Source organism: Zonotrichia leucophrys, chromosome 9 (assembly GCF_028769735.1).
Source record: "Zonotrichia leucophrys gambelii isolate GWCS_2022_RI chromosome 9, RI_Zleu_2.0, whole genome shotgun sequence".
NCBI classification, from domain to species: domain Eukaryota; kingdom Metazoa; phylum Chordata; class Aves; order Passeriformes; family Passerellidae; genus Zonotrichia; species Zonotrichia leucophrys.
The window spans coordinates 13,956,427-14,531,073 of NC_088179.1; the positions used below are offsets into that span (position 1 = coordinate 13,956,427).

At 44.6% G+C, this 574,647-nt stretch overlaps 5 protein-coding genes and 2 long non-coding RNA genes across 23 annotated transcripts; 3 read left to right on the top strand and 4 right to left on the bottom strand.

Annotated features, from left to right (window-relative positions):
* The first annotated feature begins 6,738 nt into the window (after positions 1–6,738).
* FGF12 (fibroblast growth factor 12) lies at positions 6,739–225,461 on the top strand. Of its 4 annotated transcripts, XM_064720753.1 has the most exons (6): positions 6,739–6,833; positions 6,942–7,082; positions 148,594–148,704; positions 155,538–155,641; positions 216,093–216,291; positions 224,937–225,461. In XM_064720753.1, exons 2-6 carry the CDS (start codon positions 7,070–7,072, stop codon positions 225,053–225,055), a joined length of 546 nt encoding a protein of 181 aa, XP_064576823.1. In that variant the 5' UTR covers positions 6,739–6,833; positions 6,942–7,069; the 3' UTR covers positions 225,056–225,461. The 4 variants fall into 4 exon arrangements, with proteins under 4 accessions (XP_064576823.1, XP_064576821.1, XP_064576820.1 ...); XM_064720751.1 differs by lacking the exons at positions 6,739–6,833; positions 6,942–7,082 and adding an exon at positions 86,632–86,767; XM_064720750.1 differs by lacking the exons at positions 6,739–6,833; positions 6,942–7,082 and adding an exon at positions 126,533–127,466.
* A 71-nt stretch (positions 225,462–225,532) lies between these two features.
* On the bottom strand, positions 225,533–365,999 carry LOC135451493 (uncharacterized). 6 transcript variants are annotated; one of them, XR_010441342.1, is made up of 8 exons: positions 365,889–365,999; positions 365,155–365,362; positions 240,332–240,457; positions 238,902–238,968; positions 236,444–236,578; positions 232,915–233,089; positions 232,451–232,590; positions 228,917–229,491 (listed from the first exon to the last, which is right to left on the bottom strand). It is a non-coding gene; the product is annotated as an uncharacterized LOC135451493 (long non-coding RNA). The 6 variants fall into 6 exon arrangements; XR_010441343.1 differs by lacking the exons at positions 365,155–365,362; positions 365,889–365,999 and adding exons at positions 250,928–251,017; positions 349,951–350,312 and having other exon boundaries at positions 229,116–229,491; XR_010441344.1 differs by lacking the exons at positions 365,155–365,362; positions 365,889–365,999 and adding exons at positions 250,928–251,017; positions 328,602–329,062 and having other exon boundaries at positions 229,116–229,491.
* A 3,352-nt stretch (positions 366,000–369,351) lies between these two features.
* LOC135451936 (uncharacterized) lies at positions 369,352–378,261 on the bottom strand. The gene is made up of 3 exons (XR_010441485.1): positions 378,015–378,261; positions 371,065–371,305; positions 369,352–369,475 (listed from the first exon to the last, which is right to left on the bottom strand). It is a non-coding gene; the product is annotated as an uncharacterized LOC135451936 (long non-coding RNA).
* Positions 378,262–381,414: 3,153 nt separating this feature from the next.
* CCDC50 (coiled-coil domain containing 50) lies at positions 381,415–424,222 on the bottom strand. Its single transcript, XM_064720773.1, has 11 exons — positions 424,033–424,222; positions 406,276–406,338; positions 404,819–404,948; positions 400,269–400,359; positions 397,480–397,588; positions 391,751–391,857; positions 391,117–391,161; positions 390,479–390,583; positions 389,475–389,554; positions 388,389–388,480; positions 381,415–387,396 (listed from the first exon to the last, which is right to left on the bottom strand). Exons 1-11 carry the CDS (start codon positions 424,079–424,081, stop codon positions 387,377–387,379), a joined length of 891 nt encoding a protein of 296 aa, XP_064576843.1. The 5' UTR covers positions 424,082–424,222; the 3' UTR covers positions 381,415–387,376.
* Positions 424,223–434,297: 10,075 nt separating this feature from the next.
* On the top strand, positions 434,298–443,149 carry UTS2B (urotensin 2B). Its single transcript, XM_064721151.1, has 5 exons — positions 434,298–434,448; positions 436,610–436,711; positions 439,991–440,028; positions 440,753–440,846; positions 442,513–443,149. Exons 1-5 carry the CDS (start codon positions 434,325–434,327, stop codon positions 442,536–442,538), a joined length of 384 nt encoding a protein of 127 aa, XP_064577221.1. The 5' UTR covers positions 434,298–434,324; the 3' UTR covers positions 442,539–443,149.
* Positions 443,150–445,143: 1,994 nt separating this feature from the next.
* On the bottom strand, positions 445,144–520,741 carry OSTN (osteocrin). Of its 9 annotated transcripts, none has more exons than XM_064720953.1 (7): positions 520,565–520,646; positions 455,283–455,483; positions 454,509–454,607; positions 451,598–451,815; positions 450,784–450,821; positions 447,794–447,890; positions 445,144–447,516 (listed from the first exon to the last, which is right to left on the bottom strand). In XM_064720953.1, the coding sequence occupies exons 2-6, from the start codon at positions 455,409–455,411 to the stop codon at positions 447,832–447,834; spliced, it is 543 nt and encodes a 180-aa protein (XP_064577023.1). In that variant the 5' UTR covers positions 455,412–455,483; positions 520,565–520,646; the 3' UTR covers positions 445,144–447,516; positions 447,794–447,831. The 9 variants fall into 9 exon arrangements, with proteins under 9 accessions (XP_064577023.1, XP_064577025.1, XP_064577029.1 ...); XM_064720955.1 differs by lacking the exon at positions 455,283–455,483 and adding an exon at positions 496,999–497,090 and having other exon boundaries at positions 445,173–447,516; positions 520,565–520,741; XM_064720959.1 differs by lacking the exon at positions 455,283–455,483 and having other exon boundaries at positions 445,175–447,516; positions 520,565–520,741.
* Positions 520,742–523,396: 2,655 nt separating this feature from the next.
* On the top strand, positions 523,397–530,715 carry GMNC (geminin coiled-coil domain containing). Its single transcript, XM_064721430.1, has 5 exons — positions 523,397–523,727; positions 525,742–526,077; positions 526,170–526,255; positions 527,638–527,754; positions 529,114–530,715. Exons 1-5 carry the CDS (start codon positions 523,397–523,399, stop codon positions 529,756–529,758), a joined length of 1,515 nt encoding a protein of 504 aa, XP_064577500.1. The 3' UTR covers positions 529,759–530,715.
* Positions 530,716–574,647: the final 43,932 nt, after the last annotated feature.

The following is a 574,647-nucleotide window of genomic DNA, read 5'->3' on the forward strand; positions in this document are numbered from 1 at the left end:
CCCATGAGCTCAGTCTTGCTTCATCATTGCTGAAAGGCCTGCAACAGAGCAGAGATGGGAAACAGCTGTAGAGTGAACAAAATTGAAGTAACTTGCTGGCTACACTGAGTGCAATTCCAGATTGTTTCTTGAGTCTCCACTATTTTCTACATTTATATTTAGCTGTTACTTTGAAAATGCTGCTGCAATGTCTAGAAAGAGGAGAGTTGTACTCACTTGCTGAGCTCCCTCTAAGCAGCCATGCTTTGCAAGGCTTGGGTTAAAGGCGTGAGGTTTGATTGTGCAGATGGGAGGGCAGCTGAACCCCCCAGTGAAGAGCTTCCCTCCTAAGGACTCTTCTTGCCATTCTCTCAGGTGACAGCGAGTTCAGTTAGGATTGCCCTCTGCTTTTGTCATTTTCCCTTCTTCACTTGCCTTTGCCTTTTCGATTGTACATCTCGCTTTTATTTGAATTTCATTTCTCACTATTTGTGATGACATGGGCCAAGAGGAGTTTAAGCTCTGAACTGGCCCAGCCAAAAGGCTGTCAGTGGTGCTGGTATCAAGCAGTGCTTATCTGTCTCCTGTATTTGAACAAACTGAGTTTCAGCCTGAAATATCACAGACGTCCAAGTCCCTGAGGCATGGAAAAGCTGCACTATGAATATACTGATGATAATAGTCCTGGCTCTGCGGGTTTTATTGCATTTATTTTCTAACATTCTGGAAAACATAAATGAACAGGGTAAACACAGGCAAATGGAAGATGTTGGAGCTGGATAGGAGATGACTCTGTGCTCAAGGCTCTGTTGTCCCCTACATCAGGGTCACTGGAGCAGTCTGGCATATGCTTAGGATTTTGGGGTTGTCAGTTGGATTTGAATAGCCATCTTAGGGGATATCTCAGGACTGTGGTGTCTGAGGGCAGAGATCCTTGTTCTAGAAATGGCTCTTATCGGGTAGGAATAAGGCAAAGAAATTGCTTTCTGGGCCTTGGCCGAGGTCAGCTTGCTGTGATTTCTTGAAATAGCAGATAAAGAATGTGACTGCTACTCAGCTGATGGCTGTAGAATAGCGATGAGCTAATAGATTTATTTTTTTTAATTGTAGGAAATAGACAAATAGGATTTTAAGGTGAATAGTCTATTGTCTGCAGGCATTCAAGCACCTGGCTCTTAGCAGGGCTGAGCTGACAGCAGGGAGCTCTTTCCTGCCTCTGCCCTGTAAAGTTTTTTATCCTGCATAAATTCCAAATGCAGGTAATTACCTTTTCCAATCAAGTCAAAAAGGGACTAGAGCTTAAGGAGCTCCATTCAGCGGTTAATTTTCACATTTTATCTACTTACATGAAAGTCTTAAGCTTTTATAATGGTATAACAACCTGACTTCAGACACCTTCCTCCCTGTCCCCATCTGGTTGAGGATCTGACCAAGTATTTACTATACTGAGTAACCAGAAACCTGCAGTGGGGCTCAGAGGGTCTGAGAGTTAGCCCTGAAAACACAAAGCATTTTGCCGCAAGGACTGAGAACAACATCCGCCTTCTATAGGTTTTGCTGAGCTTGGGGTGCTCAATATCTCACAGAAAACTAAAATTGGGAGTTGAGCTGTCTACCATTAAAATCAACACCAATACTCTCGTTAGCGTAAATGGTTATATGCAGATGTTTATGAAGAATAGTAGCAGAAGAAAGCTGGTGCTCAGAAGGAACTTCCTGGGTCAGTAACAGGATGGATCCCCCATCTAGGATTGTCTTCCACACTAATTTTTGACTTTGTTGCAAGTAATTGCAAAACCTCTCCCTTGTTTTGGTACTTTTGGGACATTAGTGTTTTTCCTTTATTAATAAAATACTGACTGATTAATCTCAAGAACATTTAATCAATAATTTTATGTAATTAAACTCTGAGCTAGCTCAAAGGTTGTGGTTTTGGTCTTTATTTCACACTGAAGCTCCTAACGCACTACTTCTGCTTCTAGCAACTACTTGGGTGATGTAAGGAGGTGATGTAGTAATAATTTGTGTTTTGTTCATAATCAGAACTTATGTACATCATTCTCACGGTGACGGATTAAGGTTTGTAAAAATGATTTTGTATTTTACTCTACCTATATTATTAAAGACTTATGGTCTCTGTTTACTCCTCTTTCCCTCCCCACTGTGTTCCTTGCTTTCTCAGTAGTGTTAGAGGTCCTTCCTGCTGCTGCTGTGTCATGGCCTACTTTCTTGGAACCTGCTGCTCTGGCTTGTGCTTATCTGAGCCCAGCTCATGGCACGTGGACATCTTCTGAGCATGGTGTGGTACAGAGCTGATTTCTCTTTCTGTCCTTAAGGAATCTGCTGGCTAGTGATGGTAGCTAGCTAACAATGCCCATTGGTAGCTTTGGATAGATGCTTCAGAGGTCAAAAAAAAGGACTTTAAGAAGCACTTAGCTGATTCTTGCTTGCCATTGCAGCTGGCTTTGAGGTCAGACCCACTCTGAATATCCAGGTTTGTAGTTACTTCTCCCTCTTGGCCAGAGCTCAGGGTAGTTCCTTTTTGATTGAGCTGTCCATTTCCTTTAAGAAACATGGTCTTTAAACCTTGTTTAGGAGAAGTGATACTCTGTTGCCTGCAGTGAAAGCAGCTCTGTCTGGCTGGGAATTGTTACTTGGGTGCTGAAGTTGGTTTCTGGGCAGTTTGGAAACAGGCTGAAACATTGGTACCTCAATTTGCACTCTCTTGAAATGAAAGCAAAGCTGACTTGTGGCTGCTTTTGTGCAGAGCTTGCTATAGAAGCCAGTGGGTCACCTGGCCCTTGAGACTGTGCCTTTTTGCCTTTGTTTCCATTTGGATGGTCATCCCCAGAAACTGGCACTGGGCAGGTGATATCCCCCCAGTGGCAATCTGCTCCCTCCTGGCACTTCCAGCCCCATGCAGAAGTAGCCCATGGCAGCATGTGTGGCTATCTGCACATTTTGCAGGCTGGCTGGTGTCTCTGCCCCTGGGAATGGAGGTTCCCTCTTAGAGAAGGAGGCTCTGTGCCAGGGCAGCAGATGGGCAGGAGCAGCAGCAGCTGGGACACCATGCATGATCATCATGTGGACTTACAATCTGCAGCAATGCCAAAATGGCCACTTGTCCTTCTCCTGTCTGTGGTCAGGGCTGTTTCTAAGCTGGCAGCTTATGGAAAGGTGCAAGGGCAGGCAGTGAGCATCCACCATCAAGGTGGGGAGCAGCAGGCTCCTCAAGGGCTGTAGGGCCAGGGAACTTTTCTGTTTCTCTCTGGAGCAGCCAAGCTGAGCCTTTGCTGCTCCCTCTCACCTGTACAGGCTGAGCTCTTTGTGAGCCTTGCCTCCAGCAGTAGGACCTTGCATGTCCTGCCATCCCTGGGAACAGGGGACAGCTCTCTGGTCTTCAGAGTGGGTCAGTCTGGTGGAGAGGGCAGGTCTTCAGCAGCACAGGCTGAGCAAGAGCCCTGCTGATCAAACAGTAATACAGGTGGCCATGAAGAAACCCTGTGTCTGCAGCCCCACAAAAACCACTCAGAACTAAGATCAAGAAGGAGTAACTCTGCCTTTCCCAAATAGCCATGTCCTTGCCATGACACGGGTCAAGGACATGCTGAGGTGTTTTGGGAGAGCAGGGTCTGCACAAGGTGGTTTTTGCTTGGATTGAGCCACTTTGTTGGTTGTACTGTGATTTCAGGTTACTCCCAAAGCTGAGCATGTGAGGGAAGCAGCCCTGGCAGCCCTGTGGGCTCCATACAGCACAGCAGAGCTTCAAAGGTGGTTCTTCCATCTTGGCTGAGGGGTGTGAGTAGTAAAGATTCCAGGTTCAGCACATCTGCACCTCCTGAGTGCTGCAATGCATTCTCCTGCTGTGGTTTGGGGAAGAGCTTGATGCACTACTGAGATGCCATTAATGTGTGTGGTGTTATTTGATGCTTGATACTTGCAAAGCCAGAGTAGGATCAGACTTTCCTGAGGGACTAAAGGAGAAACAGTGATCTAACTTGAGCTGGTCCAGCTTGCTTGAAACTTTAATACAGGATGTACTTTAATGTAGAATAGAGCACAGGCAATATCATATTTCTCTCTACTGATAAGTAATTTGAAAGATGACCTGTAAATGGCAAGGGAGGGAAAATATTCACTGGATTTATTCCTTTGAATTTGCTTCTTTGCATTGAGGAGGGAAGCCTTGAAGGAGCAAAGGGAGGGACTTCTCTCTTCAAGCTGGCTTTTTAAGAATGCGCATCTTAAGGCCTTGTGATGGTTTTGTGATTTGGAAGAGAAATTGTGATGTCCCAGATGTGACCCAGAAAGCCCTGATAAACTGTGATTGAAAATTGAATGTGTGAATTAGAGGATTTGGATGTTCTGTTTGGATGTTCTATGTTTCTACCCTCTGTTACCTCAAAGGAAGAAATGCTTCACATCTCAAAAACAAAATGTTAATTTTGCCTTGCTCTGCAAAAGCAAGATCTCTGAACAGCTAATTAATGTCCCCCTCCTTTGACAAGACCTCCAAAAAAACCCCGAACCTCAACCTGCCTTTGCCAGTGGGGAACACATTATGGCTGATCCTGTCAGGACACTGGAAAAATACATTTCCTACATTAGGGAAACTTGGTTTTCATATTCTGCTGACAAGCAGTGGGGCTCAGCTTGATGCCTTCAGCTAGGAGCTGTTGCCCAGCTTTCTCAGTGAAGCTGAGTTATTGATGGCTGTTAGCTTTCCAGGGATTGCACAGCCTTGAAATGAGGCTCTTGGTTCACTGGTCCAGTGCCTGCTATTACAAGTGGTGCCTCAGACTGTGCTCTTGGTAAACAGCTTGGCTGCACCTTAAAAGTTAGGGTATTTCTGTGCCTAAAAAAAAAAAAAAGTTAGGGTATTTCTGTGCCTATCTGTTGAAAGTTGTTATTGAACTTGGATGCCAGGAACTTTAATGTCCTTTGAGATTTTGCCTGATGTTTAATCTGTGGGAGTTGATAATTTGAATCCAAGAGTTATAAAAAACCGGCTGAGGAGTTGTGGAGCACTCTCGTGTATAATCTGATTGTATTTTGAAATGTTAGTGAGAACTAACAGACCTTGAATGAGTCATTGTTTCATTGCTTTTCAGAAAAAGCACACAGATTGACCCTGGAAATGTAGTTGAGTGAGTTTGGCATTGATGGTGGGTAAAGACACAGCAACAGGGAAATAGGATCCCACATCAGTCAAAGAAAGAATTGATGATTTGACTAGAAGGTCAAAGTAAATGTCTGTTGCATCTTCAGTTTCTAAGTCTGTTTCATCAGTTCTCTACAGCACAGTTTGACTCACAGCTTGCCTACAGTACCTGACTATTCAGTCCTGAGATGAAAAACCCTAATGTCATTCTTAATAGTGTAGGACCTAATAAATGGATAGGAGCCAGTTAAAATGTGGATTTTATGTGCTGGGTCTTCATCCTGGGCGGTTTCTAACTTAAGTGCCCTGGCACCTTGTGGGGTGGCAGCTGAGATTGGAGCAGGTACTGCTCTGAACTGCCTGGGAATGATGTGTGCAGTGTTCACCTCCATAACCAAACTCAGGGTATGGCTTTGGGATGTGAATGCCCCTAGGTAGTGTCCTCAGGATGTTTTGCAGTAGCTCAGAATGAGAGACCATGTAATTAGAGTGTTTTGCCAGTCCTAGGTAAGAAGGGAAGATCTGAACACCCGGATGTAAACAGGAACAGTAAAAGAGAGGAGTTACTGTTCCTGTATTTAGAAACTTAGATCGTGCTGGAGCCATCTATCCTCTATTCGTGTAGCTCCCAGGATGCCATGAGCTGCTTTTTCAGTAGCACAAATCATAAACGCAGAACTGGGTTTTACCATCCCCATTGCACAAAAGTTTAAAATCTGAAAAAAAACTTAAGAGGTAATTCCACGGACAAAGTGGAACATCCATGGTAACAGGAAAGAACTCTTTGTTCTCCAAAAAAGAGTGACTTGATCCTGGTATCAATGTTTTATCAACTTATTAGCAGGGGACTGCTTATTTTATTAATGAGTTGGAGGATGAGTGAAATGCAGGAATGAAATCCAGTGGCTGGATGCAAAGGTGGAAAAGCATAAACTAGCCAAGAGGTGGACGTTTTATGAATCAGCATAATTAATCTTGAAACAACACATCCAGGGAAGGCCTGAACATGAGTCCGGGCATCTTCCGAGAGCTCCTCTCCGAGTCCGCAGGTGTGCGGGCTCAGCGTGGCGCAGGATCAGGGAGGCTGGGGGCGAGCGCAGCGCTCTCCCCGACCCGCCTGTGTGGGAGTTGTGGTCTGGGGTTTTGCGGGGCACCTGCGGGACCGGCCGCGCTCCTGCAGCAGCGGGGCTGCGGGCGCACGGCTGCGGGGGCCCGGCCCGGCCCGGGAGCTCTGCCGGCGTGCCGGTGCCCGCGCTGAGCACCGAGCTCGGAGCCGCTGTGTGTGCGCGACCGGTGCCGGTTCCCCGAGCTCGGAGCCGCTGTGTGTGCGCGGCCGGTGCCGGTTCCCCGAGCTCGGAGCCGCTGTGTATCGCGGCCGGTGCCGGTTCCCCGAGCTCGGAGCCGCTGTGTATCGCGGCCGGTGCCGGTTCCCCGAGCTCGGAGCCGCTGTGTGTGCGCGGCCGCTGCCGGTTCCCCGAGCCCGGAGCCGCTGTGCGTGCGCGGCCGGGGCCGGTTCCCACAGCCGCTGTGTGTGCGCGGCGCGGATCCCGCAGCCGGGCCCGGCGGTGCCGCGGTGCGGGGGCGGGGCGCGGGCCGCGGGCGGGGCGCGCATGCGGGCGGTGCCAGGCAGCGCGGCGGGCCGCGGAGCCACTCGCCCCCGCAGCACCGCTCGGCCAGGGACAGCTCCCGCCAGGTAACGCGCTCCCCCCGCGCCCAGCCCCGCTCCGCTCCGCTCCCCGCGGGGCCGGGGGGGCCCGGCCGCTCACGCCGTGCCCCCCGCCGCTTGCTTACTTGCTTGCAGCTCCGGGGCTGTGACAGCGCCGTCCCCACCGCGGAGCGAGGCAGAGGCGGCCGGCTCTGCCCGCCGGGCTCTCGGCTGAGGAGGGTGCGCGTCTTCCCGCAACTTGCCGGCGCTCGCAAGGCTCCGCGATGGAAGGGAAAGGTGGGTCGGGCGCGGGGGGGCGGCGGCGGAAGGACCGCAGTGGCCGGGCTGGTGCGGGGCCGGGCGGCCGAGGCTGCCGCTGTGCTGGGGACATTGCAGCACCCGCGGGGAGCGTCCCTGCCGAGCCGCGGGCTGCTCGGCCCGCTGCCCACGGAGTGAGGGGAGAGGTGCTGGTTCTGTAAATTTATTTTCCTTTAGGGCGAGACGGATGTTAGTTAGTGATTTGTTTTCTTAATGCTAAGGATTTGCATAATAAATATGAGGTCTGTCCCATGATTTTTAGCCAGTCAGCAATGGGGAGGTTTTTAACAGATGAAAAGCATTTTATGATTAGAATGGGTTTAAAAACAATAAATCTCATTTTTCTTTTTTTCTTAAACGAGATCAGGGCTATAGAGCTCTGCCCTCGTTACATTGCATATTTAATACATCAGAACATCCTGACAGATTGGAAGAAATGCAACGAGTATTGTGCTATTGAACTGTCCACCCTGGAAAGAGGAGATAATTAAATCTTGCCTGGCTAGCTTGCGTGTTTGCATACGGAGATATCTCATCCACGTATATCCCTTCAGGTTGAGCATATGCATTTTGTTCCCATACATAGCTGTGTGGTCCTGCACAGTTATTTACCTATCCATCTCTACAATTGCACTGGAAATCACACATTCAACTGGTACGTGAACTCAAAGCCTGTACGTGTTAATTGCCAGTGAAGTACTGATGGTAAGTCAGTGCATGCAGAGGAAAGGCGAGTTGCCATTCCCACCCAACATAGCTGCCAGCTGTCCTGTACAACACAGATCTGTGAGCAGTTTAATTGATAGTGATCAGGGCAGTGGGGCAATATGGACTATATTAATTCAAGGAAAATTATGGTAGACTTGTATAACACAATACTACATACCTTCCAGGGAGACGAGCAAGCTATATTTAAACTTGGGGTTTATTTTTGTAACTATCTTGTCAATCAGGGCTATAGTTCTCCTGTGTGGGAATATCTGATTATATGCTGATTAAGGAAGGAAGCTATTTCAATCATAAGGAGGCAGTATGCCCTATAAAGTACAGTTTCTTGTGGGCAGTGATCAATAAACATACCAGGGCTTGGGGAACACGTAAGTACCTCTTAAGAAGGCGTATCTGCGAAGACTTTACTTAAATTAAAAAGCTCACAGCAGTCATGCTAGCGCTACAGAGATTTTTTGTACTCTCCATGCTGTTTTCACAGTTAACCTGAGATGGCCACCTTTGCCTTTTGAATGTCCTGTTGGTACTTGCCTTGATGAGAAACAAATGGACTGTGACTTGAGTATAACACACTGCGTGCCTTGTCATGCACTACAGGGGCAGGGAAAAGGCTCTCCGTGGAACTTCGGATGGAGCTCGTGTAGCTGGAGCAGTTGTGCAGGGAGCAGGAAGGAAACATCTGCAATGAAACAAGGATCCAGGTAGCTGGTGGCTAAAGCACCTCCAGAAGGAGAGTTGCCCAACTCTTATCCTGTGTTATGCTGCAGTTGCTGCCTGAACTGGCAGTGAGTGTCTGCTGAGGCAGGTTTTGGGGCTGCTGGTACTGGTGTTTATGGGCTCTGCAGCAGCCCATGTTTCTGGGTACTTGGCTGTGGTGGGGTAGTGGGATTGAAGCATGCCCAAGAGTCAATACTCATTTTGATGCAAAAAAATTCTGAGCAATTTGCTGTTACTAGAGATTTTCCTCCATGGGGTAGGGGAAGGGAACAAATACTGAGTTTCCTCTATGTAAAAAGAAGGACTGTTGAGAGCAAACCCAGCAGAAATCAAGGTACTGAAATGAGATGGGTCCAAAGCAGGGTTGACCATAAAGGAAATACACAGGGAACTTTGGCATCTCAATGAATAAATGAGAAGGCAAAGGAAGCCTTCTCACGGCAGGGCTCCAGTTGTGCTGGCACTGAAGTAGTTTTTGTGACTTGGGTAGTGCTGGAGTGGCACAAGAAGGCCTGCGGTGCACGGGATCACAGAGCAGTTTTGTGTAGGTGTACAGTGAGGCACAATGCAGGACATCCCCCCGGAGGAAAGCTATGAGCCAGACTCAACTCTTCACATCTTCAGCTTTTGAGGCTAATCCTGGATGGATTTGCAGCTGCATAGCCTGACTATGCACTGGTTCACATTTTGTTTTCATTACTAACCAGGCCTCTGCATTGCCAGTCCTCTGTTAGGAGATTGTTGCTTGCAGATGATGCTTCTCCAAAGTCATCTCTTGCTTTTTAAATGATTCCTCCTGCAGCCTTTCTCCCACCTCTCCAGTCTTCCTCAGTGCAAATCTCAGAACATCTCCAACTCAGTGTTGTGCAGATACTGAGGAAGAGTGTGTGCTATATTAAGCAACATAAAGTCTGTTTAAGAAAACCTGCCGTCTGGTCCCTGAATTCAGCTATCCCTGATGAAGGCTGTGGACATTTCTGCACAGGATCTGCCATCAGTAGAACTTGGTTGTCTGAATATGGCTGGGGCTGGTGCTTTGCAAAGCCTGCAGTCTGCAGTAAAAAATGGGCTAAAGAACCATCTCTGGCACTGCTTAGAGCAGCCATAACTGATTTCACTGGTTGGGCTTACTCATGAGAATGAGGGGAGAAAGATATATCCTAGTTTTTGTGCAGTGGGATGTGGGACTAAGAACTTTACTGTTGGGAATGTAGCAGTAAGAGTACAAGCCAAGAGGGCTCTGTTGAGGTTTGAGGAGGTGGTGCAGCCTGCCTGTGCCATCTTCCAGCAGACACAGCTGGCTAGAGCCAAACATCTCTATCTCCTCACCATGCCTAAAAGATAAATAACACTCTATGGAGCTGCAAAGTTACCAACACATCTTGGTGATCTAAAAGTAGCATTTGGCCTCATCTAACTTAGAGCTTCTCTGACTCTGTTCTGCACATTCACTGTCTGCAAACCTTTTGCAGAAGTAAGGAGCTTAAAAGTTGTAGCTGTTCCCAGAGCTCATTAGGCAGTGGGGGATGCAGGGCACCGTGGGTGAGAGCTCTGTTTTGCATCTGCTACCTGATCCCTGTTCTCTGAATCTCGCCACTACAGCAGTTCCTGTGGGCTGCAGCAGTAAGCGATACCACATCAGGCATCCCAGGAGCTGGGCTTTGCCAAAGCTAACAATAGTTAATGTGGAGGTTAAAGAATACTTGGTCACTTGCCAGATTCTTCAGTCACAGTTAGAAAGATGCTTAGCAGAGGAAGGAACGTCATGCAGTGATGTTCAGAATCAGAGGCTGGAAAAGGAATCAGCCAAACAAGAGTCAAGCTCCACGGTGTGGAATGGATCCCTAGGCTTCTGGATGGAGTGGAGAGGGACTGCAGGCTGGCCTTGCTGCAGGGAGAGCTCCTCTCTTCTAAAGGTGCAGTATGCTTTTCTGTACTCCTGAAAATACAGAAATCACATTCTCCCTCACTGCTAGAAGACCCAGATTACTACTTTTATCTTGCTTGAGGTGGGGACTGGGGTCTTGATGTGTCAATGTTGTATGGGGGGCAGGGCCAGGCTGCCAGTCTGAACCTTCTTTAGAGGCTCAGCCAGTTCTTGGTGCTCTCTGCTATCCCTGGAAGTCAGTGCTGGTACTGGTGGCTCTGGGGTGGCTGGGCAGGCTGCCTTCAGCACAGGATGCTGTTAGCTAGGAAATACAGCAGGACTTGCTCTTGTCAGCTGGTCTATGGGGACAGCAAAATTAAAGCATGTAGCTGAGATGTGGAGATGCTCTTGTCAGCCCCCTGAGCCATGGTCCTGCCTTGCTGGAGAGACATTCTCCATGCAGTAGGTCTGCTCACAGGACCCCCATCCTCATGCTCAGGGGGCTGTGTGGGGGAAGCAGGGAACCTGTTCTTCCAGCTCTCTTCTGCTCAGGGTCCCAAAGCAGCAGGGCTTTGAGGAGATGTCTGCAGAGGACATCTCTGCAGTGTGACTGTCCTAGGCAGATGCTGCCACAGTAGTGTTACCTGAGTCATGTTCTCTTCCCAGTGACAAAGCTGGGAGCAGGATTTTTGCTTTGTAGACAAGCCACAATGCTGCTGTTCATAGATATGGGATGTTCAGGCCTGTAAGTGGAAGGCCTTAAGCAGTAAGATCCCATTTACTCAGGGCACAGGGTTCCCCTTCCTGGCACTGGCAGACTGGTCTGAGCTCTTTGCATTGTGCTGTCTTGTGGATATGAGAATGGGGAGAGTGGTTTGATCCATCTTGTCCCACCAGAGGTGCTCTGAAGCCTCCTTGGCCAGCCCCAGCATTGTGGGCCTGCTTCCTCTGTGCAGCTGCCTGCATGCTATGCCTGTAAAGGACAGAATCTTCACCTTGAAGAACTTGTGATCAAAACCCAACAAGAGCCAGTGAATGTTAGGATTGAAGACAGACTTTGTGGACAAGGTGAGAGAGGGTGGCAAGTGAGAACATGCAGTTCTGGAGGTTACTGTGCACTGTTCCCACCTCTGTGGCTTTCTTCAACAATCAAAGGAAAGATCTTAAAGATCCAAGACATAGTTCATGTCCTGAAGCTGTCTGAGATGCTCACGTCAAACTGTACCCCATAATACACCTTCCTGACCTGCCCTGTGTTTGTTGGAGGTGAGTCTGCAGCACATACTGTCACACATGTGTTGGAGTAGTGCAGATTGCTTTGGAAAGTCTGGGTCCCACGGGACACCTTAGGTGCTTATTTGCAATGCAAACAAAACAGTGGGACTGCTACTTTTGTTACAGAACTGTTTTCTTTTTTGGGGAGTGCTTGCATGTCTGTCAAGATGGTCAGAGGCTCCTCTGAGCAGTGCATTTTGCACAGAGGAGGCAGCTCCATGTTCTCAGCCTTTGCAGTGATGTTCTGTGTGAGATCCAGGACATGTCACTGAGGCCAGCAGTTCTCAAACTGGCTGCTTGAAGGTTGACACAGGGAAGCATATTTGGGGAGGTAAATAAATGGCCTGTTCTTTTTTTGCTTGCTCCCCCATGCCCCAGGCTGTGCATTTCAATGTAGGTACCAGCTTTCTGTATAGCAGGGGAGCACTTTGATCGTCTGACCTTATCACCTTATCCCTGAGGCTGGAGTGGGGTGCTGTGAGAGACTGCTTTGGTGCTGTGCTTCAAACTCCACCAAAAGAGGAGGGGAATGTCAGGCACTAAGTTAGCACTGCGGTCTTGCTTTTCTTTAATGCATTTCAGAAAGGGAGAGAAATGTCTTTTCCAATTGCTTTAGAAATCAACACAAACATGACTGTCCTGAGAGCGCTCAAAGAGAAGAGCTTGGGTTGCTGTGTGGCTCTGGCAAAATGAACCAACCTTGCCTATTTGCTGCCACCTAGAAGAGGTTAATACCTTTATTAACCATCATTTGATAGCTGCTGAAATACTATGGGTGGGCAACTGCACCTTCTGAATGAGAAGGGTGATCCAAGCCAATCTGATGTTGAGGGAAGTAGATGTGGTACCCCAGGGAGCATCTGAGCTCTAACAGGCCTCTAACATGCTCTAGCAGGTAATGGGCAGGAAAAGTGGCCATGCTCATAGTCCTCCATACCAACAAACCCACCAGGTTACTAAACAAAGGTGGGAGGAGGACCCTATTAATCTTATAAAAATTAGTTCAGGACTTGGTCATCAGGCTTTTATGAAAACCCTTCAACCCTTTTACACAATCTACATGGGAACTGTGGATGTTGTTTTTAGACTGAATGAAATGCGAGAGTAATTGAAAGTAATTTTTTTAATGCATTCAGTTGTTCTGACATACCATTTATACCCAGAGTGGCTGGAGGCGTAATCTGTGGATACTTTGAGTAATGACCTGCGTACAGCTGTTTCATCCCTAGGTCACATGGGGTCCAGAAATTTTTAAAAAATGTGATTATTTTTGTAAGTTTTTTTTTTTGAGACTTAGCTTACCAGAAGATTTTTCTTATTTGCTCTTATCTTTCCCTCTCTATCTACTCAGCTATTCAAATCTTGTCTGAATTGCACTCATTTTTTAATGTGCCATAAAACTTGATATGCAAGAGCTAGTTATTTAGGAAGAATTGCAGAAACTATTTTAGTCTGTGTGTTTTGACCTATAAATGAGGTAACATTATTAATTTTTACATGCAAATCATGGTGTTTATTAGCATGGTAAAAGGCAATTTGACAATGAAAAATATTCCTGATGGATATAGTAATTAATGCTTTCACTCAAATTGCAAAGCCTTTAATAATGCTGTTATGCTTAAAATGATCGAAGAAAAAGTTGACTATTTTCCTGTCAGTGATGCAAGGAGGTTTCCTTTTAATATAACTCCTGTATCCCTGCCTTTTCAAAGAGTTCTTTATAGTCAATAAGACTGCAAATCACCAGGCTAATTCATTGAGTTTCTTCTCCCAGGTCTCGGGTTTGGATGAACCTTATGATTCGATACTTCTGTGGGGATGCACATTGAGAGCTCTGGCTTTTCTGCTCAGATTGAATTAAGGCATTTCTGGTGTCGTCATGTTTCAGTAGGGATCTTGTGGCTGGAGATGATGGCTGCTCCACGAGTGCTCCTGCGGCGCGCGCGGCCGAGGGAGGCTGTGTGTGCATCAGGATGTGCACTTGGAGAGGAGAACTAAGGCGTTTCTGCTTGCTATTTTTAATAGCATGTGCAAAGCAAGAAATCAGGGAAGCATGGAACAGCATTTCTAATTTGAAAAGCTGTGGTTTTTTTTTTTCCTTGAGCTGTGCTTCTTCCTTCTGTGTTTCATCCCCCCCGCTGGAGGCTGGCTTAAGGCTGGCTTAATCTGCCATCAGCTTTCAATAGGTAAGGTTAATTTGCTGAATGTAGCTACTTGGATTTTCTTCACAAATCCTCCAGAAGTGCTGCATTTCTTATTGGTATAATGAGGGAAAGTTGCCTTCCTTCTAAGTCACTGGGAATGTATTATTGATGTAAAAACACTTTCCTGGCATTTAATGCTATTTCCAAAAGAGGCTGACAAGCAGGAAGGCCTCCTCATGTTGACTGAGGCCCATCTGGTCACTGAGAGTTGTATGCAATGCTTACTCCAATGCAAAGTGCTATCATTGGTTATTTTTCTCTCCAAGTCCAGGTAGGCAAGTTTGTTGGTAGGATAGGTGTACTTGAGTGTTGTGATTCCACTATGCAAGCAGCTGTGGAACTGGAGGCCGCCCTGAGGGATCTTCAGTTGATGTTGGTCTCTAACAAGACCCAACTGAGGAGCTTAAACTCTCTGGTTCCAGATTCTGGACCTCACCCCTTCCTCCTCTCACTGGCACTCTGATCTCTACTTCTCATTTCTGTGTTTATCATTACTTGGGGCATTGAGAAACAGAATCCAGAGGTGGTGGTGGTTGTTTGGCTGTGATGTGATTTGGGGTGGAGTGGAATTACAGGGGTCTGTGCAGCTTGAAAGATCAAACCTGTATGAAATTGAGCAGGGTGAAATAAAGTTCTTCTTTGAAGGACAGCCCTCAGAGCTTCATCCTTTATTGATGCGTAGTTCTGAATATATATTTTGGAACACTTCAGTGAGTATGACACTTGTCACAAATATTTTGCAGCAATGGCTTTAGAAAGATCAGAAACAAACACCAACATATTCCACATAGGCAGAATTATCATTCCATCATAGATATTATTTTAAGATTCACTTTAGTTTTCTGAGTTTTTTCAAGGAGAGCACATAGAGTATTCATTCTCTACTTGAGAATCTTTGCACACACTGCTTGCCATGATGCAGAAATGCTCATTTCTCTGGCCCTTTAGAGTGGCTCTGAAGTCAGTCTTATACATGCTAGTGGCTCTACCATACTGTAAGTGACAGGGGAACAGCAGTAATGCCAAAATGAGGAAAAATGTGGAATCCAGCACCTTCAGTAAATGGAGGGGAAAAAAAGTTAATTATACATGAAGGGAGACTTGGATTTCCTAATTTGATACTAACAAGCCATTGCAGCATAACTGGGCAGACAGTAGAATAAGCTTCCTCAGCAAGACCTGCTTTTTATAATATTTCCAGCTTATTTGATCTCTTTGAAAGCTGAATCTGAGCTTTTGAGATATTTTCTGGCCTTGAATTCACATTCCCTTTTAGTATTGACCAACGCTCCTGGTATTCTGAGACTGCCTGTTAACTGGTGCCATACATTATCAAATAATTGCATTGACAAAGTCATCTGTTAATTTTTAAACTTCTTATTCCTATCAGTGTGCCCCAGTGGAGAAATATCATACTGCAAATTATAACCATTTTGTTGCAATATGAGAAGTGCTGGGGGAGTCAGCAGAGAAGTTTAAAAATTATTGTCCTGAGTCTCCTCTTCCAGTCAAGATTTTAAATGAAGTACGTGGAGCTGTTCTTGATTTGCAGTGGTGAGATAAATGCCTCATTTGGTCAGTAGGCAAAGGCCAGGTCTCTAATGCCTTACTGAACTGAAAACAAAGGAAATAATACTGATGATATGGTGTGAGACCTATTTAACTGCCTTTAGACCTTGACTATTAACTGTTGAAGAAGTAGCAAAGGCTTGAAGAAGTAATTTTATGTTGGTTCAAGGGGATGGTAAACTAGCAAACATTTGTGGCTTATTTACCTTTTACTTTCTTCCAGCCACTTTGAAGGCAATTTCCTTTATTGGTACAAATTACATAGCCTTGAGGCATTTGTGTTAGCAGGTGCTATTAAAATTGCTATGTGGGATCACTGAAGGGGTATTGGGGATAGTTAAAGGTGGTACAGAGATTTTATCATCAGAAGGCATGAAAAGATACTTTATTATTAGAAATCTACAGTTCTTATGGAAACAATAGTGGACCTGAGACCTGATTGCCCTTTAGCAATCTTCTCTCACACTGTTGGTGAACTATGAACTACACTCTGGAGAACCATATCTATAAACAATGGTTACAGAAAGAGAGATAATTGTTTGAATTCTTTTTCTCTAAGTTTCTTCACAGCTTCCCAGGATTTTCCTGCAAGAACCATGTCTCTTTCTGTTCAGAGCATAAGTCATTACTACAATGTGGTATCTTCAAAAGTCAGATTATCCACCCCATCTTAAAAATGACTATGAATTACACTACAACAAGTGGTTCTGTGCTGAGACATGTCTCTGCCATTGCTACTAAACATAGTGCTGGATATCTAGATTTACCTGTCAGTTTTATTTGCGTGATTCATCTCTCAGTAACATGCATTGCAGGCTCTCAGACCTAAATGGTGCTTTTAGTGCATTCCCCTCTCAAAAAATATCCACATCCAGGAACAGCAAGACTTTGTGGGGTGTTTTTTGTTTGTTTCTTTAAAAAAGGGAAAATAAAGGCACTAGGGATGAATTTCTCCCCTCCTTTGATTAGAAGGTTCCCAGAAATAGTGAGGAAAAGCCTGACATACTAAAGCATACAGCCGTGGGCAGTATACAGAGACAAAGAACAGAGTGTGTTTAAAATCTTAATTATTTATAGTAAGAAAATACTGGTTTTGGTTAAATTGTACCTTCTGTGGCACCGCCCTGAGGTTGATGACAGCAGATATGAGTGCAGAATTTAGCCTCATGCTCTGCTGTCTGTGAAATTGAGACCAGGACATTGAGGCTGATGCTGAGCTTTGCATTCAGGGGAATCTTCTAGTGCAAGCAGTGCTCTGTGCTAGTCAGCCAGACAGTGGGGATTTTTGGGTGGATGGCCCATTACAGACATACTGCTGTATGCATGAAAACACAGGCAGGTCCTTTTTTATTTAAAGATTTTCAGGAGCAGTGAATCCAGAAGAGTCTCGCTGACTCTCAGCACTGTTAAAGCTGGCATCGCCACCACTGAAATGCATTTATGCTTGTGTGAAGCATGAGTTTATGCTCCATAATCTCAAAGGCAGGGCTGCTCTTGTATTCCTGAAGTTAGCTTTATTACCCAGAAGCTGCATGGTGATTTGGTAATCCAAACCAAACAGAGCATGTTCTGACTGTGGCTCCAGCTGATTTTGAAAGTAGCTGTGGTGGGCAATTGGCTTGGAGAAAATTGGGATTGTGTAGGTAGATATCTCCCATCTCAGCCCCTCCGGTACCTTCAGGTCAGTTCTGTCAGTGTCCTAGCAAAGCTGAAGGCAGGACATCTTGGGCTGTTGTCTGTCTGTCAGAAACACTGAAGTTTAGCATCTACCTCTTTTCCCTTCTGTTTGCAATGGAGCTGCCTAAAAATCAGATCTATTTTGCAGGAAATCCAATTTTCTGACATTTCTCTGCTGAGCTGGATGGGACCCAATAGTTCCCTTACCATCCAGGCCAGTCAGGGGTTTCCTGGACTCTGCACTTTCTGATGGATCTTGCCTTAGAGTCACAAGAGTTTGTCAGCACCTGTGGTAATATAAACAGCACAAATGACATTGAACTCATGTTTGTAAGCTCAACAATTTTACTGTACACTGTTTTTGGAAGGAGGTATCACAATAGGCAACTCTTACAGCTTTCTCAGGGATTGGGGATTTCGTGGGATGCTTTTAAGTCCTTTCCAGGTGGAGGTACATATGGACCATAAAGCTTTATCACTGTTTTTAGCTTTTGTACTGTTTCCCTAATCAACTTTACACATCTTCTAGCTGTATGGAGCTTAAGTTGTTGGGAAAAATGGTTGTTTCCAGGTTTTCATTTCATTTTCCTTTGTAAAGAAGACACAGTGCTATTTGCCAGAAAGGAAAGGTACATCATCAGACAAGCCTGTGTATTCTTCTCTTCAAAAATACTGAATTTCATTTCTAAATAACATGTTAGTTTGAAGTTGTTTTGAAATTATTTCCTTGGGGGAAAATATTATTAATTACTGTTATTAATGCTATTAACAAACAATAATGGGTTATTGAAAGCTTTAAAACTAACTTTTTCCTTAGGGTTTCCCAGAACAGTTCAACAGAACTGATCTCTAAATTGCAAGTGTTACAATTGACTGTATCACATATTTCTGTGCAGAAGGTCCCAGCTGCAAATGTTCTGCCCATTGTTTGCCAATGGTTATTGCCTCAAATGTCATGCAAGGCCATGGGAAATAGTTTAGATCCATGAAGATGTGACCTCATCTGGATAGATTATCTTTTAGCTTTACCAAAAAAGCACCATTCAAACCACATTGGTTTATGAACTAGGTGGCTTTCCCCCCATGTCCCAGAACAGCTCCAGCTGGCACTGGTGGCTATGGACTCCAAATATTTATAGTGGTGCTGCTTGGTCCCAGAAATGGTGACCAAGGTGGCCATCAGCCAATGGCTGCTGAATGCCCTGAGTGTAATGAGTTGAAAATCTCATGTACCTCCTTGAGGGGAAAATACAATCAGCTTGTCTCTAATTATGACCCCAGTTAATGATAGAGCAATCCAGAAATATCACAGCATGGGCAGTGAACTCAGTGAACTTACTTGATATAAGACAAACCTGGATGGGTCTGATATTGGATCCTTATTTTTTGCTGAAAGACATATTGGACTGTCAGTTCTGTTCCTGGAAGGGCTAATTACAGCTACATAAGGCAATAAATCAGCTCCTTCTCCTCTGGAAAAGAAACCCCTTGGCTCTCAGCTCAACCCATGCTGGCAAAAAAGTGTGGGGATGGAGAGCCAGAGTTTTACACAGCTGTGCCAAGTTCAATACACCAGTTTTTAAATCACTTGGGTTTAGCCACTTATGTCTGTATTCCATAAAGAAAGAATGGTTAGAATTCCATAAAGAACTCTGGTTAGTGGAGTTACTGTGCATGGAGACTGACTTTGGCTCTGGATTTAGTCTGAGGCTGTCTGGACAGTACGTGTTGATGAGTGCACTGGGGTTGAGGTCTTTATTTTCTTATGTAGGAGTAACATGAGAAACCCAGCATGGCTTTAGTGTGAGATCAGTGCTGATCTGAGACCTTTCCTGGGCAGCGTTTACAATTTGGGAATGGCTGGATCCAGCTCTTGATGTTGTGTTGTTGGCCAGAGAGCTCAGGGAGCTTTGGGAAAATCATCTTTACGGTCATAAGGAAGAGGATAGTACAGAGCAGCAGGACTCCTGGGTTATATCCTGCCTCTGAATTGTAAAAATTGTTGAAATTGCTTTTAAATCTTCTGTGCTGCTCAGTGGAATGAAGATTGGTGCATAATGCAGCCCTGAAACCAGGGCACTGATGTTTTGTTTTCTCCTGCTAATCCGAAAGGTTTTGAGCCATTATACTACTAAAGCACATGTTCACCCCCAGCCTAGTGGGGTGATGTGAGCTTCCCGCTGCACCTTTTTCTGAAGTTCATAGCTCACAGCTGTCTCTGAAACATCTCAGATGAGTTTAAACTGGAGAGATGCATCCCATGCTGGCTGCGATCATGACTAGCAAAGTTGAAGTTTACCAGTTATTTCTTGGAGGATGAATCCCAATAGCTTTTCACCACTTCAGCAACAAGCAGAGAGCAGTGTTCAGTGACTGTGGGTAAGATCATAGTGTTGGGCCTAGAGGCATTGCAGTAGGGCTGCAGCAGCCTACATGGTGGTTGAAGATTGTAGAAGGAGCTGTTTTAGACAGGGACACGAGGAAACCTCTGTTCTATTTGTTTGGGTTATTTTTTGGGTTTTTTTGGTTTGTTTTTTCTTTTCCAGGTGATCACTATTGTACCATCTTGTATTGTGTGGAGTTTTTTCTTAGCTGTTATCAAGGGCTGTATGTTTAGGCAGTCCCCTGATGTGGGTCTCATGGGGTGGTAATGTCCCTGCTGTGCCTCAGCCCTAATCCTGTCCCCAGTAAAGATGGTGATGCAGAGGCACTAGGAAAACATCGGGTCTGAGAAGTGTTCCTGTAAGTTTGCTGTGTTCTCTAGGCTGATCTGGGCTCTCACTGAAGGACAACCTTATGGAAACACAGATGAAGGGACAGAAGTAGCAGTCCTCATAGTTGTCCCATTTCTGCTACAATTGCTAATCACCTGGCATTTCATAACATCTTTTTCTCCTCCTGTGCTGTCAGCTCCAATACTTGCTGTACAATCTTGTAGTCATTGGGATGGCAGAAGATTGCAGTCCCATAATTGTGTTATAGCTGGTTTGCTGTGAGCCTGGCAGATGAAAATTCCCTTGACTGGTAAATGAAATTAGGAGTGCATGTGACCAAACGCTGAGTGCGTCACGTTTTGTCCTCTCCACGTTTTGTCCTGCATGTGTAACATTTCCATTAACCAGGACTGAAGGACTTGTTCAGTTGTTTGCACCATTTTTCAGGGCACACTAGACTTTTGTGCAAAAGATACTGTTAATATTTTCCTACTAGAAAGAGCCGATTGGTAGGCTCTTCCTGGTGGAACTGAAATCCTTGGGGTAAGGAGGAGCTCTTCTTACATAAAACATTTAATACTTTAAAATATCTGAGAATTTTTATAGAGCTATGAAAATATTATAGATTGTGGATATAATCACTCTTAATTTTAAAATCTACATGTTTTATGAAATTATTATAGTGACCATATTTTAAGTTTTAAATAGTGTAGTTGGTTTGGCTTAATAATCTGTAAAGGTTCCATGCACAGTAAATCTAATTTTTCATGCAGAAAAAGATCTTCCAAGACAAATATTTGAAGTAATAGAAAAGTTAACATAGAGAAATGATGTGGAAGAACATTATTCTTTGGGTAATTGTTTCCTTTCTTTTTCTTATGGCTCTTTGCTGGAGGTAAATACCCAGGGCTCTCTGTGGCTCTGTGTGCTTCTAACAGGTGGCTATTTTTAATCACCTTTCTATGAAGGAAGGGGAAGAAGAGTTGTGCTGTCTTGATTTTGAGGTGTCTCAGGTACTAGTTGGCTGTTTCTGTGGGTGATGGGTGTATTTGGGACTGTTCAGAGAGGTCAGTGAGTCAATCTCACCAAACCCTGACAGGGGCACACCACTCACAGTTACATAAAAGTGTAAAATGGCCATTGAGAGGCCCAAATCAATAAGCACCTGTATCAGTGGGTGCTTTTCCTGTATTTGTCTTGTCATGTTCCCTTTGACTTTCGCAGTCACCCCTGTCCTGGCACTCCCACCTGTGCCTGCAATAGAACTGGCACATCTCAAGTCAACATCTCAGGCTCTTATGCATTTTATGCTGCTGGTGCTTAAGTCAAGGTGCTGTAATGCTCCCTACCTGATCCTGTCTGTTTGAATAATGTTGCTATTTCACCAATACAGGGTAGAAACCAAAGAACCCAAAATATTTTTCTGAAAATGGTCCATTTTGTTCTGTTGCAAAGCTGGGTCAGGGAGAAGCAATGACAGCTCCTTATGGTGGTGGTGGTGCTCACCATGTAACTGGAAATAAAATAGGAATATTTGCAAAGGCCAAGTTTTTCAGCTCTGGTAGAGACTTGAATAACTTTTGAAATACCTATTTCCTAAAAAGTTCAAATATTTCAATACTAGCAGTTGTTCAGACTAAGGAAAGATGGAATGGGGAATTTGTGGTACTTGAAACCATTTCATCAGTATGGAATTGCTTTGTTTTGTTTCTTCTGTTTAAGCCTAGATCAGCATCTCAAGGATGTTCAGGTGACACATGTTCATGTGAAATTTCATGTTTTGCCAAAGGAGCCAAAACTTCATTCTCATAGGTTTCAATGTTTTTCCTAATGCCACATGGCTTCTGGAGCTGAGCCTGGCAGCTGGACTCCATTCTTCCCTCCTCTCAAATCAGCCTGCCTGGTGAAATGCCAGCCTTTGTGACATGCAACACTAAATTGTTGCATAGCTCTTTGCATTTGTGGATATCAGTGCTATAAAAAGGAAACCAAAAGCTTTATCAGTGTTGCAAAGGAAAATGAGGAACAGAGTAGAGCCACTTACTCAAGGTCACCCTTGAAAGTGCCAGGAAAAGTCTCATTCCAGCACAGTTAGGAGTAAAACACTTTTCCACGATGCTCTGAGCTAGAACATCAGAAAATTCATATCTCTAATGAACGACAGGGAGACTCCTTAGTGCAATGTGAAAGATGTAGTTCTCCAGGGACTTTCCTATAATAAGAGAATGAGGGTGTGAACCACAAGTTTGAAGCAGTGTGTTAGTAGGGAAAGGTAGCTGAACTTATTAAAAATATTCAGCTATTTTTGGGTTAGTTGAAGAGGGCAGAACATTTTTATTTGTATGATACTTCACTGCAGTCACCCTGATGAGATGGTCTCTTCGTTGGAAAATGCAGAGTTGTTCTTGCATAATTGGTGGGGTGGGGTAGAAATCCAAAAGACAATTCTCAAGAGTAGTAATAAAGAAAGTCAGGGGGCTTGTTGACAAAGCACCTGTGGCCCTGGTTCATATGCAGATGGCCTGAGTGAGGATATTATTGCCTTCCTTTGGCATAAAGAAATGGAGCAGCAGTAAGTCAGCACAGTAATTATGCTTGCTTTTAGCACATATGATTCCTGGATTTAGGGGTTTTAAGGAAATGTGATGTTTTCTGCTATTTACTCACATGTAAATATCTCAGTGGATATACAGAGATTAAAGGATGTGGATTTTAGTCTTAAGTGAAGGTTTTTTGGAGTTCAGAGAAAGCTAGATCTCTAGGGTGTTCACTTTCTTTTTCTACCTGCCTGCATCCTGAGCATTCCCATAGGAGTACTGTGGTCCTTATAAATTGGAGTTCAGTGCCTGCAGGGGTTTTGATTTTCCTCCAAGCACAAGGCTCCCTGAAGGAGTAACACAGACTCAGAAGAGGGCTGCTCTGAGGACAGAGCAATGCCTTTGCTCGGGCTGGCAAGCATGGAGGCTGTGCTTTTGGAGGCATGGCCCGGCCTTCAAAGATAGACAGCCTTTGAACTGCAACTTCAAAAACAAGTTACCTGCTGGAAAATCAGGGAGTACAGGGAAATGGTTACATCATGCAGATTTAAAGGTGTTTTTTGCCAGAGGCGGATGTGACCTGCTCAGAGACTGAGAGGTGAGTACACATTCATTAAGGTGTGCCTTTCAGTTATAGGGCCTTGGATCCTAAGATATTAGTAGAAATGAAAATATGCAGAAGTATCTATGTGTAGGTGATACTCCTGCCTGTTATGGAAAAGGAGATATCAAATCACAGTGTTTATTTCTGTAGCCTACACATAAGGATACTTTGTGAAAAGATAATAGAGCTTTGCCGGTCCCCAGTTATTATGAAGTGTAATTCATTTGAAAGCCTACACTTAATTTAGAAAATAACAGATATATCAGGGCAGATTCAGTTTTTGCTTTTACTCTGAATTGAAACTGTTCACTATCAGTGGTTCAGTGTCTCATGGTTGATTGCTCTGTATGGAAGATGGATATTTCTCAAAGATCTATGCACAGTGTTCACAACATCAGCTGCTGTCTAATCTCTGCTCAGATAGTATTGAAAAGCAACAAACAAATACTAAGACACTTCTCAAAACCTGAAGGAAAAGGCTCAAGATAAGAACTGCTTTATAGTGTGTGCTTTCTTCAAAAAGCATTGTATCCGTATGAAATGATTTCCTAGATTTGTGTAGATCTGTGCTGCTGGCTAGTTATCTTCAGTGCTTTTACCTGGGTGACAGGCTACTTCTTGTATAAGCCAAAAAACCCTGGTTTTGTTAAATTCCATCTAGAAACCAGTCAGAAGCTTGGGGCAGACATGAGAATGTTATTGTAGCACATTCCTGCATGGGCTGTAGGTTGTCAGGACCATGGACAGAGTGTCAGTTTAAACCCTGGATACTTTCTTCATGGTGGTGTCTTAAAGGCAAAGGGTTGAGGTCCAGCGTGAGTGTGGGCAGTGGTCCTTGCTCCATGGGGGCAGCAGAAAAGCAAGTTTATTTTGAGCTACAAACTGAGCTACTGCACAGCCAGCACAGAGCTCCTGCTGCTGCAAAACCAGTCATGCAACTGTGCAACCTCACTTTTATTCTGGGTTTTTCCCAGCCCAGGGTCTCATGGCACAGTGGGCTGTGTGGGCTGCCCTGGAGGTATTGCCCTGTCCCAGCTCCCCATTGCTCGTGGCAGTGCCTGGTCAGGAGCCCCTGAGCAGAGGTTGGGCTGTGCAGGTGGGGCTGGGATGCTGGCCTGGTTTTGGAGTTGTTCTCCCTCCTGGCTGTGCGGGAGCTGCATGTAGGGCTGTGCTGGCAGGGTTTGCCTTCTCCCAGGTCTGCAGTCCTGGTGGGACAAACCTGCTGCACAGAGCTGAGAGAGAAAAGCTATCAAAGTGTCAGCTCTGTGACATGTGCTGTGGGACAGCAGTCTGCTCCCACTGCTGCCTTGCCCTGTGCCAGCACTACTTCTGGAAAGCTGTTTAACCATGTAGACATTGACTTTATATCTGGCCCTGTGTGAATGACAGAACAGTGTGCCAGCACTCCAAGTCACTGGGCACCAGCCTTACTGAGTAATTTGCCTTTGCACTTCATTCTTGGTTTTGGAGAGGAAACACTATATATAGCTATTTATAGATTAGCCAGGCCTTTTCTGAAGCTCAACCAACAAGACATTAATGGATGTTTCTGTCATCAAGAAATTCCTTCCTCTGTTGGTTACTTGGGTTTATTGATTTATTTTGAACTATACTTATTAGCATATTACACAGAAGGATTATATTGAAAAGTATCTGGTAGATCTAGATTTCCTTTCCTTTCAGTCTCTGCATAGTTACTTGAGAAAACAGGTGACAACCCAAACCTTCACTGCTTTGTAGGCCATCAGGGATGCCCATAACAGGGATGTACAGTGGGATGCAGACACAGACACTTGGTATCCTTATCTGTCCAGTGCAGGATGGTTTCTTCCAATTCTATCTTTATCAAAGTGTGGGGACAACCAGAGATGGATGTTTGAGAGACCTGCAAATCACTGACCAAAGCCAAGCTGAGCTGAGGGCTGTGGTCAGTAGAAGGGACATTTCCTTTTGCTGAGCCTCTGCAGCCCCTCAGAGCAGCAGTGCCTTGTGTGAGTGTGGCTTTTTCCTTCCTATCCCTGCCTAAGAGAGGAGAAGGAATCACCTGATGCACCTGAGTGTCCCAAGGCATTCCCAGCGAGCTGCTGTTAAAATGCACTTGGTTTGAATGAAGAGAAGAGGGGTCAAATTTGGTTGTAAGGAGCACAAATTACTGCAATTTTATTGCAGGGATTTAGGGTGAGAAGGTCAAGCAGGTGAGCTCACAAGTCATTGCAGTTGATGGACAAATTAAAAACCCCCAAGCATTTGATGCTGTGCAGTTTGAGCACTCATGAGCTGCTCTTGGGTGCCTTTGGCCAGCAGAGTTTTACTGGAGAGAGAACATCATCAGATCCTTGCCCTGAGCTTGAACTGCCCATAAAATTTGTACATCTTGGATCCTCCTTGGGTGCCTCAGAAGAGCTAAATGAATAATGTACAACCTTGAGGAGAGTAGCACTAATTGTTTAGGAATAACCCTTGCTAAGGCAAATATATTTTAAGTGGAGTCTCAAATGTTGCCTCAGCAAGCAGTTTGCCTAAGACACCCTGATGGGCAGGTGCTGAGCTCCAGCAATTCCTCTGTGTGGTTTTCACAAGATTGCTTAGGTCTGCTAAAATATGCAATATGGTGTGGTCAAAGAAATTACAAAATCATTGTTTGTCCTACAGAATATGGATCTGTGAAAGCCTATTTTCCAGCTAGGCACTTTGGAGAAGTTTTAATGTGCAGTTCTAAGCACTGCCTTGGCATTGTATGTGTGTTTGTGTTTTTGCCCCCCACCGAGTCTCATTTGCCAAACAAATTAGTGTCCCACAGGTGACTCTTTAGAAAGTGAAGTCATCCTTGAGTGGTCAATACCAGCCAAATCTGCCCTGAAATAGGAAAAAAAAATGCCTTCCTTCTTGGATGTTTCTGAGTTGCTTCTCCTCAGGCCTTTTGTGCTCTTCTGAAAAGTCCTAGAGACTTGGATACAGCATTACTGATGGTGACGGCTTGTTTCTTGTCAGAAGAAGGGAAAATAATTTTTTAATTGATTTGTTAATTCCAGATCAGGGTCAAACACTGTGGAAAAGTAATGGGCTTAGGTTGATCTGATTCCATACTGGATAAGTATGGATAAGTGTCTCTATTCTAGCATTATTGGCTCTGGTACCCCTGTGCTCTGCAGTGGGGCAGTGGCTTGGGGGAATGAAACCGGAGTTTCAGGCTGGGAGTGTGTGTGGACAATGCCCATTGCTGGGGGAGCACATGGTGCCTGCCCTGGAGGAAGGTCATGAGCTTCAGGCAGGCAGGCTTTGGCAGCACAGGGTTCACAGGTTTGCAAGGTGTTGGTAGAGTTTGATTATCAGGTACAGGTGTTGCTAAGCCTGAGCTGCTGTGATGTCAGGACAGGCAGTAGCTGTAGAGAGAAATATCAGGGGGATGGGGAAAGGTGATCAACTCATTCCCTGGTCTGAACTCCCAAAATAACCCTGAAATCTATTTTATTCCGCTCTGAAAGAATAATTTCCTTGCCTGGGAATTAACATAGCTGTGATGCTATTCTAGCACCATAAATGGGATTGAGAATGTGATGTTCCCTGCCCTGGAGAGTCACTGCCTCAGAAATGTGCTGGGGCTCTGCAGTTGTCACTTGCACATTGTGTCAGCATCCTCAGCCTCATCAGCGTTTCAGTTTGAAGCAGCATGGGCTTTTGATCGTAAACCATTTTACTTTTGGGACAGCATGAAGGAAACTGTGTTATGCTTTGCTGAGGGAAGGGGAAGGAGGGGTCTGTGCCTTTCTGTGTGTATTTTTGCAGCACACTGAGCCAAAACCTTCTAATTTAATGGGACAGATTTGCAAATTCACACCTGCAGAGTTTGCCTTCACAGGGTTTTCATGCACAAGCTTTTTATTTGTGCCCCAAGAGTAGCCTGCACCTGCTTCATCTCGCCTGTGAGACCAGCAGCTCTGATCTATTGACAGTTCACTCTCTCTGGTAATAAAGAAATGCCTCATCCTGCAGCATGGACCCCCTTTCGAGGGTAGTAAGGCTCTCCCAGGTGAGCAAGGGCCACAAACACAGCCCTGCCCATCTGTGCTGCAGACACTGCCCCAGCACAAGTGCAGAGGAACATGGATGACACTGCTGCTGTCTAAGCCTGCAGATCTCCAGGCTGTCAAGGAAGTTGTTTGGTTGTTTTTTTGTGCTGGTGCCTGCATGTAAAACATCAAGGAGCTGTTCTACACAGCTGCCCAGAAGTCTGGCCTTGTTTCTGCTGCTTCCTAACAGTGGTTCATGCATTGCATTTCTTTGCCTGAGATGAGTAGCTCAGGCTCCCATAACCATGGAAACCTGGTTTGTCTTCCCTAATAGCTTCAGCTGAGCTCAACATCTGTCTGCCTGGGAGAAGGCAGGCTGCAAGCTACAGGTTAGCTGTGCACACCTCTGGGGTTGCTAAAAAACCCTTGAGCACCTCCAGCAGCACCCTGGTGCACCAGGATGAGGCAACAATGCTGAGATAATGCTTGAGGGGCTTAGAAAAGATATGCTAGGCAGGAGGGGGAAACAGGGAGTGAAAGAAGGCTCTTCTGAGGCAGGAAGGTGTTAGGAAGCTGCCTAAGAAGATACTGCATTATGGTTGTCTTGCTCTGTGTGTGTTGGCTTGACATGCTGGGCGTGTGGAGCATTCTGTTGTGACTTTTAAGCTTTAAAAAAGCCATTTTCCATTTTAAGTTAGAAACCCTTTAAACAGCTTGCTTGTAGCAGAGAAGGAAATCTGGGTATAAGCTCATGAGCATAAAATAAGCTTTGAGATGGGGTAAGTGCCTCTCTGTGGTAACAGCAGGGTTCTATGCAGCTTTTCACTTAGTTATTGGAAGAATGGTTGTTGATAAATGTCTCATAGCTCTAACTTGCTGCTGGCAGTGTTGCTGGGCTTGTTAACATGGGGGAAAGTGGGGAGGAGTGTTTTTAAAAAAAGCTTAAAAAATAATTCAAGAGGGTTCATTCTGCTGCATTTCTGTATGGATGCACATAAATTTCCCATGGGCTGCAGTTTAAACTTGGAAGCACAGTTGCAGCCCTGAACTTCAGGCTTCCAGGAGCAGCCCTGATGGTTGCCAGCTTCTCAGAAAAGTCATTGTGGGAGCTGCCAAAGCTCCTTTCCTGATGTGCTGATCCTGTGTCTTTGTTAAATTAGCAGCAGGCCTGGTGCAAGCTTTTGGAAGTGTGTGGAGAAGTTGTGCCCACACCAGGGAGGTGCTTGGTGCAGGGACCTGTGCCAGGATGCTCTGTAAGCTGGAGCCAGAAGCAGAAATAGAAGTAACATTGTCCACTGGCAAGTCACAACCTCAGTGTGTCCATCTGTGAAAGGGAGGTCATAATGTTTCACTGTGGATGCCTTAAGGCTCAGTTAGTGTTTATGAAATGTTCTGAGCTTTGGGATGGTGCCTGCTGCAGAGGGCACCTACCATGGTCCCCAGTTGTCTGTGTTGACACAGCACACACATAAAAACACTGGCATCTTCCTAGTGCATAGAACAAAGGTGCTGGAATTTCTCTCAAGAAAAAAACAGACACTTCTAAACCAAACATTTAATATTAATCTGACAGTTATCACCTGCGGGTGTTGCAGAATGAAAAAGAAAATACCTGGTAATACCTAGTAAAATTCTGTGTTGAGATTAGTGCCTGAACAATAAAAGCTGTTTGGGAAATTCTTAATATATATTCTTTATATATTCTTAATATATATTATATATATTATTTATATATTTTTTCTGAATATATATATTTTCTGAATATATGTATTCTGAATATATATGTTCTTCATATAGCTATTGATGTTTTGCATCTAAGCACAGAGCCCTCACACTTTCTCTGTGGACATGACGAGCATAAATGCCTGCTTTCTCCATAGCAGCCTGGCAGGAGGGTTTTCATGCCAGTTGCTGCAGTGTTGGAAGCCTGGGCCAGATCAGGGAGCCAGTTCTCCCAGGTCCCCTCTCAGTGGGGACTCTGGCCAGCACAGCCGTGCAAGATGCAGCCTGGCAATAACAATATGCTTCACAGAAACTGTTCTTGGAATTCTGGCTCCTTGGGCGTTTGGTGAGCAGGGAATCAAATGCTGGTCTCTTGTCTGCTAAATCCAAGTTAAGATCTTGGGAATTATCTTGTGTTTCTGCAGCTATGTATACAGCAACTGCTGCAGGTTATGTTACTGGCAGTTTAAATTGAGTATTCTTTTTCCTCTACTGCTTTTTCTTGGTAATAGATGCTTTTCTACTGCTTATTTAGACAGAGAGGAATGGTCTGGATACCTGGATAACCCATCTGTTCAGAGTACTGGTCTCTGTTGCTAACCTCGACCTGAGAAACCTTTTCCTCAAGTAAATTTAATCAAGATTGCTTCTCCTAATTAAGCTTCAATTAAAATGCATTTATGACCAAAAGACTTCTTTAAGAGCTACCTGGGAGCACCTTTTACCCCTTGGAGCAACTGGGAGCCAGCAGTTCCACATGCTGTCTGTGTCAAAAGGCAGAAGTGCACCAGAAGTACACTGAGCTGCTTCAGTACTGTTGGCTGGTACCATGAATTGGTCCAGGTGTGCAGTTTTGTATTATTAGGGTTTTCTCTGGTAGTACCCTGCAGCAGCTCTCTATGGCCGGTGACTATGGACAAGAACATACACACTCTGCATTTTTATGTTTGTGTCTACACAGAAGTAGAAGAAATACCCATGCTTATTAACTACAACAGCAGCTGTTTATCACACTCTGTGTGCCACTGATAGAAGTGGTGATGGCAAATGTTACCTGAACTCTGATAGCAAATTTGGTTAGTTAGAGCTACACTGCAAATACTGGGTTTTGGCTTTTTTCTAAGTCACTTCTAAAGTTACACAGGTAAATTCAAAGGTAATCTCTCTATCAGCACTTCAGAACTGAGAGTGCAGCTCCAACAACATTCAGTTGATCTAGCATAGACATTGTGGGGGTGTGAGAAATAACCTGACTTGGAAGCAGAAACAAAGTTGGACCTTCAGAAAATAACTGTTCTGTCTATACTTGAGAGCTGGACAATGATTTTGAGTTGGGTCTCAACAATGGAGATGGAAAAATGAATGGGAGTGTATTTATGGTGAACAAGTTGGCATCAGGAGCTGGGCTGGTTATTCTTGTGCACTCATTGATTTGAAGTTGCCAGGGGTGACTTTGGTTTGCTGGGGGTAGTGATAGCTGCTGATTCTGTCTGCTGAATTACATTTTCCTGGTGACCTGTTTCTTGCCAACCCAAGTCTATTTTTGGATCAAATGGTGAATGAATGACTACTGTTTGGACTGTTTGTGGAGCTGAGCACCCAAAATGAATGTTGATGCAGAAGTGACAAATCATCCCGTGGCTGCTGAGAAGAATATCTGATGATGACTGCAGCTGTGGTGCAGCTCCACTTACTGTTTACTTTTCTGCATCAGTAAGATAGGTCTACACAGAAATTACAGCCAAGGGCCATGTTCAGCAGGTAGGCAGCTAGTCAGGGAAGGAGAAAAAGCTGCTGGAAGGGTTTCAGGACATGGTGGTAATAGTCTTGTCTGTCCATTTGTTTGCTCTGACCCTTGGTCATGTTTTGTCCCTTTGCCATACTTTTGATGTGCAGTCAGGTTGTTTTATTTACCTGTTAAAATGCAAACACTTGACAAGAGCTGTCTCTTTTGTGTGTCTGTGTCTGATACCTGGTGCTTTCAGTCCAGGTTCCAGTCATCCCTTCAGGGCATTCCTGCTGAAAAGGACTGAGTAGCAGTTATGGTCCATAAAGAAGCTGAATGTGACCATCTAGGGAAATTTTTCTCCTTTCAGGGAATATGTCTTTAGAGAGTTCAAAATGGTTTATATGTTTCTGCAGTCGAATAACGAGCTCTTTAAAGCTGAGGGAAATCTGGAGGTGGTGGTTTGGTTTTATTGATGCATGAAATAGGGAGCATAGAAAACAGTGGGGGAAACTTCAACACCTTTAACTTCCAGAAGTGCTGCAAGCTCAGGACTCTTCATGCCTGTAGGCTGAGGCCAGGCAGAGGTGGCTGTGGCTCATTCAAAGCAGCTGGCAGCAGAAGTGGTTTGTAAAGCTCTGCACGTGGCCCAGCTCCTCCTTGCAGATGTGCAGCCTCCCTTCAGTGCCTCAGAGCTGCAGCACAGCATTACACTGTGGCAGCCTCACAGCCTGGACTCACTGGTCAGTATTTCTGACTGTCTTGAGTGACTGCCTCCTAAATGTCACTGAGAGCTTCTGGTGTAGTTACAGGTGCTAAAGCACGAGTGTCACATCTGGGCCCCGTGCAGAGGGAGGTAAACTTGGTGCGGTCCACACTGGAGGGTGAGGACTGCAGAGAGCTAAGCAAGCATTAACTTTGTTCGGGAGAAGGTGGTGCTGATCTCAGGGTAATGAGATCAAAACACAGCTTTGCTTCAATATGGTCAAGCCAGACACACTGTGCTGTGCTTTGTGTGCAGCAGGTTAAAACCAATTACTGCAGCAGCTTCTCTTGGACTCCCAGGCTGAGAAGTGACTATGGCTTGGCTTCTGGTGTGTCATGGTATGGCCTGTCAGAGCAGCATGTGTGCAGGAATTACTGTGTCATCATGCTGTGTAAAAGGAGCATCTCTGGTTTAGCAGGAGCCCTTTAGCTGGATTCAGGATCTAGGTTTTCAAATGATGATGTAATCTTGATTCCAAAAAAACCAGGGACAGACAGCTTGGCTGGTACAACACACATAGAGAAAAGGGAAGGAGCTTCTCTGCTCTTGCTGTTCCCCCTGGTTGGGAGCTCAGCTGGGCCTGAGGCTGTGCCTTTCCCAGGAGGGAGATGCCCCTGATGGGCTCCTTGCCACTGCAGGGGCGTGTGGCTGCTGGCTCTGGCAGCGTGGCAAGGTTGCATGTGCTGAGCAGATGCAAAAACTGCTTGTCTGAGCAGAGGGAGCCAGGGAGGGGACCAAATGGATCTGAGCTGTCATGCCAAATTTTTGGCTGTTCTCAGGTTTGAATTGCAGAGATCTTTTTTTTAAGGAACAAGTCTAATGCAGCCTGTTTTTAGAAGTATTATGGCTGTCCCAATGGGATTACTTCTGGCATAACATTCTTCCCTGGGTGTGAAAATGTACATTGAAAAGCTGGCAAGGTATGGGCAGGAATTTTTTGGTGGTTGGGAACTGTAGTGCCTCTTTGAAGAAATGAAGTTCACAATGCTTTGAAAGGTAACAGATTTGATAAATGATTGCACACTCTTTTAAATGCATTTAGAAGCCATATGAAGAGTCTCAAAGTCTCAATTTAAGGCATCCTCAATCACCAATCATTTCTGGAAAGTAAGTAATGTTTTATTTCTTTAGGAGTGCATTCAGAGCTAGAGCTATGTAACTGAATCTGGAAAAGAGTCTAATAAAAATCTCTATCACTCCCTCCCCAAATTCAAAAAAGACAGAAAAGCATCTCTAATTAAAAACTTAAAAGGTTTCTTGGCTGGCTGACTGCTTGTGTGTTCTTTCAAATAATACATTATTTTCATCTTCTTTTCTGAAAGATCTCTCACTGAATGCTCTGAGTGCCTCCCTTGCTTTATGCTCCAAGATTCTTGATATAGGAGAGCCAAACCCTCATTTTCTTGTTTGAGTAGGCTTCTCCAGCAGCTGAAGTTAATAAAAGTGAAGATGATGTAAACCTAAGCCCATAGAGCCTCCACAGCTGGATAGAAGCTTTGAGTCTGTGAATTCTGCAGTCTGTTTTGACCATGTGTTTTTAGCTTCTAGTGGTTCACAGCACAAGGCAAAGCAGGCACTGCCAGCCCTGGGTTTGCGTGGTTGGTGTGGAGGGCTCTGCTCAGAGCAGCACCCTGAGGTGACAAGCATCCCTTGCAGGAAGGTCTCTCCTGCTCTGTGCAGCCCTGTGGGATGTGATAAGGGGTTGCTGACCTGCTTGGGGACTGGGGTCAGTAGCAGGTGGGGTGGGCTCCTCACTGCAGCTCTGCCCATCATTTAATTTCTTCAACTCTGTCCCTAATTTAATTTTTTCAGCTCAGGCTGGGACTAGGAGTTGATCTTTTTCCCCCTCTATACTGGAGTAAGAATTGGCTCCAGCTGATCCAGCACAGCTTTCCTTGCCCATGGAGAGCTGAGGGTTGTGCTGTTTCAGATGACTAAAGGCTCACATGGACTGACTGCAGAAGCCAGAGCTCATGTGAGCATCTAGTGATGATGCTCCAGTTTTGTTTCCAGTTATTTATGTCTGCTCGTGCCTTGGAAATTTCTTTGTGGGTCTCAGCTACTATGGAGCCCTATCAAGGAGACAGGTTTAAGTCTAAAAATTCAAGGGCTCTAGAGACTGAAATCAACCTCTAAGGGGAAATGCAGTTTTCCTCAGCTTAAAATAACTTTGTAATGTCCTTTACTCTCCAAGGTCTCTTTCAAGGCTCTGCCTGGGTTTGATTTTTGACTTGTGCGGAGTCAGGCTCCTGTGAGAAAGGAGGGCCAGGAAATTCAGAAAAGGCAGTTGGGGAGGAGAAGGAAGGGGGAAATGCTGATAAGGGTGACGAACAGTTTCACCTTCAGGAGTGATGAACTGTGGGAGAGTTGGCTGCATTGAGGGTCTGGCACAGCTTCAGCACATGCACGTGGGGATGGATCAGCTGAGAGAAATGACTGCATTTATTCAATGAATTTACATGAGGTGCCTGCCTTGCCAGAAAGGGATGGGCTCCCACCCCCTCCAAAACATCAGTGGCTCCATGCAGGAGCAAGGAGTGGAGCAGCAGGCTCAGCAGAGGGACAGGGCTGGGAGTTTTTCAGCAGAGCCTTTGCTGTGAAGGCTTCTTCATGATGCACCTACATTCAGAAAGGAGTTCAACTGTGCCCTGGGCTGTGGCTCTTATGAACTGAATTACTAAATAGTTAATTAATAAATGGTTGCACACTGCCAGCCTGCTGCTGGTTGTTCTACAGGCTGCTTTTGCCTCTAGACAAACTCTCAACCCTTCTCATCCAGGCCCTCATTCCTAAAAATCCACCAGCAGCTTTTTGTACTTCTGGTTTGAGGTATTAGGTTCTGTTCTGTAGTTGTTTCCCTTAAAATGAGTGCCTGAATGGTATTTGTAGGGCAGGAAACACTGATTTGTACTTAAATGTAAGGGACAGAAAAGGAGGAATAAATTTGTACCGAAAGGTTGGAGCTGCAAATGCTTTCTTAGAATGTGGTGAGAGAACTGGGGCCTAATGTGGGGAGTCCAAGGCCCCTCATGCATCCTTAGGGCTTCTCAGAGTGTAGAACACTGCAGTGCAAGCCCTGAGGATACAAACCTCTGTCACCCAGGAGTCAAGGAGCTTCTTAAGAAAAATGAGGAGCCTAAATTACCAGAGAGGTGATGGACTGCCCACCCATGGATGTGTTCAAGATCAGGCTGGATGGGGTTCTGAGTAACCTGGTCTAGAGGAAGGTGTTGCTTGGAACATCTTCCCCTGAACTAGAGGATCTTTAAGGTCCCTTACAACACAGGCACTTCTATAATTCTACTTATTCCTCAGCACTGCTGGGTTATTAACAAAGTGACTGTTGAATAGGCTGCCCAGGCCTGTGGCTGGGGTGTTTTTATACAAAAGGCTCTTCTCAGTAAAACCTATGGAACCAGCAGCAGCTGGGGTCCTGCAGCTGATGCTCTGCTCCCTCAGCTTCCAGAGCCAAAGAACATTTGAAAGAACGGCACATCCCCCAGTCCTTCTAAAAACAACCCACAGTAAGCAATGAATATTTAATTTTAAAACGGGATTAAGTGGGGATTGGATACTTCACTTTATGCCTGTTATAGCTGTTACCTTACTGCATCGGTGCTGCAGGATGTGACCTGGGCTGAAGGTTCATGGACTCCAGGCTCCATGGGAATGTGCCTGTTCTATCCCAAACAGCCACATTGTGGGAGATGCTGAGGGCTGAGGTACTGTGATAAATACCAGCTTGATGTGGGAATGTTAGCCAGCTCATGGTACAGCAGAGAAGCTTCAGTCTTAAAACTTTAATTCCTGATAGATGCCAGAATGACAGAGCCTGTCCCTGGTGCACGTCACAGTCCCTACCTTGGAGTGATGCTCCTGCTCAAGGGGCCTCAAGGGACACAGAGGGCTGCTCATGGAGATTCTGTGCTGTAAAATTCCCTGGCTGCTCTGAATTAATTCTTTTTTAGCTAGAAAGCTGCCTCTGAGTAGGGGTGGAAAAAAATCATGCCATCATGTTTTTAATGTGTGATTGAAAATCCATGACAGCTTTTACTGTCCTGCATTCAGCCTTACTGACAGGTATCCATACTGGTAATACTGCCAACATCAGCTTTAACTGGCTATCCATCATAAACATACCTTGGTTTGGGCCTGAGTTTGTGCATTACCTCTTGTTAGACCAGATTTGCTAAAGGACAGAGCTCTTTGATCGAATTTCTGTTCCTTACGTAGATACTTGCAAACTGTGATCAGATTGTCCTATTAACCTTCTCCCTTCATTAAGGAGAACAGATGGTGCTTCTGGAGCCTTTCTCTAAGCTGCCCTTTTGGTCCTTTAATCATCCTCTTGGAGGTTCTTTACACTGGATTCAGTTTTTTCAATATTCCTCTTGACTTGCATGCATTAAAACTTACTATAATTTTGACAGAGCTAATCCCACATGCTGGTTTATTTTTTAGTTTGAGCATCCCACATCCAAAGCTCTCTGAGCTTCCCTTGAGCAGAGGACCATTCCAGCACAGTGTGCTCAGCTTCCCTAACTGCCTGTTGACCATGAGGTTCCTGCCAAAATCAATGAATGGCTTCACAGGAGGCTGCCCCATTGTTTGTGTTCTCTGTGTGTGGGTGGCACTACTGGAGTCTCTGCTGTGTTCCTTGGTGGAGGTTATTTAGCCATGTGGATCTGTTGTTCCCTTCTCAGCTATTTAGCTTTCCTCCAATGTTTGCCATCCTTAGGCTTGATAAGTAATGATTTCAGATTCCCTTCCACTCATTTACACCACAGAGCCAAGGAACAGCCTCTGCCAAGTCCTCAATAGGAACATGCATGTGTACCTGTGACTCTTCAGTGCCCACTGCGTGAAATGATTTTCATCCATTAATACATGTCATATTATTTCCTCATCTCCATCAAATAATAGTGTAGCATGAAGCTAAATGCTGTATGGACAGTCCACAATGTCATTTTATTGACTAAAACCATGTTGAAGTGTATTTTATACTTTTAAAAAATCTATAACACTAGGTACTCTGCGTTCTGGAGAATTTCCAATTTATACAGATTAATTTTATCACACTCATTTATTGGAGATCATTCTTAGGATTGTCTATTTAATTCTTAAAATACTTGGCACATCAGTGTGTTTTTTCCCAGCTACTGTGACTTCCATGTACCCAACATATTTAAAATTTATATCAATAATAGAGTGTTTCAGGATGTTCTTTTAAAACTGTGGTGCAAGTCATCCAAACCTGCTGAATTTAGGTTCTGTTTAATTAGCTGCACTTTCAGATTCTGCTTAGTTGGTAGTAGAATAAGGAGTGTGGAAGTGATGATGTAACACATGCAGGCACCACTTAACTGCTGCCACTCTGCAATGAAAAGCATTAAAAATATCTTATAATTTTTTTGACCCCTACCATGTGGAACTGATTGAAACAGCAGTGGAATAATCTTCAATTGCCTTAAACTCCACCCATAGGGTTCTTAATTTTTCTAGCTAAATTTACCTCTGAGCCTTCCTTTATTAAACTTGCAGTTGCTGGTTTTTGGTCCCTTGTCATCACCTTTCCCTTTCTCCAGGGTGATGTGTGTTTAATCCTGTGCTTCCAAGTGGCTGATTGTTGGACACAGCAGTTTTGAATTAGTGCATTGTCATCTGGGTGGTTGTGATAATGCTTGGAGGGCATTTCAGTGGCAGCCATGTGGGACCTCCAGGTTTTCTATGCTGAAATCCCCTGCAGTATCTCAGCTTTTATTCTCTATCCATTCCTGATGATTGTTGAAGAACAAGAGTAAAATCTCAGCTTTATCTTTTATCTGAGCTATCATTGACTCAAGGAGAGTTGTTCCGTTTCTTCTGTATTTGCCATTCAGAAATACATTGAAGCCATTTATGGCACTTCTGAGGAGTGGAGCAATGAGCAATTCTGGCTTCTCTAGTGTGTTGTAGTCTTCTGCTGCCTAGACAGATGAAACCAATTAATTTTAACCATATGAGAGACAGAGGAAACAATTCTGAGGTTTATTTACTTCAACTGTTTTCTTTGGGAATCTATGATTTGCTGTTGATTTCCAGTGAGAAACCCTAAAAAAAACCTTTTCTGTACTTAATTGTACATCAGACTCTAACAGTTGGTGGAACATCATTGCACAAAGTGGATGTTCTCTGTGCCCCACAGGGTTCCCTGGTGCAGCACTTGTTAGCTGAGAAAGATAAGATAAATATGTTTGAAAAAGAGCTGTGTTACCTTCCAGTGAATTGCTCAGATGTGGCTGTATGCAGTGAAGCACTATTAGGCCCTTGGGATATTTGCCAGCAAGATTCAGAAGCCGTAAAGTTTTCCTCTTGTCCTGGATCAGGTAGGACAGCAGGCTGTTCTGTTGTCTTGCCATCCCAAAGAACACTCCATGCAAGGTTTGAAAGCTGTTAGTGCAGAGGGCTTGTGGGGATGAAAATTCCTCCCAAGTACATGCATTATGAAAGCACCATGCATAGTTAATAGATGAAGACAGATTTCACAAGGACAAAATAGTGCATTATTCCTAAAATATATGTAGCTCACCTGTATGCACAAGTCAGTGCTGTGCATAGTGAGAAAATCAGCTAATCCACAGCATCTGAGTGCAGAGCATTGGGGCAGGGGAGCAAACACAAAGCAACTCAGGCGTGCTCAGCTTGCTTTCACTGAAAGATGAAATTATTCAAGTTGTTTTGTGTTGGACTTGAATTTAGGGCTTCCTTAGCTTGGTGTAAACAGGGTTCCTTGTTTGTCTTGTGCCTCGTTTGTCTTATTCTTTAAACAGTGAAGGAATTGTTTGATGATTTGTGTGGCACTCAATTAGTGGGATTTTTATAACTGGAATCAGCTGATTTGTAGAAACAAATAAAGAAAATATTTTTAAAAGGCTTCCTTTGTGAAAACCACGTCTAAGCGTTATGGATGACCTTGATATCGAAACAACAGACACATCACACAGCTTCTAAGTTAGCCTTTCTGAAATCTCATCCATACTCTACCTTTGAAGCAGTTCTTATAAGGATTATCTCCTCTACCCTCAGCTTCTATCCTCCATAATTGAAAGTTTATACAGCAGCCATGTGATTTCAATATGGGCTGCTGGCAAATGTGACTTCTTTAATTCTCTCCCTGTGCCGCGATGTGATGGGAATGACAATGGGAGTCGTACACTTGATAACTGCAAATACTGTTAATGTTGGCAGACAAAACAAGTGTTCAAAATTGTATGGGTTTTTTTTCCCCTTTTAATTTTGACCCTCCCATCTCAATTGGGCTGAATTGAGATGTGATGAACTCAAATCTACCAGCTTGGTGATGCAGAACATTCTCTGTAAGTCAATGTCCCACATCGGGCAGGTCTGTTAGCTCTGTATTATTGGTATGTTCTGTATTATTGGCTAGCCTGTATTATAGGTGTGTCTGCCTTCTGCACTCAGCTGTAATGTAGCTTTTAGTCACTAAAAACACACAGAATGCAACACCACATATGAAATATGAGGTGCACTCACAAGTCAGAACCCTTGAGAGCAGCTGCAGGTGTTGCCAAGCACACACTGTACCTGCAAGAGGGAAGATGTCCTTTGGAAAACACAGGTTGTGGGTGGTAAGGAACTGATGCTTTAAATTGTAGTTTTGTGCAGATGGCAATAACAAACAGCATTTTTACCCTTTTGCTTTATAGTGTTTTTTCCTGTGCTGTATGTCTGCTTCATCTGAATGTACCCCAAATTTCCAAAGCAGCAGCTGGAGAGGGCAGCCTCAATTGTCCAGCTGGCCATGAGCTGGAGATACTGAGCCTCTATTAATTAGAGCAGTGTGGCAGGATCTTTTCATTCCCTGAATAGTGGCATGCATAGTAGTATGCTGCTGGAAAATTTTCTTCTACCAAAGACACATCTATATGCTTTAAACTTAATGTAGCAAGCCCAAGACTTTAAAGATGCCTCAGAGGTCTCATTTGTTATTGCAGATGGTGCCTCTGCTGTGTGATGATTTATGAGAGATGGCTCCTGTCTGCTTTAGAGAAAGTACTCTGTGCCCATAAGCAAGTCTCTGTGACACCCTGTTGGCAGTGGGGTGTGAATTCATTGCAGGGGAGATGTTATTTGAGTCACCTCAGAAGTGACTTATGGTAAACGATCCAGGTTGCCTTCAAGAGCTGTGTTTTAGCTATGCGTAATGTTCAAGGCTTGAGATCAGATTTTTTGGGACATTTCCTGCTGGAGCAGGATGGAGGCTGAGTGTTGTGTACAAGACATGGTCAGGAGCTGGTCAGACACAGTTGACACTGGGGTTCTGCCTGTCTTCAGCAGGAAGCTGGAGGGTTTGTTCCTGGGGTTCAGTTCCAAAGCCACTGTGTGCTTGATGTCACAAAGCCACCCAGCACTGAGGAACTGTTGTTGCCAGAGCATTCTTGGCTCTGAGGATGTCGATCCTGTCAGCAGAGCAGGTGACTTTGGGTGATGCAGGTTTGTAATCCCCCAGACAGAGTGGGTGTCTCTGAGCATCACCAGGCTCTCGCTGCAGGCCTGTGCTGACTGTGGCCAGAACCTTCACTCCCACATCTCCTCTGTGCTTCTAAATCCTTGATAGTGCAGGTGGCTTTGGAGATGAGATCCTGGCCTGAGATTGTTGGGGGAAATGGCTCAGGAAGGAAATTCCCCTGAGATACCCTGCAAGGGCTGTGAGCTCTCCTGTGGGGATGATGCGGTGGTGGTACATCCATCCCGGGGCAGCTGTACTTGTCAAAGCAGCAGTGAATGGGATTAGTGAACACTGAGCTCCCTGAGTGTTATCAAAGCACAGAATCCTTGGTTCAGGAAACACTAAAAAGTGTAAAATCATCAGTGAATGTAAAATTATGTGGCGTGTACCTAGATCCCCCTCTCTCTCTCTGCCAATACCCTGTAGAAACAGGGTACTGATCTGTACAGGCCATCTTTATGCTGAGAATGGAGAAATCGAAACAAACTGGAGCTGTTTGTGACAGTTCACGTTTCATGTTAAATTTTATGTTCCTCATGTGCTAAACATTAAATCAAATACCATGATGCCAACAATGTATTTTTATTTTAAGCATTTTAATATCTCAGCTGTTTCTTTGCTGTTCTCTCTTGTTCAGAAAGACAGTTCTTGGCATGAAAGATAAAATGTATTTGTTTTCACTGTTAATGAACATCATTGACAGGACAATGTATCAGTGCAGCAATATGCCAAGTCTGCTGAGGCCACTTCAGGAAGGTGGTGCTGCAGACCAGGCACGAGGTTCTCATGGGTCTGTTGTTTTCTGCTGTCCACCTCAGAGAAAATTAATTGCAGAACATGGGAACTTTTTCACATGCTGCATATGCTGTGAGCAGAGATGAATGGAAAAGGATTTTGAAAATACCTGAGTCCTCATTTTGGAAAAGGTAGAAAAATGATCTATTCATCCCTGGTGGGATTCTGCCAGTGTGGAGTAAATCACAAGACAGATTTGTTGTCCTTACAGTGTTATCTTTCTGTAACAGCACAAACTTGCTTATTTGGTGGATAGAAAAGGTTTTACAGCTTAGTTATTAAAGAAGTGAGAACCCATCTGGCTGCACTATGAAAGAGATGTGCTAATGTGATTTCAGTGTGAAATGGTCCCAGACACTGTCCTCCTTGAAAAGCTTTTAATGTTTGGAAATAGTTTCTAGTTTTAGAATTTTGGAGGAAAAAGTGATTTGATTTTTTTTCCCCACTTAGCTTTTCCTTTCTTTTTTTTTTTTCACTTTACATTTGAACTAGAATGTAGGAGAAATTAAACTGTTTTGCTTTAGTTGACAAAGACAAAACTTTCCCTTCTGTTTTGTAATAGATTTTTTTTGTTTGTAATAATTATATTCATTTATTTTTGTCTCCAGGCTAAGAATATTTTCCTGTCCTCATCCCTGTAGTTGAGCATAGGTCTTGGAGTCTGTCTCTTGTGTTTTTCAGCTTTTTCCACGTGAGCAGGCTTTAGCATCAATAGGGCTTTTTTCCACCAAGCTACTTTGATCTACAACACAATTAATGATATCCAGGGCTCACTTCCCTCTAAACTGGAGCATCTCTCTTCACAGGAAAGAATCTAAAGAATTACTTGTAGCAAGGAAGTAAATTCAGCGTGGAGTTGCACATCTGATTTCAGCTATGAAAACTGTTCTCATAGCTAAAGGGAATATACTTTGTTCTTAAAAACAATTACTTCAATTATTTTTGCTATGCTGCACTCTGCTGATGGCATGTGTGGCCACTGGGAATTACTTAAAATATGTAAGTTCTTAATATCAGCTCAGAAAGAAAGCTATGTCAGCTGGAAAAAAAAATTATTGTAATGTAAAAAATTAGATTATTTTTTCCATCTGACCTTGCCTCTATTTAGTTATCTCAGATTTTGATGTTGAATTTACAGATTAATAATTGTAGCTGCTTGAGCAAAGTCAGGGCAGAGAACAATTACAACTGTAAACAAATCCCTCTTCAACTCTGCCTTTTCCTCATTTGGAGTGCAGTGTCTACAGCAGAGCTGTAACTGTGCATACAATTACTCACTTTCCTAATAACTCTGGGAAAACTAATTACTTTTTCAGAGCCATTTGTAGCCAAAGGAGGGTTTTCTGCTGCTGGTGCAGCCGAGGGTCTGGGTTTATCCTGCAACATCGTTATGTTCCTTCACCATGTAGCAGCAGCAGTTCAGAGCCTGGTTAGGGCCACAAAGGGTTTTTCAGGCTGGTTTTGTTAAGTCTGTGCTGGGCTTTACTCAGTGCTTGTTTAACCGGCTCTGTGTCCCTAGTTCAGTGCTTTGCCTGGCTCTGGTGCATCCCCAGGCAGGCTCTTGGGGCTGTGTAGGGCACATCTGGCTGTGCCTGGGTGGCTCCAGCTGTGGTCAGTCACTGCTGCAGGGGCTCAGCTTTGCTTTGGTCCCTCACAGGTAACCTTTAGAGCTTGGAGTCAGAGATGCTGCAGTGCCTGGGGCTGTGTCAGAGCTGTAAAGGTCAGGGCCACCTGCCCCCCAGCAGCTGTGGCATGTGACTGCAGGTGTGGCTCCCTTGCAGTGTGCCTTCAGAGCACACTCTGTTCTTGGAAACCAGACCTGAAACTGGCTGTGCCTTCAGGGGTTTGTAGTGGAACAGCCTGTTATAGCTTAACTACCTGAATTTTGGACTTGGAAAGACTCTTAATCATCTCATAAATCTAATCAGTGCTGTAATTTTTGGAAAACTCGGGATTCAGCTTGGAGTTGAAGCCAAGTGTTCTTGGAGAAGATCTAAATCTGTTGGAGAAGGTGGATCCTTGAGCTAGGAGTGTGATATAGAACAGACACCTGTCCTCACTGCTGCTGACAGAACTGAAGAACTGGTGTCCATGCTAAGCAGGTTTTATTTTGCATCTGTAGGTTTGATGGTGCTTTTAACCCAGAGCAGTGCTCACCAGATCAAAAAGATGATTAGAAGATTAAATGTTTAATTATTGTCTCATTAGATATACGGACCTGCTGTACAGAGCCTCCCTGTCCTGCCTCTGAAGTTGTTTCTAAAGCTTAAACCTTTGAATGTAGGGGTTTTCTGTCTACTCTAAGGCATTTTTTAGGATTAAAGACAAACTGATTTGCCTGTAATTTGTAGCCCAGCTCTCTGTTTGATGCTAGTGGAGTTTGAGAGCTGACTTAGTGCTCTGTCCAAGTGAGAATGAACCCCTCTCTGGGAAAGGGGAGTTCTCATGAGTCTTTCATGCCTCCCTCACTTCATCTCTGCCTGGATTTCCATGACTGTGAAATGACTGATAAACTGTGGAGCTGTGAAGGTGCAAATAACTGCAGTGCTCTGGGAACCTTTCCTGTGAAGTGGTAGTGAGAAGCAGTTTTATGGCTATTGCTCCTTTTGTGCTTTGTGCACACCAGCCACAATCACCATGACACCACAGGTAGCTGCAGTGCTTCTATAATTAGCTGATGGCATGGGGAGCAGTGGTGAGTAAACTTTCCTTGGGAATACACCAGCTACTTACCCAATCATGTACTGGAAAGGGCCCTTTGAGTCACAACTAGCACTATTTCAAATGTTCTGTATGTGAAAGGAATTAGGTTTTCTAATCTAGTGTTACAGCCAACTAACTGCCTCACTAAGAGAGCAGAAGGGCATTAAAGTGCTGAATTTAAAGCAGCATTTAAAAATATTTTTGACTAATAAATCATTCCAGGAGCTGGATTTTGCCATATGCCCATGTTCCTGTTCCCACCAGCAGCCTGTTTGATCTCACATGTGGTTTTGCACCGTGTCATATCCTGTCACAAAGTTCTCCCTTCTCCCTACCCAGTCCTATCACTGACTTCAGTGTTGCTCCATTCAAGTGTGAATGACTCAACATGGAGGAAGTCTGGGAGATGGGGACAGAGCCTGAGCAGAAGGATCCTCCCTCTCTTCTCCCCACTGCCAGCCAAGCCATCAGAGGAGATAAATCCATTTTTCTTTCCCTCCTATTTGCTGTGAGTTTTCCTGGAGTGTTTCATAGGCTGAGCACTGCCTGCATCTCACCTTGTGCTGTTGGCTGTGTGGGGTTTTGGGGCAGTAGAAATAACCAAGCTGGGAGGCTGGAGGGAGGCTGGTGGTTCATGGGGCTGCAAAGGTGATGTCAGCCCTGAGCATCCCAGCTCTGTGCTCCTTGGGGCCTGGAGGCCTCCCCACAGCCCTGTCCTGACCGAAATGGGCTCTAGGCAGGGCAGCAGGAGATGAGCCAGCCCCCTGACTGAGGGTCTGAGGGCAGAAGTGAGTGTGGGATTTGATGGGAAATCACAGAAGTGCTCACAGGGCAGTTAGTGTGGCAACTTGCACGCAAAAATACCTTAATATTCATTTTGGTCTGCTTCAAAAGTTGTATCAGGATATCTTCTGTAATGAAACATGGAGATTGAATTCCATCTCTGTAAGGAGCTGTTCAGTTCTGAGGTACCTGTTTCTGTAGCTTCCACAAGCCCCAGCAAAGGCAGGAGTGTGGGATGCAGGAGAGGTCCTTGTGTTGACAAGCTGGTGAAACACTTGAGTAAACACTTGTTCCTTTGTATGGTCCAGGGGAATCTCTAATTTAAATGCTGGTGGCTGCAGAAAAGATGCTAATGAAGCAAACCTAGCAGCCTCATTTACCCACATGAAATCACTATCAGTGGATAACTCGTTCTCCTGGAAAACACAATAATAGTAATGTAGTATACAGAACACAATGCTGCCCTCTAATAAGTCTGACAGGCAGATTGCAGTGTATATTTAGACTGTATTAGCCAGCCAGAGATTGCAAATGCTTTCATGTGCAGACCCTTGCTACTCAACTCCTGCTCTTTGCTGGTTGAGCTAACCTAATTAAAGAAAGATGAACTATAGCTGAGAAGTCTGGAAAAGCTAAAAGCAGGCTTTCTAAACAAAATAAGCCTCCAAAATGGACAGCTTTCAGTACTTTTTGCAGAAATGAAAGTTTATTTGTTGTTCTTTGGGAATGGATATGGATATGATGCTACATTTTGTTCAGTGTCTTGGGTTCATCAATATGTACCTTTTTTTCCACACTATAAGCACTCATAAAGACCTGCATTACCTGGCTCTTCTGCTCTTACAATGTGAAGTGACAGTTCTGTCGAGACAAAAATCATTTAGTGGTGCATGATATATGGCCTGCAGCCGCGGAGCAGCAGCACTTCTGGTGTTTGTTTAAAGGTTTAGAGCTCATTGTGGCTGAAGTGTGCAGTGCCTGAGGGCTGCCTGCATACCCTCCTTAGAGCCTGTGAGCTGTGCAGGGCTCTCCTGCTTCTCCCTGGATGTGCGTGCGAAGCGCTGCCCCTCTGCTCTGGCTGCCACAGCACAGCTGTGTCCGTGGGGGCCGCAGTGGGAATGGCTCCCACCTCAGGGCTGGAGTGCTGCTTGGGATCTGCTGAGTAAATGTGGCAGGGCTTTTGTGAGGGGGGTGTTGCAGTAGAACAGCTGCCAGGTGCTGTGGAGCTGTATTTAAAGGGTGCCAGTGGGTCTGAAGGCCTTACAGCTGTGGGAGGTAAGTTCCACAGGACATCCTCTGCTCCCCACAGCTCCATAGGGATCAGATATAGGTGGGTTTGGGGTCTGTGCATTGAATTGCTCAGCAAAGTGGATCAGTCTACTGGTGAAAGATGGTCATGGTCTCACTGGTGTACCCACATACCTAGAGTCCTTCCCATGTCCTATGCTATTCCATGGGTTGGAACAGAATCCAAAAATCCCAATTTCATCTATTTTTACGAAGACAGCTTGTTTCTTTCTGGGATATCTTCTTCTGAAGAGCAGATTAGCTTTCTGAAGCAGTGAACTTGTGCATTTGTCTCTCCAAACTGCAAACACTGAATGTAGCCAGGACTGGCCTGATCTGTGCTCATCTGGGTTAAACCATTGCAGAGAGACTTGGGCAGTCTCAGGCTCCCTCCTGGACTGTCTGAATTTAACTTGAGTAGCCTGTTCTTATCTTCCTAATGGTGAAAATTGGCCCAGAGTAAGAAAACTTTATCTGTGCATGTAATGTAGAGGCAGTATCTGCCTTGAAGTAGGAATGTAGGAGCTGCAGTGCTCAGCCTGTTCCCTCTGCTGCCGGAGTTTGGAGGATGCGTTTGGCGTTCGAAGAAATACTGGCACACTGTGCTGTTGAACGCTGGCCCACTTCAGCTGCTGATGGAAAGATAAAATACATTTTGCTCTTGGCTGGCTCCCTTGCTTGCTGATGCTAATAACATCACGAGCTAAGCATTTCAAGGGTCATCTTGAGAGAAGCAGAGACCTGAATCCCCCTGGTCACACCGTCCTGATGTTGTTGCCATTTCAGGGAAACGTTGTTGGGTCAGAGATCAGTGTTTGCACGTCAGCACAGTGGGTGCCAGGTGACTCCAAGGGCTGCTCTGCAATTGGAGTCATGATCCAAAGCAGGATGGTGGTGATTCACGTGACTGGCAGGTTTCTCCATGCCCACCTTTTAATTTTTGCACTTTTACAAAGGTCAGACTGAAGACCTGCAGGACTGCAGCTTTCACAACCACCTTTATAAGGTACAAGGCTGAGGAATACCTGGTCATGTATGTACATCTTTATTGTCCTCTAGGAAGTTTTCTAATCTCTTCAACATTTTGTAGCACCCCAGGGAACTTTTCTGTCTCTGCCAATTAATTTGCTGTGGTTATTTCAATTTTGTTCACAACCTGCTCAACAAAAACTCCTTAAAGCTAGACTCTTCACATCGAGAGAGGAAAAGCACAGAGTTGGTCTGGATCACAAGTAACAGTAGGAGACATAATGCTTAGCCATAAAAATTGCATACATGCTTATAAGCTGATGCATTGAAAATGCAAGTGCTTCCTCAGCTGCCTGCCACTATGAATTTTAAAGATGATAGAAATAAACTTTAATTTGTTCATTAGTGTGAAAATCAAACAACTGCAAAGCCAGCTTTTATTATACCTCACTCAAAAGGGTTTTATGACAACTACTTAATGTCAGTTATTTTTTGATCAGTCATTGTCCCAGACAGTCATCACTTTCCTTTCTTCTAGATTGATAGTGGGAATTTATGCTTTTGGCACCTGATTATGGAGACTTTGGTTTTGCCTGGACACCCCAGTAAGCTGGAAGAGGAGGGGAAAGTACGTGGTGTCACCAGTCACTAGTTCTAAAAGCATTTAATTGTGAAATGAACATGCAGAGTACTGTTTAAGTATTCCACTGGAGATGTCCACTGTCTCCCTTTTTCCCACAAAAGGAGAGAAGGATTTTCCAGGATTATGATTTCCATGTGTATGCTGCTTCAGTGCAGGGCTTGGCAGGTAGTGGAGGGCTGCTGTGCAGTGCTCTGGCTTAACTCAGGGAGGCTGTGCCATCTCCCCTGCTCAAGGTGTCAGGCAAGCTTTGACTCATGGATGTTAATTAACCCCAAATCGTTTTTCAGCCTCTACTGTGGAATTTTTCTTTCTCAGCACTTAGGCTTCTGCATGAAATTGGCTTATTTATCCCACATTCCCCCAGAGTGGAGAACTGTAATTCTCTAAGCACCAAATGTCTCTTTCTTCCTCTACACAAGACTTTCTTTTTATTGGCCTGCTGCTGCAGATCTGTTATTAGCTACAGAAGGGATGTTTGCAGTAGTGTTTTCTACCTGGGGAGGTTGCAGGAGGTGCAGGGTGGCAGCAGCTCAGCCCGTCCATAAGCAGACACCCTATTGCCAGCCCTGCCCCTGTTTGTGCTCCATCTCCTGGCAGCTTTCTCTAAGGGGGCTGCATAATTGCTCTGCTGGAGGTATTTTCATTAATAATGGAATTTAACTTTTTAATGTGCCATTAACTAGATTTCCCTCCCTTAGGCTGATATTAGCTGTGGTGGTTTATGGGGCTTTTCATGTGCACACAGATGGAATTGTGTGCACAATTTGGAGCTGTCACTCAGGGTGATGGGTCCCAGGGCTGTCAGTGGAATTTGCCAGCTGACCTGAGGTGAGGCACTTGGATCTGTGAATGTGAATTTTTCAGGAAGACTTCATGTTACTGAACTTGAAAGTGCTGGAGGCTGCTCTGGGAAAGGGAGGATGTCCTCTGCCTCAGTTTTCTCTTGAAATTTTAGTCTAGCTGATAAAATAACTCTGATTACCTGGAGCTTTGATGCTTCAAGCAATTTAAAATGGTGCTGCCTCTGTTGAGGATTCACTGCCATACAAACATCAGGAAACTCATGGGCCCTCAAGAAAGATGGCTTGATAAAGCTTCCCCTTGCAGATGTGAGGATGCCCAGAGAATCCAGGGGGACTTCATGTCCCTTCCTGGGAGAGTCACAATAGGGGCTGTCCATGTCCCATCTTAGCTGCTTGGCACAATCCCATGAGGAACTTGGTGTTCTCTTGCAGAGCTGAAAGCCAAGTCAGATATACTTATCTGGAAAGGAATTTTGACTGGTTTCAGATCGCTATATTTATTAAAATCTTTTTTTCTTCTCCTGGTTATAAATTAAAGCAGTGCTTTCAAAAATCTTTAATTGGGGCTGTAACAAGGCTCATCATATCTGGCAATGATGAATAAAGGGTTTGACTGGAGCATATGTTAATGCACAGAGAACAATGACGCTTTAAATAAACGTCCCCAAAGTGCCATATTTGGCAGTGGCTGCAGGAAATCTGTAGTAAATGATGCAGTGCTGCTGTTGTGCTAGTGAAGGGACCACAGCAGTTTCTGGCTGGTTCAAGGATTTCATTCTGCTGAGCTGTGTGGCCAACAAACTGCAGTGAATGTCTTGCAAGGAGGTTTTCCAAAGCAGCCCCTGGTCTGAACTGTGTAAGAGGTTTGTTGTCACTCCCTCTGCAAAAGGCTGTGAGAATGCAAGGCACCTCCAGCACCAGATGCAGGGACTTTGGGGTTTTGGGGGGTCAGTGCGTTCAAAATATGGGCTGGAATTTGATTATTTATTTAAGGTTTCTAGACTGCATGTAGTCAGAGCGCTGAGTGTCTATTTCTGGAATACAGATCTCTCTGCCTCTGTTACAAGATGCCATCTACCAAAAGGTGGCCCTGCATGTTTATTTGCATTTGTGCTATGTAGCCTAAATCACTTGGATGTAAGAGCAAAGTGCCATTTGCTCTAAGACACAGCTTTTGCACTGGCCTGGTGTTTGTATCTCAAGCAGAGCTATTTAAGCATAATATAAGCTACTTTCTTTTGCAAAATTGATATTTTTCCTCTTTTGCTCTTATGCTTACTGCCTTAGCGTGTAACTGAAACAGAAAAGCGCCTCTTATTTATCACTTGCAAGGGTTTTAGTGGTGGCAGTATGATGTCCCTGGAAAGGCACATATTAAAAAGCTTGGGGGGGTTGTAAGCTTTCTGATTAGTAAGAGATTTATTTCTCATCTGTGGGCACAAAATTCCTGTTACACATCAATTCATTAAGCAGATTAAATAAAGCCAAGTTGATTGTGAGCATAGTGGTGTTTTCACATGGAACAAGAAGGGATGCACAGGCAATTAATTTATCATATATTAGGCAGTAAAGTTCAGCTCAACCCTTATGCCTCCTACCATTGCTTTCATTTTAAGGGACAAAAAGCCAAATCTGAAAGCACAGGTGAAATCTGTAACCCTGTGTTTCCAGAAAGGAGGTTAATGCAGAGGACAGGGCAGCACAAGGTAGAGAATAGGGCTGATTGAAGGTTCTGCTCCAAGAGGCTGCAGCCACCTTGCAGGCTTCCCAGGAATGCATCTGGAAGCTGAGCAAGGTGAGGGGAAGGAGAGGGAAGCACTCATATGGTTGGGGTTCAGTGTTTGCAGTCAGTTCTGCTGTTCCAGAAGGATTCCATAAATGTTTGCACCTGACCCAGGCTGGTGCTGGGCTGGCCACGGGCACTGCAGCAGCTCCAGCACCCCATGGCATGTGGGACAGCATGTCGCTGGATGTTGCAGCTGGGCCAAGGTCCCATCCTCCTGGGGAAATGAACCGTGCAAGCTGCCTGCCTGGCTTAAACCCAGCCTGCCCAGAGCCTGGGATATAGGCAGGTTTTTCACCAGACCCTGCAGGGCCAGCCGTGTTTTCCAAGCAAGCATCTCCAAGCCCTGTGGCAGGAGCAAAAAGCATGGCAATGTTTTTTTCTCTCTGACAAAGCAGGGCTGCTGCAGATGTCACAGAGAAGATCAGTGTTAGCTTGTAGCAACACCCTTGTCACAGCTAGGAGTGGACTAGGGAAAGCTGAGTGGGAGAATGATCTGCATGCCTGTGCCAGGACGATCTTTTGCTTAAAAGATTCAGGAGACTTTTTAGCTGGAATGGCTACAGATATGAACTTGGAGTTATGGAAGCAATTTGTACAATTGCCCTAAAGAGCTGTGGCTGAGAGTAATGGGGATGTAAGATATTGTGAATAATAGAAAGAAAGAAACCCCATTAAATAAAAAACAACAACAATCCGCCAGAACCCCTCTCCAAGGAAAATAAAAGACCCTGGCTACTAGAGGGTTTCCAAACCTTTGCTGGTTGTTTTTGCACTGTGTTTCCTGTTGTTCCATGTTCTGGGAGGGCTTAGTAAATCAGCACAATGCTGAAGGTCTGGCTGATGGGTCAGATTTTCCTGGACCTACTAAGTCAGGCCAGAAGTCCTGTCAGTTGTGACAAACCTTGCTAGGTGTGAACTAAGCCTCCCAAAAAGGGGTTTTGGGGATTGTGGTGCCACTGATCTGCACCTGGGGAGCCTGCCCAGGGCAGAGTTTGGGCTCCTCTGGCAGAGCTGTGCAGACACCAGGGAGACAGAGGTGCTCTTACTGACAATGATCTAGAAAAAGAGAGTTGTTTTCCTCTTTTCTGAAAATAGATATTGCCTGAATAAACTCCCAGTTCTTTAAAGAACACCTGACAACCAGCCTGGCTTTTACAGCACGCTGGAATTCAATGCTGAGTGAAGGCTTAGTTCACTTTCAGTGGTTGCTTTCTCATTAGGATTGTGCTAGGGAAATGCACTGTCAGTTCAGCAGGGAGGGAAATTAGACTAATCCTTTGGGGATTTTCTTGTTCTTACTCCAGATATTGCTTCATTAATGAAACAGAGGAAAATAGGGGATTTCAGGCTTTTTTTCTTCACCAAAAAAAAGTGATAAAATGAGCTTGTAACAACTTTTAACTTTGAATGAAGAATTAACCAAAATATTTGTTAAATAGTTTAAAATTTTTTATCACTGTGGGAAAGGTAACAAGGATGGATCTACACTAAGACCAGAATCCTGAGCTGGAAAATCACCTTAAGACAAACCCTATTTGCTGCCCAAGTTACACCTTCCAACCCACCAAGGCTACTTACACAGCAGAAACATGAATTTGTGTTTGTCCTCGCCCACCCAGTCACCGCTCATCTGTAGGTATGACATCTGCTCCCAGTCACTGGAAGCCAAAATCTCTGCTTTTCCTCATGCTGTTTCTGTCACGTAGCTCTAAGCAGGCTTCACTGCAGATTAACATGTTTAAAAGCTTTTCCTGTAAATTATCTTCAGCTGTATTAATTGACAAGTTCTTTAGTTCTTGCTAGTGTTTCACTGAGCCTGAGCTGCCTAAGAGGGAAATAAATGTCACTGCCTTCTCTAGGACAGCAGGACTTTGTGAGCTTGCAGTTGAACTGAGACATCCCTTGGGATTGCCTTACAGGCAGAAAAAGTCCTGCAGACTGCATATTAAACTTCCTATTTTTAACTTTATGTCAGGTTTAGAGAGCATAGCAAGACAACCCGATTTTCCCCTGAGGATTCAAGCAGAAATATCACTGTCATTTCAGTTCATTTCTTGGGGATAATTAATTACCGCTGGGGACAACTAATCGTTTTAAGGAATTTTTTTTTTTTTTCTTGAGAAGGGCAGGAACAAAAATAGGGTAAAAGTTTCTGGCTGACCCCACATTAGGCCAAGCCAAGGCACACAATATACAAAATATAGTAATTATTTGCAGCCCTGAGCCCTGGAGATTCAGAGCAGGTTTGGTGGAATTTGGGTTCCTTGGTCCTGTCCTTGATGGGTGAAACCACAACTCAGTTGACATGGACAGTTTGTTCAGTAGTGATTCTTGATTTCACTGTGGAGAAAGCTCTGCCTGTGGCAAGGGCCAGAAGGGCTCAAAACTATATAAATGAGTTGTTCATTGGGCTGCTTGGGCAGTTGAGGATGAAAGGGCCTTGAGGCTTTCTGGCTTTCTTTTCTATCAGGGTAGCACCACAAGCCCATCCAGGAGGAGGTGTGACAGCCACTGAAAATCTTTTGCTGTGGGTGTGATGGCTCAGGACTTGAAGATCTCAGAGTGCTTAAACCTCTCTGATACCAGCTGCTGCTCTCCTCCCTATCATCCCATCTCATACTGATTGCTGGATGCTCTCTGTATTGCAGAGCCAGCCTCCTAAGGACATGGTAAAAAAGGAGCTTGATATGAGCTGCCTTTTGCCAAGTTCAGCTGTGTTCCCTCTGTGGTCCTGGCAGGCCTCATTGCTCTGATAAGCATATCCACAACTTCATGAAAAACAAGGTGATTCTCCTTCCAGGACTCTCAGGCATGTCACAGGTTTACAGACCCTGTCCCTTCCCCACACCATCCCTGAATGTATCTTGACAAAAGCATCTTTCTGCTCATGCTGCTGGTACCAGTTTGCAGGCTTGTGGTGGCAGAATCATTATACTCTGATGGTGGTTTTGAGCCCTGACAATCCTCCTAAATGTCACATGTGGACTTTAGCTCATGCTGGCAGAGCAGGGGCACACTGAACCAGAGGGAGCGCATGTTCTCGGCTTCAGCCTTTTCCTGTGATCTCAGGACCACCTGCTCAGGTCCTGATGCTGTTGGGCATCAGCAAAGTTTTCTCCCTGTTGTTCTTTCAGATATCTACCAGTTTTTAAATATGCTTGCCATTGCTTCTGTACTGACTGCTAGGGAAGTTTGGAAAAATTGTCTGAAGGAGGAGAAGCAAGAGTCCATTCCTAATGCAGCAAAAGAGACTTTTATGTTTCAAGAAGTAAAAGAAGAAACAGATGAAAGGTTTTCCTGAACTCTGGTAACTCTAGCTCTCCAGCAGGATGTTAGAAGGCATCTATTTTCTTGTTTAATTGTTGCATTTTATGAGTCCATAAAAACCACAAATGCATTTAGAGTTTCTCAAGCTCTGTTGCACAAAACCCTGTAACCACCAGAGGCAGAGCAGTGGCAGGTGTTGGGGGACTGTTGCTGAGACAATCCTTTCCTGCCAGTACAGGTGGCCAGCACCAGCCCTGCTGGTGTGCCTGGGGATGAGGAAGGGGGAAGATAGACAGACACATTTAGTGTGCCCAAAGAGGCCCGTCAGGGTCAGATACTGCCCTTGAGTCATCATGGTGCATATCCTAGGCAATCTCACTGGCTTAATGGAGGATTTACTCAAGGGTGATGTAAACCCAGACTTTCTTCTTCATTGCATATCCATTTTCTCTGACCTACTTGTTCTTACAGCATCAAGAGCTATGGTGTGTACACAGGACAGTGGGGAAAAGAAAAGGGTCGGTGAAGCTAATTGTATAAAGACTTGTTTTGTAAAGTAATATTGTAATTATGTAATGTTTAGATAACTGGCCCAGTTGAGGATGGGTGTGATCCAGCACTGCATGTGCAGCCTTTCAGTGCATGGCTGAACCATCATACTGTGAGCTCATCCCAGGGCTCCTGCTGAGGAAAAACATCATGCCCCTCAAGTGGGAGAAACCAGGTACTGCTGGTGCTTACGCAAAAGGCTTATTATGCCATGGTTGCTTCTCTTTTTCTCCTTAGGCCATGGTGTAAGTGTTAATGTAAAGCCACGAATCTCTCAATGTGTTTGATATTGTGACTTCCATAGATATGTACAGGGCAATTATATGGATTGATTTCCAATAAACAGACACTTCAGAGCAAAGTGGAACATATTCTGGTAATGTCATATCAAGAATGTTTTATAAATAAGTCATAGCTGTGATACGTGGTGTGAGAGTATCTTATGAATAAGTTAGACTGCCTGGGGTCAAGCATGCTTTCTTTTGGTCATTGTAAATGTGACAGAAAACAGTTTTCTACCTATACTGTAACTTGCCTAGGGAAGTGGGACAGACTGGATGGTGGGAAGAAACATAAGCTAATGGTAGAAAAACCAAATAATGTTGCGTGGACACTTTTCCAGAAAAATCGCTCTAGACAGAATAAGTGATACTTTAATTTCTCAGCACAAATCCCAAATACACTTCTTGCTTGGTTTACTCTGTCCCCACTTAACCTGGCTTTGTCCCAGTCTGGCTTCTCTGAAGCAGAGTCATGATGGAGTAACCCCGAGGTTTTAAATATTCAGCCCCTTGTGCAGCAAGCTCATCTGCAATGGATATTTGGGATTTTGAGATCCAGGCATTTGGAATCGTTTCCCAAGGAAGTACAGAGAATAATCCTAGAATGAAAGTGTGTCTCCAAGTGGAAGATCCCTTATTCTGCAGGCACTTAGGTAGCAAATATGACCATATGTGCACCTAGCCTTTGGTCATGTACCATCCACCTGGTGTCCTCTCCTGCCTGGGAGTTCTTGCTGGACTCAAGTGGTGCTTTAGAATCTGACCTGAGTTGGAGGTGAAATGCTCCATGGGCAGGGACAGTGTCATGGCTGGGTCTTTGCTTCATTCTTGCAGCAAGAGGCTGTTGCAGGTGTTTTTGCTGCAGATGAGTTCCTCAGTCGTGGCTGCTTTGCTGCTGGCTGCCTGAATTTTGTCCAGAGTCTGCAAATACTGCCAACAGATGCAGTAGCTATTTTTTTTTTCCCCTGCATAGGATTGAGGACAGCAGAGCTTTTACATAAGTCGGGTTTATTCCTGCATGCATGCAAGTCCCCAATGCTGGCTTGTATTTGCAGGTGGTTCTAGCCCTCTGTTAAACGAATTCATGAGTTCCTTGTTCTTATTTCTGTCAAACTTGTGCTGAGCTGATTAAGCATTTAGCAAGAGTAAATCTCTAAGAAACATTAATTGAGAGCAGCTGTTATTATCATGAGAGAAACATCAATGTGAATCTTCCCTCAAGGTATTTGTATTTCAAAACCAAGAGAAAATGTTTAGACAGTGGCTGGGCCATAGGGGGGAAAAGGAAACACATTTATAAAGAGGAGTCTGATTAAAATCCCCCTCCAGCTTCCCAACCTGCCATTATGCCAGCCAAGGAGGGGCAAAAACTTCCCTGGCCAGCTGCCCTTTCTTCTTCCACTTGCTGAAAACCTCATTGTACACCATGTTCATGAACTTCAAGTGCCCTCTTAAAATCCATATCCTGCTGGGAACCTGCTTTGAAGCCATCTTGTGCTGATCAAACCTTGCTTATTTCTAGGTTATGTGTATTCTTGGCCATATTTATCTGCACTGGGCTCCAGTGCTGTCCTATAAATACCTCGGGGAGGATGATATTCCCTCTTGCATTCTTCTTTGCTGGGTTTAAGTGGGCCAAGCTGCTTTAGTCTCTGTTGTGCAGAGCTCTGCTTGCAGCTGACCCTGCTCTGCTCCTGCTCCAGATGGGCTCTATCTCACCCCAATGCTGCAATGCAAGAAAGCCACTTCTTTAAATATAAAAGTCTTTCAGGTTGATAGGCTTAAAGATCAACATCTTGTCTGGCATAAGGCTGGAGTCTGCAACTTCAGCATTTGGACTTAAATAGTTTTTCATTTTTCACACATTTTTAAAAAATTGCAGTATACACAGTAAACAGATGATGCTCAGCAGGGCACTGCATAAGCGGCTTTCTGTTGTGTATTGCTCTTGGTGATGGATGAAATTAGGCTTCAAGAGTTACTGGCAACCCTTTCCCAGATCTGTAGCTGGGGATGTTTTTTGGTGATTTCATTTTCAACTCTTGCGCCATCACTTCTTGAAGTGCTTGTTTAGCTCTGCCAACCTTCACAGAGGCTGAGGAATGTAGGAACACTTGGATCCAAACACCTTAAAGGGTTTATGAAGTTCAGATCCAGCTATGAGTCTGGCAAGTGCCAACTAATGGAAGCTGTCACAGTAGCTGACATTTATGGTTGGTTTTGTCCATTATCTCCCTGGCCGTGTCCAAGGGCCAGTGCCTCACCAGACCTCTCACAAAGCAGCCACAGCTCAACGGCTCTGTAGGAAAAGTGCCTTCCCAACCTCCAATATTTGGCTTATTCCCTAAAGCAGGAGTGTTATTTTTCATAAAATGTGTCAGCCAGTACCTTTGGATGTTTTTTCTTATAAATAGATGATCCTTTGTGGATTCATGCCAGTCTCTTCCAATATAAGGCACTATTACACTGAGTTTCAAAGGTTGTTATAGCTGAATGGTGCAAGGAGAAAATAGAGTGAATTTTGGAAATGCTGTGATCCAGTTATAAGTCAGACTTCTTTAAATTTACGAATTTTTATTGAAAAACATAGTTGCACATAGTATTGTGCAACACATTCAATGAAGGCTGAGATTTTTGTAATATGACTTTTTCTTTGGTCGTTTAATATACAACCAGAATTACATGAATTTATTAAGGCTCATGTTAATATCCTTAGTTCCACTTTTTTACTGAACCTTAAATTAGGCTTAAATAATTTGCTAGGAACATGGGAGTTAAATGATTTCTGATACTTGTGTGGAATGAGTGAATGTGAACGAAGAGCAGAGCAGCAGTTTTGAGGTGACTGCTTTCCCAAGCTGGAGTAAGCATGCTGTTAATTAACATTTTGCAATGCTTTGAAAATGTAAATTGCTCCAGGAATGTTAAGTATCATTATTATGGCAGGCTTGAAAAGTAATAGCTTAATCTATGAAATTGAGTCCATTCTTTAGAATTACAAGTGGGACCATGATGTGGCTGCTAGAATAGCAAACTCCAATTAGGGACATTTGGTTCAGCTCTTGGGGCTTTTTGTGAGGTCTGTCTGAGGTCAGCGTGTGGCTGTTTACTGCTCACTGTGAGTGACCTGCAGGAAGGATAAGGCAGATGAGGACAGGTCTCTGATGGAGAGCCAGGAGTTGCTCAGAGAATTAGCACAAGGAGCTGTATGAAGAGTGTTACTTGCAAAATCAGGATTTGGACACAGAGAGCTGAGAGGGTGGCCTGTTTATGGGAAGCAGAAAGTATGCAAAGGCACAGAGGGCTCTGCTTCACCTGACTTCACTCACTCACCAGTCAGGTGAGGCAGAGCCCTCAGGACTTGAGCTGAGGACTTGTTCCCATCCCTTGTGCCCGTGGTAGGGCAGTGATGCTGCTGCCCCAGCAGCCGAGTCCAGCCCAGGGAGCTCCGTGCTGGGAACTGAGCACAGCAAATGCTGTCTGTGGGAGAGCAGGCACAGAAATCTGGAGAAGTAGGAAGGTGAATATGTTTTCTCCAAAATTAGCACTGGTGAGATCTCTTGTAAAATACCTGAGGCAGTTTCTGATACCTGTAATTAGAAAAAGGATACTGGGGGGAAAAACATACCAGAGATAAGTCAGAGAATTGCATGTGAATGATCATAAGGCATGACATATAATGAGAAGCTGCAGCAATTTGATTAATTGAAGACTGGTTTGGTCTGTCTGCTATCTAGATGGAGAATAGTTTGTAATGTACTGCAAGATCCAGTGGTTGAAATGAAAGGTGGGCACATTCTGACCAGAAATAAAATGAGATTTAACTGTGCACCTAATTAGCCATGGGAACTGTGTCTGATGCTGAGGATTATGGTGACCTGTTCATCTCTAGAAATGTTAAATTGAAGTTTGAATGCTTTTCTACTCCAGCTTTCATCAAAATTGATTCAGGACTATGTCTTGGTCTCTGTGTAAGGTACAAGACCCAAACAGATAGCAACAGTGGCTTTATTAATTCACTGTTTTGGGCAGGTTTAATGGGGGATGTTGTAATTTTAAGTGCTATCAGTGAAGTCGAAGCTCTAGGGGTTGTTCAAAGGCAAAATTATGACTGAAATTGCCAGGGTCAAGGTTTCTCTGATGCTGACTTTTAAGAATGTTGAATCCTCCAAAGTCTCTTCATTTCAACTGGAGTTTGCTCAGCAGCTGTGAAAATACAGCAGTCAGCTGGAAAAATGAGTGTCTCCAGAACTGGAGGTCAAGAAGAACTGTGCCTTCAAACCCACATCTACAAATTTTGCCTTACCCTTGCTGTGAGGGCAAGTTTATATTCCTGTGAAATGAGAGTTCATGTTGACCATTGTCTCCTAAGGACACTTGTGTGACCTCATGAGCTTTTGGAACAAGTCTCACAGGAGGGTGGCTGCATTGTGCCCATCCCCTGGCACTGCTGGCATCTGACGCTGCCAGTGCTGTCTGACAGAGCGCTGCTGAACTGACCTGCTCTCTACTCAGGGAGCACCAGGACCGTCTTGCAAAAAGGAAAAAAACCCAAACAGTCAGGATCTGGTGTGTGTTGGCTGTGAATGCTTTTGTGTAAAAACCTGAGGAGAGGATGTGTGCCTGCTGCATCCGAGCACTGCTCCGAGCTGGGCAGAGCAGGACTCTGAACATGCAGTGCTGCAGGAGGAGACTCAAGCATCACTTCTTCCTATTTTCTTGGAATCTTTTTGTTTGATTGATTTTTTTTTTTTTTTGCTTGTTGTGGCTTTTTGTATGTGTGTGCTTTTGTTGTTCTGCAGTGTTTTGTTTAAAATGTCAGCTCTAAGCTCTGTTTTAAACAGCAATTCCACTGAAACAGTTTAGTTTGAATGAGCTAGTGTTTGGCAACAGGGGCATTTTTACCGAAGTGAGTCTTGGTAACAGCAGAATGGTCCCTGGTCAAGGGGGAGACCCTTTGGAGTCTGCAGCCCCTGACAGGGAGATGGTTTGAGGCAGGCCAGCTGTGTAGGGATGGGAAGGTGTTCCTTGCTTTAGTATGCATGTTCCCAGTGTACAGTGAGAGGATAAAGGGGATTTGTGTTCTTGAGGTTCTTCTGGTTTGCCTGAACTCACCTCTCTCATCAGGGTGTTTGCTACGTGAGGGACAGGGCTGTGAGTGCTCTCTGCTGTGGTGCAGCAGACAAAGAGTGAGTTGTCACCAGAAGGTGACAGTATCGAAATGAGACCCCGTGTGCACAAAGCACTTTTATTTGCATACAAACTGCCTAACCCGGTATTAATGGATACATCTTGCATATATGGGAACCTAAGCATGACCAGTCACTCCAAATGCACAGGCATCAAAATTTGACCTATTCAAAGTCACACGTTGAAGCAGGAAGCAAAAGCCAAGAATAGATTCAGGGTCCTGAACTTCCCCAACCTCTAGAATGGGAGCCAAATTTCATCTCTCACTTGTAATTATGGTCAAAGCCTGAGCTGGAAATGAGAAGCACTGATTTCTGTTTCTGCTCTGCAGTAAATTTACTGTGTGACCTTGGAGGAGAATGTGTCCTTCTGTGTCTCAGTTTACCTCCCACTAATGGCAACAATTACACAGTAAGCTTTAATGGACTCTGTTGCTGCATCTGCTGAACTTAATGGCTCTCCTTGCAGTGGGAGGAAGACCAGATGCACTGTTTGAAGTGTCTGGATGAAGGGAGGTTGCAGAAGGGAGACAGATATTATTTGTTTTAACATATGGGCCCAGGTACAAGCCACATATGCTCAAGAGTGGATGGCTCACATGGACAGTCAGGGATCAAAATTCAGCTGCAGCACAGCAGCTGCCTTGACCCTCCTTGAACTGCTGCTCTGTGTGTGTGGTCTCACCTGCTCCAGGTGCTGCTGGAGCACATGGAGGAAGGTGGGAGTAGGGGAGTGGAATTTATAAGAAATCCAAGACCCAAATTCATCAAAAATTCACTGAGGTGAGTGCTACACCTTGATGCTATGTGTGATTGAGCAAATATAGTATGTGGAGAGCTTCTGGCTGAGCAAGGCTCTGTCCTGTGCCTTGTTTCCCCCATGCATTCCTCCAAGCTAGCTGTTTTTAAAGTATGCAGAAACTACTTGCAAAGATAAAGCTGAATACTGACTCACCATGGACCATAATGCTGAGCTCGAGGAGTTATCAGTCCCAGCACCATGGAAATGAGTGTAGCACCTCTGGCTGCTCTGCATTGCCTCCTGTGCATTGCAGTGGTCTGGCTGGCTCTTCTGGAAACGTAAGCTAATGTTGCAAAGTTTATCTGATGTGTTTTGTGGTAACTGGTGTCACCAAGTGGAGTATTTCTGGCAAGTGGAATCGTGTTTCTCTATTCTGTTAGTAGATTAGGTCTAAGCACTACTATCAGCTTACACCTTTTGTGCTGATTCTTTGTTTCCTAGGCCAAGGGGTAATAAATCACCATCTGATCTGCTGACCAACCAAAAGTCTGTTCAAGTAAATTATCCCACAAAGGCTATTGCTGTACATTTTACTTTTCAGTTTTTCTAAACCTGATTAAGTAGTCCATGTTTTGGAGTATTGAGGTTGGTTAGGTCTCAGTGCATTAATACCTCCCTCACTTCTAGCAATGGGGTCTCTAGAGCCTTCGCTTATTGATGAATTGTTGGAGTCCATGCTCAGCAGGGGACTGTGGTGCCTGACAGAGACATGCAGCTACATCCAAACCTGTGCTACTGCTCAGGTTTGTCAGAAACTGAAATAGATTCCATTGATTTCACCAGGTGCATAATTGCATGCTGAAGACATCCTTCATCGCAAAAAGCTTATGCTTTGGAGAGGGCAGAGGGAGGTTTAAGCCTCCAAAGTTCCTGTGTCAGGGAGCTGTTAATGTGTTCCACTCCTCCTATCCAGGAGGAAGGACAGGATTGTTCCTTTGCCATTATGAGGCTTCACACATTCTCATACACCCTCACCACCACTTTTTTTAAATTCTAAAATGATTTTCTCATAAAATTGCCCTTGATCTCCAGCCTTGAGACACTGATGCATATTTATAACCTGTCCTCTGTACTTTCTTCTCCCTTGACTTAACCAAATCCCAGTCCTTGCCTGAGTAAGGTGGGGATACAAAGCACAAGCTGCAGCCTGAGTGGGGTTGAGGACTGGAAGGACTCTCTTGCTCTGCTTTTACTCTGTTCTACTTTGAGCTCCAGATGTATAAAGGGGCACCTTTTTGCTGCCTGCTAATGAAGACATTCAGTGGGATGAAACCTGTTCTTATTCAAATCCCTCCAGCTCCAGGACACCTGGCTGTCACTGCACAGCTATCTGAGGTCCTCTGTGAGCAAACAGTGCATGGCAAAGTCCCCCAACAGAGGGGGCCTGCCTCCATATTCTTTCTAGAGGTGTACTCATAAGAGACTGCAGAGCAGAGGCCAACTCTCAGCCAGTGTTGCCTGTCATAGCTCCATCATCCCCTGGTTCAGTTGCCCTTACAAAGGGCTCATGCTCACAAACCTGGGGTTTGTCAGACAGCTCCCAGTGTCTGGATCACACTGGGGAAATTGCAATCATGCACCCCCAGTCAGTGAGCAAAGCCTGCACAGTGTCTGAGGCTCGGGCAGTGGCAGTGAGGGTGCTGACAGCCTCACAGCTTCCTCTGAAAAGGTCCCTCTTCTCCCTGAGAAGCAGAGCACAAAGCAGGACAGCATCTCAATACCAAGCCCTGGGTTATAATTCAGCAATTTCTGCACCATAATCCCAGGGGCTACAAAAACTGCCTTGGGTTGGTGGGAGGCTGTTAGGAAGAGCTGTAAAAGCATGTTTTACACTCTGCCCTTGGATGACAAATCCATATTCTGAGGGTAGTGAACATTTGTATTCAGATGATTTCCTAAGCTCTGGTGTTGAATGCTGTGGAAGTAAGTGATTGCTGTTGTTTTTTCAGGCAGAGATGAAGTGCAGGGTGGTCTACCGAGCTTCTTGCTGAAAGCTGCTCTTAGATATGTGTCTATTGTGTTCTTTTGCTTGTTCTGCTTCTATAGAGACAGTCAGAGCATTCTGCTTTCTTTCACCTGCTGTTGGTGCAAGACAAAACCCGATTCTCTGCACAGGTCTCAGTGAAAGGCCTGGTTATGATTTGGCAGGTGGATTTATGCATGATGGTCTTTGTAAATAATTCTGGTATCTACTAGATGTGAAGCAAATTCACACAGAGAAACACTGCCTGCCTTCAAGAGTGTCTGGGTTTTGAGGTTTTTCTGGTGGTGTTTTTTGCTGCTATTCATTTTGGTTTTTTTCACTGCAAAACAGGGCTTTGCTGTGGCTTGGACAGGGCAAGCCTTTTTCTCTTCTGTCTGACCTGTCCATGTCAGAGCCTTGGCTTCTTCTCTTGTGGGGATGAAAGGAAAATGTCCCTCATGAGCTGTGCTGAAGAGCTGTCAGCCAGGAGTAGCTGTATGGGTGTTCTCTGCTCTGCATCTTTGCATTGTGGTGGTGCTTCAGTGGGGCTTCTCAGGAGGTACTGAAAGGGCAGGGTGGCCTCTGAAGGCATGGAGGGCTCTGCATGGTGGGATTCATTCTTCAGCACAACACACCTTTTGATGGTGCAGGGGGAGTTCAGGGCCGGTGCTGAATGGGACACTCCAGCTGGTGCCAGGGAGCAGCTGTGGAGTGCTGGCTGAGCACACTTAGGGCCATCCCACTGAGTTCACCAGCTGTGCCAGTTAAGTGCTGGCTGCACGCTTCATCTGGAGCCACAGCCTTCTGGAAGCCACAGAAGTGATCATCTCCACTGGGAAGGCAATTTCTGAGCTGCTCCTGTGGAGCAGGTGTGAACTGTGTAGAAGTGGGGTCATCTTTAGTTAAGTGCCCTCAGCATCAATCAGCTCCCAATATTTCATCTCACTTCCCTGGTGCCTTTGGAGGCATCCAACATCCATCAGATAAAGCAGTCTCCAGATGGCCCCAGCATATGGCCCATGTCTCGGAATAGCTGAAATCTAAATGCTTGCCTCCTTGGGAAGCTGCAGCCCCTTGCTGAGTCTCAGCATCCAAGGGAGATGCCTGCTGCTTTAATCAATGTGTGTTCCATTTTTTTTTTTCTGCTTTGTCATAGTCATAATAATAAGCAAGTCTCGCTTCAGCATCCCTGGCTGCAAGAGCCTTTCTGTGCTTGCAATACTAAATGCGTGTCGGTCTCTTTCTTTCCTCTTGTCTTCTCCCTCCTCTCTAGGACCTACTGATCTTCTGAATCCTCACAGCACTAATTACTCTCCTCTTCCCTCCTGCTACTGCTGCTCTTCCTGCCTTCCTTCTTCTAATCTCTTATTTGTATAAATCACCAAGGGTGAAGGCAGAGTAAATATCAATAAAGCAATTCAAGCCACTCATGATGTTTCTAAGGGCTGCCCAAGGGGAATGGCAATTAGTGGCGGCTGTTATTGGTCTGTCCCACTTCACACCCAAGTTTGTCTCAGTCTGTCGTCTCTTCATTCCTTTGTCCTCACTCTGCTAAGCATTGTGAAATGGCAAACTAATTCCTGAGCCTCCTGGGATAGGCCTCCAAATGTGTACTCCTTTATAATAATATTCTGTCTGATTTGATGCTGTAGTCCTACTGTGTCTAGGAGTACTACCACCCTAAGTACTGGGAATTGGGCTGCACCCAAGGAAAAGTAGTATTGAGTCTATAATGACCATTTTCCTTGTCCCTGTTGAAATCTGTTTGGAGGGAGAGTCCCCAGAGGAAGACACACTTTTGTAACTCCTGCTCCCTATGAAAGCAACAAGTCTTTAAAAAGTAATTCTAAAAAATAGATTAAATTATTGAAGTTGGATGGAAAAAAGTCTCTGCACAAGAACTTCAGATGGATCTCTTCCACTAATTCAGTAAATATATCAGGAAAAATGTGCCTTTAAAAGTAGCACATGTGACTGAATACGTCACATATCACTGCATTTAGGGTAAGTAAGTAGTTATGAGATAATATTACTGCATTTAGGGTATGTAAGTAGTTATGATTTGTGCATATTTGCTTTGTGTGCAGAAGTATTTGGTCAAGACTTTCCTAAATCAAAACTGCAGTTAAGATGCCCATTGAAAATGGGCCCATCTCTGCCAATCCAAGCCCTGAAGAGTTGTTTGTGCTGCAGTAGATCTCTGTCAATCCAAGGTCCATAAACTTTATGAAGTTTACCTTGTGAGTGATGTAACTCTGTGTTGCAGATGTCAGAGGCTGAACAACCTGGGACTTGTACCCTGGTCCCCTAATAGCCTCAGCATGCTGAGCTCTGCACGGGTTTGTTGTTGCAGGGCTGAATTCACACACCCTCCAGATGCTGATACTGCCCCTCCAGTGGTGCAATCTGCTGGGATGAGATCTGGCCTTGTGTACTCATCTGTGTAATCTGTGGCTCAGTTAATTTAGCCTGTGGCATCCATTTAGAAGCCCATTGCTTTTTATCTGGCTTGATGGTAGTTCTCTGCCCTGTGTTTGAAATCAAGGCAGCTGCTCCCTAGACTGCACCTGAGATTTTAAAGGTTTTGAAAGTGGAGAGCAGAATGAGATTCTGCAATGTGAGGAGTTACTGATACTTTGGTTTATCTTTAATTTTCCATGGAACTTGATGCTTTTTGGAGCCCCAAAGTCAAGGAAAACCATCTCACTTATTCTAGTCCAGGCTGCACAGAGATGTGGGTTGAAAGTCCTGGTGCTTCATGTTCCACCACTGTGACACCAGACTGTCAGAGATGATGTGAAGCCTTTGTCTGGGCTATCTTTTGGGGTCAGACCTTGCCTTCTTGTACCTGTTTGCTGGTGCTTGTCCTCTCTGCTACAGCTGCTAGCAGGGACTCCTGTTAACACCCACTGCTCTGGTTGATTTAGTCAGATATATCCAGTTTACGTTACCTAAGTCACCATATATGTGTTACCTAAGTCACCGCTATATGGTAGCATATAGCAGCAGCTATATAGCATCATATAGCATATATATATATGCTATATATAGCAGCACCATATAGCAGCAGCTTCCCAGCATGACCCTAGAGCTGTCCCCATCTCACCTTCTCCCTTCCCCAGAGGTGCCAATACATGCGTGAGTGCTGTGGAGTGAGCAGTTCCCTTGTGTGCAGATGGCAGCCTATTCATGTCTCTTGTAAATTATTTACAATTCTTGATAATTATGTGCAGGAAGTATTGTGTCAGTGTTGGGATTACATTAAGGAATTTAGTCTTGAAGTTACAAAAGAGTTCATTATGAGAAAAAGGGCAGGGCAGCCTCCTCCTTGGCTGTGTGGGGCACAGAGCATTGGTGGGGCAGCAGCTGAAACAGGCCAGGAAAGTGTCTGCAGTGTCTCTGCATCCCCAGTCCCATGGTCTTCCTCTGCCTAAATCCTTGCTCACTTCCCTCTGCTGCTCCCAAAATCCCCGTCCCTTCCATTTCCCCCCTCCCCTGGCACCCCAGTCACCTGTCCCTACCCCACGCCTCACTGCCTGCAGCAGAGCTGCTCAAATAGATCCCTTGCCATGTGCTGTGGTCCTCAGTGAGCAATGGGAATTGCAGGGAGCACCATCAGCCTGGAGCCTTCGCTGCACCCCAGCACAGCAGTTCCAGCTCTTTGTCACCAAGGGCAGATGCCTTTATAATTGCTGCTGATAATGGCTGTAAGACACGTCCTCTACAAGATGTGAGGGGGTACTTAGCAGAAGGAGAGAAAACTCTTCCAAACCATATGGTGGTATCAGCACTTGTTTGATGCCAAGCTTGGCTCTTGGTTAAATTGGGATCCCACTTTGCATGCCTACGTCTGCTGAAGGAAAAAAGTTTGAGTTGGGGCCATGCAATGATTAACTTTTTTCATGTTTATTTCCATGCTTTCTTTCTACATGTAAAGCATACAGCTTAAAAAAAAAACAACTCTAGGTGTAATATTTTGGACTGTGGCATTGTACTAAGATGAGTCAATCCTGTCTCCAGTGAGAAGGAAGAAAATCTCTGTGGCTGTCATGCTCTATCACCTTTGCTAATTGCTTTGAACATACATTTCTGAAGATGCCCTCTCTATTGTCTCACACACCAAATGATTTATACTGTGCTTTGAAGACCACCAAGGGAGGTCTTCAAAGGGAGTACACCACATCTCTGGAAGGCACTCAGGAAGGTTTCAAGGGTGGCAAGCTCCTTATTTCTGTGGTTATTCTCTGTGCATTTATTGGTATGTTGATGGGTACAAATAAAAGCTTGTGGTTTTTCATTGAGACCTTGTTTGGTCTGCTTGGGAAGATGATGCATTATGAAAGAGCAACCTTTTTTCTTTTAAGTTCACCCTTGAATAAGAAAATACAAGAAAATTGTTGCTTGTACAAAGAGATATTGAAAAGAAAAAACTGTTCTGGAAAACCTCCTGAAGTAAAACTGGAACCTAGGGAAAAGGAGGGGTGGGAGGTGTGAAGGGAATTTTAACACAGTTTGTTCATGTAGATGTAGGGTCTGGGATTGTGAATACAGGAGGTGTTTTCTGTGGATGCTCTGGGTCAGTTTTATGCTCACCATGTGGTTTGCCAGACTGGCTTAGTGGCTTGGGTGGTCAGAGGTTTAACTGTAAGTCACATTTCAAGTGATGCAGAGCCTTGTGCCTGTGTTTGAGACTGTGCTGAACTGTATGGATGTAGCCGGTGTGTTTTGTCCCCAGAATTTTGATTTAAGTATTTTTCTATCCTACTTTCTCTTTAAAATGCTCATTTACAAAGCTTCATATCACAGTTTTTACCAGTTCGAAAGTTATAATTAAATCAGCCAGAAAAAGAAGAGACTGAACACTCAGCATATCTGAGATGGGATCAATTTAAGACAAAAAGGTTTTTAATGCATTGGAAGAGCTTTGGGTGTCATCTGTCTCAGTCTGTGCCTTCCCCACTGCCTGATGTGAATGCACTTGGAGCTGCTGTTGAAAGCACACTCACAGCATGATGTTATTGTGGAACCTGGAGTCTGCACACTAAACTCGACAGATAGAATTGTGAATTGGATTTTTTTCCTTCTGATGTTTTATATCTTCATTAAAAACTAGAATCATACCTAATATCCCCAAATAGCAAATGTGTGAATCAGAAGCTTATAGATACGGCATTTTGAGGATGCTGCATTTCTTATGCAGCATTTAATCTGAAATACCATAAGAAAATCCTGTATTATCTTCTCTCAGAATTTGCAAGCAGAGCTTTGAACAGAAATAGAGTTTTAGTAGAGGCAAGTATCAGTTCTCCAGGTAATCTGATCAATCCTTTCCTGTTACACCACATGCTCTGCAAATGCTTTTTTCTCACAGAGTTTTTCATAGTGGGAAATGTGAACATTTTTCTCTACCCAGCCAAACTACTGCACTTCTTCCAAGCTGGTGGGGAGGAACCCAGGCCCAATGGCATATTTTTGTAGGGAATGGCATAATGAAACAAGGATTGTGAAGTCCTTAGCACTTCACTGGTTAGCCTGACACAAGGCTTTTAGCAGGAGCACAAGTGTATGCTGGCAAAATGGCTTCAGTTGTGTGTTGACTGACTGAAGGCAAAAGCAGGCCTGTCCAGAAAGACTTCATGGTGAAGTTCAGTTGCCAAGCACCGATGTTTGGTGCCATTTCACTCTCCCCAAGAAATGTAGGATGTTAATGTGGGCAGACGGAGCACCAGTGCAAGCAGGGCTAGTACAGCTTGCAGACCAACATGAGTGAAACCTGAGTCTAAGACTGGGTATTAAGTTAGTGATAAGAATTTTACTTGGAGAATCTTTATTAGTGCAGTGATGCGAAGGTGCAAGGGCTATAATAGTTGTAAAGGCTCTGTTCTTGCTGTGTATTTTGGGACTTTTCTGGCTGGGTAACTTCCATTATGATGAGATCTTAGAAGTTTCAAAGGAGAGGACTCCCAAAGAGCTCACAGTGCCAATCTCTGCCGTGTGATTTGTCCACAGCTACTGGTCCACATGGACAGAGCTGTGCTCCATTACAGGCCTTAGCTCAGTGTGCCACTGTTTGCAGGACAAGACAAAAGGTGTATAGGACAGGTATGGTGTTGTGAAAGAGTGCTGTGTGTTGTATTGCTTCTGGTATTTTTCTTTACTAAGGCTTGTTCTAAACCCTCTTTGTCGAAAATCCTGCTGTCTGAGTCACCCAGGCAGGCTCCATGAGAACACGATCTAACCACCGTTAGCAGACTTTTGCTTTTATTATCCTTTGGTCCAGATTTCATCTAGCTCTCACTAATTCAGATCTGAATATGAATGCCTTTGTCTTCCCACAGCACTTCTGTGCAACTTCTGTCATGCAAACTTAAGTTTAACTCTTCTCTTTCTGTTGATTTGACCATCTTTCTATCCTTACTATTGATTATCCACTTTTACCCTGCAAGAACTAAAAAGACTAGGAAAAACAGACTTCTAAGGGTGGATGTTTCTTGAGTGAGAAACCATGGATAGCTTTTGTCATGATATTTTTTTTTGTTTGTTTATTGGGACGTTGTCAGTATCTCTTGTCTCATGTCTCTGTGCCCCCAGAAAGCCGGTCCAATCTTGTTCTGTAAAATTGCCAGTCAGTTGTGCAACAACACATGCTCCATCTTCTATAGAAAGGGAGAGTTTTGCCAAGAAAGGGCATCTGCTGGGCAAGGAGGACTTATTAATGTAAAAGCACCTTCTGGCCTCTGTCCCTGCCTTCAGGGCTTGATGCAATGTCCTGAAGAAGTCAGGAGCAGCAAGGCTGGAAAAGGGCTTGGGACCTCCTAGCTGGCTTTCTTGTTCCCTGAGCAAAATGTTTGTCATGCTGCTTTCCATCTCTATGGTAATTGTGTGTTTGTGCAGACATGTCAGAATGGGGAAGGTCGTTACCTTAACTGCATTCAGTCATTACATAAAAGACTGTCAATGAAAACTAATGAAATTAAAACTACTGAGGAGTTTTAATTACGCCCTGACGTGACGATATTGTCCTGGCCTTGCACACCTCTGTGGGTGTATTTCTGAAGGAGGTGGCTTTTGTTGCTCCAAGCAGATGACTCCTCTCAAGAAGTTGTTCTCTCCATCAAGGTGACATTCTGGAATGAAAGTGTGACACGTCACTGAGGAGGAGAAGTGCCTAACAAGGAACTGCGACTTCAGTCTGATGTTTCCCCATATTGCCAGTCTTTTGCAAAGGGAAATGTTTGTGATTCTCCAGGGTTTCCTGTCGCATCACTCCTAATAACCATCCTTTTAATCGTGAAGAGAAGTTGTATCCATGTAACAGCTGTACCTTCAAACAGAGAAAGGGCCTGTTTTAGCTCCTTGTCTTGTCCCAGGATGTCTCAGACTGCAGGTCAAGGAGAACTTGGTTGAATGATCTGTAATAACAGATTAATTTATATTAAATGTCCAGACATATTGGACAGATGAGGAATCTCAAATTGAGATACCCATGCTCTGACTACCCTATCAAGGATGCTCAATGCTTCCAAAATATGTTGTCCCTTTGAGGTCTCCTGACCCCAGCTCCAAGAGAATGAAAACACATTTATATATTGGGTACTTTCTTTAGGAAGGTCTGTAAACTGATCTTGCCCAGACTGTGCTCTTGTGCTGAGTGTCTGCTGCTTCACATTTGTAATTCAAGCAGAGGCTGTAATGGCGGAGTGAGCTGCTGGGCTGGATTTAAAGGATGCCACAGATTTTTCGTAGCACTACAAGAGGGCGATGCTTCTGGCATATTTAGCTTTGGTGTCTTTTTTGAAGAGCCTGTGAACAAAGGTGTTTGCTGTTGGTGGGGCAGGACTGATAATCAAGTGCTCTACAGAGGCAGAAGCTTTTCCCAGAACTGGAAGTCTGCAAGAACCTTTCCTCTACCTCCCATTGCTTCCTGACAATGTGGCTGGTCCTCAGGTCTGGCACAGCACCTGTGTAGAGCAAGTGGGATAGTGGCATTAGGAGTAAAATTTGTGGAAAATGTATTTAGTGACTTTCACCTGTCTGTTATAGGGACTGAAAGCAGCTGCTCTGAACAGATACAACTTAATCAGTGCTAAATGTCAGCTGCACTGCAGTGTTAACCTACTAGGTAAGATATCCCTGTAATAATTAAATAGGATAGATCAGGATAGGTTAATTTGTTGTACCTTTTAGCAATGGGCACATATCGAAGACACTGTCTTTTAGGGGCTGGAGGATTTCTTTGCACTTAGGTCTAAGTGAACGGAAAATTTCATCTCTGCAAGTGCAGCTGGATGAATAATTTGTAGTGAATAATATATCTCAAGACTTTCACTGCATTTGGGATTGACAGAAAACACATCAAAATTTTAATTATTGGGAATGATTTGCTGAAATATTCCGGAGTTATTTTTGGTTCCTGCAGACTGTGCATGGAAAAGTTAGCCATTTAAAATCCAGACTCTTGTCCCCCTACCTCCTCCCCTGTGCTACTGTCTAGTCTCCTTTCCCCATATAAGCTTCCCAGAGCAGGGCAGCAGGACTCCCTGCATCCTGGCTTGAGACTTAACACACAGGAACCCTGAAATAATAACAAAAAAAGTTATTTGAAGTCTTCCTACTCTTACAGTCAGCAGAGGGCATGAGGGAGATCAGGATGAGGTTGATTTATTGGCTTCTTCAGGTGCTTGTGGAGCTGAGGGCTTTCCCTGTGACTGGGGTGGGAATCTGCAGAGTGGAGAATGGACACATTTGGAGAGGCAAGGAATGCATTATGAAAATATTATGTCTCTTCCTCTCCTTTTAACAGCTTTGAAACAATCAAAACCTCAGGACTGGCCATCAGCAATTCAGTGTTATCTGAACACTGTACTAGCAAGGATGTTGGGGTAATCCAGACTCCTAATGTGGGGAGCTACTGGTGTAACCAGTTTTCTGAAACTGCTGGAAACAGCTTTTTGCCCTCCTGACTCTCTTCCCTCCTCTTGCCCCACCAAGGGTGGTACCCCACTGCTGAACCATAGGCCATTCCCACAGGACACGGCTTGCTGCCCACTACTGCAGGGGAGAGCTGGCTGGGGAGGGATGCACACTGTGAAGAAAAAAGGGAGAAACAAGCTTCTTTCAGGGAGAAGGGTAGGAATAATTGAAATATAAATTTTCCTTCTCATCTGCGAAGAAAGCAAGGTAGCAATTGAAATTGGAATGGCTAGGCATGAATAAAATTGTAATTTTCCTGAATAACTGAAATAGCAACCAGAAAGTGAGGAGGGAGAAGCAGGTACAGATCAGGCTGCTTTGCCTGGGCCTCTGTCAGCTCTCTCTAAAATGCTTTGCTACCCTCTGGTGGCTTCCTGAGGATCTGTGCAGTCTCGTTTCCGTTCCTTGAACAGTCCCCTGCCAAGTTTCTGAGCTGCATTGAGGAATCCAGATCTGCTGATGGAGGTTTATATTTTCTCTGATTCCAAAGCAGCAGTACAATAATAATGAAACAGCAGTTTTGGGGTTTTTTGGTTGGATTTCTAGTTTGAGTTTAGTGTTGGGTTTTTTTCCTGTATGTGTGCACTCTCTTTTGGTCTGCAGTTATAATGACAAAGGTTGCTTGACTGGAATGTTCAAATGAAAGAATAATAGCTTTGTAGCTCGGTTGTCTGTGTAGTGGGGAGTTCAGAGTTTGGGAGTGACATAGGTTTTGTAGTCCTGCAGAATGCAAACCTTGTCCTCTATTACCTGCAAAGGACATGAGTACCAGTGGAATCAGTAACAGCCTACATCCCATGATCTCCAGGAGTTCAGAACAGATCCTGCTCAGCGTGATGCAGGGGCAATGTTCAAACCTCCATCATCCTTCACTGTGCATTCATCAGTCAGTAGCTTCTTGTTTCTTCCCTTTCCCATTTTCCCTGTTCTTTAATTGATTTTCCATTTGACTTCATAGCACAGAAGCTGTAGGTAGGGATTTAAAGGGCAGTGGTTTGACAGATTTTACAAGAAACTCCTCCCAGGTATTAATTCCTGGGTTATGGGGTCAGAGAGGCTCTTGTGATCTTTGTCTGACCTCCTGTGGAGTGCAGGTCACAGACTGCCCTCAATTGACTCCTGCTTGAAGTGCAGTGCTGAATAAAGAAAACATCATCCCCTCTTGCTTTGAAATTTTCCATGATGGAAGACTCACCTTGTTAAATTGTTCCAATGCTTTATCACCTTCAACATTAAATACTTCTGAACTTTGCTTTGTTTAGTTTCAGCTTCCAGCTTTGGGCTTTTTTTTTTTCTTGTTGCTTTGTGCATTTGGGAAGCCATGTGTTGCCAGAACTCTGTCCCATGCAGGACTCGTGGTCTTGACAGAGTTGCCAACCAGGTGAGCTCTGAAAGGTACCTTGGTTGTAAGAAGTAAAAAGTTGTTAATGTTATTGACTGGGTAGGTGTGGGGTGGGATGTGAAATCACAAACTCATCACCCAGAATGAAAAAAGCAATACAAGGGCATGATGTGTATGTGCTTTTCCCCAGTGTACTGCACTGGGTGTTTCTAGTGTTTACATACTTAACGCAAACACTTAAGAATGATTTATGCAGGTTTTCAAATGAGATCTTATAGAAAAAGTCTTGCAGAGGTTTAGTTTTACGGGAAATTTCTTGAATTACAAAAACATTTGTTGTTTTGAGTGTGTGTTTTTGTAAATTAGCTGTGCTGAGGTCCTTGGGGACATAGGCTGCTATGTTCAGCACAACAATTTCTGTTAGCTTCTTACCCTGTTCCAATTTATGATACATTTTATAAGCAGCTCCATCTATCTCACAGCTTGGCAGAGGCTTGCAGTGGAGAGCAGCCAGTGCCTTTTGTGCTGGATTAGCCTGAGGGAGAGTATGACCACAAGCCTGGTGGGCAGTAAGCCCAGCTATAAGGCCACCTTAAAGCAAAACAGCTTCTTGTGGTTCAGGCAGAGGACACGGATGTGGTAGATTTGGGTTACTTCAACCACAGAATGTGCTGCGACAGCAGATAACCAAACTTTTTCTGTGGCTTGACCTCCATCAAGCACAACTTGCTGTTTTTAAAGCCTCTGGACACCCCACAGGAGATGGTGGGAAGTCAGAGGTGTGGGACAGGCTTTTAGGTTTCAGAGCCTTGCCTCTTCTTGGCAGGCCAGCACATGGCACCTAGAGTCCTCAGTGCAAAGCCTCTTGTAATACAGCTCCTTCCAGGCCTTGTGGGCTGCTTGTGTGAGGCTCTGGGAGCTGCTTATTGCAGTCCTGCTGCAATATCCGTGCCTGTGAAGTGGGGACAGAAATGCCAACCTCAGCGTCTGTGCCAAGGCGGGCTGTGAGGGTTTGTGAACGTACACAGCTGCTGTGGGAACAGCTCTGCTGCTGATATTCAGCACACCCATCTATCTTCTGGCATTGATGCTTTCTAAACTAAAGAAGTGTTTTGAGCTGATGCCAGTAGTCATGGGTATGTCTTACAAGATCTTTTGCAGCCAGATGCAAACTTGTCTGGGCTGTGTTTTGGGCTGGCTGGACTCAGTCTGCTTCAAGACTGCAGGCTGTGTAATTACACAGCTGGGGTGTCTGAGCTGATAAATCCAGCCTCCCAGCAGACCTTAGTGGCCAAGTGTGATGCTTTGCTGACATGGCTACAAGGCTTTGGGCTGGAGACAGTTTACATCCCTCCCTCTCAGGGAAACTTGTCACTTGACAATAAAAGAGTGTGAACACCTCTGAAAAGAAAGCATGTGCCCCAGCCTCTGAAAGCTCTGAACCCCCTTCCCAGGAACACTAAGGGGATGGAATGGAGTATGAAACTGAGAATGCTTCAACTGAAGTGTTTTACACTTTAAAATCACTTTTCTTTTCAATGTCCATCTTGATCTTGTCAGACCACAGCTACTTCTGGAGGAAGACAAGATGCAGACTGACAGACTCTAAATCAGGCAGTAAGGGAGGTCACAAGGTATGAATGTGAGCACCTCTGCAGAGGGGACTCCAAACTGCTGCATTCCCCCTGATACAGCCTCTCTGTGTAGTGACAGGAGATGATTTTCCTGCAGGAAATCATGAGTATTTCAGGAAATCAGTGTTTCTGGCAGCTCAGCAAGAAAGCACTTTGCAAGCTGAGGATGAGGGTATATCTGTGATCATTGGGACTTCCTGAAAGCTGTTTCTTCCCCAGCTGCCTGTATAAGAGGGAATCAGTAATGGAGGTGTGAAAAAGTAGAGACAGAAGTAATGAATCACCAACCACTCCAAAAGGATAGGGAAAGAGACAAAAGGAGAAGAGCTCTCCAAGTCCTTAAAAAACAGTCTTTCCCATCAGCTTTAGAAACAAAACTGGCAATGGTTAGGAAAGAACAATCCCATCTACAAAATTCACCAGTGGGGTTTGGCTTCTTAGTACTGAGGGGAAAAATGCACTTTGCAAGCTAGATTCCTCCCTGTTTTCCAGGGCACTGCACCCTCTGGCTGCAAGTGCATCAGACAACTTTCCCAAAAAGGCACTTTGGGGATGTAGCCTACATCTCTGGAAGGAATTGAATGGGGAGTGTGTCTCTGCTAATGAAAGCTGCAGCCAGAAATAAGAGTTCTGGAGATTGAAAACTAGGTTAAAAGCAGCCAGCAACGGAAAGCAGCTGAAGATGGAGTGGGTTAAAGAGCTCTTGAGCATTAGACAGTGGATGGTTTAGCTTCACTCCCAGCTCCTGGGTAATGCAGTCCTGGCAGATTGACAGGGCTTCTGGGGTGAGCTGTCACAAGATGCTGCAGCTTGTTGGTTTTTTCCCCTTAGATTTTTTAGTTGAATTCTCCCACTTAACATACACTACACTGACCCCTACTGCTGCCTGTAGTCAAGAACCCATTTCAGTACAACCATGAAACTATGGGAAAGTATTGCCTGTAGTCCTAAAAACAGATAGTATCATTTATAACCCTTAAGTATGCAGAATGTTTGCTGCTAAACTCCACATCACCAAAGAGGAAAGCTTCTGTAAACCCTTGTGATGCTTAAATTGTGAGTGAAGTCCTTGTGTAAAGAATAAGAATCAGCCAAAGCCTTCAGAATAAACCTGTGCTCTGGGGAGGCATGCTGACCAGTTGGGCCTCTCACATGGCAAAACTGCTGTACTGCAGCACATGCAGAAACAGCATCCTTGTGCTCCTGCTTGGTCCCAGCCGCCAGGAATCTCCCCTATTTTTCAGGAGTACTTGTGGGGTAGGAAAATCCTGACAGCAGTAAGAATATGAAAGGATATTCAAGGCTACTGCCCTTAGGAAAATGGATGGCAGCTTCTCTGTCTTCTGTAATGCCTTGTCATGTGTTAAGAACCTCATACTGGTCTGCACACAGCATTTCGTGTCTGTGTTAACTATCCTGACCCTGGGCTGAACCATCACCTTCTTTATATTTGAGTTCTGTTTTCAGCAGGATTTTTCTGGTGTGTAAAATCTTAGCAGGGACATTAGGATGTTACAAAGAGATGGTGAGGAAATAAGAAACTTGTAACATGAAATAAAAGGAAGTTTGAAAAGTTGGAATATTAGATGTAAATAGCAGGGTCTCAGTGAAGTGCAGTGCAAACACAGCTGCTGTGTGGCAGGATGGCCAAGAGCCCATTTCCATCAATCCTAATTTGTGTAAAAACCCATAAGGAAAATGATAATTGGCCTCAGCAGGCAACTTTCATGAAACCTTCCTTGGTGAGAGTGCCACTGTGGAAGAAAAATTATGGGGTACCAAAGACATGGCCCAACAGCTTCTACAAGGTGAGTATCTAACTAGTAAAGCAAGTTGTGGAAGAGCAGAACAATACTTTAAAATGAGATTATCCAAGCACTCTGCCTGCATCCCTGACAGACCAGAGCAAGCTTTCCCCTATGAGCTGTTGCCCAGGAGTTGCTCTGTCTCACTTTTAGCTGCTCTGACTATGCCACAGTCTGGAGCAGATGTCAGCTCCAAGGTTGCACCTGATTGTTAATTTACTTTGTGTTAATGTAGCCCATTACCAGATGCTTGCCCCAATGCTGTACAAGTAAAGCTGTTGTCTGTTCTAGCTCATCAAAAGCACTGCAAATTTTACCTGGAGACTGGGGCTGCCAGGTGTTCTGTGCTCATTGAGAATTGGGCTGGATAAATGGGCAGAGAGACAGTCCAGGTGCCCTGCCTGAGCCCAGGGGAGCTCTGCCAAGGGGCAGGGTGGTGAGTGTGGAGGTGCCCAAGCACCAGGAGGGATCCCTGGCTCTCCCTGTGAGTGATGCCTGCTCCTCTGCAGGGACAGTCTGACCCATGGCCATGCTGTGTCCAGTGCACATCCATGGGCTCTGGCAGCAAAGCTCTTCTCCCCAGCTGCAGATTTAGTGATGCCTCGGGTCTGGGGAAAGGCTCTGAGTTACTGCAGCTGTGTGGAGAGGCAGGAGTTCCACTTAAGCACTCTTTCAGAAGTTATCTTTGACCATCTGTCCTCTGAGAGCATCATCCTGAGACAGATCCTTCTGCCTGCTTGCCTTCGTGCTGCTGGCTGCTGACATGAATCACCTTGGGCATTTGTGGCCTTGCCTGACAGCTCCTGCTGTACCCAGGGGGTGACTGAGGGAGCAGGCTGAGGAGCCAGGCTCTTCTGTGCCCTGCCTTGCTCTCACTGCTACTGCTGCAGTTCTGGGAGTGAAGTGTACAAAAATTGGGAGCGTTTTGGTATCAGACTCTCCTCCTTCCTGCAACACTGCACACTAAGGCATACAGCTCTGCAGAGCTGAGCCAGAGTGCCTTTGTGCACTGCTGAGTGGTGCTGGATTCCTTATGGCTTAATTATGGCTTGACACTGAGCACGGGGGAATGAAAAATAGATGATGTGGCTGTGACACTTGCTGTAACTCAGCAGGGAAAAGGAAAAGACACCACCTTGGGAGCCCCCCTTCCTATTCCTCACAGCTTCCAGTGTCGTGTGCTGCTCACAGAGTGCCTGGCACTGACCTCAGGAGCTCTGGGGCTCTGCTGTCATGAAAAGCAAATAGCTAAACTTGTGTTTTACAACCAGCTGCTCCTGTGAGACTTAAGCAAGGACAAGTTGGGGCTGTGACAGAGGGAAGCAGCAGGAGGTCCCATGGAGTTGGGTCTGTTTTTCCTCAGAAAGCAGCCATTGCTTGCCTTTCCCTTGTGCAGAACCTCCAATCCTGACCCAAGGACCTTCTGGAGACAGGCACTGATTGCTCTATAGCAGGAAAATGTTGAGCTGTCATTCCCTGGTTCTGAGTCATCCTGCTAAATCTGTGCACAGCAGCTGGCTGAGAAGGGGAGTGGGAGATGGAAAATCCCCTTTGGGATCAGGATAACAGTCAAGGAACCAAAGTGATGGAGAAAAATAAGTCAAGCCTCTGAGTGTAAGGATTTGGATGTGGGGCTGGCCTTGAAGATATCTAGATAGAGCAAATGGAATCCTCACTGCTGGGATGTAACATCTAAGGAGGGTTTATGTGAAACTGAATGCTGCATAGTTGAGGTTGCCTCTGTGTTGGGGCTTTAAGCAAATGCCAGCTGAAAGGAAATAGTTTTGTCAGTGGTCTGAGGATGTGGATGCATGACACATGAGAACTGGCTCAGAACAGCTGTGCTTTAATTGGACATTTTTCCCCATTGTAACTTCTGTTTCCCTGCTGAGTTGCAGGATGCAGCTTGTTGGGAGTGGAAAGTGGTGGCTGTGGTTCCACTCACTTGTGAGCCCCCTGTACCTGGTAGGATCCTTTGTGCAGGGACAGAAATGGTGTGTGGGGCTAAGGCAGCACTGGGGACTTAGGACAACTCAAGCCTGCAGTTGTGGTTTTTAATTCTGCAGAGGCCTTCTCATTTGAGGGAAATTCCCAAAATTTATTGCTGCCATTGGGTGACACTGTTTAGATAATGTCTGTGACTGTCCCAGTGTAAACAGGCAGAGGGCTAATGCAGGTCTGGCTGGAGGTCAAACATGTCCTGTAGCAGAGCCAGTGCAGTGGCTCTGCCAACAGCCTGGCACACAGCACGCTGTGGTGACTTTTCTCAAGTAGCTGGAAAAGGCATCCTGGCCACATGCCATTCACAAGCTAAGGTGAGAATTAGAAAAGGTGTGTTTTAGTGACTCATAAATAGCTCAGCACATGCTGACGGAGCAGCAGCTCAGCTTTATGATTTCAGCTTTGCATCCCTAAAGTGCCTGTCAGAAAAAAAATAAAGTACCAGTGCCTGAAATGCATGGGCTAAATTCAGACCTCCTGGAGTAGTATCAGTTATAGCAGATCAGAATCTAGCCCCATCTCTCTAACATTATTGGAAAATCCTCTGCACCCACCCTTGTCTCCTTTAACCCTTCCTCGGTCCATTCTGTGGTTGCATTTACAGCTTTAGCTTGTGCTGAGCTGCATTTTGTGCTGTGCCAGGTCCATCTCATGTGCCATGTGTGGGGTGTGGTCCAGGTTTTAAACTATGCCTGTGGGAAGTAGACAATCAGTGCAGTGCTTCACCTTCAAGGCCTCTGGTAATGCCTGATAAAGAATTGCCTAGTTGATTTATCTGCTCACACACAAAAGCATTTTCCTCCTGTATTTTACTCCTCTTTTGAAATTCCACCCATTGGTCATCCATCTTTTGTGATTTCCTCTTTCTTGCTGTGCTCCACAGCAATAATCACATAAATAGTGCTTCATCTTTGACTTTGAATGCTTCTTATTCCTCCCTGATTTGCCAGATTATGCATGTTTTGGAATGGGATTTGCTAGAATCTTTATTCCATCTTAAGTGAAATATCTTCAGCTGCTGAGGAAAGCAGGATTTTTATGTTCTTATAGGGGAGCAGAGTTCTCCAGAGGCTGATAATCACTCTGAGCTGCCTGTGGGCTGGCAGTGCTGTGTTTTCAGCAAAAGCAGGGTAAGGCCATTACTGAGTATGTCACATGTCAGCAATGATTCCTGTCCCTGGGAGCCAGCCATGTTACCTGTCACTGGTGTGGTTATTGCAAACTGGTGCTGCTAACTTTTAGAAGATTTGGGGCCTTTCTTAAATCCCTGAGCCATTATGTATGAATGGTAACTTGGCATATTTTGACTTCCTGGTTCTAATGGCTGCAGAGAAAAGCTAACAATAGAAACCTTTAAAGATGCTGGACCATGAGTCAAATGCAAAAAAAGAACCTAAAATATGTTACTCAGGTTTGGGTTTTCTCTTACAGCAGAGGTAGAGAAAGTGGTTCTGCCTTGTAGCTGGCACGGTCTGAGCTTGGTCATACCAACTGCCTTCACCATTTGTCCTGAAACTATAAACAGAGAAAAAACCTTCTCTATCCCATGAACCTGGTGTGTGGTATGTGGATATCCATGTGCAGGGGGCTGCAGAGCAGAGGGGACTCTTGGGCTAATGGGGAACAAGTCAAGTTCTCTCTGTTCACAACGCTGTCAGCCAAACATTCCTGGTATTCCTCATTGTCTGACTTTGTTTGAGAATCTTACAGAAATGTTTTATTTTTATGAGATCAAGGACTTTCCTTGCAATTTTATTTTCATAATATTGCTAAAGTACTTCGGCAAAGTTGAGACACTTTAGAAAAATGTCATTTTAAGGAAAATAACATGTTAATTTTTTTTTTCAACTTCCCCAAAGTAATAGTGTACTCTTAGAAAGAGACAGATTTTTTTTTTTTTGTTAGCTCTCTTGCATTATGGTGAGGACTACATGATATGAGTCTCAGAAAAGGAAATTTTCAAGACAAGAATTTTTAAGTTCACCTGGAAAAAAAATGTACCCAGTAGGAAGTCCTGTCCTAACAACCCAGGATTTCAAGGGTGGCTCTTATAAAGGTCTTGTAAATCCCATCTTCAGATCTCTTGAAACATTAATTTTCCTTTACCTACATAAACTTTTTATAACTGTGCTGTAATATTATTATTTAATACCTAGCTTTTGTAATTTTCTTCCTTTCAGAACCAGCAGGTACAAGTCTGTGTATAGGTCTGATAAAGGGCCGTAGTTGTGCTACACTGCAGGCACTGCATATTGCGTTTTCCAGAATAGTGGTCTTTCCAAAGAAATCTGTTTCAGATGTGTTTCTGAGCACTCTTCAGCCATGGTGGTCACTTAATGAGTGAGGATCTGATCTGTGTTGTCCTGATAGTGGCTTTTCTGTCATTGGAGCGGCTGTGAATTGGAGCAGAAAGCATTTCTTGTACCATCATTCCCAAGGCAGGCAGTTAGGCAAGTACTTGCTTGTCTTGATGAGGCTGTGCCACATGTGTTATGTTAGCATACCAGAATAAATACACTTCAGGTCTAGACAACAGTAAAAGGCTCTGTAAGTGTCACTGGAAGTAGGCAGATGGGGAGGCTCGTGCTTCCACAGCTGCTGCTCCCAACCTCAGATGCCCTCTGGAACATTAGGAGTGAGTTTGCTGGAGGGGAAGGGGAGATGGCTTTTTGCATGGTTGGTCTATTGTACTTTTACCCTTAGAAAATCCCCTTTAATAAGCCTGACAACTTTTCCTTGTGAGGTGGATGGATTGGTTGCACTCCTAGATGAGGAAGCAGCCTGCCAGTTGTTCATGTTTCACGCAGGGAGCTGGGGGTAAAGCCAAGAGCACATCTTGAATTTGGAAGCTGCACCCATTCCAGCTCTGGCTGTGCCTCGGTGGCTGCCTGCTGAAAGCAGAGGGGCCAAGGTGCTGTCACTGGGCAGGGCCCAGGAGCTCTGCTGGCCAGCAGGCTGGATTGCTGCCCACCCCAAACCCTGGCTCAACTGTGATCTGCTGCCCCCACAACTTGGGTCATGCCTCAAGCAAAGCCATCATTACCTACTGTGGATTAATAACCTCAATTACTGGAGCCCTGTGGGTCAGATCTTCCTGTGCTGGCTGCATTACAGCCCTTTAATCTGCTTTCCTCTCTCATAACCTCTGAGCCTGGAGGGATTGGCAGGCAGGGGAGATCTTCTGCCTTCCAGCATGTTTTCCCTTGGAAGGGCTGCAGATGTGGAACAGCAACCACAGCTGGCAGGGGACTTGAACCCAACAGAGAGTTGCACCTAGAAGGTGCTTCTGCAGCTCTCGGGTTCAAAGGACAAATGTGGCAACATCTGGAGGTTTGCCATGAACTACATCTGCAAAAAATCACAGCAGCCATCCTGTGGGGCTTGGTCATCTGGGTAAGGGGCTGCATGCCTCTTGTGGGGAGGAACATCCCCCCAGATTCCTTAATGTTCCCTGAGCAGCTGGGGAAAGGTGAGACACAAGTCTGGATTTCTGAGATGCCTCTTCACTGGTGTTTTCCCTGAAGAACAAAAGGGCAGGTCTCATCAGTGGGGAAATTGCCAGTGAAGAGGGACTGAGCTGTGCAATCTTGGCCATGCTCTTAAATGATCTTGAAGAGTGAGAGGATGAAGAAGAGACAAAATCTTTGAAGTAAGAGAAACAGAAATGGACATAAAGGAGCTGCAGAAGGAACATCTGATATGGAGCATCTGCTGAACTAACAACAGTAGAAACTGGGGAGGAGTGCAGGGTAATGCATCCATTGATGAAACCCAAACATATGGGGGGGTGTATCTATAAATATTTTATATATATTTATATATATATATATATAAGGGCAAGGGGTGCTACTAGGGTCCTTTTCACACATTTCCTCACTGGAGAAAGACCACAGAGAAAGTGAATCTCTCCAGAAGTGCTAGCTCAGCAGATGCAAGCAGAAATTATTGGAAAAGGTACAGCAAGCAAATAGGAGCTATCAACCTGCTGAGCTAGAAATCCCTGGAGCACTTGCACCTTGAGTACTGTGTGCAGCTCCAGTTATCCTGTCTCAGAAAAGATGTGATAGAACTAGAAAGGCACAGGAAACAATGACAAGTTCAGTGGAGCGTGAAGAGTAGCTGCTGCCCAGGGAATGATGGAACAGATTATGCATTTTCAGGTGCCTTCAGAAATGAAACAATTGAAGAAGGAAATACGACAGAGGTGTATAAAACCATGACTGTTATGGAGAACATAAAATTACTATTTCACAATATAATCTTATAATGCTCACCTTAGAAGTTAATTTAATCATTTAAATGATTAAATGGAGCTATAGAGAAGGAGTTTTAAACTAATAAAAGCTTTTTCCTGCCACATGATTAACCTCCATGGAACTCCTTTCCAAAAGATGGTTAGGAGGCCAATGGTATTACTGGTTTCCAAAAATGAGTATAAAAAGTAGTTGGGGAGAAATCCATCCAGGGTTCTTAAAAACACATTGTGAGACATCCTGTAGATGAGGGCATCTGCTGGCCAGTGGCAGTGGGTGGAAAGAACAGTGTCTGGCTACCTTACTTTTTCCAGAGTATCTGTTCTGTGCTGCTCATACTACTGCCAAAATGTTTGGAGATGCCCTAGAAGTTCAGGTTCTGAGGAAGTGTCACTTTACTGAAAAATATTCAGAATAACCACTTCTCCCTAATTCAGACTGGAGACACAAAACCTTCTTTACATGTAATATTAGATTTCTTCTTAATGTCAGGAAATTCAGCTCCTGAGTGCTCATTACTATAAGCTCTTTATGTGTCTGAGGATAAACCTATTAAATGATCAAGGCTATGGGACATCTTTTCTTTTGCTCTGGAACCTGCTCTGGTGAGCTCAGAAAGGGCTGAGATTTTACCAAGCCAGTCTCTCCAGCAAGACCTGGAGTTGGTGGTTTCTGTTCACTCTTGCTCAGAAAAGCAAATAAGAAATTAATCTTTCTTGTCTGATGTACGAAATCAAGCTTTTTTATTTTTGCACCTTTTATTTGCTCTCAGAAGGTGTGTGGTATACTTTATCCATGGTAGAGTTTTCAGAAGAATCTTTCTTTGCCTTAGTGCAGTTTTATCCTGATCGGGAAGAGGCTAATTCTCTCATTAAATCACCAGAATGAGGGCTGACAGGTGATTCCCTACTTGTCCACAAATTTCTTATGTGACCTTCAGCAAACCTCTCACCTTTGTGCTGCAGTTCCCACTGTCACTGGTGTGATTGTGCTGTGCTTTGGTGGAGCTGGGTGCAGTAGGAGCTGTATGTGGCTGTTATGTCCCTTGCCAGCTTCATCAAGAAGGGGAAAAGGGTAAGCAGAAACAGCCAGAGAGCACAGTGGTGACAGTGGTTTGCACTGAAAAGGGCTTGGCCTGTTTTGGTAGATTTTGCTCTTGCAAGGAGATGTGTTGTGGAGTGGTTCTCTGCCACCGCTGAAGAATATGCAGCCAGTGATCACATATCAGACCCATGGAGTGAGCTTGGAGAAATGAGCACCAAGTGCCAGGAGTTTTGTAGATTTACAGAGAGAGGGACAAGGTGCAAGCTCTGCGTCAGCACCAGCTTGAACAAAGCTCTTAAGGTTAATGGGCCCTTTCTCATCATATCCGCCTGTGTTTGGCCAAAAAATGCAACAAGGGCAGAGACTTGCAGCAAAACCCAAACCAACCAACCAGAAATAACACACCTGCACAAGCTGTTTGTCTGTGCACCCAACACAATGTCCAAAGAACTACCACTCAGTATGGGTGACAACAAAACAGCATAGACCCAGCACCCTGAAAGATTATTACTGCCTGTGTTTGAACACAAAGAAATTAGCTTTCCAGCTACTCTCTTCTTGGAGCTTCTGTAGATTTTCTTTCTTTTTTGGCTTTTGTAACAGGTGAACTCACACACATTATGCTATTTTAATACCTAGCAAAGAGCCTTGTCGGCTAAATCACCTTATTTTTCTCTGATCAGAGTGTGCAGTACATTCCTCTTTTTAGCAGAAGGTATTAATTTAAATTCCATAATCCTAAACATATTCTCGTTTCTGTTCAGTGCTTCAGAAGGCCAATGGCATTTTAATTTAATAAGGGAGAAACACACATGACACTGTGTTCCCTGTAAATGTCTTCTGACCTCAATAAGGCTTTCACAGCTTTCTTTGTGTTCCAGCAAATGCAATCTCTGCTTTTATTCAAGCTCACTATCATTTCTAATACCTGTGTTCCACCAGTGGCTAAAAATTTAAATATCTCTAGCATTTTCACAGTAACTTTTGAGATGTTATTAGCATTATTATTTAGTAGTGTGAGCTCATCAATGGAGCCATAGTGAGATTTATGCACCACTGTGTCCCATTGAAGTATTGTTTGGGTACATGCTGTCTCTCTGCACTGAAGTAAATTTTATTTTGGTTTACCTTGTTTTCAGATTTAAATGAGTTAACACATCTAGCAATGTCTCGATTTATGTCAGCTCCATTTATCTTTTCAAATTCTTTAAGCTTTGTTTACTGGGCTAAGATTTACCTAATTGGATACATGATATTACTGAGTATTTTGTAGCATGTAAACTCTTGAGTCATATGCATCACAGTTCTTTCTTTACCATTTTTATGCTTCCATTTTGCTGTCTAAACTTACTTAAATCTACTCAGTTGGAAAGAGCACGTGCTTGTTGCAGTCCTTACGGCCCTTCTTTGGAAATGTCAGGTAATATTCATTCTTTTCACTGGTTTGAGTCTGCCCTCTTTTTCTCTAATGTGACTCAGGAACTGACCCCTTAGAATGTGCCCACAAAGGCTGGATTATCAGCCTTGCTGCAAGGTGATGGAAACTCCCCAAAGAAACGGGGATTATTTTATTAGTGGGTTTTATGGGTTATTTTGAGTAGATTTTCCAGGAACAGCTGTGTTTAGTTTAATGAACAGAGGTCTCAAAATTCAGCTACCTGTTGCATTTTCACTTTTTATTCTAACAAACATCTGTATCATGTCCAAGGTACTTGCCCTTGCATGTTAATGAGCTAAATCTGCCCATTTCTATGCTAGGTTGATACATATAACATCTAAGTGCAACTCTTCCCTCTTAACTAGTGCTGCACTTCAGTCCTGGCCTCCCTAAATGAGAGCCCCTCACTTACAGCTCCATGTTGGCTGCTAAGCAAGGAGGGCACCTTGACTTTGGATCTCACTGTACTGTACTTGATCAGCCAGATCCAGAATTGTTCTCATCTCAAACATGCTGCTGAAGCATTTGCAGAAAGAGGACTATTATTTGTTTATGCTATTACTGAAGTACTGGAGAACCACCAGTTCTGTTTTAGGGCTTCAGGGTGCACGCTCCTTCTGGCCTTGTTCCAGCAGGGCTGTAGGCTGGTTCTCTGGTGATCAGGTGTAGCAGAGGACTGAAGGACAACTCTGGGAGAAGGGTGAGGTAGCCACTGTAGTCTCAGTTTGGTATGTGCCCTGACATGGCACCATAGCCTTTCATGATGGGTGTGGAGCAGGGATTGCTGAGGAGTGTGATGGAGCAATGATCCTGGGTAACTGGGGACATGGGGAAGGGCAGTTTCATTCAGCTTTTTGCTATGACTTGGTGCATGTGCAAGGTCCTGTCTAAAATAGCTTATAAATTAAGACAGAGTGATGATTTTTCAGCCTAAGTCACAGCAGATAACAAAAACTGAGTTTAACATGAATCCCAGGGATATTAGTAACATCTTCCATCCTTTTAACAGTCCTCAACTGTATGCTACTGGCTTTGCTTCCAGATAAGTGCTGGTTTTTAGCATATGAAGTAGAGTTGACTGGAAAAAATAAGAGCTACCATTTCATGAAATGTTTAGCATTTTAATTGGTTTTTTTTCCCCCCTTTATATTCAAGAGCAAATCTGAAAACTGTGGAGTATTTATTGAGGGCATGAAAGACTCCAGATGCTCTCAAAAATATTTGTTTTGCCACACATGCTTGATAGATTCTCACCCCTAAACAGCATCTCTTTTGTTACACCTGGGTTATGTGCCTCAGTACTCTGATCTAGATGTTAACATCTAAGTGTGTATCCCCACTCTCATACCACTTAAGTGCTGGCCAGAAGCTTGTTATATCCTAGAGTGCATTCTCTGGAAAATATTCATCCCGTGAGTTGGTCAGACACACCAGGTCTGGTGTGTCTGGTCACTTCTTCCAGGTATTAAGGGAAACAAAAGCAGAGCAGGTTTTGGAAGATGGTGTGTGAGTAGGTAACCCTGCTTGAGCACAAGGTAATTCAGTTAAAAATTCACCCTTCTGCTGGGATCCTATTTGTCCCAGAGGGAGCTGCTTTTTAGTGCACTATTAGAGTTCATTCAGGTGAAAGAGTTATTTTGAACCACTTTTGTATGTGGTAGTACTGTTTTGTCGAAGGAGTTTTTCTGTGCTCCTGTTCTTTCTAGCCTTATGCTGTGGATTTTGTGTAATTTCATGAATTGGAGACAGTTCTGGTTAATTTCCCATCCTTGCATGTGAAATATGTGCCCTACCTTTCTTTGTGCAGCGCCAACATTGAGACTTGAGTCTGCAGCGCTGTAACAGCGACAGTTTAAAAACGGGTAAAAGAGAAGGTACCTTGAGTTTCAATGGAGCGCTGTTCGCAGGAGGCTGGTGCCTTGGGGCAGGTGGGAAGACGGAGGCTTCTTCGTTTATAGCGTGCTCATCAGGGAGCCCTCCCGTCTGGGCACTGGCACCCAGCGGTGATTTGATACCAGAGGTGTCTCTTCTTCCCGGCCCCGTTGCCGGCCCGCAGTTCGAGCCCCGGGAGCCCCGGCAGGGCCGCGCTCGGTGCCGTCTGTAGCTGGGGCACCGCGGGCACCAGCCCTGCCAGGCCCCGCACGGCGGCCCCGGCGCTGCTGGGGCGGGCGGCGGGGCTGTCTCCTCCCTTTCTCCCTTCCTCCCTCCCCGCCGGGACTCGCAGAACTCGAGCACGGCGGGACCGGTACCCGGTGTCAGGGGGAAAGCGGCACAGCCCCCGCCGGAGGAGCAGAACGGCCGAGCCCCGGCGGCGGTGGGGTCCCGGCGGCCCGGCCCGGCCCGGCCCGGCGGGGGCTGTGCCGGCAGGGGGCAGGGCTGGGAGCCGGCCGCGCGTGTTTCTAGGGCTTGACGTCCTTCCAGCCAGCCCGCCCCGCTTCCCGGCACGGCCGGCCCTCCGCCGGCGGACAAGTCCCGAGAAGTGGCGGCGGGGTCCCCCTCCCTCCCCCGGGCGCGGCGGGGCCGCGGCGATGGGCCGGGAAGTTTGGCGGCGAGGGGGCCCGACGCCCCGCCGCTGAGAGCCGGCCGCTCCGGGGCCGGTCCCTTTTCCGAGGAGCGGGAGGGCGCCACAAAGTGAAATCCATGAGGATTCTCGGGCTTCTCCTGGAGAAAGGCTCGCATATGCTGCAGTGTCTCTGTGGAAGGCGCCTGAGATCCAGCCACAGCCCAGGTGGGGAGCGCGCGTCCTTGTCCCCGCCGCCCTCGCCTCCCCGCCCGGGCGCCGCTCGGCCCGGGCTGGCCCCGTTTCCTCGCCGCCCTCACTCCCTCCCTCCTTCCCCTGCGCCTCCGTCTCGCCGGCGCCGCGCACAGGTGGCCGGGATGGGCCGGGCGCTGTCCGCGGTGCTGACCCCGCCGTGCATCCCCGCACCGAGTACCCTTAATTCGGCATCCCCACGCCCGGCTCCCCTCCGCATCCCCGCCCGCTGATTCCCAACCCGGCCCCTCTCTACCCGAGGCCTGGCCCCCACCCCACCCTGTGCCTAACCCCGCCTGGAGCCCCCACCCACTCAGAGCCCCCACGTGTGGCCTTTGTCCTCACAGAGATTCCTGCCTCACACATGACCCTCATTTTTGTTCCCCATCCTACGTGCAGCCCACTCAGGTCCTTTTTCTTAATATGGGACCCCTGTATTTTTCATCTCACCTGAAACCCCCAACTGTGATTTCTGTTACCACCTGGCCAATATGGGGATAACCCTCCCCAGAGTGCCAGTGGCCCCAAACAACTCTAGGGTTGGCCCCTGAGTGAGAGCTCTCAACACTTTGTGCTGCTGGTAGTAGTAATGTCGCAGTGGTTTTCTGGTGGAGAGTGCTGAATGAGTTTTTGAATGGCAGTGTACTTACAGGCAAAGAGAAATCCCTGCCTGCTCCTGATGGGGGGCCTGAGGAAATTCCCAACTCCTCTCTCAGCTCCTAGACTGTTGGGGAGCGAGCATTTCTCTAGGATGGGAAGAAAGTGCAGTGGGGTGAATTTCTGAACAATATTTGTGATCCTAAACACTTCCCCTGAGCACTTCTTGAAGAGGGGAATGAGTGCATGAGTGCCTTGGTTTGGTGTGGTACTACCCCTGCGTTTTAGGATGTCTTGTTGAAGCTTTTAAAGTGGTGTTTCTACAATTTCCTCAGTGCTACACGTTTCTTCCATGAATCTGAATTTCCCTCTCTAGAACACTGGGTAAATGCTTCTGAAGTGAAATCCTGTGTTATTGTTGTTATTATTAACGTCTATAGAAACTATTAATTGGATGTTTATGAGGGCATCTCTTAGAGTATTCTTTCCTAATGCGTGTTTCGGGTTTTTTTGTGAAATCTTGGTCCTAGAAGAGAAAAATGTCCATGCCTCTAGTGCAAATGCTTGGTGTTCTCTTGAAGAGAAAGGCAGTTCTTAGGGGACCACTGTTGCTGAGGTAGCCTGGATTCCCTTATGGCCTTGCTAAGGAAAAGCTGTTAATGGTTATAGGCACCCGTTTATGCCTCAGTAGCCTCTTCCCTCCCATGACACTCTTGTGTGCAAGTTGCTGTCTATGACAAGCTCATGGCAACAGGGGAATCTTTGGGAGAGAACACTGGACTCCCTTCAAAGCACGTTCTGCCCTGCTTTGAAGAACAATATGAATAATAAGTAGAATAAATTGTGGCTGCATGTGGAAGCCGTATGCACACTAGTCTCTTTCCAGTAAAAAACTACAGTGGAGTTTTCACTGTAGTGCTATGTGTGAATGTTTGGTTTGTGTCTTTTGGAAGAGCAGTAAAGAGAACAATAAGCTACTGGTAAAAGTGGGGTGTGCTCAGGCCATGGGGGATGCTAGGCTGTAACTCTAGAGAGCTAGAAGTCAATGATAGTGTCCTAATAGTTTCCTGGCTGAGCTGGTTTGGCTTTACAGGTGGATCCTATACTGGAGTGTGTTTGATGCATATATGGTGCTTGAATCTTTTCTTACGTTCCCTGTTCTAAGGAACGATACTGAACATCGAGTAGTCTTTGTATTTCCTGATGATGTGCTGTAAGGAGACAGACTATGGGAATGATTTCCTATTGTAATCTCCAACTGAGCTTATTTTCCAGGTACTAGCCCCATGCCACCATGAGCCTGACAACTCCAGATGGGGTCTGTTGCTTTGAATCAGCATGCTAAAATACATTCCCTCTCCTTGGCTGAACTTCTTCATTTTCTGTTAAGGTTGGGGATTACGTTCTTGAAAAATGCACAATGAAAAGGAAAATTTCCACTTATAAAAGAGTCAGTGTGGGGTGGGCCTGCTGGGGGATAAATCTCCTTGCTAACTTTTTCAAAAGCTGAGCATGCCCCAGGAGACAGGTGTATGGTCTGGCAACAACCCTAAAGGTGTGTGCTGTGCCCAGTGTGGCATTGTGGGGCCAAGCCAGTCAGAGATGTAAGCCAGCCAAAGGATTATAAAATTATGCGAGTGGAAGGACTGTGGAAACATTGACTACAACAGTGGTGGCACAGAATGTTGTGAACTACCTCCGTGTCCTTGATCCTCTGATCTGAAGTTATTCTGATGGATTGACCAAGCCTTTTGCCCTCCTCATATCTGTGTTTTCTTTAATGCAAACAGCTCATAAGGATGTAAGCACACGTTTAAAGTCAGATTCATATTTGTGTGTTGTGCTGACTCAGAGCCTTAGACCACTCCTGATCCTGACAGAAGCTAATGCATGACACTTCAAAGGGAAACAGTGAAATATTGAAGGTAGTTGTATAGTACTGTACAGCTCTATTGTGATGTTAGCAAAAACATTAGCAAGATTTCTTTATTGCTATGCAAAGACCTCTCACCTCTTTACTTTAGCTAACTCTAGCCTGTTGTTTTCTTATGCTCCACTTCCAAGGTGTGCGCATCTTGTCTTAACGGCAGGCTGGGGTTGTTTGAACAGCACCTTGCAAAATGGGGCTTAATCGGTCTCCAGGCAATCACAAAAGTGCAAGTAATTCTTAGTAATGCAGAGTAAGAGATTTATCCTCTTCCTTTCTTTACAAGTATTTTAGCACAACAACATCCTGTATCATCCTTCACGTGCTTCACTTGTTATCTTAGTTTCAGACTTTGCAAGCTGACTGATTGTATTGCATGGGCAGAGGTATTTCCTGTTCAGTGGTGCAACCACAGTTAATTTTGTTAAGTGTTTTTTCCTTTGATTTTTTTTCTCTGCTAACATTCTTTTCCCCTTTGCTTAGCAGATGTGGTTTGCCAGTCCAGATTGGTTTTTTTTGCTTTTGGCTTCCTAGCCAAAAGTATGAAACAGATAGCTACTACACTGTTAAGTTCAAGGTAAACCTTAAATAACGTCTGCATTGTTGTTGTAGCCATGAATAGAGTTGAGAAAAACTATTTTTGCTGATCTGTACCTGGTTTGCAGCCACTTTGATGTAAAAGGCCCTGTACCCATAGACTGCATAATAGCAACATGGAGAATTCTGCTAGTGAGTGTGTTTTAGTCTTCCTCCATAAGGATTTCTTACTTGGCTCTATGAGTGGTTCTGTCGCTTGCCTGTCCTCCCCTTGGCTCTGGCCAGACTCTCCTGTGGGATGCATCATTGCTAAAACCACAGATACTTGTCACATCAACCAGCAACAGCATTCAGCATCAGTGCATTTTCAGCTTTATTTTCAGTAGTAGAGTTGTATCTAGAGACTGATCTATTCTCAAACATTCACAAGAGTACTTCTCAGTTTAAGTCCCTATTTTGCAAATTGATGCCTTCAGTACAAATTAAGCTCGTATTGAAAATAAATCCTGAACTTGGCTTCCATGGGAGTCTCACACTGGTGAAATTTGGAGATGCTCCTGGAAATATACTGATTGATGCTGGCTTTATGGCAAATTAAAATGATGTCTGGCACAGTAGGTCTTCATATTTCTCCAGGCATCACAACAATAAGTTTGATATTTGGGGCAACAGGAACAAGCATTCTGTCTAGGTAGGCAGGGTCAGGCTGTGCCTCTGCCATTAATCAGCCAGTCAGTTGCTGCCCATATAAATCTTTGCATTTTCCCTGAGACTATTTAGGGCACTGTCATAATGAGTCTGCATGTGCAAGACATCTTCAGATGCAAATGGAATCACACACATAGGAGGTACAATTGCATATTCAAGAATAGCATTTGGCTTATGAGCAGAACAGGCACTCCTTTGTTTGCTTGTGCAGTCATCTGTGCATCCATCTACATTTTATTTACATACACTAGTTCTTGAAAATTTTCCCACTGCTCTTTATTCAAGTAAACAGTAAGTTACAGTGTGCAGCAAATATTGCACAGTTCAGCTTCAAATTACTGCAAGCAGCAGCTCTGTGTATGTAAGTGACAGATAGTGGAACCTACAGAACCTGCGTTCAGGGAGCACAGAGAGGCTTTGATCTGTGGCAGCTCAGAGTGTGGATGTGCAGTGCTGCTGGGAGATGGGAGCAGTGGCTTAGTGGGGCTGAGCTGGAGCTGGGAGTGGGTCACAAGGCTGAGAAGCACTGGGATCTGGCTGGGGGTCATCAGTACATTTTCCTTCCCACACCAGGTGTGCTGCCTGCCATTCTCTGCCACTGTTATGGTACATATTTTGTTCGGGCTCCTTCTTCCTGTTTTGTGTTTTTGGAAAAGTAACACTTGCTGACCAGTGGAAGTTAAGTAGCTGTGCTGTTCTGGGATAGTGCCTTTTGTTGACACTCATATGCTAGTGGAGGGAATATCTTTGTCTGATTTAGTTTAATTCACCTGGGAAATGAATTAAACAAAACTCTGAAAACTCTTTTTTAATATAACAGGAGCACTCCTCTGGGGTATTATTCAAGAATAGCTATAGCATTTTAAATCCACGCTTTCCTTTATTCTGAAGTAACCCTCTCATGCAGACATTGGCTAAGCATCTCTCCTGGAAGTCCACAGTGCTTGTGCATCTTTTTAAAAAAATCTGTTCTAGAAATGATGAATTTTTTAGCATTTTTATTTGGTGAAATTACTTGGTTTCTATCATGCAAAAATTCCAGAGATGCAAATGATAATGAACTTAGTTATACGCATATAACTTTTTTAAGTGCTTGTAGCCAGTTCTCTGTAGTTATGCAAAGGAAAGTCTTTGATATTATGCAGGATTTTATTTTTCAGTTTGCAATAAAGTATTTCATAAATCTTCAAAAGAAATGCAGGTCCAGGAACTCCCTGGGTGTAAAGTGGCTTAGCAATGCAGAGCTGTCAGCCAGATGTCTGAGGTTACAGAGCAGGGCATCTGGAATTGCTGGATCTTAACTCAGTGCTCTGAGTGTTGAAACTTGTCTGGGTCCTACCAGAGCATCACTGATACTGAGTCATATCTGAAAAATGTTTTACTTTCTCCGAATGAGGAAATACAAGCAAAATAAGAGTAATTTGAATTTTCTTATGTACCTGTAATGAGGATGATGAACAGTACTTTGAAGCAGAGGTTGGCTGGTTTGTGGCACTTCTCACCTAAAGGTTTGCATGGTTTTGCAAAGGAATAAAGCTTCACTTCCTTCGTTTCCCAATCTCAGCCGAGAAAAGAGTAAGAGGTGTCTGAAGTATACAATTGCAATGCATTATAAACTGAAATATTTATGGGAAATGTTAGCTAACAATATAATGAATTTTTTTTTCAGCTTTTCCATTTGTTTTCCTGAATGACTGTGTGTATAAAATTCTGTGTTGTGGTTTTTCCACTTGAAGTGTAACTAAAGAATGCAGGGTCAAAGGGAGATATTTAAAGTTGACTTTCAGAGCAGATGCTTTCAGCTTAAGAGCTGTGTGACCGTTGTTAGGTTGTGTCCATCGAAGACCAAGGAGCATTTCCGGAGACAGGTCTCAGCTCACTGAACCATCTGAGTGCAAATTTAACTCTATTCGTGCACCTAGTCCCAGCCAGAACCATTACTGAACCATTAGATTAGTGGTATGTATCATCCCTAAAATTCTTCTTGTTTGCCCTGTCCACAGAGCATTGACAGTAGGCTTGTTTTCTTCTGCTTAGCAGAAGATCCCTCTGGAGGTATTTCACAGCCATCAGTTCCCAGATGGAAAGCCCTGTTCATTAAAGAAATTGAGATCTTCCTGCTTTGTTTGTGAGAGCGATCTACTTCTGGCTCACTGAACTTTGTCTCAAAACCAAGCCACTTGTCTTCCCATAGCCCTTTCTGCTGCTTTCCAGAAGTAACCTGTTTAATTTTTTACCAAACTGATGCTAGTTTTAAATTTTTTAGTCCAGGTTGTACATTTATCATCAAAAGTTCAGCATGGTCTGAAAACTAGATGAGATTTCTTGTAGAATATATATTTTTTTTCAGTTGTAAAAGACCTCTAAGATTGAGTACAACTGTTAACCCAGCACTGCCCAATCCACTAAGTAGCACATCTGCATGTCTTAAATACCTCAAGGGATGGTGACTCCACCACTTCCCTGGGCAGCCTTTTCTAATGCTTAGCAACCTTTCAGTGAAGAAATTTTTCCTAATATACAATGTAAAGCTCCCCTGATGCAATTTGAGGCCATTTCCTCTTGTCCTGTCACTTGTTACTTAAAGAGACTGACCCTTACCTTGCCACAGGCTTTGGTCAGGGAGTTGTAGAGAGCAATAAGGTCCCCTCTGATTCTCCCTTTCTCCAGGTTAAACACTCCCAGTTCCATCAGGCACTCCTCACAGGACTTGTTCTCTAGACTTTTCCCCAACTCCGTTCTGGAGCTGGACGGATCACCTCAGTGTCTTTCTTGAAGTTAGGGGCCCAAAACTGGATACAGGAATTGAGCTGTGGCCTCATAAGATGCTTGTAGTGGATAACAGATGCAATGGTAGTGTGCAAAGCTTTCATTTGTCTGAATAAATGTTTGATTAATAGGCCTTTAAATAATTCTTCTTCGCCTTGGAGGAAAAGAGATGTGTAATGTTTAATAATAAAAAATAGTGTTTCTTCCCATAGCCTGAAATGGCATGGAAGGAGGTAATCATGTTTTGTATGGCAAAGCATTTTTCTAAATGGCATGTTTATGCCTTTCTAGCATGGTGGCTGCAATTGGCTGCTGGGCCGATTTGCATGCGCTAAATTGCAGTCCTGGTGATGTGAAAACAACCCAGCAAAGCCAATCTCAGCTGGGAGCATGGAAGCTGCTGCTAAATTTGTGATGAGCCACCCCCAGGCCCAGCGTGAGTCATTATCATTGTTTTGTTTTCCAGAAGTTGGTACCAAATGCTTCCAGGATCCAAAGCATGGATTATCTCTGGAATTGTATTTGTTCCCTCAAAGCTTTGTTTGTTCCAGATAAGAGGAAAGAATAGGAAAGAAATCTGTTTAAAAAAAATGAAATAATTGTTTCCTTATTAGTGTTCTCTTCCTGCTTTTAATGTGCACTCACAGCCATTTGTTCACTTGCAAACCCACTTGTGCATGGCCCAGCAGTTGCTGCTCAGTCCTAATCAGTTTGCTTTGTGCTGCCAAGGCAATGTGGGGGCTACAGTAAATACAGTAGCATGAGGCAACTTGACTGAAGTCATTGTTTGGCTCTGGCAGAGCTGAGATGGGGAGTTTCTGCTGTCCCTTCTTCTATTTGCCTTGCTGGTTTCTCAATGAGTGTTTTTATGAAGCCATAGCTGTGTGTGGGACCAACTGGGGCATCCATTTGCTGTAGGTCAGGAGTCTTTGGTCTGAGGAGTGCACTGGCCTGATCTGATCCCCAGGATCTTACACCTGATGCCCACTTGCTGCAGTTGCTGGTCCTTGGGGAGATAGGACAAGGTGTTGAGAGAACTAAAGCCCCTGCCCTGTGCTGTGATTGTGACAAACAGTACATTTGTTCCCAAATTCTAGCCCTTGTTTCAGGCTGTCTTCTGAAACAGACTTCTTTGTGCCATGGACTATGCAAGTGTACCTGCAGGGACTGTGGGTGGGATGCAGAGGAAATGCTGAGTCCTGCAGAGGAAAGGTCCAGGAGTAGGAAAATGCATGTGTGTGGGCATACAGAAGCATATAGAAGTGATTAAAATTCAAAACTTCAACATACAGTGGGTGGAAAAGACATGGACACAGTGGGAGGCCTACATGAGCATGGCAGTGGAATAAGGAGCTGAGAGCACTGAAAAAGAGGAACGGACAAAGGGGAGCTTCTAGTGAAACTGGTTTTAAAATGTAGTTAAACATGCTGTGCTTGCTTTGTGGACAGAAGTACCCAATCTGGTGTTCCCTCCTCTGCATGACTGATTTTCAGGGTGGGGAAGTCTGCTGGGAGGATCCAAAATACGTCTGGAGGGAGGGGCAGGCAAAGCAGTCTTCCTTATGAGGCTGAGGGTGAAGCTGCACACACTTGCACAGAGCATTCAAACTGGAAAAGCACAAGGATCAAAAGTGTCCATTACACTCCACAGTGCTCAAGCTTTTCTGATTTTGCTATGTCTACGGAGAACCTGGAATGGTATTGCAACATCCTCCATGATGCAAGTTCCTTCTCAAGCTCTGGATTTCCTCTTTTGTTGCAATGTGACATGAAAACAAAACCGAAGCAAATAATAATTCTACTTCTGGTGGGACTGGACAACCAACACGCTGCCACTGCTTTTCTGAGTTCCTGTGACTTAGTGTTGCCATTGTTTATCCTCTTCTGTGGCTTTTTGGTGGTGGAGAGAGGGACATGTGAGCCTATATTGAATCGCAGCAGTGAAAATCAAGCACAGACCCCTTTCCTGTGTCCCAGTGTGTGGTGCTCCCCTTGCTCTCAGTTCTGTGTGCCCAAGCCCTTTATTTCCCTGCTGCTTCAGTTTAGCAATAGCATAGGTATATCCTGGGTGGTGTATTTGTGAGGCTGGAGGGAGTCTTAGATGGTGTTTTTGAAAGGCTGACTTCCCCAGGTATTTATGCTCAGTGCAAGCAGGGTATAATCTGTTAAATATTCAGCTGGTTGATCAGACAAATATGTATATAATTATTCACATATGGCTTAATGTTCTGTGGCTGTGCTTGGGTGTTCCTCTCTAATAACTCTAATTTACCTTTAATGGACAAGACAAAGAAACCTGGTTTGCTTTTTCCTCCGTTTCTGCATTTGCTGGAGTTTCTCTGATGAATCCTTTACTGTGCTCACCCTTAACCTGAAGAGGCAGTTGTGGGAATATAAATCATGCTCCCAAATGCTTGCAGGCTGCTCAGCAATGAAATGCACTTTCCCTGCCCTGTCTTCCCTGCTAAATGGCTGACACACACCTTAAAGCATCTTGCTGGAGATCTGTTTCTGCCCTGCAGCTCGTTTACAGCACCTTGGCTGAGAAGGTGATGCAGCTGTGTTTTAGGGTTGGTTTGGGGCTTTGTTTTTGAGGTTAGGAAAGGTTAGAGTTAGAACAATGAAATTTGTTCAGATGGTGTGTGAATCATGAGTAAGGAGGACAATTAAATGGGAGCATGTCCTTTTCTGAGGAAACACTTTAGTGAATGAATTTCACACTTGTTTGGCATTTTTGGCAAGTGGTGGGTCTTGCTGAGAGTGCTCCCATGAGAGTTTCTCTCCTACTCATCCACAGCTCATGCCCTTTGGGTCGATACTTCTCTGTCTAACATGCTGTTTGGCCGGGAATGCTCCCACATCCCAGAGAAGGTCAGGCAATGCATGTTCTAAATGATAGTCGGCTAAGTATAAAAATCCAAACCAGAGGCTTTTCTTTCTTAGTAGTGCGAAAAAAACTAACTCTGAACTGGCAGAAAGATCCAGGCAGGCACACTGCTTTGTGAAAGAGCCATGGGTACCTCTTGGGGACTGTGCTAAGGGCTCTCCTGCCATAAGGCTGTGTCTACTCAATGGGAAGAGTTTGTTGCTTATGTGCATGGCCACTGAAGAAAAGTGTTTCAATAAGAAAGTCAGATTTTGATAAGGGACTGGCAGGGTGTAGAAAGAGGAATGCAGAGCCCTGAAGTGTTCTGGGAAGATACTTATGGGTCTAATTTCCACCCAGAGCAGGGACCAAGGACTTGTAAATCCTGCTCACTCAGCCCAAAGACATCACTTCTCTTTCTCTCCTGTCACCCTGTTCACTTGTGTGACCTCCAGACTCACTGCAAGCCTCAGACTCAATAGATTTTCCCTGATGCTTCTTTGCTCCTAGTCTGTAGAAGGGGAGGACAGCACAGTGCTGAGGAGGAGAGAAAGTCATCGAATCTCTATTATTTATGGGAGTATTGTTCATTTGGCTGGTAAAATGCTGCTGGGATTAAGTGTTAGAGGAATGATGGGCTTGTTACTCAGTGAGCACATGTTGCCCCACTAACTGCCAAAGGACAGTCGTCTGTTTTAGCACTTCTGTAATCGCTTGTTAAGCTTTGAGACTAAGAGCCAATATGTCTTACTCCCTACTTCATCTCTGCTTTATCCACAATGGTGTTGTGTTATAGAGGCAGATCTTCACTGGGTTTAGTGTAGCCTGGAAAGAATTGTTTGGAAAAAAATGAGAGAAACCTCTGAAAAAGTCACCAATAGAAAGATAAAAAGAAGTAGCATCAATTAACAGAAAAATACAAGAGCAATTAATCTGGGCCAGAATAAAGTGTCCATCTAGTTCAATAGCCTTCCTCCATCCACGTCAAACAGGAAAGAGTAAGAAAATATGATCTGTCCCCCAAATGCTCTCCCAGCTGCTAGCTATTTTCAGCTTAGAAAATTATCTGAGTCAGACGTGGTTCAATGTACGTAAGAGTTCTCAGTGGATGTTTCTTTTCTGTACTTGACCAGTCTCCCCTTGAGTTCACGTATATTTTTAGCATCACAGTGTCCTGTGAAAAGGATTTCCCCAGACCTGTTACATGAGGAAGCCTGTCTTTTCCTTTGTTTTGAACTTGATTCCTGCTTGGGTTAATGCTTTCCAGAGACCAGTACTGAATGAGATAGCGAATGACAGACCCCATCCTCCTCTCGTGCTGCTTGTGTTCCCAGAGACCACAAGCATACTCCTGCTAAGCTGTTTCTCACAGTTTGAAGTGTCTTGGATCTTATTGCTGCCTCTCTCTAAACCATTCCCAGTTCTAATAAATGCTTGTTGCAGTGAGAGCAGCACAGCATCACATGCTTGCCTCAACTAAGGCATTGCTTTTCTTTATGCCCAAGGGTTCAAAACCAATGGGGTCAGTTCAGCTGGAGAGACAGCAGTTGTCATGTGGGGTACAGAAAGGAAAGCAGGCTGGTGAGTAGGCTGTTATGGCCAAATGATGAGTTCTGTAGCTGTCAGTCCCTACAAGCTTGTGATCAAAGTGGCATCTCAAGCTGTGGGTGGACACAGCCTCGGTGAGCCGTGTCAGGAGATCAGGATGGCCGTGCCGGAAGCTCCGTGTGTGACGAAGCGTGGGGGATCACCTTGAGACACGACTTCAGCTCGGGGATGCTTTGAGTTCCCTCCTGCCTGGTGAGCTGTGCTGGCAGCTGGCTGCCCATGGACCAGAGCAAGAGAGGGGGAGCTGGTTCCACTCTGATATGAGAGGCTGCCCCTCATATCCAGAAGAGAAAAACCAGGATACCTAGGGTGGAACTGAGCTCCTTTCGTAGCATATCCAGATTTGGAAGGGACCCACAAGGACCATAGAAATCCAACTCCTGTTTTAGTATGTATCTACCCCATTGATTGTGTTGGCAAGATCTCCACCAAATGTAGGGGAAGCCAGGGAGAGTTGCTCAGTCTGACATTTAGACTGTGGGTCCCTGCACATAACTCCACCCTGAGTTCCACCACACCTTCCTCTGCCTTATTGCCTGTTTGTAGTGTGGAGACAGTGCTGCCTTCTTTGCAAAGTACCTGTGAAAACAGAGGGACTCTGAGTCTCAAAGCTGTTTAATATTACTTTGTCTGTACACTGGAACTGGAGAAAGGGGGTAGGATTTTAGGTATTTAAGAGAAAATGCACCATGAGAATTTTAGAGTACAATTGAAATTCCTCATTTGTGCTTTAAGAGGCATTTGAGACTTCCAGCCATTCAGTAAGCTCCCATTAAAAGGACATGCATTACAAATTTCTCATGTAAAAGTATTTAATGTTCAGTAGGAGTGCAGCTTGCCAGGGAGAATATGCTGGCTGCCTATTAAGAGAAACAGATGAAGGCAATTGCTTTCTAAGGGTTAAGTATGACCTGGTAAGCCAAGGCCTTCAGCGTTAGCAAGTGCCAGCCAGCAGCTGGAATAGCTCAGTGATGGATAACAAGTGCCCTGTCCTTCCATTCCTTCAAAGAGAGCCTTGCTCAGTGAAGGTTTCTAATGCTGAATCAGCAACAGCACTGGCTCTCTAAAGGGCTCAGAGTTAACAGTTAACAGCTTCTTCACACTAAAGGTTAATGGTGGTATTTCAGGAGGTAGATTTCAGAGGAAAAAGGTTTTTTCACTGTTGTTTGGGGTTTGCTTATCCTCTCTATATTACCTGCAGCAGTGTGCTAATGCATGGGCAAAGTGGGCTGTGACCTCAATCAGCTAGTTAATTTTAAGCCCGTGCTTAAGTGATTTGCTAAAACTGTGCTTATTCAGAGAAAGAAAGCTGATTGTGTTTTCATTGCTCAAGCTAGGTGAATTATAGCATCTAAGTGATTTTAATGATGAAGGAGCATATTATGCTTTGAAACAATTATTTACGTTCCCATGAAGAACATTAGTATCAGTCAGTATGTCTGATGATTGATGGCCATGCTCATTCTTGCTAATAACCCTCTCAAAGCTATTTGAAATACTGTATTGTGCACTTACATTTTTATCTCTGTAATTTTAAGATGAGCAGAGCTTATTAAACCAAAGTATTTTTATGTCTTGTGTCAATAGAAAATGTTCTTTTAAATGTTCAGAAGGAATTGGTTACAGAAATATGGGAGAGGGAAGAGATTGTTTTCCTTTCGTGTTCAGTACATTCTTCATCCTTTTGCTTTTTGATGACTAAACTGTTCTGTATTTGCAATTGAAAACTGTTGATTGGAAATTCTTGTGAGACTAACATAAATGGGGCTTGATTTTGAAAAATACATTCATGATCGTTTGCCTAATTTGTGTGTGCAATTAGTGTGATTGCCACTGGAAATGGCCATCTGAGAACAGACTGTTGGAGACTTAGATCTTTTTCTGATCTGTTTTCTCTCTCTCCTCCTTAAGGTGCCAACTGCTATGATGTCTAAATATTACCCATGGAAGTTTAATTTGGTAATATGTTTATTGATATCCTTTCATCTCTTACCTCTCCACTTTCAGGTGTTGTTAAAAGGCTGAGAATGATTATTCCCTTCTGCTTCCTTCTCAAGTCCACTTGACACAACGTAGAAGAGGTTCTTTCATCTAAGTTGTTGATCTTGCAATTCAGAGAATCAGATCTCACTGGCAACTCTAAAGACTCTAACATGGCCATAGTAATATTTAAGTAGTTTCCAGATGTGCACTAAAGATTACAACTCTCATCTGTTAGGTCTCTTGCTCCCTCCTGAGGAAACTTGTGCTCACAAGGGACATTTATTGGTGACAAGGTGGAATTGTTTTATTTTGCTTTGTTTTAAACATGTGATGAATTAAAAATGTAAGATAGATGAGTCGCTAGAGTATTCCCTTCAGTGAAGCTGTGAAACTTGGTTCAGTTTAGGGATTTGAAGGGCATGTCACCTCAAGACATCTTTGAGCTGACTTGGAGTCCTTTTTGTAGGAGCATGCTATCAAGGTTGTAGTTCCTTAATGGTTTCATTGATGGGTAAGAGAAGGGAATGAGCTTGTGACCCCAACCTCTGGGAGCAGTACTCTTACTGCCTCCCATTGCTGGTGCTGGGGATTAAACCAGTGGGAAATTACCCTGTTCTTATTGGTATTTTAAAAATTAATTGCTTTTAATCAAACCAGCCTTACTCGAGTCATTGTGGCTACACAAGTGCTGCTGTTGTAGGGAGGGAATCAGCAAGAAAGGTGTAGCCTGAGGCAAGGAGAGGAATGGGTGGAATTGCCCCTGTTTGCAGCTACTCCCACGTACCTGGGTTTGAAGCAATGGGCACAGCCCCACTGCTGGTGACATTCACATTGCATTCATTGCTCCTGAAATGTTCTCCATCCTGAGGTACAGCTAAGTCAGATCTAAAGATTAGGTGTACCTTCCAGTCTGGGGTGTGACTCAGCCCTACAGCTGCAGAGGTGGGAGAGCTGTGGCAGTGTACAGAAGACAAATATCCCCAGGCTCATTAACGATGGGATGGAGAGCACATACTGCCTGATTGCTTATTGCCTGTGGCCTTTCATTAAGGGTAAACTCAATTTGCCCAGTATTGACAGCTGCCTGGCGGAAGGGTCATGCTATGTGACAGGCACTGAACTGCCAAGAACAAGCACCCAGATACAACAATATGTCAGGAATGATACAGGCAGTTTATTTTGTTCTTTTCTCCTGTGCTCTATCTTCTTGTTGAGAAGAAGCAATTTCTAGGGATGAGACATTAAATATGTCAATCCTGCCTTGTCTGCTAGCTAGGAAATGCTGGAAAGTTAATGAATTTAAGTGGGGAAGATGGTTTTTGATTGTACTTGCTTGTTCCTGGCTTGGGTTGAGACTCATTTAATTAAAGGAGTGTAGTGTCCTTTCCAAAAAGGCCCCCAAGCCAATCAAAACCTTTGGGTTTTTTCCTGCCCAGTCCTCCTGATCCTTCCCAAAGCACAAACATTTATTGTGCTGTGAGGGAGAACTTTAGAAAGGAACAAGCAGACCATGTTTTGCCAGGGAGCATCAGTTTCTGCTGGCCCTAGCACTGCTCTTCCCCTGCTCTGTCCAACCAAAAGCCCTCTCCATTAGCACAGCTCGCTCAAGCATCTTCCCTCCTCATTCTGAGAGCTGCTCCAGCCCCTTCTAAACATATAATTATAGGCATGAAAAAAATAAATTTGTTCTTATTCAGCACCTGATAAAATGGTGACTCAGACATTTTCAGTTTCCATTGGAAATGCACGTTCTTGCGCATTCGGAGTGCTCACAGCACACAGCCTGAATCTTAAAGGGAACTCTGTCTGCCCCCTGGAAGGGCAAAATAGTTACAAATGCAGGATGCCAAGTGAAGGCTCTCACAAGTAGCTTCATTTGTCCACATGGTGAAGCAAACCAAGGTCACTTATCTGTCTCTGCTCTTTCCCCTGCAGTGTAGTAATCCCAGCAAAACCCCAACCTACACCCAGCAGTGGGCTATGGAGACCTGGCCAGCCTGGCAGCCTGGAGCTTTCTGGCCGCTGGGACTGCATGATCAACCTGACATTTGAGACAAATGGTGGAGTAAAGGTACTTGGTCAGGTTTAGGATGGCCCTTGTGAAAAGGGTGACGACACTCTGTTCCTAAAATAAACATGTTTCTGTGCTGTGTCGGGAGATGGCTCATACACAGGCTGGAAGGAAGCAAGATACTTGCTGAAAGGCATAAATCTTTCTAACCACCTTCAGTAGTTATTTTTAAGCTCAGGGCATGCAGTGCTATGAATCCCATCCCATTAGGGCTGGAAAAATGTTAGTCAGGAAGATGGGTGCTCTGGAGCATGAGAGCCCTCTTCCTCCGGCCCACATGACCTGTGCCTTTCAAAGAAAACTCCTGGGCTGTGACAAGACTGAAAGCATGTTTGATTTTAGTTTAAAGTGAATTCATTAAATAGCGTTTTATTGTATTCTTCCAGAGCAGCCAGAGTTGTAGGAGAAATATTTATATGGAACAGCTGCTGAGTTAAGTCAGAAGTACAAATATATTTTTTTGCCTTTGCTTCTACCTGAAGGTCCCTGAGGACTTGATTCAATGATTCCTATGGGTCCCTTCCAACTCAAAATACTCTACAATTCTATGACTTTGTTGTAATCAATTATTTCTTATACTACTTATGAACATGGCTTTTTTTTTTTGTTTTGTTTTCATATAGTTCAGGAAACAAATGCAAATGAGGCAAAATACAAGTCCATGAGTGCTTCTCCTTTATTTTGTGGCCAACCTATGTCCAAACTCACCATGGCCTGGCAGCTTTTCATAGGAATATACTGGACCAAACCCAAACTAGTGTCTAGTCCCTCTTTCTCCAAGCATTTACGCTTGCATCAACTGCTGATGTAGCTTGGTAAACAGGACCCCTCATGGGAAGGACTGTAACATCTCTGAACATGAGCCAAAATCCTTTAATCATAAAGAGATAATCCACTAAATAATTTGAGCCCAGCAGTCTGCAGGACATGGGGGCTGTTTTCTGGCTTTGCTCCCAAAGATTCAAAAAGTTCTTCAGAAATGGCTGCCCTAGTGCATGATGCAGCAGGGAGAGCTGGGAGAAGACAACATTTTGTTTTGGGTTTGGTTTTTTTCCCCATGACAACATAACTTCCTAAATGAAAAAAAAAGGTTCAGCATTTTAGTGTGTTTGGGAAAAGGTGACATTTCTTCTGAAAAAAAAGAATGATCTTTCCATCGGGTATTTTTTACACCTAATTCTCCTCTGGCAAAATGTGGGTGCATTTTTACTGACGGAAAAAAGTCTTTCCCTAATTGTTTGAGGTGTAGGAGCAGTGGTGCTTTACAAATTGCACTCTGTCAGGAAATGGATGGTAGGTGAGTATGCATGTGTTTGTTCCTGTGTTCCCAGTGCCTGGGGTGAGCTCTCTCTGGCTGTGTCATAAGCCTGGTAGCATGAGCAGAAAGGCCTCCCCAGCTTGGGCAGGGGTGGGATATGTTTTCGAAAGACAGGAGTGCAGGATATCTGTTGAGTGGGACAGTCCTTTGAGTAGCACACAGAACAGAGGAGAGGTTTGTCAGTGCCCCAAAAGCAGGACATTCGTCAGACCCTCAGCTCTTGGTGACTGTCTGGAGTCCTTTGAACCACTGACAAGGGACTGATAATGGGAGAAGAGACCTGGGATGGTGCTGTGGTGGGGTAGGAACTCCCCTGACCCTGAGTGGGCCTATTACGAGAGCAGGGCATGTTTGTTGCCTGAGGACTTTTTGGCCCCTTGTGGTTACAAGAGACTTTGCTGTTGCCCCATCAGTTGTGGTGGTTGCACCTCTCTCTGTTTAAGTCTTGTTGCATTATGCTGCTTTGGGTGACCATAGGTCAGCAGTGACAGCCTCCCTGGAGTCTCAGACACTCAGACCTGGCAAGTCCCTCACACTGCAGAGCTTGGAGCTCCAGCTTAGGGCTCTGTGTCACCTCTGTCTCCTCCTTGGCTGAGTCACCTTTGTGAGTAACATCTAGCAGTGATGCTGCCTCTTGGAGTGGGCTTTAGCAATCACTGGACTGGTACCTCTCCCTGCCTTTGTTATAGTAGTAGTCTTCTTTTTTTCCCTTTAGGATGTTTGTAGTGAACCTGAGGATTTGAAGAGCAGAGATTTGCATATTTTCTTTAATCTAGCTAGGTCCAGCAGCAGTAACAGTGTTGGTATGTTCGTCACATAAGGACATACTTAGAGCAGCCAGTGTGCAGGGATAAATGATTCTGCAGTTCAAGCATTTTGGGGTTTTTTTCTGCTATTTTTGTCATTCAAAATAAATGGATCATAGTTAGATGTGCCTGCCAATAGCTCAGATATACCTTCAGTTAGGTTCAGTAACGTTCCATCTCAGACCATACCCCGTGGGACTTTGCAGGTAAACTTACATGCCATAAGAAACACAAGGATTACTCCTGTCTTGGACTATAGTTAGTATTCTTCCAGTTAATGTGATCATTCCTAGAATAGAAAAATTTTGAGCACCCAGCTATTTTCAGCCAAGCCGCTGACGTGCCCAGCCTCTACCACTTGAAGGGAATGTCAGATATTTTCACATGACAGAAAAGCGTGGCCAAATTCTGTTCTATAAAATATTCTTAACTTTGGGGTTACTGTTTCTTTACTGGATTTCAATTTCTATTTATTCTTGAAAATTGCAAAAGATACATATCCAAATCTGCTAGATAGTTTTACAAATTACAGCCTAGTTTAGATGCATGTGTAGGCCTTTTCCTTTAATGATAACCCTCAGCTAGCTTGAAAATTAGTGATACAGACTGACAGATACACCTGGAGGCATCCACAGCCTTAAAATACCAGCCCATGTTTTCTACCTTTTATTTACTTGTTGTTTTTTGTTTGTACTGTAATATTCATGGAGTGAAACAAAATAAGGAACTGAAAAGAGCATTTTTATGTAATTTTGTGATCCCTGTTAAAGTGCTTTGTGTGTTTATCAGAATGAATCACTTGTGCAAAATTCTGTGTTCTTTTTGCTTTTCCTGACACTGAAATGTCTACATACCAGAGTAGGGAATGAAAGCACATACAATATGGGGAGCAGAGATGCAGGTGGGGAGTGTTTGCAGTGAATTCCTGTGATGATCAGGAAAGAGACGCCCATGAAGCCAGCTTTGAAGAATGTCCTGTGACAGCCAGGCTGAACTGGAATGTGTCCTGGTATATTTCCATAGCGAAACAGAAAATCCTGCAGCGAGGCAGTCGATCGAACGCTGCCGGCTGCTCGCTCAGCCCATGCAGGAGCAGCCTCCTCACCTCCCGCCAGCAAACGGGGTCTGAGCAGGGTGGCAGCAGCCATGGCTTTAAAACATTCCTTGCCATATGTCACAGTGCTACCTGAGCTCGCCAGCCTGACCTGCAACACAAACTAAACCCGTGTCCAAAAGATGTGTGCCAGGCAGAGCACGTGTTCCTTTTCTCTCTGCTCTCCAGAATAGTCACTGCGCTTTTTTTCCTCTGTAGTTTGCAGCTTTTCATCACCTGCAAGTCACTGGTGTTTTCTGAAGTCTAGAAATTGGAAGAGAAATGCACCATTCACCTTCTGACTGCTGTCTGTGCTGTGTCTGCCAGCACCATGCAGGTCCCCCGTGGGCATTAAGGCCAATGCCACCCACATCATTACCCAGCTGGGAGACAGCTGCTGGCAGGGACAGCCACTCTCTGTGGAAGCAGGGAAAGACTGAGGCTTTTCACAGAGTGCACAGATGCTTTCCACGAACATATGCTTAATTAAGAGGCAAACTCACCACCTGCTCTGCAGCGTGGGTATCCAGGCTCCTTTCAGGCAGGTATTTGCTTTGCTGTGTGCTTATGCTTTTACAGGGGTCTGGAAGTGCTTTTGGTAGTGTTTGTGCAGCTGTGCCTGAAACCCCAGGCGTCAGGTGCTGTTAGCATGCAGAGCTGCCAGCTTCATTAAGGTAATTGTGCCCAAGGCCTTTCCTTCCTTCTCCTGGTTTAATGAGGAGCCACAGCATCCCCTCAATGCTTCCAGTGGCTGCAGGGAGCTGCACGTGGGTGGGAACTGGAGTGGCTTTGCCCTCTGCCCCTACAGCCTCTGGGGCTGCTGCCAGCACTGGGCAGGGAAGGTGAGCTCCTGAAGGCAGATTTTGCTGCTTAAATTAGTGCCTTTTTTTAAAAAAAAAAACACAAAGAAATTCATTGCTCCTGTTAGAACACTTGCTTCTGCTAGAATGTTGCACAGGTTTGGAGCCCCTCGTGAGCCCTTGCCTAAGCCTCAGCCTCTGAGTCTGCAGCCAAATCCCCAGCAGAGCTGGCAGCGCTGCAGCAGCCCGGGCAGGGATAAATGGGCCATGCACTCTGCAGCCTTGGTGGCAGGGACAGATTAACCCTCTTTTGCAGAACCAGTGCAGTGATGGCATCTGGTGGGTGGCTGAGAGTCTCCTCTCCCTGGGATGCCCTGAAAATGGGCGTGTGGCTCAGCACAAATAACTGTGATGAAACAGAAGTCAATATATCTGCCAAACTCAGCCTGTTTTCTTTCTTTGTACTGTTCTCTCCTTACCCATCTCAAAAATGCCTTTTCCACAGGTAAATGCATTTTCTGTGTCTAGCTTGTGCTGCATATGGCATCTTCTGTGAAAATGAACATTTCTTCTGCAGCATTTTGAGGCTTCTGTGTCCCAAAAGGAGATAATGCACAGGGATTTCAACCTGCAGCCACAGAATCACTACCAAAGGAGCATGTGCAAAAATGCAAAATGCACATCTGTGCTCCAATCACGGAGCCATGTTCTTGGGCCCAGCAGGTTTTCAGCCTTTTCATTCATTAAAGATGATTCAGGATGAGGACAATTAATTATTCACTAAGAGTCATTTTGAATTTTCACTGGCTGCAAGGAAGTGCCTGTGGGACAGCAGGAGAACAAACACGGCAGTGAGAGAGGGGCTTGCTCCATGCTGGAGCAGGGGGTCAGAGCCCCCCAAGAGCCCGTCAGAGTGGCAGCTCCTGCCAGGCCAGGTACCCCACTCACCATGGAGGAGGCAGCACAGGGGGGAGCTGGAGCACTGTGCCAACCTGCCATGAGCTCACAGAGGCAAGGAGCACACGGCATGAACCTCCAGGGACCCCCAGAGCCTGCCTGGGTTGCTGCACTGTGTTGCAAAAAGCTGTGCTGGACCCATGTTTTTCCAGCTGTGCAGACACACAGATGAACCAGGGGTTTATTGCTCTGCAGGACACGTTTTTCCCTGCTGTGAGACAGAAATCATCAGCTCAGGTATTGTAAGGTGAGAGGAGGAGCAGGAGCTCAGAGCCAAGTTGTATTTATGATGGTGATAAAGATACTGCTGTGGTTCCTACCTGAATGAGTGCTAGGAGGGCTGGTTTGAGCTGTGCCTGTATTCCTGCTGCTGAGGTGGTACTGGCACAGGGGGCCATGCCCAGCTGCAGGCTGGGTGCCGGGGCTGTCACTGGTCCCTGGTGAGTGCACAGGAGCTCACAGCACTGGGGCTGCCAGCTCCAGACACAGCAGCAGCAGCAGAAGTGTGAGTGGGGGTTGGCTTGCGGCTGGCAGCCCCTCTGTAAGCCTGAGGTGATTGCCCAGATTTCAATGTGAGTAGGAACAGCATTTGCACCTCTTGCTTTTGGTGGGGTATCATGTGCCTGAGCCAGGGTCCAGCTCCAGCCAAAAGTGGCTGAACTTCATGTTGTTCACACTGGTGTAACAGGCATTGGCTGGGAATGCTTTGTAATTAGTACCAAGAAAATGGGAAGAACCTTCTAAAATGCAGCCATGCCATAGAAAGCTTTTTCTTCTCCTAGCATAAGTAACAAGGTGGAACACTAGAAGTGTTCTTTTTGAGTCTTTTTATCCAAATGGAGTTAATCTTATACCTGTGCTGTGCCTGGGGCTGTGCTCCAGATACATAGGAGGCTGTTCTGACACCTTGTTTAAAACAAAACCTACTGGAGCAATTGCCAAGAGAAGAGCTTGGTGTTGGCCCACCGAGACTTTGCAGCATCCTGTGTGTACTTATTATTTGCTGTGATCAATGGCACTGCAAAGGCTGTTCCCAGGGTAGGAAATGCCTTATTGTATAAACAGGCTATACTGGGAAGGAAAATAGTACCCAGGAGAGAAAGCAGTGATGCATTAGAAGTAATGGGCTCTATCAGTGTGATTTTGTTGGGCAAGGTAACCTGAAAGATTTATTTAAATAGGGCAGAGATATGAGTGACTGCTACATTTTCACTTTGTAATGCATTTGCCAGTCAGAGAGCAGATAGCAGTAAAGGCATTGCTTTTTACAACACAAGTTCATTTAAACTGAGGCTCTGCAGAACTTGTTCTGTGGTGAGCTAAAGCAATACCCAACGCCTTTCTCTAAGTAGGAAAAGTGAGTATTCAGACAGGAATAGCTGAATTTGTGAGGTTTTTTTCTGTTCATTTTCTGCAAGTTTTAAAGATCATCTTTAAATACTGAAGAAACTAATACTGAATATATCTGTTTCCTGAGGGGGGGGGAAAAAAAAAGAACAACTTCAGAGATTTTCACCTGTGATATATTCTCCGTTTTTGCTGTGGGGTCAGGATGTGGGACCAAGGGAACCATGGAAATTTCCTTTTCCTAGGCAAGCAGCTAGCCAGTACAGCAAAACCCATTTTATTCTCTTAAAATGGAATACAGTGCTTGACATAAATGCTGTGGTGGAATGCTGTATGCAGCCTCTTTCCTACGTTAATTTCCTATTTTATAGGAGAAATTACAAATGTCGGGCTTGCATGACTGGCAGAGCGAGAACTGCTCAAGGCAACATAAACAGCTATGAATAACAGATCCAGGAGTAGACAAATGAACACAACTTGCTTGCAGACAAATGAACAAGCAGTACAGCTAAGGCCAAGCTAGTTAGCTAATGTTTTTCTTTGTAATCTGTGCACCTACATTACCCTGCAAGTGGTTATATCCAGAGCTGATGTGTTAGTACATTGGTGTGATTGGTGTCCCTTACAGCTTGGCAGTGTATGCAGAGATGCTCCCCAGGTTTTGCTGGATGTATATTCAGGCTGCTGAAGTGCAGAACCCAAGCTTCCCCTCTCTCTTCTTTGTATAGGATGACTGTGCTAAAACAGATGGGAAAGGGGAAAAAGCTGCCCCTTGTAAATATTGTGTGTGAAAAAACTGAAGGTCCAGGTGTAGGTAGCTGCCTCCTGCTTCTGAGTGAGTTCTGGCTTGCAGTGACCAGGACTAGGCAGGAGGGGAAGGCAGTGTGTAAGGAGTGGAAAGAAGCACTGAACCCCTTTGTTCTCTCTCATTCCATGTAGACCAAGGCCAAGGTGTTTAATGATGCCCACTCCAAGGCTGTGGCCAGTTTCTGCTTGGCTGCCTCTGGCTGCTCCAAAGGCCCCATCTCTTTCCTTTGCAGTCTGTCCCCTGGCCAGTGTGGCGGGCACACTGCAGGGTGCTGCTCTGAGCTGTTACACAGGTGATTTGTTGTGCCTGTTGCTGGTTGCATTTTCAGCAGGGAGTGAAGGTGACCTTAACGTGCACTCAGATTTTTGAGATCTGTAAAGCAGAGTAAGATATGTGTAAGCAAGTGGGCATTTCCAGTGTCAACTATAGACCTTTGCATTTATCAGCAAGCAGTTCTAGCACTTGGATTTGCTAGGTACAGAGCACAAAGGCTGCATGGTGCAAAGGGGAAAGGCAGTTTAACGCTGGGAGAACAACATATCTGGGGGTTTGTGCAGTGCCAAAAAGTTTGGAGGGAAGGAATGAGATTTGTCACACTTAGGCCAAAACTCCAACAGAAAAAAAATACACTAGGTTTTTAACTTGTTGAAAAGACTTAGAATAAAGCTTTGTGGATAAAAGAACAGGCGGGCTTTTGACTTGCGGAGAAATAAATTTTCTCTCTTTTCATTTGTTCCAAGTTTTTTTAAACTAGCACTGTAAATTATCACAAATGCAATGGACTGGTCAAACCACATAAACCACATGTAGATGTCTTTTTTTTTTTTTTAATCTGGAGATGATGAAACAGATACTTTCATTGACCTGTCACCTGCAGCACAGGGCACCTGCACTTCTGTGGCAGAGCTTGTGACATGGAGGGGAAAGCCCTGCAAAGAACAACGCAGAGCTGTCACATTTCACTGGGAGCAAGCGGTGCCCCGGCTGGAAAGCCCTTGCCTTTGGGAAGGGTTTGGGCACGGATGGGTGCGGGCCCGGGCCGGTGCCGGCCGCAGACGGGAGGCAGGCCGGGCTGCTGTGAGCGTGTCCCTGGGCGCCAGGTGGCACTACTGCCGCGGGGACAGCCAGGGCGCTGCTGTGGGGAGAGACAGAGCGCTGCCGCGGGGAGAGACAGAGCGCTGCTGTGGGGACAGCCAGAGCGCTGCCGGGGGCACACGGCGCTGCCGCGGGGACAGCCAGAGCGCTGCCGTGGGGACAGACAGAGCGCTGCTGTGGGGACAGACAGAGCGCTGCCGCTGCGCCTGCGGGGACAGCCAGCCAGGCGCTGCTGTGGGGACAGCAGGGCGCTTGGCAGTGCGCTACGCTGCCGAGAGTCCTACAGACAGGGCGCTGCCGCGGGGACGCTGCCGCCTGCGGAGCGCTGGGCTCTGGCAGTGCCCTACGCTGCCAAACCCCTCCGCCCCTCCTCTCCGAGCGCTGAGTATCCTTCTCCTTTCACCCGTTTCTAGGCCAGTATTTTCCAAGTGTGAGCCGAAATTATGTATTTAAAATTTCTGTTGAGCAGAGAGCCCCACCCTGCAGCCCGAGCAGTTGTCGCTGTTTTGTCGCACGGAGGCGTCTGAGGCTGCGGATCTGCGGGTAGGAGCTGGTCCGGCCCCCTGCCTCTAAACGCTGGTGTTCGGAGGAGCATCTCGGACTGCCGGCAGCTGCATTTCTCTCCAGCTGAGCCTGTAGCAGGTCCCGGCCCCGGTACAATCCCCCGGGGCAGCTTTGGTGCAGCCGGCAGCCCCAGCTCTCTGCCCTGCCGGCAACAGAGGGGTGCCCGGCTCAACACAAGGGGAGCGTTCCCACTGTGCCTTCTGAGACTGGTGTGTGCGGAAGTCCTGGGTTATTAATGCAGGCCTTTTCAGGTCCTTGTAAAAAAAATTAATCTGTGTTTATACTCTAAGGTTTGAGTTTTCATTCTTTTCCTTCTCTTTTCCTTCCCCCCTTTTGTCACTCTTTTGCCCTCTTCACCCTTGTTCTTTCCCCTTTATTTCTTCCCCCTTCCCCTCATATTTCTTCTTTTCCTTCCTATATTTTTTCTTCTTTTTCCATTCCTTTTTCCTCCTTTTTTTCCCTTTTTCTTCCTTTTTCCTTCCCTTTTTCCCCCTTTTTTTCTCCCTTTTCCCTCCTTTCCCCCTTTTTTCCCTTTATTCCCTTTTTCCCCCTTTCCCCCCATTTTTCCCCCTTTTTTTCTTCCCTTTTTCTTCCCTTTTCCTCTTTGCATCTCCCTTTTTTTCTTCTTTCCTTTTATATATTTTCCTTTCCGCACTTACCTTTCTTTAATTTCCTTTTTTTTTTTTTTCTTTTCTTTTCTTTTTTACCCCATTTTTCCCGCTCCCTCTCCTCTGGAGGCAGGGTTCGGTGCCGGTGCGGTGCCCGCGGTGAGCGCGCTGCTCGGGCACCGCTGGGCGGCGCTGCCGCTCCGCCGCCGCCGGCCCGTGCCGGGAGCGCCTGCCCGGGGCTCGCCTTGGCTGCTCGGGGATCGGGACCCGGGGGGCGAGCGCTCGCAGGCCTTCAAAGTGAAAAGGAAATACAGAAAGGGAGGCGGACCGGCGCTAAAGAAAGGCCTAGGTTAAGATAAGAGTCGGTAGCGGTGTCCTTCCCATGTAAATTCAGGGGTGCACTCCCAGTCTGGACTGATTTATGTAGGCAGTGAATTTTATCCTAATTTTCTGAAATCCCTGTGTATTTGGTTGAGAACCTCCTGTGTCTCTTGAGTTCATGTTCCTGCATAGGGTATCACTAACTGTGGCTCAAGGTGGATGGCCACCCCTACAGGGACTGCATTGTAACTTGATGAAAAGAAACTCAAACTTGGTTTTTTCTCTCATTTCGTTGATGATTCTTGTATTGTGTCTCAGTTTCAGCAGCAGTTCTGGTCTGGTCACCTTGTGTGGCAGTGCTCTCCCTTTCCAGTTCCCATACTTGGCTGCTGTCCCCCTCTGCTGTGTGTCAGTCTGGGAATCCTTGTGCCCTGGGACTGTTCACCTTCATTATAACAGGGATTAATTGAGTCTCTTCCAATCCCAGTTGTAAGTACCTCATCCAAACTATTTCACAAATATGCAAAAATAAAAAAAATAGGCTTGTTCTAATCCACAGGCCCTTGGAAACAAAACAGGGAAAGCTTTGGCCTGGGTGCAGCAGTGACCAGCGTGCCCTCAAACAAAAATCAGTGTTGGATTTAAAGGCAAAATGAGGTATTTTCCCAATTTTAGAACCACCCCCCTTCCCCCAAAAATAAATTAATAGCCTTTACCTTTTTCCAAGTCGTTATCTAACTGCACTTCCAATTTTTCCATGAGAGACATATTCCAAGATATTTTGTAATTCCCCCACCCCCAAAAAGAGGGGAGAGTTTGCAACCTTCTGAGGTTTCCTCAAGACTAATTATTCAATGTTTAAATAGGAAAGAAACAAGATTAATTTAAATTAAAATAGTTATGTGACCCCAATATTGTTTTCCATTTTTAAAAATTCATTGAAGGAAAAGAGGAAACGTGGTGCAATACTGTATTTTACTATTTTTCACTCTACTCACAGGCATAAAAAAAGCCTGGAAATTTTCTGAAATTGCGTGCTCTGAGAGCTGTAATCCCATAACCCTGTGAGGCGCAGTCACTCTAGTCATGCTGCTGTAGCTGGATTCCTCACTTATTTACTCAGGATGGAAAAGGATCTGAGTGGGAAACATCCTTGTGAAGCCCTGATGTTTCCCCAGACCAGGATGGAGGCTGCAGGACTAATCCCTGTTTTGCACACTGGAAAGACAGGGCTTCTGTGATGCCTCTGAGTCTCTTACCAGTGAAAATGGCTTTGTTGGCGCAGCCCTGGGGAAGTGTGGGCTTGGCTGGGATTACTGGGTCCCCACTGCTTGCCTGGTGGCACCTCCATCTCCCCTGCCTCTGCTGCTGAGCTCATGGTTCTGGGGGCAGAAGGATTGTGAGTTTGAAAAACAAAGTCCTGGTGAAGCAAGGTGGCAACCTTGTCATTTGTTGCAGTGCAAATACAGGGATCCTGTTAGTGTGCTGGAAGAGCTGCTGAGATGGGTGACAGTGGTGGGGGACCAAGGCTGCTCTGCAGCAGCTGTGCCCAGCTTCCTCTGTATGCCTCATAGGGCTGCTGGGCTCTCTGCTCGAGCTGTGGAGAAGCTGAGCTGCAAGCAGAGGGGATGCTGGCAGAGGTGTCAGCTGAAGAGTGTTGGTCCGTTCTGAAAGGGGAGCCCTTCCTGACAGCTCCATCTGTGCAAGCATGGGAAAAGCTGGGACCCCTCCATCAGCACCTCTAGCCTGCACTCCCTGAAAAATCCCACCGTGAAATCCATCTGCCCCTCAGGGACGTGTTTTTGAGCTTTCCCTTGGGGGAGGCTCACAAAAGCAGTATCATCACCCTGATTTCATGGATGGAAGCAGTGTGGGGAGGAGGGCATGCACCTGTGTCACTCCATGGTTTGGTGGCAGGCAAAGAGAAGTTGGTCAGGCTGGTGCTTTCTCTTGGCATTGAGGGTGATCTGCAGTGTTTGTGTCTCAAATGCTTCAGTGCTGTGCTTGTGAATCAAGCAGAAAGGCTGCTTTAAAAGCAGGCAGTCTAGTTTTAGAGCTGGCATAATCACAATTCCTACGCCACTAGGAGCAGGGGGGAGGAGCAGATAAAAATCAGAAAATTAGAATTTTTTTACAATAAAAGCCAAAGTGCTAGAAGCCAAAACTGTCATTGTAATGTGAGCTCTTTTTTGATAGTGTCCTATTACATCGTGTAAGAGGTTGAACACGCGTACAAATATCTTGGTTGGTAATTATCTGATTTGTGATATGTAGCTAATGTGAATTTGTTGTTCTGTGCATTATGCAGCAGCAATTCATTTCTGAGCAACATTAACTGGCACTATGGCAGTTCAGTGCAGAAATTACAGGCATAAACATATGTTTCACTTGGGCTGAGTAGTGGCTAAGTCGAGACACCAGCCATCCTGGTCAGGGGAGATGTGGGGTGAAGAGCTGAGGGTACATCTGTTCCTAACTCACCCTGGCAACAGAATCCTTGTCTCCCAGATGATTTTGGGTATCCTCAAATTACCCAGCAAGCAGAAATGATCTGTGCAGGCAGATGTAGGTACCAGCTGGCCAGGGGACCCCACAAGTGGGAGCTGACATCTTCCCTATTCTGGAATGAGTTTGTGGAGAGTGGTGTCTCTGCAGGCTGCACCAATCAATAGCAAAGATCTGCAGGAGTGGCTTTCAAATTAGATAAGCTTTGGAGCTGATGTCTGAATGATGGTAACAATATAAACACTTAACTGAATGCACTCCTGTCACTGCATCACTAACTACTCTTAGATAAGACCATTTGTATTTTATGGGATCTTATTTGCTTTCGCTTTATTTAATGACACCGTTAAATAAAAACACTCAATAATTGTTGTTGCTTACTTCAATTCATCAATTAAATGTGCAAGGCTATTAGTATAGATATATTTTAAGATGGGTCAATGAGCAAAGGTTAAATAAAACACCCTACAGAATGTACATCAAATGTCTCCCCATTCTTAGAGTATGAAAAAGATATTTTTTGAAAGACTGAAAGTATTAGTGCTACAGATCAGAGAAAGGGTGTCTAGGCTCATGTTATTGCAGGCTGTATCACATAATTTTTTCACAAATGTGTACAAAAAGCCTCCTTGGAACAGAAGGAGCAGAATGAGATGTGCCCACTGGTCCTGTTGGAAGTGTCTTACTCCTCTGATTGCTAGAAACCATGTCTAATTTCTAGTCTAAATTTATTCTTGGCCAGTTTCTACTCATTTCCTCTTGTGCCAGCATTGCCCTTCAGCTTATCTGTCCTCTGACTGGTGTTATTTATGCCCTGTTTACATTTCTTTCTGCCTGGGCAATGAAGATCTGTGAAACATGTGCATTCTGCTTTAGTTTGTAGGCAGTTTCATTTTCTTAATTGCCCTAGTGCCAGGGTTTCAAACAGCACAAGGGAGCATCCTTTGTTTTGAAAAGAAAAGCTTTCATTGAAGCTGGACAATATTGTGGGCATATTTCCTGTTTGACCAAGGCTTTATGAATTCTCTATATTTTTCTCAATTTTTATTTTCCCCATAAAATTGCAAAGCTGTGGGTCAAATTTAAGCTGACAGAGTCCATATTAAATGACTAAAAAATAAAAAAGACTTTTCAGACCCTACATTGTGCCAGGAGTCAAGGAAGAAAACAGAGAATTGCAATAAATGCTGGAGCTATCCATGTGCAAATAATAATAAGGCTGGGAGTAGCATGTATCCTTTTCTAGAACAAATGCCTGGTGTCTGCCTCCTTATGTAAACTGTTTTTGGCAAGATGAACTTTGCAGGAGTCAGTCTGGCATGTTTAACTGGGGTGAGAGCTGGTGCCTGCTGCACAGGGTTTTCTTGCACTCCCCACACGGAGCATTGGTAGTGTAAGGGGTGGATGGTGGAGCCTATGGGGAGATCCCTGGAGCATCAGTGAGATCTGGAAGTTTGTTCCATTTATGTAGACTTTGATAATCCCAGCTCACGTTCTCTTTGGCTCATGACAGCTAAGGCTTGCTGATGAATAAGCAAGGACCTCAAAGTTATTGAAGGTAATGAAGTGTCCATGAATTATGCTCTTTCACAAGGACATGTTTGTGTTGCATATGCTCCTTTTACTGGTACTGTCTTCAGGCTTCTTTATCTGCATCTGTAATGAGGAGACAGACACTGCCCTGGTAGCTACAGATCTACACACTTAATTTCCTAAGTGCCCGACTTCATCAGTGCAGACTTGAAAGGAGCTCTGAGTCACTGCCCTGTCAAATCAGTTTTTTCATCTGAGGGCACCTTCTTGCACCCCACATTTTATAGCATTTGAGGTGGGCTGAGGTGGGTATTAGAGGTACTAGAAGTATCTGATTTAGTATCTGAGTTTCTAGAAGTATCTACTGTAATGGACTGAAGAAATAATAGATTTGTTTCTTAACTCTGAGAAGGGAACATGTATTATTGGCATTCTTTAGCAAATAGAAGGGTTCCCAAAGCCAAGCAAATGAGTGACAAAGCTTGCATCAGGCTTATGAAATGAGTTAGGGGAGAGAGAGCATCCTTGCAACCAGATTAGAACTACCCTGCCCCTAAGTCAAGCATAAGTCAACCCTCCTCCAGCCTGGAACTGCCCAGCATGTTTTGCTTCCCTTCCTTTGTATGGGGAGGTTGCCCAGGAACACCGAGCCTCTGAAGCTGAAATAGAGCCTGTGGAAGATAGAAACACCAGTGGGGCTTAACTCTGCAGAAGAAGAGCTACCTCAGGAACTAGGCAGTTGCATGAAAATAATTTTGTGTCTCCTTTTCCCTGGTGCAGAAAATCTGAAACTATGAGAATATTATTAGGATTTTAGCTTCTTTGCTGCTCTGGCCCTCTTTCAAGACCGAAGGATGCTTTTTGGGCAGAAAATCCCAACATGCCTCTGCAGCTCATGGATAGCTGGTCATCTCTCCATGGAGTGCTGAGGATCTCTGTTGCCATATTGCTACCTGTACCCAGCACAAAGCCATCTTGTCCTTAATTACTGACAAAAATGTCTCTTAGAAGCCTCCCAATAATTACTCAAGTACCCACTTAAGTGGCTTTTAATTCAGGCTCCTCACCCCCACACGTGTGCATTTTCCAATTGCCAAGCACAGCTAGTCTTATGTATAAGCATCTGCCAAAAGGAAATGCTGATACCCTGCCCCCTGGTTTATACTACCTTGCATGAGCTTCAGTGAACCCATAGCAGCTCAGGAGATGGTCTTTCCAACAGGCTAGAGGAGGAGCATTTAATCATAATGAAAGATGAAAGCTCTTGTTGTGAGTTACGTACCTCTGACAACACTTGGCAGTTCTACAGCATCTCTTGTTGGACTGCTGCTGGCTCCTTTGCCAGCTCCTCGTTACTGGAGGCTGCCCCTTTCCCCTGCTCTGGGGCAGGAGTGCCCGTGGGCTCCTGTAAAAGCTCTGGGGGCAGCTGGCAAGAATGAGCCATAGACAATGTGCTGGGTGCCACAGCAGGCAGCTGACACTGCCCATAGGGTGGTGGGAGGGCAGCATTTCCAACTTTGCAGCCTTCTTTGTGGGAACAGAAAGGGAAGCTCAGGGGATCCTGTCCTCATCCTGTAGGACCCAGCAGCATTCAACAGGGGATGCTTTAGATCATGGCTGTGTGGGTAAGCAGGGTCTGTGCCTGTTTCTCCATGACTCACAGAAGACATTGCTCTTTCTGCTTAATTCCACTGTTTACTGGGGTAGTCTCCAGACACCAGGTCCAATCAGTGACCTGATTGTAGCAGGCTCCAGCAACCCTTTAGTGGAATATTTTTCCTGTTTCTGATGGAGACCAAAGGGACACTAACTCTGTCCCTGAACTGAGAAAAGGATTGTGAATGTGAAGTGAGAGGGCAGGCAAGCACATGGCCAGAGAGGAAGATCAGAATTCCTTGTACAAGAATTCCTTGTCCAAGATGGAAGCTGTAGAGAGGTCATGAATAAAGGATGCAAGGAAAAGGAGTTGTCCATGTCCAAAAGCTCTTCTTGCAAACTCCTAGGAGAGCCATAGAAAGTGGTCGGAACAGCTATTGCATCTTCTGCTTTAGGCATTTCAGGAGTTCAGCAGTCTGAGAGCAGAAAAGGCAGGAACTGTAATTCATGTCAGAGAGACACATGTGAGTGGTACAGGCTGGGAGGCTGTGATGGATGCAACAAGAAGGAGTAGCCAAACAATCAGTAGAGGTGCTTTTTTCCCTTGAAAAATGCCATTTTGTCAACACTGTGCAAGGGAGAAAGGAAATAGTCATTTCAGAAGAGCGTGTTGTGCAAGGGTTTCAGTGCCAAGTTTCATTCCACTGCTCTGCCTGCTGCAAAAGCACAGACTTGGTCAGAACAGTGGTGAGATTTCTACATCAGTGTGCTTTCCTCTCTTCTGGCATCTCATAGTAAGCTCCAAAAAGTCTCATTTTCATTTCATGTGGGGAAGAAACACAACAACACAATTTTCTGCAGAGTAGATTTCTGTTATCTTAGCTCTAATACTGACCAATGCTGGGTGAGTGTCAGAAGCCAGGCAGAAAGGACCAGTTGTCATTATGAGTCTGGTCTCCACCATGACTCAAATCAGGACTGCACCAAGCAAGCCCACTAAGTCCTGGGTGACAGGCATAATCTATAGGGCAAGAAACTTGTAGCTGAGTGGGATTTGGACTAGATGTTGGAGTAGCCTTTTTCAGCTGATGGTGGTAGAGCTGCATTCCTAAGGGAGCTGTGGGATTTACAGTGCTGCAGGTGCCTGATCAGAGATCAGACCATCGGACAAGCCTTGTCAGTGATGATGGAGGTACTGCTGGCTCAGTACATGGGTGACTTCTCCAGGGTCCTTTGTACCCTGTGCCCTGTGAGATCAACTCATCTATTTTTGAAAGAGGTTGGCTCTTAGGGTGAAATGATAGCAAATCCATCACAGCTCTTGCCATGTTGTTCTCTTGATGGATTACCTTTGATATTAACAACAAACATGAGCCTTGCCTTGACTTACTGCCTCCAGATTTCACTCTGACTTTGCTGGATGGAGACAGTCCCTCCTTTCAAAAATGTTCTTACTGAGAGGTGAGAGATTTATCAGTCAGGGCTAACTTTTCTCTGTCATTTACTTGGATATCGAGGCTCTCAACCATTTATCTTTTGTGGCCACATTTTCAGCAACACCAAACTATTGGTGGCCATGGTATTAACAGGCTAAATACAGGCAAGTACCAAGAGTGTGTTCAAGAGTGGCCCCATGTAGAATCTCTGTGGATGTGCTATTACTGCAACCAAGAGACCAAACTGCTCATGTCTTTCACTATATCCATATTCTTTGTAGTCCTCAGACCATCTTTGTTCTGCCACTTCTGAAGTATGGTAACTGGACTTCATGACTTGTGATACTGGTATTTGCTACACTGGTACAAATGTTTTTGTACAAATTTGGTAAAATGAGCATTGTTCATTTTTCTCCCTATTGCTCCATCCATGTACGCATAGGCTTGGGCTCTCCTAGCTGCAGTTCTGTGCAGAAGGCTCCTCTTAGCTGTATCTCTCTCATGGTTCCCAATTCCCAGAGTCACTGCTTTCTGAGGAAAAAAATTGCCCAGTCGTGAAGTAATACAGACTGCACAATTTATCCCCAGAGATTTGATCTGTCTGTGTTAAAAGGAAACTTGTTTCTATGAACTCGGTTTCCGTGTCAGTTCAGTTTATTCTCTTCACCAGACTTACTGCGATCATTAATTACTACTGCATTAGGCTTTGTATCCTTGGCAAACTTGGATTTCCTTCCAGACCACTGATATCTTTATTGGTGTCTGGATTGCAGCAGCTCTCAGAGTCCAGGGAAAGAGGGCATGGGATTTCATTTTGCTGGAGAGATAGAGGAGTTGATTTATTGCTGGAGAGGGAAATAAATTACAATGCAAATAGCAAGAGGTGTGCTTGTAAGACAGGGGTCTGTGGGGGAAGCAATGCATTCACCCAGATCCTTTTTACCCTGCACTTTAGGTCATCAGGGGATAAGGGAGTCTTCAAACCTTGTCCTAGCTGCATGACAGCTGTAATCTCACATTTACTTTTAGTGTTGAATATGCTCTTGCAGTATGCAGGAGAAATAAGCAGGTTTTGTTAAATAAGATGCAATCTGAATGCATGTAACTTCAGAGGCATCCTTAGGGCAAGATTAATGTCCCAGCACTCCTGGACTGCAGAGCTGGATGGCAGTGGGAGTACCGGGTCTTGCCAGAGCTGCTGCTTTTCTTTTGAGCTCTCCAGACTGGAAGGCTGCTTTGCTGAGTGGCAGAGCAGTGGGCTGCCCCAGTGAAGCATTGCTGACCCGACCCAGCAGGATTTGAGACTGGACCTAGCTCAGGCTGCAAATCCTGGCCTTGTGGATTTGGAGGCTGGATGAAGGGACGAGCAAAGTTTGGGTTTAGGGAACTTTGCCTGGCTTCTTTAGGTCTGTCAGAATCCATTATGTGCAGATAGACAGATCTACAGGTCTGGAGGAAGTTTGATATTTCTCTTGGCAGCTTCTGGCCCTTCCTCCCCCTCTTGACCTATGTCAGTGCTACAAAGGTACAATAAGGAGGTGGATCTTCAGTCTCCAAGCCTTGACCTGCTGTGGAGCAGATGGTCCCACAGCCCTGCTGGAGGAGCATGATAGGGGTTTCACTCTCCCTTCCTCCTTTTTATCATTCTCAATCACATAATCGGGTTGGTTTGCCTCAGCCAAGATCTAATCAGGAAGGATCTCTTTGACTTTCAGCAAAGTCAGCTTGATGGAAACTTTAAATTGAAAGGCTTTTCCTGACACACTTGAAAATGGTTTTGGTTGAAATTGGTGTCTGGCTGCATGGTTGCAACATGAGGAGTTTTCCTTCCTCCCAGGGAAAGGGAGAAGTTTGGGCAGCCTCTCAGACCTCCTGAGCCCAGGGGCTTGGGGGCCCTGGGATGGAGCTGCACTGTGAGGTTTCACTCCCCTCTCTACCCAGACCACACCTTCATGCAGGTGACATGTAAATCCAGTCACAACCATGTTCAGTGTCCATGGGATCTGGGCATCTCTGGCATTATTGAAACTGTAGGACAAAATGGGCTACAGGTTGTCATCAACTAGGATGAACAGAGGACAGTGGGGATGGCTGACCTCTCCTAGGGAGAAGAGTGGGAATTGTCTGTTCCTAAAAGCACCTCTATCCTGAGGTGGGGACTGAGTCTCTGCTCTAGACAGAGGAGCATGATGTGTGTGTTTATTCAGCCTCAGGCTCACAAGTGGGGTTGTTCATTGGTGGCTATTCCACCTATTTCATGTCAAGCTTCTGCTCTGCATTGAAAGCACAAGGGATGTGGTCTTTTTCTAACACGCTGTGAATGCAGATGCAAGACCTGGAGTGAAATCTCAAGTCCACGCTTTACTTTCTTCTTCTGGGCTCCTGTGGCTTAAGGCTATTTGACAGGTAGGCATAGGTGAAAAATCCCTAAAGAAGTGGAATGAGGGAGTTGCTGGGTGTTGGGAGAACCCCAGTGAGGAAGAGGAGGTAGAGGGAAGAAGAAAGGAAGAGAGGCAGCTGTCTGTCCTGTCTTTTAAATTCTCCAGTACAGGCAAGAAGATACTTGAGTTTTCTTTCCAGATGTGTAGGTGGGTGTTTCTAAGCCCGGGGCAGCTGCTTGTCTGTGTGCCACTGGCTCAGCAAGGGTGGGCTCCTGGCTCTGCCTTGCACAGGGTGACCTGCAAGCAGAGTGTCCATCCTTTCATTATTCCTTGATGGGAGATCCTTCAGCAAGGCCTCGTTCCTGCACTGCCCTTCTGACTGAAGTGCTGTGCGGGAGCTGTCACTGGGCAGGTGTTTGCAGGCCCTTTCTCTTGGACTCCTGCCACTTAGGAAGCCACAACTCAAGTGTATCACTGCAAGGACAGCAGCTTTTCATGTCCTGATCCCATTGGGGAAGGCAATGTTAGAATGGTTGATGAACAGGACTGTTGGGCTGAGGTGATAAAAACGGATTTGTGATGAGCCCACCTTGAACAAGCCCCAGCTCTGGCTCTGGCATGTGGGACAGGCACTGACCTGTCTGCAGCGTGGTCTCTGTATGTGGGAACAGTTTGAGATGTTCCCTGCTCCTTTTCAGGCTTCATTTCAGGGAAATGATCCCAGCAGATGTTTCCAGAACCCTGGAGACAAAAGTCTATTCATCCATACAGGAGGCTTCTTAAAGAAAAATGCTTCACAACACTTTCATTTCTGGACAGCCACAGTTCCCTTCAGTGAGGTGAAGCTTTCTTGTGTTGCCCTGCCTGCATCTCATATAGGCAACCAGTCAACAAGGAGCAATAAAAGCTTCTGCTAAGTAGAAAACCTTCTCTTAAAAGGGGGAAAAAAAAGTGAAATTATAACATCCTAGTACAATTATTTATTTTTCTGACTGCAGTTGGTTTTGTTGTATTGGTACTGCTTGTGGCCTGCTTTTTGCAGTAGTGGTTTCATTCTGCAGCGTGCCAGCTGTGTACCTGCCCCTCGCTTTAACACCTAGACACGCCCAACTTCTCCCCAGGCTGGAGCTGGATTGAAAGACACCAGCTAAACTAATAAATACTTCTTGTGATGAGTTGCAAATTTTGTTTAATTGAATCTTTGAAGGAAAAAAAGGGAGTGAAGGGCCCATTAAATGAATTATTTCAATATAGCAATCAGGTGACGCAGGCTTTTTTGTGTTTATTAAAAGGCCAAGTCAGCTCTAAGCTCAGCTGTGCGAGAACAGCCCAGAAAGCCGGCCAGTTCTTGTACTCTGCTGCTGTTTAAGGGCCAGATCTCTCTCCCTGAATAGCATATTTAAAGTGGCCATGTGAATTCTTATTAGGCATCCAAACATAGATACAAACTCATGCATTGTAAACAGAATTACCCTGCACAGAAACGGAGCAAAATGCAGCAAGGTCTTGTCTTTTCTTTATCAGGTTACCCAGGCATGTTTTTTTTTCAAAAAGTCCGCCCACGCAGAGAGACTGGGGAATGCCAGAGCTGCATGAATTTTAATTATGCTAGACATGAAACAAGGGGCTACCTTATAAAGAATAAAGTTAATAAAACATGGATATGGGCTTAATTCTGCTTAATAAGCAGCCCTGGCAATGCACATTTTAGATGTAATTTACACAGCGTGGAAATTTGGTACAATTCTTAAGAGGTGTCTGCATGCAGACTTTCAAACTCAACAGTGCTTTCCTATTGGAAGAGATTTGTTGCTATGCTGCTGTAAAATGGTGAATTAGGCCATTCATAATTATTGGCCAGAGATGGGAGTCTTTCTTTTTTTCCCATTCAACTACAGCAACATGCACACACATTTTAAAGCGGTATTAAATGTAAATCTCTTCCTTAATTTTCATGTATGCATTTTCAGTAGCTCTGCAGATAAAATAGCAAAAGAAACTCTGCATATGTTTGTATCTGTAGTTAGCTCTATATGCACAGAATTAGTAAAGCAGAGATATGCCTAATGACTGAATCTACAGAACACAGCCCATGGCTTTTGAAGGCTCTATGAAAAATAAACAGGATATTCTGTTAGCAACCCTGCGGGAATTATTGCACTTCACTAAGGAAAGATGCCAATAACCTCCGTTTTGACCTAGATAGATCATTCTGTTTAGGAAGGTAAGGGAATGCAATTCTAGATCTCTTCTCTGCTCAAGTCACCAAAGCCCTGACATTCGGCCAGGCCTTCATTTTAAACCTCAGCACTAAGGACAGAAGAGTTTATTTATCAAGAGGGTGAAACCTCAAAAATTGTAGTGTCTTGAAATATTGATATTGGTCATGCAGAGGCTCTTGTATGTCTGCGGTGGGGATATTTAGTGAGCACAGTAGTCTGACCCTTTGCCTGTTCCTTTGTGCCAGACAGGGTCTTTCTCCACAAACTGCAGGGGGAGCATTGACATGTCTCTCCAATGTCATCAAAACAGTCTGTCTTGGTTATTTGATGAATTGGTGCTACTCTTGCATTCTGTTTTTCATATGGTGCACTGTGCAGCTTTGCAGACTGGCACTGAAGTGAGGAGGAAGCCCAGAGAGAAGGAGCATGCCAGAAAAATTGTCATAATAACTATATAATATAGATATTATTTTACATAAAGATATGTTTTAAAATTGTGTTCCTTAAGGAAAAATGCCATATTGGCCCAGTTTGCTCAAACAATTCAGCTTCCATTGGTAGTAATGAGGAAGGCCTGTGAATCTCACAGGGGCTAGTTGGTTTGAAACAGTGTAGGCTTCACAACCCTCAAAGAGGAATAGCTGATACGGATGAAAATGGAAGATGTTTTGAGCCCTCTTTACCCAAATGGAAGTTGAAGGACAGAACCTTCACTGTTAGAGATGAAAGCACATGGAGGCTTTTCTGTTTCACCTGGCAGCCCACCAGAGGTAATGTTTCACTGGTGAGAATGCCAGTGCAGGAGCATGATGAGACTGGCCTTCCATTCTCCAGCTCAAGAGCACTCTGGGTTTCCTTGGTGTTTCTAAAAGCTTGGACTCTTCAGAAAGTCTTGTGAAGCTGGGGCATGATTTGACCCGTGCAGATGTACATGTCAGTAATGTCACCAGAGCTCATGGCACTGTGCCCGTGCTCAGAACCAAGCCCTGTGGACTCCTTGGCCATCTGTAGATAAAGGCAGACCTGCATGTTGGCAAATGCAACACAACATTCAGTTTCACAAGCTTTGGCTTAATTTTATTCAGTCACTGCAGAAGCAGGAAAGACCTGGGAGAAGCCTTTCTTCCTACGAGTTGCAGCAACTCTCTTTGCAGATCCACAAATCATCAGGGAAAAAATACTGTGACCGACTTTATCACTGATTAGGATCATTTTTAAGTGCAGAGCTGCTGCTCTGAGTTTACAGCTACACAACAAAACAAATTAGTTGCACATCAAAATAACTGGAACTTATCTAATGTGAGGTGGATAAACTGGCATTTTTTCACCAAACTTGAAGACTAGAGGCAAAAAAAGTATCTTTATATATAGATGAAAAATCTCTTTCTTGAGAAGATATGAAGATATGCTCACATCCTTTGAAGATGAAGCTTTGGATAATTCACTGGCATTTCAGATAGTGATTCTCTGATTGCAAACAGCTTTCTTTAGGCCATGCCTGTACCTTGTACTGCAATAATTCTTTGATGTCTAGTGAAATAATCCGATAGAGAAAATTAAAATCTGAAGCATTTTAGCTACAGGAAAGGGAAGAAAAATCTTTATTGATTGGGATGGTGAAATCTGCTCAAAAGAAGTTGGCAGTAGTTAAAAAGAGATCAACAGCCTGGAGAACCTGATTCCACCTTGTTTTGATATGCATAGAGAGTAAGAGTAAAAATCAGGAAGTAATGCCAGAGTTTAGTTAATCATTATGGACATAGTGAGTGGTTGTTTCAGTTGTCTTTTCCTCCCAATACATTAAAATAATTTAGAGCTGAAGTCTAGAGGTGAAGAATTCAGAAAATTTTTAGAACTTAGAAGTGAAGTAGTTAAAAAGATTATTTTGCTAAATCTGGTAATTCCTAGGTGTGTTACCAACTGGTCTAAAATGCTCTTGTCAGCTGCAAACATGCACCACCCGTACACCTTCAGAGCTGGCTTAATCCTGTTCTGCCTTTGTTACTCGCCAAAGTGTAGCAGTGTCTTCTCTTCCCAGCCGAGATCCCCTCTCCCTCCACCCTGTGCTCTCCCCTCGGGGTCTTGCTCAGTAACCTGGCAGCTGCCATCGCTACCTGTTATTTGAACCTGAAATCCGGAGAGCACCGTCCTTGTGCAGCAGCAGTTACTTCTCTGGATAACCAGAGATGTATCTCCAGGTTTTTTCGGTGCGGTTTTGCGGCTGGAGATGTGCGGGAGCCGGCCCAGCACCTGCTGATAGCGGTGTGCGGTGGGACCGCTGTGGCGGGGGCAGCCCAGCAGTGCCCACCGCCGCTGGAGCCGCCCGCAGGCTCCTCAACCGAGGCACCGGCCCCGGGCAGGGCAGCCCTCGGGATGCCGGGGTTGTCCCTTCTCTCTGCTTCCACGGAGAGGCAGGGAGAGCCACGGACACGCTCGGCTGCCGAGGCTGGGCGCTCGGGCATCGAGATCAGCGAGCAAGGAGGCAGCCGGGGTGGCTGCACGAGTGGCAGGCGGCTCCGCCGGGGGGCTGCGGTCCCGGGGAAGCCCGGCTGCCGGCGGGGGCGGCTGGTCTGCCCGGGCGGAGGGGCAGAGCCGCCGCGGAGCTGCAATCGCCTCGCTTTGCCTGCGCGATATTTCTCATCCAAACCTCGATCACGTAGGATTGCGTAGAAGAGGGCGAGCGGGAGCAGCTGCAATTCTCTCTGAGCCCGGAGCCCGGCTCCTGCCCGGCCGCCGCGGGGCTGCGGGGCTCCCCGCCGCCTTGGCAACAGCCCTGCGCAGCGTGGGCGTCCGGGGGGGCTTCCCCGGCCCCTCCCTCCCCTCTCCTCCCCCTCCTCTCCTCGCCTCCCCCCTCCCGGCTCGGGCAGGAGGATGCAGGCGGGAAGCGGGCGCGGCTCGGCTCCTCCTCGCCCCGCCGCCGTCGGGCGGCACCGCGGAGCATCCTGAGCCCCGCACGGAGCGGCAGCAGTGGCAGCCGCACCCCCCCGCCCTTCTCCTCCTCCACCTCCTCCCCGCCTTGCATCGCTCCTCCCGCCGCCGTCCCCGCCGCGGCAGCCGGGCCCGGGGCCGCCCCGGTGCCGAGTGCTCGGCGGCCGCCCGGTCGGCCGGACGATGTGGGTTGCTGCCGTCGGGGAGAGCCGGTGCCGGGGCAGAGGCGGCGAGCAGGGCAGGAGAAGCTGCGCCAGCCATGGCGCTGTGAGCCCGGGGCGCCGAGCTGCGGCGATGTGAGCCCGCACTCGCGGCCGGGTGTTTCTTTTTTTTTTTTTTTTTTTTTTTTTTTTTTTTTTTTTAAGAATTTGATTTTTTCGCCTTGTTTTTAATTTGTTTGTTGGCCTGCTGCTTTTTCCCGTGGCTGCTTTTTCCTTCCCCTCCCGCCCTCTCTGAGAGCAGAGTGGGTAGGGGGGGAGAGGAGAAAGAGGAGGAGTGCGAACAGAAATGCAGCGCGGCTCTCCCTGAGCCCGGCCGCGGAGCCGCGTCCATGTGCGCGCCCTGCCGCGCAGCGCCTCGGAGCCACCGCGCCGGGGCTGGGGCTGCCCGCGGCCCGAGGGGTCTCTGACTCATCCCACAGCCCCTCGCCGGAGGGCGGCCGGAGGGAGGAAGCGCCGCCGCCTGCGCCCGGGCGGAGCGGAGCGGCACCGCGCCGCAGGGACCCGCGGATCCTCCGCGCCCCCCTCTCCTTTGGACACAGCGGACCTTCGCCAGCGGGGCGGCCGCTCCCGGATCTACGCGGCGCTACCAGCCCGGCCGGGGGTCTCGCCGACGGCCGCCCGCGCCGGGATTTGCGCTCCCCGGGGACAGACCCATGGGCGGCGGGCTCCGGCGTCCAGCCATGGTTGTTAGCCCGGGCGCCCTGCTCCGCCTGGCCGGCTGAGCCCTCCCCGGCGCCGGGACTCGGGGCTGCAGCGCGTTCCGCGGGTCGTTCCCGTGCCCGGTCCCCGCGGGGCGCGGCGGCGGCTCGGCCCCAGCGCGCCCGGGCGGCGCACCCCGGAGCGGAGCGGCGCGGGGGGCCCATGAGCGGCGATGGCAGCGGCTATCGCCAGCTCGCTCATCCGGCAGAAGCGGCAAGCGAGGGAGTCCAACAGCGACCGGGTGTCCGCCTCCAAGCGCCGCTCCAGCCCCAGCAAGGACGGGCGCTCCCTCTGCGAGAGGCATGTCCTGGGGGTCTTCAGCAAAGTGCGCTTCTGCAGCGGCAGGAAAAGGCCGGTGAGGAGGAGACCGGGTGAGTACGGCGGGTCGGGGCCGTGGGAAGCCGCTTGGCGGGGAGGGCAGCCCCGCACCCGCCGGGATGGCTGCCCCGGGGCGCTCCGGCACCGCCTGGGACGAGGCTTGCTCCGAGCTGAACTTTGGCCTGGGTCCTGGCACATCTCCTCCCCGCTCTGATGGGATGGGTGGGCAGTGACCTGCTGCCAGCGTCCCTTCACGACTGTCCGAAGTGTGAGCACAGAGGGTCCTCTGGCAAGAGTGGCCCAGCGGTTTCGTCTGTCGAAGCTTCACCCAGAATTGTATTTTTCCACTTCCTCGTAGATAAGTTTTTTAAATAATCTCTCATTTTTGCATGGAGACAAGGAAATCGATAAACTGAGGATCAGTTAAAATTGTGGCCATTTGATTAAATCCATCAAGTGCTACTTCAAGAGCTGAGTTGTACAGGGAATTTCATTAGCTTAGAAAGCTTTCTTGATGGCAGCTGCACGACGGTTACACCTGATATGGAGTTTGTGAGGACCTAGAAATGCTCTTTAGGCTAGTCCTTTTAGTCCTGTTTCTTTTTATACTTTTATCCTTGTGTGTGCTTAGTCTTGGTTCCTTGTGAAGAACTTCACCCTAGTATACACCCTAGTGCTCACATTCTCACGATGAAGTCCCACCACCCACAGTTTCAGTTCTGAGCCTTGCTTTGGGCTCTCAGCTGTCCTTGGTAGGCGTGAGAAATCAGCACCTGACTAGAATAGGCCCTCCATAATTTCTGAGTGGAATTATGATTTATGTCTTGCTTTATTTTTTTTACTGCTATAAGTCACCATAAAGGTAAGAAAGCAGAGATTGGTTTGAGAAGATGTGGTGAAGATGTAGTTTTCTCAGATATTCTTCAGTATAATGGTTAAAAAAGGGGGATACTCATTCACTTAGCCATTCAGGATGTACCATTAACCTGTGTAACCCTCCTGTGTTTTCCATAAACATTAGTGTTATGTTTATTTATCAGTCTCTTCATGAAGCCCCTTCTCCACAGCTGAGGTCTGTTGGTAATGACTCTCCACCCAGGCGTTGGAGGTAGCTAAGGCTGCTGTTCTTGGCTATAGACTGATGTACATGACCTGGACTCATCTGAGCAAGGGAAGGAAATGGGACAAAGCCTCTCACCATAGAAGGCCACTTCTGTCAGCACTGTTGTCAAACAAAGGGGAAAGAATATTTACTCTGGATTGCTGTCAGTGCTCGAGATTCACAGGCTGTGAGGCAGGGACCATACTTGGTTACAGGAATGTTTGAAGACTCAATGCATGGGTTAGGCTGTACAAACCCATTTCTGTAATGGTCTGCTTTAAAGCAGGTATCACAAGAGGCTGTAAAATACTTAAAATATAGCATGACTCAAAGGGGAAAAGTTGCCTATCATTTTTTCCCTTACTCAAGTTCTGATGAGTGGTGGCTTGCTGGACTATCCTATATATTAGTTAATCTGGGAGCCAAGACCAGAACACAGCTCTTGCCCAAAAAATGTTGGCATTTTGTCTCGGGAATCACTCTTTGCAGGATCAAGAATGGGAACTGGGAGTCTTACTGATGTAATTTTTTATATTCCTCTTTTCTCTCCATCTTAATCTTCTATTAAGTGCAGTCTTGTAAGGATTGAAAGGGCTGGGAAGTGTAGATCTGTTAGCTAGATTTCAAGATGTTTTGTCTCATGAAAGTTTTAGTGACTTCCAGCAGGATATGGTTGGGAAGGCTTTTTATTGGTCCTACCCCAGTGCTCCCAGTTACACAGGTCCAATTCTGCTTCCTTGGACTCAGTAAATGCCTGTGAATAATCAATGGATTTTAAGAATTCCCTCAACTTTCATGGCCTTTCATGCTGAGGAACTTTTCTGATACCTTACAGGCAAGAGTGATTTTAGGAAATCTTTTTATTGACTTAGAAGGAGGATCAGCACTTCTCAGTCTTGTAAAAATAGAGCTGCTCAATCTTCAGAGCTGTCAGTCAATTGCTTGTAACCAGTACTGTATTCATCTTATAAAATCAAACAACTAGAGGAATTAAGTTGCTATGAAAAAAAAAATCTGAAGTGTGGTTTCCTAGGCTATGGACTGGGTCTTCTTTGGTTCCCTGCATCCGTCTTCTAACTGGGGATTCATTTCAGTGATACGTTGTATTCCTGGTCTGGGGCACTCAGGAGGCACCATGCTATAGAGAGTCTGCTGCTGCCATTGTTTATTCAGGGGAGTGTACTGTGCCCCCAGATAACGTGCTCATTTCAGAATACAGGTTCTGCACAGAAAATGACATGCAAATGAATTGAAAGTGGTTTGAAGAAATGTGCATACATTGTGCAGTGACCCACAACCCTAGTGATTATGTGTACTTAATGATATGCTGCTTCAGTTGTTTGCAAGTCACTGAAGGGAATGAGAGGAACACCCCTGTTCAAGAGGTACAGTTGTATTTGGTGATGATACAGTGCCAGGGGATCTCTCCTTACCTTTTTAAACATGACCTTGTCCTATGACTATGGGGAGTAACTGTCAAAATACTTCGAATTTACAGAGTGGTTTTAATCTATTGCACTCAACAAGCTCTACCAAATGGAGAGGATTCCTCCCATGTTACAGAAGGTGAGACCAACTCCAGCTATGGAGCAGTTACCTGACACAGAGACGTAATTCCCAGTGCTGGGACCAGCAAGCCACACTTTGGGTCCTGCTGCCACTGAGCTCAGGATGCAGCAGTGGTGGAGCTGCAGCTTGCACGTTACACAGATACAGCTCCAGTGGAGGTTCATGTTCCCTTTGCTCTTTGCTTCTGCAAAGTAACTGTGTGAGCTTACATTGATTAAGTAAGCTGTTTAATACATGTTTTAATATGCAAACAGTGCTGTAACTAAAATATTCAGTAAAGACGTGGGTGAGCAAAGTTGCTTGGCACCTTGTGCTCCACTTTCCACCTGTGTGAAGTGAGAGTGACATACTCCTGCTCTTGTATAGGAAGGTAGAATTTGCACCCTGGAGCAGCTGAGTCTCGCATACTGGACATGAGTCGTCGGAGGTTTTGGCAAGCTATGGGGAACCAGATCCATGCAGGGATATCTTGTGTAATCAAAGCTATCTGCTCCTGGGGAAAACAGACTGCAGAAACATCTCATTTGTTGGTTCCAATAGGAACTGTGTTGTAAAATGAGAACTAATTTTGTCTGTCTTTTCAATGGGCAAAGGCAGCTGTCTCACATGCACACTGTGTACTTTTAGAGCTCTTGGATGTATTTTGCTCCAAGATGACTTACTAGTTTAAGATGGGCCAAATGAGGACACTGAGTGTTGTGGACTAAACTGAACATTTGGACACATGGGCTTAATCCCATTATTGTGAGTTAATACAGGTCATTTGCTGCAATTGTGCATCTATAAATTATATATTTTGCTCTGAACCATAGTGACTTGATAGAGGATTCGAAAGAAATTATTGTATGGCATGGCTTGTCAGTGTAGGTTCAAGAGGTGGATTCTTCCTCAGGGACTGATGGATCCAAGAGTTGAGTGCAGGAGATGAGACAAGGAGCTCTCTCCAAATGACTTCCCTGCCAACAAAGAGTTGAACCAAGTACTTTCATCCCCTTTGTGTCTGAATTAAAGCATCCAAGCGTGTCCCTCCTTCAGCCTGTTTTATAGCAGTCTGAAAAGCCTGGGCTGGTGGGTTCAGCTTGTTTGTGAAAGCTGTCACTGTTGCTTCACCAGCCATCTTCTCAGGCAGAGCTCACCCCAGAGGTGGCCTTCCATCATGCCATGGCCGCTGAACAGCAAAGCTGAGCAGTTTGGCAGCCTTGCACCAAGGGAAACAGGCTAGAGCATCAGGCACAATGTCTGTGGGGATTGCTAGAAATTTCATCCAAGTGAAGCCCACTGAAAGGGTGTTATTATTTGGGGAAATCATGTTTGAATGGTTTGGGTCAGGTGATACCACGCACTGTGTAGCATTGTCTCAGTCCTCTCAGATGTTGCTTTTATAGGTGAGTTACCAGCTCAGAATGCAGAGCTCATTCTCAAACAGGTTTTTCACCCCAGGGAAAAAAAAAAAAAAGTTTTTTAAATTCCCTTTTTTCCCTGTCTGGTACATATTTTGTGCTCTTTCAGGGGAAGATACTTTTCCTTAAGGATATATAAAGACTTCTTCCAAAGTGAAGGAAATGGCTTGCATATAGGAAAAAAGCAGTAACTTAAACCATGTTTTCCATTTGCTGTATTTCTCATTTTGAATAATAAATAGTGATTTGGAACTTAAAATATATGAATGTAGATATTTTTGCAGCAGTATAAGTAAAATATAAGGGCAACTTTAGTTGAAGGACATAGAAGGACTTTGTTCATTCAGAGATTCATTTAAAGCATTTGAGAAGTCTGTCATCTGCAAGCTGTTAAATTCCCTGACTTAAATCCTAAAGTCCTTTCTGATTTCATGCAGGGTGAAAATGATGATTGAAGCTCAGGGTAAAAACCACCCTTTTAGCTCATAGTCCTTGCCTGCTTTTGTGGAGTAGTGCATCTCAGAGCAGCTGTAATACCTGCCCAACCTGTGGGATTTGTCCACTTTGTTGCCACTGTCTGAATGCTGGCTGCATTACCCAGGGCATAGCTGCTCTCTGCAGGAGAGAATTCCACCTGGATCCCAGCCCTTCTCTGTGTGTCCATGCATGTCTGGGTGTGTGCCCAGCCAAGTGGGGTCCATCACATTCTTCTGCCTGCTCCTCTGCAGAATTTGGTGCTGTGTTCTCTATAAAAGAAGTGGCTGACAGGAATGGAAATGGCTGCAAATGTGACATCACCTGGACAGCAAGAGCTCCTAGAAGTCCTAGCTGAGATGAGGGCATGGATGGCAAGTCTCCAGGCAGACATGAGCCTGGATAACACCAAGGGGAAGGGCACAACACTGAGGGCATGCATCCTCCTTGGTGGGGCAGTGCTGTCAGCTCCTTCTGCACCACCCATGCTAATGAATGCCAACATAACCAGGAGGGAGGAAGAGGCTCCCTGCTGCCGATGACGGCTCAGCTTGGCTGATGGGTTTCATTTTACCCAGCTGATGCCCGGGGGTGGTATCACACACATTTGTCACTTGCAGATGTGGTGGTGTCACGGTGCATGGCTGTGCTCCGTGTCAGATAGCAGCTCTGAGCTCTCAGTGCCTAAAGTCTGGGGGAGAGCTGCAGGTTCCTGGCTTTCTCCAGAGCATGGAAAACTCAGCTGCCAGCCTGCATCCCAGCACAGCTTATGGGTGAGCATGTCAGTCACTAAGCCGCATCGGACTAGTTCTGGACTGAGTATGCTTGATGCCAAGAAAATCCATGGAAGTTATCCAAGCTCTGAGAGGGATGGATATCTTCTGTCCCCATGGCCTCAGGGGTAGCTGTGCTTGTGAGAGCAGTGGAAATTGTTAGCCAGCAGAGGCTCACCATTAGATCAATACAAATGATTGATTCTTCCGTCACCGGCCAAATGGGAGAGTCAGGGCAAAAAGTGGTTTGTGAGTGATTATTTCCCTTCACCATAAAAGATCCATATAAATCAATTTATTGTTGACTGATACAACTGTTGGGGTTTTTTGGGGGGGGGGATAAATGGTGCAATTTCATTTAGAAGATTCTGATATGATTCCGTCTTTAACTTTCAGGTAGTCTAAATGAAATGTTCATTTGAAATATAAACCCAAAAACTTGAGTTCCAAAAAAATACCAACATGGAGACAAGTTTTTCTTTCTTCCTTACTTGCTTTGTTGAATTCAACACAAATTTAGAATGATTCCAGTAGACCAGTTACTTCATATTTTAACAGATAAATTACCTTTTAACCAGAACAATCATCAGCTTGACTTGGGCAGTGAGGAGAGCAGAGCTGCCATGGGAGCTGATGAGGCTGTCTGAGAGACAAACATAATCAGGAGTCTCACTGTGGTGGGGAGCAAGTGCAAATGCAGTTGGGCTTATCGCTTTCCTTCCTTCCCCTCCCCAAAAAGGACTACCATGAACCACAGTGGCCAGGTAGGTGTTTGTTTCATCCCCATTTGTCTCATTTGATCTATCCTTCTGAACAGTCATATGCATATTGCTTCTGAGATTTTTCTGCTCCTGCACAGTGATTTGTTATTAAAATTAAAGGAAGAATTTTGTCAAGCAAAACATGTAAGAGATTGATATCCCTTTCATATTTGCAAGCTCCATGGCTTGGCAGAAGGTGACCAAGAACACAGACAAGAACAGGTCAGAGAAAGCAGCTCCAAAGAACTAATTTTTAAATAAAGACTAATCATTGAATGCAGATACGTTTCTGTATGTTCTGTCATAGTGTCATTGCCATGACTGCATTATTATTGTCTTGATCTTGGAAATGTTTTGAGAAGTGACCTGTACTGAAGTAATCTTCTCTGTGCCTGGGCTGTACTTGCTGCAGTCTGTTGGGGAGCAACCCTTTTGTACTCTGTTCTCCTGTTTAGTATGTGGCTCATCTCTATTCCCCAGCTAACACAAGATTTTCCATGTTTATGTATTATCCTTTCTGAGCATGGAGTAAGCTACTACACCTATTTTATCTTCGCCCTCTTCTGACATGTAGCAGAATCCTGAAATAACTCAGCCTTTCCAGAGCCTGGTTTTACTTTGCATCTCTCTTAGAAGCTGTAGGAGAACCATGGATGCACTCATGGGTGCCTCTCTTCCAGCTTGCAGGAACTGGGGTTTTGTGCTTTGAGGGAGTCAGTGCGGAGACTGAGTTTGTGCAGCATGGTCACAGGGCTGTAGGGCTGCAGCTTCTTAACAGTACCTCTGAAAATAGCAGCTACAACACATTTCTAAAATGGTAAAGCAGAAGGCATCTTTCTTGAGAGCTGTGGAACACGACTGTGGGATTCACTGTTCAGGCAGACCACTCACTTTGGTTTTCCAGCCCCCACGCTGCAGCTCAGACAAGTAACTGTGCTCGTTCCCAGCACTGAAATGAGGCTTTCTGACACTCTGATGGAGCTTATGTGGCTGCTGAGAAAATGCACCTGGATGCAAGCTGGCACTTCTCAAACACCTCTTCTGTCCTGTGTTCATTCCAGAATGCCCTGGCTAAAGGTGACAGAGACACAAGGCCACAAACCTGGAGGCAGGGTGGTGACCTGAGTCCTGAGCCATTCCAGTCTTCTGGGAGGAGCTATGGCTGGTTGCTGGTATGATGAGGCTCCGTGCAGCACCTCTGGGCATTTCTGCTCTCTGCCCTTTCCCTGTGGAGTGCGCTGCACCAGGAGATGAAAGTTAATGCTGGAAGCAGCAGCATCACAGAAGGGGTCTGTGCAGCTGTGTTGCTGCATCTGCTCTGTGGCTTTGGGTTTGTCATGAGGAGCTGACTGTTCCTCTGTGCTGGGGTATCCACTGAGGAGATGCTGCTTGGGCTTCTGCAGCTTTAGGCAGAGCTCTAAGTTTGGAAGACTGTTGAGCTCTTGTGCTCAATAGCAAGCGGGAGGTAGCAGTAGCAGCTCCTCTTGTCTTGGCAGCATGTGCACCTGTTGTACCTGAAGTTTTGTGTGGGAGGTGGAATTTTGTGCAATCCCATCTGACTTGCATCAGTGCCCCCTCCTCCTTCAGTTTTACCAAGCACAAAAACAAACTCGATTTCCAATGATGCTCGACTGGCCCTGCTGTGTTCCTGAAGAGGAACCTTAGCTGTGGACCTCTGGCACTTCACTGGCCAGAAGGTGGGCAGCTGTGGTAAAAGGAGAGGAGCAGGTCAGCTGTCACCTGCCTGTCTTCCCCATCTTTCTTCCTGGGACCTTTTCAGCACAATAGTTCTTGTTTGAAGTGTGCACCTTCAGTGATAGATGTCAGAAAATGGCTGGTTGCCTCTCATGGAGAGGGCTGTACATGAGGGTGAAGATCCAGGGCTAGGTACAGCCACTGCAGTGGTGGAGAGCATCCCACATCCTCTTACATCCCACATTCTCTCACATCCCACAGCAGCATCTGTGGAGTGCTCTGTGCACTCCTGTCTCACCTTCCCTCCAGCAGCCTGCTCTGTTAAGGGCATGTGTTACATCCAGTGGACAGCTTCATGCTGTGAACTGGCAAAATAACCACAGAGAGGCAATGTAATTCTGTTACTTGTGCCTCTTCTCCAGCTGAAACCTGATTGCAGTTTTGATAAAGATAAAACCCCCCTCAAATGTTCCTTTCTTGAGATACTTAAGCATTTTGGATTGGAATGAAGGAAGAAAAGAGAGGTCCTGGGGTTAATAGAACATGCTCACTTAATTGATATTTATCTAGAATAGCATCGTTGGCTGTCTCCTCCCTTGTTGGCTGCACAGATAGTTTCTTTGCTTAGCGGTTGCCACCCATGTTTCCTCAGCTGCCAAATAAATACATTTCATTCATCCCCCAAAGCAAAACTGTTTGCAAAAGGTCAAGTGGATGGGTCTGCTGCAAATGAGGCCAGGCTGCAAAAAGCCATTCCACATTTTCCAGAACATTGAGAAGCAGTAGAAATTAGCAAAAAGACAGCTGGTTTTGGCTTCCAGCACCCAGCTTAGGGTTGGGTGCTGAAGGGTTCCCTGGGGTCTTGGGAGCCCCTGGGCTGCAGGAGATGCAGGGATCAGATGCTGGCGGGTGAGGGGCCTGGACCATCCACCTGCCCTGTAGCTGGTGGTTTTCTGGCACAGCTCCTGTAACTGGAGCTGGGGTGAGTCACTGGCTGCCTCCGGTATCGATCTGCAGCCATCCCTGCGCTCATTCTGTGGTGATCAGCATCACACTCTGGCAGGGATTGTCTGTTACTGGGCTAAAAGGGCTGGCAGAGCGTGGGGTGTAACCAGTAATTCTGTGCTGGCCTTCACAGTCAGGTGTGCTGCTCATCAGTATGGGCTCTGCCTGCTGGCAGCCACACAGCATCAGTACTGAAACATTTCTAAACGTTTCTTTTGGCTTTCATTTCATTTCATTCCGTGCCACTCCTACCCTCCTTGCTTCCATAAAGATTTCTTCTTCTATTTTCCTTCCTGTTTCTTCTTCTACTCTACTTTCTATTAAATAAATTCTAAGATTTTAGAGCCTCAGCTCCATAGCAGCTCTCGAATGTTTAGCAAGCACCAAGTGAAGTTTTAGAGGTTTCTGAGCACTCCTGAGCAGCTGGGGGAGCAGGAGCTTTGTTCAGAAACCTGTTGGAGAGGCAGATTTTCTGTTTTCCCTCCATCTGCACTCTGTCATCCTCAGCACATGCATCCCTGGGGAGGGAGCTCACTGATTTCAGCTCTCTTCTGAGATGGCAGTTGGGTGGCAGGTGAACCTGCCTGTCTCACTGGAATCCTGAGAGCTGCTTGATACCAAAAATGAGGTGTTTGTGCTGAGACATGAGCAATAAAACATCATCGTTATTTAAAACAGAGCTTTAGATTGAACAAAGTGGATGATCACTTTCTCACACCTGGAGCGTTTTCATTAGTTTGAAGGAAACCTTTGGCTCTAATGGAAAATTAAAATCATTATGCAGATTAAAAAAGGTATATTTTCACAAAGCAAAAGGAAAGAACTTCAAGTCATACGGTGGAATTTTGGCCATTTTTAGCATGATCTTGCTCTTTGAAGTATAATGTTTCAGAATGGCATAAGCAGCACATTTTCATTATGCATTTGGGTGTTGTATAAGATTTGTTGAAATTTATAATGGTTTTGAGTAAAAAATGCTTCCAGAGTGCTACAGAAATGCTTAAACTGCACTAGTGCAGTGAGCAAAAAATATTCTTGTAATACAGCTCGACTGATTCAAGCTTTAATTTCTTCCACATCACAGGCTCATTACCTGTTAAAGGAGTTTCACGTGCTCATCCCATTGGAAAATGCTGTAAGATTGCTTGAGGAATGCTGTAGCAAAAGAGGATGTTATCACTTAGCACTATTTAAAGCTTGCAGAATGACACTGGGACCCAGATTTTTCCCTGAGTTGTTATCCAGTGATTATCCAGGGCTATAGGGGGATAGAATATCAGAAAATAAAGATAGTGTAGAAAGTAATCTTACCCCTAAGGAATTGCAGCTGGGCCAATTATCAAAGATTAGGAACAGCCTGGCTTTAACAGGCCACAGCTGTGACCAATGAGAAAGAGAGTGCTATAAAAGAGTGGGGTGGCTGGGTGAGAAGGGAACTGGAGTCAGTGGCTGCTTTGTGAGGAAGAAAGAGTCAGTGCTCTGAGGAGTTGCCCATGAGAAATCCCAAGGAGTTATGCAACTTTTGTGGTAAGGAGACAACAGTATGGAACCCCTACAATAAGATGACAACATAGGGCACTTCTGTGAGCTGGTGTTGGTAGGACCAGGTACCTTCCCCAAGACTGATAGGATCTGGAGTGATTGATTTCTCCTCACTGCTTGTTGGTAGTATGTTCTGTCCATTTTCTGTTTTAATGATTTTACTATTCTAGGCATTCAGAGCAGAGTGGAATTTTTATGTGGTTGTTTCCATAGTATGTTTTGTTCATGTGAGGGACTTCTTGGTGTTTCTGCAATATTTCAGTCCTGCTGGATTGATGGGGGAAGTGGAAAGATTTAGCATCTGAGAACAGCATAAATCCCAGCACTGCGGTAGGCCTGAACAGCAGGGATGGTGTCTGCCCTGCTCATGAGCACTGTTAGTGATGAGGTGCCTTGCATGGGGCACCTCAAGGTGAGCAGAGGTGGAGACTCTATTGTGGAGTCTCTCAAAAACTCAGAGTACAGAATGTGCTGATGCCACCAAGTCATGGTCACCCAGCAGCAGGGCTGAAAGGGACCATCACTGTTGAGTAGTCCAGCTTCAGTCCTGCACTGATTCCAGATGTGCCTTCTTTAGAAGGATGTTCTTAAACTTGTTTCTTGTATCCTCCCACAGAGAAAATTCTGGGTAGAATGTCCTAATATCCAAACCACATCTCTGTAGGAACCAGGAAGAAATCTGATAAACAGCGACCAAGTTTTAAATTGCATTTTGGAGTCAAGAGAACAAAATAAAATCTTTCTAACTGTACACATGGCAGAGCACTGCCACAACATTCCCCAGGATTTCTGATCCGTCAAACAAGTTCTTAGGATGGGTCTGACATGCAGCTCTGTAGGAACCCTTCTCTCTGGGAAGCTGCAGGCCAAGAGGTGCTGCAATAATGGCAAAGAGGACATTGCTGCTTTTCAGTCTCTCCTCCTGTCAGTTCGAGGCAGCAAAGCAAGCAGCTTCTGCAGACATCCTCCAGGCTCTCTTTTCCACCTCTGTTAGCATAACATATGTGGGAATATACCCCTTCTTCTCTGCTATGAGCTTTAGGCTCAGTCATCCTGAAAGCTGTGCAGTGTGGGTGTTCCCATTTGTTAAATCCTCACGCAGCTCCTGAGCTCCCGTTGCTGGCATGGGGAAAATCAGCATTTTACTCCCCATGTTTCCCCTTTGTGGGTGTTGGCTCAGGAGCTGGCACAGCCCATGGGGCCAGGGAGAACCATGCTTGGTTGGTTCCTGAGAGACATCTGCACCCAGATGAAATGTGCTCGGTGGCTGTGGGCTCACACATAATATTTATGCTATCCTCCGTTTCACTCTCGGTGAATATGCTGTAATTTTGGCTAATTACACAATATGTCAAGAATAATTGCAGGGTGTTCCTCAAAATAAATAATACATTTTGTATGCTCTGCTATCCATACTTATGAGCAGGCTTTAACCTTCAGTAGCCAAGGCATTGACTGTGCTGGAAAATGACAGCTTAGGAGCTGTAGCTACAACTTATTTTGCATTAAATTTCTAATTTTTTTAATTCCTTTACCTGAAAAAGCTTATCCTGCATAAATTCTGGAACAGCACTACATCTCTTCTGTATGCCTTTTGTTCCTGCCTGGCTTTGGTTTTATTATCAGAGCTGTAGTCAATACAGGTGTAGAAAATTGCTCTTGAAAGGGAAATGTTTTGAAATTTTGTTTGCTGCTAAAACACACTGGATCAACAAAGCAACATAAAACGCATCCTGGGGGAGGCAAAGACAAACGTGGCAGTGAACTGTATGAAGAATTGGGTTTTTTTAGTTCTGTGGTCAAAGAAAAGAAGTTTCTGGGGAGAAGAGGATTCAGACTCAATGCAGTATTTCATTGTACTTAAAATGAAACTTCAGGTTTAATCTCTGGCTCTGTTAACATTTTTTTGTTACATTTCCAAAGAAAATATGATGTCCAAAGAAAAAAAAAAGAAAAATTGCACTCTTTTCAGACCTCTTTTTTTTTTCTGTTAGTGAGATGGAGTTTGTATGTAGCTTTATCTACTCTTATTCTGAACTTTTCAGCAAAATATTCAGCTAGAGAGTTTTACTCAGAAGTAGTCAGCAATTCTGTGCCAAAATACCTCGTGGCAGGTGGGCCATCAGTTCTCATCCACTTTTTGTCCCACTGTTTCACCTGCAGTGATCTTTTGGTTCCTCTTTGGCCCTGCAGTGCTGTGATGGCTGTTTTGTCCTTGGTGTTTGTGCAGAGTGGGTAGCTCATGTGTCATGTACATTAGTTTGGTGTTTGCCTTCTGGGAAAACTCATCCACAACTTCATACCTCATTATCCTTGAGCTGTTGACCTTAGCTGGCTGTCACATGGGATCCAGATCTTGGAGAGTGGGTGAGCTGCAGGGTGACTTCTTTACTTTCTAACATCCATAGGCTGTCCTAAGACCATCCACCGAGATGTAGCAGTGATTCCATGTGGCACCCCCCACTTTTCAATGCTTTATATGACTAATTTCTCTGCCCCTTACCTCAGACTTGTAGTAACAACCCTGTAAAGCTGATTCCTGGATATGGGAGGTCTGCATAAATGCCATGGATGTGCAATCACATCATTTCCACCTACTCTACAAGTAAGAAATAAGGCTTCCCTGGAGGGACTCATCTTGGTTAGAGCAAAGCAGGCATCGTGGAGGGGTGCAGGCAGACAGCTGTGCTCCATGCTGGAGAGATAATTACTATTCCTTCTGGCAGGCTCCAGCTCGGGAAAGGAAATCACTTCTATGGATGCTCGTTTTGCCTACAAGGTGCCATTCTGCTCTAGTGACTCAGTGATGGTGACAGGAGGCAATTGCACTGATGGTGCTGTCATCAGCTTGAGCCCATCATCCCTCTGAGTTAGGGAAATGTCATTTTTGGAAGCATGTCCTTCAAACAGAGAGGCCATCCCTGCCAGCACAGCCCCTTATTACATGTAATGCATCCTGGAAACACCAGTTGTTTCTCTGTAGTTATTAGCCCTGGGTGGAGATTTGCACTTGAGGTGAGTAAATACACGAGTGAACCATGCAACCCTGTTGTCCCAGAGCCATCTTCTTCTCCAGATGAATGCTTTGTAATTGGAGGGTGACACTGTCCCTGTAATCATGTTAAACTGAAGCTGGGTATGGCCTTTGTTCTGCATCATTGGGAAAGGAAGTGGGATTGACTGTTTGATGCCCCCATAACCATGGACCTTGTGAGCAAATCTTGGTGTTGGTAAGTCTGTTTCCATCTCTCCATCCTACTCACAGGCTCAGTGATGTGCCATTGTGTTAAGCCAAATGGCTGCATCTAAACTAAAGGGGTTCATGACAGCTTTGCATGGTGGAGCTGGATGCCTGGCTTTGCTACAGAGCTCCCTCACGTTTGGGCAGCTGTTACCCACCATGACTGAACCTGTGTGCAGATAACATGAAGAGACATCCAGATAAACACAAATGCTCCCCTGTGTCGCTCACTTCCCTTGGCTCTGCAGTTCTTTTGCCCTCTCCCTGCCTGTTACTCAGGATGCTACAGGCAGCACTGCCCAGGCCATGCTGGCCACCTGCTTGTACGCTTCCTCAAGGAATACATGTCCTTCAGCTCCAAGCAATTTTGGTGAGTTTAGTGACAGAAACTGGAAAGTACTGTGACACTGGGAAATAAATGTCTTGCCTCTGCCTGTGCACTTCTGTGTACTGAGTGACTCCTGAGGGAGCTGAAGACGCTCAGCACTTTGCAGCAGGATTTCCCACCTCCGCACCTGCATGACACAGTTGGAGTGTCCTCCAGGATCCCGCGTGTGGCTCACGATGCTCGACCTGCTCTGTGCGTGACTCGCTGCAGGTGCAGCCACAGCCAGCCGTGTGCAGCATCTGCTGAGCACTTACAGCCACAGTCACTGCGTGGCAGAGCTGGTCAGGGTGTTTGGCCAGAGGAAACACCCTGGGTCTTCAAGGGCAGTAGCTCCTTTCACAGCTGCAAGTGGTGTTATTCCTGAGCTTCCCAGTTTGGGTGGATTCAGTGAATCATTGTAGTGAGTTGAGCTATTAAACTTCTGTCGATAGTGATGCACTTAATTTGAGACAGTCAAATTACTTCATCTTAACTCCCTGGAGAATTTGGCAGCTCCTGGCTGGGAAAACAACCCCAACATTTATCTCCCTCAGCTTTTCATCCCCGAGTTCTGTGCCTGTCACCATAGTAATCTGCATGGAGCTTGCTGATTCTCGTGCCGATTTATTACAAGCCTTTATTAATACTGTACTTCTGAAGGAGGGATTTTGGTGCCCTTCTCTGTCTACAAAATTTGTGTTTGCAAAATTTGGCTTATCGAGTATTCTGGAACCCATCCTTTTTAGGGAAGGGAAACTGCGGTTTCTGCAGTGGCACTTAAAATGCGGAGTTAATCTAAGTAAATTAGGAGCAGTTTATGCTCTGACTTGCATGCTGGGCTTGGTGTGCTAAGGATTTGAGTGCTGGTTAGGTGAGTCATAAATCAGCCTCCCATTATGACAGCTGCAGCCTGAATGGGGGAAAATAAGAATAATGGAATGTGTAAATTCCAGGCTAAAATGTTTAATTGCAATAAACAAATGTTTGAAGAACATTTAGGTGAAATATGCTCCTGAGATGTATTACATTTCCCGTGTTTGCAGTCACATCCTCAGCAAAACTGTTGCACAGGCACAGAAGGGAGTCAGCAGCGTGCTGAGGTGGTTCTGAGGAGAGCTGGAGATGCTTTCTCCCTCCCCAGACCAATGTCCTTAGGAGGTGCCAGAGGGACTGTTCTGGGAGCCTGCTGCTGGCATCTCTCACAGCCTTGCTGTGCTCAGACCAGACACAGGCACTGAGCTGCAGTGAAAGAGAGCAAACAAATGGGCAAGTCTCCTGTGGAAATTCTGCAGTAGGTGCCTTCCTTGTACCTTATTGCAGGTTGCTGGATAGAAGATCGCTGCTTCCCATCCGAGCTTGCAGAGTCATCTGTTGTTTGACAGCTCGTTGTGCAGAGAGCAGTAACCTCATGAGCTTCAGAATTTATGCCATAACCCACACTGAGTACCACTGGCACCCAGCACAGTAACTTCTGAAATAGATTTAGAAGCAGTTCTGCACCAGTAACCTCAAGTGGAGGCTTGCCTGCCAACCAAGAGCATTGCTGTGCATTGCAAGAATCCTTGGAGCCAGTGGCTCAAATCCCTCAAAGGTCACTAAGCCCTTCATCTTTTTGAAGAGTTCGTTGAAAAGTGGCTCCTCCGAGTTCTGTGCCATTGACTTGGAGAATTCAGATTGAGGTGACTTCTATGAGTGTGGTTGAGTTCTTTGATAATTCCCAGCCCAAGGCAGAGTGGGAACTGCCTTGCTGCAGCCTCAGGTCATTGTGTTGCTGTAAGAAGGGGCATTCTGAGAGTTGAGAGAAAGGAGACCATATCAGACTGACTTCCATAGTGGAGTTGCACCTGGAAGTCAGTTTTGTGCCCTGTTCTTTGCTGCTTCAGAGCAGGGTTTGGAGCAAACTGAGCTACCCTGCAGTGATGAAAAGAGAGTAGGGGTTCTCCCCTGGCATTTAGTGCTGCTGCTTTGCTGATGGAAATAAGCAGGAGTTGGTGCCTTCAGTGAAGCTTTGCTAAATGCTGCATTGATGCATAACCTCATAGCTCCTCCCTGCTTTAGGGGATTTATTTTACTTCTATGTTCTCCATTTTCCATTTAAGGGGTGAGTTCCTTATTTACCTTAAATAGGAGAGCTAAATGAAAAGGTCATTAAAGAGTAATGTTTCTGTCAGTGCTCTTGCTCTTTTCCCCATAGCACACAGCAGATATCTTCAGCAATGCTTGCAGTTTCAGGGTGAGGGACATGACTGTGCAGAGTGGCTGATTTAACCAGGATCCTCTGGCCCTCAGTGAGCATGCCCCTGGAGATAAACAAAAGTGCATGTGAGCACCCTGCAACTATCATGTCCTTGGCAAGCCCCGGGAGGATGGAGATCACTGTGTAGCTGCATAATAAGGCAGGAAGCACAGCAGCTCATGGTGAACTGAGATGACTTTAAGGCTCAGCAGCAGGACAGCAGAAGTGAATAATGGCAGCATCACATTACCATTTAAGTAGAGACAGGAAGATTAGCAGTCAGATCATGATTTAGTTGGCCTCAGCTGTGCCAGAGGGCTCAGAAAGTTAACAGCAGGGCAGGCAGAAGTGGTGAGTTTCGCTTGTGGAAAGGGTGACCAAGCAAGATGCCCTTCAGGGGATGTTCAGTGAGTTGGCAGTGGATGACTGCTCTAAGAAGGGGCATTAGGTGACAACTGTGTCTTCACTGAAGGTAAAGTGCCCAGTCTGATAGATGCTACACACTAGGAGAGTTACGGCTTAGCTCTTGCTCCTTGTTTTTGTTCTGTTCTGCACTCTCATCTCCCCATTGTGGTGCTTCCTGAGCATGATCTTCCCTTGCATCCTCCAGAATTGCCACACTGGAAGGAATTTATCTTACTGCATCTGCATGAAGAGAGTCCACCAAGCTTTCTCCAGTACTCTCCAGCCCTCAACAGCTGTATATGAGCAGCTAGAGCAAGATCTTTAAAGTAAACATCCTGAAGTATAGTAGTATTGCTTATAAAGTGGGGATAAAAAAATCCCTTTGCATATTGCATGGGAAACCTGGTAGCATGGGGTCTTGCACTGGGAGTAGGAGCTGCATGGAAATCTCTTCTGTTCAGTCAGTAGTTTGGGATTAAGGCAGCAAGAACATCTTTCCTAAATCCATTCTGAAGTGCTTGACTTTGTGTTTAGGGAGACACTAAGTTGGTGCTGAAGTCTTGTCCATGTTAGTTCAGTTCCATTTCTGAGGGAAAGCTGCTTCTGTAGCAGAAGGGAAGTGCACATGGAGGAGCCTGAGGGGCAGGAATAGGTTTATCCCAAGTGTGTTCTGCAGTATTGCACCTTTAAAAGCAAGAGGATTTGAGTCTCATTTGCTTTACAAGGCTGAGGCTAGACAGTAGGTTTGTTTTGTGATAAATTCTAAGAATTATAGAAAAAAAAATGCTCACAGCAGAATTTTTGCTTATCTGTGCTGCATTTTTTCCCTTTATTTTACTATTTGATTCTATCTCTTATTGAATATAGCCTGGAGCAGTACCATTGAGGGAAATACAGACAAAAGTATAGAGGTTGTGGGGTTTTTTTGTATTTTTCCCCCCTGGTACTCCAATAAGCGCTGTCAATAATATCTGCCGGAAACGGTGGTTCTCTTTATTACAAACCTGGAAAGCTCTCAGTCTGTTTCATTGTCTTTCTGTTCTGACTTACCAGGGTGTCTCAGCATCCTTAATTGACAAGGAGACTTAGTGGCTTTGTGGGGTTTTTTTCTAGAAACTGAAGTTTTCAGAACAAATGCTGCAGCATAAGGGTTAGCAGTGCTGGAAGACTGATAGAATTGCTCTGTAGATGGAAAGAAGTGATGTTAAAATATATGATATGCCAAAAGTAGGTCTCTTAAAAGTCACATGCAGCATTTTACCTCTGGGCTAGCAGCAAAATTCCCTGTGATGATACAATGTTCTCTTCTGGTAATAGTTCCACACTGAGAGGGGAAGATGAGTAAGTCCTTGCTCCTTGTTAAAAGTTGTCTTCACCTAAAATTTTGTCTGTAGGCCTCCAGCCACACAGTTTACTGTATGAATGGCAAATCCCAGCACCTCACCTTATGCCCAGACATAAGACAAGAGGTTCCCTGGTGGGAAGCAGCTACTCCAGCAGCTGTTGTCACCTGTGCACCTGTTTGTGTTTGAGCTGCTTCCTTTGCAGGCACTGGAGAGAGACTGGTGGTTTTGGGACCCTTTGGACCTGGCCTGGGCAGCCTGTGGGGGTTTGGGGATGCAAAGAGAGATCAGTTCAGGTGGAGAGAGGGCTGTACTGTGTGAGACAAATCACCCATTGCTCGGCCCTCCTTGTGTTTGAGGAGAGAACTCGGTGCTGGCTGTGCACCTCCCTGGCTGCTTCTGTGTTTAGTTCAGGTTGCTAAAAGTACCTGAAAGTGCAGCTTCTCTGCTGTAGAAGGAGACCCAAGGAAATGAAAAAACCAGGGAAGGAGAAGACCTGTGTGTCTCCAAAAGGCCCTCTGATACTTCCATGTCTGGAAGAGGCATTTTTTTGCTACAGGCTGTCCTAAATGAGTGTGGGCAGGGATGTTCCTGCAGAAGAGGATCTGTGCAGTGAGGAGAGACAGGAGCTCTACTGCATTCAGACTTTGTTAGGAACAAGAGAAATGCGGTTTTGTGTATGGCTGAGAACTCTCTGCTTCACTCCCTTTGAGTTTTACTTTTGAGTTTGGGTGTGAGCCTCAAAGTTCAGCAAAACCAGGTCATGTAACACAAAATTTCCCCTCCACCTTGTCCCTAGGTAGGCAATGACTCAGAAACAGCTGGCTTTATAAAGAGGGCAGTTGATAAAGCTGACCAGGTGTCTGTTAGGTCAGTAAGAGAAAGGAATCTGAAAGGGTTTATCCTGTATTTGCTATGGTGATACAGCCTTCTGGTCAAGTGTTTGCATCTATAGAAAGGATGCAAGGAAGCATCAGGGCATCTTGGGTGCTATTCTGATAAACTCTGAAAATGTCATAAGTTATTAATAACAAGCAGATTTGGTTGGTTTTTTACATGGTAGGCTGTTTAGTAGAAGTGGAAGAGATTTTCCTGTTCCAAAATTATTTGCATGGTTGAAATATAGTTTGCATCTCTAAGAAGGAGGAAAAGGTGCTATTCTAATTCTATTCTGTAGCTAAGTCATCGTCCAAAGAAAAGAGATAAGGTCAGGGTTGTTCTCTCCCTGCTCCTCTTCAGAGAGCTTTAAGACAAGACCTCCCCACTTCTCCAGCACACAGAAAACCTCAGACTGCAGGAGTATCTTCTAAATCTCTCCTTCTGGGAGCTCTTTCATTTCATGCAAAGTACTTCAACATTAAAATTTAACCAGTGAGTAAAATTAAGGCTAAGATTCATTCAGGGACTCAAATGTAGGTGTCTCATATCAAAGAGTGCCTATTAGTGCCTTTACTATTGTGGTATTAGATAAAAGGGAGGAAGGGGACAGACTTCAGGAGGATGATGCAGGCATCTGTGCCTGAGAATGCAGCTTTTCATTTCCTCTAGCTTTGATGTGCTTTTCTAACGAAAAGCAAGTTAAATCAAGCTTCTACATTCACCAAAATAGGTAATTCATTTAGGTAAGAATGAGCTAAGTGTTTTGCTCGGTGTCATTTTGACATATGTTGGCTTGACCAACACTAACTAGCTCTTAGTAGATGACCAGTACAATTGTACTTATTTACTGTCCAGCATTGAGAGTTGCTGGGAGGAAGCCTGACTGCAGCCTACCGTGCTCACTGCGCTGAAATCACTTCTTTTTTAAAGCAGCACAGAAACCATCTGATCTGATTTATTCAGTGGCTTTTGGAGCTGTGAGAAAGTACCTGACTCTCCCCTGGCTAGGGTAGGCATTGCTGAAACTGAAATCCTTTGCACCTGCAGCCTGTCTTTGTGTGAGATGCCTGCTGCTGTGAGTGCAGAGAGCAGGGTGAGGGTTCCCCAAAGGGGAGTCGTGCAGGGATGCAGCGGGAGCGGGGCTTGGGATGGGAACATCAACACACAACGTGACCACAGTTATGTAACAACCATGGCTTATTAAACAGCCTCACCAGAGGCATGAAAGGTAGGAGCCTGACGAGATTTTGATATGCTACGCTGGATTCTTTCCTGTCCATTGAGCCAGCAATAATTGGGGCCTATTTATTTACTTTTGGAGGGTGGTCACATAAAACCACAAAGTCCTGTCACACGAGGAGGATCTCCTCCATGCAGTGAGTGTGTCTGCTCACACACAATCAGCTCACTTGTGTTCTAGCAGCAATGCCTGTGACAAATTTTTAAACTTGCATGATTACAATTGAATGTTTTTGACCACAGAGTTTGTGTTGGATTGGTAGGGTGACAAGGAGACAGGTGGTAAAGCTGCATACCTCTGCCATGAGAAGTTCAAGCTGGTTTTGCTTTTGTTCATGTTTTCCTTTTATCCTTCAGCAGGAAGGTATAAAATGTTGTAGAGGCAATGGGGAAGAGTCAGCCAGGGCATGGCTGGCTCATGATACACAGGGGCTGGGAAAGGTCCCTGTTGGAGACAAAGATTCTAATCTGCCAGAGTGTGTGGCACATGTTTTAGGAGGGAGACAACATGCAGGATTTTAAAACAGAGGTGGTCTGAGGTGCCCATAAATGCTTCAGAGGTCAGTTTTGGAAATGTTTTGTGTCTGTCCCTTTCCGAATTTTTCTCCCCAAATCCCACAGAGTTGCACTCGCATGCAGCCCTGATTCAGCACTCAGTTGCTCTGGGTTTGCACCACTGTAATACCAGTGATTTTAGTAGCTTTTCATTGGCATAAAACTGGCACTGCATGATAATGACTCAAGCATACAAAAAGCAAGGTGGTTGGCTTCAGAAGCAGAATAAAAACAATGGACACATTCTTTGCAACAGTGCGAGCAAATACTCTTCTGAACAAGTGGCATATTCTAAATACATCAACTGTCTAAATACTTCCATTTGGTAGGTAACTTACAGAGATTTGATGTTCCATAATCTGTTTCTACTGCACCAAGTATGCATTTCATTTTACCTGCTCATCTGATCTCAATTGTATTTGCCTGTCTCTGTATTATATGTGAATATTTTACAGCCATGCTTGAAAGGAATCACTGAAAGCAGTCTTAACTGCTAAGTACTTCTGCATTTATTCAGGGCTTATTGGGGGACAAGCAAATTGGGTCTTGTGCTACTCAGTATATCTGGTAATAATTATTATTTTTATTTTGCAGAACCCCAGCTGAAAGGAATTGTGACAAGGTTATTCAGCCAGCAGGAATACTTCCTGCAGATGCACCCAGATGGTACAATTGATGGGACCAAGGACGAAAACAGTGACTACAGTAAGAAAAATTAGCCTGTTTTGCAACCCAATTACAATCAAATGCATCACCTAGTGGGTCTCACTTGTGCAACTTCATTTTTGAAAAGATCAAATTAGGAGGAAGGCAGCTGTTTTCTGCATATTTTTTTCTCTCTATCCGTCCCCTTTAAATCTTGCCAGTATCATATCATATGTTTCCTCTCCGATCTTCTTCCCTCCTGCCCCGATTCTGTAACTGCCATCTGGGTGGGGTGGAGAATAAAACCCATGATTTGAATTGCTGCCAGAAGAGAAAGGAGATTATATTTATACACATGCCACGTGGTAAAGGATACGGGGAATTCTCTCTCCAAGGAGAAGAGGAGAAAATCGTTTTCACTATTTTAGCCTCAAAAATTCAGCAAGCATCAGGAATTTCTAGGCTGGAGAAAAGCAGCTGTTCACTGAAGTCTCGTGCTTTGAGGCTGGTGTAAGGGCTGAGGGTATCAAATGACCTTGTCAAACGAGGTCATCTTCCAAAACCCTGTTCAAAAGGATTGGGTTTGTGCTGGACAACAAAGGGCGGCAGAGCCACACAGTTTAAATGCTGTGGCCATGTGCAGGAGCCATTCTGGTTTAAATGCATGCAAAGCAGGAGTCAGTTTTCCTTTTGAAGAGGAAGTTTTGTCAATGCCAAAGCTCTTCAAAAGGTTTAAAAGGGTGTAGAATATTTTCTGCAGCATCCCTGCATTTCATAGGCATCAGAGTGCTGTCCCTGAGTGGGCAGTTAAGCTCAGATCCTTGCTGCCAGAAATTGCATCAACAGGGTAGGATTCAAGTCATGCTTTTTATTATCTGTGTTGGTTTGGAGCTCCCTGTGCCACTGCTTAAGGGGTATTTAACCTGACCAGCTTGGAATTTGGCTTCCCAGTCATTATTAGAGGTGAACAAATGTTAATCTGTGTGGTAGGGGTGATGGAAGCAAACTTCATGTACTTTGTGAAAGGAGGAGCCTGCTTGATTTGCAGGCAGGTTTTGGTCTAATTCAAAGAAGCTCCTGGCTGGATTGACGGTGGCAGAATAGAACAGAATAGGAAGGCAAGGCCTAGGCTGCAGGTGAGGAGTATCTGTAGGGGTGCAGCACTGACATTCTGCTGTGGAAGTGCACTTGGACAGGGGTGCAGGGTGGCTGCAGCCCCACATCCCTGGTGTGTACCCCATCCCCAGGAAGCTGCAGGGTGCTGTAGCAGGAGCATGCTGTGTTCTGGGGCTACCCTGCTCAGGGCTGGGGGTCCATACAGGAGAGAGGAGCTGTGGGAAGATTGTGACTGAAATTGCAGGTGGCTCACAAAGCCCCTGTGGAATGACCCAACAGGCTGCATCCACCAGAAACATGGCCTGTATCAAATGCAAATGTCAGGTTTTGGTCCTTTTTTCATACACTCATATTGAACAAATTAAATATTGCAGATTGCAGTAAGACCATTTCTGATTTATGTGTGGAGCAGGAGAATCTGTGGACTTAGACACACACACATGTCTATGCTCAGGGACTCCTTCAAAAGAGTCTGGCCTTGAAATAATCTCAGACCAACACATGGGGTGAGTTCAGAGGGCTGTATTAGCTGCTTTTTCTTAAAGGAAGAAGACCTGGGGTGTTCTTAAACTGCAGAAAATCCCACTGGAGGCCTATTTGTCAAAAATACGGGAAGATATGCTAGAGATGACAGAGATTCATTGCCCTCATCTATCATGGAGGACTGAACAACAAAGTAATGGGCTTAAATGGGAGCAGGGATGAATTAAGGTAAACAGCAGAGAAATGTAAGAGCAGTTCTGCAATATTTCAGAGTGACAGGGGAGATGAGGGAAGCTGCTGCACTCTCAGTGGTTGCTGGGGAACCACCTGAGTTCCTGTGGCTGAGGTTGGGCCCCCATTGCCCAAAGAGCTGTGATTTATTTATCCCCCCAGAAATGTCAGAGAGGAGTTTGGCCAGGTGCTGAGTACTTGAGAGCTGCTTCCACCCAGTGTTCTTAACTGGAAATAGATGGGCTGAGTACAGTTCTAGAGTGTAAATTTATCTGGTGAGATGGCAGCCCTGCCTCGGCAGCTTGGTGGGACAGGAGGCATCTCACTGAAGTGTGCCAAGCCACTGGCTCCAAGTCAGGGACTGTGCTGGAAAGTTTAGGCAAGTTTTTGAGAGAAGATCGAAGCCAAAGAATTCCCCATCTTCTGATCTCAGGGGATCTCAAAAGAGGGAAAGAATCCAACCTGATAATATTTGGCTTCTGAAAATGAAATTAGGACTGTGCTTTATTAAATTTTACATAGCATTTTGCCACATGGTCTCATCAATAAATCCTCAGTGTGAATGAACATCTTAGAATATATAAAGCTTCCAGTTACAGCTTCAAAACGAAATCACATTTTGCACTTTGGAAGTGCCAAAATAAAACTGATTTCCTTTTTTCTTTTCTCTTCCTCCAAAAAAATCTCCAATTTTGACCAGAAGAATGTCGAAAGTTACTTGTCTAAGTGAACAGCTTACAGATTTGCTTCACTGCAGTTTTCTGTTTTGAAGTGCTTCTGCAGAAGATTCCTGACCAGCCAGTCAGAAGTGTGTGCAAGAGCAGAACTCATCCAAGACTAGATAAACAATATTTTCCCATCCCTGAAGAGCAGTTGGTTAACTTGCATCCACGGCAGGGAAGGGCACTCTACAGGGCCACAGGAGGATCCTTCCCACCCTAGATGACCATCTATTCTCCACACAAAAGTCATCTTAGCACAGTTAAACAGATGGTGAACACAGTGTTCCATACATTGCTTTGTGTTCTGTATCCCCACACTGATTATTCAAATTAGCATTGTGAAAGAATGCATAATTTTCATGGAATACATTAGGTTGGTTTACTCTGACAAAATAAATGTTTAAAATGAGACACGCCATGTCCCTCAGATACATCTGATGGAATTAAAAGTTCTAATAAAAACCCTATTATTTATGCTAGAGGAACTGCTAATATTTAAGCAATTTTAAAATTAATTATCTGTTGCCCATTTAATGTATGTTCTTGAAGCTGATGGCATTTATTTTCCACCTCCTCTCACTTAAAGAAAAAAAAACCCAGAAGCCAAATTCTAATGGCATTTGAATGGGCAGCCAGCCAGCTTCCCAGGAGCCAGCACTTGGGACATCTGTTCCTTCTGCCATGCTGTTAGAGACATGCAGTCTCAGTGTAAGCAAGGGGGCACATTCCCTGGCTACTGCCATTGGCATATGTGAAGAGTTCTCTTCCCACTGGAGTGCATTTTCATGGTGGATGGCCCCTGTTTGTGCTCCTCCTGTGATGTATGAGCCCCGTTTTGGGGCAGTACCTTTTCCTTCCAGCTCCAGTGATCTCAAATGGCCTTTCAGGGCTCACTGCTGCTGTCAGTGCTTGCATTGTTACTGATCTTCCTGGGCTGAGCAGGAAAATACCCCTTCATAAGAGCAAGTGGACTTCCCTGTCTGCCCACACAATCCTGCTGAACATCTGAAATGTTTTGGCAAATGGATAGTAGAGAAAGGACAGGTGAACTGGACTGACCAGGTGGGAACAGCCCAGCATATCTAGGATATTTTTTGGGGCTTTCCATCCAGAAATACCAAAAGGTTAAAGAGGCTTTTATTCCAGCATCCCACTTGGGTTATCTTCAGCTGTACAGTGCCTTGCTGAGTTCTTTCAAAAAGTTCTAGCAATGAGCTATTCCATAACCTCTCATAACCTCTCAAATTCCAGTGCTGCACTCTCTTCCTTGTAGAGAGGATTTTCTTCATATCCAGTCTTCATTTCTATTTGAGGCTTTTGTCTAGTGCCTCTTGTCCTTTCATAGTGTTCCTCTGAGAAGAATCCTTGCCTTCTTTGAGTTAAGAAAATGCAGTTCACTCTGTTTCTTCTTTCATTATGTGTTGCATCAGAGCCTCTTGATCATCTCAGCATCCTTCCTCACTCCCCTCAGGACCTTAATCCTCACCACCTCATGCACTGAGGCTGCTCTGGCCCATTGCATCCTCCATCAGTTCTTTGTTATTCACTGCAGAACAAATGTCTTGCTCAAGAGCAAATCACCTGTTATAAATTACTTTAGCTCCTCTGACTTTCTGCTGTTTAAAGCTGAGCATAGGGAGCACACCTTGTGTATGGCAGGTCTTGCCTCACTCTTCCACTTCTGTAGACAACTTAGACCCATAGGGAATAATGCATTCAGAATTTAGCTTATAAATTACCATAACATAATAGTGACAATATACTCATGTATTTAGGACTGGAGTGTGCTGGAAGTACTAGGGTCAGATATAAATACCACTGGTTGAAGATGGTAAGGTATAATGAAAAAAAAGGGGAACGAATATTCAACATTTTCAAGTTTTTTCCCTTTAGACCATGAAGTAAAAGAGCACGTTCCTTCCATGAAGCTGCAGATGGCATAGAATATGTGCCATTTGCAGAAGAGAAACAGTTTTAAAAGCATTTTTTAAATTTTCTGTTTCTCACATCAACACACCCAGTGTGCAGTTCTATTCTACCATAGCTAGTCCTTTTTCCCATTTTCAAATCTGCTGTTTCAAATCAATTTTTTTTTTTTGAGACAAAAAATGAGGCATCTTGCTTTTGAGGTTGATTGAGGGGTTTCCGTCCATTTTTGCATTCTTACTTTTAAGCTTATATGCTTTTAAATCTGTTCAAAATATGAAATATTATTTGGAAGCATGATAGTAAAAGGCATCAACTTCTGCAAAGGTGTTTCTAGATTTGAGTGCAGACATTGCTCTGGGAATTTACCCAAACTACTGGGGTTTTTTTAAATAGAGGAAGATAATTGCTTCCTGAAACTTCTTTTGGCTGCCAGTTACCTCTGTCAGTGTTGTGGCCTTATGCTTGCCTGCCCACTTGCTCCCCTGCATTAGAGGAGGAGATGCTCTGCCATGGGTGCAGCAGGGTCCCAGGGGCTTTGGGAACTGGCCATGGTCCTCCTGCTGTAGCACAGCACAATAGGGTTGTTCCTCTGCATGTAGAGGTGGAAAGAGGTTTGGAAACACGTGGGTGCTTCCAAGTGGAACTTCTCAACCACTAATTCTGGGTGTTATCACCTTGCTGCCTAATGAATGCTTTGAATGGTCTGTCACAAGTTTCCTATGCAAGACAAATTGGCTGTAGGAAATGAATGATGATGCCCATTTTGTTTCATTATTAGCATTAATATGCTCCATTTTTCAGTAGGAGGAAGAAATAGGGAAGGGGAATTGCTTATAGACTTGTTAATTGCACAAGGTTTTAGACCTTCATGGTAGGGAGAAGGGGATAGGCAACACTTTTAATGCTGAGTAGTTACTCTGGGATGCGTTTGCCTTTTCTATGGACAGTACCAAAGTAGCGCTGTGCTTGACTCCAGTTATTCACAGACCAATACCCAGCCTGGACTGCACTTTCCATATACATCTATTGACATTCTCCCCCAAAACACACATACAGACACTGGATTTGGTAAAACTTCAACGCATGCTTTGATGTTTTATGGAATATGGTGCATAAAAGCACAACAAGAGACTGAGATGAGGGGTTTTTCACTAGACTTGAGGTGTCTCCATTTTAGGCAGTTCATTGAAGGGAGTCATCCAGTCTTCCTTGGCAATTAAGTGAAGAAAAAATCGTATTCATGTGCACTGGAATTTATTGATCCTCTTTTGGAGGCAACCCTGAAACCAGCACAGCCAAGAAATCTGATAGATGTCCTGAGCAAAGTGGCATTGCATATTCTTATTTCAGGACTGTTGTGTAGGAAGAGACCTTGAGTGAAGTATTTCCACTGTGTTTGTGCTTATTTTTCTGCCTGACCCTGTGCCCATCTTTCCCTATCTTCAGCTTCCTGGGATGAGTTCTAATTAGCTCTTTGTAAGCTGAAGCACAAGGGATCCTGCAACATCTAAATACTCTTGTCCTATAAAGCTCACTAGAAACAAAGCCATGCTAATGCTTCAGTGCTCAGTCTATCAGTGCTGATAATAGTCTCCTCTTTGAGCCCATGCTGTTAGAAATGCAGCAAAAGCCTGACAGCACATTAATGTATATACTCATGGGGAGAGTCTTTCAATGAGATACAGGGTCTGCTGGGTGGGAATCGAGCAATAAAGTAATTAACTGAGAGGAAGTGGTTGCAATGCTTTAATCAATAAGACTGCTGTAAAACTGAATAATGGAAGATCTTGTCCTCTTCTGTCCTCTCCAGTGCTGGTCCTGAATGGGGAGCAGTGCTGATGTCCCAGAGTGAAGCACTATCTCTTCTTGAGTTTCTTCATTGCCTTGACAGCCCAGGAACACGCGGGCAAACACACAGTCAAGTTAATTTGCATTCTTCTGGCCATAGTGGCTGTCTGTATACTCTTTTAGCATATGGCAAATGCAGGAAAGTGTGACTAGGCTTAAATGTGTTTCAGAGGGAGCTAAACTGAGTTGTGGTGTTGCATTTGCCACAGGCAAAGTCTGTCTATGTGCAGTTGCCCTGGCTCAGCTGGCCCTCAGAAAGCCATCGTGATGCTCTTGCTTGGGAGCACGGATGAGCCCTTGGCATTGCAAAGGCAGTGATCAGACAGACTGATGGGCGTGTTAAGGCATTTGGGAGGCAGCCAAACTCAGTACTTTTAAAAATTTCCTTTCACCATCAGCTCCATGGCTGCAGTTCTTCCCTGTAGCTGGAAGCAGGATGCTTGATCCTAGTGCAGTCACTTTTGTGAAGAGGCAGGAGTGGGGTGGGCTGGCCCTGGGGCAAAATCAGCAGTGGCCATGTAGGGTGACATGTCCATAACGTTTGTTTTTCTTTTTCTTCCACAGCCCTTTTCAATCTAATTCCTGTGGGTCTTCGCGTGGTGGCAATCCAAGGGGTGAAGGCAGGTCTGTACGTTGCCATGAACGCTGAGGGATATCTCTACAGCTCAGTGAGTACTTTGCACTGTTGGGCTCCTGGAGTTTTGTAGGTGGGAGGAAGCAGACTGCGCTGGGACTTCAGCTTTTGCTGAAAACAGTCACGTATCAGCAAACCTTTAAAAGCAGCAGCGGGGGGAGCTGCTGCAAGGCCATGCAATAGTCACTTAATAGTGTCTCCATGGAGATTCATGGCAGTATTTCCTGACCTGTGAAGATACATTTTCAGTTCCTTTAAGTATGTACTTAATGTAGGTCACGTTGTTGAGGCGTTTGTATAGAGTTGGCTGGTCATACTCTGATTTCTCATTTGTGAAATGGCATGGACTCACTGGGATTGCTTCTGAATTGCACGCAGATAATTGATCATAGGTGGTACCCCAATGGGTCATACTCTGCTTTTGACTTCAGTGTAAATCCACAGCAATACCCTGACTCTCTTAAAAGGGTTCTGGACTGTTCTGTTGGCAGAAATTCCCTGTATTTGTGTGGTCTTTTTAATGCACATAAAAGATCAGTGCGGCAATTTTTGCCGACTAATTCCCTTACAACTTTCTTAGATGGCATGAAAGGGCATGAGGTTATTCGTAAGATTCTCATTTAAAGTAAGTAATTGATTTTCACAGTGAATAATTGATTCGGTGATTTATTAAATATGGCAACCCTTTGCCAGAATTTTTATGCTTCAAATAACTTTGTTCTAGTTCTACATAGTAAAAAGGGATAGTTAATAATACACTTCTCATTTCTGTAGTTATGATAGCTTTACAGTGCATAGCCAGATTCTAATCTCATCTGCCTTTGTGTAAATTTACAGTGCAGTGATTCTGCTCTTGTCTGGGCACTTTTGCTTCAGAAGTGTTGAATGTGACGATGGGACCACTGAAAGGACAGAAGTTTGGGTTGCTCTATGCAATTTTTCCTAACTTTTACCTTCCATCTTTGGTCAGTTTTATACTGGTCACATGATTGAGATTTCCCCTTTTCCCTTGGGCTGTGACAAGGCTCTGTCTCCCCAGCAGCTCAGGATAGGAAGCAGAGGAGGTGTTAGTATGCCTGGCGAGGTAGGTCTCAAAACTGGCTGCTTGTCAAGAAGAGACAGAGAGATCAGTCTGGATCTCTGTGCATGCCAGACGCTTCCTGTTCTTTCATAGCCCAGTAAACATAATTGACTGCTTCTAAATAAATTAAATTGGTTTACTAACAATGAAAACTTCCTCTCTCTGTAAAGCTATCAGAGTCCTAAAGGTAATACCGAGCACAGTGTGGTACTGCATTATTGCGTGTGTGTCCTTCTGGGCACATTGTCAGTGGCTCAGGACTGATGCTTTGCCCTGTTTTTGCTGTGCAGAACACAGTTCTGGCCCAATGCTGAGACTCTTTGTACCATCAGTATCCTGTAAATGAGGATTGCAGGAAATCAGAGTGTGTCATAGGGCCACAGCACCACAGCCAGCTAACAGGGTCCTCTTGGGCCAATGAGTGGTCATCGTTTTCTGAATAAGTAGTGCAGGGAGGGAAAGGTGTGGGTCTTGGGAAAAGGAAATAGAGAGTTGAAAAAATGATGTTTGACAGCTGAGAGACTAAAGGAGATGCAGAGAAAAATCTTCTCTCTCTAGTAATAGTCAGACACGATATAAAGGGTGGGAGGGACACACCAAGAGGTGGTAGACAGCAGGGAGGACCGTGCTGTCCAGGAAACACATCTGTTAGTCATTTCAAGTATCCTGAAAGGCACCAGATCACACATGTATTCAAATGAGGGAGATTTAATGGGCCTGCTTATTTCCAACAAGTGTGCCTGTCTTGAGCAGGAAGGTTAATCAGGGAAGGCTGATGGGGAAGGATGCACTGTGATGGCCGGTGGTTAATGAAGTGAACCTCATTACATGCCACAACTTGATGGCATTGAGCTCTGTCTGAGCTAATAAGAGTGAAACTGTTCATTTTATCAATGTGATCCAAGGTTTCTGTTTGCAGTAAATGTGTGATGCTCTACTCCAGGGTGATGGACCTTTTTGGATAATTTCCTTGTGATGACTGGTGGCTCTGTCTTTGTCTTACAGCAGTAAATCAATTAATTCACTGTGCTAGGGAGCAAACCCCAAAGCAAGAAAATAGAAAATTTGGGGATAAAGTGTGTTAGGAGCAGGGAGTATGGGGTCAAGCTCATTGTAAAGGACAAGGGATGAGATCAGGATGCCATGAAAGAAGATATGTCTGAAAACAGCTCAGCCTGTTTAGGCAGTCTCTTTGGGATGCTCCAGGTTTCCTTGTGGGGTGAGGATCCCCAGGCCATGCTGCCTGGACCTCATTGCTGACCACACCAAGGGGACACTTTGTCCCTGGTCATTGCTTAGCAGACCCTAAACTACAGCTTTGTTCTCTCTGTGTGTGTATCTTGTTTTTTTCACTAGCCTTTTTTGGGGGATTTCTGAAAAAAATGGGTCAACATTCCCCACAGATACTGTTCACTCACATGAGCCAATTGAGAAATGAATTGCTTGGCTGCCTTCCATGCTGCGTGGAAGCTCTGTAAGGACTTCTTAGAACACCCTCAAGTCCAGGACTAGTTTCAAATAAAATTGTCCAGGGTAATGTTTTTTTTCTGCTTGCTTGTTTGGTTTTGGTTTGGGTTGGGGTCTTTTCGCTCCTCTTGAACCCAGACTGATGCTGCAACTGAACACATAATCACTGTGGGTTTGTTTTGGTTTTGTTTTGTGGGGTTTTTAGTGATGTTTAATCTCTGTGTGACAGCTGAGGTCTTGGCTGGCATCCTCTGCCCCGGATCCAACCAGAGGCTGTTATCAGCCTGGTCTTAAGGATGGCTTGTGCCAGCTCCTTCTGAGTTTAGGCCAATGGGCTCTTGAATGAATGGGCATAGAATAACCAGCTCCTGGAAAAAGTCTTCCTTGTGTTGATTAGCACAAAAGTAGGGCTGAGCAGAGTCCTCTAAAGCCAAATGTGGTGAGACAGCATTTCCTAGAAACTTGCAAGACCTTCTGATGGCTTGGCCACATCGCTGCCTTCAGTAATGAGTTTCCTCATCCCTGCCTCATCTGTTCAGGCAGGGATAGTGTCAGGCTGGGTTGAAGCCAACCATATACTCCTAGCCAGCTTTAGAGGCCTAAATTTATTGGATGCTAAACCTTCTTTGTTTGGGAAGCAGCTGTTTGGGACTTGTGCATTGCTTACTCACACTGATACCTGATTTAGTTTCCCCCAGATGAGGTTATTGCTATCTCTGAGGTCGACATGGGAATTAGGTGATAAGCAGACAAGAAAATCATGCTTTAGTTGGAGGTATCCTGATTTGCAGAAAGTAGGATGCAAGCCAGTGTCTGCATAGCAAGCTTGGGGAGTCATTGGTGTGTTCAGTTTGGATTTCCTGGAATGTACAGCAGGTGTAAATTCCCTGAGGGTGCACAAAGGTTTCAATCAGCACCTGTTCTGGGGAGGGGCTTGACTCTCCTGAAGAACCACTGTTAGCATTTGAAGCCAAAGTAAAATTGCACAGAATGAATGAAGGGCAGTGGGTATAATTTACAGTGCCTCAGCACTTGGGAAGAATCTGAGACCAGGGGCTGAATGTTGTACAGGATTCAGAAACATGGAATAGAGATCTGCCCTGCTCCTGTGAGTTTAGAGAATAATCCTAACAGGAGAAAACTCAGAACATGCTCCCCTGTCTGTCTGGAGTTAATAGTTTCACCACGAAATTAATTTCCACTCCTGTGTAACTTTGTGAAGTTTCCTCCCTTGGTTCCCAGCTTTCCCTCTGTTATTCTCTACACAGGGGCATGGGAAAGGGAGTGCTTGTGTAGTATTTTGCCTGGGAGGCAAACTTGGTTTTCCTGGAGCAGATCTTCACCATGGGGCTGTAGAGTCTCCACAGGTCCACCCAATCACTCCAAGTACACTGGAAGTGCATCTCTCAATATGATGATATCTATAATTCAGTGGCATTGCAGCTGGGATTGGTTTTGCCCCAAGTGCAGAACACTTCTCTTCTAAAAAGTATTGCTCTCACATATTCCTTTTTGTTTAACTTGGAGTTTTAATTATTTTGGAAATGGCAAATTGTGATACATAATTTATTGGGAAGATGTAGAAAACCCTAGCAGAGATAGAGAATACAGAGGAAAAAAAAAATGGGTCACTTACAGGAGCTCACTGTGGTTTTTCAGTATAAACCTATGAGTTTGAAATGCTGAAATTAGAGCCTGAATCACTTCAAAGATTCCTGCTAATAAGGGAATGATTATGCACAATAAAAAAAAAACCTCTAAGCAGCATTGAGAAAACCCCAGTCATGCTAAAAGCTCAATGTGTCTTTGCATTTTCTTTTCCTCTCCTTTTTTTCTGCTTTATCGTTTTGCATAATAAACATGTCTTGAATAATAATGAACAAGCATCTGGGGAAGTATGTATATTAACTGTATTTTTAATCTGCTTGCAATGCTGTAACTATTTTGCTACAACTCCTCTAGGGTTGCTGCACTCCTGTTTACATCACTCCAAGGTCAGGGGCTGGAATCAATAATGCTGCATTCTCTCCCCTAATAGACTTGGGGTGTTAAACCTACTCCTGCCAATGCCATTTCTTTAATTCCTGTTTGATCTCCAGTGGTGCTAGTTGATTTGGTCAGAAGTACAGAGAGGGCAGGCAGGTATCCTGGATGTTTTTGCAAACCTTGTAAGAAAGCACACTTGTTGGGGGCATTCCCTAGTTTACAGGGCTCATTAGGAAGCCGGGGCGGGGGGGAGAGAAATGTCTCAAAGCCAAGGCACATCATGAGACCAATGTAATGTGCCTTTAATTTCTCTCCAGAGTACCCACTCTTCTTCACTGGCTGTTTAAAGGGGCTCACTGAATGACGGCATTAACTGGGAGATAAAAAGCTCCTCCTGTCCCCTGAATTTTTCATAAATATGGGAACAAAATGAAATTCAAAGAAGCAGCAGTCCTGAGAAGAGCCAGCCCCTGGGAACAGATTCCTGCCCTGCATCGAATGTTCCTAAAATACAGCTCCTGGCAGGCACCCTGGCCATGCCATCCTTGTAGCATGGAAACTTGTAAACACAGTTCTCATTAATAAAGTGGGCCCTTTTCCCCTGGTGAGATGCTGCCATCAATGTTGTTCAGCTTGTCATGTGGAAGAGAGCAGCATGGGGCATCTCTGTGGCTCTTTGGGGGCAGGTTTCTCATCTGACATCCTGCTGAGTGGCTGTCTTCCCTGAACTTCCCAGCACAGCACTGTGGTACAGCTCCCAGAGGGAGAAATGGGGCTTTGCACCTTGAATTCACATCTGGAATGAGTTAGATCAGACTTTGCTGTTCAAGCAAGAGACCCTCAGAGGAAAAAATAAGTAACTGCAGGGCCTAATCCTGCTTTCCTAGCTGCTGTTGCCTTGTCTTATACGATAGTAATACAAATTATTAACTTCAGTAAAAATATTCTTCTCTTAGCCTTAGTTGCACAGGATATTTAGGAAAATGCAATGGTCTACCTAACACCAGCTGAGGAGCAGGGATGGGCCATTCCCCTTGTGAGCAGTGGTCTGTCAGTGTTGGAATGAATTATGATCTTTTTGTTGAAATTTCATTTTGGAAGAAGACTAGGGGGAAATGCTCCAGAGGTGCTGACTCATATCATTTTGATACTTCCCCAAAGAAACATTACAGATTCCCATTTTGAAAGAACTTTAGAGTGGTTTATATTGCCTTATCATTCCTAATAAAATCAGAACACAGTGTTTAGATTTTGGTGGAGCATTTTGATCCCACATGATTCCCTTGAAATGTAGAGGGAGGGTAAAACACCATCAGGGAGGGGTTGCTGCAAATTGAAGGGAAGGCAAGAGTAGAAACTAGAAATGAGCCACTGGAGGCTGGCATCTCTTGCACAGTGTTTGTTTTGCTGATTTCCTTGAGGTCAGACAGGCAAAGCCTTTGGAGCAGGTGCAGAGCAGCAGTAGTGTTGCATAGAGCTTACCTGTTTTTGTCCTGTGTGTTGTGTGTGATCAGTTAATCACTGTAGGGGAAATGATGAGGTTAAAGCAGAGCAGCCAATGGCAATGCAATGTCTGAGTTGGATTTTGGAAGAAAACTCTAACACATGTCTAGACTGAGGATAGGACAGTATGCAGTGAAGCCCCTGTTTAGCAGAAATTATGTGCAGGTGGAGCACTTATCCCAGCAGGCAAAACCCAAAAGACCACTGTCAAAATGTCCTTCTGGAGAGGTATTTACAGCAGAAGTCCCTTTTGTTGCCGTTCTTTTGCTAGCTGGGGGATGCAGGACTGGCTGGTAACTGAGCTCCTTCCTCCACTACCTGGCTAATATTTGGCTTTTCCTAAAACTCTCTGGCCTGCTTTGCTTGTTTTTAATGCCATTTATCCGGTGTCTATTTTGACAATAAATTATTATCAAATAATTTGTCTATTATCTGTTTTCCAGAAGTGAAACCTAGACAAAACTCCAGGATATCCTGGGTTACAGTAAGACTATCATTAACATTTTATTTTGTAGTGGAGGGAGGACAAATATTGTCCTTCCCGAGCCCAGGACACTGATATGAAAAGAAGCAAGGAAAGTTTTGAGTGAGGATGTGTTTGACTGAGGTCAGGTGTGTGTTAATGAAATGATTTGGATCTCCTTTCTAATAATACCAAAGTCAAATACAGAATGGATGAAACTAGGAAATGGTGTGCCTTTTCCAAACAGTGACTAACAGTCCTGGAGGTGAAAGCAGAAGAGAGGCTAAAAAATCCAAGGAAAAACTTTACTAAGTGTGTGCATGTAATTATAACAGTGACCCAAGTGACAGAAAACTTCAGAAATGGGGAACATTGAATTGAAATGGTGTTTTCCAAGGAAAAGGAAGAGAGACTAAGTCCCTGGACTATTTCAAGACAGACTGGCTGAAACAGTGGGGAATGTAGGGTACTGTAGCAGAAAGGCCTGGATGGGAACCTGAACTATCCCTGCTTTGCTGTCAAAGGGTAATGTCCTGACTAAGCAGCTGCAAAACAAAAATAGTTTTTGAGGTCTCTGGATCACTGGAACTCAGTTCAGGTACTAGAGACTTTTGTTCCCATGGATCCCAAGATACAGGGCTGGCTTCTGGCACAGGAACCTCCTGAGGTTGTTGAAGTAGACGTGCACAGCAGGAGTTAGGAACCTGGCCTGAAACGTGTGTGTGCAATTCAGTGAAGTGCTAGAATTGCCCCTTGGTGCTTTTGTGAATCTGTGTTCCCTGGTCACCCCTGTGGCAGAGACATAGGCTGTGGGGAACACCAGCCTCCTCCAAATGCTTCTTCTGGCATCTTTCTGAATGAGACACTCCATGCTGCATGAAAACTCCATATCTACCCATCTTCTCTTGCAGTGCATGCATCCTTGGAAGGGATGCATGGGCTGGGAGGGGTCTGTGTGTGCTGCGGTCCCTGCTGCCAGGTGTTGTGAGGTGCTGTGTGTTGACAGTGTGCTGGGCTCTGCAGAGGCACAGGATGGCCAGCGGGGCTGTGCCAGGAGCTGTGAGCTGTCTGCAGGCAGGGAGGAGCTCAGGGGCACCTTGCCAGCAGCATTGCCCAGAGGCAGCCTGGCAGCAGAGCAGGCAGGCAGGACACACACAGCTCTGTGTCTGCCCCAGGGCCTCCTGAGCCTCGCCTGCTCCCTGCATCTGGCCTCATGGCTCTGAGGTGTGCCAGGGCAGCACTGCAAGGCTGTGTCCTGTGCATGCTGGCCCTGGGACAGGGCTTGGAGGGCACAGCCTGCAGCAGAGGCAGAGCCTGTCCTGCTCACCCTTCACAGCCACTGCCACAGGGACTGACTTCTGTAAAAAAAATGCCCAACCCTCCTGGGAGACTAAAAATGTCAGCCTCAAGGGGAAATGGCTGAGTGTGTCAGATCTGCTGGTTGTTTATTTCTAGGGCATTTAATTGTATTAGTCAACTTGTAAATTTTGAATGAATTCATATCTGCTGTAACATTTGGGGGTTTTTCCATAGTGTTTGTTTTTTGCCTCTGGAATGGTTCTAGGTTGGGACCCACATAGTTTTGAGATTATGCTGTCCAACACCATGGGGACAGGCACATTCACAGATCCTTGGTTCTTCAGGGCAGAAAGATGACACAAAACAAAATTATTACAATAGAGGCTTTGCTTCACCCTGGGCCTTCTACAGAGCAAGTCAGTTTAGCAATCACTCCAAACCCGCTGCAACCAGTTAGTTTAACCAACATTCTGCAGAGCAGATTGTTTCACACATTAACTTTAATGTGAGCTCAAACACACACAAAGCTCCTTCATTCCCCCTGCTGGTCCTTGTCCTGCCCTGGAAGTTGTGACAGTGCAGGGTATTGAGCAGGGAACTGCATGTGCTTGCCAATTGCTGTCTGTGCTGTCAGGAGTTCTCATCAGCCCGTGGGCTCAGGACCCCTTCAGAGAAGTGTCTGGTGACCCAGTGACCATGGCTGATGGCCACCAGCCCCACACAGTGGTGCAATGCAGGAGGGAGCAGAGGATGTAATCATACAGATGCAGGATTATGAGAAATTTGGGATTTTGAGAATTCCAGTACTAAAGTCATGGCCTCTTCTGCATCATGAATAGGAGGAGAAAATCCTCACTTCACTGGAGGCTGAGCCCAGACACGATGATTCAGAGCAGAGTGTGGACTTGCAGCTTGGTCCTTCTTTACCAAACTGAAATGAAACACTCTCTGCTGCACCAGCAGTTGTTTTTAGGCTGCTTGCAGAAGTGGAGAACCAAGTAATCATAGTTGGACTGGTACCCATTAGGCCCTTTATGGTGTATCATCACCTTTCTGCCTGCAATTAGGTTACATGCTTAATCTTTCGTGACTAATTTCATTTGCTTGCAGCAGTTTTGCTGTTCTTTAGTTACACTTCCCAGCAGCTTCTGCTGCTCACCTTAGTTCTGTCATCCTCTCTCCTGTTCCTTTACCACTTCTTACTCTCACATTACTGTGTTTTGGACAACGTACCCAAACCAGCAGATTTATCTTAGCAGATGCAAACTATGTACTCTTAAGCTTGTGGCCTTCTCCACAACTTTTGCTTGATTGACAAAAGGAACCTTCATCACTGCTGATGAACTAAGGATTGCATACTTTGTTGTGTGGAGGTTTCTACTCTTCTGTGGAAAACCCTGACAAGCCCTGAAATGTTTAAATGATATTAAATTAATCATTCCTCTGTGAAATCAATAAATCCCTCACACACATGCGTAAGTCACAGGTTAATGTGGTGTTTAAAGGTCTCAGCCACTGAGAAGGCAGTAAGGAGACTATGAGGGTGCCCTGCCACCTCCCAACATACTGATGGTATCTGAGGTGCAGAGGAACTGTGCTTTTGGAGCAGTGGTAGCCTTTCATGCAGCTCTTCCCTCTAAGTTAGGGGACGGCAGAAAGCTGAAAGTATTTTGGTATTCACAATGTGCTCCCTGATCCTCCAAATACATACCTATGCACCAGCCCCATGCTAAAAGCTTTCTGAAACATGAACAACCTCTTGACATAAATTAGACATGGCGCAATGATGGTAAGTCTTTGTCTCCTCACCACTTTCCTTCTGAGAAGACCAAAGGATTTCCTTCTCTTTATAAGACACTTTCTCGGTCAGCTGCTGAAGGCTGTGCATCAAATGCATTATTGATAACAGCCCTTGGAAGCTGCATGCACACCTTACGGACTCCCAGCTGCTCTCTGGAACACTGCAGAGGAACAAATGCAGCTGGGCAAAGATTATCTGCTTCTTTCTAAAACCCCCTGAGATAGAAATCAGTATGGATCTCCTGCACAGCCTTTTCTCTCCCACCAGTAAATCATTGTAAGCATGAAGTAGAAGAGAAGAAAATAGAAACTCAGGATTTTGAACAAGGTTGAGTGAGGAGGCACCAAAAAAGATAATGTCCAACTTTGTAGACACGTGCAGAGTGAGATGAGAAGAGAGATTTAGCTTAATTTTGCTATTCCCTCAAGCACAGTGGCTGTGCTGGGCTGTTGCTTTCCACAGCAGGAATCTGAAGCAAGCAGGGGTTGAGAAGGGCAGTTCTTGGTATTCCTGCTCAAAGTTCAAAGCCCATGCCCTCATGACCAGACATGCTTTTAAAGTGACTTTCTACTTCTGGTGGCTTGAGTCCCCACATTGTTCCATATTGCTCTTAGTTGATTCATGTGCACTGCAGGGAGGTTCCCCTTTTCCTCCCAAGGCTGGATAACTGCTGCTGGTGGAGCTGGGGCAGCTGATGGGTTTTGAGCATTGGATGATACTTGGTGCCAAGGAGAACCATCACCCTGTGCAACTGGTGCCTGCTGTCTGTTCCTGCAGCCCAGTCCTCTGCACTGTGTCTATTCCCATGCCAGTTAGGGGGCTGCACAGAGCCCCTTCCTTCCCAGCAGGGCAGGGCACACTGCTGGAAGCAGGACCTTTGCCAGGGATCCAGCCAGCTCAGGAAGAGAGTGCTGTGCACATGTACAAGTGGTTTTATAATGTTGGTTGTTGCCCTCCTAGTTCTCAGGAGAAAAGGTCTCACAGCTGTTACACTGGCTTGTCCAAAGCAACTTCTGTCTTCTTGCACCTCTTCCTACTGCTCTGGGCATTTTGGCTGGACAAAGTACTTCTTGATTCTCCTGACATGCTGCAGAAGCTGTGGCTATGCTGTCCTTAGAGAGACCCTGTGTCTTTTTTTACCTCCTGCTTATCTGTCTTCATAGAGGCTCACCACAATCTTGTCCACAGGAAATGTCTGTGGATGTCCTGTCGGTTTCTTGTGGGCTCTCCCATGCTCTCTGATAATTTCCCACTCAAACTGGGAAACTTCATCATGTAGCTAAGGAAACTGAGTGTAGAGGAGTGATGTGTTAAGCCCAAGGTCATGTGTGGAGACTGGATTAGGCCTTCTGTTTTCCCTGATCCTAGTACTTTGCCTTAATCACAAGCTTTCTTTTGTATCACTGTGATCATTTAGGGAACCGGTGCATCGACAGCAGCACAACTTGTTTGTGTACTATCTCGTGTCTGAGAAAATCAGTTTGCTTTCAAAGCTGTGCACTGTGTAGGCTGGGATTGCTTTTCCCTCTGTCTTCCCATTGCATTTCTTTTCTGGCTCCTCAGCATTTATGTCCCTAGCAATCATCATTGAGGATAATGGGAGCAGGCAAAAGAACCACAGGAGAGTCGTGCTTTGCCAGCCATCTTCCCTTGCACATCTTAATACCATATGTCAAGTGCAGTTGCTCAGGGCTCCACAGATATCTCTTTTTCAGCCACCCGAGGAGCTGGGGCTGTTTACAGTGTCAGCTTCACAAGATGGCAGGTGGAGAATTAGAAGCTGCTCCTGAGAAGCTCAGGATTGCAGCAGTGCTCTGAAAAGAAGCCCTTAGTAATTGCTGGTGCCCCCAGGAGCTGAACAGCTGGGTCTTGCAAGAAAAGTGTTTGCAGTAACAAAAACAGGCATGGGTTTTCAGATAGCTTCAAGCCCTGCTTTCAGAGGTATTGAGCACCCAGTGCATACCCTTGCTCTCACTGAGATGAAGGTAAGGGTGGCCCTTGTGGGTGCATTAAACTCAGTGTCCACCCCCAGTAAGTGCCACTCACAGTGACAGCTGGAAGAAACCAGTAACAGAAACAGTAGCAGAGTGAGCTCTCTGACCACTGAGAAAACATTTTGGACTGTGCAGGAAAACTTGGTTTTTCAGAGCTAGGTTGAGTTCTAAATACCATCCAGGTGGATTGCTGGGCAGCCCTGTCTGGAATTCACAGAGCTTTAGCAGTGCTTTACAGTGCTGGTATAGTGCCATGCACTGTGTCATCCCCTCTCCAGGGCATCTCGTGCCATCCAGGCATGACCAGAGATTTAATGAGAGCTGTGGGGCAGCTCTAAACTGGTGGTTTTGCTTGGAGCTGGGTGGCACCCAACAGAAAATTCTATTCCATAGGGTTTTTTCAGTGGTGGAAGCATGGCTGTAAAGCATCACATATCAAGGCAATCAATAGTGAAAGGATAAGTACAATTTCTGTATTGAAGGATGTATTTTAGTGTCTTCTGTCACTACCACTGGGTCATACCTGAAGCAAGCCAACTGGTATTCATGGTATTCATTATTTAACTGAGATGAGTGTATTTATTCCAGCATCCCTGAGGCTCCTGCTCCGCCTTTGGGTAATGTCCAGTGGATGGGTGCATGCTCAGGTCACTGCATGTGTGGAAGACCAACTCCTTTTGGAGGTGCTGGAGTATGAATTTTCTGTGAATATTCTTTGTTAATAGTGATTGATGATTTTGGTGAAAAAATGGTAATTTATTACAAATAGTGCCTGGCTTGGAAACTGGAAATTATCATGTCTTTCTGGGATGTGATAGCAAGGCCAATGCCTGTCTATCAGAAAGCTCAAAGTGTTTGCTAGAAACAGGAGAGAATTATCCACCTTTTACACAAGAAAGGAGAGGTGTAGAAAAGGGAAGGGTGCCTGTTGGCCACTCTTATCTTTGGTTTGTAACTCCTTAGTGGCAAAGCACCCAGGCTCCCATAGCCTCAGCTTCTTGCATGACACAGACCAATTTCAAGTAGTTTGTAAAATATTTCTGCATCCCCATAGAAGCCTTTCCCTCTGGATTCCGAGTGTGAATGTCTCAAACTTCCACTGTCCAACAATCTCTGTTTTTGTAAGGAGCTCTGAGAGACAATTTATTACAGGTTTAGCAGAGTATTTTATAGTTTCTTGCATCTCCAGGAGTTTTGTGCAAAGAAGGTCTTTGTAAAAGTTTATTATTCAAATTTGGAAGGATGGAAGGAAATCAATTTCCTTCTTCAAAACTGCATTTTTTCACTACTCCATTTGCTTATCACTCTGCCTTGCCAGGATTATTCTAATCAGATTTCACATACAAAAAAATAATAATATAAAAATAATTCTCCTCTTTCAAGTCTTTGTGAGGCTTAAGTAAATTAAGACATTGATCAGATTCTGCTCACTGTTGAAGCTGTGAATACCATGGAGGGTACCTGTTGTGGCTGGGGATTGTGTCTGATGCGTTTTTTTATCTTCAGAGGGAAGCCCAGAAGGAAGGACTGAAATCAGACTCGTCCCTGGGGGTTACTTGGTTAAACCTGTGTTTCAGGTGTCAGCTGGGATGTGGACCTGCAGGGCACACGGCCACAGTCCAACCCAGAGGGGACAAATGTCAGAGGAGGGATGCCTGTGGGGCTGCAGGAAGCTGCTCCAGCAAGCAGGGCTGCCAGGCTGTGCTTTGCCACCACCTCGTGCACTGAGCTGCTGCAAGGGGAGCCCAGGGTCCAAATTGCTGGGGTGGTTTTGCAAGTCTGTCCTCAGCCTAATGCACCAAAATGCCAGCCTGTAGCAAGGCCAGCACAACTTCTCTGCATGCAGCTTATTTCTGATTTGGCTGCTGTTTGGAAACCCTATTTGCTGTTCATGTCAAGACTGATAGCACTCCTATGGGTGCTGCGACCTTGAGCATCCTTTCATTCTTCCTCAAAAAGCTCATTATGAGCTCCTAAATTGTCATCAGGGATTTGCCATGAGCTAAAATGAAAGTGTCTTTCTGTAAATACTGCCACAATGAAGTATGTTCACCTCTCAGCATGAGGTCTGGGCTTGTGGGCTTGATGGACAAAGGCCACTCTGATACTGATTCTGGCCCCTTGTATGACAATCTGTGTTCTTATTGAGTTTGACAAAGAATAACTCCATATTCCATAGATCTATAGGAACCTTCTTGATAGTGGCTAAAAGGTGTGGGTGGATGTTCATACTCAGCCCAGAAGACAATTTACAGGCTCCTGACAGCAGTAGGGTTTTTTTGAAGTCCCAAGCACACAAAGCTGGGTAGTATTATTTAGTAATAAAACGAGCCTGCAGTCAACATTTTTTAAAAAATGTTGTGTCTCTCTTTGCAGATGGGAGTTTTGTACTTAAGGGTGCCCTTAGGACAATTTGTAGGGTTCAGCTCCCCGCTCTCACAGAAGTGCCTTGCCTTGACTTGATGATTCAGTTCAGTTGTCTAAACCTGGACATTCCTCTCTCTGCAATGTGCCAGCATCCCCTGCTTGCCTTCTACAAGACCATGGATCTCCCTTGGGACCCGTGTCCTACCTGCCAGCCCTGTGCATGTCTTGCATGGCCCAGGACATCTTAGATGGCACTGGAAGCCTGTGCTGAGGTAACTATATCGAGCCCTTAATCTCTGTGCCTCAGCTGCTCCTCTCTGTGGTGGAGATAAGATTCCTTTCTTGCTCCCATGGAGACAGAGAGGAGATAAGCATGCTGGTGATTGACAGGCACTGGATGCTGTGGTAAGGGCACTGTGCAAGAGCTTGAGTAGATAAGACAGTGACTACATGACAGCATGAGGTTTTTTCACATTGTTCTTTACCTCAGAAGATTTTCTCCTTCACGTGTCCTTTTCCTATCAGGTTGTTAGTGCTCTGAAAGAGATGAGCTCACATGAGTCTCTCACACCTGAAGATTGCATTGACATTGCTCCAAACCTAGCTAGGTTTCTCTCTGAGTTCAGCCATCCTGTCCCTATTTGACCTCTTTTCCCCACATTGCTCAACTAAAGAAGTGTTCCAATACCTCAGCAGTGTTTGGAGGCAGCTTCTATTCCAGATAGCTCTATTGTTCATTAAAAGAAATGGCAAAAAGAATCTCTTGATTTTCATGTTTGTCAAGTTGGAATGATGCAGGGAAATAAGGAAATCACTGTCTGACTTCAAAATGGAATAAATTGGCCTGACACCACCTGAAAGAATGAGCCCAGAAGCTAGATACCGTCTTTTTCAGCTAAATCACTGTTCTCACACCTAGTTACTTCATTACGAGTGGTGCTGTATATACTTGCAGCTCCCTGTGGTTTCAGTGGGATTTCAAAGTAATCACCAGCCCTGCAGTTCTTTCCCCTTTTATTAAAAGACTTCAAAAGCTCAGTTTTGTGCTCATCATGTAGGACTCTCTTTCTTGTCGTTTGTTTGGAGACTGCCCGAAAGAAATTTTCTATAGCCAGGAGATGTTTTCAAGGTTTTCTCTAAAGGTACTGAGTACTGGAAGTCTCTAGAACATAAGAGACCAAGATAGTCAATCTATAAGACCCCACTGAAATCTGTGGCAGGATATGAGCTCATCTCCATCCTAGGGTCTTCCCTGGGAAAGATCAAACCATTATCCTCTCCAGCAGAGGACTGCCATGCTCAGCAGGGGTGGTGGGTGTGTTGAGGGCAGCAGGAGGAGGCTGTGTGCTCTGCAACAAAAGCTTCAGCCACACAGTCCTCAAAGGAGCCTGTACATCTTTCCAAAGACCCTACAAGAGAGTCTGCAGCATGCACTTCTTAGGTCATTATGTCCTTTTATTTATCTTCACTTTCACAGTGTCCCCTTTCTTTGTGCCTGCAGTCATCAATCATATCTTCAAATACTTGGGCATAATCTGCTCACAGTAGTGTCACATCAAGTTGTAAAATACTTTATGGTTAACAGTTTCGCAGTTTCTGTGAACATCGATGTAACTATCAATGATGGACTTTCCCTCCTGCAACTCTTGAATCTTGAGTCGTTGGAACCTGCATGAAGTGAGCATAAGCTAACAGGCATTCTGAGTGTTTTAAAGTTGGTGGCCTTGTGTAGATTCTCCGTTCACTTTTATTCTTTGGGTTTTTTACTGAAAATGCTCCTAAGAGAAGGCTGCAGTGGCTGTTGCTGTATTTCCATGCATTGCTACCACTGGGAGCCAGGAGCTGTTCATATTCATCTCGTGCAAGCTGGTTATCTCTGGGCCTTATACAGTAACTAAGTCATAAGGGACACAAGCATATCCTCAATTCAACAGGAAATCTTGTATCTGTGGTTACTCCTCTGGTCAAGTTCTTGGCTGAACTGAGGAAGTGTTTTTCTTCAGAAGATCCTGGGAGACTAGCTTTTGATCTAGACCTCAGGGCACCTCTTGTGCTCTGCAAAACTTGGCAGCATCCATGTGGTGAAAATATCCCTCCCTGCATCTTTCTAACTCATCTCTCTGTAGGAGCCATCTGTCTGTCTAATCTTCCCAGGGCTAACGGATGGCTGTGCTTAAGAGTTTGACCATCCAAATAGAGTCCTCGAGTGATGGAGCCAATGATGCAATGATTGCTGGGGCATGGTGAGCTCTGTGCAGCCTGCCTACAGCTGCTTCCCTGCTTTCATTCCACCACTCAGATCTGCAGTGTAATTTTTAAAACTGCCATCACAGATGACCCTAGTCTTGTGGTTCCAATGCAAATATTGACCACATTTCCCTTCCAAAATGTTTGGAGGAAAGAAGGAGAAATAGCTCAGAGAACTACATTGTCATCTGAACAAAGCTAAATCCACATTGAGTAGGACAAAGACAATTTCCACACTCAGAATGTGTAATTGCATAGCAAGTGCAGTGTGCATGCTTGGTAGGTAAATTGTAACTCTGAGCTGTCATAACAAAAATGTTGAGGGCAAAAACCAGATTTACATATTTGAAGAAGTGGGCTTACATATGACTCTTGCCCATTCAGATAAATCAGTAATCTATTAATGTATTAGCTTAATACATGACGGACACAATAGCCTTGACTTCTCAAATATTCACATTCAGAGAAAAATAAAGATTTTAAAGCAATTCTTTTCAATAAATAGGGGGATTAATCACAAATCCAATAAAAATTGCAGTTTTTGCTTCCCCTTCTACAGTCTTTTATGGTTTGAAAGCATCTGAAATGATGCTATTTCCTGATTAGATACCTTTTTAAAATTTCCTACTAGTCGTTTTCATGGGTTTGGGGTTTTTTTGTGTTTCTTTGCTGTTTTTTCTGTAATAAAAGCCAATGAATAGTTCTTTAGTGTGTGACAGCAGAATCAGCAGAAAGTAACTGTCCAAATTGCAAAAGAGGACTTATTTAACCTGGTTTGTAGATTACAGTGAATAAATGAGAAGGGGAAATGCATTTCTGGATGTTTTCAGCCTTCAGCAATTCAATGACCATGCCCTTTTCAACCTCAGCTAAATGAAATATACACTCCTAATGAAGTTCTGACATTCAATTATTTTCATGTTTTCATCTTTTTTCTTTTTTGTTTTTTTTTTTAAGATCACCTTCATTGCCCAGACAAATGGCACCTCTGTAGCTTTGTCGGTCTGTCCCTTTTCTGCTGAGGATATCCCATCACCTTTAGTGTTGGAATACCTGCAGATGTATTTGAGAAAGCAGTTGCAAGATGGAAAGTGTGACTGAACCCTCCTGTTCTGTGGAAAACAAGCTGTGAGGCCCCTGTCAAAATTGGTTGAGTCATTTTTACCTAGAGCAGTATTTTAATGAAGCGATTGAGCCAGGACTGGAGGGTTTTCATCCATCCTGTAGGAGGATGGTGTATTCTGAGTGACTGCTTGTCCTCTCACAGCAGTTTGGAAGGGACCTGCAAAGTTTCATGTGATGTGACAGAGCAGAGCAAACAGGGAACTAATGAGGTGTAGGCACATAGTGGAGCAAAGCAGGTCCTGGAGACAGTGAAAGTGTCATAAAGGTTGTGTGCAGACAAGAGAGAAAAGGAGATGAGCTCAAGCATCAAGATGAGACCTTGGATGCACAGCCTCACTGAGAAGTCTCAGTGGAGGGTGAACCTCGCTGTCCGAGATTCTCTGACATTTTCCAAGAGAGTATTAGAAAGTTTAAAACAGAGAAAAAGTATATTCTTCACATAATATGTAATGGCTGTAAAGGATACCACAGATTGCTGGAGATTCAGGGCTGCCAGCAGTGTTCTTAAACTTTGCACCAGTATAGCCAGTACTGATCTCTACCAGCAACAAAATACTCATCTAGGTGGGCCCCTGGCAGAAGGAAACCTATGTTCAAGAGGGTCTAGGAGCAGTGGGGTAGAAAAGGTCTTTGGAAGACCTGAGAATTTACTTTGAATCATGGTGAAAAGTCATTGCTCTCCTGCTTTAGCTATTGAACTTCTTTCCTACCTCATCATGTTTCATACAGATTTTTCTCTCAATGGCACGTGTCCTGGGGGCATTAGCCCAGTGGCCTAGGAAACAATGGGGCAAACTTTATGGGCATAGCTGGATTTTTCAGCTGGCTCCAGGTCTGGAGGCAGTGGGCACAAAATTAAACACAGGAGATTCTGTCTGAACACCAGAAAATGTTATTTTACTGTGAGTGTGGCTGAGCACAGGCACAGGCTGCTCAGGGAGGTTGTGGAGTTTCCCTCCTTGGAGGGATTTCCTCCCTTTTTTATTCCTGGCATCCCTGGTATATATTAGTGGTCTCTGCAGATGTCTCTGGAGATGGTTTGGAAGACTCAGCTGAAGTGGCTTCCTGGCTCTGGAAGGTAGGGGACCACGGAGTAGAATAAAGCCATCCAAAGTCTTCAGATGTCTTTAAAGTACAAATGCAAATGTGTTGCCGAGATCAGACCTGGGGAAAGAAGTGCAGCAGCAGAGCAACCTGCTACAATAAGCTCGTGCATAAATATTCCAGCAGAAGGGTTCAGAGCCATCTGCAAAGACTACTAAAACTTAGCAGGGAAGCCAGAAATCAAAAAGAGAGTTAATAATCAGTGCTCAGTGTCTCAGGAGCATACGGGCCTCTTTCCGCATTATGTTACATGAATGTCTTTTGTATTGCAGTATCAGCCTTTAGGTGGAAAAAAGAGGGAGGCACAGCGATTTTAAAAAAACACTCAGATATAGACTGCAGCTATTAACTTGCTCGAAGTCCTGGTTGTTTTGAAGGAACAATATGGTTGCCATTAAAAAACAACAATAAAAAAATCTCCTGTCCCCGAAAATTTTGCATGCTTGCATTTGTGTTAATAGTTTCCTTTGTGAGAAGTAGGAGGAAAGTGACAGGAAGGACAGAGAAGACTTGGGCATGAGAAAGTGGGTTGTGGAAGAGATTCATTATGTCATGCAAAACCTATCACCTCCACGTCCAGATTCCTCTCTGTCCAACTCAATACCACCCTAATAAATCTCCACCTCTTGGCTGATGTCTGCATCCAGGACATGTTATCAGTCACTGCTGACAAGGACTATTAGTCATTATTGCCAGGATAGGAACTCAGTCTGAACAGACTGAATGGCAGAGAAACCACTTTCTTTGTGCTAGGAAATGTTTGCTGCCAGGGGTGTGGTCTGGGAGTTGGTACAGCTCCTGCTGCCCAGCACAGTCCATGCAGAATTCCCATTTCTTGGACAATACTCACTGTGTTAATGAGTAACATGTCCCTTTGTGCATTGCTTCCCTTGGTGTGCACCAGCCCTCCTCCCAGGCACTCCAGAAGCTCTGAGATGATCTTGCAATCATGCATAATAAAAGTGTTGCCACTTAATTTGCACTCTTGTTTCAGAAGGAGGTGATAACATTCCCGATGATCTGCCTTTAAAGGGAGCTCATTTCTTGATCTTTCTCAGTGAGAAGGGAGAGAGATTGTCTTGTTCATTTGGAAACTGCAGTGTTAATTAAAAGGTTTCCAGAAACCATCTGTGAGTTTTTGTTACAATTTGAGGTTTGTTCCCACTTGTTCCCATAGTTGGAGGGGAGCAGGGGTCACAGGCTGAGGGTTTGCAATTGTTTAACTTCTATGTATAGACCTGTGACCACATACAGAGCAAAATTTATTAAATGCAGTAGTGCTGTCTCCCTGGTTTTCCTCTGACAGGTTCCCCCAGTCACCCAAGTTCTCTGTATGGCTGTTGCCTCTCATTTTGTATCTGACATTTTTGCAACTGTGAGTTTTTTCAGCAGAATTCCTCCAGACGTGCTGTCATGGATTGTTCCAAGCCACAATCCAACAGGACAGAAGGTGCCTGAGTTAGCTTCAGCAGTGAAATTATACAGCAGAAGGCATTATTAAAAGTGGGTCTTTTGTCCAATAAATCCTCCTTTATGACTCAGGAATTGGAAGGAATTCAGAGAAGGGCAACAGAAACAGTTCTGGGGCTGAGGATTGAGTTAGAGGGGATATGTTGAGAGGAAAAGGTGTTGGCATTTGTTAAGGGAGAAAATTGAGCATGTAATATGCTGTATTGGCTAAGAAGGGGGATGTTTTCAGGAAACCTGCAAAACGCTGCAGATTACATAGGAAGTTCCACCTTGGTGATGGAAGTGCACTGGTTCAGGGACTTTAGCTGGAAAATGGAGCTTCCCAGGTGTGTAGTGAATGTAAATACAGGTAGGTGATGGAAATCACTGTCCTTGCACTGCTAGGGATGTGTCCCTCTGACCTGGCCCATAACCAAGGTGGGAAGACAGGGCTTAGTAGTACCCTCTCTTTTGGTACCCCTGTAAAAAAGACATTTTTGCTGTGACAGAAGAAAAAGCCCTCTCATTTGCAAAGAACAAGTAATTTGGAAGCTGGAGAAAGCTTTTATTATCCACCCAGTGTGTGTTAATTAACTGTCTGTCTCACAAATTAACTATTAGTAGAAGGTGCTTAAGTGAAATGCCCTGAAGCTTCTTAAGCATCTTCTCTGGAAAAAGATGTTGGGATTTGCTGTAAAGTCCAGTCACAGATCTGATGAGAGCCTGCAGCAATCCTGCAAGAAGAATGCTGGCAGCATTTCCATCCTAGCTCCATTCTCTGATCTCTTGGCAGCTTTTCATTTCAGCAATGACAGTATTCTTTTAACCCAGCTTTTTTACCTGTTGGCTTTTCCTGGAAGCACTATCTCTGCTTTGTGCTGCATGTATTCTAGTCTGCTGGATTTTGGATTAATTGTAGATGTCTAAGACAGGTGCATCTGATCTTAAAATCTACTAGATAAAGGAGCCTGTAGATGAGCCATGTTTATGTTTTCCCAGTTCATTAAAGGAACAGCATGTGCTGCATTCCTGACTTTTGACACGTGGGACATTGTGGGAGGGAGGGGAATGTGGTTGTTTTCCTTTTGCTGTGTTTGTGGCTGGAGGTCGAGAGCATCTCCTTGTGCCTGCTCTGTGCGCAGGCTCTGTGCCCTCCCTTTATTAGGGTTTTTAACTCTCCCCCTCAGTTGCTGTCTGTTACTTGCCTCCTGTGCCACTTTTCTTGGGAAAGCATCATGATGCTTGAGGCAGCAGTGACTGCTCTGTGAACACCCCCTGCTCCTCTTTGGGGGACAGGGCTTCTCTGTTTAGGGCTCAAGGGAGCCTGAAAAAAGCAGCAGGGATGTGCACAAGGACTTGTCCCAGCCTGTCAGCAGCCCATCAGCACAGATGCAGCAGTGTGTTTCAGGCTGATGCCTCAGCACCTCCTTCCTTCATCTCCCTGGGAAGGCAGAACGGACAAGCCCAGCTCTATTTTCACCAGGGAGAAGTGAGAATTACTCACTGCAGCTCTGGGTGAGGCAGTCTGAATCTCTGTGGCGTGATGGGAGTGGGCTGTGCAGAACATGGGGGAGAAGGGGATGCTGGATTGCTTTGCTCCAGCACCAGTGCCCTGCCATGGAGCTGGAATCCTCACCCTGAGCCTCAGAGCAGCTTTCCAGCAGCAGGAGCACACGGGCTTTGGTTTTGGTCTGTCCTGGGGTGGGCACCTCTCCCTCTGCTCCTGGCAATGCTGTTCCATTCCCAGTTTTAGCAGCCAAAGGTACCAGAAACACTTCTGCATACAGAACTTTGCTAGGGCATAACAGCTTGCATGATTTAATTTTTTTAATTGGAATTAACTGGGAAAATAATTCCCCCTTTCAGCAGGAATAAGCAGGATACAGCCTGTCAGAATTTTTTCAAATGAGCTCTGCTGAAGGCAGAGGTGCAGAGATATGTAGTCAGCCTGCTTTAATGAGATTTGGCTGTAATTTTGTGATGAAATTATTCTAGGTTAAACTCAATCACACACAAAAAAAGTGTTTCATTGTATTACGGCATATTTGAGACCCACAAATCTCAGTCCCATTATTGGTGAGATAAAAACTATCAGAAATTATGTCATTTTGAAAGATTTTCATTTTCTGAATAGATGTTGGAGAACAAATGCTGCTCATAATGCTGGGCAAAGATTTACCAGAATGTGATAATTCAAGGATTTCTTTCCCAAATAGTTATTGAACTAAGAAAAAGCAGTGCAGATTTGCAAACTATTGAGATTATTATAGAAGTCTTAGACATAGAAAGTGACCTTCAGCTGAGAGACCGTGAGTTGTTTCAATTTAAATTAGATGGAAGGCTAAACATTCAACTGTAACTAAGATTTATTATTTTATAAAAGTGAAGAAAACTGGTTTTAAAGGCAAACTAGGCTGTAAAACTCTGGGCTTGAATACAAAAGTGGCCTGGATTTTTTTTTTTCTTTGTGAAAGAGGTAAAAAGCTGTAAAATTAATATACTAGACCTAGGAAAAGTCTGCTAGGGAAGGTATTTAGTCTAAGAGATTTTTTCAAAAAATCAACAGCCCATAATAGTAGCAGTGATAATAATAATATAAAACAACCCAGAAAAACCCACAAAGATAAAAAATGAAATATTTGCAGGCAGGAAGTCTATAAAAATGCAAAATGTGATTCAGTGAGGAAAGGTATTGCTCTTTGATCAGAAAGCATAGGGGAGAAATGAGAATTACCAATATGGAGAGGAGTGAGATGACCATCAAAAAAAAAAAAAGTGAGATAAAAAAGAGCAAAGAAAGGAGAACAATTAGTAGAATGCTGTTTAGCCACTGGTATATAAAGAGAAGGAATGGTGCTCTTCATCACTTAATCTGTTGCCAGAGAGGATGGAGACAGTGAGTGTTTAGGAAGCAGAATGAAGCAATTGCATCTTAGTAGGAAATGGTGCCCCAGACTGCTGAAGGATGTGACATCCTAAATCATGAGTCTGTTGACACACAGACATCTGCTTATTTTATGAAGGCTATGTGGAAAAATCCTTCATACTGGGGAATATGGGAAATTTTCTTTAAAAATGAGCAAAATAAACATTGTGGACATGAAGAGGTTCATTCTTTTGGCTTCAGTGTAATCTAGAAAGGGAAGAATAGTTTCAAACGATGGAGATAATGAGATACAATGTAACCTGAGTGTAATAAAGGTAGATTGTGCAGATTATTCTGCTACTGGTCTCCTAGACGGGGAATGCAGTAAATCTGATTTGTCTGGATTTCAGTGAGCATTTTCTGTCATGCCACACGTGTTACTGGTGCAGTTGGGAAGGGCAGGATTAGCAGAAGAGAGGAGTGCAAAGGGAGGGAGGGAGGATCCCTGCAGTGGAGCTGACAACAGGTTGTGCTGCAGGGTGAGCCTGTCCTGGCTGCAAAGCTGCTGGAGTTTGACCGAGGGAAGCACGTGGAAAGCCAGGTCTGGGAGATGCTGTCACTGCAGTGGGCAGCTGGAGCATTGTGTAGGAAACACTGGAGTAATTCTGAGGGGCTGGAGTTGGTGAAGCATCAGTGACACAAGAAGCTGTTGTGTTATATAAATATTAAAGAATTTGGCCTAGTAATAAGAATTTGCAGTCTTAAGTTTGCTGTAAAACTGTGAACCACTAAGGGAATGCAACGCAGAAAATGCCAAATAACCACACAAGTTGTAACAGGCACGGATCAGCCGTAGAGAGTTGAACACATACTGAAATGCTAAAAGAATCACCACAGACGCTGTCTTATTTGTGTGTGAATTAGTTTTATTAAAAAAAAGTTGAGCAGAGCAAGCTCAGAGAGTCTTTTCATTTGATCTGCTTTCAACTTATTTGTTTAGTCCCCAGCAAAATGCAAGATGAAAATGCATTATAATTACTGTATAAATTACCACGAGGGGGTAAATACCAGCAGTGTTTATGCTGAAGGCCAGAGCTGGCACAAGAACAAATGGTCACTGCCTGGCAGTGAATCCAATCCAATAACTCATTTAAAAGTGAAACTTGATGAACTTGTGAAAGAAATGATGAGATATTGCCAGGAACAGGGCAGTGGTGAATTTGGAGGGTACTTTCCCTCTAGTAATTTACCTCTGTCTTAGAACAGTCATTTTTTATTGCCAAAAGTCCAGTTATGGTGAGATTGGTTTTTAAATGGAAGTAATTTATTAATGACATTGAGAGAAGCAAATTATAAATGACCAAAACCCTGTAAGTATTCCCTTGGAAAATTGCAGAAGTGTTTATAAATGTGCCTCTGTAGGATGCTGCCTGTGAATTAGAACAGGCAAAAGCAAGGAAATTATAAACCATGGATCATGGTGCTACCAAAAGCCACTGCAGTGGAAGCCTCTGTAAATGGCTGAAGTTGTTTTCCTGTGGTTAAACACATTTCTCATTAAGTGGCTTTCTCCAGCCATGCCCTGGCTGCGTCCTGGACACACCTGGGTGCCCAGTGAGTGCCCTTTGTGCCCATGGCACACCTTTGCCAAGAGCAGTCCTTCATTTTCCCCAAAGCTAAATGTAGTTAATCACCTGCTCATCTCTTTGCATCTTCTGTGGCTCCCTCACTCTTTGCTGAGAAATGCAGATGTTTATGATGTTTTTGTCTCACTTGTGGCTTGGTGATTAATATTCTGCAAGTTGCTGAGCTTATGGGTACCGATTTCCTGCTCTACTTACTGTACTTAAGTCAGCTTGGTTTGTTTTTCTTCCTCTTGCTAATATATCCACCTGGTGAGTTAATTGTGTAGGAAAAGAGCCAGGGAAGACAGAAAATGCAGAAAACATGATGTCGAGCTCAGCTGGGAGTATTCTGCAGTTCATTGCCATGTTATGAGTGTGTAAGGGGTTGGATGGCAGAATTTGCTGTGATTTGATCCCTAGGTAAGGTCCTGAATTGTGAGCAGGAGTGATGGGCTCTGTCCTGGCTTGCTTTTATGGGTGGGCAAACAATGTCTGGATTTTGGAATTCCTCCCCAGAAGCTTGTGTAAGGGCTCACTGTCATTCTTGAAGGTGAATAGATATTAATTTTAAAGGTATGCCACTCTCGTCTTCGATATCTGTTGCTGTTCTGTGAATTGATGAGAATTCACACTGCATTTCTTATTTTACCTGACATGGAAAAAGATTTTACAAGGCTAGATTAAAACCAAAATCTTGAGGAGAAGCATATGAGACTGTTCCCCTACTTGCTGGGTTGCTCATCAGGATAAGGTAGATCCTTGTTTACTGAGAGCATCCAGACTTGCATCTCCAAGCAGATCCTGTGAAACAGCAGAGTTTGGGACCTGGTACTTAGGTTGCATGCTTCCACTTTATGTAAATAAATATCCAGTGGATCGTGAGTTGGAACAAGTCCCCAGGACCACCAGGCAGAAAGAAGGGTGTATTGGGATGGGGTTGTTTGGGTGTCTCCTGGGGAAAGTGCTCAAATTCACGGAAAGCATCAGTGGTCCATGGAGTAAGGGAGACAGTGGTATTTCCTTCCAGCACAGCCCTGGCTGCCCACTGGTCTGATGTCTTGTCCTTAGGAGTCTGTACTAATTCTTCCTTCAGTTTACTCTCTGAAATTGATTAATCTTAGTCTCCTTTTATTGATCAGTGCCCATTCAGTCCCAGATTGCCTCCTGCCTTCTTCCTTTTCTCACATTTCCTTTTGTCTCTCTGGTTGGTGGTCCAACTTTCTCTCATTTGTATTCAAATTGGCCAACTCATCCATTTTGTCAGGATCCAGCAGAGAAGATAGATGAAAAGAAATCTCTCTGCTGTCAATTCAAAGCAGTCCTGGCACAGCCTGTAACCATCCAGAGTTGAAATTGCCAGGAATTTGTTCACTGGAATGCATTCAGTTTGGACAGAATCAGTAGGAAATAACAGCTCTTGAACTATAGCACATCTCCCCTGTACTCATGTGTGAACTGCTCATTTTCACAGATCATCAGCTTAGCTAAAGCTTGGGTGAATATTCTTTACTCTGAAGAATGAGGAATGTTTCTGCAGGAAAACTTCACCAGAATTAACATATTTTTCTTATATTTTTCCCATAAATGTCTGAGCTGTCATCACTGAAAGTTTCCAGGTGAATTCATCTTGAAATAGTTGAAATTATCAGTTTAATGGTTAAAACTTGGCAAAGTTAGAAGCGTGTGAAAACAGTGTTATCACGGGATTTGTCAGACAACCTTAATAATAGTTTCACCGACAACAGCAAAATTCAGTAATGCAATGTAATTCTGAGGCATCAGCACTGCACAGATGAGCACCATTAGATAAATGGGACCTAAGAGAGTGCAGAACACCAGGAGTACCCTGGTACTTAATGCCCTGGGTCTGCTCTGTATTCAGAGGTGTCTGAAGGTAATCACAGAGTGGAAAGCAGCTCCCAGGATGTGTGTGCAGCAAAACCCGAGCTGTGTGCAGGTAGTCCCAGCACTGTCACACCTCAGCCTCGTCGCCTGGCCCACTCTTCCACCTCCCAGCTCGGATTTGAGCAAAATTTGTGGCAGTGCCAAACTGATGGATCACCATCCCATTTTCTAAAATGTCCTCCCTGACAGCATAGGCTGTGCCAGCAAATCTAACTGAGCACATCCAGGATAGCAACTTCAGGCCATTTATCAAGTCCATCTAAGGCTTGCAAGATAGAATTTCTCACTTTCTCACAGTGATGGTGCCAGGAATAAAAGAAATCCATCCCCAGCAGGTATCCTCCTGCATACCTGTGTCCTCTTCTCAAGTGTAGTGACCCAATCAGTCCTGGAGCCCATATGTCAGTTTAGCCTATCCTTGCTCAATAGATGGAAGAGAAAGTGTGGGACAAAACAAGTTTATCCCTCCTAGTCATGTGCAACCTTCCTTGCTCAGTTTCTTGACAGTTTATTAAGTTGCCTTTGTTCTGCCTTGATATAGGAAATAATGACTTAATATGAGTTTTGGTGTTCCAATAGGATCTGTGTGAAAATGTGACAGTGGAAGAAGGGCAAGGCTGTAGCAAAAAGAAGGGACTGTGAGTTTTCAGCGTTTGAGGAGCAGTCTAAGGCTGTAGGGAGAATGTTTCAGGCTCTTCTGCAAATCCATCTTCAGCTTACAAGCTGGAGTAAGAAAGAGCTATGGACTCCTTATCACAAGATACTATGAAAATGATTTGAGCTTTAAGGCATTCAGTAACTGCTAGAGATCAGGATGAGACCTAATATAGGGTATTTCCCCATTTCCAATTACTGTCAAGAGACCTTGGTCCTGGCCTGCTCCCATATTTTCTAAAACTTTCTGCAAGAAGGAGATTCCATGAGTCATCCTGGTCATGGTGATAAGCTGAACTAAGGCTGCACAAAAGTGTTGGAAGTGCTTTGCTGTGACAGTAGCTCATGACTTGCTTCTTGCCACAGGGACCTAGTGTTGCAGTGGGGTAACATCAGTGGGAAAAGCAGAGCTGTTTCCACTCACTTTGCTCATTAAATGGGCTGAGGTGTGCAGGGCATTTTGGGGAGCTCAGCCTGGGCTCTCCTTCCTTCTTGGTCTCCACTTTGGGAACATCGCTGCCAAGACAACCAGACAGCTTCTGCATATGTCTGATAGTTTGGGCAGGCAGTTGTCATGGTTATGATTGCTGCATAGGAACCAAAATAGATGTATAGAAAGATGGTGATGGAAGCTGGCACATATCCTGTCTTTTCTGTACATGAGCTGATAGGATGTGGCATGGAGGAACCACCTGTGCCCTGGCTCCCTCCTGCTCCCTCAGAGTCAGGACCAGCCATGCATTTGGCCTTCCCTGCTGCAGGTGGCAAAAGGAGCCAAGCTGTCTGAAAAAGGCAAAGTGAAGTTTTGCTGGGGGAAAAAAATAGACAAGTGAAGATGTTAATTTGTGAGAAGAAGCTCGTTTCTTGAGTTTTAGATTACAGGGTATGAAAAATCTCAGTGTCTGAGAGTGTCAAGCTTTCTCTCTCCTTATTTCTTTTTTCCCTCTTGAAGGGAAATATCAACCCAAGGGAAATATCAACCCATAACACTGTCTTTCATCCTCTAAAACTGATTGTCAAAGGCTAATTTTTTTTAGCAATATCTTTTTTACTGCTTCTCATCATCACAAAACTCTTCATTGGGTCTTGCTGTACAAATGCATCAAAACTGAATGGCATGGCAAGTTCCACTGAAGAACAGTGAGCTATTCCTCTATGGATGTCTGCTTCTGATGGCCAGCTGAGCACAGAGGGGAAGCAGAATTCTTCCTTTGCTCCTGATGCAAGGATCCATCGGGCCCTTGGAGAAACCAGCCCAGCCTGTGCAGCTGCACTGCCTTGTGAATCTCAGTCACACGGAGAGCTACAAGGCAGAGTGGTTTATCTGTGCAGCAGGCAGGTGAGCAGCAGATTTTGCCTAAGTCCATTTTCTGCTCTGGGTTTGCAGTCGGCCTAGAGGGCAAGGGAAGTCAGAAGACACAAAAGAAAAACATTGGTAGGAGGTGGTGGAGAGCTTTAATCAAAGATGTTGCAGGGTTCTGGACAGAGCTTTGGTCAAACTCTGCAGCCAGGTCCTCACAGGATCCCGAGCCACAGAATTTTGGTTGAATTCAGGCTGCCAGCATCAGGGCCTGCATTAATATACTTCCTTTTACTGCCTTTCCTCTGCCCTCTTTCTACTACAGAACCTAAAGCTACCTGGACTCTGTTTGTAACACATGGGATGAAGGGTGAAAGCAGAGGGGTTATTCTGAATGCTTTTTAGCCCAGATCTCCGTTTTGAAAGCCTCTTATGGCAGGGTTTTAAATTGGTTTAGGGACAGAGCCTGAGTGTGATAAGATGTTAGTTAACACGGTGGGATAATCAAGTCACTTTGATTTCTCCCCAGGCGAACCTCTCTGCAGTCTATTAAAATGAAATATGATGCCACTGCTGTTTCCCTCAGCTGTAGTCAAGGAGATATTTGTTTTAATTCAGTACAAGATTGCCCCACAGGCTCCGATTTCTACTATCCATATTGATGTTTGTAATTTATTGCCCTTTTACAATACACACTAAAAGGATGTTGTATTTGCCAGACTGGCTTTTGAGAACTTTATCTCCGAATCATTCTGTATAGGATACACTGAAATTGTTCTCTCTGTCGTTAATGTTCTGTGTCATACAATATTAACACAGGCTCCATTCGTTTTACAGGCAGCCTTGGGTTTAGTAAGGGACACAAACAGAATACAGCATATTCACAGAATATAATTCTGTTGTGCTGGGTATGATGAAAACAGATGCCCTGTTGTCCCAGCTTGCATAAATGTTCAACATGCTTCTGCTCAGCTGGCACTTCAACTGCAAATGGCCTGAGTGACCACACCATAGATGAAAGTATGTGTTCCTGTCATGTTCCATCCAGCAGGGATGCATTTCAGTGTGTAATTTATGAGGAATGTTGGGACAAAAGATGCTGCAAAAGTGCAAGAGCCTGTTTCAAGTTCTCAGTTTAAGCAGGCCCATGAGAAGTGAAACAATCTGAAGGTTACAGGCACCAGTGCTGTGGAAGCTGTGCTCAGGGCAAGCCACAGGTCTGAGGAGTGGTGCAGGCAGCTACTTCAACACTTTTATCTAATACATTTTCTAGTTGGCAAATCTGAGTTTCACAGAACCAGATTTTTTCAAAGGGAGAATGACAAATTGATGAGATGTTACAATATTTCAATTAGATGAAGTGAAACAAAGTTTTCATTTTGACATTGATATGTCATAACATTATGATTTGATTGAAAATGTCCTTTCTGCTATGACAGATTCCACTTTCATTTCTCCCCTTCCTGATTTCTTTTTGACTGCTTAATACATCAATATCTCACCCTGCTTTGAACTGAGAACATTCCAGACATTTCCAGAAGAAGAAACTTTTCCTAGCAAGGCAGTTGGTTCAGTCCCATTGTCTTGTGTCTTGATAGTTTAGCATTCACCATCTCTTTGGATCCAAAGAATTACTGCAACTAAATCTTGTGCAACATTTTATATTTCTTAAGGCTGAAGAGAAAGGTGAAAGAAAGGTAGAAGCAAAATTTTTGGATGGAAAAGAGCTGCTAAACTAATTTAGATCATACTGTTTTGAGATGTGGCTGAGGATTTATAGTTGGATCTCATTGTACCTCCGTTTGTTTGAGATACTTTAGTGAAGCATTTGAAGCATAAAACTCCTTCATCTTTTCTATCCATCACCTCTTCCTCTTGCTGGACTGAAAGGCTTGGCTTATTAGAAAAATACAATAAAAGACTAAGGAGATTTTAATTACTTCATTTACATATAGAGAATTAGTCTAAAATCAATTTTAGGCTGTCAGTAAAGAAAACTAGCTCAGTGGGTTTTTTCTGGGTTTTCATGTCAAGGAAATGTAAAGTTTAAACAATGCAGTTTGGAATGCTCTTTGGGATTACTTTCCTCTTCTTCCCTTAGCTACTCATCCTTGGCTATTTCAAGACTTTTTTTTTCCCCCCATGAAAACTGGAGAATAAAGAGAACATCCTATATTTTCATTGTACTTGTGGCAAAAAGATAGCCAGTTGTATCTGCAGATCCAGTTGTCAGATGGTATTAGGAAGGGACAGTGTTGTGCACTGAGACTCTAAAGTCAAGGCTGAGATAGAAACACTGAAAAACAAAAACATGTTGACTGTTCTGGAGGAACAATGTCATCTTCCCTAGTTATGGCCACTACTGGTGCCTAGAGAGGCAAATAGACACATCCTGAAGTCTGGCCTCAATAAACTGGAGCTGTTAATCTTTCATCTCCCTGTGAGCAGTACCTGGTGTAAATTACCAAGCAGAGCATCACTGAAGTGGCACACGATTTCTAGATGTTATTTATTATTTGAAATTGCCTTTCTTTACTGCAGAAGCTGTTGCAATAGACTTTTCTCTCTTTAACATGGGGCTCCCTTTCCCTCCAAGGTTAAACCAAGTGGCAGAGTGAAGTGCTGTCCCAGCAGCAGGACACTTGCCAGGTCCTGAGGTGGTGGGCTGGCCATGCCTTTGGCACACTGCAGGTGTTGGCAAGGGTCTCCACCACCCCACCAGTCCCTCTTGCTTAGCCTGAAGGGCAGCCAGCTCCCCTCCCTGCCTTGGGGCAGGATAAACTGTAGGTTGGGTCCTGAGTCTCTTTGTACATGTGTATAATGCCATACATGTTAATGCCACTGCCCAAATAACAGCAGATTTCCTGTAATTTTCATAAAGGTCTCAGGAGACATTTTACTACTCCTGATGTCCCCAGAATTAGTGCCAGTGATTGCTCCTTTGGGATGGGACTTGTACTTGCTCCCTGCATTGCCATCTTAGCAGCCCCTCTGGGTGCTCTATTCCTTCTCATCCACTGCTAGCCTAGAATCCCAGTTCTCCATTAAAACTACTTTCCTATTTAAAATACAAGATTAAATAGAAGTCATAAAGAGCCTAGAACTCCCACTTGGTGAAAATGAGAGTTATATAAAACATTCAAGTGAATAGACAAAATGGAAGAGAAAAAAGGTTTGATGACCTCAGATGGGTAAAAGAAGTTTGGATCATCAGTGATTCAGTTCTCGTCCTGAGGCTTGATCCAGTCCTTGGATTTAGAGTCTCCTTGTTAAAGGAGACATTCAGAGCACAAGGAGTGTATCAGACTGCTATGGACTTTTGGATGAAGAGGTGTGAAGAGCTTGTTTTACTTAGTATGTGGGAAAATCTTACCCCAAATGATCTTAGTAGGGACCCGCTACCTGTCCTGGTTGTGTCTCTGCTCTGTGCTGTACCTGACTCCACTTGCCCTTCACCCCATCTCTGTCCCCCAGCACAGTCAGTGGGGCCTCCTGTGGAACCACTGTGGCTTTTGCACTTGGGTCAGATGGGAAGGGCCCTTCTGCTTCTCCCTTCGGTGTGAGCTCCACTTGCACTTCTGAGAGATGGAAATTCACATTTCACAGGGTCATCCTTCAACACCCCCCAAAACTGGAGCAGCTGGTTTGCACACATCCATCTGTACTCAGCTCATGCTCCTGGATTTGAAATGTAAGGGGAAGTGAGCAGACAGGAGTGAAACGTGAGTTCTTGGAGAATGTAAAGGCTGTTTAAAGAGTTGCTGTTCCATTATAGTGATGGTGATCAAGTGTTAACTGGGATAGATGCTTTGATTCTGCAGAGGTGCTGCTATACAGAATTTGTACAGTTCTCCTTTGTAGTATGTGAATGTGGACTCCCCATACACTGAACCCTGAGATTTCTGCAGCATTTTGGCCCAGGTGTGTAACACCTGTTTTTGCAGGTCTCTCTTGAAGCCACCCCTAAAATTCTGGCAATTTGATATACACAATGTTGTTTTAGATTCATCACACATTGCAGGAACATCTTCCAGTCGTAATACACTCTGGCTAGTTTTAAATTGTCCAAGCTTAAAGGCATAAAAAAACCAAAAACTTTTTAAATATAAAGATATTTATTTAATTGTATGTCAAGAAAAATAATTTTTCATCCTGCCTTTTCCCCTCATACATAATAAAGGTCAGCAAAACAGAACAGTATCTCTTTTCATGGCTGATTCATCACTGACATGGACATTGTTCCTCTTCCTGCCCAGGGAGGAGATAGCTCAGCCTTTGATCTTCAGAGTGACTGGGGATGGAAAAGCCCTCAGAAGTCCATAATCTCTCTTATTTTTAGCCCTGTGTGCATTGTCAGAAGGGTCCTGCAGGTTTTTCTGTACCAGGCTGCCTGTTAAGCTTGGTTGAAGGTCATGATTTCTGTCCCATTTCTCCTAGAGGCCTTTCTGCTCTGTGGTGGATCTACACCTATCTGCATACAGGTGTTGGTGTTCCCTGCCAGGGTGAAACTTGGCGTGAGTGAAGTCTTCAAGAATGATAGCCACAAATCTAAGAAAAGCCAGCTGGTTCCCCTTGCCATCTGACCTGTGGTGGATGGAGGCTGTGGATTACCCACCACAGTGGTTTAACTGGGCAGAAATGAGTAAGGAGTGTGTCTCAGAGTGGGGAATGCAGACATAATGTGCTTTGATCTCATCTCTAATGAGGCAGCAGTGTCCCAGAAACAAATGGTGGGTTAGGGTACACATCATGTTCTTCATGTCTGCTTTTCAAGATTACAAATAACTATGTCATTGACTTTTATTAAATACAGAATATCCGCTTAGAGTCTTACAAAATGTTTCTGTAAAAGATGAAACTTAAAGGACATAATAGAAGATGCCAAAAGCCACAATAACAGTGTTAATTTTATGACTACAGAGGATAGAAATGAGACATCACGTTCAAACTTTGCATAAAGAAACAATATTTTTATATAAATGCAAACCAAAGCTCAGAACATTCTGACTGAATATTATTTAGTGGCTCTTGTTCTTTCCCAAACAGGATGTTCCAAACACAGACAGATCCTTTATCTAGAAAAATACATCCGCCTCTTCTGTTCATAAAATACACAATTTCTCAGTCACCATTCACATGCATTCTATATTACATTGATTTCCTTGTCTGTGTTGATGAAAATGGTTCCATTCAGGCTGTATTTGACAGGAGAAACAAGGACAGGCATATGCAAGTGAACAGAACTGAGTTCATAAAGCAAGCCATAATCCACACTAACACCCAGAATTTTGTAGAAGTGCAGCTCAACTATGTGTATGTGGACTAACATAATACCAAGAATTTTCGTAATTAAACCAATGACAACCTCCTGTTGTTACCATATTTATTAATCCCTAATAAAATATAGCTGAATGTATCCAGACACTGCAAACATTTTTATGAATTGTGAATTAATTAACTCTCAACCTACCCTATATTGCTGAAGGGAAATGATTACTTCATCTGTTCTATATCACATATGTTTTGAGTCCTGGTCTTCTGAGTGTCAGTGGGTAGGTAACCATTCCTTATTTGCTGGTGACAGGTTTGTAATAGAACATGAAAGGGTAAGTAAAGCTGGGAAAAGCCTCTTAATAGGTACTGCCAGCAGCTGTTTGCTAAGTGGAAAAAAAATAAGGAAAAGTAACCAAAAATATAATCTCAATTAACAGTCTGTGTTGAGAAGGAGCTGTGTGATACATTAGGACAATCCTTTGGGACTGATTTCCAGTTACTCTCATGGTCAGGACCGTTTTTATCTCCCGTGTTTCTCTCCTCATCTTCCAGGCAGTAGGTCAGATTAGGTTTTTGCCCAGAGCATCTCCATGGTCCCCTCCCTGTGTGGGGTTGTCCTGCCTGTCTTGTGGAGCTGATTTCCAGACTTCAAATAGCAATGTGATAAGGGGTGGCAGGAAAATCATTCTGGTCCGTGGAGCTCTTGGTGTCACATAAACATGAGAGTTTGGGGACAGCTGATGAGATTGGGGTGGCCAGTCTCTGCTGCAGAACACAAACCTGGCAGAGCATGGAGCCCCAGACCCACACCACAGACATCCCATCAGAACCCTGCACAATGCACAGATATTTTTATTTTCATGAAGCACTTCTCAATGGTAGAAGTTCCTTTTAAGCTTTAGAAATTTTTTAGGTTATGCTACGCTTTGCTTACTTGTAATTCTTTAGATTCACCAAGGAACTGTTTGAGAACATGAGGTGTGAATGTACTGTGGAGGTCCCCAAGTCAGACACAAATCCTCCTTTCTCAGGCAGGGCTGGCTGTAGCCAGGATGGGGACAGGAGGGCGGGTGCTCAGTCACAGAGAATGCACTTCAGGCCTTCCCAGGTATAACCTCCCTCCTTGGCAAGTTAATCCATCCTGGCTGCTTCCAACCTGGAGAGCACATCTGGGGACCTGCCCTTGGCCTGTCCTCAAGTGCTGGTGGAAAGGCTGCAGAGGAATAGAGAACCTTCCTTGCACAGCCCCTGTGCGACTCAGGGAAGGCCAGAGGGGGAAGAGTTGAAGGCACTGTGAATAAACACAGTGCCCTGCTAGTATGTGTAGGTGTTTTCCAGGGAGGATTTTGGAAGATTTCTCATGGGAGATATCCAGCCACCTGTGTAGGCTGTGATTCTGAAACCCTTCCTATTAGCCTTCAGATGGGAGAGATCACAGCCAGTTCATTTGATGTTAGAATCAAATGAAACTATATTTAATAACGCAGATTCAGGGAGTGTTGCAGGGCCCCTTCTGCTGCTGCTGCCTCTGGGTTTGTTGTCAAGGTTGTTTAACAACCTTGACAAATGTTCTTAATAAGTGACAGGCTGCCTTGGCAGGGTTTCCATGCACATCAAACGTGCTGCTCGAGGTTAATCCAGCCGTCCCACTCCTGCTCGGGAGAACCTCCCAGACACAGCCTCATGGATCAGGGCTGCCTTGCAGGGGGGATATCCAAATGGAGCCATGTCACAGTCCTGTGGACACAAATGGCAGGGTCTGATGGAGTGGTAACATTTCTTCCCTTTTTTGTTGTTTTTTTGTCCTTCAGCTGCAACATGTCAGGGCAGACGTGCCAGTGTCATTTTCCATCCTTGATCAGTGTGTGACATTTTTTATGATGGCCCTTTATAGGCCACATTATCTTCCCTTCTATTACTTAAAAGTCTATTACCTTTTTATGCATCGGTTCAATCTCCTTTTCTGCAATGAACTGCATTGTGGTAGGACATGGAGGTTCAAAAATGCTACGGCTGTGGATTTGGCTTCCCCAGGAGGTGAATTGATTCAGTGACTTTTTATTTAATCCAGTCTTTAAATTTTGAGGCTACAGAGGTAATTTTCATTGAGGCAAGTTACACCTTTAATGCCTTGGTGGGAGCACTTGCACACTCTCTGAAGCAGCTTGTGCTGCTCTGAGAGGGGAGGTTTTATTGGAAACCCCCTTGGTCATATCTGATGTGGCAACTCAGTAATGTATAGTAAAAGAACTTGCATGCAAAAAATAACCTGTATCTGGACTTGTCTATATCCAGTACAGATATTAACTGGGAATCCCTGTTGGCAAATAAAAATGGGGAAATACAGTCTGAAGAAGTCCTTGATGGTTTTGACAGTTTGTGCCCTTTTAGACATGAAAAGGATTTTCTGATCTGTCAGGATCAATACTGAGCTGAGCTCTGCACGACTGGTTGCACCATCTTTCATTAGCACAGCTCCCAGTGGAAGTGATTTGAAATGATCATGTCACTAGATTTTTGAAATTGTTTTTCCCTTTCTCCCATGCCCTTGATTCAGTAATCAATATCCTCTTGATCTCAACAGAACCCAAATATTAGTTGCAGATAATGATAAAAACCATCAAAAGCTCAAAGAGCATGCTTTTCCTTCTGTTCTGCCCAGACAGCCAGTGCCTGGCACCAGGCACTGCTGGCCCAGCTGAAGCCTCAGGTTGGAGGAAGGTGAGGAGCAGGATCCCTGCTCTCCTCTCTGACTGCAGGGCCCTCAGCTTGCAGCCATCTTAGGTTTATTGGTATAATTCATCTACTGCTTAAGTCTGCAAGACTTCTTTTGAACAGAGCCATTGTAATATGTTTGCCTGTGCAAATACATGTTTTAGCACATTTAAAAAGGGAAAATTTTAGTGGCTGAAGTTGTTTTGATCAACTAATTGGATTTACAGCCTTTGTGGCTAATAGGTAGCTCACTGTGTGAGCACCATGTAGCCCCTGTATGTGTTTCCCTGACTTCCACAGAGCCTGTCCACTTGCATGCCAGGCATAGTTCCTGTTGCAGTCTCAAAATGAGGATTTAGCAGCCGTAGCAGAGAAGCAGTGAGGATTCCTGTTACTGAGAATTAAATTACTTTCCAGAATAAGCTGTGGTGAAATGATCCCCAGCACCCTGTGAGGCAGTGGCATGCATAATTAAAAACCAAACTACTCGTGGCAAGTAAATGAACAGAGCTTGTCTTGTCAGCTTCCTCTTTTGTCTTTTTATTTTTTGTTACTGTATATCAGTCTTTGCTTTGGAGTTCACAAAACTCAGTCATTTGTGGTGCCTCTCTCATCATTAGTATGGCAAACGCAGCCAGAATCAGCTTTCTTGTGTTAGTAAAAAACCAAAGCACAGCAACTACCAGACTGGGTCAACTCCCAGTATTCCCATCTCATCCCGTAGCTTGTCCATTCAGAGGAGACAAAAAAATACTCTCCAGCAGATAGGATTGAGGTAATTGCTGACCCTTCCCTTTTGTGTGTTGTTGAATTTTGCTCTCTGTGGCATTCCCTGTCCCAGTTTCCTCAGCTGTTTGCACTGGATGCCTGGTTGTTTACTGCCAGGCTATTTTCTGGAGTCAACAATCTGATTCCAGTGAGGTTGTTGGGGTAGTGACAGCTCTCCAGGAGGCAGAAAAGAGGAGAGAGCAAGACAGGTGTGGTTTCTTTCAATCCTTGTGCAGTCCTCCAAAACTATCCTGGCAGGCCTTGTATCCTCTTAAATCCCTGATCTCTAACCCAGGGCAGGCAGTGCTTGATCCCGTGCTCTACAGCCATCCCCCCCGGGCTTCACCGTGACACTCAGGTTATTTCAAGGACTGTGACCTGAAGAAACACACAGCTAATTGTGACGGTGTGACAGAGCCACAGGAGCACCTTTCGCAGCCCAGGAGAGGGGGCCAGGGGCTCTGCAGGCTCAGCATCCTGACTTTGCTACAGCAATTTGGACACGGGTCCATCTACAGACCTGGATGGATGGGCACAGGAGCATCCTGCCTGTTGCATGGGCTTGAAACTCACCCAGACTCCTCTTACGCAGCTCTCAAGAGCAAGGTCTCTCTCTGCTGTCTCCAGTCATTCTGCTTGCCACCTGTGCCTTCAGCCCTGGAAAAATGTGAAACTTGAGCCAAGGAGAGAAAAAAAATGCATATAGAGGAATCTTAGGTGATGAGTGGGGAAGAATCCAAATTTCTCATCAGTCTAGCATGTCCCCTAAAATTGCTCAGAATCTCACAGAAATTTTTCTTATCCTGAAAATCAATAGAAGCTAATTAAGTAGAGGTGAGAAAGGGTCCTTGCTGATAAGCCAAATAAGCTTTTGGCTCCTTCCATTTACCTGCCAGGCTCATTAACAAAATCTGAACTTGTTCCAACGACCTGCTTGCTGCTTCCCCTCGGGGCTTGCCCTTCCTCCCAGCTCTCATAGCCCACCTCTGTCAAACAGAGCACTTTGAGCAAATCACTTAGCTAGGCAGCTTTCAAACCTTCTCTCAAAGGAGAGCTGAATTGGGAAGATTTAAGTGAAGATGGGTTAGAAAAAAATAAGAGAAAGCAAGGATACAAAGGGTCTATTCCAAAGGGAAATAGCAGCAGCTGAAGAGCAGAGGAAAAAAAGCACTGTATAAAGAATTAGCTGCATGAAAGTCTATCCAATTTTTATAGACTTACTCTGATTTTTCCACATTCTGGTTAGCATTATTAACTGCCTAAACCTGTATTTCTGAACAGAAGGGAGTTATATATCTGAAAAGCATGTAAGTGGGGAAAACGTGGCCTTAGGCTCTCTTGGACCCACTGCATCTATGCAGTGACTGCTGTCAGGGTGCAGGGTGATGATGCTTCTTCCAGGACTGTGGTCTTGCATTAGTAAAGCATGGGAGATGCTGCAGCATTTCATTTCAAACCTGCCTTCTGAGCCAGAGCAGCTGTCTGACCTACAGGCCAGAGTGAAGGAATGGGGATGCCATGACCTGTGGGATCAGTGAACCTTGAGAGAATTCTCCACAAGGAACTCCCACCCCTGGATGAAGGGGGGCTAGATTAACTTAACATAAGGTGGGTGGGCACATAATCAAAGAAGTTGCTCTGCACAGAAGTGTGTTGCAGTTAAATGGGGGACAGACTCTGAGGAGTCTTGAGCAGTTTGTGTTGAGTTTGATTTAAGCCAACATTTTCATTAATGGTGTATGCGATAGGAGACTGTACTCCTAGAAAAAATATGTGGTTTGTGCCAAATTGGGATTCACTTTGAAGGATATAACCTGAATTAAAGTATCATCTTGATATATTGGAGAAGTACTCAAAATCAATAGAGCAAAATTCAGTAAAGAGGAGTTTCTTAGGAGTTACAGTTTAGAAAGAAGACTTGAGTGCACAGATAAAGCATGAAAAATATGGAAGGCAGCAACACTGCAGGAAAGAAACAGGAACTTACAGCAAATTGAACATGAGTCAAGATTGCTTGGGAATCTTTTTATAAAAAAGTGCTTTTCGGTCTGGCTCTGAATGGATGTCATTGTTATTCTGCTTCTCATGTGAAAGCCTGGAGCCAGTTCTGGGTACTGTACTTGGAAAAATGAAAGGAAAGCTTGAAAAAAAAAAGAAAAGAAGGCTAGAAGGAAAATAATATTGTTTAGAGGCAAAAAATATTAAATACTGGGAAGGATGGAGTGCATTTACTTTGATTTTTTTATAGAAGAGAGAAGGTTACATGTGGCACAGAGGCATCAAGACCATGTCAGGCAAGTATCTATAAGTGTTGGGTTTGGTATGGATGCTGCTACCTCAGAGCAGATCAAGAGATTTGAGGTCTCTAGAGATACTCCTGGCGCTGAAGTCAGTGATTTATATGACAGCAGTATTTCCACATTAAAATGATGCTTGACTGCTTGAGTGTCTTCTAAGCAAAGACATTTGGAATGGTATTCCATCCTCATCTTGTGCATCTGCAGTCAGTGAATTAATTTCTATATATACATAGCAGGCTGTAGGCGCAGGCACGTCACTGACCTGGGATGGCAGGCTGTAGGCACTCTGTGTATTTTAATTCTGTTCAATTCCTCTTCTTCCACTTTTTGAGACCTGTTTGATTACCAATGGCATTACAAGTCATTGAGCACTGTTAATAACCCCAGTTAATCACAGCAGCACATCTCCCCTTGAAAGAGTTCAAATGGTGAGAGTGAGCACAGCCAAGTTTAATGTCTCCACTGCAGAGATGATGTGCTCCCAGCTCTTACTGCAGGGCCATCAGGACCAGGCAAAAAGAGAGCTGCAAATATTTAGTGCTTCTGTGAGCTGGCTCTCCTGGAGTCTCACTGGTTTCTCAGATGAGGCTGAAGATTTTCCTATGGTTTGGGCCAGGATAATAATTACAGTCCAGTTTTGCACACAGAAATTTGTTTGCTGTATGTTTTTTGTTGCATTAGAGCTCAACCCTCATCCCACATTCTGTTATTTTTAATGAGTCCTGTGTATAGAACAGCATAGCCACTTGTAAGTCTTAAAGTCTTAATAGCACTAATAGTTAAGAGTACTTATAGATCTTTATGCATCCTCTACTTTGCATCTACATTACAACACAGATTTCCAATAGTATTTGGATGGGGAAAGATGCTTACAGAAGCTTTGTAGGATTTACAGACATGCTTAAATGACTTAGGTGCCTAATTCCCTTTTGATGCTCAGCTGGAGCTAAGGTGCCAGAGCTGTTTGATCTCCTGAGCAAGTGAGTGAACTGCATGTTTGAAACTGCTAAATATCTACTTTGGGAGATGGGCATCCAAGCATGTACTGTGCTCTGGTACAGCCTGGCTGTGACAGTAATTAAAGTACAAAAGACAGATGATTTTAGATTTAAAAATGCAGGGCCAAGTTTCCACTTGTGACTGTCCACTGTGATACAACACATACAGATCTGAAGCCATTGAACCTCAGGGTTATTACTGATCACAAAATTAAAAGAGCCACTCAAAATCAAGTAATTTTAATGCAAAAGGCCTCTGACCCTCAAACCTGAAAGCACATCTGGCACAGAAAAGGGCATTCATGGTTTGAGGCCAATCTTAGAAAGGTTTAAGTTGCTCTGCAAAGTAGCTGTGAATCAAAAGAAACAAAAATGTTACGTCAAAAATGAAATTATTAATATTCATGCAGGTGCTAAGGAATGACGATTTGATTTCTTAACACCAGTATTAGCATTTTGCTTTTTGTCAGCAAACCTGAATTGATTTTTGGCTCAGTTTTGCCCTTTGAGGTAAATCCATGGTAATAAAGTTGTACTTTCATAGCTTACTGAGTGTGCATGCATGCGTGGGAAAGGTGGCTGCCTGGATGTAAAATGGGAGTCTGTAGAAAAAGTAATGTAGCAAGAAACCTTTTAGTAATAACTATTTCTGTTAGCCACTGGTTTGTGTTTTCATGGTAGCTGGATAGCCTGGAGCCAGGAACATGCAGGATAAAGAAAAGTTCATCTTCCCAAATCCAGATGAAACTCAGGGTAGAGATACCCTGAAAGTATCTGGAAGGAGCAGCAGGATACTCAGACAGGCAGGGCCAGGCTCCATCCCTCAGGAGAAACCAGCTGCAAGGGCTGTGCCTGAGCAGGGCTGTCACAGCACAGAGGTCCCTGGAGTAATTACATCAGAGCCACAGCTGGGAGAGGATTTTTGCCCTGCTGTTGAGGTTATTTTTCTCAGTTTAAAGAGCCACACAATGAAAATATTGTTGCTGGCAGAAGATCCTGGAGGAATGAAAATCTTGCAGTGCAGCTGGGCGTTCACTGCCTGCTGAGCAGTCGTGGGACCTTTGCGCTCTGATTAGAAGCTGAGTGCGACACCTTTTGTTTTCAGAAACTCTCAATTTAAATTAATCAAGCACCAGAGCACATTTGGGCTGGCAGGACACTCAGGAAATCAGCTGGGAGCCAGGCTGATATCTCCAGCTCTCATCTTGTTTCACTCTCACTGCCATTGCTTGGTGACTCTCGATTTGAAAAATATTGGCTTAGGAGAAATGGACTTGTCACCTGTCCAAACATCCAATCTTCAATCCTCTGAATGCCTAAAGGATTTTCACTAGGTGGAAGGGAAAGGTTCATCAATATAAAAGCAGCATTTAAAATACAGAGCAAAGTTTCATCAAGGGATCTTAAAGGTCAAAAGAGATCAGAAAAGTTTTAGCAATCTGTGGGTGGTGTATTTGTCTTCTTTGAAGACACAGAAGTTTGCAATTAATATAATATCTGTATTGACAGAACAGCAGGGAAATCCTGCTGCCAGGCACAACCAGTCCTCTCCCTGGTAGAAATAAAAGCCTTCCAAGAAAAACCTCTGCTGTCGTCATCCAACACCAGAGACTGCAACTTTACATAGGCATCATCAGACCAAGGTGAACATTCCAAATCCGTGTGGTCCCTGATGGCCCTTCCAACTCACATCAATGTTTTTTGCATAATGTGAATAAAATATTCAGGCCCTGGATCATTGTCCTAAATAGTGCCTCATGTGCAGGAGGGATGGCTGACATTGTAAATTCCTGGAGAGTCTGCTCCTGGTTGCTGTGCCTCCAAGTGACGAGGAGCCAAGCACACTGCAATGAAATCTCACAGGCAGAACAAGCTGCAGCACAGCACCACTTTGGTCCTCTCAATGAGTATATGGATTTGGACAAACTCAAACCTAGAAAGCACAAACCATGTTACCCACTGATACCAAATTGCTGTCTGTGCAGATAGTCTCTTTTAAAAATATGCCTTTCTCCCTGAGCTGTCAGGGCCCCTGTTTTGTCACAGACCCAGCCCGCTGTGACACGAGGCTCTCTCTACCAGCCAAGCTCCTTCCACTGTTGTGTATTCCAGGCCCTCCCCAGATTTTTTTTCCCGCTATATGGCTATATCTGTTTTAATAGAGAGGACAGATGTCAAACAAGAATGTGAATGCCTTTGCTGGACCCCAAACTCTGTTAGGGGTTTTTTCTCTCTTCCTTTCTCTCAACAGTGGTAATGTTGCTGTTGCTGAGGCCAAGGTGTAGTTTCAGTGTGGCTGTCTTGGGAAGACTGCTGTTTGGATAAGGTAGGGATTGATGAGCAGAAGTTACTGAAATTCCCTGGCGACCTGCTCTTAAATAGGAGAGATAAACAGAAGGGAGGAGATACCTCTGCTGCCTAGAGTGTTTCAAGCACACTTCGTGTATCTGTTCTTGCATTTTTAGGCTAAAGACATCATAAACCCAGTAGCTGAGGGAGTGATTATATGACAGCAGTTTCCTACTAAGAGAAAAAAATGCTTTTGCTGCTCCCTGCGTACAATTGCTGTGGGGCTGTGTATGCAATTCCACATGGCCAAAGCAGAGGGATTAACTTCTAGCAGAAGGAAGGCTTGAGGTTTGTTTGTGTTTCAGTTTCTGATTGTCTTCTCTTTGTGAGCATGAGACTGCCCACAGTGCTCTCCCAGCTCCGGGACTGCCATCAGGGCACGCTGCAAAGGAGAGCAGCCAGGCCACAGCATGTGAGCTCTGCTCCCCTCCTCTTTCCTTTTCTCCTCATAGCAGGGATGGCTTCTTGCACTGGGGCAGTGCTGTGCAAACCCCTTCCAGTCCTGGTGACACATTCGGGGGATGAATTTCTGCCTATGGCTGCTCCCAGCAATCAGTCACTGCATGCTGCCTCTACTTCTTCCTTGGAAACAGCTTTTTCATGGAAATTAACCTGTTTGGCCAAGGTTGCTTGCTGTTGCTGTTTGGATTATTTTCAAGAGTGAGTTGACAGCAACAGCAATAAACTGTCATGTGTTTGGACAAGAGCCACATCTCTGCACCACTTCCCAGCTGCTGCCAGGGTTGCATACAGGAGGTTTGGAAAAGTTGAGGGGTGGACCCAGAGGTTCTTGGATGCAGAAGTGAGGCAGCAGGACCAGACACTCCTTTTCTGCACTAAAATTTCTCCCAGGCAGAAGGAGAGAGGCTTGACCAATGCTGAGGTTTCATCCAGGGTAGCAGAAATCCCATGCAAGCAGCAGCTGCACTTGTGTAGGCAGCACAGTATATACAAATCAGCTTAGAATATTTACAATACAGCATGTGTTGAACTCACCAAGCCTTTTTCTGCAGCACCTGTACAGTACTGATGCACTGGGACATGCTGAGTGTCTGTGCCTGCTGTGTGTGTTCCTGTTTCCCGTGGGGGAGTGACAGGAGTGGCTGAGCCTTAGCACAGTGTGACAAGCACTCCCACATCCCGCAGGGCAGCCGGGATGGCATCGCTGCAGGGCCACCCTGCTCACCTGCAGGGGGATCAGGGCTGTGGAGGATCCCCAGGAGGATCCCTGCTGGCTCTCAAAGTACCTTGAGCAGTGCCTGAGTATCTGTTTCTGCAGAGGCTCTTTCCCAAATTTCTGCTATTATCATAAATAATTTCATGGTAAGATGTGGTGATAAGGTCTGTTTATATACCATGAATACACAAGTGAGAGCAAGGGAGGGATCAGAGACCTCTGTGCCATCCCATGGTGGGCACAAAATGCCCTGTTAGCCCAGACAGGTGCAATTCACATCTCTAGTTCTAGTGTTGTGGTGTGGGATTAGGCTGCCAGCCAAGGGGCCTTTATCTGCTATTGCTCTGTGCCATGATTCAGGACTGCAGCAGAGAGAGGGCAGTCCATGTGCTGAAATCAGTTGCATGGGACTTGAATTTCAAGTGTGCAGTACCTGAAGATGGCTTGCTGACTGCTGGGCTCAGGCTCTCTGTGCTGGTTGAGATGCTGACAGAGGCCTTGGTGCTGTTGTGTTCTTGCTCTGTCATGCCAGCAATATTCCCATGGGAGAACAATATGTCTCTTTCTCATTATGTTTGAAAAGCCCTTTTCCTATCTCACCTTTCTGAATGTTGGAAGTGGCCAAATAGAAGTTGCTTCTTTCAGTCAATTGAAGAGGAAATGGAGGGGGATCATATCTAAATGTTTATAGGGCATAGTGCCTGTGCCTTGTGCCTGAAGGACCCATCAGAGTAGCTGGATTTCTAGATTACCTCAGTTATAGAAAACTGCGTCTCAGAAATAAAAGCTTACTGTGGTGAAATAAAACATTGGAGAATAAAGGAGGAGGAATGGGAAGAGGAAGAAAAATATTTTAAGTTATGAATTAAAAGAAAGGGAAGAAGTAGGTATGACGTGGCATTGCCCATATTGTGAGACTAAAGGAGACAAGTTGTTTGGGGATTTTAGAGTAAACTGGTATCCTGAAAAGCATGGGAGAGAGCACATCCCTTTCTCATTCCACACTGCCCTAAGAAACACTCTGCAGGGTCATTCCTGAAAGGGCTGTTGTCAGATATGATGAAGATGAAATCCCTGTGCTTCCCTGCTGTCCCCAGCATATTTCTCCCAAAAGTGCAGTCAGTGCAGTTGTTCTGCATGGCCTGTGAATGCCAACACATCTCCCCAGTGCTCTGTCCCTGAGTGCACACCTTCAGCTTTCAAATGGCTTCTGGAGCTGAGGGATTGCCTGATACACTTCAGGAATCCCCAGCTTCTCCCTGGTCATCAGATTTGCATCAATTCTTTGCTTTCAGCAATTTCTGAGTATCTGGCCACAAATTTTCCTAATCCTGCAGTATTCTAGTCACTATTTGCACACATTTGACCTTTGTCCGAGCAGTGCAAAGGGGTGGCAAGCAGTTTAGTACTGGGGGAATTTGCTTCATGAATAATTCATGCTGGGATGGCCCTGCATGATGATCCTATTCCATTCAAAATGAACAATGAGAAATTGCACAGTTAGAACTCTTAACTGGAAGAGGACCCTGAAGCACCGTGGCCACCCCGCCTGTCATCACTTTTTCTGGTTTGTTCACATGAAGTCAGTGCATGTCACAACACTCCATCTCAGAGCCTTTTGACAATGCACAGGTTAGAGGGATTGTGCTGGTGGAGGTGTGAGCTGCATCTGGCTCTGTTTTGGCTTTTGATCACCAGGAGAAGCATGTGTCAGAGTGCAGCAGCAGGCATGGCAGTGTGCTTCATTGTGTTGCCTGCAGGGACAGCAGCCCACTGCTTGGAGCACACGGTGTTCAGGAGTTTGCCACAGTGATAAAGCGAAAGCAGATCAGGCTTTGACAAGTTACACTGGAGGCTGAACATTGTCAGCTGGAGAGTACATGCTAGCACATATACTGCATGCATAAAAAGCTATTTATCTCTGCAAAGGGAGAAGCTGCTGCTGCTGCTGCTGATAGGGAATTCATTTCCAGAGACCTTTTGGGGCTTTTTGATGTGAATTCTTTTCCAGAGACCTTTTGGGGCTTTTTGATGTGCGTGTGCTCGGCATCACTGCTGAGTGACTTTCACTTTCCCAAACGTTGTGCTGCTCCTGCTAGAGAGAGAGAAAAGATGGGGCACAGCAATCTAGTGCCTCTGTGCCAGCGATCTTGGGCTGAGAAGGTGATGTGGAGTGCAGCTTTTGGGTAGTGGATCCTGCTCTGTCTGGCACACCAGTATCTCCTCATTCTGTCTGAATGCAGTAGAGGGAAGCTCTCACAGTGAAGGCTAGGATTCAGAAATTCGGATCCTGACTCTGACACAGCCTTTTCAAGGATCTTATGCAACTGACCTCATTTCTCTTAGTCCAGTACCTCCTCACCACAGTGGGACTTTCTTGTTGGATCCTTGAGTGAGGGGGATAAATGGAAATACTCAGTTGCTCTGCTGGTAGGTACCCTTTGTTTACCTACAGGGATAGACCTCCACCCTTGCTTGTAGCATTATGGATTTGATCCTTCTTCTGTGACCTGCCTGTGTAAATATGAGTATGGCATGACACAGACAACTGTGAGGGTCAGAATTGGTTTGGGCAGTTTCTGATCTCCCTAAAATATCAGGTTTTCTTTTGCCAGTTCCTCCCAAACACCTTGAAATGTCAACAATGGTGAATTCTCCATGGGCTGAGACTGACAGGCACTGAGCTGGGCGGCAGAGTGCAATCCTGGAGCTGCTCTTCCAAGCTGAGCCCCACCAGGAATCCTCCATCCTGTAATGTTTCACTGAAGCCTCTCCTGGCTCAGGCCCTCCTTGGCGATCTACATCAGCTCCCACACCCAGCTCTGCACAGAGTGCCTGCCACACTTCTGCAGTCCCACAGGAGGCTGGGTGCTTTGCCTAAGCACCAGGACACCCTTGCTGGACCCAGCAGGCACAAGCTCCCCACTGCCAAGAGCAAGGAGGAGCTTTCACTGCATTTTCCCTGTTTTAACACCTTTCCCTTGGTGCTGTTGCTGGCCACTGCCAGACTGCCAATCTGTCAGTGGCCAGCAGTGCAGCAGTTCTTTAATCAGTTTTAATAAGTGCGTTTGAAGGAGGCTGCTGGCTGCAGAGGTGTGGAGGGCTGTCACACAGCGTGCCTGTCGTGAGCGTGTCTGGTGTTGGGATGAAACCCATGGCTCTGGCTGTGAGGCTGCAGCACAGGGGAGGGTTTCAGCTGCCCATTACAAGCAGCTGATGGATCAGTGTTGCCAGCAGACATTGTCCCCTGCATCATGACCAGTAATTAGTACATGGGGCTGTGCTGTCCTTTAACAATAATCTCTTCTTTCATCGCCCTCTTCAAAGGTGGCTTTGCATACAAGACCAAGAGTGAAACCATAGCTAATTACTTGATTGCATAATTACATTCTGCTACAGTGTAATTTGGTTATGGATGTAATTAAATGGATCAAGGTCAGCAGTAGGGCTCAGGACATAAGTGGGGGTGAAAAAAGGCCAAGAACTTCTTTAGTGCAGAGTACCACCTTGTTGGCAACTTCAGCAGCTCAGGGCAGTGTTTTTGTGGCCCTGCTGCTTGTCCCTCTGTCCTCAAAGATGTATGTGATACTTTTCAGATGGCTTTCCCATGGTTGTGAGGTAGCCAGCAGTGAGGTTGTGGCTGGCTGGAGGGCTGCAGGCACTTGGATCGTTTGTAGAGCCCCCTTGCCTTCCTGGCAGAGCTTTTCCACAGGAGTCCCTCGAGACCCCTGACCCCTGAACCTGATGACCTGTGTCCATAGCGACTTTGGGCTGGATTTGGCTGGAAAACAGAAAGTGACAACTATTGAAGCAGGTGTATTTCAAAACAGCTTTGTAGTATTTTTTGGATCACACAGTTTGTGAGGGAAAGAAATAGGGAGGTCATAGATGGAGCTTTGTTGAGAGCTGTTGTTTTATAATAAGGAGAGAAAAAAATTCAGGAAGCCTCTTCCACACTGCACCCTCTGTATCCTGCTGCATTGGAGCATGGATTGTGCTGCACTATGGCATCTGCTTCCTGGCCATGGACATTACTTGGTGCACAGACTTTCCTCCCCATTCACAAAACCATGGAAAGAATGAGCCAAAGACATTAATGTGTGCCAAAACTTGTAATAATGAATTTATGTTCCTTAAAAAGGTAAGCAAGTCATGCAACAAAGTTTATGGGAGTTGAGCCCTTCAGAACAACCTAGTCTATCTACTGCCTTCCAGAGCCTGACATGAATAAATAATTTAATGGCTATTAATGTGAATGCTGCTGATTTTGAGTCTCTGTTCTTACAATATTAAACCCTACAGCCAGTTCTGCCCTTAAGGAACATTCTTTCTGCAAAGGCTTTGTATCCATGCAAATGTTATCTGCACCCTCTGAAGAGGCTGCAGCTAAAGAATTGCTTTTGAAAATGTGTAGCGCCAGGATTATCACGCCTTGGTTTTTTATCAAATGTATGCTAATGAAAAAAACAAAAGAACAAAACCCAAGACTTTTCAATATTGAAGTTAAATTTAGAATGCAGACTTTTTAAAGCATCTTTGTCAGTTGAAAGTTTATTTTTTTAATGACCAGCTTAAAAAGCAAAATCTCGTAACTCTCATTATTTTTCTTTGTGCCTTAGTTGCCTCATATTTTTTATGGCATTCTTCTAAGTAAAATGATCCCCATGGTGCTCTTCTTTCTGTGTGTTCCTCTAAGTGCAGTTGCATGTATTTATGAATTAGCAGTTTGCTAATATGCTTTGCTCAGGTCAGTTGAGATGCAGTAGTGTGGGACTAGTAAATAAAACCCAGTGATTTGATAAGCATTCTACCACTTGATGGTTGAATTTTTGCTTCACACGTTTTCACCTTCCAGATCCTTTCTTGTTGTGCTCGATGGTGATGGTTGTTCATGGCTACCCTGTTTGTGACAGGACAGGCTGGGACACCTTGGCTGTTGTTGACCACAAGTGCCATAGATTGTGTGGGCAGAAGTGACTGTTCAGGTCCATTGGTATGAACAGATTGTCATTGTTTTGTCAGATCATTCTGCTTGCATGAAGTCCCTGCCTTTGGCTGAGTTAAATCAGACACTTAACACAAGTTATCTTTGTGGGTTTCTGCCAGCACCAGAAGTTATTTTTCCACAGGACTTCTCATCTTCGCCTTAATCTCTGTTGTTATGGAAGTGATCATCTCAATTTTAATACAAACATTCATGAATCAGTACGAATTCCTAGAACAGAATATTTAGTCCAGCTTTAGTGATTCTTAGAGGATCCAATTGTGCTCATGTTGCTGTACTAATGATTCAAGACTTAGTACTGATGAAAACAGATGGAAACTAAGAAATATTGCAAATGGTAAGAAAGGACTGTTATGCCTATGAGCAAATGGTTTCTATTTTGTGGGGCTTTTTTGGTTCAGTGGGGCCTTTTTCCCTCCCCCAGTTCTGTAAGAGCACAGAAGAAAACAGGAATAACGTTTCTTCTCTAGTGATATAGTCAGAACAACTCTGAGATTTCCTTCCCCTTCAGCATGTTTGCTGAAACATATAAATAAGATTTCTTTAAAATTTATTATGCTAAGGAAAATATTTTCACACCTTGGAAGAGTCCAGCTGTGATGTGTAATAAACTCCAGGCTTTCTGCAAGCCAGGTACTGATTTCAGATAAGCAGGCTTAGCAACTGCCTTGTTGGGACTGTGGCCAGTGTAGCTGTTTGTCAATGTTTGGAAGGCTTTGTGTTACTACATCCAGTGTGGCTGAGGCATTTGAGATCATAAAGGAGCCATCTGAAATGCAAACTCCACATGGCAGGAGAGGACCTTGTGTACAGCCCCCACCCGGGTTACAGCAGGCTGCTCACATCTCTGTTTTCCAGGGGCCATACAGGGCCCTCAGCCCCTTTTAGGAACACTGACATTTCACATCATCACATGCCTACTTTATTATACCCCACTGCAGTAAGCCAACTATCCCAGCTATCTCTGGGATTAGTGCTTTAGTTAGACCAGAATTGCACTTGGGAAAAATCCCTCCAGTCACCTTCACATGCAGCTCTTTGGTTTTTACTGCAGAGTGGTTCAGGCTGTGCAAACTAACTCCCCTTCTAGGTGAAGGTAAACTAAACTAGCTTCCCTTCTAGGTGAAGCTAAACTGAAGGGTTCTCTTTGGGAGTGTCCCTAAAATACTAGATAGTCAGACCATGGGACCAGGTGGCAGCTAGACCAGACTGAACCCATCCTAAAATGTCTACAGCACCAGCATCCAGCCCTTGGCACCAACAGTTTCACTCTCTGCATTTGGTCCTGCAGTGCAAACACAGTCTACGTAAAACATAATCAAATGCCTTCAGATCTAAGTGTAAAACCTGAATCTCACTGAGCCTGTATGCTGCAATAAGTAGCTACAAAGAAAAAGCAGTAATTTTTAACTCTGGATTGCTCTGTTGATTTTGAGTCATATAATTTAAAGACATTTGCACAGTCTTCTGTATACTAGTCCCACAATAAAATGGTCTCCTGCTTTACTGTGCATTGTGCCAAATTGAGTTAGTGTGTTATATTACTCTCTCTAGAGTGACTATATTATCTTAGTTTGGAAGTTGAAGTCATTAGTTGGCTTCTGAACAGGATCAGATGCCAAAGCTAATCTCTGTTCTCTAGCAAAGTGTGCAACAGAGTGAAAAATTTCACTATAGCCACTGCTGCAAAATCCCTTATGATATACTTCCATCTGTCTGATTCCTGGGAAGCAGAGCATCAGCCACGATGGGTCAGCTGGCTGCATGCACTGGAACAGTCAAATCTGAGCTGTGCCATAGTGTGGGTCCATTCAAAATGTTTGTGCATTGTCCACGGGTTATTTCACATCAAAAGGAAACTAACAGAAAAAGAACAAGTCAGGTTCTCAGCACATACATACCATGGAAATCCATTCAAGGTACTAATAAGCCCAGCATTGTCTGTGAAGTTGCTTTGGGCTGTGAGATTTGTCCGCTCATTCAAGCTGTGCAGATACTGTGGTCAATATGTGGATGGAAATTCTGTCACAGCAGAGTTGGTTGATTTTTTTCATTCTCAGAAAACCAGTGAATAAATGTCTAAAAGCTACAGAAATGTGCCTGCACACCCTCCACAGTCTTCCTTTATAGCACCTACCTACCTACCTACCTTCACAGGGGTTGGGATGATGAGCAGAGGGGTGTGATGTGTCATCTGAGTGTCACCCTGGCAGATATTAAGGGAGCACCATGGACCTTTTTTGCTGGCTTTGTCAGCAGAAATATTGCTGGGGCCCAGGCTTCGAGGCACAGATGTCAGAGGGTTCCCTTTGGCTCTCCCAGTGGGCAGCAGAGCTGGCCTCCTCCCAAGAATATTCTGTGAACCTTTCCTTCTCACTGTGTAGGCACTGCAGTGGGTACAGGGGGTGGGAAAAGCCACATGAATTGTCACACTTGGTAACATTTCTTCTCGGTTGTGAGAACCTGCTGGTCCAACACCAGCTCACCCCAACCTCAGTTGATGCTTTAGACTGCAGGACTTTCTGTTAATTGCCCAGTTGTAGCCAATCTGTCAGTAAGCTGTCAAAATATTAATAATCTAGCACCACTCATTTTCAAAATGGATATTTCAACAGCAAAGAAATTTAATTTCCAGCCCTGGTCATGACAGCTGTGAAACTGGTTTAATGCAGGAGAGATCTTTCCAGCATTAAGAAAGATAGAGTGTGTTTCCAGCAAGTCTCACAGTTTGAATTTAGGAGTCAAAGCAGAAAGGCTATCTCAGCACATCAGCATCCCAGGGCTGTAATAGGCCTGGTGAGCTCCTTGGCAAGTCCTCTTATCTTCTGCCCACATGACGATGAATTACACAGAAAGAATGAGATACACAGAAAATTGGGTTGAGGCCATTTTCTTCCCTCAGACCTGCACTCTGTGCAGGCTGTACCATGGTGTGAGAGCAGGGCAGTTTTGTCTGTGTTTTAAAAAACATAAAATATTTCTAAGACTATTCTTTACAAGGCTGGGGCTCATTCTGAGTCCCTTTCTTGCTGACATTGTTATAATTGCGTTATTTCATTTATGTCAGGAAGAGAAGGTGTTTGCCTAAGAAACTGAACTGGAACTTGGTTGAAATTTGTTTCTCCACTCACTGACACCTCCTGTTTGCAGACCACGTAGCCAACTGTCTGGTCTTTCAGTGCTCAGGACTTCAGCACAAAAATGTAGGAATGATGAGGTCTGCCCTGTCCTCCTGTCATTGTGAGGGCATTTATACTCTGTTATGAACCCTTGAGGATGTTTTTCATATCAATAATAACATGATAAACCCAATATTGACTGCTTATTTTCCACTAAAAGGTTTCCTTTGACTATCAGAAGAAAATAATCTCATGTTTATAAATGCATAACCAATACTTTAGTTTATCCATTGTAATTATTATCAACAGTAATAAAAATAGGAGGATCACAAACATAACCAAAGGCAATAAATCAATTTATTCTGCCCTGTGCTCAGACTCAGATGGATGCCAAGAAACAGAGCTCATAGGTTCAGAGCATCCCATCTGGCTGTGTTTCTAGGGTTCTTACATTATTATTTTTCTTTATAGTTATTTCAGGCTGTAGCAGATGAGGCAGTACGATGCTAATTTAGGAAATCTGCTCTTCTTGTATGCAACTAACATATCTTCATCTAGTGCCATCTTGTCTCATGATCATTATGTCTGAAAGCAAAAATGTATTTCTGGATGGTGTTTTGGAGTAAGCAGAGTTGATAACATTGTTAGCAATTTCAGACACTTTGTCAGGAAAACAGAATGTAGAGAAGACAATAGATGAGTTGGGATTCCCCGGTTAGAAATTATCCTGGGGTGTCACCAGATCCCCAGGCTGCCAGGAATGCAATTCCAGGGACAGTGGTGTTAGGAAACACCCCTTTTGTGGGAAGCAGTTGCTTTCCTGGAAGAGCAGTGCTGCTCTGGATGGGCCAAGTGCCACACGAGTGAGCTGTGCTGTGATCGCTGCTCCAGTTCATAGCAGTCCAAACTTTCAGAGACTTTAAAATTCCAGCTTGAAATAAGATCCAAAATTAAAAAACAAATCAATCAAGTAAATTCCAAATATACCTTATATTTTAAAAAGAAGGGATGAAAATTTACTCTGTCCAACCATGAATTTGAATTTGTGGTCCATCATTAAGAAAAAGTGAAGCAAAGGGCAGAATATGTGCCTTGCTCGGTTGCCACAGGGGTGAGCAGCTCAATGTGCTGCCTTCTGCAGGTCACACTGCCCATGGAGCTGGGCACTCACTGGTACCCATAGCTGGCTGACAGAGCCTGTTCTCTCATCCAGCCCCACTGGGCTCTGCAGGGAAACATGGAGTGAGCAGCCTGGCTGGAGGAGTCATCCCCAGTTATGTTCTTGTCAGCAACCGTTAAGCTGAAAGCTGTGTTCCTGTGAGGATTGCGTGAGCAGCTCACCAAAGGCCCATGCAGTGAATTTGGGCACTTTATGAGGTATTTGGTGAAAGTGTGCCTGCACAATGGGCAGACCAGGAGCTGAAAGCAAAAGAATACAATACTGAGCTGTGGTGGGATGGACAGGTATGGATTAGGATGCCCAAAACTCACTTGCTTTGTAGCCAAGGGGAGACCATGGCTTGTGTGGGTCTGTGTATGCTCACTGGTCGAGGTAACTGGTTTATCTGGGGTGAAACAGAGCTCTGTGTCTGGCAGAACCTACCACGGGGTGTGGTCAATGCTCTGCTGTGTGCTCTGCTCTGTGGGCAGATGTCCTTGCTGCTGCAGGACACCTTGGCCATGTCCATGCTGCAATCACACCTTTGTCTCCAGCATTCCTCAGTGGTGGTGACGTGAATCATTTAATCAGTCCTTGAACATTCAAAGGTGCTTGAGGACAACCTTTGTCTGCATATAAAGACCAGCAGCCTAATTACAGAGGCTTGTCCTGCACTTGGGTTTTTCTGCCTGTCTAGGAATATTGGGTCAGCTCACAAGACTTAGCAGATCTGCACTCGACTTCTTGTGTGGGTGTTTTAAAGGGAAGTCAGCTGAACAATTATTTACCTTGAGCACAGAGTTGCCACAAAAGTAAGGGCAGATAGCCCTCTAGTTAAATTTTCAGAGGCAGTAAGTTAGGTGACTTGCTAATGCTGCTTCCCAGCTCCAAGAGCTGGAGAACAGACCTGCATAGATGATGATTTATTTGAAAATGTGTTCCCTCCAGCCCACAGATGGTCCAGGCGGAGTCAGAATGCTTTCAGATACCATATTGCCTCACTGTACACTCCCATGTAGCAGCTTGTTATTTTAAAATGTATCTGCTCTCTCCTACTTCTAAAAGGCCACCAAGAAGACTTGTCACCAATCTCTTACAGAGCTAGAAGGGGGAGGAAGAGTGGAGTGTGAAGAGTAGAATATCACCTGCCATCTGGACAAAGATGTGATGAGATGTAAAGTTTGGATGCACATTTGTGGTTCTTGATCACATGCCAGGAGAGAGCTCAGCTACAATTATTTTAAAGCATTTCCAGACAGATGCAACCCTAGGTCAGGGGAGAAGCTACACAGAGGCAGGGGGGCACTGAACTGCATTGGACTCTGTGCAAAGCATCTCTGCTTGTGGCAGTGCTGCTGGGGTCTGCGCAGGGCTCATCCTGCAAATGGAACCTCTGTGGTTACAGACCTGTCCTGGCAATCAGAGCATGCCAGGATCAAGTGCTGTCACATGAGGTTTGTGGTCACAAATTCCCCAATATTCAAAAATATAGTGTCTGAGCTTTCAGGGGTTTAAATGGGAGTTGGGCATTTGCATTTCATCTGGAAGCCCAAATGTCTTCAAGAATCCGGTGCCTTGCACATCCATATTGATTTCAATGCTGAATTTCTCAGTGCTGTTAGCATCAGAGGAATGTTGATGAAACCCTGCCTTAACTGAGGCCAGTGGGGGATATAGAATGGGCTTTACTGGGTAAAGAGCACCATAAAATAGATGCTCTTCTCTAGTGCCATCCTTTTCCCTGGGATGGAACAGTGCTTACACAGACAAGTGAACACAGTCCAATCATTCCATGCTCTGCCTCCACAGCAACAGTGAAGTGCCACTGCTGATAGCTGTGCTGATATTTATGATTCCTACTTTAATATGTTTTAAATGAGCTGATGACCTCTTAAGTATTAACACTAACATCAGTAAGTATCCTGAGCCAGATTGTCTGGGAGGGAAGCCTTTGCCATGCCATAGACTATGGTGCAGTTTAGTGTTTTTATCCCATCTGAAGGTCTGGCTCAGTAATTGTGCAGAATGTAAAAGAGAAACCCATAAGTGCTGTAAACAAAGGAAAACTGTTACTCTGGGAGTGTGTTAGTTAGATATTTCAACACTCATAATTAACATCCCTTTCCTAAACTGTGGCACAAACTACTTGCAGAATGGGTTTTTCTTTTATTGCTGCTAGTTTCAGTGACTAAATTTATTAAGCCATTAGGTTTGCTTGTGGATGTGTGTATTTGCTGTTCTCCTTTGGGTTATAATAAAAGGAGATCTTAACAAAAAAAAAAAAAAAAAGATATCTTTATTTATCTGGCAATTTTGGGAATGTTTGTAGGGAAATGGTGAGCAATACGAACAAAGCTGCCCAGTCTGGGGGGACGCTGAGTGAGCAGCTGGGTTTGAATACAACAGCAGCCTGTGACAGTTTCCTGCTGGCTTTCCCTGAGCATTGCATATGGAAACCTGTCACCATTTCTGCCATGATCTGGGGACACCAGGGGCTTCTGGGGAGCAGATGCTGGCTCTTGTAATCAGAACCCAGATGCACCATGCTGTTGCTTACTGAGGACCCTTTTTTTTGCCCCTCCTGGCTGAGGATGCTCAGTGGCAGGGATGCTCCCAGGCTGGTATGCCAGGGGCTGGCACTGTTTGCTTGAGCAGCACCAGAGCTATCCATTGCCCTGGCAGTACTGTGATTGCACCAGGGCTACAGCACTGTTGGGTTGGCATTTTTTGAGGAAGCTGAGATCTCTGAGGCTGTCATTGCATTGCTGAATGCCCTGCAGCTTCATGCCCACAGGTCTGACAGCAGTTCTTCTGCACTGATGTCTATGGAATTTCTCCAGCTTTACAGAAATGCAGAGGAGGGTCCAGTCAAACTTCCTGTGTTCAAAGAGTTTGGGCTAGATCTACCTGACCAGGACAGGTGAAAGCTGAGGTGGATTAGAAAAAAAATGCCCTCTCAGAAGCCACCACCAGTCTGTGCTGTGGTGAGGATAGGTGAGCCCAGACATTCCCAACATCTCCCAGAAGAACCAAACCAGCTCAAGTGATGCAGAGATTGGCTTGTGCTTGGAAGTCACATCTGTATTTCCATCTACAGATGGCAGGAGACACTACTGGGATAAATGAAACATGTTGGTTTTCTAATCCAGAAATAACTTCTGGGTCAGTCCGTGGTACCTCAGACCCTCCCTGAGCAGGTCTGGCACGCTGAATCCCCCCCAATGGCAGATGCATCCATTTAGCTCCTCTTGGTTCCAGCTGCCATTGAATGTGATCTCCCTTTTTTCTGTGTGATAGATACTGTGTTGGGGTTGTTTTTTTCGACTGAAATTTCCAGTAAAACTACAGTTAGCACAAACTAGACCTATGTTTGTTTTTTCAAAGCAAATCTAATTACTCTTTCTAGTACAATTGCCTTTTCTTCAAAGGGACTGGATTGAGATGCAAAATACAAGTTGCAAGCAGATGCTCATAATTTTGCATGTAAATAACTAATGAGGTTTTTTTTGCAAATATTTCATACAAGTTTTAATTTAATAACTTAAAAAACAACTGCTTTTCCAAGCCACTTTCAGTAATATCTGTAGACACTTAACAAAATACCTCAGGCTCTAAATCTCCAGCGGGTAAAAATAAATGTATTTATTTACTTTGTATGCAAAAATAATTCAGTCAAAGACCTATTTCATATTCAATTAAATTGAGAAAATCTTTTTTTTCTACAAATCACAAGCATACTCTTTAATGAGAAGAACTGATGGGCTTTCTGAATGAGCTGAGTTGATGACAGTCCTGACAGGGGACCTTTGTGGACTTTGTGCAGAAAATGGAGTCACTGTTTATTTCTTTGTTTAAAGACTGAAAATGACTGGTGATTAAAATATAGAAGCCATATGTCCTCTCACTGTCTTATACGTGGTCATGCTTTTTCAGTCAAGGAGAGAGTTGGAAAAATAATTGAGTGGGACTGGTTATAACCCTGTTTCCAAAGGTCCCTGCAGCAGGTGAGGAAGTGAGGTGGTGCTTATGCCCAGGGCTTTACCATAGCATTACCTCTGGGGCAGGATGTCCTTATGTCCTGTCAGAAGCACGTGGGGGGCACAGCCTGAGGATCCCTTTGTTGTGTTTACCCACTCCTTATCTGAGATGAAGAGAAAGTATTGACTCCAGGTCTGCTCATTTAGCATTTATATTATGAACAAAACCAAACAAATTTAAAAACCCTAAATCATGCATGGCCCAGAGATCTGGTGAATAGATCAGTGATTTTTTAAAAATACCTTTTGTTATCTCAGATTTCTGTCTACAGAAGTGGCTGCTACAAACTGCTTTGTTATTGTGCAGTCTGTTGTGCCCACCTGCACTTCTGTCTTTCTTTCCAGCTTATCTCAGCCTAAGACAACTGAAACAGTAGTTCCCACCTGATTCAGCATAATTGCACAATTAATTTTGACAGTGAAGCTTGTGGAGAGGTTCTGCCATTAATATCCCAATAGCCTTTTGTTATTGGTAGCCCCAAAGCTGACAGCAAAAGGCAAGTGATGAAACTAAATGGTGCAGTGTAGCTGAAGGCTGGCCATGGGGCACCAAGAAGACACCAGTGAAGAAAAACATAAGGTTTGCATGTTAATGAGATCTAGAAGACACTAAAAATCCTGAGGCAGTTCTTGGGAGAGTGGCCCGAGTCCTGCTCCTCTGCCCTGTCTCCTCTCCAGTCATCTGGTTCTTCATCCTCCTGCTCTTTGTGTCAAGTCCATGGCAGTGCCCACAGAGATTCCTGCTGCTCAGACCTGTGAGGACCCTGGGATGGGTCAGTTTGGTGGCAGGATGAGCAGTGTCCCATGTGTGTGTGTCTGCACATGGCACAGTTGTTGCAGGTGACATGATGTCCATAAGAAGGGTAATAGTGGATAAACCCAGTATTATTTAACAAGAACTTAGCTTCAGATCTGTGGGGTTTCTAGGCTGCTGAATGGACAGAGCTGGGGTGTTTTATAGTAGTGTTGCCATGGTTCAAATCCTGAAGTGCTGTTTCCACTGACTTATGGGAGATGAGGAATCAACCAGCCAGCTCACAAAACAAATGGGATGCTTTTGTTTGCATGTGGAGGAGCGCAAACATTTAAAGGAAATCAATAGATTTTTCTTTATTTTCTTAAAATCTTCATTACTTTGATGTCTTTACATGCATTTGCTTTAAAATAATATAAGAATTTTGTGAGGTAATTGGTACAAGTGGGTATACAATACAGCATCTGCTTTTATGAACTACTACTGCATGTCATAAAATATTACACTGCAGTAATTTTAAAATAGATATTGAGCAGAAAACTTAACTTGCAATAACTTCTAATTAAAATATCTTTTTTCTTTTCTTTGTGAAACTACATTTTTGAAATGCATTAGCTTTGATATTTCTTCTTCATTGAAAATAGTCTTAATTCCATGTTTTAAGTCAAGTTGGGAGCTATCTTTCACAGCCCACCAACTTTTTAGTCCCCCTAAAGGGAATTTTCCTGATGAGCTTTTAGTGATGGGGTAATGAAGGCATGGCAAAGGGGATTGAGTTGTCCAGTTTGGTTTGAGAGCTGCTGCCTGGCTGGGCTGGTGCCAGGGAGTGCCCCCGAGCCAGCAGTTCAGAGGCAGCTCCTGCAAACCCAGCTCCCAGGTGAGCTGTGCCTTCCCAGGCAAGCCAAAGCCCGGAGATAAAGGGCAGATTAAGGAACACTTAAACACTGTTCTTTTGGGAAGGTACTTCAAACACCATTTTATAGTGCTCTAAGTCATCTAGATCTCTCTTAACTTGTTTCATGCTCTTTTAAAAATATTTATTTCTCTGGCACAAAGGACTCCCTCAGATAAGGCAAAATGGCCCATTTTGCTGATGGTATTTTTACCTGTGTGGTGCTAATGATTGATGCAGAATTCACGTGTGCAGCACAGCTCTGTGCTTTCTGCTGTGCTTTATCTTCCGTAGCTTCGAGCCTGCCAGTCTCTGCGGGTCTGTTGCACACTGGATTTATTGTCACACCAGCAACACTTTATATAACCCCCAGATCGCTTGGGAACACGTTCCTGAGGTTTGCTGAGTGTTCAGAATGTTTGCTCTTAAACAAGGTCTGCAGTGAACACGTGGCATTACTCCAGATGCTGTGCTCAATGTTGGTCATGGGTTTTGCATTGGCAAGGCTGGAGAAAATCCCAAAGACTTGGGAATGGCTGAGGTTTGGGACAGAGCATCACTTGCCTGTAGAAGCACCTGCCTTCACTCACAGGCCTCAGAAATGCCTTGTCTGGGACCTGTAAGAAGGGATTTTTTTGCTGAAACATTTTTGATTCAGAAAATGAATTTTCATTGTGGCTTGAACTTATTTTGCAAGAATGTTTTTTAGAAAATTAGTGAGAGAATTTGTTTGGCTAGGATAGGTTTTCTGCTCAATCTCAAAGTCTGGGAACAAAACCCAACTCACTAACAATCACATATAACTCACTGAAGGTTGGGGAACCCACTCTTACAGAATCCCCTGACCAGCCAGATCTTTTAAAAGAGGTTTAATGTTTCTCTGTTCTGAAAATCTTGAGCACTGGGACATAACAAGTACCAGTCCATAGCTGAGTGTAGTTTTGTCCTGGAGACTTCATGCAAAGCCAGGGCAAGTGGCAATGGCACAGCCTCTCCCACAGCCATCCCAGGCATAGGGGATGTCCTGGACAGATCCATATGTGCTCTGCTCCAGGGCAGGTGTGGAAATGCTTCTCGGTATCTGCAGAAATACTTATGCCAGAAATCTTGAAAATTACTTCTTTCTCTTTATTGAAAGACTTCCAGGCTTTGTGCCAGCATTTCCTCATACCGCTTTTGAAATTAAATAGTTTCCTTGCTTTTGTACTCTCATTTCTGTGAATCCTCTTAATGGTTCAATAAACTGCCTTTTACCTCTAAGAATTTGAAGCAACCTCAATATTTTAGACAACAAGCATTGTACATTTGCCCATCAGAGAAGGTATGAGCAAAGCCAGGGGAAGGCATAAGGAAGAGCAAGGCTGTCTCTGCTTCTCAACTCTCTTTTTCTTTCTTTTGCTTAGTAGTAAAGTCTAAATCCTGGAAAATTTGTGACTTTTCCTGCACATTTTTCATGCCTGTTCACTGTGGGCTGTTTTGCAAAGCCCAGCTCTGCCAGGGAAGGACAGCCTTTCCTTTCAGCTGGGAGTTGTCTAGATGGGTGTTAGTGCTGGAGCCGGCATTGCTGATGCCTGTTGTTTTCTGTTGCTAACTGCAATGCGTGACTGTTATGTATCACTCAGTGATGCCTAATTTAGAAGATCAGTGATTATTAATTCTTCCATTGCTTTTTCTTCTTCTCTCTCTCTCTCTCTTACTGCAGGATGTTTTCACACCAGAGTGCAAATTTAAAGAATCTGTCTTTGAAAACTACTACGTTATTTATTCTTCCACGCTGTACCGGCAGCAGGAATCGGGACGAGCGTGGTTCCTGGGACTCAATAAAGAAGGTCAAATTATGAAGGGAAACCGAGTGAAAAAAACCAAACCCTCATCACATTTTGTACCCAAACCCATTGAAGGTATGGAATCTACCCCCTTTCTCCCTCAGTGGGGTTTGGGTAGGGGAAAGTAACAACTTCAGAGTTGGGGTTTCCTGGTGGGGGTGTTGGGCTTTGAGACCAGAAAGCAAGAAGAAATGTTTGTAGCACTTCAGGTAAGTGCTGGGCTGCACTGTTAGCATTTCCTCTGCTTTCCTTCTAGCCTCAAAGGGGTTTCTTAGCTTTGGGGTGCTAAAGGATGAATTTAAAAGCCCAGCAGCCCAAGAAATTACTGGTAAAGAAAAGCAGCTAGCAGTTCCAAAGGAATGTGATGTAGCAGTGATCATAATGTTTTCTTCTCAGAGGATTTTGCCAGTGTATTTCAGTAGATTTCCAGTCCCATATAGAGTCAGTAGAGACAGGATTCATCTCACCTGATTTTAGACTTTGGCACTCCATTCATAGTAACAGAAGAAAAATGGGTCCTACCAGCACAGCTGTGGATGTTCTTTTTATGTCTACCCTGAGATTAAATCTGTTTCCCTCATCTGTAAAGACATCCTAGTTAGTCACTGTGGGGTAGAGTTGTTGTCCAAAGTTAGATGGGATGCTGTCATGCCATATGTCTTGGTCACACTGTGAGGCTTCAGTGAAAGTCATGGAGTTGAAGTTCTGCCCTCCTGCAGATGCCTGTACCCTCTCTGAAGTGTGCCTCAGGCTCCTGCCAGGACATTTTGTTTTTTGTGGGCTGGCCCCTAATAAATGGAGAGATAGTGTGGTAAGCCCAGTACTTAATAGGTACTAACTTGATTCTGGAAACAGCATTTTTATCTCTTTCTTGGGAAAAGCACTACTTTTTGATCCTCAAGCTAGATATCTTTTCTGACCCCATCTTTGTCCTGGCATTTGTCTCCATGAGGGACACAGTAGCCTGGAGCTGGCCTTGGCTGCACAGCTCTGTGCTCCCTCTCACTACTCCATGCTGGCTGTGGGAGAAGGTTTGAACTGATGCTCCCCTAACAGGTGCCACTCACAAGTGGTGGAGGCCAGAGCTCTCTCCACACAGCAGTGGCCTTTTTAAAAGCTTCCCAGCTCAGGGGTGAGAAGTTCTGTGTAAGGAAAAGACCATCTGAAGCAAAGCATTAGAGAAATTCAGTGAAGCATTCCCAGAGTATCTGTGGGCTTTGCACAGGAAATGGAAATGTTGAAAGAGCAGAGAATGGCCTGGAGCTGCTTGTCCTGTGCTTGGTTTCAACAGCTTCTCTGCAGCCAGGAGCCCTTTGTTGTTTATCAGAGGCATTAGTGGGATTGGTACCCTAAGCCCTGGTGTGTTGCTAAGGAACAGGGCCTGCTTGAGGCATGGGGTTGGTCACCAGCTTCTCTCTTGCCTTGACCACGAGGACAGTCTTTTACAAGCACCAGCTCTCACAGCTGGGGTTCCACCTCCTATGGTATTTCTTCTCTGCCTGGCTGGGCGTTGGCACTGATCAGTGGGGTCCTTTGAATCCAGGCTTCTTTTTTAATCTAGCATGCACAGTGTCTGCTGAACAGCTCAACAGTTTCCTTCTGCATTCATTAAACTAGGCCATTCCTGTGGCTCTCCTCATGGAAAGCCTTGCTTTAACAGAGCTGCCTGACCCACAGCAGAGATCTCATTTCAACAAATGCCACTCTGGCTTTCATTTTGAATAACCCAGCCCAGCCCGAGAGCTTCCCTTTCCCGCAGTTGCATCCTCCCACACTTGCCTCAATCACAGCTGTCACATAACCTCCGAGCAGCGAGCGCTTTGGAACTTGGCAGCCAAATTAAGGGCTCCTCCACTCCTTCCCTCCTCCACACGCTTTGCAGTCAGGCTTTGTGAGCGCTGCTGCATCAAAGAGCTGGCAGTCTCCCAAGCCAAGGCACGTGTCAGCTTCCCAAAGCATTCAGCTGTCTGGGACTGGGACTCCAGACGGAGGACTCTGTTCCCAAGCCTGAGATTCATTGTAGGTAGCAGAGGCTTGCGGGGAGGGTTGGAGTAAAACCTGCTCATTTCCACGTGACTTCTCTGCACCACGTCCATCAAAGTCCCCAGGAGCAGAGCTTGCAAGCAGAGATGTTACAGAAAAGGGACAATTCCTACCCAGCTTCTTTCTCTTTGTTATGACTCCAAGGAAATACTCAAAGCACTCTCCTACTGTATTTGCATGTCAGTTCAGCAGAATGCTGTGACTTGCCCCAGTGTGTGGGCTTTGCTGCTTATTCAGGACACAGCTTCCATCCACAGTCACACCCCCAGGTTTCCTGCTGCTGGATACCACCACCAGCATTAGCCCTGTCCCGTGATGGCTGACACAGGAATGTGTGCAAGGAGGAATCTGCTCCCCCTGGGAAGGAGAAGTGCCACATCCATTGCTAGGAATCACTTCACCTACCACTCAATAGCAGTTATATCTGAGATGAAACTTCCCAGCTGTTTCTGATATACAGAAACACTATGCAGCAGTTTAGTGAAGAAAGGGTTCACAGGGAAGGGAAAGAGAAAAAAGCCCAGATTGCTCCCTAAGCTCATTTGATTCCCATTGCTTCATCCTGCTCTCTGAATTCAGAAGTCTCCTTGAAATTGCAAATGGACAGAAAACTTATACATAAATAAGAAATAGCCTCACAGATTATTTCTAAATACTCATGGGAGCACATATGCATATATACGCAGTGGCATCTATGTATGGATGTGTGTTATCTATGGCTTTTAGCAGCTACAGCTTTCTGCTGTGCTAAACACTCACAGTGTTTTGACTCATGTAGATTGGCAGGAGGCTGGAGGTATTTTGTACAAAATTCAACAGATACCAACTGGAAAAGTTTTGGGTTTTGGTCGGTAGGAGTTTTTTTTAGTTTAGTGTAGGTAGGATTTGTTTGTTTTTGGAAATAAGATTAAGCTTAATCAATATAAAAGCACAAAAAACTTACTAAGTAATAACAGGGGAGACGTTAAGTTCTTCTCCCATCTGTGCACAGGCACAGCCAAGGCAAACAGCCTGGTAGGCAGCAGTTGATGTACTGTGTGGTGCCAGTTTTGCTTCAAAACACACATACGCAACACATTTCTTTTGATATTTTTATTTCTGATCCCTGATTATTCAAGCTAAATGAACCCTAAAAGGAAGACATCAAGATTGAACTAGACTGCACAAGAAATGAGCTTGAGTATAATTGTCATTTGGACAACAAACAATCTTTTAGAGAAATTTCAGTCTCTTTAAGTGTCTGTAATGATTAGTGCTGGAACAATCCTACCATCCATTGTGCCTTTTGTTCTTCTCAATATCCAAATCCATCTCAATGTGAGAAGTTTCCAGTCATTTAAGTAGGAATATTATCAGATGCATACTGTGGATGTGCTCTGTTACTCATATTTCTTTCTTCTTGAAGACATAATTTCCAAACGTAACTCTCCCAAAGAGTTACATTTCCTCTCTCTCCTGGCCCAAACTAGAAAACATTTAGGGTGGCAAATCTGGCCACAGAAGCAGAAAACTTCCTCCAAGTCAGCAGAGCAGTCCCTAACTCTGAATTTATGGCACCTCAGCCGTCATGATGTGAGCATGTCTCAGATACAAAGGTGACCTGTTAATGACTAGTGTGGATCCATTTATTACCACTGATGAGTATCCAAGCAGCCAGATTCTTCCCATTGTCATTCCTCAGGGAAATAACATCCAAATATTGCTAAGGCAGTCCTGAGATGTTTTAAAGTACAAGACTGTTGACTAGAAAAATGCAGTAGGCCTTGTGAAAAGACTTCAAAGGTATCATCTTAATACATAAAGCATAGAGTCACAGGAAGTTTTGGGTTGGAAGGGACCTTAAACAACATCTAGTCCAAATCCCCTGCTGTGGGGACAGATGCCACCTTCCCCAGATCAGGCTGTTCAGGACCTCATCCAGCCTTGCCTTGGACACTTCCAGGAATGGGGCATCAACAACTTCTCTAGGGAACTTGTGGGAGTGCCTCACTGCCCTCACAGAGAAGAATTTCTTCCTAATGTCTATCCTAAATCTTTCCTTTTTTAATTTAAAATTGTTCTCCCTTGTCCTGTTACTACCTGCTCGTAGTACAGCATTACTTTCCCAACATCCTAAAAAGTATTCTTAAAAAATCAAACCTTAACATCTCCACACTCTATAAGTCTTTGCTAACACAGCTCCTGTCTTGGGTCTGTCTTCCAGGTGGGCAGGCTTTGGTATGTTTTTTATGCCACACTAACTCACTTGTTCATCTATCAGACTCTCAATCATCTTATTAGATGGCAAATGTGCTGTATTTTAACCATGATTTTGCTTGGCTTTTTGCCATCCTGTGCTGTCTTTCTTATCTGAACAAAGTGTGATTCCACCAGGCAACATCCTTCACATTTTACGTGTCTGTCTTCACACCAGATAGACATGAGCTCACATGCCTCTGAAATGCATCAGCTGGGATTTAGAACACAGTAATTAGAGGCAGAAAAGGAGGATGCCTAATCACTCACTCCCTGGTGTCCCTGAGTGCTGCTGCTCAGGCAGTTAATTCCCTGCACCAAAGCATTGGCAAATACAGCTACTCGGGCAGATACCAACACCCAGAGCTGTGGTATCTGTGCAGGCAAGGAGCCTGCAGGACTGCTACCAGAGGATGTGCTTCCAGTCCTGCCCATCCTGGCACCATTGGGCACACGGTGATCCTGCAGGGCTGCCCACCTGCTGAACAGCAGCTTAGAAGAGTTTTGGTTCCTCCTGACTCGCAAAGGTCTGAGACAAGGGAAGACACAGAGTGAAGATGGATAGATGGAAAATATCTAATGTGCTTAATAAGCTTTTTGCCATGTTCTAGAGAAAGGAAAGGGAGTTTGTTGCATCCCCTGAACCTCCTCAACTTGCAGTGATGCCAAGTGAGAAATGGTGGGGTCAGGACGCAAAATGATGCTTCCCAAACTCAGGCAGTCCCTGATGCCCAGGGTGATTTCAGTGTCATCATGTGGGTGATGTGCCAGTGCCGTGTCTGGGAAACAGAAATGAGAGTGTGATCCTGTGCCAGCATGTAGGCAAGAGTTTGAGCTGTTCTGGGTGACAGGCAGCCCCTTCCACGCCTTTGCCTTCAGGAAGTATGGTCCCTGCCACCCCCGTCCTCCTCACTTGTACCCTCAGTCTCCTTCCTAATTTTGATCTGATCTTTGTGCAGATTTTTCCCTTGTGCCTGTGAGTGGCAGGCACTGCTGCTTCACAGGAGAGCAGGGAATCAAAAGCCACAAGAACCAGACATGAGCACAGCTCCACTGCGTTCATCCCCTTCCATTAATACTTGCAGGTCTTCAGCAGATCAAGCTAACAGCACTTTCCAAATAAAGCATGAATATGGATGTGTTGATTGGAATCTGGGGCATAGGAGCTGATTATCTGATTGAAACTCCAAAGCAATAGCTTGGTTTCTAGACATTAATGGCTGTATTTGGCTAGGTGTGTGGGTGTGGGTGGGTGGGAGAAGCAAGGCAAAGCAGGGAGGGAGCTCTTGTTCTAGCTGAATTGCTCATCCTTCCAAAGCTCCTTGTGCTGTGTGCTCCAGCAGACCTCCCAGGTGTCCGGGCATGACTGTCACACTGCTGCTGCTTTACCTCAGTGCAGGTGACAGAGAAGTGTGTTTACACACACATACACACAGAGGGATCCCAAAGAGACCTGGCAGTGAGTGCTGCAAGTCCTGGAGCCCAGCGATGTACTTTGAAAGCTGTGAGGATCTGGGCACTCACATGGGTCCGTTTGCAAACACCCCCTCCCCATCCATGACTAACATCTCCCTGCGTGAGTCACGCTCAGAATTCCTCAGTGCAAAGAGGAGCAAACTGCAGTCCAGGAGCCTGTGTTGCACAACGTGCTGGGCTGGCCTTGAAGCCCTGTGCCTGTGCAGATGATGCAGGTGTGCACACCTGTGTGCCACAGTGCAGGGGGTTTACAGCCATGGCCACTGCTCAGCACACATGCAAAGCCTCTTGAGTAGGAGAATGTCCAGGCATGATGCCATGTAAGTACTGCATGCACTGATCCTATAGGTGTGTCTAAATACTGAAAATATGCTTGTCCTATACTGCTACCGATTTTCTGGCATGGGCTGTTGGCACAGCCTGTCTGGTACAGAGGCTTTGACAGCTTTGTCTGAAAAGCTCAGTGTGAGCAGTCTTCACACGATGCCCCACAGCAGTATTTGTGTCCTGCACTAGACTGGAAGATAAAACTTATAATTCCTGCCCTATTTGTCAGGTTCAGGGTTTCCTTCATTTGTAGCTGCAAATGTTTACTTCAGTAGCCTGGTTTATATTCTTTACTCTGTGGGCCTTGTTGGCAGCTCAAGGTTTTTGCCAAAGGCCGTGGTGAGAGGCAGGGAGTTGAGGAAAGGCTGCATGCCATGGTGCTGTTGCAGCATTCACCTGGGCTCAGTCCTTGTGGTTCATCTGACCCAGCCTGATGGGTTACTGGGGATGGGTGTGAGTGAGATGAGCTTCTTTCTGGGGGAAGAACTCATGGAGGTCCCTCCAGCTCCAGCTTGGGATGAGGGAGGTCAGGATGAAGGCAACAGTGCACTTGAGACAAAACTTTGTGTATGGAACGTCAGGGGCACTGGGACAACACTGGCACAAATACATAATTCTGCTGGGCAAACATCACAGCCAAGAATAAGGTGAGTCACAGCAGTGAAGCACACCCTCAGTGCTATCCAAAGACTCTGCAGCTCAGGCTAAGAAATCACAAGGGCATGGGTTTTCCTCTGTTGTTAACCATTTCATACTTCCTTTAGGATTTTATTGGGTACTTCACCCCAACAGGCATATTCACCATCACCATGTTGTTGAGTGATCCTCCCCAAGGTGTGAGGGGCAGCTCAGGACTGAAAGGGGATGTGAGAGCCCTTTTCCATCTGTTGCTGCCATGTTACACATTGTTCTTGCAGCATGCAGACAGCATCCATTGTCTGGACCTGATGGGCAGTCCTGACACAGCTCACCCTGGCCCAAACCCATGGGACAACTCCTTCATTTTCTCTTTTTTCCTTCTAAATTTCATGAAAAAATGGCTCCAGTTGCAGTAACAGTTTGCAGAGCAGTACCTCCTTTCAGGCTTGCTGGGAGGACCAGTGTGTGTGTGTGTTTGTGTGTCTAAACTGCTTTGAAAGCTTTGCATGAAAAATATGCTATGTGAAAAGTAATATTTTTTCACTGCTCATATATTCAATTCAATATCCCTCCTATTAATACACAGTTGACTGCACTTTATCTTTGTCCTGTATTGTTGCACAGTGCTGTAACTGTTTATCTAGTCAGGAGTAAAAGCACCGAGCAATAATGTCATTTTCAGCCTGCCTCTAATTGCTGGGATTTATTTGCAAATCAAGGGAGATTATAGATGCAAATGCTTACATTGCCTTTTTGTACATGGGCTGGTTTTTTCCATTTCTTCAGATAATTTTTAAAGTTTTATTCTTGTTGATTACCCAGAACCAAACCCTGATAGGCTCTCCCCTGTGTTGGAGCTCTGTGCCATTGTTTGTGATGTGATAACCGCAAAGTGAAGCAGTACATAATCATTTCTTCATTTCCTAATTTTTGCAAAGATCTGGACATGACATTTGCAGTCTGGACCTGCCTTATGTTCTCAACTCCACTGTGCCTGCCCTTGAGATGCCTTACTCTTTCAATCTCATTTGCACCCTGCCACATTTGCAGTGAGCTCATCAGAGATGCTCTCCCTGGTGTGAACAGCTCGTGCCCCTGCTCTGGCACACCTCACATGGCACGAGGACAGCCATGAGGACTTCGTCCACATGGTGAGCTGGATAAATGCTTTGTCCTGCCCAGGACGTGGGGATGAGCCATGCCTTGGGCAGACGTTGCCTCCTCCGGCTCCAGCGAGCTCATTTTTATAGGACACACACTGCATAGCCAGGGTCTGGAGAGAAGGTGCCCTCCAGCACCCTGCTCTCAGGTGCTGCCAGACAACCACGGAAAGCTGGGACAGCTCCTGACTTGCTGTCACTGAACTCATTCCATGTGTCTGCTCACAGCCCTGACCTTGGCTGGCTGGCTTGATTTACTGAGGAATAAATAGGAAGTGCTGAGAGCAGACCTTGGCTCTTGGCTGATGGAGCCAAATGGGCTTGAGTCACCACTTCAGATCCACAGCTCGACACCCAGAAAGCCTTCATGGCTCAGCTGCAGGTGTAGTTTTGATTCAGGTCTCTCAAGGGCTTTGATGGCAGGTCAAGGGCTGGAACCAGGTCATTCTTGAACCTGTTGTTAGATGGTAATCAGCATCTCAAGGCAGTACATGGCTCTGTGAGCTAAAATGGTTATTTTATCTATATGAATATAACATGAAAAAGCTATAAAGCACATAAAAACTAGAAAGATTTATCTGTGAGCAGTCAATCTGCGGTTTCTCTCTGCCTTTGAAAGAATACAGAGACAGAAGCAAATGGCAGCAAGGGCAAGTAAACAGTTCCTGCTTGGTAACACGATCTGCTGCTGGGTCATTTGGGGTTTTGTAAGTGTGGGTGTGTGTGGGTGTGTGTTTGCAATGGGGCTGGAACCTAACATCATGTACAAAGAAATAATTTGTTATGGTCATGACTGTGTGTGACTTCAGGGCTGTTAACGGGAGTCTCTTGTGTTTGCAGTGTGCATGTACAGAGAGCCATCGCTGCATGAAATTGGAGAAAAACAAGGACGCTCAAGGAAAAGTTCAGGGACACCAACCATGAATGGAGGCAAAGTTGTTAACCAAGACTCGACATAGCTGACAAATACCCTCCCTTCTTCCAACTCCTCCCCTCCCACCCACCTACCCACCCCACCTGGCGAAACCACACTGAGATGATGACAACTGGGCAAGGCAGGACCTACCGGTAGTGGCTTGGAGTGTGAACTCCAGAATCTTTCTTTGTGTAGGACGAGAAAATCGAAACCCAGATCCTGCCTGTTGCAACGTTTTAAAAAACAACAACAACAAAAAAAAAAGTGAAGAAAAAATGTTTTAAATCAGGACTCCATTAACATTTTCAAAAGCAAACTGTTTGCTCTGTGATCAAAGGGGGAAAAATCTCATCTCTGCATAATAATAATAATAATAACTAATAAATATAATAATAATAATAATAAAGATGTTACCTTTAAAAATAAAACAAAGCTTTTGGAAAATTGAACTTAGCATATGATGTGCAACAAACACATGGGAATTGCATCCTGTGACTGTGCTTTCTGTCTTATCCTTTCACCTCACGTTCACACCGCTATTTTTTACATCCTTCCTTCCCTGGGGATGGATGGGATTTTTCACAAAGCAGGAAAGGTAGGGGTACATTATGACTGTGTTTGCTCTGCTATCAGTAAAATATGGCCTGCCCAAATTAGGAGCCTGGCAGTTATGGGCAATGAAGTAGCTACTCTTTATTCAGCCTTTTCCATCTGCATTCAAACCCTGCGTAGTTATTTGTTGCTAATGTCACTCCATGAGTATATTTGACCCAAGTCTGGCATTTTATGCCTTTCTATCATAATTATTTATATGCTTGTTTTACTGTATTAGTTGCCAGGGGAATTTCAGAAATGGGTTTTCAGGTCTCACAGGATGAAGCAATCATATTTATTAGGGTAGAGTTAGGAGATAAAGGGCAGGAGGGATAGCTGCTTGCTTTAAAATATGAAACAGATCAAGAAATGCTGCTGAAATCCTTGCTGTCAGATGGAAATAGTAAGGCATGTGCTGTATGAGAGGGTAACAGGACTTGAGCAATGGAAAGAGGGATGTGGGGATGGGAGTGCCTAGGAGGGAGCAGGTGTAGAGGAACATGGGTGGTTGTGCCTGTCCAGTTGTGCCAGGGTGAGGACATTTCCTTCTAGCAGCTGGGGTCTCCCTAAATGTTCTGGCTCCACACATACCACACATGTTCAAAGCAGAGGCTGCAAACCTCTCCAGTCCCCAGCCTTACCACTGTGATGGTCTGAGGCCCTGAGGTGCTGCAGCAGCCTGGATTTGGGTGTGGGCACGAGTCCTGCCAGTGCCAGGGCTGCAGATGCTGCAGCAGCACTTCAGAGGTAACGAGTTCCCAAGTGGGAAAAGGCCAGCAGGAGGGCAGTGGGGTGAGGGATGCCCAGTGCTGAGCCCATCTACAGCAACCAGGGCTTTAGTGGGGACTGGCAAGGCTATCCCTGTCTGGTGCTTTCTCTCCCTGTGGGTGGGGGGTCAGCAGTGAACCCTCGCTGCTGGGTGGGACTGAAGCAGGGCAGGGTGGGCAGTGGGTGCCCTGTTACAGATCACACACATTGACTCTTCTCTGGCCACTTTGGGCACGAGCAGCAGCAGCAGTGCTGGAGCTGCTGTGACAAAAACAGGCTCTGCCCTGGGTGAGGGGCCTGGGAAGCCTTTGCTGCTCAGCCATAGACACAGGTCCTGTGAAGGGTGAAAACAAAAGGAAAAAGCAATCAATCAAGGGCCTGGAGAGGGAACAGAACAGTTCTTTATACACAGGGAACCAGCCTAAAGCCTTGCAGTTACACGCTGAGTGGGTGTTTGCATCACTCATAACGGGCACCTGTGAAATTCCAAATACCACCTTAATTGTGGAGGCACCTGTGCCATCCCAGCCAGTGCCTCAGCTGGCTGGCAGCCACACAGGCAGAGCTGCTGCTGGCAGTGCCAGGGAGAGGGCAGTGCCAGGGCTGTGCCAGGGCTGGCCACGGTGCTCCTGCAAAGCCACTTCTGCCCCAGAGCCTCCCTCACTCCCTCCCCACACACGAGGCGATGCTGGGGCGCGTCAGGGCTCGGTGAGCAAAGAGACAGCCAGAGCTCAAGGTTATGGAGGATTCCCAGGATCAGCGTGAAGGAATGAATTTCAAGCACGTCCTTTTGTATTTTGGAAAAGCTAAAACCTTGAAATAAAAGCCTCTTCCCCCAGCTCTGCTGCCCAATGCTGCACCTAGAGCGGGCAATCCCCCTGTGCTACACATTGGGTCAGAGTGGGTTCCTGCTGCCCTCCAGCCCCACAGCACTGCAGCAAGGCCACTGACACATGTTCAGCTTGGGAGCACACACCCAGCCCCATATGATGTAATTCACTGCCTACATTTCATCTCCCTCACAAACTAGAGAGCATCCCAAATTAAAGGATCACTGGAGACCTGTGCACTCAAAGAAATGGAGCCTCAAGGCCAACATGTTGAGCTAGCAGGATCCTGAGCTGTGCGAGTCACCAAACATCAGACCATTGTTTAGGCACTGAGCCACAGGTTTTCCTGCTGCCCTAGTGGAGGGAAAGCCCAGCACCAGCACAGAATGGAACACTCCCAACACACCTTGATACCACAGCCTCTTCTGCACCCTGCCATGGCAGCTAGCCAAGGGCATTGATATCATCTAGAGCAGCTCCACCATGAGACTGAAAATTACTGTGGCCTTATGTGCAGGGTACCCTTTGCCTAAGCCCCAAAAAGCTGTGGGCAACAGGAGACCCAGTCCTACCATGTGCTAATTTTTCCATTGTGGGACTCACTTACCACTTCCCCCACTGGGCTTTTGCCTTATTAATACTCTTTGGCCAAATCATAACAACAAATGCCATATTCAGGCCTAAATATCAAAATAATCTGCTCCTTTGTTCCAAGGTGTTTGAGCTAATCACCTTCCCATGACACTCACTGAGTTTGCCCCCAGGGAGAGCCAACTGCTCCTGCTCTCACCCAGTGTCTGCACCACCTCAGAGCAGGTCTTCTGCCATGTGTTGAAATTAAGTGCTGGCTCTCCTTGCTCCCTTCTTAACCATGAGCCCCATCCTATGGCATAAACCATGACAAAAACCCTGAGGAAATACTGGTTTTTTTTCCTGACCTCTAGGAAGCTGCAAAAGTCAGCTTGTGGTGTAATGCAGGGACTCCTGATAACCCATCATCAGGATAACCCAAACACCAGTGAGGCTGCACAGCCCAGCTGCACAGTGAGCACCTGCACCAGCTGCTGACTCCAGGTAACCCAACACCCTCCAGGTGCCTGGGAAAATCCGGGGATCCACAGCTTGCAGGTACCATCTACAGCTTCCTGCATGTTTTTTTTTACTCAAGTGCCTTGCAAGCTCTGTCCCCAGGCCTAATCTCAAGGAGGTGATGTGAGTTTTCTTGATTATCCATCTGCTGCTTCCCGATTTTCAGGGAAAAGGGGAATCCACAGAGAATTTTTTTGCTTACTTCGAAGTTCCTACAGTCTCTTCATTGCTTCTCGCTCTTCTTACTTGGTGTTAAAGTCTTGATGAGTGATGTTTCTTTTTTTTCTTTCTTTAGCCACACATACAGCAATCATTTAGGAAGTTTTGTGACTCAGTTTAACATCACAGTGACCTCAACCCTCGTCTGGCTCTATGTGATACTAGCAGGACAAATTTCCTTGCCATGATGGCATGGCTTTGGGCAAACGCCTCAGAAGAGTAAATGATAAAAAAGAAGGATGTTTTCTTCTAATCTGGCCCATAACTACTGTTAACTCTGCTAAGGCGGCAGCAAACCTTTGCTCTCTGAGTAATAGATGCTCCTATAAAAGATTTTGAGCATTAGAAATCCAGCAGAAGAAAATACAGCACAGAAATATGAGTACACTTAAAGCATTCATTTTGTTTCACCCCATTTTTAATTGTGATGTAGGCATGGTTCTGGCTGCACACACAGTGCAAAACATCCCCTCTCACCCATGCATCAAAGACAAAACCTGATAAAATGGCTCCAGTTTGGACCATAAGGATTTTCTTAGGAAGAAAATGCAGAAAAAGCTACAGACGAGCATGCCATACTGCGCCAGCAAGTTCTGCCACAAGTGTCGGCACTGGCATGTGACAATGTGCTGTGAAGTGAAGCTGACACTCAACAAAGCAATTTATGAAAGTTGTCTGTCAACAACATTTCTGTGTTTGCGCTCAGAGAGGTTCTGGCTGATAAAGGCCCACGCAATCCCTCAAGCTGTCATGGGCTTCACTTTACACCTCTTTGTCTCAAACTGCACCGGTTGAGCACCAGGAGAGCTCCTGCCCAGCAAGGTGTCATTGCCACACCCTGAGCAAAGTGATGGTGCGAGCACCCGAGGCTGAGCAGGACCAGCAGGAACCAAGGAGTGCCATCCTGCTGGTTCCACGCCAGCCAGGCTGCAGCCTGCGTGCATGACAGGCATGAGAAACATCTTGAGGATGACACTTCCTACAACAAAGAAGGCATAGAATTCGCATCAGTTAAAGCACACAAACTCAACCTTTTCTAATGGGTGTGCAATAAAATACATTACTTTTAATATAGGGGAGATGTTGGCCCCAAAACATGTCCAGCACTAAAACTCTATTAATTGGGGTATAGTGTAGCCTGGTCCTAGATGGCAAGGATCAGTTTGCATGTCACTGCATCAAGGAAATAAAAACCAAGAAAAGACACAAGTGAGTGTCAGGGAGAGATTTCTCTCCCAAAACTGAAACAAAATGTTTAGTTGCCGCTGTGGGATGACCCACAGCACACACCTAGGAGTAAAACCAAAAGAGACAGCACTGCACTTCCTTAGTGAAGCAGAGATGTTTCCATGGCATTCCTGTTTTCCCTTTCCCACCAGCAATGCTTCAGCCTTGAAGTGGATGGGAGGCTGTTTCCATGGAGCAGAAGGCATTAAGGCTCACATCCTCCTCACCTGCACCGAGTTCAGCTTGACTGCTCTGCTTCAGCTGCTGAGCTACAGCCATGGCCCCCTTCAATTTCCCCAGGTTCTTCTTACACACCTTTATTAAGGGAAAAAAAAATCCCCCAAAAATTCCATAGCCAGGCTGGTACATTTTAAGCACCATATTTAAGAGCCTGAAGATCTCAAAACTGCTGATACATTTGTGGCCACAAAGTTAAAACTTAATAACTTCCATTCCAGGACAGAGGATTTCTATTCATGAGAGTTGCATAATGAAGTCCTGCATGCACAGAAAGTTGGACATCTTCCCAGCCTGCCTCCCTCTTGGAGTTCAGGCACCTTCTCCATGGTAGGGAAGGTCTAGGCCAGCACGGCTCCATCTCACCATAGCATTCACCAGGAATTGTGGTGATGACACAGGGAGCTCACACAGACTCCAGGGCATTCCCCGCTGCCACAACTGCAGTTTCAGTGCAGAAAAATTTCACCTTCCATGGTCAAGTGTCCTTTCTGGAAAGGACAGGCTCTCTCATCAAATAATTGCTTGAAAAGAAACAAGGGAGTTTGCTTTGTTTAAAATAATCTGGTGCAGGCAAAGGGATAATCCATCTGTGGAAAATGCCGTTAATGTTTACTGAGCAATACAAATGGAGAAAAACAAGGCATTATCAATTATTAAAAAAAAATAAAAATTCTGGATGTGGGATCAGAGGAATAGCAGAGGATAACCCTCCCAAGAGTCTATTAAGAATAGGTTATATATTGTTCCATTTTCCATGCTCATTACAATCACTGCCCCAATAATAGCTGCGTGCTGTGCTTTTCTTTATTCTAGCACAATTCTCCCGTGGGAACCAAATAACTCTGTTTAAATACTGAGCAGAGCCGGTAAAGAAAGCAGGATGGCTCTGCTGTGCTACCCTTGTGTGCAATCTGCATCTTAGGGAGCTGGTTACAACCCTTCTTTCTCATAGCTTGATTCAAGAATAAAGGGGAATAAAGAATGTTCCTCCACTGGGAAGGAGGAACATGTTGGTCAGTCCAATTAAAGGACATTGTGAAAGAAAAATTATGTCAGACTTAATAACTTTCAGAAATTCAGGCTTTGGTGAATTTTAATTCCTTGAGCTCTAAAAAAATTGCAGGGAAAAAAGCAACCAGTGGGTCCATGTTAGTGCCAGCCTCTCAGCAAGGACTTTGGTGACATTTAAGCCTCTATATCCAGCTCCTGGACTGTCTCCTACCCACAGTGATGCCTCCTTTCATCTCCCAGAGCTCTGAGTTTCCCTGTGGGATTCTCCTCACTCAGTCCCTGACCAAGGAGGGCAGAGCAGTGGGAACCCAAGCTGAGTGTCCTGCTCAGGCTTCAGCTCCTCACAGAGAGCTCCCCAGGGCAGCTCCTGCCTCTCCAAACATGCCAGGAAAGACAGGAAAGCAGAGCTCATTGTCCTGAGCAATTCTGCTCCCCTGGACCCTGATTTGTGCAGAGCCCATAGCAAGAACCCCAAAATCTGAGGCACAGATGTCCCTCCCTGCTGTGCTGTGCCCAGCCTGGGCTGGGGTTCTGGGGTCACAAAGCTTGTGATCTGATCACAGGATAACGGGACACTGCAAAGGTGAGGAGCTTCTGATTCAACTGTGCCTCACAGGGGTCACTGACACGCTGTGACTCTGACACTGCCACTTATTAATTTTATTTTCCAACTTACTGCACAAGCTGGCAAATCAAATAGTCTCACTCAATTCATCATTAAACAAAGAAGCAAGACAGTGCACAGGGAAAAAGCTTTACTTGACATCAACTCAATTTGAAGATCAAAAAGAGGTGTGTTTAACTTTGCATTATCTTCATTTTTTAATTTTCACTGGGTTTTGTTCTTCCTGCTATCAGACAGCACAGAAAGCAGAACTAATAGGAAAAACTGACTTCTGCTGTGGGAGCAGAAAACGTTATCTCACAAACAGATGGGATACTCTGGTGATGCCCAGCTCAGTTCCTTTGGGCTTCAGATGAGGAGTTTTCACATGAGAATGTAATGAATTTTCACAAGGTCCCAGCCAGGGCACTGTGAGACTTGTCCTTCACTGGCAAGTTCATATGATTCTCCCAGCAAGGTCAATGGGCTGCCAGGTAGGACCTGCATCTGAATTCAAATTGTGCATTCAGGGTGTGGAACCAGAACTTCCCAGGAAAAACTCCCTGTGGGTACAGAGAGACCTAAATTTGCCATGGAAAAGGGTCCAGTTCAAATTATCATCTTTGGATTCCACTTTCATATTTGTCCCTGTAAAACCAAATTCAAGTTCCAAATTCTATGCTCACCTCTGTATTCTTGAATCTCCAAATTCAAACACTAGACTATTTCAGAATTTTATTCCATCTGTCAGACTGAATAGGGCTTGTATAAATTGGTAGCATTTAAAATCGGAAAAACACTCAGTATTGACAATATTTAATGGCCAAGGAATACAATAATCTAGCTGTAGACATACCCAAACTGTGGAGTCCATATCCATGTAGAAATTTAACTTGAACTGCTGCAGTTTGATCCCACTTTATATTAATTCAGTAAAACCAGTTTTCTTTCAGAGATATGTTCTTCTGGACAAGCAAACACATCAGCAGGTGGTGGCTGCAGAGAGACAGAATGGCTGCAGTCCTGAAAGTCAAAGCTGGGGGTACTTTAAACAGAAAGACATGTTCATCAATAAAAGGAAATCTCTCTAAACCTGAGCTGGTTCCAGGTGAAAGTTTTATTTTTTCTTTGTAAAATAGCTGCCTGCTCCTACAGATTTGCAGGAATTATTGTACATCATGTGTAGCTTGTACTAAAACAACTGACCAAAAAAAAGCCAACCCCAAAATCCAAACAAAAAACCCCTATTAGTTCCATACTGCCGCCCACCTGGATTCTGCTTTGTTTTGAAAACTTGAAAGAGTTGAGAATCAAACTCACCCCCAGGGCACCTCCAATGAAATCAATGTGCAACCTTGGGAATTAAACTGGCCCAAGCCTCATTTTCTCTTTAACTGCAGGAATGAAGGTCATTTTCCCATCTGGGTTTTGCAGAGGCTTCTGCACATACTGATGAGTTATACCTTTTATCAAACCTTGACCGTCATTTTCAGGGCTAGAAAATGATTGCACAGTGTCAGAGGATCACAGGAAATAAGATGAAGACTCTTGTTAACATCCAGACAATGTCCCCCAAAGTCATGTCCAGTATCCTTCCAGAGTACACTGCAGGAATCTGTCCTCCTTTGTCTCCAAAATCTCACACTTCATGCCAGATGACACCACTCATCCTCTGTCTTAACTTAACTCTTTTCCACATCAGTAGGTTTTCTGCAACAGTGTGACCAGCATATTTCTGCTGGCTGAAGGACTAAAAAATCAAACTGTAAGTTTTTGGTTTTGTAGGGGAAGTGGGTCTGTCTGTCTGTCTGTCCATGCCTATAGGCCTGTCTATGCCTATAGGCCCTCTTCCCTCCTCAGTAATCCCCTCTGTGCCAGCACCTGTGATATCTGGGTGGGTCTGGCCCTGCAGGAGCCTCTGATGACAGCAGAACATCTTGTAGTCAGCCTGCCTTAGATCTTGACTTGGTCAGCACCTCAAAAACAGCTTTTGAGAATCTAAGGGCAAAGACCTCACGGGAGCAAGCAATCAGAGCAATTTTTGCAAGTCCCAAAAATGGTAGGTGAGTCAATAAATGAGTAAAGGACTGGCTGCAGACACCCTCTCCCTCACAAGGTGGTCTGTGTCAGGCATGCTGGCCACACATCCAGCCTCATCATGGGAACAGAACATGCCATTCCAATGTGGCAGTGACTGTAAGACAATGGATGGGAGATAAAGGGTCTCCAGAAGCAGTTCCTGACTGGAAGCAGACTGCACAAGGCTGTCTGGACAACCCCTTTAAATCCAGACTTGATATGAGCACATCACCTCCTTGCTCTATAGGCTGGTGTGCCAGGTGTCTGCTACAAAATAATAACACTGAGAAATTTGTGGTTTGGGATATTTTAATATCCTGAGCAAAGGATTATTTGCTGTTTAGTGTGCTTTAAAATGTTTTCCTTCTGTGCAATTGATAGCTTTGCTGCTCCTGGACAGAATAACAAACAGCTGTGCTGCTAAATAAACGAGATCTTTTGGATCATCTCAGAGCTCCATCTTGGCAGCCTTGGAGCCCCAGTGACTTGCAGAAAGGGTGAGTGGTCGTGGGGCAGGTTTGCAGCTGGTGCAGGCACTGGCAGCCACTTAGAGTTCATGTATAAAAGATTTCATCACAGATTATTAAAGGCAGAAAGGACAGTTGTAAATCAGAGAGTCTGACCTCTTGTGTAACACAGACTGTTGATTTCAGAGCAGAAGTCAGACATTAGCCTGACCAGAGGTACTCAGCTGGGCAATGGAAATTCTGCTCTTAGTTCACTGGGATCTCACATGCCAGTGCTGTAATTCCATAATGCAGCAGAGAGTTCATTCAGAGGCTGAAGACCAGGTAATCAGATTCTATGCAGGTTTACTTCTTGATTATTTATTCAATAAGGATCACATTAAAAGCCCACTGGAGGCAGTGAGAGACTCCTGTTGACTTTGCAGCAGCCTAAATCAGACCTGAAGCGTTCAGAGTTTTAATATGCACAATTGGAATTTGGTAGCTTCCAAAGGTCTGTATCAAATGATGAGCTCCCTTTGGAGTAATGTGCTCATCACACATCTCTGCTTGCCCGAGGGTAACCTCTCATAACTTGCTCCAAACAGCTTTGCTGCCTGGACTGACACTTCCTCAGAAGACCTCTGAACTTGGATCACCCACTGACCTCCTTCCTGCAGAAATGATTTATTGGCAAGATGAAGGAGAGCGTGGCTGTGAGGATGGCAGACAGACAGAGCCAAAGCTCAGGAGTCAGGAGCAGCTGAGGCAGAGCTGTAGAAAGGACTCCAAACAGCTCTGTGTGAAGCCTCAGCTAGTGTTGCCTGATCCCTCTAATTTATTTCCCCTTCAAACCAGGGCACCACAGGCACTCCTTCCTCCTTTTCTCCTGCACCACCACTCTTCTCCACCAAAACCTGAAGGATGTCTTTTGTCAGAGCTTCTGGGGTTCCTGCAGAGCACAACAGACCACAGAAACTGCCCATATTGGTGGATTCAGGGGTAAAATCTTTCTGGGTGCAGGGTCACATAAGCCAAATAAAAATGTGGTCTTTGATAACCCTTGCTGTGTGTAAAAGCACCAAAAAGAATGATTTGTCAATATCTGGAATTGTCAGATGTGGAGCCAGATGTGTTATATTGTCTCTTGACCACTTTATTATCTTCTATCCCATCTGTAGAAGATTAAAAACCTATGTAATATTTTTTTGTTGGAACAGTATTTTTCCAACGAGAAAAAACACAGCCTCTGATTTGTATTCCTCTGACTTGAAATCATTCATTTTAAATGACTGTTTGTTCTGCTAATTTAGAATCCGGGCAGGCATGGAAACAATTTATTTTGGTTTGCAAAAGGAGCTGAGCTTGGGTTTGTTAAGTGCACATGTACTTTGTTGCTTTGGGATGCAGCACAGCTCCCTGCTGGAATTAGAGCTCTCCAGAGGCAGCAGCTCCATATGAGCTCCATGATGGCACCCTAAAGAGGAACCTGTCCTTGACTGAACGTCAGATCTGCTGCATTTCCCTTGTCTCCTGCACAAGAGGTTTTTCCAAGAGTCACTTAATGAACCAACCCCTCCATGGCCACCCCAATGTGGTGCAGCCCAGAAAAGGGATAAATGTTCACTCAGGAGCCCAGTCTGACACAGATCCTCTGGCCAAACTCAAATGGGGACTGCTTCACTCCAAAATCCAATGGGACTCCAGTTCCCTGCTCCCATGGAAAAGTCCTTGTACTTCTTACAGCCTCATTAGAAACTTGGAGTCTCCTACTGCTGGAAGCATGGAAACCCATTCTAAAAACAACTTGTGCAGATAAAAAAGAAACAGATAAACAAGGATTTTGACATCTCTAACAATGGCATTATCCCAGTAAATAAATTATCAGCACTCACTTATAATTACTTTTGTTAGGCTTGTACCTGCTATGCAGCAAATTTCCCAAGACAGAGTTCTGATGTTTGCTAATTTTATTTTCTGTAACATCTAAGCAAAACCAATTTTTTTGAAAAATGCTTCTTGATATTTGAAGCAGAAAAGTAATTGGTATTGAACCAATTCAAAAGCTGGATAATATTGTCTTTCATGATATGTTGGGCAATGATGTGGACTACAGCAACATGAAGCAAGGAGTTTTTAAACAGCCTTCTGGTTTGCCACTAAACCTCAGTAACAGCGCATTAAAGACATGTATTTCAGTACCCCAGAAAAAATATTTTGTTCTGTAACTTGAAATGTTTTATCTTATTGCTCTGAGGACTCCTGCCTGTTGGCACATTTGCACATGTGCTAAGTTGCTAAATTTCTAATATTTCCCCCCTTACCTGGTTTGACACTGCCTGCCTATGTGAGGCAGAGGGAATTGGCTCTGGGAATGTGGGCACTGCACTTTTGGGGTTGTCAGCCCTCACATGGGCACTCTGGAGTCAGACAGCACAGCAATGGGATCCTTGCATAAACTGATAAAAAACAAAATATGTTAGAAGCTGCATGAACTGAAACCATAGCCCTCTAACAGCAAAGTAATTTGCAATAGAGGTGGCACCATCAGGGAGAAGAAGCTAAACCAGGAGATTTCCTGCAGGCAGCTCATCCCTTCATCTGTGGGAGCAGAGCCCTTCCACACCTCAGCCATAGGGCCAGGCCATGGCCTCAGTGCAGACACAGCAGCAGCATCCCACTCCCAGGATCCTGTGGGCGATTTCCCTCCACTGTCAGATGAATTAGAGTCCCACAGTCCTAGGGTGGCTCTTGCTCTGAGCCAGAGACTTTCCTTTCTGCATTGAATGGTATGACATTAATGAAAATTAACAACAGCCCATGAACAGGAGCACATTAAAGCCATACAGCTGCTACAAACACACAGAGACAGGGTCATCTCTCCACAGATGGCTGCTCTGAGTATTTCTAGCACTGTTGCTGACTAATCCTATTGGGGGAGCCAGGAGTGTCCGAGCTGTGCCAGCCATTGTGTCCATAGGCAATGTGCAGACAGAAATGCATGGCAGACCCCAAGATCCCCTGGCCACGTGTCCACAGGCAGTGTACAGACAGAACTGCATGGCAGCAGCTGCTGACAGCCTGCCTGGCCCTCAGCTGCCTGAATTTCAGAGCATAAACTGCCAGCTGTGCCCAGCTCCATTCTGGGCTCACCAGGGATCTTGTTCCAACCACATCTGTCCTGCCAGGGTGGTGCCAGAGCAGGGAGGAAATTCTGTCCAGGGAGTGGCCCTGAATATCCAGGGCAGGCAGCACAGACTCAGCTGTCCTCACAGAGAGGAAAATTGGCTTCTAGAGCCCCTTGCAAAAATAAATAAATAAATAAATAAAGCTCTTAATTCAAAAGTGAGAGAGGCTTGTGGCCAGAATTTCACATTTTGCAGTATTTCAGAGAGCTCTGGTCTTTTGTTCCAGGCTGAAACTCCAGCCCAGTTGGCACAAGTCCCATGGGTTTCAGAGCAGCTCAGATTTCATTCTCTAACACACACTGCTGAAAGCACTGGCTTACAAAAGGCGAACAACTTCTAAGAAATGGGCTAGGGCCACACCTGGCCTTCCTTATCACTGGCTCCTGGTGTTTTAGTGTGAATAGCAGGCAGGCAGCTGGTGGTGAAGAGAACCCACAGTAACAGCAGAGTCCCCAGGACTGTCAGAGACAAAAGCTCCAGCCCATCATCTCCTGGCTGAACAGCACCACAACAACACTGCAGCCAGGCTGCCCATAAGATCCTTTACAGGGAGGGAATGGAACTACACCTCTTCTGCTGAGCTCTTTACCTTTGTGATAATCCAGGGGAGTGCGTTTGAAAAGAGCTGGTGATCCTCCCTGTGTGCCAGCCACCATGGCTCTCTGTCCCTGTGGTGAACATCAGCCTGCTGAGGATGTCCAATGTCAATTCTGCTGCTGCCTCATGCACCAAGGGGAAATAAACCCACATTGTCAACAAATGTGTTTTTCTGAATGTCCCCGTCTACAGGTGTTTGATGTTGGAATGAAAATGCCACCTGGCTCTGGGAGTCTGCTCCCACCAGCAGCACCAGGTCTGCCTGCCCTTGCTCTCTGCTCCCATCCAGCCTTGAGGGGTGATCTGGGCTGGTCTTGGCACCAGACCAGGGTCTGGTCTCTCTCTCTGTAGCAAAAGAGTGAGCCATAGGTTTGTTTTTGGAAGCTTCAGTGGGAAAAAGAGAAGTACTGGGAGTCTCCAAGCTGCTCCGTCTGTGCAATGGCCTGAGCTCAAGAGCTGCTGGGAACTGGGCTCCAGCAACCTCCAGCTCTGGGTTTGGAAGTGAATTTCCACATTGATGAAGAGGCACAAATCTAAATCTCCTTCCTCCTGTACTCCTGCCCATTCTCTATGGTGCCTCTGAAAATTACAGTTTTGCCATTTGAGCACAAAAGTGCTTAGTTGGCAAGAAAGACTCCATAAAGAAAGCAATGGAAGCTGTCACATCTGTACTGTCTGCACACCATCTGTCTCCCAAGTTTACTCTGAAACAAAGAAAATCCCATCCAGTCCTCCTGCAATATATCAGTAAATTGCTTAGCAGTGGCACTTGGAGAAGGAATGAACACATTTCAATTAGACAATGGCATCATTAAACACCAGCTCAGTAAATAAAAACCTGGAGGTTAACATTTGTAGAGATTAAGCAATCTGTTAAGTAAAGTTTACTATGGCATGTTAGGGTTTTTGTTACACAGCTATATACATGTAGCATCCAAAACAGCCTCCTGAGCTTACTTTTAAGATTGTTGGTTTTGCTTTAAGCACATGTGATTACCTGAGAGTTACCTGAAGTCCCAAGACTGGTTTGGAACTGTAGATACCTGCAGAAATAGGTGTATCACCTGTGGTAGAGAAAGAAAGGACAGCAGAATGATGGGGACGAAAAGCAAAATCACAATTTGGTTTGGCAGAGACCTATAAAGATCAAACAGACAAAATCCAAAAGATCAAAGCAAATCAAAAAGATTGCTTTAGGGGCTGATGACAAATGCTGAAAATGGGATATAACTGCTGCAAACAGGCTAGTTACCTTCAGAAAATCCTAATTCCAGGTTAGGTAGAATTGAAAGCTGGGATAACACCTAGCTGGAAAATACGTATCACCTCTGATTTCCAAGACTTTGCAACCACTATGGTTATGACATTTTAATTTACTGCTTTCTACCCTGTAAATCTCAAAATAGCCTCACACATGTTTGGTCCTGGAAGGAATGCATGCACTGCAAGCTTAAGCTAAGAGGAGGATCCATGGTTTTTGGCTGATTTTACAAAGAGTCTTTGCATCTAACGCAGAGTAAACCTGGGCAGGCTTCAACTTTTTCCAAACTCAGATAAATGTTTTTGATTAAGATAAAGCAGTGCAAGTCCTTAAGAAGGCCGCTCCTGCAGGTCCCTGTGTGCACAGGGGATCTCACTGTGCTTTCAGGAGTGGCTTTTCTGCCAGCTTCAAGGAGTGGCTGCTCACAGCTGCCAGCACTGTGACCCTCCATTAACTCTGTGAACAAGACTTGGGGCATGATTTGTTTCCAAGGGACTTTGTGAATATTCAGTGTAAGGAGTGACCAGCATATTTGCACTGCAGTGAGTTGTGCCTCACCAACAGCCAAACCCAGTGTTTATAACAACAATGTTTGTATTGTATGTAACAATCCCATGTTAGACAGGGATAAATGAGTCTCAGGCAAACCCAGCCTGTGATGATGCACCAAACCCAGCAAGCACCAACAGCCCAGAGAGCTGCTGAAAGTTGCTGAAATGCCCCTGGACTGCAGCACTGCTGCTCCTGTGCTGCCAGCTCTCCTTCACTGCCCCTGTCTCCCTCTCCTTCAGCACCGCTGCCCCCACACGGGCTGGGAGATATTCCCAATCATTCCAGCTGCTGTGCTCCACCACACTGAACTCCATTAAAGCTAACAAAGCCTCAGTGGCTCTGCTGTCATCTGGCACTGAAGGCTGAGGATCCAAACGAGCAGGGCTCAGGCTGATGTCATACTTGAGAGGGTTTGGCAGGGGAGAGGGGGGATAAAACTAAAAAGGTGTGGATTTTGCATGGCTGTTTTTATCATTAGGAAACTTCAGCGAAGTATTGATAGGGTGGGATGATACTGTGATTCTTGGGGTTTATTGGTTTTGATATCTTCCTGAAATGCAGACTTCTTAGACAAATATTTCTAGGTATACCTTGGACTGCCAATGCAGATTTACCTGCAGCTGTGCTCATACAAGGTCCTGGATAGTCTTCCAAAGCCAATCACTTGTGCTGACACAGGCAAGATGCATTCTTCTGCTTTAACACCATGATTAACACAGTGGCATCATCAATGCATCCACCTGAAACAAAATGGAAAGAATAAGAAAGAAAAGACTGCAGTAGAGCTCACATTACACACACTTCCAGCCCATTTCCCTAAGCAGAGAACTCCAGACTCACCAGCACCAGGGTGGATGATAAACAAGGGGCGTGGCCTTTGGCAAAAAGAAATGCATTTGCTCACCCAGCTCCATCCAAACTTGCAGCAATCAGAGCACAAAGGTGCTCAAGGAGGAAAGAAGAATGGAAATAATTTGCCAATAACACTTGGGACTGATACTGGATCCTAACCCAGTACCTGAATGGTGAAAACAAGCACAGGTTAGGCAGGACCAGCAGCTGATCTCTTCCCCACGCCTTGCTTATCCAACCAGGCAGAGCTCTGGGAGCCCCTGCCAGTGGCTTACAGGGTATGGTCCCAGTCCATTCTACCCTTTTGGCTGCTAAGTTTTGCTGCAAGCAACAGAGAATACCCAGAGGCCCATAAAATGGCCCTTCCCTGGCATGGCTGGCTTTTCAGGTGCTGCCGGGCTCCACATCCCATCAGCTGAGAGCAGCTCTGGAGTGAGGAATGCTAAAAGGGGATCCTGAGGTCAGCTCCAAGCACTGAGCAACAATTTCCAAACCACAAAGGATTGAAACTCTTCACACATAGCCCCACTCCTACAGACAGCTAAGCTGCTTAGTTGTTTGTAAAAATGAATGATGACATTCACATATCCTCTCCCAATGCCAGAAAGGCCAGAAACTTTGCAAGTTTTCATGTGATGGCACTTCAGCAGGCTGAGAAGCATTCCTGGGCTTCTCAGCATGTGAACTGCAGCAAACTTCTCTCCATTTTCATCTTTAGTATTATACCAGGGATGTGCATTCCAGAGGCATTCAGAGCTGCATGAAAAGCACAGAATAATTTCCAGAATGTAGGTTTATGCTGATTGAAAGAAGGGATTCCCTGTCCCTCTGGTACACAATCAGAGGCCAGCCTCCACCTCATATAGAGCAACACTGAATATCCACAGAGCAAGCTTTGTGCAAGATTCATATCCTGAACACACAAACTTCTCTAAGATACCATCCCAAAGTGATAACCACACGCAGAGCTCACTAACACCCAGCAGCTAACGTGTTAACACAGCACAGAGGAAACCGTGTAATCCCTGAAATGAGGACAGTGCTCCAAGAACGGATCGATCCAGGGCTGCCCTTCAGTGCCCAGCTGCTGACAGACAGCAAATTGATCCGTGTGGTTTGAATTCCCGTGCTGACAATCCAGGCAGGAGAGGGCCAGGAGCTCTGCAAATGCATAATCTGTGCCTGGCACTCGCTGCTGTGTGCTAAACAACGATAAAACCTTCGGAGCAAGCTGCTTCCCCTCCAGTTGGTTAACATTTGTATCCAGCTGAACTCCTGGGGTGATAACTACAGCAAACCTCCTCCTCTGAGGCAGATAAATAAAACATATTGTAGAGAAAAGTGCAGGGTATTGGCACGTCTCTCCCACAGGCTGGAAGCAGCTGAATGCCGCATCCCAGTGAAGGCAAGGAACGAGCGGGGTTTTGTTCCAGGGGAGGCTCTGCTCCCTCTCTGCCTTTCTCCCTGCAAACCGATCCACTTTTTCTGCTCCTGGCTGGTGCACAGAGCCATGGCCCAGCACAGGACACAGCAGCATCTTTGCTAATTCTCCAAGTGCCACCTACAGTTTGTGCGAGTGCATGTGTGTGAGCAAACACAGTCCCAGGCAGAGAGGGAGACATCCTACCAACGATATTTATATCTCTGAGTGCTGAGACATGATCAAACCAGCCCCTAGCTCTCACATGAGGGGACAGAAATAAGCCTGGGGATGCTTCTGTTCTGGGAGCAGGTCCTCTGCCTGCGGGGGCAGCCAGGCACTGAGCACACAAACTCTGAAGGGCACAGCAAGGCCTGCAGGGAATAAAGCAGGGTCTGACTGGGATGATCTATGAGTGATCCTCCATTCCTAGCTCAGGAGAATTGCCACAAAACCAGAACAGGGATGCAGGATCTGCTTTCCCCCTGGTGAAATACACCAGTGGATGTGGCAGTGCCAGCTCCCCAGGGGTGCCACAAAAATGATGGTAAGTGGGGCAGGCACTGGAGTGGAGCAGGGCAGGGGCCTTCACACCAATCCTCAGCACCACTGCCAGCCCACTCCTCAGCCCTGGCAAAAGGGCCCTGCACAGGGCAGAAGCTTTCTTTAGACTGTAAAGAAGGCAAGCAGAGCAAAATAAATGAATGCAACAGCTGAGAGGCTTGGGGTTTAATCAGAGCTGGCTTTCACTGCTTGCTTGCTTTCTTCACTTATTTTCAAAGGAAAATGTCCATTTCCAGAGCAAATGACAGAAAACCCCCAAACCCAAACAACTATTCCCTGTTCCCATTGTGCAACTGAAATTGGGGGGGAGAAAGGGGTTTGTTTATTTTTTATTAATTTTCTTGAAGAGGAAATTTGAAAGAAATGAAACAGGACTTCACTGGTCCTGTGTTGTCTTACAGCAGTCAGGCTGGCTGGGGAGCTCACAAAATCCATGCCTAGATCCACAGGAAAAACAGTGGCCAAACACACTCTCAGTTGGAGGCTTTCCTTGGAGTTTTGCCTCTCTCACCTGTTTTCTTTGGGGCTTTTGACAGTTCTGTGCAATATGTTTGTCTTTCCCTTGGGGTTTCATCCAGCCCATAGCAGGCTGTGATGGACTGCCACCATCAGGGTGTCCAGTGACCAGATTTCCGCTGGTGTTATGTGCAGAGCTCAAACCAACCCCATGGTTTGTTGAAGAGCCTGATCCTGGCTGGAAAAACCCCTTCCAGGCTTGAGCAGATGTTTGCAGGAGAAGATGGAGTGCTCTGCTCTGGAGCTCCTCATCCTTTCTGCCCCCTGCCCCACCAACCCCAGAGAGCCCAGCAGCAGCCTCTGTTGGACATGGGCACCCTTGAAAGTGGTTGTTTACAGTGGTTTCACTTGGACTGACAGGAAAACAGGACCGCAGAATGGTTTTTAAATACACGCTGTGGCTAAAAGCCTGGCAGCAGCTGGCCTCTGGCCAGGCTGTGAGAATGAACAATGATATTTTGGGGCAGAGACGGAGGCGAGCCCAGATTCTTCCTGCTGTAATTTGACTTTTTGGAATGTACTTAAATTGAGAGGTTGTTAACTAATCTGCTGTCTTTCAGTTTGACTCTTAGCTTTGGCTCATGATAGAGCAGATACACAAAGAGCCCATTCCCTATACACCCTTCAGTCATCAATTATTCCTCTCACCCATCAGTTTCTTTCTTTCTTTTATATTTTTTTAATGTTTCCTTGCTGTACATTTAGACCTTTTGTGAGAAATAGAACATGGAAAAACTTTTCTTCCTTTCTGTTATTAATAAACACTTTTGCATGTTAACTGATTTCTTGGCTTCTGAAGAAGTACATAAAATGTTAGGAAGTCAAAATCAAAGATGAAATATTGAGGTTATCCAGACTTCTACCATCAACCATCTGAGATTTTAATTTCTGTTCCAAAACAGCAAGCAAGAAAACAATTTACAGATTCTTCAGAACTCCCACAGAAATGGGAACAAACAGACTTACTCAACCATCTAGACAACTATTGTGTCTGCTTCAGCTCCTGGCTGTCAGACTCCAATCTTCCCATCAGTGGTGGCAGCAGCCACCTCCATCCACAGGTTATGGAACCTTGTGGCAATCTACAAAATTAGAGGGGTTTGGAAAAGCTGCAAAAGGCAGGTCTCAGAGGCAGCAGAACTGTGATTAGAGCTAAGCAGCAGCCATGAGATAGGTCAGCAGAAAAATTATTTAAAAATAGAAAAGCAAGGACAAATAGAACATTGGTCTGTGTATTAACACTTGTCTAGAATAACTCTCTAAGCTACAGAAAAGTTTATGTAGCAAGATATTAGGAAGATTGAAGCTTAATAATGGAGCTCTGTGCATTGTGTTTTAAGGCCTACAAGCAGGTATTGTATTCAAAATAAGCAAGCATTGTTTTAACCAAAGGTACCTGTGCTTATAGTGGTTGGATAGAACTACTGTCAATGTGCTTTTGCTTTGTGTGATAGGTCAAAAAACTTATAAAGTAAGTTGTACCATTAAGTTCTTGGTCTGCTGCCTGGGATGTGAGCTGCTGGCATCTTCCCATTGTCATAACCATGTAATGAGAGTGATGCTGAAAAATAAAACAGCTCGAGGCGCGTTCTACAGCAGCCCCATCCCGTCTGTGATTTGTACAGAGCCCCTGGCTGGTGATGGAACCTCACTGGCTCCACAGGAGGCTGTGGTGCTGTGAGACTTGTCCTGCCCCATCCTGTGTGACAGAGCACACAGAGTCACTGAGGGCTGGCCCAGCACCATTGGAATGGCAGGGAAGGCTCCTTCAGGGTGGCTCTGGCAGCATTTAGGGTTGAAGGAGCACTTAAATCACTGCTGCTGAGACAGACTCTCAGCTCTTTTTAACAATACAAGAATAACTTAACAGATTATTTTTACCCTATTTTTAGCCTATGATTATTTTCAGGGTTTTTGATCAGCAGGTGGTCACTCACCTGGCAGATCTTAGGTACACTACTCCCCTGGTCTTTTCTGCCAGAGAGTGATGTTTGTTGGGGGTGGAGAGAAGGAAACTGAAAATGCAAAAGGAAAACTTGACCAGACTACTCCCACTCTTTGAAAAACCAAAATACATGCGTGCATGCATGAGCTGCTAGATGGGAGATAAATCCCAGCTGTACGCAGAGTCACCCAGCAATATCCTTGTTTGTACTCTTACTTCTCCCCTCCACTGAATTCTGTTGCCTTGGAGCCTTGCAGTGGGTTGAGAGGAGCCCCAGAAAACAGGGGAACTGCCTGGGGATGGTCCTAGAGCCCCACACATGTGTGAAGGACCCTGCTGCCATCAGGAGCTAATCAGGGCTGGCAGGTGCCAAGCACAGCTCACTGAATGTCCCCTCAATGTTTAATTACATTAACATTGGGTGGGAGCCTGCTTGTTGCCCGAGGGATAAGAGGCAGAAAGACAGAAAACCACTCCTGAGCAAGCTTGGCTGCCCTTTTCATGAGGAAAACACAATTTTGGCAATCCTGCACCATTTTGTTGAAGCCAGTCCATGCTATAATAAAGTATGTTTGAGTAGTAGAGGACATGCAGATAAGCCTGAAAATAACTCTCTGGGTATGAGAGACCACAAAAGTCCTTCAAGCAGGGACTGCAGAGATGTCAGAAATGGGACACTGGGACAGACAACAATCAAAATGCAGAGTTTTTTCCTTAGAGATCACAGCCAGCCAGCTGTGGCAAACCAGTCCAGAGGAAATTACACCCATGAATTCCAGCTGCCATGCAGGGACTCCTAATGCTCTACACTTTTCTATAGGTCTGAAAAACCCCTACAAAGGGGCAGGTTCAGGGGTGAGGTGGAGGATGAGCTGTGGCAGCACTGCAACAGCTTGATCAGAGGAAAGCAGGGCTCCAGTGAGCTCAGTGACCCAGACCCACACCCTGACATGGCCATGGAGCTGCTGGGTGGGCTTGCAGGGACCCTGCTCCTCCTCCAGCCTGCCAGCTCACACCTTTAGCTCTGACTGACAGGGATGCACTGTGCTAGCTGCGCCTTGCACCAGAGAATCCTCTCAGAAAATGCCATCAGAACGCTGCTGAAATGGAAGCAAGCAACAGGGCAAACAGGGGACAAGGAAATGGTTAAAGGGGCACATTTTGCACCAAGAGGCAGCAGGCTCCATGCACTGCCTGCCTGGCACTGCTGGGCTACCAAAGCTGTCTTTCCTTGGCAGACATCAGCCTGCCTCCCTCGTGGAAATGGCTCTGTGTGCACATGTCCAGGCAGCTGGTAGGGCTGTGACCCTCTCCCCTGGCTCCTGAGACACCTCCTGAACATGGGGAGCTGTGCAGATAAACAGTACATGAGAATGTGTGTGAGGAGGAGTGTGCAAGACAGGGGGAGAGAAGAAAGGAGAATATGAGAAACCAGACATCTAACAAAGAAGGAGGAAAGATGATGAGGCAAAGCAGTGAAAGATGAGAGAGAGAGTTGTTATTAGAGGCAAGAAGTGAAAAGAGGCAAATTAAACACTGGTTCAAACCGGAATAAAAATAGCACAGGAAGAAAAGGAAAAAGAAAAGCCTGCAAAGGAATACAACTGATGTCTTTCAGTAGGTGCTATCACACTCACATACCTGCTCTGCCAGCTTTGCAGTGTAGCACACTGAAATTAACTGCAGAGCAGCAGGATGGCCTTGGAAACAGCCCTGGCTGTAGCCCTTGTGCCCTGCAGCTGGGCCAGCTGAGATAAACTTGGGCGCTGCTGCTGGGTCACTGCAGTCAGCTATTCACATCAAGCAGCCGCTGCAAAAGAACGTTGCTCTTGGCTGCTTTTTGAGACATCTGCATCTCCCTTCACCACAAAAGCAGATGGGGTCTGGTCCATGGAGCTAAAGCCAGCTAAAAGCCATAGTTACATCCAGATACAAAATTAATTGGTGCAGAATTCTTCGTGTTGCAGTGTCAAGAAGGATGTCACTATTAAGATAGGTCAGAAAGTTAAGACAGACTCAAAGTCCATACATTTATACTTGATTTCCATTCTGGTCACAAAATTAAAACTAGGAATGAGGTGAAGATCAAAATTTAATGTCAGGCCATGACCTCCCTCCTGTGCCCCATGTCCAGCTGGATCCACACAATGAGTTGCATTAATCTCTGGGGACAGCAAAGAAAACTGAAAGCAAAGCAAAGCAAAGCAGGTATTTATATGTAAGAAAGAACCATATGACAGGGTCCAAAGCAATGACAATGCATCACTGAAAAAATCTCAGCTGATAAGATGCCTCTTGGGGTTGTCCCCCTGACCCCTTCCCAAAGCAGGCTTTGTCCTTATCCTGGATGCCCAAATTCACCACCAAGGCTCACCAGTAAACATCCCAAGAAATCAGCTGGTCCCACAGTACCTCCTGCTGACACTCACACATCTGAGGAGGTGCAGGGCACTGGAAGAGTAAAATTGAGTCACTCCACACCTGTGTGCCTGCCCTGCTCAGCCCTCATTCCCCCAGGATTAGCCCCAGGACAGGAATGTCTCTAAGGTTTTAAGGAAGCTCTCCTGCTCCCTTTCCTGCCTTCAGTTTTCCTGCTTGACCTTCTCCAGGTGATTCTGCACTTCAGCTCCCCCCCTGCCAAAGAAGGATCACAGAGCCACCCTGCTCCAAGACAGCATTGCAAGAATGAATGCATTTACAGTTGTATTAGGCACAAAAGCAATGAGATGTTGGATAAATATGAAAGATTATTGCACATTCGATTTCTAATGTTACATCCCTCATCAGGCCAAGTAACCAGATTTACCTAGTGCCACTCATGCTGACAGCCTCTGGAGAGCAGACAAGGCAACCTCCTCTGAATAATCTCAAAACCTGAGTGGAAAGACCAGCCCTGGCCACTCTTTGGCTCTGCTGTCACGTCTCTTGCAGTGTTTCCCCACATTTCAAGGGGTGCACACCCTCAAAGAGCTGGAGATCTGAGCAGAATGAAATACCAGAGGAAACAAAGCCCTGGGGCACATTTTTATATGCAGTCATAAAAACACAATTCTTGCTTTGATTGTGTATAATCCTGACATTCTCCAAGTGTAAGTACATGCTTCTCCAACTAATCTGAGGTGATTACAAATGTTAGTGCACCATTTATTTGCTTTAATATGAACACAGGTCTTTGGAGAAAAGAGAAGCTGTGTTTGTGTGCCTGTGTGATAGACAGGCGGGTTTCAACCATTGACTAAACATTTTTGTGCTGTAGTTTTATAGGTAGGATTCAAGAATAACAGTTTTACTCCAAGCCCCTTGCCCTCCCCTCCATCTCACTGTTGCTGCTGTGCTTTGGGAGCAGATTTCTTGGCTCAGACAAGGAGCAGCTGAAACAATAAGGGAGAGGGGAGGAAGGTCGAGCTGACCTTGTGCTGGGCAGAGCTGCTGGGGCTGTGTCTGCCTGCTGACACGGCCTCCCCGTGTGGAAACTGCTGCTGCTGGAGTTAATATTCACACCCACTCTGTGCAGGGCTTGCAGGTACCCAAGGAGCAATTAACCTGCCACAAATGCTTGTTTAGTCATTTTTAATCCAAGGCATTGACAGGTAAACATAATTTTTTTCCTGCTTGGCTTAGAGTAAGAAGCGATGATGATGTCTACAGATTTACTGATGAAGAGCTTCCTAAAAGGAATTCTCAAACAATGAGCCCTCTAAACAACCTCTTGTTACCCTCTGAATTTCATGCAGTGACAAATTTAAATTTTCTGTGACTTATACCTGCTTTTGTGAGGGAAATGCCCTTTTAAAACATGCCACTGCCTCTTTACTGGTGCAGTTGCCTTGCACTTGGAAAGAAACAGTTAAAAGAAATACATTAAATCTTATGCCAGAGCCAGACCTGCTGTCTCAATTCCTTTGAGTCAATCAGCACATTGGTAGAGCTGTAAATCAAAGGCAATTCTGCAGTACAACACCATTTTGTAAGGCAGGTACTGCCCTGCAAAGGTAAATGCATATGCATATTAACTATCAGAATTTATTCAAAGTTCATAATCTCCCAGTGTTTCGCTTATAGTCTAAATATTCAAACACATTATTTTAACTGACATATTTAAGTGAAGTGCCAAAGACATATGTACAGGGCATATACTATAGATGTGTAGATACATCACACATACATATTTATTTCACTACACAAAAAGATGGAATCATGGTTATATCTCATGTAGGGCTGGGTGCTGTTTTCTGTAGATCATGATGACAGCCTCAGTTGGAAAACTACAGGAAATTAGCCTTGAATATTCTGCATAAATTCTCAGCTTTTGAGGAGCTGCAAGAAATCAACTTTTATTCCAGTTAAAACTGTTCCTCAAGAAACATGCACATTCTGAAAAATGTGATTTTTCAAGCAGGTTTAACTAAAGACTGTGAAGCAGAGGAAATGAATGTGCAAAAGAAAAGACTTGAGAGCACCCTGAGAATATTTATAATGTTAATTACCAGATACAAACAAAATATTAGTGTGTCTTGTTATCACTGTATGTTTCAATATTGTAACAAAAATGAAAGGCTAAAAATTGTAGAATGTTTTCTCTACAAACCAGTAGTTTACTATGAATTTGTTACCACAGCTCTTGTCCTTTAACTAGTAAAAGGGAGAGTCAGTTTTTCTGGAAAGCCAGAACATGGCTGAGATACATTTTCTGATTTAGGATTTCAAATGTTTTAAAAAGTAGGTCCAATCCATCTCCCACTTTTCTGCAGTACAGGCATGTGAATGCATTACTTGAAGCTCTGTACACTCTGAGCACCAGCATCCACAGAAATTCCAGCAAAACCCAGCAGGGACTACGAGATGACTCACCCAAAATGAAAGAGGGATCAGCTGCTGCCTTCTTGATGGAACAGCACAATCCTCACTCCACACCAACAGGCAACTTTATCATCTACCAGGTCCTTTATGTTTTGATGAGCAGGAATGAGCACAGCCATGGAAAAGCTGTGATCAAGAGATGACTCTCAGAGCATCTCTCACTGGACAGAGCAGTGAAGTTCAGCCAGATAAGCCAGAGGCTTGTGGCACCAAGGATGAAGCAGGGTGCTGCCAACTTTCCCTTCAGGCAGTGCCTCAGGTGCTGCACTGACTCCTTGTACCTGTCACAGGGGGCACCCTGACTGCCAGGAACAGGGGCAGCTGGCAATAAATCTCTGTTACAGGGGCTGTCTGAGGCAATTGGCATGTCTGAGAGCACAGAGACTTGCATGTATGTGGTCTGTGCACCTGCACTCTGAATTCCACACTGGATGTTTATATAGACACACATCCAGTACATAAACAGACCCAAAAGATACAATTTTCAATATAACCCATGGCCATCCCATGTGACCTAAATAATTCAAGGGCAGGAAAGCTACATAACATAGTATCTTTGTTGATAACAAAGCAATAATCCCCTTTCTGTGAGGAAATGACAGGTTTGAAATTGCCTTGTATTCCCAGACTTTAAACTTGGCAGCATGTCGCTTCTTGTAAACGTTTCACTCCACAAGAGTCTGGTGATCCATTATTAGCAGCTAATTCACTGTCAAGCATGTGGGCAACAACATTTGGACGGGAGCAATGAAGCATCAGCTGTTACTCTTCTGCAGCTCCTCATGTGTTAGAGATGGGGAGATTTTCTGACACAGGAATATATTTCATGTGTTGTGGGTCACTCTTCTGGTGAGAACAGCAATTCAGACAAAGTCTGGGCTTTGCAGAATCTCTTCTCCCTGTCTGAGGCAAAGGCCTGCAGTCCCCTGTCCCATGGACAGAGGGAAAGGAAGCTGTTTACAATAAAAACACTATGAAAACAAAAATGTGAGTGCTCAAAATTCATGTCAGCCTGAAAAATCACTGTGGGTTAAAAGTACATGTGTCTGCTACCTCAACAATGTTCCCTGGCAGGCAGCTTGCAGGGGGCATTCTGATTGATGATAATTTCCAATATGGTTCAGTTCTTTCATAATGCTGTCTCTTTAAAAAAAAAAAAAAAACAAGTAATTAACAGTAATGAACAATTAAAAATAGCTTTACAAATAACACCATGCTCTTACACAGGAAATTACTAAACTCATTGTAAGCTTATCTGCCACAAAAAAGATTCAGTCAGCTCTTCTATTTATAACAGCATCTCCCTCAACTAATTAGCAGCATTAGCATTCACAGCCTGCTCACCAGGAAGATCCAAAGACCCTTGTCTGCTGGTCTGGCCTGGACATTTCGCATCATATTCCAATTAGCTCATGGGGATTTTCTAGTACCTGCATCCCCATAAGTCAAGATTCTCTCATGTGTTGCTGTGCTTTTGTCACAGCCAAAGCAGATTTTGCCAGGAAGTCACAGGTCTGCATGTGGGCACAATGGCACAGAGCACAAAATTGTGGCTGAGTTCACCACTGTCACCAAGCCCTCAGTCCTGGTGGCCGCATTATCTCCAAGTCCTTTGCAGAGCCATCACAGCAGGCGAGAGCTGTTCAGCAGGAATAATAATATTAGATTTTTGCCTATGCCTAAATGACAGAGAGAAAAGAAAAATCTTTCCAGAGCACAGGGGAGAAGTCAAATTATCCTGAATATTTGTGCAGAGCAGGAGAGATGTTTTTAAGAGGAGTTTTGATACCAGATTGAAGCAAAGAAAGAAAATAAGGAGGAATATGCCCTAAAATACTTCCCCCTTGCTGGCTGTTTGTCTTCTAGGAAATAACAGACTGAGATTGCACTGGGAACCCAGCTCAAACTGCAAGGGGGAAGTTGTGAAGTGAGGAGGGTTGGCTTGGGGAGAGATCAGACTCTGGAGCTGGCAGGGATGCAGGAAAGGCTGGGGGGAGGAGTGGGGGTGGAAATCCCATCCCAGATTTGACACTTAGGGAACTGCAAAGCTGTGCATGGAATAGAAGTCAGGCAGCTCTTCAAAAATAGGCTGGGAAATCCAGCAAGGAGACAAGCTGTGCTGGTGGCTGCTTATGAAGCCAGGACCTGTCAGGAAAGGGCTGAGAGCATTTGCATTGCCAGGAGGTGTGCAGAAAGCGTCGCACCATGCTCAGACTATTTACACCATGATTTTCCTACCTTTGGGAGGTGCTCACACTGCCCCTCTGAGAAACTCATTTGGTATTTATAAGGCTTTATGAACTTGCAAAATCTTTCAGAACTTCTGATCTGTAATTTCCCATGCTTTTCTTCAAGTGCTTTTCTTCTCCATAACAATGTGTTGTTAACTTTCAAAATCTTATTGCATGACTATAAAATTCATGTGAGGTTTCAGAGCATTGAGTTTCATTGGTGCAAACTGATCCATCAGAGCCAAAGGAAAACATGTTCTGGGAAATAAGAGAGTGCAAGAGGGCTACAGTAATTCTTCATATGAAGAAAAGAAAGTTGGAACTTTAATAAAGGAAGCACACAGCCATGTTCTTTACTCACAGAGGGAAGGTAAAGAGAAAGAGAAAGGTACAGTGAATGTGAAGATCAAAAAAGGGAAGAAAACAAATTTTTTTGCCTTTTCCAAATTGCCCTTCATACTGCAGACTGGGTGCTGTGAAACCCATCCACGCATGTCCTCAGGACATGTTGTTTCATGGCCAAAACTTAACCTGCAGCCAAAAAAATGCACACAAGCATCCAGACTTTCCTTAATATGTTGGTAGGTTCCCAGTAAGGAGGTTTGTCACACATCTTGAAATGCAGCCCACAAACCCACTTTTCAGACATGCCACGCTCCGAAGATTTGTGCATGCCAAAGGCAGAACAAAGCACTCACATTTTCTGTGTGATACAGACCACAAGATACCAGTTAGCATATTTTAGATCAGTAAAATAATTCTCATTAGTATCAGATTATCAGAAGGAAAGTCATGTGGTTGTAAGAAAAAGAAAAAATTAGGGTATGGAGAATCTATTCTGTCTCATCTGTCTCAGTATTAATGACCTTTTGCTGAACTGTTCAGCTCTGACTTTAGATTCAATTTTTCTAGATTTGGAAATTGTGAAACTGCCTGGGTGAGACTCTCCAACCTTTGTGATAGAAAGGAGCTGACATTAGCTGATTATAACAGCATTTCTAGCTCAAGCATATCTGCATCTCTGAAAATACTATGAATTTTGACAGGTTTTCAATACATTTGTCCACCCACAGAGCTGATGTCATCTTACTTGCCGGAGGAAACTATAAAGGATAGATTTCCTTTGGCTCAAAAGAGACGTCTGAGTAGTGGCAAAGTCTGTTCTTCCACAGTCATTTCAATTAGCAGGGAATAGCCTGAGAATCCACGGGCTGTTACAGTCAGTCAGTGGCCAGAAACAATTAGAAAGCCTGGCTGGGAGATTCTGCATCCTGCATCCCTCAGACAGCCCAGCTCCCATGGTGGGAAGAGCCAGAACTGCCTCTTGCTGAGGTACAGGAATTAAAGGCATCCTCTCTTCACTGGCACGAGGCCCCCACTGCCTGGGAGCATCCTGGGGGCAGGATGGCATCCCAGACCTGGTGCAGAGGGGGCACTGATGGAGCTCAGATCAGTGGAGTGAGCCAGTCCCCAGCTGCCCCACCCCTGCTGCCCACAGCACACAGCCCAGCTCAGTCCCACTGAGCACTCCCAGCACCTTCTCCTCCCATCACATCCTTGCCTCTGCAACACCCCCAGAGGTGGCCCTGACACCATGTCTGTCTGTCTGTCTGTCTCTGGTTGCACTGGCTGCTGGGGCTCGCACCTCAAAACAAGCTCCTGCCTTCACCCCCACACTGCATCCTGCCACGCTCCTCACCTGCAGGAGGAATGGCAATATTGGGGCATCTCCCTTTGTGTGACATTCCTTATGGAACAAGGGAGAAACCCCAGCACTGTCAAACACCTCGGGCATGCACCCCTGGCCCCAGGCTCCCAGGAGCCCTGCTGGAAGGCAGCTTTCCCAATTTCCCTGCAGATAACTCTTCCAGGCTGTTTGGGAAGGGAGGGAGGAAAGTGAGGACATCTGATATTGGTTCTTCCTGCTTGCAGCTTAGAAATGTAAGAGCTGTAAAAGTAATCAGTTGGTGAAATTTTCCTCTGTAGGAGTCACAGCCAGTGGAATAAGCATTAGAAAAAGATGGATGTGGCAGGTCTGATTAATCCAGGTGCTTTTCCTGAATAACGATAATTGGGGTTTAGCATGGCTATACGTACAAAATCAAATTTAATCAGCAAATGGACTGCCTCCAAAGTCACTGCCAACCCACCCTCACATTTATCTAGGTCTACTGCTATAATTTCATTGAAATTGAAGTTTTCACCCTGAAAATTTATTCTTTCACCTTTGATAGCATTTTAATCCTTTCCTTTGCGAAATACAAATTCGGCCTTTCACTCCAAGAAGTGGAGCTGCATGTTCATGTGCCTGGTCCTGTCAAGAGGCATGAACTCTACCTCACCTATGGCCACAGGACTCAGTTAATTCACAGCTTAGAAGGAGGAAACAGCAGGGCAATGCACTGAGTGTCAGCTGGAGCTGCCAGCAGGAAAATTTACCTGAGTAGCCAAACCAGAGGAATAAACGACACCAGCTCCAGGAGCAGCCCTGTGAGCTGCTAATTGTGGTTGGCCTTTATCTCCATTGGCTTTCTTAGCTACAACAAATGCAGAATGGCTCGTTAGCACTGCAGCACACAGACACAAGTGTAATTACAGTAATTACTTCTCCCAGCTATCCCAATCATAAGTGTCTGAGCACCATCCCTTTGGGTAGTCAGAGGACCTGAAGAGGACACTTGAAATGCATCCTGCTCTTGCAATGACATGGAAGATCCTCAGAGATTCTCTGAGTGGTTGTGAGGCAGCTTCAAGGCATTTAGTATTACCTTGTTATTTATGTGATGTATGAGGCTCCATGGGTTAATAACTTCTGCCTCACAGCGCCAGTGCAACGCAGACTGTGCTCCACTCTTTGTGACTGTGCTTGGTTATCCCCAAACACAGATTCCCCAGCAAACCAGAGCTCAAACCTCCCCGGCCAACAGTTGGTGGCTGTGGTTGGGCTCCAGCTCCCAGACCTGCTCCACAATCCCTGGCATCCCAATGTGCCTGGCTTGGCTCTGCTCACACACAACAGACAGAGCTCCTTGACCTCCAGCCAAGCCAAGCCTTTGCCTGGATTGCCTGGCTGGGATCATCAGTTCTGAATTCTTTCAATTGTGGCCTGCTGTGGAAATGCTTATACATGTACATATACATGTACATACATGTACACATGCTTAGACATGTACAAACTGCTTCTCTTATCTCCAATGAAAATCCTGCTGAAGCCCATGGCTCAGTGACAGGCAGGGACCTGGATGCATTAGGAAAAATGAATCCTGTCTAACAGCTGATAGAAACCAGGATAAAATGTATTATTTGGACTGGCCAAAAATAAACTGGCCCTGCCTGTGAGGCAGCTCAGCCACAGTTGATGATACAGAAGGATCACTTGACAGCACTTTAACTTTTTGAACCTGTACTAAAACTGGAGAAATAATAGTCAAAGGAAGGAAGCATAGAGCTGAATGATGTATGTTCAGATGAAAGAGCAGAAGGTACACAGTACACAGAAGGTAACAGGCATTTCTCTCTCTCAAAATGTCCACTTATATAGAAAAAGAATCATAAAAATGCACAATGTAGCATTGCTGATAGTCCTCAAAAACTTTTAAATGCAGCTGAAATTTGACTTGAGCTCAGATCACAAGCTTCTCAGAACAACTTTGCAGAGTTTTTGTTTATTAATGGCTGGAGACACTGCATTCCTCTTCTTGTATTTTTTTTTCTTTCCTTCTTTGTTTCTTTTTATATTATGTGTACATATATATATATATATATATATATATATATATATAAACATATATACACACATACATATAAATATATATAAAAAATCAAAATCCCTGCCTTCCTGGATGGATGATGGGATGCCTGTGATTACAGCAAGAATCATGCACCCTGGCAAAGACATATTTGCAACCTGGAGGTCCAGAGGCACCCATCATGCTCTGAGGGACTACATAAAGCTTCTCAGTATCACAAAAAGCTGCCAGTGGAGAGGCAAACTCTTGTGATGTGGTCCCTTCCCTGCTAGGAATCAGGCTGAGATAAAATCACCCTGAAAATTAATCTCTAAAGTTCACTTAAATTAAATAATTATCTGTGCTAAATTAGAACACTTGAAACAGTATGGCATTATAATTTTCCCTCAACTTGAGAATAAATATCCATCTTTCCAAGACCTACAGAACACTTCTCTAAAGGTGCTATCCCCATATTTTAGCTTCAACTGCTGCAAAACACATTTATTTCCTACTATAAAAAATACATGTTTTATAAAGCAAAACCCACTGGATAAATACTTTTAAAAACGTTTTTCAAGCCAAAACATATTTCTCCTGGCCTCATAGATCTTCCCCAGGACTCATTTAATTGTAAACCTGGACTTGTACAGCCCTTATTAATTCAACAGTGTTAAAGGACATGTTATTTGATTATATGAGTTTGCTGTTCAGTGGCACAACACTCAGCCATTATACAAATAGACAGAGATAAGTTATAATTAGAGACTTCAGGAATGTTCTGAAGATCACTTGTAATTGGCAACAGCAATAAAAAAAAACCCCTAATTAATTTAATTAGGCATGTGATAGATATTATGACTTGTAAAACCTATCTAAGCTTATTGATAAGAAATAATTATTAGAAGTGGCTTCTGTTTACTGAAGGAAGAGCAGCAGATACATTATAAACAGTGCTAGATCTGCAAGTCTCTCATGAGTGTGGGCATTGTCATTTCTGCTCTCTTTTGTTCTGCTGTAGCTCTTGAAAGGGTCTGCATTGTGGCAATAAGGGTAACGCTGGACTTCTGCAAAGATTTTGGGCTGCTCATGACAAATTAGCTGAAAATCAGGTCCAAAACTCTGTTGTGAGTCCTCTTCCACAGTAACACTCAGAGGCTGAAAAGACAAATCAATGTGTGAAAGCCCCTGGAATAGTTACCCCAAAGTGCCAGGTATGGTGACCTGAGCGTTCCTATTTCCAGTCACTGAAGGATATTATCATTTGCACAAGGTTTGGAAATTGGTCTCACACTGTGCTTTTAATGACAAGGGAATATCGTGATTTGGAAATCTAAGCAACTCATCAGGAGGCTGGGCTCTTAAATGACATTTAAATTGAATGGTGGGTAAGATGTTCTCCAGAGCATCCTCTATCAGCTTTATGTTTTGAGTTTTGCCAATCTCAGGGTAAAAACTATAATTAATTTCTCCTTTTCAAACATTTAAATTATAATTAAAGACAACATACATAATAAGAAAGTTTTCTCTTGATATTACATGCAATGTTGGAGTTAATTATTATAATTTTAGCTCATGGTTTTTATCATTCAGAATGTTAATCTTCCTGTTACTCTGAGAGATTAGGAGAAAACTGGAAAAAAATTTGTAATTGGTTTTTTCCAAAAAAAAAAAAGCTTCTGTGCACAAGTTGAAGGTAGCATGCATCTAATTATGATGAAAATATTTAATTGGCAATGGCTACAAAATAAACTTTGTCCTTGTTCTCAAGAGGTTTCCTCCCTTTTTAAGAAGTACTTTTGGTAATTAAAGGTGAAAGAAGATCATACACAAAATTGCATTAGCTCATTAACTGAGTTGTACAGATTCAGCTGGATACAGCTTTGCTGGATTCTAGCCTTGATCACAGAATCACAGAATCTGCTGGGTTGGAAGGGACCACAAGGATCATCAAGTCCTGTCCCTGCTCAGCACCATCCCCAAGGGTCACACCATGTCCTGACAGCATTGCCCAAACTCTTCATGTGCTCAGCCAGACTGGTGCTGTGACCCCTTCCCTGGCAGCCTGTGTGGGGTTGAGAGGTCCCCAGGATGAGCTGAGAGATGAGAATTTGACTCCATGTCCTCAGAAGGCTGATTTATTGTTTTATGATATTATATTATATTAAAAGAAATTATATACTAAAACTATACTAAAGAAAGAGGAAGAATACATCAGTAGGATAAACAAGAATGATAATGAAAGCTCGTGACTGACTCCACTGAGTCCAACACAGCTGATGGTGATTGGTCATTAATTAAAAACAATTCACATGGTACCAATCAAAGATGCACCTGTTGGTAAACCATCTCCAGACCTCATTCTGAAGCAATGAGATAATTATTGTTTTCATTCTTTTCTGAGGCCTCTCAACTTCCGAGGAGAAGAAATCCTGGCATAGGGATTTTTCAGAAAATATCATGGTGACAAGCCTATTCCAGCCCAACCACCCTCTGGGGGCAGAACCTTTTCCTAATATCCAACCAAAATCTCAGCTTCAGGCCACTCCCTCAGGTGCTGTTACTGTCAGCACAGAGAGGAGATCAGGGCCTGCTCCTCCTCTTCACCAGCATTAATCATTAATGCTCCCTCTGCAGCTGCCCAGCCAGGGAGAGCCTTCGAGAGGCTCAGGTTAAACAACTTTTCCAGTTTTGCAGAATGGGGCCATGGTTGCTCTCTGGAAGCCACTGAATCACAATGATTCAAGAGAAGCAGGCCAGGTTTTGCCCTCCTGGCAACCTGGGCATGGGCTCCGGGTGTCTGGGCATTCTTAGTGCCTGCACTTGGTGCTGGTCCCTCCAGAGGGGTGACAGACACGGCTGTGGTGCTGCTGGGGCAGCAGGGGAGATGGAACACGCAGGCTCCTGCTCTGCAGAGGCAGCACAGATCCCATCCTGGGGGTGTGCAAGTGTTTTCCTCCCTCAGCATCATCAGCATCCTGCTGAGTGCCCTGAGCTGGCTCTGCCCTGGCACTGTGACACCACCACATCCCCCAGCCCTGCAGGAGCTCCTGTGTGCTAGCCAGGGCCAGGCACAGGTGCTCAGTGCTGCCCACTGCTCCAGGCTCTGCTCCTGTGCTCTGTACAGCCCAGGGGTGCTCACAGAGAAAATTATAAAGGCACAGGACAATCACAGCCCATCCTTAGAGAAACAGCTCATTTCTCCATTGTCACACACATATTACCATGCACAACACAGGAAGCCTATCTACAAGCAGGAACGAATCCCATATGTTGTTTTATTCTAGCATGGAATATCATTCATCTTTTTCCCCTTTCAGTGTGAATACATCTTTGTCAGGAAAAACACTGTTGCAGTGTCTGTGCTGCAAATGTCCACACAACCTGGGTTGTGGAAGGAAGCTACACTGATGCAAAATCTAAAATGACAATTCAGAGATCTTTTTTAAGTCCTTCCCATGCAGAAAAAGTAAAGCTTCTCCAGAGAGAGGCAGGCATATTTACTACACCACATTGGCTACATCACAAGCAGCAAGGACTAAAGTCTTCAAACACACACAGGTTCTGTAAAGTCTTCCAGGACCTGAACCTGAACCAAAAGGATGGATATCGAGCTCTGGTGTAAAGACATGAGAGATAACACTTAGGAAGAGAAAAATGACTTGGAAAGAGAACCGTGAAATATTGTCTTGAACACAAGAGAACAACAACTTGCAATTCAAACCAAATTACCTTTTCTAGCACTTAAAGAAAAATTGCTTTGGCAGTGTACAATGCTGAGAAGTTGATTGACACAATCTAGAATTTCAGGGACATAACCTGGCCCAAAATTTTTTTTTTTTTCTAAGCAAGCACCTATAAATCTACACAAATACACTTTGCTCTATTTCATCCTATCCAAAAAAGTCCTGTTACTGGATAAGGAAAGAAGAAGAATAGGAGTTCACAACTACCATAATTTACACCTTTGTTCCAGAAAAAATCCTGCCTCAACTCTACTGGAATTTGTGCAAAAAATCAGATTTCCTTAAATTTTGGTGCTGAGCATATGCTTAAACCTATTTGAGGTTCTTGTCCAGTAGCTGAGCCACAATCAGCTTGCTTGTTAACCTGCCATTGCCATACAAAAACTGGGGATGTGACACAGCAAAGCCCAGTACACGCTGTAAGTCATTGAAAGAGGTTTGCTGCAGGTTTTTTTGGGTTTTTTGCTGATGTCAGTCAAGCTGTTTAAGGTTTGGGTCCCACAGCGACTGAATTATTTCTGCAACAAGCTGCAAGGATTAACCAAGGCAGCAGAGATTAGCTGTGCCATAAAGCTAACTTCCTCCCAGCCTTTCTCCACTAAGGGAGGAGTTTGCAGTTCAGATTTTGCAGCATGGCCTTATGAGCAGCCTGGTCATGGCCATCACCCTTGAAAAGCTTTGAAAAATCAGGATGCAAAGTGTGAGCCTATCTCTATTTGAAGCCTCTCAGGAATTCTTCCTACCTGACTTTCCTGTGTTTATGCCACATTAGAGTGGCTCATCATTCAGTGCCACCCTGCTTCCCATGGGAATGAAAGGTCACCAGAGCAGGGAAACACAGCCTGGGTTTAGCAAGCAGGTTATGACTTCCATGTGGGAGAAGGAACTGCCACCTCCCAGCCCTGGGTCAATAAAGCCTATGTTTCCTCAAACTCTGAAAATCCAAGTTTCCCTAAAAACGAGATTGCAGCTTTGCCTTCTAACCTGCTGAAATAAACAAGGAGCTTTAGGGTCCTTCTCACTTCCTCCAGCTTGCAGGGTCACACATCCCACTCTTCACTTAGACTTTATTTAGTACATCGTCTGGCATCCATCCCTCCAAAAACAGAAGGGGACATGTTTCAGATCACCACTCACTCCCCTTCACAGAGAGATGGAGTGTCTTGGCTTGGAAGGAACTTGAAACATCATCCAGTTCCAAGCCCCTGCCATGGGCAGGACACCTTCCACTATCCCAGGCTGCTCCAAGCCCCACCCAGCCTGGCCTTGGACACTGCCAGGAATGGAGCATCCACAGCTTCTCTGGGCAATCTCTGCCAGAGCCTCACCACCCTCACAGCAACTCTCCCCACTTTTGGGCTCAGTCCCTCTTTGCAGCACCCTGGAGTTCCTTGTCTTTCCCTGAACAGAGCTTTCCATGCCCAGCTCCATGCACGACATTTATAACGCATCCTGGTTTATCTGTCAGAGAAATAATGTTTGAGGCAGTGCCTCTGAACTGAGTGATTTGTCAGGGTAACTGCAAGGGGAGGACAGAGCAGTGCTGGGAGCTAATGTATGGCTGTCCTGATAGATTCATGTTCTTAAACTGACACCTGACATTGCTGGACCTCTCAGTGGAGAAACTGCCCGGACCATTGAGAATGCCATGTTAAAAATACTGGTATTTATCACTTACAGGGTTCCTTATAGCCTTGGATCTATATTACAAAAATTAACCAAAGGCTCTCCTCCCGTTTCTGTGGTGAGAACTCCACATAGCTAAAATTACTCTCATCTTACAGCAGGGGGAATATGAAGGGCTCATGAACTGAGCACCCACAGATCTGGCTCAACACTCCAAGAGTAACAAGAAGAGTGCACGTGAGACATAAACCCATAAACACCAAACTAGAATGAAAACATTGGTCAGAAACTACATTAAATTCTGTTTTCTCCCAAAGGAATGTGGAAATATGCCTTTTGATTTTAGAGATGTGATACTATGCCTCTCAATTAGGAACAAGGGTAGAATTCCGAACTCTCAGTGTTTTACCTGGTGCCACAATCCAAATCCTATTTCTGATGTGCCATTGACCTCTTTGCTCATTAGTACCATATGTTACAGCAATTCAGTGAAAAAAGCAATGCAGTATGTGGACAGAATTTAAAGTTAATTTCTCTGGTAATTTGGTGTCAGTCCTAGAACTTCACAGCAGACAATCCCTTCCTTCAGAGATCTCACCAGTACCACGTCTGCAAGTAGCAAGCCTATTTTAAACTGAGATTATAAACAAGCATCTTGGCAAAGCCCAACCTCCCTTGACTGCCCAGTGACTCTCTCTATGCAGAAAAATGGAAAATGAGTCTCCCTTGTAGGCTATCAAAGCACTGGCAGCACTGCAGGGCTGTTTGTACGCGTTCCTCTCCAACGCCCGATTTCAAAGCTGAATTGTGCTCCTGGGAACTCCCACACACCAGTACAAGTGCTGTTTGTATTACTTAGGAAAATAATGAGGTAATTTCTCCTTTGGCTTGTCCTTCCAACTGTCATTGCCTGCAGAGGCCGTTCCCTCCAGCCTCTGTGTGTTCCTGGCTGCTCACAGGTGCTACCAGATCAGCTCTCGAGCTGACATTATCACTGCCTGGCACTTCCCTCTGCTGTTTTCCATTTTCCAATTGCTGTACTCCTAATAAAGGTGAGGAATTGAAAGCAGCCAAAGGGGACATTGTACTACAGTCTAAGGTGTCTTCAAAATGAGAATTAAACACCTAAAATTCTGTCTGTGCTTTTGGTAAACCCCTGGCTCCCCAAATGACAGTAATCAACACAGTATTTTTGACATTTGAAAAGGAAACTACTGAATGGCCAACCTTCCTTACATTTAATGTTAATACCGACTTCCCTTAATCCCCACTCTTGAAAAATGCATCAGGCATATGTCTCTGTTTGCAGAGGACAAAACTCAAACCAATCAGCCCAGTATAGCTTTGATCTTATTTATTGAAGCTGTCTTTGTGAAATATGTTCCTTTCAAAACCCAGTTATTAGAAGTTCAGAATAATGAGACCATTAAAATAACTTAGCACAGCCTGGGATCAATTAAAATAAATGGGTAGGAATAAGGACTTTAAGAACAAGTTGCTTCATCAGGGAATTCAGCACTCAGCTGTGTCTACCTTGGCTTTAGTCTTTGCCACATGTATATTCATAGTGCCTTGATTCAGAGCTATACAATCTCAATGTCTTGGTTATTGGATTAACCCAAATGTGCTTTTTTTTTATTTTAAGGTAGAAAGACTGCTTTTTAAAAAACAGAGTGTGTTCCAGTTCATTGTCAATGAGTCTTTAGTGGTCTCTTTTCTTTCTCAGCCAGATGGAATTGCTGTACCAGATCTCTGTGTATATAAACCTATGCTTAAGTTTATTTTGATCCAGTAAACCAGGTATTTAAGGACAGACTATTCACAGGGCTGTATGCCTTTCTATGGGATTTGGGGAATTTAACCTCCCTTTGTTGAAAATTGTAACCAAAGTACTGAACTGAATAGGGATCAACAAGCTTAACTGGAGTTTTTAGCTCACCAGAGGTGCTGCTTTCTTCCCAAACTAGTGCTAAATCTAAAGAAGGGGAGATATTGCTGAATATACCTTATACAAAGAGATTTTTTCTGATGAAACATAAGCCTAGATTTGAAAGCACTTATCAGCATGAAAAAGGAATCTAGAAAAAAAATATAGCAGGAAAAGAGAAAAAACTTGCAACAGGTGGACAACCTCTCTTGTGGCATGAAAGTAGATATAAGTTCTTTCTTTTCTGTTTACATTAGAAATAGTAGAAAAACTTTGCAGAAGTGCTTCAAGATCTGAATATTTTCACATCTGAGACGCAGCACCTTTCCATTCCAGAGGTTAATGCACCATATGGGGATTCAGAAGAGCCCTATAAGACGAGCTTAGCCAGTGATTTTCAGTGCAAAGTGTCAAACAACCAGACTGTCCCCCAGGTTTTTTGCCCATTTCTTGTGACCCTTTTGTCTGTTCTTTGGTATAATCCCACTGCCCCATGACTGCCTTTCCATGCGGTGAAGAAATGCTCCAGCCCAGGCTGCATGGGGCTTTGAGGAACCTGGTCTAGTGGAAGATGTCCCTGCCCTCCCTGTGTGTTTTTAAGAAGATAGATTTGTTTTAAGCATACTTAAGCCTAATTTTACAAAGCCATTGCCTTCCAGCAGTCTCAGCTGTCCAGCTATAACAGGTTTTGTTGAAAGGGCTTCCAACCTTATTATCAGGTGGTTTTCAGTAACTCTACCTAAGCATGAATGTCATCTGAGCAGGAACTTTGCATCACAAGAAATTGCATCTCAATAAAAACCTTTCAGCAAGCAGCAGCTCTCCAAGGCACAGAGTTATTAATGTATTAGAGCATGCTAGTTAGGCAAGGTAATTAATATATCTCTGAGCATTAGGTATGCATGGCCAACTCTGATACCTGTCAGCAAAACATAATCTAGGTAATTTCTAGCATATAAATTGAATGCACTTTTGAAAAACAATTTCTGATTATGAAGACTAATTAATTTTGGGGAAAAGCTTGCTTTTGTTTAATTTGAACAATAAATTTAATTATGATAACAAACACCCAGTGGACAAACCATTCTGAAGAACATTATCTGTGTCCACAAAAAATCAGTTTTCTTTTATTTAAAACCTGATCCTGGAATGTCACCAAGAAAAATAAAATAACTGCTTACTGTAAACACCAACATGATTTCCTGTGTCATATTTAGGGATACATCTGGCATTCAACTCACTTGCAATGGTGCCAACAGCATACACAGTGAGGTATCACAACCTGCCTGATGCTCAAAAGTGTGGGTGAGATATTCAATACCACAGACAATTGATAAAAAACAAGTAGCTGGAATAGAAGGTATTTTTTTTATTATCAGCTTCCAGCAGCCTGGGTAGTGCACAGAAAGCAATGGAAAAAGACCACGGGGAAAAAACTGAGGTGTGCCAGGCTTTTCTCTTTTTCTCCTCAGGACAGCAGTCACCCTTAAAAACTGGCAAGGTGGGAACCAAACCCTGTCCTTCCTTGTCTCCCTTGCATTTAGTAATTCCCTGTTCACCCTCTCACAGCAGGTATTTTTGTGGTCCCAGTGCCAGCCCCTTGAGCAGAAGTTGCTGGTGAGCCCATTTCAGATAGAGCTGAGAGCCAGCAATGGTCCAGCTCTCCCTGTGCTCCCTTGTTTTGCCCATTTTCTCCTCTCCCCTGAGCAATACATGTGGACTTTTGGAGCAGGAAATTTAGTCGTTTATCACAACACAGAACAAATATTCTGCTGAGTATATTGGGCTGTGCAGGCCAAGGGAGGAGTTATACTGTGATGACCATAAGGCAGTTTTCAAAATAAAATATCCTGCTTTTGCCCATGGCAGAGAGTTGTTTTTATTGACTCTGAAGTGTCACACTCCACCCTTGTTTGCTCGCATGGGATTTGAGATTAGAAAGTGAATTTCAAGCAGCTAGTTAAAATTGCTGAGATTTGGAAAGGGAGCAGCACGAGAAGCAAGGATTCCCCTGAAGAAGGACAACAAGCCTTTGAAGTCTTTTTCCTTTGCTCAGCCATCTAACTTGTGTGCAATTCATGGCCCCTGGGGTTAAGATTTGCATCCCAAAAAGAAAGACTTGAAAAGTAGCTGGTTTGAGGCACTCACACTTAGAACCCAGAGACTTCACAGGCTTCTCTTCATGGAGAGCTGCATCACATTTCTGGGAAGCCTCCATAACCTTGGTGCTGAGGAGCTGCTCCTGTCACAAACCCTTCATACAGCGCTGAGTCAGGTGAAACATCAGCAAGGATGTGGCAAACTTGCTTACTCTTATTTTTCTTCATGATCATTGCTTTCCATTGCCTTCCCTGGCTTATCAGGGCAAGTTCTTCACAAAAGAGTGCTTCAGCAATGAGACATGCATTCAGATGATATAGGAAAGGCCACAAAACTATTAAAATAAAATAAAGGGAAAGAGAAAAGGGCACTTGATCTACTGAATTTCTGCTAAAGGCAGTTTGGCAGCACATAGGTCCTTTAAAAGACTTGAGATGAAATGCAGTCTTGACTTTGAAGTACTGTATATGTGAGCTGGGGATCATCCTGATGGAAAGATTAATACATCCTTCATTCTCCCTCAAAAACTTTCTTCTCACATTTATTGTTGTACCTCCTGCTGCATTAACCTCATTGCAGCTGGAAGTTTCTGAGCTGTGTTCCTAGGAGTGAACTCAGGAAGAATTGTCTGGTTTGCTGTTCCCATGCTCAGTTACAGGGGCAAAGCAGGGGTTTGGGAAGTGCTTGCTACTCATTCCAGCTCTCAGCTGCTCTCAGGCAAGTCATCACTGAGGGCAGTGTGAAAACCTCCCAGAAATGCCAGAGCCCAAGCAAAATAAGAAATTTAACAGCTGATCAAGGCAAGCAAAACTTGTTTGGTAAAGCGGAGAATGGGATCAGTATGTGTCAAATCCAGCTGGGTACTTGTGCTGCGTTGTGAGGCTTCTGAAACCCTGACAAGTGAACCTCTGAGGGCAGGCTGGGCAGCTTCAGAGCTGGCTGAGCAAACACCCTCACTGTCACAGAGCAGCCTCATGGTCAGACCAGCCAGAGCACAGGTAACTGCAGCAGTAAGACAAATCTAACACAAATCCATTCACAAAGGACTGAGAGCAAACACTTGGCATAAAGCATCATCATCCTGATACCACAAGTGAGCGCAACAGGAATGAGCAAAATTTCTGTCACTCTGCAGAGCACAGAGCCCTGCAGCTCCCAGCTTTTTTCATGGGAGCAGGGAATCCCTGCAGAGGCACAAATAGCAGCATCTGGCTCTGGGTTGAATTCCCAAGGTCACTTTAAGCAGAGCAGGAATTTTGCTGCTGCTGAGGCTGGAAATGCGGCACAGAGCCCCAGGCTGGGCTGGCAGGAGCCAGCACTGTGCCCTGCCGAGCTCTGCCAGGCGGGGGCAGTGCCAGGGGCAAGGAGTGCCACATCCAGGGACCCCTCCTGCTCTCTGCCCTCCCTGGAGCACCGTGGCACTGCCAGTGCACAGCTCCAGCAGCCCTGGATGGACTGCCTGCAGCCTGTCCATCCAGGCAGGCACCCAGGAATGCACTGTGGGGGTGGAAGGAGATGAAGGATGAAGATTTTATCATTAACACTGTAATTGCATTTAATCATTTCACATTATAACTGAGTAAGAGGCTTTCAGGTCATTGCCCTACAGAGGATCTGCTGCACAGGGAGTGCTGAGGCTTGTCTGCTTTTGATGAAAAGTCCCTGCAATTACCAGATTCCTGGAAAATGTCTGGTTTCAAGACAGAATTTTCTGATTGAAAGCACAGTACAGGGCAATTCCAGCCAGCACAAACAGTGAGATCCCCTCTCTGTAGAGCAGGGATTCAAGGCACAGGAGGTGATTTTCACCAGGAGTTTACAGCAAAGCAAACTGAAACTGCAGGAGGAGAATCCTGACTGCAGTATTTGCTTCAGGTACACAAGGGCGATTCTCATAAGCAACAAAGTCATTATTTAACATAATCTTTATCTTCTCCTTGAAGAGAAAATTGGTATGTGGCCAAAGGTTTTGTTTCCCACCCATCCACCTGGCCCAAAAGCCACCCTAAATTTTCTCATTAGCTTTCCTGCCTGACTCTTCCACCACCAGGATTTGTGTGCTTCATAAAAATTAATGAATTAACTCTGCCAGCAGCTCTGTGACAACAGAAAATATTACCCCCGCTTTACATATTTTAAAGATGCAGACAGCCCTACAGACTTGCACTGGATGTCCAATATAAAGGATGGGAGTCTCATGGATTTCTAGGGTACCTGATATTTTTATGCTCTGAGAGCAGTTCCAAGAAAGTTCTGTTAAAGACACAAACATGAAATACTGAGAATACAGATGTGATTTATCTCCATCCTATCAGTCAGGCACCCTAGAAAATTAGGCCTTTATTTGCTCTAATCTTCCTCTACTGTCTCTGAAGAGAGGTAAAGAAACTCATGTCCACATGGCTGTGCAATACCCACCCTGGGTCTCCTCTCTCCAAATATTTTCCTCATAAGTGTGGAATGAGTTTTCTGAGATGGAATCATGAGCATATTTCCAACAGATTTTGTGGTTCACTTTCCTCTAGCTCAGCACTACTTGGTTGCTCTTACAGACTCAACAGGGCTCCCAAATGGCTGCAGTGCAGCACTCCCTGTTACTGCTGTGGTGCACTTGGGCACCTCTAGTTTGGATATTGCACAAGGCAATATTGCACAAAATGTCAATCTGTGCTCCAACAGACTGATAATTACAAAGGAGCTACTTATCTGTCTAACAAAAGAGTGATGAGGATAATAAGAAGCTCTGGCCTGTGATACTGTTCATTTATCACAAAGATGTTAATTAAATGTTGTTAAATCTTTGATGGTCTGGCTATTTGCAAAGGAGGGCCATCACTGTTTCTGGCCATGAATGTAAGGTGTGGTCTTCTAACAAGAAGGAAAAAGTATTTTTTTCCTGAATTAGCATTTTCTTAAGCCTCTGGATATGCATATGCCAAGCCTTGGTTTGCAAAAGCACATGAGGGCAGCAAGTGCCTGTGTCACTGGAATCATTACCCAGATTGCAAATGCAAGAAACTCAGCATGCAAAAGAAATGCATCAAATAGTCCTCACTTCTTCCCTGGAAACACACACCCAAGGAGCCACTTGCAAAGCACAGCCTTAGATCTTGAGCTGCTGCAGATGCCATCTGCAGACTGCTTTCATAATGTAATAAAATGCAATTTGAACAGGAGGTAAAGAATGTGATAGGTGCTTTATAGCTAAATGATTAACAAAATGAATTGAAAAGACTGAAATATTCATAGGTTTAAATATTTATAAATTAATTTTTAAAGTCACTATGCAGTATTGAGTTGTCTTTAAAAGTCTGCCAATCTAGGGCCTCTCAGTTTCATTTCTGCTTGTTATTACAGTTATTAATGCTCAAAAAATGACAGGTGCTTGGCAAGAGAGATGAAATGCAGCTTCCAAAACAGAAACAGCAGCTAATGGCTCTGCACTAGTGTAAGGTCAGCTACTCTGCTGGCAGTCACTGGAGGAAACCCAGCTCCTGATCATGCTGAGTGGATGTGCCCAGAGCCAGACAAGCCATGCTGAGCTGTGCCAATAAATCCCCCAAAGCAACAATTCCTGGCCCCATCAGTGTCAGCAGCAGCCTGTTGGTGACTGTCTGATACAGGGGCAATAACATCCCCCCTCTGCCTGGGGTCCTTCCTGGTCACTCAGGGAAAGAGAAGAAAGAGCAATTCAGCAGAGAGCATTGGCTGAAGCTGTGTCTCATTCCTCTTTGTCCCCACAACAGTCTGCACGCTGTAGCTGCAATTTCACCTGTCCTTATTTGTCCCAAGAGAAATTAAAACATTTACAATGAGGTTGGTGGCATTCCAGTCTGGCACCACATTACCATGCAGGAGGAGACCCCTGTCTGCTCTCCCACACCAGTACCTGAAAGCACCCCCTGGAACAGAGCCAGGACAGGCACAATTCCCTCATGCCCACAAATGCCACAGACACCAGAGCACCTCGGGTTCCTCCTGCATGTCCCCCTAGCAAACACAAAGTAACTGTGGCACAAGAACAATGATCCTTTTCAATACTTCTGCCTTATGTTTCTCCTTCACTTCCCTTTCATACTTATTTCTGATAAATACTCTGCATTCATGTAGCAGCAGGAGACCATTACCCTTTGACAAGAGTCTGCTTCCCTTGACATCTCTAAATTATTCTTGTTTGATGTGACTCAGATGGGTTACACTTAAAGGGCCTTACATGGTAGTGCTTAGAAGAACAACAAAAGTTGCCAGACTATTTTTTAATGTCACCTAAGTAAATAATTTTGTTTTTTTAAAAAGGTATTTCAATATTTGTAAGTGTGAGAATATCTGGAGCTTATATCTTTCCAGAACAACAAGAATGAAAGGTCAGTTTATGACTCAGAGAAGAAATAGCTTAATCTAATTTTCTTAGAAGGTTCAATCATTTAATCCAGAGCATTTCTTTAATATTTTGCTTTAATTTAGGACTATACTTCAAATAGAGCTGAGTACCATAATGGAATGGATAATCCCATCTATGAACAATTCCCAAATGGGACATTATGGGACATAACCAGTGAATAGGACAATTTTATAAAGATACTTCTCAAACCAGAAAAGCTTTCCTCTGATCAGCCAATGCTGTTGCATCTGCTTCTGAGCAGTTCTGGTCCATCAAAGCCCATGCCAAGGGGAGATAAGCATTTAAGAGATGCAGATCACTGTCTATCTGGAGATGTAGATTACCTGAACTTCTCTGCTATCCACTCACACTTTTTACAATTTCCTGTCTTGACTTAATCTTTTGAAAAGAACTCATTTAAATAATGATCCTTCTCTAACAGTCAATTGCTTTCTCGAAGTGAGCTGATGTAAATCGAGTAGGTGGCTTGTCATCACATCACAGAAACATCAGAGAGACGCAGCAAACTTCATCAGGCTGCAATTAGTACTTTCAGAGCAATTTATATGGTTCATTTTGTAGTGCTACTGCTGGTCCTACACAGTGAGGGTTTCTCTACATGATTACAAATGTTACTCAAAACAGCCATAAAACTTCTTCCTTTAGAATCACTCCATTTATGGGATTATTTATTATATATAGGGGGAGCTGAATAAATCAGAAAGAATTTGAAAGGCAAAACATACCCTTTTCCAGTTCAGAAAGTGTCTGTGTATATAATACCACCCTCTCAGACTCTCTGTACAAAATTATTGGTTTGTTTATTTATCAGAATAATGACAGCCTTGCAGCTTGTTAGTGAGAAGTCTGTACCAAGGATTTGGTATTTGAAGCCTGACCTTTGAATGGGAAACAACAGCTCAAGTGATTATTTCTTGTCTTTGAATAAATTAAAGTACTGCTTAGAGCTAGGACTGAAAAGTCCCAAAAGGTCTTTCTGCAAGTCTCAAAGTTTCCACCGCAGCAAACACCAGGAAGGAGCTGCCTGTAGTGATTCTTGTAATACCTGTTCATTGCAGAAGAGGTGGGCACCTGGGGGCAGACAGTCTGCAGAAGGAGCTGGGGGAGCAGAGCCCCGGGAAGGCAGGGCACAGGCACAGGCACCTCCTGCCCCCAGCCAGCTCCCACTGGGACCCCCAGCCCCAGCAGCCATCCCTGCCCCTCTCACCCTCACAGCATCTCTGCCAAGGATCATTTCTTCCCAGACATCACTGAGGAGGTTTTGATGCAAGGAGCTGTCAGAGGAGATAGTTTAGATGCTGGGAGGATAATCCCCATCTGTCTGCTTTAAAAGGGAAGTAAATAAAAATGCTCTCCTTAAATCACAGAGGCACGTGGGTTTATTTGGCTGAGCATCACCAAGGCATTCGCTCCTTGATCTGAAGGCAGAGCATAAGGGCAGCAGTAACCTGGGGCAGGGGGAATAAAAGCTACAATGGGCACTGATGACATTAAAAACTGCAGTGCCAGCATCCTGCAAAACAAGCCAACTCTTCATATCCCCCAATTTACTCTGCACTGATGCCTTACTAAGGAGTATCTCATAAAATAGCCACCTAAGAGCAAATATTATCAAGGGGAATGTGTGACCATGGGCTATTTCATTCTGCTGAATACTCAGGTGAGCTAGATCTGTGGTGAGACACCTAGCTGCATGATCACAAGTCAAAGAAACAACAAAATCACAGTTGCTGTCACAGTTCCTTCTGAAGAAAGAAAAAAGCATACTGAAATGAGATGTTGAAGAGTTCAGGTAAATAACCCTGGGAACAGAACCTGGGAAACTGCAAGTGGGAGCTGCACAGCTTTATAAAGAAAGCCAATCTAGTTCAAACATGAGCTTACTTTTGTTTTAAAGTCATAAATTTGAGGAAAGTATAAAAATGATAAGGTTTCTTCTGCCTTTGTTTTGTAGATCAGACCACATTGCAAAAGTGGTTGATCCTTTCTTCGAAATCAGTGATAGAACAACCATTTTTTACCATCTAGTCTGACCTTGGATTTCTTTGATAACAATGGTATTCTTGGTTGGGATAAAATGTTAGAGATGTTCCAAGATGTTAACATGTCAGAGATGCCTCAGAGAAAGCGATCTCTGCCTCACCTGTGGCTCTGCCCATCTCAGAGCTGGGTCAGAGGCTGCTGAGAGGCTGAAAACCCAGAGATGATGCCCTCTGAAATATCTCTTGATTTTCACATGCCCTCCTGTAGTCAGCCATGACTCTGACTGACACTCTTGAGCCTCTCTTGGTGTAGAATTCCAATGTTATGTTGCAAAAATAATCCTAGATTAGAATTCCAGCCTGAATTTCAGAACTTTAGAAGGAGCCAATTTCTTAGAATTTTGGAGAGCATTAAGACCAAGCTTTCAAATGTCCCAGGGCATTCCTAACACAAAGTTTTATTCATGCTCTACAAAGTTTTGCATTCAATGTCCATTCTGCCCTGATGAAAAGCAGATACAATATTTATTTGCTTATGTAAGACTGTCTCCCCTAGGCACTGGGCCCAAGTATAACAATCATCTTCTATTGAGAAGATGGCTTTGGACCAAGCCATCTTGATGAAGTATTTCTCATAGCCTCATTTACAGCTGTGCACCAGCCAAACAACCCAGCTACAAACAGAAACTCCAGCAGGAATTGCTTAAGTACCCTGGTACTTTGGAATCTAGGTTTGGCAGAAGAATAAAAACCAGAGAGAGATCCTTTGTGCTGCTGTCTTTTGAGCTCTTTGATGAAAACTGAGGCTTGCAGGGTAATTTCAAGCCATGTAACACACAAGAATTGCTGTTGATAATGCAGACAAGTCAAATTAACAAGCTAACTAATATTAGAAACAAAGACATCCATGGGTGTATGTCTACTCCAGCCATCTAGGCTGAATACCTAATTCATGCCAGAGCTGGAGGAGAAATCAATAGTATTATTTATTTAATTTAACTCTCACATTATAGCAAAGTTTTTAGAATGAGATAGGAATGTTTTTAGGGCATTTTGACAATATTAGTCATAGAATTTATTAAGAAGAAGCCTCCCATTTTTTGAAGACTATTTTAGTCTTTTAAGTGAAGCAAAAATCTTTTTTATAAAACTACATATTTTTAAATTTTTTCCCCTTCCAGAATGGAAGTTTTCTCATATTTTTTTTCTAGTGGGAAGGCACTGCCAAAAGTCTGTATATGTGTTTAGATGGCTGTGACTCTTGAGCTCTTGGCCTATTCCTTGGGAACCTCCTACTGCACAGCCTGCTGAGACACAAAAAGCACACCTGAAATGTGGAATTCTGGACTGCTTTCAATGTCTGGCAAATATTTCCTGTGTCAAATGTAGGGCCCCAATGGAGGAAACCAGGGCCCACAGGCAGCACTACACACGCCTGGCCAGGTACCTGATTTTGATTTGAGAGAAGGCCAGTGCCTCATCCCTGCAGAATAAAAGCTCTTTGACAACTCTGCTCTAACCTGAAAGCATTTGCAGCTCCCAGCATCACACACCTCCTCCAGCACTCAGCATTTCCTGAGAAGAGCCTGGAGAGCAGGCAGAAGGAGCAATTTTAGAATAAAGATGTGTAGGAGCATTGGGGGGTAGCACGGTCGGGACAAACAGAGATGAGAGATCTCTGCAGCCAGGTCTGGAACTTGGGGTTTATTGCAAAGGGCCTGGGTGCAGGGCCCTGCTGTGATTTGGGGTTTATTGCAGAGGGCCTGGGTGCAGAGCCCTGCTGGGATTTGGGGTTTATTGCAGAGGGCCTGGGTGCAGGGCCCAGCCAGCCACAGCTCAGAGCAGGCCCGAGAGGAGAGAGGGGGAGAGAGGATGAGAGGGAAAGAGAGCAAAAGCGTAAGAGAGTAAAAGGGGTAAGAGTCAAGAGCTAAGAGAACAAAGTTCTCGTTACAATACATAAATCATCTTTCATGTTGAATATTCTGATTCTCATTAACTAATCTAGTACAATGTACAAATCTTATAGCACTTTTATACAGCTTATAAGAATCACTACATTACCATACTGTGCTACATTTTAAACCCTAAAACCTCCTCTTTGGACCCCTTCTGCTAAGCTGGCAGGATCTGCTTGGCTCTTGGACTTGCTTGCAAGCAGAGGGTCCTGTTTCATCAAAAGAGGATTACCTTCAGTCGGGCCACACCATTGATTGCTCATTGTTCAGTAACTAAGGGATCTCAAAGCTTGCTTTCATTTCAATCTCGCTTATAGTTTCTATATTCTCAAAATCTTTTGCCAGACAATCATATTTATAAGGCTTTCCTGTTTCATTTTCCCCAACCAAGGTGAAAGACTAAGAGCAAGAGCACAAAGAAGGAACCTTGTGTGGGTGCTGGGATCCAAAACACAGCCCCCTGTTCACCTTTAGCAGACTCCTTTTCCTGGCATCCAGAAACAACCAGAGCAGCAGCAGCTGCTACCCCTTCCCCTCCCTGTGCTGCTGCCATCTCCTCACTGCACCAGCCTCCTGTCCCCTGGTGGCCCAGCAGCAGGTGACAGTGACAATGGCAGGGGTGGCTCAGCAGCAGGTGGCCATGGCAGTGTCCCTGTGATAAGAAGGGATGCTGCTCACCAGGTGCTGCTGTGCTCCTGTGAAGTGCAGGCAGGAGGGTTTTAAATTGCCTTATGCCTCAAGGACACCAGTCCTCACTCAAAGGTCAAGAGCACCGAAAAGCAACCCGTTCCTGATGCAAGCAGCTTGAAAAAGATGCACAAGGGATTAAGCCACAGTGCCTGGCACTGACAGGCAGGGGAGGGGCAGGGTTGGGTAAGTGTTTGCTGAGATGTGGCAAATGCAAAATTGATTTTCTTCTTCATTTAACACGTTTTTCACTCTCTTTCCCCCCTTCCCCTCCCCTTTATGATTAAATTTAAAAACAACTGACTTCAAGAGGCAAGCACACTTAAAAGTTTAGAGGGGAGGCTTGAGGAGAGGGGTTTGACAGAGGAATCAGCCTCAAAGAGAGAAACTTCTGAATAAGGAAAGCTGCAGAGATGCAGACATGGTATGAAAAGGAATTCCCTGAGGAAAGAGGAGGAAAATAATCTTGGTTTCTGCACATTCCAGAAGGTCTGAGCTCCTGATTCCTCTGAGAGAAAGATGACATGAACACAGCAGACAAATCAGTGGGGACCATGTCCTTGGTTTATTTGAACTTGCACTGGCCTTCCTCATGTTCATTTTACTTCATATATAGAAAACAGGAATTAATTAGACATCTTCTGGAAGAGGAAAAATACACCATCAATTTTAGATTTAACAACTGTCTTTTCACCTGGAAAAAAATGGGAATGTTCTGCAGGTCTGTAACGTTACCTTCATTTACTCCACAGCAGGAATGTTGGGGTGGGTGTGTGAAATAGATTGGGAGTATTCTAAATCGCAGCTATGAAAGTGTGTCTACAAATATCACAGAGCACTTTCAAGCTTTCCTCTCTAATTTACCAATCATTTCTGTTTGGACATGCAAAACAAGATGAGAACAAACAGAGTGGAGTCTAAGTTTTAGCTTTTTTTTTTTTTTTTTTTTTTTTTTTTTTTTTTTATTGCTTACACACACCATTATTGATCAAGAGAAGGAAATGAGAAGTTGAAAAGCCACATTCAGCAACAAGTCTGCAAAACAAAAACACCTTTTCCCTTTGTATTCAACACCTGTACTACTGGGAACAGTATTTTTTTAAGCTTCCCTTAAACTCATATTTCCCCTTGCTTGCCTCCTTGACAGCAGTTTTTGCAACCTCCAGAGCTTTAGTTTGGAGTAGCTGGGGACATCCTCACTCTTATGGCACATGAGCCCCTTGGCCTGTGCCATCAGTGCTTCTTTCCACACTTGGCATCCCTGTAGATGCCCTGTTTAATCCAGTGCTGGTTTTTCCCAGACATCCAAATTGTTCCAGAGCTGAGAAGATTTGTGGTGCTTATTAATCATCCAAATGCACATGCACACTGCCAGTGCTAAGCTGAAAATCTCACCTACAGGAAAGGCAAGAAAAAATGTAGAAGCAAAGGGAGGTGACCTACACTGTCATCCTGGGGGAACAATTTGTCGCAGGTCAGTTCCGGCTGCCCAGGGCCGCAGTGGCCCCTTAGACCTGAACTAACACAGGTCTGCCATCACTATGTCCTCAGAAAATGATTACTTATTTTAAATTTTGCAAGCCAGGCTAGAGTGCTCATCTAGGTTTGGCTCTGCAAATCTCCTAAGAAATGAACATCTCAACAAGGCTTCTCATGGCTTTCAGCAAAGCATAGGTGATTATTAGGAGAGTCTCACTTCCCAGAAATTTATCACAGCACTGCCTGGCTTTTAACACCAGTATAAAACACAAACTGCCAAAACTCTCATTTCTTTTTTTCAGCTGCAGTTCAGAAACTATTTCCAAAGGCCCCTGCACCATATAAATCATGCATGAAAAACTACAGAAAGCAGAGAATGACTGGACACAGATGTGCCCCAGGGAACCCCAGAACACTGCACCAGGTCAGCCATGGCTGCCCTAGTGGCTCAGTCCCTTCCCACGTCACAAGAATTTGAAATAATCTGCAACCTGGAAATTGGAAGATGGTGCCATCAGCTATTTGTTAAACATGGAATGAGTCTACATTCTATTCACTATGTCTTTTGTGAGAACCAAGGTAAGGTCAACTTCAAAGCCTTTCTTACCTTGTTGGACATATAGAATTATAAAATTATATCAGAGAAAACCTGAATATGGCAATATATTACTCATACAATGTATTCCACTGAGTCTGGTTGGTGGGAATTATGAAGATAATCATGTGCTCCATCCAAATCCAGATTAAGATGAAGAAATTTCCTCCTTCTACATGTATAGTCTGAACTGTCCAGCTCACAGGACTGTAATAAACTAAGCTGCACTGGGTTTTCAAAGTTTTGGTATAGGAAATATTTCATAAAGCTTCCTGGGGAAAACCGTTTTCCACACTGCATGAATTGTGTCAGTGCAGTCACAATGTTCAAACTCTACTCTGTCCTCCAGCTTGAATTTCTGTGCAAGGATCAGCTCAGAGCTTATTCTTGGCTCTGCCTCAGGATCTGCCTTGGGATTGCTCTGCCCATATGCTCCCTCCTCTTTTCCCTTGAGAGCAGGAGACACACAGGAGGCAGCAACCTGCTCCAGTGAGCCAGCAAAATCCAAATCCAGGGAGAAGGTGGGAGGTTTCTGGCAAAGAAGAGCCACATCAAAGCACTCTCCAGTATCCCCCTGCCAAAAAGGATTTTGGTACCCCTCCTCTTGCTCTGTGATGATTTACTTCTGCAGCAAGGGGAGTTTTCTGTGTGCCTATTAACTGTCTCCTGGAGGCTTTTGGCAAATTACATTGCCATCTTCCTCCTTGAACGCATCCCACTGAAATCTGTATTCCTGTCACCTGCCCCCACCTCTCTTGGTGGCAGCTACTCAGTTCAGCTCTTCTTCCACTCTGCATTCCCGTTAGACTAGCAATATCTGCATAATATCTTTGGGGGAAAAGAGCTTTTGAAACACAGCTTTTGTTTTAATGACAGAACAGCATATACTGTCACTCCTCCAAGTATTTTCTAAGTGGTGAAAATGCTCTCAACTTATTTAAGTACAGTATTTTTCCACCAAGGCTCTTTGTGTAACAATGCTCCCACCTCATTTTCTTTCAGTAGCAGTGGTTGCAAACAGGGAACATGGAAGCCAAAACGATACAGGCTGCAACTCAGACAAGAGCTACTCAGGGATGGTATCAGACCCAAAAAGCTAGACTCAAAAATAAACCAGGAGGCTCTGAGATTAGGAGTCTTTGGAACAGCTACAAAGACAACAAACACAGCCCGGACTTGCTGTCCTTCTGCATTTTGTGCACATGAAGTGCCTTTGTTAATGGATGCTGTGTGCAACATTCACTGAAGCTGCACGGCTGCCTTGTGTGCCATGTGGTGGCTGGATATGAAAGTGCCCTCAGACTCAGGGCAGGTTCCCAGTGCCAGCTCACCAGCTCTTCCTGCCAGCCCAGAGCCCAGCCACAGACCCACCCTGGCACTCTGCTGCCAGCACAGGGAATCGCTCCGAGAAGTCAAGCACAGAGGTGTCCCTGGTGTGTTCTAGGCTGAGACCTCTACCCTGCAGGTAAGCCACACAAAAAAGCCCTGTGCTTGGGTTTGTACCTCTGGCACAAGGAGCACCTTCCCCTTGCCAGCCCCTGCACCTGTCAGCTGGAACAAAACTCCTGCAGCACAGAGATCAAAGGGCAGAGGTTGGTCACAAGCTGGAAAAGCTGAGAAGCCACCTCCACACTACCCAAGGAACTGCCCATGGCTCACTTGTGCCCCTCTCCTGTGTGACAGCATCTTTCTGCCTCTCCTGGCTGCGAGAACAACTGTGATTCCAGATGGTATCTGCTCCCATGTGAGTCGCACTCAGTGTGCTTGCACACGTGTTTTGACTTGTTTTGTTTAGATTTCCAATATCATCCCTGGCTGGACAAATGCAAAGTGACTTATTGGCAAAGAGGCTTTTTTAAATTATTGAATTATTTACTTGCTCATTAGCTTTGATTACAAGTGACCATGAGTTATTTAAATCAAATTTGACCTTTGAATTCAAATCACAAACAGAAATGACAACAACAACAAACCCAGTGGCAATGTTTGTCAGTGCTAGGCCTGGCCAAAGGAGCACAGGGCATGAGTGACCTTTTCTGCAGAGGAAAATGGCTTTCTTGGAGCTTTCACTTCCCATGTCAACAGATGTTTGCTTATTTCCCCAATGATTCCAGGAATGAACAGGTAGAGCATGTGCTCTAGAGAATTCCATTATAACACACCAAGGCATCAGAGAGAAGGATACTCCTGCATTTTCTTAAAATAAAGACAAGAAATCTCCCTAACCCAACAAGCACATTTATATTCCCAGATTTGTTTTTATATGAATGTGGTTGGTACCTGTTCCAAGAGACTGAAAATCTCCCAGCTCTGCTCTGGTGTGCAGCTGACACTCCCTCTCAGACATGCAGCTGGCTCTAGAGCTTTCCTTTATTTCAGAAAATAGTTGAAGTAGGAAAGTGTAGACAGAGACTGGAGGAGTTCCAAAGGCCTCCAAATGTCACCCTTGTTATTAAAGCAAAAAGAGAATGTAGGAAACTGGCTGAGAAAAAAGGTCAGAAGTTTTTTTGTGAAAGAATCAAATTGCTCTTTTCTTCTCCAGCTGTTACCTGCAGCGCTGTTGACACTTTCACTAACAAAATGTGAGGACCACACTGGATGTATCCCAAAGCAAACCTGTGTATTGGGAAAATGGAATTTGCTCCATCTGATGTCCCAGTAAGGAAACTTTCCCACCCCACGGTCGTTTTTGGATGTGCTGCCCACATTAAAAAAGATGACTCAGGAGTGAGTAGAGGAAGGTGTGGAGTGACTGGAGGTGGTGCTAGAGCTGCCACCCGCAAGGCTCTCCTTTGCAGGCAACTGTAGGCTGATGAAGAAGAAACAACCACATCCATCCCCACCAGGGTGATTGGGGAGGCAGTTCCTCAGCTTAGAGAAAATACCCAGCTTGGATTTGCAGTCAGAAGTAGCAGTCTGTGCCATTAGTAGAAAGAAAAAATAAAAATCCGTGCTCTGGAAAGGATTTGGCTCAGACTGGTCCTGGCAGAGCTGCATGACCCAGAGATGCAGCAGTCAGGCAGTGCAGAGGAGCTGGCTAAAGTCAGGCAAAGCTGCTCCAAATAAGTGCTCAAATAGAGTCACTCAGAGTTTATTTTTTCTATTTGCTCTATCTCCTTCTAGGGTTTGTCTCCTTCGAAGAGTTCCCAGAGAGACAAAAGAGAATGATACAAACTTTGCAAAGAAATCTGATTTGTTGTCTAGCCCATCCAAAAAAAAAAAAAAAAAAAGGCTTAATTGTTTCCTCTTTTATTTATGAAACACCTTTCTCCAGGTGGGAGGTCTCCCTGTCTAAAACTCAGGTGGGACTCAGAGGTGGTGTAGCTCAGGCTCCTTTTCCCTCCTATAAATCTCCCTCAGCTGACACTGACTCCCTGCTTGGGAGGCACAAGCACTAGCTTGGAGATGCCACAGGCCTGCACTGCCTCCCTTTTACAGCTCAAAATTAAACCAAAGAAGTAAACTGTAATATGATGGAAGCTAAGGCTTCCTAATGGCAGCTTTACCCAGGTGGCAATGCCTGCAGGCACAGCCCACCAAACCCACACTGAACTGCCCCCCTCCATCCAACCTGCCAGGAGAGAGCTTCCTGCACCTGCAGCTGAATCCTTGAACCACCCTGAGCTATGTCAATATAAAAGAGACGATTTTTCCTGTTGTCCCAGCAATATTCCTCAGCAAATCCCAGATCAGCCAGACATTCCCAAGGGAAACCTGCCTAGGTGGTTTCTACCTCACATAAGGCTGGCTCTACATATATCCTCAGTCCAGGCCATCACACAACACTCTGAGAAAGATTTTAAGTGCTTGATCTACTTTCTCAAATTCATGTTGCTTAAATTCATGTCTCCCTGCAGACCCGTTCCAGATCTGTGATCACAAGGCATCTCCAAGCAGAAGAAGAAGGGTACCATAAACCTGCCAATTTCCAAAATCAGTTTTAAAATCCTTTATAGAAGTTTGAAACACATCTACTACAGAACTGCCTGACATGAAATACTCCTGTTCCATTGAACCTGTCCCAAACTGGACTCAGTGATTCAGCCATGGATATTCTGTGTGAACCCTTACATGTAACTGTACACATCCTAATGTTGTCCCTAAAGCCGGGGTCTTTTGCCTGGTCTGCAAGAGCCAGTCAACACAGAGTTAAGCTGTTTAGGGTTTTTTTAGTACCATTCTGCAGAACAGGATGTGAGGACCTGACACCACTGACAGACCTTCTAGGAGACATGCACACTGTGTTATACAAAAAGGAAACAGAGAGAGAATGATGTAAGGACAGATGATGGGTCATGTGCGCTTCTGTAACAAAATTCTTAATGCATGTGTGGTCTTGGTGTAGTTCACTATACTACAATTGTACGCAGAAATTTTCCTGGAGGTATGAGTTTCAGTATTATAATCACCTAAGGTAACTCTGGGTTTTCATCCTATCAGCTACCACCAAGCTATTATTTAACCTTATACTTTATTACAGTTTCTGCTCAAGTCTATTTGGACAACAAGTGAACAAAATTATGATTTTTAAAGTATTCTGTTCCTGGAGACTCCTCAGTCTCCATTGCTCGCTCTGGCATGTTGTTGTCATGGTTTCAAGACCACCCCATAATTGCTGTGAACCTTTTTATCTGCTTTTTTTACTTCATTTGACATCACAGAGGCAGCAGTTTCAATTCTGGATTGCCCAGGGTGTGGATAGTTGAGTGCACTCCAGTCCTTGCCCTGATGTACAAGGTCTCCCCATGGCTCTGAGCAGCTGCTCCCACATCTATTGAAGCTGTACCTGCCAAGAGGACTTTTCACCCATCTGTGCACATACACTGATTCCTTCTTCAACACAAGCTGAACTGTTTGTATGGGAGGTACTTTTGTGGTTGCAGCTGTAAATCAGAGGAAACATAATTCTTCTTTTGCAGGTATTGCAAAGCAATCCCTTTTCTCCTGAGGCAGAGATCTACAGCTCTGAGGCTGTGTCTCTTGGGTGCCTCCTCCACACACTGAAGCTGTGAGCAAGATTCTCAGTGGGTAAAAGCTGATGTGCTGCTGTTCAGGAGCCAGCAGAGTTCTGGGAGCAGGTCCTGGGCTTGGTGCTGCTCAGTGGCACAAACCTGGGCCGTGCCTGGGCTGATCCTGTGACACAGGGAAACCTGGCTGGGCAAGACTTGGGGAATAGAAGTCACCAGGGAAATTGTCCCCCATGGGCAGCAGCCAGGGACCTCTCACTAATGCCATCCTGTTCCCTCCTCCTGGTTGGAACAAGCAGGCACACATCCCTGCCCAAAAGGTAAAAAGATAAATGCCTCTCTCTCAAGTGGATTCCATCTCACTTTCCCTGTAGGCATGAGCTGTGATTCCAGGAGCAGCAATTCCATGTGTGACCACAGTGTGACATTGTGAAGGGCACTGGGGGAGCTCCTTTTGTGTTTCAAGTGCAAAAAACAAATCCCAGACCTTATCAGCAGCTTGTCCTTCTGCAGAGACAGGCAAAGGAGGCAGAGCCTGAGTGGCTCAGAGGGGCTCACACCAGTCCCACACCGTGAGCAGATCTGACTCCCTGCAGGCTCTCCCCAGATCACCTCTCCCACAGTGGAACTCATTGCTCTCCAGCACTGCCATCCATCCACAATGGGAAACTGAGGCATGGAAACACAAACTTTTTTGGCACCCCTACAGTCTGAAGGAAGGGCTGGGTTCCACACCAGGATCCATTTCTCACCTACCTCCTAGTCCTGCAAAACATCACCTCAAACCATCCCCATCCATGGGGAGCCAGGGACTGCATTTTGTAACTTTCCAGGGGACGTGGCTGGGATAAAAGTTTAATCATACCAATCTCCTTTTCCTATGGTAGGCATCTAAGCCATTTTCCAGCCTTTTCTTTTCTCCCTCTTGCAACTTCTGATAAAAAAGGGACACTTATTCAGACAGACAACTGGAGGAACAGCAAGTCCCCGCTAGGTTATATGACAATTTGTCAGGGTCCCGAGGCCCCCAGGAAATGGTGCAGGGATGATGGATGAAGGTGTGAAGCAGAATTGTCACTCCACAGCCGAGGCATTAATCAACTGTCAGGGTGGCTGAGGAGTGTGGCAGGCGAGCCTGGCAGAGGGGGCACCACGCTGCCAGCAGGGCCCTGCTTCTGGCACCCCCTGCACAGGGAAAATACTGCAAGAGTGACTACAGCTCTCACAAGCAGCAAATGGTCCTGGCAATTCCCCGGGCAGCTGTTCCTCAGGAAGCAAGCACTCGTTCTTGCGTTGCAGAGAAATTTGCTCGCAAGCCCCACGGCGCTCCCCAGAGCATCAGCAGCTGTGGCAAGTGACTCCAGCTCTGCCAGCAGGAATGCTCAGGAGCAAAGCCCAGCACCCACTCCATCTCCCTGCTACTTACTGAATATTTTTATTTCCAAGTTGTTGTAAATTGCATTTTGATGGTAATTTTTAAAGAGATTTTCAAAAATATCTTTTTTCCCTTTATTTAAGCAATTTTAAAAATGAAAATAAAAAAAAAAAACATGTCTCAGCATTAACTATCTCCTTCCTCTTTAAAAGTAAAAACAAAATGTCTTGTCACTTGGGAAAAAAACCCCTTCCCTTTATTTTGTAGTGAAGCTATTCAGCAAGAGCTAATTTCACAAAGAAAACAACCTCCACTGTTAGCCAAGATCCCTATCTCTCAAAAATATGAGCAGATATTCAACAATATCTGTAGAAGGCAAGCTCAAGACAGCTTGTGGCTCTAAGCAGGCATTACCCTGATCACTATTAAGCTGCTCTTTTCTGTTTCTACCCCCTTCATGTCTCCCTACTGTTCATATCCACCTTTTCCCCCAAGCTCACACATCTGTAGCTTCCCTCTGCAGTGGATGTAGTGTTCCCAGCAGCCTCCAGACTTGGATCTGTGGTGCACTACAATAACAGTCTGTGATGGGTATTATATTTGAAATTTCTTTTAAGACATTCACTTTCAAAACTCCCCTTTCAAGAACAGGAGGGACAAAACCTCAGTACATGAAATTCCAGCTTTTTTTCTGGAGAATTTAACCTGAGTTGTTAAGTCAGTTAATGTCCACTGCTGCAGGTTCAATCCTGCTTTTTTGCTGTTAAGAGGACTTAAGGGTGGGATTTTAGTGGGACCTTAGGAACAGAGATCTCCTGCATATTTTATAATATTAAGCAGACATGTGTGCACATACATTGATAAGAAGAAATTGCCAGATCAAAAGCTGTGAGACAGATTACTGAAGTTCTGGGTTTCATGGCACATCTGATAATCTCTGAGCAAGGAGAACAAGCTTGAGATCCCCTCATCAAGAGACACTGGGTTTTCCTGTTGGGTCTCAAAACAGATTTGAAGCATCAGATTGCCACAGCTGACAGGTTTAACTCAAACATCTGCTGAGCACAGCCCAGAGGGATTGTGTCAAAAGAGAGATTAGGAGCATGTCCTGCTCTTTGGCTGAGAGTGTTTCTTATTTGGTGCAGAAATTCTCTGGTCTCAGAGCAAATGTAGCCCTCAGAGTGTGTCACTCTCATGACTGTTTTGGAAGAGGTGTGCAGCCCACAAAATGAGTTTCAAGAGCCTGACAGGAGTGAGGAAGGGCAAGCACAGTGCTCAGCCTTCCCCATGTCTGTGCCATGCAAGCCTGAATTCCTGAGCAACCTGGCAAAGGCTGAAAGGCCTTTAGTGTCAGCCCTTACAGTGTCAGTGTCCACACACACTTAAAGCCCAGCCTGAGTGAAAATCTAATGAGGAAGGCACAGAGAGTGGAAAATCTCTCCAAAGGCTCAACACAGCCACAGAAAAGTATTCCAGGGCAAAAGTGACAGCTCCTCATGGCAGTCCTGGTGAAAGGAAAACTGCTGCCAGAGGGGTGCAAAGCCTGCGGGGACTCCTGAGGTTCTGCTGCCATCCTCCTCCTTCAAGGGAGTCCTTCCAGAACATTCCAGGTTTTTATTAATTATGTGAGTCACAACAAACACAGAAGAATCATAAAACTTGAAGACCACACTGGGAAACAACTTTCATTTCAGCACTGAACAATTTCCCCCAAAACTGAACTTCAGCTTTATGCCTGCTTTTACCACGTCACCATTCCCACCAAACCATGTTTTGCATTTTGCCTTCTGCCTTCGTCACATGGCATTGAGGGGCAGATGAGGACACACATTTTGCATGTATAATGCAGCCACAGAGCAGAAGGAGTCTCAGCAGTCCTGGTTCAGCTCGGCAGCCCTGTCAAGGGGAGCCTGCAATGCTGCTGCAGCATAAAGGCATCACAGTGTCAGGCTTATTCATTAACTAGATGAGAGATGGAAAACCCCTGTGCCAAATAAATGGATTGCATAATCTTGAGCCAGTCTGGAATGCCTGGAAGGCAAAGGAAGGGTAGGGGATATTATAAAGCTGCCAGCAATCTTTTCAGCAAGATATATAAAGCTGAGAAAGCATGAGGTGCAAATAGCAGCATATGGTGGGGAACTCCAACATTTCCATAAGGGGGACACAAAACTTGATAGGTATGATCAGCTCTTCCTACCTCTACCTTCAGCAATTACTTGCATATAATTCACCATAGAGGTCTGCTTGCTCTGTCTTCTTTGCTCCCAAACTAGCTATTAAATAAAACTCTAAAGCTCCAGGGTAAGAATCTGCTGCAACAGAAGTTTCCCTTGCTAAGGCATCATTCCACACCACACAGACAAAGGAAGTGTCTGTCTGAAGGAATTATCACAGCAAGCAAAAGACTAATGGGACCATTCATTATCTTTAATTATATTCATCATCTTCTGGTGATTAGAACACAGTCATAAATTAAGATACATTTAAATTTGGTACATTTGAATGAACTGGATATCCTTTGAATATCTTATAGGAAGTAAATTTGCTAGGAGTAATGATACTGTCACCTTGACAGCACAGAAAGGATGCTTCAATGTGTCAGGGAAGTCAGAGGGCCTTGAGGTACAGTAACAGTGGCATTAGGGAAAAAAAGGGATCGGCCTTTGCTTTGGTTTCTCATAGCTGAATATCCTGAGAGCTCAACTCCCAGTGTTCAGCAATTTCCCAAGTACTGCAACAAAGAGCTCAGCCCTTCATACTTCTGAAATATCGTGGGGTTTATTGTTCCCAACACAGGAGCTTCAGGACAAGGTTCTGTGTGTGGAAGCAGCTCCCCTTCTGTCCCCAGAGTGGGGAATCCATACACAGATTTATACTTGCACAAGGGCTGCAGTCTTGGGGCTGTTAATACACTAAACTCATGTAACCCAGGAACAGAAATCCACATTAGGGCCCAGCCCTTCTAAATCCCTCATATCTTAGTGGTTGCACCATAAATTAATCCAGTGGGAAGGATTAAAAGCTTGTGACTTGAGCTGCACCTTCCTAGGGGATGAGTGAATGAGAGGGTACATCCTTCCCCAGGTTTTACTCCACTTTTATGTCTCTATGTCTTTGGAAAAAATTTAAGCAAGCCATTTCCCAGAGAGAAAAAGCCACAGGCACAACTGTTATGCCTCTTCCATGTTCTCACACTTCTCCAGACATTAATTAGCAGAGCTCAGATAACAGATATCTACCAGGTGATATTTATCAGGAGCTGTGATGCCTCCTGCTCCAGGCACCATGCCTATGCTGATCACTTTTGTAAATGGCTCAGAGACCAACCAATACATCTGCACCTTGGGCTGCTCCATTTCACTGCCTGGCATCTCAGTGAAAGCCTCCAGGGATTGTAAAAAATGACCCCATTTGCCTTTAGAGACAGCAGGTCTACAATATCATCAGCTTTGTGTCACTCTAGAACTTGGCCAAGTATAAATGTTTTTGATGTGGATTAAGACACACAAACAGGACGTGTCAGGTTGGCAAAACCCTCTGAATTCCAGCTGATTGTGAGTGATGTCAGTGGGCCTGGTTGTAATTGATATGCATCATGTTACCCTGCATTTGCTGTGGACAAAGGAATTGTGGCCAGCAGGTCCCTGTGGCCTGGTCAGACTTTTGTGGAAAAGGCACCAGGGCTGTTCCATGTGAGTAAAGAAAAGATCTACTGTTATTTGCTCCTGGATACAATTTTCTGTTGGTCAGTCCCTGGAGCACCAGGGTGCTTTACACCATAACAAGAATGTACATCAACATGTCACACCCTGCACATCAGCAGCCAAACAAGCCACTGCTCTTAAGTAATTCACTTCTGCCAACACAACACATCAAGTCTCTGGCAGCAAAGGAACACCCTCTGTCCAGATCTGGATTTAGCTACATGCCAGAATTCCTCCATGATCAAATTATTCTGAGCTGCTTTAACTATGTTTATGTTTCCATCGGGGGGGAAAAAAATAGATAGGAAAAGCTTATCCAGATTAAAAAAAAATAAAAAAAAGGAAAAAGTTGCATAAAGTGATAGCTGGTACATTACTTCAGAGAGATAAAATGGTCAATCTGACTGGAACTTTTATCTGTAAATACATCTGTAGAGCCAGGATTGCTTTGAAACAGAAGGAATTCAGAGCAGGAGCAATGCTCAATTTCAGAAGCTGCTAAGTGCCTTTAAAATCTCCTTTATTCACACCACCATCTAAATAACATATGTATAGGTTGCACACATAAAAGATCATAATGCAGTGAACAGAAGCTGAATAACAGCATTGAACCTGAACTTAAATTATTTCAAACAATTAAAAAGAAATCCTGAGAAGAACAAAGCAAGCCAGACTGAAGCAGAAGAAAAATTTAAATAAATAAACAGAATCAATAGAAGTTATTCTCTCTTATAACCCAATAAAATAAAATGCACTAAAATAAAAGGAAAATGAGGTAAAATACAACCAGAAGAACAGGATCTTAGTAAGAAAATTACTCCAATGCATTTTCTAATGAAAATATTTGGAATCGATAAATGCAAATACTGCTTTTTGTGCTGATTTACATTAGGCACATCTGGCTTTATCTGATATCTCCCATTGAAATCTCAGAGTTCCACTGCCAACCTAAGAGATGTAATACAGAATTAGAGATTCTAAGCTGTTGTAGGTAATGGGAAAAGCATTAAGTGAAGATGGTGCTTTAGTCCTTCAAAAGCCCAAGACAAGGCTGTTTGCACTGTCTGCAGTAGACTGAACAGACCGCCCTGTTGATAACAATAGGCCAGGATAATAAAGAATATATTTGTTTTCAATTCATCCTAGTTACATATTTTCTGTATATTTTAGGTTTTTTTCTTTAGACTGATGTTTTTTTCAAAGAAGCATTTAGCTTCTAATGAACCATAAAAATAATTTTTACAACACACTAAGTTGTTTCTGGAAGAGGCTATTTCTTTGTTAATCTGTGCGTTTCTTTACCCTAAATCACAGGGTGGGATCCAATCTCTGCATTCATTTTTAAGTTTAGGTTACTGTGCAGAAGAAACTGCTTCTGGAAGGAGGAATAACACCCATTTACCTGAATAAGTTACTGGATCTGAATTCCTACCCCCAACTTTCACACAGTGGTACCTTTCATCTGTCAGAAACACTCAACTACTTTCAGCAAAGGAGGTTGAGTATATAAAGTAAAATGTCACTTTTCATGGCAGCATGCTGTAAAATTCTCCTTCCTCTCCTTCCCCAAAAAGATCTCTCAGACAGTGATTACACTGCTGCCATGACCATGAGTCCACATATGCTGGGTTGTTTTAATAACTAAATATGCTCAAAGGAGTTTGAACAGCTACTGATTCTTGGGCAGCTTTAGGTAATAACTCTTTTCACACCCACAACTAGAAAACACCACTTTATTTTCAATTCATGTCAGTAATCAAATAAAGTAGCTATGACCCAGCACTACATGAACATGAAACACTCAGCTAATCTAGCCAAAAACTTCCTCCACTTTTGCTAAGGATGAAAGTACATTTCTGTGCCTTTGTTGTTAGGGATCTGAATAAGTTTAGGGCTGTAATTTGGTTTTGAACAGGCAATTTGAGATTAAAAAATGCATTTATACTTTCTATTGCATATTCTACATACATTTAGCCTCTGAACATAATGGCATCCTTAATTTTTTCGATGACATCTCATTGTTAGACTGTTTAAATTCATTTGAAAAAGTCATTAGCTTTACATTAAAGATTGCTGTGGCACCTGGCAGATGATCTATAAAGTTGTGTTCATTAGTGTTCATAGACTGAGAAACATTATTTAAAAGAAGGACAGCACTAATGATATCTGGCACATAAATACACATCCGTGTTCATCAATGAATCACACAGTGCATTATCAATGTTAGCACTCATAAGACCCCCATGGAGTGGGTGGGAGGAATTACTGAGGCTGCTGAGATGGGGAAATGAGGCATAGGTACCGTAGAGAAGAAATGGGATTACAAATAAATAGCAAACCTAAACACACAAACAAAAAGGGAAATTAACTCCAGTCTCTGTTTCTCATCCACTGCTGGAAAGACAAACCCATCCTGCTCATCCCATCTGACAACTGAACTGACATGGAGGGGACAAACATCTCAGGATTCTCTCGGCTCCAAGGGTTTAAACTTCACGAAGGCACCAACCAGCAAGGCATTTCAATGGGGAGGAGCAACAGCACCCACGCCAAGGCCAGCAGAGCCCAGCACTGTCCTCCCCCTGGCAGTAAGTCAGAAGCTCACTCTGCTGACATTGGGGGCTATCAGCAGCCCTGGACTGATGAGCCTTGTCATCCCCATCCAATACAGCTTTGGTCAGGAATGAACAAAATCTGCATCCACGAAACCCACAGACACAGAGGGAGAAGACACAGAAGGCTGGCAAGAAAACCGTACACTTCTGCATTATGAATTTTTATTTTGCATCTGTATTCTTATGAACACTGGGAAGATAATTCCTGACTATTTCATTCATCCATACTTCTGCTTGCTAAAAATATTTTTAAGTCAGCAGAGTGAAGATTATGGGGGAAAATGAGACAGTTTAAATGCTCCATATTATGGAGAACAATAAAAAAATGTTTAAAGTTTCCTGGTTTTATAAAACACAATGGACCATGTCTGCTCCTGAGAACAGTTTAAGTACACTGCACCCTATAAGATGTTTTACCTAATCATCCACATTAAAGATCCTATTGGTACAATCAGGATTGCAGTAACATTTTGCATTAATGCTTGATTTTACCTTCAGTTTGGGAAAGACACAAGAGTCTCTCAGAAGCAGCAATTTGTTGTCCAACTCACCTCTAAGGATGGGTCACTGACTTTCAGCAATGGGTAAATCTCTGCATTGTCGCTACAGCAAAAGTTACCTGTACATCATTTCCCTCTGGGGTGGGATTTTCCCAGCAAGAAAGCCAACAGGATATCTGAACTTGAAGCAAAAACCAGCATACACCTACTCTCCTGATTTAGATTTCCTTTTCCAGTATAAATTCTCTCATTTTTTTCCACCATCCAGGTCTGAGACTCATAGAAGCTAATGTTACCTTCCAAAACATACCAGTTCTTGACAGAAAGCTTCTGTAGGTGAACTGTATTTGTTCACTAAATAAACAACAGAGAAAACCATCCTCTGGGTTTTCACCAGCAGTTTCTGCCAAGAAAACAAATCCTCCTCCTTTTACCAATAAACAATATGAGGAATGAGCTCCTTACCCACTAAAATTCAGCTCATTAGGTTGGTAAGTATTATCAAGCTCAACACACACATCTGAGGGAAGAGGATCACCCTGCATCTCTTCAGAGCCCTCTCACCAAACCTCTTCTTGAAACATTACAGAGTTACTAAGCTGTGGCTTAGTCTGGAAGACACAAACTCAGCAGAAGGTTCTGGAAAACTTGTGATGCTCTAAACCTAGTTTGACATTGGTAGAAGAGTCTTAGAAAAAAGTCAAAGCAAAACTATTTAAGTGGTTAAACAGCAGTTCAGTGCTCTTGAAAAGAGACAGGATTGAGAGTGATTGCTCCTTGGCATTGGGATCCAGCAGGCAGAGCCACATCACAGAGCTCCGGCAAAATCCTGTTCCCATTCAGCTCAGCAGGGCAAGATCTGATGTCACAGCCAGGGTTGGCCCACCCAGGACTAATGTCCCCTCTTGACCTTGGAGGTGGCATAAAAGAGACAAGACCTGATAGAAAGCCATCAGTGGCCGGACAGCTTCTCTTCCCTAAAGGAGTCAAACACAGCAATGCAAACCTTGACATTGCATCACTGTCAAATTATGCAAAAATGAAGGGGGAAGGTGAGCAAGCTTCCAGGTTAGTAATAGCTTTTGGAGGAGGGCAAGAAGAGCTAAACAAGCTGCTATAAAAGCAGGGGCTGTCTTGGTATCAGGGTAAAAAGCCACAGAGGACTGCAAAGGAGCTGAGGCAGTGAAGGCCTTTCAATCAGTGAGGGACACAGTTTATTAGCCTGGCAATAAACCCTCTTTGTTGACCGTTTGTTGATGAGATTTAAAATCAAACAGGCAAATAGTGTACACTGCATACTGCTGCCACTTAGCTTAACACTGCAGCACATTGAATTAACCCCATCTTCACTTGCTGTATATCCAAACATCTTTTACCAGCAATTATGAAGTTTGATCAAACATTGGAATCCAAATTCAGAGTGCACAAAAACTGAAGATCCCAACCAAGAAATTATTTACAGCAAGATCACAGGGAGAAGCTACAGATTTTTGTCTTTTCCTTTAGAACAATGTTATTATTTTATGTGCTGGGGTCATGCTCACACCATCTTTAACCTAGAAGAGTTTTGTGAAAGACTAATAAGCGTCAGTTTCATGCTGAAAATACTGTACTCTGTAGGTACACTGTCTAATGGGCTGGGAAGGAACCTCCTCCTAACTCTTACTATTACAGGGATTTTTAGTTGTATGTGCTGCCTGTCTCATGGTGAGAAGGAAATTTTTTGCTCCAGAGACAACAGATACTCTGCTGTTGTTCTGGGTCCAGGGAGAAGCAGAACCCACAAGAACAGACAGCCATTACATTCTTTTCATATTGTTTTATGGAAGAACATTACTCTCAGTTTTCATCCTTGCACACAACTCCTCTGCCTCCTCTCAGACATGACACTAGAACAGAATTTTACAGAGAGAAGACCTTGTAGAACAAAGACCTTGCAGAACAACAGCACAACAGATTGTATGACAGACAAAAATTGGACAAGGCTGTTTATGGATGTAATGAAATAATTTCTGGCAAGGGTGATTTCTACCAAGGTTACTCATAGTATTCACCAGTGCAAAAATAAGCAAAAATTCAAGTTCTTGGAGGTCCAGGAGATATTTTATTCTTTAACCTATTTAATTTTGTTTCTTCATTTTTTATCACTAAGGGAGGGAGAAGAGGGCATTTCAGCCCTGAACTATCAGGCTGACTTGCAGCTGGTGGCCCAGTAATTGGTATTTATGGCTCAGAACGCATCACTAACACACAGGTTGGAGACTGATATTTTCATCACTCCTTCCTCTGCTCTCAGCTTTGCAGCTATTTCATGCACTCTGGGTTTGCCAATTACCTTCCCGAGGTGGGACGGGGTGATTTGTTTTTAATGCACGTACAGTGAGTTCGAATAGCCTGGTTTGTTTTTGCATTTGCAATTTCATGGGGACAGATTCAGGGACAAACACATAGAAGAGACAACAGATAGCCTTGGTAAGCACCTAAAAGAGTTCTTGGAGCTTAATTTCACCCCAGCCTATTACATATCTGTCCCCAAATTGGCTCTTAAAACACCAGCTAGCGCTGCTCCCTTTGGTTTGTGGCCTTGGTGCCTGTTAAGCTGTTGTGCACTTCTCATGCTCTGAGCTTTGCCTTCCTGGGGACTGGGAAGGATGCTGAGGGCTGGAAGCTGCAGCTTGGATAGACAGAGATATTGCTGAAAGGGTTCCCAGAATGGGTGTGCAGAGTCAATCCAGAAAAAGAAGCCTTTAGAGAATCCCAGGAACAGGGGATGAGATCCCAGCACGAACCAGGAGGTGCGAGGGCAGCTTTCATGAGACATGCTGCTAGCTCTGTAATCTGCAGCCCTAGATTCAGGATTTTTGAGGAAGTCAAACAGTATCTCATCTATAATTCAATCCTCTTTCTCTCTGTTCTGGATTCCTAGAGTCCCAGTTTCCCCCCAGAGATATAACATGTCCTGCCTGAGGGCATGGGTACCAACAAATTGAAAGTGTCACCATTTTGTCATATTTGTCACTTTTGGAAGCAGCATGCTCAGAATAAGAAAAGGAAATGAAAAGACCAAGAGCACAACCAGCCAGAGCCCATTGCATGCAGAGAGGCTGCCTGGGATGATACAAACCCCTGGGTGAAATACCAATTCCTGAAGTCACTGAAAATAGTCAGAGTCAGATAGCACAGATAAACTCCTAAATACACAGTAGAGTTTAAAAGATGGACCCTATACAGATTTAATTAGCATGATAGAAATAGAGAAGAGGTACTGGAAAGCCACATGAATCTCCATTCCTAGGATTTCTGAGTGTGAAGAATGGAAAAGGGAAGGCTTTCATATAGGAAAGAAATGAAATAAAATATTTCAGTGAATGCACAGAAACTTTCCTGTAAATGGGCTGCTGGAATAACACGGGCAGAATAAGCTTCAGTTTCAACTGAAGCATGAAAGTCAATAATCTCTGCAACCTTTCTAAACTCTTTGCTCTTCTATCACATATTCAGAGGCTGAAGGGAGTTAATCTATTCAAGGTGTGTGTGTGTCTAAACTCATTATATACAGCAGAGTACTCCTTCACAGAGAACCAGTTACTCAGCAGTCTGTCTCATGCTCAGCACTACTGATTATCAAGGAAAGTGCCATTGTCATTTATGCTACTGAGAATTTTACTAAACCCAGAAAAGACCCAGTTGTCCCTCCTAAAAAAAAATTGAAAAGTTGAAGAATTAAAGGTGGTCCAAATTACCTTTTAACTATCAATTATTTATCCAAAAATTAGTTTCTTATACATATGTTGCCATAATTCATAAACCATTTTGTAGATATATGCATTATACATTAAGCATGAAATTTGGAATATTTCTTCTAAAATTGCCAAACTGACCCATGCTGCCTTTCTCTTTTAAGTTTCTTTGCAAGAGAAAACAGGGCCTGAGCAGAGCAGGTCATGTTGTTTTCAGAGGACAGTGTCAAGTTTTGAGTCCTGTAATTACTTTAATTTAGTAATTTCATCCCTGATGAAGTTTCTCTTGAAGTCCATGGAGGGTACCTTTCCATCTGGGCAACAATTAATAGATACTCCAGACTAAGATTTGAAGTTTGAGGACTGCATTAATTTTTAGCTGACAATAATGGGACTGTCAGAATAATTCTTACCTCAGTAGAAATAATCTCTCTCAATCAGTGCTGCATAAAATGTACAACTGTCATTCGCTGAACTTCTCTTCTACAAGTGCCAGATTGCTACTGATAGGATGAAATAGAAAAAGGCATTGAGGGTAGGCAGGTTTGGCCCTAACAAGGGGTTAATGAAGAAATAATTTCCAGGCCATTATTCCAAAAGAGAAAACCAAGGAGTTGTAGTTGGAGAGAATAGCAGAACAGACCCCAAATCTCCCAGCTCTCAGGATGAAATTTGGTTTCAACTAAAGAATAAGGATGTTTCTATCCTCTTTAGAACACTCTGCAGATAAATTGCTTCAGCTGTTTGAAATACTCAGATGTTGTGGCAATGGGCTCTACGTAAAATAGGCAAGTACATTTTGAGAATATTAAGTTTATTGCAAATTATTAATTTTGAACAAAGATTTACAACAGGCAATGATTGCAGTAGGAAAAGATCACCTTTGCAGTACAGCAAATGCACCCACAAACATGATGTATCAACAATAAAAGGGAGAAGAAATCCTCCTCTAACTACATCTCCCTTGGAAAGGCATTTATTCATGGCTGGACACTGGAGCATTTGAAGTATTGAGCAAGACACCAAAAAACCACATTAACAGTGTTCACTGGCTAAGACATCAGCTCTTCCACCATGAGGACAGAGGTGGCAAGTTAATAAGAAAGTTCATGTGTATGTCTGTAATATGCCAAATGAATTATTTCAGGTCTTTGGGGCAGGCAGAGGGAAGACAAGGTGGGGATAAGCTGACTGCTATTGGAACATGCTTTGCACAAGATGCAGTGCTGGCAAATAGCCCAGTTTCAGTGGGCTAAGCTGTGATCCATAGATAAATATAGACTCAAAATGCAACAGCCCCTACCATCAGATAAAAAAAACAAAATCAAATTTGTAAGGGATGAAATGCCCATTTCTGTCTCTGCTGTCAAGCACAAAAATGCTGCACATAACCATGTTCTTTGAACCAGTTCTTTTTAAACATTGATACTACATGGGAAACAAAAACCAGTTGGACTACTGTTTCCCACAACCCAAGAGGAATCCAAGCGTTCCACCGCTAAGGAAGGAAAAATGCACATAAGTATTTAGTGCAGAGAATGCTGAGTGTGACACACTGACTGAGATGGCCACTGACAAAAGTGCTCCATTACACATCACTGAAGTGCAACACAGCCAGAAGGGACAGGGGAGAAGCACACTCCTGAATTCTAAACCCAACCAGAAACAGACATTGCCTTGTCTCACATGCAAAACAAGAACCTAAAAGCCCCACTGCTGTATCTGCTGACCTGATCTATGTAATTATTCCAGAGCTCACCTCTGAAATGTTTGCAAAAAGGTTTTTTGAGATTTGGATCTTGATTCAAAGATAGCTGAACTCATTAGGAACTCCTAGCACCAGGTTTGAGATGAACTGCAAAGTAAAATGCATTTCTGTGCCCAGGGCCATGCACTGCTGACCCAGCCAGGCCTCCCCCCCTGCAGGATGGATGCACAATGAAGAGGAAACACCTTTTGTGTAAGGCTCATAGCCAATTCTTTGCCCTATAACACCAGTAGAATTACCTGTGTGACGCAGCAGACAGTCAAAGCCCTCAAAGTGACAAATAAACTTATAAGTGATAATTCTGTCAACAGCTTAAATTGCCTAACCACTTCTGCTTACTGGTACATTCCTCCTCAGGCTGCTTTGGCTGAGGTTTTGTCCGATTCAGTTTCCTTTAGTAATATGATAAAGCAAGGAGAAACTAAAAATAATGAAAAGCACTTTCCCAGTTTCCCATCTGACAAATTTCACCCTGTTTTATCAAGTCCCTTACAGATGATGACATATTAATTGCACTGTGGGTAGGACAACACAAAGCAATTAACACTTGTGCTGTGCTTCATGGCTGCTCTGTGCAGTTTCCAGGGGGAGGTATGACATGAAATCTCATGACTAGCATGAAACCAACTGTAGTTGACACTGAATTTATATTTTTCCAGGCCTGCCTAACACCCAGTTCAGTGCCTGCTGGGCTTTCTCTTATAGGCAATCTGGCAGCCTGGAACAGAAGACCTAATTTCTACAGACATGGCATAAGAACAAATTGCCCAAGCTTTGGGAGAACTGGGGATTTAAAGGAAATGTGAAAATGTTCAATAGCCTACCAAAACAAAGGGGAAAGAATAGTCCAAGTGTTCCTGACTTTGGACAACTCATTTCATCTTCCCCAAACTTTGCATGCCTGGAATGCAAAAAAAAACAAAATACACTGGCATTCTTAGGATGAAAGCTATATTTTTAATTAAAGCATAAAAAACACAGGAGGTTTTCTCACATTTCAAGCTCTCGGAATTACTAACCATTTGATTTTATTAAAGACAATAAAGATGGGCTTAAATAATAGCTTTTGCCTGTAATTTACCATTGCATCCAGAAGAATCCCCCACTGGAATTTCTCCTTAACTGCACAAATGAATTTGTTCCCATAATTAATCCTAACATTGTTAATGTTTGGGTTTAGGTATTGCAGCTCTTCCCCCAGGTCTATTTACAGCCCATTGCTCTTTGCCACCTCCCACTCCTCCCTAGCAGGACTGAGGGGTTCAGCCACAGGCAAGGATGACATCAATTACCTGATGGGTGCATTTGATCCCTTGCACCAGGGCCTGTGGCCACCAACCATGTCCTAACCACAAATAGTGCCTGGGTGGTGGCAACCAAAATCCTTCCAGCTACCCTGGATTGTTTGTTGCAGATGTTTATTGTCAGCTGGTTGGGTGGGAAATATAAAGACAGATGTATTAGTCTTGGAGCTTGCTCAGTGTGACTTAGGCACGGCCAAAGCACTGACTAGTCCCAACGAGAGTGAAAGGAAACTGTTTAAGTTCAACAGAGGATTTAGCAAACATGGGCACTCCTTCCAGCCTCACCAGGTGGCTCTTGGCAAGCCAGGGAGCTGCAGGTGACTGGGAATGCTTAAATCAGCACTTACAGAACCATCCTAACACACAGTCCTAAGGCTGCAGCCCAGCATGCTGTGAGATGGGACAGACAGGCAGCCAATCTGGCCTGCTGCACATGCCTAAATCAGTCAGCATTGCATCATTGCTTGTGTAGGTGTATCCTTTACTTAGCATCCTGGATCTGTAGGAAACAAGTTACCTTGGCACTGGGATTCTGATTGGCAAGACTTATGGAATTTAAAGAAGGGACTAAACTGCTGGGGAATTTCTCTTACAAGATGTATTTCAGCTCTGGAAGTTGCAAAGTATTAAGTGTTAAAAGCAAGACCCAGAAATGTATCCTTTTGTCTCTTTTTTTCAGGCTCTGCTTTGCTCTAAGTTAATTAGCAAATTTCTTTTATTTGCATATCTCAACAAAATGTTTATAGTTCTCTGCACAAAAATTGATTTAGAAAGGAAAGTCTGAGAGTCTTTTAAGCTGAGCAGTTGGCAGATGCATAGGACCATATATAATGTATGCCTATACCATAAAGACATACATCAGTAGTGGGTGGACTGTATATCTCCCTGTGCACTTATTTCTCTTTTATGGTATTTTAAAATAAGAAATACCCTTTAAAGAAGCTGATCGCCTCAGGCTGGCAAAAATTTACAAGGCTCACTTGAAATGTTTTTGCTTAACAGCAGAAAAAAAAAAAAGTCATGCATTTGAAAGTGAAAATTTCAATCATCCCAATCCTAGTGACCTCTTCTGGGTATTAAGATGCTATTGGCAGACAGCTCTCTTCAAAAGATAAATTGTGCCTTTCCACAGCAGCAGAATGGCATTTGTTTTCGTGTCAGGACATATTGATTTCATACAAATTTTAGAGAAAATAACAGCTGGCCACATATATCAGTGATGCCAGAACACCCAAGTACAAGTGCCCTTAAGGGGAGGGAAGCAAGCAGGTCAGTCACAGAATGGCTTGGGTTGGAAGGGACCATAAATATCACCTAATTCTAACCCCCTTGACATGGGACCTAGACCAGGTTGTTCCAACCCTGCCCACCCTGGCCTTGAACACTTCCAGGGATGGGGCATCCACAGCTCCTCTGGGCAGCTGTGCCAGGGCCTCAGCACCCTCACTGTTAAAAACATCTGATACCTGACCTAAACCTTCTCTCAGTGCAAAGCCATTCCTCCTGGTGCTGTCATTTCACACCCTTGTGCAAAGTCTCTCAGCTTTCATGTCAGCTCCCTTCAGGTACTGAAAGGCTGCAATTAGGTCACCCTGAAGCCTTCTCTTTTCCAGGCTGAACAATCCAAATTCTCTCAGCCTTGTCTCACAGGACAGGAGCTCCATCCCTCTGACCATCTTGGTGCCTCACCTCTGGGAAGAGGCAGCAATGAAATATTTTCTTGGAGCTGGGCAAGCAGTTCAAGGAATGCAAAGTCAACCAGCTGGAAGGACAGAGACTGAAACCCTCCTATCTCTTCTCCTGAAACCAGAGCTGTGTTTGGAAATCTTTAAAAATGCAGAAATATAGGAGAAAATGCCATCATGTCTCCAGGCCACAGAGCAGGACATTATGAATCCATACAGATTGGGAGGAAAAAAAGAAGTCTGAACGTTGCAATCAGTAAACACAGAGCTCATGATTAAAATTCAGCCTCACTTCAAGGTTTAGAAGAGCAGCCCAGAGACACTCATTTTCCCTGCTGAGCTGAAGTGACTCTACCCCAAGTTCCAGCACTGGCAAAGCCAGGCTTTACCCTCCTCCCTCAGCAGATGTGAGGTGCCAAGCAGGAGCTGCTGTGGCAGGAGGATGAGCAAAGCCTCTCTGGTGGACAATGAGATGTTCCTGAGACAGCAGCTGCCTCCAGCCCCTCTTCTGCACTCCTGCATTTATCTACAGCATGGGTTTGTGGTATTACAACAGATGGGTTTTCCAAGCATGACTGCTTCTTCTAGGGATAAGAATGCCATTAGGAGCAGCCAGGAAGGAGGCACAGCCTGCCACCACCGAGGGGCCTGCTCCAGGGTGAAACAAACTTCTTGCAGAAAACCCCCAAACCTACTTGTAATGCCTGCCCAGTTTTGCCATCATCTCATTCCCGATTTTACTAACAAATAAAATGACTGGGCAAACATTAAAATTAATTTGCCAGCTGGTTTGAGTATTTATTTCTGAAAACATCTTAATCTTCTGGAAAAGCTCATAATTTTTAATGCAGTTGTCGACACAGTCTTTTAGAAACTGGTACAAACACAGGCTTAAGGGTTTTTTAATACTATTCTTCTCTTTCATTTCAGATCAGAGGGCTAGAATTACTGAGGTTTTTAAGCATGACATGTATTTGCTTTTACAGAATGAAAATAAAATAGGACAAAAAGGCTTAAATATTTATTAATGCTTTTCTTTACAGATTGCAAATGGTTTTGTCACAACTGCACACCCAGAACTTTGCTGTGTTCCAGATGAAGTCATTAGCTGGGAACCCTGTGTCAGACTTTGGAGACATTTTGACAGGAAAAAGGTTTTCTTCTTCAAGTTTGCAAATCTTGGACCAGAAAATATATATTTGTGGTGTACCTTGGTGAGAGCACTTTACTGATAGCACCATTCAAATCACATTCCCATTCACGCTGATTTAGCAAAGCCATCCAATTCCACAGCTTCCCTACTGCTGAAATAATTTTAAGGAAGACCTGTTATAGTAGGTTTTTGGGCACTTGTCTGTAGGAGTGTTTTATTACACTCAGGTAGGAGTCGGCCAAGGGAGAGGAGCATCCCAGAGTTTTGCCATCAACCTGAAACACACACTGCACTGGCTTTAAAACATTTACAGAGCCATAGGAGTTCCCAATGACTTTCTGCAGGGTCAAGGAGTGAAGGCTCCACTTTTCAGCCCCTCAGTACAGAATGCACCATCCTCACATATCCCAGCCACTGGTCTTAGCCTGGTACCAGTCCCCTTTGTTCATGAAGGTAACTCCTATTGTCAGGGTCGAGAGGATGGTTCAATCTCTCATTTCCTGTATCCATACAATTTTCAGGCAAGGACTCACCAAGCCTGTGTGGCAGCATTAGATGGCCACTGATTTAATATCAGTGTAATCTCAAAATAAACACATGGCTGGCCTTTCAGCTCCTCCTGATTCCTGCAGGACACAATTGGGATGAGGAGAGCAATTGCTATGACCCATACTTCTCTTACACTCTTATCTCATACACTTGAAACATATCTCCTAGTGACAGAGAAAAAAGCAGAGCTGGCTCAAAATGTTGCTGTTTTTAGAGCAGAGGGAAAAAGCAGCATCAACAAGAAGAAATGCCAATTTTTCTGTCATTCATTAAAAACAAAAGGTCCCAAAAGCCATTAATGCAAGAATCAGACTGTTTGAAGCAAATCAGAAGACAGGCTTCAGAAGCAATCTGGGAAAGAAAATGGGGTGTTTTTCATAAAACAAAAATCTTCTCAGATAGCACAGACTCTGTGCAAACCACAGAGTCCAGGGCTCCTGGTACCCCAGAGGAAGTTCCCCAGCTCCATGCCAAGCTTCAGTGATTGCTAAAGGGCCCCAAAAGCAGAGGATTTACTTCATCTTCTTTTTATGGAAACTAAACCCCAGGCAAGTCCCATTGCAATAAAACACAGCCAGGGAGATGAGTGATGAGAGCCCTGAGGCTCCATTCCCCTCCACCATGTGCAGCCTAGAAGAGAGGGCAGGGTCCCATCCAGAGCTGGGTGCTCTGGAGATGCTGCCTGTCAGCACTGCAGTACCGCCTCTGTTCATGTCACAGCATGAAAATGGCCAGGTGCAGGAAACTATTTGGGATGAGAATTAATATAACTTGGCTTCAAGCCAAGATGTTCTTGGCTCAAATGGGAAAAACTTCTCCAGCTTCTGCAATAGTTCAGGGCTGCTGGTCTACAGATTACACCACAAGGCCCAGCTTTAGGCTGCAGGTGCTGCTTGAAAAAGCTGAGGAATCGCTTGGTTACAGACAATGGAGCTTTGTCCATCCCGTGAGGTCAGGTTAGACTGGCACCTCACAGAGGAGGGAGGATGATGCCTTGGGAAGGAGCTGCAATTCAGTTCTGCTTTTCTGAATTACTGTTAGCCACACTGAGATTGCACCCAGGAGCCTGGCTGTTTGTGAGGGCTGCACCGTGCTCAGCAGCGTGCAGGCACAAAATGAAATCACATTCTCTGAAGAGTCCTTTTCATGCTTTTAAATAAAGACACTAAAGTCATACATGAATTCCTTTGAATCTCATTTATAAATCAAAATAATTATTTTAGCAAGTGATGGCAGGAAATAAGTGGCACAAGCTCTTGTCTTTTTCACTGCAAGATGAACCACTTTCCCTGGGTTACAGTAGTATTTCCCTCTCTCTAAAGATGCACTGCTCCTCTTCCTCCTCCATCCAGCACTGGAACACCAGCTGAGTACTTGACCAAAGAACTCATGAAGACAAGGATTATGTTATCTACAGAGCACTGAAGAGTCTCCTCACGGTCTATACACCGGTTTAAAAAAAAATTAAAAAGAAATCTCATTTGCTGCAGCTCACAGCTTCAGCCTTTGCAGATACAGCCTAAATATCTGCTTGCACACACTTCACAGCAAGGCATCCCACCAGCCAAATACATAATCCCTCCATTTAAAACCACCCACAAAGGAGGCAAGTACTGAATCATTTTGGGGGCTGGCACAGGAGATCTGCATCTTGCTGGTTTCATTACCTTGAATAATAGCACAACAGATCTGTAAGTCACATTTAAATCGATTTTAAATTAATCCAAACCCTAGGTGTAAACATAATAAAATGTTGGATGAGAGACTGTGTTTTAACCCATATTTAGATCCCCTGTATTTCTGGGATAGCAGGCACTGAAAGCACAGGTGTCAGATGAAAGCAGGCTTCAGCATCTGAGCCACTGCTGCAGCCTAAACAAGAGAGATGGTCCAACCTTGAAAAAGAGAAAGGAGCCAAAATCTTGGATACAAACACTCAGCTGAGGAGGACAGACCTTTCTGGGCATTTAAACTGTGATTGTATTTAAAAAGTCCTTAGGACAACTAATACACACCCCCCCAGCTGACCCACAGACCTGCCAAGCTGCCCTCTGCAGGGACTGCTGCATGGCTGATGGTGGAATAGGGCACCCTGGTGCTGTGTGGTTTTGCAATTCAAATACGAAATAATGCTGCTCTTTCCTTGTTCAAGCCTTTTATGTACCAGAGGAACATAAAATGCAGCATATTCCTGTCTCTCACTGACAGAGAAACAAGGTTCAGCTTCCTCTGTGCTCAAGAAATGGTGGCACCAGTTGCAAGATCTCCGCAAAGGGGCTGTAGTGGGGTACAGGGTAGCTCAGTTAAAGGTGTTTTTCTGAGGAGATTAGGGCTGAATTTGATCAATATTTCTAGTAATAAAATATTAGGCTACAGATGTTTCTCAACTTTGTGCAAGTTTTTTGCATACAAAATCTAAAACCAAACAAAACCCAGTAAATCTGTATTTGGTAGAGGTCTCCATGACATTGATACCAGCTGATAGAAACAACGGGGAAAGTCTAAACTTCAGGCTCCTCCCAAACAATCATTCTGAAACACACCATTTTTTAGTCAAGGAACTATTTTGCCTCCTTCTAAGGCCAAACTCCAATACAAAAAGGTAGAGAAAACTGGTACATTATCTAAAAACAACACATTTCCAGGTGGAGTGAGGGCTGGTACTCCTGAGAAATTCACATTTCCCCTTCTCTAACCTTCAGCTGATCCCTCTCCTGCTCTTTGACTCTGATCATTGCAGCCATCAATGGTACCCAAAGAGTTCCTACCCTGCTGCCTGCATCCAGAAAAGAAACATGGAAGCATATTTCCTCAAAGCATATTTCAAATCCTTAGTGCTGCAGATGACAACAGCTGGAAGATGCATTTGCCATGTCAATCTGGAGCTTCTTATTCCCACTAAAACACTGGGCTGTCTCTCCACAGAGGTTTTCTTGTTCTGGTAGTTATTTCTCGCGGCACAAAATAATTTCAGGTGGCTCTGTACAGGTCTGGGAGTGAAGGAGTTACAGGAATGAGCTGTGCTAGCTGTGCCTGTGCAAGTCCAGGCATCCCTTCTCCTGACACCCCTTCCCATCATACAGGAAACCAGCTGCAATTCTTTGTAATAACCACAGACAGGATATTCCTCCAAACTGTGGGGTTCCCCTATGTAAAATACAAAAGAAAAGCAAATGAGATGCAAGGATCTCTGCAGCTCAGGGGAAATAATTCCAAAGATTAAATCTGTGCTGTGCCATCAGCTGAGCTTTGCACATTTCCACTGGTGCAGTAATTTATAGCTCTGGGGCTGCCACTGCCCCAGCACTAATGGGCATTTCCCAGCTGGGCTTCTGACCAGCACAGCCCTTTGGGGAGCACCTGTACTGCCCCCAACACCCTGCAGCATCAGCAAACACTGGGATGTTCCCTCTCGTGCTTGCAGACAATGCAGAACAAGGTGCAGCACATCAGAGAAGAAGGAGAGACTCAGGCAGCAGCAAAGGGATACCCAGGGCAGCAACAGAGCAAACCCAAGTGCTGGGGGCTTGGCAGGACTGGCAGCCTGACTCCCATGCAGGAAAGGCCAGGAGATGTCCTGGCTCCCATGTAGGAAAGGCCAGGGGATGTCCTGGCCGCTGCTGGACACTGCAGGCAGGAACTGGAGGCTGCCACTTCCAGCAGCACTGAGCAAAACCCAGCCAGGAGCTCTGAGCAGCTGTGGGGGGAAACCACTGCACTTCAGAGGGTTCATTCAGCCATCACAGCATCACCACCCACCAGCTTGGCACATTATTGTGCCATGAAAGCAGAGGTCAAATCTTATCCCTAGATTTGGGCCTGCTTGTCTTCAAATTTGTGGCAACTAAATCCGTGGTGTTTTGGGGGCTTTATGTGATTCTTTTTTCTTTTTTTTCAATGATCATTGTGGGTCACTTCCAACTCAAGACATTCTAGGATTCTAAAATCCCTATGATTATAAATTTGTGTCCAAAACCCCACATAGGCTGTTCTCTCCATGATATACTCTCAGACTGCAATGCTAAGGTAAGAATTTTCTGGCAATATCAGATTTTTTTATTTTTGGATGAGGTTTTTTTGTTAATCTAAAAAAATATTGTAGCAGTCATGGTAATTTTTATGTATATTCCTTCTCCACACACAAATAATCCTTTATATAAGGTCCTGTACTACTTTATGCCTCATTTCATTTACTTCACAAGAAGAAAAGTGCTTTACAATAAAGTTTTCCCTTTATCTTCTCCAAAGAAGTGGTTTTCAGCAAGCATGAACTAATTTATTTCTTTTAATGGTACCCACTTATTTCTTCAAGCCAAGGCCATCCACAGAAACTGCACATTCTCCAAGAATCTAAATACATTTCAGTAGAGAAGAAAGGTAGCTGGCTCTGCCTTGAAAACAGTAATCATATTCTAACAACAAATATACATCTAAGCAAGAGCCAACTGACTTGAAGCACCTCTGGTTGTAAAATCCCAAACATGAACACCAAAGGGCAGGGATAAAATGCCAGAGTGCTCCAGGATCTGGAGGTTATTGCTACATCTCTCTGCATTAGGAGATGCTTGTTACAGCCTTGGGGAAGTCATCCAGACTGGTAGCACCTAGGTGGGAAAAAGGCAAATAAGGCAGGCTACAATACAGCCTGCATCTGGAGGATTTAAAACGCTGACAACTATTTGGATGTGAGAACTGAAATATTTTTGATATTGCCTTTGTGGCAGAAAAATGGATGAAATGGAGTGAGAGGGAATTCCCATGAAGTATCTCCTGCTACTTTGTGGCTGAGAACTATTAAAAGTTCTTGAATTCAGATGAGTGGATAAAAATATTAATCTTCAAGATTAATGACCACAGTTTCTCCTTAAGAAGATCACGACCACACTTCAGGGAAGTAAAAGCAATTTACAAAATTTTTACGGGTAATGATATAAGCCACCTAAATAAGCCAAAATACTACTTGCTTAGATGAACAATAAAATGATCTTTGAACTAAATCAGATTTAAACCCTCGCTCATCCAGAAGTGCTACCAAACACGTACATTTAAGAGAGGAATTTCCCTTGGACGCTCATCCTGTCCTGGTGCCAGCCTCAGGCCTGTGGCTCTGCACACCAGGAGGGACAGAAGGCAGGAGGAGATGGGTCACTGGAAACTGGCCTGGCAGCTCCTGGTTCCTTCTCATTCTGGCACCCAGAGCAGCTTTTAGCCTGGTGTGTGTGCAGGCAGACTGCCAGGCAGTTTTCCATAGAATCCCACGGGCTGGAGAGGGGTGAGGCTTCCAAGGCTTTGGAGCTGGCAGTGCAGGGACAGGGCGTCTCTGCACACGAGGGTGCTTCCATCTGTGGGACACCCTGTGCTCCAGTCACAGCTGGAGAAGCAAGAATTGCTCACCCATGACTGAGCTGCAGCACTGGCAGAGCTCCAAACCTGGCACATGGTGTATCTTTAAGGCAATAACTTCATCCCCTGGCTGGGACTCTGCAGCCCCTGTTCCCTTGAGAAAGCAGCTAAACTGAGAAGGAGCTCAGAATCAGCACAGAAAATAGATGGCTGTCTGGAAACAGACACTAAGGCTGATTTTATTATATGGATAAAGCTGAGATCTCTGGCAATAAAATGTTTAAATATTCTGGAAAAAATCGAAGGCATCGTTTTTCAGAGGGAGTTTGCTCTACTCAATTAGGCGCTAGTTTGGGACTGAGGAGACCCTGATCCTGCTCCCAGTTGCTCCTGGGGTCCTGGACAGCCTTCACTGGGTCCGGTCACAATCCCTCAGTTTGCTGCCCTGCCTCCCCCTTCCAGCTGTAGGGGCATACAGGTAGGGAACCATTTCTATGCTTCATTAGGTGTTATTCAAAGCTTAAATGAAACCTATTGCCCTCAAAATAACAATAACTTATGACATACTCTGAGCTGAGCCAGCCTAAGCAATATTGGATTAAGAATTCCCCAAACGTTTAATCCAGATTTCTTACCTGATTCTACCCAAGACACTTCTCATATCAATTGAATTACTCCTAATTTACACCAAGGAAAACATATTGGAATGCTGCTACTCATAATTCTCATCAATGTGGGGAAGACAGCTTGCTTTCAGCAAAATCAGGTTAAGACATGGGCAGAGCTGTCCAGAAAGCCTTTCACTTCAGCACAAACTGAGGACAGTGGGCTCAGAGCCAGCACTCTAATTTTTCAGATTAGGTGCTCAGTCTGCTTCCTTCCCCCTCTCACTGGAAAGATTTTATTTCAGATCAAGTGTGTTTACAATACATTTACCACTACCGAGAGTTTCTTTTTCAAACATGAAAATAAGGAATAAAAAGATCTCATATGTCTTTTCTGGTGGAGTTGAAAAGTCCCTGGAAGAAATACAAGCACATGAGACCTTTCCATTACCAGATTACTGCCTAAATACCAACTGGACCTGCAGCACACGCTGTGTTTGTGTGCAGAGCCTCAACAATTATTTAAAAAAGAAATTGAGTTTGCTCTCCTAAAAATCAGAAACTGGGTCCTGATAAGATAAATGAACACTGGCAACATTTCTTGAGCTCCAGCTATGGAAACAATTCCATACACACAGGAGATGAATTACCCCAGTTAACTCAGTGAATGTTTTCTTAGCACAGAAAACAAGGAAAACTACATGTAAAAGAAGCAAAATGCCTGTCAGAAACTGATTAAAAGCAATCTCTGATCTCTCTGAAGAGTTAATAAAGTATGTGTTACTTGGTTTCTGTCATTTAATTTTTAAACTCCTAAAATAAACAAGCACTATTGCTTATTCCCATCCCTTCCACCATCCTTACCCTCCTTCATGCAAATCTCAGTATTTCCCTTTGTGTCCCAAGGAAAGCCGAGCAGCAGAGCCCAGCCATGAGCTCCTGCATCCATGAACATCAGCTCCCAAGTGCTGCCACACCAAGCTTCCCTTGTTTGGATAGAGATAACAAGTGTTGGAGCATCTAATATGGCTTTAGGTAAACTATTCTAGTATTTGACTTACTAACAATCTATACATTATCTCTATCCTAGGTTTAACTGTCAGCTTCCAGTCATGGCTCAAGAGCCTGATTAGATCTGCTGCCACTCAGTTCTCCTCTAAAGACCAGTCAGTAAACTATGCCCACTCTTGATTTGCTCTTGAACAGACTTTCTTTAGCCACTTTTGAAGACTCTTCAGCCTGGAGTCAGCTCAACAGCAAATTTCTAGATGTTCTCCAGATCCTCAGGATCCCATGAAAACACAGAGACCAGCACCAGGAACAAAAACAGTCTCACAGTACCTGCAGAGATGATTTTGCTCAACATTTCCAAGAACACACTTCTACAACCTCACTCCAGAAGAACAATCTTACTCAATACCCAATTGCTACTTTAGGAGATCCCCCCCAGTGTCATTATTTCCAAGCTAATCTTCCATTTATCATGCATGACCTCCCTTACTTCCCCAAATCTGTCCTTTCTTTCAGCATCTCTCATGTATGCTATTGAGATGGCCACAATTTGCCAAGAAGCCAAAAGCCCCGTCTCTGTCTAAGCTGCCAGGTAATTTTACCCCATTCCTCTGCAACTCTCCTAAGACAGTTTTGCTGGCAGCACTTCCCTTGTTTTATTCCTCTGCCCTCCATATTTCAACTGAGGGTTTCTTTACATACAAAACCCAACCCCACAGCTGAGCAGGACTGGACATGTCAGGAGGATGAAGCAGGGCAACACTGAGTAACTGTCCAGATGCCCATAGCATCTTATTCCAGAGCATTTTATTACAGGGACTTGGGGCTCCTTTAGCAACACTTACACCCACTCACAATGTGCAGAAAGAGAAGCCCCAAACTCCTTTATTCTTTTGTTTCTCTGGAAGATTAAAAGATTCTCTGCTTGTTTTTTACCCTGGAGAATAATAAATCATCGGGAGATGATGCACTCCTTTGACACATGCTTGGTTCCCATGCAGATTGGTATCGGCAGGAACAGCAGGCTTCCCCAGAACATATGTGCAAATATTCAAGAATAGCAAACACCAAGGATAAACATAGTTGGACCAAACAGCTTTGCTGAAGAGAAGGGAATGTTTGCAAATGGTACTTTGCAGTATTGCCTGCACTGATGAGCCCCCTCTATTCAATGACCTGGTCTTTCACTCAAAGAAACCTTTCTGGTGAAGGGTATGCACCTCCAGCTCTCCCATAGGGCTTAAAAAGGGCGTTCTAAATGAGCATCTCTGGGACAAAACAAATTATTATATATTTATTGCAAAGTGCATATTATTCTCTAAAGCAAGCAGCTTAAACACGTAGCCTTGGTGAGAACTGATATTTACTAATTATTGCCATTCATCAAACGAGTCCACTGAGCCTTAATGCTGTGCTAGCATTAAAATTTGACATTGAGCTACATGGTTTCTAAACTTTCATAATTGAACTCAATCTGACTAATATACATAAATGATGTGTACCCAGGATGATCCAGTGGAATCTGTGTCATTTGAAGAATGCTAGTAATTTTGAAGGGGACACTTCCATATTTTCTAACAGTAAGCAATAAATTTGAATATTTAGATTCTGGAAAAAAATCCCTACAGCCAGCAATAGAAGCTTACCTTCAGTACAAGAATAATAACATTTATCTGGAGGAGCAGAGGCTCAGAACAGATGCTGCCAAGATGAATGATTAATGCACATTAATTGTGGTGAGAAGTTTTCAATTTCAAGTGGTTTTGAATGTAAAAGTAGGAGATTTGATAAAAATAAAAAAATTTTCTCTTTTCAGTCAAGTGCCTTTAAAATCTCTTTTTGCCTTTTGAAAAACAAAAGGATTTGCATATAAGTGACATTTTTAGTAAAAATGGTTCACTGAGCTGCAGTTGATTTCTGACTTTTCAGATGCCAATTTTTCCCCATCCAAAAAAAGAGCAAAAAAAGTCAAGGAAAGGGAAATGGGAAGGATACAGTCTGGGAAGAAAGCAGCTTCCAGCCAGCTCTAGCATACTAATAATTAGACAAGGCAACCCTGAAAGACTTTTCTCTCTGACAATATTGGTTTGAGCAACACCAACAACAGTTGCAAGGAATGAAAGCAACAACTGGTACAGGAAGTTCAGAAGTGGGCTTTGTTAATTTTCAGCTTTCAGAACTGAAAAACACTAATGCTAGTCAGAAAAAAAAAAGGTCTACTTGGCATTTTCTCTTTTCTGTCGATGTGCAGTGGGGGAAAGGACTTTTTCAGTACAGAAATTAAGATGTGAATATCAAACCCCAGCCATTCTCCTCATACAGATTGACCCGGAGCAATTGGGTCAATCACTCACTGAGTGCCAGCGAGTCCTGCCAGCTGTTGTACAGCTGTAACCAGCACAAGGCACTGACTCTACCTGGAGAAAATCTCTAATCTAACACATGAGAAAACTGCCTCATGTACCCACAAAAGTGCTGAAATTTTCATCTTGGCCTCTCCTTTCTTTGATTTTATGTCAACAGAAGTCATTTTCTATTAAGTGCTTCACCAGAGAGCCACACAAAATGTTACACAAGAATAACCTAAAAAGCATCTTAGAGCTCCCTTAATTTGTCAGCCTCTGTTCTTAGCTCTAGCTGTTGTTTCTCCACACCCTGCTGAGATGCAGCTTGTTTTCTCAAGCAGGGAATTCCTCAATTTCACCTGGCCAATGCTGTTTCTTCCCCTGAGATGAGCAAATGTTTCTTAAGGGAGGGTAAAATAGAACAAGAATTTTTTTGGAAGCTAGCTAGTAACATTTGTTTCCCATTCTGCGAGCTGAGCACAAGGTCAGAGAAGACATTTCTGTTTTGATTTAGGTATCAGTCCCTTCACTGGGAAGGTATTTGGAGATTTTTTTTTTTTAAGGGGTGATTGATACCCAAACCCAACCCTGGAATCTGAAGACAATTTCCTACCATTGTAACCAACTAATCCAAACCCCCAATTTCATTAAGAGTCATTAAGAGTAGGGAGCATCAGTGTAATTCTCAGGCTGCCAGCTCCCCTCCAAGTAAATAATAAGGAGACTTCAGCAGGTTAACACACATTTTACTTCCTCAGATCAAACTTTGGTAGGGGCAAAGGCTGACAGTTGTCAGAGGAACACAATTCATTAATTCCAAACACACTACCCATAATTTCCTTATTAAAGGGACTTTTCTAAGGTCCCTTTATGAATAAGAGACCTTATATTAAGGTTTGTACACCAATTCCATCTAAGCTTTCCTATGAGTTAATTTACAAGGCAACAAATGAGAATCAAACAGTCCACAAAGAGAGCAAAAAAGCCCCAGAAAAAGGAAGAGTCACAATTGCAAATATCAATCTCTATGAAATATATCAGGTGTCATCATCAACAAGAACATCTCAACAGCCTTGACAGGAATGCAGGAAGATACTGTCCCCATTCTCAATGCAATATTTAATCAAGACACAATGTACCATGCAAAGATTATATACAGCTGAATCTGCCAAGATACCTGGTATGAATTGTGAACAATTAAATGAAGAAAACTTGAATTTACTTTGATATCAGTAGCAAGTGTTCCCCATGTAAGGTACAAAAGCTGAAATTGCCCCAGATTTCAGATATTTTGTTTCCATAGAGACTCTTCATAGCTCTGCACAAACCACAATTTCCTCAGCACAGCATGTAAAGAAAACTATTGATCAACATAAAAAAACCATAGGGCCTCATTTAATTAGCATAAGTCAGGAGAGCTCCCAAAGGTGATTTGGGCTGTATGATCCCCAGGCCTAAATTTTACATCTGGGAAAAAAAAAAATATATATATATATATATATATTTATATATATATATATATATATATACACACACACACAGAAGCAGAAGCTTCCAACACCTGAGTAACTCCTCCAAAGCACTGTAAGGAGAAAGTGCTCCAGAAAAATCAGAGAGGGGGTTCGAGGCTGGGAAAGTAAGGCAATGCCTGTGTAGAAGGTGAAGGAGCAGCAGCTGTCAGGTCAAAATGAAAGGGGATAATTTAAAGCAGAAGAATGAGGTGAATACAAAATCTAGCTCCAGTGTGAGCTATGTCCAGATTATCTAAATTTATCTCCTACTAGTTCATATTTCTCCAAAATTATATGGCTGGACATGCTGAGAACAGAGAAGCCTGAAATCTGGGGTCTAAACCAACTACTAATTCAGAGGAGGGAATGGTATCTTTATTTAGCTGACTGCACCAAGAAATCATCTTCCAGAGTAGAAATAAATGAGCATAGCTGAAAAAAAAAACTAATCAAGTTAGGAGGTGAACCCTACTCACATTTGTAATAAGGAACATTTTTGAGCAAACAGTATTTTCTGTTATTTTCCTGTGTTGCTTCCTTCCAATAACAGTGACCAAATAGTAAAGGGAACAGAGAGTGTGTTATGTAGAGCAAGCAGCATTCCTTCTGGAGCAGCAGCAGCTCTGGGAAGATAATGTCATCAATCAGAGAGAAGAAACAAATATGCTTTGTCCAAAGTGTCAGCACTGGACCTTGCTTGATTTTTCAAATGAATATTTTCAAGTTAAATCTTCAAAGAATTCAAGCAGGATATTTATTGCAAGCATTACTCAAAGTCTTTTGTTTCTGGAAAACAGATTTAATTAAAATAGTGAGCATCAATAAACAGATCAAGTAAATATTTTTTATTAGAATGACAGAGCCAGAAACAAAAGAAAAATAAAGCTAAAAGACTCAGAGAAAGCCCTCCAAATTCCATTTTGACAATCATCTCTTATTTTCAGAGCATTCTTGTTTTTTTTCAGAAAGAGATGATCATTATTTGAACCCTACAGAAACCCTACATTTCCTACAGAAGCACACTGTAAAGAACTTGACAAACCTGACCCACCTGGGCACAATTTTCTCAGTCTGAGGAGGTCAGGGCCAATGCCCTCAGGGGAACGTCTTAAGGGGTTACCCCAGTGGTTGTGTGCTGGTTATCTCTAATTGGTTTTAGGACTGCATTCCTGGTACATCAGGAGTTTCATTTAGACTTCTTTCCTATGTCTTAGCTAATATTTTGGTTAAAATTCACCAATTTACCAGCCCTAAATGGTATCAGGGAAAAAAGAAAGGAAAAGACAGTAGCCAGTAACTCCTCTTTACACAGCACAGCTGAGCTAGTGCTAGAGGTGCATTAAATGTGGAAGATTAAACTGATAAAAAATTTCCCTTTAGTGGAATATACATGAATAATTTGTGATATCCTCAAAGTCTTAGGGCCCTGAGTTAGGCTAACTTCTAAAGCTCTCCAAGCAGGAGGAATCAATACTCAATCTCACAAAGATTTCAGTCTCCCCTGGCTCTGCTCTTCCCCAGGCACTGCACCTGGTCCAAGCACATCAATACTCCCACGTGCACCAAGGTGTGGATTTCAGGGGCACAAGAGTCCCCAGGCAGGCTGGCACAGCCTGGACCCCTCACTCACCCACCTTTGCACCCCAGGATTTGGGAGCTGTCACTGGGAGCATTTAGGGGGCCAGATGAGCCAGATACTCATCTTCATGGACTTCCCTCAGGCAAGAGATCCTCAATGCAGAGCAGCCAGAAGTTCAGTGGAGCCTTTCTGACCTTTTGCTTCTGCTGCAACTATTCAGAATAGGTAGCTCTCATGTATATATAAAAAATATATGTATAATATATATTATATATAATATATATAATATACATATATACACACTATATAATATATATTATATAATATATAGTATATATTATATCTCTATGTTATATAGATATAAATAATACATATAAATTATATATATAAATAAAATAAAAATTATTAAAATATATATATACATACACATATACACAGAGCCTCCTTAACAGGAAAGATTGCCATGTCCAGAAAATATTTAACTGCCTTTCACCCTGGACACAATAAAGAAGTTGAAGCAACACTGTTTTATTTATGCTCCGAACACACAGGTTAGGACCTGAAGAGATTACAAAAACATAATCTCAAAAATACACTTTCCTTTGGATGAGTCTTGCTTTGATGTGTTTTTTAAGTATGTGAATTAAAATATATAATTCCTGATTGAAGTTTTTTTAGTCAAATTAAAGGTTTTTAATCACTGCCCATGTCTGCATACTAAGGAGAAGAGAATATTGTAAATACAGCCTGTCCACACAAAGCACATGGAAAGGGCAATGGGTGGCAGGGGAATGCAAAAAAATTACCACAGCTAAAACGGCTCTAAAATAAAAATATTCCAGTGTCACAGTCACCCCTCCTAAAAACAGCCAGAAAAAGATGCAGCTCTTATAACAAGAACTTTCAATAGCTCCTGAGTTTGCAGATATAGCTGTAGAAGAGTGTCTATATTTAAGAAACTATGACGAAAACCACATTAATTTACTAATGGTGAGAGATCTATTAAGGCTGACTTGAAAAGTCTTCCAGCTTTTAGAAGATATTGTGAAGCCAAGTACGTTGCGAGTGTGTGGAGACCAGACTGAAAGGCAACCTGTATTAATTGCAGGGGATTAAATGGGACTGACCCAACACCTTCACTGCCAGGAGAGGCAAAGGAAACCTGGGCCCCAGAACCTTGACTAAAGCAGGTTGCACTTGCAATAATTCCTTCCCAGCCCACCTTCACAATTACCTCCTAACCACGAGAACAGGAGTACATAGATGATGCCTTCAAGTGACACCAACTTTGTTGGCTTTAACAAGACAGGTTTTAGCAGAGGACTGGAGCACCACGTGGGCAGGGATGACACTGACTACTGAATTAACGGAAGTGGTATTTAAATTTATAACAAAAATAGATTCATTTTGGAATATAAAACTGAATTTTCATCATAAGCTACACGCTTGCAGTTGGAAATGTCTGAGGAGGAAAAGAAGTGGATCCCATGACAACTGAATTACCATAATGGAGCCACAAAAAAGGTCACAGTGCTCCCAGAGTGCTCCAGAGGAGAGGCAGCCCCTGCAATTGCAGCAGGGCTAGGTGCAAATCACCTGCAAGGTGTTTATCCAAGGAGATGGATATGGCTCAGGCACAACTTAGGAAAGATGAACTCATTCTAGAAGTGGGCAGGAGGAAGACCCTTGGCATGATTTCAATAATGGAAACACTGCTTTAAGAGAGCTAAACAGACTGGGTTGATTTAGCCTGTCAAAATGAAGGCTAAGAGGGGATGCAAACCCTTTGCTTCTGGATCAAACAGTAAGAAGGGAAGAACTATTGGAGCTGAAAGAGAATTCTGTACAAAACCATCGCTGAATGCACGTGGGCTGGAAGTCAGAACTGAGGTTTCAGCTCCTGGAGAAGCAGGACTCAGGAGTAACCAGCTCTTAACAGGACAATTGAGGAAAGGAAATCCAACCTGCCTGGTGACAGCAGCCTGCTCACTTGGCAAAGCAGCTCTGCCACTTGTCTGTGTCAGCACAGAGATCTGCTCACAGGCCTCCATTCCAAAACACCTTCAAAGGAAAATACTTGGAAAGTGTGCTAAACTTTAAGAGGACTACAAGGGGATTACTGAATTCCCCAGACAGCAATCTGCATCTCAGTCCCACAGCCACTGTGGGCAGTCTTAAAAGTAATTTCCTTTTCTTTTATTTTTTCAGCTTGCCTGAACATCCCATAAAAAGAGGAATTACTACAGTGAAATTGATTATGCACGTAGTACTTTCAAATGCAGGAGGAAAACAAACTAGAAAAAATAGAGCAGAATAAATTGTTACTGCAATCTCAGCAAGTTAGATTAAAAAAAGAAAAACCCAGGAGATAAGCAAGGTGGCTTTATTTTGGTTTTTTTTTTTTTCCCCAAAATTTCCACTGGTCTTTTTATATCAAAAGACACACATAATTTTTATTTTTCTGCACAAACATGAATATCCTGGGAAAACATAGTGAAATTGCCCAGACCAAAAAAAAAAAAAAAAAAAAGAAAAAAGAAAAAAAAAGAAGCAGGAAAGACAGTTTAGATGAAAACCCAATCAATAAAACTCCTCAGAAGAAATACTTATCTGCATCCTGTTTGAGATTGACAGGGGAGGTATTAATATTGTATGTGCTTGTCTAGTGGATAAGATAATCGAGCACCATCAAAATGCAAAGCGGTTCCTGCAACTCCTCCGGCAGTAAAAAAAAATAAAAAAAAAAAAAAAAAAAAAAAGAAAAATCTCCCTTTCCATCTGAATTCCCTTTCTCCTGCAATGCCATCTAGAGGAAAGCTGCAGAGGGAAGGGAGGGCAGAGGGTGCCGGGTGAAGGCGAAGCTTCCCTCTCCTCGCCAAGGAGGTGAATTCTGCTGCCCAATTTCTGGAGCCATTGGAGGCAGCACAAACCTGGCTCTGGCACAACAAATCTCATCTGAGCAGCGGGGACTCGGCGCTGGGGTTTCCCTGACACCTTCCTAAGGAAGGCATTCTGTATTATAGGTCTCTGTCTGCTGAAGGAATCCCCATAAATTTCATCCCTTCTCCCACTAGTTGCATCTGCAAACATATGAAAGGAGAATCTTTTAACAAGCCAGATTTGAGTGGAGGAATAAAGAAAAACAAAACAAAACAAAAACAAAACAAAAAAATCAAGAACTAAAATTTACAGTGAGTGACAGGCACCTCCAGGCAAACCAGCAGAATTTGGGTAGGGAAAGTTCAGAGCCCAGTTTGCCCCCTCATCCTTAGAGTGTCCTTGCCAGGACCTTGAATACTCCCTTCAACTCTGTACTTCTCCTCCCAAATGATTTCTCAGAGGGTTTGTAAGTACTTGTGGAAGGCTCAGGCTATGCACACTCAGAATTCCAGCAGGCCCTGGTGCATGCCCAGGGTCCCATTTTTCACCACCAGCTTCAGCCTTGCTCTGTGCAGCAGCGACCACAGCCCTGGCTCTCAGCTCCACAGGGTCTGACACCACACCATTTTAACAGTGCTAAAACCTCAGCAACAGCTTTGCCACATGCCACACAGAGGATGGTTGGGAATGCATCACTTTTTTCACCCTACACAGAATTTAAACAACTCCTCTCAGATCACAGCTCTCAAATGCTGCTAATGTAGATGTTTCTGTCTGAGGGCTCAAGCTTTCTCCTCAGAGTTCCCCTGGCCTTTAAAAATTAATCACAGTCAAGCTGTAGGAAGAGAAAAAAAAAAGAAAAAGAAAAACCTTCAAAGCTTTTAGGGAATAGAACAGTTCAGAATATTTTGTTTTGACAATCACTGGCTGTAATTTTTTTCCTGACAATTTAGAGGATATTTTTAAGCCAAAAATTGATCAAACTAAGAGTAAATAAGACCTTGTTAAGAAATCTTGATGATTTCATTAATAGGGATGAACAAAAAACCAAAAATGTTATTCAGGTCTGGACATTGCCTGATTTTTTCAGTGGTACAGCAGCTTTAAAGGACTTTAAGCAGCATACAGTTTAAGTGAATTTGCTTTTATAGCAAAAAGTTAAAGAAAAGACAACTTCCTCTGGTCAAGGGAAGAGTGAGAGCTCTGAAGACTCTGCTCAAACAGAGATCCTTGTGACTGATAAATCTTAATTCTGAATGAAATCTATTGTTCAAAGCTGGGCTTGCAGACAGCTTAAAAGCAGGGAAGTCTTACCTTGTGTTCAAGGACAAGCATTATCCAGACATCAAGAACTGAGGGAATGAACAGCCCTGGTACAGCACATCCAGAGAGCAGGAGACTCCTGGGGCCTGGGGACGGCTATTTAAGAAAATAATTCATACTTTCTGCCAGGTAAAGTATTTTACAAATGTTTTGGTGGAATGCATCAGTTGCCTTAAAGAAAGCAGCATTCTGAGCTCTCCTCCATGGCCACACAAAGGCAAGGCTTCATCACAGAGGTACTGGGGGTGTCTGCTATTAAAACTGAGCACTGGATACAGAAATAGCTTTATAAACAAGACCTCAGCCTGTTGGGAAGTCTTGGTCTCTGCCAAAAGTGTGACAATCCAATGCCCAAGCTGGGTACAGAAATCACTGAATGCACGTGGGCTGGAAGTCAGAATTCAGGTTTCAGCTCCTGGAGGAGCAGGACTCAGGAGTAACGAGTACTGCACATAGGGAAGACCAGTTTGTATTTCAAAGGATGAAAAAAATGGTCACTGAGTTATCCCTAGTTTTCAAGAACAGTGATCAGAATATTTTAGTAACAGTCACCAAAATAACAGCTCCTTGTTTTTCCTCTTCCACATGAATCTTCAAACAGGTCAATCTAGCAGTGCTGAAGGGCTCTGTACCTGCTGATTTTGAGCACTAACAAATACTATTTCCAAATCTTTCTTACAGCAATCTCCAGAAACTCTTCCCTCTCTTAACATGGAGTTTCAACAGTTCTTAAAGAAATAACCACCAAGAATTTGAAAACCACCAATAATTTGAAAAGACTAGTCAACAGCCTCTAATTTCTAAACTCATAGATTAGTTGCTGGGTCACTTCCACTTGCCCTCTGAGCACAAAACAGGAACCCTTCAATGTCTCTCCTTGGGCATTCAGATTTACTGACCAAGTAAATCAGAGGATGAACACGTGCCAACCCCATCACCTTCCAGACAAACAAACCCCACCATGGGCTGGAAGCAACAGCAGGGATGATGGTGCAGTGCCTGTGTGCTGACACTGTCCGACCATACCTAAGAGCACAAATTCCCTATTCCTGCAGGGCTAATTGTATAATTTTTCTCTTCTCATGCAGGCACCTCTATTTCCTCCTGTTTAATCTCTCTACCTTAGTGTATTCGTGGTAAGAAAACCCCAAGGAATTCACACAGACTCCTGGGCCTCAGAGCTTTGGTAGCCCCTGACCAGTTTGTAGGATGGTTCTCCTGCTCTCAGCTTGACAACATGCATGTCCCCCAGCTCCCCACCAAGAAAACCCAAAGTCCTTTCACCCTCTGCCTCGAAGCCAGTTTGAACCAGGGGCAAAGAAATGCATCAGGACATCTCTAAATGCTGTATAAAACATATGTCCTTTCATGAAGCAGCTCCTCTGCTGCACAAACCACACTGTGAGCTCTCCCAACAAATCCTCTCCTCCATGGAAGAAATCATCTCCTCAGCTCTACCCCAGGGACAGCAGAGGGTAAGTTCTATAATTATATTACAAAACTCACAAATTATTTTTTTATAAAAACCAAAACAAAGCAGAACAGATAATTAATTTACAATGAGAAAAAAAAATGCTGCCTTATCCCTAAATAGTTCAAGTTCATGAAAGGGAACAGCATATTTGTTATCTGCCACGCGAATGGCTCTGACCAACAGCTGCACACAGGCAGAAGATTTTAAATCTACTGGGACCTGACCCTGTAGCAGCAGTTCACTCAGGTGTGCACCACAAACTAGTGCTGACAGCACTGTGGAGCCCTGAATATTTAGTACCACCAGCACACTACAGTGCACCATTCCCAGAGTGAGCTGAGGCCCTGTTTTAATTTGTTTTGTCTCTGTGTACACAACAAAGCTACTGCTTAAAGCGGATAAAATTGATTCTGATTTTTATCCTTTGTTGAGTGGTTCTCTATCAGAGAATTTCAAATTTTTTAGACTATACATGACATGGTTTTAAAATCTGTTCTCGAAACTTGTCTTTACCCGTCTGCTAAACCAGGAAAAGGTGGGCTCTGTGAGCCCTAGGCCCTTGAGATGGATTCATAAGAAACGTGCTGCCCAGAGGAGAAGGCAGCACTCAGCTGCCAGGGCTGGGAGCAGCTCTGCTGCTGGTCCTGTGCCAGCTGGGCAGGGGCCCCAGGGACAAGCAGCCTGCCCACGCCAGCAGGCACCAGCTCCTCCTGGGCACAAACAGATTAGAGAGATGCCTTGGCTCTGGGGACACTGGACTCTTTAATGCTAATCCTTTATCTACCAGCAAAGGAGAAAGCTGCATTCCTTCACTGGAAGCAAGAGGGACGGCGAAGAAACATCAGATAAATGATACCCGACACTACTCCTAATACATCCCTCCACAGAGATGGCTACACCAAGAGAAGTCCATGTGCTAACCTTGATTGAGAGGTTATTTGTGCCCAATATGCTAAAAAAAAAAAAAAAAAAAAAGTCAAGAACAAATCATCCTGTTAGGCTGCCAGCATCAGAGCATGCCTTGGATTTTGACTGAGCCAGGACAGAAGCAAGACGGCAGTGTAAGAAATTCAGAGCACAACTTCCTTTTGGAAAGTTACTTTAAAAAAAAATAAAGGTCACAGTACTGTCCTAAGGAGAAAGTTTCTTGTAGCTTGTGCTCTGTTTTTATTCCATAAGCCTCTAGGCATGAGATTTCTCTGGTGGCTCAGGCTTTGCTCAGTACAGCTCCAAACTTTCTAAACAATTTCCAGAGTAAGTTGGGGGAAAAAATTAGCTTTGAAATATTTTGTAACCCAGCTTTTAATAACTGATGGGAAAAAAAGGTGCTTTGATGTGCTTTGTAGGGCATAATCCTCTCTGCAAATCCTTGTCTAGGCAATCCTTGATGGCAAAAAATATTGAATGAGACTTTGCAAAGTGACTATAAGAGAGGACAGGGTATCAGAAGTCACAGGTTTAGGGATTTCTTGCCTGGCATTAGCGCTCTATTGTAAGGTCCTCTGGGGAAGTCTCAGCATGTTTTGCAAGATTTCCATTTCATCATGAAAATGCTTTCCAATCCCCACAGCATGCTAGGTTAGAAAGGGAAACACTTGCATTTTAGCACTGGAAGAAATGAAGCCAAGTGAGAAGAGCCACTTATTTAAGAGCTACCCTTAAGAAAAAAAAAAAAAAAAAAAAAAAAGAAAAGAAAGAAAATCCAAGCAGTTTTCTCTTGAAGGTTGATGGCTCAGCAACACTGTCCTGAGTGGATATCACTGCAAATCTTCCTTGGGGCTATTTTTTCCATCAGCCAATATTCTAGAACCAAGGAACAGCAGCTGATGTAGCTGCACTATTAAATTACTGGGGTTCATAGTGATGTGACTGGATGGTAGCAGGGCAAAGGAAGTCCTGGTTTTGTCTCTCAGTGCCCAGGGAATGGGGGTCAGTGCAAATACATCAATTGCTGCTCACCACCTACTGTAGAGGAGCCATAAGGAACACAGCTAAGGAATTTGTTACTTTGGTAATACATTAAAAACCCCAATCAAACCCCACCAGCACCAAAGGCTGTGGTTCTGTGCAATTCCAGCTTCCCCAGCCCCATATGAACCCTGGAGCAGCAGTTCAGATCCAATATGCTTGAGCCCTATTACTTTTAAAGAATGTGTTAAAAGCAGCCAAACCAAGCCAGGGTGGTTGTTTTCCATGGGCACAAAATTTAAATGCAAGTGGCTAAAAAAGTGTCATTGTAATGCCTTTGCAAACAGTCCCCAAGGCTGATTTGTCACACAATGCTGGTCTAAAAGCAACCTCTGTTCAGAAGAGTTATTCCTTAGGGATTGCCATAAAATCTTTTCGTGATCTCTGATTCAGTGTGCTTTTAATCCCATAGGAATGTCTGTCATTTTGGGGCCTTATAATGGATGAGAGGAGAGCCTACACTACATCTTTAGAGGGAAGAAAAAAACCAAAACAAACTACCAAATACCAAACCCCAAGACTGCAATTCACTCAGGAAGGTTTATACTTGAGCATTCTACTTCACTGTGCTTCATTGTCATTGAGAAGAATGTTATGAACATTTCCCTCAAACACCTCTTTCTAATAATGATTGTTCTGGAGACAAAACACATTTTTTTTGTGGTCATAACATAGCAGACTGTTTCACCTCCCCATCCCTCAAAGCTTCCAAGCCACCCTGGGCACTCATTTGTAAGGAAGGGCAGCATGTCCTTGAGCACAAAGAAAAAGCAGTGAGCAAATAAATAAAGCAGATGTAATACAGCTCCTACTCCAGGTAAAAGGTAGCAGCTGGTCATGCACACAGGGGATTCTCTTTCATTTTAGGGCTGCCTGAAACATTTCAAGACACAATTGATGGTTCTCCTTTAGCTTTTCAGTTTGGAGAAGGGATATGCTTTGGAAGCAAATCTCCCCACCCTCATCCTTCCCTCCCCCACTTTGTTATGCATCATAGAGCAGTCTCCAAATGCAAGAAGTGCTTTGCTTCCAGATCAAACCGGACTGCAAGATGCTCTCCATGTACACAGCCATGTGCTTCACCCACTCACAGGTGTGTGATCCCTGGGGCCAGGTCAGAGCTGTCTCAGCACAGCTGCTGCTGCACACCATGAAACACACACAGGGAGAAGATTTCAGCTCCTGTGAGACTGGAAAACCCCCTGAGCAAGTGGTGGAGATCCCATCTACCTACAAGCAGTTAGAGATCTGGAGATCACTCCCCCAAGCAGTCTGGTCAGAGTTAAATTCCATCCAGGTGTATTGTTGAAGATTTGGTATAAGGAAAACACACTCATATCTTACATGTGCATCACAATCCTGTGAAACACAAGCCTAGCAAGCTCACAGCTCATGCCACTAACTTTAAAATCTTTCAGTCTGTGTCTGTCCCATAGCTGTATATTGGGGTATAAAAAAAGTTCTATAAATGAAGGAATGGGAATTAAATTCTTCTGACTAGAGGCAGCAGGACAAAACCCTTACAATTACTGTTTATTATCAACAATCTCCACTATCAGAACAAATTGCCTATTAGAAGAGTCATATACACACAGGGTTTTATCACTTAGTGCTGTTGCACTCTGAGCCTGTAGTAGTTCTGTCCTTATTAAAGGGATATAAGGGAGTTTTAGGGCACGTCCTGCTGTTCAAACAGAAGAGTTAATGGTTTGCAATAAGTTGCCATTACTAGGAGCTGAAGCTGAGGTCTTTCTCCGCAGGACACCTCTCAATGAGGCTGTATCTAGACTGAGCCTTTGGGATAAGTGATCTAAACTCGCTGACTCCAGGGGAAGCTGGGGACATTCAGTGCCCCCAGGGGTCTCACCTCTGCCACTTTGCAAGATGCCTTCACTTGTCCAGTGGGTGTGATTGCACTGAGAGCTCCCTGTCTGGGCTCTTCATGCAAGGCCTTTCCTGAACCAGCCCAGTCATTGCATTCCTGACCAAATAAATGGCTCAGGAACAGATTCGCCAACAGAACAGTCAGGAATGTGAGGATGGAGGACAGCAGCACATCAGTGCCCAGTGAAGTACACATGACATCTCTCAGCACAAAGGCAGGAGCAGCCTGACTCTCTGGGTGCTCAGCTGAAAGATCCACAAACTATTTCAAGCCCCCAGCTCCTGACGTTTCCACAGGGAGTTTGTCTTTGAAGTAAAAATACTCAAGATGCCACCAATCTAAAGTCCAAAAGCAATCAAACACTCATTGTTGGCTCAATTCAAGAAAGGACATTAACATTATCTCTGAAGTATTCAGAAAAAAAGTCAAGTAACCAGCCTCAGGCTAGGCTATGAAAGTCACAATTTTGCTCAGCCTAAGGGTGGCATATATAACAAAATTAGACTTTTTCCTGTGATATAATTCAGATAGCCTTAATGGATTTTTTCCTCCTTTTTAAACAGCTGCAGCAAAGTAACTTACAATTATCATATCTTCAATTAAACACGCTTTGGGGCTTTTGGGGGACCTAGCACGAAAATGTTGCCTGGAAAAAAAAAATTACAAGCTGCTAAGAGTTAGTGGTAAGTTAATTAAGTGAAGATTGCCAGATTGCAACAAACTGGCATGGGATTCACAGACCCTCTTCACTAGATAAAGTGCTTTGACTCACGATGAAGGCAGCACACAGGAGAAGGAATCAAAAGCTGCTGTATCTGGAGAGTTCTTGTCATGTGAGGAGCTGTCAAAGGAGCCAGTGCTCTTGATCTCCTGTTATATTTAGTAGAGAAAGTTATGTCCTGAACAAAAAGCATATATTGTAAGAGAAAGCAAAATGGAAGAGTTTTGTGTAACAAAAAGGAATTCCTGACCAGCTCCTGCCCCCTCAGTGGTGACATCAATGTCAATGCTTAAGCAGAGATAAATTTCTTTAATGATCGGTTTTTACAAGGTTCTCTGTTTATAAACCAGCTCAGCTAATTCAAAGAAAATGGCTGAATGCATTTCAGGGGACTGCACCCACTCATCAACCCTTTCAAGCCATAGCTGCCTCCCAAAGGTAGCAGTTTGCCAATAAGTAGAGCAGCAAAATGCTCACAAAATCTTCACATTAAAGAAACTATCCCACTTAAGACTGGACTACTACCATGCCCAAATTCACCCCTGAGAATCCCAGCTCTGTTTGCTCCTAGATCTTCAAATTCCACTTTTTCTTACTTCCTCCCACTGAAGCAATTGAAACATTTATTAATTTAATTGAGTTTTGGGCTCCATGCTGTATTTGTGAGCTTGCAAGGTAAAGGGGCTCAAGGTGAAAAAGACCTCCAGCACTGCCTCCTGCTGCCAGAGCCACCTGCAGGAGCACATGCAGCAGGAACAGTTCCCATCCCTGCAGAGGATGCGTGGGCACAGGATTTATGCCAACACAAGTCAGCGCCCAGGGCTGTGCCCCACCACCCCATTTCCCCTGAAAACTCTGAGGTTTCTTGAGCACTGCAGTTGCTCAGCAAAAGTGTTCAGTTTTAATGAAAATCCAAGGAGGAGAGGAAGGTATAAACCTGTCAAACAAACAAACTGGTTATCTCAGGGATCTAGCCAAAAGGAACAAGCCTATTAAAGGAATCGTTTTCTGCACCAATATGTCACTGCACTATACTCTGTGCATAATAATTACTTAAATCCAGCCATTCCATGCATTATTAATAAGACCAGCCAACCTCAAGTCCCCATGCAGCCTTAAAGCAGATATATTAAATATTCCCAACAGGAAACAGGCAGCCATCCATTATCAGCAATAGACTACACAGTTAAGTCAATGCCTCTTTCAAGAAGGTTTTGTTCTGGTGTAATCAACAAGGCTGCTCTTCCCCATCCTCCAAACTGCCTTTCCTGTCAAACCTGAGCAGCATTTCCTCATTTCTCTATGAAACATGAGAGATTACCCTTTATTGGGAGCAACAAAAACTTGTGTAGATAATAAATGTTCCAGGAGCAGAGAAGCATCTAAGCAAGTTGACAGCAGAAAAACAAGAAGTAGTTGGGATCCAAGGCTAAAGAATCAAGGATGGGAGAAGAGGGAGAAAGAGTAACTCTGTTCTTGCTGCTGAGGGCAACGGAGACCTTTGTTCACTGCTCATGCACCTGCTGTGGCTATAACTCGTTATCATATCCAGGCAAGTGCCAATCTACTGGCCTATAATTCAGCATTGTTCAGATTTGGGCAACCTTGATTCTTGTCCCCCTGAATTGTCTCTCTGCTCCTCTAATCAGTCTCTCAAACTGCTTCTGTGCAGTTGTGGAGTACTGGCTTTGTACAAGGCCACACCACTAGCAAAATGCTGGTTTTCCACAAAAGGGATGGGACACCCTCATGGAGGGGCATGGAGTTGTGGAGAGGGAATTGCTTTCTCACAAGAAGATCTGGATCACAACACACACACAATCACACAGTTTTTACATTATAAAACATGACTGTAAATATTGCAAATCATAGTGCTTCTTGCATACTCCTGGGCTCTGCCCTCTTTGCAATTTCTCTGTATTCTGTAGCCTCCCATGAAAGGTGTGATTATGGAATGATTCAAAATAGCAGGCCTGGAAGTTTAAATGCTTCAGCAGCAAGCCAAGGAAATGCCCACAAATTATATGTTAGGAGAGTATTTGCTATGAAAACATTTGGCTAGGGATTTACAAGGCATGAGCAGTGACAGAAATGTGAAAATTCCTTCCTTAAAAAAAAAAAAAAGACATGAGAAAAAGGGGAAAAAGTCTAAATAGTAATGGCATGGTATTTAAAAATGCATTTGTTTCACTAGAGAGTACAAGGAGCAGCAAGAACAAGAAACACAGAGAAGATTTGTGTGCTGGAGGGGCTTTTCCAGCCTGGCTGGACGAGCTGCAACAGTGAGGCACATGGACACCATGGTTTTTGGCTAACGGGTACAACACACCCGAAAGACAAAGCTATCAAGCCAGCTGGCTGTGAAGGCAGCCCCTCGGGCTCCTGGCTGTTGCTGGGAAGCCTGGAGCATTTGACATTTCTTATCAGAAGAAATGAGCCTGGAAGGTTCCTGGCTGGCGAGGGGCAGCAGCGCAGGCGGATGAGCGGGTTCTCCGTAACACACGGCTTGTTGGGGAGGGGGACACCCAGTGTAAGAGTTATCAATACCTGCATGTCTGCTTCCAATTAGATAAAAGTTAATTAGCTCCAAATCCAGTCCTTCCTTTATGTTGATAAGCTCTCAGGATTTTTTTATCAGTCTGTAAGTGGCTGGCAAAAATCTACTCCCCAAATCAGGCCGGTTTGGAATGTGAAGTCATTCCCACAGTGACACCCTTCAAGAACAGTTATCTTGAACTCCTACCATCATATTTTTAATTTACAGCAGAAAATATAATTTTCTGAATTCCTCTCCTGCAGCATGACAAATACCCCATTGCAATATTATAAGGGGGGTGAGAGGGGTGGGGGAAGCAATCCAAACCAGGCTGTTTTCAATACAACAATTCTAAAGAAGCTATTAGCAGATTACCCAAGCAATATATTACTGCTGAACCAAAGATGTGTTTGAAAACACTGAGTCATGCTACTGAATTAATGAAATTAGTTTGAAATTATAAATTTTCAACTGAACTCAAGCAGTTTGGGCTCTTCATCAGCTGCTGTAGTCTTCCATACCCTTAGACCATGTTATTCATGTTTGAATCTTGTTCAACAAGGGCTAAAACCTGGAAGCCCAGCGTCGGGGTGGGGAGGGGGAAATTGTCACAGAAGTTTTAGAAAAGTAAAACTGTAGGTATCACAGTAACATTAAAAACCACAAGCTTTCCTCACCCAAGGCAATTTCTGCCCAAAGATTTGCTTTTTGAGGGGTCTTCGTTGAAATAGTCAAATGGCAGGTGTTTGAACCTGCAGAGGGTTTAGAAAGTTACCTGCTAGGGGGTATAGTGAAATGGGCAAAATCAGACATCTCACGGTAACAGCTACTTACACAACCAAAATGAACCAGCTTGCAAGCATTGTCAGGTTTACTGCAGGAATCTTAAATCTTGTGAGTTAACCTTACTTTTCAAAGTATTTTTTAAAACCCAAAGAGAAAAAAAACCCAACAAAACAGCAACAAAAAACTATTCTGGTTCTGCTTTTATTTCCGTGGTTTGTTAGACATTGTGGGAGCACAGAGAGATAAGATAAGCCAGTCTCAAAGCCTCCTCTTTCTTATGTTTATATCCAGCCAGACCTGTAGCTTATCATTCTGTCATTTAACTCCCTCTCTATTAAGTAAGAAGGAAAGATGAAGGAAGAATTTGTCTGGCCAAACCTCAAACTCTCTGCTGAGAGGAATGTGGCACAGGCAGTAAGAGGAGTTGGAGGGAGCACTGTGAGCTGATCTACTTATCCAAGGTAGCCACATCTTTGGAGCTGAGGACAGGCTGGTTATCACCAGAGAGCAGCCCCAAACACCTTTGTTCCTGTGCCTGCCTCTCCTTCAGCTGTTTGAGAGCCCAGAGCCCCTGTGAATGCTCAAGTGACAATGCACATTTTTGTTCTGATGATTACCACAATCCTGCCGTCTCAACATGAAGAAAAGACATTTTGATCTTTAAGGCTGTCTTATTTTTGTCCAGAACTGAGGTTTTGAATACACAGAATGCCACTGCCTGTGTACAGAAGAAACCAGTCTTTTGGGAATGTTTCCCCTGTATTTTGCTATCCCAACAGCCCTCTTGGCTAAATTTCAGACATTTCTGGAGAGACTTTGGCACAAAGGCAGAGCTTGTTCTAAGAACAGCTCTCTCCTGAAATGCATCAGCCTTTTCCAGCACAGCTCAGTATTTGCACCACAAATTAAAGTCCATCCCCTCAGCCCTGTCCCTGCTCAAACAGGAAAAGAAACAACCTCACCACTGGGTGTGGTCTCTGACCAGAACCTGTTCTTTGCCATTTCAGGGGAAAAGACTGAATTCTTCCTGACTGATTCCCAGTCAGGAATTCTGTTTCTAAGAGAAAGACTTAGGAGAAAGATCCTGCTTCTTTGCCACGAACGCAGCAGAAATATACAAAAATTAAACTCAGTGACAGAGGATAGAAAACCAAGTGGGAATTGGGCAGAGAGCCATTTACCTTGGTGCACCCCTGTGATTAATGCACTGCAGAGCTAGTGGACACTATCTGCTCCCACAGCACCTGGGGATGGACACAAACAAGGGAACACATTTGGGCTGCCCTTTTGCTCAGTGGCAAAGGATAGATTTTTTTCCAACGTGCATCCTCACTCTTAAATAATTCATTACATCCCCAGAAGCAGCAGTTTGCTGCAGACACACCAGGACTTATCCAGAGCCACACACTGTAGTGCAGAACCATGGAATCATTTCTCTTGGAAAATACCTCTGAGATCATGGAGCCCAACTGTTAACCCAGCACTGCCAAGACAGTCACCCTCCAGACTTGATTCCCATTTTCTCAAAGGGCTGGATGAGGCAGCCATCCTTCCTGGGCACTGATACCAGCTGTATCTCTAGTACACCTGATGGAATTTGCCTGCCTTTCTTCTTTCCCTGCTTTAGGTTTTATTCCTCCCACAGTTATTTGGTTTCTGCAAGAATCCAATGCCTGCTGGCAAAGCTGTGTGAGTCTGAATCCCTTTCAGGAAAGGGCATGGAGGACTGCATGTCTTGTAAAAGGAACTTTTGGTAGTGCAGGGTCATTGCAACCAATTACACTATTCAATTCTTCACCCATCCTGCCCTCAACAACAAAATGGAGACTGGTTTCATCCTCCTCCAGTCTCTTATTCCACTTAGTTTTGGGTTTTTCTTTCAGAGGCAAGAATGCATAGAGCATCCCTGCATTATAAAAGTCTTTCTTTGTGCTGTGTATACTGAGCTGCTCAAGTTATTGTGGGTTTTCACCTAATCCAAATCACTGAGGCACAGTCTGGGAAATGGTAAATGAGGCTGACAAAGAAGTAAGAAAAATACTGTCCAGGGGAAACATTGGCTGCAGCTTAACTTTTCTAATTTCTCTTTTCATCTTGATGGGAGCAGTGGGAAACAGGGGGTTCTTGTTTCTCACACCCTCTCCAATTATAGCAATTTTTCACACAGCACCTGAAAAAGTCTCAGGGCTGCACTATCAGAAAAATCAAGCAAAGACAAGGACAACAGTTCCAGAAGTAATCTCAGGTGAAAATTAGTATTGTAGCAGCAGAAAATAAAGCAACAGACATTTTAGTCACAGTATTCAAGTACAGGATTTCTCGCTAAATAACTGCTCCGAAATCACAATACACCATCCAAAAAAGGCACAGGAGAAATGTCCACAGGTATGACAGCACACAGCAAACCCTGGTCAGAGAGCCTCAAGTCCATCATGCAGGACACTCAGACTGGGAGCAGGGGCTGTGGGGGCTCCAGCCTGAAGGTTTTGGGCCATGTTTCTGCTTCTGGAGCTCATTCCAGCCCCTCTCCTGCCCTTGTTTCTTTTCACAGCAGTAGAGGAGACAGTGCACACCAACAACCAAGCAACTCATGGCCCTTGTGCACTGCACAGCCTCCCAAGAGCAAGGTGCCACAGAGCCACATGCTCTACCTGTCCTGGCATTAGACACCTTCCATGCAGAAACTTCTCTGCAATTCCCAGTTTGAACATATTCCAGACCTTATACTCACACTGACCCCTGGTGCAAAACATTTTTTTTCTCCTCACCCACCAAATACAAACACCCACTGTTTGATCTTTTTACTTCAGTCTCACTGCATTTCAGTGTCCTCCATCCCTCTCTGCCCCACACCCTTTTGAACAATTGGCAGATGGAAAAAGTAGGTTGGTTGGGATTTCTGCACACATTTTAGAGCACTTCTGAGGATTGCCTCTTACCTTTGGCTGACTTCAGCTGCAGGAGGACACAGCCAGGCTAGGTAAGAGAGGACAGGTCCCACCAGTGGAGATGCAGTGTGGCAAACAGAGATCTCTGTAATGACCCCACCAACCACCTCCAGAGGAAAGGGGCAGCAGCAGGACTAACTTTTGTGAGGGCAAATAAACTGCCATCCTGGGCTTAACCACTCCCAGCACTGCAAATGAGATTGAAGACAGCTGAGGAGGCACAGCCAGGTGCATCAGCAGCCAAACACATCTCTAAAAGGGACATGATTCTACTTTTCTTAAAAATGTCCCTGGCGTTTCAATAATGCCTTTAACTGAAATGAACTGTTTCCTAAAGTCAGCTTTGCAGATCTGCTGGGCTGTAGCATTAGAAAGGCCTGGAAGCAGAGCAAGGATGGTCGGTGCCAGTTCCAGCCAGTTTCCTCAATTGCATTGTGCAGGGGTAGTCCAGGGCAAAGGAGAGAGGGCAGCACCCAGGGATGAATGTAGAAGAGGGGATGCAAACCTGTTCAGCAGCTACACAGATTCCCAACACCAGCTTCTCTGTTGACCTTCACCTCAAGGGAGCCACAATCTGTGGTCCCTCTCACTGCAGACAGCTCAAGAGTGGGGTTTCTGTTTCTTTCAGGAACAACTCTGAGTAATTCTGCATTTGTTCTAAAAGCCAAACAGGAAAGCCAAAGGTGAGAAATAAGGAAAGTCTACAAGAGCTTGAAACTGAGCACCTTGACCTTGGCTGTTTGGAAGAATTTTGAATACTTCAGCTGCATTTTGATCCTACTCCTGATCTTGTCTTTTAAACATGAAGTCTTATTTCTAGCTCTTCAGCGCTAACCTTAGGCTCAGCTCACAGCCCCACCTGAAATCAAGGTCAGCATGTTTGGACTGCCACCATGCCCCAGGTGCCTGCATCCACCTTAAACACCCCATGCCCTGGCCAGAAGAAACTCCCCACACTAAAGTCAATGTTAAAATTAACCTACTTGCTTGGGTTTTTCTCTGAACTGAATCTCATGCCAGATTTTTAAAAGAGATTTCAACATTTTTATTTTGAAAAGCATTAATAGAAAGGTAGCTTTTTTCCTCTCACACAGTTTCCCAAATCAGCTGTTATCGTTACAGGTATCTCACACAACTCTTCTTTATCAGGATTTTTAACCCAGTTGTCCTTCTGCCTCTCTACCATTTTCTGCAATACAAGACTTTTAGGCTTATTCTTCCTTCATATTACAGAAGTATTGTGAAGGAACTCTGCAGTGGATTTGTCCTGGATTTGTACCATTATGAAGCAGGATTTGTCCCTTTGAATGTTGGGGAGAATATGCTGCCCACTATCATTAAAATAGGGCAGAGAAAAGTAAACTGGGTATAACAAAGCATTTTAACTAGGTCTCCTTATCTGCAAGACCAGAAAGAAAGAAAAAAATATATGTGGGCTAAATTGGCAAATAATCTTTTCCCATTGATTTACAGTTACTGGAAATTTTTTGGTTTACTGATAAATTATCTTCCTATCAGGATTCTGTGGGTGATTTAGGGGCAAAATAAATGTCTGGCTATGACTTAGGACTCCTTAATGTTCAGTTAGCAACAAGGTAAAAAGTGCTACATGAAAAAAAATTACCCTTGTCATCACAGACTATAGATCATCAGGAGCTTGGTCCAAATTAATATCCCTGCCAACACAGGATGATCCTGTACATGTTGCACAGCCCCTTTTGGTCACCACAGCTGGCCAAACACTCCCCAACCATTTTGATTTTTTGCCCCACATCTCAACACAAAGGGAGAGCAGTTTTCAGTTGCTGGGATAAAGCTCAGGCTTTTGTTACACAGGCAGTGTTAGGAAGGAGAGCAGTTTCAGACTCAGTGATGAACAGGGAGCAGCTGTGCTGGTCATGCCATGGCCTCAGCATCACCGTGTGCAGTGCCAAGCTCTGGGAGTGCTCTGGGGTCAGGGCTTGAGCTGCTCCCAGAAATGTCAGTGCTGACATCCCCACACCTGGGTGAGGACAGCAATGCTTCTCCTGTGGGACTCAGCAGTCCCAGACTCAATGCAGAATCCTGTTTTCTCTGCACTTTTGCCCTGTGTGGCCTACATGAGCAGTCCCACAGATGGGTGTTGCTGCAGATCCACCCCTGTGCCTGTTCCCAGCCACGCTGCTGCTGTCAGCACTGCCATCTGCATGGGATTGCATGGACCTGGGCCAAGCAGGAATCCCCCAGCCCTGGACCTACACACTACAGGGACCACTTTGTCCCATCCTCATCAGTGGCTGTCAGAACACCCCTGAGCCTATCAGGAGCCATCACTGTGTGAGGGAGACTGGCTGTCAGACCTGCTCCAGAGGTTACTTTCCAAAAAGCAGCTTCTGCTGATTCATCCCCTCCTGACACTGCTGACTTCCTGTAAATGCCTGACCTGGGAATATAAATTACTATTAAGGCTGACAAGGATATACCCTCTGCAACAATAACTCAGGCAGCTGTGGTTTCCTAGCACAAAAGCACATCCCTTTTGCTTTGGCACAGTGAGCACATCCTTATGCAGGGGTCTCTCTCTGACCTTAGTGAGACTGGAGTACTCTGACATGGGGGACAGCCATGCTCACACCACAGGCTCAGGGACAGCACAGGGACCATTATTCTTTGTGGGGCAAATGATTTACTGCAAAGGACTCGGTTCCTAATGTCTTCATTCTCAGCACAAGCCTGTAAATGACATTACTCATCCCTCTCAGCATTGGAGATATCCTAGAAAACAGCCACTACTGCTGGGCAGCATGGAAATGATAAGGGCTATTAATTCAGTCCCAAGGTTTCGGGGCAGGAGCTGATCACCAAATGGAAGCAGGAAGGAATCTGTCCTCAGAAACAGCATTATTGCAGGAAGTTATGGAATGAAGTGATCATGGAGCTGGGAAGGCAGCAGAGGGAGGTGGTTTTTAGCATGCAGTGGGACCATGCCTATAAAGGAGCAATTGCACTAATATTCACAGGAGCCCCTTTGAAGACACATAAAGTGTGGTATCTTCATCCTTACTAGAGAAAATTTCCACAGTGCTCCACTGACATCTGTCATAAAACAATCATATAATTCAAGGTTACAGCTTCAAGACTCTCTTAAAGGTACAAATTTGTTATAAAATGCACTACGTTAATTACAGCTAAAATTATTCCCAGCATTTTTACTTTGGTACTGAAACATCTGTTTGCATCTGCAATGAGCCTCTCTTATCCCACAGCAACTTGCATAATGTTTTCATTAACACCATCTAGCAAATGACAAGACAATATTCCAGCAATGTTTCTCCCACTAACAGATGTGATCTTATTGAAATCTCTCCCTTTGGCTCCCTTTAACTTCTTGCTCCCCTGGAATTATAGGATATAGAAAAAGGGGGAAATAAAATCTACAATGAAGGGGAAGTTAAGCAACCATACTGCAAGCAACCTAGAGTAATAAATGATCTGAGTTTTGGAGAAAGGGAGCTTGCAGATTATTTGTACTTGTTCTTAAGACCAACGGTGTGCCTCAACCCAAATTCTTTATTTTAAATGAGGTAAATGTAGCTGTCACTTAAAAGTGAGATGAGTGCCTGCTTTATGAAGCTGTTTACTATGTAGACTCAATCATATCTGCCAAGTAGATGTTTTCTTTCAGCTGAATTTCTAGACTGGGGATGGGATCACACAAGATTCTTTCTCACCTCAGTCTTTGGTTGAACAGTTTGCAAGTCACTGTTGCTGCTGGATGCAGTGAGAGTGCTGCCTAGTGCCCAGAAATCTCTAAATTCAAAGTGTTTCAGGGCAAAAGAGACCCCGCAAGGAGCACGCAGGGTATTAACACACTTTGTTCACTGGAGATCAAACGATTTCTCAGTGGGAGTCTTGACACAAGCAGGCTCCTCACAGTCCTCTGAAACTTCTAACGTCTGGCAAAGCCAATATTTTCCTGCACAGAGTATTTCTGAAACTTTCTTGTTTTGGAAGTCTCTTTAAAGCCTTCTCAGCTTTTTTAATATTGCTGCCACCCCAGAGCTGTCCTGCTGTCTGGTGACCCAGCTGTCTCTGGAGCCTGAACCCCACCAAGCTCCTCTGCAGTTTCTCTGGGGGCCCAGCAGCCTGGCCCACGTTTGGAGCCACATGTCCAGCTCACAGGGAGGGAAAAGTGGACTTAGACTAAATCTTCCAACCTGTTCTCAACAGAATTATGCCTGGTGTCTGGATCCTTCCTGTTGCTCTCTAGTCCCCTTACTTTTTAAGTAAAGGAAGTTCATCTGCATGAGAAACTCTGATGATGGATGCAGTAAAAAGTAACTTTATGCCACCAATCAAACACTTAATAGCATTCCTAAAATTACAGCTTAGTATGGCATAGTAGTTCCATAGCTGTAAGAAATACTTCTTTTTATTATTATTCTCATTTAGCCTGCAGTATATCAGGGCTTCATTTTCTGAAATCAATAAGAGAGAAAAAAAATCTGATTTAGCACGTGAAAGCAGCAATAAAGTGCAAGTCTCTCTTCTCTTCCTATGCTCTGGTATTGCCCTTCAGGGCTCACTACTAAAGGATTTGCCATCCCATGCTCAGTTTCTCATCAGAGTTTGCACAACATTTCCTGGGTGCCTTACTTGTCCTGGGGAAGCCACTAATGGTTCACACATTGCTGGAGTGAGACTGAACTTTTGTACCACAAAACTTTACTCCAGCTCTTGCAGGGTTGTCTAACCTACAACATCCCAAATGTACGTTGTAATGTACAGGAAGTTGGGTTGAAGTTGTCACTTGGATAATTTTTACCTTTTCCTTGCTTTTTAGCCTTTAGTACTCTCTTTTAAAAGCTTCACTCCCAAATATTGAAGGCTATAAGCTAACCAAAAGCTTAAATCCTGCCATAGTTTACTGTGAAATTAAATAAAAAATTTTCTTCCCATGGGAGGCAATACTACATTCTTGTGCACCATCAGCAGCCATCTAGTAAACAGATTCCATCTCCAGCCAAGGTTCTTCTGCTTGTTTATTTCTGGAGATTGCTTAAACATATTAAAATCACGTTACTCCTCCTGCATGTGCAGCTGTGCTCTGTGGGTGTGCCATTGCTGCAGCCCTCCCAGAGGAGGTTTTGCTCTCACTCCTCACTCCCTGATTGCTGCATTGATGCAGCCTGCTCATGGTCTTCCTTTAGAGCCCACATTCTCCCAGATCCTGGCTCATGCAATACATCCCAGGAATGTTTCTGCAGGACACACAGGGGAATTTCTGCTCTACATCATTTCAAATTTATCCAGAAAACAACAGACATGTGCCAGGCTTTGTATGAAGTTGTTTGAACCATATTTGCATTGTGGTTCAAAGACACCAACCAAAATATAAAGCTCTTGAGCTGAGGCTTGACACCCTTCAGATAAACAAAATAATGCAGCTGTTTCAGTTTCAGACTGGGCAGCTGAGGCACAGCAGGGCTCAGGGTCATTGTTACACTGCACCAGTTGTGAGGTCTTAGCCTGACATTACTATTCAGGCATCATTTGGACCCATCCCCATCCTTTTTTTGCTGATTATCTGCTCCCAGAGTGGTCTGTACTCTGTTTCTGTTTCAGCACTCATTGCCTGTCCTTGTTTTCTTTCCTCCTTCTCATAACCTAGGCATCTGATTGATTAACCATTCTTTATTTTGAGAATGTTGCCAAACTTTCTATTCGCCTCTAACTGTGTTCTTGTGTTTCTGGATCATTAAGCATGTAAATTAAATTCAATTGCAAATCGAATATATAATTGTGCATATGCAGGGTCTTGAAGAATAGGGAGGACTTTAATGAGATAAGATATTCCCACATCTGTAATTCTGACCTACTCAGTCTTTCAGAAAGGAATTGCTCAACAGATTTGAAATTGCATCATTTCAAATCATTTTGGCAGCTTTTATAATCAATTCTCTTCCTCTTATTGAAGTTTTCTGGAAAAAGAAGGGCAACCCTTTCATCTCCTGTTCCTGGCTGTGAATGTGTCTACTACTAGATTGCTGTCCCTTTGACTTAAATTCAGATATCTGAAATAAACAGATAATATACCTTGCTTTTCAGTGGAAAGAAATGTAAATGTTTGAATCCCTGAGTCCAGGCAAGGATGGGATTTTGCCACTCCTGGTGCTGGATAGAGGAGACCCTGCAGCTGGAAAACCTCAGTGGAGTGCCTTCATAGATGCCAGCTCTTCCTGAAAACCACTAGAAAATACATCATACAATCCAGTTAACCTTTTCTTCTCTGATGTAGGGTATCCTTTTTTGAATGACTTTTTAATTTCTTTTTTTTTTTAACACAAAGGAAAAATCCTCTCCCATTATGAGGTTTTTTTCTCCTACTAAGAACTTGTTTTAATTTTGGTCTATTCATGATGCAATAAGATAGGGCTTTGCCAAGGATATTTCCTTGTTGGATCAGATTTACACACATTGCTCATTTCTATCACCATCCTTCCCCTGTAGTCCCTAAATATCAACTGAACTCACTGAGTGTGGAAGTAAATGGGAAAATGAGATCATAAACAGATTATCTGGGATTAGTGGTCAATAAGGGCTTACTGGCATCTTTGGCAAGGAAAGAGATTTTATCCTTATAACCTTCTGGGTGCAACATATCACCTGCCTTGTATATTTTTTTCATTATTATTAAGCCATTTGAAATACTGAAGAATAAGTTTGATAAAACAGCAGTTATTTAAGCAAACCAGTTTACTCCAGTGCCCAAGCGATAATCACCATTGCAATAAACAAATAAATCCATCATGTCTTGGCCAAATTACAGCCTTGTTAATCATTCACAAGCTGAGCAAAAAATAACTTGCAATAATTAGTGTATAGTGTGAGTTTTTCTGTTTCTCCTTCTCAAGGGATATTTGTGATCTGATTTTAATTGTTTGATATATATTACTGTTCAATTCTATAAATTGCATCTACTAAAATATTTCATTTATTGGCATGGGGTTTATGGTGGTCTTGCAAGTAGGTAACGCTGGGGATTTGAAATCCATGAAACTCTAATGTGCTGCTTTGTAGCATTGAGACAGAACTGCCCTCAGGATGGGTTCCATGTCCGGGGGAAATGGGGTGACAATCACCCTCATGGAAATTTTCATTTCAGTTCAGTAGTACAAGCAACTCTAAAATTTACTTTATTGAAAAATTCCTGTCAGTAAAGCTTTATTGCCAGGAAGGCAGAACTTGGACATGGGAGGTTCATTAAAATTCCTACAGTTGTCACATTTTGAAATTAAAAAATTATGGAAGTTTAGTTTGCAACATTTGTCCACTAATTATGCTGTACTTGCCTAAAATTACAGTCTGCAAGACACTGAGTGAAGTTATTCCTGACACCTTATCTAAGCTCTGTGTAATTCCTTCAGCCCTGCAGACATCTGCTCATTTCGCTGTTGCTCAGAGCTGCTTCCTTACCTGCCAGAAGATTTGTGGGCAGGAGGTCTGCAGGGTGCTCTGCAGCTGCTGCTGTGGGCGAGAGGCAGCAGCAGCAGCCAGCCCTTCCTACTCCCCCTTTCCTCAGAGCATCATATTTGCCTCTGCCCAGATTACTTTCCAAGGTAAAATATGCAAATAGCCTGGAATTAATCTGCACAGGGGTATGTATGTCTTTTCTTTTAAAGGTATCAGTTCACTCAGCTTGCAAATGCTCCATTTCCAGCTGTCAATTATGAAGAATTAAAATCAACAGCCTTTATTATTTATTGTTCTCTATACCTACTAATAGCCTCTTAATTGTGTTTTGGATGGGGTATTTTTAGAGGGAATCATTAAGTTTTCATATGCTGGCAGACTAGAGAATTAATGAGAGGCTCTCAATTTAACCACGAACAACTAACTTTATTTAAAACATTCAATTTCCTGCTATTCATTTTGTTGCTCTGATCTTCACATCCTGTCCTGACACACTGCTGCTCTGGCTGTAAGGTTTTTCCTTCTGGATATCATGGCCCACCTGGTCCTGCTGCTCCCTGGATCTCGAGGAGCAGGGAGTCAGCCTGGGGGCAGTGCTGAGGATGCCCACAGTGGAATGTTGCTGTTATTTGCTGCCTATCCTTATTGCCTCTCTCTGCTTTATCCCTTTGCTTTCCCCTGTTTTGCTGCGGCACCCTGGGATGCAGGAATACGTTGTTGTTTCAGCAGCAGAAGGGTTTCAGGGACTGCCTGTGCCAGTGGCTGCAGGTGCTCCCCAGATACTAAATGATTTCTGCACACAGGGAGAAGCTCAAGGCATCAACATGAGGTTTTCTACCAAATAACCAGGGTGGCTCAGCCCTTCTTTGGTCCCAGACCAGTTTTAGATTGTACTGCCTGTTTAAGTCCTACCATGCAAGAGATAAATAAAGAATATAGCTGGATACACACCTATGAGATGTTTCCAGCTAAGCCTTGAGGACAAGAAATATTCATCTGATTGTGCTGTATCTTTGATCCCTGCTCTAGGATTGACTCCTTCCCTCCTCACCTCCTCCCCCAAACCATCCCAAAAGGCTTGGCCAGGCTTTACTAATTTTTTAATAATCTTGTATCTTATTTTAAATCAGTCTGTATCTCCATCACTGAACATAGCTTCTAATATTCTTCTTCTAATCCCTCCTGCTGTAGAGTTTTTCCACACCAAAAGAAAAAAAAAACAAAACCAACCAAAGACAAAACCTCAAAACAACTGAAGTAATTTTCTAGAGGCTGCAGAATAGCTGCTTTCCTGTCCTGTACCATTTTCCTAGGATTTTCTTTATTTTTAAAGAAAATCCTTTTTTCTTTATTTCTTTATATGTAAACCAGAAGGTGCCAATTGACAGAAATAAAACATCCTCAGAGGACCTAATTCCAGCTTGTTTTTGCAGCAATCCATTGCTCTGATGAGAGCTGTAAGACATTTTTTGAAGGACCAAGCTCTTCTGTTAGTTCAAGAAATACACTTTCTCTCATCAGCTGGGGACAAGGGCTTGGGAGCAGAGGCCACACTTTGTGCTTCACTTCTTCTGTTGTATTCAGTGTTTTTTCCCTTCCTTCACAGCACAGAAATCAGGCAGGGCACTGCTGTGAAGAAGGCAGATGGGAACTGCCTGCTCTGTCCCTTCAGGCTGGCTTTATTCCTTTCCAGATAAGTGTTGTCAGCTGCAACCATGCTCAGTAGAAAAGAGAGTGCTTGGTCAAGAGCAGAAGAGACAAGCAGGGACCTCTCAGGAGATCACTAACCTATTTTTCTGTAGTAAGGAGCAGCTAAAATGAATCTTCTTGCCTTTACACCACATATTTATAACAAAAATAAGATTTTAAAATATTCATTTAGTACTGGATGTAAGGGCTGAACTGAGGTTTCAAGAGAATAAGGCATTGCCTTACCTCAGATATCCACATGGTCTGGTAAAATACAGAGGAACCCCCATTTCACTGCTTCTGCAGGGTGATCAGCCCTGTCCTGGGCTGACCTCTGCTCAGTTCCCACCTTCACAGCCCTGCTGATCCTGAGCCTCTGCAGGAACACCACACCAGTTATTAATGAGGCCCATTCCTCACACAGCAGCTGGTGGAATCTCTCTCTGCTGGCACACCTGCGTCCATGCTAGGTTCTGGCTGACATGTGGAGAGCAGGTAGATTGTGTGATTTATTTTTTTTCTCATGTCCCTAAAGGATGATGCTAGTCTGGCAAAACACAGACACCAGGGACTACCTGCTACTACTCATCTGTGCTCAAATGCCATTGCCATCCACCTGTTCTGGTTCTTGCATGCCTGAGGTGCTGAGATGGAGCCACTTGCTTCTCAGCCACCCACACTTCCACACAAAACAGGAGAAAGCTGAAATTTCATTTTTGCAAGCAAGCACACAGCAGGATCAGAGAGAAAATAAAAGAGCTTTAAAAACAGTTAGTTTGGGTCATCCCATTAACATACAATAATGTTAACTAGGCAGATGAAAAATCAGGAGGAATCACAGAACTGCACCTATAGGCAGCAGTTGGAAATGCAATTCAGAGACAGGGTGGAGGACTGTATTTAAAACTGGTTATTTCCCTCACACATCACATTTATAACTCCCTTAGTGCTTTCTAAGAATAAAGCAGTTGTACATAAGAAAAGCTTTAGGTAAGACCTTGCTCCTTGCTGGATTTCCATATTGCACATGGGAACCCAGTTTCCCAGAGTGGGCCGGAGGAGTTCATCTCACCAGATAGGGATGGGGTGAAGGTGGCACATTGTGTCTGTGGAACAGTTCAATGAAGGGAAAATGGTGTGTTGGGAAGTACAGTCAGATGCTGGGAGATACAGAATACAGATGACAGATACAGAAAACCAGAATGACCCTGACTCAGGGTTGGAGAGGGATCAAAATATCCTGGTATGTTTTTCTAGAGGAGGACTGAGTCACTTTTCATAGGTGCCATGACACTGATATCCAAGAACATGGCAAAATGCAAATAAGAATGGAAATTTTCAATGGTAAGAAGACCTGGCTTCTAATGGTTTTTGTAAAACAAGAGGTTTTGGAGGCATAAACCTTCTCAACCTTGGGATTCAGACCATAGAGCCACACAAACCCCTCCGTGTCAATGACACCCTCACCAGGTCATCCTCCCTTGTCCTCATGTGACGCCACAACACAACCCCCTCTTAAAGATATTCCAGATCAGCTGCCAGCTCCTCCTGGTGTCCCTGGAAGTCACAAATCGGTGGCCTTGTCTGGCAGATGTGGAGGGCAATGTGAAGCTGAAATAAGAAAATCTGTGTTCCCCGCTCTGCCTTTCCCCCACTGCTTTAATCAAACTGGTTTTCTGATGAGTGAAGCAGGCATTTAGGGACTGTGTTACAGGCACTCAGGAAAAGAAGAGCAAAGGTCCCAGGGCCCCTCCTGGCATTGCTAGCTAACAGCTTTTCAAGGTGGGAAGAATAGGGCAATCTATTTAAATTCAGGTAATAAAAAACCACATTCTTCCTCTATCCATCTATTCCATCCATCCTCTTCCATCTATTCTTGCAACCTTTAAGATGAATAATAAATAAAAACCAAAGGAAGACTTGGTATGCTTTTCTAGAAAATGTTTCCCCTTCAGCTAATAGCAATATATCTTTACACCTGCTCAGTCAATTTTTAATCAAAAGTAAAAATACCCTCTTTGACTTTTTGTACAGAATATCAAAGGCAATTTTCAAAGGTCTTAATAACACTTAAGCACCTAGACTCAGCTGGAAATTTGTGTACATTGCCTACTGAATTGCTTCTATGGATGCCTCCAAAAATCTCATCATACATCTGGAGATAGATTGTGTGATGCAGTGAATTAGCTGGGTATAAGCAGGAATGTAATGTTAGTTCAGTGCTTCACCAGGGCTCATTTATCCTGTTTAGAAATATGCTTGTCTGCTTATCCACCTAGTTAGGATGTGATATTGCTCCCTGAAAATACACCCTGCAGGTAACAAGAAACACACAAAAAGCAATTTCACTGTAATTGATTCCTTTGTCAAAATTATGTAAAAACAAACTAACTTCATAAATATCTATACAGCAAATCCACCCTTCATCACAAAGATAAGCATTAGATCTCTTGAGTTATTGAAGATTTATGCTAACGTATATGAAATATCAGAATGCACAGACCAGAATATTTGTCTGTTCACAAAACCAGAGGGATGATGCACATACAGACATTGCATCCCACACCTTAATCACTAAAGGTATAGCTGTGAGCAATGCATTGTTCCACAGGAGGGCAAGTACCTGTATTCCATCACCAAGATCCTCCAGTAATGATGTTTTATATACTGGGAGTGCACCCCACAACAAAGACAATCCTGACAGCACAGCTGAACACCCTCTCCATCATGCTCAAACACTGGTGACATGACCTTCCTCAAGCTGCTGTTCTGGAAGGTGAAAAATGTTCTGGAAGGTTCTTTCAGCTCTGCTGTGGCTTTTGGTGTTGTTTTGGTTTTTTTTTTTTTTAGATTTTAAGAACCAGTCCCTTAAATGTGAATCTAACTTTACCTACAGTAACCAACAAACCTCACTGTAACCAAAAACGCAGTTCAGTAAATTATTACAAGTAGCAACAAAATGTTGCAAGTTTCCCTTTTTTTTGAGGCAAATTGCTTGTTTGGCTTTTTTAACAGAAGGGATTTAGAATAGACCACATATTCTGCTCAATCAGACCTTGATCGCAGAAGCTCTTTTATCCATCATTCATATTTATCAAGAGGTCTTTAATTCCTTGAATAGACCTTAGAGAGCATTTTGGTTCCTGTGTTTGTCCTTTTACTCATTAGGCCACTGTTACACAGCAGCCATCTTGGTTTCACCAAAAACGTAAACCAGAACTTTTCAGAGCTTGGGGTTTGAGGGTTTTCTAGCAAGTCTCCTAAAGCAGCTTCTGCAAACTTTCATTTTGATCGTTCTGCATGAGAAGTTTCCAAATTCTGTACATCTGTAAACTCCTACAAATGTTCAGATGGAAATGTGGCCCCCTGGGGCCACAAATTTGAGTCTACAGATGGGAAGCTTTTGTTTTCCCAAGTTATTTTCCATGGGCTTGTAAAACCTAATCTTTAGATCGACAGGGTTCCATGGACCACAGCTTGAAAATCTCCAAAGTAATTCACAAAAAGGTTACTCTCTCCTGACGTGCAGGGACAGGTGCTGCTCTGCAGAAGAAGTAAAATACATTCTTACTGTAAAACTGCACAAATGATACACAGGATCACAAATGCATCCATGTCCACACAAACCCACAGAAAAGACAACAGATCTCAAGCTTGTGCTGGCTAAAAGACTAATGTCTCAGCCTTGCAGTTATTCCTGCAGGGAACTGAAGGTTCAGACTTTCCTTTGCATATTTGTGACATCACAGTATGGAGTGCTCAGAGAGGAAAGGGTTATTTCCCTTTGCCTGGGGTTATGTCCCATGGTCCCTATTCACATAGGAATACTTTTACAAATATATCTTCCAACAATGAAAATTTAGGAATTCCTAGAAATGGCTCGAAGGAAAACTAAATAGGGAATTCCAGAGGGGAAATTTCCCTCCTCCACTAAAAATTTTAAATTTCAACTATTTAAAATTTCTTAGTTTGATCGTCTGTAGCGTTGCTTGGAAATAGAGATTTCCATTGAACTATTAAGAAACACACTTCTTAGAGCTCTCAAATTTCAGAAATCGTGAAATATGGGAAAGAAGAACCAAACAAGCATACAAAGCCTGTTGTCTGTCCTGCATGTCATAGATGAGCCATATGGCCATGCCATAGATGGCCATATGAGCCATTTATTGCCTTCTTTGGAGGAAGGTAATAAACCAGTGTTGTCCAAAAGCACAAGTGAAACACAACCAGAAATTCCCCTTTCTCAGAACTCAACAGCACCAGTGCCACCTCCTGCATGGATTGTCTGGGCTCTAACTCAGAGCTCATAAAATCATCAGCTGGCTGACATGGGTTAAACCCCTTTACACCCCAGCTGCCCAACCCCAGTTTGCCAGCACTTCCCAGCCTGCCAGGAAAGTGTGGGATGGATAAACAAGGGGGACTTTTGAGGTATTTTGAGCCTACACTTAATAGAATTATGCAAGTTAGATTTGCAGGCTAGCTGAGTTTCTCCAAAATATCATGGCATATATTCTGCATCCTCACATTTTCCTCTCTCTTGCACCCAACCCCACACTTTACCTCATCTTGCTTTCCAAGAGCAGGTCTTCCATAAGGACTCAAGCCTAGTTTGGGAAGGTCCTTGTGACTTATTCTCAAAAAGCCCTCCCAATTCTGGAATTTTCCAGTTAATTTCTCAGTGGTGTCACATCTCTGAAGGAAAACAGGTCCAAGACATGAATGACATATTTAGTAGCTCTGCAAGCTTCCCCTCTTTTCCTCCATCCCTGCTCATTATTTGGAACACATCCCTTGTTCCCTTTCAGAATTAACCTGTGTTAATCTGTCGGTCATCTCCCACCCTGTCCTGTGTTGTATCTCCTTCCCAACATTTCCTTTAATCAATATTCCCTCCAGACACACTAAGTGCAGTTCTTTTTATAAACGAATCGGCTCTCACCCGGGAGATTTGACATTCAGACAAACTCAACGTCCCTCTTCATCTAAATAATTTAAGGGATCTGCATCCCTTATCAAAGACTAATATATCAGGCACTGCCAACAAGGCACCTTCATTGTTCTTCAGTGCACATTTAAAGTGCATTCCCTGCTTGGCAGAAGAGCTCTGTCAAGAGCCACAGTGACTCAAAGATTTCTTCACAGAGCTGTTGCACCATAAAAACAACCAGCACAAGTCTCTCATAAGAAATTGTTGTGATCACCTGCCCCAATGTGCAGCCCAGCAAAAAGGGAAAATCACCCAGAATAGCCATGACCAGACACTGTCTCATAATTGAGCTCATGTAAAACTTCCAATACTTAAGGCTCCCCTCATCTTCAGATAAATTTTGAATTAGCCTCCCTGATGAGCTTACATTTTTCATTTAACCAGGAATTTATGTCTTCAGCTTCCAATCACCAAATATTACATCTGCTCAGATAGTGATGCCTTTGTTCTCAAAAAATCTCTTTCCCATTTGAACTCTGAGAACATCACCTCTGACCTCTTTTTTTGAAAAGTTTTAGCTCAAGGCAGGTTTTGCCTTGCTTGTATTTCTGCACAAGCTGTCTTTGGAATAGCGTTTCTAAATGCTGGATATCAGAGCAAGAACAAACTCCACCTACACAGATACACCCCACAGAGCCTTTCTGATGTCTTTCCCCCTGTCCTGCAGATGTGACCTCCAGGGCACAGCCTTCTGATCCTCTGTCCTTCCTCTGGCTGGGGATGGACACCAGCTCTGCACGACTGCTGCTGTCAGGGGAGCCTGAGATCTGCAGCAGCTTCTGAGGACAAACTTTGAGGCTGGTCCATTGAGGATAAGGAAAAAAAGCCAGAACTTATGACACAGAGAGCAGACTTTAGATCCAAAGTTTTCAGCCTGGACTGATGTCCATGACCTCTTTTTAAAGATAAGATTTTCAAAAGGGAGAAGCCATTAGTGGTGATCAGAGCTGTTTACTGTTCACAGAGCGACAAGTGAAGAAAAATGAAATTTCTCCTTTCAGATGCTGGTGCTCAGGGTAATACCTCTTACTTATAAAAGCAACTTACAAGGTGCTGGGAAAATCTTCCTGTCTCCTCATCATTCCCCCTGCCTGGGTGCACCACATTCACTGTAGTACTATTGAAAAAAGATAACCACGAAACATTATCCTGTCTTTAACAACAACAAATGTAAGTGCTGAGGAAGGTAGTCAGCACCAATCACTTTAGAAGAAGCATTAATGGAATGAACTGCACTGAAAGCTGGTTTTTCATACATTTGCTGAAGCCCTGAAGCAAAAGGGTATATTTTCTTCCAGAGCTACAGGGCTGAAACAAAGTACTTTCCAGAGACAGAACAGCTGAACCAGAAGAATGAGAAAATTTTATGGCATCTTCAGCTCCCAAAGCCAATCTGCCCCACCTGAGGCCTTTCATTTTATAATTCTTCCACTGACACTGAAGCTCTCCCAGTCAATGTCATGGAAACAGAGACTGGATGCAACTTCCATCCTTCCCTTCACCATGAAAAGGGGCCAGGGAGTGCCCGATGAGCCCAACATGCAGAAACATGGCTTTTGGTGAAATTATCTGATATTAACTGAGAGGAAGAATTTCCATCATGACCAGGCAGTGAAAGGACTGTACTACTAATTTCAATCCTTTAATGTTAAGGAAAGAGAACTGTTGCTGTCGAAACTAATAAGGGATTTTTTTCACTATGCCATTTATATAGTAGCAGGAATTGTAAAATAGCTTAATGATAGATAACTGTACTGCTGGAGCTTCCTTAGTTTGTCATTTCATACAAAAGGATCTCAGCCACCATAAAATTAAATTTCTCCACATTGCAATTGTTCAGCAATGAGACAAACCAAATTTTCTGCTAATTGAATGCAGCGAGGTACTTATGTATTCATAGCGAGCTGGTGCTTTCAGCACCATTGCACTCTGGCTCGGCAGGAGCCTTCCCAGCAGCAGTGTTGAGCTGGTGTGGAGCTGGCACAGCCACCAAGTCACCCACAGAGCTGTCAGCACTGGCTGGGAGCCCAAGATGCCACCTTGGTAGGGACGTGGGTTTGCTTTCCTTCCTTGAGAAGCCCCAACCTGTTCTCTTGGGAATGTTTTCTGGAGACTGCTCTCCTTGCTTTGCAGAAAGAGGACTAGACAGCCTGAACACACCCTGATTCCTCCAATTCACCACTGCCTGAAGGTTACATTTTGCTAGATCATTATCCTCCAGAACTTCAGAGCATAACTATTCAGGAACCTTTGACTTGAAGGTTTCTAAACACAATTCCTCATTGCCTGGCACTAAATAAAAAGAACAATTCAAGGTAAGATGCACTTCATGAATGCCTGTGCTTTGCCTTCCTTGCTGCAGTGGGGATGCTCTCTGGATTGATGTGAGCATTCACACCCTAATCCTCTCCCAACAGTCAAAGCAAAACCGCCCCTTAAATGCTAAATCTCAGCCTCTCTCTCTCTCTCTTTCTACATACTTGATTAGATTTCTCCAGCATTTGACAGACTCTGATGTTAATTCTAGACACCCTTTCTTTAAAATCCCATCCCTCTCCTTGAGTTCTCTAACCCATGTTTGTCCAATTTTCCTAGCCTGGCATGCTCTGGAGTTGTTGACATAACGAGGTATCTGTGGTCAGACCCCAGTGAAATATCAGGGCTTTGGTCTTGTTTTGTTCCAGGTTATCCTCCTTCATTCACCAGTGAATTACCCTTGCACATGAGTCTTTCAAAAGGAGAAAATGTGCCAGCTTTCATCTTTTCCATTATCTAAGGACTAGAAGGTAATGAACAGGAGAACGAGACATAAGAAATGAAGCCAGCTCGTAGCTGTACAGGGGAATTTGCATCCTGCCAGCTGACAGGTAACCAGGGTCACACAACTGCACTCTGCAAATCTCTTTCTTATTCACTGTTGTCAAATTTGCCATATCAGTCAAAGTTCCAAGACTTCTTAATAAGCCACTTACAGCCCCAGCTACTAGAATTATCCTGTTCAAAAATTTCCAGCTTTCATTTTCTGAAAGTACTTTTCTCATCTCCATGGTTGCACAGAGCAGTTTGAAGCAAGTATACATTGAACTCAAAATAACATATGTTTAAAAAAGCCTTATAATTTCAATCCTCTTATGATCTCTGAGTAATAGATTTGATATTTTTCAAAACTTGCATTTGGACAGATTGGGTGTTAAATATGTGTCTGTGTCTGTACATACATGTGTACACGTACATGTGCACATGCCCATCTTTTCAGACACGATCTATCCAAAAGGACATAGATGAAAATGAAGAAAAACATAGCAGTGCTTTCAAAGATTAATTTGGGAAGACACCCATTCCAGTTCTATATATTGCAATGTTAAGAATAGAAGCAATTCACAAATGCTTGAAAGACCCAAAAACACAGGCTGCTAAGAAAGTGCTGTCAGAGACAAGCAGAACAATTTCCAGTTGACTTATTGTGTGAGGAATCAAAAAAACAAGGGGTAAAGGCTGTCAGAGGCCAAAGCATGAGCTTTCTATCCTCTAACAACTAACTTGGACAACACATTTGAGCTAGGTTTCTGCAGGCACTAAGGTATCCAAACTTTTTCTGCTGGCAAACTCCTCTGAAAGACTGATGTTGCTAAAGATCTACCCCTACTCTCCCTGTATTGAGAGAACAGGTACCAATATAATGCAGTTCTACTTTCTCTCCTCTACCAGAAACTATCCTGCTGCTTGGTCAGTAGGTTGCCAGAAGGTGAATTGGATTCCTAAGAATGGAAAGCATGGGTCAGTTATTAATGATGGAATTAATTTTATGCACAGCATTTCAGGGAAGTGCATTCAGACATTTTGCAGCCCTTCATACCAAGGTCAGTTTTATTCTCCACATACAACAGTGAGCTTTGCTGAGATCTGTGTGAGCTGCCTGCAGGACTCTGCTCACACTGGCTGTCCATTAATCCACTGATTAGTTTAGTCACTCACAACATTCTATTTCCACTTTATACTTTCACTGTTGTCTTTTATACTTCCTGTATTCCAGGAGTATTATGGGGATATTTTATTAACACATACACATGGGAATGAGATTTAATCTCTTTAATTTATTACCTGTTGTATTCCTAGTAAACCTTTCTTTGCAATATCCAGGCAGCACCCTGATGCTAAATCACTGCTGAAAGGCAATACAGAATGGCAAAGTATTCTTTATTAAATGTTTTATTTTATTACTAAAACTCTTCAAATGTCCTTAATATATTTTTCAAGCTGTTTTCATTTGGCAGTGGAATGGCTGATCCTTGAAAAGCTTTTGTCTTAGTGCTTAAACCAGTGAAATCTGTATTCACTCCTAGGTGAATTTCCCAGGGTTTCCTATAACAGAGATTATTGACATTTTCACTGGTTGCTATGGAGAGGGTCACTGCACACATTTAGTAGCCTGGGAATTGAACATGTCCAAAGGGTCTCATGAAGGATGGCTTGGTCTTGCAAAAGGGTTTCCAGCTTTGGCCAAGAGCTGACCTAGAATCTGTTATATAGGGATCTGCATCTTCTAAAGGTAAGGAGAAGTGAGACAATCAAGGTCTTGTGGAGAAAGCCACACATTTCCTGAGCAGTGAAATCTGGGACACTACAACCATGAAGTTCTTGGCTCCGGAACTCCAAAGGTGGCTTAACCCCTGCAAGCCTGGCTCAATTCAGAGCTTTTCTCCAGGACACAAAGCAATTCCCAGGAGGGCATCCAGCTGCAGCACAGCCTGACCTGCCATGAGGTGTTCACTGCACCCGCCCACAGCTGCCTGTGCTGTGCAACTCCTCAAGCCCAGTTTTCCAGAACCATCTCAGGAGCCCTCTGAAAACTGGACCCGGAGCCAAGCTGCCAACTTCTTTATTGATGAGCTGTTCCTCAGAGGGACTAAGTGAAATATCTGTAGGGAAAGACCTCACCAAACTGAGCATTAGCTGGGCTCAGTGTGTTTTTGTCCCCTCTGGTACCCATTCTGACTGTCTGTTTGCCACAATGCAGTATTTAAGTGATGTATCTCTATAAAGCAGGCTGAAAAATACTGGCATTGTTCTGCACTCTTCTTGGATTCTTTGGAGTGAAATTGTCTTTTCAAACTGCCTCAACCTTTTAGTTTGATGTAGTACCATTTAGCAACCCTAAGGATCAACCACCTCACAAAGGAAACAAACCTCCATATAAATGTCTTTAGTTTTAATAGGGAGCCCAAGGCTCCCTATTTAGGCTTTTTTTTTTTTATTATCTGGCCAATATTTATCATATATGTACACTTCCAGATTAAGTTAGTCTAACCTTTTCAAGCTCCAGTTTTCAAGATTAACTGCTTACTTAATAGCCACCATCATAATTTCTACTAGGATTTTCTATAATTCATATATTTAATTTTTAACTGGCAAAAAGTTACTAAATGTCTCTTATGAGGCCTAAAGGCAGCCAAATTTTTACAGGACTTAAACCCAGGAGTCCTGAGTCCTGAGTCCTGTTCTGCATCTCAAGCTCCAAGAGCACAGCAGTCAAACCCAAGAGATTCATTTTGCCATCAGCCTCCCCATGGAGCTGGCAACTGTTCTAGGATGCCACATTTTTAGCAGGCTTTGTTGCCTGCATGATGCCTGCAAGGTTTCAGAGGGTTCAGGCCACACAGGGAGTGAAGGGCTCCTCTGTCCCTTCCCCAGGGTGTCCGTGCTGCCCCTGCCTCCCTGCAGGGCTCTGCTCAGAGCAGGGCAGAGCGCGCTGCAGGCTCTGTGCCTGTGAAATTCAGCAACAAGGCTCACTTTCAAGTGACACAACCAGCTCTGAAATGTCAGAACAACCCAGGAAATTCACTGTCAGATCAAGAATAGCTGCTGAGGGTGACCCCCTGTGAGCTGAAGCAATGGCACTCAGGGTAGGTCATGTTCCACAGACACTGCCAGGACAGCTTCTCCTTTTCCCCTCCAAAGCTCACAGCCCACATGGCTCAGGGTACCGAGGAGCACTGAGCCACAGAAGGGATCCCTGCTGAGAACAAAGAGCTGAAAACCTTGGTTTCTGACCTTTGCAGCCCTACCTTCCTGTTCCCCTAGATGAGAATCCAAAAACAAACCCATTCATACCCAGAAGAGGGTTTGCCATAGAGACTGGGGAATGACAAGAAGACATTTGCTTTTCCTCAGTTCTAAATTCTGGTCTCCTAGTTCTTTTTTATGCCTTGGCACCCTGATACTCCCCACTGCACCCCTGCAGTCCAGTCCCCCCCTATCCCACCAGCAAGCAGTGGAGTGGGAGATGGTGCCTGTCTGGGAAAGCACAAAGGTGAAGTGCAGGTTCACCTGCAAGTTCACCACTCAACTGCTTTGGGTGATGGCAGCTGAACACTCCTTTTCCCATTAAGGCTATAACTTGGTGACTTCAAGTTAGCTGCAAGCTGTCCCTTGCAGCCAGGTCACTGCAGCCATGTCCTGCAGGCTGTAGCTGCAGCCCAGCTGTGACACATGAGCAGCAGCTGGTGGGAGGCACAGCTGTCTGACAATTGGGCAGCCCTGAGCACACCAGGGCTGGGAATAAGGCCCCTTCTCTGTCACCACTCTGAAATGGAGGTCCATTTTTCAAAAATATCCACAGATGGAGCTGTGGCTATGTCAATGCCTTCATTTCCCCTGCAAAACACACCCTGTGCACACACAGCAGCTCTGGGGCAGAGCCCAAGGCCCCTGCAGGTGGGAGAAAGGTTCATCCAGCCAGGGGGCCCAGTGGGGACTGACCCACCCAGAGAAAATCAGGTCCCTTGGATCTTTCTTCTGTGTGAAAAACCTTTTCCCTGAAGTCATTTAAAATATGAACACTCTTTCTGTCTGTTCTTTCTCCCCACAGAAAATCCCTGCTTTTAACAAAGACTTGAAAAGGGAGAGAGAAAAGGGCTGGCCATGTCAAAGGCTGCTATTATTGCTGCCTCCTTGTGACAGGCGCAGGGGAAGGTGGCTGCTTAAATTCCTAAGACAGACAGACAATGATAGGTAGCAGATGGATGGACGGGCTCCTGCCGGGAGCAGACAATGAATTTCATTTTGTTACAGCACATCTACTGCAGAAGGGGGATGATACTGCAGTGTGTGTGCCAAGTTCCCTTCGCTGGAATGGATCCTGCACAGACCAGGCTCGCACACGGCAGAGATTTTATATATTAAACAGCAAAGGAAAAAGGGCTGACTTACAGCTTTTGTCTTCGCAATCCATTCACAGTAACAACCTAACGGGCAGAGGAGGACTGTCCCACTTTCTGCGGCGCCAGGAGATGCTTTCCACAGAGCCAGTCCCTCAGACGCTCACGGCTGTGCACAGAAACCGCTTCTGCCCTCAGCGGAGCTCGAGCGCTCCTGGACGGAAACTTGGGAGCGTCGGGAGCGGCCCCGGCTGATGGCAGGGACACGGCTGGGACCCTGAAAGGAACAGCCCTGGGAGGGGGACAGCTCCGGCTGGTGGCAGGGACAGCCCCGGCAAGGGGACAGCCCCGGCTGATGGCAAGGACACGGCTGGGACCCTGAAAGGGACAGCCCTAGAGGGGACAGCCCCGGGAGGAGACGCCCGAGAGGGACAACCCGGCAGGGACACCCCCGGCTGATGGCAGGGACACGGCTGGGACCCGAGAGGGACAACCCGGCAAAGGGACACCCCGAGAGGGGACACCCCTGAAGGGGACAGCCCCGGCTGATAGCAGGGACACACGGCTGGGACACCGAGAGGGGACATCCCGGGAGGGGACACCCCGGCAGGAACAACCCCGGCAAGGGGACGCCCCGTGCCACCCCCCGTCCCCGGCACTCCATCCCGCCCCTCCGAGCCGTGCCGAGCTCTCCGGAGCCTCGGGCCGCAGCCCCTCCCGTGCTCCAGCGCTGTCCCCTCGCTGTCACGGCCGCCGCCACCCCCTGCTGTCCCTTCCCCCCGATCCGTCACATCCCGCCACCTGCAGTCAAGGTGAGGTGTGAGTGACACGGGCATGGGGAGGGAGGGCTGGTGCTTGAGTCATCTCAGGCACTGCAAGGCCTTTTAAATTATGTTGCCGCTTTGAAAATGGGTTTAGAGCCTTTCCATGGTAAATTTGAGTCTGAGCACGCTGCTTTGGCTGTCTGAAATACGGTGTGTACACACACATAAATATCTCCAGGCTGCAACCAAGCCCATCCATCCCCATCCTGGGGCTCCCTATTAGCTCCAGAATCCTGGCGTGCAGCCTAAAGACCTTTCAAGTGATGCATTTGGGAATGATTGGTTATTATCTATAAGAAAAATAATTCCCTGGGCTGGGGGAGGCAACCCAGCAATGAAGACTAGCATAATCCACCTTTGCTTGCTTTTCAGCTCCAGGATGTTCCCTAAATGACACGTCTGCACGGCACAGAGATGGGCAGTGCTCCTGACCAGTGCCTGCTCTGGAGTGCACCTCATACTCGTTTTGGTCAACTAAACCATCCTGTTGGGGCTGTTACTCCTCATATAAAAGCCTTTAAGCACTCCTTTTCCATGTATTTTGTGCTATTAGGATGCAAATCACCTGTGCCTCTCCTCAAAGAACCAAATCCATCTCCCTCTGCAGCCCTTGCAATGTCAGTGATGGCCCCTGGCACTGGAGGCTTTCTGTCTCACTACTTAGGACCAGCTAAATATCAGCTCTGTGGCTCTCACAGTGTCATTAAAAATATTTTAAAGATAAAATAAAAAGGAGAGAGCTGTCCTCAGTGTAAGCAGTTAACTCCTTCAGCTCTGGAAAGTATTTTAATATTAAGACAACTCATTGTAATAAGCCTAGAAATGCAAAAATGTGTAAGACTGAAGGCAAGATGTGGGAGGGTACAGAGGTAAGGAAATTATCAGGGAGCTCCTCCTAAATTCTTTTGCAACCTATTCCAAACAAGATTGATCCCCTTCCTTCCCAAGAAAGGTCCAGCCCTTCTTTTCAAGTCCCCAGACCAACAAACGTGGCAGTGTTTGAAATCTGCATCGCGGTCCCCTAACCTGGGAGCAGCAGCTCTTACTCGTGATTCCCACTGGGGAGTTAGCAGGGGAGTGTCTGAGGGGAATGAGCTTGGGGATGCACTGGCAGCACTCTCATCCCACAGAGTGAGCCAGCAGGCATTGGGCATTCCCTGGGAGGCTCCCAGCACATCCCAGTGAGCGCTGAGCAGCCAGGGCTGAGCCCTGAGGCCTTGGCTGGCCCCCTGTGCAGGGAGGCTGTGCAGCTCTGTGCTCCCAACTCCCTGCACTGCGGTCCCAGCTGGGATGGGTCTGTGCCCACCTCTGTGACCTGCCCCGCTCAGTGACAGCCTGCACACCCACAGTTCAATTACCAGCAGGAATATTGCTCTCCAGAGACCAAAGGCAGCTGCTCAGCTGCCAAACAGGGACTGCTCTGGTTTGCAGCAGAATTGAGTGCTCCATGTGCACACCCTTTGAGCTCATGTCCTACTTCCCGTGTCTTTGTCCACATTCCTGCAGAAATCTAACAGGCACTGAATGCCAACATCTAAAACATTGCTGCTCCAAAATTTTTGCTCTTCTTTCCCCTCATACATTGACTCATCATTTGATCCCACTTTTGCTTTGCAATAAAGAGAATAAGGACAATGTTAAAGAAATGAGATGTGACGACTGACCTTCCCTATAAACTCCATGGGCAGAAAACGAGGTTGAGCAGTAAATTAGAAGGTACCTGCCAGAGCTGCCCTTCCAGATCACTTGGAACCACAAGGGAGGAATTGCAGCCATCACCACGGCAGCTCTGCAGACTCTATTTTATGTTGACCTTAAGGTACTACTGAGTGGATAGTGCTAGAAGGGAAAATGGGTATGGATGGAGTAGAACCATATGTACTTCTCTGATTACCCTTCCTGAAGAGACTCTGAGATTCAATGGGGGGAAAAAATCCTTTTTTTAGTGGCAGTGACCCCTAAGGACAGGAGTGCCTGGATCCTTCAAGTATTTCTCATTCTCACTAGAATGACAGAGGAGTTTGGTGCAAGCTGGCAAGTAAAATCTTCTACAAGACATCCATCACCAGTCAGTTTTAGTTGTCAAATAACAATAGATGCCTCGCATTTCCATGCACAGCAACTATTTCCATAAGAGAATTAGAAAATATGAACTGAAGTTGCAACACTGTTTGACTTTTGGAAGGTTTTTATTTTCATTTTCTTGCTCGGCACAAAGATCTTTTAACTTGCAAGTTGAAGCAATTTATCTTCATGATGCCACCTGCTGACCACAGGGAAAAGGTCACTGCTGTTACCAGTGACAGCATCCCAGCAGAACATCCTCTCCTAGCATTTCTCCTCCTCCCTTCCCTCTTCCAAGAGAAGGTCAAGCATCACCTCTCCTCCAGGGAGGAGTGACTTCTAACATTTCCTCTTTGCATTAGGAGCAGTTAATGGAAATGGTAATAAATCACCATTCATCTGCTCATAAAGACAGAGCAAGCAATCTGCCCCTCTGGACTCCCAAAAAGAGCCATAAGATAAGGGGGGAAAAATCATCTTCTGCACATAAACCTCAATTTTTAATCTACAGCACGACTAAAACTCCTATTCCAAGCCTCTTTCACTCCTGTCCTGGAGGAGAGGCAGGTGGAATATTTTGTGTGGCATTGTTAGCTACGTACATTGTAGCAGTGTGTCACTGCTCTGGGCAGAGCCACTGCACTCCATACTCACAGACCCAAACAGGGCTGTAAGGAACTTATGAACTCAGTGTAAAGGACAGGGTGGGAGTGGGAAAACCCATGTCAAATGGTTCACTGAGATCCCAGTGTGAGGCCACACTTGAGCTGGACACATCATACCAACCCACAGCCACGTCACTGCCAGCCCCAGACTGCAAAACTCATCAGCTTTCCTGCACTTAGACCTGTAACAAGGTGTGGGGGGGAGTATGGAACAGTCTCTGCCTCTGCTAGGGGGCGCAGAATGGGATTATCCTGTTAGTCAGCACAAAGATTGTACAGGAACACTGGGCAAGGAGATGGGAAGTGATAAAGATGAGCTACATCCAGTCCCTGCTTCCTTTTCCAGACAGATTTTGAACTCAAGAGAAAATACAGAGGACAAATTCAGGTGCCTGGTGAAATGAAGGAGATGTGCAAACGTTTTAAAGTCTCTGACAAAGAGCAGTAATGGTAGTGCAGTACAGGTGCCAGCTGTGGAGCTCTGTTAATGAATTTCCTTTTCTCTCAGATGTTAATGGATGCCACAGACTGGCAGTACAACATATTTGAAACCCCATATGGGTGTTTATTGCATTTTTTAGGAAAAGCTGGTGGTACTTGTATTTTATCACCTCATTTTTGTTATTATAAGCCATTTCATTTGCAAGGTATGTGGCATGAAACAAGATGCACATGGACTTAGGTGAAGGCATATTTAAATAGGTTATGTTTAACTAGCATCTAAGTAGATGACAGGTTGTGCTTAACATGTTTAAATAGGCTATTTACTTTTTTCAAGTTTAGCACTTAATCAAATGGTTTGCTTGGCAAGTATGGAATGAGAATCCCCAGGGCAAAAGGAGTCAGACAGAAAGCATAAAGATTGCCTTTTCTGGTGCTTCCGTGGTGCTAAAATTGCACACGGATTTTTCACACACACATTGGGCATTCAAGCAAATCAGGAACCTCATCTGTCCTCACATGCTTGCTTGGTTTCTTTATTTATTTATTTTTATGTGGCAAACCATTTGGAAAGCCAGCTTCCAGGTGAGCACATCCATCCCCTGGCCCTGGAGCCACCCTGCAGCCCTGGGCTGCTGCCTGCTCACAGCCCAGGCACCTCACACACCTCACAGCCTTCAGAGGGAGCCTCCAGCTTTGTCACCACCCTGCTGCACTGGGGAATGCACAGCAAACATCAATATTGCTCCTGCCTTCCCAATTTACAGGTATTTCTGATGCACACCATCTTCAGTCAGGAAGAGAAGACTCAAATATTGAAAAGCACCAAGGCTATTGGGATCTGTACATCCCACATCAAAGATCCCCAAAATTTCAGCTCATCAGGAATTGCATCATCATACATTGGTGCACCCTCCCCTTTCCTTGCCAGAAGGGTTCACAGACTTATCAGTTACTTTGTGTTTATCTGCCAGCACACTGAAAAATGTGGAATTCTAGAAAATTAGTTTCTAAGCAGCACCAGCAAGTGAACAGTGAACTAGTTTTAAAGAGATGGCACATTTGTAGGACAACAATGAGAAGTGATCACTGACCAGCAGAAAGAAAAACCTCTCATATTTCTTTCCTGTTCCTGACCATTCCCAGAACTTTTTGAGACTTGAATTACATATGAAGAGTAAATCAGGTAAATTGGGGAAGACTAATACAGGTCTGCATTTCAAAAATATTGAAGTTAAAAGTTATTGGACGTTTGTTCCTGCTGAAGTCTCCTAAACTGTTTATTAGATATCTTACCACCTCCACCTGTCCAAGATCAGATGACCTGATGAAGTTACAACTCCTCATTCTGTTATTTTCTAATATTTTTCTGTCCTTAATCCAGAAGAAGGGTGCTGTGGGAAAACTTTAAAAAATTCTTAGTGATTTTCAGTATGTACTATGAAAATATGGTTCACTGATACAGCAGAGGTTGATAATTCCTCTCTTTCTTCTAGAATCTGTCTTTCTCAAAAAAGGCTGTCGTCCCTGACACCCCATGTTCAGTGGCACAGCTGTGACCCCCAGGCTGAGGAAGAGGCAGGAAGGATGTTTTGACTTACTAACCAAATCGGAAATTTTGCTGTGAACAGCCTAATTTGTTTCCCTTTGTTTCTATAAGAAACCAGTGAATAATCTGCTGTGTTCAATTCCATCATGCTTTGAGGGTTGATGTAGGTTTCCTCTTGCTTTCCTTGTGTTGCTTTGAGGGCTTATACTAAAATAATGAGGCATTTAAAAATTTTTCAACCTACCTGAACTCATCCACTTCAGACACCTAACTGTGTCCCTTTGATCCCCTCACACTGGGAGGGGAAGTGAATTTGAAAGACAATGGAACTTTAAAAAAAAAAAAAAAGGATTATTTTCTGAGCCAACTCACTTTATGTCCTACTTTGTGGAGAAACAGCCTCTAAAACAGCAGATAAAAGCCTGAGCTTCCTGTCTTGCTCAGGGAATTCTGGTTTTATGGTTGAATTATAAATAGTTTTTCTTATTTTAAAACATGTGAAAGACATCAAAGAGACAGAGCCAGTCCCACTCTCTGTGGCAGAAATACAATTAGTAAACTGAATCTTTCCATGGTCTACGAGAGCTCCACAGCATCTTGGGCACTCAGGGCGCTGGGAGGAAACCAAGCCCTGGTTCCGCACTGCCATGTGGGCCTGGATGAGCCCTTCCCCTTGCTGTTTCCTCTTGGTTTTATCCACATTACTGCAATTCTCAGTTTCAGCAAGACAAACTTATGGAAAAGATTGGCATTAACTTCTGATAATGCCTTCAGATGTTTTCAGAAACAGCTTTTGTAAACACCCCCTCTCCACAGAGCCTGGCTTTGTGGCTTTGCTTTGCCTTTGGGAAGCTGATCCCTGCTCTTGCTTCCAGGCTTTGATCCCATCATCATTCCTCCCCTGCAGGCTTTGCCTGTCCTTCCTCCTGCACAGAACGGGCTCAGAGAAAGAGGCAGCGCCTCTCCTTTGGCTGAGTCCTGAGAGAGAAGGCTGAGTGGGAGCTGCTGAGGACACCGTGACCTTCCCCCTGCTCAGGACCCTGTGCAGGAGGGATGGAGGTGCCACCACCCTGCCCTTGCCCCCATCCCAGCCCCTGCAGGTGCCACCGCCTGCCCGTGTCCCATCCCAGCCCCACCTTTGCCCTGGGCATGGGGCAGATGCTGCTGTGCCCCAGGGCAGGAGCAGGGCACGGCTTTGCTCTGCTGCCCAGAGCCTGCAGCACCTCACAAGTGCCCCTTGCAGAGCTGCCCTTGGAAGGTGAATCAGGCAGAGCTGCTGTTTGCCAGCACCTCTTGTGAGGCCCCTCCTTGAGTCTGAATTGTTAGACAGTTCAAGAGCTATTGGCCATGGGGCCAGGCTTTGGCAGGGCTGCTGCTGCTCAGGCCATAATCTCCCTTCCTCTCATTTGTTCTCATTTGCTCCAGCCAGCAGCTCCCATGACAACTCTGTGGCAGCACATCCTTCAAAGGCCAGCAGCCAGATAAACAAACTGGACTACCAGGTACTCCAGCAGCAAGTCTCAGCCAAGGAAGGAAAGACCTTGAGTCCTTATGAGAGGGCAAGAGAAGGCAAAGCTTCCTTCCTCCCTGCACAGTTTTGACCCTTGAAGGTGGTTGCTATCCTAGAGAGGAGCAACCTCTCTAGACCACAGGGCAGCTCTGTGTGATCCCCATGGCCCAGCAGGGAAAAATGATCATAAAGGACAAGCAGAGGAGTGGCTGCTGCCCTCAGGAGCACCCTGGAGGGTCTGGAGGGAGTGATGGACCTGTCTGGACTTGTGCCTAAATCTGCATTGCCATCCCAAAGGTCTTGTCCCCCCTGGGAGGGACATGCAGCTGTCCCTGATGGTGGCACTCGTGTCCTGGCTGGAGATGGAGCTGAGCAGGACTGATGGCTCCCAGGCAGATCTGTAAGACTGAGTGCTGGACTAAACTTGTTTCAATCAGTAACATAAATACGCAGCGTGCTTGGCCCTGGGAAGGTGGGAAATGTGTGGAAGAATAGGCATTAAGGGTATTTGTTGTCACACTGCACACAGATAAAATATTTGGCTTCCCCACCAGCTTAAAGCACATTTAAAGACACTTGAAACTAATTAAACTGGGACAAATATATTTGAACACCCATGCTTTGCAGTAAAAAGGACCTATCCTTCACCAGGGATGAGGCAGAGCACAGCTCAGAGGAATCCCTGGTGCTGACAGGGAGAGCTGCAGAGCTGCACACTGGCACTCCCAGGCTTTTCTCAGCAGGGGGATTTGGATGGTGTGGGGAATACCTCTGATCAAGCCCATTATTCTCCTCATTCCATTATCTAATGGTCCCTGGCTGTGCAGCAGCTGTATAAAGAGTTTGGGGCTGATTTAATTTGCCGGAGATTTCACCTGGCTAGCTGCAAACACAGGGTTGTGATTTCTGTGACATGGCACAGCAGCAGCAGCTGCTCAGCCCCAGCTCTGAGATGGCTCTAGCCCAAAAGAAATATGAGGAGCTCACTTACATCAGTAGCAGTTTTGCTTTGGAAAGAAAATAAATTCAACCAATAAAGCAGGACAAATCCCTCTGACACATGCACAGAAACAGCTGCCTAGGAAAAAAGAGGTGCTGCATGGGATTGTGAAAGAATAGGAAATATTTCCATGGATTGGTAAAGCTAGTCTTCCACTCCTTAAAAGCAAGTCAAATTAAGTCATTCTTGTAGAAAATACTGATATTCTAGGTAACCAAAGCACTTTGGCTGTGTTATTACTGTTCTGACCTCCAAGAGGACTGACACAGAGGCAGAAGTGGACAAATGTGCACCTTTAGTTGCTAATTCTGACCCAGTTACACCCTCTGGAAAGCCAGAAACCCTCCAGGGTGAAGAAATCCCTCTGCTTCCCAGGAGTTAGAAACTCTTCCTCTTTACCCAGCGCTGCCTGGAACCACAGGTCAGAAACGTGTGGATGAAATGCAGACTGAAATGTTCAGAGGCACAGAAAATCCAGTAAACTAGTAAATGGTGAAACAGGAACTGTTTGGCTTAGCAAAACAGGAGGGGAAGCACTCAGTGCTCTGCAAACAAAAGGTTCCTACAGAAAATAAAGTTACAAGTTCATCTGTGGTGGTCTGGGCAAGGAGGGAAGGGCTTGGACTGCAGGAGGGGAAATTCCAAAAGTGTTCTTAATATTTAGGCAAGGGGGAAAAAATGGAGAAGGACTGGAAATTCTTGTGCTTGAGAGACCTGGATACCCCAGGCATAAAAATCTTACATGAACAGTTTAGAAAAGGAACTTTCAGAGGCAGAGCAAGGTGAGTCAATCCTGTCTTTAAACAGAAGGAAAGGCACAGACTTATGGCCTTTCCAACCCAATTTTCTCTAACTCCTGTGACTTCTATTGTTAGTACTTGCCCTGCTAAAATGGAGCAGTTTCTCATCTTCCTCAAACATACTTTGCCAAAGACAGAGCAAGGAAAAAAAGGAATTTTAATTGGAATCTTCTCCACTCACCTCCGGTACATCTCCCACAAAACAGAAAAACAGTTAAGTCATCCCTTCCTAACCACATTCTCCCATGAGGTTTTTGCAGAGAGGAAAAAACCCAGATCCATTAAAAAAAAAGCAATATTGCTTTTTTATTGAAATGAAAAGAACCAAAATAGTTCTTCTCCCCACTGAAAAATAAAGAGGTGAATGGAGAAGCAGCAGACAGGCTTTATGGAGGCATTTATCTCTGAACTCAAGACATCAGTGGTACTAACATTGGAGAAGGACAAGGTCCTGTGTGCTCAACAGCCCAGAGCAGCACTGCAAATTGGGGAAGGCTTTGGAGTGCAGCAGCCTCCTGTAACCAGTGAAAACTCCGGCAGGGTGTGGGGGTGGATTTAGCTGAGCAGAAAGCAATTTCCTTCTCAGGTAAATTCAGCCCAGGTGTTTCTGAGTGCCACAAAATTGGCTCCAGAAAAAAACTCTTAAGAAGCAGCTTCAAGTGGATTATTCAAGCATTTTACATTTATACTACAGTTTGCAACAACAGTAAGGGGGTTTAATATCGTATGTCTTCATTCCAAAAAAAGAGTTGCCAAATTCAAACTGGGGGCCAGATTTTCCTAGAGGAAATCAAGAGATGAGGCTTTTCTGTGGGATCATACTGAAGAAATTCTGAAATTTAATCATGCAAACTCTTTGCAGACATTGACTTTGTGTCTCCATTCTGCAGCTGGCCAAGAAGAATGCTTATAAACTTTTGCATACACACTTACAGTTGGGCATTTTATTTCTAGCTGATCCCACATGAAATCCTTTTTGCAAATATTGATCTGAGAATTCTGGCAAGAAACAAAAGCACCAAATGAGGCAAATGGAACTATAGCAGGGAAAAAAAATAGGAATAGAACTGGAAAGCCACATGAAATTTCATCTGCTCTTTTAAACTGCTCCCAATAAAATTCTTGACTCTGGAAGATATTGAAAATTCACATGCAAGCACAGTCCAGAGTCATCAATCCCAGTATTTTCTGTGCAGAGTCTTGGGCTGTAACATTTTCCTCCTCCCACCCATGTTTTGAGTGGTGAAGCTATCAAACTTCACCTGGTCTTCTCATTCCTTGGCAAAGCCCAGGAAAAAAGCATCAGGGAAGTCAGTCACAAATAGAACCTGCCTTTGTCCTGACAAATCCAGAGGATTTTCCATCACCCCTGGTTCACTGAGTCCCTCTTTCCAGAGGGTTTTGGTACAAGTGCTGAGGAGGCCTTGACAGACACACACCCAGGCTGGGATCTCACAGCATCCCAGAGAGCAGAACCCAGGGAATTCCAAGGACCAGAGCACACCAAGCACTCCTCTTGTTTCCCTCTCATTAATAAAGGTTTTCTAATAAAGGTCACAAGGAAAAAAAAAAGTGCTGCCACTTAAGAAATAAGTTATTAAGAGGAAAGGCTCCAAGAAATCCCTTTGCAGTTTCTCCTGAGGACTCTGAGCTGCCACAGCTGCCCAGATGGATGAGGGACACACCTGAGACAAGAGGCCTCAGGGAAGCACTAGAGGAGCTTTATTCAAGAGAATTGAATGATGCCTTATATAAGAAAATTTGTGATGAGCTGATGGATGAAAAGGGAGGAGTTCAAAACTCAATATCCAAGGTTTTCTTTGGTGTGAAGGTAGTGAGACATTGGCACAGTTGCCCAGAGAAGTTGTAGCTGTCCCATCCCTTGCAGGGCCAGACTGAGAGGGGCTTAGAGCAACCTGGGCCAGTGGAAGAAGCCCTTGCCCTATCCAGGGGGTTGGAACAAGGTGTTCCTTCAGGTCCCTTTCAACCCAAACAATTCTAATATTCTAGGATCACAGGAGAGGCAACTACTCTCTCAGAGCTGGCCAGCAATGTACATCCTCTGAGGCAATGCTCATTCTCTTTGCAACTGCCTCAGGAGATTTTAATTCAACTTTTTCTCCTTTTCACTAGACATGTTCCCAGCTGGAACAAAATAAATTACCCTTAGCTATCCAAATGAAAATTAAAAAGAATCAGTAAGACTTGACTAACATCTTAACACATTCCAAATTTCTTCCAAACCCATATTATCATTCTGAACAGGGCAGTGTAATCAATCCCCTCCTACATTCTTTTCACTGTTCCAAGTAGCCTTTCCCTTTACTTATGGCTGTGGTGTTGCACACTTGCAATCTACCAGAAAAACCTTAAAATAGGAAAACTATTTTTGCTCTTTCCCCCATACTCATCAGGCACAAAAACAGCACCAAAAACAAATCCTGCAAGGTCACCTTATTCATGTGCCCTCAGGCTGGTCTGAATAGTCTGACTCCCTGTTATCCAAAGCTTCAATTTCTGAGAATGGCACTGATTTCAGTGAACCTATTCCCACAGGTTAAGGACAGGCCAGTGAATGACGGCTCCACATACCCAGACCTTCATCCTGAGAAAGCATCAAAGATAGCTGAAATGGTTCCTAATCTAAAAAGATTAGGTTTCTTCTGAAAATAAACTAAGGCAAGTATAAAAATATCCACAAAAATCAGGAGTGGCATGGAACAGGTACAAGCTGCCCATGCACTGTCTCCAAATCAGAACTAAGGGCTATCAGACAAAACCATGAGAACAGCTTCAAAACAATCTAAAGGAGGTGCTTCCACATGAATGTGTATTGGAGCCAAGGAGCTCATTGCTCTGGATGTTGTGCATGACAGAAGTTGACACAGGCTAAAAATTGGAACATTTCTCTGAAGAATAAAGTATAAAAGCAGCCTCCTCTGCTGTGCAAAAGCCCTTCACCACAGACTGCTGGAAGCAAGACTGTTTATAAAACTGCCCCTGTACTTGTATGCTGCTGTAAATGAGACACTGAGCTAGATCCTGCAGGTTTATTCTTACATCCTTATGAGAGTTTTTTGAACGAGGCAAAAGATTGCTGGGAGGAAAAAGAAGGTTAGGAAATAATGCTACTGAATGCTTTCAGTATTCTGCTAAAAGCAGGAGGGAAAGAAGTACTTTTCCAGAAACTTCAATGGAAAAGGGTGCCTACAGTGTTTTATTCCAAAATGCAATCATGCCTCTTGTTCCAGTAGTAACCTTGGTGTCATGCCACGTGCTCCTCATCACAGTTTTGAGTGCAGCTTGCTTTGAAGTGTTACTGTGCCATTCAAAATGCTCTTTATGTGTGTTCTCACACAAATCTGCTGGCTTAGAACACATTTCTGCTCCTCCTAATTCCTGCTTGCCCTAAAATTGAAGAGCTTGGCCCTCTTCTGTGTGTCACCAAGAACACTGATCACAAAGACACAGCTGAGTACCCAGGGAAAACCTTCCTGAAGGAGTCAGATGTTGCACAAGGAGTTTACATTCAGAATTTTGCAAGAATTTTATTGATACAAGTAAGTCACAAGGAAGAGGAGAGCCAGGACAGCTCCCAGATCCCTGGTATTTCTTTGGGATAACAAGCTAGCACAAAACTTGTAAGGAAATATATTTCTAGATACAAGATCAGACATGACTAAGAGATTTTTTGTGTGTGGAAAGTTCTTGCTTATGTAAAAGCATGTTCAGATTTGCAATGGCATGTACAAACCTTATCTAAACTGAGGTGGGCCTGGTGCTACTCTCTATTCTAGAAGAACAGGTCACTGCGGGATGAGCAGGAGCTCCATCCCTCACTACTCATCACTGGGTGCCTCACACACAGAGTGTGAGCCCTTCATGAGGCATTAAAAACAAAGGGAAATAAAACAAATCTACCATTTGGCAACAAAACTTAGGAGAAAGATCTCTCAATTTCATATCAAGGAAAGATTCAGTTACATTTGGATATGGCTCTTGGCAGCAAGTCAAAATTCTGGCCTACTATTTCTCCAAGGCATGGGAAGATGGAAAAAGTTAAATAATCCATGAGACTTCAAATTATATTTTTTACAATTACTGTGGAATTTGGAAGACTTAACCCAAATCTAAGGTGTCCAACTAATACTTCATTTCTAACCACATGTCTGCAACCCTATAAAAACCCTCAACTCCTCCTCTTCTGATTTTCAAATTTATTCATAGGAGAACACTTCAGTCATCCCTGAGCTGTGATTGCCTCTTGGATGGCAGGCAGCACTCAAACTGCTCAGTGCTGGAGGATGCACCCAGATGAGACAGAGCCAGGAGAATCGTACCTGGGCAAAGCAGCCCAAGTCCCCAGAGGCACTTTGGCTGCAACTCTCACTGCCACCCATGGCAGCGTGGCCCTAAGGAGCTGCAGGGAGCAGGGACAGTGCAGCTACTCCAAGCTGGGTTTGTCAGCGTGCAGCAGTGAATGCCCTGTCCTGGGAATGGTCAGTGTGTCCAGTGAATCCAGGAGTGATGCTGGGCAATGGGAACTTCAGCCCCTTGGTGTTTTACTCCTCCTGTCAGCAGCAGCCTCCAGCCAGAGCTGTTGGGACAATCATGGCAGGGACCAGTGCCAGGGCAGCTCTGCAGGGTGGGTGACAGTGCAGAGGCCACCCCAGTGTCCTCAGCAAGTCTGAGCATTGGCATTGTCTGTGTCAGCACACTCCAGCCCTGAGGAACTCACAGCAAGCTGCCAGCCCTGAGAGCCTGAAAAATTCCACTGACAGAACAAAGTGCATAGACAGACATGAAGGGAAGCAAATTATCAGGATTACTATGGTAACAACAGGGAGTGAATGATGACTTCAAGGTCACGACAACATATGCATCTTGTAGGAGCAGCTAATTGTCTGACTCTGCTCACTGACACCACAACAGATTTTTCACTAAATACCTTAGTATTTCAATTTTGCTGCCTCCAGCTACTATTAACATATTTTGCATTCATTCTTTGAATAAATCTCCACTAATGTTTCCAGTTAAAGTTCACAAACATATATTCAATTTATATTTAATGAGACAGTGTGAGTTAAGTAAATGAGTGCTAATTAATTGAAGCATATGTATAGTGGGCTGAGAGGATTAATTAGTTAATGTTTGCAGAGAGCTCTAAAAATTGTGAAAAACTATCTAAACATGAACTGTGCTTTGGAAGAAAGAAGGAGAGTGAGGAGATGAAGAGATGCAGAACATTATATCTAACATTTAATGAACACCTCAAAATCATGCATGGTTTGTCCCCAGTGTTCTCTGCAGTGTGAAACTAGCCACACATTATTTAAAATCTGGTTAAGCAGTTGTTACTTTTCAGTTAGAAGTAAAATGGGCCAAATTCTCCAGTTCTGTCTCCACTGGGACAGCGCCACATAGCATGACTGGCCAAAGGTATCCAGAGTCACTTGACAGGCACCAAGAGGGGACAGCACTGCTCCTCCAAGGGCAGGAGCAGTGTTTGAAGAGATCCCAGTGGTCTCCAGCTAAATGTAAAACACCAATTTCTCTGATGCTCCCACCCATTTCCATGGCACCCAGCAAATCCCTGAGCTGAGCACTGGGGCTCAGCTCCTCTCTGGCTCCAGGGCAGAAATCACCAATGCTCAAACCTGCTGCTGCACCCCCTACACATATCTTCCCTCTCCTCCTTCCTCCTCTCAATGATTTCCACTCCTGGGCACTGTCTGTGTGCTTGGAGTCCTGCCTGGCAGCACGAATGAAGAAAAAGAGCTCTTAGAGCTTTCTAGCACAGTCAGCCACGGGCAGTTTGGTCAGAGTCACCTGCCCTGCTCCCTGGGCTGTGCTGAGACAGCTCAGACCCCGCAGCCCCAAACCTTCCAAATCCACCCAGCCCCAGGGCTGAGTCTGCTCTGCAGGCATCACCTCAGAGAGTGATGGACCCTGAGCCAGAGGCAGCCAAAGCTGCCCCACTTGCAGCTAGCCCACATTCACTAGCCCTCCCCAACACACAAAGGATATCAGGGAATATCTGTGGGCAGACAGCCAGAAAAAATTGTGTTACTTTGGCTTTTGCCAAGGTAGCTCATTTTATACAAAGCTGGAAAGAAGGGGCAGAGCAAAGTCTTTGAGAAGGCGTCTTTAGACAGTGTAATTGATGCAGGGCAGTATAATTGATGGAGGTTTGTATTTTAGAAGAGCTTTCCAGGACAACACACTGGTAAACCTTATGCTCCTGCTAAACAGCCCTAGAAATTAATTTGGCGGTCTGCAAGCATAGAATAAAACAGTCTGCCTGACCTCAAGGTGAGTCTTTCAACCAAAACAGAGCAAGGAATGTGCTTCCCCCTTCACCTCCTGAAAACTTAATAAAATATGATGAAATAAGAGAGCTTACCTGTGACAGGCTGCTCAGCCTGGGCTGTGTCCTCAGCAGGCACTCAATGCACAAGAGCACAAATTTCTTCCCACCTTCATGTGAAGCACTGAATAGGAGGGAAACCCAGCAGAACATCTGTGAGAGGTCCTGCTGGGGCTTAGGTAGCACTCTGGTTTTGTGGCAGCAGCTCCAATGCACAACTTCCCAGGCATTATCCTAGGGAAGGCTGAGAGATCAGAGAAAAGAATGATAAACAATTCTTATATTAATTTGCTGCACCTGTTGTTGTGAACATGTGGAATGTGTTATAGGGATTTGTTTACCAAAGGGTGGTTTCTTATTAGCCAGTGGTGATGATGTTTGGATTGAAGGATCAATTGGGTCCACCTGTATTGTGACTGTCTGTAAGGGCAATGGGTTTCTTAATAAATGAAGGATAATAAAATGATTGATCAGCCTTCTGAGAATCATGGAGCCAATGCTAATCATTACCTGGGGCCTGCAGTGACATGGTACAATATGTCCCATGCAGGGGAGCTCCATAACCAGCACCCAGAATCTTAACCCAATCATGGACCTATTGACCCCTGAAGTCAGGGGAAACCTCCCAGCTCTAACTCCCACAGGATGGAACAGTCTATTAAACAGTTTCTGGGCTGCTGTGATCTACCTCAAAAGCCCAGACCCAAAGCAACATATCCCTGGAAAGATTTGTGTTGTGGGTTATAAATTCCAACAAATGGCAGCCTCACCTCCTGCCTGCTGCAGAGAAAGGCAGCTCAGTGCACAGGTGAGGAAAAGCTCCTGCAGCTTGTCTGGGTACAATTCTGCAGCAGTACCAAGGAGGAGGAAGGCTCTTGGGTGGCAGGGGCAGAGAAAGCAGAAAGCTCAGTAGGCAGATGCAAGGATGCCTGGAGAACAGAGCAGCACAGGACAGATTCATTTCTAGAGTTGAAACATTTCTAGAATTGAAACCCAGTCTGCCACTGGGTTTCATTTTCCCCCCAAAAGGGCTAATGACCTGCTTGCAGGATGTTTCTTCTCTCCCACCAGCCACCCTGCTAACTTGAGGGGCTCTCTGGGCAGCGTCCCCCAAGAAAACATCCCTGTAAGCACATGCCTCCAATGCCAGCTGCTGCCAGCATGCCTGGTGTGCTGCCCAGAGGAGAACCATGTCTTCTTCCAGGAGAATAATCCTCATTTGTTCAGTAGACTTGGGAGGGTCTCAGTGGTAAGGAATGCTGCATGATTTATTCAGCAGTGCCTTTCTCCTGGAAGGACATAAGCCATTCTCTTAGGAGACCTACAAAAATCACATTAACACTAATGTGTTCTTTGATGATTAGAGAGTTTCCCTGGCAACACTCCATCAGAGCAGGCTGGCAAAATATATTGTCATAATTGGGGATAGACTTTTCCCCCTTTTGCATTACCAAGTAATCCAGCTGAAGGACTCCAACTGGATTCTTCCACATATGGTGCCTATTTTCAAATAAAACCATCTCCTCTGAGATTATGGGAGAAGCAACTTTTCAGGAATTTCCCCACACTGTCAGTGGTGTGCTCATGTGGTTTTTTTTTAACACAAAGCAAGAACTGGATCTCCCATCTGTTGCTCCACGGCTCATGCAACATTTAGCTGAGTGTTTTGTATTAATGATGATCACCATTAATAAAACAGTTTGTAGATTAGGAATTTATACCACCTTTATAATTAATAGGAGCTTCTTGCTAAATCTCCTCTATGGTACTTTCTGTTCTAAATTCTCAAAGCACTTTCTCTTCCTACCTAGATCCACTGGCAGGCCATAATCTACCATGGGGGACTGGCTCAGCTTCTAATTGGGGAAAAAATGGAGACATGGCAGGGCACCAGCTGGTGCAGCTACTGCAGGAAATCACAGCCATCAGACTTAATGAGAGAGACCACAGCAGCTATTAGAGGAGCTGTTGCACCAAACATCAGTAGAATTTCTATGTTCTTCAGTAGATAAGTGCAGTCAAAACCTCAAACATTTGCTAGAAGCATTGATTAAGTTTGCAAGCAGCAGCACCCACTCGGGGATACCAACCTGACCATAATTATCTGTGTGACTAAGTCCTGACAAACACTTCCCTGGGAGAAGATAAGAGGTTTTAGGAACTGATACCTGCCAAGACCTGCTCCATATTCCCAGTCTGGTTACTGAGAAAATTCAAGCAGTTTCAAGCCTCAAAGAAAACTTGAGGCAATCACTGGTGAAATGACAAAGCCTTCATCTCTCCCCAGAAGTTGGACTTGAAGTCTAATAATGGGTCCTGAAGAAACAGAGAGCATAAATTATTTCTGTTAAAAGTAGAGAATTAAAGTTATGTTAATAGAAGTCATTTAGCCATCTGATCAGTCTCCCAGCAATTGCATAAATTACTGACAGAACAAGGAGTTTCAACCAGAGCATTATTTCATGGACAGACCCTGACTGATTTCCAGGCAAGCAGTAACAAGCACTGTGGAGGGAGCTGCTCTATCCTCAGATGAATGGAATTAATAAGACACAGAAAGCTGTTTAATAAACAAAGTCCCCTTTTTCTCCTGTGAGCTGCACAGGAACAGAGTATGTGAACAGGGAAGCATTTGCTCCTTCTCTGGATTTCCCAGACCGTCTCCTCCTCAAGCCTTTGCCACTCACTTTAAGCCCATCACTTGTAAGCCCCAGGTGCTTTGATCTGCAGCAGAGAGCCCATGGCACTGCTGACACCTCCTGAGAGGGTTTGTCACCTCTGTAAATCCACGTGCTCCACTCAAGGCAGGGTTTTGTCTGGTCTCTCTCTGCCTCCGGGGACAGAATGGCAGGGTTCTGGTTTAAATCCGTTATTCCCCTCTAAGACTCAGCCATTTGTAGCTCATAAATTGCAGTTTAGCAGATAGATTGAGATGTTCAAGTTTATCTTCCCACACAAGTAACAGCAAATTGTAGTGCGAGCCCTGTGTGCAATTTTGCTGGAGTGCCCTGAGGCTGGGAAGTGGCTCAGGGAAGCTGTTTTGCTGGAGATGAGCACTTTCCTAGGCACCATCTTTCCAACACAAAGCTCTTCTCCCTCTGAAGTGGCTCTGGGAAAAGTGATGGATACACTGCAGGCAGAAGCTCTGTAAATGGCCCAAACTGAAACCAGTGAGCTAAAACTGCTTGTTTGAGAAAAACATCTCAGAACTTCTTAGTGAGATGGAAAAAAGGTCATTGGACTTGTTTTAATTGTGCCTAAAAAGGTTCTGTACATTCCCAGGGAACAGCAACAGTCCTGCTGAATCACCACGAGGAAAAGCCTGTATCTAGGCAGATCTGGCTTTGCAGACAAGAAGCTTCAAATTCCTTAGGACTGGAAGGATTTGGAAGAAGAGCCAGCTGTGCACACATGTACCACAGGAGAGCTGGATCCTCCAGCCAGTATCACAGTGAAGTTTATCACCGTGGGCTGAAAGGAGTATGGGAAACTTCTCCTGAGGCACTTCCATGTGGAACCATGGCTGCAATCACATTCAGTTTATCTATAAGTGCCTGAAGCAATCTCAGGCCCAGCCATGTCTCCACAGCTGAAGGCACAGACATAGCACAGTCTGGCTGATATCACAGCAAAGGTAATCTAGATTTTAATAAGATATAAACTGAAGACTTGTGGCAAATGTTGTTTTTAGGGCCGTGGTGGTGTCAGAGTGGAAGGAGCATTTCTGTCCCCCCTGAGCTCTCAGTCTGTGCCAGTGTCATGGGGTGACCAGTCCCAGAGGACAGACTGGCACACCTGCAAGGCCACAGGAACACCTCAGGTCTCCTTGTGACCCCACAGAGCTGGGTTTGCTGTTTGTGTCAGCACACAGCAATTCCCCCATGCAGGACCCCACCAGGCACTGGTGAGGATTTTGGCCTCATATCTGCTAAGCCTCATCTTCTGCAGGGAGACACCACAACAGTCTGGCACCTTGGCCCCCTCTGCCTCTGCATTTCTGGGGAAAGCAGAGGGAGATGGGGCTGCCAAGGTTTCTGTGGCAGGTTCCAGACCTACAGCACTGGTGGGTGCAGGACCTCACCAGCTCCCTGTGGAAACTGGCCACCCAAATCTTCCTGGTTTTCCAATTGTCTGCAAATGTGCAGCTCATTACCAGGAACAAGCAGGGAAGGGGAACGGCACAGTGCTCTGTCAAAGGCTCATCTCTGAGGAGCAAACTCACCACTGCTGCTGCTTCCATCCAGCTCCAGCATGACCTCTGTCATTTACCACAGTTCTCCACAACCCACAGAGACATCAAGTGGCCAAAGAATCCAGTTGCACATACTGAGCAGACTGCAGATTTGCTGAGGAAGGTCTGGGAGGAGAGTGGAACATCTGAGCTTAAGCAAATTTGGGCCATTCACTGACCCAGTTCATTGTCCCATTCACTGGCCAATCCAGCAAGGATTATTTTCCCCACATTTTTACTCAAATTTTACTAATTTCATTTTACTTTTCCTTTCTATAAGCCTAGTAAAAACATGCATTAAAAAAAAAAAAAAGAAACCAAATAAAACCACCCAGAATACACACAAAAAACCCCACCAAACAAAACAAATAGAAAAGAAACTGGGTGATCCCTGGAGAGTGAGTGTACACACCCAGCAGTCCACACCAACACTGCCCCTTCAGGGTGTGTGGCAAAGCCCCTCAACAGAACAATCTGCAAAAGGAGACCCTGGCACTGGGACCTGTGCTCAGGCAAGAGAGGCATCACAGTAAAATTGTGCAAATTTATTTCCTGGAGTCTGCCCTCCCTCTCCTTCTCCCTGTATAAAGTAAATTGGCTACTATTTTTTGGGAGGGTTTGTCTGGGGGTTTTCCCCCCTGAATCCCTGATGTGATGTTATCAGCAACAGAAAGCAGAACAGAATAGAAGGGAGATATCTTTCTCTCAGAGCTGGAGAAAAAAAAATTTCAAAGCTAATCCTAGACCAAAATTCACATCATTTGCTCCTTTCTACACCTTCCCCTCTGGCTGGGGACCTTGGCAGGACATCGAGGAGCCCCAGAGGTGCTGATAGGTACCACTAGTAGCTGATGGTGTTGTCAGGAGCCTGCCAGTACCTTCTGGGAACCAACTAATTAAATCTTGTATTAAATCAGTTGTTTCAATCTCACACCAGAAGCTAGAAGAGGGTGAGGAATTTATGGGACAAGTGTCCTGTGCAGGTGTCAGAGGTGAAGGACAGTCACAGCTTTTGCAGGCCAGCCTTACAGGTGTCCTGTGCTTCAGCTCTGAAACACCACAACAGGGTCTCTGCTCCCAGCAGTGGTATTTCAGAAGAGACTTCTGCTTTCCCACTCCCAAACAACTCCCATCACAGTGTGCCAAAGAGCTGAGACCAAGTTTTCAGTTTCCTAGAGGGAACAAGAAGGAAGAGTCCTGGGACAGAGACCATGGGCTCTGAGCAGAGAGGCCAGGCTGGAGGCTGAGGAGATCTGTCCCCAGCCACAGAGCAGAGGAGAAGCCGTGTCCCAGGACCCACCAAGGACCTGGCTGGGTCAGCTCTGTCTCCATGCTGCTGTGAGCTTGCCAGTGTAAGAGGAGAGCATGTGTGATGGGATTGTTACAGAAAACCTGGGTTAACCTGCCAAGAGACCCGTGTTCCACACTGAGGTTCAGGCACTCATTTGAACCAGCAGCCCTTGCAGTCCTGAAACGTTAAATCATGAAAAATTCCCCCTAAGACACACCTTCACTTCTCCTTCTCCCACTGCAGCCTGTGGAGGTTTAATACCCAACTCAAATTCAGCTGCCTGGCTCTGGGGAGAATCAAATGTGCATTGCTTCCTTCCTGAGAGCAGAACATGAAAATCTATTTTCCTTCACTACTGTGGTTTCTCCTGTTGAGCACCCAAGCAATGCCTAAGATGCCTCTGCAAAATTTCACTAAAGCTCACCTGTTGTAGGTTCAAAGGGTGGAGGAGCACTGAGAGAGTTTCAGCTCAAACCACAGGAAGCCAGGAAGGGATAAAGGAATATCCCAAGAGAATTTCCACAGAGGAGAGTTCCTCCAGGTCCAACCAGTGCCTCCACAGTAGCTAGACAATAACTGTGTTTGACAGAGCCAAGCTGGTTTTACTGCACTTTAGGTGTCTGTCGAGGAAGGGGACCAGGACACCAGGTGGTTCATCACAGGTCCTGTTTATTGAAGAAAATATCAAACACTTATACAGCAAATAATAAGCTTATGAATATTCTGTAAGCCAAGCAGTCTATTGGTTAAACTATACCATGAACTCTTCCTCATTCCTTAGGGGTTACATCTCTCTTTTCTCATGTCTCTTTCACTATTTGTTATCATGCTACAGCTAGGTCCAAGGACACACTATCTAGCAGGTGCAGGACTTGGAATTAGCCTCGGTTTTGTACTTTTCCAGTCTCTAGTCAGCTAAATTCCCAACAGGTGTCCTCTCTGGGGAGACCAGAGCTTCCCAGGGCTCCCAGCAGTGCCCTTTCATACATGTTTGAAAATAACGTCCAGATCAACCCTTTCCAGCTGGATTTGTCTCCCCAGTTCAGGTTTAGGAGCTGTGCAGTCTGTAAGAACTGACACTGCTGCAGTCTGAGCTGCATGAGGAAATTCCAATTTAAAATGCCAAGTTTGTTTGCCATTTCCCTCAGTTCAGCCCAGGTTCCAGGAATGCAGCTGGGATAGACACCACCCAAGGCTGTTCCCTCTTCTGGCAGTGGCACCTCTCTGAAACTGCCCCTGTTTTCTGTAAGCCAGGACAGAACTGCACAGAGCCGCTCCAGCCTTGTGGATGTCAGACAGACAACTCTATTAAACCCAAAGGACAATGGTCCTTCCTGTGTTTCAGATTGGTCTAAAACTGTGCTATAGGGGACAATTAATCTCCAGAATCAATGTTTTGTCAGGAGGCTACATTTCAGTTGTCTCAGGAATGGTGGTGCTGGGCTGGTAATGCCTGTCTGATGAGGCAGCCTTTGAATTGACTGCCCAAGAGAACACTTCTTATTAATAACTTTGTCACCAACCACAGGCGCTTTTTGTGACTTTGAGAAAACATGTTGGTTTATTTACTGTGTGAAAAACTCACCCTGTCAGGAGTCAGAAGATTTGCTTTGGGTTTTCATTGCATTGTGAGACAGGGCGTATTTTAAATAAGATATTCCCTTTTCCCCAGGAAAACAAAGCACACCCCTCAGTTTCTTCTAGAAAAAAAAAAACCACAATAAAAATGCTCTTTTTTCTTTCCTTTCCATTTGTGGCCTTTCCCCCCATGCCCCACTCCATAGTAATCCTGATTTCCCTGCATTTCCCTCTGATTATTTATCCATACAGTTGTGTGCTGTCTGCCTGCTGTGTTTGGCCCCCAGGCTCTCTCCTTGCCACCATCCAGAGGGACACAGCTCCCAAAAGATCCTTGGAACCCTCATAAGCACCAACTTCATCCATGCAATGAAGGTGAGGCTCCCCAGTACTGCCCATCTAGCCAGTGCTGAGCTTGGCTCCTACAGCCTGAACATTTCAGGGCTTAATCCAGTGACTGTCAATGCCTGGGTCACTGCAGAGGCAGGACAGAGCCAGGGCTCCCTTTTTCCAAAGGGACACCACTTCCCTTTCCCCCTTGCACAACCTCCCTTGGCCTGGGAGCTCAGCTCATCCAGGAGCAGCAGGGCCTGGAGAGCAGAGTGATGCCAGAGCAATCCTGTGTAGCCAGCACACTCTCCTGGCTCAGTGGAGACATGGCTCTGCATCTCGGAGTGCAGGCAGAGGAAAGCCCAGCGTTCCAGCTGCCCAGCCTCTCCTCTGTGGCTGCAGATGCTGCTGTGCTCATGCACAGGGTGCTGCCTGGAGCGCGTCTGGGTCCCTGGAGCCAACGTCAGCCTGGGCCAGGCACATCCCACACACATTTCCTGAGCAATAGTCCAAAGTGTGTCAATGCACTGACCTCCTAATTCATGCTTCTGAACCCCCAGATTTCCCCAGGAGAGCTCTGCTGTTGTGTTTCACACACCTTGCTTGGCACCAGGCTCCTCTCACTGGTACCATCAACCTTGCCAACACTGAATTCCACTGAATGGAAGATGGCCCCAGATCTCCCATTTTCTGCTACTTCTGTCCTTCCTGTGGAGGAATCCCCAGTGTTTCAGGAAATTTGGCTCTTCAGGAGCTACTTTTCACTAGCAGAAGGTTACTAATGAATTGAATTGCCTTTAAGTCCCTGCATGTTCTTTATTTCCAGCTTACCCAGCTAAAGCTTATTTGATTTCAAAGATAATCCAATAAGCATCAGTTAATAAAATTAACTCTGCAAGGATTGGATTTCCCTAGTGCATGAGACAGATTAAGGCACAGGCCAAAAGGGAAACAGAGCTGAAACTTCTGTTATAAAAAGGCATTTTTGTTAATTCCTGTACATTTTCCTTTGTGCAAGTGAAGGTTCAAAGGACTCCTGCCCTGCAGAAGGCCAGGCCAACACTGTCTGTGGGTGAATAAATCCCCCCCAGGTGTTGAAACAGGCACTGCACAGGTCCTGAAAAACTCAGCTTGTCCAGGCTGGTCCTGCAGGCCCTGAGAAGCAGGAATGATGCTGCAGAAATTACAAACAAGGCAGACCTGCCAGGTCCCACTCACTGTTACAGGCTCTGCTGTCCCCAGGTTCACTCTGAGCCCTGCCCAGCCCAGCCAGGCTGGAGCACACCATGATTATCCTGAGGAAGGAAACAAACGGGAGGAACTTTCAGGAGCAGAATGGAAAATGCAGTATCCTTCCAGGTGAGGACAGCAGTGTCTGCAAGACCTGTAGCAGTGCTCCTTTGCATCCGTAACATCTGTATTGCTGCTTGCATTACCTGATCACAGCTGGAAGAACTCATGAAGACCAAACTGAGCTTTCCATAAGCCCTGAAAACAAGGGTTTGGTAAAAGCTCTCTGCTGTCCAAATGTGCTCCTGAATGATTAGCACCAGATTAACCACAGAACCATTTTCCTACCACAGCCAGTGTACTTTTGAGACAGTTCACTCTAAATGGCTGAAGGCAAAACCATCACAAGGACTCTCCTGGGCTGCTGCAGGATTCCCAGAGCAGGTTGGCTTCTGAGCACTAAAACAGGAGTAATCCCTTCAGTGACCCCAAGTACATTCTCAGGCACAAAACATACTTTGACACTTCAATTCACATATCATGAAAACACCATTTATGTCAAGAAAAAAAAAAAAAAAAAAGGAGCAAGATGCTTAGTTACAAGGAAATGCCATTTACCAGTAGTCTGGGCTTGCTGCAAGCCTGAGCTCAGCCCATGAAAAATTAAAGGCAACAGAGACCTCTAATGCATCACATATCAGGAGAACCATTAAATAATCAGTCAGCATCCAGTTTTATAGGCATTTTGGGCATAATTCAATCTCAATTCATTTTAGATCATTTCCTTAATGAAGTAATGCACTGGACATAAATATTTCAGTGCAACTCTCCAATGCTCTTTAAGCAGTAAGCAGCTCTCAGTAACACAGAACCCAATTAAGCTGTACAGGATAAAAACTGACATATAAAAAAACTAAAGAAGGACTAGATGCAGGAATCTAGATGCAGGAATAGTGATGTGCCTAAGTACACAAGACTCTGGCATATAGATACAGCTGTGTTCCTGAAGAGCCATTAAAGATAACAAACAAAATCAGAACAGAAGAAAAATCTGGGGTTGTTAAGATGCTATTCTACAGCTAGATTTCCTCTCCCTTACATGTGCACCTCAAGCAGTTTGAGGTAAGGATTGCTTTTCTCTTTCAGGTTTGGACAGCACCAGCACAGTGGGATGGGTGTTTTGAAGGGAATTTCCCAGTGATGCGTTTCCTGCCTCCAATGCTCAGCAAAAAGGGAATGGGTGAGTAAGAAGCAGGTTTCCTTCAGTGCTTTTTCCTGTCACTCACAGCACTAAGTGATAGTTTTGCTACAGAACATCTCTCTTCCACAGGTTATGGTAAAATTGGTTTAAATTTAAAATTGATTTAAAATACTTACTAGGAGGTTACTAGAGCAGCCATGTCCCAGCCCATGACCCCCCTGCACTGCAGGACAGCCACTCCTGTCCCCTTTGGAGGGGAGGGGAGGCTGCCAGGGCAAGTTCTCAGACAGGGTGTTTGGCACATGGGGCCCAGTACAGCCCTGCAGAGGTGCCACACATCCAAAAGTCACTGAAGGCTTCAAAGCTGCAGCCACAGGCGTCTCTGGGATTCACACCACAGTATGATAAGTCTTCAAAACAGAAAGCACTGCAAGTCCAAGAAAACCTTTTACTGCCTTTGAACCACAGGCTGAAGAATTTCACACCAAAAGTTACAACAAACACGGGGGAGGTAAGCTAGGGAATTAATTTTAGCATGTAAGAGTCAATTTTGAATCCTCTGAAGAGTAAACAAATACACTTCACAACAAAAGGAGAGAAAAGCTTAAATCCATCAGGAGGACGGGAAAGAGTCTTTCCAAGTGTGAAAAAGCCCATTCCCAGGAGAGCAAGCTGGGAAGGTGATGAAAGGGAGGAGTCGCTGGTGGAGACTGGCTCCGGCTGGAGCTGGGTGTGAGTGCTCGTGTTATTTGTCAAGCAGAACTCCCTGTTCTTTGGGGACTTTTGACTCCATGTATTGCTTTAAAACTTGTCAAATTGTCTTTTTTTCTCCCCATAATGTCCTAGTAGCTGATGTGTGTATTGGTGGTGAGCAGCATTCCTGTGGCTGCCACCCCAGCTCTGAGGTCATGGCATCCCAACTCACAGCTCGTCACACTGTGAGCCTGCCCTGGGCCTGAGGAGGAGCCCAGGGAAAGTTCTGCCCCTGCTCTTCCCTGGATTGCACTGTGTGCTGGCAAAGGGCCTTCTATCACTTCCATTCTGCTAACTTTTTAAGAGTTTCTGGGTGTTTGGCTTTGCCACATATTCAACAATATTAAAATCCCCATTTTCCTGCACAGTTTCTGTAATGAAATAAACAGAAAGTGTTCAATACTGCAAATAAGAAAATTGCTTAAATACTGCCCTGCAAGCTCTCAATGCTTTAGGCGCCAATGGCTGCTACCACGCATGCTGCCAAATGATATATGTAAAACAAATTTAAAGGAACACAGGGCTCCAAAGAGTGCTGGTCAGCCTGGAGAGGAGCCCTCTGTGCTGTCAGTTCCCAGCTGCAGGGTGTGGACAGGCAGAGTGGCTGCCCAAAGTGAGCTCTGTCTGTGAGCAGCCTGCACAGCCCTGCAGGGAACAGCTGCCCCATCCAGCTGCTCAAGGGATGCTCAGCCCAGCAGGGTTCCACTTCTGGGGGGTTCAAATGCCTTCATCCAATACAACCTCCTTGCACTTTTTGTTCTTTACCCTGAGGACTTTTCAGGACTAAAGCACCATCGACCTGTCTGCTCTGGGTTTATTCCTCTCTCTGCACACCCCAGAAGCGTGGGCTGCATTTCCCTGTGCCCCTCTGGTCTGATTAGGAGGCACATCTGTGAGAGGGGAGCCTATGAGGGAGAACACATCTGTGTGCTGGGGCTGTCAGCACCCAAAATCCCAGCCCCTGGGTGCAGGTGGGTGTCCCTAAACCCACACACAGGTGCCTCTTCCTAGACCTACAGATTGGTGGCTGTCCCTGGGTTCAGGTGTGTGCCCCTAAACACACACACAGGTGTCTGTCCCTGGGTGCCGATGCAGCGCTGCCTCCGCTGAGCTCCTGCCCATCCTTTCCTTTCTGGCCACTAGAGAGAGCCCTGGGATAGAACTGGATATGCTGCTGGAACATCCCGGGCAAAAATAAAATAATCACTTAAAACCAGAATAAAGCATTTTTCCACCTTCCTATTTTTTCCCCCCCAAATTGTTAAATTTTATATTTATTAATCCAAATTGATTTTCAACTTTAATTTTTAATTAGCTCTTAATTTCTTAAGGGACAGCTGGATTAAACTGCCAAATATCGCTTGTTAAGGATATTTGGGAGAAAAAAAAAATCTCACGAGGAAGGACTGGGCTGCACACCAGGGCTGACACTAAAACTGAGTAAAGTTCACTCATGTGAGAAATGCCAAGGTTGTTAATGCACCCAGTAAGTGTGGGGTAGAGGTATCAAAGCATTTCCCTGGGAGTTTGGGAGTGCAGAGGTATCAGTGTGAGCTCTGGTGGAGTTCTATCTGAAGGGAAAATCACTTTTTTTTTGCCACACAATATTTGATGTTTGCCTTGCTGCCAGGCTGGGTTGGAATGCTGCAGCCCTGAGCTCTGCTCACACAGCTCCCACTTTGGGGCTGGCTCCAAACCTGCACAGAGCAATGCTCTGCACACCTCGAGGTGATCAGCACTGACCTCAGTCTGGGCTCTGTGGCACCAAGGAATACAATTAAGGGAATAAAGCCTCCATCTTCCTGCCTGGCTTTGTACTGCCTTTATAGTCCAGTAACCCACTAAAATGGTGACCACACTTAAATTTGTTGTTGTTTTATTTCTGCAAGAACTGCCAACACTTTTAGGTTTAGATTTAAAACTTTTAAGTTTTAGATTTTTAGGTTTAGTAGCTCATTTTGAATGTTTTCTGTTCAAAATTCAGGTGGGCTGGACTGGGTCACAAGGTTTGGCCATCCATATGGTGACATTTTCCTTTGGTCCTGGGGACTTTCTCTCCTCTTCTCCCAGGGAACATGTGCTCTATTTGCACAGCTGAACTGCATGAAATTAGGAGAATATATAGAGAAACAAAAGTTTTCAGCTGAGCACAAAGTGACTTCTAAATTACAGCTGGTGCTGGGGTCCTGTCAAGCAGGACATCCGGACTTCAAGCAGACACCTTCCCAAGCCGAGCTACCACTGCATCCCACAGAAAGGCAAACCACCTCTTCTTGGCTTACCTGCTTCCAACAGGAGCCTCTGCTATCAGCCTGGGCCCACAGTGGTTTGGTATTTTGAGGAAACAGAAAACAGCAGGGCCAGCAGGGTCTGCTTTGGCTGGCTGTCCCAACATCCTTGTGGATGAGACAAGCTGGCATTAAGGTGCACCTTTGCACAGCTGGTTTAATCCTGGCATCAGGAGAGCTGGCTTAGCTTCCCAATGGAGCTGCAGAACCTGGCTTTCTGTTCCTGTTAGGCCATTCCAGTTTTCTCCAGCAGACACAGACCTGCCCATGCCAGAGGCCTGCACTGCTACTCGTGGTCCCTGTTATCCCCATGGGATGCTAACAGGACACAGCTGCTGTCAGATGTGCAGTCAGGGACACCCTGAAACAGCTGTGGGTCATCTCTGCCTCAGGTGTGGCAGCAATGCATCCCTCTGCTCTTATGGGATGCTCCTTTGTAACTCAGGTGTGGCAGCAGTGCATCCTTTCTTCCTGTGGGATGCTTGGCATGGACTCTTCCAGGTTCCCTGTGGCAGCAGTGTCAGTCCTGTCTGTGCACAGGACTCACAGCCTGAGGCTGGGGACTTTTCCAGCAGGACAGTGTGTCTAGGTTTGCTGGTAGCCTGAAAAAGTCACTTGGAAGCCCTTGTTCTTGGTGCCTCCCTTTGCCTTTGGAGGAGAGGGCAGTGCAGGGAGCCCCTTCCCCCAGACCTGCCTGATGGGAGGGATGCTCCTGGACATTAACAAGCACCTCCAGGCTGGCCTTCAGTTTCATCAGTTGTGAGCAATTAACAATTAAATAAAAATACACAAGTGAGGGGCTTGAGTGGGGTTTATGTGTCCCTTGGCAGGCTGAGTTAAGTGTGTAATAACCACACACATTATCCTTTTGGGATAATGTGCTGTGTGGCCAGTAACTGGGGGCCAGTGCCAGTGTGGGAATAAACCTTGTGTACCTCTCATCCTCTCCCCAAACTCCATCTCACCTTAGTAAACCTCCTACTGCTGTACCAGCACCTGCTAAAGCTTCTTTTCAGTTTGGCTGGAACAAAGCTCACAGACAGTCCCCATGCACATACATGGCCATGTCATCACTCTGGACACTGTCTGCACCCAGGGAGGATGAAGAGGGGAGGAAGGCAGCACTGTAGAGCACTCTCGGGTGAGAACCTGTCCCAGTTCCAAGCTCAGTCCAGGGAAGGGGGTGCTGGAGCACTTCTCCTCACCTGGGTATGAACCCCAGCAGTGAGACACACACAGGCACCTCTGGCTCACAATTAAACCCTGCATATGTCCGCCATGTTTGCAGTAAAAGAGAAATCATTCAAGTCTAAAATAGCCAGGAAAAGCCTGTCCTGTGACGTGGCAGATGCTGTAGACACATCAATAGGAATCATATGTAGCATGGCCTGGAGCCCTCAGTGCTAGCCAGGAGCTGGGCCTGGGCTGGCTTCAGGTGGCCACAAAGTGAGTCCCTGGAGTTGGGATATGTCTGGGGGGAAAGGGCAGGGTGGGAGCCATTACTAAGCAAAAGCAGTGCCAGGGGAAAGGAGACTTTGTGAAAACTGGTGTCAGTACTCAGAGCTGCCACTCACCAGCAACAGCATGAAACAGGAGCAGGTTTTGGCAGAGCTGTTTGGGTGCTTGTCTGGGGCTCTCTGGGGTCAGCGAAGCATTGACATTCAGCAAATACCCAGCTGCCAGACACAAGTTCTGTGCTTGTTTTAAACTTGGTTTGCAGCCTGATCCCAGGTCTCATTTAGTAAATCTAATTTTTGCCATTAACTGTGACAGGAATTCTGGCCAGAGTGATTCAGGATCGACTCAGGGCACTGTTCAAGGATCACTGTCTCCAAAAGAAGTAATCAGAGTGATGGACACGTGTACCTCAGAGCTGAGATAACTGACTGGTGCCAGGAGCTATCACTTGTGTGCTATCAGGATGGTACAAAGAATGTAGGGATTAGCTTTGCTCAATACTGAAAGTGAGAAGGAATAGTTTCAGGAATAAACCAGGGTTTCACGTGGCAGAGGGGATGTTCTCCACCTCCAGCCATGTTGTAACCCACCAAGTCTCTGGAAAATGAACTGGAAACAGTGCATACCTACCATGTGTACTACAGCAAGTTATTTGTGCCTTAGATACCTCACCTGGTTTAGGTTCTGGGTCTCTGCAGCTGTGATTTGCCTGCTGAACAAAAGGAGCACGGGTTCCAGGTAGGGAACCCCTACTAGCATGGAGCTGGGTAGGAGATGAGGACCTAGACATGCACACAGAGGCAGGAGATTGCAGCTGCCACCTTGCAGGGCAGTGTGAAGCAATCAAAGGGACAGTCAGGCTGGGGGCACCCAACAATGCTGACTTTCAGCAATCTCCACTGGCTTAGCTTTTTTCACTGATGAAGGATACATGGGAAGCCTTGATCCATCACCAGTGGCACACTGGATCCACCCACCATGGCACACCCACAGCCTGGGAGCTGCATGTAGCTTGGAAACTCAGAAACCAAAGTTTTCTGGTACAGAAAAAAGTCCCCAGAGGATCTTCAGTGTTCTTTTTGTGGTCCCCACACCCAGTTCCATGTGCACATCACTGCACCAGGCGGAAGATGTTTCTCGGGGCTCCAGCTGGCCCTGCTCCCACCACAGCCTAGTGCTTCAACAAGTGCCAAGGCTGGCATGAAAGAAGCCTTTCAGAGAAAACAGGCGGACCCAGCCACTGCAGACAAGAGGCTGCAATAGGCTGTAAGTTGGCAGAGCTCTTGGCACTCCCAAGAGCCTTGTTTTTACAACCAGGCTCTTCCCCTGCCAGCCATGTGTGTTTTGCTGACTCTTCCTTCCACTCACTGATAATGCCCAAGGGACTCTGAGATGCAGCTGGTGGAAGGTAAAGATGACACTGAGGCGCTTGGAAGCACTGGGGTGGTGCTGTGAAACAGATGCAGCACCAAAGTGAACTCGGTTGGAGTCAGAGCATTCACTTGTGCAGCCCAAGGCCCTGGCTCATAGAGGGAAAGCCTGGTACACCCTGTGCTTGGGTGCCAAAGGGCTCCCTGCTCTCCTGTGCAATGCTTATTCTTGGCAAGCAGACACAAAAGAGTAAATAAGCATTTAAGAAAGGTTTACAGTCCGGATGCAAGATCCAGAATTTATATTGTGTGACCTCCTCTCCATTCCAGAATGCTCAGTCACAAACTGAGTTTGTGGGATCAGGTCTGCTCATGTTTGAGCTGCATGTGGCTGCATCTTCAGCTGATGCCTTTGAAGACATCAGTCAGTCAGTCCCAGGGCATTTTCCATTCCTCCTTCTTACATTCAGTCCCACCACTGTAGGTATGTGTTGTTTGAGGGACTCTTCAAGCAGGCTTTTTGCAAACTCAAAAGTTTTGTTAATGAAATAAGAAAGAGCATCCTATCCTTGCAAATAATCATACTGCTTTATTTTTCAGTATCAGAGTCTCAGGAAATGAAACAGTCCAGATCTTTTCCAAGATATTACATAGCCTTTTTTCCATCTGTCTGTCAACAAAATAATCAAATTAAATACAAATTTGTTTGTTTGCTACATCTATTACAGTGGAAGAACATAATTGTTGGTAGAAGCAGCTAGGTTCCAGGAACAAAGGGTGGAACAAAGTCTTATTTTCCCCTGCTTCTGTGTAACCCACTCAGGTTTCCAGAAAAGCACACGGAGGGACAGAAGGAATTGGTGAATAACAAAATACAGCAATTTATTGAACAAAATGGGACAAGGCAATGTTCCCTTTACATTCTATGACAATTCAGGAGTATGAAGCAAAACATGCTATACACACACACACAGACATGATACTTTGGTTAAATGTCATTCAGAAGTTCTATGCCAAACCTGGTAAATTATAGAGTGAACAGTCAAAATAAAACCAAGAATAGGCTTGCATAGACAGATTATTGTCAGTGTGCAATTCATATTTAAGGATTAGCTGTTACAATGCAGGATACACTTGCAGCTCTGAGGAATTTAAGCCTTCTGACTAATCCACCTCATTGCATGGCTAATATTTAGATTCAACAGGCTGAAAGTTTACCCTGAAGAGCTAAATGAGACAACTGCAGTTATTTATCTGAGGCAATTAACTATATTGCAGTGCACAGATGCAGCTGGAGACAGACCACGGAGTCTACTTAGAGTGAACACTGATACAGTGGAACTTGTTTCCCATGAAGTAGAAAATACTCATTTGTGTGTGCCACTGTCCTCTCTGGGACTCTCCTGAAGAGCCCAAACTGCCCAGCTAAGCCTTGCCCTGTGCTACTGATGGGGAGGAGGTGGCTGATAGTATCTCCAGCCCAGGAACAGAGGCTTGGGCAGCTCCTGAACATGAGATCCATGTCCCACCGCCTGTCCTGGGCAGGGCAGTCCAAGTGGCACCTGTGTGCAGCACAGCCAGTCCCTCCCCAGCAGGGCTGCACAGCCACAAACGTGCTGGAGTGCAGCAAACTGGGATCTCTGCAGGTTTGTGCCTGTCCTCTGCAACAAAAAGAGGACAAGCTACACCCATGGTGTGCTCCATGCAAGGGATACGTCCCATTCCCACCTCCCAGAGCAACTGCAAAACTAAGCCCTGAACACCTTGGAGAGTGGGGCAAACCCAAGTGTGCACTGGCTGGGGACAGATAAAGAGCAAAGCTCAGCCACCACCACCCTGCTGGGCATTCCTGCCTGGCACAGGGCAGCACTGAGCTCAGGCACCCACCAGGCTGTGCTGGGAGCTGTGCCCCAGTTCCTGCTGCATCCCACACAGCCCTGCAGTGCCAGTGCTGCCAGGAGGGACAGCAGGAGCCACCTGCAAACACAGGAGATTGCTCTCTGAAGGAAACAGTGAGTTTCATGGACTGGCTGTGCTCAGTTACAAGAGTGTAAACTAAGTAGGGGAATCCTCACACTGTCTCCAAGTGCTCCCCTTTATACATATATAAATTAGCAATCCACAGTTAGTTTGCATACAGGATAATATGAATTAAAATAAAAACCTTGATAATAAAAATATATAATATACACATTGATGAACAGCAATAAACTGAATGAAAACACTAGAATGTAACAGTGGCTGTAATTTGGCACAAAATAAACAAACAGACATCTAGCACTGTAAAAATAACAACCCATTTTTTCCATAAGTAGAGAATGTTATCAATCCTGATTCAAATCCTGATAGATGGGAATGCAGAGATATAAAAATACTGTACATACAAGATCCCTTTTTTAGAGAGAGAAGCAGACTGCAGCATCTGTAACCTTTATCCTTCTTCCCCAAGAGGAGAAATTCAATGATGAGAATTCATCTATCCCTTAACAGCTGATATTTCCTCACCCCACCAAGTTCAAACCCATGAAGTTCTTTAAAAAAAGATGAAATCAACCTGTTGGATCTATCCCTGTGATGAGAACTGCATCTTGCTGCAGGAATCTGCACAGTCCCCCATTAAGACAGAGTTTCATAGCAAGGTGACTCAGGTCAGCCTGCTGAAGACATCAAATATCCCTGCGTGTAAGGCACGATCCCGCCAGGTCACCGACCTCTCTGCTGCAGACCATTGTGCTTTGGACAGAGGTGAGGAGGTGGGAGAACTCTTGCTGCTGAGATGAGCTTGCTAGGAAGGTCAGGAAGTGCCAGGATTTCAAGGAGGTGAATTTTCCATGTGGCGCTGGATGCCCTGTTAATGCAGAGTCAGAAAGGGATGCAGGACCCAAGCAACCTGGGCAGGGCTCCCAGCAAGGGTTCCAACATGCTACTAAATCCAGAGCAAACCCATAGGCAAAGCTACTGAAACTTGGCAAGAGTAAACAAGTAAAAAAACCAAGATACTTAAACATTTTTCTGTCATAGAAAAGAAATATTGCTGAGTGGTTTTTTAAAGGTTAAGTTTCATTGTGCCTCTTTCCCGGAACACACGTCCAAGGTGCTGATTTTGCATCTCACCTACACAAGCTGCATCTTCTTGACTCTCAGCAGAACTGTAGCTGCTGACCCCAAGGAAAGTGGCTCTTTGTTCATCCATAATCTCAGCTCTTGTTGATTTCAGTGGGACCATGGAATCCCTTTCCAAAAGTGGTCACTAAAGATGCAAGTCCCGTTGCAACCTCTGCCTCAGGAGGTCTCTAACCTGCATGGCTGCATGAGGACCCCAACCTGCATGAGATGAACAACTTATCCCATTCACTGCCTGCTTTCCTCAGCTGCCATTCCTAGCATTTCTCTCCCTTTTCTAGCAATGCCTTAGGAACCCCCTTGTCACAAGGATTATGGAGTAATAAAACAGGAGAAACACAAGGAACAGCAAATGAATAAAGGCAGGCGGAAAGAAAAAAGGATGGGGACTAAGGGAGGATACAGAGCAAACAGCCCATAAAGCATTCAGCACTCCTCAAAGGCATCCAAGAAGGCAGCAATTGCTCCTGGGATCCTTCTCTTGGGCTGTTGTCTCTTGGTGTCTTGGCCAGAGAGCTTGACTGGCTGCTAATGAGAGTTTACAGCTCCACAGAGGAGGCACTGAGGTGTTCTTCAGACTACCCAGCTTCCAAACTAAATTTACCAGAGTTTTCCCTCACATTTCTACTTACTACCATTGACACCAACAACTTGGATAATCCCAAGCATCCCTCCTGAATTAATAGGTTCTTCAAATGTCACAGAGCTCATGACTTCTCTGACTAGGTTAAGACAAAAGCTACACCAGCCAACTGCCGTGCAAGAAAGTCCATCACAGCCAGATACAGAGACCATGGAGGGCTGAATTCCTAGCTGGTGATTTTCCCATGCCTTCTGCAGAGAATCACCAGTTTTCTGCAAGCAAGTACAAAGCTCAACCTCTTTCTGATTTGGCAGGACTTTTCTCCATCCAGTTTTCACAAGTGCACCAGGTGGTACAAGCAGCAGTGCCTGGACTAGGGTGTTTGTAGGAAGTATTAATTCTTACAAACCCACCAGGCATCCATTTCACAACAATAATTACTCTGATGGCAATGAAAGAAAAAAGCCCACTGAAAGAAAAAAGGAAAAAAAAAAGACATTTTCAGCAGTAGAAATTTTGACTGTTACATGAAATACAAAAATAAATCCATACAAAATAAAACCTTGGTAGATGAGATTGCCACACTGGGCCAAGTTATCAAATAAAAAAGAAAAAAATAGCATCTATGTTGGTTTTTTTCTGAATCCTTTTAAACAACATGAACACTTCTGAATGGACAGAGACAGAATGAGAAGTGGGAACAAGGCAAGGACAGTAAAATCCAGCTGCTGACTGGGATATTTCCTGAGAAGCAGCAGCAAGCATGACCTTGCAAGTCACTTAGGAGCCTATGCAGGCAGGTGAGCCACAGTGTGGAAGCAAGGGTAAGCAGGTAGCAGGATTCTGCCCATACACAAAGTCCTCTACATGGTAAGGTTTTAGGTTAGGGTACCCCTGGAGCAGGGATCCATTGGGGTTATGTGGTTCATCACAGGTACTCAACTGCTGCCAATGGGCCAGTGGGAGTAGGAGATGGAAGTCTTTGAGTTACTGGGCAAGGCAAGACATGGCCTTGTTATGTGGTATTAAACCTGCACCTGCAACTTATGTGAAAAAGGAGTTGCCCTGTCTTCCCAGTGATTTGGCCCAGTAATTATCCTGACCAAGAACAGCCAAGGTTAAAGCCTTACAGCTGCCTTGGGGCATGAATTGTGCACTAGAGGAACAGCAGCCAGCCATGCTCTCTCCCTATTTCCTAGAGGTGCTCCCTCCCTACAAAGCTCCAGAGAGCTGCCAAGGCCCCTTTCCCAGGCAGATCAGTGGTGAGGCCAAGTCCATGTTTCCTGCCCTAGACACAGGTGTCTGCCCTCCTCTGCAGAGCAAGAGCCAGAACTGCAGCTGCCAGAGACAGCAGAGAGTGGTGACAAGACTTGGTGCTGGCACTAAGGCTGGACTGCAGGGGCAAGGCAGCCAAGCTCTCTGCCATGAACTGGGCTGGCCCATGGATAACCAGCCTGCCCTGGCTCAACACACTCTAAGACAGTGTCCAGATGTTCAGCTTTCTAGTTTAAAAATACACCTGAAAATAATGGCAAAAAATTATTAAAAAGACTACAGAATTTAAATGAGAAGGCCATGGGAAAAGGCTACTTTTTGTGCAAGAGAAAAATGATTTTCGAAGAGTGGAGGGAAAACAAGCTAGGACAGAATCACTGCATGGGAAAATATATACAGACAGCAAACCTGCAGACCCTGCTGTGCCCCAGACAGCAATGATTTTTTTATTCCTGACTGGAGCTGGATGGAGCAGCAGAGGAGAAAAACAGTCAGCACAGACATCGTGTGGACTGATCAGCACTCTGTGTCTGGCTCAGGTTGCCTGTAACTGTAGATTTTGATGCTCAATGCCCATATGGCCCTCTCTCCATCAGCCCCATGTTTACAAGACATATCCAAGTTCAGAAACAAGTTACCCTACTCAAGTGCATCAGCAACTGAGCTAAGAGTTACATGAGATCTGACTTGGCTTTAATGAAATTCCTTGGCTTTTACCACACTGAAGCTCAAAGCAGGTGACCACAGAGGTCCCTTCAGACACATAGATCTGTTTGTATGAGTTTTCCCAAACCACAGTTCACAGCTTCTTTAACTCCCTGGCAAATCCTAAGTCATGCAAGTTCTAACTTCAGTTGGAATTGTATTTCCTTTTAACTGTTCTATCCTATATCCTAGAGCTAAATGCCTATATACACTCTATTCAGAATGTTGGAAACCCTAGAAAGAAATACAGCAGTTTAAAAATTCTGTTTCATAGGCTATTTCTGCCTCACCAGTCTCAGGGTTTGGCTTTTGCTGGTATATGTTTGACAAGGCTCTCTCCTTCCTGCAAGCTCATATGACTGTCAGGTTGGCTCAGCTCTCCTATCCAACACAGGAAGAAACCCAATTCCTCTTATAGCTCTCTTTGCTAAGTTATCCTAATGTAAAAAGGACTTGTACTTCTGATGTTCTGCTGCATTGCCATAACCCATTTCTTCAATTTTCCTCCATTGTACATGCATCTCAATTTGTCCTATTCATCAGAGCTCCAGCCAAATTTAAAAATAAAAAGAAAGCCTCAAAAGAATGTATGAGGGAGCTGTTGAGCCAGCTGGTTGATTGGCACAGCTCAGTGGCAGCTAGATTATACTGCACTGCTCAAGTCATCACAGATGAGTAAGAAATTGAAACAAACAATTTTCCTTAATATGACAACACTTAAAGAGATGATCCTGGGAGCGGAGGGTGGGCCTCCCATCAGGTCAGGGATGAAGAAAGTTGCCTGGCAATTCCAGTAATGTTTGCTACAGAAGAGTCAGTACCAAAGCAAAGGCTAGCACAGTTTACTGCTTCCTACGGGAACCTGGAAAACAAAACAGAAAGGAAACAGTCTGTGAGACTAAATCCTGGTGAAAAAATTACTGCCTGCAGTCATATTTTACCTGGCCTGCCCTCTTGTCTGTCTGCCTGACTTCTAGGGTACTAGTCAAGTCAAAGGCCAAAATGGGAGCTATATGTTACAGGACTGAAGCAAAAGGAAGGACAGATCCACGAGACAGGCAGACATGTGCATTTCTTCTAGGGTGTGAATGGTGCTGCAGCCCCATTGCACAGTCTCACTAAAGCAAACAGACCCTATAAAGTGCCATCAACTTTCCAGCTTGCTTAAGACACAACCCAAGTTTACCAAACTAAATTTTGGAAAGGAAAGCATCCACATTTAAGTCTCACTAGTGGAGTTGGAAGAAATCTGAGACTGACTTAAACTCAGACTGCCCCCTTCCTTCCCCAGAGGCTCTACAGATAACTCAGACAATGGGCATTCAGATTTAAAACAACTGCAGGGGCAACCCTACCCACACTGCTCTGTGCCAAGTGATTTCAGGAAACAAACCAACAAAGCAGTGCTGAGGTGCTACAGGAATAAAACTAGCCTGCTCTCAGGACAAGTTTCTGTCTGATCATCCCATCTGCTCACCAGACAGGTGAGGTTCTGTCTTGTATTGGATTGTTTGAGAACAGTGAGTCACCTAAAATCCATCATAATGTTGTCTTTGTGACACTTCTTTGTCATTTGCTACCTAGATTTACAGTCATTCATCATTAAGAGATCAGAAAAGACATACAGACAGCACCTTGACAAATTCCAGGCAAACCAATTCAGTTTTTCAGTCTCACAGCCTGCAATGTGCTCAGCAAATCCAACCCAAACACTGCCCAGCATCACCTGCCTGCTGGGGCATTATTCCCCTTCTTTATTTGCATCACTTCCCATCACTCTGTCCCCTGCAGGTCCTTGTGTGAGGAAAAGAGCTGACAATAATCCAAGTGCTGGGCAGCCCTGGCAGATCCTACCTTTAGGAGAGTGCTCAGGTCTGGGGTGGTGGCGCAAGGGGCTGGGCTGGCTCGTGTAATACCGAGAGTGTTCATCGAGGAGAGGCTGTGACCTGCCAAGCACAGAGTCAAAGGAGTGTTGGGAAATAACTCAAAGTCACAACAGTGCAGCAAGAGCAACATCTCAGCTGTCTGGCCTGTTACTGTCAGTTTGATGCAAACCTTGCCTGGCCCAGACCTTCCACCTGCAGAACAGCTCCTCTAAGCACAGCCCATTACTGTTTCTGCAGTGAGAAAAGCAGAGTATGTGCTGCTTGCCATGGACCTTTCATTTAATAATGGTTTCAGCTATCAGGAAATAGTTTCCATTATGGAGTTTACTGCAAACTTTACTCAAAAGGGCAGTGTTTTAAAGTGGTTAATGCCTGCAGTTTTACCCCCAGAGTATTTTAATATGATCTCTCTCAATCTCCACCTGCAGCTCCATTTGCTGTTTCTTTTGCAAGTTCAACAAGAATTTCTAGGTTTGTTTCTGGAATGGAAATCAAAGCCACTGGGGTCACTTTCAGGGTTTAGTACCTCATGAAGAGCACTGAGCCAGAGTATCAAGGGATTCAGAAGCAGCACTGGGCTACAGCATGTTCCCAGTTTGGGATGAGACACCCCAAAGCACAGTGCTCTTGCTTGCAGGATGGTGTTCAGATGCAGCAGTGGGAGCTGTGCACAGGGCTCAGCTGGGAGCAGCTGTGCAAATGCATGGTGATTACTCCTTCCTGCCCAGAGATGACATTTGGTTTCACATCCCCAGAAGCTGTTTAACCCTCTCAATGTTTCTCTGCCATTTAACAAATGTCACTGCACAAGCTCATCAATCTCTGTCAGCACTGGGCACAGGGACCACGATGGACAAGTGCCACGAGCACAGTGAGTGACGGAGTGACGCACGTCACCAACCCCTCATGAGCTCCATGCCCCTCATCACCCTGCTCTCCACCACGTCCCTTCTGGGTGGGTCAGGTTGGTCATCCCACATCTCCTCCCTAGGACTCAGCTTCTCAGCAGCTTCCCAACTGTACTCCCCATTCTTGCCAGCCAGTTCAAGCTCACCTTGAAGGCCTGTCACTTCTGTGTCGCTGAGTTTCGGGCCCTTCTCTTGACCTTGAGCGCGTGGACTCGCCTGCATCAGGCTGATGGGAAGAAGGGAAATCAGCTCATCTGTGCGCCTTGCTAGGCACCAGCCAGGACACTGGGACTGCCACAAATCTACACAGCCCTTTTGTGCTTGGTTTACACACAAAATTAACTACAGCCAGACATGCAAATGGCAACAAGCATCAGGACTCGTTTTCAGTAAAAACCCAGCTTTGCAGAGCCAAACTCAATTTCTATGCTAAAATGTGACAGCGGTAAGGGACAGTTCTGAAGCTGGGCTGAACACAGTCTGGGTGTAGTGATAGTGCACAAGGCTGGGCTGAGCAAGAAGGACCAGCTGCAGACAGCTGTGCTCCTGCAACCACTGAAACTCAGGAAGGAGGCTGAAAACACCGGAGCTACCTCCATCTGGCCCCAAGATTAACACCACATCCCTTTTAGCACCTCAGCAGTGCTGACCATAAAATTTGTTTCCTACCCCCTTCTACGCTGGCCAGCCAAGTCTCTCTGGTATTACTCCTACCAAAACCAGGCATGATAAACTCAGAACTTTCATTACACAGCCAGTTATGAGGCAGAGTGACAACTGAATCAGCTGCATTGCCCTTACACAAACAGAACCAACTACTGCTTTTAATGCTACAGTCAGGATTTCAGTAAAGGGAAGGAAGGTCCTGCACCAGGGACTGACAGTGCTTCAGGGAGGCCACAAGGTGCTGTGACATCCAGTGCCATCCTCCAAGGCTAGAGTCCCAAGGACTACCTTGCTTGAGGCTGAAGCCAAATGCATCTGTGCAAGGAGGTGGCTCCAAAAGGCTCAGGAGCAGCTGAGTAACAGTCAGCAAGATCTTTCACATGCATCACCACCTTTTGCTCTCACTATACACACTCACCTCCCTCTGAAAATAGGAAAAATGTTATAGCACCTTATCTGTGGTGCCTCCTAAAACCTGGCATACCTTCCAATCTTGATCATGCCTCCTCCTTTCAAAGGAAGACTTTTCTCTTTCTTTCTCTTTTCTTAAAGCCTTTTTCTCCTCAGCCATCAAGAGACGAGCAATTTCCTAGAAGGGAAACACAGACTCTGTCAGACAATTTTACTGCTCTTGTGGGTTTGAGTTATTCAAACCCTTTCCCATGGACAGCTGCTGAATGGGAAGGGTACAAATCCAGGATTTCATCCATCTGTGATCGGAAATCAAGGGACAGGGCAAAATTAAGACTGGCAGCATGCAGCATGTCCAATAGCTGATTTACCAGAACTGCATTTGCAGAACGTTTCTGCCCTCTATCCCTTCTCCTTAAGGGGGTCAGTGGTTCTTCTCACAGCATCTTGGATAGTCCCCCTTGGGTTTTAGTTACAAGAAATGCTCTTACAGAACCATGAACTTCCTGTCTTTGTCATGGTTGCAACAGGCAGTGCAACTCTCTGCTTGGCCAGCCCATACACAAAACCCATCTGGGAGAAATTCCCACTAGAGCCTCAGGCTTCCCCTACAAGGAAAGAAATTAACAACTGGAGGGTCAGAGAAAACAAGGGCTGTTTAGCAGCTTCTGCAAGTAAAGGAATTCCACAAGTATTTGACTTGTTTCTCACCTCATCTTGGGCTACTTGAGCTGCCTTCTGATCTGCTTCATTAGCCTGGAGGTGGGGGAAAAAGTAGGGAAAGAAAACCAGAGACAAAAAATTACCATCTCTAAATTAATCCCACTCATCAACCTACTGGGCAGGGCAAGTATGTGCCCATACAAATACACCATCATGCTCTCCAAATACACTTAGCTACCCCCATACTTACCTCATACCAGCTCCAATCTGCCATTTCAACTTTTCAGCTGAATTTTGCCCTCATGTATCTGCCTGGCCACACCACAATGCATTTCCCACTCTGCTGCCTTCTCTCTTAAAGACAGGCAACGGCATGTCTCCTTGTGAGCTGCTTACACTGACTACATGCCATCTTCACCTGCCTGGAAGCATCCATTTAATATCACTTTGCTTCAGCACTTTAATTTTGGGGTGTTTATTTCAAAAAATAGGGCTTATTATTTGGAAGCCAGCTGTCACTCCATATTTGTGTGTATGGAAGACAAAGGTAATTAGCAGAAGGCATAGGAGCAAGACCTTAGGTCTTATAGTCACTCTTATATATTAAAGGTTTACAAAGCAAAGTTGTTTGTGCTGGTTGCCTTAGTTCCTTTGAGTTGAGCAATGCACCCTCTCTACTTACCAGGAGCTCTTCCTCCTGCAGCTTCCGAGCAATCTCTGCGTCAGACAGCTCCTGTTCCATCCGGGGGCCATCGTACAGGCCTTGTGTCCTCCCCCTCAAATTAGTGCCTGCAGAATTGAGAGAAAACAATCAACTCAACCATTCTCCAAATTCTTTGGGAAGGAGATCCCCACCATCTCCTCAGCCACCTGCAAACCCCCCACTCAAGAGAACCAGAGATCATCACAGTGTACCTCCCACACCCTGTCTCAGACAACAAATGCAACTCCAGGGCAGAACAGGCCATGTCCCTTAAAGCACCATGTCCCTATGGTGACAGCAGTGCTAGCAAAGGAATTATAACTTGTCACTCTCTGCATTGATACAGATACAATGGCAAAACTGGGCAGCAGAGAGCAGCCCAACATTTGATATGAGCACAGCAGAGTCTGAACACACTGCTGAAGCAGCATGGGCTCCAAGGGTTACCCAGGACAGGCTCACATGAGTTTTTAGACAATTTCTTCCTTAGCATGACCAATGAATTTTAAAATTCAATGAGAAAACAGAAAAGTAAGCATTTTTGAAGTTCATATAATGTTCAGTTCTTGTTTTAAGTATAGAGTTCTGTTATTTCAAAGCTAAACTTTCTATTTCTCTAAGGAAAGTGTTTGTATCATGAGGAAGAAGAATAACTGTCCCAGTGTCTTTAAAAGTAGAATGATGGGTCTGGATCTTTAAAGCCAAGAGCTTGCTGAGCAAGAACTACACAGGTACCCATTTCCCAGAAAATTCCACTTGCACAGATTTGGCAAGAATCTTGCAAATAGAACTCAGTTGGATGCCCAGTGCCACTAGTGAACTTTGCCCAAAATGAATTAAGTTGCAGCAGGGTTTTCAATAAGAAGTGGATGAAAATTGCTGGGTTTTGTCAAGCTTAAGCAGTGTGCTCACTTACAGTCCTGCATCTCAACTCCACAAAATACAACCATAATCTAACATTCAGGGGTTTGTTCCCTTTTTTTCTCCTGTACAAGGAGGCCACTGCACAAAATGTATTTTAAAAACAAAAGCTGGGTGTTGGCTGGAGTTTTCTGGGGAGGTCTTTCTTTGGGGATGGTGTGGTGGTTTCTTTTGGTGGGGGGAAGAAATTTGTTTTCTTAAACAGAAGGATACCAAGGGCACCACCTCCAACAATGCCTTCTTACTCATCCTCTCCAATCCCATGGAACATCAGTATATAGAGCAAGAACATTAATGGACAAGAAGAATCCTGCTAAATCAGGAAGAAACCCGGGCAAGATTCCCTGTGTACACACTGCAGGTAGATACTGGAGGGAAGCATCTTCAAGGAAGCCAAACATGTCTCAGACACCAGTATGGGGCACACAAAGGTCCATCCCCACACACAGGCACACCTTCCCCATCACTCAGTTACCTGGGTCTCGCTGGCAGTCTCCAGCCTTCCCCTGGCTCACAGCATGAGGGGAGGGGGAGTGTCTCCTGTGTCCTGCCCTTTTGTAGGCTCTTGCCTCACCCCTCCTATGGTCATCTCTAGATTCAGCATCACAGAGCTTTTCATCCCGTGCCATCCTGTGTGACGAGTGGCCCTGGTGGTGAGATCTGTGTTTCTCAGGGTGCTGTCTGCCACCCCGATGCCAGGTCTCCTGCTCTGCCTCCAGTTCCATGTCAAGGAGGGGAAGGTGCTTTTCTCTGTCTTGCCTTGGTGGCTTTCTGCTGTGCCGTGCTTCCTCTGTGAGTCCATGCTCCAAGCCCAGATCAGGACTGAGAAGTCTCCTCTCCTCCCTGCCAGCTCTCCTCCTCTCCTGCGGCTCCCAGCTGTTGCTGTGATCATAGGCACAGTGCTCAGTCTCTCTTTCCAGGTCAAGGCTGAGATGTCTCCTGGACCTTCCCTGGCTGGTTGTCTTCTGCTCCTGCTGCTGGCCATTTCTGGCCTCTCTCAGCTGAGGAGACCTTCCACGGCCCTCTGAGCTGGAGTGCCCGTGTGTGGGGGCACGGCTGGGCAAAGGTGAGGGGGGTCCTCGGTGCTCTGTCTGCTGGTGCCTGCCCCTGCCATGCCTGTGTGCTCTGGGAGCTTCAGAAATCTGCTCTCTGGGCTCACCCCAGGGCTGCTCTGAGCAATGGAGGCACAAACAAGGAGGGGGTTAGTGGTGCAGGGGTTAATGGAGGTTTGAGGCGAGACTCACAGCAGGGAGAGGAAGGAGCTTGATACAAGGTGCTGAAAATGCAGGCAAAGCATGATGAAAGAGTAATAACAGAGACAGATAAGGCTGGCAGGGTACAAGAGAAGACAGTGAAATGGCAGCCTGGCTAGCAGGGCAGCACAGGAGGCAACAAGGTTGGAACAGAAAGCACAGGTCCAACCCAAAAGTGTCTGAGCACTTCCTAGACAAGGACAAGTCAATACAGAGACAAATGACTTTTAATGATGCCACTGGGGCTGAAAAACTGCCAAGAGAGCAGCTCATCCCCTGATGACACATCACTGCTGCAGGTCCTGAAACCACCTGGGAAAGATTTGCAAAGAAGGGCACAAGATGCAGGAAAAGTTGGGAGACAATGAGGGCATAAGGCCAGGAGGGGCCAAGCAGAGTGGTCAGGTTGGACCCTGGTTTATAAGCACAGGTGAGCCTTGCCCTGGCTTCAGGCACAAGGTTTTTCATAAGAAAAACCTAACTGGGGGAAAAGACCCACATAAAGCAGAAAAGAAGTAAAGAGGTAGGATAGGAGGTTTTTTTCCTTTAAAAGCAACAGGATAGCTGCAGCATCCAAACATTCTCCACCACAGACTGTCTTGTATCTTTTGCAGACCCACAAGTCTCAGGGCCTGCACTTACTCATTGTCCAAAAAGAAGTTTCAGCTCTGAATGCAAAGGCAATTATGGACAGAAATTTTAGGGCAGATTAAGACTTCAGAAAACCCAGTTCCTGACCTCAGCATTGTAGCTAGAAAAGCTGCTTACTTGGCATTTTGGTGGGATTGTTTCTTCTGTGCTTTCCAGAAAGCAGGTAGCATTTTCCTCTGCTTTTAGTTTCAGTAATAAACCTGAAACAGCTATGAGGATGCAGCAATCTGCCTGCATACAATTTACTAATTGATTTATTTTTTCAACTAACCTATTTGATAAGAAAAATCATTGCAGAGTGAACTACTATCTCTCTACAGCAGCTTTTCAAAATGAAAAAATGCCTTGAAGCAGAGATTGATTTGAAACAGAACTACACACACAACCCCCACCAGAAAAACTCTGCAGCAGCAGACTTTCCTCAACTGTCCAGAGTTTGTTTTACAGTATCTCAAAATATTTTAAATAGATTTCACTGCACATAAAAAATTGCATTTTTTTAATGAATAGCTCTGTCTCACAATCTATCTAGATTTCAGAGGGAGAAAAATAAACCTTACACCAAAACTGAATGTTCCCTCCGAGTCATTCTATTCAGAAAAAACTTTTTCAGAGCCAGCAAAAATAGAGCCTACAGAAAATCCACCTTCAAAACAAGTCTGTGTGACTTTTATCCAGAACAGGTGTTTTTTTAAAAGTCCAAGAACTGTAACAGGAACTGCTGTGGTCACTCTTTAACTGGTTGGGTTTTTTCTGTTCAGTTTTAGATCACAAATATGATTTACAGAAAGCAAATAACCAATCAAACAATGCAAGTGACTTACTGAACAACAGAGAACAGAGCCTGAAAGCAAGAGTCAGTTTTTGAACAACAGTCACTAGGATCAAAAAATTAATTCAATTTTGTCATTGAGGAAAGCTCAATAAATACAACAGCAGAGAGCAGGAAAACACAAAAGAGCAAAGCCTGGCTGTGCTGGGAAAGGATTGCTGCAGGTAACACAACCATGCCAGACAACCCAAGCAGATAATTTGCTTTTGGGGTATCTCAGGGTGATTAATTCATCAACAGGTGCTGGTTCCTGTGGCACCTAACATGGGGGCCATGTAAACACTCCACAGACCCTGGTGCTACTCTCTGAAGCAGCAAGTGACTGAGTGAACACAAAAATGTTTTTCATGGCACAGGCACTACTGGGAGGAACTCTGCCTTTTCTCGTGTTTATTTTTCCACTTTTAAAGAGCTCAGGTTGCTTTGGAGCAATAGGCCTCATCCACATTCCTCCTGGATGTGGATAAATTTTACCTCAGTCTCAAGCAATAAGAAAAAAACTCCAAAAACACACTCCACCCTCACCAAAACAAAAGAAAACTTTAACAAAGCAAGGGCTTTTTATTTGTTTCAATTCACAACTAATGAGGACAATACAAACCAAGGCTGCTGAAGCCAGATCAAATGGTGCTCAAGTAATTAAGAGTTCCCAGAACAACAAGCTAGATGATCCAGGCATGAAATCCACTCCAGTCCTTTATAGCTTTTAAGGAGCACAGATCAAGAGCAGCACTGCAATGACTGGTCAGGCAAACACCTCCAGCCTCACCTTCAAAATTAGGGATTATTGCAGGAAGAAAACAGACCCACAAGATATCCTACCCTCCAAGTCCAAACCACAGTCTTAACTTCAGGAAGTCACAGGCTTTGTCAGCTGATTTGTTAAAAAAATCCATCCTGTCCTTCCATCTCTGCATGCACACTTTTGCCTATGTTGTATTTTTTCAGACTTCTCCCATTTAATTCTGAAAACCTGAGGAGTGGCTTGGCTGTAGGACTCCAAGATCAATTTTTCCCAGCTTTGTACATGTAGAAGGACTTGTGATCATGAAGTTTCCACTTGGTTACTGTTTTGCACTTTTGAACTTTGTGCTTTGTACTCTCTTGGCCATCTTTGAACTTCTTACAAATTGTAATTAAAATACTTTGTGTAAGTTCAAATAAAGGACTTTAAACTGCCAATGGCATTGATGTTAAAATGAGAAATGAGGTTTGATCTTCATCTTCACAATCTGTTAATCAAAAGCAACCCATCTTCCCCACCACATTTTTGAAGAAAGAACACAGGAACCACCACCAGCGCATAGCAGAGCCATCCCCAGATTGCTCCATAATTAAATACACCCTGATTCTCTCCTCCCAGTTTAAAGAAGGTCTGTATTCAATCACAGAAGCTGACCAAAAGGAAGCAATAGAGCACTGTGGATCAAATCATTTCCACACTGTACAGTCCCAGATGATAATCACAGCAGAGATATTCTGTAGAGATGACCTTGTTCTTCAGTAAGTCATTCAAGGCAGTTGTGCTAATTTTACAGCTTGGGTACATACCTGCAAGGAGCTATTTTTGAAACATGTCCATGAACCAGCATTTATTCCTTCATGTAGCCGTGCCAGCATCACAAATGAGCACATGGAACTGAATCTCTTCAAATGCAAGCAGGGAATTTCACCAGCATTTCTCCCCCACATCCCGGGTGTCACACAGCAGTAACTACCTTATCAGCCACTGTCTTCTTCCACAAGCACTTCTAAAACATGCATGTGTGGCTGTACTTGCACATTCACAAACCACATTACCTATCTCTGTCATTTAGGCCAACTTCAAGGACAATAAAAACTATTCAATTGTCTCCTCTGCCTTTTATTTTTTTAACTAAATACTTCCTGATTAAAAAATAATCTGATTCTGACCCCAGAAAGTGATGTAATGCTACAATGCTAAATGCAGGTCTGTAGCATAAAGTTGAGTCTGAGGGATAAAGAGTTGTCAGACCACCAGGTCCACCTACACTGCCATGATCCTGACCTTCTATCTTGCAGAAACATACCTCCATTTTGTGCATAATAGCTCTCTTCATAGCCTGTGTGTCCCTGGGACTCTGGGTAGTGCTTCTTGTGCTTTTTCTCTTCCTGCTGTTGTAGGAGACGGGCAATATCCTGCACAGATGGAAGAAAACAGACATTAAATCACCACTAAAAAATATCTCCAGATTCTTTTGATCAAATTCTTTATTCAATTATTAAAATCCTTACAAAAAAAAAACCAAACTTTTCAGACACAACAACAGTTACTCAAATTCAACCCCTGCACTGGATGAAGCTTTCAAATTAATGGGTGACACAAGGGACCATGTCAGCAACCAGTAGTCAACTCACCCAGTACTGAGATTCCAACACCATGGCAAACTCCCAGGTTCCTGCTCCTCCTGCACACAAGCCTGCTAAGCCCTAAAGGCCAAAGCAGGGCAGAAGAGACTGTGTGTGCAACCTCAGGCTTTCCACAAGGATTTGGAAGTCACAGAAGTGCACAGCCAGTAATGGGAATGGGCTTGATCTCCTCTTTGCACTCTACCAGGGAAAGGAGAGCACAGAGGCAAAGACTGTCCAGCTAAAGGCACTTCTGACTGGAAGGAGTTCCCTGAGTAAACTGTGAACTGACTACACACTGGCTGTAATTTGCAGGGACTACAGGATGCCAGGCAGGGAAATGCATCAGTTTGACAGACAGAGACTTGAAGGAAAAGAAAATCGAAAGGACATTAGGAGGAGCAAACTAGGCACAAGGCAGGAGCACAGTGGGGACTGCAGCCATTTGTCTCCTGTCTCAGTTTTGGTAGATATGCCAAAGAGAAGAGCACTCCATTTTCCTAATTGGTTTTCCTTCCAGATGACTAATGGGTCAACAAGGCCTAGGAACCACAAACAGCTCCCTGGAGCCTGCTTCTCTGAGGCCCATGAGCTTGTGAGTCAGTGAAGCCAGTCTGGAGCTAGGGAGCAAAGCTGGGAGACACCAGCAGGTCATGCTGCCCCTCTGGATGCTATTCATTTAAGCCTTCCTAATCCTCAGGACCTTTACAGAGCCATGCATGTAAAGTGGACACTGCAGGCAGGAAAGGCATGGCTGAAATGCAAACTAAGAGTCAACACCCTCCAGAGCCAAGCCAGCACTGGAGGACCTTGGATGGCTGCTCAAGTACAAACTATTATTTCAGGATTCAGGTAAGATCTGCTCTGAAACCAGCTTTGTGGAAAATCTGGGGATGCCATAGGCTCTTCTGAAAAAAAAAAAAAAAAAAAAAACCAAAAACAAAAAAAAAACACCACCAACCCAAAAAACAAAACCTCCACGAACTCCTTTCCCTGACAAGGTTAACCTTTCTAGCAAGTACTGTAAGTCTATAAATATATGAGCTAAAGCACATTATCTCCAGGACTGAGACAGCTCAGGACTCGCAAATCCACACAAACCACTTCTTACAAACAGGATTCATCAGCAGGCAGGGCAGGCAGGCTTAGTGCTTCATTTAAAATACCTGCACTCCAGAAAGGATCTGCCTCAGTCCTCAGCTACATTACAGACACACTTGGGAACTTCCTATGTACCAGCAGGAAGAGAGAGAATATTTATGACTTCTCCTTGCTTTAAGGCACAGTCAGCTGGAGCCTGCTCCCAACTGCACAAGATGGTCAGCAGGCAGGTTTGATAGGCTGCAAGGACCTGTGCTCAGACTGCTGACATCCCTGCAGTTCTCTATATAAAGCAGGAAGGAAAGGTGCAGTTCCACAAATTAACATTAGTTTTGCATCTCCTTCACCTTCTTGATAAAAATATGACAGATCACTACCTTTTAAGCAGAAATCCTATAGCCAAAGGGCTCCTCCCACTCTGTTAGCACAAGCTCCTCTGGGAAGCCAAGCCATCCCATCTGTCTGGGCAGCCTTTCAGTACTTGCTTGATACTGAAGTAGGTAGGAGAAGAAAATGAAGTCTTGCAAAAAACCCCAATACATTTGTCAGGCAAGGGCAGATTCTTATTTCAGGCTCTGCCAGGAAATACAGCCTTGTGTTCAAGCTCTTCCTAATACAGAGAATTCTACCAGGTGCCCCTTGAACATCTCAAGACAACCCAGGCTCCTCAGGAAACCATCTGAAACTGCAGGTTCTCACAGGTGTTCCTCTACTCTGTGGGTTTATTGAAAACTCTATCTGACAGGCTGATCCATTGAGGCAACCAACAAGCAAAACCCTTTGTACACTATGAACAAACCACACCATCCACTTTCAAGCAAAAGGAGCAGAGAAACATTCTGAAGTCACAAAAGGAATCTGCTTACAGATTCCTTACAGCAAGAAACTGTAACAGGGTGTTCAGGCTGTGAAATACTAAATTGAAGAATGGAGAAGCCAGAAACAGATGGCTGGGCTGAGAGTCTGAAATCTTTGCATTAAAGATAAAGAAATAATGGCCCAGGATTCTCCCAAGAGCAGTACCTGTCTTCTTGCATTTAAGAAAGCAAGCAGGTCTCAGAGTGTAAAAACAATTACAACTTCCTACAGCAGGGCAATAAACACCTCAGCAAGACTTACCTATTACTTGACCTCTTCATTAGCAAGGCCACTGGCATCAACAACCCTTATGACCCTTGAGTGTGAGGACTATGACTGTATCTTATTCCTGTAACAGGACTCCCCAAAATCTCTGTGCATACAGAGCTCTGTCATGACAAGGACTGCCACCATGCAAGCCAACTCCTGTGGCTACTGGCCAAGAAATGTCTGCCCTGAAAAGGCTGCTACAAATAGCCCTGCCATCCATCCCTGCAGCTTTAAAGGTTACCTCGTCTTTTTCCTCTTGCCTGCGGCGCTCCTCCGCTTCAAACGCGAGCTTCACTTGGATTTCCTGAGCAATCTCGCAGTCCTGGCGTTCCCTAGAAGGCAAGGAGACAGGGATTATAGGCAGCTGCACTCACAGGCATCAGTCAGCCTGGAGAAAGGGATAAAAGAGTTAAAAAAAAATCCACCCAATTTACACAAAAGAATTATTACTCAGTGTTAGTGCAGAGCTATGAATCCTCACCAGGGACCAGGACTCCCTGTACTTACTGGTGGCCAAATTTAGAAAATACTTCCCAAAACATCCACAGAGTAAAATGTAAGAGATTCATGGGCAGATTGCTAAGAAAGGAGATGGGTACCACAAAATAGGGCAGGCCAAGGTAGCGCTCAGGAGTCTGCAAACAGCCTAATTCTGAGATTTTGTCCATGTGGTATCTAAGGAGAGGTTCAGGGGTGTGGTTAATGCAGGCACTACTGGGAAGTAGCCTTCACGTGTAAGCCAAGGAGAAAGAAGTGCAGGAATATGGTGCATAAACCAAGTGGAGGCTGGAGGTGGCAGTTCAGTAATGAATGAGAAATGCCACTGAGGTGGGACAAGATACAAAAGCAGGACCAGTGCCCAGAGGCAAGGGAGCAACATGTGTCAAAACAAGGGGGAAAGGAGCCACTGCCACAGTGCCAGTGTGGATGGAGGAACACAAGACTGCATTAACTGGGGACAGGGAGAGATCAGAGCAATTGAGACATGAGAGGTTTGGCTGTGCAGACAGACCAGGAAGACTGAAAAGCATCTGCAGGAACAGTGCCACACTCAGAAGCATGCTCTGATGTCCAGCAAACAGGCTGGAACAATGGCTCAGGATTCCTCAGGGCAATTCAGAAATGGACTGGGGGATCTGAAAAGGAAAGCTAAAAGTTCTCTCTTTCAGCACTGTTGAGACTGAGTTAAAGACCAGCTCTAAACATGGCAGGAAAGTCAATCCCCACAATTGCAACTATTGAGAGGTAAGGCATAGGAGAACAGCTGTGAGCAGCAGCAAGCAGAGCCTGCCTTATTAGAATACACTGATAATGATCAGACAGGTGATGAAAACACTACCAAGAGTGGAAGTCAAGCAAATAACTGAAGCAGACTGAGCTATGTCAAAGCTGTGCTATGTGGGCTCGAGCAACTAGTTCTAGGTTTGAGCAAGAATCTGGGCATAAATGACCTAGTGAATCTGGAGGCAAAGGACTGGGAGAGAACCTAGGACATGAGAAGAGGAAGTTAAAACACTCAAGTGCAGCCAAGCACGTTTTGTTGCAAAAACAAGAAATGTGGCATGGCTGGAGCAGCCTGCAGCACAACAGAACCTTCTTTTACAGAAAGTGAAGAAGAAGGAGAGAAGCAGAAGGGGTAGATATGTGGCAAGGATGGAGAGGAAGAACATTGAAACAACAGGGTTTTAGAGGACAGATGTCACTAAGAAACAGCTCATTTGTCATAGGCAACAAAAAGGTACACACAGCAGGAAGGAAAAGAAGATTTCTGTCAACAGTTCCTTGGGAGCAGACCTCTGGACTGGAGTTATCAACAGGTCAAACATTTCAGGACACAAGTTTCTTTTATCCAGGTAATAAAACCTGGCAATTTTTGCATGTGCCTGTGTGTGTTTCATTTGACTCTTGGGACAGATCTGTTCAAAGCCACCAGAGTTCACACAGCAGCAAATCTAGTTCTTGAACTTGCTTTTTAAAAAGAGACTTTGGCAAACCTGGCACCAGCAGAGAACCACAGCTCCCAGGAAAACAATATCTGAATAAGCAAATCCCAGGGAGCAGGCTGTCAGTGAGCCTGGTAGTGGATCCTTTACAACCCCAGGCTCTGAGGACATGAAACTAGGTAGAAATTAAGTTAGAAAGGTCAGACACATCAAGGCATTGCACGTCTCCAGTTCCCCTGGCACCTGTGAGCAGAGCTAAGGTGCCAAGTTCATCAGCACAAACTGACTTGCTAAATGCTTAAAATACATCCTATTGAAAACAAACAGGACAGAAAAACAACTAATCATCTTTCAGAGCCAAGGCAACAAGGTCATTGCCTCTCCTGCTGGTGTTACCAGCAAAGAACATCAGAAGTATTGCAAACACAAAAGCATTTTCTTCTTACTGATGACACATCTTGGAACACACTACATCAATTCCTAAGAACAACAGTTACAGAGGATTAGATTTGGAGGTTTATTGCTCAGCAGTAATTAAATACTGAGACTTGATTACTTAGTGAACATGAACTAATGTATTAACTTGTGTGAGCAGAAGAAAATAGGTTCAAGAGCTTTGACAGCTCTTCTTGCCCTTCAGTTTCCTTAATGTGAGCTCAAGTGCCAATCAGACCCCAGAAATCAGCCAGAGCAACATAAACATCACCATTCCTGAACATCCCACTCGTGTGTCCTTCACTCCTGGGCAGCCAGGAGTGTTAAGAAAGTCGGGAAAATTCTACATCAGTTTACAAAAAAGAAAAAACCTAAAAGTTTGTGTGATCAGAAAGCTCCCTCCCATTCACAGTGACTGCAGATACTAGTTGTTGCCAGATGAGGAGAAAAAAAGGGATTGTTTAAGGGAACTGTTCAAAGGAACTGTTCACATCAGTGCAACAGAACTATCACACATTGAGAGCAAAACAGGGAAAGAACATATTTTCACACTATTTTATTTTAGTAATCTTGCTACTATGCTTAGCAGTGTGCAGGCTGCTCGGCTAGATGCGAGAGATGCTTTTAAAGAAGCATGAAAATCAGGTTTGATGCTTCCCTGAATTCTTAAAGATGTTTCTATGCTCTCATTTATCTTCACAAAGTCTTTCTGAGACAAATCAGAAAGCCAATAAATTTGAAGAGCTTTTTTGTTTCCTGTTTCTAAAGTCCCCTTAGTTCTGCCCTCTTACTCCTCCCATCACCTTGTAGCTTCAAACTGTCCCACATGACACAGAAAGCAACAACAACAGGGAGTATTTTGTTGCCAAAATATGCTACTCTTGCACAAGGAAGAGACAGTGGGAAAGTACAAAGAATTAAGGAAGAAACAGATCCAACTACAAAAGGATGCCTCCAACTTATTTTACTATTCTTGCAGAAGAGCTCCTGCTCTCAGAAGCAGAACTGCTGCTGAACATAACGTTTTACATCAGCAGTTCTGCCTGTGCTTTGGCTCACAAAGTTCATAAATGCCATTTTACAGAGTTCTACAACAAGAAAATTGTTTGCAGCTCCCAGCAAGTAACAAAGAAGAATCATGTCTGCCATACAAATTCAATTTTTATGTTGTCATTTACTCATTCACATCTCTAACTGGTAATAAAGAAATAGAACTATTGAAAAAAAGCACAGACTTAGAGAGATACACAAGGTCTGTCCCAGGGTGCTGGGAACATTGAAAACAGTGGCTGATCTGTCACGCCCCAGCTTCAAAGCTTTCACGAGCTGCTGCTTTGAAGCCAGTGCTGTATCTCCCACATCTGCAGCACAGAGCTCTTCTGCTCTGTCACAGGTCCTGCCAGATGAGCCATCCAGGGTCTGTGATCCATCCCCAACTGCACCTGGTAGGTGGCATTCCAGAACCCAACAACAGTCAGGAGGCAGCACAGCTGCTGGGAGATGCATCCTGCCTTGCAGACCTTGGGTTTGCAGGGACTCCCATCCACCCACATCTCATGAGTGGGATCTGGCTGAGCCCTGTTCCATGAACCATCTGTTACATCCAGTGCTCTGCAAGTCCACTCTGGACTGGAAAGCACAGTTTGTTTTGCCCTGTGCTGCCATGTTTCACTTCTACACCAGCTCCACAGCTGAGAGCCACGGCACACAGGGAGCCAAACCACAGACCACAGGGTTAAGATGTGGCGTGTGGGGACTGAGCAAACCTGCAGAGCAAACTGGATCAGTCATTAAACCCTCCCACAGTTACTGCAGCAGTCAGTGACTGCAAGAGAAGGCCTGTCCCCCCAACACCCATCCCCATCAAGTCACCCTGGAGCAGCAATTCCCTTCCCAGGTCACTTCATGTTGAATAAATAGCTGCAAGCACACACAGGGACTGTCAGTGCAGCAGGACACCAAAAGCATCATACCCAGCTCCTCAAAAACATTCACCAGGCACAGGGCAAACACACCAATATCTGCAATTTCCACACAATAGAGAGAGTCCCTGTAGCACTGGGTATTTCTGTGGCACAGTTCCTTCAGTCTCAAACTTCAGCCAGGGACAAGGTCAACACAAGTGGCCAAGTTACCCCATTTTCACAACAAGCAGTAGAATGGGAAGGCTCCTTCTCATGGACAGGCAACAGTATCTAAGGCATCATGGGCTCCAAGACCACCCCACTGCTCTTACTCCTCTGTGCCAGAACCTGGTATCACTACTTTCATAGCAGTGGACAGGCAAAGAAAAAAAGAAACAACAGCAAAAGGCTGATGAACCCCACACACTGTCATCTCAAAGCAGCTGCTATTAGTGCTCTGACCAAATGGGACTAGCATTCCCATTCCAAGATCTCCAGCACAAACTCACAAGTCTTTTTGGTGTTTCTGGATTTGAGCACGGGCTTTCTTATCCTCCTCTTCCTGCAGCTGCTTGGCCATCTGCAAGTCATGTTGCACCAGACGATTACGCTGAACATTTGTGGCCAAGTGATGCTCAACTGGAAATAAACACAGACAAGAACCCTCAAATCAGGCTGCAGAACTTCACTGAGTGAACAAGATAAACCAAGTGGGAGGGAGATTCCAGCCCAGAAAGGAAGACAGATCTTGGCAGGGAAACACCAAGCAATCTCTCCAAAGGTGGGAAAGTCCTGAACTGAAATTCTGCTAGCAGCTTGAGATTGCCTCTTTTCAGCACTGCGGGGGCTGTATACGGGTCTGATACCAAAACAAGTTCTGCGTATCTTAAACCCATCCAGGTTAATAGGGAATGGTTTTCAGGCTTTGAATTTCATTCTCTGACCACAGAAAATCAACACAGACAAATGAAGTGGGTCTGGGAAGGGACCACCAGAGGCCAGTGAGGATGAGCTTAACCTAAACCACTTATTATGGATACTTTTCTATTTTGTTTTCAATAACCCCTACAGAAGAAAACTCCTCTCACTCTCAGCAGAATCAGTTCCAAAAATCTCCCTACCTTTATATTTAGCAACAGAGCAACTTCGTGCTCCAGTGAGTCCTTTACCATACATGGATATTGCCTGCCAGAAAAAATGGCTACATGAGCTGCAGCCCAGAGCCCTCTTTAATTCAATGCTCTCAGGTTCCAGCACCAAGGGCATGAGCAGCTGCACCCTGGGTGGAGCAGCAGGAATGGCACTAGCACCTGGTACTGGCAGATACCAAATCCATGAGAAGCTGATTAGAGAGGCCACCACACCTGAAACTAAAACATAAACATACCCAAACTAACAGATAAGCATGTAAAAAAAACTTAATTAAAAAAAAAAAAGCGCCAGTCACTTGGCAGTTTCTGGCTGTCCTTTTTTTCCTCCTTTATAAACTCTTCTAGTGTACAGCTGCTCTACCTCAAAATGTCTGAAAAGGAAGGCTCCTTTCAAAAGGCAGATACTGGTAATTCTGAAATAAGTAAACAGACTTTTCTGGTGGTACTTTAGGTCAGATTATAAAACTTGAAGCTTCCAAAATTGCTAGTCATTTCTAAAAACCTTGCACAGCAACAAAACCCCAAGTGCACTCCTACATGCAATTTTATCATAAATGGCACAAACAAACTCAACTCTAAAGGAGAGCTCAAAATTGAAATATAAAATGCAACTATCTCTGGGGTACAATGTGAGCTGGAGCAGAGTGAAGTGTAGTGCTACAGGATAGTGAAGACAGCAATAATAAACCGTATTCCATTAAAAGGAAAAAAATTAAATAAAAGCAGGAAGCATTTTTCTTAGCAAAATCAAATAAAGCCAGCTATCTGCTGGGACAAGCTTGCTTCAGTTTGCTCTGAAGATTGTTGCTACTTACTCTCTTGTTCCTGTAAATTATGGGCCAAGGTATGATCTTCCAGAATAGCGAAGTCTCGACACACTGAACAGGGAAACAAAGTAAAGAGAATTAGCACCAGAAAAACCAAAATCAAACCAAAAAAGCATCAAACAAGCTATGGCAGCCAGGGAAGTATATGAACTTCTGACAGTTTCTACTTGCCAAGGTCTGGAATTGTGGTTTTCCCCCCCTCCTGCTATCATCATGTCTATTTCTGTGTGTGTTTATTTCTTTGTCCTTGTTGGCATGAAATGCCTTCTCCACTCTCTCCTCAACCTCTATTTCAAGAACAGAATAGTCCATGCTACCACTGGATCAGACCTTATGTACAAATATCTGCATTCCATTCCAACAGAATATATATTATATATATAATATATAATGCATTCTGCATTCCAGAATATATATTATATATTTTTACCAATGCCCACACTGACTGCATTCAGCTAAAACCAAGGGCAGGCATTTGTGTTTACTGTGACTTTCTGTGCCAGGTTAAAGAGTCTGAGAATAGTATTTTCATGGCACAAAGGGCAGGTGCACACTGGCACCTCTCCAAAGCTGAGCAGACTGAGCTCCCTGGCTCTCTCTACATTTCTCTCAAGGCATTTCTACCAGCTCAAGTATCATTTTCAGTTGTTTCTTGTAAGCTTCATTGACTAAAAGCAGATGCTGGATTTGCACCTAGAACCCAGATATGGGATCAGTCACAGCATTATGGGCAAGGATAACTACAGCTTCTTCAAAAGATGCTGAAAATGACCTTGAGACAAGTGAAATGGGAACCAGATGAACTGCCTTTGGCACCAGTTTAAAAGCAGCAGATTTTTGCCAATGCCTATCACTTTCCCACTTGAACTTTCAAAGGAATGCTCTCTACCTACACTGTAGAAAAACACCAGAGTATATTTTTAACTTGTTATGATAGGCAGTAGGGCAACAAAACACAAGCCACACATACTGGGACAGGGACAGACACACAGCATCAGGCTCAGCCTTTTGGTGGCAGGTTCACAGCAGCTTTTCTGTCAACCAAAGACAGTGACCTGTCCCCCCAGACTGCAGAATGGGGCCCCTCTTCACAGATCTGCCAGATCTGGGGTTTCTGCCTGCTTTGAGGGGAGTTTTAGGCAGTGGCACCAAAAAATATACACTATAGAGGTCTGTCATTTCTTTTTCCCTCAATGTGACAAGCTAAGAGGCTTAACAGCACCCACAGAGGGGAATATCTCCCACTTGAAACACATCACAAAGCAGAGAACTTCAAGGTGCTTCTGAAGCCGCAGAGGGAAGGACAAACTCCTCCTGCTGCACTCCACTGGCAAAACCTCTGGGGAAGACCAAGATTTCTCTTCAGCAGAGCACAGGCACAGCCTAAAAGATAAACTGAAAATAACCCCAAAACCCCCAGAATGCATCAAAAGTACAAGGGGAATTTATGAGGATCCTGTTTGTGAAAGGGTTCAGAGTCAGAAAAGATAAAACATTTCCACTGCCACAAATGAAATTAGAAAGTAGCTGCATTTCCCAAGCCACAATCCCACAAGCCTTCCCTTTTCTCACAGATGCACATGCTCCACTAGAGAGGCATCAAGACATTACTCCACACCCAGGTGTCCTCACAAAATATGTGGAAGAGTTTCTAGTTGTCTGTACCAAGAGATCAGATAATGCTTTACCATATTCAATGGAGTTTTTGGTTCAGTCTGCATTGAAAGGTGTTTTAAGATGACAAAAGCTCCTAACAGCCAGAGCAACACTTAGGGAAGGACAGTGACACACAGCAGGGTGGAGATGAGGACAAAGGTTACACTTATATGATCCCACAGTGGCCCACTTGAAGCATGAATAAATCTGGATGGTGTAATTAAGGTTTTGCCATTGCTTTTTTTCATTGCAACTTCTTTTAAAAAAGGAAAGATGATATGAAACTCAATAGCATTGAAATGCTTCCAGTGGTCATTTCTGTACAAAGAAAGAAATGTTGCCTTGAGCCACAGATCTGGAAAAGCCACAGCTGAGTCACAGGCAGCAGTGCTATTCCCAGGTGACAAACACAGAGTGCCTGGTGGTCACCAACACTTGCTTTTTGCAGGATAGGCCAAGGGAATCTTGCCCTAGAGACTAATTCTGTGATCCCTAATACTGCTTCAGCTTCCTAGAACAATTGTGGAACAACCACTTTCTGCTCACAAGAAACATCATCTGGCTTGCTGGAAGAACCGTCCAACACATCCAACTCTTGAGTGTTTAAAAAACAAACAAACAAACAAGCGAATAGGAGAATGGGAGGGAAGTGTTACTTTTAACTGCAATAGGTCTCTGATCAAGTCCAGAGCACAGCTGCCTGAACAGCTGGACCAGCAACACAAGGCATGCAGCACAGGAGCAAGGAAGAACATTTCAGAGCTACACATTTTTTTGCACAAGGATCGCTGCTACAAGAAATGCTTTAAAAAGTACATCCCAGCCCTTCCCAAAGCCACCGTGCACAGGCTCACACAGTGCTCTGATCCCTGTGGTATTCAAGAGCTCTGACTTGTCAGTCAGTCACAGTGCTGATGGTGCTGGCAGACCTTTGCTCCATCCTCCTCAGAGAGGCACACAGGCACAGGAGGACTTCAGCTTTGTTTTTGTTTGTTTTTACTCCATTCTACCCACACCAAACACACTTCTCTGTTTGCAAAAGCACACATTACAGAAACATGCTTGGCACATGGGCAAGAAAGTGGGAGTGCCATGGTGGAACACTGCTCCCTGTCTTTTGACAGTCTTGCACCAACACAGATAAGTCTCACCTCTATCACTGAGCTTTATTCCTACAATGCAGGAATGATTGTTCAATCGTTTTGGGCTGACAGGCCACTAAAGACTTCCTAAAGAAAGCATGGGCTCAAAATAAAAAGGCAAAGTCCATACAGACTTGGGTTGCATAGACAGGCCTGCTTCTTCTAGCTGCTCCTCCAGAGAAGTGCTGGAAGTAATCCATGGGTCTCCAAACAAACTCCTCAAATTCTCAGTTCTTACAGGCTATAGCTGAGAGCTGCTGGATGTCATAGACATGAAGCAGGGACAAAGGCTCCTGTTTAGGTTGTTTTGAAGCTCAGTGACTGGGCCAAGAAGCACATATAGGTCAGAGTACCCTGGTGCAACTTCCAGCTCCTGGCCCAAAGCCACCTAGGTCCAATGCCACACCTAAGATGGCCACACAGCACCCAGACCTGGGGCTGTGCCCTGCCCCTGCCTGTCCCACATGCACACAACACTGACAAAACAAGTGGGAATGCTGCCCTGGCATGAGCCACCAAGTTGCCGGGCTTGGACATGAATAAAGAGGCTGGGTCTTAAATCAGTGATATTGACCCACCAGCACAGAGAGAGGGAAGCTGGACAGTTACCAGTGATGTGCACGCTGGAAACCTCTCAGTGTCTGGGTTCCCTGGTGCTCCCATCTCACAGAGGACAGACACAGCATGGAGCAGACTGGTGGGACAGCAGAAAGCCTCGGGTTTGTTCACACATTTGGAATTATTTGAGCATTGCTGAAGAAGCCATTTGGCTGCACACACTCTCCTGTTACAAACCCAAGCAGACAGCTTGAGCACACAGCCCTCTCTTTGTGCTGCTGTGGCTGCTGGCAGGGCAGGCAGCACAAGAAACTTTTCGTCACTGTCAGAAACTTGGCTGGGCTGGCTGCCTCCAACCCATGTGAGCAGATTATCCTCAAGTCCCATCAGCCTGAGAACAACGTGCTAAGGAGAATGAGAACATCCCATTAGGAACACAAGGAAGCACTGTCAGCCAGCCAGGTTGCAAAGGATGGGGACACCTGCACCTCCCTAGCAGATCTGGGGCTGATGGCAGTGCAGAACATTCCCTCACAATTAGACCCAGTACCCATGGCACCGAGCCAAGCATGTCAGCAGCTGCAAGTGAGGCCAAGGAAACCAATCCTTGAAGACTCACATCCAACAATGAGGCAACTATAAAATTACTGGAGATGTGGACAGGCCAGGCATGGTCTGAAATGAAGTTTCATCAGCACTAGTTCTCATTCCCTGCCCAGTCTCAGCAGGGTACAGCACAATCATTACTAGGTTCTGTGTACACTGGGTTTGTGCTGAGAAATAGGATGGCCCCAAGGACAACAGACTCAATTTCTCCTCTCTGAGAGGCTTTGTATTTAAGGGAAAAGAAATCAATTTCCTTGCTTCCTAACTGTATGTCTAAAAAATGAAAGGTGAGATTAATATTACCTTCACTGTTGCAAATTAACTTGACTTCCCATCCCTGGGCCCTGGCTGGGAGCCACCAGGCGATCAAACAAGCAGCAGGGGTGCAATGAGAGCAGCTACAATTGGCAAGTCCAGCGAAACATGGAACATTCACAACAGGTTTACCAAGTCTGATTGAGCCAATCTAACTTGGCACAGCAGGGAGCAGACCAGGAAAACACTCTGGCACAGCTGTCAATAAAGAAATGCCTGCCCAGGAATCCCAGTGGCTGTTATGGCCAGAAGTGGTGCCAGCTGGGGAGGATGAGGGCAGAAGCATCAACCTTAACAGTGATAGGATCCAAAATCCATGCATGGAAGAGGGAGCTCACTTGTCTTGAGGAATCCCTGAGAGCCTCTGCAATCTCCAAGCACAGATCTCCTCTGGTAGTTCTCACTGGAAATATGCTTTTTGTGTATTGGTGCATCTGGAGGCTCTTGGAAACATGGCTGCAGCCCTGCCTTTACGGCTGACAGAAGAAAGTCCCTAGGCACAACAGCTCAGCAAAACTTCATTAAATAACCTCTTCCATTTTATATTCTGCCACCCATATAACTACCTTTCTCCAGCATTACCTCAGCTCCACAGCCCAGCATTTCTAACACCCCAAACTGTTTCAAACAGATCGAGATAACTACAAGAGAGGAGCAAAGGCAGCCTTAGATGTTGCTAGTGATACTCAGGTGTGTGACAGAGGTAGGTAACACCCAGAAATGGGTGCCGTGGTGCACTGTCTCAACAAGAGGTCAGCCCTTGCTGGCTTTTCAAGCAAGGTTCACAGCAAAACACCCCCCTCACTTCTGCCTGAAGTCTTACATCATGCTTTGACATCCAGCGTGGGTCCCAAGGGCCCCCTTGGTTCACGTGGCCTATGTAACGTGTCCAGGATCCACGCCAGTTGAATGACCCAGGGAGTACGGATGCACGTTCCAAGCATTTCCTTTTGGGTCTTAAAAACCATCTCTTGCTCCCCACCCCCTCCACTCCCAGCATTTTCCCGACAGCTCTGTGTGTGCTGGGTAATTCACAAAATAAACTAGGCGTGAGTCATGCCTAGTTTAGAGCATCTGCAGCTCTTGAATTCTAATCTAAAGGACAGGAGGGAGAGGAAAGACAAAAGTAACATGAAAAAGCAGTATCATCAGCTAAAAATCAGTTTTAGGCCTACAGAGCTGATAAATTGATGGCAAGTATCAAATGCAGCCTTTTACAAGCCAGCAGTCTCAGGAGGATGCCTGAGTTCTGTAGACCCCTGCAGATTAGAAAGCAAGTTGGGATCTCTTAGAGACTCTTACCAGCAGGGACTGGTCAGGCCACTCCAAGACAGATAACGCTTCAAAATCTGGGAATTATTTCTTTGAAACAAAGCCAACCTGACCAAGTAGCCACCCAGCTGGAGCTGAAGGGCTGCCCTGAGGGCAGATGCAACTGGGATGTTTTCTTCCCACCCCAGCAGAGCTGCTCTGTGAGATACACGGCCGGCCCAGCCTCAGCAATTCCCATTTCTGCCCTGCCTCTCCCATCACAGCAGGAGCTCCTGCTGCCACACAGGGGTGCTGACAGAGGCTGGCTAGGACATGTCTGGCTGCTGCAGTTACACAGATGGCATTCCTAGGGCCTTGCTTACCGGGCCTCATCATGCCAAGGAAATCAGAAAATCATGCAGGGAGAAGATGAATCCCAGACAGAGGGCAGGTCTGGGCAGTCTGAGAAAGGGAACAATTTCTGCTCCTCAGCCACAGCACCAGAGCATCACACATAGCTGGGAGCTGTGAGGCAGCACAAGGAGACTGGGTAACTCCACAGGGAACCAAACTGTGGGGTCTCAGCCTAATTCTCAAAAATGTAAACACGCAAATTAATAATTAAAAATAAATAAATCACCAAACCACAATGGTTTTTTACTAGCAGTCATGGCCTGGAAGCTAAGAACATCTTGGGATTTGGGAAGGAGGTTATCCTCTCCGCTCTAAGCTAAATGCCTTGAGGTCAAGGCCATGAGAATTTTGTGCTCTGTCTGCACCATTCTCCAACAATAAGCTCTCACCTGCCTAACAGTGCTTTAAGAAGGAAGACTATGCATTTTGGAATCAAACCCTCAGAACTTCATTACATTTTCTAAACCTGCCTTAGGACAGAAATCATCAACATTCACAAAGTGCCTTCTCCAAGCTACTAGTTTGGCAATTTCACTTCTGTAAAGAAGCCTGCACACTGTACCACAGACCAGTCCCAAAGCTGAGAGAATATCTGCTGAAGACCTCAAAGCAGAAGGTGATGTGCTTGCAGTGTAAACAGGAAGCTGGAGATACTCAAGATAGTGGAAAAATAGCACAAGGCACCTCAAAAGGTTATCCTTTGAGCAAGCCTCAGTCACAAAATTTGATACGATTTATCATTCTGCTTTTCTACAGAAGGCTGTCATGTTTTTCATCACTGGATAATTCCACCCTACTGATTTCACCTCCAATGTTTCTAAATAAGAGCAAGTCCTCTTATTCCCAAAGCTTAACAGAACCCATAGGTCAAAAATCTTAAAAACCATCTCTTTGACTTCCAGAAGAAAATGCTGAGTTGGTGCATTTCAATCACAAAATCCTAGAATAACTTAGGTTGAAAAAAACATTAAGTCATCAAGTACAACCACTGATCTGGCACTGCCAAGCTCACCACTAAAGCATGCCCCTTAGTGCCACATATACACATCTTTTTATCATCTCCTAGAATGGACAATCTCCCAAATACTTTCGTGTTTTGACCACTGGTCATTCTTATGCTGAAGAGGGTTTTTATCAACATCCCATATAAACTTCCCCTGACAGAACTTGGGCCAATTCATCTTGTCCATCACTTGGTACTTGGAAGAGGCCAGTGGCCACCTGCGTGCAACCTCCTGCCAGGGACTTGTAGAGAGCAATAAGGCCAACCTTGAGTCCTCTTCTCCAGGCTAAACACCCCCAGCTCCTCAAGGACGTGTGCTCCAGACCCTTCCCAGCTTCACTGCCCTTCTCTGGACTCATTCAGCAGCTCAGTGTCTGTGCTGTAGTGAGGGAACCAAAACTGAGCACAGGATTTGAGGTGTGGCCTCACCAGTGTCCAGAACAGGGTGACAGTCACTGGCCACACCATTGCTGACCCAGGCCAGGATGGCACTGGCCTTCTTGGCCACCTGGGCACACACTGGCTCATGCTGAGCAGGCTACTGACCAGCACCCCCAGGTTCTTTTCCACTGGGCAGCTTTCCAGCCACTCTGTGCCAAGACTTTCAGATGTACCTAAAAATGGCATTGAGCCTTAAGATGTAATGACACCCATGCTTTGAAAATTCACCCTTTTCAGCCATGTCCAGTTGGGTACCCAGACACAAAGTACCCTGAGTCACAAGAGCTGTCCAATACTTCCAAGTCCTACAGCCAACATTGCTGTTACAGCTGCTGTTTTCTATTGCAGGGGCTCAACACACAGAATATATTAACACTTTAAAGCAGAGAGCAGATAGATGATACGATATGTGTTAATATCTGCAAGTCATTACCTGCCAGGCTCAGAACACTCAGCTCTGCAGTAATTTCTTGATTGTTCCAGTGTCCATCTACCTGTCAGGACTGCCTACATCCAAAAAACCACCAGTGAGCTCAGCCATTGCATTGTGGAGCCACCAGTAACACCCAGGTGGGTCTCTGCTACAAAAACTTCAAGGTAGGGATGGCTTGGCTGGTTTGACACCACAGGCAAACAGCAGACCTCAGGCAGCCAAACCCTTCACTCGCAGCATCTGAGATTGTAACTGAGTCTATGTACGGAAGAAGACAATCTCAACCATCAGTGAGAACAAAAGCTGTTTGTGTAGTTCATCCTGTCCAGCATTGGACACACAGCCTCAGTTGACTCAGCTAATACCACATGTGCAAATGGAACAACCAACAATAAAGACAGGGAGTTTTCCTAGAAGTCAGTTTTAACCACTACCTCCCAGCCATGGACCACAGCAAAACAAACAACACTTGAGTCCAACAGCTGTGCTTTACCCTTTACCCCAAAGGCAAACTACCATACACATCTCTGGAGAGCAGGGCTGGAGTTGCCTTCACTAGGAGAGGTCAAAAGCTCTGGCCCGTACAGGCCCCATGAGCACCACTGCAACTCTAAGACACACCTTTAGCTGTGCCCCGTGGATCACATGGTACCCCTTCTCTGGAAGGTTTTTTTGGTTTCTTTTGCAGGCAGAATGTCATGGCACCTTTAAACCCAGCTTTAAACCCAACACCACTCATTTATATTGGTGTAGGGGAGGGGTAATAGAAAAAGTCTTTTATCAAGTGCAACTCAAAACAGCCACCCACTCGGAAAACTGCTGGGCCATGGAGCTTGCATCTCAAGAGATTTGCACTGTATGTACACTCCCTTACCCCACACCCATCTCCAATAGCAATCACTGGATTCTGTTGTTTTATCTGTTTAATTCAGCTTTTATTTCAGCACTTTAGCTAATTTTACACCACACAAAACTTTCGGAAGGACACACTGAGTGTCCCGGATAAGCAAAATTTCTGTTCTCTTACACACACAGTTTCCCAGATAGGCAAAACTTCCATTCTCTGATGAATGCACAGCTAAACCCCTTGTTCAGTTCAGCAGTTTCTCTGCAGAGAGCTGCCAGGCCCACTTTGTGGTTCAGGATGGCTTTCAGGAGCCATGGCACCCTGGATTGCAGATATTTCACCAGCATTTCTCAGCCCTCAGGCTGTGGTGAATAACCTCACACAGCAGCTCCAAAGAGGCAGCTGGGAGCAGAGATAATGCAAAGTGTCAGCTCTCACAGGGTTCTCCTCTAGCTTAATCCTGAAAGATAATGTAGAAAAATACAAGGGAGACAGGATGCAAAAAGGGAGGTTTGAATACCCCTCTGGTGCAGCTTCACGCCCTGACTCAGTTTAGTGACTGCTTTACAAAAGGCTGACTGCTGGAAACCTCACACCCACACAGAAGCTGCCAAGTGCCAAAAAAAGGTTCAAGTTCCTCTCTAACCCTACAGTGTGCTTTTACATGACAGTGACCTGCAGTTGTACAGAGAAACAATAACCTCTGGAAAAAACAAGCAGAATAATGAGTCCCCAGAGATGCCACCTTCTCTTCAGCCTTTGGATGACTAGAGCCAACCCTGAGACTGCTCCATGGCCTGTAGCTGCACCAGAGCTGCAGCTGAAAGGACACAGCACAGTGGCAGTGCACATTCAAACAGCCAGGTTTTATTCCTCCAGATCACACACTGAAGAGAAGCAAAGCTCCAGCAGGATGGGCCTCTGAGCAGCCTCCCAGCCTTGATGGAAACCCTGCCAGCTGCTGCATTGGAAGCAGAAGGTATCTGAACTAACCCTGCAGTCAGCTCCAATTCTTGCACAGACTCCTATCAGCTTCCTTTTCCCTAGAAAGGTGGCTGCTAGGATGCAAAGACTCCTGTTAGACACCTGTTCAGCTGCTGCCAGCCCTGCAAAGCTGCTCTGCAAGAAGAACTATCCTCTACCCAACCAAGGGTTTGTTTCAAAACCCTTTTCCTTTGCTCCACAAGCTCCTCACGGGGACTCTCCCCCCTTGCTTCCTGTGTTTAAATTCTCCAGGTTTATTAGTCAGCTCTGGGGAACACAAAGTACCAAAGCTGGCCCCAGATCAGTCAAAATTCCACATCCATCTACAAGTCACAAATCAGTAAAGCTACAGCACTAACAATACATGTTCCCTTTCCTGTCACAACCTTGAGTTGGCACACAGCCCTAAGTGCAACTACAGATTTACAACACTGGCATACAAGGGGAAGAATAAGTCTCTGGCTTCTGAGACCAGAAGGACAGGGAGGCAGAGCTCCCTGCATCATTTTGAAGCAAACTGCTTTGTGGCATCTGAGCCCACTGTTCATATACATTGCAAAGCATGAGGAAGAAGCAGGCTGGAAGCCTTTTCGCCTCTCCGAGAGCACTAAATGAGCTCCAGGTCAGTAAAGGTAATTGTTTTTTTGCTTTGGGAACCATATCACCTTCAGGTGATATTGCATACTCACAGCTTCTTAAAAATGAGAAAAAGTAAAAAAAAAGAACAGTTAAATCAGGACCAAGTTAAGTTCACCTGTTACACAGCCAGAGCTGGGGCTGTGGGCAATGCCAGCTGCCTGGAATAGCAGGTAACTGAGCACTGAGCTGGAGACAAACCTGCTTTTTCCACCTTGCATCGGGGATGTGCAGAATCCAGGCAGGGCTGTGCCGCCCTAGCCAAGGACTCAGTCCTTCCAGCACTGCAATTAAGGTCAGGAGAGCTCAGCCTCTTCCCAACACCAACTTCCTCTGGAAACCTGGCGCCAGGCAGATGGCCTGCAGGAGAGCACAGCCCTGAGAACAGCAGAGCTCTGCCTGCCATGAAAACAGCCAACACCCTGGTGCCTTGGAAGATTCCCAGGCCTGCTCCGTGCTGCGCTCCACCACCTCACCTCAGCAGCACTGCCAAAGGCTCCAGGAGCTGCTGCTGAATTTAGGTCATAAATCCTTCCCATGCCACCAGCCAGCATCTCAATAACAAAACTAATACCAGAGCAGAAGGAGAGGCCATTTCTTTGCACCAGGATGCTACAAGTAATGCTTGCTGTAACCAGAACAGAGAGATATAATAAGCTGCTTTTGCAGTGCAAAGTCATTGTGCTGTGCAGAGCTTTCTATCCACACCAGGGGAAGCTTCCCTGAGCCAGACCAGCATTACCCCAAGCATGTGCCAAGTCAGTGGCAACAGTCCCTCTGTGAGGAGCATTTCCAGCCAGAGCACACTCCAGCCTCTTGTCCTGTCTGGATGTAAAGAGCCAATGCTACACATATAATGCAGAAAGGAATTAAAACCCCTGCCTTCTCACTTCCAGGAAATATTCCTGTTTGCATAAACTTCCTTCCTCCCTTCTGCCCCATTACTTCTCATGTCACTCCTGTCAGTGTCCTTATGGAATGTCTGTGTCTCAGTGTTTCAAATATTTCCTCACTTATGTCCTTTTCCCCTTTGTCATCACTTACTGAACACCACACACTGAGCCTACGTAACATTTTCGCTGAGAGTTGACTCCTCTGGTGACCAAGTTCTGGTTCAGCAAAAGGGCTCAGGAAAGGATGAACGAAAATGCACACAGGAACTCAGTTTCACTGCACATGGCTTGTCACACCTCTTTTGAAAAGGGAAGTGAAGAAAAGTGACTCACTCACAAACTCACTTTGACTTTCTGTCCTGAAGAGCACATAATGCAGGGTAGAGCTACCAAGTGCACACAAACCAAACCAAGCCAGGCTGAAGACAAAAAGATCTCCCTATTTTGGTCTGTCTGACAGCATTGTGGCAGTGACATCGTGGGTTGGTGTGCAATTAAAATAACCATCAGCTGAGCTTCAGGAGCCTGACACAAAATAATTGGGCAGGTGCAGATCGGCTGTGCTAGGCTCTGAGCAAGCTTTCATCTACACCTTTCTCCCCAGTAAGAGTAACAGTTCTGGCACTTCTGGTTTAATTCACAGGGTGCCTGGGGTTACAGGGTAAATTTTATGAGCACTAAGGCCTGAATGATCCCCTTTGCCCAAGGTAAGGTTCACAACAGCACTGCCTTACACCCCTTACACTGCCAGCCTGATGCTGCATCCTCCTGTTCTCTTCCCAGCCCAGCTAAAACATCCATCCCTGCAGCCATACAGTGTGAAGGCCACACAACACTCAGTGAGCTATGTGGTATCTTTTCAAGCACTGAGAAAGAAAACAGCAGGAAGGCTCCAATTTCTACTTCTCAAAAAAGTGGTACAAATGAAGTGTCAAGGGACCTTCACAAAGTCCTATACATGTTCTGTGGAAAAGCCAGTGCTGTAAGGTGAACAGAGAGCATCACTGACACACATCAGCCTCCAGGGAGACTGCAGCTTTCCTGGTGGAAATGTCCAGCAAACATGCCCTTTGCTCCCTGCAATGCAGCCAACCAGCAGTGAACAGCAGCTGTCCTTATCACCTCCTGGGAGAACAGCTGAAGGTCAAGCCAGCAGTGAGTGTCATGCCAGAAAATGGACCTAAAGCAAGTTTTAAGGCAATTTCACCAACAGACCAACCTCCTCCCTCAGCTCTTCAGCCTTCAAAGCAGCACTACACAGGAGCAGCAGTGAAGGAGCAGGGAGCCAGCCAGCTGGAGACATTCTGGAAAGGGGAGAGGGAAGCAGGCAGGGAACTTGTCACTTTGTCCTATAAATCAGCACATTCATGTGAACTGGGTGACAAAAAGAAAGCTTATTCCAGCAAAACAGAAGTTTCACACAGCTCCAAGGCATATCCATTGTTTTTCTGAGTGGGCTTTTTCTAGCACCAGAGAGAGCAGAACTGGCCTTTCCTGCTCCTTGCAGCAGCCATCTCCAACTCCTGCCTGGCATCCTCTGACGCTTCCCATGGCCACAGGAAATGGAAGATTAAACAGAGGCCCGTGGTGACCATAAACACACTGCTCAGTTGGGAGCATTCCTCAGAGACCAGCAATGGGTGATGACAAAGTCACGATGTCGTATCGTAAACAGGAGAAAACCCCTGCTGCAATCCCTGTGTCCCCAGGAATCAGTGCAAAAATAGGCTCTGTCCCCTCTTACCCCCCATCCAAAAATCTGTCAGGAGCCAAGGAAACATCTCTGCAGAAAGCATCAATGGGACACTTGGGGTGTCTTTCTGCCAAAGCTTTTCGAGCACTTTTTGCCTCAGCAGAACCTCCCCAGCAGCTCACAGCAGACAAGTGTTAAGGATTTGGGGATGGGAGGAGGCAGACCTGCTTGTTCAGCTGCCTTTCAGAGCCAAGAGCATGAAATATGCTAATCCTGCCCATCTCTGCCAAGCACTGCAGACCCAGAACCACTGAATGCAAAATAAAACTTTCACCCAGCTTCAACCAGAAGTGAAATGAGTGCCACAGCCTCAGCTACAGAATTCATGCACTACTGCTGGAAAAACAGATCTCCTGTTACCCAGAAGAGCTGGATGTGAGCCACTGACCTGTGTCTATGTCCCATCACTCTCCACCTCCCCACTGCCCTCAAGCCATCCATCTTGCCTGAATTTCTCAGAGCCCTTAAACCTTAAAGGAAGTCACAAAGCAGAAAATCATGATGCTGCAAGGAAAAATCCCAGCTGGAGCCAAAGGGCATTGGGCAGGTGGCTTCACAATGACCCGGCTGACCCTCAGCTGCTCTCAAAATTGTTGCCCTGATTATACTAATCCAGTTAAAGGCCAATGCTTCCTTCAGATGAATACAGCTGACAGTTCATCCCTCAAAACCATTCCCCTGAAAAACCCCTAAGCAGAATCTTTCCTCATCAGACACCGTGCCAGCTATTCACACTTCCTCAATCCTCTTCCACCTCTGACAGACATCAAATTTCTCCTGTCCACTCTCATGTTGCTGAGCACAGACAGGCACCAAAGGCCTCATTATAAGCCAATAACCTCAGTCTGCCCCATGGAAGGCTGACACATTGCACCTCAGACCTCATCCCCCTCCCCAGTCACGGGGAGGGTCAGTAGCCAGGAGGTTTTTATTGCAGGAGTATCAGCAGAGGTCATGTTAAGCTGCAGAGGTCAGCAGAAAGTCTGTAACTGGGAGGAAGAGGAAGACTGATGCTAACAGCAAACTTTTATTCAATTTATGCTAAGGCAAAAGAGAGCCAGCCAGACTGCCTGCCCCAGAGAACACCGTGCCAAGACAGAAAATATTCAAGCTCTTCCTGTTTCCCCAAGGTCACAGTCAGAGCTGTATCTTTTACTACTACGTTTTGGATACTGGCCTCTCAGGCAGCAGATTACAACCAGCAGCATTTGAATGTACAGCTCCCAAAAGTCAAATCAGGTGTCAAACAAAGAGTAGGAAGCAGTGTGAGCATTGTTGTATCTCTCCATGCACAGGTGCCACAATCAGCCTTTGTCAAGGCTGGAGCTCCAGTCAGGAGTGGCAAGGTCAGTTCTAATCATCATCCCAGACATACCACCCTTGCATTTCCTTACAGTACTACTAAAAATAAAATTCAATAAAAACACTTCACCCACTGAATATTTCCACAGTTCTCCAGAGCTGCACACTACTGGGACAGAGTTTAGAGTCCTCCCCCATCCCACCTCTCCCTTTTCTCTCCTCACAGAGAATTCAAACTAGCAGGAAGATGAGGAGCCCCTGAGAGAATGCCCAGACCTGGGTTTTTTCTGCTGCTGCCAACAACTAATGTCTCTTGGCGACAGCAATGGATGAAGGACTGAGCCTCAGCCTGAGCACGCAGGCATTCCCTTCACAAAGATGTTGCCTGAGACCTTTGGAAAGGCAACAGCAGACAGGACCAGAGGTACCTCCTCCAGAGAGGGGTATGGTTTGCACAGCTCCTAAACACCTCCCCTGCAGCTCAGCCTGCCTGCATGCAGCCAGAAATGCCTCTCAAGTCCAAGGGCTCACCCACAGCAGGCAGCCAAAGAGGGTGGAGCCCTTCCCAAACACAGCTCCTAGGAATGCATCAGGTCACAAGAGATGAGAGGCAGTTGGAGATCAAGCAGGGCCCAAGACAGTTTTATTTGTTTTATTAGTAGCTAATCGAAATAATGTTTCTAGGATGTTTTTATCACCAAAAGGCTCACAAATGAGACCTCTGATAAAAAAGATCTACACACACAAAGCCAAGCAATCTGCTGAGGTAGGTCAAAAGAGCAAACAGCAAAGGCTGCTTTGCGAAAAGCAAATATATCACAGACACTTGGGAGATGAACAGAAATGCAGGCAGAGAAGCACAGGCTTCTTCTCTGTTAGACTGCAACTAACATCAAAACAAATAACTTACATGAGGTTTACTGACCACAGAGGTCAGAGCCACTCTACTACTCACAGAAAAATGGGTCTGTAACACCAGACTGCAGCAGCAAGGTGTAGTTCATACTGGGAAAAGTGTGTTTTGAGGGTGTATTTTACACCAATAAAGCCCTGCCCACAAAATAAACTGGACCAGCTGAAGTGGTTTTCACCAGCAAAATGCCATCCACATCAGGCCTTGAGCTGATGTAAATGCTTTTAGAGATAAAAGAGGAAAGTAAACACTTTCCCCTTTTAGCTAGGTGCTCTAGGAGGTCTTGCTTCCTCTTTTAGGAAGCAAGACCTCCTAGAGCACCTAGCTGCAGTTATCAGATCTTCACTGCCATCGCTGCACTGAAATAATCCCACTTTCAGAAGAGCTTTTGAGATCACTCCAGAAGAGGAGGACGACGCTGTCTTTCAGCAGTCCTGGCTACCTGCACAGGCAGAAGCCGGACACCTCCTCTCCTGAAGCTGGTGAAGAACAAAGTACTCAAACCAAAAGGTTCTTCATTGTTAATGAATGACTCAGCCGACCTTTACCCTACACAAAGAAAGGGAATGCTTTTTCCAGAAAGATCAACAGTGATTTCTCTATCAGGAACAATAAATATTTCCCTCGGTATGGCAGGCAATGCTTTTCTTTCCTTGGCTGGCATTGACACAGAGCACGAAAAGACCTAATCCAAACCATAGCTCAGACTCAACACTTTCCAAAACAAAAACAAGTGATGCCATTAAACTAAAAGCGTGACACATGCCTGAGGCTTTGCAGAACATGGCTCAAACCTCATCTACTTTGCACGTTGCTCTGGCACACTACTCTAATCCCATTGCTATCAAGTAACAACAGATCGTAGTAACAGGACACTCCTGAAGCTTAATCCACACTATAGCATAGGTGCAAATTTCCCAGGGACTGGTTGAGTTACACTGTAATGCTGTACATGTACTTTCATTCAGCATGTAAACCACCTCAGCTCAGCCCAGTTAGTTCAACTCAAAAAACTAATAAAGGCAAATCAAATCCAGTCTACTTAAATTGGGAATATAAGCATCTACACAGGGATTTAATTCACTTTAATCAACCCACTGGAAAGGTTAATTGGATTCATTTTCTTGAGTTACCAACCATGTGTGGACAGACTCTAAGGATGAGATCTCTACCACACTAAAATGGCCAATAACAGTTCTGCTAATGACTTAACAGGAGGAACATTAACCCCTAAAACATCAGCTTCAGCTTTTGTTCCAGTAACACCGAGTGAAGCATTAAAGGATGACAGGAGGTCAAAAGGAAACCCCAGCTGCCTGCACAGAAATAGGTTTTCTACTCTTGGATCATCAAATTCACAACTGCTGTTTTGTAAGAATTGAAATTTGAAAAAAAAAAAAAATCACCAGTGGCAAGGGAAACAAGTTTAAGGAAGTTTGGTTTCTTTTAAGCAGGAAACCATTGCTCTCTATTACTAGAGAGTAAATCTAAACTAACTTGATTATGACAGAGCTTCTACTGGTTTATATCACAAATCGCTGTCAGAAAGAACAAACTATCTCCTACAAAGCTTTCTAAACGCAAAGCAGCTCCAGGGCACATTTAATTGAGCTCAAAGGCACACGTGTGAGGCAGGCACTGCGCTAACAGGGAAGCCGAGGCCTGGCAGAAGGTGAATCCGTGCTCAGAGCACAGGCCAAGCCAGCGGGACCCCTGGAAGCGAGGGGGGCACGGGGGGTCTGCGGGGCGGGAGCGGCTGCTTGGCGCTCCCAAGCCCAATGCAGAGCAGTGTTCATAAAAACCAGTACGTTATTGTTTGTAACCGGGGCCTCAACATCACCAGTGCCCCTCAAATCGCCAAATCTGTGGATATCCACAGTTCTGATGCCATTTTTCCAACGGCCCGAGCGGAGCCTCCGACCCCAGGCGAGCCGTGACTGCCAGGGACGGACAGACAGACGGACAGACAGCCATCGCTGCTCGTCCATCACTCGCAGGGTGCCCCGGCAGCCTCAGCCCCCGCGGGAGCGCAGCCCCGGCCGGCGCCCCCGGCCCGGCTGCCCGGGCGCGGCGGGGGGAGCGCGGCGGCGGCGCCGGCGGCAGCCTCGGCCCCGGCGCAGACAAAGGGCTGCGCCCTCCTCCCCCAGCGCCGCTCCTCGCTCGTTCCTCCCGGGGAGCAGCGGCGCTGCCAGCCCGACCCCCGCCGCTCTGCCGGGGAGGGGAGCCGGAAGCGAGGCCAGCACAGCGGCCACGGCTCTCTGTCCAGCGACTGCGGCTTTGTGCAGCCACTGCCGCCGCTCCGCCGCCGGCCTCCGCCTCTCGTCCCCTCCCGCCAGCCGCCGGACACCCGCACCGGCAGCGGGACAGCCCCGGGAACCGTGGGGCCACGGCCGGAGCACGGAGCGCCCCGTCCCCTCCCGCTGACCCGGCTCCCCGCCAGCGCCGCGAGCCGCAGCGGCGCCTGGAAATTGTAAAATGATAACGTTTAAGAAAAACCACCCCAAACCAACAGTTTCTCTCTTTGCCTCGCTCCCATTTCCCCCACAGCGCCCCGTCCCGTCCAGCGCCCCCTCCTCCCCGCGCCGGGGTGAGCCGCACCTTCCTTGACTCCGGGCAGCTTGGAGTGGTCGATGCCGATGCCGGCCATGGCCGGGCCCGCGCCCCGCTGAGGGCGGCCCCGCTGAGGGCAGCGCGGCGGTGCCGCCCGCGCCCCGCACCACAAAGTTGGGAGCGGATGGAGCCGGCGCGGCCGGGCCGTACGGCGCGGGAGAGCGGACAGAAAGCGCCGGGCGGGGCGGAGCGGGGCCGCCTCGCCGCCCCTCGCCCCCCTTCCGAGGAGGCGGACGGGGGCGTCCCGGGCTGCTTCCCCCTCCCCTTCGCCGGCGGGGCTCGGGCAGCGGCTCAGCGGGACGGGCAGCTCCCGAGGGCAGCTATTTATACATTTGGGGTTTTATTATTATTGTTATTATCATTATCATTATTATTGTTTTATTGTTTGAAGGGGGTTGAGGGGGTGTTGCTTGCTTTGGGGCTACGCCGGGAGGCCGGGGCGGCTGTCGGAGCGCTCGGACAGCTCCGCTCCCCCGGCCCTCTCCTGTACCGGGTCCGACTGCCTGTGCCACTCATCCCCAACCAGCCCAGCCCCTGCTCGCACTGTCCCGCCGGCCTGGCAGAAGCAGACGTGTCCCGGGACAGCCCCGGAGCCACTGCCCAGCGGTGCCATGGCCCCGCACCTTGTCCCTTACGGCTGGGGCGGTGTTGGCACGGCCACTGAGCCCTGTGAGAGGCCTGTGGACCCCGGCAGGGCTCTGCCATACACGGCTGGTGCCAGCTCTCGGCGGACACGGAGGATTTACAGCTGCTGCCCACCGTGGTTTGCCGGCAGCAAAGAAACAGAAGGAGATGGTGTTCCGTGGGCAAAGGGGAGAAGATAAGAGGAAGAGGATTTGGGGTTTAGGGATGTCTGAGCTTCTCTGGGCTGTGCTCAGCACAACCAGTCACTCGTCAGCTGTTATGTTTGGTCATAATGCGTGGTGCTGAGGACTGTGCAAGAAGAAGTTAATATTGTCATATTAAAAACTAGTTACTCCCAGCGTCTGTTCCAATGAGCCATGGCTCCTGTGCCACTGGTGAGCAGGAGATACAGAGGCTGAGCCCATTTCCTGCTCCCCCTCTCCGACAGGCTCTGAGAAGCTCTGCCCTGTGGGTGACTGTGATGTGAGCTGAGAGGGAGACAGAGTAGGATGTCAGATGTCAGAAAAAACATCAAAGGGAATAACATTTCCATTTTATTAAAAAGCAAAAACATTGAAGAAAATGGCCAAAAAATTACTTCCAGAAGGTTAACCTTGTGCTACTCCTGAATTTTCCAGTCCTGTTTTCTGAAACTCAGCAACTGTCTCTCCCAAATTTATTTTTTTTTTCAGTTTCCACGCCATGTCCCTCATATCTTCCCCTTCAAGTTTTGTCTTCCTCCTTGACTTTTTCCCCTGCTTTTGCAACATCTGTGAGCTTAGTTTTGGCCCTTTGCAATGCACCTCATTTCCTCAGTGCCTAATTTTTGGACTTAGGGAAAGTTTTTTTGGTATTAAATTTTTTTTTTACATATCCATGCCACATCCCTGATATCTTCCCCTCCAAGTTTTGTCTTCCTCCTTGACTTTTTCCCCTGCTTTTGCAAAATCTCTGAGCTTAGTTTTGGCATGGTTTGGTCCTTTGCAATGCAGCTCATTTTCTCACATCCTATTTTTTTGGTCTTAGGGAAAGATTTTTTTTTTAATTCCTGGGAAGGAATTAAACTGGGAATGAGCTCCTGATGTAATGCTAGCACTGCAGCAGCATCACATCTTAGGCTCCCTTAAAGGGCTCCTCAGTGTGGTTGATCTCAAATCACCCTCCCAACCCTCACTTGTGTCTGCAAGCTGCAGCTTCTATGCAAAAAGCATGAAGGTGTTTGCTCTGACAGTCTGTCATCAGCTTTTCCTCTGCAAATTGTACAGTACCTAGCTTGACAAGTAGTACATCTTGCAGTGGGTAGGTGAATCCCAATAAAGCTGGGAAAAGTAACCACTTTATGTTATTGAAGATAACAAGACAGTGACCCTTCACTCTTTTATAAAAGCAGGTACTTATTCTCACAGGACCTTCTGTTGGAAGAAAAATCCATATTGTTTCTCATGAAAAAAGCAGAATTTGATCTGATTTTAACTCTTCTCTCATGGAGTAATTTAATTCAGGAGAGATTTTGCAGGGCACTAGTCCAACCCCCTGAGCAAGGCAGGACTGGCTACAAAATCTGATTAGTTTGCTCAGTGCCTTCCCCAGGTGAGGTTTGAAAATCTCCAAGGCTAGAGATGACACCACCTCCCACTATAATTTTTCTCCTTGTGACTTGGTGGACTTCTGACTGCAGCTTGCAAATCTGGACCCTGGTCCTTGCACTGTGTGCCCAGCTTGGCTCTGCTCTCCATGGCAGAGCACACACACCAGGCTCATCTGTGAGGGGCATGCTCCACCAGGCAGCTGGGGCAGGGGCTGAGACCTGGCACTGCAGCTGGACGGTGCCACCACACAGCTATTAAACACCAGGCTGCTCCAGATACCTGCCTCTAGGCATCTGATCTGCCCCTAAACACTGGAGTAAACCCAGACTGTTCTGCAGGTACACCACGCAACATTTTTCCAGTTTTCACAGCACTGAAAACACTCCTGAGAGGATGCACAAAGGAGAAGTTGGGATACTTAAAAACAGAAAAAAAACCCCAACACAATCTGGACTGGCCCTCAGAAAAGTCACAGTGAGCTTTGATGAGCAGGAGCTGCCAGACAGATATCTGGGACTAGGAGCTTTATTGCTTTATGCTGCTAAGATCTTTCTCCAGGCAGGCAGAGACTGTTTTGTGCTTGCTTCTTAAATAAACTGGGCACCTCTCCAAGTCTCCTGCTGTCATTTTAGGTCAACAGGATAACAACAACTGTGAAATAAATTAAGTCTCATCAAGATGTTCACTTTTGACAGAACAGTCTTTGTTAAAGTCTCCTTAATGACGGCAAAGCTCACTTCCAACTGATGAGGCTGCTGTCCAGATAGACACAGAGGATAATTATCCTACAGGCAGGAGCTTGTGCATCCATTAATGCTTAATGCAAAGGGATGGGGAAAATGGTTCTAGGTCTCTCATGCTATCAGGCATTGCACAAGCCCATATCCAAAACTAGTATTTAAGAGGTGACTGATGCTGGGGAACTTCCTTCTGGGGACATAGGCTCTGGTTTTTCTCTCCAAAGTCAAATTCTTGTATAAAGCTATAAAACCCAGTGCAGGACTCCATTCCATCTGCAGGAGGCCTGAAGGATGTGAGTGCATTGTTCCCCACTGTGATAAATAAAAATCAAGAACAGAACCTGCCCCCAGCCCAGAGCAAGGGAGACAGGTGATGTAGTGATGCAGGGGAAAAAACAGACAGGGAAAAAAAAATAACACTTCATACATCAACCTCCCTGCATTTCTAAGCTAAGACACTTCAGGAGAGGTTTGAAGTCCTGTGCCAGAAGGGGTGGAGGAGAGGAAGCTAACATTACAGCATTGGCAAGGAGCACCAAGAAGCAGGTGCGTAATTTCCGTAGGTAGCTGAATGGTGCCTTCGGGAATTCAGGCTCCCTGAAGAACAAGGAGAGCAGAAGCCTGCAAGGATTAAGGTATTATAAAGCTCACCAGGGGTAATGAATGGGGTGATTGCAAAGAATGAGCAGAGGAAACATAACCTGTGCTTACATTTAACATAACGAGGAGCACTAGGAAAATCAGGAGCGATGCCACAACAGAACAAGGAGCTTTTTTAACTGTCAAGTTGGAGAATAAACATGTGCAATCTGAAATGAGATATGCCTTACAAAAATCTCACTCAGAGGAAAGTATTATTAAAAGTGTTACATAGTAGATGAGAGAAGAAGAAAGTAGCTAAATGTGTAATTTCTTACTCTTATGTCAGAAGAACAGAACCCCCCAGAATAATACATTTTTCACTTAGTGCACTGCAGGGAGCTGCCTGCAAGCCCACACAATCGAGGCATAAGAAGCATAACAAATGTGGCAGCTAGTGATGAAGCACTTCGGTCATTCTCAGATATTTACAGCCACTACTATCTGGATGAAACCTCAGACTGATGTTGTAAGAGGGAATTTGATGAGGGCTGAAGTTGGTGCAGTTCTTGCCTAGCACCAACTTTGCTATATTCCACTAAGAAAAATTTCTATATCTACCTAAAAAAAATTACTTAATATGATTGCACCTGCCCCTCCTCTTCTGGATTAAAAAAAAAATAAAAAAATCCTGGGTTATCACTTGTGCCAGCTTTGCTTCCCAAGCTGCAGGGTGCTAAGGCATGAATATGTCCTATAACCTCAGTTGGAGCCCACATTTCAAGACACTCAACATTCATTCAACAAAACACTCTTTTGCATGTGTACAACTCCCACAGACTCTCAGCAGATCGGGGTGCAAATGAAAAGCTAAGTTAGAAGACAGGCTCTCCAAAAAGCAAAGTTTATGATTATCTGCACAAGTTTCACCAAAACACTACAGCTCTGTGTATGCTCCGAGTCATCCCTTGGGTGACTTGTAGTGACAGTTTTCCAAAAAAAATGGGCAACATTTATCAAAAACCAAAACACCAGACGGTAACTGAGCAGGAAGAGAGGGAAAGGGGACTGACAGTGAAAGCTGGCACTGTTAGCAGATAGAGCTGACCTCCACAACCTTAAAAGTGCCCTTACTGATATTTATAGCAGGAAATTACCCAGCCTTGTCTTTACCCATAGTAATACATGCACAAGCTATATTCATCATCCAGGATGAACTTGGGACTTGGAGAAGGCAAGTCAGAAGAGAGAGGGGTCAAGCTCAGGGTAAATCTGGTGGTTTAACCAGATCATGTCTCTTCAGGACACTGTCCTGGCATGAAGGTCAGATTAGTCAGATTAGATTACACATACACACCAATATTTACCATTCAGGAGCATCACTGGAAGTGCCTTTGAGACCAACAAGTCACAGCACATTTCAAAGCAGAAGCTGTTTCCACATTGCCTTCCTCTCCTCACCAGGAGCCTCAGCCAAGTCACCCCAGTCAGCAGGGAGGCTGAGGTGGAGGAGGTGCTTCAGTTCAGGATTAAAAGGCAGAAGTGAGAATTGGGGCATGACTGCCTTTGCTCCTTGTTTTCTCCCTAGGCTGCCTCATCCCACATCCTACACCTTCAGGGTCCTGATTTACTCTTTCACCCCCTCACTGCAGGGCAACACTTTGGAGCTGCCTCATTCTCTGAGAAGCTGAATGGTTTCCTGGCAAACCCTAGACTGGGAGCAAAAGCCAGACAGCCCAGCTTCACTGCTTACCCTCCCCAGCCCAAACCTCAAGGAACTGGTTCTCTTTAGTACAATTCCTGTCAGGTGTGAGCTGGTGATGCTCCCCTCTGTGTGTGATCCTTGGTTGCCTGCAGTGAGGTGGCAGCTGAGCTCCTCTACACTGCCTTGGACCTTTCCCTTTTCTTTCTCCAAGCAAGGATACAGTTGAATCACAGCATCTAATTTTATATCAGTAACAGGCCAAGCAACAGCTGAGCCCCAAAGACAAGCACATAGAAGGGGGAACAAATTGCATGAGTCAGACTAAAAGCTTCATAAATATTGACTGGTTTTAACAGTCCCCTAAGGAACAGAGAATCTCATAGAATCTTTACAACTACATCTCCCTCCCCATTATGCACTCCCTCCTCTCAGGAAGCTACAGGGGAGTTAGTCTCCTGGCTTATGAGCACAATATTTTAATTCTTCTCTGCAGTCAAGTTGCTCTGGCTGGGACTTTGCACCACACATCAGGAGGATATCTGAGCACCTTCCAGTGGTGCTTTAAATAACATTCTGGAGTGGGCTTTGTTCTCTCAAGTTGGCTCCAGCATAGAAGTGACTTGGTTAGAGGAGAAATCAGACATTAAATGTGTAAGAGATGAAAGCTGATGAGCACAGGGTGCATTTCAGTATCTGCTCCTCTGATTACTACCAGATAAAGCACAGCTGGAGACTCAGAGGAGCAGACATGCAATAGGAATGTAGACAGAAGAGATAAATAGTAATAAGTGCACAGTGGTAATACAGGCAAGAAAGGCAGACACCATAGAAGAACGGAAGGACTTGACTACAGAGGATGGAAACAGTTTGTTGTGCATGTGAATAGACAGAGGGGACAGAGGCATGTGGTGGGATACGTGGGAGCACTAAGCCGCTGCCCAGGATGGAGAGCAGGATAACTCTTGTCTTTCTGTCACTGTGCACAAAGCTCACTTCACCCCTGCCATGCGGGCAGCTCTCCATTCTTGCCTGCTAAATGCTTACCAGCTTCTCCCTGATTTGTTGGCACTGTCAATCCCTCATTCTGTTTTTCCCTCTATAAGGCATGTCCACTCCCCATTTCCAATTTCTTTGTTGTTCCTTATCCTCATCTTATTCTTAGGATCATTCTAGGCAAGAAAACAGCAATACATAAATCTCTCCATATGTACCACACAGAGAGAAGTCCTGTCTCTACCAGCTGAGGCTTCCGACTTGCAGCAAAGTCACACACTCAGTGCAGAGGTTGTGGCACTGTTCATATGTGCTTTCTTAAGCACCTTTAGTGAAATCACTTCCCTGATAGGTCCTCCTTTCTCAGCAGGTTGCTTGCTTTGGGATGAAGCAGGCTATGGTTAAGTGGCATCCATAAGACCATGACAAAGTCTTTGGATGCTCATGAGGTTCAGCTGGAATACATGGTGTTTTATGTGTTCTCAGGAAGCTCTGAAAAAAGAGAAACTATTGTGGGGGTTTTTTCCTCCAAACTCCAAATGTGGTCTGGAAACCTGCCACTGCAAGCTGGCTCTGAGAAATAGCCCTTTTATGTTGTCCTGTTTTCAGCGGCTCAACACTGCCTCCTGCACCAACTCGCTCACCCTCCCACTGAATTCCACCTGCCTGAGGCTTGCTGGGGAACAGCAGGGTTACAGCTTTGGGATTAGCAAAGGTTAGGTTATTTGGAGGCTGCAGCCCTACCTTCGTTAGAGACAACTGCAAAGCACAAAGCGACTTCAGACAAACTGGAAGTTTATATAACATACCTGAAAATCTTAATTGCTGCAAGATCTGCCCATCCACCTGGCAGGGAAGAAGAGTCCATGCACAGAGAGCAGCTGAACATTTTGAGGAAGGTGATGTCAGAGAGCAGAAAGGGCCAGCTGCTCCCTAAGGAACAGGGAGCCGAGTGCAGCAGGACAGGGACCCAAGGGCAAGCAGGTGAGGATCAGAGACTGCAGCCAGGTTCAGTCAAGAGCCCCAGGACTGAGGGAAGCCCACGAAGATGAGGCAGATCCCAGGTCAAGATGGAAGTCAATACACTGGTCAGCATCAGGCCTGATGACAGCAGTCAGAGCCAAACACAGCTCAGTGAGCACCAGACAGGGCCACAGAGACGGGACATATCCACGGCCAAGCAGGGAAGTCCACCTGCAGGTCTGGGTCCAGATCAATAGGGACCATGGGCAGACAAAGACAGCTGAGCTCCAGACCAGAATTCCTCCTGCACAGTTCTGAGGAAAACAGGAGAGCAGGCTGAGATTAAATGGGTCTCATGAGCTGAAGGGCAGAGCGGGTCGAGAGGCCCCACCTGCGGGCACTCAGGACCATTAACACCCTCCGGGCACTGACACTCCTGTTCATCTCTCTCACACTGAGAGCAGATGCAGCTGCACTTGGTGGCACTGCTTGAACCAAGTCTTCTCTATTCCTGCCCTCTGGGCTGTTGATCCTTGTCAATTTTCCATTTTGGTTGTGTTGGGTTACCTGAAGTCTGAGTAGCTTTGTGGAAAGGGAAACTTCTACATGAAGGAGCAGACTGGGATCATGGGAGGTAGAGATGGAGCTCACATCTTCATGTTCTCATTATCTTTGAACTTCAGACACAAATAAATGGCATTATCATTTATCAAACATTATCAATGAGTGAAGTAATAGAAAGACTGTGGAGACTGCATGGTTTTCCTATGGAGAATAAAATATATAAGAGCAATAAAATGTGGTATTATTTCCAGCACCTGGACTAATGGGGAAAAAGCAAAGGAATTTTCCTGGTGGGAGCCTTAGAGAAGCCCAACAGTACAAATCAATTATCCCCTAACTTCAAAAAATAAAGAAATCCACTAGTGCCTGGCAGCAACTGTGAGGCTTCTCTCCACCAATCCATCCCATGAAAGCATCCACTCCTCACAGCATCCAGATATCTTCCTTCTCATACCTAAATGTAGCATGGTAGTTCCACTCCTTCACCAGAGCCATCACTTGAAAGGTCTGGCACACTCTCTACATGAGTTGCTTTGGGGCTGAACAGTTGCAATGATCCAGAACTGAAGATTCTCTGCAGTGAAAGAGGAAATCCCAGGAATAGCTCAACTTCCTGAAAGAGCCTTCCAACAGCCCATGAGATCTTGTATCGAAAGGTAGGGAAGAACAGTCAGAAATCTGTGGATTTTGCATAAACTTACATAAGATGGAGAAACTCACCTTCTGTATCCAGGCAAAGTCAGTTTCACAGCAGATCTCAAGACAGATTGAGATTAAGCCATTTAGCACTAAAGTAAAATAGACTTGACCTTCCCTTAAGGGTATAGTTTTGAGCCAGAGCTGCTGTTTTCCAGAGTGGACTCCTGTGCAAAATAGTGTTCATCAAGTTATGGCCTCTGCTTCACCTCTGACCAGTTTGAAACTGGCACCTTAGGGAGATGGAGGTGGCTGGAAAAGTGTTCCAGTAGGACATATGTGTCCCTCAGTCCAAACAGAACTTTGTGAAGAAGGAGAGCACTCCATATAGCTGCTCACTAGTTCACAAGTCTGAGGGAAACTACAAATTTGGTTAATTTATACATATTATATCTCCAGGGAAAATTTTGGAATGTTTTCTCAATAGAGAACTCTTCATTAATGAAAGCATCACATTCATTTTTATAGGCATTTTCAAAAAAAAAATCTGAACCTCTCCCACTCAATTTTTGTTAATAATATATTAAACAATAAAATATTACAAGGGTTATTAAAAGGCCTGTTATTCAGTACCTATCCAAGGCACAGAACAAGTTGTATGGGGAGCTGAGGATCTGAAGCCAAAAGCCCAAACATGGAAATTATATTGTCTTTTAGCTGAGAGGTACCATCAGATGAAGCTATCTTGGGTAATTTGGCATGATGTGGTGTCAAAAAAGTACACACAGTGAGTCACTAGGAGTGTATGTACAAATCAGAGCTTGCCCTGATCCTCTCCCCATCCCACCACGGGGGGAGTGAGCTGGCAGCTCTGTGGTGCTTAGCTCCTGGCTGGGCTTAAACCACGACAAGTACAGATGATTCAGTTCTGCAGGAAGTGAAGAACAAAGCCTAGCACTGTTACTATTACAGCATTTTTCTTGGTAAGGTTGTTGTGGAAAAGTAGTAGCAGGTCCCTGATCAATAGTGATGGATAGGCAACAAATGGAAGTCAAACCAAAATGCAGTCATGGCCTGAGAAGATGTGGAATATATGCACTGTCTCAGTCCTTTGCTCTAAAATTATAAAACAAGGCTGTGTAGCCAGAACCAGCATCTGACCTTCCACTTCTTTTTTTTCCCCAAGAAAAAAACTGAAGGCTCTTGCCCATCCTTGACGTACTCCATACCTACTGCCAAAGCTGCACTCCCCCACTCAGCCATAATCCCAAAATAGGGTGTGATGCCTTTCCCGTTGACAAAGCCATAAGTCACAGCGAGCAAGACACAGTCAACATTCTCCAATCAATTAAATGAAAAGAGCTCTCCCCCTCTGTTTCCCACCACTTCAGCACTCATTATATCTCACATTAATTAATATAGGCACTGGGAAGTGAGATGATAAATTACAAAACCCCATTAACCTGATTCTGTCCAAACTGGTAAAATATGGCAGCTTGTACATTAGACAAATCTTCCTTGCTAACGTGGGAGTCCTCATGCCTGAACTCTGTTAAAGCAACAGCCCTGAAAAAGTATTTTTAATGTGTGTATGTATGGAATGTATATCAACGTGCGTGAACAGTGCACGCCTGTGGGAACATCAGAATTCATTAGATCAGTCTGATATGAGAGATATTGAACAGGTTCCATCTGACTTATGTTACTGGGCTGTTCTGTCCACTCCCAGTGGAGTGAATCATATTGACAGGTTGAATTATATCTCAAGAGATATTTTTCTCCCCTCCTCCAAAGGCCATTTGCAATCACGGCACATCCACTGCCTCTTAAAAGTGAGCTCATCTGGCGCTGGTTGCATTGAAGTCCTCCACCGTGCCTGAAGGAAGGATGCTTTTGGGCTCTGGGAGCGTGGAGAAGATGTGGTCTGCCCAGCTGTGTCTGGGAGTGCTGACCATCCTGACCATGACTCTGTGCATCCCGTCAACGCATGGAGACCCTTTTTTACTCCAAGGTAAGCTGGAATGCAGGCTACATGACACAGGTAGGTGGTTATCTTTTTGCTTTGCTGCTTGCCATGGCCAATGCAACACTCTCTTCTCTGGGAAAGAAAAGAAAATGAACCTCGAGCTGTACTGTCTGTTAACATGGGTGCTAGCGAGAGGCTTGTTCATATTATCATGAGCCAAAGCTGTCCTTCTGCTCTGCAGCTGGCTGTATGACACCTCCTGCTAATCAGGGAAAATATCAAATCTGGTGAAATCTGGTAAGGGTAGCTTTTTCTCTCCCATAAGAACATTAAAAAAAAAAATTAGAATATCAGAGAGTAGCAACTCCAGAATGTACCATACGAGATTTGACAGCTCATAAATGTCAGTAGTACGGCAATGCTGAACGTTTTTTTCTTCACAGAACTTCTTTTTATATGTATTTCTCCCATAATTTAAATTAATGTTAGCTTGAGTTTATACTGCAGGGAAATGTCAATCATTAGTGCTCTTTCATAAAGAGGCTTGGCAGTGGAAAAAAAGAAAGAGTCGCTAAGTATAGGCTTGAAAATAACATAGCTTTTCAAATTATTTTTTCTCTAATATCACCTATTTATTTTTGGAATTACAACCAAAACATTCCCCAGGCCACACTATCTAAATCCTGCTTCTGTTTAGCTTTCACTGGAGTGTTTATAGCATTGGGATTTTTTTCCCTGTAGCAAACCCCCAAAAAAACTTAAAGTAGCTATTTTAAAATTATAACTGTCCTTCATAGTTAGGAATGAGGTTTATGGCACTCCATGCTAACTGCAGGTCGCTCTGCTCGCTCCCCTGGGTTTATTTCCAGAGATCACAATCGGGACCAGGGGCTTCAGCTGCAGCATGAGGCAGGCTTGAGCCTGGCCAAATGCTTGGAGCATCCCTTTGGCCAGCATCCCTTTGGCCAGCATCCCTGAGCTTCTGCAGGTTTATGTGACATTAGCTAATGGAGCTGATTCCTACACGCTCTTGAGCATCCTTCAGGCTCATCTGGTACAATGTTTCATTTCATGTGTACCAAGAATAATTGCATTCATTCCCTCAGAGGGGCTGATAGCCATATGTAGCTGCATTGAGGAGAAGTCCTAAAGGTCCTGGAAGAAGAGAAAAAAAAAGCCTTTCTATATAATTTCTTAGTATTTTCCATGGAATTCTGTAGGCATCTTCTAGGGCTTTGTAGGGTCCGGGTGTGGTGTAGGGCTGTTCAGACCAAAGAGTTTTCTGAATGCTCAGTCTCCCTATAAAGTCTGGCTCCTATTCTGTCATTCTCAAAAATTAGTACAACATTTGATCTGGAAATCCATTGAGCAGAGCTAGGAGGGTCTCAGAGCCTTCAGGGCACTGAAGAGCCCCATCCCTTGTGTCTGTTGGTTTCTGCTGAACCCTTGACCTTCACAACCATTCATTTGAGGGCACAGCCACAACCACTAAAGTAAAACCACTGAGAAAGTGCCCTAAAGGGGCCTCTTAGTGAGCTCCAATTGCTTTAGGGCAGCAGCTTGGGAAGGTTTTTCCTGGAAAAATTCTGTGTGGTCTTGCTTTAAGTTTCTCCACACTTGAGCTCTGTTCAGGAAGAGCCCTTCAGTACCACTGCGAATCAGAGTAATCTCAAGAAAGGGCTGTGGGCTGCAGGGCTTTTCAGCAGAGGTACCCACACCTCAGCTCAGTTAGGAGGGACTTCCCAGCTCTGTCAGCCCTGGGAAGGTGCATGGAGTGAGCGGGGAACTCCTGCCCTTTCGAGAAGAGAGGATGTTGTGGGCTCCTGTGTGGCTTTGCGGAGGCGCCCGCTCCACCTGCCTTGCAGAAGGGACTGTGTAAATCAAGGTGATGGCTCCAGCTCTCTGCAGCCTGCCATGCTGATGAGGCTGCAGTGGAACTGGCCAGCTGCCCAGGGCTGGCAGGGAGGGCTCCCCATCCCACACCCTGCCCCTGCACAGCCCTCACTGCCTGGACATTCTGTTCTGTGCTCGCACACCTTCCTTTTCCACCGAGCTCCTTCCACCCTGATGAGTGCTGACAGGAGACATTTTCCTTCCACTTCTCATCCTTCTTAATTTGATTAAGAGATTAATTGCATCAATTAATTGATTAATAATTGATTCTTAATTTGATGAGATTGAGAAAGATGTGTTTTATGTGCTGCAGAGAACCGAGTGCTTCCAGAAAGAGAAGACACAAATCATGAGAACACATTGCTGACTCTGCTTCTTAATAAGAAATTCGCATGGCGGAGGCCAGAAAATATTGGTAAGTGAAGGGAAGATCTCTGCTTCTTGAATCTGTGTTTGCATGAATGCAAGGAACCTGCCTCTCAGGTTCTTCAGAAATACCAGCTGCTCAGAAAGTGGAAGCAGCACCCAGTATGATGCCTACATGTGATTAATGTCAGATGCTCTCCAGCATGGGGCTCCAAAAAAAATCTGCTTTTGCAATGCAAAGTAAAGCCACCAAAACCCATGTACCCTAGATCCTCAGACACTCAAGACTTTGCTGGGAACATGTGTGTGTACATAAGTAAAAACAAGAAAATTTTCTCCTGAGTCCCTGTGGCCCTACTATCCCTTAGGTGTTGTGTGCCTTGCCTGGGGCATGGACCAGCTTTGGGAGTCACCTCTCTGCCCACACCCCACACAGCCCCATGTGCTTTTGAGAGACAGCAGCATCTTGTTACCATTTGGGGCAGGGGGATTTCACCAAGATTTTCCAGTGAGACCCACTGGGGTCAGGTGCACTTTGGGACAAGGGCAGGGGGAGCTCCTGCCTGGGCCTAAGCCCCTGCTGCTGCGGTTCCTGGAGGAGACGGAGACATCTGGCTTTTCCCAGCCAGCCACCAAAGATGGGCCAGGGAGAGCCTCTTCCTGCCTGTGCTCTGTAAACAGACACCAAATTTAAAAGCCACCCATCTGTGGCTAAACTCAGACCTGCTGAAGAGAAACTTGGGCTTTCCTGACATGAGACACGGCCAACCCAGGCACCAAATGGATTACAGAGGCCAGCTATTCCCACAGCCTCTGCAGCCAGGGGAGGGCTTGGGCTGATGTGGTGGTCTCAGAGCAGGAAGCTGCCCTTCCCTGTGAAAACTGCTGAGAGGGGGCCCAGCAAAATCCTCGTTATGAAAATCCATTTATCAAACTCACTCAGTGCTCTTCCCCAGACCCCTGTTAATGCAGCAAGGCAGTGGTTAAACAAGCCTGGGACAAATAAATAAACATAAATAAATCAAGCCCTTATACTAACAAAGACATTCTTCTTACAAAGGGGATGCATTCAAGAAATAACATTTTTATGATAAGTTTATGGATTATTGCACTTATTAGTCCTAGAGGAAAGGCTGCATTTTATGCCAGACAATTGAATATAATGAATCTCTGAGCAGAGCACAGACAGAGGATTTACAGCAGGCAGTTTCTCAAAGCTTCATCCATAAATTAACTTCCTTCTCCCTGTCTGAGATAATCTGTTCCAAATTTCAACTGCTGTTCATTTTGTATTCATAGCAGCCATTGGCCAAACTTACAGTTTGCAGAAAATCAAGCCAAAACAGGCACTTGAAACACTGAAAGAGGTAAAAATGTTAATAATAATAATAATAATTCTTAAGTGACACTTTTTTGACTTATAGTTATGCCAGGGTCTGTCCGTCTCTACCTTATGGGTATGTACAGATATTCTTAGGAGGAATCTGCCTGAGGTCATTGCTGATAGTGCCAGGAACAGAGCCCACACCTTCTGATTCCATCCCCATCCCCATCTCATCTCTCAAACTGAATCCTGATGTAATGGATTTGCTTAGGAACTGCTGCTTTTACTGTTGGATGAATATCAGAAAATATTCAGGATTTTTCAGCCAAACTGTTCCTTTCTTGAAGGAGGAACCAAGAAGGCAGTCAGCTCTTTCTTGGCATCCTCCTGCTCAGTTTCAAACATTAAAAAAAAAAAAAGAAAAAAAAGTCCAAATCTGGCAATGTGTCGGTGTGCTGAAGTCTTATCTGAAATCTGACATCAAGGGGAATTATGTCTTAAATCCCCCTGAAGATCCAGACCAATGCCTGCTGCCACACTAGGAACAGAGAAAAGAGGCAGCTCCAGGACTGCTTTTTGGTTTGCTTGTGGGGCCCAGCAAAAACATTCTTTAGCTCTTTCCTGGCTCTTCTGGTTATTTTACTGCATTTTTTCCTCAAACTAGCACTTAAAACCAGCTGATCACTTTGCACTTCCCTCCCAGGAGAACTACTGTAGCCAGTCACTCAGCTTTGACTGAACTCATCTGTTTTATCAAAAAATTAACTGGTTTTGACATCAGTTTGGGTCTGGAATAAGCTACCTCAGTCCTCAAGAGCAGTGGGACTGAAATTCCCTGCGGAATTTGCAGGCAACCCCAGCAGAGGAAGAGATGAGAATCTTGACTCCACGTTTCAGAAGGCTGATTCATTATTTTATGATATATATTATATTAAAATAAAATATTAAAACTATACTAAAAGAATAGAAGAAAGGATTTCATCAGAAGGCTCGCAAAGAAAGGAATGAATAATAAAATCTTATGACTGACCAGAGGGTCTGAGACAGCTGGACTGTGATTGGCCATTAAATAAAAACAACCATGAGACCAATCAAAGATGCACCCGTTGCATTCCACAGCAGCAGATAATCAATGTTTACATTTTGTTTCTGAGGCCTCTCAGCTTCTCAGGAGAAAAAATCCTAACAAAAAGGATTTTTCATAAAATGTGTCTGTGGCAATTTCCCACCGCTGCAGCTTTCCCTATTGCTATTCCAGGCTCTTCTCAGTTCAGCTGGATGTTTCAAATCCTGTTCTTAGGCACCTCTCCCCTCTTTCTGCATGGGCAGTTCATTCATCCACCTGCACAGCTTTTTGACAGCAGTGCAGTACTGACTTGCCTTGACATCTCTGACTCTGATCTGTGAGGCTGGGCCCCAGCTCCTCATGATTCCCTAAGGTTTAGAAGTGTGGAATCTGTGCACTTACTGCTATGTGACTTTTCCTGTTGCTCCACTCTGCCAGCCTGGATCTTTGCTGACTTATAAATCAGTAAGTTATGCTAGGCTAAATTTGTGTCTCCTGACTTCTGCCTGCATGGGTGATGTGAGGATAAACAAGCCTTGATGAAGCAGTGGGATTTCATATAAAAGCCAGTGACAAAAAAAAGCCAGCATTAGAGATTTGCAGTTAGCAGGATAAAAATTAAAAAGCAGCAAAGAGTTTCACCTGAATTGGTATCACACAGTAAGTGACCTCATTGGGCCAATTCCCCTATGGCCTGGTGAGCAGTGAAGAAGCCTCCCTCATAATGAAGAATTAGGATAAGGTCCCATAGGATTCAGCAGAGAAAACCTGCTTTTCTCTCTGTTTCTGCTGTTGTTCATTTGAAGGTCACTAGCAGGAGTTAAATGATAACTAGGTCTTTGCTTGTGGACCTCTGGAGAGGGCAAATGAAGACATGTTTTTTAATTTAAGCTTCAGAAGCAATGCAGATACTAATGTTACTCTTTTCCCTCTTGCAGACTGGGAGCTGGCAAAGAAATTTGAAGAGCTTGAAGAGGTGAGAGGAGCAAATGCACAGACACATTAGATGCATGAGTGCTGGAGATCGTGCTAAACTCCAGATGGCACTTTAATTTCAGATTGAAAAATCCCAGTGCATCAGGCCAGACAGGAGGCTGCCAGGTCCTCCACTAGCCTCTCACTCCAGTGCTGAGGGACATAAGCTCTGACTTTTAAGAACAGCTCTGTCAGAGCAAAAGTCAGGATGGTGCCTATAGATGTTCCCAGTCCACAAGAAGAGAGCAGCTAAAGATGAAGAAATTATAATGTGGACAGCAAACTGTTCACTTTATAACCAAGGGAAGGTAGTGAGAACTGTGAGGGAGAGAGAGGAGGGACAACCCAGGGCAGTGGAGAAGCTGCAGTGTCTGGATGCCTGGAGAGCACTGTCCTGTCCCAGCACTGTCCTGACTCTTAGTGCTGCAGTATCCTTCCACACAGCCTCCCTTCCACAGGTTCTTACACCCAGGCTGGGGGGGATGAGCATGGAATGCCCACACCACTGCCACCAAACAAGCAGCTCGGTGAAGGAAGGCATGAGGAGGTGTGGGTGCTCCAAAGGCAGATCCTCTGGGAATGGTCCTGCCCCAGGGAACCCTCTATCCTTCCCAGTGAGGCTGCCAGCCAATGTACATGTAGCTCCTTTGCCCTGCATTTCCCAGCACTCTGTGGAGATCCTCATGATGGGGCTCTTGTTGACTGCTGTGTTTCTGTTCAAGCAGCTGGAGAAGTTGAAGGATCAGCTCTCAGCTGAGGACGGGTCAGAGGTGGCCTATGCCTTGGAAAGCCTCTCAGCATCCCAGCCCAAAAAGCGCGGTAGGTTCCGAGTTTGAGCCTTGCAGCCATCCTGTCCACCCTCATTTCCAGGGCTTCCTTTGTGCAACAAAGGCAGTCACAGTAAACATGCCCCAAATATGCAGAAAAGCAGCTGGTTGGCAGCTTTTCAAGCAGTCCTGGCCCTCTCTTATGGCTGGCTGGTTTAGCAGCTGCTGAGGAGGATTGTGGCCCCGGCCCTGCCTGCTGTGGAGGCACATACACCAGCTCTGCACACCCAGGGCCCCACAGAGGCAGGCAGTGTCACATCCTGCTTTTCACAGAGGACTGTGGGGTTGCATGAGCCATGAGTGCTGCCCTGTAGGGGGGCAGTTCTGCATGAACACGTCCCCACATTGCACCCCTCCTTTGCTCTGGCCTCAAAGCAACTGCTGGAGGCATTATGAGGCATGTGGACTGCAGGCATTCCCCTCTGCCAAGGTCAGTGCCTCCCCACAGAGAAAAAAGGAGCACTTGTCTGCTGCTGAAAAACAGCTAAAAAGGACATGGAAATCAACCAAGAATGCAGGGAACTAAGATCTGGTATGTCCTTCAGTTGGTCTCCCAGCTTTGTTTGTCCAGTCTGTATCCAGTGGCTCGGGGGCATTTTGCACTAGTGCTCCTGTGAAGCTGCCCCTGACAAGCACATGGACAATGCTGCTCATGCTGGCTTTCAATGGATTCCTCCACAAAGCTGTAGCAGCTGTGAACCAGAAGTCACTGATGGCAGATCTGGCCTAAAACCAAAAGAGCTGATTCTGCCCTTAGCCCACATGCTCTGTGCATGTGGAAGCTGAGAGCTGCCAGAGAGCCAAGAGAAAATCCCTTGGTGCAAGGCTTGCTTAGATGCTCAGGTGATCCTTAGGCAATATGCAATTTGTAAGCACCCCTGGAGGCTGTAATTAATTTGGCTAATGTAATTCATGCCCCCACCAGTCTGGAAGGTTTAATGTAGATAAAGCTACTTGCTGGTGCCAGGCTTAAATCAGATCCTGACAGAAATGAAAGCAGGGAATCTTTGTCTTCATCTAAAGTCCTTCCAGTCTGGGAGGAGCTCGTGTCTCAGCATGAGCGCTGCTGATTCAGTAGGAGTTTTCTTCTAAGATCTGCTCTCAAAAACCAGGTATAAATCTCTTCTCATACTTGAGGAAACAGGAAACTCACATGGGACTCAGGCTGCTTGTGATACAGTTACTTTTTTCAGCACCAAAATATACATCCTTCCCTAATTTAGTCTTCTTAGAAGATTCTACAGAAATCCATGTTGTTTGTAAGATGGTTGATGGCAGAGTGGTAGTGACTGGGTTTTAAAAAATTCAAAACCAGATCTAATCTCCCCAAGTGAGTATCCTGCTCTTCCAGTCAGCCACAGGTGCAAAGCCCTGCACACACCTCTGAAGCAGCAAAACTGCTGACCAGGAGACAGGAAAGAAAAAGCTAGTTCCTGACATTGCTGAAGAAGAAAAGGAAACCTTTTAAATCAAGCTACATGAAGACAACTTTTAGACCCCATGTTTACACTATGAGCACCTAAAAGAAACACCTTCTAAAAGTGTTATATGAACTCAGAGCTGGTTATTGAGATGTTATTGACCTTCTCCAGGGCTAGAGTGGGAAGCTGGAAAAAGTCCCTTGTATGCTGACATCTTCCTTTTGTATCCCTTCACAGCCTGCTTTTGGAAATACTGCATCTGAAGGCTTGTCAGGACTGGAGGACGAAGATGTGCCCTTCCCCAAACTGCCTTGCTGGATATTAACACGTCAAGACTTTCTTCTGTTCCCTCATCGTGCTGCTGATCTGGAAGCCATCCTCCGTGACTGCACCACAGCCCAGTCCAACCCAACAGGGGCCGTGGCAGGAGCTGGCAGCCCACTGCCACTCTCTGCTGCTCCTTTCTTCCAGGTTTAACCTGCCATGATCTTCTACCCAGAAGATGCTTCCCAACTCTGTGCTGTCCCGTGTGTGCCATTCAGGCTGCTGTCACCGTGCACTCTCCCCCTCCTCACCAGGTCCCTGAGGCACTGAGCACTAACTCAGCTTCCCCGGGCTTGGGGCTCTGCCCACACCTGCAGATGCTGCTCCCAGCAGTGTCTGGGTTTGCTGTCCCCTCCTGAGCAGCTCTGTGCTGCCCTGGTGGCCGCTGCTAGGACATGAGGGCAGGCTGGGTGTGATGTGAAAGGTTCAGGGCTGGGCTGCTGAGCCAGGGCTGCTCCTGCCGTGTCCCTCAGTGCGCACATGGGAGGGCAGGCAGTGAGCTCTGGATCCTTTGGATACCATTCCAATAAAGATTTTCTGTTGCACAGAAGCATGTGTTTCTCAGTGTTTGCTTTCTCAGCCCCTGCAGGGACCCAAAGTGCAGCACATTTCCCTTGATGTTGGCTCCTGTTACCTTAATGGTTCATGTGGAGTTCACAATGGAAAAAAGGCTCCCATTAAACACCTAGGGGTTTAATGGGCCTGAGAAACAGATATCCTTTTGGCCAGAACAGGAATGAGAGCTGGGTCTTTTTCATAGCTATTTATGGGATACTGTCCTCATTGGACTGGACCAGACTCAATGGTCTCTACCTACTCACCCCAAAGAGATGTTTTGAGCAGAGATTTTAGGTTAATCTGGCTGGTCAATGCAGGTGCTAGCTGGCCTTTTCTACTGCAGAATTATATCTGGCCCTGTCCAAAAGGAAAAGATCACAATCCATTAGTGATTCCTACATATATTCATCTTAAGTCACATTACCCACATGTATTTGCAGAAGCAAAGGACCTCATTCCCGAAAATGTAAATTCAAAATAAATCCCAATGTTAACTTTGAGGTTTCCAACAACCTAAATGAGAGCAGGATCTGGTAGCCACTGTGAATGTGTGGAATGATTTTGACTAGCATTGAACTGTCTCTCCAGCTCTGTTAAGCCATGTGATTTAACTACAGCTTGCATTTTACATACTCCTCCAAAGTTACCTCTCCCAAAGCTGTAATTGCCCTCCTACACTCATTGCCTTGGGCTCTGGCAAGAGGCACACGCTTACCACAGCAGTACCTTGCATACACTTCATTAACAGGAATCCTATTCATCATGTTGGAGGCCAAAGCCAGCATCTAGGGAATGAGGCCAGCTTGCTTGATTATATCAGTGAGTTCTAATGACATGCAAAATACAGTTTCCTGTTACCATTAGTTGTTTTTTATTTCTTTGGGGGTGATTCAGAACCCATTTCCCATTTGTTCTTTGTTGCTTTTGTGTGAGTGAAAAGGTATGTGGGAACACACTTTCACATACCCTCACACTGGCACCGGATCCAGGAAAAAATTATAACCAATGGACAAGAATAGTCTCTCTCTTCCTTTAAAGGTTTGGTGCTCCAGCTGAAGGGGAGGTGTCTTCCAAGAGCTGCACTGAGTGCCCCAAGGTGGTGCTGAGCTCAGATGATTTCAGCTTGCAGGAAATCCCAGGGTAAGGAAAGGCCAGAGCAGCAGCTCCATCTGCCACCTGCTTGCTGTAGCCATGCCTTCTTCCTGAGCCGGTGTGACAGCTCAACAGCAAGTCAGGAAAATGAATACTGTGTGTCTGCAGATATTTAACAGCTTGCTCTGACCCTGGACAGGAGTTCCCTGGAGTGCAATGCATCATGCTGCTTAGTAGTGATTTTCTGCTACATCCTATCAGTGTGGTTATTTAAGTGCTCCAAACTACCCCCTATTTCCTGACAGGCACTCCATTCTGCTGTATTAGCTGCTTGTGCTGCAGACATCAGCATGTATTGAATGCAATTTATTAACTAATTAGAAGCAGAGGTGGTGGTGTCCTCCCCAGGCTTACCCTCTGCATGGCAGTGTGGGGATCCTGTCCTTTCTCCTGAACACACAGAGCACAAACCCTTCTCCTCCACAGAGTGGCTGCTCACACCCTACCCATGCTTGGGCAGTCACTCTTGCTAAAGTTAATGACTCACAGGCAATAATTAAAGGGATTTCCCTGAGACATTCCAGTAGATCGTGTGGATTTATTAGGAGAAAATCCTCACAGACATCTGAATGGATTTGCAAATCCAGGCAGCACAGGGCAAGTCTAGTGTGCAACGGATGCTGCAATTAATCCTCATTTCACATTTGCTGATCTCCATGCTGTGCACTAGGGCTGGAGCCATCCAACATTGTCTAGAAAACCAAATTGTGGTGTTTGGCCTTTCAGACATCATCATATTTGAAACAGCACTTGCCAATTTAGAGATTTTAAAGAATTCTTCTTGAGCCACAGGCAGTCTCAGTGTGCTCTGTGATGGATGAAAGAACAAAAGAACAGAAAACTCTTGCTTTCTCCCAGGTAATCCACACAGTGGGGTGGAAGGAAGACTGAAGCTTCCAGCTCCCAGTTCTGCCAGCACCACCAGAGACCCCTCTGTCCTGCTTTGCTTTCACATTTCCCTTCAGATGAAGGCCATTTCTGCACATAATTTTCAGCCTTTAAAACTCTGGTTTTTTTTTTTTTGGAAGCCCCAGCTAATACCTGCCAACTATTAAATACTTCTGTGATCCAGCCGTGTCTTTGCAAAGCTGCTGTGTTTGCACTAGATTCCTCTGCTCTCAGTCTCCAAAAATATGTCAGGCACTGACTCTGTCCATGGTTCTTTTGGCTGGCAGCTGTTTGAGTGGTCAGGTCACCACTTCCATAATCTGCCCATGCCCCATACATATGGCTGCCCTGCAAGCTGATTATCATCTGCAGCCTGTCTGGATGAGCTCAGAGCAAGAAGATAAATGTTCCCTAAACTGCAAGGCAGGCTGAGGATGGATGGTGGCAATGCACTGCCTGGCACTGCATTTGCAGGCTTGCTTCTAGCATGGGCTGAAACTCTTGGGTCAGTCAGTCTACGTGCACTCACCGAGCCCACCTCTCACCCCTCACCTGGAGGCTCAAAGGCAGAAAATTAGCAGTGTGATCAGGAGAAAAGCAGGAAGCAAATACCCAAGATCATCACATATGGACTTACAGGCCTTCTTCTTTTCTGTGACCTCTGAGAGCTTGGTCTGGAAAGCATCTGCAGTGCTTCAGCTCACACACAAGCATGGACAGCTCACCCACCAAAGGGGGAATGGTCTCCTAACACAGCTGCAGTGCTCTGGCAGATAGCAAAGACAGGGACACCTCTGGATGTGAGTCACTGGTTTCTGCTGCTGCTCTCAGCAGCATCAGCCTATATTAGAAATATCAATAAAAGTGAAGTTTCTTGCAGATTTTCTATGTCTGGCCCAGCCTTGGTCTCTGGGCATGGCTGTAGGCAAGGAGGAAAATGGAAAAGGCCCCTGCTGTGTCTGAACACATGAATTAGATGTCACCTGCCCTTCTGAGTGGGAGCCTCATCTCTCACCATGGCTGAACCAGGACAATTGTCCCAAAGTCCCAATCCTTACAATAGCTTTTAAGTATACTTCTAAAATTTTTTAATTTTTTTTCTTTTTTTTTTTTTTGCTAGCTGATGGCCAGGTGCTTTGTGCCTCATACAAAATCAGGAAATTAACACTTAATTCCCATCTCCAGCATTGCTTCCTGCCTAACACAGGCTGTTTGGCAAGAATAACATTTTTTCCCTTAATCCTGCATAATCCCTTTCTCAATGGATCTTCTTTTGCAATGCTAAGGACGATTTATATCCCAGAATAGCAATCCAAGGAATTTAGCTGATATGGACCAAAGTCCAAGAAGAAGAGAGAATGTGAGGTTTAGAAAACATCAGTTAGGAATCTGAGCATTGAGATGTCAGCCCAGAGCTCTTCTCAGCTGTATTTTATAATCTGGGAAGAAGTGAAAAGGATGAAAGAGGATTTAACATAACCTGTTTTACCCTGAAATGAAGTGGAGAGGACATGTTTACATTTTACCAGAGTGAGAAATACTTGAACTTTTAGAGCTGGATTCTGACCATGCCCTGTGCACATATCAAGAGGCTAAAATAAGGCACAAGATGCAGATGGCCTTGGAAGTGGATGACCTCATATTTGGACACTATCCTATGTTATGCATAGGGAGGGGTGAAATGTATTCATCAACTAAAAGTCTCACCACATTTCAGGATCTGCCATAGGATGAAAACATGTCTAAATATGGTGCAGAGATAAGAGAGAGATTACTCAAAACGTCAGGACAAACACTAAGGTCTTGTCACTGTTCTTATTCAGAGTAACTCCGAAAACATCTCCTCCCAAGCAGCAGATCAAAAGCATTCTAGCTTTGTCCCATAACTGCTATATCCTCCCTTCATCTACTGATCAGCTCCCCTCCAGAAAGAAATGTGCAAAGCAAACTCTTTGCTTTTCATGGACTGCTGTTGGCATCTCTGGAAGTTTTATTTTCAATCCAAAAAACTCAGTTCTGCCTGGGATAATAAAATTCTGCAAGTTTAACAGATAAATGCCATGCAATAAAAATATATACATATTCTCTGTTCCCTCCTACCAGTGACACAGTGCACAGCTGTGAGCATTCTGACCTGATGAACTGAACATGTTATTATTTGCAAATGCAACATTTGTAAAATGCAACTTGAAACAGATTTTGCAGGAGGTCAATTCCTTGAGTGCTGTATCATTAGGCAAAGACAAGACATGCTGTGAGGCATCTTCCAAAACTCTGTAATGTTTCCAATACAGCATCACTCATTCAGAATAGAAGCATCTGCAGACAAAAAAAAAAAAAAAAAAAAAGCAAAAAAGCAGTAAACATTACATTTTTTCCAATGTCAGAAATGCAAGGCTTGGGCAAACACACTGTAAGGTGGAGTGGAGGAGATCAAAATGTTAGGAATACTTGTTTGTCTGTAGAGAGGTACTCAGTGGCAAATTAGAGATAAGAAGCCATCATTCCCCAAGCCTGCTGCCATGACTGAGTTCCTCCAGCAGCAGAGAACATCTAGGTTCTCCAGTCTGCCCACAGCTGGGATGCTCTGGCTCACCTGCAGGAGCTGCTAACCCCTGGTGTCACCAAGCTGGCTCACTCCAATCCGGTCCAGAGGAACTCCAAACCTTCTCTTAGGCAGCTCCAGCGCTTTCCTGCACAAGGAAAACGAGCAGAAAGGGAGGGAAACAAATGGGAAAAGATGTCTATGAATAATCAAGGTGTTACTACATGTTTGATTCCTGAATTCATCCCACTAACACCTTATTGTTCAGACAGAACAGTGGGGAGGAGCAGCCAGAGATGTGAGAGTTTAAAAATAAGATGCTGCACTTGTCTTACAAAAGGCTGCAGTTGCAGCTGCTTTACAGACTGGCTGAGCTTGATCCACTACCCCTGTTTTTATTTGGCAGCAAACTAACTTCACAGGTAAACTGCTGTTCATAAAAGAAAGGTGATACACTGCATTTATAAGGGGGAATTGTTTCCTGCACAGTAGCACACACTGCAGGTGACCCATCACCTGGGTCTCTGAAAGCTCCAGGGCCAGCTGGGGCCAAGATTAGCAAGGAGGTGGAAAGTATTGCACAGTAAGAGGGGAAAGTCAGAGATGGTCTAACAAGGTTTTTTTCAATAGGTTCTTTGGCAACCTTAGTGTTCATCAAAATTCTATAGGAGCAGTCCTTTGATTGCAAATGGAAAGATTTAAGTGTTGATTTTTTTTCCTGTATATAGTAAATTTCCTGACAATTTGATGAATTAGGGCATGAGGAATGTGTGAAAGAATTTCTACACAGCTATATTTTTTTTGCTGTCCTTTTTATATAAAATAATAAGTTTTCCCATCTTAATCCAGCATTTTTGGAGCATTTTTTCCACCAGCAAAAGCTTTATTTTAATTAGCTGTGGAAATGGCAAGAATTCCTGCAGCTGAGAATGACCTCAACTTCTGCCCTCAGAAATACTTGTCAGTGAAATGCAAGTCCAAGAGAAGCCCTGGGAGATTAATTCTTCATCAATCCTTGTTGAGGAACATAAAAATAAATTTTATTCTGTAAGTTGGCAACTGCAAAGTAACAAGCAGGAGAGAATGCTGTGGTGCACGCTGTGGTGCACTGGAGGCCAACGTGGTGCCAGCACTGCTGGGCTGCCTCACCCTGGGGCTCTGGGGCTGTGCACACCCACCCAGAGCTGTGCAGCCCTGGGGCTCACTGAGCAGGCTCCTTCCTCACACCTCTGGGGCAGGGCTGCATCCAGTGCACCATTCCAGCATCCAGTGCACCATTCCAGCATCCAATGCACCATTCCGGCATCCAATGCACCATTCCGGCATCCAATGCACCATTCCAACATCCAGTGCACCATTCTGGCATCCAGTGCACCACTCCAACATCCAATGCACCATTCCAGCATCCACTGCCCATTCCAGCATCCAATGCACCATTCCAGCATCCAATGCGTCATTCCAGCATCCAATGCATCATTCCAACATCCAATGCACCATTCCAGCATCCAATGCGTCATTCCAACATCCAATGCACCATTCCAGCATCCAGTGCGTCATTCCAGCATCCAATGCACCATTACAGCATCCAATGCACCATTCCAGCACCCACAGCCCTGCTGGCTCCATCCCAGCTGCCTTCCACATCAGCTCAGGGACTGAGAATTGGTGCTGTATCCCCTGCGAGGGGAGCACCACATCAGTGCTAGAGAACATCCCAAAGGAAGGGGAGCTTTTGTTCGGCCTGTCCCTTCCTCAGGCATCCAGCGCCGCTGCCCGAGCCCCAGGGAAGGCAGAGGGAAGGCAAAGGGAAGGCAAAGGGAAGGCAAAGGGAAGGCAAAGGGAAGGCAAGGCAGGATGCTCAGCCTGGCACCTCGAGGGAAGAGCTGCTTTCCCTGCAGGTGGGGAGGCACAGCTGGGACCCTTGAGCTGTCAGAGCCATCCGAGCCTGCCTGGAGAAAACGGGAGAGAACTCCCCAGAATGGAAGGGGGAAGCGAAGGTGGGGTGGGGTGGTGCTTCTGCCCCGTGAGCTGTGCCAGTGCCACGCTCTGTGCCCAGAGCAGGGATGGGGAGCTGTAGCAGCGCTCAGAGCAAGGATGAAGCTGTACCAGTGTTCGGAGCAGGGATGAGGAGCTGTACCACAGCTCAGAGCAGGGATGAGGAGCTGTAGCAGTGCTCACAGCAGGGAAGAGGAGCTGTACCAGTGCTCAGAGCAGGATGAGGATCTGTACCAGTGCTCACAACAGGGAAGAGGAGCTGTACCAGTGCTCAAAGCAGGGATAAGGAGCTGTACCAGCGCTCAGAGCAGGGATGAGGAGCTGTAGCAGTGCTCACAGCAGGGATGAGGAGCTGTACCAGTGCTCAGAGCAGGATGAGGAGCTGTCCCAGCGCAGCCCATCGTCCCCTCTTGCGGCCGCCCCGCGCCACCGCAGCCCCGCCGCGCTCCGCTCCGGAGCGTACCCGTGCCGGGGCGTACGAGGGACAAAGTGGCTTTTTCTATATAAAACAGCCTTGTCTAGGATTCCCGCAGGTTCTTTCTCTCAGTCTGATGTGGATCTTTCTCTCTTCTCCTGCCTCCTGCACGTTTCTCCCGCGCTTTTCAAAGCGCTTCAAACCGATGTTGATGCCAGACCAGGATCTGGGCTCTCTGACATCGATGGGTGTCAGGACAAGCTGTTAAGTGGATTAACATTTGATCTGCTCTTTTCCAAAAATTTTCTGCTTTGTGACAGGTACTGCACACACTGCATTGACTCGGGGGGCTCAATCTATTTATCAGCTCACACAAATTAATTTCCTGGTCTCTAAAGGTGACCAGCTCAGCTCGCACAGGAATGAGCTGTGATCTGCTGGCTGAGTCCCTGTTACAGGGTGGTCAGTACTTTGCTTTTTGCTGTTGTTTTGAGGAATTTTTTGTTTGTTTCTCTGTTTACTTTTTCCCTTGTACTGTGTATAGAATGAAAGATTTCCATCAAAAAAAAAAAAAGAGAAAAATTGAGAACACCATGTACCTTTGCAAAAAAATTACAGCTTCAAAAATTACCTTTTTTTTTTTTTCTTTGCCTGGAAAGGGAAAACATGCTAAAAAGCAAATGAAGAGTGAGCTGATTTTGATATCTTGAAGAGGCAGACAGAACAGAATAATTCTACTTAAAGTTTTAAGAATTTTGTATTTTATCACTTTTGGCTGCAGCCAAACAGTCCTAGTGGCAGACTGGGTGGATAAATGGAAAAACAACAAGAAAATATTGCAAAACTTTGTTTGAAAAAATACTTGTAATATTGACTGGCTCTCATGAATACTTTCCATTTCCAGATTAAGCTTTAAGCATGTTATTAAATACTTTGTGGCATTAGGGATTCCATCCAAGAGAAGACAGTTACCAGAAGAGCAGAACAAGACAGGCAAGCTCTGTCAGACACAGGGAGCAGCCCCTAAAGCTGTGCCCCAAACTCTGTCTCTCTCCAGCCACGCTGAGCATCATTCTTTGCTTAGCCCTGTTATAAACAAGTTTGTCTTCAAACACACATTGCTGCATTGTTTAAACCCTGACTTATCCAAAGCTAAAGGAGGTCTTGAAGCTCATTCTGCAGTCTGACTGCCCATTTTCATGATGTGTCCTTCATCTTTCTGTTCAAAACATCCACTCCAGCACACCTTCTTTCCATCCCAGCCTCAGGAGCACCCAGCCCTGCCCCTCTGCTTGTGAACCTCAGGCACATTTCTTGCTTTAGCAAAGCTCATGGTCAGAAATGTAGGTTTAAACTACACTTTAAAGCTAACCCATCAGTGTCCAGAGCACCCCACAACAGCCTTCCTCCAACTTTATCACTGGCAGGAGCATTTAAGAGTTTACCTCTGCTTGCCCTTAGCATCCACAGAGGATGAGGAAATTCTGTCAATGGGGGAGCCAAATCCTGGGAAGCTTCTTTTCTTCTTGGTCTCAGTCACCTCGTTCTCCAGAGATACCAAGTCATCAAGCAGGAACAGTTTGGCTGCCAGGTTGGTGGCTGATTTCTCTTCACTGGCAATGGGATGGTCTCCCACGCCCAGAGCAGCAGGAGGCTCCAGAGGCTGCAGAAGAAAGCAGGAAAATTTCAGTTTGCTGGCTGCTCAAGTCCCAGGAAATAAAAGAATTCAACCAGTGTCATAGGAGCAGTCCTGTAAATACAGAACTTCCAGGACACCCACTGAAATTGGGACAATGATTTAAAACAAATTTCCTTCTCTGAAATGTGGCCTGTTTCCCCAGACAGGATTTTGCTGTCAAAGTCTAAAATTCTTTTTTAATAGAACTGAACTTGCTTTCATTATTATTGCAAGAAATATCAAAATGTGTTACTTCACAAAGCCAATTTTTGCAGGCCATCCCACTATTCTTATCTCAGCACTGTGATTAGTATCATTTATAGCATGAGCTGAGTAATTTAATCCTTCTGAAAAATGCAGTCACCATTGCCCAACTCCAATATCCATTCCGATAGTTTTCAATAAACTGATTTTTGTTTTTTAAATGAATGCTAATAAGTAGCAATGAAAACTTCTACAGAAGTTTCCATCCATATCCGACAAATTAATTAATTAATTGTTATGCAAAAAATGCCCCCCAAAAAAACTTTCTCAGCCCTGGCATTCAAAGAAATGATGCAGTAACACTACATGGGGAGAAGGAAAGGAAAGAAAATGCTCTTGAATTGACACAGCAGTTTGAACCTTAATTCCAACATTAGGCTTAACACCATTTCAAATCCAAACTTTGCTACAAGAATAGCTGAAAATACTGGGGTCTATTGAGAAAGAAATGAAACTAATCAAGGTGAAATTGTTGCTTTGCATGTGGCAGAAAAATACAGGGCAGCAGATAGTAACCAAAAGCAAGCTCAGATCTTTGTCTCTTGGAATGAAATGCACCTTCTTGTTCACTTGATCTTGACAGAATTAGATAGAAACATTACAGCTTACAGCATCAAACAGGTTCTATTCTCTTTAGAAGCACACTGCTGTTGTTGTTATTCATGCACGGTGGGTTTAGTACAGTGTGAAGGAGGGCAGCACATGGATGATGCCATATCCTCGTCATCTCCAGTTGTGGTGGGGATGTTCCCCACTGCTGATGGGGGGCAGGCAGGGATGGAGTGCATAAAACTGTGACCTTCATGTGAGGAGGAGCACAGGAGCACAGTGATCACACCAATGATGTGAAATCTCCATAAAGGATCTCACATTGTCCCCTGACTGTGCTTTTTGCAAGTACACAGAACAGTCCTTTCTGTTCTCTTTTAGAGTTATAGAACTTTCATAGAGGTTTGCAACCGAATGATACCTTCAAAAAAGACTGAACCCTTCCATCTGGCTAGTGGGGATAAATATCTACAATAACAGTTGAAATTAGAAGGGCAAAAAGAGCCTTTGCTCTTGAATACCTTGCAACTCCACTTACTTTGTATTCGAAAGATGTAATGGAATTGTAAGAAGTAAAGTGACTGCTAAAATGATAATCAGAAGTAGAAAACAGTTTTCTTCTGGTAAACCACTGAAAAAAGTACAATTTCACAGATAAGCAGAGATGAGAGTGGGTGTAGGTGGTATAGTGGAAGGCTTGCAAACTTGAGAACAGCAATGAAATGAATAAAAACTAGTAATTTTTTTCCTCAAGAGAAAGAGCTTCCCAGTACACCCAGTGAAGTCACCAGATGGTGGATTTAAAATAAATATAAAGAGTTACTTTTTAAACACAGCACACAGATGAAGAGAAAGCACTGGCATAAATTGTTGTGGATACTGAAATTTTAAACTGGTTCAAAGACAGATTCTGGCCCATCATCAGATAAACATGCCCTGGTCCAGTGAAGGTCTCTAGATCTACAAGTCTGCAAAGATTTTCTGTTCTTATATTCTTCTCACAAAAATCTATCACTGATGGGGGCAGGATACCAGGTGTGTTTTGTAGAATCAGGTCATGCTTGTGAGAAAACAGAGAGCAAGGCAGAGGGATCTATCAGTATTCTTCAGTAGCCATCTAATGTTTAAGTTGATCTTAAAACCTATGTAAAAACCCTAGAGGCAAACAGTGCTACTTTCAGTTAACTTTTAGATACTTGACTTTTTTTTATGGCATGAAACCATTACATAAATACCTTTTCTGCCAAATCTGCCTTATGTCAAGATGACATAAAAATAGGGAATGCAGTAGAAGTATTTTCAGGTGCAACCCCTACATATCACTCTGGGTGAAATGTGAGACAGCCCATCCATTTCATCTGCTGCTTTCCTTTGCAAGCTTAGGCAAGTGACTTTGTTCTCTCCCCCTCCTGGTCTAGTCCATCTCCTTTAATTTGTAATTTTTGTGCAGGTGAGCTTCTCCCAGGGATCTCCTCATGGCTTCTGAAAGCTTCAGCTTCCTCATGCTATTATTGTAAGAAGAAGAATCAAACTTTCCCTCCAGTGTTAGAGAAGTTTGCTTTCCCTCTTCCATTACCTCCTTCCCCTCTTCAGGAAGTTCTCTATCCACTGGACAATGTTTTAACACGCAGGAAATCCCCAGGTGTTTGGGAGAGGCTGTGAGAGTTTGGGTGAGGCCTCATTCAGTCTGTTCCCCTAGAGCCATGCAATTTGCATCTCTCTCTTCTTGAGGCTCCTCCTTGGCCCTTACAGAGTCAGTTCTGATCCTACACCTTCCAACAGTGTTTGGGTACTCCAGTGTCCTCCTCACTCTGTGGCTAAGAATGCCCAAGGAAGAGCAGGAACCATCAGGAACCTTCACATACCTCTGGAGCTGCCTGTGCAAGGAGCACAGAGCTGGAGTTCCACCACAGCAGGGCAATCACCAGGGCCAAATGCACCACCACCAGCTGGAACTGCAGCATCTGCAAGGAGAACAATCTGTAAATTACTCCACAGCTGCATCCCCTGAGGAGTCTTGCTCCACAGGTTTTAGAGAACTAAAAACAAAGGGAGATTCTCCCCATGGCTATTAATAAGTTTTATCTGTCAGAGTCATTGCATGAAGATAATGCCAGCTGAATGCTCCTCACCCTTGCATGCAGCATCAGCTCCCTCCTCTGCTCCTTCCTAAACAGCCCTGCCAATGTTTTGATTCCTTTCTGCACAGAGGTGCAATCCTTGCAGCAGCAGCGAGGAATGCAAACCTGCCTTAAAATCAGAACTGCATGCTCACTTGTAAGCAGGGAGCCTTTGACTTGTAGCCCAGGCTGCCCCTGTGAAAGAAGTCATGTACCCCTCAAGCTGCATTTTGAAGGCAAGGCTGAATTTTGCTAGTTCTCAACATGATTTAGGGGGAGCCACAACCTCCAGTGGCATCCTGCAATAAAATTATTCACAATGAGCTTGCAGAGGGATATGCTGCTGAGACTGGTGGCGCTCTGACCATGTGTCACAGCTGCAGAACTGCAGATGCCCACCAAGCCTTTAAATAATGCAGGGAGTTTTGGGAGGCTCAGGATGGGGAAGGTGCTTGGTTACCTCTGGACACAGGTTTAGCCTACATTGTTTAAGTCCTTGTTTGGATCCAGATATTAAACCTTATGTGCCTTCAATTCCCCAGGCAGGAGTTTTCCAGGTGATGTCAGGAAGAGCTGGGCTGGGGCCTTTTCCCAAAGGCATCTGCTAATTTGCTGTTTTTTCTGTCTCCAGGTCCTGCCCCAGAGCATAATTCAGACTTCAATATTCATACTTCAATTCATAATTCAAGTCTTATTCTGCAGTTCTTTGCCGAGTCTCCACTTGGCAGAGCAGAAACACAAAGAATATATGAATATATATATACACACAATAAATTATTATTATGATTATTGTCCATAGGGGATGGGCAGTTAGGAAGAAAGCTGCTGGTTACTCTGCAGGGGTGAGGCAGACAGTTCACTGGAATCAAAGGACAAAGTCAAAGCACTAAGCCACCTGGTGCCACAGACTCTCAGCCCCATTGCTTGACATAAACACAGAGGTCTGCCTGGGTGTTTTTAAAGCTGGAACCCTCTACAATGTATATTTTTGTATGTGGGTGTGCATTGAAATTTGAAGTAGCACTCTACTACCTTCACAGATAACCACATCCTGATTATTTGGATACAGAGATGTAAAAATAAAGGGCAAGGTTAAAAACATATGTTTATTATGGTTTAAGATCTGTGCTGGTATTCATTCAAGCCAAAGACTAAAGAGCTAAAAATAGCAGCTGGTACACTAATGAAAATAAACAGTGAGGCACCTGCAGCACTGAAGACATTTGATTAACTGGTCAGAACTCAATGCCAGTGAAATTAGAAGCGGAGGAAATTTTAAGGTCTTAAAGCTTGGCTCTACTTCCCAAAGAAATAAGCAGCTAAAGAGGTGGTGTCACTGACTGAAAAGGGAGCAAAACTCGAGTCCAGCAAGACCCTGTTGTGCTGATTTTCATGCAGCAATGGGACCAAGGCAGGAGAAGAAGGCAGGGTTATTGTAGTGGAATGATTTGGCTTTAGAAAAGCAATTGCAAAATAATAATGCAGTGAGGATTATGTAAATACAATTAAAATCACACTTTCTTCTGCCAGTCTGGGACTTAGTTTTACCTCCTTTAGCCATGTCATAGGACCTCGGTTATTAAATGAAGTTACTGGTATTTCTCCTTGAACTTGTTGCAATTGGCCAAGCAGAGCCCTCTGGCCAAAAAGGGGTTTTCCCAGCCATGCACTGGCTATTGCTTCACCCCATCCATATTTCACCTTGACACATTCCAAGAGAGGATTTAAGAGCGGCTGGACAGTATTTTTTCCTGAAGGAGACTAAGCAAAGATCTGACAAACTTTTCAAGATGCACTCTTAATTGAATTTGAAATTGATTGTATTGAAATTGTATCCTTCCAGAAAATTCTTCACCACCAGCTTCACAGAGCTAGGTCAAGGGATAATAATTCCATGTCTGTAATATCTCAGGGTCTTGTGTTATCTGACATAAAATATGGTTTTCCCTTCTCTAAATATAATTGCAAGTCTGAAATTCAGACATATTTATGTGTATTAGTGATACTTTAGCTTGAAATGTGTCAAAACTAAAATTCCTCCTATAATTTGGTATCTTTGTTGGCAGTCCAATTAAAATAAAATTAAAGATAAAAGAAAGAACAATATTCTACCTTATCAAAGCAGGATAAACATACAAAACTTTTACTTAGGAACCAGCGCAGAGCCAAATTCCAGGAAAATATCACAAGAAAGCAAAACGTTTTACCGAACAGCAACTGTTAAGTCTCCAACATCAAACCAAAGAACTTAAAAGATTTTTTTCTTACAGGCAAAAAAACAAAACCCAAAATGACATCCTGAAGATAAGTGGGCTGAACAAACCTCAGACAGAATGCAATTCATCACCAAGCTCCAAACCCATTGCCTGTCAAAAGCAGTAACAGCCATCATTGTTCTTACCCATTTGAACCGTGATATTTCACATCACAGTGGAGATTACTCTGCAAGCATAAATCACAAGAGACTTATTTTTCTTACTGGCCTGTTAGCAAGAGAACTGAGGCAAGACATCATGCCTGGCTCTGCAATCCCTCACTGCAGTGTGTCCTGCTGTCTGTGCTCTGCTCTGTGACTCCAGCACGGGACATGCCCAAGGCACTGCAAACCAGGACCTTGCTCTTGCAATGAGCACCAGTGGCCAAGCCTTGAGGTTTTGCCTGGATGCCACCAGAATGACCTGGTGCAGAGCCAAGGCCTGGCTGTCCCACAGGCATTGGGAAGCTCCTGGCAGTGCCTCGTTGGCCTCCAGTGCTCCTCCTGTAACACTGGGACAGCACTGGGAAGTGATGAACTTCATCACCTGCTGGCCAGGAAGGTCTCTGGGGCTGTGCAGATTCCGGCCAGCTGGGGGAAATCAGGTCTGCAAACCAGTTACTGAGCTATTTTGTTACTGCTCCAGCACCACGAAAAGGAATGTTAACTGCTGCTACCTATCTTAATTGAATTGAGTACTTACACTGGCCTTGCTATCCTTGCATTGCACGCCCAATAGCAATATAGCTTGGCCAAAAAAATGATGATGGATGATTATCTTACCAAAAGAACAACTTAAAAATGGTTTTTGTGAAGCTCTATGAAATCTGCTCCTGCTGGAACAAATTTTCCTTACCTTTTGCAACTTTTAAAGTAGCCTCTGATCATATATATCACCACAAAGCCAAAAATACTGCCCCTACCACCAGTGCTAGTGATTTCAGAACTGCTGAAGGACCCTGTGTGTCTCAGGTGCAATCTTGTAGTTATGTAAATGTCAAGGAAAAAGGATAAAAATCAAAACAAATCCCACCCTCAGAAAAAAAAGCAGATCTTAAAAATAGGCTAGAGTGGTGTTTCTGTTGTCATCCCACAGAGGAGATATGGAGCATTTCTCACATATTGCTTTCTAAAAGATACTGAAGCCACACATTGAAACATGGGGCTTTAGTGACAAAATCAAATGTAAGCTGCCAGTGTCAGGCTCTTTATGTTATTAATAATGTGTTTTCTGGAGTAGGCATAGATTTTTTAACAATGCCATATATTTTTTTTTATACGTGGCACAGACACTGACAACTTCTACAATGTATTTTTCCTTCTATTTTCAGTTTCATGACTATATAGATATATAGAGGCAGGCAGGTTTCATCCAGTGGAACCAGAGAGAACTTGAAATTCATAGACTTATGCAAGAGGCTTATGATTAGCTATTTTGAGATAACTAGGCATTTTTGTGTCCCAAAAGAATCTTTTTGTCAGACAGAATTTCAAGGCCAAGCATGCTCCACTTCCTGAAAATGAAGTTCCTTCAAGGTTTCTCAAGGTAGTCAAGAGTTGCTGATTGATTTCTAAAGCCTTAATTTCAGTAACTGCATTTCCTGTACCATGATTTCTGGTGCTCAGTCCTGGCATGTTCTCATACCACCACGTTCATCACCTTTGCCTGTTTGACAGCTGTGCTTTTGCTCAGAAGTAGCTCGAGCACACAGCTGTTCCTTCCACTTGTACTCACATAAAACAGAGTTTTATGCCATGGTTTCAGTCATAGTTTAGTCACTGCAGGGCTCACCTGGACCCTGCCCACAGAGGACACAACATGTGTGGGAGCAGCACTGTCATCATGTGAAGGAAGGATGGAAGGTGACCCTCTAATTCCCATGAGGAGTTCAAGAAGGGCATAAATGAACACAGCCCTGCCAGGGCACCTTGGCTGGACAGACACAAGCATGATTCAGGGACAAATTAACTGATAGAGAGGGGCAAAAACTTGTGAAAACACAGTCATGGTTCTTATCTCTTCCTTTGAAAACAGGGCATGAAACCAAATGGCCATACACAACAAGTGAGGACAATTTTCTTTAGAATGGGCAGCAAGGACACAGGTTGGACATCCTGCAAAGCTAGCTACACATTTACACTATTACACTGTATAATAAGTCCATTTTTAGCTACAGATTTCAAAAATTAAAAACCCCAAACTCACATACATACCATAAAAGTAGGAGACCATGAAGCAACAAACAAACAGAAGTGATGAAGCCCATCTAGAAGTGGCTTATTAAAAAAGAGGGATGCTATGAAGTGTAAAAAATATATCTCTTAGTGGGAAAAACCTATTTGCACCTTTTCTCAAAAGATAATTGAGTGAGCTGCAGTATTCCTGGTATGTACAAAGGAATACAAAACATTATTAGATTATTCTTCATTGCCAACAAACTCTCAACCCTACACTGTTTATATATGTACTGACTAAACATGCCAACTTTCCTTAACATTTCCAACAGTTTGACATTCAGCTTTCTTTCTTCTTTTCCACAAGAGCCAAAAACTTTCCATTGTTAGAGTGCCATCTTCAGAATTTGAATCAAAAATAAGAAACTTTCTATCAAGAAAAATCATGAAATAGATTGTGGTTTTCTATATTAGAAAATATTTTTTTCCTAACAGCATTGAAGTGATAAGGTCTTCACACCAGGTATAAAGAGTATATTAGCAAAATAGGTTTTCAATAGAAAAGCAGACCATTTAAAGTATAATAAAAATTTCCCTCAAGATAAGCTTTTCAGAGACAAGAATGGCATTGGAATTTCTTAACATGATTCACACACTGATACTGATCTACTCAAAAAACACTTAAACATTCTGATCAAGGGTATTACTTGAAGAAGAAAAGACTTGGGGGAGATGCATGGCAAATGTATATTAGAGAGTAACCCATCTCTCTGAGTTAAGTAAGAAGAGAAGGAAAGCTGCAAGCACTTGCAATCTTTGTCAGGGTCTAATAACAGAGCTCTAACAAGTGCTGTGTGTTTTAATTGGCTATTCAAGAAGCCCAGAAAGGCACTTGTCATTCATTCCAAGAGTGAAAACAAAGTCCTAATCTCCTGAAATCAGATTGGCGGCTATTTTTAAAAAATGAAGAATGCCTGGTCCAGTCAGATATATTTTGCAGTTTTCCCATAATTACACCATAGATTTGCTTGGTTTGAGCTGGGGGGTTTTGCCTGTTATTCCTCATAATGTTCAAAGTATTTTACAGGAAAAGTAGGTTGAGCTGCATTTTGGATACAGGTGAGCAGAAACAGATAAATGCAATAAGAAGTTTCTTGAGTTAAGCAGTGGGCAGAGGCACAAAATGTTCTCTCAGCTCCTCAGGTTTCAGCTCTGCACTCCCCACGAGAGAACAATCATTGCAAATTGAAAGACCAAGTAAGGAAAGCTAAGGGCACTGCATGTCAGTGCTTCAAAAATTAGTGGATTCTGAACTTTATTGTAGCCTCTGGACATCTAAACCAAACGTTATTTGCATGTATTTACTTGTACAACTTCAGTGTGGGAGGGAAAAAAACCCCCAGTGAAATAGTTTTGAACTCAGAATGGAGAAATTACAATGACTATCACAGAATCAGAGTCTGCCTTCAGTTACAGGGGCACAAAGCTGAACTAGCCAGATCACTGGATAATGATAATTACTCTGTTAGTGGAGGAATGTTTTTGCAGTTATTCTATTATTGCAGGAATGCAGCAGAATCTGGATCAACATTTGTCTAATATGGCATATAGTAAAACCCTTTTGCTGATCCATAAATTAAAGACTTTTCCTAAATAATTTATCTCATGTTTTCCAATATATTAGATGTAGCAAACTTGCCTACCACATGAGATATTTAGCAATGTGAAAGAATTATTTTGTCACAGCTCTTCAGCTTATTTTAAGAAGTAATATGCATTTGACAATAACTTACACAAAAGGAAAATCCATAACAATATAAAAAGACAGCAGTTTACTGCAAAGGACTGAAACAGCATAAAAGTAATTTGTCACTGTTGCAAAATGCACTGACACATTCTGTTTAAATACTGGCTGATTAACTGAAGGAAATAAGTTTCCACTGCATGTTTGTAACTCAGTTTTACTACCAAAAATCCTAGGTGATAGGCACCTATTATCTTAATTCCAAAGTAAAAAGTACTGGAAAAAGTACTTGTGCTTTTCCCATCAGATCTTTATACCTTTTACATGTCTGCTAATTAAAAAAAAAAAAAAAAAAAGAAAAAAATATCAAAAAGAGGAAAACACAGAAGGGAAGAATGCTTCTGTAAAGAGAGCAGAAGACACAAAACATCCCCAACACACTCTGCCCTCACTCCTCTTACCTTGCATTGGATGCAAGCAATTCCAACCTTAATGGTCCTGCTATGTTCTTCCTCCTAACTTATCCTTAATGTTCAGCTTTCTTTCAGAGTTTTTATAGTGTCTGGTGTAGGCTACAAACTCCAATCACTGCCTGTGCTTTCTCTTACATCATTTCTAAAGATTTTCCACTGATCCTTGCTCTAAACCTTTCTCTGTCCTGCACACTCGCACACATACTTGCCTCACATTTGTTGCATTTATTGCTGTGATCAAAATGTTTAGGTTATAATTAAAGGTCTATGAGTTTTTTTCTGGTTTTATTTTTCCCTTTTTTTCATTTAATTTCAAGATTCAGACAGTGATGGGAGTAGAAAAATTTTCAGCAGCAGAATCACCATTCCTCTAAACCCTCACTTTTGTAAACTGCAGTACAGAAACAATGATGTCCTGACTCATTACTGAGGGTTTTTTAAAATTTTGTTTCTTGGGGACATCAAAAGGACTGTATTAGAGTCAGAAAGAAATTACCATGTTTTTAGTAGACCAAACACCACTGTAAGTTAAGCAAAGGAAAAGGATTGTGCTTTGCAAAGCAAGTGACAAGAACTTAAGTCTTTCAGACACTTCATTTCTGTTATTGAACTGTTATATTATTGAATTGTAAAGCATGAGCTGTGGAGATGCCTGTCTTTCCTAGGCAGTACCAGAGGACTTCTTTCTTTCCCTGTTTGCCTCCCTAGAATAAGCCTATCTTCCTTTTTGCCCCTTTTTAAAAATCTCAGATTTTAATAGATTCGTGGAGCATTTTGGGGTTTAAAATTCTAACCAGTGCAGGCTCCTTAAGGGTTAACTCACAGTAATTTTATTTCCTAAATAGAAAGGCATAGTACTCTGAAATTAGTTTTTACTCTGACTTGCCAAAAGCTGTTCCTACAAGCCATGGACAGTGAAAGGAAATTTGCAGTATGTGGGAAAAAATTGCCAGCCAGGAAGCAAACACTTCATTTGTCTTGATCAAAGTGATTAGTGAAAAATAAGAGTTTGGTCACATTGAGGCAAAGCAAGGACTCCTGCCCCATATCTGACATGTTCCTGGCCAGGCTGGATGGGGCTCTGAGCACCCTGGTCTAGGGGAAGGTGTCCCTGCCCTGGGCAGGGGGGTGGCACTAGGTGATGTTTAATGTCCCTTCCAACCCAAGGTGTTCTGTGTTTCTACAGCATCTCCCAGAGCAGATCAGCAGAAATCCTGCAGAAACACAGAAATGAGCTGGCCACAGCAGCAGCCACACCAGAGTCAGGCAGGCTGAGTCTCTTCTCCACTGCAGGTCCAAGAGAGCAGTGATGGCAGCTGCAGAGGTCCAAATGGGCTCTGAGGGTACTGCAGGAGCAAGAGAATCAAAAGAGCAGAGCCAAACACCAGCAGACTGCTGAAACACAGCTGGAAATGCTGCTGCACAAAGAGACCTGGACTGAGGTCCATTTTGCTGCTTTTAGGTCGTGGTTTGCTGCTGGAAGTCCAAGGACACAGCAGCCATGACCAATGAGTCTAAAACAAGCAAGGAGGATCTCAGGGAAAAAAAATGAAGATCATGACAATCTAACAATGAGGTATGATCAGTTTATGGGCTACCTTATTGACATATGACCACAAGGTGCTGCTGACCAGCTGCTACAGCTCCAGGCACTGAGTTTCTTCTTTCTTCTGTTGGAAGGACACAAGGTGGCACTCACAGGATTTACTCCTCTGGGGAGTTCCTACAGGGTCTATCTTAAGGTCTTCAAGCAGAATTTCTGCAGGATTCCATTCTGCCACCATGCTTGGTGTTGATGTGGCTGGTAGGAGAGCTGGGCTGTGACACTGGGAGCAAGCTGATGACAGAGAGCTGAGTACTGGCAGTGAAGGTGTTTTGGTGTTTCTCAATACAGGGGAGAGTCTGGAGAACAGCTGAGACTCAGCCTTCTACAACTCAGCACCTCACAAGAGCGAGGGAGAGGGGAGGACTGCAGAAAAAACAGCAGAAGTGCAGCCATAGTGTCACCTCCTTTGCTCCAAGAGGATGTCTAAGAGCTGGCATCAAAATTTTCTCTTATCCTTTCCATGGATCAGTGATGCTATAGCAAAGCTCCAGCCACTTTTGGACCTATTCTGAGGCTGAGGGTCTTCCTTTAAGGAAAGTTATTTTCTATTTCACAATTTATCACTGTGTCCTTCCTACAAAATCTAAAATATTTCAGAAATGGTTGCTGATAGACACAACTATCATCAGCTCAAACTAGGAGGTGTGAAAGACTCAGATCTAGGTAATTTGTCACCTTCACAGGCTGCTTCTGACCTTAGCATAAGACATTCTGCCAGCACACATGTGGGTTTGCTCTCTGGGGACAAAGAAACCCCAACAAACCAACCAACCAACAAAGCAAGCAAAGAAGAAAACAAACAAAACAGAAGAAGAAATACTACTAATAAAAATTAATAGCATGTTAGAGTGTTAACATTTAATTTCCTGCTCTAAATTGACTGTGATTTATTAACACTTTTTTGACACCTTCTAGTGAAGACTGCCAAGGGAGCTTCCCAGAAAATGAAAAAGGTAAATGGTGGTTACTCTGCTGGCAGAGCATCTAAGGAACACATATCCTCAGCAACACTGTGGTTTAATTATACTTACAATATAATTAAGTTCAGGCAACCAAGAGTTTGGAAGGAGTCCTTATTGTCTTAACAATGAATAAATAAACAAATATAATGTGATTTTTATCAACTATGAAGACAAAAAAAAAAAAGCAAAATTGGAGGAGGTAAGGACACAAGACATGAAGCTCTTTTTGTTACCATCCAAGAGAAAGACAAACTTACCTCCCTACTGCCCTCATGGTCCCACAAGAATTCCCATAAATCTTTCAACACTGGCTTGCAAATCAGTGGAGCTGGCTGTTTTCCTTAAGTAGCCAAGTTCTGATTCAGAGAGCAGGAGTTAGCAGGGGCTCACTTGTGTAAGTGTTGAGCAATCTGGCTCTTCAGCATCCTTGCCTGTGGAAACTATATTTGGGGCTGTCAGACCTTGCCTGTAAAGGCGTGGGAATGGCACATGAATACAATGCTTGATATTCCTGCACTTTCAGTCCTCCCCTTCTCCCACTAAAACGTGCAGCAGTGCTGGTACATCCCTGGGACCTGAGCCACAGGAGCCTCCTTCTTCTATCACTGAGTTGTCCCACGGGAATGTCACCTTCCAGCCTCTTCAGAGGGTGCAACCCTTTCCAGCAGCCACTGGTTCCTCACACAGCATCATAAATCAATGTGAACCCCATGAATCAGTGTGAACAGGGAGGGCCCAGCAGGTGCCATGGCCAAAGAAAAGATCTGTGCTCAGGAATTTTTGATTGATCTGGCATGGAGTAAAAGCTTGTGACCTGAGGCATTCTGATTACTTATGATTATCAACATTATACATATTTTCACTAAGCACTGAGTGTGTCATCAGGAACAGTCCAGTTCTCAGTTTAACATGGAAAAAAACCCACCACACTGAAGTTAGCAGAAGTGGGCATTTTTTCAGATGTGCAAGGTTAGCCCCACAATTCTAAGAAATAATCCAAGTGCTTTTATTTCTTTTCAAATTAAAAACTATATTCTTTAAAATAAAGATCTGATTTTCATGAGCCAGGTGCTCAGCTGATACTGATTCATATAGCTCCGAGATAAAAAACTGAGATATTCCAAATTACAGTGACTTCGATTTATTTTTACTTCTTGAGACAATAAACTCTTCAGATAAAATTGGCCCAATTCTGACATCAGTCTAAAAAAGGAATAGCATTCAAGCAGATTAATAAAAACACAGCATTTTACAGCTACATTATTGGTACAGGGAGAACATCCAAGATTACTTTTGTTGCATTTACATTCATATCTTGTCTGGAGAATGGGAAACATTTAAAAATAACCATCCCAGATTTTTAGTCAGTACAAAAGAGAGAATTTCAGAAACAAAGCTAATTCCCACCTATTTGCATGTTGATACAGAGAGCCAGAGAGCAGATGACTCACTGTAAGCCAGACTATGGAAAAGAGACCCTGCATTAACAATGTGCATGAATGTCTTCCAATAGAAGGTACATTCTACCTTGGAAGGAAAACCTATGTTAAGACAGCTATTTTTAAATCTGCAAACTATCAAAGTAGGCTTTGCTGTGTCACTTCCATTTAAGATGAATCCTTGCAGCTATATAGAGTTGGAGAAACAAAGCCCACAAAGTGAAGGTAGAAAATAGCACTGAAGACAGTAACATTCTTTAGGAATGTTAGGCTTCTTACCAGAACTTTCTATATATGTGCCTTTTTAAGTCCTTTGTGCTGGAATTATGTGTTTGCCATAGATGCTGGGTCAGGACATGGATGAATCCATGAAAAGCTCTTGGAAAACAAAGCAAAAGTCCCAAAAAAGACAGCTTGTTGAAAGGCAAGGCACGCTCTGATGCAGAAGGTTCTGTTTGGAAATAGAAGATGTTTCATCTCTGGTGCCCATGCCATTGGCTCCCAGCCCAAGGTGGACGTGAGGAGTGAAGATGGCCAAGAAAAGCATCAGGACCTTTTGTGCTATGGACACAGTGGTCCATGAGCTAATGGACAAGGGGTAACAAAAACACACACACGTCTCAATGTACCAAACAAGCAGTCATAGCTCTGGGACAGTGTCAGCCTGGTCCTGACTCAACTGGCAACACAGAAATGAAAATTAGCAGATTGTGTTTCCATCCCCTCTAACTATGCTCCTTGGAGTCAATGCTAAATAAAGACAACAAACTGGGAACCAGCCCCATCTCTCTGTGCTAGAAGGGAAAAGTATTGATGTTTTCAGACTGCCTGCCTTGTCAAAGATGTGTGCTGATGGTCCCTGCCACTGAAACAAGCTCTTTGTGGCCCATGAACCCTGGTGCCACAAAGCACAGGACAGCAGAGTGTGCACCTGCACAGCACACACTGCAGCTCCAGAGCCAGCTACAAATGGGGCCATGCAGCACAGCCCTCAATGGGCAGCAGCAGCTCAGGTTTAGATGTGCTCAAAGAGGAAAAAATGCATCTGCCCTGAAGCTGTCCTCACCTCAAACCTTATTTCAAACAACTTTTCATCATTTTCTGGCAAAACTGAGAAGTGCGGTGGAGTTTTGTTTATTGGCACCAGGATGAGAGGTGCAGAAGAAGCAAGGAAAGCAGCTAACCAGCAAAATGATCGCAACAGACTGGGGAAAAAGAGGAAGGATAGATATTATTCAGTCAGATGCAGAGGTATGGAAGCTGGGCAGAGCCTTGTGGACCACTCACAGCATCACAGGATGCTGCAGGAAATCTCACTACCCTTTTCCTACCTGACATGCAGGTAGAGGAATTCATGTGAAAGGTGAGGCTGGGAAGTTGTTTCTCCATTGAAACAGTTCCTGTACCAAACGGTATTAATAAGGAAGGTTCTGTCCCCTCATTCCTGGCAAGTCCACCCCTGGGACGGGACTATGCTGTGCTGGAATCCAAACAGAGCATGCTGTTAGTGTAAACCCAGGAGTTCGTAGCAATTTGTGCTGGCTGATTTGATTTTTTTCCTGCTTTGCTCTAATAGAAATGTGCTTATGGATTGGTTCTTTCAAGGGACCCTGTAAACAAGGGAAATAGCAAACCTTCATTACAGAAATGAAGGTCTCTGGTATTTCTCAGAATTCACCATCTCGCAACAGTTTGTAAATTCGTCCTAACACTTGAGCCAAATTCTGGTACATTACTGGTCCACTCCAGCTCCTCTATCACTCCAGCTGACAGAGAGCTGACTCTGCACCGTTCCGCAGGTGAGCTGCATTCCCTGGGCAGCTGGATCATCCCGGATGTGTCAGAGCCCTCCCGCTTTCTCCAGTCGGTCACCGCCCTCTAGGGGCGGCCGTGCCGTGCCGTGCCGTGCGGGGAGCGCTGCCCCCGAGCCTCCCACAGCCCCTGCGAGCAGCAGCGGGGAGGTGCTGGCAGGTTTGAACAGATCCAGGTACTCCTATGGGTGCAAAGGACTGAGCCCCGATTCCCAGCTCCTCCCTTATTCCTTCCCTCTCAGCTGCGAGCTCGCCCCGCTGGCAGCGTTTTCCCTTTGTGCGTTTTGCATTGTGCCATGCAGAGAGGAGTGACACACGGAGAACCATAACACACAGCCACAATATAAAGCAGTGAAAGTAACTGCCAGACTTAACTTTTGTTACAGCTTATTTTTTTCACAAGCAATGTGCATGAACTAAACCAGTGGCACAGCTGTGAGAATTGACTGTGCCCGCATGAGCTGGATGTGCTGTATGAGAAAAGCAGCAAGCCCTTCTGCACAGCTGCACACTCACATTACCTTCCCTTGTCTGGAATAGCTTGGGAGCCTTAAAGAGAAGAATACAAAGAGTCATGAATAGCAAGTAACCTGCCACATAATCAAGTGATGAATCTAATGCTCCTGGCGTGCAAAGGCTCTCTTTGATTAGGTGAGTATTAAGGAGAAACTGCCCTGTACAGAGACTTAACATAAAATCCTGGAAGCAGGAATAGCACACGGCCTGGTTTCACCAGACACATCCTTCCTCTTTTTTTTTCCAGCTGGAAATTCTGTCTAGTTGGAATTCAGCAATCTTTTGCATTTTCTTCTGACAGGCTGGCTGGATGTGCTGGTTTGTGCAATCCCTGCATATGGAGGGACTCTGCAGGCACCCATGCATGTGCACACACCACCTGTGCATGTGCAGCCTGGTCACACACTGCTGTTGGCAGTATTTAATCAAAATAGAGCAGATGCCCAGGATCTAGTAAACATTACATTTCAAATCTTTCCCTGGGATTCAGGAGAGCTGTGTTCTGTTACAGAATCACAGCATAGTGGAGCTTGACAGGGACCTCTGGAGATTGATTAGTCCAACACCCCTCCTCAGAGAAGGGTCAACAAAAGCAACCTTTTGCCAGTGCTCTCCACAACCTCTCTGGGCAGCCTGTTCATTTGTCAGTCTCTGCCACAGTAAACCATGTTAACCAGCTGCATAAATCACCAGAGATTCGTGTGAGCTGTGGAATCCTCTGGGCCTCAGTTACTCACACCAGGCTGGGCAGGGTCCCAAAGCCACACTCTGCCCTGCCTGCAACGTGGCTGCTCCCCGGAGCCTGCTTGGAGCCTCTCCCTACCTGTCCCTTGTCTTCTCCACATCTTTTACAAGGACCTGAGAAGAGGGGACAAACCCACTGCCCCTGCACTTGCTTGCCTCATTAATTAATCCCAGGCATGAATCCACGGAATTGTGTGTGGAAGGAGGTTTGCCCTGTACCTCCACAAAGGCAGGCACACTGCATTTGTGCTTACTTTACAATTACACTTGGAAGCAGGGAGCAGCAATATAACATAGTTCCTTATGTAACCATATATTTATTTTGGTTACGTGCGGCTTCGAGACAACTCTGAAATGGTGCTGGACCGTGCTGCTGCCCTCAAAAGAAGTTTGTCAGCAGAGTAACAATAATGTTCTGCTCCTGAAAATGATGTGCTGGGCTTTATGGTCGGCTTTTAAGTTTGAATGCTTTTTTTCCACTTTGATATTTGAGCCCTCCCCTCAAAGCAGTTCCTTTGACTACAGACACAGCTCTCCAAGCAGTGGTCATGGGAGGACAGAGACAAAGCACCAAAAAAAGATGCTGATGGCATCTGAAAATGAGTTGCAATCTCAGCCACAGGAGCTCAGTCGCATTAACACAGTCATTTATATGCTTAGGACGGGTTTCCTGATGTTCTTCTAGACATTTATTTTGGAATTATTAGGTATCCAAAATACATTTGGAACTACCCAACCAGAGGAGTGAGATGGAACAGATAATGCTGACTAAGCACCCCAATCCCTGTCTCACAGCCCAAATCAAGCACATTGCCACCAAGAACACAACTGCAGTGACCAGAGAGGATCTGGAGCTGGGTACTGAACTAAATCATGTAACACAAGCTGGGATGTTCCATCATAAGAGGATCCTTCTGGGACCTGAAGCATCTACACCTGCACAGCCCAGCCTTGCCACAGCAAAGCCTGGCTGTCTTTGAGAAAAAAATGGCATTGGGAGAGTATGGAAGATTTGCACATCAGACGTGCTTAAGGTAAACATAGAGGTAGCTGATCTTTTTTGCAAAATCTGCGATAAAACAACAGATAATAAAAGTACATGAGAAATAACACAAGAAGCATATTAAACAAAAGAAGACACACACAAAAAAAAAAGAAAAAAATTAGGCAGGCTACTAAAGCTGCTGCTGAAGGAGTGACAGACGTGGCACACTGCCACAGGTAACTCACCTCCGCTCATCCCATGGGGCAGAGCCCCTGCCCTGGGTGCTGCCATGTCTGGCTGCACACAGACACTCCTGGGCACACAGCAATGCCACTGGGGTCAGTCCTGCCCATACCAAATGCTCACAGAGCCCCAGTGCTCCAGGAGCAGGGAGTGCCTGATCCCCTGATTCGTGGAGAGATGAGTTTAGTTCTCAGTAGACCAAATAAACAACCAACAGGGAGAAAAACCAGTCAGCCCCAGCCATCTCTGGTGCTTCCCAGCCCAGACAAGGGACTGGCTTCTATTTAGGAGTGTTAGCAGTGGAATAACTGCTCTCAACTCAGCACCTTGACAGCAGAGAATGCTGCCATCACACTGAGTCAGCACTGTGACAGACACCAGCACAAACAAGCCAAAGCCTGGCTGCAGAGACTGAATGGAGAGAAACTCAGACCCCTTTTCTTCAAGGCATTTATCACACACAGTCACCGTCTGAGGCACCTCAATCCTGCTCTTCTTCCATCTTTTTTTTTCCATCTGGTCTGCAAGCTCCATGGACCAAAGGGAATCCCCCCTCCCCTCCATCTCCCACCACACAAATAACTCAGAGTGAGCAGCACCACCCTGAGGAGCAGCCAGGGTTCACGAAATGAAGCCTCTCCCTCCTCCTGCTGCCTGCCCAGGCTCTGAAGCCTCTGGGCAGCCAGGCACATCACCCAGAGGCTCTGCAGGCTGTTTCTGGGGCCATGGGAAGCAGTGTCAGAAAGAGCTGTCTGAGCTGTGAGCCCCACGTTGGGCTGGGGAGAGAAACCCCAGCCCAGGGCTGACAGTGACTGATGACTGCAGGGGCTGTGAGAATTCAAATGTCAGCAGGTAACAGTGATGTTATTAAAGCACCACAGGAGGGCAAAGATCTGTGTAAACTGAGAGGATAATCACTGTGCAGGTAGAGCAAAAGCTGTTTGACAGTGTTGAAATTGTTCTTTGGTAGCTCTCTGATTTGTCACATGACTTGATACGCTAAAAACACCCATATTGTGGTTTTATGCCCACGACAATTGCTTTTCCTGCAGCAGACAATGATTTGTAAAATGACTTTTCTTGTTCCCAAACCACTCAAAATTTTGCAAATTGTTTTCCATGAACTAAAAGTGGTTTAGAAATAACCTTGGCTCAGGGAATGGCTCAGTTATGGGGCTTTTGCTGCCACAACAGCCAGCTGGGAGAAGACAGTTCTTTCTAAATTACTCCATTTCTTACATTAATATCTCTTTTAGAACACAACAGCAGCAGAAGCAGAATTATTTCCATTGTGTGCTCTGAAATAGGACTGCTTCCTAGGAAACACAACTTATTATCATCCCATCACAGGCATCCCTGGCCATTTCCTATGGCATTACATTCATGGTCCCAAGCCCTGAGATCACTGTGGGGCTAACAGAGGCAGCTCCTCTTCTCCTCTGCACTGGGAACTGCCACCAGAAACACAAATCCCACTTTACAACAGGCAGCCTTGTGTGGACATAACCCTGCAGCCCAATATCATAGAATGGGTTGGGTTGAGCTGGGCCTCAAAGGTGATCTAATTCCAACCTTCATCACAGGGGCAGAGGAAAGGGAAAACTCATCCATGGGCTCAAACCTCAGCTTTTCAGCAATGAGCTGAACATGCTGATGGATTGCACCACAGAGACTCCCTAGTCACAACTCTCTTCATAACAAAAAATAACTTTCCTGCCTAAAGTAAAACTACTTTCTGAAAAACATTGATTCCAAGCAGCAGAAATATCACATAGACCAAGGTGGCCTTTATCATGACATTAACAGTGGTCAAAACTGCAAGGCCAGGAGTTCTCTTTTCCCAGAGCCCCATCAGCAGCGTCCCCATCTGCAGACTGACAGCTCAGAGTGACAGCTCAGAGTGACAGCTATTGCACCTCACAGGATTACATCCCACATTCTCAAAGCTCTTGTTCCAGTAGCCAGGACAGAAATTTGGTGTCTTCTGAGCACACTGAGGACTGAAGCACTAATATGCCTCAATCATTTCCCTGGGCTCTTCACGTTTCAAGAGATCAAATGTGCAATGTTAAAGATTCCCAGAGAAATTAAAGAAGTGATTTAATGGATCACTTAAAATTTTAAAATATTTAGCATTTAAAGAGAAATGCAACATCTTATTAAGGTGGGAGCAGAAAGTGGGGAAGGGGAAAAGGAAACAAATGAGGAGAGGCACCAAACTGTATTCCAAGTACACACAGTGGAAAATGCAGGTCAGTGCCAGCAGCCTAATAATCTAAATTCTTTCTATGCACTGACCTCTTCTGAGTAAAGGAAAGAATTTAAAGGCACATAAATGATAACTGTACATATTCTGGAAGCAAACCTAAGAGTGCTGCCAGGAAAAATCATCCCTCTCCACAGAGAGCCATTAACAGATCCCCTTCCATGGGGGCAGCAAAGGTCATACCTGCTCTGGAGGCAGAAAGGGGATGCTCCTGACCTGCCACACAGCCAGTTATCAGCACAGCAGAGAGATCAGCATCACATCTGAGTGCCAGAGGTGGATCCCAGGGCTGGCAGGACCGATGTACACACTGAGCATTGGCACCCAGGCAGGCACTGCAGCTTTCTGAGAGGAGTGGAACCAGCCCTACTCCTGCAGGAGTGCCCAGCAGACACAGTGCAGGTCACCTGCCCCTTCCCCTCCTCAGGGAACAGCAAGAACTGCTTTGGTACTGCCCTCCAAAGGGCTGGCAACTAAGAAAATTATCCTAAATGCTTTTTTTTTTTTTTTAAATGACAAGTTTCATCCCTTTTACATGTCCAGATGGCTGTAATAGCAACAATAATTCATCAAAACATCAGCAGCTAGCTCCACCAATATAATTCTGTACAGGGCTTTATTTTCCCTTGTTCTTCATGCAGCTGAATGCCCACACACATTTCTGCAGTCTGTTTCTCCTTTCATGCTGTTCAATGCCTCCCCTTGGCCCCAGTGAAGTGCAAGTCCCACTCATTTTGCACACCCACTTCATACCAGCTTTGTTGAGATAGCTTTTCTGGCCAGCTTACACACTGATTGGGTCAAACTTGCACAAAGAGGACTGCAAAATCTGTCCCCAGCATTTCCAATGGAGAATATTCTTGCCTACCCCAATTTTGCCTTTGGCCCATCTGCCCCAGTTGTTGCAGGGCTGAGGCAGTGCCAGTACTGCAAGCAATGAACTAAATGTTCTTTAGAGGGGATGAAAATCCTGAGAAATTCACAAAAACCAATGGAGATATTCCAGATGAGGGAGGTATATGGCTCAACAAAAAAATAAAGCAGATAACACACACAGATGCAGGAGATGCTGTGCAGACAGTTCAGCTACCCTGGCTCAGTGTGCCAGGAGCACAGCCCTCAACACCCATGGCAAAAACCTTCTGCACTGCAGCTTCGCCCTGGCACTGCCCCAGACTGCTCCCTTTGCTGGCTCCTGCTGACTTGCAATGGAGGAAAGCTTAACCTCTGAAATTACCCTAAAAACACATTTTGGGGTGCTCATTTTGGGGTATCCTGAGTGCCCCTGGGGGTGGCTGCAGAGCAAACCCTGGTCAGGCTCAGAGGGGACACTGCCAGGGCAGGCTTGGGGCAGGAGCACTGGGGAGATCCTGCTGGCAGGGGGAGGGACACAAAGGGACACAAGCACAGCGTGAAGAATAAAGTACCAAAATAAATGTATGGTTTCTTGTATCTCACAGTATTATTTTGGTGTTGTAGCTCCTCTGTCCTCAGTAGCATTTGTTTTGGTGTAACTGGAATGAAAATGTGGCTCAGGGAGATTGGAAGCTCTGAGACCTGCTGAAAACTGAGAAAACACTACTTTATTCCACAAGCTTAAGTAGCTTTCCATGGGGCACATATCCTGAAAGGGGAAACAATTCACTGTACAGAGCTGCAGAGATTTTCACAGTGACTTTAAATCAAGTAAACCTGCCAACAGCTGAGATTTTGGGCCATAAACTTGGCTGGAATCCTGCCCTGCAGAGGGCAAGACCCATGAGTGCTGAGTGGACAGGGGAGGTGCCCAGGGGACAGGGGCTGAAATCAAGCCAAGAGCTCCAAACAGAAAACAGATCTGGCTGCAAAAGTATCTTTTGACTGCAAAATGTCCTGCAAAGGTAAGGATACACAGAGAGGGCAAGACAGGGCTCTGGGCTTTGGACAAGAGCAGCTGGACTGGAGAGGTGAGCTGGGTGCTCACATCTCCTCTGGGAACAAACACCTGAATTTAATGTACACACATCTGAGAACATTTGGGAACATTAATCCAGCACAACAAAAACAAGAGAAGGCACCAGCTGTGTACTGATGAAACCAGAGCCTTTGGCCACTTCAGGGAGTTTATAAGGTGTGCATAAATAAACATGGAATTCTTCACTGCAGCAGTTTAACAAAGTGCGAGAATCCCTTCTGAAATCTTTATGAGGTGAAAATCAGTAAGCAACCTCTGCAAAACCAACTGACATTTTTCAATTTATGAGGCTCCCCATGTCACAATGTCTATTATTTTACACAAAGATTTTAGTTAAAAAACCGGCTCTCTGAGCTATGCTGAGATCCTGGGCTGACATCCCAGGAACCTCAGCAGAGTGCCTGGTATTCACAGTTGAATTTTCTAATAAGATGGAGCACATTTCCAAAATATCTCTGCACAAGTGTCCATTGGTGGAGTTATTTTCAGGCAGTAGTTCAGGAAGGCACTTCTTGTGCCTGTTCCAGACATGCCTTAAGACCCTGCTGTGAAGAGAGGCTTTAATGGCAAAGACAGCCCCAGGATCACTTACCGCAAGAGATTTTTATCAGTTAATTTTCTTCTCTTTGTACTGGTGTCAATTAGAAAAACAAAAATTTCTGAAATTCAAGAAGTTAGCCCTGGATAAAAGAAGCCTGAAGCCTGAGCCATATAAAGCAGCTTCAGCCTTACAGCAGTGGTATTTTCCACAGATAATCTGCACTAGAATGGATGGAAACAACCATTTTCTGTTCCTTTCCAACATGACATTGTCAGGGACAGCTCTGGGGCAGCTCTGTTAAGGGTGCAGCCCCCCAGGCTGGGGTGTCACAGTCAGTGTTGGCAGGGCCAGGCTGATCTGAAAGCCCTAAGAATCTCCTCTGAGCCTCCCCTCAAGGCTCTGAGAGGCACATACCCTCATCCCACCACCCCTCACCTCCTCTCTCTGGGAATCTGACTCATTTCCTTGGTTTTGTCTTTATCTCTGCTCCCTGAACATTTTTCAAGTTAGGCTAAATGATCTTGATGTTGCTGCTGTGGGGGATTGATTTCCTTTTCCTTCTAGAGCTGCAAAATCCTTCAGTCACTGCTGGTAAGTCTCTCACAAAGATGCTCATGAAGATCAAAATTTTATGTTCCCTAAGTGCAAGGTAGAAAATCCAGGGAGCCTTAAGGTATCTGTTGTTGTTCCTGAAGACACAATAAAAATACTTTTATTTCTATTTTTCTCCATTAGCCAGTATTTCATCATTCCTTCCTCACTGCTCAGCTTCTGTAAGAACACTTTGTCATGGACTTTGTCACAGACTAAGGGTACAGCAAATAAATCAGACCAGCTCAGCCACCTTTAATTAATTTTTTCCAGCACAGAAAAGGCCAATCATTTTCACTGGTGAAAGAAAAGTGCTCTAAAATTTGCACTGGTGCCTTTGTCATCTGTATAAGTGTGAACTTTACCTGCCCTCTTCTATGGAAAACAAACAAATCAGAAACAGTGAAAATGTAGCTTTTACATGGTCTCCTACTCGTGGAAATGACTACAGGAGATGTACTTTGGAGAATGAGGAGCAGTGTCCCACCCACACTCAAATTCTGCACATGCAGAGTCACAGCTGGTGTGGGAAGGACGTGGCAGCAGAGGAGCAGAACTCCTCCAGGATCTCCCTCACACCCCCTGCCCCTGCCTTGCCCCAGACACATTTCCTAGATTATTTAAATTTACCTTTTTTATACATAAAATGAACTTCCTGCCTCCCCTCATCCATTTCTACTGCATTTCAGTGAAATTTTACTTTGTCATATTCCCACATGAAATTTAACAGAGGAGTCTGGAGAGTGGACAGCAGAAATAATACACTGGAAGACAAAATATAAGCAGCAGGGACAATGTAAAGAGAGACACTAGAATTATTTTAATTCCTTTTATACTGGCTATTGGAATCTTCTGCTTCTGTTGTTATTTATTTTCTTTTATGCTGGGGAAAGACCATCGTGTGAAGAAGGAGCAATGCTTCCTGGCACACCTCAAAATTCCCTCTTGCTGGCAGGCTTGGACTGAAATGTCGCTGAGAAAGCTGCTAAGGGGTGAGAGCTGCCCTGCTCAGAACTTGTGAGATCCCTTCTCTAACAAAGACATTCCCTTCCTTTAGAGCTGGAGAGGTTAAACTGACTCAGCAGAGGAGCCAATGCTCTGAATTCCACAGAGGCCTGGGAGCCCCAGTGCCATTGCAGGGGCAGAGGAGGCTTCACCTATGCAGGGGGTGGCTCTGTTACCTCACAATTCCTCCTCCCCATTCAGGTGTTCCTGCATCTGCCTGACAATCTTGCATAAGGGAGCCACAGAAGCCACTAGGACACTCTCAGGGAGAACTGTCTGGAAAAGGGAATTTCTGATCTGTGGGAAGTTCCAACATTCTGAAATTTGCTTTTCTTCCGCGTACAAATGAGAGGCCAAAATTCCATGGGCTGTGTGGAATGGATCTCCTGGAGAGGAACAGGGGGAAGGAATGGAGGAGATTAAGAAATTTCCTTTTGAAGGAAAAAAATTAAAATCCTGTTGATACTGTTTTGGTGAACTTTGCCACTTTTTAACTTCTGTGGGGACCAAACCAGACCCCTGAGAAGACTCTCAAAGTTTGCAGCTCACAGGGAAACTGGGAGAGATGCATGAAAAACAAACAGATAACTAATGATCAGTCAAGCCCCCTGATAAAGAAGTTATTTTCTAATTGCTTTTACATTTCAAACAAGTCACATAAATTCAGTATTTTCAGACAGCTACACAACTCCTCAAAGAGTCCAGCAAAGCCTTTAGGTATGGTTTTCAATTTCAAAATACGTGTCCCCACTGAAAACATTTACTCAAGCATGTACATTGAAGGTTCATTTAACTTTTTACTGGACTAGTTACTATTCATTCTTAACCCAGGAACATTATTTTTACATTTGATACAACATCCAACTGATTTCTAAGCAAGTTTCACTCTCAACTTCAATCAGCTCTGGGTCTGCTGTTTAATTTTTTTAACCAAAATATATTGGCCTTTGGTATCTCAAGTCATTCCTCTAAAGTTACACTAATAAAAGGTATTTATCTTTCATTAAAACAGAAAATCTGCAGTTTTCCTTAATCATTGCTGTCAAGCATCTGCAGCATTTCCTTTTACATGACTCATGAAATTTTGGGATGCTCATGGGCATAGCAATATGCATATTCCTGACAGTCCTGACTCCCACCTTCCTCTTTTTTCTCATATGAAGTGGCTAAAGCTGCTCAAAAAAAAAAAAAAAAACCAAAAAAAAAAAAGAAACCAACCTCTTGGTATTTTTATCTTGAGAAAAAAACAAGCCTTGTGCAACAATCTAGAAAAGACAGAAAACAGTTAGAAGAGAGTTTGCTACCAATAATTAGGTATTCCAAAGTATTAAGGAATGATTATGGAAAACTTTAGGTGAAGGTGACAAGATGGTTTGTCTGGCCCAGAAAATGGACAGATGGCATTGAGTGTCAATAAATGTGAAGTGATGCACACAGGAAGAAGCAATCCCAAATCCTTCTACTTTGTCTGCACAGCAAAGGGCTTTGAGCTGACTGCTCCTGATCCAAAATGGGGACCAAGAGGGGGTTTGGCAGAGCTGACTCCCAAAATGATTGGCTCCAATGTAACAGCTTGGGATCTTGAATTGAAAACGACAGGAAATATGCTTAAAAACCAGAAAGGACCTCTTTTTAACCAGGGTGTATTTTAACAGTGGGACTCCTCACCAAATTGCATCCTAGGTGCCAAAAGCTTACACAGATTCAAAAACAAAGTCACCAAAGGAAAATCCCTCAAGGATTATTAAGCAGAAAATATTGTGTCTGGTTCTAAAATCCCTCAGCCACGAATTGTTGGAGGCTGGGGGAATATTTGAAGGAAGTGACAAATATATGCTTGCAGGATTGGCTCTGTCAGAGCGAGTATCCTGAGCGAGACAGACGCCTGGCCTGACCTGGTATGACTGTTCTTGCACTTTTATATCACATTTTCCTGTTGCCTTGTTCTCAGAAAAACCAAAAAAAAAAAAAAAAAATCAGTTTAAAAATTACCATTTACATTCACACACACCCCATATTTTGTTCAATAGACAGAGTTGGCATGGAAAATTTAAACACAAAGACCTAAAGTTTAGTAAATTCAATAAGCAACCAAAGGAAGGGAAATACTAAATATTTACAAGTTAAATAAGAGACAGAGCTATCTGCCCTACCTTTAATTTTAAACAAATATATCTAGAGTTCAAGTGGGTAGCACATATCAACAATTTAGTGTAATACAAAATACAGCAATTATATAACTGCTCATGAAGTGAGCTAAAGAAATTCAGAGAAAATCTTAAAATTTAAAGAAACTCAAATATACAGACACACAAAAGTAAATACATATTATGCATCCAGACATAGTGTGGTGACATTTGCAATGTTTCCCACAGCCTAAAAGACTCTAGTGGTTTTAGACATATCCTTTGCAGTAAAAATTCAGAATCCTAGTAAACCTAATACTTGTTCCTCCATTTGGTTGGAATTTCTTGTGCACACATATTAAATGCAATGTCTTTATTTGAGAGGCCAATGCCAATTAAATGTAACTGCTGCTTCCCCTGTGGACTTAAATCATGGCTGGATGCTAAATTAATGTACTTCTATATATAATCTGTTTATAACAATTCTTCTTCAGCAGTTGTGCCTTTTCCATGTAGTTTAGAATAGAAGCTGCCCTTGTTCTCAAGCACAACCTCTACCATGAAAGCACCAGAAGAAAGTCATTACATTTAGCAGGACCTTGTTTAATAGCGTATAAATGTCTTGGTGCCAGTCCTGTGCTTGGCATACAGGGAAAGGTTAAATAAATTCGACATCTGCCGCCCAGCTAGTGAAACAAACACCAAACACCAGTGAAATGCTGCAGGACATGTGATAACCACAGAGAAGCACTGGAGAAATGGAAACACTAATGATGGAAGGGCACTGTTTAGGATAATTCATAGTCATAGAATATGCTTTAAAAGTAAGTGCAAGGAAAATGATGCTGGAAATATTTCCTAATGGGGAGACCTAATAGGCTGTGGAATAATGACCCAAGGGAGAGGAAGGAAGTCCTTTTGACTGAGTCATTTCTTTCTGGACTGGGCAAAGCAGGGAAAAAATGTGCCGGCAGACAGAAAGACTACCAGCTCTGCTGTTCAGAAGCCTAAGACATTTCTGTTCTCAACAGTAGCAGTTTTATTCACAGCAAAACCAAGCTCATGAAAACTTTTTAAATTGTGCATGAAGAGATGAGTGACTTCTGTAATCTCTCCCTTCTCTTCCTGAGATTTAATTCATTTAAATACATTTATGTCTCCTTCTTAAACTGCATTTCCAGAAGAGAGGTTTCCAGGGCTGCAGTCCATCTGATATGTGTGGCAAGAACAGATGCAGCTTTATCAGGAACTTGTCCTGCTCAGGCTCTGGCCAAGCATGACTAGTTTAATGTGACAGATTATAGAATGAAAGGAGAGTGAGAAGGGAGGAATAACAAGTGCCAGGGAAAGATTAGATTCTCCACATTTCTGCATTTATTGACCTTTTCTTCTTCAATATACCATTAGTTACCCAGATTTACAGCTTGAGATGGCAGGCAAGCTGTCAGGTGCGCTGCTTAGGTCAGTGATGATGTTATGAACTCTACTGGAAACTGATTTCATTAAACAAAGCTATGTGGCTTGGCACTTGATAGAGCAAATATCTAACTGACATTTTTAATTGCTTTTGAGGTCATTTTAATAACTTCTTAGAGACTTAAAAATTTTAAAAATTGCATGTTGGGTACCAACAGCTGGTACACAGCATCCATCCCTGATAAACAGTCAGTGTATGTGAGTGCAGTCTGGCACCACTGTACATAAATCTGTACTCCAATCTGCAGAGCAGCAATATTTTATACTGAAGTTTCCTGAAGGCTCACTTCTTTGGTTTTCTTTCAGCACCCTCTACATCAAGTATTCTGTCATAAATTGGACTTGAGTTGCAATTTACTCATTAATAAAATTCCACCTCTGGGACTTAATCCAGAGAGAAAGTAAAGAACTTAACTGCTGCTGGCCAGCAGAAAGAGTTCAACATGCAGGACACCAGTCTGAAATGATGCAATAGTCTACAATAGTGCAAGCACGATTTTCTAACCTTTAGACCCACATTTCTGAAGGAAAAATCTATCCTTTGTTTAAAGCACATGCAGGTCTGTGTCTTTATTCTGAGCCCAGGCTGTTCCTGTGTGTTCACTTTACTCACTGCTGTCCTTGTTTAACCCAGCCAGGAACAAAGCACCACAGTCCCTCCATCACCCCAATGGGGGGAAAGAAACCTCCAAGGGTAAAAGTGAAAAAACTGGTGAGCTATGATCAATTTTATAATTGAAAAAGGATAACAATAATAAATTTTAATGAAAAGGAAATTAACAAAATGAGAGAAATAATGCTCAGAAAGGACAAGTGATGCAAATTAAAACATTGCTTACCATCAACTGACAGATGCCCAGCCACTCCCTGAGCAGCCTTGCCTGACTCTGACCTTCTCTCTAGCTCCTTGCTGAGCATAATGTCAGATGGTCAGGAATATCCTTTGGGTCAGCTAGAGTCACCTGTCCCAGCTGTGTCCCATTCCAGCTTCCCATGCATCCCCATCACTGCTGGGCTGAGGTGAGACAGAAAAGCCTTGGCTATGTGTAAGGGCTGCTCAGCATCAGGGCTCTAAAGCACCCCTGGAAGTCTCAGAATTTTCCACCACAGGTCCAAAACACAGCCCCAGCCCAGATACTGTGAAGAAAATTAACAATACTTTAGCCCAAAGCAGCTCAATTACAGTTGAAGCAATGGAGTCACAGTGATACACAAAATCCCCACCACTGATCTGGGTAAGAGTTTGATCACAGCTCAAGTGCAGCATGCTGGAGCCATCCACACATTCATCTTGTAAGAACATTTTCAGGCTACAGCACACCTCCTAACCCTAAGCAGGACAGGAAGGGGAAGGGATCCCTTCTGCAGCTGAGACTGTTTTGGATAGAGCAGATGAATGATCCTGTTGAACATGCTGTCTCCTGCTACCACAGGGGAGGCTCCAGGCCAGCACACTGCCTGGGTCTGCTCCACAAATTGTGTGTAAACAGAGCTCTCCCCATCACCTTTCTGCTCCTGAACACATTTGAGGGAGCCACGAGCAACTTCACCAGGATCAAGCTGATTGTGTCATCGTGCCATGAGTGTAGTACACATTTCATTCACCCCTGCAAAGGAACCAGGGCACTGTAGGCCCCAGAGTGGGGCTGGCACAAGGCAAAGGAGGGGACTTGTCACCTTAAAAGTTCTTCCACAAAAAGTGCCTCATCATCCCCCCAGCTCCTGGATTCTCAGAGTGAGAACAGGTGGGCACATCTTCCCTCTCCCCCAGGGTAGAAAGTTTCAGGCTTGCATAGCTCAGGTTCAGCAAAGCAGGGTGTACATGTGCAAACACATTCACACAACACTAATGTCCAAATGCTCCCAAACCCAAATGACATCAAGATTTTCTTTAATTATTATACTTTTAAACCATTGATTTTCTCGTGGTGGAAGCCTGAGATCCATTGGAGAACTTGGCAGGTGGAGGGGCGCCAAAGTCAATTGTGGCCTGGGAACACTTGGCAGTTGGACTATGTGATTTATTTTTCGTTCTCATTTTCGTTTCCCCTGTTCTCCTTTCAGATCCTCCATTCTGGCTTGCTGGAGTCTGCAAATGCCCTGATCTAGAAACTGCAAATCCAGACTGCATTGCTGCATCAGTCCCTGCATCTGAGAGCCAACAAAATTGCCATTGTTCCTCTTTGTGTGCCTCCTCTCTGTTTTAGCCTTCTTCACTGGTATACAACATATCTCTATCCAAACAGAAATCCTAAAATGCAACTGCAGGGTAAGATATAAAGTGCCCCACAGACATGAAAAACCACAGCAAAAGCTGTTTGCTAACCCCCTATCACTCAGCAGGAGAACTAAAGTCAAGAAGCCACTTCCTTCCCCTCACCCCATGCCCTCAGTTTTCCTTTTCCCACAACTGTACAGCTTCCACGTACTCAGCTGCATTTGCAGGAGTTTTTAGCTCACCCATCTGGGTCACACATCTTTGGGTGATACCAGTACAAGTTAAATACTTAAATTGTGGTTGTTTGCACTGCATTCCTGTCCAGAGCAAAGCTCCCCATGGCATGCAGGCTCCATCAGCAGCCACACACCCCACAAACTGCCCAGGCATAAAAAGCAGATTTCTTTGCCATCTTCTGAGGCTTTTTCTTTTCTCCACCAGATCTGTTGTCAGGGGAAGGGATTTCAGAGCTTATTTCCTTCCAGCAGTGGACTGGTTTTACTTTGCTACATTAATGGGAATTGCAGGTGCACTTCAACCCAAATGTTCATTTCTTCAAACAGCAGAAAAGGCTACATGCACTTGGGGAGAAAAAATATCCATCCGTTCAAGCAATCTTCGCTTTCAAGGGGAAATGTGCAGTGGAAATAGAAGGAATGATAGGGGAAATTAAATTAAAATGCAGGGAAAAGAATATTAGTAACAGGAGGGAACTTTTACCTGTGGTGCTTGCCAAAAGGCTTTCATGCTGCTCAGTGAGAATACACAGGTGTGCAGGAAGCCCAGCAGACTACCCAAATACGATGCCAAGTTGCCAGGTTCCAGGGAAGTTGTCCTGCAACTGTAGCCTCAGAGAGCTTAGCAGCTCAGTCAGCTGTGGTCTGGGTGGCTCTGCTGTCCCTTATGTCCCCAGGCTGGCAGGACAGCCCCTGGGGCATTCCTGCAGTATCTGCTGGCTCTCCTGCCAAAGGTGCCTTCAAAGGCAGCGCAGGGGGATCTGGTCAGGGCTGCACAGGCACTCTGTGACAAACAGCATGGGAGGCTGCTTGCTCTGACAGCCCAAGTCAGAGCTGCCCAAACACTGCCAGCCCACACTCAAATAAATTGCAGAGCTTTACCACTGTGCACTGCAGTTCCATCTCCAGATGTTTCAACAGTTCCTTGTACAGCAGCATGAAAGCATCCCTGTCTCCACAGGTCACCTGCCTAAAACACCTGCATTGTTCTAACATTGGCAGAGAACAGCCCACATTTGAACACCCAAGGCTGCACTGCTGGTGTTTTAGTTCATATAAAAATCCAGAGAATTTGCTAAAACACCAATCACACAAATATTGTATAAAAATTATTTTCCCTCCTTCCTATAAGTTCAGTGGAGTGGCAAGGTTTCTGATACAGACACCAGCCCTTAGAATAAAACTTGGCAAGTTCAACATCACTCATTTCATGCAGCACAGTGCTGCATGACATTACAGCTTCCAGCCATACCACTGACAAGAGGAAAATAATTCCTTCTGTTAGCAGTGACCTTCCAAGGTAGTGTGCTAAGAGTCTTCCTTTATTTAATTGATTTTTCCAAGTCATCATCAGAATTTCTGGTAATAGGTTCATTAGTCTCACAACGAAGAGATGATTAATACATCCACCCAGACAAGAGCAGGAGGCGCTACAAAGACCATGACAACAAAAAAAGAAAGCAAACCAACAAAAATTTAAAAATTGACAAAAATTGTACTGAAATAACAATTGCTGATGATATGGTATTGTAACCTCTTGAAGACTTAGACCAATACCATCTATCCATGCTTTCATTCCTGCATATTTCTAATTTCACTCTTCTTTATCTATGTCCTATCAGACTGTGGACTCTCAGTGTTATTTTTCCATTTCTCTTACAGAGAACAATCATCACAACAAACTCCTCTGTGCATCTCTGAATCTCAAGGAGACAGGAGCACACCCAGAGCAAGAGGCCCAGGCTCAGGGGACTCAGCAGCAGCTGGGCCATCTGTGCTGCTCTCCTGCCATGGCCATGTTTAACGCTTTCCTGGAGCTGCACCTGCATGCCAAACTGGACACACTCACACCCTCAGGACTGGAGAGAAGCAGTTTTAGTGCTCTCGTGCAATCTCCTTTGGCTTGCTCTTGCTGTTTGTAGTATCACCACGGAAACCAAACGTGACCCTGGTGATCTTTATTCAACATGTGCCTGGCCCAGACCAGATCTCAGCAAACTTGTGTATCACTGAAGCCCAGCCCATTCTTTCCCATACAAACACCCAGGAAATCAGATTCAACTGGAGGGCAGGTGATGATGGCTGAGGATAATTTTTGTGTCCTGTCCATGAAGGGCTCCAGGCCTTTGGAGCTGCAGCACCTGTGATGCTCACACAGTGCATGGTATGTTTGTCATAAAGATAATAATAACAGCTCTTGCTGGAAGGTCTCACTGCACTTTACAGCAGTGGGATGTAGTTACCTACCAGAAATGGAGACAAAGGGATGGATGTGCCTCCTCTAAGGTCATCCACCTGATCTGGAACAGCAACAACCTTACAGTTCAGGACTCCCATGTCCCTACCCAATGCTTCCTCCAAGTGAGCCTGACAATGAAACACACTGGACCAGATGAAAATACAGCCAATTCTTTCTTAAATCCAGGCTCTGCTCTACCCTTCCATAGCAGCTGACACTTTCTTTTCAAAGCACTCACCTCAGTTTCTGATTAAGATGATCACTGTGTGCCAGTGTCTGTGGAAAAGCAGGGTTTTAGTTTTGTAAAATCTGAGCGAGGGGGGAACCAACAAACCAACCAACTCGGAACTCTACTTTTGATTCAAATTCCTCCAGAAATTATTCTGGCCTGCTTCTTAGCCTATGAGCCAACAATGGGTAAGGGATGAATTCTTCACAGCAATATTAAAAGTACAATTAGCATTTTCTGAGCTTGATATTTTCTGCACTTTCCCTCACAATTAACCTCTTTGCTGGGGATATGATAGGTAATGCAGAGGTGGATTCACACTGAGGCCAAGCTCTGTGATCACCCACACAGCTACAACTCACAAAATTAACTGATTCACACAGAGAAACACCAGCCATGCAGGGCAGACCCTTGGCTTATCCAGCCACAGGCTGAAGCAAATGTGAATTTATGTCACTTTTCACACAGAGTGGCACCAGTAAGCCAGGGTGCACCCCCAGTGTGGAGGAGCACCCCTATGAAAGCTCTCACCTCTCTGCAAGTGCAGATCTGTCAGACCCAGAGCATGCAATAAAGGAAGATTCACCAAGGCACAAGACCTTACATGAAGGGAGAGCTGAGCACCTGCATCAAGACAGTGAGCATGACTCAGTGATCTGCAATAATTTGTCAAGTCACAACAATGTGAGCATCCATCCAAATTCAAGTGATTTCCCAATAGTTACAAAAGAAACCCAAAGCACAACAGAATGAAAAGCTTCTCTGTTTCCCAGAATCTCAAATACCAAGCCCAGGTTCCCCTCCCTCCCCTGATAATAAAAAATAGCATTCAGGTGTATCCTTTTATCAGAAAACCAGTACTTCTCTAATTGCTCCACCATAAGAGTTTTAAAAGCATCATTCATTTAAACAGCTCCCAAATGCACTGAATCTGTACTAATGAAGATTAATAGCAGATTTGCAATAACAAAGCTTGGAAAGGGTACTTTTACAAATTAACGTCTCACCAAAAATACATTTTCAGCTGTACATTACTAATTCCATGTCTGTCCACCGCAGGGTTTCCTGGACTTCAGAAATAAAGGTATTGAGACTGTCGTGTATAGGACTAGAGGGGACCTCAGTGTGGCAATTTCTGTGCAAGACAAGATTACAGGATTTGCCATGTTCTCAAAGCAGTTATGCAATCTCTTGAAAGGGAAATATAGTAGAGTTTTACACAACTGAGAATTGTTATTCCACCTTGCAGCATGAAGCTGTTCTGCACAGGTAAGTGGTCAATGGAAAGAAAACAATTCTGCCATTTCTGGTGACATTTGGGTTTACAATGCTCATTTCCTACACCCATATCTAAGGGTGAGACCCTGAGATGGAGCTCTGTGTTAGGCACTGAGAGAACTGTCAATTATATTAGTCAGAAATCAGATGCTTCCATCACACCCCAAAGTTATGTGAGGCCATGAAGTGTCTGGTGCCACTCTAAAGGGTTTGCTACATCTCATTATTCATGCATATTCCTTAGGGGTTACAAGAACTTCATGTGTAAGAGCTCCCAGTGAAACCCAGCCCCAATGCACAGGAAAAAAGGATAGGCATCATTATAGAATTTTCCAGAAATCTGAACCTAAAAGTTTTCACAGGCTTTGCGGAAAGTAAAAAGAATGAGGGTAGGATGCCCAGCAGCTGCCAGTCCCAGCACACACCAGTTTTGCTCTCAGTTTGCTCTGGCCCAGCCCAGCACATGCAAAATGTAGGGTGCAGAGGGGTTTGAGTCTCAGCCTTTACTGGGAAGGAGCAGCACTACCGACACAATAACATCCTGCAGGCAGCAGCAGAAATTGCGTTGGTTAAAGACTTGATCAGAGGCAGAGCTGGGGGTCTTGCAGCCAAATGTTACCCTGAGCAGTGGGCAGGGAGTGCCTGGCAGGATGAAGTGGAATTGGAGTGAATTTCCATGGAAAATATCTCTGTTGATACAGATATACAGTTCTCTGTGTGCCTGGGTATGGCAGAATTTAACCCCCAAGTTCTGCCCGCCACTGTTGCTGTCAGTAAACCCCACACTGCTGAGAAAGGACCCATGACAGGGGAAGGATGTGAACAGCAGCTCTGCAAAAAGGGGATAAACAATTTCAGCTTGAACTGCAGCAAAAGGAGATGGGGTGACTTGGCCAAGCACCCTGTCCAATTTACACCGAGGGCCCAGGGCACTTACTGCAGATGATATTAGGGACAAAGACCATACTCAGAGCTTACCTCTGGATTTCAAGTGTGCTCTAACTGCAGAGCTCCTACACAATTCCCCTTTTCAGGTATTCTGCCAAAGAAATCCAGGTACGGATTATGGGACTGGAGAAACAAAGAACTGCTAGATATTAAAGGTGGAAGCTGATTTCCCTCTGTTTCTCTTGTTAGAGAGGTCAATTCACCTGATTTCTCCCACATGTTGTTCCTGCTCAGGCTGACACTTGCATCACTTGCAGCCAAAGAGGAGCATCAGACTAGAAATCTTCCATGTTTGGCAGCAGATACACAGACAGTGAGGCTGACTAAATGCCCTCAGTAACTTTTGGTTTATGTATGAGTTGACAGCACTCTGACACTTTCAGGAGGTATTAAATACCTCATAGAATTGGGCCAATAGCCAGGGCACAGATCTGGCACACGGAAAATAAGTGGAGTATCTCCTTGTAACCACAGTAACTTGAAAAACACCATGAAAACAGTGCATATCCCTGCAGAATTACTGAAAATGAACAGACATATTTGTGAAATAGTAAAATAAATATTATAATGATGGTCCTGAATTGCAGAACAGATCCTACTTCATGCAGACGTGAATGTCAGAAATCCAGATGCTATTGATAGTGAAACTTCCTATAAACCCCTAAAATTTGTTGGATAAGGTACAGGAACTGATTGTACCAAAGCTGAAAAGAACAAGAACAGCCCTGACACTTACACAACTAAACACGGGGCAATACTGATACTATTTCAGAACTTGTTCTTAATCAAATGTTAATTTTATTTTTTTTTAAGGCATATTTATTTACTCCCATGGATGGTGTGGTAGAGACCTCATCCATGTTACCAGAGTTTGCATCAAAACAGGCATGGCTTCAGAATATTATGCCAAGACTGGATGGTAATTGAATGTCTTGAGATAGGGACTCTGATGCAGAAAATATGAAATTATTACACACTCCATCAAGCTCCTCAGAACAGCTGCAGAGCAGAAATTATAAACTAATTCTTGGAGATAAAATACATGATCATAATTAAAAAAATAGAGTAAGAACATGGTCAGAACCAAAGTGACAATGGTTAGTGGAAGGTTCTCTTGGGTCTTGCTGACTTACAACTTTCTCATATTGTGCCCATCTAGTGATGAGGCCAGAGGAATTATTTTCTGGATCAATCAGATAGTACAGCAATACTGAATTTAGTCTACCTGAAGTTCTGCATTGAGCCTGATTTTCTTGTCACAGTCAGGGTGGGGACACATTCAACGAAAGAGGATGAAGCTGAATCTTTATCCAAAACTTGAATGAAAGCCATGAACATTTCATAAACATTTTCTTCCCTAATGGCTAAAATTTCTGTTTGTCTTTCCTTGATTTCAGACATTACTGTTATTAAAGGTAGGCATTACCTTGAAGATATGAATAGTATCAGGTTATGAAGAAGTTTGCAGCAGTACAGAGCTCTTTAATCTGTAGGCTTCCCTAGAGACTAAAAGAAGCCTCAAATGCACATTAAAACTTAATGATGATAAATAACCAGGTTCAGTTTACACAAAAAATATCCCAGTATTTCAAGACAATCCATTTGTGAACTGTTACATGGTAAAGGTAGGAAAACCCAAGGGCATGGCCTCACTGTGCTAATCACTCTTTGTCTCAGTTCCACAGCATCAAAGATAAACAAGGGCCAGGAGGAATCCTAGGAGGTCAACCTGATCCAGATACCTTCAGTGCTGCAGATCCCAGACCCCTCTTGGTCAACTCACGCTTGAGCTTTGCTGCCTTCCCTTAAGAAACCTTTGCTGGGAATTGCAGCTCACACAGGACAGCGATTTGCACATACGTGTTGCTGTTTCACACTGGTGAATCCACTCCAACCTCACCAGACCCTTCCAGGGGCTCATAAAAGAGCACAGAGATCCCTGCTTTATGGGAAATGGACACTGAGAGACCAAGTGAGAATCCCAAAAGAAAACATACAGCATGCAAGAGAGCCAGAAAACGAGTAATCAAAACTAAGCGTTGTCAGGTGTTCATTGAAAAACTGCAGTTGTGTTTCCCACTGGAGAGCTTCTGATCCTAAACCAGTGATCCAAGGGGAACACAAATGCCACATGCTGTTAACAAGGTCTGTTTCCATCATAAGCATACATTTATCTCATCACCCTCTCTCTCTCAGACCTGGATTCTTTCACTGTAAGTCACTAACATGTCACAACAATTTCCTGAGTTGATGCCAAAGAAACTGTTGCTTGTGATTGCTTGAAATATAACAAAGCTCTGCCTTGGTTTTTGGTTTGTTTTTGCTTGTTTTTTTTTTCTTTTTTTTAATCTTTTATCTGATAGCTTTTGCCTTAGACATGGCAGTTCAGTAAGAAAGACTAAAGCAATTTTTCTAACATATGAAAGTCCTTCTTCATTTAAATGTTGAAGGAGCTTTAAATGGGAAGGAGCTGCAAGCAGAGCTCAGAGCACAAGGGCAAACAGTGCCTCTGTGTTGGCACCCTGTGGTAAGGAAAGCAGGAAGTGCCAGATCTGATCAGTCCAACAGATGATTCCAACCACAGCTCACAGGCTGGGACAGTGAATCACCAACCAGCCCAGAAACATTTCCTTCCATTAGTCAGGGGAAAGCCTCAAGAAAGAGTTTATTCCACTTCTGGTTTTAATTTCCACTTTGTGGTTAGCCCTGGAAAACTAATAAACATTTAGTATCTCTACCACATAATTCTATGTTTGCCTGCCTCTATAGGAGCTGTAGGGAGCAAACACTCACTCATGACAGACTTTAAATCAAACTGACAGTCATTTGTCTGCACCAATTAATTTTTTTTTTGTCCAGTGACAGCTTTTCAACCCCTAATAAATTTGAAATCAATTACATAAATGTGAAAACAGAACAGAAAAATAAATTTGCTAAAATATATGTGCGTGCTTATGTGTGCAGATTCAACACAGGCTGGAAGTCTTCCCACAATTAACTAATTAATTCTAAGTGCTTTCCAGTTTTTAAGAATGCTGGTCTCCTGAAGCCAATCCAGCCACACAGTGGAAGGCTCCTGGAATTACAACTGCCCATTTTTGATCACTTCTCATGTATTGATACTGAAACTCTCTTAAGTTACCAAGATGCTGCTATTCTTTAGTAGCCTGCAGGTACCCCCCAGGCTAACAGCCTTCAAATGACCTGTACTTAACAGCCTGAACAGCCAAAAGCCCAGGACATGGTTTGCCTTAGCTGAACACCCCTTCCCACTTCCAGGTCTTCTCTTCCTCCATCACTCACAAGCCTAAATAATACATGACAGTTCACATTAAGCTGTGACAGTTCTGAGATGATTCCTCAAAGAGCTGCAACTCCCTTTGTGCAGCAGGTTTTTAATGAGCTCTAGGAAGGGCTGCACAACCTCTCAGAATCAATCTGAGCCCTTATAACCACTTCTCAGTGACCTGCTTTTCAAATAAAGGCTTGTAGTTTTCAGCTGGGAAAATGCAGAGCTGTGTTATCTAAAATATCTTAGTTATCAAAAAACAACCATCAAACAACAACAAAAATAATACCAAAACCCTAAAACCAGAATTCTCTGTGTTTTATGCACTCAAAAGAACTTCAGTCAAAGAACTTCCTCAATAAATGAGCTGCACCTTCATTTACAGTACTGTCAGGTTCAGAGCAAGTCCCTGCAATGACCTGGCTGTAATTACAGCAATAGAAGACGCTGATTGCAACACTATAGTGTTACACATTCCTCACTGAACATGCAACAAAGCATCTGCAGCCAGTCCCAGCACTCCAACCCCATCATTCACTCCAGCTGGATGCAGGCAAGGTCTTTATTGCCATGACAGATTAGGAGGTCTGTAGGTGCCCAGCACGCCAAGAAAGCATTATGCTTTGTGCCACTGAATCTGAGAGACGTGACGCACACTATGTGCAGAGAAAAGGCCAAGTTACTCACAGCTGCAGCTACCATCCCACTCCGGAGCAGACTGTCCAACAAGGCAGCAGGAAAACGGGTAAATATTTAGCCAGTCCCCAGTTAGCTGTATTTTTAAGTTAAATAATGCAAAATGCTGCTTGCATGATATTAAAGCCACAGAGTCTTTCCCACGGGTCTGTTGCTCAGCCTTAACACACAATGGATCCATGCTCCTGCCTCAGTTTCCCTCAGGTTAGCTGGCTAATCTGAATTATTGTACATCTTATAGATAAAATAACAGTGTTTGAACTAAATTACAGTTTGGGTTTTGCGCAGAATTTTACACTGACTATAAATGCTCCTTCTACAAATGGCTCCAAAAACAAACCTGCAGCTTCACACTTCCTGCAATTCCTCACTAACTGGAATATTGCTTTAGCAATTATGTGGATGCTAAATGAGGACAAGCCAAGCACATAGTTTGGGAAGGGTTTTAAAACTGATAAAATGTGATTCATATTTTAACATTAGTCAGTCTTGCAGTTACGTAAATGTAAAGCAAAAGGATCCCTGAATATGTGTTTCCTACACAAGAAAGTTACCAGAACAGTGATTCAGGTTTGAGTACCAATGAGATGTTGCACAATTCAAACCTGTGTTTACCCCAGGCAGCAGAGCAGTGTAAGGCAAATGGAATTCTCTCTTCACCCCTTTCACATATTCTATACTGCAAATTTCACCCCCTGGATTTCCACTTTTCAGAGTTATACTCTGAGATCACTTTAGAAAAATATACAGAGGAATTAAACTCTAAACTTGATGGGCTGCTCCAGGAATATTTCCTTCCAAATAGCTTCCTGTGCAGTAATTGCAAACCCAGGATAGCTGAGCCCTGTGCTGTCACCCTCGGATATGCTGCAGTTAAGTGTTCCTGCACATGGGCCCATCAGCCAGGGATGGAGATCCAGGGACTCCTGATGGGCAAGAGCACCTGAACTTGGCTGCTGGCAGCAAAGTCTCTGCAAACTCTGGGGTTACATGGTTCCTGCAGCCCTCATTCCCCTTAGTGGAAATACATGGGATCCTGCTGCCAGTGAAGAGGGGTACCAGAAAGAACACAGCAAGGGAGATTGGGAAAAATGAGGCAGTCTTCTCTCTTGCATCAGACAGTTCACCACTAAACCTCATCCCACAGCTCTGAGACCCTCAGAGAGCCCAGGTGATGAGTTAGAAAGTAGTAAAAAATAATTTAAAAGAACAGGTAAAAATTAATGCTTGCTTTGACTGATGGCACACTGAGGTGAGAACTGCAGGAACAGGGACTACATCAATTACACTTCTAGTTTCCAAATACACTTATTCTGCCCTACTAGATTAAACAATTACTCCTCATAGCACTCATAAAAAGTACAGGCTTTCCACAACTGTAACTGTACCTGCTCAGCACTCAAATGTGGCATTTCAGTCATTTATGTTGGTACCTAATGATCCAGCATCACACAGGCTGCTTCCAGGAAACATGTGTTTCTGCCTCTCTGGCTGGCCACAAATTAAAATGAGGTCCCAGAACAAAAGAAACCTGAACTGCGAGGAAATTCAGATCCAGATTTGAATTCCAGACTAAACATCACATCTTGTTTAAAGAAAAATCAAATAATCACACACACATAACACATACAGAGATCTGCACTCCCCTGGGGTTCCAGACCAGGGGGTAGGTTGTATTTTACCTTTATTCAGTACTTTTTTAGATAATATATTTTCTATTAATTTCTATTTTTACTCACAAAATGTTTTCAAAGAAAGCAGTGTGTGTCTTATAGTGCAAAGAGGATAAAGCCAGGGGAGGGTTCAGACGCCGTGAAAATGACTCCTCCCAGAGCTGCTCGCTGGAGGAGGGAGCTCTTTTCCCAGGGCTGTCAGGCTGGACCATTCCCCCCTGAGCCCAAACGACAAAACACAAATCGCTGTCCCCGAAAGCCCCCGGCAATGCCCGGCCCCGCGCTGCGCTCCGCGCGTCCCGCGCCGCGAGAGGGGGCTCTGTGCGCACGGACAGACGGACACGGCCCGGCCCGTGTAGATGGGGCTCCGTGCGCACGGACAGACGGACACGGCCCGGCCGACCCATATTCCCACTGGCAGAGAAAGCCGTTCCATCTAAAAGCTGCTTTTTGCATAAAGGAAGGAGCAGAACATAAATAATGCCCTTTTAAAATAAAAGGACTAGAAATGGCTGGAAGGATATGGAAAAGAGGAAAAATAAAGTGCAGTTAAGTCCAGAAGACAACACATGGTGTACATGGGGGCTTGTGCACAGAACATTCCTTAGCTGTCCTGCAAAGCAGAAACATGAGTAAAATGCACATCAAATAGCTCCATAAGAAAGTCAAGACTGGAGCAGATGTCTCCTGGCCCTTTAAGAGGCTCCTGTGGCAGAGGCAGAGCCACAAACAGCCCCCTTGTAAAGCAGCCCCTTAAAGTGCTTCCAAAATCTGCTGCACATTCCACCCACACCCCACTGCTTCCTCCCAGGGGCACTTGTGCCTCTTTCCTGGATGCTTGATCACATCCAGGGTTTCTGCAAAAGAAGGAAGAGCTCAGATGATCTGAGGCATGGGGCACCAGGCAAGCCTGTCCCTGTCCCACTGGGCAGGTCAGCTGAGTGTTCCACACCACAGGGTGAGGGTTATTCAAACGACCCAGACATCCAGGATGTGAAGCCCCACCTACATTCAGATGGTACATTTAGGGGATTTCACACCTGGTCTGTGTGGAATAGCTCCACACTGGCAGCAATAGACAGGGGTGAAGCAGTAGAGAGAGTCCCCTGTGACTCCACACTGCAGAGCAGATTGCAGGGGCTGTCCTTAGTGATCTCTGGGGTGCTGTGATGTGAGGTTGGAGTGGGAGATAAGAGACCAAAGAGCCCTGTAAGAAACATGAACACAGGAGAAACTTCAGCAGACACAGTATTTTTCTCTCACCAAGGCTGAGCCAGCCTCCCAAGGAGGTTGTTCAGAGTGCTCCTCTTCCTTGGCAGCAGGGCAAGTGCATTTGCTAATGAATAGGGCTCTTAGAAAAGGCAAGGAATTTTTTATTCCTCTCTACACATATTCAGAGAAGCAGAGAAGTTTTTTTTGTTGTTGCTTTTTTCTTCGCCCCCCTCTTCAAGATTCTTTCATTTGTGATTTCTAATCATCATTCCACTCTTCTTTCCCTCCTTTTCTTTACTCCCCATTCCTGAGTCACCCCCCCAGGCTTGGCACCTCTCCAGACCAAATGAACTCCAGGAAGGTTTTTTCCCCTCTCCTTTCCTCACCACCACCACCTTCTCCTCCCTATTCAAGCTGAACCTGTGGACAAAATAAACGCTGGCACTGGGTCATTGTCCTTCCCCTCCTCATCACAGGATTCAGAGAGGATTAAACTAATCTCACACATGGACTCGCTCCTGGGTGCTGGCCTGGACTCCTGCCATGCAGTGAGATGGCATCAAGTGCCATGTCCCAGCAAAGTGTTTCTGTAGTGACTTCTCATGCAAGGGCAGCAAAAGGATCTGACTCGGGAGCTGGTGGTTCTATATTGTGCAATGTCAACACAGTCACCACATTTAACAGCTTGCCTTGATTGAAAAGGGTTAAAAAAAAAAAGAATAATAATAAGAAAGCCTAGGAGGTTCAAGGCATTCAACAATGCAACCAGACCAATTATTTAAGTGCTCTGCATTGGCTCATTTGTTAATACTTACGCAAATCATACCCAAAGCTGTGCTGTGATGGGAGGGAGGCTACGGAGAGTGGGAATTTCTGGAATTACTTGGGCTCTCCTCCTGTCTCCCATATATTCAAATGATCAGTACCTGCAGCAAGCTCCCAGGAACTGGCAGTGCCTGCCTGCAGGGAGCCCAGGATCAGCAGCCTTTGAGTGCTTCACAAAGGAGGACAACCATGGCTGCTGCCTCTCAGCAAGAGGGGAAACTGAGACTCAGAACACACAGTGATTCCCAAACAAATGGCTTACTCTGGAGCTTTCATTGCAGAAAATACCAGCTCACTGCTGACAGCTCTGAAAAGATACTGCTAGGGTTCAGCTGCCTGGGTAGCTCTAATGAAATAAAGCTTCTGGGCTGTGTGTGCAACTCCAGCACACTTCACTGGCTTACACAAAGCTAATTCTGCCCAAAGATGTCAAAACATTCAGCAGGCAAGGCCACAACTCAGGAGAGTTTGTGAATCCTGTGAGTCCCATGTGACAATGAGTTGACTTTGATGCAATGCATTTTTTAGACACTTAAAGTTAAATTAAAACTTTTTAGTGGGTTTTAATTGGTAAGGTTAAATCTACCTCAAGAACCAGGTGAGCATTAAAGACAGAAATGCACAAATGATTGAGGATCACAGTTTGCCACTGATAGGGAGTGTATGTAACATTTCTGGTATAAAGTGACATTGCTTCAGTGCTTGGAATACCAAGGTCCATGGATATAGAGGAGCTGTGGTCAAATGCCTACAGTGGCTGTGTCAGCAGCATAATCCACAGGGGCACAGCCTGAGGGAGAGCTGTAGAGCTCTGCCAGGCCAGCTGAGCCCCTGATGCAAAGCTCACCTGCACAGCCAGGCATCCTGGTGGCTCTGAGTCAGGAGCTGTGGCTGTTCTTCATTCCACAGCACAGATACCTCCACATCCTTCAGCAACACACTTAACCTCTCCCTGCCACAGGTTCTCATTTCTAGGTGCAGCTAATACAGCCAAGGACACCTTCCTATGCCATCCACCAGAAGGGTAAAGGTTGCTGGGAAGAAATAACTACAGAAAAACTGAAGAGGCAAGACATGACTAGAGCACAAAACCCTTCCTGATCCATCTCAGGCAGCTAGCGCTAAGGGAACAAATTCTCATTCCTGCATCAGTCTTGCAGCTTGATGCCTGAATAGCTCTGAAACAAGCCACAGACAGCAAACAATTCCAGTCACAAACACCCAGGCACAAATGTCTAGGTGGTTTGTCAGTGAGCAATTAAATCCTGTGCTGGATAAAAATGTTAAAAATGCATCACATTGTGGCTTTAAATAGTCTCTTGTTGGAGAACTTGGTCTCACTGCCAACTTGCACTTGGGTAAACTGTTTTTGCCACTGCTGGGATTCGCTGAATGTCCATCAGGCAGTTGCATCACACACTGAATAGTTTGGCATTACCTCATGCCTTAAGGGAAAAGCAGAAGAAAATGAACTAGCAGCCTGTTTTCTGTCTACTTATTTATTTACTTTGGTGAGGGGCTTTTTTATTTGCTTTTGTTTTGGGAGTATTTTTCTGTCCTTTTCCCTCCTAAGCTAAGGGTTACTTGAGTGCACAGCAATGAAAAAATGTGGTGAGGAAAGTACTTTGGGAAGGAGTGGGAATGTGGAAGGCAAAGGAGAGAAGGAAAAATGTGAGTCAAAGGATTAAATCCAAATTCCAGTCTGGGACTTTTTAACGAAGATGGAATACTGACTAGTTGAGCAAATTAAGGTTTTTCAAGGGGGTCTGGGGAAGTGATTGGTTTCTATCCAAGCAGAAAATGTCATTCTTCTCCATCGGTACCAGAGAAAATAAAGAGACAAAACACTCCCAACCCTGCTCTGAGAAATCTGAAAAGATGGGAGAACAGACAAGGACAAACAAGCAATTAAAAGGAAATTGCTTCTCTCTCCCCACCAAACCTTTTGTTTCTTCCCAAATGAAAGTGGAAAAAATTGATTAGGGGGTCAAAAGGAGGAAGAACCAAAGAACTGCATCACGTGCAGTGCCTGCAGACACTGCTCCACCAGGGTGTGGGCAAAAACATGCTGCAGCAATGGGCTAAAGACCTGCAGGGAGGGACAAAAACTCACTTCTCAACCTGTTTGGGTTGAGCTTCTTCCCATCTCTGAAGCTTACTTTGACAGTTACAGTTTCTCTGCTAAAGTCAACCATGACATGACTGAAAAATCAGAATATTCTAACCTGTGTTGTTATTGTCTCGTCAAGCCACTCCACCATCCCTCAATGTGGTTTCCCAGGGGACAGCAAGCACACACAGGCCAGCAGCTGCTCAGATTTCCAGCTGGAGTCCCTGCCTGCACAGCAGGTCAGCAGAGGGGAAACGTGCCCTCATCTCTGTCACTGCAATAGCTACACACACATCCTAATCTGGTTTAACAGTGGAATAACTAATATCAGGCTGGAAAAGTGGATAAAAGGAATGCTCAGCATTTGTTACCTGCTGTCCTTCTGCCACACAGAGCTGCAGACAGCAACTTGGTCCACTTCTTCTGTAGGAGTCACACAGGAACTTCCCTTGGAGCATAGCAGCTACACAGGAAAGTGTCCCATTAATTTTGCCCCCCAAGTATAAACTTTATTTTCTGCAGCAGTACAGTACTTTTATAGGAAGTAAAATCTTTGCAAGAAATCTAGATTCCCTTCTATGCCAGTGGTCTGTAGCTTCAAAGGGTTCCCCCTATCAGCTCTGGATGAAAATAATTCCCAATAATAAAATAATTCCCAAATACCCAAATTATCTGAGAATTCAGTACTCACTAAGACTGGAATATAAGGCTAGGAGAAAATTTTGTTAATAGAAAGTTTTATACAGAAACAGCATTTGCTGCATTGGATCAGAGTGAACACCTCCCTAAGACAGCAGCCTCAACAATGGCCTCAGTAGCTAGACAGAGCACACAGATGTGTGATACTTCTCCCTTAAATTCCTCCACTCTCCAACTGTTTTCAGCCCAGAAACTTCTCAAGTCAGAGGGGCATTTTTAGTGTTTGGTAACCCTGGCTGGATTTCTCCTTTCTGAACTTTTCCAGTCTTCCCTTGAACACAAGTCCAACTTTAGCCCCTACAAGGAGGCCCCAGTCTCTAACATGGAATGCCTTTCAGGAGCTGTTTGAAAAAACGGGCAGTGATGGACATGATCACTTGGTGGTTTGCAGGGCCTGCAAAATTCTCAGCTCCTCTCTGTTAAAAACTGTGTTTAACACTCCACAGGTGGGGAAATCAGAACCATATCTCTGGCATATCCAAGCTGTCTCATAGGATGAGCTGTGACTGAGCAAAACTCAGCATCAGAGATCCCAGAGCATATTCCACAGAGCAGCTGGAATCCCTCTCCAGACACTTCCTAATTCCACCTTACACTACAATATCCACCTGTGCAGAGCTTGGACAGTGATATCCACACAACCATGATAACTGTGAATCTGTCAGCAAAACAGTGTGAGAAATCACATCAACCCCACCAGATTTCTTGAGAAGCTTGAAGTTGGCACATTTGTAAGTGTTTCCTAGAGGTCTGTATATTTCCAAGGAAACCTGAAAGTATCACTGATTTGAAATGCAACCACTCAGAATTTTGATGAAAGTGAGAAATCTAAGACATTTTGTTAAGTTCCACTTCAATATTTCAAACTCATGTGTGACTGCAAAAATGAAGTGACAAATCCATTGTGAGAAACACACTGGTAACAAAAAGGGAAAAGCCAGATGAATTTCTGCAAAGTGTGAAGGCTGTTTTCAGCATGTCTCCTGTTGGGCACACATAACCAAGAAAGCTTTCTACAGTAATTTAAACTGAGCCAGGAGACCCATGGCCAGCAGCAGAGCCTCATCCTTCTGACCCTTGTTTCACCATACTCTCTCTACACACTCTGGTGCTGGGGAGGTTTATTCCAGGAAACTTCTCAAGCATAAGGCATTAGTAACAAAAAAAGTTTAGAGGAGTTCTTGCACATGTAAAATGAGAATTCCTTTATATGTTAGACAAAATAAACACTTAAACAGTCCTAACCTCCTGCACATCAGAGAACAGGCTGAGCACTTGTTACCTCCAACTCAAACTTCCCTTGACAATGTTAGAGACTAATTTTTTTCTGTTTTATTCTTAACTAAAGCATTTTTACTTATTTTTTCTATACATTTATGTATTTGAGATATTCACCCTTTACAGTACCAATTTATATAATTAAGTGATGTCATTATATACAAGTGGCATCATAATCCTCTTGCAAGTGCCATGTAGGCAGACATTGCCCAGCAAGCTGAGGAGGGGCAGCAGTCAGTCTGCACTGGGATTTCATTTTGCCCTGCAAGCCTTCTGCTCAGAAGGGCCAGGCTCAGTAACCCAGAGGTCCTGGGTAACCCAGAACAACGATGCCTCACTCGTATGTCCCAGGGTTTGACTGGTGCCACAGCAACAGCTCAGTCTGGCTGGGATATTTCCATTATACTCTCAGGGCTAGAAAACAAACAAATTTGTACAACACACACAAACAGTCTTTTCTAATCTCTTTTAATGGCACTCTGAAGACCAGACTGTCAATTGTCTGCTGTGTTCTCAACAATTTGCTAATGATAATTAAAGATGCTCAAAGTCTGCCAACTATTTCAGCACTCTATTCAACCAAGGAGATAAGGGTTCAGGAGGAAAGCAAATGAAATGAACTTGATCCAAGGAGGAGGTGTTACCTACAAAGGAACCCATAAGGGCATAAAGATAGCAAAGGCAGAGTAAAATGTTCTCTAATCTGCACAGCAGATACACAGGGAGATGATGCCAAAACCCTGGAATGAGATTACAAAAGCAGGAGAGTAAGTGGATTCTTTTCCTTTCTTTCTAAAGGATTCCATCCCAGAGAAGTTGCTTAGACAACGGCAACCCCCCACCATGCGATCCATGCATGAAGGAAAACAAATCCATGCTGTAGTAACAGGAAGATCAAAACCTGGGTTCTGCTTGCTTTTTTGGGGTTTTTCCTTCGGCTGAGAGAAATTAAATACTCATTACACGCCCATTTCTGCAGAAAAGGACTATGTGGGCAGTGGGATATCAGGCATGCTGGCCCCAGAAAACAGGAAGAGAGAAAGAAAGGTTGGGCACCTGTAACTGGAAGTACAGCTTTGGTTGCTCTGAAGTTCTGCTGAATTAAAGGTCCTGTATAAATTTTCAATTCCAGAAAATCACTCGAGGCATTCAGCTGACTCATGCCACAACATTCACTTTATCACTAAAGCTGTGAATTCATCAACTTATCAAAAATAAGATCTACTGTAGCAAATTCCTACACGTGTGTCAACACGTGCAGCAGGTAAGCACACATCTGTCCCCTGGTGAGACTGAACTTGTTGCCTTACAGGAAATATCTCTCCTTTCTGAAGGTCACCAACCCTTGCAGAAGTTCCTCTGCCATGATGCAGTGTGATCACGTCTGCTCTCAACACTTGTACAGAATTTTATCAAATTCATACTTTCTGCAAGCCCCATACATGCAAAATTGCAGCTATGGCCTTCTGGCACCCCTAAGCATTTGGCTCTTTGTACTTCTACTGGCTTATATTGCATCATGTTCTAAACCTGTTTACTCCCTGAGTGAGCCTGTGTTTGGAGCAGCAGAACAACTTCCCAACAGAAAATTAATAACATGGAGAAAACATTTGTACCAAAGGGCAGAAAGTCTGTTTTGGGAAGAATAGTCTTGCCTTATACCTGAAGGAGCTTTATTTGCCCACCTATTTTCTGAGAGCATCATATTCAATTCTGCCTCTTTCAGTAAGTGCCAATGACTTCAACAACATCCCCTTGGCAGGACTATGTTCCCTTTATGTGAGAAAAATAGTAATGGTTTTCCAGCAGATTGCCCTCCACATCATTCTCAACTAGAAACTCAGTGAAAACACTGTATTCCTTAATTCTTAAACCACACTTTTTCATCTCCAAATGACTGGGACTACAAACAAATAATCAGAGACCCTTATTAAATGTTAATTTTGAATCTGGCCATATCGATGCTCAATTAGCTCCTACTACTGGAACTAATTTCATGAAATACAGTCCTGCTAAGTTTCAGATAATTATATTTTCTAAAAAATTCAAATTTTTGTAGAAAACATGCAACAGTCAAAAGCAAAGAGAAGCCTACTGCCTGTAAAAGTCTATTTCCAATGCAGCTCCACTTTTAGTGTCATTTATCTTGAAAATCTTTTAAATTCATAGTGCAAGTTAAAAACTCAGGAAGCATTTCATGTAAATATTTATAGGTTTGAAATCTTGCAGCATTATGTTCACAGATTTTGATGTTAGCACTTTGGGGCTAAATTGTCTTTATTTTACCCACACTTTCATGCTCCCAAACTCATGTGAAATAGGAGCCAATTCTCTACCAAAACACCAGTCACCTCAGATTCTTTCTGGCCTTGTGGCAATAACTCCAAAAGCAGGGGTGCCTCAGCACACAGCATTCCTTGCTCAGAACGTGTCTGACTTGAACCAAGCACTTGGCTCGGCAGTGACAAATCAGGACATAAGGTGGCATTATTGCCCTTCCTTAACTGTCGGAGGGCCCCAGTCCAGATCTGCATGTCAACAGTGCTACAACATCGTTGTTTGGCATTCCAGAAACAGTACAAAACAATTTTAAAAGACCCAGTGAGAAAATCAAGTCCGTACCAAGATGCATTCAGAATACCAGACACAGCCAAATCCTGATTGTTTCCTGCTTTAAATTTTCCCCAAATACTGTGTGTATAAACTGACCTGACTGAAAAAAAGAAAAAAAAAAAGACTGTTAGGCTTTTAGTGCATTAACTATACAAGACTTCTGAAATAACATTTTAAAAGTCTGGACTTCATTTGTATCCTTGACTCAGTGCTCAGCTGTGATTGCCCACAGCAGGAACTCCCATCAAATTCATACAGATGCTTGGAATAAGACATGAGAAAGTATCTGCAAAGGACACAGGAACATGGTCTGCAGGTTCATCTGTTTTTGGTTCACACAAAAAATTTAGGATTTGAAGCTATTTTTTTTTAATTAAAGAGAGCTGATAGCTGTACATTTCATATAGAGGAATGAAACTACAGAACAGGGAACCAGCTTTTCCCTGGTCTTGTCCAACACTTGTGGTGTATTTGGATTGAGAAACATCTTTTTTGTCTGTTCAGTCCAACACAAGAGTAGCATGAGACCAACGTGTGAGCATGTTTCCAGTTCCAGGTACATAAGGACCTTTCATTCAATAGCTGGAAGCCACTATTCACAATGGAAAGAAGGGGAAGACTTGAAATAACACCAGAAGTTAAACACTGGAACTGTTTCACACACAATGGCACTGTCCCTCACACAGTGACACTGTCCTCTAGTACTTCAAAATCAGGGCAGGTGCCTTTTGGAAAAGGATATTTTAACCTCATACAAAACCCCAGTGTAGAGAGAACTAAGAGAACTGACAGAGCTATATGGTGTCAGAGGCAAGGTGGTCCCTTTTGGGTTTTGAGCTCTGCAAACACTTCATTCTACAAAACCTAATTCATTGCAATATCCCCAGATAGTCATTCATTTCTCCTAACAAAATACACTCATGCCTGTTTTTTTTATTATGCATCTAGCAGGAAACTCACCAATGTCAGGTCCATGTCTGTATGAATAGAGATTTAAAGATGAAAAGCTCTGCAGGTGAAACACAGACTGTCACAGTTCTCCTCTGCAAATCTCATGCCACTTTAACACTGAGACATGGGGGCCAGAAATAAGCAAAGGTGGGAAGCATCCAGTGAAAATCCATCAGAAACTCAAGACAGCTCTGAGGATTTGTTTGTACTTGGTTACTGTGGCAGTGGCAGTTGGGGCGAGCTCCAATTACATCTGACTCATTGAAAAGGAGCTCATCACAGTCCAAGAGATGCCAAGCACAAAGGTGCTTATTTAAATTTGTCTGTCTCTGCTTCCATTAATCATGACCTCCTGACAACTTCTGGATCCCACTTTGCTCTTCCCCCATCTTGCTGCAGCCCTGAAGGGCCTCTTTTATCAGGCCCATTGAGGCAGCAGCACAATCTCCATGAGAGCTCCCAGTGTGGCACTGGCTTGCTGTCAGACTGGCTCCAGTGCATTTCTTTCCAGCACTAAGAGTTCCCTGACATGGTTATTAATCATGGCCTCACTGACAGGGCACTGAACTGTCTGGAGATGAAACTTCATATTTCCATCCAGGGCTCCCCAGGTAGGACATGGAATTTGTTTCATCTTTGTATAATCAAGAAATAGAGCACTAGGGGAGTGAATTAACCCCAACTTCAGGTTCATAAAGGTGTCCCTGCTCTGTTTAATTAAATCTGTCTTAAAACCTCCTAATCCCAAACTAAAGACTTAATAATGTTCAGGAACCTCTTTTTCCTTACAATATATTGGTATAAACTGCTGACAACTTAATATTGAAATAAACATGCTGCTCCTGTACTTGACCTGGCCAGTGCAAAGACCAAAACCCACATGTCTAAGGCCAGCTTCTCCCAGAATGGTGAGAGGACGGTGCACCACAGATGTTAGGTATGTAAAAATCTCTTAATTTAATGCTACAAAATGTCAAAGCCTGGGAAGAACATTTAAAAGATCAAAATAAAGAACATTAATCAAAGCAGGAGCAGAGTGTAAAGGTTTGATTTTCTCTCTGAACAGGCAGAACCCTGTCCTTTTAGAGTGAGGATTGCCAAACCCTTACCCATGAGTTTGGGGTATTACACTTTCCATTGAGAGAGTTTTGAGGCACCAAACATCACTCCGGGCCTGTTTCATAGTGGTTAGAGAGAAGCTCTGCTCAAGCTCTCCAGATGTGGTGGCAAATCTGGTTTTGTAGTTCCTTCTTTAAAAAAAGCGAAGAACATTTGTTTCAGATTGTTAGCAAAATTCAGACCTAGATCAGAGCTTTCTTCCCTACAATAAAAAACAGGTAGTTGGATTTGGAATTTTGGTACCAGAAATGAAGTATCCTGCAATATTGACCTCAACATCTGTTTAGTCTCAAGAGGTAGAAAGCCATAATCAAGAGGTAGAAAACCAACATTTTAGAAGACAGCTTGTGGAAAGCAGAGTGACTCTACATGAGATCTTTAAGGAGGCAACCACAACAAGAGAAAAACAATGTGGTTTAGCATTGGAGAAGAAAACCAGCAGGAATAAAGCAGAGATGTACAGAGGCAGCAATGCAGGCTGTAAGGAAAGCCACTCCATGCCCAAAGTGATGTATGGGAGGCAGACCTATTCATAGCTCTCCATCCCAAATCCATCCAGGTTCATTTGAGGAGGGGTTTGACTTGTAGGGCTTCTCCCTTCCTGAGATGTCCTTGTGCCTCAGAGACAGAGGACAGGGAGAAACGAAGACCTGGACACAGCAAACACTGCATCCCAACAGAACATGGAGCAAATGGAAAGGTTTCCACTCTCTCTCTCCCTAAGAGGATTATGTCAGCAGGGCCTGGCTGGCGTCTGCAGCAGAGCTCAGCGCCAGGGTCCAGGGCAGTCAGCCCTACCCTCCTGCCCAAGGTTTTCATTAAGACTTTGGTTCCCTGTTGCTCACATGGCGGCTTGCACGTGCTCCCTAAATATCCTGCATCCACCTCCAAGGTATTTGCTAATATAGAAATCTCTTCCTCCCCCTTTGCCCCCTCCTCCCAAGGACCTGGGGCCACAGCACAAATCACCATCCTGCTGAGAAATTTTCATTACACAAGGATGGGACAGAGGACTCAGGATGAATGGGTATTACCAGAGAGGCAAGGACCTTACAACTGTACATTGTGTCTGCTCCTCTGAGCCTGCATCAGTCAGATGAGGGTGCACATCAACCCTGCAGAGCACAGCAAACAGCAACAACCCCTTCTGCTCATGCACTGCCCTGCAGGGAATAACCAAAGGAGTTCCTGCTCCTGGCCAGCTCCGGGTGCTCTGCTCTGGCTGCAGAGCCACACCGTGGGCTGGCACCTTGGACTTCCCTCATTGATAAAGGGGCATTTCAAACCTTAGAATTAAGTAAAAATCCTGAAGTCGCCAAAGACAGACCCTTGTAACTTCTCTTTTGCAACCTGCCTTGCCCTGAGGCCTGCCTCTGCCCTGTGTCCTCAGCCAGAACAGATCCAAGGGGGTGAGATCCAATAGGCAAGTCAAAGGACAGTCCTAGCCATTTCAAATAACACCACAAATCTTCAATCTGGTTTTGAGATGAAAATGAGAGATTTTCACCACTAAGCTCAGGGGAGAAAAGCCAGGATTGTTGTGGTCAGTCACACCATTAAATACACCCAGCTGGAAAGAATGACATTGTGTCACAGAACCTGCAAGTGAGGATGGGTTTTCGCAGATATTTAGCTCCCCAGCATCCCAGTAATAAGGGATAGCTCTGCCTGTCCTCAGGTGACACTTCCAGAAGAATCAATCAATGAATCTTCATGGAAACCAGCTCATCCCTTTCATCTCATTTCTGTTACCAACTTGAACAAAATCAGAAGAAAGACTTGCCTCTGATTGTACAGATAAATTAAAGGCAGTTCCATTTACAAAACACAGCATATAAAATTGCATATATTCCGTCAGAATAATCAGCACATGTCAAAAATCACTTATAAATCCCATTTGTTTGAAAGCATGGATTCTGGCTTCAAATTTATGGTTCTGAAGTAGCAACTACAGCTCGAGGCAGGAGCCAAAGCATCAGACAAGTCAAATGCACCATCTAATGTGGAACTACCAAACTTTTTTCAGTATTTCTCACACATGATACCTGCCTCTTCAGATGTTCAGTATGAAAGCAAAATGGTGATCATAAGCTGGGATATTTGGAAAGAAATTTTTTTTTCTAAAAACAAATAATAGAAGTTTTTTTATTAACACCTCTCAATCATTTGGAAAATAAGAACTACCTTTACTTGAGCATCTTTCCTTTCAATCTATACCAATTTTCATTCTGTCACTGGAGAGGTCACACTTAGTTCCTTTTTAATTTGAGAAGGCTTGTTTTTTCCTTCTTTCCAAAGACAGAAATTTGGAGAAACCAAAAACCTTTTATTTTTGAGGAGGGATAAGCCTGTAAAGTGTTGGATCAGGTCCAATAAGTCACCTTTGAATTTCTATGGCAATACACATGGAAAAGTCAAAGAGACTAAAAATATTCATGTTTTGTATTTAAGTCACTGAAAATTGAAGAAAATCTATTTCCATTTTAAAGTTTATATTATATTTTATTTTTCATTTGATTCTTCTTAAAGCTTTAAATTCCTTTTTCACCAAAATATTCCAAGAATGAGCCCCTCCAGAAGCATTTAGGAAACTACATATTTGTAAATACAGAGTGCTGGAACTGTGACAGCAGTTTCACCAATCATATAATTCATTGGGCTACCTGAATTCCTCCTCTTTCCATAACCATTTAGGCCTTTAGCAAACAAATATAAAGACTGTATAAGCTAATGCCTGCAATCTAAGATGCAAAGCAAGTCTTAACTCCAGATTTAAATTAAGGATCCAACTTTCAGCAAAAACCCAAATATCCAACCAACAACTATAAAGATGATAATCGGACATATTTATAGGGATCAGGTTACCTGTACATGAACACACACACTGCAGATAAAGGTATGGTACAAACTACTGACATAAAACGTAATTCACAAGTGACTGGCTGCAGCATGCCTGTAACCCAAGTCTTAAACATAATAGAGCCTCAGTGACGCAAGTGATTGGTTATTGCCTGAGGTGGTTTAAGGCAGTTCCCCTTGCATCTCAGATGGGCAGCATGTTTTCCAGAGCACAGACTAATGGTGCCATCTGTTTGGAATGTCCTAGGAGGCAAGAAGCCCAAGCAGAGCCAGTCAGGACAGCCTGGACAGGAGCCGTAGGCACCACAGGTCCAGGCACAGGGCTGGGGCAGAGCACACCACTGGCAATCGTTAATGCTAGCTTTGAGCACTGCTGAGACTCAGCCCTGCGCATCCTGGCACCCTACATCTAAGACCCAGACAGGAAATAATGTTTAGAAAAACCATCCTCAAGTCAGCTCGCGGCACTGAAGGGTTCAGCTTTCTGACAAAATCTTTGTGTTTCTGGCCCTTCATGCATTCCTCCCCAAATATGTATCTTGCAAAGCCAGTGGAGAAATCACCTTGAAATGTGGTCTGCCAGTCTAAAAACATTTAAGAAATGACCACAAGAGCCATTACTAACTAAAGCCCACCAAAACATATGGTTAGCTGTGTGCAATATATGCACAGTGCCTATGTCCAATTCCATTGTATTGTAAGCAAGTACCTGTGCCATAAGGGAAAGTCACCAGGATGAACCTGCATCATGCTCAGCACTAGATCCTGCTTTATATGCACAGATCCCAGTGCAAAGGCAGATGGAGGGGCCAATTGTGTTAAACCCAGGTGATTAGGTCACAGGTTTGCAGTTTTGTTTTATGTTTTCTTTATCAGCAAACTGTCCATTAACTTTACTGAGAGCAGAAAGCAAAAGGAGAGGAATTTGTGAAGTTGGTAGCCCATATGGCTGGTGGGGAGCTAATCTGTGCCTAAGCAGCAGGTCGCATGAGCCAGGCTGTCTGTTGGGGTTGTTAGTAACCTAGGGGCAGATCATGGAGCAGCAGGGAACAGGATAAACTCAGCCTACAAATACAGTCAGGAATGTGGCAGGAAATTATTTCTGAAAACATACTCTGAAGCATAATAGCAATGATCAGACGGTCAGGCTGTGTGTATGAAATCTATCTGGACTCAGGGCACACAACAGGAGTGCACACAAGGGTGTGAAAGCAGATTGGGTGGATACTCCTGTGTCCATACATGCATGTTAAAAACATAAACCCTGCTCAGAGAATAAGTGCAGACACACCAGAGTATAGCTAGACAAACACTGCTTCCCCTACCATTATAAGCAAAGGAGAAGTTATTTGCTTATGTTTCATGCAAACCATCTGCCACACAGCTTTATAAAATTATTCATTATGCCAATACTAAAGAACGAAGGACAGAATTAGCAGAAATTGAAAGGTTCAAGGAAAAGAATTTTTTTAAAGGAAAGAAGTCATGAAGCAAGCCTCAGCTCATAAGAACAGCACAAGACAAAGCCTTTGCACCCCAAGTACAGACTGTGACACGGGGCAGGGAGCAACATGACAGAAAACCAAGAACCAGGTGGCACCAATGGACACAGACTGAGGCAACGTGGAGGAGGTCTGCAGGTCTACACCAAAAGAAGCAGGAAATCTAATTAAATTTTTAATTTAATTTTTAAAATGTCACGCAATAAGAATTTTGATGCACTAAGCTTTTTCACCATTCAAGACAACAATAAGACAGCAAACAATTGTCTAGGCTGGAGCACTTTATTTTCAACCATTTTTTTAATCTGGGCATGACCCCAGATAATGTTAACTCTCCAGCTACTGCAAACTTTAGGATAAGAAATACTACCTATTGGACAGTTTAAGCAACATGACACCACACAGCTGGGCAGTCTGCCCTCACGTTGAGGAGAAATGGTAAGTGAAAATCAAATAATCTTTGTGAAAATGTAGGTTTAACAGCACCAATGGACCATTTAGCTCTACAGCCTGTCTTCGGCTGTGGCTAGCAGAGGTTGTCTAGGAAAGTGTGCAAGAGCAGGGCACTGCTTCAGCCATATACTCATCCACTTATGAGGCATTTCAAGCTCAGGAACTTCTAGAAGCATTATCTTTGTATTTACTACTAGTGATCAGTAGTAAAAATCCTGCACTAGCAGGATTTTATTTTAGCCTCAGCAAAGAGCAGCCCTCTTTACTGACCATAACAAATTGCAAGGCAGTTCAACTCAGAGGGAGAGACTCAAAACCTCCCGTCACAAGTGAGAGCTATTTTTCCCCAAACTTAAGCACCAGAACAAATCAAACATGACAGATGTCATTTGTATTACATATTAGGGCCCTACAGGAAAACCAGGGCCCACCAGCAATGTGTGTTTTATACAAAGTCCCAGCACAGACTGCATAGTTAAAAGAAGAGAAGGCAAGTAATACAAAATTATTTTTATGCAATGACTGATATTCTTTGAGACCACTTGGAAACAAAATTTTTCTGAAAGTAGCAAAATGTTGAAAAGTGAGTGAAAAAGATGATTGCTTTTTTAAATAGGAAAGCTGCACCTTGTCTCAGGTAAACACTAGAATGCTATTTAGGTCCATGTACAAAGTCAGACATCAGGAAAGTTTTAACAGAAATTATATTTCTCTAGATTAATGCCTGTCTCCAAAACTGTAGGATGACAGCAAAAATGACAGAGAAGAGTTTATCTTGGGAATACAGGTGAGCTTTGGAAGGGTATAAGATGTAAACCAAACCTTAAAGGGAAGAACAGGTCAACCTAATGTGAAAAAAAGTCTTAAGAGAGGTTCTCCCATGACCTTTAGTCAGAAACTGACAGTATTTTGCATCCAGCAAATAGGAGAAATTGAGAGTCAATGGCTGGGCAGAAACACTGCATGCTGCTCTCTGGATCGTCTCTGTACCTGCCCACCAAGTTTCAGAGGTGCTGTCCAAGCACAGAAAGACCCTCTCATGCATTTCACTTGATCTCAGCCACCTCTCCTCTCTTAAGTCCTGCTTAGTGTTAAAGAAACTTATCACAGACTCCTAGAGAAACATGCAAGACTTCAGTCTTTATGGAAGAATGGAGTAGATCTGAGCATTCCTTGAACCTCAGCAACTGCAGGGCAACCCCATGTCCTTCACTGGCTCTGCACACACTGCCAGCCCTGTCCCAAAGATCAGCAGCACTAGGGATGCAAATTTCCTGAGCAGAGCACCTCTGGAGCTAATTAGCACACTTACACATGAGCTGAAGGTGAACACTAATCCTTTTCCTCTTCCTTAACCATCAGACTCTATCATGGTCACACAGGTAATTGTCCAAAAGGACTCTGTGTTAAGCATCATCTGAATTTCAAGATGCATATGGGATTCAAAGCAAATAAACTGATGCTGAATATTCTTTCCCTCAAAAGGGTTTTTCCATTAGTCTCCAAGTTCTGTTTTTCTGCCTTTCTTCAAGTTCAGATATTCTACGTATATTTGTTCCTACACACACCTCTCTAGCTCTTTAATCCCACAACCTTCTCCACTTCTATCCTGGACCTGAAGTGTGACCTCAAAGATTCCAGCTGTCACAGATAACAAATACTGACATACTGGTCTTGAATTCAAAGTGAGATTTCTTCCAATACTTTAGTTCATATGTGAAAAAATTCCTTCCCTCCTGCATTTGCTTCTCTCCTTTAACCATCAGGCCTTGCAACAGGTCAAAATATTTCTCAGCACTGAGAACCACTTGTTTCAGGTAAGCAAGGAAGAGAAAAGGAGGTTCATCTCTTCAGAGGCTGGTAGGAGCTGCCTGTTGGTCCTGGCACTCAGACAGTGTGGGGGCAGAGTTTCCCCTTGTATATAAGTTATTTCATGAGGTATCTCAGCTTACCAGCTATTACTGACCAAAGAAAGACAGCACTGAGATCCCAAAACCTCCATACTGACTGCACAGCTCCCATCTCTGATGGGCTGAGGGTGCTTTGCACTGCTCAGTTCTTTAAAAGGCAAATTGAAAACTGTCAAGTTAATGGGGAGGTTTTGTGTGTGCTAATTATAGAACACAAACCCTCATTGTCTCTGTCCAAGGCTGGGTCACACTCTTGTTACAAAGCTTTTGTAACTCTACTAATGCCTTTAATATAAGCTCCTATTAATTGTATAGTCAATTCTTAAGCCCAGGCTACTGGGTTGCAGCAGCCAGGCAGCTGACTATAATTACAATGTGCTTATAGTGTGCTTGACCTGCATTTATAAAGCATGTTAATTCTCATGATTCTGTTTTAATTTGGTGCAGGATTGACAGCCTTTTGGTTTTACTCCACAGATCAGATCTAGCAGAAGCAGCAGCCAGGTGAATATGCCAGGCTGTCCATGTGGAAGGAGGTGATACAGCACTTCATCCTCCCTTGGGTAACTGGAGCCACACTGTCCCTACAGCTCTCTGCAAGTTGTTTTTTGTTTTGGTTTTTTTTCTTGCACATCCTGGCTCATTAGAAACCTTTATCTCCAAAACAGCCACCCTTCTAAAAGGCACAAGTGGGAGACCAGGGTAAACAGGAGCTGCTGTGAATGTCACCACTAGTAAGGGATCCACAGCCTTCAAAAGAAGAGTTTCCCTATCCATGAAGGCCCCAGTTCCAGGCCACTATGCAATATTTAAGCAATTTTACAAACCAAATTTTTTTCCTCAATAATTTCAGACCAGGTCTGGACTCTACAGGTGAAAGCAGTGCAGGGGAAACACTGCTTTGTCCATTTGCTTTTTTGTCTATAAAGAAAACCTCAGAGAAGCCCTGATAAAAACCAGAATACTGCATAAATTGGGATGGAAGCCAATTCCTCCTTTACTCTGCTGGCTGTCTGCCCCATGAATGTCCATTTTTGAATGACTTGGGGGCACTGAGGCATTCAGGTCTTCCTGGTGCTACGGCCATGAGCTGCACCAGGACCAGGGAGCTCAGTGCTTGTAAGGGTTTGCCACTCACAGCTGAGATGTGCTCAGACCTCAGGATGACAACTCTGGCTTGGCTATTCCAGCACTGACTCCATTCCCCTGACACTCCAGTTAGCAGGTGGCTCCTACCTACAAAAGTTCTCCTGGGTAACAAACTCTCTTTGCAGCAGGGCCCAGTCTCACCTTTCCTCCTCCCCCATCTTCTCTTTGTTGCTCAGCAAATAATAAATAGCAAATATACACAGTAGAACAATTAGTGATTTGGATACCATGAAAGAAGAAGAAAAATGTGGTGTTTCCTCTGAAGAAGATTTAAGAAAGGTATCAAATATAGGAAATTCTGCTGAAAGAGGTAAGTAAATTTATTTTATGCTCAAGGAGTGCAAGACACAAAGCAATGAACTTAAGTTACCACAAATTCAATATCAAGGAAAATCTCTGCAGTGAGAACAGTGGCGTGCTGGATTTGGTTGGCAAGGGATCTTCCATTCTTCTCTGTTTTCAAGAGCAGGCCAGGTAAACACCCATCAGACACAGCTCAGATAAAGGGCAGCTCGTTTTAGAGCATACAGAGAGACATGATGACTCACCAGGATTTCTTACAGCTATCTTTTTAAAAATTCTTTTAATCTTTATATTACCTTCCTTTGCGTGTCTACCCATTTCACTCTTATTAACTTTTTCTTTGGCAAAAATAGTTTTAAATGGGAACACACACCCTTATTTAAGGACTTAATAGCAATATCCAATCTTTCTCATTTGTGTTTCCCCTCTTGAAAGAGATATAAAATCCCTCTGCTTATTCATGTAACTACACTGATAAATATTTTCAAATCAAGATGTTCTTTGGAATAAAGTGAACTTATGTACACAACACTAACATCAAAAAACTTCTGTTAACAATAGGCTCTCATGGAAAAAAAATCACTGTTTTACAAGACAGTTTTCAGCAAAGAGTATCTTTGACTTATGTTTCCAAAAGAAAAAATAAAATTACTAATTTGAAGAAGTTATTTCATTGTTCCTTGTATGATTCTCTCAACATTTCCTGCATTAAACTACCCATTAACATTATTTTTATTTCTTTCCTTAGGTATTTTTCTAAAAACATAGGCCACTAAAACTTATAAACTGCAAGTATTTATATTAGATATTAGATCACTGCCCATGCACACAAGCACTTGTTTAACACATGCTCCAGCAATAATATCTCAACTTTACAAATCCAGAGCCTGCTTAATCTCTGTTTAACAAAATCCAAACAGGGGAGCCCTGTGTCCCCAAATGCTGCTCTGCCTTCATCCCAACAGGTGGGCTCTGGGCTCCTCTGTGGATGTGATTATTGCTGTCCAATTCCTTGCCTTTCTCCCAAGGCCATTCCCCTTCTGCAGGATGACTCATTAGCCCGTCCCCAGCAGGGAGCTGACATCCAATTAACCAGCTGACAGTCCTCCAGTGGCTCCCACTACTCCTCTAAGGCTCTGTTTACAAACACAGGCTGCTGTGCCCATAAAGGAAGGGAAGCTGAAAGTCCCCCTGCCAGGCCAGTTTGTTCAGAAGGTTCAGAGCCCTCTAAACAGTACTTTTGTAAGGTAAGGATCGGGCACATGGCGTGCAAGGGGATGCAAAGTCACCCTAATGGCTGCAGCTGCATCCAGCAGGAGAGGGAGCAGCAATGGGTATGAAACAGCAGCATCAGGACTCGGGCCCCAGCTGCAGCTGGGAAGCCAAAATAAATTAGCAGATGGGGAAATATCACTGAATTCTATATGGGGAAACACCTACAGAGCTCATCCAGAGTGATGTCAAGGCCTCTCTGACAAAGAAATAAGCTTTTGAGTATAAAGCCGCAGGTGTTGCAGCTCCTGCACGAAGAAACAAGTCATTTTACCAACACGCAGCAAAGAAGCTCCTCACACTCGAGCAGGAACATGGTGTTCATGCAGAGAACAGAGGTTTTCAGTTTGCAGGGACTCACTGCAGAATGCCTCTGCCTTTGATCTATATTTGTTGGTCTCATTCATTGGCACTGGGACTTCTGCTTAGAATTTCTTCCCCTCTTTGGCCAACTCCAGAGAAAAAAGGTGCTCAGAAAACTATGATCATTGCTACCCAACTTCCACCTGGCACCAAGCTAATAACTGCTCCTACTAAGTTACAGGTCTGCCTCAGCATAACAACTTCAAACTTCAGTCAGGAAAGCTTCTCCTAACTTAGCAGCTAGGAGACCTCCCTTGCAGCAAGTCTGAAATTAGACTTCAAATTCACATGTTTCTGAGTATTTACTGTATTTTTGGGATTATGATCTACATCCTAGTTTTTACCTGCAGCTACCTTTTTGAGTTAGGTACAAAACCACAAACTGGTCCAGCCAGTTTCAAATCTGAGCCAAATTCAGTTGAGTTTTTCATAACCACAGTCTCATCTTTTTAAATAACCTGCACTTGCTACAAACCAAGGCAGTGGCTGATTTTTGCAGTGAGGAATGACAACACTACCTCAAGAAGTCTCCACTGTAGCACACTGCATCTCTTGGGAACAGCTCTGCTGTGTTTCTTACCCAGAGTGATCAGGTGGCACCAAAGCCTGATTCTTCTTTCCTCCAAAGGTGTTTTGCACCTTGCAGACAGGTTTTAAAGAGTTATACTGCGATTAAGTGCCCATTGCTTCAGATTTCTCCCTCTCACATTATTAGAGTGTTACAAATAAGAATTTGTTGAGAATTTAGGGCTGAACATTTAGTCTCTAGGCTTTTCTTTAATGTAACTATTCCTATTTCGTTACACAGCAATGAAAGATTTCAGCCAGAGAAGGTCCTTGCAGGCAAACACAAAGCAAGGCGTTGGCCAGAAATATACTGTAAGAGCAGATTTAATAGCCTGAGAATTTACCCCTCCACCTTCTCTAGATGAGCATGACTAGAGATGGACCTGTCAATAGCCTGTACCTGTAGTACAAGTGACATCAGTCACTTGCTTCCAACTTACACCAATGCAGCTCCACCCAGTGAACTCAAACCATCTTCAGCAGCAAAATAAAATTCCAGAGGGACCACTCACGTTCTGGTCCTCAACTCAGGATCCTCTGCATCCTCTCACATCAGATAAGAAATAGATGAAGGACAGGCACTTATTTAGCCTCAAAAATAATTTCAGCTCTAACCAGCTAATCACAGCTGAAAGCAGCCTCTGCTAAGAAAAGCTATTGCTTTATCTGGGTGAATTATATTCCAAATTATTGTGTACAGATCAACTTTACCCATTAATTATCTGCTCTAATTCATTACATTATAAAGGCAACAATGATAATTGCCATGAGCATTGTGGTGTGACACCAGAGCCAAGAACCAGCCAGCACAGCAGCATCCGACAGAACGTGAGCCATGTGCCTCTGTCCCAGGCCCTGGGCTGTACTCCAGCTGCAGCCTGAGCATAGGAAAATTAAAAAGTTCCTTCCAAATTTAGATCACACTGCTCAGGACTTGGCCCAGGAAAGGTTTTTTTTGTGAAAAAACAAAGAAATTATGATTTCATTATCTCTCTAGCTTATCATGTCTGGGTTTTCTTTCTTTTTTTCCTTCCTCTCATATCTAATTCAAACATAACTTCTCCCAGCTTTTGAATGCTTTCACTGTGCATTTCAGAGTTGGTCTCTGTCTTCTCTCTATACCCCCACAGCAGCAGAAAACTGTCATCAGATTCATTTAGCCCTCTTCTCCAAGCTAAGCAAGCCCAGCTCCCTCACTCTCACATTCTCCAGCTTCCTGACCAGCTTATTGGCCCTCCTATTTGGTTCTCCAGTTTGACTACAACTTTCTTGCACTGTGAAGACCAAAAGCAGACGCAGTACCTCATATGCAGTTTCACCAGTGCCTAGTAGAGGTTACCAACCATCTCCCTCAGCCTGCTGATTGTGGTCTTGCTAATGCACCCCAGCACAGAGAGCCCCCTCTGCCCACTTTTGCTTGCCTAGATAGTCATAAAATGATCTGTTTGTTGGCTGTGTCAAATCACTAATCCCTGGAGTTCTTTTTGATGCCCGTTATTAAAACTGTCTTGTTTCTACACTCAGCATTTGCAGTTAAGTGAAGCCTAAGAACCCTAAAATTGTTTTAAAAGTTTAGGCAGAAATAAGATCACTCTTCCCTCAGACCGTGTACGCCCACAAAAAACCAGTCTCTAACTACACTGCTTTGAATCCTGTGGCATAGACCAATTCATTTGTGAAAGACCAACAGATGGACAGAAAGAGACACCCTCCTCCCCCCTCTGGCTGGTATCAATTCCCATTAAAGACTCTCCTGTGTCCACACTATGCATGCTGACCACTCAATGCAGGCAAAATTGCAATCCACCTTGATTAACTTCCTAACAAGTTCTTTGCGCCTCCCTCCTTGTTCCTCTTCCAGTCACACTCCTTCTCTCTAAAGTTTTCCTCTAATTAATTCCACATAAAGCACTGAAAATCGGCAGGGTCCTCTCAGACAGCCCTGGTCCCTTTCTGTGCGCACCCTCCGGGTCCCCAGTGCTAAGCCCACTGGTAAAAAGCTGACATCTGTGCAGCAGCTCCCAGGCTGCACTTTCAGGTACAGCATGTGTTGCACCTTGAACCACAGTCTCATTTCAGACCCCACCATTGAGACCAATTAAGCACAGAGCATGCAAGGAGCTGACCGAGTGTCGCATGCTGGCTATAACCACAAGGACTTAGAGGCCCCAAATCTGTTATTACCAAGCTGTTCCTGACAGCATCATGCTGCCTCCTAACAAAAAGAATAGATTAAGATCAATCAAGTCTCCCTCTGGCTTGTCAATGGGACTTTGGACCACACCTTCCACCCAAAATTTCTCTCCTCTCCTGCTTCTGAACACCTAGGCAGCTCCAGGCTAACAAGGTGGCTGCTGAGTCAAGCGTGAGTTGAACCATATGTTCATAATTAGTTAACTTCTTGCTTTATAGCTAGAAGCACTATCAATAAATCAGTGACAGCCCGTAGTGGCCTCAGGAGATGCAACAAGCCACCACCAGCCAGCACGGGGCCCTCCCCTCCACACGGGCAACTGGCCATATTTCATTCCAGCTGTGGCATTGTGCACTGAATTAACTTTATCCTCAATTTAGAAAGCCAGCATGAAATCAAGAGACCTGAGGGAACGAAAAAGACAAAGAAAGAGAGAGAAGAGGAAGGGGAGGGAGGAAAGGGAGAAATCCTAACAGGTCAACCCAAAAAACTGTTTGGTGAGTGACCATCTATAGGGATGGTGCTGCTTAACCCATTGCTGCAAGGCTGGTTGCAGGCAGCACATTAATTAATAAGAGCCTTTCTACCTCTTATTGCCCAGAGCTGTGATTGAAGGTTTCTTAGCAAAAGCTGAAGGGGGAACACAGTGATAATAATTGTTTTTTAACCAGTCACTGTTAAGTTGCAGCCTAAATAGCAGATAAAGCAGAGCAATAGGTAACAATGGTGCCAGAATGAGTCTGGCTGGACACACCACAAGCTCTTGAGGTGAGTGTGCCTGTACTTAACTCATCCTGGGATTGTTCTCCCTAGCTGGATGTTTAACTGAAACACAGCCTGAGCTCTCAGTGCTCCCACTGGCAACTTTTATCTGGTTGAAAATGCACCTGAAAAGTCATTGCTATAAAGGCAGAGTAAGTGTTATCATCCTTCTGTAGCCAATGAAATTTTGAAAATGCAGCACAAAATAATTCCCTTCCCCCATGTTTCTCAGTTTCCCCCCATCCTCAAAACTTAAATCCAGCTGTAAGATCCTAAATGAAGGCTTCCTTATTTACTCAGCTGAACCTTCTTGCTGTGCCCGGGTGGGAGCAGAGGGAGAGATGCTAGCAAGCCCTCTAGTGTCCACCTGCAACATCCTTCTATTAAACATCCCAGGGTCCAGGAGTGCATGAAAACCAAAACATTTTCAGCAATAAGCTAACCCTCCAAATCCATGATACTAAACCACATCTTTGAAAGAATAAAGTCTATAATTAGTGTTACTTTTGAAAATAAAACTGATGGCAATTACAGAGGGCTATTCCTCAGTAAGAACATCTATCATAGTATCTCCCTCAGCGCACATTTAGGATAAGCAAAGCAATAACAGCAAGTTATTGAAGGGCACTTTGCAGGCTGGCAGCCAATCCAGAATGGGGCACTGTAGAGTCTTTCAGGTTCCCAGTGAAGTATTATGTTCCAGGGGCCCCACTCCTTTGTGCCCAAGGCACCAAGGGTGCTTGCCCAGACTCTTCCTTGTAGATTTGTATCTCCTGGGTGCTGGAGATTACAGAAAGATCTAAGCCCTGTCCCTGAACATAACACCCGCCTAAAATTTGTGGGGTTGCAAAACAACATCCAACAGCTAATAGTTGATAATCACAGATTAAATTAGTTCAGTTCAAGTGAAGCTGCAATTTCTCAAACAACACTTCACCTTTCTAGCTCTAAGGGGGAGGTCAGAAAACACTGACCAGAGCCAACAAGGTCCCCATGTGCATGTCAGGAGTCTGCTGAGCTTTGGTGCTGGCCATGCATGACAGACCTCATTGCAGCTTCTGTGGGTGGCAAGAGGTCTCATTTCTATCTGACTGGAAAGAGAGAAAGGAGAGAGGATACAAAATCCACATGAGCTTCTGGGCAGCTCAATTGCTGCCATTACAGTCTCTGTTCTTTCCAGTCACTTCAGGAGACTCTGACACAAGAACATCTCCCCTCCAAACCCTGCTCTGTTGCACTGCACTAATCTCTCCTTTCTTTCCCTGCTGTACTATTACAGTTTGCAATGGAATTGCAAAATTGCAGTAAGGCATGGATGAATCCTGCTCTCTCATCCAGGAGCAGTTAAAAACCAAATACTTCTCTTGTTTCTTATTCACTCTCAGGCCTTTTTACATTGCTTTGGCACAGTACGAGGCTGCCAAATGGATACAAACCTCCCCCCAACCCCTTTCTCCTCCAGGACAGCATAAAACATAACCTGACCAAAAGAAATCCTGTCTGCAGTTATTATCCACTGCACATCATTCCTACAAGGGAAGTCATGCTGCCATTCAAGTGTGTAAACTTTTGGTTAAAATTAAATTTCAGCAAAAATTCAGGGAAGAAAACAGCTCTGATGTGTTTTGAATGGAATTCTTTTAAAAGGCCTTGGGATTTGGAAGACATTTACTCTTTTAATCCATTATATCAAAATAATTGACAAAATCACAATGAAACATTTTGTTCCTTGCTAAAAACAAAAACCAAAGAGGGGAAAGAAAAAAAATCTCTCACAGAGAATTAAAAAGCATTCAGGTTTCATTCCAACGAGCTGGGCGTCAGGACCTCGGCATTCTTCGAGAAAAGAGATTATTGTCTCCAGCCAGCCCTGGTATAAGCCTGTAAAATCCTCTGCCAATCTTTTAGATGAATTACCAGCCAACTAATTCCTTTTCATCACCAGTTCATCGAACACTACCTGCATGGACTAGAGCTGGAAATTCTGTATATACAGACAGAGCTGTTTTACTAGGCTATCTCCCCCGTGACTTATTGCTTTAACTCAGCCTTTGAAAAGTATGCACAAAAACCCTGACATCTTTCTCAGCTCATGACAACAACATCCTTCACCTTCTGACCTCCAACACATTTACACACGTCCTAGAATCTTTCTTTCATTATTGATTAGGGAAGGCAATGCCATACAGCTCTGCAATGAAGAGATGCCCTCACACATATTTACTCAGATCAGAGATCTCTGCCAAACATCCCAACTGCCAGCCAAGAATGGAAAGTGCCCAGCTCTGCACCCAAAGCAAGATGGAGAGAAGCCAGACTGCCAACTCCTGAGCCAGAGCCAAGAGGAAAAGCACTGTTCAATAGGTGAAGCCCAGTACTTTGGGCTGGCAGCACCGTCCACACAGGAGCTCAGAGGCCAGGTTAGAAGCAGGCAGATGCAAACATCAGTGGATGATCAGACACGAAGCCCCACTCAGCTCTGCATCTGGTCCCATGAAAATTCATCCTAATTTGGACTAAACTCGTGAGCTAAGCTTTTCTGGCATACCTCCCTGCAAAATAGTTTGAGTTCAATAGAAAACACCATGGAGAAAAACATGGCTTTTTAGCACATGGCTCTTTCTCTTGTGGGTGCAACAATTTCCCCCAAACCACGATGGTCAACACTCTGAGCACACTCAAGGAAAAACTGTTTCTGCCATCTGTTATTTAACCCTGGGACTACCTCAGGGCTTTTGTTTGCACTGCTGAATCACTTTCTATGGTGTAATGGTTACTTAGCTGCAGCATGGCAGCTCAGTGCAGTGGGAACCTCTGGAATGAGGGACATGGACAGCAGCAGCATGCTGCTGATGCCAGCCAAGAACAGGCTTTGCTCCATAACTACATCATGGTTTATATTAAAACTCCCATCCAATTAATCCCCAAACGTCACAAAAAATTATCAGTTCACAATTCATTTGCTCTTCTGGAGCCAATTAGTCTCAGCCAAGAACAAAGGGACTCATTTGGCCAGGGGCTACATAAGGACATTTTTATTACAGAAATGTGAAATCTAAGCAGACACACCAGACTGACAGATGAGAGGAACTGAAACAAAAATGCAAAGACTGGCTCAGGTCTATACCGTAAATGGGTGATGTTCTGAAAATTCAGGCATTTAAGTGCTACTACAAAACTGTACAACATCAGAGCCAGGAGTAAAACATATTTCTCTTCCATACACCAGATTGGCAACAGTAACAAATTCTCACCTGCAGTTTTCAGGAGAACTCATCAGCTCATCAAAAGCCAGCCCTAAGATCAAGACCTCGGGGTTCTTTTATGATACAATTCCAGCCAAAGGAAAGGGCAAGAAGCAGGTGATAAATAGAGCCTGAGATGGATTCTGAGAGAACATGTCCATAGGATACTAAACAAGTGCAATTAATGTCCTCCTCTGACAAAATATCAATATACCCAATAGAATTAATGAAAGCATTCAAAAGAAAAACAAGAATTATAAAACTCATTCTGTTTTTATCCTCTCACTCTCAGTGACATTCTGCAAGCAGTGAATTCTGTCAATATATTCTGTGCTCATAAAACATGCACTTTTTCCATTTGCCTTTCCATTTCAGGGAAACCTCATATTTGTACCTGAGGCTGCAATCAAGTGCAATCTAGAGGAATGCTTCTCAGATGGCTGGCAAACAAAAAAACAATTGCACAAATCCAGACAAACACAGCATGGATTGTTGTTTATAACACATCCAATGGCACACAGGGCAAACCAGAAAAAGCTAAAGCCACAAATGTCAGATTGGAAATTGGAGTGAAATTCTGAACAGTAAAAAGCAGTACCAGCATCACAAGAGCAAGTGTCCCACAAAAAAGTGCCATTATCTATTTAGAAAACCTTCAACTTTTTCAGATAAATTCCACCCTCTAGTCATTGACTCACCACTCTTGCTGCGAAAAACTGCAGGTAAACCCTGAAAGGTGTTTTGCAATTTTTCCACCTTGTAGTCATCTTTTTTCTACATTCTAAACTTGTAGAACTCCACAATACCAAGAAGTATCAACACGGGACAGCTGGAGCCCAACAGCACTGAAGACAAGTTTGAGTTAACTGCATTTTACAGGAAATAAAGCTCACAGGTGTATTAAATAACCCACATAATAAAGCCCACTGCCACCTGACAGTGATTTCAAGACTAGTAACTGGTGTGAGTGATGAGAAAGGTAAAGGCTGCCCTAAAATATACCAGGAAGACATAAAAGAGAAATGCTTTTCTCTAAACAATGGTGTGTTACACAGCAACCTGAGTAACATTGGTTATCCATCTGAGAAACAGGTTAATATTAGCTGGAATATTTTCAGAGATGGGTTCCTAAGGTTAGGAAAGACTGTAAAAGAACCTGCCTTCTTTGACCTAAAGAAAAAGACAACGTGTGACAGTGTTTTGCAAAGACATCAAGGCTAAACACTGGAGAGGGAGATGAAGTGTCTAAACTAGAGCAAGAGTTTGGCACAAGGACAAAAGGGATTATACCTACTATGAATACATTCAGCCTGAAACTAGAGTGTCCAGCCATCAGAGCTCAGAGTACGGGGTAGCCTCACAGTGGGAATAACATAAGGAAAATAACCTAATTAGTTTTAAGAGGGAGAATGAAAAGTTTAAGAATGTCTCAACAGCAGGGGACTGGATTTGGGAAGTGCCTTTTAGTCCTGCGTTCAAGGAGGAAGACTGATCAGAAAAACAGCCAGAACCTGTATCTGCACAAGTTCCCTTTCAAAAGCATTTTTGCAAATCAGTCTCATCAGGTTTAATTTCTCACACCTTTGGTTCACAAACATGATCAGAAATTCATGGAAGTGCCAGGGACCTGTGTGTACCTGTCTATAGGTTAACATCCTGAGCTATAAGTGAGCTTCTGTTTTGTCACCGGTTCGCTTAACCACTCAACATGGATAAGAAGCACTGCAGCAGTAACATGGCAGGACAAGTAAAGAGAATTTGGGGTGGGTTTGGACACCAGTGCCGGTACCAGCACTCAAAGTAACCCATACTGTAACTGTTGTAAGCCTGGTATCAAACTTGTATTAAACAATCTGTAAGTATTATTTTCTTCTCTGTACTATCCCTTCTGAGAGCCCACTCACTATGGTGCAAATGCAACTTTAAGGCCATTTTTACACAAAAAAAAAGGATAAACCAGAAAAAAAGTTCGTTTTAATTTTTTTTTAATATTAATCTGAAGGATTAGCTTCACCACTGTTGTTTAAACAAAAAACATCATAGAAATTACAAAATAAAATATAGGTACAAGGAACATACAGTAATTAACACACTGCAATACACTTAAATGTGTGTTCCCAGAACTTCAGAAAAGAGCTGCTATGACATTCAAAGTGAAATATCCACTGAAGCAATATTGTAGTCTTAAAAATCGTTTTCCCCCAGAACTTTATTCCCAATTAAAGAGGTCTATCATTAACTGCAAGAAGCAGTAAAAGCTCTGGATGAAGAGGAAAATTAGCTGATGATTGTTACTTAGTTTTTGCTTTACACACACACATCAATGTGATTGCTACTGTGACTTCAACCTCTTCCATCATCATGTGTGATCATCCACACACCATTTTTCAAAATGAGGTGTTTCTCTCCTACAACAGCATTTTTATTTCTTTGGCAGTCACCCAAAGGGTATCTCCCCAAACCTACCAGGGCTCTGATTTGGTTGTCTTTTACCCATTACCACCTTTCACTCCCCAGCACGTCAGCCTTGGTGAGTTGACCTGAATTCCCTGAGCTCAGCCAAGCACTGTCAGCCCCCAGGCAACACCACGCCAGCTGTGCAGACCCAATCGTGGTTGGCAGATGGGTATGAGATGTCTCTAGACAGGGAGAATTCACAATCCCCACACCACCTGGGCAGATCTTCCAGTGCCTGCAAGCTCAATAGAGAGTTCTTCCAGATGTTGAGGTGAAGCTTCTTGTGTTCCAGTTTATGGCCATTGTTCCTCGTCCTGTCACTGGGCACCACTGAAATGAGTCCGGCACCTGCCTTTTGACCCCCACCTTTGAGATATTTATATGCATTAATGAGATCCCCTAAGGAGCGGCCCCATTCCCTCAGTCTCTCCTCATAACAGAGCTGTTCCAACCCCCAGTTATCCCCTGGATGTGCTGTTCATTCTCCTCTCCCTGCTGCTGCCCCGACAGACAGCCGCGAGGTGACCCGGGCCACATGTGGGGCACGTTGGGCACCGGGAATGGGGCAGTCTGGCACCGGCAGTGGGGCAGCCGGGCCCCGGGAGCAGGGCACTCTGGGCACCAGGAATGGGGCAACCTGGGCACCGGCAGTGGAGCAGCCGGGCCCCGGGAGCAGGGCACGCCGGGCACCATGAGCGTGGCAGTCTGGGCACCATGAGCGTGGCAGCCGGGCCCCGGGAGCAGGGCACGCCGGGCACCGGGAGCGGGGCACTCTGGGCACCAGGAATGGGGCAACCTGGGCACCGGCAGTGGGGCAGCCTGGCACCGGGAGCAGGGCACGCTGGGCACCGGGAGCGGGGCACTCTGGGCACCGGGAGTGGGGCAGCCTGGCACCGGCAGCGGGGCACGCCGGACACCATCAATGGGGCAGTCTGGGCACCGGGAGTGGGGCACACTGGGCACCGGCAGTGGGTCACTCCCGGCCCCTCAGAGCAGCCCGCGGCTCCCCCCGCCGCCATGCCCGCACGGCGGGGGCGGCGCGGGCTGATGACGCCGTCTTGGGCCGCGCGAACATGGCCGCGGTTCGGGCGTTGCGGGGTCCGAAGGCGCTGGCGGGACCCGGCGGGACCCACGGGGCGTTCGCCTGTCGCACGGGGCTGCTGCGGGCGCTGAGGGCTCCTCCAGCCTGCTCGCCCCGGGACGTCTCCTCTCCCGGCTTTACCCGCCTCAGCCGGGCCGTTACCCAGCGCGCTGCCGCCCGCGGGCCCCAGAGCAGCGGTGCTTGCCCGGGGTGTGCCCGGTGTGAAGGAGCCGCCGGTGCCCCGCGCCCTGCGGCGCCTCAGCAGCGGGCAGAGGGGCCAGAGGCGGCCGGGGAGCTGCGCTGGGCCCTGGCAGGTGTTGGGCGTGTGTCACACAGCTGCAGTTCCTTAGTAGCCAACAGAAGATCCAGACGTGCAGGAGGGGTTGGCACTGAAGGGAGAGGGTTATCACAGCAGTTATCAAATGCTGTGCTGCGGGTTAAGAAAGCTAAAGTGTGACCCCAAACACTGTAGGCTGAGTGAGAGAGTGTGAAGCCTTTTAAAAACACTTCTGTTGAAAAAAGCATAAAGCAGGAGATGGCAGGGGTTTAATTTGGTATAACTGCCAGTTTATCTTGGGCACCAACCTAGGAAAACAGCTAGTAATAAAAGAATGGAAGGCAAATGGCCCTCTTGGTTTGTCCCTCAGGTATGGTCCCTGATGCTTGCTGATGAGGGAACAGCACTGAGCATCCTGCAGGGAGAAATGAAAGACCATCCCGTATGCCAGCACGGCCTGCCCTTGGCCCAGCCTCATCCTGGCTGGCTGCAGACAGGCTGGGACAGCACCTGGAACAGCCCTCACCATGGCAGGGGCAGGATCCTGGCAGAAAAACTGCCTTATTCCTGCCATCCCCTATGCTATTCAAAGGCAGACCCTCAGTGAAGACTTTTTGTTTGACTTTTTTTTTTTATTCCCCTATGGGAAAATCTCAAGTTTATCCATGGATTTTGATTGCCACGTAAATCTGATACGAATCAGAAGTGACTATATGGCGACAGTCTCTGCCTTTCCTTGACACACCTGTCCATGGCTTTTGCAACATTATGGTAGTAAATCCTTTATGATAATAAATCTTTTACCACTGCCACATTTATATCCTAAGATCTTCTGGAAGTCTGGGGCTTGATAGAAAACATTCTCAATACAGTGAGACATTTGCAGGAGCTTGTCCTTGCAGACTCCGTTGTCCTGAAAACTGCACTTTCCTCCTCAGAACTGTCCACAGAAGTGCTCTGAATCATATCTGCTTCTACACACCTCTGTAAGCTGGGCAAAACCCACTCTGTCAGCCAGGCAGGTTGGACAGACTTGTTTCTTCCTGCTGGATTTTACAACTGCAAACAAGTCTTCAAAACAAAGCAAAACAAAAAACTCACCAGCAGCCTTATTCTGAACATGTGGGATGCTTCCCTGGATGCCTGTTCATTTCCTGGAGTGAAACTCAGACACACCAGTTCACTGCTGCCCTGAAGTGTGTGGAAGCTTTTTTTTCCTTCTCCCTCCTTTCTTTTCCCTCCTTCCTTGTGTTGATTTGTGGGACCAGAATGACTTTGATTTCAGCAAGTTTGCTGTTTATTCACGTCACAAGTTTGACAGCTTTACACCAAATCAGATTGCTGGGTTTCAGGAGAGCTCTGAGGCGTCACTGGGAGCTCCTTTAGATTAAACTCGCCTCCCCGGTCTCCCCCCTCTCCCCCTCCTTCAGAGCCATTTAAACCTCTCTGGGGCTTTAACAGAAACGTGCTCCCAAGACCTGCATTTCATTCTGCCACTAATATGGTAAGTGCTCTTTGCATTTCTCTCGACCTCGAGGCAGAGGAGGAGAAGCTGGTCTGTCCCTTGGGGGAGTGCAATAGATTTTGTGCCCTCTTAAGATGGGAAAGAAAGAGGGCTCTTCTCTACCTGCCAGTGCAGTCTCTGCTGCTGTGCCTTCCCTTGGGTGGGCAGGCTCCCTGACTGAGACTCCAAGTTCTGCCGTTGCCTTCCTTGCAGAGATTTAGAGTTGCTGCAGATGAGGCTTATTTGGAGGGGACAACCCCAGGCTTTGCGTCTGGGACTCCTGCAGAACTGCAGGGGCAGAAGAGAGTGCAAGCAGCCAGGAGGTGACTGCTGGCTCTGTGCTGCTGCTTAGAGCTGAGTCGAACACCCTTGGTGGCAGGAACAAGGACAGCATTGGAACCCCCTTCACCCTAAACCCACTCAGGACCGTAGCATTTCCCCAGGGTTTGCAGGAAGCCGAGCCGCCTCCCCGGCACAGCGGTCCTCGGAGCCCGGTGCAGCGGGGGCTGGCGGGGCGGCACTGCCGGCGCTCGGCGCACGGAGCGGTGACACCGGGGAACGGGGAGCGGGCACCGGGTCAGGGCTGGCCGCTGCCCCGGGACAGCACCTGAGCACAGCCCGGCCGGACGGCAGCGGGGAGAGCGCTGCCCCGCCGGGGCGCTTCTGGCGGGGCCGGGCCGGCACCGCTTCCCCTCGGGGCCCCCGGCCCCGCCGAGCGCCCCATCGCCTCGGCCCTTCCCTCCGCAGAGCGCCGGCCGGCCGTGCCTGCAGCCGGACTTCGCCGGGGGCTCGGGCTGCGCCTGGCCCTGGTCTGCCCCCGCCGGGGTTTCCAAGGAGACCTGGGCCGCCGTCTGCGCCGCGGAGCCGCCGCACAGCCACGGCCGGCCGCAGGGTGAGTGAGCGCTGAGCCGCCGCCGGAGCGCCGCGGGCCCCGGCCGCGCTGGGAGCCCCACGGGGCCGCGATAACCCTGGTCTCGTCCGCAGGCCAGGTCTGCAGCCCGCAGCTCGCTGCCCAGGACGCGGCGTGGCAGGGAGACCAGCTGTCCTCCCAGCTCTACAGAAACAAGCAGGTAAAGGCTCCGCACCCCCCAGCACGCCCGGGTTCACCCCACGAGGCTCCCGAACTTTGTGTCACGGATTGCACCTTCTGGGTTGGCTAATGGCACGTCTCCCTGTCACTGGCACGGGTGTCAGAAGTGACACAAAACTGTTGTTCCTTGCTGGACGTATTTGTCTCCCTATGTTGTCCTGTGAAGTTGGACCAACTCTGGTGGGATTTCCTGTCCGTTCCTCCCCTCTTACATCGTATTGCAGCTGCAGTGTTGGCACTAAAGAAAACCAGGGACATGAACAGGGGGGCCTCAGGCTGTGATGATGCTGTTGGCTAAAAGTTCATAGAGTGTGTCCTCCTGATTCCACCAGGTTTAACTTCATGGGAAATGATTGCAGCAGAATTGCCTAATTACATGGAAGATCAACCGTTTTGTTTTGACCAACAGGTTTTCCTTGTTACTTTATTTTCTCTTATATTTCATTTTTTTGTAAATCCCAACAAGAGAAACTCTGAACTGTCGTCAGTGAAGGTACTCCAGTTTGATGACTGTGATCAAGTACTTGGAATGATGTTTTGACATAGTCAAGTCAGTGAAAATCCAGATAGTATCTAAAGGTCCCTGGAATCAAACCATAGTTCCAGATGTCAGTGTACTTATTTCTTTGATTTTGCCTCAATCATTTAAGTCTGTTTTTGACTAAGCCTATGCTCAGAAGATGCCTGTGATCCTTGGCAGAAGGTTCTTTGTCCTCCCAAAGAAGTCTCCAGAGCTATGATCAGGAGCCAAAAATCTATCTGTAAACTCTTAGATTTCCCATGGAAAAGTGTTAGGTGTCTGCCATTCCTGTTCAGCTTTTGAGACCAGGGATTATCTCAACTCTGTACATGTACCAGGGCTGGCACAGTAGGGTCCAGAACTGAAGAGATCACTGAGTGCTACTTTATGATAAAGAATGGAAACTGCATCTTCCTCTGCACTCTACCCCCATAAATTGTTAGTTTGCAACATTTTTTTTTTCACCAGGCAGCTCTAAATGGGAAGGAGGGGTGCAAAGGGATGTTTGCTGTGGCTCAAGAGGAGATCCTGAAGCTGCTGTCATGCCCGTGACCATTTCTGGCTGCTCACAGGGCTACTTGTAATTCATTTCTATTATTATTCTGCGGTTGCAGGTTTTTTCAGAGTAATCTTTTCAAACACTCACTTAAAGATTAAAGGAAGTCAAAAGTGAAAACTGAACAGTCATGCCACTTAGATTTATAGAGACAAGAGGCTGGAGGGGGTGGGTTGAGCTCACAAAGCAAACACCCAAATCATCAAATCCAAGCAGCTTGTACCAGTGGGCAATTGCTATTAAGTTACAGAGTCAACATCTATTCATCAATATCTCTATTCCACAGCTTCAAGATACTTTGCTTCAGAAGGAAGAGGAACTTGCTAGGTTACATGAAGAAAATAATAACCTCCGACAATACCTGAATTCTGCCCTGATTAAGTGTTTAGAAGAAAAAGCCAAGGTATTGTGTTCAAACCTGTCAGACAAATGTGTGCAGGAGGAACAGGTTGATTAGGTACACACCAGTAAAATGTATGGAAAAGCTAAGAGTGCAGACAACCTGCAGTGGAACCCACACTCACATTTAAATTCACAAAAGTGACAGTTTGCTCCAGGAATGATATCCTGTCAGGTTCTGACTGTGGAGACAGTGTAGCAACTGAGATAATTAGGTTTAATTTATTAGATAGCTAAACGTAAGATAAGGTAAAATTATTTCCTCTAAATGCCTTTTTTCAGTAAAAAGTTCAAATTTCAATATATATATTTTGCATGTTTCTCTTTTGTCAATTATCCTTTTGATAAGGATTTTTTTTTCAGTTTATTGATTAAAAAGTTGTGTGTGGGTTTTTTTAAATGGTGAAATACAAAATGAAACATTTCAGGTTGGATGAAACATTCTGTTAAACTAAGTATGAAGGGTTGTTTTTTTAACATTTGGATTCTTTGCCTCTCACCTAAACAAAAATAAAGAAAATAATTTTCTTGTCAGCTTACAGAAATTTTTTGCTATTCCAACCTTGCCCATGAAACTGAACTGTTGATTATTTGCTCAACTCTGTGGATTGAGCATGAGGTAAAAAAGACTGTAGGACTATATAGGACATGGGAGACTTTTCTTTTCGATCCTGTTGATGAGTTGATAGCATGATGTCCTCCTTCCCATGGCCAGACCTGGCTCCTGGCAGGAGAAAAGGTCTCCTTCACTGGGCACAGCACGGAGACATCGCCACCCCCTGTGTCCTGTGGAGAAGGGTCCAGTGTGGAGCAGTGAATTCATGACATGCTGGGGAGCTTCCTTGTTTATTCTTGCCTTCTTTTGACCATAGCTGGATGCCTGAGGGGCCCTTTTGCTGGGATAATGACAACTGAGGTGAATTGATGACTGCAGTACCACTCAGGCTGCTGCTCTGAGCGCTGCCTTGTCAGGATCAGCCTGTTCCAGCAGGAGTTACCTTTGCATGCTCCCTCTTTGTCAGGCTGCCACTGTGCCCCCCATGCCCTGCTCACCTGCAGAGTGCTGCTGGCACAGAGACAGATGGCAGCTCAGGGCTGGGAATGCCATCAAAGCACAGGTCTTATTGACATGGTCACACTCTTCTTGTTCAGGAACAGGGTTTTGCAGACACTGTAAAGATACAAAATAGTTGCTCATACCCATATGTTCAAGCAGAGAGTAAAAAAAGTCTCTGTAAGGACAGTGGTAATCAAGTGGTAACCATCTTGTGCATCTGAAGCCAGAAGCATGTTGCCTTCAGGTACCTAGAAATTCAAATTTTAATCTTCTGTCTCCACCTTGTTGTTCTGTTTTTTTTAATAGAAACTACTGTCTGACCATGGGCAAAAAACCTGTGCTATCCTCAAAAGTACCAAGAGGAGACTGAAGGAGGACCACTGCTTTGTTCCTCAAGAAACTCCTCATGCTTCCAAAGCTAGAAGGAACCTCTTCAATGAATTCACTGCCTGTGAGGAGCAAGCCAGCCCTGCTGTGGACAGCTGGGTCTTGCAGACCTTAGGATTAAAGGATGTGAACACCATTGATGAAGCTTCAGCTAACTACAGTGCCCTGTCCCCAGACCTTGGGAAAGACACGTACTGCCTGAGCCCTGGGGGAGCAGCAGACTGTGAGCACAGGGAAGGAGCAGCAGCAGTGTTCAGCTGCAGCCATGAGCCCCCAGGCAGCAGCAGCACCCACCCATGCAGCCAGGATTCTCCCTTCCTTCCTCAGTTTTCTTCAGCACCATGCATCTCCTCACCAGTGCCGAGTGTTTCCTCCCTCCCAGCCTATGGGTTGCCTTATTGGACTGGTGGTTTGTCACCCAACAGAACAGAAGTGGCCTTCACCACGTGCCTGAGTCCCCACCGCAACGTGAGGACGCACAGCTTCCACCAGGGACAGGCCTTCGTGCGCAGGGACGATGATGGTGGCTGGAGGTTCACCTGGGTGCCCAAGCAGCCTGAATGATGCACCTGACCAAGGGCCAGCCATAGAGGATGGAGGAGTCACACCTCACCTTGTGCATCAGACAGAAAAAGGGACCCCTTTTGGGCTGCTTTAAATGCTACCCTGTCACTAACCCACTCCTCATTCCCTCACAGATTTTCACAGATGTGACTCCAGATTGCACTTGAACAGTTTTCTGCCCCAGATGTTCAAACTGGATTCCTTTCTCTTGTGCCTGTATTGAGATACCTGTTTTTACTTCTTTCCTGGGGGTTTGTCATCAGCTCCTCCTTGTTACTGGTAGTTTCCAGGCTGGAGGGCTTTCACTTTTGATGATCACCTCAACATGCACCAAACAGGAAAGCACTTTGGGAATACACCTCTCTCCCTTTGGAAATAGCACCTATCTCACAGATATCCACAGATAACAAAGGAGGCATAGGTTGGAGGCTGAGGATCAGCAGTTTCTAAGTGATTTATATCTCTCTTCACTACACAGATAGCCTTGGATTTAACAGGCACCCATGGCTGCCTTAGGTGCTGCACAAGGCTGACCTACCTGCAGTTCCATGGTGCTGTCACATTCTTTGATGATGCCTCAAAATAAAAACAGGATTTACTTCTAATGCCTGGAGGCCACTTAGTTACAAGTGATTCAGCAAGGTCAGGGGATCTTCCTAAGGTGTGATTAAGAGACTGATGTGTTTACTAATATGTTTTAAAGGTATTTTGTATCTCAATAAAGGGAGTTTACATGTGGGGAGGCAGTATCACTTAGTGGCTGGAGTGGGTCTTTGGGGACTCCAGCCTTCAATGCCAGCTCCTGCCTCTCTGTGTCTGCCAGACTGGGATGGGCTGAGGGTAAGACCAGCATTACTTTGAGAATGCTTTAAAACTCTCTGAGAGAAGGTGCTCTAGCACTGCACAGGACTTAACTTTCACTACTGCTACTAAATGATATGAATATTTGATTATATGAAGTCAATGGCATGAAGGAAGTTCACCAGTAACATTTTCTGTTACTTTTGTCTTCAGTTCTACAGCAGTTTGATGCGTAAGTATTCAAAATAGATTGACTTGGTTATTCTTGCTTTCAGAATGGGGCCACTGACATTGAGGAAGGACTTAAGTAAAAATAACCAAAACAGAAGGGGTTTTTTTTTCAGTGGCTTATTTTCATATAGAAAACAGGATATTCCTCTATTTTTAGAGGATAAAAATATCTTCTAATAGCCTGTTGTGCCTTAGAATTGCAATATTTGAGACACTCCATCAGGAGCAGTAATGATTTCCCAAAGGACTTCTAAATAAACAAACTGTATTTCTGGGTAGTTACTTTAAACTAACTGTGGCAGACTTCCAGAACAGGCAATATGAAAGCATTGATTGTAGGCATTATTTCACTGGATTAAAAAGCCAACCAAACTCAAAAAACACCACAGACCCACACAACAACCACTGCAGAAGAAAACCACGACAAAAACTCACTAAACCCCAAAAAACCCAAACCAAAAAATGCTCATTGAATAAATACAAGTATTTGTTTGGGGAGCTTGCTGTATTCCATAAAATTATGGTAAATTGATGAAGACAAGGCCACTGTTTCTGTAGCACCTTTCTGCTTTTCAGTGAAAGCTGAAGAAAAATCCTGTCCTACAACAAGAACTCATTTTTTCCTCAATGCATTTTTTTTCTATTGTTCTCCCCTTGCCCCACTATATAAGAGAGCATTTAGCAATGGAGTCTTTGTTGATGTGTGTGGTAGTGTAGAAAATGCCTGAACTTAACCTGAGTATGTGATGGGAACCTCTGGTACAGGTGATGTGGAGGATGCACAGCAAATTGGGAATAAGACAGTGTAGCCAGAGGACTACACCCAACACAGCTGTAGATGCCACAGGTCTCAAAGCAGCTGTAAAACAGAAGTAGAGAAACATCTGTCTGTTTTCTAACACTAGAGAATGCTATTGCATGTAGATTTCAATGTTACGGAGTCAGCAGCACTAATAAGTGCTTTTGTACTACCAACAAATCTTAAATCAGGGCTTTTTTTCTCTGAAGAGGGAGAAAAGCTTTCCATTTTCCTTACATTTGCTTTCCACATTTTTATATCACTGCATGTGAGAACTTCTCCTGCAGAGAGCCAGAACAAAATTGTCAGATCTTTGGTACAATCCTGAAGTAGGGTTTCAGTAGGAACAAACTGATGCTTGAGCCTTTGCCAGCCTTTTGTGCAGGGGTCATTGACACTTTGTCTCACAGTAAATAAATTATCAATATGAGGAAATAATTTACCTGAATGAATCCTCTTCTTTTCCAGTGGGTTCCTGAATTTTACTCTATATGAAGGAGCAAAGTCCTGTTGGGGAGATTTTTTTCTGAACCTGACTTTACTGGAGTTCATTTGGGTAGAGGATCCCATGGTGCTGCTCCAGTTGATGGATGCTCCTGACCCGCACATGCAGACTTAAAATTCTGGTGTGGGCAATTGCTTGAGCAAAGTTCTCTGTGGTAATGATGCTGCTGGGTACTGGAGCAGAAGGAGCACACTGGAAAGGAAACAGAAAAATCCCCAAAGCATTTTAACAAATAAGAGTGATTTGTTTTACCCTGACACCACCATTTGAAGCAAAATTTCCTGAGTTATATGAAGAATAGAAACAGGGTTTGTTTAACAGCATCCCACAGCAAGCAAATCAGTGCAGTGACCAAGCTATTCCTTTAGATAAATATTGCTCCTATTGCCAAAAGAAAGCCATTGCTCAGCCTACCTCACCCTAAACTGCCTGGTTCCTCTGAAAATTCTGCCTTCCTACAGGTGTAATAGGTGTGAAAAATAACTAAGAGGCTGAAGACATCTCATGGCAGATTACAGTCACATGGTGGGATGTGAGCACAGTTACTGCCTGGGCTGGTGCTGGGTTGATGATATGATGATTACCCCGCTATGTGCCCATGATTTCCTTGGGCCTGGAAGCACTGAGGCTGCATTAGCATGGTGCAGTTCTTTGGCCTGCAAAGATGTGGGGGAAAAGCTCCTGCTGGTACAAAGCCCAGATGCTGCTTTGAAATAGGTGTTCAGTCTTGTTTTGTGCTCCATCCTCCCTGTTTGTCCTTTTGTATCCATTCCCAGTGGGGGAAAGGTTCAAAGCCACCCTGCTGCTCATGGAATGTCCAAGGTAAAGCCCAGGGAAGCTTGTGACACATTCCTATGCCCTAGAGGTAGCTAGAGATTAATGGCAATGAAAGCAAAAAGTGGAAACAAAATCCAGTTCTTCACACTGCCATCACAATGAGGTAGCCAGGAGATAGCAGAGACAAGTTTCAGCTTGGTACTGTATTTCTAATTTCAAAAAAACAGACAGCTGGAAACAAGAGCCAGAGGACAAAAGTTCTGGGTTCTGATGCTGCCTCTGATGTCACAGTTGGTTTTTGTGCTTTGGATTCTATGGAATTCACCACTGGACCAGTTCATAGCTATTTAACAAGAAAACACAAATCTTGCTGCTGCAAACTCCAAGAAGTTCCCTCTTGCCAAGGATCAGTACCAGGCCCATAAAACTCCAGGATGGGGAGCTATGACTTGAATGGCCATAGGGCCCTGGGTGGTTCTTTGAGCAGCAATGAACTCCCTTGTCTGTAAATATTCATCTTGTATTAACATAATTAGTTTTATTTTTTTATTTGAAGTTTGCTTTATTATGTGAATGCAATGTGCAGCTGCATAGTTTAAAATAATCTATATTTCTGGAAAGGTACACTAACAGAAATGGAAGTTAATTTAACACTTAATATGGTGATGTTCCTGATTTTTGTGATTTAAATGGCCATGATGATATGTAAATGTCAATTTGACCACTGTCACTAAGTTATGTCTAATAAAACTTAACATCCAAATGATGCAATTCTTTCTGCCCACTTTAGCACCCATTAAACCATGCAGCTGTTGTTCACACAGCACAGCATCCACCTGGCACCTACATATCTCCCCAGAGCACTGAAAGGCACCTTTATTTCCTGTACTCACAAGTGTCCACACAAGGACATGCCATGTTTTATGGTACCACATCCAGCTGTAGTGACACCACAGGTGTGCTCCTTCCAGCCTGGGCTTGCACAGCATACTGCAGTGATCCATTATTGCTTTGAGTCAGGAATAGATGCCATGCTACCAAACAGCAAGGACAGAGGGAAATAATGTGCTTTTAGTCTGTTGTTTTTGCAGCATCTGGCTCTCTCTCTTACACCTTCCCAGACAGCTGAGCATCCTGATCCAGGACAACCTGATTCATTGTAGTACTCTCACTACTCCCGATTTTGACTCTGAAATGATTAATTGCAAAATGGCACTGAGGTGTCACATAAAGAGATTGGAGGTGAGACAGAAAAGCCTGATTAAAAAATTCAAACCTTTACTTAGCTCTACGTGACAACAAAGAAAAGCTGTGTTAGTTATTAACTTTCCCTTCTGTACATGAGCTGGTTTATTGGTAACCATGCACCAGCTGGGACCAGAGAGATTTTTCATTGGAATGGAGATGGCTTATTGCTTATGAAAAGACACAAAGTGAACCTTCCTTAATCTCTCTTGCCCTCATCTTAAAGCCATACTAAGTCTATGAGATGATTCATAAACACTCTGGCCTGGTGCCGGGTAGCTGACACCCTGTCATAAAGAGAGAGCATTCTATAAATAATTTGAGGAATGAGCTGTGATTCACCTAAAATGCCATCTCTCCAGTCATTCTTCTGTTTCATTAGTTGTGCATCACTGAGTTATTTTAAGGCTGAATGCTTAAGCACTGTGCAGCCCAAGGAAATTATTATAATAATATTCACAAGGAACAGATTATAAAAATCAGCATGAGTATGAAGAGTTGGGAGGTCTGAGGCCCCCATTTTCCTTAATTTATTTTTAAAAATCTCACTCAAAGGGTGGCTGCAGTACCGGTACGGGTAGCTGAAACTCCCAACAACTGCTGCCTCCAAAGCTGTTACTAGTCAAAGACCACTCTAAATATTCATTCACCAAACAATGTTTGGACGTGTAACATCTTCCATCACTACATTATTCTCCGTTAGTGGTCACAGAGCACAGGGTCAAGAACTGGGAGCTTTGTAATGCTTTCAGGAACACAAACAACGTAACCAAAGCCAGATTCCACCTGTGCAGAATGGGGACCTGACTGCCCAATAGAGAGTGCAAATGTGCTGTCAGTGTCCCAGATGTGCAGAAAGTAGCAGCCGCACAGCCGAGGCCAGTTACACCCAGAGGTGTGGAGCGATTGCCGATGCGGGGCCGTGTCCCCAGGCTGGCACATCTGGGGGTCCCGGTGCACATCTGGAGGGTCCCGGTGCCCACCGAGGCGCTCCCGGCACCGCCCGCAGCCGCCGGCCCTGGCCAAGGTGCTGAAACGGCCGCGCTGCGGGCACGGGCTGCGAGAGCATCAGGGCGGGCAAGGGTCCCCAGCAGGGAGAGCTGAGATATCCCACCCAAACCTGTGCAACACCTGGGACAGCCCTGTCCCCTTACCAGCAGCTACCAGGGCTCGAAGGACGCTGTCACACGTGACAGCACACAGCTAGGGGCGAGGAAGCAGGGAGAAATTCCACGGTCACGGGGCTACATCCTTGGTGTCTAAGTGACACTTTACAGGTACAAGCAGTGCTGGGCTCCTCTGTCCAGGCTGTGAGGCAGCAGGGTAATTTCAGAGTATCCTGATCTTCCATTTCACTGCATGTAGAGGTTGTGTCAGTTGGAAAGCTGCCCTGTACCAGTGTTATGAACTGCAGTTTATCCCAGATACGGAATGAAGAGGTTATCAACTGCCTCCCAGCCGGGACAGAAAAACCAAGAAATCCCTGTGACCTTTGAGAAGAGCATCTTTGTAAAGATGCTCCACCAAAGCAAAGATGCTCACCTCCAAAGCATTGCATGTTTGATTATAAGCTTGATTCTACAGAAACCTTTGTTACTACAGATTTAAAATAATCACTCTATGTTATAGGATTATTTAGACTATCCAGGTAGGAATACAACCTCCATTATATAGGAAATTATATCACAAATGTTAATCACTCTGTAGTAGATTTTGTTCTCCTTCGCCCCAGACTAGGATTCCCAACAGCCTACCACATTCTAAAAGGTTTTTCCAAGTTACATTTATAAGTAGCACCTAAAATATACATATATCCTTTCTGTTTTTTCTCTGACATCCACTCCAGAATTACATGAAAGCTGCTATAATGATTTTCAGTAATCAAGAAACAGAATATAGTAATAACTACCTTTCTGCTGCTCTTCTACTTTTTGCTCATCCAGTCCAATTTGAAATCCAGGAGCTCAAAATTATCTGACAACATCAAAAAGGGATGAAAAAAGGAAAAACTATGCTGATGGAAAGCCTCTAGAGAGACTCTGGTTTTAAGAAAAGTTTACATCTCTTTTGGTTATAAAACCACACAGTTCCAAGACACAAACAACTCCTCTTTCTAAGAAATATACATTCTTGTCCAAGTCTAGACAAAGTCTTCACCAACAGTGTAATCCAGGTCAGCTCATTCCCAAATTCTGAATATTACTGTAAAGCAAAGATCAGCTCAGCAATATTCAAACTCAGCTGTAATTGTTGCACTGCTTTGAGTTCCAGCTCCCTCCCTTGGAGATAGAATCAAACAGAACAAGTAAGGACGACAGGATCCCTTCTTGCTTCAGGAAACAGGGCTAACTTTGTTTACCTGTGGATCATGAAATACTTAGAGATACTTTTCTGCAAGTGAATGGAGAAACACTGAGTTAATACTGGTAGTATTGTTCAAACCTACCAGCTTCAGTTCCTTTCAGAGCACGATATCAGCCTGGTAATTTTTCTTGCCTTCCTACCTGAACAAATCCACAACACTGCTAGGGGAAAGATGCCATGTTCCTCCACTACAGCGGTTTCACTTCAACAAAAGTGATTTTTCTGAACTTTTACAGTCTATAAGAATTGCAGTAACCCACTGAAATCAATGGCTAAGTCTGACCCCGAGAATAAAATGGAGCTGAGAGAGCTTTAAGTTTCTTCTTAGTAAAAGAACTTTTATCAAAATGAAACATCATTACCTCAATGGCCCTGTGGCCATTCCAGAGGTATATAAACATTTGCTGCCTATCTGTAAGCCACTCAGTTATGAAGATCTTGATACTGTGTAAATATTTAACTACAATAGAGGATATAAATCAGAGAAAGTGATTCTGTTTCATTTCACTGGCGGCAATAAATCACAGGCTATTCAGACTACTGGGCTACACCCAAATAAATGACTGAGCTGTGAATACAGGCAGACATTACCTAAAATTTCCTGTAAAGCAAGTCCTAATTTAATCCAGAATTCATAGAGGGAAGATTAGCTGTGCCACAACTCCAAAAACCTGAAGCACTTCCAGATGTTTTTACCGTATCATCGAAGAAGGGAGAAGTTGCCAACACCCAACCTTTGGACGAGTTCTCCAGAAGATATGACCAGAAACATCTGGGGCTCAAAAGCAGGTGCTCTTGAGTTTGGGCCCCTGGATATTAATGACAGAAGCAGCAGAGAAAAGGAGTAGCCAGTAATTCTGGTCTCATTTAATCAGATAGGACTGAGTATAATTAGAAGCAGCAGCATGATGGAGCACAAGAGACCAGTCAGTGCTTATGCAGGGGCTGATCCAGGTTTCTGTGCTGTAATGAATGTTCTGGAGCTTCCACATGAGAAACAGCCATGCTGTATGTCACTGCTCCAGAGATGCAACAGTGATGGGGGCTCCCCATCACAGCAGGGACATGAGTTCCATCAATGCACTGCAAATTGAAAGTTAAACTCTTCCAGGACTTGGCTTTTTCTATGAGAATAACAACTGCAAGTGCAGAGATTGGTGCTCAGCTGCAGCAGCCAGAGACTGAATCTCTGTCACCATTCTCCTGTGAAATGCCACTGCAATTCCTTGTCTTTGCCTTTCTGATGCACAAGGTTTGGTGCCAGCCCTGGGTCCACAAGGATGGGCCACACTTCCTCATTTCTAAGAGTCACCAATACAACTGCTTGCTTTGTCAGGACATGTTTATCCTCACATCCTCATTTCTGCCTGTCCCATCCTCTGCCATCTAAACACTTCAGCCAGGGGAACAGTTAGTGTCACCCAAGTGGCTCACAGACCCCTTCTGCAGTCTTTAAAGGGACAGCAAGGAGACAAAAGACCAGAAAATTTGAGAAAATAGAGTAGGAATGAGATGCTTCTACTGGGAAAGTGTGGGATGCTCCTGTTGACAACACATCACTGCCCCAGGGCACCTGACAGGGTCTCTACATCCCTTTTGCTTTGCTCTGGAATGGGCTCTTTAACAGAGAGAAGAGCAAGATTTGCTCATGAAAAGATAAGAAATGGGTTTATTTCTATCAGTTTAGACTTAAGGTTTATCTTCCTGCCTGCAGGATACTTCATCCCATCAGTGCCACCTGGGAGGAGGGCCCAGCTCCACAGACCCATCCCCAAGGGGAGGAAGAGGAGGGTGAGCCAGAGATCCAACAACAAGCAGAAATTCTGCAAGACAGTGGGACTGCAAAGACAGCAGGTACAAGCCATACACACTTTTCTCAACTTTTCCAAGCTGTATGGCCTCACCTGGGGCTGATGACAGTGGTTTTTAATGTGAACAAGAATTCCCTCTGCCTGTCCTCTTTTCCCACTTGGCCCACAGGCAGGTACAAGTTCAACGAGTGCCTGCAAGCCCCAGTGCATACAAACGAGCCTTGTGCAGCATTATATTTTGGTTTTCTCTACCCTCCCCTTTGGGCTCCCCTGGCTAAAGTCAAAGAAACATTGAAAGCATCCAAGTAAATCAGTCTATTGCATTTTCTCATCAGCTTAAAATGCTCTCCGTGGTGCCAAAAAAATGACAATCCGCTGAAGAACCAGGCTTGCAGGATAGTTGTATTGAAGCTATTTCTTTTTGCCTTGCCATCTCGAGAGGCCTGCTGGCAGGGAGCATATCCCCCTGCTCTCCAGTCCAGTGTGCCACACTGAGCACACAAAATTATACCCATGGCTCTGACAGAGGGTGTCCCAGCAGAAACCTGCCCCATGGACACTTGCCTCCTACCATGGTCATCCTAAAACAGGTCAAATTAAATGCACCATAATAAAATAAAACTACTCAATAAATATCATAATAAATGTCATAAGACGGGAGCCCAGACATGTTTGTGTGTTACCCACCCTGAGGGCTGAATCCATGAACCACCCTGAGCCAAAGAGCTTTGGGGTTGGGTGATCCCCATTATCTGAACAAAAAAAGCAAAGTCTGAACATCAACTCAGAGAAAGGAATTAATTGCTGAGTTGCATGTGAACAGTTTAGAAACACTTGTTTTACAGAACTCGGGGGAGATTTTAGAAGAATAGAAGAGATATAAAAAATATAACTCAAACTCTGTGATAACCTTTTTCTGGCTATTGCCTGAGTCCAAGTAAGAAGAGTTAACATGCAACGAGAGGCAGCAGTCAAGGCTGGAGTAAAGGGGAGCAATAGTGGCATGTTTTTCTTTCTTATTGATTTAATTTTCAGTGCACTCTGGAATTGGCTGTTCATTTCAGCATGGATGCACTCAGCAGTTTGTGACACACTGTGCTGCTTTGGTCTGCCAGCTGTGCTGTGCCTGCCAACATTTGTTGAGAAATAACAGGAGGTCACACATGGTGTCAAAAAAAAAAATACCCCTGGCACAGCACATAGAAAAAAGGCATTGTATTAGTGGCAATGAATTCAGACCCACTGATGGTGGAATTAATGAAATCCATGGCTGGCACTCTCTCTGCATCCCAACGGAGGCTACAACAAACAAAGAAAATGTACTGGCCACTAGCCCATGGGGTCAGCAAACCAGCCTTGTCCAGGGCAGCTGGAAGCCCATTGCCTTCCTTGGCAGGCCCTGAAGTGGAGAATGGAATTCAAGTGCTTCCCTTGGACCTCTCTTCTCTGACTCTAAGGCAACAGGAAACCAGGAGACAGGCAAGCAAGGAGCTAAGTAATGCTCATGGAGAAAAACAGCACAGAATGGTGAGAGGAACTTGATTATTTTAGTTTAATTTTCTTGGTTTCTTAAGCTCTTTTTTATTTAGCTACAAGGGAAGGACATCTTTCCCTTTCATTCTTATTTGCCCTGGAGCCAAAACTCGTCTCCTGAGCATCAACATTCATTATTGTTCTTTTCTTTTCTTTCCTGAAGGGTTTCAAGTCCCTTTCAGGAAACCCTCAGAGGCATTTTGTCTCCCCATTCTCTTTATGCTACCCAGAGACAACTAAGGATACATACATCTCCACAAAAAGACAAAATTCCTCACAATAAAAGCAAGTATTTAGGTAGCTCATGTGCATCCTTGGACATAGGCAGCAGGTGGCTGGACAAGGCCCTGAGCAACCCAATTCCATTTTGAGGTTACCCCTTTGAGCTGAAATGTTGAGCAGAAAACCTCTGTAAGTCTCTTTCTACCTTCATATTTTCAATATTTCAGTGACTCTGAATCCACATCTGCTCAGCATCTCTTGATGTCCTATCTACATGCAAATGAAACTCAGTCAGCACTCACCTGCCTTAGACTAGCCAACCTTAGCTGGAACACAACCCACCACTTGCCTTTTTCCCCTATAAAATAGGACTATGGATTCTTGCTTTTATTTTCACATTCTCTACCTTTGTCCAAATGCATTTGGGAGCAGAATCCGGAAATTGCAGCTATTCCCCAGGCATCTCAAAGCACAAAGTGTTTTGTTGATGTTTCTGCATTAACCTCAGCTGGGTGTTCTTTCCCTTTTGAAAGGATAATTTAACTCCTACTGCTGTTCAAAAATATAGTTGGGTGCACCAAGTCACACACATGCCAGTGTCAAATCTTGAAGAACCACCCACTGATCAAAAAGACACAATTCCTTTCTCCTAGGGCATTTTAATGCAACTCTTTCATGTTTAATGTTTAATGTGAGTGGAATAAGTTTGTCTCTTGCTATCCCCCATTAACACAGATCAGAGGCACCAGATGCCTACATCCAACTTAATTCTTCCCAGTTGGTCACCCAACCAGTAGGTTCAACATGGGGAAAAGACTGAGCAATTGAAAGCCTCTCCTCTCAGATAGTTTCAGTAGATAATCCTGGATGTGAGCCCCTCCTCAGACTGCATTATTCTGCAATTCCACTGTAACTCATCCCTTGTAGCAACCTGAGAAATCTGATAACAATTTTTACCATTTCAGATTTACAGATTCTCCCTAAAGCTAAGCTGAAAACAGGTGATTCTGTCATGTTGGACATTGACATTATGCCTTTGTTTTCTTTTTGGAAAAAAAAAAAAAAGAAATCACTGGACAAAGAAAATTATGGATTTTTGCACCAAAGGCTTTGAAATAGAACATTTGCAGTTCATGTTATACCTGAACTGGAACTCAAAATCAGTAGTATCCATTACATCCCTTCTCATCTGGAAGACCAAACTGCTCACAGACAAAGGCCCTGGAAGAATCAGTTTTGCACAAAAACTCTGCTTAAGCTGAGCAAGGAGGTGGACAAAGAGACAATAATTAGTGATTTATGTATGTTCAACTGTTTCTCCATGCTCATGACCAGCCTGCAGCAGGGAAGCACTGCTCACCAGCTCCAAGGAAGCCAACTGTCTAGGGCCTGCAGGTAACAAGGGACTTGCCAGATAGTACCAATGATCTGGTCTTGGGATTGAAACAGCTTTTGGAAGATGGAGGAGGCAACCATGTGTGCTGATAAAGCCAACAAACTTGGGAGCAAGGCCTTTTGTTTTCCTGCCTCTGATGCCAAGGAGAGGAGCGTGCCTGGGTCTGCACAGAGTGTTCCCACTGAACAATGTCAGACACACGCCAGTTTGGAGGTCTGCCAGTCCAGGGCCACCTCAGTGAACTCATATGGCAAGGCAGAAGGAGCACACAAAGACCAGACCAAGGTTATCACAGTCTTCCCAGAGAGGGCCAAAGCAACCATTTGTCATCATTATGTTCATTCTCCATTCTTATTTCTGTGCTCCCTAGAAAATAAAGTAATGCTTACTAAGAAATAAAAAGAAGGAAGAAACAACCTGAATACCTGAGACTGGCTAAACTGATGGAGAAGATGATGAATAACCAGCATGGATGGCAGAACTCCTATTCTTCCTTTATGAATGTTACACAACCCACTGCTTAAAATATCAGAGCCTTGATTTATTACTTGCCACAGTGTAAACAGGTTTTGATTGCTTGGCACCTCTCTTCTGTCAAAAAAAATTTTGAAGAAAGCATCCACCCATGGTGGCTCTCCATGCATGTCCTGTACAGCTGAGACTCACTTTTGCAGACCCAACCTCTATCAGACTTCTCAGCAAGGACCCTGCTGGACTGGGACTCATGTCAGCTCAGTGGAGTCTCTATACCTCCTACTAAAATACATTTGCAGGTGAAGGCCTGGAATGAGGCATATAAGCAGTAGAGAAACAGAAACTAGAGAAAAACTAGTGGGAAAAAAAAAGGGGGAAATGCAAAGACAGAAATGACAGTATTTTACTTTTCTGTTGTATTTTTCTATCAATTAACCTATATTTGCAGCATTTTGCACTTGTCTCTGGTTTTGCTCACTTCTCCTTAGCAGAGAAATCCCCTGGTCAGATTTGCCTCTTCACTGTAGCCTTACACAAGGTGGGAGAGTAAGAGCCCAGCACCACACAGCCCCCAGCTAAAATGTGCCAGGGTCAAAGATGAGGGACAAGCCTTGTGTGCAAGAAGGGCAAACTGAACACACACCCTGAAACACACAGCTCCTGATTGTGCCTTCATCTCCAGCTGTTGTCCCCACACCCTGTCCGCGGTGCCTGGGAACAGGCAGGAGGAGATGGAAGGCCATCCTTGCCTCTGACAGACAGCCCTGCTGTCACAGCAAGCATTCAGCCTCTGCCTCACATCCATCATCCTGCTGGCTGAGCCTTCACCACAAACAGGGACTGCCTTGGCTCCAGAGATCTGCTCCTGTAATCCCAGCACTGAGCAGGCACTGAGGGACAGAGTCATTCCAAAAAATCACAATTCAGCATGAAGTGACACAGGAGAATGAACACATTCATGTTGCATCCTGCCATATACCACTGCAGTCAACCCTCCCCAAGCATGAATTGGGGTGTCAGAAGGTGTCCCAGGAAATAAACCAACCAATTTGGACTATTTAACCAAAGTTTTCCCCCTGGGGAGATAACTTCTTCAGACTGTCCCTAAACAAATCTGATTCTCAGCCTGAGAAAGGATAACAAGCAGAGAAAATGGTACACTCAGATACTTCCAGTGCCATAAAATGAGAGGGTTGTGATCATCAGCCCACACAGGAGGAGGAGGATGGCTGTGCCAGGTTAATCCATAACCAAGGAAAAGCAAACAGAGTGGGCATGGGCACCTGTGCAGGCATGCGCATTAACTGTGCTCTCCTGGGTCTGATCATTTACACCAGCAGCCCTTGATCAGCTGCTTCCTTGTTGACTCTGGGTCTGGTTGAGTTGTTAAAGAACAGCAGAGGACACTGGAGAGTCTTCATTGTAACTGCTGAACTGAGAGCAAACAAGGAAGCTAAAGTTAATCACTTGCACTTAGATTGCCATCATGGTGCACAGCACACACCACAGATGAGCTCCCTTCCCCTGCAGGGAGAGCCTTGAATGCTGTCCTGCCCCAAAAAGGAGATGCAGAATAGCAGGTCCAGGAGGTACAGGCAGTTTGGGTAGCTGGACACCATCTCAGCAGGACTGTGAGATGGTGGGGTATGAGCTCCTATCTCAAGGGATCACTTGAGGGAATCCACATGGATCAGGCAATAGGGCAAGCTGTCAGCCTGGTTCTTTACACCAACTTCTGACCTTGTCTCTTGGTGGCTTTATTTCTCTTCTAGTCTGATCTCTTCAGCATTCTCCTGCTGTCCATATTCCTCCTGGAAACACATCTCTCTTTCTGGGGATCAGCAAAGCGGACTGTGAAAAGTTTGCAAACACTTTACTATCTTTGTTTCTGTTTGAGGGGGAAGTTTGAAATAACTGGTCATTCACTCAGGTCAGAAGAACTGCCTGGTTCTAAGTTATTGCCCAGTAGTAAAACTCTCTGCCTTTGGGTTCTCGTTTTGCAGTCAATCATGGAAATACTAAAGAAGGAAATTTCCTCTTCTGCCACTGTGAGTTTGCCTCTGCCAACTCCACTCTCCTACTTCTGATGAGTATTAGGAGTCAGCATGATAAAAATAATAGCAAGAGTTTAGTGGCAAACATCATCTTTTGAAGAGTCCCATGAACTTCTTATCCTGTATGAAGAACCAAGATCTTGCTGGAGGTGAGAGTAAAACCAGAAGAAATGCAGCACAAAGTGTTCTGGGAGATACATCTGGTGATGGAGCCAGAGCTGCCACACCAGGAATAACACCCTCATGTCCCTGGAACAGATGAGTAATAATTCTTCTGAGCCTCTGGCTCCTGAAGGGCAGCTACACAGCTTCATTTGCACTGGTTCTGAGGAATCTCTGGCAATGAACCTTGTCTTAAAATTACATTCCTGCTTTAGAAATCAACACATCCTAACAAATCTCACCTACACTGTTAAAAACCCTCAGCTGAAGCTCCAGGGGAGTAGCTACCCTGGGCTCCAGTGCTCAAGTGAATCCTCAGCCATCTGGCCTTCCCCAAGTCCTTGAAACACAGCTGCTAAATGTTTCTTGGGCTTTACAAACACTGTGTACTCCATGGAAATCAGATATGAAAGATCAGTTAAGAGACAATTGATTTTAAACTTGCACCTCCATTCCCTCCTGCTGGATGTGCTCAGACACAGCCCACTGCTGGTTTTGTCTGTGTAGAAGTAAAGTTGGGGCTTTTAACTATTTTTTAAAAAATCTGCCTGGAAGGATTTGACATAAACTGTGATCAGCTTGAAGCATCACAGTACAAAACTTGATTAAAAAATAAAGTGTAAAACCTCATTTCTCATTGCCACCTTCTGGCCAGAGCAGTGTAGTGTATTCTCTCACTAAAACAAGCTGCAGTGTAGAGCACAGGAATGCAAGATGCAATGCACAAATTGCACAAGCGCAGCCCTGGTTTGGCTGCAGTATGTGCTACTCTACAGGCAGGGTATGAAATCAGATATCTGGGATTCACCATCCAGCTGGAACAGCTGCTCAAGAAGTGAATCTGTGAAAAATTATACATTTGAAAGTATTTGAAAGCAAATCTCCCTGAAACCTTTATCTGAAATGGCATTTATCCTCCAAGTTCTTTCTCAGACTCTAGTTGTATTAAAATGGTTATCAATCATTTCAACACCCTCAACATGCTTAAAGGAAAAATACTCTTTAAAAATCATTCTTTAGTTAATCTAATCTCTTCCAAACCACTGTCCTCCAGCAAACTGCAATCTTTGGGGCTAGGCTAGTACATCTATATTCAATGATCAATACTTGCAATAACAGACCATTTATTTCTGATCCAGAGGCCAAATTAGGCTTGGCACAAATGCACCACACATCTGGGAGCAGTCTGATTGCGCATCTATTGCCCCACTATCCAGAGTTACAGTCCCAGTCAGCCTGCAAGTTTATGTTTGTACACCAAATAGACACAGAAAGGAGATTGATCACTATCAAACTGATCTGACAACTGGATGGGAAGGGACTGTCCCTGTCCTTAGTTCTTTCTGCTTTGTAATAACCTGCACAAGTGAAAGATTCTTATTCTTAGCACAGAACAGTTTTCTCTGCATCATTGTGGAAGAGCATTGCTCATAATCACCTTTCCCAGTATTTTCCCATCTTGAATACATCATCCCAAACTGCTTCACCTAAAGGCCATTTAAAATATACACAAGGATCCCTCCAGATTTCCAGATAAAGAGTGCAGAGCTTTTTTCCAGCTCTCCCTGCAGAGGGGAGGACAAAGCACAAATCTGGATTCTCTCTGCTTGCCTCAACCCTTGTAGGGGAGTACCTGCCCTGTGGCCAGGAGTGACATCCCAATAGAGAAGCAGTTGTATATTTACACATGGCACACCTCTTGAATCTATAAGAATTTTGACAATTTTTGACCAATCCCTCACCTATGCTGTCTTTAGCCTTTAGTTAAACAAGTTGGAGGGTTTAATTGGAAATTTAAAATAAAATAACAAGAACAAAGTAACTAAATAAGTTCAATCAAAGGTAATAAAATGTAGCAGGATAAAGGAATAACACCACAAGCATCATAGCAGTGGGTATTTGCAATAAGCAAGTTCCCTCCTCCTCTTGCAGAAATACACCTGAGCCAAGGAGTGCCACAGCTGCTCCAGGTGCACTGGGAGGCTCTGCCATTCTCCCCCAGAGCAGCACAGCACTGGAATTCTGCCCATGCTTGCCCAGACATTCTTCACACTGCCCTTCTTCCCTGTGCTCTCTGTAGATGTTTCAAGTTCTTCCTGTGGCGCATCAGCAAGTGCTGGCAGCGAGGGGGCTGCTCATGCTGCTAATGCTGATTTTCCAAACCCTGTGCTGTCCTTATGTGCTACTATGACAGTGCTAACAGTCTTCAATGGTCTCAGCCTGGCTGCTCTTTTCCCAGCTGTGTTGCTAAACTGAGCTGCAGTTTCTTTTCACCACTTGTTTGTAATGGTTAACACCCTGATCTTTTCCTCATGTTCTTTTACCATGGCTTATTTTCAAAGACCCATTTGTTCTCTGAGCCTTGGATTTGAGAACAATATGTTGTATATTCTTGCTTTGCAAAAAAGCATCTTCATAAATCCATATTCCCTTTGGGTTCCCTCTTAATTATTTCAACTGTTCAGTAGACAAAGATGGGATTATCCAAACATATAGTTATGTTTGTTTACAGAGTCTGTTCTACTCAGTAACTATTTTAGAGCACTATTAGGATGTTGAAACCAAATCAGATTAGGACTGTCTCTTGTATATGTTTATACAGACATCAGTCTTCAATTGAAGTTTTTACCCACTAGTGCCACTGCTTTTCTGGATAAGTAATTGTATGCAAGCTCCATAAAATAACTCCTTGTTATAAGAGAAGCCTGCAGCAGCTCCTTCATGAGTACTTCCAGGAAAGGTGTCCAGATCTGCTTGAAAGCAACTCCACCTTCCAAGTGGATGATTGATGCCATTGTTACTCGTTAAAGTACTCAAATCACATCTTGGCCATCATTACAATATGGTTTTACACACAGCAAAAGCTGGGTTGCTTTGAATAAAAAATTTAGCCCTTGAATCACTTGCACTAGAAAAGGGAACAGATGATATCACCTGAATGTTCCTTTTACAGGCTGTACAGCCCATGAAGCCTGGAAGGCAATAAACAGTGATAAGGAAAACATCTGAGGGGAGCAAGTAGCAGTGAGAGACCCAGCCAAGAGTTATGGTTTTGTCTACTTATTCTCTGAGCAAACATAATACTTTTTTTCTTGTTCAGCTCTGCCATGCTAAGCTAGTTAATGGCTCATTCACAGTGAAAACATAATTCGCAACAATTAATAAAGGAGAAATGGCTTGCATAACAGCCTACACAGGACATCTTGCCAGGAGACCACTTATGAAACACCACTTATTAACACCATAATTATGACTATCGGCTGCTTGCATTGTATTGGCAGGTTTAAGCTCCTCTGCATAAATTGTGTACAAAATAATGCTGTAGGACCAGACTCCAAGCACCTAATAAATAGATCTAAAAGTTTTGGATCTGGCTCACTAGTACTATTTCGCACCACTGGTTGCTACTACACATGCTGTGTGAAGAACATATGGAAAGAAATTTCTGTGCCCTACAGCTGTGCTTGCAGTGGGTGCTGGCAAAATTGCAGCAAAAAAAGCAGTTGAGGTGGCTGAGATTAATTCAGTGAAACAGCTGCAGCTTTGAGGCAATCCAGGAGGCTCCTCTGAATTTATGCAAATAAACAACATTCACAGGACAGAAAGGAATCACAACAATTTAGGGTTTCCACCATGTCTTGGCAGCAGCCTGACTCATATCTGCTGTTTGGGGTTGCAGAACATTTTACACTGAGGTTGTCAAGCAGACAATTCATGGACTGTGTGGAGTCCCTGGATGCACACAGGTGGCCTGCATTAAGTGCCCATATGCTCCACAATTTCAGCTTTCAGACAGTAAAAGACTTTCAAGCAAAAAATAAAGATTAGGCAGGCTGACCAAAGGGAAAAATAAAACAGAAGTCGGAGGAAGATGAAGCAGAAGAAAATGGGGAAAGGAAGAGAGAGATAAAGCAGCAGCTCATGAAGAATGAGCTCCCTCACAAAGCAACTCTGTCAAATATGACAGATTGGGATATTAGTGTGTTTGATGCTGAATTAAAGACTGGCATCACCAGGGATGGCTGTGCAAGCCCTGCCTGAAGGAACACAGAGTGTTCTCTCACATGTTACCAGAGCCAGCAGGACACCCTGAAACCCAGGATTCATCCCTCTCCCCGGAGAACAGCAGCCCTCAGCCTCAGTTCTCTGATCTCAGACCACTTTAACCAGCTTGTCCTGAACACTCAGCCATGACAGTTTGGATTCCAGTCGAGCAGCACAAAGTGCATGGTCTGTTGCATCTGAGGCAAGGGAGATTCTGGCAATGCAGCCCCTATTGTTTGCACAGAAAGGGCTCTGGTTTTGTTTCAAAACACAATAGGTTGATTTGAAAGAATTTTTTCCCCCTGAAATAACTCATGTAAATCACGTGACAAACTAGATTTTGAAACAAAAACTAGTTTTTCAAACCCCACAGCTCTTTCAAGAACTAGGAACTTGGACAATGTTGTACTCAGCACAGGTGAGGCCACACCTCAAGTGCTGTGTCCATTTCTGGGCCCTTCAATTCAGGAAGGACATTGAGGGGCTGGAGTGAATCCAAAGAAGGACAATGAGGCTGGGGCAGGGTCTGGAGCACAAATCCTGTGAGGAATGGCTGAGGGAGCTGTGGGGTGTTTAGCCTGCAGGAAAGGAGGCTCAGAGGGTCCTTATCCCTCTCTACAGCTCCCTGAAAGGAGGGTGCAGCCAGGTGGGGGTCAGGCTCTTCTAACAGGCAACCAATGACAGGATGAGAGGACATACTCTCAAGCTGCACCAGGAGACATTCAGGTTGGACATTAGGAGGAATTTCTTCACAAAAATGGTGATTAAACATTGGGATGGGCTGCCCAGCCAGGTGGTAGAGTCACTGTTCCTGGAGGTGCTTAAGCAAAGACTGGATGTGGCATTTAGTGCCATGGTCCAGTTGACATGATGGTGTTTGATCAAAGGTTGGACTTGATGATCTCAGAAATCATTTCAACTGAGTGTGGATTATGTAAATTCAAGTTTTTTCAACAAGCAGGACAGTTAAAGATTTCCCAAGGCATTCACAGAAGCAATCCTAGTTCTTTATTCCAAGAGTAACCATGTCTATCTGCTAACACACCTCACCCACCTTTACACACTGCCAGTGACAACAGCATCCCCTTTACAGCAGGCTCTATTATTGGTAAATCCTGAATTCCAGCCTTCTCTGGTATGTGAGCTTATGAAAAGCAAAACAAAAGCAGCCAGAGCTTGGATATTACTCTAGTAAGTATTTACATTTCAGCAGCACTTGGAATCATGACCATAACCACACAAAGGTAGGTGTTCCATATGCACTGAAAAGATAACCCTTGACAAAAAGAGTTTACAAACTTGGCATACTATGGGGTCCTGGTCACACCTATTCATCTACCACTGACATCTGCAAGGGTCACAGACCCGGCACTCTGTGCCAAGGCTGGCTGCAGTGAGTGCAGGGTCCTGCCAAGGGCCAGATTCCTGCACTGCACCCAACTCAGGAGTGTGCAGAGGAGGCAGAGGCTGAAAACAGGCTGCTGCAACTGCTCCTTCTCCAGAGCAAGGTCTGCATGGGGTGCAGGAGCAGAATATTCCTTACTCCCCCTTTTTCAGAATAGAGAGGAAGCCCTCAAAGTAAAGGCATATCTCTGATGCACTTACCCACAGTGAAAACTGCCTGGACAATTCCATGGCTTAATCAATTGATTTAGGAAATTCAACCACTGCATTGAAATCTTCTTCATTCAAGGTGCCCAGCACTGCATTGAAATCTTCTTCATTCAAGGTGCCCAGCACATTTGCAAGGACCGACTGGCAGCACTGAGCCTCACCAGCCCATCCACAATACCCAAGCAAGGCAGGCCCAGCTGAGAATTCAGACTGCTGGAGAATCCTTGGTGATGAGGCAGGTCTGAAGTCAAACCACAGGCCAGGCTCAGGTGGATCCACAGCAGGAAGGCACATGCAGAGCCAGGGCAAGAGTCATTGTGTGCACTAGAGTCTGGATCAGTGGGATTCATGGCCAGGAAAGTGCACAGCCAAACTGCAGGGCACCCCAGTCCTGCAGCAGAGCTCAAACCAGAGTTCAGTGTCCCAGTCTGAGCCTAAATAGGATCCCTGGGTTGATGAGCAAGGGCTGTGGGTGGAGGTGAGGCTGATCAGGACAATGAGGAGCCGTTGGTGGAATCAGAGCCCCCACAACTGTGTAGAAGCAGCAGCCATGGGCTGTGATGGCACTTTTGCCAGCAGTGCCACTGGCCACTAGAAAACAAGTGATGGAATTACTCTGGGATCCTGGGGGGTTCTGCAGCCTCCTGCTTGCTTAGTGACCATCCATTTTAACCTGTCCTAGAAAGAGCCTTCTGCAGCTGTGGCTTGAGCCATAAACAGCTGCCTCTGCAGAGAATGGAAAGCTCAAAGAAATTAATAGAAAGCTCTTTTCCTGTTATTGGAGTGGACTTTGAATCATCATGCAACAAGCACATCAGCACCTATTGTGCTGGGAGCCACAGAGGTAGTGTGTGCTGAAAAAATCATTCCCACTCCTCATCTAGCTGCTGAATTAGAGGTTTATTTTTGCCACTGCTCCCTCTTCAGAGTTCCCATTTCATTAGTTACACCCATATTGTGCATTAGCCCCATCAGCAGCACTGTCCCAGCTGTATCTCAGTTGATGACATATGGGAGAACAGCTCTCAGTAATTCTTTTTCCAAACCATTTGTCCAATATGGTATATATTGTTCTGACTGACTGGAACTGGAATTTGTTTGTACTTTTCTGTGCAAAATGAGATTAGAGGTAAATATTCTGACTTGCTGAGGAAGGGCCAAATGGAGATACACTGGGTACAAAGGCCTGTCTGTCTACACACCAGTTAGATATTCAGGTAAAGGCAAGACAAGTTTGGTTTGAAACAAAAAGTGCTCTTGATTCTTGAAATTAAAAGAGGGAAGAATCTTCATGACAGCACTTCCAGGCCAGAATAAAGGAAAACTGACTCAACATGACAAGAAGAAATATCCAGCAACACTCTCAGCTTTTGGGGATCAGCTCCCCAGGTCTGCTTGCAGGTGTTGGAGCTGTACCAGCTTGATGAATATAGAGAGAGCAATGACACCTTGCTGCTGTGCTGGCTCAGATGTCAGTGCGTGTGTGTGTGTACATAACAATTCAGATTTCCATGATATTTTTGATTGTACTCCCTTTTCCTCTGGTAAAACACCCCCAAAGAACTTAGAAAATGGAAAATTGAGGAAGAAATGTCTAACAAAGCAACCAAAGGCATTTCACCTCAAAGATGCAGGGCAAATTATGGACCTAGCTTGCCAAAGATGATTTCTAGTGTTCAGGTTTTATTCTATTAAAAGAATCACTGAGTATTTTTATTCTGTTATTTCTTGATAGAAGTTTCTCTGCATTTTCAGCATACTAACATCAGTAACTTTTAAATCCTATAAAGTGTGGAATGATGACTTTCACTTCACCTCCTTTTTTACCAGCCAAAATGTCCAAGTCAGAACCCTGTTGTATTTGATGCAATATAAGCAGTGAACACAATCCAAGAGCTCTAAACACTATAAGAGATTAAATACATGAAACGAAAAGAAATTCATACATGAAGAAATGGCTGATAGGAGAAGCCAAAGGGATGGTGATGTTCAGTGAATTTCTCTTGGTAGATGTGAGTGTGGTGTCTACCAGGCTGAGGGCTGGCACTGCTGGGAGCATTGGCTCTCAGGAAGATGGATCCTAATAAATTGTATTCCTTTTGCTTGTTGTTTCATCTGTGTTAATCTTCCCAAGGCTTTTTCATTTTAAGTACAGAGAGATCTTAGCAGAGTGGACTGAGTTTCTAAGAGAGGTTCCAGTCTGCTCTCTAACCACAGCACCCACTCACACCAGGAGTCTCCACTCTTGTCCATTAGCAAGAGGAAATGTGAGTGAGATCTGCCATGGAGGGCCCAGGCCAGGGAGGGAAAGCAATACCAGAGGCATTTGGAGAATGAGGACATGGAAAATGATTGTGAACAATTTCCAGAAATGTCCCAGGAGATCATTGCCTTATTCAATGCCTCTCATTTCTGCCAGACTATTTTTGTCTCAGCCCTGAATGTGTCCATCTCAGTATGTGCAGCTAACTTGGTAATTTTTAACTCACGGCACTAATTGAATTGTTATTGAATGTGATTAATTAGAACTGGAACAAGCCTCGAACAAAGAACTTATCAGATCCCTCCACTGACTCACTGCTTCCCAATGGCTTGAAACTTGCAAATTGGACAAGCTCCTACAATCTTTGGCAGGTCCCAGCTATCCCAACTCCACTGGAACCTGCTGCCTTATGGACATGATGGTTTATGGGCAGCCTGGACCCCTCCACCCAAAAATGAGCCTCTGGGGGGGCAGGTTTTTTGCTTGCACATTTTCATCTCCAAGAACATCAAGGCTGGCTCAGCAGACCTCTGCTCCGAGCTGCAGCCACAGTAACTGAGCTGGAATAATGCACATTCCATAGCAGGACAACAGGAGCGTCCCTCAGCCTGTTTGTGCTCCTAGACTTCAACAGGAACTTTATTATAGATTAGGGTTAAATATCTTTGTGGCACAAACAGGGTGGCAGAAGGCTCAATATTATGTTCAAATATCTTAGAATGATTTAGGATACCTCTGGAGATGTGTGTGTGTGTCCAGACAGAGACAGATGCACATTCATCTCAAGTGCAAGACTTTTCGTGTATTTTGTGGTATTCTTGACCATAATGATGTCAAATAACACTCATTTCCCAGGCTGATTGTTCCTGCAATAGAAAATGTAGTTCTAATAAGGTTTGACCTTGGCTTTTTTTATTTCTTTGGCCATATCTTCCTCTATTTCCCATGGGAGCAAGCAAGGAATACTTCGCTTCAGAGGTCCCTGGACAGGAAAGCTGTTCTTGTGCTAACTGGAAACCCTTTGGAATGGGTATGAAGGAAAGGAGCACTTTGATTGCAGGAGCTGCATCTTTCAGACCATGGACCCAGGATACAGGCTCTGCCTGGACAGGTCAAGATGATGCTTTTGGTGTTGTTCCTGTGCCTTCTGCTGGGCATGTTTTGTACAGGAGAGGAGCACCAAGACAGTCAGACAGCCAGAGGGGAGGTTTTAACTGAGCTACTTGTCAACCAAAATATCATTTTCATCCAAATGGAAAAGCAGTGTATAAAAGCCAAAAATAGAATGATGTTTTCTAAACCACTGAAGAATTTTTACACTCAACATTTAAATTTTTTATTTCCAAATTGTCTTTCAAAATTAAATAATAATTGGGCTTTTACTTCTTTCAAGGGAATCCACATTTGTTTTCAGTCTGGAATTCAAAATATGCTGAAATACTGACTTGTCCTGGAATATTCAGTTCTGCTGTGGGACAGCTTCAGGCCAAAATCAGTCAAAACCTGAGCAACTTTTTGACTGTTTGATGATGAAGGTCAAACAATCTGTGAGAAATTATCATTCTCTGGAAATTATTTCAAGCATTGAGGTACCTCTTCTGCATGCATAAAATTGAGCTTCTTTTCGGTGGTTGCATGAACTTGAGACTTCAAAAAAGCTTAGGAAAAGTCTTCCAGCTTCTCTGAATATAGATGAAAGAATTCAAGTCCTGGCTCCAGCAACCCCAAATTTATTAAACTAACCCCAAAATATGCCCAGGGAATTGCTAACTCACAGAGAATTATGGAAAATAAAATGGAAATTTAAAAAATAACAAATAAAGGAAAACAAAACAAAACACAAAATCATGGCAAAGCTTTTCTCTTGCTCTGTTTAGTGCCCAAGCAAGACACAAAATCCTGATGCATTTCACCCCTGGCCCATCCATGAAGTGCTGGGTGGGTGGAAAATGGAAGCTTTGGACACCAGACCCAGGTGCCCATCCTGTTCTCCTTGGCTGAGCACGTGCTGCTTAGGAATCCAGAGAGAAAAGAGATGCAGCCTAGCATCAGCTCAGCTCAAGTATTATTTTAAAATATGAGGTATAGCACACTTAGACAATTGGACTGAAAAACAAACAGAAGTATGTTGATGGCTATTTACACTAGATTTAGAGTTCCCTTTTCTGTGATGTCTCAACTTACAAAAAATACACATATTTAGTTCTAATTTTCCAAGGCCTTCGTATATTCATTGTGGCAACGTGCTCTGGCATCTGAGTCCAAAGGAAAATAAATGAGGACAGAACAAATATATGCTAAGAAAGTTCAGTCCTGCCCATTTATTTGAGCTAATCATCTCATCTGCACATGCTCAGCAAACAAAAGGTGATCCAATTCAGTTGTCCTCCCTGGTTTGCCTGGGGAACGTAGAGCAGGTAGACAATGTCACCTGGGGGTGAATTCATCATTGTTCCTCCTGCCAGCTCACCAGAAGTCCTGTTTTAGAAGCTTTGGGGTTATGTGTGCATCCAAGGGGAAGAAAAAAAAAGGGAGATTTACTATCAAATTGTCACATTTGGAATTAAAAACCCTCTCATTCTTTCACCAGTGGTGACTTCAGTGGAGCAACTTGTAACACAAACTGGCAGCAGTATTTGAGCAGTCTTCAGTTTTCCCTCTGGGCCCTGGGTCCCCATCTGTACACGTTTTTCCAACATTTTTCGGGTTCAGAGAAGTTTGGAGACAATAAAGAGGCTTGGCTTACACATCTTACAGTGCAGGTCTTGGACTGATGATAAGGGCAGGCAGTGAACTTTTACTTTGGATTTTTCATCACTTCACCTGCTGCAAGTTGCCACCCATTCTATCTCCTTCAAAGGTAACTAATGTAAAATCCCCTGTGGGGGCCAGAGAAGGATTTCCCCTGTGATACTGGACACAAGGGAAGATAGAATAGTTGCTCCTACTCATTCCCCACATAATTCTACTGTATGGCCAGTAAAAAGTTGAATGGAAAATGGCAGTTAATTGTGGATTACAGGAAATTAAATGCCAATACAGCACCTTTGACAGCAGCAGTGCCTAACATGGCTGAATTGATTGCCATAACACAGAAACAACGTCATCCAATTTCAGCCATCACTGACGTTAAAGATGTGTTCTTTATGGCCCCACTTCAGGGAAATTACCGAGAATATTTTGCTTTTATCTGAGAGCAAAACAATTGGGAAGTTAACAGCGTCCCAGACTTCTCCATTATTGCTGCTCCAGAGGCTTCGTGCCAGACAAGATGAGATATTTTCACTGCTGTTCCACTGTGGATGTGGAGCTCTTCAAACCAGCTCCTGCCAGCAGCACAGATGTGCCACAGGAGCCTGGGACCTGCCCTGGACTGGGGACAGATGCTGAGGCACCCCGTCCTTGCTGTCATGTCCACATGGGCATTTCCACCCCAACAAGTGTGAAACTACCCCTCTCTGGACATGTGCAGAGTTAAACGCCCTTCTAAACACCAGAGTTAAACTACCTTGACAGGCAGTTGCAAAATTAAACAACCCCAAAACCTGTGAGGTTTTGGGGGTGTTTAATTTTGTAACTCCCTGTCAAGAGCTCCAACTGTCTTCTAGCACCACAAGATGCAACTTCTGTCCAGCATGGCCAAGAAATGTCCTTAGATTCAAGGTGTTTTGAGCAGGTATTGGAGGAATATTTGCTTCCTACTAACTACTTAAATTCCTTTTTTCCTTTCCACGTAACAAATATTTCTCCAAGCCAAACACAAAGAGTTATACTGTACACAGTCTTTGAAACGTGCACTTCATTTTCAAGGAGCTGGCTTCAAGGAGGGCAGCATACTTGTAGGTATTTTGAAGTAGCAAAAGAAAAGAAAAAAGATAATGCAACAGCAGAGAACTGAAGCATGACTTTTCTGATGTTTGGGGGTTTTTTTCTGTGCCAACAAAGATTCAATAGTGTGGGGGATTTGTCTGCAAAGTCATTCTTTACCCTCCTTCCTTTTCTTTCCATTTCACCCCCACCCCCTCAGCTCTAGTAATTCTTTACTCTCATGATAGTTCACAAGATACCTCATTTGCTAAATAAAGTGTGACCAGCACCTGTTAGGTAAAGGAAAAGGTGCTGTAACCTCTTGGGAGGATAAAAATAGACCAGCGAGGTGCTCAGGTGGGAAATCACCCAGGCTGCAGGAGCTGGTGGGTGTTGCAAGATGTATTTCTCCTTTCAGTCAATTATAAACCACTGTGTTTGCAGAAGTGATACATAAGCTGCAAACACGGAGGCTGTGACTATTCATAGTCACTGAGTCGCTTCTTTTTGCTAAGTTCAAATATGCCCTTAAATCCCAAAGCCCTACACTGAGTTCCAAGTCTGTGTTTGTAAGAATTTTCCACATGCAGATCTCCTGTCTGTAAGGACAGGTGGCTGATTAATTCTCTCTATATCAGTTTTCTTTCCATTAAATCTGTGTCCACAAAGGCCTGGTAAAACAGTGGCCAAGAGGGCAAGTCTTCTACCAAGATGGCCTGGAAAAGGATAGATCCCAAAATTCAGACATCTACTAAAGGGCAACTGCAGTTACATCCATTGACCTCTGCAGATTACACCAGAGAGGGTATAACACATGAAAAAACCCCATAACTGAGTGTCTTGGGTGCTGCTGACACAGCATTTCAGTGTATGAGGCCTCACAGAGGTAAAAATTAAATAGAACAAAGTAAACTCAATAGGTTATCATTTTGTCAGAGTTGTTAATCCTTTACATTTTAATTGTTCATAATGTCCTTAACAGTCCTGCAAAAAGAATGTTTAAAGTTTTGGATTATAGAAGAAGTAATACATCTTAATAGAGAGCAAACTTTCAGCCAAAGGGGTGCTTGGCTGGACTGTTGATGTTTTACATAATAGTTTTTTTCCAATTACAAAATATTTATAATAAAAAACATATTGCAGATCTAGACATCAAATCTAGTCTTGATTTATAGCATCATCTTGAACCTCCTCCTAAATACTTATGGTAACTGCATTGATTATGGGTAAGAAAATTGCAGGTAAAGTGATTATCTCTTATTACTTGAATGTGGGGAGCAGCAGGTGGGGGGTGTTAGCACCTGTGTGCAAGTATCAGAGAGAGAAAGATTTAAAAAAACTTGATGATAAATAGGTTTCTAGACATGTGGAAAATGTTTTGGCATGGAATTTTGTGGAATTCAGAGCTGCTCCTGAAGTCCCTTAGCACATACACGTCCTTGAGAAGAATCACAGATTTGCTCCCTTTCCAATGAGGGATTCCCAGCCCCAATAATTTACTATATTGTAGGAATAAGAATTTTATCTATATAGAAATAAAATAAAGAACGGTGATATTTTGAACAATTCCCATCTGTGACAACAGAAAAAGTTGCATTTCACAGGGCTTGCAGGGAGACAGGTAACACACAACACTGCTGGACTCAATTTTGTACATTTACATATGGTTATACTGAAAGTGCTTAGACATGAAGCCTTCAAATTCACTGCGGATCACCTGTGGATTTTCTAAGACTACATTTGCATTAGCAAATAGGATTAACTAAGAGGAGCAGAGCCAAGGACTGGGAAGATTTTTGCTGAGGACTTGACATCCACGGTAAATGCATTTCTTGATTTTATTACTTGAGGCTTTGCTGTTTGGTTTTTTACCTTGTTTTTTAATTCTTGCCACCCACAGTCTGGTTCCCAGTGGTGCCTGGAATGGATCAGGGAACCACATATTCCGCACAAGTTTCTTTCAAAGGGACAGTAATTCAAGCATCCTTAAGATGGCACCACAATGCAAACCAAACTAATTTTACAGGGAGCTCCTGATCTGAACTGAAACCCTAATGCAGACACACACTCAGGGCTTCACAGCAATCTAAATCAATGGAACAATAATCTCAATTGATATTTGGGAAGGAAAACACTGTTAGTAGTCCTCAAGTATTTCTATTCTCTGGGATCGCACCAGATGAGGCATTGTGGTTACTAAAGTTATTAATTTATGTGTTTTATCAACTCTCCAGTGACATAAAGCTAGTGTTAAAAACTTCCCATCTTGAAGGGAGTGGGGAAAAAAAAGGGGGGGTTGGCAAGAGGACTGAGAAAATAAATAAATAAATAAATAAACAAGAAATTAAGAGATAAGATCAACACTGCTATTCATTTTTTTTCTAAGTGTGTGAGATAAATTAAAGAATAGAGATCTCTATCTGGGCAAAATGTGCATCCAGTACCCTTCTTCCCCTCCACTGAAGTAGGAAATAAGTAGTTTATGACCAGCTGGGACAATCTCTACTGAATGGCTTTGAGGCAATAAATCACAGAAGCTGGTTTGTCCACATTTCTTTCTTTTCTTCAGACTGTTTGGCGAAATCTCCCACGGAGAAAGTTACGCCATGCAGGGGATTCAGCAAAATGCATGAAAAATGTACTCATGTCACCTACAAATTCCTCAGTTCTGGCTGAAGTCCATTTGTGGCTTTAATACAAGACAATGCCTTACTGCTCTCCTTCCCTGAATCCTACAAGGGCAGCTGTTTAAACATTTATCATGAAATGTTTCAAAGAGGAGAGCTTAGTGTAGCACAATGATGCCATTTGAGCCTTCATGTTTGTTTCCGGGACCCATGGAACACGTGCAGGTTTGGGTGGGGTCATCCCACAGCCCCACTGTTGGATTATTTGGCTCACATTCATGTTAAATGCCTCACTAATGATTTTTTTCTGTATGTTCTGATTCTTCATAAATTTGGTTTAGCAAATCCAAAGCTGTGGCAAAGACCCAGCATGTTGGGAAAAGGCTTCCTTACAGCTGCATCAAGGAGGAATGGAGCCAGAGGAAAGCTGGCTTGTTTTCTCACACTGCTTCCAACTGTTCTTCATGTCTATTCTCTGCAATTCAATTCTCAGATCGATTTGTTCCTGTCTAGGGATGGTGTGGATGCAATAGGTCTGTGGGAGAAGGAAGAGGACAGAAAAACTCCCTGAAATAGAAATGTGTAGAGCTGCTCAAGGCAGAGAAACTCCTTCTGGCTCTGACCCTTCCTAAACAGCAAATAGTTGCATTTGGGAGATTCATGTGTTCTTGCCAAGATCTTACATGCTTTTACATAGATCCACTAGTTGATACAGCACACTGAAAGAGCTGGATCTTTGGACTGATGTGATATGGCCACCCCTGTGCTCACAGGAGACCACTTACATGGGATATACCTCACAGGGTCATTCTCCTGTGGGCAGATTCCTAAAGGAACAGAAGGCAGCCCATTCCACAGCAGGATACTGAAAGTGACTGTTTGAACAACCTTCCAACCTGAACTAGTTGTGAATCAATGATCTAAAAGCATAAAACTCTGATTGCCACTTTCAGAGGTCCTGTGGGGCTGTGGATCTCCTCTGTGTTCTGAAAACATGGTCTCAGGAAAAGTTTAGTTTCTCCTGAGAAGGGAGTTTATTAAATGCCAGTGTGGAATTCATGGCACCTGTTTGAAGGCTCCCAGGTTGCCTGTGCTCCTGTGGTGCAGCAGGAGACAGCAGCATGGCCAGCCAGCCTGCACCCAGCACCAACCTGAGCCTCTGTTTGCCTTGCAACAGCCCAATTTCTTCAGCCTAGGTGGCTGAAATGAGGCAGCTAATGCTATACTTAATGACCTATTTAATGGCCCATTTTCCAGAAGTGATGAGAACTTACAATTATCCCTGTGCTCAGTGTGAGCTGTGGCTGCTTTGCAAACAAAAAGTCCAGACTAGGCATTCAGCTACCCCACTTTAAAGGGGCAAAAGTAAAAAAAAAAGCCTCGAGTCTTAGATCCTTGTCCTTCCTGCAGCAACATCAAACATCAATACATCAGAATAAAAGACCTCCTCCCACTGACTTTCATGGGACTCTCAGTGTGACCTGGGAGAATTGGTCTTTCCCCAAAGCACAGCAGCACCAGGCAGTGGCTCGGCAGCTCCTGCACACTCTGGCCCCACTCTGCACCACATGTGCTGCTCACCACTGGTTCACCAGTGTCTGCTGAGAGCACCATTGGAGCTGGCTGCCCATGGGAGCAAACCTGGGATCCTGTTGACTGGAAAGTCCTTTGGATTGTCATAGACCTCCTGACCATCCCACCCTCTCTGCTCATTTCAGGGTAATAGAAGATCTCAGCGAAATGGCTCAGTGTAGGACATGTCCACAACTCAAAAAGCAATTATCATTTCCCAGCAGCCAGGCCTGAGCACAGGCTTTGTTCATTTTGGCTCAGAATTGGGAACACTGACTCACCTGAGGTGCTGTTTATGAGCTTGCCATCACATCTATGGACTGAAAAGCCTTTCCTGCACAGCAGAAAACAGGCTGGCACTCTGGAAAGGGAAATCCTGCCACTCATATGGAATCCCTTGTCAGCTCAGGGCTGGCTTTTCCCACCTGGGGCTCAATCCACCTCTGCATCACCAGGTGCCATCAGCCAAACTGTCCCTGCCATGTAGGCTGGCCCGCAGCAACCACCACTCTCCACATGAGAGGGATTTAGTAGTAGGCAGAGCATAGTGTGAAGGAGGCTGTGACTGCAGACACGGATTTCAATTTCAGTACTCAAAAACTTCCAGGTAAATTGGTTGAAAAATGGGGATCCAGGTCAGTGAGAACAATGGAAGGTGTTTTTTAAGTGTTTCACTCAAATTTAGAACACTTTGGATTGAAAAATATGTTCCAGGCAGCAAGTCTTGAAGCCCAACATTTATTTCTGAAATACCAAAACATATCTGATTTTAATTCAGAAGGTTTAATATTCACCAAGATACTGAGAACCATGAAGTTAAACAGTCAGGGCTTCTTGCTGCATAAACACTCTCCAAAGGCCTTTTAGAGCACACCAACATGAAAACAGCTTACTTTTGGAATAATGTCAACAGATTTTACTCCTACACATGAGATACTTCAGGCTTCCTTGGCATCTCTTGTTATCCTGGCTTAGGTGGGTTTTCACATGTTGAGGCTGCAGTCATGTTTTTTTCAAAAGGAAACTGTTTTGTTGCCCTGAAGTTGTCATCTCTATATTTTGCTCTCCCAGTCAATTTTTCCCCAGTTAGCTTCACACTGACTTCCAGGGGTGGTTTCTGATCTGGTATGCAAGATGAATGACTTAATCAATGTCCAAACCACTGCCTACATTAGGAACTTTCACCCCAGAAGAGAAAAATAATAGGTGAGGACATGGCACAGCTACTTTAATTCACAATGGGCTTGCTGAGGATGAAAAGGTGGCTGCAGCTTTCTGCTTCTGATATCAGCCTGGGAGGACATGGTGTGAAGCAATCAGGCATGTTCAAGAGAGACCAAAGGAGGTGGTTTTTTTCACAGAAAACCAAGCAAAATTCACTACTTCAGTGCAAGATCACTGTAAATACCTAAGAGCTACTGGGATGCAAAAAGTAATCAGAAGTTAAAGACCTACAAAGGTCTGAGCTCTGCATACTGAATCATCTGAGACACAGTTGGCTGGGAGGACATTCTGAGGAAAACAGCTCAGTGAAGTTTACCCTTGGCATCTCCTAGTAGCAAGATGTAAGACTGGATGGAAGCTGCACAGTGAGGACCTTGACCTTGAAAGATGCTTTTATATGAGCAAAACATTATCACGGGTGCCAACACTGTGTCCAAAACCAGAAATACATGAGAACTGCAGGCTCTGGGTATATCCCAAACCAGGTAAGTCAGCAATCAGACAGAACCACACCAGAGTCTCATGAGACAAAGGCAAGAGCCAGGGAACCTCCCTTGAGGGCTGCAGCTTTGCTTTATGGAGACTTGCTTTGCCCTCTAGTGACTGTTCAGGATAACCAGGAAATCAAGTACCATCTATTCCCATCAATAAAATTCATGTCCAGCTACATCAGCTGTCTGGGACACAAGCACTGGGGCTGTTCTGAATTTGTTTGGCCCAATTGAGAATATTTCTATCCCGAGGCAGCCTGTCCATGCAGGATAGAGCAAGGGAAGGAGATGCTATTCAGAAAAGTTGAGAACAGACACCCTAAATTGGGAAATGAATGTTCAAGGAATTGGTAAAGGAAAATCCCCTGGGGCTGATGCTATTTCTAGTCTGCACATGCCTTGGAACAGAAAAGAGACTATTTGGGGGGAAAAGAAATGGAAGAATAATGGAAGCAAAAATAGTTGCTCCAAATTCCTTTCCAAAGCCATGTTGCCTACAAGCTCTTTGCAAACAACTGACAATTCATCAGAACATGAGCTCATATTTTGTGATCTATGGGGCCATAGACTTTGTGAGATATGGTCTGTGTGACTATTAAAAGAGCTCTTTTTTGGAAAAATAACAACACTGATCTTTGTTTAAAGAGTAGCAAGGAAAAGAGGGATTAGAATAGACATCTAGATTTTTGCAATTGCTGTGCTATATGAAAAGCAAACTCTTGGAAAACACTGTGGAGAAAACTTTTACTTTACATTTAAGAATAAATTCTTATCTTTTCAATTTTTAAAATGCTTGTCTGTCTTTGCTAAATTAGAGAGACTTGCTACAGCAGAAGATAATCCAGTAATGCAAATGGAGTTAAATTCCTTAGTATCACAGAAATTAAAAGAAATCAAACTTCCATTTGGAGACTCTCATTCAGCCAGTTTTTGTGACCACAAATAGGATTATTATTATCATGTGATTGAAATGCACTTTTCCTGTGTATTTATATATAAAGTATTTTACAGAAACTCAGATTCAGTCTAGATGCTTTGATATTAGTTTTTTCACAAATACAAGAGAGTCATTTTGTGTTCTAATGCTCATTCAATAAAATAAGCCTGGGGAACCTAAATGAATTTTAACAGAAAACTAAAGCCCAGAAATAGCCTTGAACTTTTAAGCAAAGGTTGATTCGCAGGAATATTTCAAGCAGGCTGGAACCATTCTCTGACACCACTGACTAGAGAGAGGAAATAAACCAAACACACAAAGCAAAACAAGAACAAAACAAAAGACAAAGTCCATCCCAGCTAATTTGTGAATGAAAGAGGAGAGGCTGCATTTGAGGACTTGCTCAGTCACTGATTTCTAGACAAATTTCATTACACTATTACAATACCTACAGTTGTGCTTAAGAACTCAATCCTAAATAGGATTTTTTACAAAGCTGTGTCATCAGCTGGGATACTGTTGGCAGAGGAAAAATGTTAGGCTTGGGCTGTTAAATCACTAGGAGATATTGCAGGACTTAGAAGGAACTGGGAAAGACTCACACAAAGTCTGTAATCATATTTGAAACCACTGTCAATCTGTCAGCTCCACGTCCATATTGGATACCCAGAGCTTCACATTAGTGTCTGTAATTTTTCAAGGATGCTCCTTTATTCAATTTTCTATACCCAAATCACTTTCACAAATGGTTTTCTAGGCTACAGCTGCCCAAACTCTGCTGACCCATGTCTATGCTGGGGTCTGACATGGATTTGGTGGCTTGGTTCCTGCCAGTAGATGATTAAGAGTGGTCTTACCTGACTTTAACTTTATTCCTCCAAGAATAACCATTACTTGCAATGCTCACATCCCCAAAGCTGGGCTGTTGTATGAATCCAGTGATGCTGTCTGAGAGCTCTTTCCCCAGCAGCCACCAGATGGCCTGCAGAGAGGTGCTGTACCCTGGAGCAGCTCTTACAGGTCAGTTAGAAACCAGCTTCGAAACCAGGACACCCAAAAGGTGTCTGTGATACAAGGGCTGCTCTCATGTGGGCAGATTGTTTACCTGCATTCACCAGCATCTACAGCACATGCAGGGTCTATCCAGGCTTGGCTTTACCATCCCAGAAGACTAAACACTAATGCAGACAGTCCTTCCCAAGGAGGGGCTCTTTCAGATCAGCTGGAAAATGCTGAGTCTGAAATAGTGATTTTGAGGCTTTTAAAAACTATTTCCTAGGTTTTGACCTTTTAGAGACATAGGTGTGACTACTCCAAACCAAGTGTTCAAGATCTTGCTTCTGATAATAACCAAGTGCTTCAGAGGAAGGAAAACCACAGCAGCAGATGTTTGATAGTCACTGGCACAAATTTGTTATTGCATGTGAGTTTGCTACTGATCTTAGTAGCTCATAACTGATTTAGACCTGAAAAACTAGAATGGAATCATTTGATTTTCATGGATCAGAGTTCTCAGCTCTTCTTGACATCTCCAAGAGGCAGAAAAAGCATCAGGAAAGGAATGTGTAGGTCTTTTCAGAACAGTGACAGCTGTCCTGCAGACCAGCTCAGGAGTGTCAGGAAGCAATAGAATGGGTTAATCAGAAGTATTTCTTCTCTGAGTTCCCATATTTGTACCTAAGTGACCCAGTTTCATGCCCATTTCATGTGGAGATGTGTCCTTTTTGGCCAAGCCATGGGCACTGCCAGGCAGCTCCAGCTCTGCAGAGCCATAGGAAAGGCTTGGACATAGCTGAGGCATCACTGAGGTTCCTCGGGGGAACTCCAAGGATGGCATTCCCCTCAGCCTGGGGAACCAGGTAACAACACAGACAAGTTTAGTCACACTGCTGAAATCTACTCAGGGCAGATCTAACTACGCTAAAATTAGCAAATGCATAAGAGGGCACAAACTCTCCTCAGTGTTGTCCACCTGTACCCAAGTGCTGCTGATAAAGTCCTGCAGTCCCTTAAGGTTTTCCCAAGAGTAGACAGGTGTTATCAGCATGTACATCATCATACCTGATTCTCTGACTCTGAAGGTTTCTTCATGTCCCCCCCTTTTTTTTTTTAATGAGAGTCCTGAGAAGGCAGCACTTTGGCCTGGTGATCCAAAAGGAGGGAGTTGGAGGTGCAAGGGAAAGAGGAATAGGCTGTGACAAAATATGCTACTAACTTACTGCTTTTTTGGGGGGAAAGAGCAAATATCTGAAAAAAAGCATATTGAAACTGAAGGACTCAAAATTAATCCTGTTCTATTTTTCACAAACAAGTAAATTCCAGCAGGGCAAATTGTATAACAGACTACGTTACTGTAAAAGAGCATAGTGAAAGAATGATTTCAAGAAATATCCAGACTTTAAAAAAACTTCATGTATTCAAACTGGCAAGGGCTGCTTAAATTCCCCCTGGAGTGCTTATAGAAAGAATTAGCTTAATTAAACCTCTGAACCATTAGTGATTGCATTTGAGGAAGCAAAGACAGCATCAGAGGTCTCAAAGGAATGGGAAAGGGCAAGCAAAATACTTATCTGAAGAAGAGAGCAAAGAGAGGCTCTGGGATTAGCCTTTCCAAGATCCAGGACATGAAAGTGGTTACAGAGCATCCCATTTAGTACTGAATGGATAATGAAACCATAAAGACCTGGCAGCAGGGGTTTGATGAAAACAAGCATGTCAAATCAACCTGAATTCCGTGAGAATTTAGTGACCTGATGGAGAAGAGGGAACCAATGTGTGTGATCCTAATTGGAGATCCTGACTTTCAATTATTTTTCCCTTCATATGTCAATTGAGAAATTGGGCTGTAATCACTTCTAACTCACAGCACTGAGCAGCTGGGCAGGGAAGTGCTGATATTCCTGTCATTCCTCTGGTACATTTGTGTCCCACCAGTTTCATTATACTGAGAGTATCTCCTTTCTTACCTGCACAAGATCACGTCTCACGTCCCCACCATAACTGATGGCACTGGGAGTTTTAGTACAGACCTTTAAAGAGCAGCACCCATGAGGCCACTGCAGATCATAAATGTAGTCCAAAAAAATTATATGAAGGTGGAGATAGTACGGGACAAAAGGCTAGATCTCCCTTGCACTGAATTTTGTGTAGTTTTGGGGGGTTTTATAATTAAGGGGTTTAAAAATCCCATATACCTTTATTAGGGTCTTAACCAAAGCCACCTTGGCTAAATTCTTGTTCTAGCAGTAGAGTGCGTTTGTGAACTAGATTCTGTGCCCAGGGTCAGCCATGGGGTAAGTCTCCTTTCTCTTCTATAGGCTATTGAGATGTTTTCTACAGCAAGCAGAGAGAGAAAATAATTCTAATCTTGAACCAAATTCCATCTAAAGAAATCTGCTTTGCCTACCTCCAGCTTTTTGAGAAAAAGCTGCCAGTCCTTGAAATGTACAGCATTTTCTGATCCACTCTACCAGAGTCCCCTTCAAACTGGGAAGCGTGAGAAAGCAGCTTGGCAGAGCCTGCTTGACAAGACTTGACATCTAAATTGAACATCCAGGCCTCAAGTTCCTGATTTGATTGAAAAGCCACTGGAATTGCTTCTTGGAGACTTGAGGACTGCAGAACTGGCTGTGTGCTCCTCCAGATAAGGGCTCCTTTGTGCCGCGTTGTGTAACGGCTGCCACAGGGTTGATGTGGGCCAGGCCATAAATAACTTCTGCATAAATATTTTTAGCAAATACTTTCTGCTCTCTTGAAATACACTGGACAGCTTGAAGTGTATGTATCTGTGTGTGAAGGAGGAGGGGGGAGCTAGCAGAGCTCCCATCGGGAGCACAGAGCAAATATCACAGCGCTCCCGATGCGCAGGATAACGCAGCCGGAGCTGACGCCTCCACCCAGGAGTGTCCAGAGCAAGCAAGATGTCCCCAGAGCTGCCTTATCAGAGTGGCAAGGCCTGCTGGGCTGTGGCAGAAATATCAATGAGAGCCCAGGGCACACAGGAGGTGGGTGCCAGCACAAGTGCTCTGAGAAGGACTATCCTCAGGCAAGCCCTGGCTGCCAGCCTGTCTGAAGGGTCCCCTCCAAGGCATCTCCTGACCTTTCTGATGTGCAGAGGGAACTGCTGGTTGCATTCCCTGTGGGCATAATCTGCCTTGTGTTCTGCACCTGAAGGACCCTGTCTGACTCCAGCTGTAGACAGCACCACTAATCTCTATAGATGAGTGCACACATAGTAAGGGTTAACAGGGAAGCACAGCTGCTAGAAGACTCCAGCTGCAAGGGAAAAACAAAATGAACCCTTCATACATTATTCCTTACACTAGGAGCCCAAAGATTCCTGAAAATTTAGAACAGGACAAGGTCACCTTCTCATATTTTCTCCCCTCCCCAGAGGCATTTCAGGGAAGTGTAAAACAGCCCTTACTGGCTATGGCTGATGGCACAGTGGGGAAGGTGCTCACTGGTACAGATCCCATGTATTTAGAATTACAGATTTTCTGACTACTTTTGTGCAGAGCAAGCCATGAACACAGTGCCAGGCAAGATTCTGTGTATGTCTCTTCAACACCAAACAGGTCAGGAGAGAAGGAATAGTAAAAAGCTGGGAGGAGGGGATCAAGAGAGGAAGAAAAATGGTCTGGACTGATGCAGACTGGGATTGCCCACCATAGCCTGTGCATTGCAATGCTAGCGAAGGGGAGCTTCATAAATAGGGTTAACTTCACAAAAACGTGGAGAGGGAGCAAGAACACTGAAGGCTGTGAAGCTCTCTAGCTAAAATATACACTTGGCATGCAGTAGGACAGGAGGATATGTGATTGAGCAATCTTGTCTAGTGCGCTCTGCAGCTCCTGGGAATCTGCATTGCCGAAACTCAAAGGAGCTTCTCCTGAAATTGGCAGGGAAGCACCAGCACATTTTCCTTCAGTTTTTCCACAGAGACAACACAGAAGTCACATTTCAACTGAACAAACTGAGCTTAATGGCTGCAAAAATTTCTTTCTCTGTTAGGAAGTCTGCACATCACCACGGGCAATTACCTAGACTAAGGTATCTGGAAGCGCTCAGATATCCACCTTTCAGAACCTTTTATCGAGGGAGGTAATAAGCCATACTTTACCATAGGAGAAGTGATCTCTGGTGACTTTCTGGTAATATATCTCAATCCATTTCTCAGACTTTCTGTGAGGGTTAGCTTGCCTAGCTGTATTCATCAGACACAGCTGATGTGATTAATAAATGTTGACTGATTATTTAACGATGTGACCTGAAGAGAGTTGCCTGAGACAGTAAAGGAGTTACAGGTGGGACTTGTTGCAAAGATTTTCCTTTCTACCTGCTAGCAATGTTACTTAATTATTTGGTGCGGTCTACCTTTCAAAAATGAAGGAAAATATTAATGTAACTCATCTAATATTAATCCAGTCTGCTCTGCTTGTGCAGACAGGAATGAGAGGCAGCAAGAGCTTCAAACTTTCCCTAGTTATAACAAGAGGGAGGTTGCAGCACAAGGTATTTTGAAAGAAAGGCCAAATGTCAACCTGAGAGGAAAGCAACAAAAATCAAATAATGAAGTAGGTCCAATTCAGTGATAAAGGTGACAATGGGAAATGATGCTAAGGTGTCAGCCAGGCAGCTGGGAATTCTCAACAATAGCCCTACAGCTTGCTTTTGGGCAATTCTCTCCTTATTCCAGTGTTTCTGTAAAAGCATTGACTAAACAGAGAATAATAAAGGTTGCCTTTAGTCTATGAAATGACTGGTGACAGTTTCACTTTGTAGTAGTATAATGGAGAGCAGCTATTTGCCTGCCAAGTACTGTATTTCCAAAAAAAAAAAAAAAAGAAAAAAAAAAAAGAAGAAAAATAAAGAAGAAAATAAAGCAATCATAAATAAAATTATAAAAGTACTGCTGGAAATGCCAGTATGAATACAATTTTTTAATTGGAATGATGTGATCTACTTATGGAATGTGAATCTACTAATGGAATGATGTGATCTACTTTCTCTGCCACATCTTTCCTTGTCCCATATCCTTTCGTAAGATCACCTACTAGAGACTAAATATAAGCCACTCACCCAGCTGAAGCAGGCGGTGACAGGAGGTGACACCCTGCAGGCTGCTCAGATCCGGCTGCTCCAGCATTTTGTGTGACTGGCAGACAGACAGACGTCTGCACACAGACGTGGGCCAGGCTTGCTGATGAAGTCAGTGCTCCAAAACATCTGTTGTGTTGACCTCTGCACTGCAAGCAGGGCCAAACTGAACAAGTTTAGTGTACCTTGAGGAAGTTTGCTGTCATACAGCTGCGATTGCACAAAATAAGAGTAAAGTCCCTTAGAGGAGTCCCTTGACATCCACACAGCACTTGGCACACTGTTCCTTAGCCCTGGAGGACGGAGAGGAAGAATATGCTGGAGACTGAAATATCTGGCTACTGATAGAGCAGAGATGTGTAAGAACAGGAGATAAACTGCTGTACTTCAGAAAAGAATAAGAGAGAAAGCAAGCAAGCAGGTTGGGATGGAGTAGAGCCAGATGGTGAGCCCCAGCCACCTGCTAAGTCTGTCCCTCTCCAATAGTCAGGGCAGTGTGCAGAGCAGCTGGAAATATTTGGATGCTGCTTGTGTGCATGGCAATGGTTATCAGGAAGCTTCAGACTATGACAGGCAAGACACAGGGGTAGCTAAATTAGAAAAGAAGATGGGAAGCTAAATCATCTTGATCTAGTTTTACAAAGTGGTGACCTTGGGTCCCCCTTGGCATAAAATTCATGTAAGAGGAATTGCAAGCAGTTGAGCTGGACTGAGCAAAGCATTAAGTTTGGACTGAGCTCTGGGCATCTTCCCAATTATGTCTGTGTGTAGGAGCTTGGCAGGAGTGAGAGGCAGCATGTGGGAGAGGTCTGGCTCACTGATAACAACAAAAAGAAACAGAAGTGCAGGGTGTCCCCAGGGAAAAGGGTAACTTAGCCCAGCCACTTAAATCTTCTTATCTAACCCCAATAAAAGCAATAATGAATGCTTAAAATTAGTGATATGAATGGATCCTGATGACACTGTGGGCATTTATTAAACTGTAGCCTTGAAGTCCTCAAGGGAACAAGGAGTATCAATCCAAGCCAGCAGAAAACTGGGACTCAGCACTAACAGAGAAGCCTAGCAGGGGATCTGATGGTTATTTGAGGAGCTGGGTAGTAGCTACATGTTAACATAGCCCAGATACCCTCACTTTTCTTCATTCAAGTCTAGATTGGTGACAAATGAGCCCAAACTATTGTTTGTGTCAGATAGGACTCTGACAGTATTGTGCTGCTGGAGTAGATGAAACTTGGCAAAACGTGTGGGTATCAGAGGGAAACATCAGATATTTGTTGGCTGGTTTGGGGTGTTTTTTCTTCATGTATGCAGATCTGAAATGGATAGGGAGTGAGTTTGAAATGCTGTTTGATGTTAAATGCAGGTAAATGAACATGTGCCAGGGAGGCTGACACTGAATGGGAGCCACCAGCTGCTCTCTCCTGCATCCCCAAATGGAGCAGATGCTTTCGAGGCAGAGATGTGAAACAAAATGATAGATGTTACTCTTGCTTGCCTCCAGAAAGGAGCAGGCAATTAAAATGTAAGCATGAATGGAGCAGAATTTTCTTTCAGTGGCAACAGTGTGCACAGAAAGAGTGAGAGCAAAGCAGAAGGCATGGATTGCTGTCTGCAGAGACATTCCCATTTGTGTTGGCAGTGTACAGAGGAGAGAGCTAGTAAGGTATTATCCACAGCCAAGTTCTTGGACCTGATACACAAACATAAGTGTGACTTGAGGAGCTGATATAATCTGATATGCAAACATGTTGATTTTTTCCAGCAAGCTGTAAGAATATAGTTTGAGGCTTTTCAATTGCTAGAGGGCTGGTTAGGGAGCTCATGGCAGCACTGACCTAAATCTTTAATAAATCTTAGCAGAGTGGGAAACTGCAGACCCTGAAAACTGAGAGTGCTGAGCCAATATGCAGAAAAGGGCATTTATAACCAACGCAGATCTGATGTGTTTATAATGAAATCTGCTTTCCAAAGGAAAATGTTGTTTTCATTTAAGTTGAAATGTTTTAAAAGGCACTAGTCTTAACAAAGCATGCTGTAAGCAAACAGAAGTGAAATACCAGACTGATTTTGACACTCTCAGTATAGCACATTTTGAGCTTTGTTTAAAAACTTTCCAAAACTTGTTTATATTGAATAAAATATAATTTTAAATGGCAATCACACATTTTCCATTTTCATGGAAAATTTTGATGTTGTCTTGCACTGATTTTGTTCTGCCTGAAGACAGAAGAGGAGGGAAAAAAATAAAATCAAAGAAATGGGATTTGCTGTGAAAACTCAAGTTCTTTGTGATTCTGTCTAGTTCACTGCCGGCTCATTCCCAGACTTGTCAATATGTAACTGCCCACATGTGGAATTTCAAGGTGTCACTGTAATCAGCAGTAGCCAGTGAAAACAGCTCAATGGGATCAGATATTCCCAAATTACCTTTTTCCATCAATAGTACTTCCAGCTTGGCTGTAACTGTGGGTACATGGATGTGGTAATGTTTTGTAAGCATCACCCTGCACACATTAATAGTAGGCTTTTGGTTCTCATCCATTAACCTATAGATCTCAGAAGGTAAAAACTTGTTATTGAACAAGTTTCTGATGGGAGTCAGTGTCTCAGTGTCTTCATGGCTGATCTGGAGATAAATAAAACATCATTTGCTAATAACCACGGCAGATGGAACAAGGATTGCCTGTCATTGCTATTTCCCGCTTCACCAAGCATGCAACGTGATCTGCCTTGCCTGATGAACTGGCCCCAAGCAGGCACAGAGCACTGTAACAAAAATTCATCTAAGACCATGCCAGTGGAATGCCCAGAGACACCTCAGCCCTAGCTAGCACTTCCTTGGGAAATGTGTTGGACACAACAGGCAATCAAGTCCGGTTTCCCACTGAGATGCAGTGGGATGAAGAAGAGAGTCAGTGGGAAGCAGTGAATTCCTGCAGGTCAGGGACTTCAGTTCCTTGTTCAGCCCAGGCAACAGGAGAGACACTCTGGCTCATATGGTCTGAAAATTATTAACAGCAAGGAGAAAGAAGACAACCTTTTGGAAAACAAAATCTTTTCATGGGCAATGGATTGTCAGATGATTTGGCAACAGAGTGCAAGTACTCCCACAGAGAAATACCTGAAAAGTCTCTTTGCTGCAGCAGAGGAGTAGAACCATCACCCCATCTGGAAGCAAAACTCACGTTACACAACAATCAGGGACAATATTAAGGCTGAGGCTGAATATTCACTTGAACAAATACTGATGAGTTGGGAAACTCATCGGCGTTTTCAAGCCAAATGAGTTTGTGGCAGATACATTTTAGTGAAGTACAAATCGTTAGCCTGATTACAGGCACATCAGTGGAAATGCTGTGTCCCCTGATGTCTGGCCATTACTGTGTCTGGTGCTACAAAGAATTCAAGTCATATTCTTCTGTAAACCATTCTGCAGCATCTCTATGTGTCATTAACACCTTTGCAAAAGGAGCTTGCATGGTACGTTTTTCCAGAACAGCACCACATTTCTTTGGATGCCCAGTGAGGCCAAATGCCTGGGTGGTGAGCAGGGAGCACATATATCCCCCTATAGACCCTGATATGGTCTGCCCTTCCCTGCTTGACATGGCTCTGGGTTATACTCCTAGGCTGGGTGTGTCACACAGGGCAAACAGCATCCTAGAGGTGGTGCTGCCCTTCATAGATATTGGTGGTGAATCAACCACAGAAGATAAAATACAAATGTGGAGCAAGGATTAAAGGTTGGAAGCATTTTCCCCCTGTTTCTGGCATCTCTTGGTTCCTTCACAATCTTGTCATTGTTTGGAAAAGTGTCTGCTATAAATACACTTAAATCAGATGCTCTGAGATCAGCATCTAGTGTAACAGATGAGAATAAAAATCTGTTTGATGTTAGAAAGAGAGTTTCTTTTAGTTCTCGCAGGTTAGTGATACATCTGGCATTTCAGATGTGAGGAGCAGCCCATTATTGGCACATCCAGTGGCACTTGCTAGGGAGAGACCTCCTAGGCAGCAGGACAGTCACTGCAGTCACTAAAGTAAAGACAAGTTGATGCTGAGATGGACCATGTGGCTTCTCTCTGTCCCCTAACTGTTTAGTTACCCATGTTCAGTGTCTTCCTGAGAGCACCAGCCTTCCACAGTTTAAAAACCTCTAGGAAGCAGTGGAAATATTGTACAAATGGCTCTGCACATCATTACCTGGTAGCCTTCTACCATTGCATGCTTAGGTAGGTATTCAAGTTTGTATGAGTGTTTTTATATTAAGATACAGTAGAAATTCTACATATATACTAACTCTGCTCCTGCTGAACTGTTCTTTTGAAAGAACCATGGGGGGTGAAGGAGGTTGTAATACTGTGCTGCCAGTTAACTTTGGAAATGATGACATTTTTGTATTTAATTGGCAAATGCACGGGTACCAGAGAAGAGAGCAGTGAGTACAGTCCCTCTGCACCAGTCGGTGTCAGATGGGACATGAACAGATTTTAACAGATTTTCAGAGAGCAGAATTCAACTCTGCAATGAGTTTGTTCTGGTCCTAAAGTAGGACATTGAGATGAGATATAGGGTATCTCTAACACCTTCCTCAGCATGAGAGACAAACCAGTGGAAAGTGGTTCTAGGATTTCTTACCATATCCTTGCTCAGACATCCCTCCAACATGATGTGCCTTTGGCCTCTGGGACCTGGGCCTTGGGAGGCAGGGTCTCTGCACACACTGGAAATCCACCATGTCTCAGTATTTGTTATGAGAGCAAACAAGACCCTGGATCCATTTGATAGGTCAGAAAAGAAGTGGTAAAATTGCACTGGCTCTGTTGAAGCATCAGGAAAAGCAATGGTCATTACTAGTTTGCATTTTTTCTTTCATGAAGAGATGACAGTTTTCCCCAAAAGGCTGCATTTGGCCATTTTATGCATCTGTGAGGAGTTCCAGCTGCTGTTTCCTCTATCTTTGCATTGTTGTAGTCAACCGAGACAATACCACACTCAAATAAGGGCAAAGTCCATAAATAAAAGCTGATTAAATGCCAACAAATAACAAATATGTTGACTCTGGAGGCTGATTGATTACAAATTATTTATATTTTGTAGCTGCACTCTTCATCACTACCAGACTCACTGACAGTACCATCCCACATTTAATTGTAAGCAACTGGAGTAATTTCATGGCATTTTGATTATGTCTCACAACACATCCTGCACTGTGTCAGCTTGCTCTCCAAATATCTCATTCCTGCTTCTCATCTGATCACTGAGAATAGCCACATATGGACAAAGCTTTTCTGAGCAATTTACAATGTTTCTGATGGAAATCAGAGAGAAATCCACACCTGGAAACTTCTCCAGTATCTGAATTTTTAACTCCTATGAGTTGGTAGGGGTTTGTTGCCCTTGTTTTATTTAGATTGACTCAGCACCAGGTTTTTTTGGTTTCTATTTCTCAGTCTGTTGAAGGAGGCTGTTAGGATTCAGCTCACAGACGCTTCTAACAGGAGAGCTGTCAGCTGTGCTTGATCTCAGAAGGAAAGGAACAAAAAAGTCAGGGCAATACTGAGGAAGAGGGTCTGCTGAGGGAAGGAAAGTGATATATGAATTATAACTGGACTTCAGCACTATTAAAATGGGTGAGACATGCCCTGTTCTTCCTCACAGCTCCAGCAAGTTCACCTGAGGCCATCAGATAAAGGTCCTGAGGCCACCAGACCATGTAGCCCAAGGGCTCAGATCATATTTTCAAGGCAGAAGAAAAATAATTACTTGTCAATCTGATACACAATTATTGGACTGACTAGAGTGGTGAAGGAGACCTTTTTTGGTGTCAGGGA

What these genes read in the sequence shown, in the direction of transcription:
- OSTN (XM_064720953.1), bottom strand. Translation starts at nt 455,411, where the DNA reads ATGCTCTGGGGCAGGACCTGGAGACAGAAAAAACAGCAAATTAGCAGA. An exon ending in GGGAATTGAAGGCACATAAG is followed by an intron (nt 454,608 to 455,282) that starts GTTTAATATCTG and finishes TTCTCCTTGCAG; the next exon opens with ATGCTGCAGTTCCAGCTGGT. An exon ending in GATGCTAAGGGCAAGCAGAG is followed by an intron (nt 450,822 to 451,597) that starts GTAAACTCTTAA and finishes TTTGCTTTTTAG; the next exon opens with CATGTTTTCCCTTTCCAGGC.
- UTS2B (XM_064721151.1), top strand. Translation starts at nt 434,325, where the DNA reads ATGCTTTTGGGCTCTGGGAGCGTGGAGAAGATGTGGTCTGCCCAGCTG. An exon ending in AGACCCTTTTTTACTCCAAG is followed by an intron (nt 434,449 to 436,609) that starts GTAAGCTGGAAT and finishes TATGTGCTGCAG; the next exon opens with AGAACCGAGTGCTTCCAGAA. An exon ending in ATCCCAGCCCAAAAAGCGCG is followed by an intron (nt 440,847 to 442,512) that starts GTAGGTTCCGAG and finishes ATCCCTTCACAG; the next exon opens with CCTGCTTTTGGAAATACTGC.
- FGF12 (XM_064720750.1), top strand. Translation starts at nt 127,268, where the DNA reads ATGGCAGCGGCTATCGCCAGCTCGCTCATCCGGCAGAAGCGGCAAGCG. An exon ending in GCCGGTGAGGAGGAGACCGG is followed by an intron (nt 127,467 to 148,593) that starts GTGAGTACGGCG and finishes TTTATTTTGCAG; the next exon opens with AACCCCAGCTGAAAGGAATT. An exon ending in GGACGAAAACAGTGACTACA is followed by an intron (nt 148,705 to 155,537) that starts GTAAGAAAAATT and finishes TTTCTTCCACAG; the next exon opens with CCCTTTTCAATCTAATTCCT.
- GMNC (XM_064721430.1), top strand. Translation starts at nt 523,397, where the DNA reads ATGGCCGCGGTTCGGGCGTTGCGGGGTCCGAAGGCGCTGGCGGGACCC. An exon ending in GGCCCTGGCAGGTGTTGGGC is followed by an intron (nt 523,728 to 525,741) that starts GTGTGTCACACA and finishes GGTGACACCGGG; the next exon opens with GAACGGGGAGCGGGCACCGG. An exon ending in AGCTCTACAGAAACAAGCAG is followed by an intron (nt 526,256 to 527,637) that starts GTAAAGGCTCCG and finishes TCTATTCCACAG; the next exon opens with CTTCAAGATACTTTGCTTCA.
- CCDC50 (XM_064720773.1), bottom strand. Translation starts at nt 424,081, where the DNA reads ATGGCCGGCATCGGCATCGACCACTCCAAGCTGCCCGGAGTCAAGGAA. An exon ending in TAATTTACAGGAACAAGAGA is followed by an intron (nt 404,949 to 406,275) that starts GTAAGTAGCAAC and finishes GTTTATTTCCAG; the next exon opens with TTGAGCATCACTTGGCCACA. An exon ending in CAGAAACACCAAAAAGACTT is followed by an intron (nt 400,360 to 404,818) that starts GTGAGTTTGTGC and finishes CTTGCCTTCTAG; the next exon opens with GGAACGCCAGGACTGCGAGA.